This window comes from Capra hircus, chromosome 3, assembly GCF_001704415.2.
Source record: "Capra hircus breed San Clemente chromosome 3, ASM170441v1, whole genome shotgun sequence".
NCBI classification, from domain to species: domain Eukaryota; kingdom Metazoa; phylum Chordata; class Mammalia; order Artiodactyla; family Bovidae; genus Capra; species Capra hircus.
The window spans coordinates 7,525,625-8,073,714 of NC_030810.1; the positions used below are offsets into that span (position 1 = coordinate 7,525,625).

The following is a 548,090-nucleotide window of genomic DNA, read 5'->3' on the forward strand; positions in this document are numbered from 1 at the left end:
TATGTGAAACCTTTCAAATACATGTAATCCCTTAATAGATATAGAAAACCATTTATTTTATAGCTATATTGAGTTGGCCAAAAAGTTCATTTTGAGTTTCTTAGAAAAAGACTTTACAGAAAAACCCAAATGAACTTTTGGCCAACCCAGTATAGATATATGTAACCAAACAATATAAAGCCATATATGGTTCAACATGTTTTATAGTTCTCTATCTGTAACCAATAGGTAGATACAAAATCCATATGGCTTTACATATCTCTACATCCCTCTGGGTGACCTATAAACCACAATGGACTGGGCAAGGTTTCAGGATGGTGCAGTACCCCACCCTCAGATAGAGGGTGCAGATGGTGCTGGGTGGTGCCTGGGATTGCCACAGAAACTGGGCAAAGGGGAAAAGCCCAGCCTCTCAGAGTCCTGCAGTTTGGGCCCATAGCTGACCAGAAGGACTCAGGTTATCTCCCTACTGTTTTAAATTTAAATGGATTACTACTCTTGAGTAACCTTGCCTTGTACCAGTAGCATCTACTTACTCTAATATATTTCTTATCAACAAGTGATGCAGTGTTGTTTTCGGGGTGAAGAGAGCATTATAACATATTTAAAACTCATATTATCCTGCTAGACTACCCCTTCTTCCTCACTTGTCTCACCTCTGACTTCACCCTGGGGAGCCCAGCAATCTTGTTCCCCACTTCAAAAGATACTGAAAAATCTGAGTGGCCTGATTTTGTATGGCCCATGAACTAAGAATGGTTGTTACATTTTTAAAGAGTTATAAATAATCAAAGAAGGAAGTCCTTGGCTGTCCAGTTGTTAGGACACTGAGTTTTTACTGCCAAGGGCCCTAGTCAGGAAACTAAGATCACACAAGCTGCCCAGGCAAGAAAACAAAGACTCTAGCTTACAGAGATAAGAGCAAGAAGTTAGAAATATATGCAGGTAAAGAATTAAGGATGTTTAATGGTGTGCTGAGATTCATGGGGTCGCAAAGAGTCAGACACGACTGAGCGACTGAACTGAACTGAACTGAACTGAATACAGTCTTGCTTATAAAAGAAAAAGTGGGGAAAACTAGCAATATCTACCAGTATTGGTTAGCTGAATAAACTACGATGCATTCAAAGTAAAGAATTTTCTGCGACTATTTAAAAGAGTGTGACAGGGATTTCCCTGGTGGTCCAGTGAAGAATCTGCCTTTCAATGTAGGGGATGAGTGTTCCACCCCTGGTTTGGGAACTAAGATCCCACACACAACAGAGGAACTAAGCCAGCATGCCGCAACTGCTTAGCCTGCGAGCCACAGATAGAGAGCCCTTGAGCGGTAATTCAAGATCCTGCATGATGCAATGAAAATACCACATGCTGCAGCTAAGACCCGATGCAGCAAAAAATAAATAAATATTTTTTAAAATAAAAAGAATGACACATTTGCATATATACTGACTGAGAAGATGTATACAATTGGCAAGTGAAAAGAGGAAGGTAAGGAATTATGTGTCCTGTCTGATAGTATATTGTATTTTAATAAATGGCTGTGAGAAGTTACTCAAGATACATGCACTTATATAAAATAATTTCAGAAAAACTGGAAGAGATGCATACAAAACCGCTAAAAGCATTTTCCTATAGGGACTAGCATTGGGTCAACAAAAGGGAAGTTTCATTTCTTACTGGATATTTTTTCAAAAACAGTATTTAAAAATGCAGCCTAGAAATTATAAACAATCACATCAATCATATACACATACTTAGCAAAGAAGGAGCTTTTTAAATTTGATAACACACACTTAAATGAACTGGCACAAAATACTTTGTTCAACCGGAAAGAAATTACAAATGCTAAGGATATAAATGAAAAACCAGTTTACTAAGGCATCTTTTTCTTACATGTCCAAAGCCACATTAATCTTCAATATGCTAAAGGAGAAGTAACTTACCTCTGACAGTGGCTTTTGATTCAACTTCTGACAGTTGATGCCACCAATGAAGACCACATTGGGCATCACTGGTCTGGGATAGTCCAAAACAAAGTCATTTCGTAACAACCAAATTGATGTTTGACTGAAGAGCTCAGATGTTGTGACAGGCGTCTGGAGAATCTCAGAGGCAATTTCTTCAACATTTTTGTAAAAATATTGGCAAAATAAACGTTCCTCTATGTGCCGTATAAGATTCCATACTCTCTGCTCAAAAGTCATGGTATCAGAGAATGCCAAAAAAGCTCTCGGAACATAAGAAAGGGCCATGGGACTCTGAGTGCCTTCTTCAAAATAATGACAGAAAACTCCCCTGGTGAAGATCACAGATGGAAGTGAGAGATACTTGGCTATAATCAAACCACACATATCAAAAGGGTCTAGAAACACTGCCTCAAAAGAACTCTCTTCTAAGTATTTTACTAATTTCTTGTCCTCAAACAAGCTCTTACAGCGTGAAAAAAAGTAATCAAAAATTGTGTTCTCTGAACTTATTAACATAGGAAGTAGACTCTGTGGCCGAACTTTCCACTGAAAATCAGAGAATTTCCGGAACTCGACGTTCAAATCCTCCAGAGTGTAAGCCGTGTGATAAGTCTTTATCGTAATATTGGATGAATTGCTCAGGTGCCAACTCACCTCTGGTATGACTAGGACAATCTCATGCCCCCTTTGGGAGAGTTTCTCCACCACTGAACGCATGGTAAACCAGTGGCTCCCATCCATGGGTACCACCAGCAGCTTGCCTGCCTCGGCGAAGCCTGGTGTCAGCAGCAGACACACACACACAGGAAAGAAGCCCATTAACATTGCAGGAGCCATCAGATAACTGCAGCCCAGACCGATCCAGCTGCCTGGATTCTAAGCTCAGGTAGCGTGAGCAGCAGAAGCTCAGGAATAAAAGCCGTCTCAAGAGAGGGCGTGTATTTAGACATTCATTTAAAAAAAAAAATGACATTCATTGTCAATGATTTACTCAGAAGAAAGATAACTAGTGCGGAGCATTTGCTGAAACAGGTGGTAGTATGCTTTCCAGATGAGAGAGCTTTTGATCTTTGCCATGGGCAGCGGCATTCTCCTGCAATTCCCTTTCAGAAACAGAATTCTTAAGCCATGCCTTTAGAATCTGATGACTCAGAAAGGTAAAAAGGAAAGTAAATTTCAATCAAGTTGGTTTTGCAATTTGTCCCAAAGGAAAATTTGGATTTTTATCTTCAGATTACCAAAGATTCTTTGTCCAGAAAGTGATTGGCATCCCAGATTCCAAGGAAAGATCTGAAGCCCCTTGCCACTGACCTCCTCACTGGCAGTGAACTTGAGGTTCACAGGAGTCTCTTCTATGACTGATGTTACTGAAATCAACTTAAAAACACAATTAAATTTATGTACACTTATTAGTCTGGCTAAAATTATGAAGGCTGACCATACTGCTTGTTGGTGAACACACGGAAAAGCTGGACCTCTCATAGACTGCTGGTGAGACTATACAGTAGTTTGGCAGATTCTTAAAAAGATAAATATAGTGAATGTCATATAACCCAGCAGAAAAATATATTGAATGCCATATAACCTATCATACATAGGTATTTATCCATGAGAAAAGAAGGCATACCATTACCAGTAAAACTGGTGAGCGTTGAGCCAAAAGATACAACCAGGCCAAGATCATAAGAAAGAAGGATTTATTACTTGCAGCAAGTAATGAGAAAACTGGTGATTTTGCCCAAAACTGAGTCTCCCCAACAGCCAAACTGGGGAAGCTTCGAGCTAAAGGTACATGCATATTCACAAAGGGGCATGAGCAGAGGAGAATTTAGCATAGAATTGAATCAAAGGTCAACAGTCTTAGTTGACTGATGTCAGAAGAGGTCAATATGGCCACTCCTTACTCCACGTGGTGGGGACCTTGGCTCCTTCAGAACTCAGAGATAAGTATCAGATTGTTCTGTCTACCCCTTGAGGAGGAACACGAAGTGTTTTACGGTTAAACTATTATATCTTGGCTGCTTTTCCTTTGCGCCTTCATCCCTACACTTCCCGTAACTCATTATTGACTGGGGCATTTTTGCAGAAACTAATGCCTGTGGCCAGTGATTTATTGTGTAACTGACATCAATATGTCTCTGGTCATTAATGTTCCATAACAGAAAACAAAATTCTCCAAGCCGGGCTTCAACATTACGTGAACCGTGAAATTCCAGATGTTCAAACTGGTTTTAGAAAAGGCAGGGGAACCAGAGATCAAATTGCCAACATCCGATGGATCATTGAAAAAGCAAGAGAGTTCCAGAAAAACATCTATTTCTGCTTCATTGACTATGCCAAAGTCTTTGACTATGTGGATCACAATAAAATGTGGAAAATTCTGAAGGAGATGAGAATACCAGACCACCTGATCTGCCTATTGAGAAACCTGTATGCAGGTCAGGAAGCAACTGTTAAACTGGACATGGAACAACAGACTGGTTCCAAATAGGGAAAGGAATATGTCAAGGCTGTATATTGTCACCCTGCTTATTTAACTTATATGCTTATATTCAGAGTACACCATGAGAAACGCTGGGCTGGAGGAAGCACAAGCTGGAATCAAGATTGCCGGGAGAAAAATCAATAACCTCAGATGTGCAGATAACACCACCCTTATAGCAGAAAGTGAAGAAGTACTAAAGAGCCTCTTGAAAAAAGTGAAAGAGGAGAGTGAAACAGTTGGCTTAAAGCTCAACATTCAGAAAACGAAGATCATGGCATCAGGTCCCATCACTGCATTGCAAATAGATGGGGAAGCAGTGGAAAGAGTGGCTGACTTTATTTTTCTGGGCTCCAAAATCACTACAGGTGGTGACTGCAGCCATGAAATTAAAAGACATTTACTCCTTGGAAGGAAAGTTATGACCAACCTAGACAGCATATTCAAAAGCAGAGACATTACTTTGTCAACAAAGGTACATCTAGTCAAGGCTATTGTTTTTCCAGTAGTTATGTATAGATGTGAGAGTTGGACTATAAAGAAAGCTAGCACCAAAGAATTGATGCTTTTGAACTGTGGTGTTGGAGAAGACTTGAGAGTCCCTTGGACTGCAAGGAGATCCAACCTGTCCATCCTAAAGGAGATCAGTCCTGGGTATTCATTAGAAAGACTGATACTGAAGCTGAAACTCCAGTACTTTGGCCACCTGATGCGAAGAGCTGACTCACTGGAAAAGCCCCTGATGCTGGGAAAGATTGAGGGCAGGAGGAGAAGGGGACAACAGAGGATGAGATGGTTGGATGGCATCACTGACTCAATGGATTGAGTTTGGGTAAACTCCAGGACTTGGTGATGGACAGGGAGGCCTGGCATGCAGTTCATGGGGTCGCAAAGAGTTGGACATGACTGAGCGAATGAACTGAACTGAACTGAACAGAAAACATATTACTTTGTCTCCTGTTGATCAAGTGTTTATTAATTACTGGGCTATCAATAATCATGTGTTTATTAATCAGGACTTCCCCGATGGCACAGACAGTTAAGAATCTGCTGGCAGTGTGCGAGACCCAGGTTCAATGCCTGGGTTGGGAAGATCCCTGGAGAAGGGAATGGCAACTGTAAGGAAGGAACTAGAGAAGGTGAGGTTCAGAAAAAGAACGAGACCAGCACTTTACAGAAACACATCACCTTTAATGAGGCGAGAAGGGGCAGCCGTCACAGATTAGTGAGCCGCTGCGCTAAGAAGAGAGTACATATATATAGAAAACATACGCATGTGGAGATACATCATTTTGAGGAGGTCTGTTTTTCCTCATGATTATTTTTGATTAGTTAGCTTTCAACAACTAGGGCAAGGAATTCCTGAGACCGGCCAGAGACTGGGATCGGCTAGAAGCTGAATGTAATCAATCTTAATGTCCATTCCTTTCTTTGGAGGAAAATGTCCTTTATTCTGTATAGAATGGTGGGGAGGACCTGGAGGGGAGTTTTAGTTCCAGGCTATTTGAGCCTTGTAGCTTTCCTTCATTCCAGACCCTAAGGAATATATAAAAAGAGAAAGAGAGATACGCGTTGTCAATGTTCAGGGCTTCTTCGTGCTGGTAATTGAGGGTCGGGGGTTTGCGGTCTGGGAGGAAGAAAGTCTAAGGCCTGTAGTGTTGATTTTCTATCCTAGCTGCCAGGGTCTCAAGCAGAACAGTCTTGACTTGATCTTGAGAAATGGCTTGGATTCGGTTCTGGAGGAATCTCTGGAAAAGATTAAACAAACAAGGTCCAACTGTGAATAGGAGAATAATAAACATGAATGGTATGAGAAGGGGCAAAACCCAAGGCATCCAGTTTCAATCCATCAACCGTGACTGCCAGGAGTTGCTTAATCTCTGGCTGATTCGACAGGCTCGATCTCTAAGGTTTTTTGCAGCTTCCTGGACAACACCCAACTGGTTGACACAGGAGCAGCAGGATTTGTCCAGAAAAAGGCACAAACCTCCCTTTTCTTCAGTTAGTAGATCTAACCCCCTTCTATTTTGTAACACTACAGCCGCCAAGGTATCGAATTGATTTTGGATAGTTATTAGACCTTGGGCTATTTCCTGGAGGCTGTCTGATAGGTCTTTAGATAGTGCCTAGTCGCTTTGGACGGAGGTAGTTAGGCCGGCAGTTCCTGTTCCAATTCCAGCTGCTATTCCTAGTCCCACTAAGAGGGGAACGAAATGAATGGCTCATTTCATTTGCTTGTAAATGAGAGGAATAGGTAGGGGTTGATCATTGGGGGCTTTAAAAATGTTTGGACTGGAATATACCAGGGTGCAGGTTCTGGTCCAATTAGTAGGTAAACAGAGGTAGGTAAACACCCCACACAAGAAAAACAGGCCAGGTGTCACAATACAACAGCTGAAGTCGATGGCGAAGAGGAGTCAAGGGTGGGGGAGGGGGTTGATCATTCATTTGAGAACAGTCAGAGACCCTGCTAAGGTGGCCCCAGTGATGGAAGAAGTGGAGGAGTATGCTGAGGGAAACCATCCGGTAAAGGTAAAAGACTGTCCTGTAGGACCAGAAACATTATATACAGCTTTTCCAGTGGCAAAGAGTAAAGTGGAGGTATGGTCACACATGGGTTCAGGGATTATCCCCACAGGTTGGTCATATGAACTGTTTCGGGAATTTCTAGATATGCAAAAAGGAGCTGGTTGTAATAGTGTTACTCTCAGCAATAGGGCCTCTTATTGGAGGTTTTCTGTTGTAGGAGGGAAAGTCAGTGAGTAAAGATTCTAAGAGTTTGTCCGAATTCCAGATTTGATCATTAGTGTGAAGATAATTAAGATATGAGATGAATAAAGGCTTCCCACAGTGTGAGTGGTATATGGATATGTTACCAGTGGTCCAGTCAAGGATGGATGGGGTGTGGGCTGAATTTCCCAGAGATTCCAGATATGTCTCCCAGACATATCCAGCAGTCTTTAGCCAATTGTGGGTGAGAAACACTGAGGAGAGTATGGGTTTAATTAAGGGTCTGGAATAGATAGTTGAGGTTAGGGTTTTGAAAGAGTTCTTGGGTCAGAGGAAAGAAAGAAGATAAGAAGATATTAACTAACATTTGGGGAAGTGATTATAAGATAGACTACTATGGAGAAGAATTGGATTTCAAAAGGGTAAAAGTTATAAAATGTTCCCTGCAGCCACAGAGTGAAGAGGTAATCTTCAACGTGTTTGAATGTGGATCCTTGAGGACTCTCACACAGATATCTGCCAAGAGTTGTTCCAGAAATAATTGTAGCATGAAACCAACAGGTTCATCCATCGTCAGTTGGGGCTGGTGGGAGCCGTGAGAATTTTAGAGTTGTAGGGCCTGTGTGAGAAACTTGATAAGGATTAGTTTGGTAAGCAGTCTCATCATTGGGCTGCATAACCTTTTTTAGTCGAGTAATGTGCACCCAGGGGGTGATTTCTTTTAATTTTGCAGCAGTAGGGGTCAGCAGAATCACCAGGTAGGATCCTTGCCATTTAGGGGTTAGACCTGAGTGGGGCTAAGCTGTCATACAGACTTTGTCTCTTATTTGGAGGGATGGGCTCAGGAGATCGGGATGTGGTTGACGCAGTAGGTTTTCCATATGTTGCCAAAGGGCATCTCATATCTGGGCAAGTAAGGGAAAAGGAAGGTAGGATGGCAGTTTGGGGCTGTCATGGGAGAGGGTGAGTCCTAAAGGTATTATGGGCCTCCCGTACATGGCCTCGAATGGACTGATATTTAGACGGTTTTTTGGTAAGGCCCGGACCTTTAAAAGGGTTAAAGGGAGGAGTTTAGCCCAATCTTGATGAAGTTCAATTGTTAATTTCGTCAGAGTTTCTTTTAGGACTAGGTTGGCTCTCTCAACCTTACCGGAGGACCAGGCGTGATAAGGAATGTGAAACTTCCAAGGGATTTGAAGGGTTCATGCCATACGTTGTTGTCAGACTAGAGGGAGGAAGGCATTCCAAACCTGGGGAGGATTTCAGTAAGATTAAGGCGAGCCACAGTAGGGGCTCGTTTGTTAGTAGTCGGGAAAGTTTCAATACATCCAGAAAATGTATCTACGAAGACTAGGAGGAATTTAACTCTTTTTACGGACGGCATGTGGGTGAAATCTACCTGCTAGTCTTGTGTGGGAAGATGTCCACCAATTTGGTGGCTGGGGAAAGGAGGGGGGTGAATGTTAGAATTAGGGTTTGTCCACTGACATGTGGCACAAATTTAGGTCAGATTATTTAAATAAGTCACATCGTTCTTAGCTCAATAAAGTTCTGAGGGGAAGTCTTAAGTACTTTTGCAGAGGGGTGGAAAAGGGAATGTAAATATGAAAGTAATGTGTGGGTGTTGGGGCTTCCCTGGTGGCTCAGAGGTTAAAGCGTCTGCCTTGAATGCAGGAGACTTGGGTTCGATCCCTGGGTCAGGAAGATCCCCTGGAGAAGGAAATGGCAACCCACTCCAGTAGCTTGCCTGGAGAATCCCATGGATGGAAGAGCCTGGTGGGCTATAGTCCACGGGGTCGCAAAGAGTCGGACACGACTGAGCTGTCCATATTTCATATTATTTCAATGTGTGGGTGTTAGGCTCGTCAATCTGGGCTATAGTAAAGACAGGACTAACAGAGGCGGCCTGCCACTCTGCTTCGTGATCTGCTGCGTTGTTATAAAAGGAGATAGGGCCATATCACTGATGTCCCCGGCAATGTATTACAGCACCTTGTTTAGGGAGCTGAGCCACATGGAGGAGTTCAGAAATAATGGAAGCATTGAGAATAGGTATGCCCTTCTGAGTCAGGAATTCCTTCTCCCTCCAGATTATAGTGTTAGAATGTAATATGTTATAGACATATTTGGAGTCCCTGTAAATGTTTACCTTTTGGTCTTTGGCTAGGGTCAGAGCTTGTGTAAGAGCTATCAGTTCAGCCTACTGTGAGGATGTGTGAGCTGGGAGTGTGGCTGATTTGATGAGGCAAGGGGGATAACTTTGTCAGGCTGTTCCTGGACTATAGTGTATCCAGCCCCAAATGGGGCTTCTTTCTGGGAACTGCCATCTATGAACCAGGATGGGACTGCGGGGTCAGTCATAGGCTGATTGGTTATATGTTCAAAGGGATTAAGTGTCATATCTAAGGTCTGAACACAGTCGTGAGATAGGCGTTCTGCTTCTGGATCTTGTGTAGGGAGTAAGCTAGCAGGATTAAGAGGTTTCAGTTCAGTTCAGTTCAGTCGCTCAGTCGTGTTCGACTCTTTGCGACCCCATGAATCGCAGCACGCCAGGCCTCCCTGTCCATCACCAACTCCCGGAGTTCACTCAGACTCAACGTCCATCGAGTCCATGATGCCATCCAGCCATCTCATCCTCGGTCGTCCCCTTCTCCTCCTGCCCCCAATCCCTCCCAGCATCAGAGTCTTTTCCAATGAGTCAACTCTTCGCATGAGGTGGCCAAAGTACTGCAGTTTCAGCTTTAGCATCATTCCTTCCAAAGAAATCCCAGGGCTGATCTCCTTCAGAATGGACTGGTTGGATCTCCTTGCAGTCCAAGGGACTCTCAAGAGTCTTCCCCAACATCACAGTTCAAAAGCATCAATTCTTCGGCACTCAGCCTTCTTCACAGTCCAACTTTCACATCCATACATGACCACAGGAAAAACCATAGCCTTGACTAGACAGACCTTAGTCAGCAAAGTAATGTCTCTGCTTTTGAATATGCTATCTAGGTTGGTCATAACTTTCCTTCCAAGGAGTAAGCGTCTTTTAATTTCATGGCTGCAATCACCATCTGCAGTGATTTGGGAGCCCCCCAAAATAAAGTCTGACACTGTTTCTACTGTTTCCCCATCTATTTCCCACGAAGTGATGGGACCGGATGCCATGATCTTCGTTTTCTGAAAAGCTTTAAGCCAACTTTTTCACTCTCCTCTTTCATTTTCATCAAGAGGCTTTTTATCTCCTCTTCACTTTCTGCCATAAGGGTGGTATCATCTGCATATCTGAGGTTATTGATATTTCTCCCAGCAATCTTGATTCCAGCTTGTGTTTCTTCCAGTCCAGCGTTTCTCATGATGTACTCTGCATAGAAGTTAAATATGCAGGGTGACAATATACAGCCTTGACGCACTCCTTTTCCTATTTGGAACCAGTCTGTTTTTCCATGCCCAGTTCTAACTGTTGCTTCCTGACCTGCATACAGATTTCTCAAGAGGCAGGTCAGGTGGTCTGGTATTCCCATCTCTTTCAGAATTTTCCACAGTTTATTGTGATCCACATAGTCAAAGGCTTTGGCATAGTCAAGAAAGCAGAAATAGATGTTTTTCTGGAACTCTCTTGCTTTTTCCATGATCCAGCGGATGCTGGCAATTTGATCTCTGGTTCAAAGAAAGGGATGGGTCAAGGAGGTGTGCGTGAATGATCTGTAGTCGAGCAGGGGGCAGAGAAGGGAAAGCCCGGTGAGAGAGTAAATCTTTGAAGGAATGAGGAGAGCATACATTTAAAGGAGAGTTTTGGGTTAGTTTTTGGGCTTCAGGTATTAAGAAAGCAGTTGCAGCTAAGGCCTGGAGACAAGGTGGCCATCTGAGTGTGATGAGATTGAGTTGTTTGAATAAGTAAGTTAGAGGTCCCCATATGTCCCCTCGTTTCTGGCACAAAATCCCTAAGGCATGTCCTTGTCGAGAATGTACAAAAAGGGAAAAAGGCCAGAGGGTTCCCTGGGAACCCACAAAGAACAATAGTCTACGGCACCCTAGAGTACCATCTGAGCTTACCTGGGCTACTGGGTCAGGTGAGAATTCGTGGTAGATGGAGGGAGGTAGAATGGCAAAAGGCCTCTGTCCTGGAGTTGGTTGGTCTCGTGAAAAAGAGAGTGGAGAGAACAGAGGAAGAGAGAGAAAGAGAGAGAGAGGTCAATATTCCTTGGGGTACATGGAAAACCAATAAAGTTCTTGCACAGGGCTTATACCACTCACGAAGGCGCAGGACATCCTCTGGAGGAGGTCTTGAAAGCCCAGGTGGGAAAGTGCTCAGCAGGTTTCCACGCTCTGAAGAGCTGGCCGTGGAGAATGAGAATGAGAAGGAATCTCAAGCTCCCAGGTTTTGGCACCAAAAATGTAAGGTAAGAGAACTAGAGAAGGTGAGGTTCGGAAAAAGAACGAGACCAGCACTTTACAGGAACACATCAGCTTTAATGAGGCAAGAAGGGGCAGCAGTCAGATTAGTGAGCTGCTGAGCTAAGTCAAAAGAGTAGGGATATATAGAGAACAGGTATATGCAGAGATACATCGTTTGAGGGGGTCTGTTTTCCCTCGTGATTATTTTTGATTAGTTAGCTTTCAACAACTGGGGCAAGGAATTCCTGAGACCAGTAGGAAACTGAGATTGGCTGGGAGCTGAATGTAATCAATCTTAATATCCATTCCTTTCTTCAGGGGAGAAAGCTCTTTATTCTGTATAGAATGGTGGGGAGGACCTGGAGGGGAGTTTTTACTCCAGGCTATTTTGAGCCTTGTAGCTTCCTTTCAGCAACCCACTCCAGTATTCTTGCCTGGAGAATCCCATGGACAAAAGAACCTGGTGGGCTACAGCCCATGGGGTTGCAGAGTCAGACATCACTGAGCAACTAACACACACATTAATTACTGAGACCTGTTCAAGTGAGACAAACATCGTAGCCAGGTTTAAGGCCAAAAATGGCTTTTCTTATGTCAAGAAAGCCATGCCTTATTCCCTCTTTCTGGGGATGCCTTACCCTATCTACATACAATGCTTCCTGTACTTTTTATTTTTTGTATATTATGATGTTTGGACATCTTGAAAACCTTTCTGGCTGAGGAGAAACTACCGCACCCCCCCCCCCATGGGCTGGTCAATTTTCAGACAGCATAAGGCCCAGCTGGGAGCATGCCTTTGATACGCAGAAACAAACCAATCCAGAGCCAGAGGTGGCAACATTCCCCTGCCTTCACCATCCTAGGGACCAGGCAATCAGTTCAATTCAGTCGCTCAGTCGTGTCCGACTCTGCGACCCCATGAATCGCAGCACGCCAGGCCTCCCTGTCCATCACCATCTCCCTGAGTTCACTCAAACTCAGGTTCATCGAGTCCGTGATGCCATCCAGCCATCTCATCCTCTGTCGTCCCCTTCTTCTCCTGCCCCTAATCCCTCCCAGCATCAGAGTCTTTTCCAATGAGTCAACTCTTCGCATGAGGTAGCCAAAGTATTGGAGTTTCAGCTTTAGCATCATTCCTTCCAAAGAAATCCCAGGGTTGATCTCCTTCAGAATGGACTGGTTGGATCTCCTTGCAGTCCAAGGGACTCTCAAGAGTCTTCTCCAACACCACACTTCAAAAGCATCAATTCTTCGGCACTCAGCCTTCTTCACAGTCCAACTCTCACATCCATACATGACTACTGGAAAAACCATAGCCTTGACTAGATGGACAGAGACCACCTTTATAACACAGAGCCTGTAAAAATCATTCAGATTTGCCAGTCCTAACCTGTTTGCCCTTCCCTGTCTTGTCTTTCCACGAAAACTCCAATAATGGCCGTGGCCTCCCGACCAAACCTGGTGCTTCTCCATATGGCCCTGCATGGGGTGCCATGGCCTCGTCTCTAGGACCTCTAAGTATAACAAACTGTTTGCCTGAGCCTCTCCTGTATGCCTGCTAGTGGTGGTGGTGGTGGGTTTAGTCTCTAAGTCACATCTGACTCTTTTGCAACCACATAGACTGTAGCCCACAGACTTCTCAAATTCTGTGTGCCACGTTTGTGCACTTTATCATGGGCCAATTTACCTTAATAAAGCTGTTAGGCATTAAGAAACTAACATGAATAGAAGCTCTACACTCTTATTCTCGTATTCTGATAGTCTTGTCCTCCCTACTTGGAGCCCGCCATGGGCAAAGTTTGGCTGTGTTGCAGAGGCTGCTGCATGGTCTATAGGTGGTTGAAGACAGTGACTCTTAAACAACTTGGGTCAGGACCCCCAGTGATATTTTACATAAACACTGCAACTCAGAATAGAAGTCCCCAGTAACCTGTGGGTTTGCTTTCTGAGTTTTCAGTCTGAAAATACTAGATAGAAATTTCCAGAAATAAACAATTCCTAAGTTTTCAATGGTGCACCAATGTGAGTAGCATGATGAAATCTTGTACCATCCCACTCTGTCCTGCCCAGGAGGTAAATCATCTGTTTGGTCAGAGAATCCATGCTGTACACACATGTTTACACTACCTGCCTATTAGTCACTTAGCAACCAATTTGGGTAAACAGATACACCACTGTTGTCCTGCAGCGTTTGTTTTCAAATAACCCTTATGTAATAATGGCTCCAAAGTGCAAGAGTAGTAATGCTGACAATTTGGATATTCTCTAACTGTGCCTCATTTATAAATAAACTTTATCATAGATACATACACAGAGGAAAGAATGTTGTTCAGGGTTCTGCGCTATCCATAGCGTTAGGCATCCACTGGGGATCTTGGAACGTTTACTCCCCAGATAAGGGAGAACCTGCTTATTTAAATTATATCCAGACTTCATCATGAGAAACGCTGGGCTGGAAGAAGCACAAGCTGGAATAAAAATTGCCGGGAGAAATATCAATAACCTCAGATATGCAGATGATACCACCCTTATGGCAGAAAGTGAAGAGGAACTAAACAGCCTTTTGATGAAAGTGAAAGAGGAGAGTGAAAAAGTTGGCTTAAAGCTCAACATTCAGAAAACGAAGATCATGGCATCCGGTCCCATCACTTCATGGCAAATAGATGGAGAAACAGTGGAAACAGTGTCTGATTTTATTTTTCTGGGCTCCAAAATCACTGCAGATGGTGATTGCAGCCATGAAATTAAAAGACGCTTACTCCTTGGAAGGAAAGTTATGACCAACCTAGACAGCATACTCAAAAGCAGAGACATTACTTTGCCAACAAAGGTCCATCTAGTCAAGGCTATGGTTTTTCCAGTGGTCATTTATGGATCTGAGAGTTGGACTATAAAGAAAGCTGAGTGCTGAAGAACTGATGCTTTTGAACTGTGGTGTTGGAGAAGACTCTTGAGAGTCCCTTGGACTGCAAGGAGATCCAACCAGTCCATCCTAAAGGAGATCAGTCCTGGGTGTTCATTGGAAGGGCTGATGTAGAAGCTGAAACTCCAATACTTTGGCCACCTCATGCGAAGAGTTGACTCATTTGAAAAGACCCTGATGCTAGGAAAGATTGAGGGCGGAGGAAAAGGGGACAACGGAGGATGAGACGGTTGGATGGCATCACCGACTCAATGGACATGGGTTTGGGTGGACTCCGGGAGTTGGTGATGGACAGGGAGGCCTGGCGCACTGCAGTTCATGGGGTCGCAGAGTCAGACACAACTGAGTGACTGAACTGAACTGACTACACAATGGTGCATCTGTGTATCAGAAACAAAAGTTCAACATAACAACCTTTACTCTTACTACTCCGATTTTTTTTACCTCTTTACATTTCTCTTTTTAAAATTTATGGCTGCAAGTGGACTTTCTCTGGTTGCGGCAGGTGGGGGTTACTCTTCATTGCCGTGCGCGGGCTTATCACTGAGGTGGCCTCTCTTGTTGCGGAGAACAGGCTCCAGGTGCACAGACCACACTAGGCACGGCTTGCAGGTAGATTCTGTAGCTGTGGCTCCCAGGATTAACTGCTCCAGCTGCTCCGGGGCATGTGGAATCTTTCTGGACCAGGGATCAAACCCGTGTTGCCTGCACTAGCAGTCAGATTCTTGACCACTGGATCACTAGGGGAGTCCTTTCTCTCTCTTTTTAAATGCTGATCACAACCCCCTTTGAACAGATTTTATAACTCACTAATAAGACATAAGCTTCAGTATGAAAGATTCTGGCTTATAGTATTGGGTAGAGATCAATATAGTAAATATATCAAGTAACACAGCATACACAGGGAAACAAAGAATACTGATAAATAAAACTGCAAGTTTTTCAGGCCAGGGTCCTGGTTTTTTTCCCTCCCTCCAACCATTTGTGGCAAAAATCCCAAAGAATGTGCAAAAGTAACCATGAGCCTCAGAATAGTTGGCCCCTAACAATGAACGCTTTCAGAAGTGAGTCCCCAGACATCTGTGGGATCTCTGGGGGACTTTTGGCTGGGGTGGGCCTCTGGGTGTGATGCCTGCATCAGCAGGCCCTGCTCACGACGCCCGTGTAGAGCACCAAGGGGAAAGTGGATAGCAGAAGAGAAATTTCCACCAGGCCCAGAATCAGGAACTAGAGTTTTAAGGGCTAGAGGGCTAGAGTTTTAAGGTCAGCTAACCTTTCAAACTGTGGTGCTGGAGAAAACTCTTGAGAGCCCCTTGGACAGCCAGGAGATCAAACCAGTCAATCCTAAAGGAAATCAACCCTGAATACTCATTGGAAGCTCCTATACTATGGCTAGCTGATGGGAAAAGCCAACTCATTGGAAAAGACCCTGATGCTGGGGAAGACTGAAGGCAAAAGGAGAAGGGGGTGACAGAGAATGAGATGGCATCACCGACTCAATGGACAGGAGTTTGAGCAAACTCCAGGAGATAGTGAAGGAGAAGGAAGCCTGGCGTGCTGCAGTCCAAGGAGTCACAAAGAGTCAGACACGACCTGGTGGGCCCCAATTCATGGACTAAAAACTCCTCACCTTCTCTCACCCGGGTCCCTCCCTCAGCTGACCAAGGGGGAAACACAGCAGTTTAGCGCCTCAGGAACTGTGCCCCACCATGAGGAATCTGAGGGATCATATATTAATAGAATGTTGCATTCTTCTTCCTCTTGCATTGTCTCAAAAACAGTCATAACTGCTGCCAAGTAGCCCGGTAATTGGGTCTGTTTGTTTCTGGTTTATTGCACTGCCACCTCCTTTTTCTGAAATGCAAAAAGCTACCAATGGTGGTCTGAAGAGAGCATAGTGGGCACAAGATGTATTATAGCATAGAATAAGAGGGTAGTAAGCGCAGGATGTAGTTTTGAGGAAAGCAAATTAGTTATCGATTATAAATTAGGAACACTTAAAGTAAAAACCAGGAATAATCAGGTCTGCTCAAAGTTCTTTTAGTCTTCTTTGTTCTCAGGAAAGGGAAAGAAAAAAAGAAAAATTCATTACTCTTTTTTTCCTTTTCACTGCTATAGGATCAGTGGTTAAGAGCACAGCTCCTAGAGCCAGATCAACAGGGTTCAAGTCTTGGTTTGAGACTTACTTACTGTGTCACTTTGCAGAAACTATTTACCTCTCAGTACCTCAGTTTCCTTATCTGTAAAATGGGAATGACATCACTACCCATCTCATGGGAGTGTTATGATAATTAAATGAGATAGTGTTTGGAAACCCTCTGCACTTGCCTGGCACAGAATAAATGCTCACACTTTTAAAAAGCATCATTAATCTTCCTTGAGCAGCACTTTACATGCTAAAAACACTTGGGTGAAACTTTTATGGCCCAGAGTCTAGTCAACAGCTTTAAAGATCCAACTTCAATTCTCTGTCAAGCAAATAAAAGATTTAAATTTTCACCATAAACTAAAAAGCCACATTGTTGTTCAGCGGCTAAGTCATGTCTGACTCTTTGTAACCCCATGGACTGCAGCATGCCAGGCTTCCATGTCCTTCACTATCTCCCAGAGTTTGCTCAAACTCATGTCCATTGAGTCTGTGATGGCATCCAACCATCTTATCTTCTGTCGTCCCATTCTCCTCCTGCCTTCAATCTTTCCCAGCGTGAGGGTCTTTTTCAGTGAATCACCTCTTTGCATCAGGTGGCCAAAGTACTGGAGCTTCAGCTTCAGCATCAGTCCTTCCAGTGAATATTCAGGGTTGATTTCCTTTAGGATGGACTGGCTGGATCTCCATATGTTAGTGTTATTAATGAAAATGCAACTAATATTTTTAGTGTGGACTGCTGCAGGGGCTACAGGGCAGATCGGGTTCAATCTCTGTCTTTGAGATACTGACAAAAAAGCATATCTGACTTTGTCAGCGACACGGGTTACCAGAGAGGAGCATATCATCCTGAAGCCTGGATGAAAGGGAAGATCATACCTTGTTTAAAGAGCTCTGAAAATTTTAAGATGGAAATTTCAGATGGATGATTTAGAATTTGAGATGGACTTATAATGAAGGAGGGATTTCCCGGTAGCTCAGCTGATAAAGAATCCGCCTGCAATGAGGAAGACCTGGGTTCAATCTCTGGGTTGGGAAGATCCCTTGGAGAAGAGAAAGACTACCCACTCCAGTATTCTGGCCTGGAGAATTCCACAGACTATATAGTCCATGGGGTCAAAAAGAGTCAGACACAACTGAGTGACTTGAACTGTCACTTTATAATGAATGGAGTGACAAGGATCTGGGAGGGTGGATATCCCTTGCAGTGAGGACACAATTCAGGTCACAGCAGCAGAAAGGCATATGGCATATTTGGAAGCACTTTAACTGGAGAATAGTTGAGTCATAAGAAATACAGTATGAAGAGTGTTTGGACCATGGAGGAGTTTCTGCAGTAGATACCAAGGAATCACCAAAGCCTCTTTGGTAAAGAAACATAAGCTTGGGGCGAGCTTCAGACGATCTCATAGTGACATGCAGGATGGGCTGGATAAAGCAGCAGTCCACCCTGAAAGGTTGTCATCCTAAAGTGGATGAGACTTAATGAGAAAGGATCTGACAGGAAGAGAGGGAACCATGGAACAAGCATTGCCCAGGCAATACTCTGAGTCACAAATGATTTGCTTCATGCGGAAAAGATGAAATTTCAAATACAGCTCCAAGACCTGGAAACGACAGTGGTGTTACTAAACCATTCATTCATTTAACGCATATCTATTAAGATCCCTATACTGAGCCAGTCACTGTTGAGATGCCAGGGATAGAGCTGGGCACAAGGGTGAGCTTGTATCCTCAGGAGCTAATAATCCAGGGCTCATTCTTGATCTGAGAATGGAAATTTGAGGAATATTTACTCAAATTTGAGGAAGAGGGAAATGAAGCACAGAAGGCAAAGAAGAAGCGATCAAAAGGCAGTAAGGGAAATGGCAGGATAGAGTGCCTCAGAGCCAGGGAGGAGAGTCATGAAGAGGAGGCTGCCCAGAGAAATGAGACTTGAGAACCGGCAATTCCCACTGTGGTTTCCTGGGCTAGACCTTCAGCCTGCTAGCTGGTTCCCTGCCTCCAGTGCTTTCCCTCTTGACAATTGTGAACATGACAAGCACGGAAATGTCCCTCCTGTGTTCCAAACACAAGTCCCTCAGGCTGGCATTCACTTCGACTCCTGCCTTGTGACTTTCTCTATCACTATTGCTGTTCCCAGTCTCTGAAACCTTTAGCTTAAGTCAAAGTGATTTTCTCCCCGTCTGCCTCATTCGTTCTTGGATGGAAGCTGGATCGGACAGGAGATGCCAGAAGAGTCCAAAAAAAAAAAAAAAAAACTATCAAAGTAGACCACCAAACATGCTCAAGTGGGCAAAAGAGCGTGATTTTGAGGTATTTTGGGTATGAGGGTCTTCCCTGGTGGCTCAGACAGTAAAGAATCTGCCCACAATGAAGGAGACCCGGGTTCCATCCCTGGGTTGGGAAGATCCTCTGGAGAGGGGAATGGTAACCCACTTCAGTATTCTTACCTGGACAGTCCTATGGACAGAGGAGCCTGGCGGGCTGCAGTCCATAGGCAAATAGGGTCCGACACAAAAGATGGACACGACGGAGCGACTAACACTTTCCTTTCTTGGATATAGAGTTGGTGCAGACAAAACAAATACGGAGGACGTTATAAAGGATCAAAGTTACGTGGAACACTTTTCACTGGAGATACACGTGTAAAATGTCTTTGAAAGTACACGGCACCCTTGAAGCTCTACACAAATACTTCCAAGGTTGAAGTAACCTGGCATCAGTCAAGCCAAAAGACAAGCGATCTTTGTATTCTCTAACTAATATGAGTTGCGAGCAGCAATAAATATACACTTTTAAAGAGTAAATGAGTGAGTGGCCGCCTGATCCAGCGAACCCGCGAATCTGCCAGTAGACTAGAAGCGAACACCGTCCATCCCACCAGACGGCCGAAATCTCGGAGCAAAAGAACTACATTACCCACGAGATCCTGCGCGGCGGGCCAGCGGTCCCGCAGGGCATCCTGGGAGAAGTAGTCCCCGCGTTCCATAAATTGCTCACGCACGGAGCGGCGGGAGAACTGCATACGCCGTCATGGTGGCGCCGCGTTGCTGCGCGTTGTTTCGCTTCGAGTTTTGTCCGGGGCGGGGGTCTGGGCTTTAGGCTGTAAGTGGGGCCTGCGGCCGGGGTTCTCGGGAGGGACGAGGCGGGCATAGGGACTGTGTGGGCGGCACGGCCTGAGGCGGGCGAGGCGAGAGGCTGCTCGGGCCGGCCCCGAGATGCGGTGTCCTGGCGTGGGGATCCTGCGGTTCCGCGCCGCGGGGACCTCTTCCGTCTCGCGCCCGTAGGCTCCGTGGTGGCTTGGAAGGACTTGGCCTGGCCTCGGCCGTGGCGTGAGGGAGACCGGAATCCAAACCACGCGCTCGAGGCCACACTTTCACGTTCCATTTTTTTGTGTGTGTGAGGAACGGATTGAAAAGAAAAATAATTTTACTTAAGCGTTTCCTGTCCCTTTGGGCTAGGCCCTTTGCGATTCTCATCTCCCAAGGAACCCTTCCCACTCGATGTGAGTGAGACCTTGAGCGGATGCTTGACGTCCCAGGAGCTAATATCGAGATCACTGGATAAATATTGTGAGCCTTTGAGGCCCGATGACTTAAATGGCATTTTTTTTCCCCCGAGTGAAACTCCGGGCTCTCCAGCTTTGGGGCCGGTATTATAATTCCTGTAGGGATTAATTTGTTCCGTTTAACTTTGTTAGCTGTCACAATCTGGTACAAGGAGTGTGAGAAGCAGAGATTTGGGGAAGTGATTCACTGTCCCCAGGCTCATGTCAACGCTCAGAATCTAGGATTGACTTTGCCACCTCAGCGGATTAGGTGTATTGATGGTTTTTTTTTTTTTCTTTTTTCACTAGTAATATCACTATGCCTTTAAAAAAAAAAAAAAAAAAGCTGTCATTTATTGTGGGCTAAACCCTATAGACTAAATACCTTTCATTATTTGATTTTTTTAAAAAATGACCCTGCATGACAGTTGTTATCCTATTTTTACATGGAACGCAGGTTAAGAAACTCGCCCAAGGTCACACAGGTAGTGTGGAACAGGGACGAAAAAAATCAGGTCTTGCCTGCCTCCAAAGCCCAGACTTCTTGAGGAGCAACTTAAAATCTCCCAAAGGGGAGATGTGGGGAAATTTTGTTTTAAAAATAAAGACATTTCTGTAACATGTCATATTTTTTTAAGGGTAGTGTTTAGTTTCACAATGTTTGGGGACCTGTTTGAAGAAGATTATTCCAGTGTGTCAAATAATAATGGAAAAGGGAAGAGATTAAAGACCAAAGCTTTGGAGCCACCTGCTCCTAGAGAATTCACCAATTTAAGTGGAATCAGAAATCAGGGTGGAACCTGTTACCTCAATTCCCTTCTTCAGACTCTTCATTTCACACCTGAATTCAGAGGTATGATATGTAACATGCACTTGGCTAGTAATATGTACCCTCATCTCTACATGTAATTAATCATGCAGAATCACAAGTAGATGAATTATTTTAAATGTGTATTCCACAGCATGTGTTCATTGTTCTAAGAGGGACATAAATTGGTAATTCTCTGCAGAGAAATGTGAAGCTTAGATTATTAATATTTTCTGTATGATCACAGTAATGTTCAGTAACAAACTAAAAATTAAGTAGTGTATTTCTTATGTAACTCCTTCCTGTAATTTAGAATATGGGGCTTCCCTGGTGGCTCAGTCGTAGAGAATCTGCCTCCCAGTGCAGGAGATGCAGGTTTGATCCCTAGCTGGGGAAGATCCCCTAGAGAAGGAAGTGGCAACTCATTCCAGTATTTTTGCCTGAGAAGTCCCATGGACAGAGGAGCCCGAAGGGCTACAGCCCATAGGGTGGCAAGAGGGTTGGACCCGACTTAGAGACTAAATAGCATAATTTAAAATACAACGTAAAGACAATTTTGTCATGAGGGCCAGTCTTCATTATTGTTTCAGTATTTGTATTTTTTTTATCTTCTCAAAGAAATAAACACTTAAACCAGAGTTACTCAATGCAGTTATATGCTTCTCTTTGGAGTGGGGAGGTGTTGTCCTATTAATTCATACAAACTACAGTCATTTATCTGCAATTCTGAAATCCAGAAAATTCTAACAACGTGATCTAATAATCTGAACCTGTTTGGCCTCAGACCTTGACCTGATGTGAAACTGTTTCTAGTCTTAATTATCTCACATGAGTCATACATTTGTTACAGGAATATTAAGGTTTTAATATTGGTTAATAGATACTATTAGTATACTATTGGTTAATAGATACTATACTCTCCTGGGGATGTAATGTTAACATATATAACCCTTTTTTCATAATAACTTGCTAAAATCTGAAAATTCTGAATTCCAGAGATAGAGGGTGTTAGATAACGGACCAAGTGCAAGGAATAGAAACCCAGTCAAAACAGTTCAATTAACAGATTTACTTTAAAAATCTAGGGGGAATCTCCTAGAAACCACCTGCAGGAAGCTTCCTTACCTCCTTGGACCCTTGATTCCTTGCCCCTATTTTTCTCCACATGTTTGTCCCCAGATCCCTTCTTTGCCAACTAGTTTCCTCTGCAGGGATGTCAGTCTTAATATTCTTCTACCTTCACGTGGTCTTGGAGGGTCCAAGCTCCATGATTGTAGCTCAGCTCCTCACATGTCTCCATATTCTGAGGATAGGCATCCTAGCTTTTATTCACTATCTCACCCCCTTCCCACTACTACCAAATGTAGCAAAGTTTTGTGACTTTTTTGTTGTTTTCTAAGCTTACAGAGACTTCCTGCCTTCAGAGATTTAGTGTATAATTATCATCAACCCCTTCCTAGGCCCTTCTAATGGTTTGAATTGAACTTGGGATTTAAGAGTGTTGCTTCTTATTGAATTTGGGGTTTAAGAGGGTTGCTTCTCATCTTGGACTCCATCCACTCCATCAGAATATCTCCTCCCAATGCATTCAGTAATTCCACCATTAACAGTTTGCAAGATGAATAAGCAGATTCTTAGGGAGGTTAAATCTTTCCTAAGTTTTAGTATAATTGAAATTAAAAGAGCAACTTGAAGTAGAAAATTATCCTTTAAAAGAGATTATATAATTGATTACTATACTGCAGAAACTAGCAACATTCTTCTATTATATAGTTGTATATAAATCAACTATACTCAATAAAAATAAAATATTTTCATAAATAATCCAAAAAGACTGAGAAAGGTGGTTGTTTTGGAAGGCAGGCAGCTCACTGAGAGTACCGCTAAGCAAGGATAGGACTGAAAACCCCAGGCCCTCTAGCAAAGCAGGTGGCTGGCCAAGCACATGGGTTGACACGTTAGTGTGACTTGTGCACTTGTAAGGCTTAGCATGAATCCTGATGCTCATTGATGGGGAAGTGTAATTTGGAAAGGGGTAAGGACTGGCAGAATGAAGGGAAACTTTTTGGAATCCTTTTTAAAGGAGCAGAACTAGCTTTGGTTCCCCTGTACTCCCAGGTCAGTGTAGCTGGGAATAGTAGGAGATGATTGTAAAAGTCTCTCTATGGTTTTTATGATTTAACCTTTGTGTATACAACCTTCATGTAGTTTTTGTTTTTTCCAATTCCTGCTGGGAACTCAGGAAGAATGTAACAGTAATCACTAAGGCAGTAGTAGTTTTCAGTGCAAGACAATGTCTGTTTCATCCCTTCTCCCCCAAGTATATCAGAGTCTCCCAGTAGGAGTTCCTGTCTGAATACAGACTCCCCAAAGGATTCAAATGTGCCCCATTGGGTGGCATTCCTAGACACTGAATTAAAAGAAAATGCTGGAGACCAGCAGTGGGTTACCAACTTTTCTTTTCCAGGTGAGCTCACTGCCATGTGCTATTACCCCTGATGCAGAAAAGATATTTTCTTACCAAAAAAGAGAAAGGCATGATCTCAGTTAAAGGTGCTCCTTATGAAAGAGTGGTTGGCAGTCTTACTTGTCGCTTGTAAATGTTGTAACCCTATTACATATTTCCTAATTCTATTCATGTGGCCTTTGGAACCCATTGCCATAGGCAGTCGAAAGCCGCCAAAGATGTATGGTATTGCAGGGTTTTTAATTGTATGATTTTCCTTTTACAGCTGTCTCATATTGAAACCTTAGCTTCCACTTTATAGTCCGTGGTTAAAAGTAATGTTGTTGTTGCTGTTGTTTAGTCAGTAAGTCCTGTCCAACTCCTTCACAGCCCCATAGACTGTAGCCCACAGGCTTCTCTGTCCATGGGATTTCCCGGGCAAGAATACTGTAGTGGGTTGCTGTTTTCTTCTCCAGGGAATCTTCCTGACCCAGGGATCGAACCTGTATTTCCTGCATTGGCAGGCAGATTCTTTACCACTGAGCCACCAGGGAAGCCCAAAAATAAAGCTACCAGAAAGCAAAATGTGTGGTCTAGGGATATAAATATTGTCATAATCTTATTTCTGAATCTTTAGCTGATTTTTACTTACTGGTTGCCTTGGCTTTCTAAAACAGTTTTCAAAAATGAAATGATGTCATTTACATCTCTTGATTCTGCTTTTTTGTTTAGAAGCTTTATTCTCTCTTGGCCCGGAAGAGCTTGGTTCGTTAGAGGACAAGGATAAACCTGATGCAAAGGTATTAAATCCATGATTTACAGGGGATTTTTGAAATATTAAGGAGATGGTTTAAGGAAAGAATTAAGTTCCTTATTCATAGAAATCAGTAATTTTATCAATTACCAAATTATGATCCTTATTTTAGAAAGCACTTTGCTCTGTACCTTTCTGGTAAGGAAATTTCCCTTTCGGAGAATTGCTTTTCCAGTTGTAATGCTGCTGCTGTTTTTTTATAGACAGCCTCACTCTCCACTGAGGAGATATTTGCAAATCATCCACACGAGCCTACCAAAAAACCCACTTAATGCACTTACATGTAGCAAGAACAAAAATAGAGACCAGTATTGTCTCAGTCTGGTATTCTGGAGATAAACTGAGGAATTGGCTTACTATAAGTGCATATCTAATCATGTTTCTCCCTTGCTTAAATATCATTCAGAAATTTATCACCCCCAGACTACAATCTGTGCTTATCTTAGTAAGAGTTTCATGATCAGCCCAGTGTCTCTCAAACTCCGTGTATGGCAAAGAGCCTGGTGTTTTGTTTTGTTTTGTTTTTTTCTCAATCGGTTGCAGATCAGACTTTTGTTATAAAGAAATGTTATGACAGTGCAAAATTGCTGCCAAGTTTCTAGCATATGCTCCCTCTAGATATTTAAGTCCAGTCTCCAGAGCAGGCTCTGAGCCGCATTCTCAGTGCCCGAGCCCACACCACAGGGGCAGAACGGGTGTGGTGCTGGCAGGAAGAGAGCAAAGGCAGGGTGCAGCCGGCCCTGTGAGATTTTTGCAGCTGGAAAGTTCTCCATAGGGAGTATGTCTGTATCTGAGCAGTTTTGGAAAAAGGATGAAATTGTTGGAGACTTAAGTTCCTGTCAGTCTGTGATTAATTGGGTGGTTTATTAGGGCTGGTTTGGGTTTTAATATTAATCTGTACTATGCCCAGGTAGAGAGCTCCAGGTAGCTAAGAATTGTATTGAATTAGAATTTTCAAAGAAAAATAAATGTGTTCATCCTTCACAGTATTCGTAAATTTTGTCCTGAGTGAACTAAATCGACTGGAAGATAGGAGAACAGTAGTACACAGTTCTTTTTAAAATGCCCAGCCAACGTTTAAAAGATTTCCTCCAGGAGCACGTTTGTTTCTCACTCAGGTCCGAATCATACCTTTGCAGCTACAGCGGCTGTTTGCACAGCTTCTCCTCTTAGACCAGGCAGCTGCATCCACAGCCGACCTCACTGACAGCTTTGGGTGGACCAGTGATGAGGTACGGAGGTCAGCTTTCCAGGGAAGTATTACCAGCGAGAAAGAGTAAACACCGGCTTAACGTTATCTGCCTTCCTTTAATTTTATCTTATGGTCTCAGGATATTGTTTAAATATTTACTTCTAAACTACACAATTACAAGCCAGAAATGCATTTTAGACATTTGCTGTTACTCAGGATTTTATGAATGGATGTCATTTGGAGTTGGGGAAAGGGGTTGTGGATACAGGGGAAAATGTTTGTAAGAGCTGGTTTTTATCATTTCTACCCTTTGTACAGTGTAGTTGAGATATAATACCTGTTATGTTAATGGAAAATTGGCATTTTTATAGAAAACCACTTATCAACTTAAAAAGCTGACTGGCAATTAATATATCTGCCTTTATGTGTTTAAATCTGGATATTTTAATTTTGAACATTTTCTTCAAGCGAAACAGTGACGTCATTCTTGGCAGGTCTTTTCGTTTTCCCTGTCCTGCCTTTCTCTTGACTCGCTTCATTTTCCTCCTGTGTCCTCCTGTCTGTGTGGACTTCCTCCTGTTTTGTTGTGTTTCATTTTATCTTGCTTGCACTCCTAAGGGTGTTTCACAGGTTTCACTAAACCTGTGTTAGCACTAAGTGAAGGTGCGCATTGTCAATACTGATGAGCTGTTAGCTGCACAAAATCAAAATCAGCTCTGCAGTTTTTTATGGAGTAGATGTATTTCTGTAGAGACGAAGATATGGGAGACCACCACAGAATTTAAAGAGGCAATGATCAGAATAAGGTTATGTTGCCTTCAGAAATAAACTGTGAACTCTTGTCTTCTAACCAATAACACTAATTAACTGGACGATGCTATGTGGTTGAAGAAGTCAGGTTTGAGCTTGGAAGTAAAATAGGGTATAATACATTCCCTGAAGAGTGTATGTTACGTTTCTGGTGTAGGGCAGGTGCTTAGGGTGAATTCCTCTTTCTTTCCTTATTTTAAAGGTATTGTCTTGTCTTAAATTATTGAGATATAATTCACATGCCCTAAGATTCACTCTTTGAAAGGGTACAAGTTCAGTGGTTTTTTAGTATATTCAGAGTTGTACAAGCATCACAAGGGTTGTATAACAGTCGCTACAGTCAACTTTAGGACATCTTTTCGCTACCACCAAAAGAAACCACGAACCCATTAGCAATTCCTCCCCAACCCTGTGTGCCCTTTCCCTGAGTCCCTGGCCACTGTTTTCCCCTCTGTCTCTCCCTGGATTTGCCTCTTCTGGACACTTCACAGAAATAGTTTCATATACTATGTGAACTTTTGTAGCTAACATCTTTCACGTAAAGTTTTCAAAATTTATTCATGCTGTAGTATGTTTCAGCACTTCATTCCTTTTTATTACCAGATGATATTCTCTTGGATGGATATGCCTCAGTGTTTTGGCTTCTTTTAACCTAGTCATCAGTTGATGGATTTCTCTTTGTTTAGATAAAGAGCTTCCTCTTGTTGGCTTCATCCTTCTTAAAGATGTGAAAACCTGATTGATTAATTTCTAAATAAAATCTTGTAGGAAACCCTCTCAGACTGACCTGCAATGGTAGAGAGGTCTCGGAGGCACCTTTGCCAAACTTAGGATTGTTCAGAAACAGCTTGAAAACTTCCGCAAACTTTCTGTCCCATCAGAGCCAGTGATACTGGAGAAATTTGTATCACCTAGTGCCTTGTGTGTCAGAAACCAAGAAAAAGATCATAGGTCCCACATCTTTTTCCAGCTTTCATCCCTTAATCAGCTTCTCTTCCCTTGAAATGTACCTTCAAAATCATCTTCTCACCCCACTCCTCTGCACCCTCCATTTGCTCCTCTCCCTCCTTTCTACCCTTCCAGTCACAGTCACTCACGGTGTCCACATGCCCAGTCCAGGAGACACTGCTCCACTCCCTGCAGCCCTCAGTAGCGGCACTCACCATCCTTGCTGACATCCCTGGCTCTTCCTCGGGCTCCTGTGCTGGTTCTTCCTTGTGTTCTCCACTCCTATATGTTGGTGTGCCCCTTGACTTTGGATTTATAAATGGTTCTCATCCTCTTCACACACAGTTTCATACAGTGATTTCTCGGTGGCTTTCAAATTAATCTGCAGGTTAAGGCAGATTCCATCAGAATTTTTCTCCAGGCAGTGTGTTAGTCTTGCTTTGTTGGTCCACATGTCAAAGCATTAGGCTCTAGTTCTTCTCAAATGCTGATGATTCAGAGTGTTTACCTGTCCCTCTGAACTGTGGTTTCTTTGTGCACACACTGCCTGACTGTTCTTTGCCTGTTCTGTTCCTTCCTCTCCTCTCCTCTCCTCTGGCACAGCCATGTACATGGTTTCCTGCCAAACAAATGCACTTTCCTGTTCTCAGGTGACTTGAGTTACATGTACATGCTAAACACCATCTGTTTGTTTTTTCATTTTGTAGTAAAAGTGAGAATAGGTGGTGATCTCTTAGCCTGCTCTCAGCTCATTTAGCTTAGTCATCCTTACATTTGATGGAGGCTTGCCTTTGGATTTCTAAATAAGTCTTGTGTTTTTCAACTAATATCACTTAAAAAAAATCTGTTTTTAAAATTCTGAAGCACAAAATTACATTTAAAAGTTACCTGTTTTATAGGAAATGAGGCAACATGATGTGCAGGAACTGAATCGAATTCTCTTTAGTGCTTTGGAAACTTCTTTAGTTGGAACCTCCGGCCATGACCTCATCAACCGTCTCTATCACGGAACCATTGTTAACCAGATTGTTTGTAAAGAATGTAAGAATGTCAGTGAAAAGCAGGTGAATATGCAAGAGTATTTTAGTAATAAGTTAAATCATAAATTATAATTCATGTAATTAAATCTGTGATCTGTACCATATGAGGATTAATGTGCTTATTACTATAAATAACTATCACTTTTTTCTTGTACTCTAGATGCTCCCAGATTATAAGTTTATAATCCAGATTTCTCCATGTAAACTGAAAGAAGTAGATACCTAAAGATATAGCTTAAATCTTCTATTTATTCCTCTAATATTTAGATAGTAGATTTGGGGAATATTTACAGTAGGGGCCTGTGGTATCATGAGAAAAGCCAATATCGTCATGGGTCGGTGGTTGGAATATCTTAAAGAAATCACTTAGGTAATAACAGAAAACACTGAGGAATGTTTAAGTTAACAAATAAATCTGTAAGTAAATATTGGATTTAGTTTATTGATGTCCCTCAGAAAGCTCGTTTGTATGTGTGTGCTTATGTTTAAATATTATATATATAAAGCTATCATAATCCTGTTTAAACTGGTGTAACCTTCAGTTATTTGTCATAACAGATTATCCATTTTATGTAGTTAGAAATTTGCTTGTGTAAATTTAATAATCACTGCTTGCACTACAAATCTTATATAACAAATGATTTCATCACTGAACCATTGTCCTTTAATTAAAAACCTTCTTTTCTTATGGCAAGAATTATAGAAAGTTATTAAGTAAGTTATTAAGTTAATTATAGAAAGCTATTAAGTAAAAAATTAAATGCCATTTTCTAAGTGTTGCACTAATTGCCTTTTTGAAGTATATATATATATATTTTTATATATTTTTAAATGAAAGTATTGGGCATAAAAAAGACTTTTGAGCCCTTATTGTGTATCATAATAGAAGATTTGGGCAGCCTGGTTTGGAAATATTAAGATGTTACGTGTATGTGGGTTACTATATGATTGACCACTATAATGTAATGATTCACAAAGTAATTTTAAGACATAATGTACGTGAAGGCACATTATAGATTAGGCATTAACTTTTCACATATCTATCTTGTAAACCATGTATGAATGTTAGTCTTACTGCTTTAGAATTCCACCATGAACTAATTAACTAATGCTATTTTACGATCCCCATAATCCCTCAAGGTAATGCTGTTGCACAAATACACATGCAAAATTATAAATGTGCTTTCAACTTGTCAAATTGTGTCTGTTTAATATTGGAAATATGTTGTAATTCAAAGGTAATTTTAGTAGAATTAGTAGACTCACATTTTAGAAAATATCCTCCTCTTAATTTTCATGAAAATACCTTTATGTCCTGGCCCCAAATAATTTTTTTTCTTAAACTAACCCTAGCAGAAGATGGGGAAGCAGGGTTTACAATAGAGATTCTAACCATGGCCTTGCTGTGCCTGTCTGGAGACTAACATAGTACTAATGAACTGCACATACACTCTTCTCAATTCATGCGTTCAGTGGTTTATTTCCTGATAAAAATAGGTTTTATTGTATCTACAGTGAACTCGTAAATTGGCTCCTGATATATTTTAAGCTGAGTTATAATTTGCTTGAGAAAGAATAATTTATTGTTATGAATCTCACCGTATCTAGTTGAGAGACCTATGCCTTCATATATAGAAAAGATATATGTGTTTTAAAAAAGAATGTATGTGTGATTATTCCCAGTGTATGTTTGAGTTGGTGATCTGTTTGTGAACATCTGTGGAATTGTATTTTCAAAGTTATGTTCATGTATATTTCAGGAAGATTTCCTAGATCTAACAGTAGCAGTCAAAAATGTATCAGGTTTGGAAGACGCACTCTGGAACATGTATGTAGAGGAGGAAGTTTTTGACTGTGACAACTTATACCACTGTGGAAACTGTGGCAGGCTGGTTAAAGCCGCAAAGGTAAACATAGACCCCTGCCTCTTCTGCGGGTGTGCGTGCAGTGCTGGGAGCAGGGACGTCTCTCGAGTGAAGTCACGTGTATGAGACGCACGTGAAGCTTTTAATCAGTAATAAGGATTGAAAAGACGTTTCCTTACACTGTATATGTATTTGTATTTTAATTTTTTTATAGTGCTTTTTAAGCTTTCAACCTCACAGTTCACTCAACTTCTTTCTCTCCCAGGAAAAATTTATTTGTAGCTCAGTGTTTCATAAATAAACCTTTTTTTTTCCCTTTGGAAGTTACTGTTATGAAGAAGGCAATGTATTTTTATATCTGCCAACTAGGAAGCTTGTTGAGCTTTCAGTTTTTTGGTCTGCCACTATGAAAACAGAGAGCTTTATTTTTTGCATATGCAGTTATTGTACAGTATTGATATATATGTTGATAGGTATCTTCCTTGATGCTAACAAATCTAATGTGGCCTTTCCTTCTCCCCCCATTCAAAGTGCCTAACTTGACAGGACTTGACAGAGTACTCAGGGTTCTTCTTCATACAACAAAGCAAAATATAGAAGAAAAAGAAAACAAGATTTAAGCAACTGATTTATTTTGCAACGTGGCATCAACTCAGCTGCTATTATTATCTGTAGTAGGAACTCTTTAACAGCTTGTGGATGGTATGACAGGCTGTTCATTAACTCGGTAACCTTGAACTCAGTTGAACCAGTGGTTATTGAGCCCTGACTTAAAGAACTACCACAAAAGATTTATCTTTGCAGTTATTCTGTTAAGACAGAGTGATAGCACTATTCCTAGAGCTGACAATATTGAATTTTCCAACAAAGAAAATGAGGGTTGATTTAGACAGCACACGGTATTGATTTGGATCCTGGAGATTGTAGGTGAAAATGTGATAAAAAAATAAACTCCATGCCTGTAGCTTTCACAGGGGGATCTGAAACCAGGATTTGAAAACAATTTTATATTGTTTAATATTTATTTCCATTTAGCCTTTGCCCTTTTATAAACCCGAAGAGAAAGGCTTGTTTTTTGCTTACTTATTTTGTATTTCCTCGTTGGTGTTACAACTACAACCTAATAAAATAAATATAAAATTAAGAGGATGGAGCATCATGGAAAGACAAATACATGCTTAGTTTTGGTTGAACTTAATTTGCACATTGGTAAAATAAGAACCTTTTGCCAAACAAAAATAATTCTTGCATGCACCTTTTATGTCATTGGTTTAATTCATTTTCAGTGAAAACTTTTTGATCTTGATATTTTTAAAGTTGCCTTCTAGTTGCATTGGATTTATTGTATTCTAAGGTTAGGCTTGGTTGTGTTACCTAAATTAATGCATATTTTCTTGTTCTGGGCAGTCTTTCTTTTCTCGCCACGTTATAGTTGAGTTACTCCCTTTTTTTAGATGCATTTTTTTTTTGAGCTAGTGTGAAAATCTGCCATGTTGTTAGATTGCTGCTTTTTCATTTAATTTCTTTTTCACCCACTAGATTTGTAGAATTGCTGTCTGAGGGATGTTAGATATTTATTGTTAATTTTATATATGGGGAAGGATTTTTTTTTTGCCCCCCTCACATTGCCATTAATAAAGGATTTGGGAAAAGCTCATGCCTTTAAAATAAAAAGCAGCTCAATATAGTGTTTTGTTTTAAAGCAAGGCATTAAAATAAAAAATATTTTACTATCTGCCTTTAAGGACAGTAACTAGAAAACCCCAGTCAATGAATCTCAGTATTTGGGAAGTTAGAGTCCTTTTGAAAGTCTCATGAAAGCTGTGGATCTTCTCCCCAGAAAAATACACACAAATACACATAATATTTTCATGTAATTTAAAGGATTCAGATCCACTGAAACAGTCCCTAGGTCGAAGGTGAAAGAGCTCCAGCTCTTCAGTAAATAAGAGCTGTGTAAAGTCGAGATAGTGACCAAGGGGGAAGGTGAAAGGTCAGGGCTTGGGCAGGAAAGAAGTGCTCTTTGGGAGGAAGCACTCTCATCAGGTAGATTTAATTTTATTTAGGATAGCAACATTAAAACATACAAGTGCGCTGTAAATTTTTAGGTGTAAGCATAAGTGAGCGATGTCAACTTTTAGCACCATAAAATAGATGAGTTTATGTCAAGAGTTGTACTGAATCCACAATGATTAGTTTATGTGACTTAAGGACATATTTATCTTAAAACTGTGTCATAGGTTGCCTTTTTATACCTTATGAAGTGTTATTCTTTTATATAATTCAGCTTTTAAAATTTACATTTTTTTTCTTTTGACAGTCGGCCAAATTACGTAAGCTGCCTCCCTTCCTTACAATTTCATTATTAAGATTTAATTTTGATTTTGTGAAGTGTGAACGATACAAGGAAACAAGCTGTTACACATTCCCTCTCCGGATCAATCTCAAGCCTTTTTGTGAACAGGTTTGAACTATTCTGTTTTGAAATTCTTTCTTTTCCCCTCTAAAGGGGAATCTTATGTTGACCTGATTTGCAGTTTGCTTCGTGCAGTCCCTCAGCCTTGGCACTGTTAAAATTTGTGTGCTCAGTTGCTCAGTCGTGTCCAGCTCTTTGTGGTTCCAAAGACTGTAGCCTGTCAGGCTCCTCTGTCCGTGGAGTTTGCCAGGCAAGAACACTGGAGTGGGTTGCCATGCCCTCCAGGGATCCTCATCCAGGGATCCAGCCAGCATCTCTTACGTCTCCTGCATTGGCAGCTGGAGTCTTTACCACTGCACCACCTGGTCAGCCCCCATTAACGTTTAGAGTTGCGTAATTCTCTGTTGTGGTGGGATGTGCCATGTATTTTAGGATGTTAAGCAACATCCCTGGCCTCTGCCTAGTAGATGACAGTAGCATCTCCCGCTTCTGTGCCCAGAAGTGACAAAAATGTCTTCAGACTGCCAAATGTCTGTGTCTCCTGAGGAGAGGAAAGGTGGGTAAAATTGCTCCTGGTTGAGAACCACTAGTTTATTACAGTCCTTTTTAATTTCCAGGGATGGATTTATTTCTAGGTTTTTTTTTTCCCCTTAACTCTCCTTGAAAAATCTTAGAAATGAAAGTTTAAGAATAGAATTAGAAAAGACCCTGCAATAGGAAAAATTAACATTCAGTAGGATGTTCCTATTTGGATCTAGTTTACTTTAGATGCAACAATGAATTACACATTTAGAAAGCGAATGAGAAATTGGAATGTCACTAGTGTAGAATTTGTAATCCTTGAGACATGGGGAAAAAAAAAGTTTAAAAACAAATTAATTACATAATCAGTCTTCTTTATAAGCTGTTTAAAAATGTTTTCTGTGCCATTGCTATACATGCCAAGATCAGAGTGATGAGACTGATGCATTTCTTGTTAAAAACCATTCTTTATATGTTTAAGACCAGAACATTAATTAGCCAGCTATAGAATTTCTGTGTATCAAAGTAATCTTTTTCTAAATGGTTTTAAATTCGGGTGGACCTTCCTCAGCCTAGTTACTGAGCTTTTGGGTTTTATAATTATACTAATTTCCATTGAAAGGTTCTAATGTCTTGGCTCTGAGCCTATTACCAGCATATACAGAATAAACAGGTTTTCCAGGGTACTTTTCCCTGCTCCTATTTGCTGCCTGAAAAAAAAAGTTCATTTTGAAATAATTGAGTTATTTCTCCCTGTCTCAGTTTTATTGAGAAATAATTGACCCACATCACTTGTATAAGTTTAAGGTGTACAGAATGTTGGCTTGGTTTACATATAATATGAAACGATTACCTCAGTACGTTTAGTTAACTTCCGTTATCTCATATAGAAAAATTTTTGTCCTTTTGTAAAAAGTAGTTTGTTACATGATTTTAACATGTTGAAATAACAAAACTGAAAAAAGCAAGACATTGAGCATCTAAGAAATTCACAATAATTTTGCTTTTTGTTTTCTGTATTAATGAAAATCGTTATCATCTCTGTTTACATCTCTCTTGGTTTTTGCCTGAACCAGACATTTGAAAAATGACATTTAAAAAATGCTGCTCACTTAAAAAGTATAATTTAAGAAAATAAGTTCCTTAAATAATTGACACTTCCCAAGTAGCATCACATATGCCAAGTATCTTTTAACCTAAAGTGGGTTTTGTTTTTTAATGCCCATGTAGGTGTTCATACCTGAAGTAGGAAACGGCAACCCACTCCAGTATTCTTGCCTGGAAAATTCCATGGACAGACAAGCCTGGTGGGCTACAGTCCATGTGGTCACACGGTCAGACACAACTGAGCATGCACACACAGGTGTCCATAATTATACAGTTATAGAGCACATTGCTTGTAGAAAAGATTGATCACAGATTTGATAACTGAAAAAAGAACTTTTCATTCCACTAAACTGCCTCTAAACAAAACCAGCTAGTATTCATAATTGCCAGATTCCTGTTTTATGCAGAGGACTGAAGTGTCTGGAGGGGTAATGCATAGTAGATATAGCTCTGACTTTGAGGCACGTAACAGTCTTGTTAAAATATATTCAGCTGCTAAAGAACTCCTTTATAAACCAGTATAATAGGTTTAATACGAGACGATTTTCTCTTGCTAAAATGCTCTCTCACTCACTGATAGGGTAATATGTCTTGTGTTATAATGTGGACTTCCATGATTTTAGCCAAAGTACATAAAAATAGCATCTTGATTGAATATATGTTTTTATGTTTAACTCAGGCAGAATTTGGTTGGTGTAGTATGACTGGTATTTTCAGTCTAAGAATTACAAATTTCAAAATTTAAAACTGGCTATTCAAATTTATGTTAATTTACCCTAAATAATACTAAAAATAACCAGTGATGTTTCTTACTGATTTTAATAATTGAAATTCTTCTTTCCCTTTTCATTATATATATCTTTGTCTTATGTAAACTATAACAATGTTTATGTTCTTTCTTGTAGAGTGAATTAGATGACTTGGAATATATGTATGAGCTCTTCTCAGTTATTATACACAAAGGTGGTTGCTATGGAGGACATTATCACGTGTATATTAAAGATGTCGATCATTTGGGAAACTGGCAGTTTCAAGTAAGTATAGAAATTAGTTTAAGAGTATCTTTGCAACTGTTTTCTAGCCTTATTATTTTGGTGAGGCTATTTTTTGGTCATTTCTTATATGTTCACTCTGTGGAAAACTCTTAAAGGCATTAAAAGTTTATACAGATAGAAGTTTAAATTTTTTAAACATCTCCTATTTGCTCTTCACCTAGGTTCTCCAGTTGTTAACATTTTGCCACATTTCTGCAAGCCCATCCTCTGTATACAAACACACACACACACAGAGTTAACATCATTATTAATGCTGAACCACTTGAAGTTTCATGGGCCTCTTTATCCCTAAATTCCTCAGTGTTTATCTCCAGAGAACCAGGACATTCTCTTACATAAGCGTAGATCAAAATCAACTTTAATACTGATACAATACTCTTTATTATCTAATATGTATTTTATATTCAGATTTAACCTGTTTCATCCAAATCCTTTATAGCATTTTCTTCCCACTGTAGTGTCAAGTCCAGGAACATACATTATATTTAATTAACATATCTTGAAAAGTGAAAGTGTTAGATGCTCAGTCATGTCCGACTCTTTGCAACCCCATGGACTGTAACCTGCCAGACTCCTCTGTCCATGGAATTTTCCAGGCAAGAATACTGGAGTGGGTTGCCATTTCCTACTCCAGTGGATCTTCCCAACCCAGGGATCGAACGCTGTGTCTCTCTCTTTTTTTTTTTTCACTGGAGTGAGTTGCCATTTCCTTCTCCAGAGGATCTTCCCAACCCAGGGAACGAACCTAGGTCTCCCACATTGTGGGCGGACGCTTTACCATCTGAGCCACCAGGGAAGCCCCAAACGCTGTGTCTCTGGCATCTCCTGCATTAGCGGGCAGGTTCTTTACTATCTGAGCCACCAGGGAAGCCCTTCGGTCTCCTCTAATCAATAACCATTCCTCAGCTTTCTTTGTCTTTCATGGCACCAAACAAAAATGATCCTTCTATATTGTCTTCTTTGTGTTTTACAAATGAGACTTCAGTCTTACGGAAATGCTTTGCTGTGAATGGCATAATGTTTATTCTGTCTGGGAATCCAGTTTCCCAGTACCACTTATTTAATATTCCATTCTTTCCCCCCCAGTCTACAATGCTAGTTCTGTTATATTAATTGTTATTTTATTTAAGTCCATTTTGGGGCTCTGTTTTTGTTGTTGTTGTTCTTGTTTTCCTATTCCTAGGCAAGTGCTGCACTATTAATTTCTGTAGCTGTATTAGTAAGTCTTGTTATCTGGTAGGGCAAGTCTCTCTGTGTGTTGTTATTCTTCAGGAGTGTTTTGGTTTTTATGGTTTTCTGAACATTTCTAGAGTCACCTTGTCAATATTCTCACACATATATGCACATAAAAGTAGTAGGGTTTTGAATCGACATGTGTAAATAAGATATATCTTTTTGGTTTTTAGAGCCTCTTTAGTGTCATCTAAAAAAAGTTTTATAATTTTCTCTAGAAAATAAAGCACTCATCGGGAGTCCAGTTCCAGTTATTTGCAGTGGAAAAAATTGTAATATATTACATGCTAGCCCCAAACTCTCAACCAGTTTCCTAAAATGTAACTAAAACACCAATATGTAAGTTCTAACCCATCATGTTAGGATGTGGCATGCTTCAGACATGCCTTCCTGGTTGTCAAACTGTTAATACTGTGATGAATGAATAATTGCTCTACTTGAGGTAACACAGCTTCTCCGAGTGCTGTGCATGGATGTGTGCGTGCTTAGTCGTGTCCGACTCTTTGCAACCCCATAGACTAGCCAGGCTCCTCTGTCTGTGGAATTTTTCTGGCAAGAATCCTGGAATGGGCTGCAATTTCCTCTTCCAGGGGATCTTCTTGACCCAGAGATTAAACCTGGGTCTCCTGCATCTCGTGCATTGGCAGGTGGATTCTTTACCACTGAGCCACCTGGGAAGCCCTCTGAGTGCCAGCAGTATTGAAAACTGCCGTGTTCCCTTTGCTGGCATTCACTTTGCTTTTCAGAACATCTCCCTGTGTTTCTGATGCTCTGTCGGTTGTATGTAGAGTGTACTGAGAGATACTTGTGCTTTGTAAAGTTTGGATATTTAAAGTCTTGACCGTTCTATTGGGAAAATATTGACCAGGGAGATGTTCTGTGGTACTGTGTCTATTCTGTGTAGTTTTTGGACTGCTTGTGGCTGGTATATTGAAATACAGTTATCTTGTTAGTACATTGACTTAATAATCAACCATCTTGCTTTTGGGAAAAAGAGTTTTGTTTCACTCTCTACTATCCTTAACCTCCCATTTCTTTTATTTCTAGAACTGGTTTATCCAGTTTGGGGTCTAGGAAGCCATACACGCATCTCTCGAATGCTTGTGCCTATTTGCCAAGACACTAGCTCACATTTCAGTCAGATAAGAGTGACGCACGTCTTACCTCCTCTGTCTAGTTCTGCCCTCCATGTTCTACCGTTAGTTGCTGATTCTTAACCTGTTACCTTCCTTCACACTGCTGTCTTCCAGGCCCCATGAAAAGTGAATCTTACTCTCCAAGCAGCTGTTCTCCCCCATCCCCCCCCACTTTCAAACAATTACATTAACTTTATTTCATTCTCTCTAAAAGATGAAGTTGAACCTTTTATTAGATCTTTACAGAAGCTTGTGAACAGGTTTTATAAATAGTTATTTTGTAGTTCTTTTTTTTTTCTCTTTGCCTAGTCTACTGTAGTTCCTGGTTTTTTCCTTCCACTTATGCTTCTGTGGCAGAGAAGGCAATGGCACCCCACTCCAGTACTCTTCCCTGGAAAATCCCATGGATAAAGGAGCCTGGTAGGCTGCAGTCCATGGGGTCGCTAAGAGTCGGACATGACTGAGCGACTTCACTTTAACGCATTGAAGAAGGAAATGGCAATCCACTCCAGTGTTCTTGCCTGGAGAATCCCAGGGACGGGGGAGCCTGGTGGGCTGCCGTCTCTGGGGTCGCACAGAGTTGGACACGACTGAAGCGACTTAGCAGCAGCAGCATGCTTCTGTGGTAGCCTTTGTTTCCAATGTCGCCCTGTCTCTCTTCAGCCTTAGAAAGTGCTCCTGCCTTCCATGCAGTTGTGCTTCTGCCTCAGGGCTGTGTCTCTGCTGTCCTCCATGCTGGCCACAGGCCCTCCTCAGTCTTGCTCAGCCAGTGTCAGATTTTAGGCACTTCTCTAGTGGGCAGGATTTATCCTCAGTCTTTTGATGCATAAAGTATTTATTTCCAGTTTCGTTTTTTAAGTTTATCATTGACATCATGCACAGAGGTAAGCTTCACACTGTGCAGTGAGGTAGCTCAAAAGGAATGATTCTTCCATATCTTCCTTTTGAGTTGTTCTCCCTTGGATATCTCTACAATTCTGTGTTCATTTCTTTGGAAAGGATAGCAGCATCAAGCTCTTCTCTCAGTTCCATTATATGACTCAAAAGGGCAGGCAGGCATGCTTTCACTTGGTTTGGCTCTCTGCACTGCTTCTCTGGTCTGAAGCTCTGGTACTTTAGCAGGATCTTCCTGAAACTTAAAGAACAATCAGAAGATTGCTTTCTGTCTCTGCCTGTATATTTACATATTCATGACTTCTGTGAAACATCACATTTATCTTTTATTATTATTATTATTCCACTCTTTAAGAATCACTAGTTTTTCATCTAGAGCTTTATGGTGTTCAAATAATGATGCATGCTTTAAGAGTTCCAGCTTCAGTAGGTATACCTGCTGGACACTGCTTGTCTGTTTACTACCATTATCCTGAGAGATCTCTTATGCCTAGAGACAAAGGACTCCAAATACTGTAAACACAGGCAGGTATTGTTTTTTCTGCTTTCAGTTTGGTGATTTCTTCTTCCCTTGCAAGTTTCCCTGCTAGGTGCCATCTGCAAGGAACACCTTTAAATGACCTGACTCATATAATGTTCCTTGGGTGAAAGCCAACATTTTAGTCTCTCTCAGCCCAGCTAGAAGATGAGCTCTTCCCTCTTGCATGGAGGTCATTAACTATTCAGAATGTGACCCTAGATCTTGCTATGAAGAGGAGCCTGACTTATGCCTTCCAAAGCGGGGGGCTTTTGTTTCACTGATGGTTGATATCACTTTGAACATTTGAGGATGTGAGACAAAGGAGGCTTTTCAGTAACTCTCAGGAGTCAGCCCCGAGACTGGTGCTTGTAGGACCTGCCTGTCCTCACAAGACCAAGGTTGGACACTGGCAGAAAGCAGGAGGACTCGGCCCAGGCCACATGCCCCTGCACCAGTGTCACGTCCTGGGCGATGCCAGCCTACCTCTCCCCTCCTGCCATTTTTAAATCTCTTGTTTCTTAGGCATGAATGTCTTTGCATGCTAAGTCACTTCAGTTGTGTCCAACTCTGTGCAACGCCATGGACTGTAGCCCGCCAAGCTCCTCTGTCCATGGGATTCTCCAGGCAAGAATACTGGAGGGGGTTGCCATTTCCTTCTCCAAGGGGTCTTCCCAACCCAGGAATCGAACCCATGTCTCTTATGTCTCCTACATTGGCAGGCGGTTTCTTTACCACTAGGGCCACCTGGGAAACCTGTGAATGCCTTTAAACATCTTAAACACACTGTTTTTTTATTCTCTACCTGAAAATTGCAGTATCTGAAGACCGTGGGTCTTTGGATATCTGCTGACTTTGTTTCCTCATGATTTTGTTATTTTAGACTGTAGACTTGGTTGGCTATTTGTTTTTTAAGAATACAAATAAGAGGTCATTAACTACTGACCTCCTATTTGTATTTTTAAGAATACAAATAGGTTTAGGAGTGATTGGAAGCCTGAGTTAAAAGTACCCTCCATGAAAAATGTGTGTCTGGCTCTACCACATGCCTGTGGTCACCTGCAACCTTTAACACCTTGAAGATAAGATCTGTGTCTTAGAGCCATGCAGCTAGTATGAATTTGGGCCACGAACTCACATGAGGACCTGTCTGTGACTATAGGTTTTTAGAGGGAGTGTATTTCCACCTTCATCTAGTAGCAAGGTGAAAGCAAACAAGTTTCTCATTGTCCTTTGTTGACGAGGGGGGTTTAGCATAGCCCTTTCAGGTTTCTAGCTTTTTGCTGGGATCTATTTGTGTGGCATAATAAAAATATATACATTTGATCTTTGTCCTGGATTCCTGGCTTAGAGCTCCTTGAGAGTTCCCCAGTGATAAGGTTGTCTTGTCTTGTTCATAATGATCCCCTTTCAACCATACCTGAGTTTATGCTAATGAAGTTACCTGCAGGGTGAGGGCTGGTCACCAGAGGGACCAATCACATGGTTAGAGGGTTAGAACCTTCAGCCCCTTCCCCTGACCAGGGAGGGACCAGGGGCTGGAGATTGAGTTTGGTGGTGTGTGCTCATTGCTGCAGTCATGTCTGACTCTTTGCGACCCCATGTACGGCAGCCTGACAGGCTCCTCTGACCATGGGATATCCCAGGCAAGAGTACAGGATGCATGCCCTCCTCCAGGGGATCTCTTGACCCAGGGATCGATCTCATGTCTCCTGTGTTGCAAGCAGATTCTTTCACCCCTGAGCCACCAGGGACCAATGATGGGTCACCAAAGGCCAATGATTCAATCAGTCGTGCCTGCATAATGAAACTTAAAACTCTGAAAGAAGGGGACTAAGGGAGTGTCCCAGAGAAGGCAATGGCAGCCCACTCCAATAGTCTTGCCTGGAAAATCCCATGGATAAAGGAGCCTGGTAGGCTGCAGTCCATGGGGTCATGAAGAGTTAGACACGACTGAGTGACTTCACTTTCACTTTCCATTTTCATGCATTGGAGAAGGAAATGGCAACCCACTCCAGTGTTCTTGCCCGGAGAATCCCAGGGACGGGGAGCCTGGTGGGCTGCTGTCTATGGGGTCACACAGAGTCGGACACGACTGAAGTGACTTAGCAAGCAAGCAAGCAAGGGAGTGTCCAGGTTGGGGACCACTGTGCTAGAAGCTTTATTTACCTTGCAATCCCAATTTATAGAAATGCTAGAGAGATAAGTAGTTTGTCCAGGCTTATTCAACCACAGTTGAAATTCAAAGCCAAACTGCCTGATTCCAAAGCACATACAAATTAGTATGATATTTTTATCATCATTTCTTCATCTTGAAACCTCCGAGGCACAAGCATTCCTGTTTTGCTAATTACTAAGAGATTAGTGATAGAAACTTTTTTTTATTTTTTTCCTTCTTTAGGAGGACAAAAGTAAACCAGATGTGAATTTGGAAGATATTCAGAATAAAGAGGAGATTGATGATCCATTGGTGATTTTAAAAGCAATCTTATTACAGGTAGAAAGAGTATATGTGTGTGTTTATGTATATATCAGCTATATGATTTAGTTGGTAGAAATGATAGATACTGTTACTATTCATAGTCTTTTGGGGGGAAATTATCTATCTATTGAAAAAAAATTTTTATTAGAGGCTTTCTGATTATAAAAGAAACACGAATGGTAGAAATTTTGAGGGAAAAAATTGAAAGTATATAAAGGAAATAAGTTTAAACCAAATGTCTGGTGACTTTTAACACTATGATCTATATTCTTTGCATTTTTATTTCTTTTGTGTTTGTATAGATATGTTAAGATTGGGTTACAAGATTTCTTTGGATATTATTATTGTTGTTATTGTTACTTTAAATATAATTGGAATATATTGTATATACTTCTTTGGAATTTACCGTTTTCCCATATTATCCTTTTAATGTCTTTAGGACCTGAAGTTATGTCCCCTTTTTCATTCCCAGTACTGACAATACCTCAAGTGTATGACTTTTAATCTTTATCTTGTACCCTATTGTAAAGATGGTAGTCTCTTTTTATTTATTCATTCATTCTTAACATTTTTTTCTCAGTTTCCTTCTAGAGACCTAGGCTGAATATTGGTCTATGGCTACTGTATTAGTCTGCTAGTTCAGTTCAGTCGCTCAGTCTTGTCCGACTCTCTGCGACCCCATGAATCGCAGCACGCCAGGCCTCCCTGTCCATCACCAACTCCCAGAGTTCACTCAAACTCATGTCCATCGAGTCGGTGATGCCATCCAGCCATCTCATCCTCTGTCGTCCCCTTCTCCTCCTGCCCCCAATCCCTCCCAGCATCAGGGTCTTTTCCAATGAGTCAACTCTTGGCATGAGGTGGCCAAAGTATTGGAGTTTCAGCTTTAGCATCAGTCCTTCTAATGAACACTTAGGACTGATCTCCTTTAGAAATGAGTGGTTGGATCTCCTTGCAGTCCAAGGGGCTCTCAAAGAGTCTTCTCCAACACCACAGTTCAAAAGCATCAATTCTTCAGTGCTCAGCTTTCTTCACAGTCCAACTCTCACATCCAAACATGACCACTGGAAATACCATAGCCTTGACTAGACGGACCTTTGTTGGCAAAGTAATGTGACGTAATAAAATCCCACAGACGGGTGTCTTAATTAACAGAAATCTGCTTTCTCACAGTTCTCAGGCTGGAAGTCCAGATCAAGGTGTCTGCAGATTTGGTTTCTTCTGAGGCTTCTCTGTTTGGCTCTTGCTGTGTCCTCAGATGGCCTTTTCTGTGTTCATGTGCATCCCTGGTGTCTCTGTGTGTCCAAATTTCCTTTCTTATAAGGATGCTTGATTGGATAAGGGCCCACCCTTAAAGGCCTCATTTTAACTTGGTCATTTCTTTAACTGCTCTATCCAAATATAATCAGTTAAAATTTTGAAAGTTAGGAATTCAGCATATGAATTTTTGTGGTAAGGGGACAGATTTCAGCTCGAAATAGTCACTTCTTACCCCCTTTTAGAAGTTGTTTATAATTCAGAACATTCAGAAGAGACCAGTAGTTTTTTTTGCATGAAAATATTTCTTCTAAAAATCCCACATAATATCAGAAATTTACCAAATCTCTAAATACACTTTGAGTATTGCTCTTGAAATGTTTAAACGTTACCACATAGAAAGTGGCAAAATTCAAGTTTTCTAAACTTAGGCTTAATCTATTTTAAAACGCTTTTGATTTTTAAATAATTTTGGTTAATCCACCTACTTGTTTGGTGTTACAGGCCCATTTATTAATCCTGTTGGTCCCTTGAATTCGTAAGCATTGCACTTAAATCTTACCAGATTTTCTTAAATGACTTTTCTTTCTTTCATAAGGAGGAGAGTAATATAATTCCCGTTGATCAGCTGGGCCAGAAACTCTTGAAGAAGATAGGAATATCTTGGAATAAGAAGTACCGAAAACAGTATGGACCACTGCGAAAGGTATTCATGACATCCTTCTAGAAAGTTCCATTCCCAAGAAATTTTATTGTGATCTTGGCAACATGAATTTCTTTGCAGAAGAAAATTTAAATTAGGTAGAAATATAATTAGTATTTTTCTTAATGGTTAAAAATCAGTTAAATGACTTAGTAATTTATCATAGAATCAAGAATTAAGAAAGAAGAATAGAGAATGTGCTTTTAATCACAACAGCAAAAAATGTCACCAAGTTCATAATTCTTTTTTTTTTAATTAATTTTAATTGGAGGATAATTACTTTACAGTAGTGTAGTGGTTTTTGCCATACATCAACATGAATCAGCCATGGGTACACATGTGTCCCCTATCCTAAACCCCTCTCCCCTGTCTCTCCCCATTCCATCCCTCTGGGTTGTTCCAGAGCACCAGCTTTGAGTGCCCTGCTTCAAGCACTGAACTTGCACAGGTCATCTCTCTTACATGTGGTAATATACATATTTCAATGCTATTCTCTCAAATCATCCCACCCTCATCTTCTCCCACAGAGTCCAAAAGTCTGTTCTTCACATCTGTGTCTATTTTGCTGCCTTGCATAGATCATCTTTACGGTCTTTCTAAATTCCATATATATGCATTAATATACGGTATTCGTGTTTCTCTTTCTGACTTACTTCACTCTGTATAATAGGCTCCAGTTTCATCCACCTCATTAGAACTGACTCAAATGTGTTCCTTTTTATAGCTGAGTAATACTCCATTGTATATATGCAAAGTACATATTCTGAGGCTTATCATCTTATAGAAATGTCTTCTGGCATTCATCCACATTTCACTTGATCTTTCTTTGACACACAGTTCTATTAAACTTGGCAGTCTGGTTTCCTCAACTGTAAGATGAGCAAAAGCTGGTAATACCAGAATTGAGACAAAAACTTGGCTGAAAACAAGCAAAGCAACAAAACACTTAGTAAACATTTGGAGCTATTTCTTGTAGAAGCAAGGTGCTTACGTGCTTCTGTCCATGTTTAAGTTCATCTTTTCATTAGACCGCAGTTCATAAATGAAGTTATTTACCCTGACTTCCCTGGTGGCTTAGACGGTAAAGCGTCTGTCTACAATGCAGGAGACCTGGGTTCGATCCCTGGGTTGGGAAGATCCTCTGGAGAAGGAAATGGTGATCCACTCCAGGACTATTGCCTGGAAAATCCCATGGACAGAGGAGCCTGGTAGTCTACAGCCCATGGAGTCGCAAAGAGTCGGACACGACTGAGCGACTTCACTTCACCCTGAGTTCATGGACAGTGTTAGGTTTTCAATCAAAACAATTGGATCAGTGTTTCAGTATTTTACTATTAAGTATGTTATCAGCTGTGCAGGGGCTTTATTGTTTTGTTTTTAAATAAAAATATTCTTCATAAGTTTGAGGAAGTTAGCTGTTACTCATAGTTGACTGGTAGTTTTATCTCTTTTTTTCTTTGAAGTTAATTTGTGCTTTTATTTGCCAATATAACTTAACTACAGTGGCTTGCAAACTTTTTTAACCTAAAAAATACATTTTATGTCAGTCCAGTAAACACATATGTATAGAACATGTATACTTATCTGTATAACAAGTTTAATGAGCAGTTTTATAACAAAATTAATAAGAAGGTACAGAAGTTTCCCATATTCCCCTTCCCCACAACATGCATAGATGTTATCAACATCATTCATCAGGGTGGTTGGTTGGTTAGCTTGTTTTTCCTAAACCAAGGATGAACTCTAATAATGTGTTATAATCACCAAAGTCCACAGTTCATCTTAGGATTCATTCTAATGAAGTAAGTAGTACTACATTCTGTGGGTTTAGAAAAAAAATGTATAATGACATATATCCATTGTTATAATGTCATACAAAGTATTTCCACTGCACTAAAAAATTGTATTCTGTGTATTCATCTCCCTTCACTTCCAGACTCCTAACAACCACTAATCTTTTTATTGTATCCATAGTTTTGCCTTTGCAAGAATGGCATAAATAGTTGAAATCTCTCTTTCTTTCAAAGCCTTTATATTTCTGTGACCACTCGTGACCCGCGCATTCATGGGCTGAACAGAGTCTAAGTAGCAAACTTGCCCACTAAACCTGCAGCTTTCTTTCCAATATTGAACCTTGTCCCACTGGTCCTGCCCAACAGCCACATGAAGTGCAGAGGACATGTAGAGAGTATTTGGTCATAGGAAGGCCACAAGTTTTATGCCCCTTGTCACAGTGAACCCAGATTCCTTTTGGGTGTGTTATAAGCAGCTGATAGTTGTATCTTGAATAGAGGTTGGAGTTTATCGAATGCTGTTTGTTTACATTTATTGATGTGACCACATGGCTCTTTTCTTTTCCTCTGTTAATGTAGTGAATTCTGTTGACTTTTTTCAATGTTAAAGCAAATCTTACATTTCTGGGATAAATCACATTTGATCATGGCATAGTTTTATGTATTTCTATTGTTTATGTTGAGCTTCCCTTGCAGCTCAGTCAGTAAAGAGTCTGCCTGCAAGGCAGGAGACCCGGGTTCAGTTCCTGGGTCGGGAAGATCTCCTGGAGAAGGAAATGGCAAATGTTTGGCTCATGTTTTAAGATTTTGTGCCTATGTTTATGAGAGACATGAGTCTTTAACTTCCTTTTTTGTAGTGTCTTTGTCAGATTTTATTATCAGAGTTAGGGAGGACTCAAAACAGGGAAATTCTCACTTTTTTATACTCTTGGAAAGAATGTTCTTGAGGTAGATTATTATGTCTTTCTTAAATGTTTGATAAAGCTAGTTAGACCTGAAATGTTTTTATGGGAAGCTTTTTATATTCTAGTTTTAATTAGTTTGTAGAGCTACTTACATTTTTATTACTTCTTGGATTGTCTTAGAAAACTATATTTTTAAAAGAATTTGTCCTTTTATATATGGTGTCAAATTTATTGGCATGGAGTTGTTCAGAATATCTCATTATCTTTTTTAGTGTCTGTAGGACCTAAAGTTCTTCATTTTCACTCCTGAAATTAGTAATTTGTGTTTGCTCACTTTTTTCGTAAGTCTTTCTTTAGGGCTTATCAAATTTTGATAAAACAGCTTTTCAAAAAACAACTTTTACCTTTATTTGGAAAATTGCGATTTTTAAGGGACTTAACCTCTTAAAGTGTCAAATTTGTTGGCATAAAGTTGTTTGAAATACTACCATATTATCCTTTTAATATCTGTAGGATCTATAAGACCCTATTTCATTTCTGATATTGGTAATTTGTGTTTTTTAGATTTCTTTTTCATCAGTCTTGCTAGGGGTTTATCAAGGTTATTAACCTTTTCAAAGAAACAGCTTTGCATTTGTTTTTCTCTTTTGTTCATCTGTTTTCTAACAAATAATAGAGTTTGATAGTCCCCCTTTTAATTAGAATATTCAGTCCATTTATTTTTAATGTATTAATTTGCATAGTTGAGTTGAATTCATCATCTAACCATTTGATTTTTATTTGCCTCCTTTATTCTTTGTTCCTTTTTTTTTTCTTTCTTGCCTTTTGAATTAATCGAGTAATTTTTAATGTTTTATTTTTGTCTCCTCTGTTGACTTTTTGGCTGTAGTTCTTTAATTTTTTTACTGTAGGGATTGCACTATACATAAGTTAGTATTGTAATTTACAGACCAATAATGTAACAATTCATGTACCATATAAGAGGCTTACAGTAGTATAATTCCATTTTCCTACTCATCCTTTTCTGCTGTTGTCTTGTATCTTACCATTATTTGTAAATGCACCATGTGTTTGTATGTATGTGTTTCCTTTAAACATTTAAATGACTTTTAAATAAATTAATGGAAAAAAAGCATGTTTTATTTTACCCAATCTGGTGTTTATTGTTCCTTCTTGCATGTCCAAGTTTACATCTAATATCCTTTCCCTTCAGCCTAGAGATCTTCCTTTAGTGTTTTTCCGGGCATCTAGAACCACGGGCAAAAGTATTCTCACTTTTTGTTTGTCTGATATTTTTATTTTGCTTTCATTTTTTTAAATGGCATTCTTGCTGGATGTAAAATTTTAGGTTAATAGCTTTTATTTGTTTTTTTTCCGGCACTTTAAAATGTCATTTTATTATGTTCTGGCTTCCTTTATTTTGGCTGAGAAGTCAGTGTCGCTTAAATGTAACATGTCTTTTTTTCTGTTTACTTTTAAAATCATCTCTTTATCTTTGGTCTTTAGCAGTTTAACAATAATGTGTCTTGGTATGGCATTCTTTGTGTTTATTTGCTTTGTATCTGCTAAGTTTTTTTATACCAGGTTTGAAATCTTTCTTCAGTTTTGGCCATTATATTTTCAATTTATTTTTCTACTCTATTATCTCTCTCTTCTTCAAAACGTACAGTTATATATATATGGACTATTCAGTATTTCCTCACTGGTCATAGATATTCTCGTAGGGTTTTGGGGGGGGGTGCAGTTTCCCCCTTGGCTCCAATTTGGGTAATTTCCATTGACCTGTCTTCTGCTGTATCCAGTCTTCTGTCAAGCCCAGCCAGTGAATTTTTTTGTTTCAGTTATTATCTTATTCAGCTGTAGATTTTTCACTTAGGTCTTATTTAACATGCCCGTTTCTTTGCTGTAATTCCACATTTGAACCTACTCTGTACCTCCTTTCCTATAAATTTATGTATTTCAATAACTTTACTATTATAACATCTGGATTATTTCTGGGTCTATATTCACTTTTTTGTCTCTTGTGAGTTGACTATCTTATCTCTTTATTATGAATCACATTGTCCTGTTTCTTTGCATGCCACATACTCTTATATTGCTTGTTGGACATTGTGGAAGATGTGTTTTAGAGGCTGTGGAGTATAAGAGTTTTTCATTATAATCTAACAGACCCTTAAGTAACTTTGAATCACCTTGATCCTGTGGAAGCTTCATTTGGGGCTTTGGTAGGGTGGATCTGTTGCAGTGTAGCTGACAGTCCTGGGGAGTAGCTGTTAGTCCTGGGGCCTGCATGGTCCTCCCGCTTAAGGCAGAGGTTAGCAAGCATGGGCAGGCTAGGGATTGCTGCCCTATTTTGTACAGCCCCCAGCTAAGAACTGTCTTTACATTTTCAAACGGTTATGCTTAAAAAGGGGCTCAGGTTTGCATCTTAGCCCACAAAGCCTAAACTATTACTGTCTAGCCCTTTACAGAAAAGTTTACCAATCCCTGACCTAAGACGGGACCCTTCTAGAATCTCAGTGGAAAGCCTGAGGTGTTTGTCGTATGCCTCAGACTTGGCAGGACTTCAGCTCCATGCTCTTCCTGTCCAGCAGCAGGGGCCAAAATCTCTGGATTTTGGATCATATCTTGGATCTCCCAGCTGTTGCTTTCCCCTCGGTTCCTTGGGTCTCAGACTGTACATGTGCATTCAAAAGTCAGCTAAGGATGGGAGTAGGTTTTGATATAGGGTTACTTCTGGAATTTTCTCTTTCACTCTCCTGCCTCTCTGGCATTCTCCTGAGTCCAGTAAGACTCCTGCCCTTCTCTTGAACTCTCTTCCTGTCGTTCTGTGCAGCAGACTGGAAAGTGGCGGGTCCGTGTGGAGCTCACCCAGCTCGTTTCCCTTTTTGAAGGGTTATGACTCCCCCACCCCCACTTTGTCTGCTTTTGGTTACTCTTCAAACAGTTGTTTTCTTTATTTTGCTTAAAGTTTATGATTTTTAATCAGTGGGGTTACTCTAATAATAAAATTCTCTGCCATTACTGGGACCAGACTACACTGAAGTTTGAAGTTTAAAAGAGTTAATCTTCAACTATCGAACAAAGAGAAAAATTGCTATATGGAAAGTATTCATTACTGAAACCATCTGTTATATATAGTGTTAACATATTACCTCTGGGTCATCTGTTTGATCAGAGAGTATGCATCATTAGAAATTCTTCCTTTCCAAGAGAAAAATGAGAAAATCACCTTTCTGTGTTGTTTGATGAGCTAAGAAAATGTTCCATATGCCCCCAAGTGATTTTCTGTGTGAAGTAGTTTGTGCTGAGACAAAAGGAAGAGGTACAGGCCATGTAGAAATTAGGGTGGAAAGATGGAGTAGGCTGGGGAAGAAAATTTTTTTCTTCCTAATCCTTTAGCTGGAGGAATTTGAGCATCTTTGAGATTATGACTTAACCTTTCAATGTTTTGGTTTCTTGAGCTAGCCTGTCAGCTTCCAGGAAAGACAATACTTAATTTAATTTATGTAAGCTTGTAATTATGACTATATCCCATACTTTTGTAAGGATTATCTTCTATGATGCTTCATTGTGTAATTTCCTTTGTTTTCTGCTTTGTTTGGATTGCTTTAAACATTTTGAAAGTGTTTATGTAATCTGTTTCAGTAAAGACTTTTTAAAACAGCATTAAAACAGTTATTGAGATGTAATTAAAACATGTTTAAGACTGTGTCATCACAGGGCATGTGCTGAGAGGCTAGGGCCCAGGGGTAGGAATGTCCAAAAAAAAACCAAAACACTAAAAAAGATTGTGTCATGGCAGCTTTCTCCCTGGATATAGCTATTAGACTGTTCAACAGAAAGCACTCTGGTTTTTATTAAATGTTTTATTATGGCCCAAATGAAATTTTTTTCCCTCTTAACTGGTCAGGCCAAAAAGTTGACATACACAGAAAGGAAACATTTTTTAATCATGTCAATGAAAATTTTTTTTGTTAACCTAATGTTTGTTTTTTGTTTCTGTACAGTTTTTGCAGCTTCATTCTCAGATATTTCTGCTCAGTTCAGACGAAAGTACAGTTCGTCTATTGAAGGACTCTTCTCTCCAGGTTGAGTCTGATATCCAAAGAAATGATCAACGACTTTTCAAGACACTTACTTCAGAATCCTTAAAGTTAAATGATGGGCCCTCCTGTCCTCACTGGTTTGATATAAATGATTCCAGAGTCCAACCAATCAAGGAAAAGGATATTGAACAGCAATTTCAAGGAAAAGAAAGTGCCTACATGCTGTTTTATCGGAAATCCCAGTTACAGAGACCCCCTGAAGGTATGGCAAGATAAATGTCCCTTTTTGTTTAAGCTGATGACTATAGAAGATAAATATTGAGTGCTATTTGAAGTTTTGCCCTTTTAGAAGAAGGTTTACTCTTGGAATGTTTAAAATATTTTCAAGTTAACCAGAACTATACCAGAAAGTCAACATTTTGTCATAAAAAGATGATATATTTCTGGTTTTTTTCACCAGGTAGTATGAGGCCATAGTTAGATTTTCACAATGGCATTTCCTTGGATCACATCATGTTTTCTTGTTGTGTGGGCAGAGCAGACACAATTGTTCTTCATTCAGGCTTGTCTCTGCAGTTCAAGCATGTGTTGTCATTGGGTTGCAATTGGCCTTGGTCTTATTTTCATGTGTTCCCTTTTATTTTCTTTTTTCCTTTTCCTCAAGGTAGTAAGTTTTTAAGCAGTTGAAGTATCTTTGAAGCCCTCTTTGCTGAATCTTCTAAGAGAACTGATACCATGGTGGAGGTTAAACACTGAGATCCACAATGATAAATTTTTGAGCTTAAGCTACTAACATTAATTAGTCTGTAAGACTATTTTTAAATCACTTCCCAGAATTTATGCAAAAGTGAAAAATCCTAACTAGGAAAGCTGTTTAGATTGAAACGTATTTATGATTACAGATGAGGATACTGTTCTTGGATAATGAGAATAGTGATCATTTTTATAAGGAATAAAAATAAAGTAGTTACTGATTTGCAATGAATCAAAGGAAATTAACTCTTTGGACCTGAAACAGTAACAATTATGTAATGGTTCTATTGACCAGAAAGGTTTTTTCCCCTGAGGGGAAAAAAGTCTGGTAATCGTTCTGATAAAAAATATTGAAGAAAAATTGAATTCACAATTGTAGAAATATATATCAGTTTTTTTCAGATGACATATTGTTTTTTTCACTGAATTGAACTTCAGTGTACATAATTAGAATATGTACTAAGTGACAGTTTTCCAGTTAGCTTCAGTTCAGTTCAGTTGCTTAGTCGTGTCCGACTTGCAGCACGCCAGGCTTCCCTGTCCATCACCAACTCCCAGAGTTCACTCAAACTCATGTCCATCGAGTCGGTGATGCCATCCAGCCATCTCATCCTCTGTTGTCCCCTTCTCCTTCTGCCCCCAGTCCCTCCCAGCATCAGAGTCTTTTCCAATGAGTCAACTTTTCGCATGAGGTGGCCAGAGTATTGGAGTTTCAGCTTTAGCATCAGTCCTTCCAATGAACACCCAGGACTGATTTCCTTTAGGGTGGACTGGTTGGATGTCCTTGTAGTCCAAGGGACTCTCAAGAGCCTTCTCCAACACCACAGTTCAAAAGCATCAATTCTTCAGTGCTCAGCTTTCTTCACAGTCCAACTCTGACATCCAAACATGACCACTGGAAAAACCATAGCCTTGACTAGACGGACCTTTGTTGACAAAGTAATGTCTCTGCTTTTGAATATGTTTTTAGAATTTAAATAAAGGTCTAGCCAAAGTCTTGATGGTTTTTTAGGGGGTTAAAGGGATGGAACTTGGCAAAATGATTCTAAAATTCACCTCAAAAGATAAATTAATGAAAACTGAAGAGAGAATGCTAAAGGAAAATTTACTCTATCAGTGTAAAGATTTATAATGCTGTAGTAATTAAGACAGTGTAGTAATTAAGACTAATGCAGAGGTAGACAGATCATTGAGCAATAAGCCCAGAAGCTGATCTAAGTATTTTTAGGATTTTAATCCATAAAAAGGTAGCCTTTCAGATAAATAGGGGGAAAATGAATTACTCTGTAAATACAACTGGGAAGTTGGTTAGTTGCTAATCACTTGAATTAACAGTTAGTACAAGTGATTATATTTATCCCTTTCATATTATATTTCCTTTAATGTTTATGTAAAAAAGAAGCCTTAAAATGTATAAAATGTAGATATTTTTCTGATCTTAAGATAGAAAAGACCTTTCTTAGCTTGAAAGCAACCAAAAAAATGAAGGAAAAGTGATGCAAACCTTAGCTGTCTGTGTGTTAGTCATTTAGTTGTGACTAACACTTGTGACACTTTGTGACCCCTTAGACTATAGCCTGCCAGACTCCTCTGGCCATGGAATTCTCCAGGCAAGAATACTGGAGTGGGTAACCATTCCCTTCTCTAGGGGATCTTCCCAACCTGGGGACTGAACCTGGCCTCCTGAGTTGCAGGCGCTCTTTACCACCTGAGCTGCCAGGGAAGCCCACATTAGCCCTATTATACAACGCCAGAAGGCAGATGACAGGCCAGTGGGAAACAGAAAGATATGTGACAGATTTATCTTCCCTGTCTGTAGACTGCGCTTACATTTATTCCATTGTGCTCAGTAGTGAATTGGAAAAGGGATATAAATAATGTACAAAAGAAGAAATAAGAACAACCAATAAACTGCCAAAAAAGATCTATCTAGCCCATAACCAAAAAACATGAATCATAATAGCAGTGAGTGACTTTTATCCTCCCAAATCAAGTATTTCTGTTAATCTGGTTCTCAACAATTAGCACTTCCACTACATTTGGTAGGTATATAAAGTAATACAACCGCTTTGGTTATATGTATTTAAAAACCTTAAGCCAATAATTGTACAGATTTGTTTTGAAATAACGAGCTGTTCAGAGATACTCATTACCCCTGTTACTTTGTAGTAATGACTAACTGGACATCACCCGAATGTCCAACAGAAATGGATTAATTCAGCTATTTATAGAATGGGCTACCATGCAGTCATTTAAAGCTTTGGAAAAATATTCACAGTGTATTAAATGAAAAAGCGAGTTATATGTTTGTTGACTATAATCTCAGTTATTTTAAATAGATGTGGGATGTGTGTATGTGTGTGTGTGTGTGTGTGTGTGTGTGTGTGTACAGACACACTGTGTAGACTAAACACCAGAAGTATATATAGATCCTCCAAGAAAAGTATATAGATCACATTTTAGCAGTATTCCCTAAGAGTGTGATTATAGGTGATATTTATTTCTTTTACATTAAAAAACATTTCTAGAACTTTCATTTATAATGATCATTTGGTATCAGGAAGAAAATAGCACATGTTCTTTTTTAAAAGTATATTTAAAAAGAGTTGAAGAAATGGAATTCTCTAGCTTGGCTTAAAGAACTGTTTACCTTTTTTATGTTTTAATATTTTCAATTTACAGATGGGAAAACTAAGATCCAGAGAAAATTTGTATTCACGCAGATTGTAGAAGCTTTCCTAGCTCCCAGCATGGTCCTTTAAAGTTTTCTATACTTCCTTTTCAGCACCCAGATTTTATTTAGTCAGCACAAGTTAATGAAAAGTTTTGTTCACAGCTCGAGCTAACCCACGGTACAAGGTTCCATGTCATTTGCTGAGTGAAATGGATGCAGCTAACATTGAACTACAAATAAAAAGGTAACCTTAAGTTACTTTTAGAGTTTGAAAGGTTTTTCTGGGGAGCAAAGACCTAACTGAGGTCTTAAGTATTCAGTAATGAAAATTAAAGAAGAAAAAAAGTGAACTATTTAATGCCAATGTCTTGTTATTAGCTGCTGAATTTTAATACTGAGAGTATCTTTTACTTTGAAATTACCCTTATCTGTGAGAGTGATGAAATAATGACACTTAAATGGCCATTGTTAAGTAGGGATCAAAGTCTAAGAAAACTAGAGAAATCTGAGCACTCGATTGTACTGATTGAGTTATTTCCTCGACACAAAGTCTGTTGTGAAAATTCCTCCTCATGTGTAAGTAGTTGTGGAGAACTGGCCTGTAGTGACAGCACACCAGAGATAGGCAAAAGGGAGGAAGTGTGGGGTCTGCAGACTGTTTGGCTTAATGTCAGTCTTGGGCGAAAACCTACAATGGATTATTAAATGGATGATTTGTGAGAACTTGATGATCTCAACATTTTTCTTTTGAGGTCTAACCTTGGACCATGAAGAACTGGTTTTTTATTTGTTTTCTGGGTTGGTGGGTCCATAGGGTACTGGATTAGGGAAATGGATGTTCCTACAGTCTCCTTAGAGACCCAAGGGGCTGCATACATAGCAGGTATGTGTTCAACATTTTTATCATTGATTTGAAGCTGAGAAAAAATAAATTGATTGAACAGCAAATTAAGATCAAAGGAAATAGATCTCAACAAAAATCAAGGCACTAAAAATATAAAAATTTATCAGAGTCAAATATCTGAAGTGTGAAAAATAACCAACCTCCATGAGTGGTGTGGATTAGCAGTTAGTATTAAAAACAGGAACAACCCAGGGGGTTTTTAGTCAGCCAGCACTAAGCTTTATACTGTGGTCATCAAAAGCTAATGTGTCGTTTGACCGCATTCACAGATCTGTGCCTGAGGTACCTGAGTGGAGGCTACAGATGAGTCATCTAGCTCTCCATTGGCTGAGCTCTGGTGTTTCTGGTGTAGTGCCTCACAGAAGCTCCATGTATTCAGAAGTGTAGCAGATGCAAGGCTGCTGCTGAGGACATATGACCTGGAGAGAGTAGACTCCAGGGATCGTGAGGCTGACTTCAGATAGTTTACGGGAGAGTCTGTGAGGTCTGGTGGAAGGAAGGAGGAAAATAGAAGTTGTAACCCCTTCATGGATCACAGCCTTGTCGTGGCGAAGGGGCTTGCGTAACTCAATGAAACTATGAGCCATGCCGTGCAGGGCCACCCAAGACGGACGGGTCATGGTGGAGAGTTCTGACAAAACGTGGTCCACTGGAGGAGGAAATGGCAAACCACTCCAGTACTCTTGCCACAGGAAGCCCATGAACAGTATGAAAAGGCAAAAGGATATGACACCGCAAGATGCACTCCCCAGGTCAGAAGGTGTCCAGCATGCTACTGGGGAAGAGTGGCAGGCGATTGCTAATAGTTCCAGAAAGAATGCAGCAGGCGGGCCACAGCGCTTACCACGGTTTAGGAGCATGTTTCCAGCATTTTGCTCGTAATCATAATCTCAGCACTGGAAGATTTCAAGTGTCAATATTTGTTCAGAGTAACACTGCACAGCGTACATTAAAACCATTATCCTTGGAATTCACAGTGGCAGAGCTATTAATTGAGAAACTGAAATGAGACCTCTTGGAGCATGGAAGAATGTTAATTATAATTACTTAAGTGGAGAACTTCTTTTTATTGTAAATCAGATACTTTTGGTTTGAGATAAAACAGTATCTTTTATAAAAACATGGCATTTATGTGTTTCTTATGCTCTTTAAAGGGCAGAATGTGATTCTACAAACAATACTGTTGAATTGCATCTCCACCTCGGCCCCCATTATCATTTCTTCAATGGGGCTCTGCACCCAGTAGTGTCTCAAACAGAAAGCATGTGGGATTTGACCTTTGATAAAAGGAAAACTTTAGGAGATCTTCGACAATCAATATTTCAGGTAATTTAGCCTCACTTCCTCTTAACAGACATTAAGATCCATCTCAAGCTGGATTTTCCTTTTTAAACTTCTGTTTAGGATTCAGCTATTTATTTTTCACAGCAGCTTAGAAAAATCCTACATCTGCCACTTCCATAGAGGGATGGCCCAAATGTCTCCCTTCACTTCTCCGTGTTTTTAAAGAGCTCTTCTTCACAGTCAAGACTCAAAGGGTCCTGTCAGCACATTTTCAGAGAAGAAGCAAGCCTGGTGTATTTAATTTGGGGGAGAGAAAGAGTATAAGGTTGTCTGTTTCAAGGAAAATAAATTAAAGAATTGCTTTTTAAAAGGAGTAAAAAGATAGATAATTATGTTGCCTAAAACCAAGAGCCACTAAACAAAAGCAACTAACTTTTCTTGCTTTCGTTGTGGAATAACATTTATTAACAAGATTTATAAGGGAAGGAAAACGTCTACTAAAACAAACATGGTTATAATAATGGTCTGCAAATAATTTATCCAGTTGTATTTTAATGACAACATCAATAGTGCTCTTTATTTGCTTACAGTGCTTTCATATAAATTGTTTCATTTGATTCTTCAACTTCAGGAGGACAAGATAGCCCCATTTTAAAGATGAGGAAATTGTGACTTAAAGTGATGTAATAGCTTGCCTAGGGTCAGACATTAGTTCGCAGTAGAACTCGGACTCCAGCCTTGGTTTCCCTGCTGTTTCTTTTTCTTAATTTTACTTTACCCCACACTACATCCTGTCAAGGAAAAGAGCAGTAGAAAATGGAAGCACTCCCCCATAGAAATTAATTAATTTTCTGAAAAATTGTATCATTTATCAAAATTATTAGCTTTCTTTTGAGTTTCCCATTGTACAAAGAAAAGCAGGCGATTTCTTCTTTAACTTTAGTTGATTTGAATGATACTTTAATATAGGATCAGGATTTCTAAAATTGTCTAATACTTCTGAACTTTTCCATTAAAAGTTTATTTCTGAGCCAATCCTGACAGTGTTGATATAGGTAGACTTGGGGATTGGCCCTGCTTGGGGTAGCGTTTCAGGCGGAGAAGGCCTCAGTCCCTGCCGTGATGCTGAAATCCAGCCAGCCGTGCTCTTCGTGTTTCACAGTGTGCATCTCTGTTACCGCAGGGCTGGCCGGGTGGTGCAGTGGTGAGAATCCACCTGCCAGTGCAGCGTATGCAGGTGACACTAGTTCGATCCCAGGGTCAGGAAGATCCCCTGGAGAAGGAAAGGGCAGCCCACTCCAGTATTTTTTTTTTAATTAACTCATTTTAATTGGAGGATGATTACAATATTGTGGTGGTTTTGCCATACATGGACAGGAATCAGCCATGGGTGCACATGTATCCCACCATCCTGAACGCCCCTCCCGCTCTCCCCATCCCATCCCTCTGGGTTGTCCCAGTGCACCACCTTTGAGTGCCCTGCTTCATGCATCAAACTTGCACTAGTCATCTGTTTCACATATGGTAATATACATGTTTCAATGCTATTCTCTCAAGTCATCCCACCCTCGCCTTCTCCCACAGAGTCCAAAAGACTCTTCTTTACATCTGTGTCTCTCTTGCTGCCTTGCATATAGGATCTTCGTTACCATCTTTCTAAATTGCATAAATATGCATTAATATGCTATATTGGTATTTCTCTTTCTGATTTATTTCATTCTGTATAATAGGCTCCAGTTTCATCCACCTCATTAGAAATGACTCAAATGTATTCTTGTTTATAGCTGAGTAATATTCCATTGTGTATATGTACCACAACGTCCTTATCTATTTGTCTGCCGATGGACTTCTAGGTTGCTTCCATGTCCTGGCTATTATAAACAGTGTTGCGATGAACATTGGGGTACATGTGTCTCTTTCAGTTCTGGTTTCCTCAGTGTGTATGCCCAGCAGTGGGATTGCTGGGTCATATGGCAGTTCTATTTCCAGTTTTTTAAGGAATGTCCACACTGTTCTCCATAGTGGCTGTACCAGTTTGCATTCCCACCAACAGTGTAAGAGGGTTCCCTTTTCTCTACACCCTCTCCAGCATTTATTGTTTATAGACTTTTTGATGGCAGCCATTCTGACCAGTGTGAAATGATACCTCATTGTGGTTTTGATTTGTATTTCTCTAATAATGCCACTCCAGTATTCTTGCCTGGGGAATCCCATGGACAGAGGAGCCTGGCAGGCTACAGTCCTTGGGGTCGCAAAGAGTTAGATGCGACTAAGTGTGCACTGTACACCCGCATACACTCTGTTATCTTAGAATTAACCCAGAGGCAGGAGTCTGTGTGACTGACACAGTTAAGTAATCATGTGTGGGTATGAAGTTTCTTTTCATTATTATTATTATTTGTTTATTAGTCTGGGCCAGGTTACAGCATGCAACCTCTTAGCTGTGGCATGTAGAATCTAGTTCCCTGACCAGGGATCAAACCTGGACCCCCCGCATTGGGAGTGCGGAGTCTTGGCCACTGAACCACCAGGGAAGTCCCTGAAATTTCTTTTTAAGAGAACTGTCTTGTAATACTATGGAGAGAGGCTGAATAGGACTGACCTTTATGAGTGATGTTGTTTTGGTGAGGTTGCCACAGTCCTTAGACTCCTAGAGCTAGAAACTTAAAAAAATCCCTGCTAATGTATTGAATAAAGTGGTAGTGCCACTTTTTAAATTCACAAAGGGAGACATTCCTTTCAAGAAGCAAGAATATTCACGTGTGCTGCTTCTCCCTGAATAGGGCTGATTAAACACATAATTTTTGTTCTTTGGGACCAGGATTCCTGGGCTGGCACACAGATCACTTTGCCTTCTGATAAAAGTGGTCTTCCAGTAAATTAAGTAGAAATGGATGTTGTTGAGAAGGTCACTGTGCTCTTTGTGTATGTCAAGGTTCTTTCATCATTAATGGATGTGAGATTAACTGTCTTTGGATTTGACTAAGTTAATGATGAAAAATGCCTTCTTCCCCCATTTTTGATGCTGGGTAGGCATTGTCGTATTTGTTTGTATCGGCTACATAAAGAAATTGGCACAGTGCTCTTCCTTATTTAATCTGGAAAAGTAATCTCTGTTATTTTTCGTTGTCTTCTTTTCTTTCATTCATATTCTGCAGCTGTTAGAATTTTGGGAAGGAGATATGGTTCTTAGTGTTGCAAAGTTTGTACCAGCAGGACTTCATGTTTGCCAGACACTTAATGGTAAGATAAATATTAAGACACAGCATCTTATTTTGTATATTTGCATTTTTTGTGGGGCTCATATGATTTTCTATTCTTGGCCAGTTTCCCCCTACCTACTACTTTTCTTAGCACCTTAAGAAAAATTTTAAAGCTTTGGAAATTTTTTTTATATTACCACAAACTTTTGAGCAAAATGGTTTGAAACTATTTAAATGTTTAATATGGCTTGGTTTTTTTACCCAGTTCTCAACTTCAGATTTGGTAACAAGACAAAAGTACTTTAAGAGCTTAAAAGTACTTCCTGTAAATAATAACAAAACATTAATAGCAGTAACAGCAGTAACATTTATCTTGGACTTATGGAGCCAAGGACTAAGACAAGTGTTTGTATAAATTCTCATTTGATTTCACAAAATTCTTTTATCCCCATTTCATAAATGAGAAAACTGAGCATAGAGGCTTGAAGTCCACAAGGACATGCAGCTAATTAGTGATGGAGTGAGGACCGTGTGATGTGTACGTCTTCTGTGTTCACATTGTCAAGTACAGTTGACCTTTTATATTGATTCTTTTTTCCTGCTATCATGCCCACAAAAATTTTGGAGAACATGCTTGCATAAAATGAAAATGAGGAGAAAAAAAGTAAAAAGCATGATGGAAGGAATAAAGATAAAAATAATATCAGTATAATAGCCATAGTTCCTTTTTCTTAATTTTCCTTAATGAGAATGCTTTTTCAGACAAATGTTTGTATCTCAGCTCTGTCTTTAAATATTTTTTTTTCTTTTTGAGGATCATAAGAACAATTTCACTGATAATCTCATCTTCCTAGGAGATGACCTGACACTGTGTGAAATTGAAATCGCTGATGGAGAAGACATCTTTGTATGGAATGGGGTAGAGGTAAATAAGTGTTGAAGAAATGTCCTGAGAGTTTTGGATATGTTTTAAGTTATTATGATAAAATTTTATTCAGTATATGTGACAGCACATATATTAGAAAACTGCTGAAATGTCCAATAAATTCTAAGTCCAGTCCGTGCTGGTCATATGTTCAGGGATAGTTGTAGAACATCTCCATGGGGCCAGGCTGTGTGTCAGAAGCTAGACACAAAGCTGAGTAATCCGTCTGTGTCCTTCAGGCATGAGGTGTAAGTCACTGCACTGAGCTCAGTGCCCAGGAGGGTCTGTCCAGGCTCGGAATGAGGACTCAGCAGGGCGGGACGCTATACTGAGTAGAGGTGGAGGTGACTAAGGGAGCCCAGTCGAGAAAGGGGTGAGGAGCGTCTCACCCCTCCACGGACTCTCCTTGGTCCTCCTCATGTCTTTACCACCTCTGAGGACTCACATATCTGTCTTCACTTGTGATCTATCTCCTAAAAAGTAAACGATGGTTAAGAAACAGCTTCAAAATCTAAAGTTGTGCTTCTGATACTTGAAAGAGATTTTGTGAAAACTTTATTTCACTTGAAAAAAAAAAAGAGGATTATTCTACAAACGTCTTCTACTGCATTACTATGTTGATTTAACTTTGGCCAATATGAACTGTACTAACGATTGACTTGATATTGTTGTAGGTTGGCGGAATCCAGATTCCAACCGGTAGCAACTGTGAACCTCTGCTTTTAAATGTTCTTCATGTAGCAACAAGCAGTGAGGGAGAGGAGTGTCAGCAGTTGATAGAATCTTCACATGTCTTTCCATCTAATGCAGAAATAGGCACTGTATTCACAGCCCTAGCAATTCCAGAGGGAGTCATCTTAATCAACAACACTGAATCTAGAGGTGAAGAGAACTGGACCACCATTCCCAAGGAAGACTTGAAAAAGACATTCAGAGAGCAAGGCCTCAGAAACGGAAGCTCAGTTTTAATCCAGGGCTCTAATGATGGTAACAGGTAACATGCTAAAGAGAGAATGCTTCTTAAAGTTACTTTAGTTACAGTGCTACCTCTTAGAACTCTAAAGCTTTATGTTAATAATGATAAGAGATGTTTCTTTTTATTTCTAGACATTGTGTTCTATATATCATAAATAGGAATGTTCTTGGTTAGGCAACCTGGAAAAAAATGATATTATAATGTGATTTCTTTTTGTTTTTAATTTGATAAGTATGGTAACTAGATAATACAGGTATAGGCTAGATATAGTGTAGGTTAGTTGGCAATAAAGCAGAATCCTATCAAATAATTCTAATTAGTACTCATCATAAGACTGAGGGCACATTCTCACAAAGAAAGTTCCCGAAATTTTTCTTGAGGAGGGTATTATGACTTGTCTGTCTTGTCACAAGAATCTCAGAAGGCAGTTGAGTTTTTTGTTAGAATCTGTTTGCCATCCTCCAGCTGCCCAGGTAGGGCAATTATGTGGGGAGTTACACCCTCGATTCCTGTGAGTCACATTTGAAATTCAGAAGTGCTTCCTCTCTTCATTTCTGTTACCCATGTCTGTGCCAGGACATTTCTGTGATCGGTGCGTCATATACCGTAAGCCCCCCGTATCCACACGCTGAAGACTTTCGGTTATGACCAGTGGGTCAGTCTCCTGCTTAATCAGTGCTGTGAAGGCCTTGGATCACAGAGGCTCTGTATTTTTATGTGTTAGTGGCTGTGACTTGCAGAAGCAGGGCATTTGTGAACTGTGTTTATTTTGTGTTACACTTACCGCTCTCTTCAACAAGTGTTTTCCAGACACTTATTTGCCCACCTTGTTTGTTTAATTTAAACTTTTATTATATATTTCTTTTTAGAAAGCAATATCTGTTTTTTAGGACTTGGGAAATACAGGGGGTGAAAACAGGAGCCCCACAACAGCATCCCTGTACCAGTCGGGCAGTGTCCACCTCTGTCAGCTTTCTGCGCTCGAGTAATTGGGGTTTTGTTTTGAAGGATTTTTTTCTTTTAAACACCATAGTGACAATTTTGTAGATAAATAGTTATATCCTGCTTTCCCCTCATGTTTGAAGTCTCTTCATACACCTCATTTCATGGCTGCATAGTAACCTATGTTGTGTTTACCCACCTGTGCTCTATGTGAGGAATGGGCAGGGACAAGGCCTCAGGGGCCAGCTGCCTGGCTTTGTTTTTTGCTTACTAGCAATGTGACTGTAGGCAAGTTACTTCATCTCTTTGTGCTCAGATTCTCCTTCTGTGAAATGAGCATAATCGTTAGCAGCAGCCTCATACACCTGTAAGGACTAAAGGAGGTAAGAGCTTGCACGGGTCTGCATACAGTGAGTGCTCAATAGTTTAGCTAGCACCCTTGTCATTACCCAGTGTTTCATTATTTGAAAGTGGTCTCAGGGAGCATCTTCGTGCTTTAAGCTTTGCCACATTTAGGATTGCTGACTCAAGGTGGAGTCCCATTGTGGAATAACTGAAATGAAGTGTAGAATTGTGTTTTAGGTCTCTCTTGCTGCTGCTAAGTCGCTTCAGTCGTGTCCAACTCTGTGCGACCCCATAGACGGCAGCTCACCAGGCTCCCCCGTCCCTGGGATTCTCCAGGCAAGAGCACTGGAGTGGGTTGCCATTTCCTTCTCCAATGCATGAAAGTGAAAAATGAAAGTGAAGTCACTGATTCGTGTCCAACTCTCAGCGACCCCATGGATGGAGGAGCCTGGTGGGCTGCAGTCCAGTAGGAAAATCTTGTTAGAACAAGATACTCCACTGCCGTCTGCCATCATAATAGGTTTTTAACCTCTGTAATAGAAATACAAATACGCGGTGTGCATGATGTGGGTGGGCTCCATTAGGTGCGGTGTTGACCCAGTGTCAGCCTGCACAGTGTGCGTGCTGTCCCGCTGGTAAGCTGCTTCTGGATTCTGTGGGTGGGCTTTTGGTATGAAAGTGAAGTCGCTCAGTCATATCCAGCTCTTTGCCACCCCATGGACTGTACCACCAGGCTCCTCCATCCATGGAATTTTCTAGGCAAGAGTACTGGAGTGGGTTGCCATTTCCTTCTCCAGCGAGTCTTTCCGACCCAGAGATCGAACCCAGGTCTCCCACATTGCAGGTAGATGCTTTACTGTCTGAGCCACTAGGGAATCCGTTTTTCAAGCTCCCCTAGTAATTATAGTATGCTGGTAGAAGTTAACAACTGATTGTTCAATTACAACAGTTCTCTTTGAAAAATGTGGCAACAAATTATTTGTATAAGGCAAAGAATATTTGGAATCATGAATATAGACTCTGTAGAATACTAACACGGCCCTGAAAAGATAGTCAGCGTTCAGAAGCCCAACTCAGTAGAACTTGATCACCTTAATTAGCCATGTTAAGTGGTAAATTTTGGAAGTGATGCCTAAAGAAAAGCATGAATTTTCCAGTCCTCTCTGATCCATAAAAGGACTGTGTGAACACACATTTTTAAAATGTCTTTTTACCTACAGTTTGTTGACAAAACAAGGGAAATGGATCAATACTGTGAATGAGATCAACTGGCTCCAAGTTAAAAATTTAAGCCAATTAGAATCTGAAGAGGAGCAAGTTAAAATATCAGCAACTCTTAACACAGTGAGTAGACTATAAGTGTGGCTGACAGTTTTTTAGTTAATAGAATTCTGTTTAGAAAGCAGTACCCTAATCTTTTGGAACAATCATCTCAATAAACTTATAATTCTTCAGAGTCACCTTTTTATTTGTAACATTTGATTATTGCTTATTTACCTTTGTTAGCCTTTGACACATGTCAAGAAATTATGTGCCTTTTTTCCCCTCCAAAGCCTAGAATTAGAATGTGAGAGTTACCTTTTTAGTTAGTTCATGGAATCTTCTGACTCTGATAACTATGAAATGCTATTTTTAAGAGTTTTTTCTGTACTTTTTAAGCCAGGTATTTGTTTTGGTTTTGTGTTCTTTGGTGTTTGGATTTTACAAAGTTTATCTTAAAATTATTCTACAGTATGCTCTGCTCTATATAAAGCCAGTTGCTCTTAAAAAAGATTTTTTTCTTCATTTTTTTTCCATATGACATTGTTAAACTGGTTTCCTTAAACAGAATTTCAGAAAACATCTTTTTGTATTTATATAGTCTCTAAGATTTTTTTCTGTAACTTCATTTTGAAAACTTAGAATGTTTTCTTTTATATAAAATTACAGTTTCTCAAGGTGCATTAATATTTGTTTGCACAGTAGTGGGGATAATATAACGTCAGTACCGCATAGCTCAAGAGACCTACCTCCTTGACCCTGAGCAGGAAGCTGATGCAGTCCTTGGTTACTGCAGGCTCTGCTCCATCTTGGCACAGCAGAAGTGGTGGTGGGACAAGCTGGGAGGGGGGCACTGGTGGCAAAGTAGAGTCTTATGATTTTCTTTATCCCTAAATTTCCGCAATTTTGTGCCCTAGAGGCAATTAGCCTAAATTTTTTAAAAAAGAAAAAAAGTCTAAAATAAGATAATTTACATAGAAATTTTAAACAGTACTCTTGGATTAGTACATTTTTATATAATTAATGCTTATTGGCCCTAAATTCATCATTCTTGACATAAATATGATTGTCTACAGTGTCTTTTGTTTGCTATCATCAGAAAGGTGAGTTGTTTTTGATTTTTTTGCCTTTTGCTACTATTATGTCTTTAGTTTTCTGAAGTTTTCTGTAGGAGGCCTTTTCTGTTCCAGTTATTATCAATTTGGTAAAAACTTAACCGAGATCTTTTTCCCTTTGACGTTGTGGGAAAATTTCAGGAAAGGAAATAAGTGTGTAAAAATTGTCACACGTCAGGTAATTAGTAACTCAGATAATCTGCATATGCACACACTGATAATCTTCATTTTCCTTTCCTCCCATTGTTTTTAACTTGTACACAGTCATTAGTTTATTTCTCTATTTTAGGTGGTGTTTGATATTCGAATTAAAGCCATAAAGGAATTAAAATTATTGAAGGAACTAGGTAATCATTTATGTTTGCTTTTGGTTTAATTTAGTTTTGATTTTTAATTGAAAAAAATATGGGAGAGTATTTATACAAAAAATATGGTTTAGGGAAAACTCATGCATCTACCACCCAAAATGGACAAATGCCAACATCTTGCCATGTTTGTTTTTCCTTCAGATTTGACAAATTGTTCTCCTCAGCCCTAATTGTTCTCCCTCTCTCCCCAGTTGCAATTAGTATATCTGATCTGGGTGTGAATCTAGTTTCTGAATTCACATTGTACTGTATATATTATACTCCATACATATATGTATGTGTATATTATGTTTTTACATTTATGTATATTCCATCATAATGAATATAGCATTCTGCAAATTTACTGTTTACTTGGCATTAGGTATTCTTTTACAACTTTATTGAGGTATAATTTATATATGATAAAACATCCATTTTAAGTGTAAGTCAGTGATTATTAGTAAATGTATAAAGTCATACAACCATCACAGCAATCCAGTTTTAGAACATTTCTATCACTCCAAAAGGATCATTCATCTCCAGGTCCCTAACAGCCATTCATCTACTTAATGCCCCTTTAGACTTGCTTTTCTGGACATTTCATGTAAATGGAAGCATATAATATATAGTCATTTGTGACTGGCTTCTTTCACTTATATTATTTTTGAGATTCATCCATGATTTAGCATGTTTCAATAATTTGTTCATTTTCTTGCTGACTAGTATTCCATTGTATGGATATATCACATTTTGTTGGTTCATTACCAGTAGATGGATATTTGGATTGTTTCTAGTTCGAGGATTTTATGAATAACTCTGCTGTAAAGATTGTGTCTTTGTGTAGTCAAACATTTTTTGTTCCCCTAGGTAGATGTACAGAATTGGAATTTCTGGATCATATGGCAGAACTGTGTTTAACTTTATAAGAAACTGCCGTACTGTTTCCCAGAGTAGCTGAGTCATTTACACACCCACTGGCAATTGTATCAGGGTTGCAGCTTCTTCACATCCTTGCCAGTATTTAGAATTCTTTTTTTTTCCTTCTTGGCTGCTTTGCATGATTTTCAGAATCCCTATTCCCTGAGAAGTGAACAAGCTACACTATTTGATTTCAAGACTTACTCTGTAACTATAGAAATCAACAAGTGTGTGTTGTCATCAGAGTAGATACATAGAGCAGAGGTCAGCAAACTGTGGCCTGCAACCTGTTTTTCCTGTGAGTTAAGAGTAGTTTTCACATTTTTAACAGGATCTTTTAAGAATATGTAACAGAGATCATATGTTGAAATGTTCTAAAGTGTTTTCAATGGAACTACACTGAAATAGCTAGAAACAGATGCAAACATATTTAGTTGTCTCTCAACTAAAGTGCCAAGGTATTTCCATGGGGTATTTCAGCGTACATTGCTGCACCAGTTGGATAGCCATAAATGCAAAAATAAGCCTCCAACTTTGCCTTCAGGTCAGTCGCTCAGTCGTGTCTGACTCTGCAGCACTCCAGGCCTCCCTGTCCACCAACTCCCAGAGCTTACTCAAACTCATGTCCATTGAGTCCAAAAAAGGAACTCACATCATTTAAATGTTAAAACCTAAAACTATAAAATTTCGGGGAGAAAACATAGAAAATCTTTGTTACTTTTACCATAGGAAGAGATTTTCTTTTTAAAGATAGGACTCAAAAAGTACAAATCAGGAAAGAGAAAGCAAATTAGACTACTGCAAAATTTAAAACTTCTTCAAAAGGCATTTGAAAAGGCAAGCCACAAACTGGGAGAAAAAGTTATAAAACATGGATTTGTCAGTAGACCTGCATCCAGTATACATTAAAAAAAAAAAAATCACCTAATCAGAAGACCAACAGCTCAAATTGGGAAGCTGCTTTACAAAAGAAACTCTACCTGTGAACACCCAACAGGCACAGGAAAAGGTGCTCAGTATCATTAGCCCACAAACTGAAACCGTAATGACACATCACTACACATGCAGAATGATGCAAATTTTAAATGCTGACAAAACCAAGTGACGTCAAAGATGTGGAGCAACTGGAATCCTGTGCATTGCTTGTGGGAGCATGAAATGACAGTCACTTTGGTAAAGAGTCGGCTTATTTCCTGTGATTTAGACATTCATTTACCAATTCTTCTGGATTTTCATCAAAGAAAAATTGAAATATAAATCTTGCAAATACTGTACATAAATGTTCATAACCCAAAACAGGAAACAATCCAGATGTTCACAAGCAGGTGAACAAATTCCAGACAAGGGGATACTATTCATCAATAAAAGAAGTGAACTACCACCCCATGCAAAATATGGGTGAATCTCAAAGACATCATGCCAGGCAAGAGAAGCTAGCATGAAAGAGTGGTACTCTTAGGATTGCAATGAGAATGTGAAATTGTCAAAAAAGAAAACCTAAGCTGGAGTTACAGAGTCAGATCAGGACTAGGGGATGGGGGGATTGGCTACAGAGTGACAGGAGGGCATTTGAGGGGTGATGCAAATTTTACCTCGATTTGCTGGTGGTTACTGAGTGTTTTTATCAAACTCTTTGAACTGTGCACTTAAACTGGATGTGCTTTACTCTAAGTAAAGTATATCTCAATAAAGTTGATTAAAAATATATGGCTTCTTAAGACGAATAGTTCATTGTCTTACCGTGTCACAGACTCCCTTCCACTCTTCCTCCCCTCCAAACTGTTCTTTATATAGCAAATGATCTTCTTAAACGTAGGTGCTTCGGATCATGTCACCCTCTGCTCAAAGCCCTTTGTTGTGCTCTTTGTACTTTGTAATGTGTTGCCTGTGGGCTCCTTGCCTACAGGAGCCTCCTTCTTCTGACCACTGCCTAACTCACCTCACCCTCCACTCATCTGTCATTCACATCACACTTCCATGCTCACTTTCTGGGTTTTCTGGTGCACAAGGTCTCTTCTACCCCTGCGACTTCTTAGTTTTGTAATCTCTTTGAACTCCATCCTCATTACTCTTCATCTGCTAACTTCAGTCTTTCCTTTGGTCTCTACTGAAATGTTAACATTCATCATCCCTGACTGCACAGCCTCAGTCTGTCTGTCTCATTCTAACACCTCATCCTTTCCTTTGTGGTACTTATTCTGTAACTGCCTGTGTTTTGTGCAATGAACGTCCATCTCCTCCAATAGATGAGGCTGTTTGCAGGGAGAGTCCATGACTGTTTTGCTTATTGTCAGTTTCTAGGACAGTGCCTGGCACATAAAAGACACATGGCATTTGTCAAAAGAAAATGAAAATTAAAAAAAAAAACCAGTATTTTAAATGCATTTTTTAAATTGGAGAACTCTTTAACATAAGCTGTTTTAGTTATCAAGGAGATTGTATTAGAATTCTATGCTAGGTTCACATCACTGTAGTATAAGGGCCAGAACTCAGGAATCTCAAAGAGACTCTGCTCTGCTCAAATACAGTTAGACCTTCCAAGGCCCATTCCATTCCTGCCCTCTTAGAAGGCTCACTCCAGTCCTTCAAATTCCCCAACTTCATATCCAACTTGGTAAGAATTGTGTTTGGAATTAAAACCTAGTGTCTTCCCGCAAAGTGGTAATCTTCGCATCCTCAAAAACAGGGCACATTGGCCCTAATCCATTTACTAACTAAGCATAAAAATCACCCTTTAAATCTAGGTAGTCTCTGTGCAGTTCTGATATGGGTGAATTTCATTGTTTATCAGTTACCCAGCAGCATGGTTCAAATGTCAGCTGCCACCAGATACTGAGTCATCGCATTAAGTACAGACTTTGCTATAAGCTCTTTAGTCTGCAGATCACTGTGAAGTAGCATGTACACAGTCAAGAAAGGTCTGTCTAGTCAAAGCTATGGCTTTTCCAGAAGTGTTGAGAGTTGGACTGTAAAGAAAGCTGAGCACTGAAGAATTGATCTTTTGAACTGTGGTGTTGGAGAAGACTCTTGAGAGTTCCTTAGACTGCAAGGAGATCCAACCAGTCCATTCTAAAGGAAATCAGTCCTGAATATTCTTTGGAAGGACTGATGCTGAAGCTGAAACTCCAATACTTTGGCAACCTGATGTGAAGAGCTGACTCATTGGAAAAGACCCTGATGCTGGAAAAGATTGAAGGCAGGAGGAGAAGGGGACGATGGAGGATGAGATGGTTGGATGGCATCACCGACTCAGTGGACATGAGTTTGAGTAAACTCTGGGAGTTGATGATGGACAGGGAGGCCTGGCGTGCTGCAGTCCATGGGCTCGCAGAGAGTTGGAAATGAACTGAACTGAGCTGTAATCAGTGACCAGTTCACTTCACTCTTTAAAGCATGTCAGTAACTGGTCAGTACACAGCTGCTGTGCATTTCAACACATGGACAGCAAAGTGTGTAGTTTATGGTCTCCTTTTCTCCCAGTGATAAAGCCAGGTGATATTTTACCAAAAAAAAATATGGATAATTAGCCAACAACAGTGAAAGTGCAGGCAAGAAATAAATATATATGGAGCTGATTATTGTCATTCAAGAGACGTCTGCAGCCAGAGGAGCCAGTGAGCATGAACTCACAGGAGTGAGGAAAGTGGTCATGATGAAAAGTTATGAAGATAATCCCATAGGAACTGATGCCGGCACAAAACTTGATGTTAAAGGAGCTCTTGGAGATATTACATGAAATTGAAACTGCTAATCATAAAATACTGGAAGCTGATCCAGACTCAGGGGCAGAGAAGATGCTCACCCTGTCCTGCGAGCTGTACGAGAAGAAAGCAGGCGCTGTTTAAACGATTCTTGATCTGTTTTTTGCAAAGGAAACATTCTAGTTCTCCATGTCTGTAGTGTTTTAAATTAGAGTGTAAATATTAGTTTTACTAATTTTTTTTCATTTCACTGTACACATATAACTGACAGAGTTTTAATGTTTTGACAGAAATTTTTAAAAGTCACAGTGCAATCATAATTTTTCTGATTAAGATTTCTCTGCACAGTTTCACCTTGCACAGTGTCCTTATGGTTCTGTGCTGCTGCGCAAAGGGAAGATTGCCTGTAATTGGTTTTTTATTGTTGGGTGGGTTTTTTTTTTGTTTTTTTTTTGTTTGTCTCTTATTTGTTTGTGTTTTTCAACTTCTTGCTAATTAACACAGTAAAGTATCTTTTTATTTATTTATTTTTGTTTGCTGCACTAACCAGCATCTTTTTATTTATAGCTGAGAACAGCTGTTTGAGGCCTATTGATAGAAATGGGAAACTGCTTTGTCCAGGTAAATCTTTTTGTTAGCCTTCAAAAGCTGACACATAATCATGCCGTCTGTCTTTGTCAACATGTTTACTTTAAACAGTGACTTCTAATACCTAATATTCTGAAGGTACCTTTTATAAACTGGTTTATAAACCATACTGTCATCCAAGTGTCTTTCTTATGAATTACAGAAAGTCTTACCCAAATTTCAGTCACCTCTGTTTACTTTCTGAAGAAAGTAAAACATCTTTCTTCCTGATTAACTGATGCTCATTTTAGTCATGGTTTTAATCTAGTTACATCTTTCCAGGTTTATTATCAAAGTTTTTGTTTTGCTAATTTTATTGTGACACCAGTTATCATTGTAACCAGAGACTTGATTCTTACCTCTGTAATGCATCTTGTCATTAGACTTAATTTACTCAAACTGTTCATGGTAGTCATCACAGCAGCTTTAAACTGGAAAGAAGCTAATCCATCATTCATGAATCATTTCACAATATTACATAATCCTTGCAACCAACAGCTTTCTGGTTTTCATTAAATATGAATCTAGAACATTCATAGCTGCCTCTTACTTCTTAGCACTATTGTACAGATAACAAGAATAATGTGTTCTAGAGTGAGAAAATCTGAAATCAAACAACTAGTATATAATCCTTTTGTATGGAGGACAACTCAGTTTTCTTCTTTAACATTCTTGATTTTTAAAGAAAGATGATCTCAGTGTATTCTTTTGCCCAAAGAGGTAGGAATTAGTAACATTTACCATATTATCAAAATTCTTTATAGTGCCAGACAGATGCACTCTGAAGGAAGCAGGACTGAAGATGGGGAGTTCATTGGGACTGTGTCCTGGAAAAGCACCAACTTCCTCTCAGGTAAAAGGAGGTCACCTGAAAGACCAAAACCCACCTTCCCATGATTGGAAGCTCTTAATTGCAAAATTCTTTCCTTAACTACTGTAGGAATACTGTTTTTCTTAAAAATTTTTCCTTTTCCTTAGATTATACCTTTTATCTATAGGAATATATCCATATAGTTAGTTCCTCTGTGTTTAAGTCAAAAATGTTATGTCAGAGTATATTCATAAAATTGTTTTCCTGTGAAAATTTTGTGGTTAAGGGGGATCTTTAAAGTTGAATGGCCTCTAGTTTCAACCACCATAATTCATAAATTCTAAAATTCACCCCTTTCCTCCTACATTTTAATATCTGTGAGATTTAGATGCATTTTACAGTCAGTGGCTTCCTACAGCTATAGCTGGTGCTGTGCTTTCTTTCTTCAGTTCAGTTCAGTCACTCAGTCGTGTCCGACTCTTTGCGACCCCATGAATCGCAGCACACCAGGCCTCCCTGTCCATCACCAACTCCCAGAGTTCACTCAGACTCATGTCCATCAAGTCGGTGATGCCATCCAGTAATAAGTAACAACCAGCAGTATTTTAGATTTAATGAAATACAGTGTACTGATTCTGAGTTTAATTACTGCCTGCAATAATAGACTCACAGCAGCTTTTTTCTTATCAGTGTTGATTTTATGTGTAAAATACTATCAGACTGACCTTTGCCAGAAGCCCTGCCTACTTGATAAACTTTCATTACAGTCCAGAAGGTATAATGATGTCCTTACTGTTAGGACTCTGTATCAGGGTAAGCTGAACTCATATATCAAGATCCTCCTGGCTCCTGGATCCCTGTTATGGAACTAATCCACTTCATTAGTTTCCCAACCACCCTCCACCCTTTAATTTGTTCTTCCCCAAACTCTAGCAAATAGTAGTACATGACAAGCTCAGAGAATGAGAAACATGACAAGTGAAGTTGATTAGAAAGGAAAAATAAGGCTGTAAGAAACTGAACAGACAAGAGATCAGGTTTGCATTTTTTTTCTTTGGGTTTCTGGGAGTTGAAGTATATGGGGCCTCTGGACAGAAAATAAGATCACAAACTAAGGACTCATAAAAAACACAGTTAATGCTTACAGTGTACAATAATTGCAAATCTCCTTGAGGAATGACTGAGAAAGAGATGGAGATCATAGTAGAGTAAATAGCTGTGAGAGATGTTTATTAGGAGTAAAATCATTGGTGATAAAGATTCTTACTTTTCTTATTGTTTAAATTATAACTTTAAAGAAAAAATACATCAGGTTCATTCTGACTCTTCTAATTAAAATTCAGGAGTGCAGGCTTTATTTATAACCACATTGATGTTATCTGTCTCTTCATTTTCCAATACTGAAAGTCCGTGTTCCCAGTGATACCAACTTAACTATTTGCTTTATCACACACACACACACACACATACACACAATTCATACCTGTGTGTGTCAGATTATGTGTGTATACATAATGTAAAATCACTGAAAGGAAATATATCAAAATTATTTTATAACTTTACTCAACATAAGAGTTGTTTTTACATAATTTGAGATTTTTATTAATGTTTTATGATCATTAGCCTTTCTCTTTTGGAAATAAATTATATATTTATAGAATTTTAAAATTCAAATTAAATTGTGTTTATACCTCTGTTTCAATCTTAGCTGTTCCTGTTTTTCGCTTTGGGGAGTGATGTTCACCCTGGGACAGAGATGGAGATCATAGTAGAGGAAACAATATCTGTGAGGGATGTAAGTTATTTTACTTTGGGAGCCAGGGTCTGTGGGTGTTTGGGGTGGGGAGCAGTGGTAACCTGTATTAGGGTTTTGCGATCCTAAGGCTAGGGTTTACATAATATCCTTTAAAGAATTCTATGTACTCACTAAAGGAGTACTTTGGTTGGCTTGAAAGTTGGTGAGCCAGGCGTGGTTTTAAAAATAAGATTATTTTTTTTTCTTTTCTGACTACTGATAATATATGTTTATTTTAGAAATTTGGGATGTATAAAAATGGATTAAAAGAAAAAAATTAGAACCCCTCATTATCTCTTATCCCATTAATATTCACATTTTGGTATATTTCCTTTCAGTGATTTTACATTATGTATACACACATAATCTGACACACACAGGTATGAATTGTGTGTGTGTGTGTGTGTGTGTGTGTGTGTGTGATAAAGCAAATAGTTACGTTGGTATCACTGGGAACAGGGACTTTCAGTATTGGAAAATGAAGAGACAGATAACATCAATGTGGTTATAAATAAAGCCTGCACTCCTGAATTTTAATTAGAAGAGTCAGAATGAACCTGATGTATTTTTTCTTTAAAAAATTATTTTTCTGTCGCTGTCTCCTGAAACAGCTTGTAGAAACAGTGAACAGCTAGTAGTAGCAGGCACCCCAGCACCCAGACTGTGGTTGCTAAATGCCATTTCCAGGAAGGAACTAGGACTTCTTGGAGTGATGGCTTGTCCTGTCGCTAGGTCAGGAAAGTGTGTGAGGAGCCCGGAACATCTTACCACAGCAGAAGCAGTGAAGCTGCAGAGATGTCTGAGATTAGCAGAGAGTCAGGAGCCAACCTGAAGATAAGCGTTTGAACCTCAGTGGGAATAATAATGAAATCTGATTCACACAGACATAAAATCCATGAGTTCATAATGATCTTTAAAAATATGCTGTTCATTGTTAACTAGTGAATGCCAGGGAACCATAAAGCAAAGCATCAAATATTTATCCTGTTTTTCTTTTGCAAACTTTACCTCACAATAACAAGATAGATAATGAGAAGATTTTTTTAAATAGACATATCCCAGCTAATAAAATGAAGAAGAAATTTTAAACTCTCACCGTTTTTCAAGTCCTAATGAATTAATGGATCTAAGCCATGATGCTGAAAAACTTCAGCCCCAGAAGAGTAACACCCAGACATTTAGAGATTCAGAGCAATACCCATGCTCTTGCCAAAACATAAAACAAAACTGGACCTGAGTCCAATCAAGGTCTGAGTACCAGTTTGTAAGAAGTTCAGGGTACAGAAAGTGAAAGTGAAGTTGCTCAGTCGTGTCCGACCCTCAGCGACCCCGTGGACTGCAGCCTACCAGGCTCCTCCATCCATGGGATTTTCCAAGCAAGAGTACTGGAGTTGGGTGCTATTGCCTTCCTGTTAAATGCACCCCAGGCCAGCAGTCAGCACAGTTCCCAAGTGGAAAACTTCTTCTTCAAGAAATCAATAGCAGGGTTAAAGGAGACTTAGGAGAAATAGCAGGCAGGCACAATGTATAGAATTCATATGGGCCTTGATTCAAACCACAGGAACTTAAATTTGAACATTGACAGGATATCCGTGATTTAGGAATTCTATATCATAATTATTTACCAGTTACGGTTTTTTAAAGAATCTTCGTCTTTTAGAGATGAGTACTGAACATCAATAAATGAAATGATACCTGACGTGTGCTTCAAGAAAGAATCTGGGGAGCTAGACAGGGGAAATGGGTGGGGGTATTGACAAACAAGACAGGCCGCAGCAGGAACTGAGGCTGGAGACGGGCACTTGAGGGCTCATTTTAAACCCTCTGCATAAGTTTGAAATTTTCTGTGCTTAAACATATTTTTAATAATATATATTTTTTACTCTTTGCTATATGCTGTAAATATTTTCCCAGTTTTTCATTTGCCTATTAACTTTAATGAGTTTTTTGTTGGGGGTGGTTAGCTTTAAAAAAAGGTTTATTACTGACTTACTGCCAGCATGAAATTTATATCACAGGAATCAGACATTAGAGTGTCCCTGACACCCCTCCTTCACCTCTCTTCCGAATGATCTCCCTGACAGGGTTTGGACTTGTGCTAAATGATTGTAAGGAGGGATATGGGCTAATTGTGGATTGGATGCTATCAAGAGTTAGGGGCAATTTAGTATCTTATTTATGTTCATACATTGGAAGTGTGAAGAGGGACTGGAGATACTGTTGATGGAAAGGCAGCAGCTCCAGAGGAAAAGATGGTTAGTCCTTTGTGCCTGGGGTGTGACCTTGGGTAACTTGAGTGTTTTTTCATTTTGAAGAATGTGTGTCTGTCTTTTGTCCTGAAACCATTGTAGGCAGACTCCTTCCCCATGCCTACCCACTCCCCTCCCCAGAGCTGAAACTGCTGTGTCAAGGCTGTCAGAGGCCGCCGTGTTACTGTGTCTGGTGAGCAGGTCCCAGTCATCTGCTTACTTGCTCTTTCAGCAGCAGTAACATACTTGATGAATTTGTCATTTGCCTTTAGAAGACCGCAGCTCTGTAGGTTTTCATCCCGTTTCTCAGGTCTCCCCTTCTCAGTCTGTTTGCTTTTCTCTCTGCCTTGTGAGCACCTCATGCTCAATTCATAGATGCCGTACTCATATATCCAGCTACTCCTTCGCTGTCTGATTGTCATCCCAAATGATAGCACTCCCACAGTGGAGCTCCTGACCTATCTCAAATGCACTTCACTCACATTTTCCTTTTCCATTATGCTGGTTCCAATTGCCACTTGCTTAGGCCAAAACCTTTGAAATCATCTTTGATTCTTTTCTTTCTTTCTTCATTACCAGGTTTTCCAAGAAATCCTTTTGGTTCTACCATCAGGATTTATCAGGGATCTGACATCTCATTCCCTCACTGCTTTCACCGCCTTCACCCCTCATCTGCATTATTCCAGCAGCTTCCTAACTGACCTCTTTGCTTCTAACCTGGAACCTCCCAGGGTACATTCTTAGGAAGAAATAGAGTGATCCTTTAAAGTTAAGGTCAGTCAGTCCTCTACACACAGCCCTCCTCTGCTTTCCCATCTCACTTGGAATGAAAGCGGAGCCCCTGAGTTACCTTGCAAGGCCCTTGTGATCTGGCCCTTTGGTATCTTAAAAAAAAAAAACATGTAACTATTACTCTCACTTGCTCTACTGCAGCCAAGTTGGTTTCTGTGCTGCTGGGCCTTTATCCTGGTGGTTTCCTCTGTCAGAAACACGGTTAAGTTACATGTTTAATCGCTCGTTTCCCTTAAATAAGAGAGGCCTTGAGGCTGCAGCTTTCTGTGAATCCAGTTCTCTTTGGCCCCATTCTATGTTGTTCCCGTCATCGTTTTCTAAACAGTCTTTAATCCTATAGTTGCTTTTATCTTTAATCATACAAGTAATTGTGGATTTAGTCTTAACTTTTTAAACTTTATAGGTAACTAAAAATCCTCCTTAGTTACCACCCTATTCTTGTCCTTTCCTCAGAAGTCACTTTTGTCATTGGATAATGTAATCCCATCCACATCAATAGTGTATCCTCCCACACCTTTGCTGTGTGTGTACCAATGTGTAGTATGTATGTACATGTAGAAATAAGAGCTTGACTTGGTTTCTTTTAAAATCATAAATGGTATCCTAGAGCTTCATTTCACTTAAAATAATTTAAAGATTTTTTTAAGGCCAGTAAATATAAATCTCATTTATCCTTTAATTGTTTTAAGACCTTTTCTAGTTTATGTAAACGTTCCCCTGTCAATCCAGGGCTGTCTGGATTGTTTGCCATTTTCCTGTAAGCCAAGCAGGGCAGCAGTCATCATCCCTAGCCGTCTCCGTTCTGCTCAGTTATAGGATAAATCAGATTTTACTGTTGTTTTGCTCTGATGTCTGCTCATCGTGTCTCGTTCACTGAATTGTGCTGCAAGCTCACAGCGTGCACAGTTTTCCCCTTGTGAGTTGGTATATGATCAGTTGCTTCTTGGATAAATAAAAGCTAATCTCCTTTTATGAGAATCAGTTCAGTTCAGTCACTCAGTCGTGTCCGACTCTTTGCGACCCCATGAATCGCAGCACACCAGGCCTCCCCGTCCATCACCAACTCCCAGAGTTCACTCAGACTCACGTCCATCGAGTCTGTGATGCTATCCAGCCATCTCATCCTCGGTTGTCCCCTTCTCCTCCTGCCCCCAATCCCTCCCAGCATCAGAGTCTTTTCCAATGAGTCAACTCCTCACATGAGGTGGCCAAAGTACTGGAGCTCCAGCTTTAGCATCATTCCTTCCAAAGAAATCCCAGGGTTGATCTCCTTCAGAATGGACTGGTTAGATCTCCTTGCAGTCCAAGAGACCCTCAAGAGTCTTCTCCAACACCATACTTCAGAAGCGTCATTGTTCAGCGCTCAGCCTTCTTCACAGTCCAACTCTCACATCCATACATGACCACAGGAAAAACCATAGCCTTGACCAGACGAACCTTAGTCGGCAAAGTAATGTCTCTGCTTTTGAATATACTGCCTAGGTTGGTCATAACTTTTCTTCCAAGGAGTAAGCGTCTTTTAATTTCATGGCTGCAGTCACCATCTGCAGTGATTTTGGAGCCCCCCGAAATAAAGTCTAACACTGTTTCCACTGTTTCCCCATCTATTTCCCAAGAAGTGATAGGACCAGATGCCATGATCTTCGTTTTCTGAATGTTGAGCTTTAAGCCAACTTTTTCGCTCTCCTCTTTCATTTTCATCAAGAGGCTTTTTAGCTCCTCTTCACTTTCTGCCATAAGTGTGGTGTCATTTACATATCTGAGGTTATTGATATTTCTCCCGGCAATCTTAATTCCAGCTTGTGTTTCTTCCAGTCTAGCGTTTCTCATGATGTACTCTGCATAGAAGTTAAATAAGCAGGGTGACAATATACAGCCTTGACGTACTTTTCCTATTTGGAACCAGTCTGTTGTTCCATGTCCAGTTCTAACTGTTGCTTCCTGACCTGCATACAGATTTCTCAAGAGGCAGGTCAGGTGATCTGGTATTCCCATCTCTTTCAGAATTTTCTACAGTTTATTGTGATCCACACAGTCAAAGGCTTTGGCATAGTCAATAAAGCAGAAATAGATGTTTTTCTGGAACTCTCTTGCTTTTTCGATGATCCAGCAGATGTTGGCAATTTGATCTCTGGTTCCTCTGCCTTTTCTAAAACCAGCTTGAACATCAGGGAGTTCACAGTTCACGTATTGCTGAAGCCTGGCTTGGAGAATTTTGAGCATTACTTTACTAGCATGTGAGATGAGTGCAATTGTGCAGTAGTTTGAGCATTCTTTGGCATAGCCTTTCTTTGGAATTGGAATGAAAACTGACCTTTTACAGTCCTATGGCCACGGCTGAGTTTTCCAAATTTGCTGGCATATTGAGTGCAGCACTTTCACAGCATCATCTTTCAGGATTTGAAATAGCTCAACTGGAATTCCATCACCTCCACTAGCTTTGTTCGTAGTGATGCTTTTAAGGCCCACTTGACTTCACATTCCAAGATGTCTGGCTCTAGATTAGTGATCAAATCATCATGATTATCTGGGTCGTGAAGATCTTTTTTGTATGGTTCTTCCGTGTATTCTTGCCACCTCTTCTTAATACCTTCTGCTTCTGTTAGGTCCAGACCATTTCTGTCCTTTATCGAGCCCATCTTTGCATGAAATGTTCCCTTGGTATCTCTAATTTTCTTGAAGAGATCTCTAGTCTTTCCCATTCTGTTGTTTTCCTCTATTTCTTTGCATTGATTGCTGAAGAAGGCTTTCTTATCTCTTCTTGCTATTCTTTGGAACTCTGCATTCAGATGCTTATATCTTTCCTTTTCTCCTTTGCTTTTCGCCTCTCTTCTTTTCACAGCTATTTGTAAGGCCTCCCCAGACAGCCATTTTGCTTTTTTGCATTTCTTTTCCATGGGGATGGTCTTGATCCCTGTCTCCTGTACAATGTCAGGAACCTCATTCCATAGTTCATCAGGCACTCTATCTATCAGATCTAGGCCCTTAAATCTATTTCTCACTTCCACTGTATAATCATAAGGGATTTGATTTAGGTCATACCTGAATGGTCTAGCGATTTTCCCTACTTTCTTCAATTTCAGTCTGAATTTGGTAATAAGGAGTTCATGATCTGAGCCACAGTCAGCTCCCGGTCTTGTTTTTGTTGACTGTATAGAGCTTCTCCATCTCTGGCTGCAGAGAATATAATCAATCTGATTTCGGTGTTGACCATCTGGTGATGTCCATGTGTAGAGTCTTCTCTTGTGTTGTTGGAAGAGGGAGTTTGCTATGACCAGTGCATTTTCTTGGCAAAACTCTATTAGTCTTTGCCCTGCTTCATTCCGCATTCCAAGGCCAAATTTGCCTGTTACTCCAGATGTTTCTTGACTTCCTACTTTTGCATTCCAGTCCCCTCTAACGAAAAGGACATCTTTTTTGGGTGTTAGTTCTAAAAGGTCTTGTAGGTCTTCATAGACCCGTTCAACTTCAGCTTCTTCAGCATTACTGGTTGGGGCATAGCCTTGGATTACTGTGATATTGAATGGTTTGCCTTGGAGACGAACAGAGATCATTCTGTCAGTTTACTTATCTGTGCATGCTAAGTCACTTTAGTCATGTCTGCCTCTTTGCAATCCTGTGAACTGTGGCACGCCAGGCTTCTCTGCTCATGGAATTTTCCAGGCAAGATACTGGAGTGGGTTGCCACTTCCTCCTTGAGGGGATCTTCCTGGCCCAGGGATGGAACCCATGTCTCGTAGGTCTCCTGCATTGGCAGGCGGGTTCTTTACCTGGGAAGTCATGGTGAAAGCAACCTAATTAATCATATCCAGTCAGAAATACACTGTTAGTCCTCATAAGAAAATCATACTGCAGACCTGGAAGTGGATGAACGTATAGGTTCTGGTTGTGAACACTGGAAGCTTTTTTTTTCTGCTGATTTGGCACCTCATTAGCCCTTAAGGAGTGCCTACCTAACCAGTTAACCATGTATGTCTTTATCTATTTGAGAGTTGTTAAATATAATCAGACTCAGATAGTCCCAGGGTCAAAAGAAAGGTGTTTCTCATACTGTAACTCAGAAACAGAACTACAAATGAACATAATTTTTTTTCTTAACAGTGTCTGAAGATAATGCTGGACAAATGTGGCCTCACAGGTGGGTTACAGACTGTGATGATGCATAAGCTTGTCCCCGTCCTTTACTTTTAATGCGTTTTCTATAAGCCTAATGAAAACTTTTCAAACTTATTTTTCTCCAGGGTTGTCAGCTATGCACATAATTTTCCTGATTCTTCTTTGAAGGCTAAAAGAAAACTAGGCGTAGGTTAGCCTCCATCTAAGGAAGGAAAGCCTAGATAGGCTCCAGCAGAGATACAGAAGAGATAAGCTTAAGATTTAGACCCGCTGGAATTTACTAGATCGTTTACCAATTTTTTTTAACCTCATTAATTCAGCATTTCAGTATGTTGTGTTTGATCCCAGTATTTCTATGTAAAGAAGGAATGTAATATGAATGAAAAAAATAAACCCAGGATATTTTGAAGTGGCTACCCAGGTGGAGCCATGTGAGCGAGCTTGAGGAGGCATCAAGCTGGTTTCAGTAGACTGAGAGCTTGCCGTTCTCTGCACTGGAGTAGAAGCCTGGGGCTCCATCACCCGGCAGCAAGGTTTGCTTGCTCAGGCTCAGGGCCCTCTTCTAGGAACTTACTGCAGTACCTTGTTTCATCTCCACACTAGTCCTCCCAGCAGGGATCCTCACTTGTTCCCATTTCTTACATGCAAAGAATGGCTAAACAGCTCACCCAGAGTTACACCACAAGTAGCTAGGTGGCTCTGATTTCACAACTCTTGATTTCTTTCTGCCATGCTGTGCTGTGACGTAATGGTGTTCACTCTTAATTTACTGGTATTGTTTTTTTTAAACATACTTATATTAAGTTAAATATCAATACAATTTACTGCATTTAAAGAGACTTCCCAGTTGGTGCTAGTGGTAAAGAGTCCGCCTGCTAATGCAGGCAGACTAAGAGACACAGGTTCAATCCCTGGGTCGGGAAGATCCCCTGGAGGAGAGCATGGCAACCCACTCCAGTATTTTTGCCTGAAGAATCCCACGGGCAAAGGAGCCTGGCCGGCTGCAGTTCATAGGCTCGCACAGAGTCGGACACCAATGAAGCAACATACCTGTGCTGCGTTTTAAACTAGAAATAATGACAAAAGAGGGTCTACAGTGAAAGTGTTAGTTGCTCAGTTGTGTCCAACTCTTTGTGACCCTATGGACTGTAACCCACCAGGCTCCCCTGTTCATGGAATTTTCCAGGCAAGAATACTGGAGTGGGTTGCCATCCCCTTCGCTAGGAGACCTTCCCAACCCAGGGATCGAACCCGGGTCTCCCACATTGCAGGCAGATTCTTTACTGTCTGAGCCATGAGAGGGGGATTCAAAGCCTGTGGCCTGTGCAGAATAAATATGAGATCTGTGTTTATTTCCTGGATTTGGATCTTCTTTTGGTGAGTGGGGGAGTTGATTGTTATAAAACATCACTAATTTTTTAGTAACCAAGATTTTCAACTTTTACTCAGCTCCCTCTCCTCAAAAAAAAAATATTCTCTTCCCATTTTGTCAGTGTAATAAACATGCTGAAAATCTGAAATCTAATTAACATTTGTAAATGTTCTTTTATACCCAATTCATTAAACTGCTGTACTGAACACAGTTTTTTTGTTAGGGTAACTGCTGATTGACAGGAACAGTTTTGTTGTACATGTTACCAGTTGCTGAGTAACGTTAACGTGTACTTACGTCCAAGACAACTTTGTGATTTCCGAAGGGATTCTATGCTTGTATGTACATCTGTTTACACTTAACGTGTGATGTAGACATGCATATGTACATGTAAATAATAAAGGTATAAATAGATGCTGCATACTAGTACCAAGTGTTTTTATTTTCAGGCATATAGTACTTGGTGGAATAGACAGAAGATTCACCAAGTTGGGGCAGCAAGTTAATTTTTTTTATGCTCTGAAGAGATGATTTACTTTTAAAATGAGTCAATAATTATTAGATTATATCCCATTTGACATTCATTTATCCAGACGGGTCATTCCTGGAAAACTCATAAACCGTATTATTCTGACTTATTTTCCATCCTGATTTTGATTCCTTCCTAGGAGACACATGGCATTTACGAAAAATGGATTGGTGCTTTGAAGCTGGGGAGCCTTTATGTGAAGAAGTAAGATTATTTCTAAACATTTCATTTGCAAAGTGATTGTTTTGTGTTTTCCTAAGGCTACCCCCCTACTCATGTGAATGAATTCTGGAGAAAGCTTCCTTTTTTCGGATACAAGAATCCATATGTGGATCTACTTTCCTTTCTTCTCACTGTAGTTTTTTCAGAGTCAGAGGGAAAGTTTCAGCTAAGTGGGAACATATCTGACGTATATATTGAGTCCTCTTTTGATAAGAGAATATGTCTCTAGTGGTAGTTCTTCATTAAGAGGCAGAGAGCTACGGAGAACAAAGGACCAGTGAAGAATTTGAAGATAAGCTCTCAATTTTGAAACCTGAATGTTTTAATCTCAAGAGTTTCTTTGTAAGTTGATGATGGCAGAATCCATCTTAGCAGCCAATCACTTAGGCTCTGCTTCAAACTGCATCTCTAAATCCCGCCAGACACTTAGGATAAGACGTAGGAGCAAAGTTATTATAGGATGGTTGGAGTCTGGTTACTCTTCTTCCTCTTGTTTTTGATTTTTATAGAAGTATAGTTGATTTAGAGTATTAGTTTTAGGTGTACAACACAGTGATTCAGTTAAAAAAAATATATATATAGTCTATTTCAGATTCTTTTTCATTTGCTGGAGCGGGTTGCCACGCTCTCCTCCAGGGGATCTTCCTGACCTAGAGATTGAACCCGTGTCTCCTATGTCTCCTGCATTGGCAGACAGGTTCTTTACCACTAGCACCACCTGGGAAGCCCTCTTGCTGTTATAGGTTATTATAAGATACTGAGTATAATTCCCTTAGCTATACAGTAGGTCCTTGTTGGTTATATATTTTATACATAGTAATGTATATATGTTAATCCCAGCCTAATTTATCCCTCCTCCACTTTCCCCTTTGGTAAACATAAATTTGCTTTCTTTGTATGTGAGTCTATTCTGTTTTGTAAATAAGTTCATTTGTACCAATTTTTAGGTTCTACATGTAAGCAATGTATATTTGTCTTTTTATCTTGCTTAACTTAGTATCATAATCTCTTAAGTCCATCCATGTTGCTCCAGATAGCATTATTTCATTCTTATTTTTCAGACTGAGTAATATTCCAGTGTGTGTGTGTGTGTGTGTGTGTGTGTGTGTGTGCACGCCACATCTTCCTTATCTGTTCATCTGTCGATGGACACTCAGGTGGCTTCCATGTCTTGGCTTTTGTAAATAGTGCCACTGTGAACATCGGGTTGCATGGATCTTTGCAGATTAGAGTTTTCTCTGGATGTATACCCAGGAGTAGAATTGCTGGATTATATGGTAACTCTTATTTTTAGTTTTTTAAGGACCCTCCCTACTGTTCTCCATAGTGACTGTACCAATCTACAGTCCCCCCAACAGTTTAGGAGGGTTCCCTTTTCTCCACATCCTCTCTAGCATTTATTATTTGTAGACTTTTTTGATGGCCCCTCTGACTGGTGTGAGGGGATTCCCCATTGTAGTTTTGCTTTGCATTTCTCTAGTAATCAGTGATGTTGAATGTTTTTCCATGCTGGTTAATCTTATTGCCGTTCCAAGTAGCATCAGGCCTCACAGTCCAGATCTGTGGCCTCAGATGGTTGTGCTCAGTACAACCCTTTCCCCCATGCTGTATATGCCTGCTTTCTGTTCAGTGAGAGTCTGGCATTAGACATCAGCAGAGGCTGATTTAAAGCAGGGCCTTCCAGGGAAAGATCTTTGCTGTGTAACAGCCAATAGAGAGGCCCCTGTGAGTCCTGGCCAGGAATTTGACAGCCTAGAGTAAGAAGTCGACCTCAAAGAATTGTCAGGACATAAAGTTTGGATGTCAGAACAGTTTATTTAGTCAAATATTTGCCTCATTTTCTTCTCTTACTAATTCTCAAACCAGTATCAAACAGTTCGTCTAAAAGCAAACTCATTACCTTCAGAACTGGCTCCACTTCACAGATTTGCTGTTAGTCTTTCTCACCCTAGCCTTTTCCAGCCCCACATGCGGCTTACCCTCCTTACCCGACGTGGGTCATATTTGGTCCTGGCCTTCAGAGACCTGTCAGTCTTTCCAGTCTTTCTCAACCAATTCCATTGCTGGACTCCTGGTTCAAACCCTGATTTTTGGTCTTTTGTTTCATTTTGGTGTTTTTTGCCTCTTGCCTGAGTTACTACAGCTGGCGTCCCTAAGCCCAGGTATTCATTCCCCACTTCATATCAGTATGTCACAGGTCTGACAACTTAGGGTGATCTTTAAAAATCCTCTTCACAGAAATCTTGAGTGGCTTTTTTAAAGCAACTGAAAACTCCCTTTTTTCTGTTCCACACCTCTTTGACCTGTGACCCATTTCCCACCCAGTTTTCTTTCCTGTTACTCTCCAGCAGATACCTCCCACTCTAATTAATCTAGTCTCTTAGCTCTTCCCCTTTATGTAAATCATATATGCAAATCATACTGACCCTTGACTTAACCTTGACTTTGCCTTGTTCTTCTTTTTTTGTGATAATTTTGTTTGTTTACTTTTTGGCTGTACCAGGCCTTCGTTGCTGCGCAGGCTTTGCATTGAGAGGAGGCTGTTCTTGGTTCCGGTGCCCGGCTTCTCTTTGCAGTGGCCTCTTTTGTTGGAGCGCAGACTCTAGGGTGCACGGACTCAGTAGTTGCGGCCCCTGGGCTCTGAGCTGTTTTCAGATTTTATGGTCCAGTTAAAAAATTAAATATAAAAAATAGGAAATAAAACTACATACAATTGATGGAAATAAAACTACATACTATTGACGGGCTCAATAGCTGTGGCTCACGGGTGGCATGTGGGATCTTCCTGGATCAGGGATCAAACCTGTGTCTCCTGCGTTAGCAGGTGGATTCTTTACCACTGAACCACCAGGGAAGTCCTGCTGTGTTCTTCTTTCCTTGAGAAATTCCTTGTTTCCTCTGACTTTTCCAAATCCAGCCCATCTTTTAAGCTGAAGTAAAATTTTATCTTCTGTAAATTAGTCTGCCATTTTTCATCTCAACCATCTTCCTTCCTTTAATCTTTTAAAGTTCTTAATTATGCAGTTTTAATTTATAATGATGTACTGTTTTATAGTCTTAGCTTATTTCCATCTCTTCAATATCTGCTTCATTATTCATCTACTTATTTCTTGAAACGATAATAGAGGCATCAGTGTGTTTTTTTAAAAAGATTGAATGGTCTCTTTATTCCTTCCAGAAGTCATAAATGACAAAAAAGACTTTCTGTGTTTCTAGGATGCAAAGCTGAAAGAGCTTATGATCTGTTCTGGAGATACTTTGCTTTTAATTGAAGGAAAACTTCCTCCTCTGGTAAGACTTCGCTCCCAAGTAGACATTTTGTAAATAACAGTTTCTGTGTTGTGATTGCAAAGATGTTATGTTCTTATCGTGTGAAAATGGGGAAATACAATCATAACGAGTATAGAGTACTTACCCCAAATTCTACCAGTCAGATAGCTACCATACTTTACATCTTTATATATTTTCTTCCATCAACTGTATGTAGTTTTATTTCCTATTTTTTATATTTAATTTTTTAACTGGACCATAAAATCTAAAAACTGTCAGTATATCCAGTGTATGACTTAGCACAATTTAATTCATCTATATCCCTGTTGTTTGGAGTTCAGTTTGTTTTAAACTTTTTGTTCTTATCAATAGAATAAATATAAATCCTTCTTAAGACAATTCTAAAGATGGAATTAACAAGCCAAATCGTTTTCCCAAAGAGTTGAACCAAGTTTGCAGTCCTAGTGTGGGTCTTGCAGGGGCTCGTGCCACTCCTCTGCATAGACCCTGCGTATGACCACTCAGAAAAGCCAATATTTAGTAGTAGTTGTTTTTATTAATGTGGACACATATAAAGAGGAAAATAAAATTACCCCAAATTCTAGCACTCAGACAATCATTTGCTTATGATTAGAAAATTCAGACAATGTAGAAGGCTATAGAATGATTAACAGAAGTTTCTCTTATATCTTTCTCTCCAGAAAGAGCCCAGTTATTTTTCCTTTCTTGTACTTCCAAGAAAAACATTGCACCTGTTTGTATGTTGAGTGTGAATATTTGCATAGCCTTTCAAAGTTTACATAAAGGGGATCAGACTCTATGCACTGTTTTATTCCTTGTGTTTTTTTGTTTGCATTTAGTATGTCTTGAGGATCTCTACACATCAGCACATACAGACCTACCTTTTTCTTTTTCATGACTTCAAAGAATTGTCGTATTTTATACCGTGCTCTTTAATTTTTGAATATAAAGGATATAAAAAGCTGGGCCAGGAAGAGGAGGTCCCATCTCTGTGGTGTCTGTCCTCCCTCCACCGGCAGCCAGCTTCCCCTGTATCCTTCCAGAAGCACGTGCTTCGATACACACACGTGTATATATGGAGCATGCGTGTGAACATTCATGTATATATACATATTTGTATTTACAGCAAAGATTATAAGCTTGGCACTGTATTCTGCACCTAGCTTTCTTTGTTAATGGTTTATCCCCATATATATGCTGCATCCATACACAAAAAGTTGTCTCATTCTGTTTGATGTGTATGGAGGCTCCCATGAGTTATTTAACCAGTACAGTTAGGTTGTTCCCAGTCTTGTGTTGATGCAAATAACACTGCCAAAAATACTGTCTGTTTGCCATTTTGCACATATGTATCCATAGGATAAATTCCTGGAACTGAAATTTCTTTGTCAGTATTTGTGGCCTGCTGTAATGTACCAGTCTTCTAAAAAGGGACCTTGAGGTTGGTTCATGGTTTTTGCTGCCATAAACAATTTGCAGTGAATATCTCAGTATGCATGGGCCAGTATATCAGAAGATAAAATCCCAGCCATAGAATGGCTGGGTCAGAGGGTTTGGGCATTTAAAATTTTGACAGCCCCAAATTACTTTCCAGAAACTTGGCAGCAGTTTATATTCCTGGCACCAGTTTACAAGAGTTTAGGTTTGAACTGAATGAAAAAAAATAGAGTTTTTTGCTCTGATTTACATTATTTATTTATTGCGTGGAAGTTGAGTGTTTATTAATTGTCACCAATTTGATAAACAGAAAAATATTCAATTTTAGCATGCATTTCTTGAAAAATATGTATTTAAAAATATGTTTTTTCTCCCACATTCTCATCTTCTATTGTTGGAAATTGACCACTGTAGCATAGTTAATCTATTCAGGTTCTTTACTAACTCAAAAAAGGAGAGGGAAAGAACCAGTTAAGTTAGTAAAACTGAAATTACAGAATGTGTTTTAGGAGATGGGTTAATTTCATGTAGTTGTTATATAGGAATGCACCTTCGATCAATAGATTGTTGCTTCTCTGTAGAAAGTTCCTTTAGAAAATTTTATACATTAAAAACCCCATGTAACTGGTGTATTGTGCTATGGTGCTCTTCCAATGTAGTTTGTTCTATCTAATATTTTGTTAGTTTGTTTATACTTTTCACTTATCGTAGTTCCTAATTTATAGAACATTAGTCCCATTCATCCTAGATACTGATTTTTATGATTTTAAACTTTTGAATGTAAAAGTGGTAAATGATAATGTATGATGGTTAATACATACATCTTACGGAAAAATACTAAATTCAGGAACACTTTCTACATCAAGATGTTTCTCTGTGGAAGTGGAAGTTGACTTAATCTGTGTGCATCAGCAGTTCGAAATCTCCATTCCTCAGGGTTTCCTGACAGTGCCCATCTGGTGGTACCAGCCTCGGGGGCCGCTGCCTCACTGGAAGGATCACCAGGACCAGACGAATTGTACCCTTTCTCAAGGCCGCGTCTGGAAAGCCAGTTCCACTCCAGGTGAGAACACAACAGAATTACATCAGCCAGTGTGTCATAAAGAACAGTAGAATGACTGCTTCTGCTAAGAAGCAACAGAAATGTATGTTTTTAAAATAGACTGAAATTACAACAAAATCTATGTGTTCTGTGATGCATAGCATAATAATAATACCATCCTATTCTTATACAGTGATTTGTATGTAACCTCTATAAAATACCATCCTGTTTTGCTTTTTTATTTGGGGTTTTTTTTTGTTTTTTGGCTTTACCTTTCATTTGCCATCTGTTATTTTTATTATCTTTATTATTATGGCAATGTATCCAGTTTTTTCAAGGAATTTTTATATATTATCTCTCAAGCTCCCCATGGCAGTAGGAATAGCAGCCCCTTCACTGTAACAGACGGGACATTGAAGCTTCTGTTGCTTTCAGTGACAGCACAGTGTGAATGAAATGCCTCAGACTCATCCTGGCAGAAGACGCGGGCTTATGCCCACACCGCGCCCCCTGGCGGCCCGTCTGCCAGACCCCGCTTCCTCCCCATGAAGTCCTGAGAAGCTGACTGGAAGCCTGCAGATACCAAGTTGCTTGGATAGAATTGTACTAAGCCTGTGTGCAGTATCCCAGCACAGCCTGTATTTCAGAAATATGAGCTAAGTTCATCTAAAGCTCCTGTCAGAAGTCTCACTCTGTCCTTTGCAGGTGCTCCCAGTGACGCACACGCAGAAGTTTCCCTCTGGTACTTGGGAGACCTTGAAATCTCAGAAGATGCCACCTTAGGGGAGCTGAAGTCTCAGGTCAGCCTTCCTCCTACAGCGAACCCTAGTGGTGATCTGGCTGCTTCCAGTGAGATATTAATATATTCTTCTATTTCCTTTCCCCTCAATTACAGTCTGTTCTGATATGGCATGTGTTCTATGCCATGTTCAGTGGTGAGTACCGCACAGGCCACACACGCACACTGCTCGGGGGCTCCCGGGCTCGCTCAGTCACCCTGTGGCTCCCTCTCTTCCCACTCCGACAGGCATGCTGTGCTTCCATTTGACTGTCTTCTCAGTGACTTGCAGCTTATGTTCATTTTGATTTTTTTAGGGAAACATTTGTTGGAACATTTGTAAAGCATTCACTTTATTTACATTGTTTTTGCACCATTGTGATTCATGTGTTAAATGTGGTCAGCAAAAGCTGTGTTGTCAGTTGCCCAGGAGGTCAGAATCTCAGCTTTATGTTAGAATGTTAAACTAGATATTGCATTGTTTTCTTGGACATTAATATTCACAGACAGAGTGCTCTGTCCAAATGGAAAGGCTCGGTTGAATACAACACAAAATGCTTAAGAAGTATCTTAACTCTCAGTGGACTAAAATGAACATCCTTCTTCCTCATAAAGGAAAAAGTGTAGGGGCATGTAAGTTAAATATCAGTCACTGATTGACTTATCCTGTGTATCCTCACTGTCTGAAATACCTTTCTCAAAAAACGCAAATGATCTTATTCTCAAGAATAAGAAGGAAGCAACTTTTTTTTCTTATATTGGATTAAAAGACACAAAATTACTGTTTCTAGATTAAAAAATGGATGAATATTGACCATGTCATATAATACAACCTAAGTATATGAATAGATATCCACCCTACAGAATTAGTACAGTGGTTTGGGCCTAGCAGTTGGATCCAGAGATTCTGCAGTATTTCAAAATAGAAAGTCATTTCCTTGGCAGAGGAAACACTGTTGAATGATAGTAGCACAGATGGAAACTGAAGATAAGTCCTTGCTTTTATTAGAGTGGCCTCTGCTTTTGAGGTACAGTCACATAGAAATTAAAGTTTCATTTTCTAAAACATAATCATTAAAAAGGAGGTTTTGGCTCAGAAATAGAAAAGTCACTTAGCTCTCAAGGTGATTTCAGCATAGAGGAATACAAAAGTGACTCAGGATTAATTTCATGTAAGAGAGATTCCTGTGGGTTTCTGGTAGATACTGTCATCACTTGAGAAGCTGTCTCCCTCAGATGTCATTGTGTAGCGCTTCATTTTTTCCCTAAAGCAGTCTGTTTTTAAGAATGCGTTTTCAGTTGTGTGTGTCTTTTCTAGGCCATGACCTTGCCCTCCTTGGAGTTTTCCATCCCATCCCCAGCCTTCCTCAGAGCCTGGACAGTGGAAAGTAAGCGCCCAGGCCGGCTTTTACGAGTCCACCAGCAGCAGCTCAAGTAGGTTTCTTGGTGAGCACTCCCTAACAGCCCATTCCAGGTCATTCACATTGTCAAGTGGACAACCCTTGTTATCACAAACTCTGAGACAACTTCAGTTTTTCATATTAAATAAAAATGTAGTTTTGCCTGTTTTTACTTTGGTCCAGAGACTGTGAGCAAAATATTGAGTGTTTTTTCCCCCAGCTTTATTGAGATATAATTGATATATAAGAATCTGCCTAAAATGCAGGAGACCTGGGTTAGGAACATCCCCTGGAGAAGGGAATGGCAACCCACTCCAGTATTCTTGCCTGAAGAATTCCATGGGCAGAGGAACCTGGCGGGCAACAGTCTATGGAGTTGCAAAGAGTTGAACATGACTGAGCAATTTTAACTCACTAACACTGTATAAGTGTATTGATTTGACAGACATATATTGCAGAATGATTTTACCACCATAGTGTTAGCTCACACCTCCATCACATCATAGAATTGCCGTTTTTTTTGTGAGAACATTTAAGATCTACTCTCTTATCAGCAACTTTCAAGTATATAATATAGTATTATAAGATAAGTACGTATGTAATACAGTGTTATAAGTACGTCATGGGGATGTCAGGTACAGCATGCTGATTATAGTTTATAGCTGAAAGTCTGTACCCTTTGACCAGCATCTTCCCTTTTCCCTTCCCAGCCCCTAGAAACCACTATTCGAGTCCCTGTTTCTATTAGTTCAGCTTTTTGGAGCCCACATGTAAGTGATGTCATGCAGCAGTGGCCCTGTCTCCCTTAGCATAATGCCCTCAAGTGTCTGTCTGCGTTATCTCAAGCCACTGGATGTCCTTTCTTAGGGCTGCATGATATTCGTGTGTGTGTGTGTGTGTGTGTGTGTGTGTATGTGTGCACATACCCGTAAACCACACCTTGATCCATTCTTTCAGTAAAGACACTAGGTTTTTCCATCTCTTGCCTACTGCGCATAGTGCTGCAATGAGCCTGGGAGTGCAGATAATCTCTTCAAAACCCTGTTTCCGTTTCCTTTGGGGAGGTGCCCAGCAATGGGATTGCTGGATCATGTGATAGTTCTTTTTTTAATTTTTTGAGGCACCTCCATACTGTGTTTCCATAGTGGCTGAACCAATTTACATTCCCACCGCCCTTGAACAAGGGTTCCCTTTCCTCCACACCCTCACTGATACTTGTTCTCTCTTGTCTTTTCAATGTTAAGTGTTCTGACAGGTGTGAGATGGTATCTCATTGTGGATTTGGTTTGCGTTTCCCTGATGATTAGTGATGTTACCTTTTTATGTACCTGTTGGCTATTAGTATGTCTTCTTTAAAAAATTTCTGTTCACATCCTCTGCCATTTTTTAGTCAGATTGTTTGCTTTTTGCTATTGAGTTGTATGAGTTCTCAATATAATTTTAACACTAAACCCCTTAGCTTTGCAAATACTTTCTCCTACTTCATAGACTGCTCTTTAATTTTGCTGATGGCTTCCTTTGCTATGCAAAGCTTTCTAGTTTGATGTAGTCCCACTTGTTCATTTTTGCTTTTATTGCCTTTGCTTTTAGTGTCAAATCCAAAAAGAAATCATGCCACAGCTTTACCCCGCGGTTTTCTTTTGGGAATTTTACAATTTCAGGTCTTATGTTCAAATCTTTTAATCAGTTTTAAGTTGATTTTTGTACATGGTGTAAGATAAGGATCTTTCATTCTTTTGCATGAGACTGTCCAGTTCTGCCCCGCCAGCACCGTTTATTGAAGAGACTCTTCCCTACTGTGGGTTCTTAGCTTGCATGTTATGAACTGATTGCCCTGACATGCAGGTGTCCATTTCTGGGCTCTCTTTTGTGTTCTCCTGATACGTGTGTGTTGTTTATGCCAGTTCTACACTGTTTTGATAACTATAGGTTTATAGTATAGTTTGAAATCAGGGGGCATGATGCCTTCAGCTTTGTTCTTCTTTCTTAGGAAAAGATTGCTTTGGCTATTTGAGGTCTTTTGTGGGTTTATAAAAATTTTAGAACTGTTCCTATTTTTAATTGCAAAATGCTGTTGAAATTCTGACAGGGATTACATTGAACTTATAGATTTGGTGGGAGGGGGGTGGTGGGTAGTGTGGACGTTTGAACAATATTCTGCCAGTCCATGACCATGGAATCGCTCCGTTTATTTGTGTCTTCAGTTTGTTACATCAGCATCTTGGTAGTTTTCAGTATACAGGTCTTTCACCTCCTTGGTTAAATTTATTCCTAAGTATTTTATTTTTTTTGATGCTGTTGGGATTGTTTTCTTAATTTCTCTTTCTGATAATTTATTGTCATTATATAAAATGCAGCTGATTTTTGTACATTGATTTTGTGTCCTGCAACCTTGCTGAATTCATTAATTAGTGTTTTTTAATCTGTTTAGTTATTTATTTCTTTTTGGCTGTGCTGGGTCCTCATTGCTTTTTGCGCAGGCTTTCTGTCCTTGTGGCTAGTGGTGCTCCTCCTCTTCCTTGCGCTGGGAGGGCTCCTCCGTGGGGTCGCGTCTCCTATGGACTACAGGTTCTGGAGCATGGACTCAGTAGTTGTGGCCCTCACTTAGTTGCTCCGAGGTATGTAGAATCTTCCCGGGCCAGGGATCAAACCTGTGTCCCCTGCATTGGCAGGCAGATTCTTATCCACTAGGCCACCAGGGAAGTCCCCATTTATTTAAGAAGTTTTGTTTTGTTTTTTTTGGTGGAGTCTTTAGAGGTTTCTGTAAATATCATCATGTCATCCACAAACGGAGACAATTTTACTTTTTTTCCAACCTGGATTCCTTTTCTTTGCTAATTGCTCTGACTAGCACTTCTGCTACTGTGTTGGATATGAGTGGTATGAGCGCATCCTTGTGCTGTTCCTGATCTTAGAGGAAGAGCTTTCAGCTTTTCACTGTTGAGTGTGATACTAGCTAAGGGCTTGTCAAATAAGACCTTTATGTTGTTGAATACCCAGTTTCTTGTGAATTTTTAATGTGAAAGAAGGTTGAATTTTGTCAAATGCTTTCTCTGCATCTGTTGTGATGATCATGTCCTTCATTCTGTTAATGTGGTTTTATTACATCGATTGATTTGCAAATGTTGAGCCATCTTTGCATCCCTTGCATAAATCCCACATGATCATAGTGTATGATCCTTTTAATGTATTGCTGAATTTGTTTTGCTAGTATTTCTTTGCAACTATGTTCATCAGGGACATTGGCCTTTAATATTCTTTTCTTGTAATGTTATTGTCTGATTTTGATATCAAGGTAATTCTGGCCTCATAGAATGAGTTTGGAAGTGTTCCCTCCTGCTTTGTTTTTTTTTTTTTTCTTTTGAAAGAGTTTGGGAAGGATTGGTATTAAATCTTTTATCATCAGTAAAACCATCTGATCCTCAACTCTTTTTTGTTAGGAGGTTTTTAATTGCTGATTCAATCTCATTACTAATTGGTCTGTTCAGATTTTCTGTTTCTTCATGATTCAGTCTTGGTAGGTTGTATATTCCTAGGAATTTACCATTTCTTCTCGGTTGTACAATTTGTTGCGGTATAATTTTTCATGGTAGTCTCTTAAATTTTCAGTGTTCTTATATGGTATACTGTTTCACTTAAGAATACTTGAAATTTTTTTTTTAAACCTTTAAAAGATTAATATGTCATTCAGTATTGTTTTGTTTCGTTTGTTATCAGGGAATATAAATTGGGAAAGAGAACTGAGATCTGCTTAGAGCCCCTTCAGAAAGAAGAAAACCTGGGGTAAGACATCCTGCTACACATACAAAATTACATACATGTCTGATCACAACAAGGCTTCCCTGGGGGCTCAGTGGTAAAGAATCCTCCTGCCAATGCAGGAGACGTGGGTTCGATCCCTCTGTTGGGAAGATCGCCTGGAGAAGGAAATGGCAACCCACTCCAGTATTCTGGCCTGAAGAATCCCATGGACACAGGAGCCTGGTGGGCTACAGTCCACGGGGTCCCAAGAGAGCCAGACATGACTTAGCAACGAAACAACAACTGACCCCAATGGATAGTTTCTTTACTATTAAGTTGTTAAAATTTCAAGCGTTTTTTTTCACTGCTTCTAATGAGTCTGGCAACTTAAAACAGATTATGTTCTAGAAATGTGTTTGTATATCTGGTATCTAGATCTTAGAATTCATTTCTCCATAAAAACAGATTAATTTCTCAGTCAGTCCCAGTGCATATTGAACGCATAATGACCTTAAATGTAAGCAAGACGCTCGCCCTCAGCTCTTATCAGTGCCTGAAGACAGTCTGGTCAGACTGATAGGAGCACCTGACATGCTGCTCCTCGTCCTGAGTTTTCCATCCTGATGCCCCCTGATGCACACTTGCTGAATCATCCATTGTCATCTGTCTCCTACTAGAACGTTCGCTTTGGGAGAGCAAGCGCTCTGTTTCCTGGTCATGCTGCATCCCCACTATCTAGGGCAGCGCCTTTGTCACAGTCAGTTTGTGTATTGAATAAAGAAGCACCCCAGAGTTGTCCGTGAGCAAACATAACTATTCTTTTTTTCATTATAGGACTTTCTTGTGTAAGACATTTTTGTCAGTAACACCAAATAAAAGTTCTGCCCGACATGATGATTCTCATTGCCCGCCTATATAACAAGTGTGTTCTTTCAACCGTATCTGGCCTTCACTTAGTCCCACTGTTTTATAAAAAGACATTCTTAGTGCAAATTATATTACTCTAGTAGTTCCCTGGAGAGGAATTTCTGGATCAAATAGTATGGACATTTTAAACCTCTTAAAATAAATCATTAAATTCATGTCCATTAAAATAAATCATTAAGGTACATCAATGTATGTTCCCACAAGTAGGGTTTCTAAGGATTTACTTCACCTCACTGTCAAGCCATTGAGTGTTGTCATTGTTTAAATGTTTGCTAAATTGATAAATGAAAAATGGTTATTTTGTTTCATTTGCCTCAGTGCTTTGATCACTAGTAAGATTGGGGCATTTGTTCAATGGTTTGTAGGCCATTTATATTTTGTATGTGAATTGTTTCATATATATTGCCTGTTTTTAATGATGTCTTAGTAAAAAGTCTAATTTGTGTGAGCTCTTTCTATAATACAGAATATTGTGTAATTTGATCGTTATTTTTGTGAGCAGTGTTTCTTTGAAGACCACGTTGTGTACTTACTTAGATCCCCTTCCTCATTGGCACTTCTGTCCTGTACTGACCTCCAGAGCACTCTTGCCCTCCCTCCGTGGGGACCCTGTCTCCTTGGGGTCCTCAGCAGCCCCTGTCTCCTCCTTGGCAACCCCTGCGTCTGCGCTGACCAACCTCTGTAAGCTCTGGGACCTCGGCTCTGCTCAGTGACCCCGAAACACCTACACCCTCTGACAAACCCCCTCCTGACCACAGTCCCCCGCGCTCAGTCCTGTCTCCTTTCTCCAGGCCTCCACTCTCCCTGTTGTCCGCATCTACAACTGCATTTCCCTTTCTTTCAATAAAACACCAATATAATAGAAATACAGCATTAAAACTGTTCTTGTCTCACCGTCCTTAAAGCTTTCATTTCTCCTCTCTATCTTCCAGTTCTTATCTGTAGTTTTTATTTCATGTCCTCCTATTTTACATTTTTAAACACACTCCACACATCTGATTTTCCATCTGACCTGTCTGAATGTTTCTTTTCTTTCCCTTCCTCTAAGGACCTCTTATCTGTGCTCTTCTCCTGCAGAGGTTTCCTTTGCTCTTACAACTACACCACCTTCTCTCTCTCCCCAGCTCCAGGCCCTCAGTTTCTTCTCCAGCTTCATCACGGCTTGCTCTGACATCAGCACTTCCTAGGGAGTCGCCATGTCGGGGAACCTGGTCATGTTGAGCCCCTTCCCTCTCACCCTGCCGGCCCTTTCCGTTGTCACCAATCCCCTTTCCTGTGTGCTCCCTGGAGGAACTTCTCCAACTCCGCCTTCAGCCCTGCCTGCTGCCTCCCCTGGAACTGTGCCGTGCACTCAGAATGGGTGCTCACCTCCATTCTGGGTCAGGAGTGAAGGAAATCAAAGTCAAAGTTCCCCACAAGCGATCAGGGTTCGTTCAGGGAGAACCCCTTAAGCAAAGCAGCAGAGTCAGAGGAGTAGCTTTGCCCTTCACAGCACCCCTCTCCTCTGGTGGTAAATCTGACATGCGACTGTTTTCTGGCACAGCCCCTGGGACGTGCTGCTGCGGACACAGATGCGCCTTCCTGGTGAGAGAGCCTACAGCCCGCCCGTGGACGTGCTGTGGGACACGGCCCGCGGCTGGACGGCCAGCTCCCTGAGGCAGCGAGTGGCCGACGTCTACTCACTTCCCGTGGAGAAAATTGAAATTGCCAAATACTTTCCTGAAAAGTTTGCATGGCTTCCAGTGTCTAGTTGGGTAAAGTTGTGGGGCTTTCTCAAGAAAATTGGGCCTTCCTGGCATAGCGAATAGATTAACTACCATTTTTCACAGACTGATAGGGTATTTTTACTAAGAATTTGAGATTGAGTTTTTGTTTTAATTCAAGATGTTTAATTTTTCTGTAGAACCAGAAAACTACCAAAAGGAAAAAGAAGAAAAAGCAAGATAATTTGCAGGGCGCACCTTATTACTTGAAAGATGGAGATACTATTGGTGTTAAGGTAAGATTTTCGCAGTAAATTTACCAGTCTGAGAAAACACCAGAATCAAATGATTGTATAGACAAGTGTTACTAACTTCTCTCCGCCACGGCAAAACTCCCTAGTGCTGATATCAGAGCAAGCCGCAGTGAAGCTGGCAGAGAACTTAAGCAGGGAGAAGAAACGGAGGGCCTGGAGCTGGGAAGAGAGAGAAGGTGGTGTAGTTGTAAGAGCAGAGGAAACCTCTGCAGGAGAAGAGCACAGATAAGCACACTCAAGTCTTCAAAGCATCGACAATCCCATTTTAGATAAATTGTTTCACGAAGTGAGGGGGAAGCAGGGAAAACGAGACAACTCGTTTGATGAGGCCAGTGGAACCACAATACCAAAACCTAAATTTGGGTCTGACTTGAATGAAAATGCTTTTGAAGTTTTATCACTAAGTGTGCTGCTTTAGGTTTTATGCAGGTACTTATATTAGGTTAAGACATTTCTTTCATTCCTAGTTTACTCTTAAGTTCTTTTTTTTTTAAATAATGAATGAGCACTGGATTTTTAATATTATATTTTTTTCTCTGCTTTCTCTGCATGTTTAATTAGCCATATGGTTTTTCTCCTTTAATCTGGTAATGGCATATTATTACATAAACATACTCTCAACACTGAGCCTTCCTTGCATTCCTTGGACAGACCTACTTTGTTGTCATTATATTTTTTGTATTATGGGTTAATTATTTAAATCCTTAATTTAAGAATTAATAAATTATTAAATTGATTAATAATTTGTTTTTTGACTTAGATAAGTTTTTATGTTAGGGAATAAGTATTCCCTTAAATTTATATTAAGGAATAAGTATTCCCTTAATCACCACTTCTGTTCTTCATTGTACAATACTAAAAAATGTAACCAATGTAATATGACCTTCCACCCGACAAAGAAAAGCAAATAAACAGAAATTGAAAGACAGGAAAAAGAAATTCTCAAAGGAAAATATATATAACACTGTTCTTAAATACAGTTTTTCCACATTTGAAAGACTGTACAAATAAGCTATTAGCTCTATTAAGAGAGTTCAGAAGGTTATAAGATCAACATACGTAAAATTACAAAGTACCTGGGAATGCATCCAACAAAAAGATTTATAAGACCTTTCTGGAGAGTATTACAGAAATACTGAGAGACGTTAAAGCTTCAGTTACATACAGAATCATATCACATACCATGTTCTGGGAACAGAGGCCTCACAATGGTAGATACCAGTAGTCCCACAGCTGTGAGTTCAGTATCATCACAGTGAAAAACCATGTAAATTAAAGAGCTAAAGAACAAGATCAGGGTGTTGCCGTACCAAGAATTAAGACTGATTACAGAGCTGTGGCGACTAGCTTTGGGGCAGGGCAAGACTGAAATAGAGCAGTGGAACAGAATCACTCATATAATGAAACTTGACAGGTATTTGAGGCAGCATTAAAAATGGATTATTCAGTAATTATAGTCATAATTTTGATTGCATTTTCATAAAGAGGATCAATTTGTATAAGCTGTGGACCCCATAAAATCTCTGTCCACCTCTGCTCACACCTGTACAACAATCAACATGAAGACTTAAATGTGAAAAGCATTTCAACCTTTAGAAGATAAGAAAATTTTTATGACTTAGGTTAAGGATTTCTTAAAGTAAGAAATATAAAACATAATCCATAAAGAAGAGGGTCAATAAATTGACTGCAGTTGACCCTTGAACAGCATAGGTTTGAACTGCCTGGGTCCACTTATATACAAATTTCTTTTTCCAATAAATACATTGAGTACTACAAACTGCAGTTGGTTGAACCCACAGGTGTGGAACTGTGGATATAGAGTGCCAGCTGAGTCCCAAGCATCCCAGGATTTTGGTGTCTGTAAGTCCACTGTGAACTCCGAGGGACAACTGTACATTTAAATTAAAAGCTTCTTTTCATCAAAGGAAACGATACAAAGTGAGAAGACAAGCCACAAATAGGAAAAGAATATATCAGGATATAAGCAATAAGGACTAGTGTATCCCAAATATGTAAAGTCTTCTGCAAATCAGTTACAAAAAAATAAGCTTTGCCCATCTCTCCCCTAGTGAGCAATGCCTGGCAGTTCTCAGAAAGCAGGTGAAAAGATAGCTTCCCAGTAACCAAGGACCTGTGAGATAAAACCTGAGCTGCCAGGCCAGACTCTTGGGACTCTGGGCGGCACCAGGAAACACCAGTGCCAAGTAAATGGCAGTTGGCAGCAGTCAGCAAAGGTGCCCACATGATGCAACCAGGTGCTTCCACTCTAGATAGAAACACCCGTGTGCACGTAAGTGTGTGCACAAGCACGTCCATGTGCGCTCAGTCATGTCCAATGCTTTGCAACCCCATGGACTGTAGCCCACCAGGCTCCTCTGTCCATGGGGTTTTCCAGGCAAGAATACAGGAGTGGGTTGCTGAAACACCCATGTGTTGGGGGAGGTGTACAGAAATGAGCATTTAAGGGCTCTTTGATTTGGATTGAAGACTAACACTGGGAAGAACTTAAATGACCCTCAGAAAAGGGGATACGTGAAATGGGGGAAGAGTATTGATGTGGTGGTAGAGAACACAGCATTTAAAGCAGATAAAGCGGAGCCCAGGTGTCACTGTGAACACACATGCAAGTGGTAAGTGGAAAAGTCACAGGACGGTCACTAACAGAGAACCAGGTAGAACGCCGGGGCTTGCTGGGGGCCATGTTCCTGTGTTGTAAAGACGAAGATGGAAACAGTCGCACTGAACTCAGCGGAGCACTTGGCTGTCGTGGGGGAGGCTTTTCCCACCTGAGGTGGAGAAGCAGGGAGCCAGCCCCATTGCAGCCCCTCAAGCTGGCATGTCAGGCGTGGGAGGGCCACTGCCCCCAAGCAGCGCTCACCCCCCCAGATCCCCATGGGGCACGTAGCCGGGAATCCCAGTGTCCCTAACCCAGGGCCTGGGAGGCCTCAGCATTGCCTCGTGACACAGGCTCTCCTTCTGCTCACGTGTGCCCAGGCGGTCAGTAGACCCGGACAGAGCGGCCTGTGGGGGCGGCAACCCTGACGGTGAGTCCCCGTCTCTGACCGCCTGCGGGTCCCGGCAGGGTGGAGGGGGCCCCGGGGTGGCTCCAGGGAGACTCCGGGAGGCCCAGTGCCAGGACGCGGCCTCGAGGCCACACTGGCTGGGCGGCCTGCTGCACCTCGGGCTGCTCGGACAGGTCTCCCGCACCTCCGTCTCGAGCTCATCTTGCTCCTAGCTCAGTTTGTTCTCATCAAGCACTAGACTGTTTCACGTTACTAATCTAGTTTATGGCAGTTTGGATATCCCGTAGGTTATTTTTTACATACATCTCTTAAATGTAGGCTAGAAAGATGTCTGAAAACACTGCTCAGTAATTACTGTGCCATGCAGAATCTCCTGGTTGAAGACGATGATGATTTCAGTACCGTCCAAGACGACATCGGAAGAGAAAAACAGAAAGAGCTCGCCCTGGGGAAAAGGAAAAGGTGAGTGAGGGTTCTCGGCCATGGGCAGGTTCTGGCTGCGACCTCCGGGCTCACACTCTGACTGCAGCGTGGAGCCCTGGTCTGCAGGGCGTTGTGGGAATATCTGTCGCCTGTTCTCACTTGACTCTGAACGTTGGAGGTGAAATCGGGAGCCCCTCCTCGAGCTGCTGGGGCCCCGGTGTCTGGGATGTGAACCCGTGCCGGTGTCTCTCCCCGCAGCCAGGAGGCCCTCCGTGCGCAGAGGAGCGACGTCTTCTCTGGTGCAGATACGCCCGCCCGGGCCCGTGGACCAGAAGCTTCTCTCTCCATCCACGTAGGGAGCTTCAGATAGCGCTGCGGGCGGGGCCGGACGGCATGGGACCTCGGCGCTCCCACTCCAGGTGCCCAGGAGCAGGCCTGCTGCTCTCTGTCCTGTGCGGACACGGACTCCAGAGCCCTGCTTTGTCACCAGCAGAGGGGGCTTTCGTCTCAGGCCAGGTGACCGCGCTTCTCCCAGCTCTGTGGAGCGCCCCCCGGGGGCCGGCACAGGCTGGCCAGCCCCCTCACCCTGCACTCGACGCCCCGCACGTCTTTACGTGAAAGGCGGCTCCTTCCGCACTAACTGCAGGTGAGGATGCGGCGGCATGTTCAAGCTCACTCGCCCCACTCCTCCCACTGTCGAGGTGACGCTCTGTACCCAGCCCCCCAGGTTTTAACAGTTCACGTCACAGAAACTGGCTCCCAGACAGCACCCTTCCCCTTGGGGCTGTTAGGTCTGATTGTAAAATGTTCCCTCTCTTTCCCAGCAGGGCGCCCTCTGAGTCAGGTATGTGCTGCCGAGGCACTGGCCGCCCCGCGCCCGCTGTGCCGTGTGAGGTCGGGGGGTCCTCACGGCTGCGGGCCTGCTGTCTGCGGGGCCGCGTGTCTCCCCGTCCAGGAGCCCGACCGGGAGGCGGGGTCACGGCAGACAGGCCTGGCAGGCTGGGGGCCAGCCCTGGGCAGCTGTGATTAAAAACAGGAGAGAAGGAAAATGTGGGCCCAGACTCTTCTTAATTCGGCATGGCTTAGCTGTCAGTTTAAAAGGTTTAATAGGTATTTATGACAAATAGACCATCTGTGTTCCTGTTGATGGATTTAGGACACGGGTGATTCACTGTCTCAGGCTAACTCAGCCCAAAGCAGGAACTCCTGAGAAGGTAATACTTCCTCAGATCTCAGTGATGCTTTATTGCAACTGTGCTGCTAAGTACAGTTATCATCTAGATTTTACACACTTTCATCAGCCTTTTTGGAGAAGGAAATGGCAACCCACTCTAGTAGTCTTGCCTGGAGGATCCCACGGACAAAGCCTGGTGGGCTACAGTCCATGGGGGTCACAGAGTTGGACACAACTGAGCGGCTAACACACGCATCAGCCTTCTTGACGCTGATACTGAAGTAGCTCTGAACTGTTATAAGAAGAAAATGGCACGCGTGGACTGGGGTCCCCGCCTGCGCCCCCGGCCTGAGGAATCAAGGGACTGTCGCTGCGCCCCAGCTGGTCTCCCAGACGCTGACAGGACAGGAGTGAAAGGCCGCCTTTCCTTCCTCTCCCCTCCCCCTGCCCCGACAGCGTCAGCACTGCCCTCAGAAACCCTCCTCTCATCCATGTGTGCCTCATGAATTACGTGCTGATGCTGTTCAGTATGGAAGCAGCTGTGTTTTAAGAAGTTGGACTTTGGCGAGTGCTTCCGGCTCTCCAGCACCAACTCTGTCTCAGGAGACCCAGGCAACTCTCCAGGGCACCTGGTGGGCAGGGACGATGCCACAGTGTTGGCGTGGGACTGAGCGAGGCTGGCCGCGTGCCCCGTCCAGGGTTCCCTGTGCCCCTTTGTTCCACTGTAACCCGACAGTAATGTAACAGCCGGGAATCCAGAGGCCTCGAGGGAGGTCACTCACCACAGGAAAAGGTCGAGCTGCCTCAGGAGCTGCCTCAGGTGTCCGCCTGGTCTCTGCTCCCCTCCTTCTGCCCTTGCAGTTAGGGCATGGAGCGGGGCTACAGGGAGAAAGCGCTAAGATTTTGTTAAAGAAAAAAATAAACTTGCATTTGTAACCTCCTGTCTCTGTGCTGACTGCTTCATGTTCTGGCCCTCTTCCCAAGTGAACTTCAGATGCTAAGTCGCTGGGGTTTATATTTAAAAAAGACCAGTTCAGTACTGCTTTAGAAATAACAGAAAAAAAAAGAACAGAACTGTGTTTTGGTTTTAAATAAACTCAGACTCATGGGAATAATCGTACTTGAAGAAACCAGAAGTGGTCTGGTTCTCTTTTTCCTTCCAGAGAAATGCAGCTGCCCACGGTGGTTACGTTAGAGAAAACATATCTATGCAGCTGTGTCACTCTCCTGGCAGGAGGAGGGACAGGGCATCAGAAGTCCTGAATAATCCGGAATCACGGCTTAGAGAGGTCGGTTCCCCCAGGACAGACAGACAGCGGTGAAGGAAGACGGACGGGGCCTTGCAGCCTGGGCGGATGGAGACATGGCTGCTGCGCCCGTTCTCGGTCCTGCCCCATCGGTAACAGACACAGTGGGCCCCGTGGGGGGTGCTGTCTGCAGAGGAGGGGAGGGTGACGGCAAGCAACACCCAGGGACGCGCCCAGCCCAGCTCAGGCTGCCTTGCACGGACCCAAGCAGCCACAGCGTACCCCCGGGATGCGGAGCCACCAGCACCCGCCGAGTTACACCGTCGGCCCAAGGCCTCCTTTCAGGTGCCCATGAAAGCCCTGGGCCCGATGCCCAGTCTCAAAGCAGGTACCCGCCTGCCCTGCCACCAGCTCTAGTCCTGCGTGGGGGCTCTCAGGGGCCCCACCCTCAGAAGCAGCCTCTCCACCCAGAGGCCCAGGGGCTCCTGCCTGCAGCCTCGCGCTGGGGTGGACACAGTGGAGGGGGCGCCTTGCAGTTCCACGGTCAGCGGCCAGGTGACAAATAAAGCGGCCTGGAGCAAGTGTGCCAACGGGGCGGGCACCACAGTCCAGCGGCGCTTCCAGAAAACCAGGACGCCCTAAGCACTCCCACCCCCATGGTGACTGGCCCCCACGACCGAGCGGGCGGCTCTCCTCGGAGGTCCCAAACAGCCCCAGTGGTGGGCTTCACGGTGGTGGTACTGGGGCCGCTTTGCATGGGTTCAGTCCCTGGTCAGGGAACTAAGATCCCACACACCATGTGGCCAAAAAAAATCCCCCCAAAAACCCACAAAGACCTGGCTCCTGCCATCCGTGCGAGAAGGACCACAGGCTCCTGGGCCCGGATGCCTGTGTGTGACTTAGGCCCTGTCTCCCCATCTGTCGTGTGGGCTGAGATTGGGGTCAGGCTGGGGACGCAAGCAAGCTCAGCCCTCGAGGTGTGCTCTCCTGTCCCAGCCACATGCTGCAGGGGCGAGCTGTGGCCTCTCTGATCCTGTGTCCTAATCTGTAAAATGTGGATAGCCACTTCGTAGGACTGAGAAGAGGAATAGGTGAGTTAATATGTATAACGTGTCTGCCAGCACCCAGCATAAAGTAACAAATGTGTCAGCCAGCATCGTGATCGGTCACCACTGACACGGCTCGGTTCCTTTCACACCCACTGCTCTAGTCATGAGTGTGGTCCAATTCTAGACAATGAGACCTCAGGGGAGGTCAGTGGGTGCCAGATTTTCCAAAAAGTTTCCTTTTACCTTAAAAAGAGGCAAGAGCCAACCCACCTGTTCACCCACACTTTAGCCTGGACACGGTCATGTTTGGATGTGATATCTGGAATAGTGGCAGCTATTTTGTAACCATGAGGCCTGATTCGGCACTGGCCATGTGGGAGGAGCGTGCAAGACAAAACAAGTTCTACTAAGCATAAAATGAGACAGAAGAAAGCTTCTGGGGAGGCAACTACACACTCAGAACCCACACAGCCCTATGGTACCCTGCCAGCCCAGTTTCCAACTCCATGATGCCAGTCCCCATCCCTCACCCAGGAAACAGGGGTCACAAAGTGACTTTGAGCTTGAAGAGGCAGCTCCCTTGTAATAGAGATGAATAGGAGAGCTCCAGTTTGCAGTTTTATATAAAAGACATAGGCTAGAACATTAGCTAAGATGACCTCAGGAGGCTGGGCTGAAGCTACATGTGATTAAGCATGAGAGCCTCAGTGCTTCCCAGCCCCACCACCTTGATGAATTAATTCAACAGATCCTAGAACCCACACCCTGAATAATACAATGCTATTCATTCCACTTTGCTTTTCAGCCACCACCAATTCAACCTATGTTCAGCGTGGCTGAAAAACAATTCTGAATCCAGTTTGGAAAGATTTTTTGGCAACTGATATTTTACATCAAATCACGAAAGAATGATAAGAAATCTGACGATGGAAGATCAAAAACAGGCCTGTTTTATTTATACACAGAACAACTGTATTTACAACCCCAGATGTGGATATGTACATAGCAATACAGGAGGCATTTGCTTCCACGGTGGGCACTGTATAAGTTAGGATCATAAATACGAGGGGAAGCCCCACCGGAGGGCACAAAACCTTTTCTCCAAGTCGCCAGGGATCCTTCCTACCTCCCTCTACACTGACAGGACCAGGAGACCCCAGGGACCCCCAGGGACAGCCGCATAGGAGGGGTGGGGACAGGACAGAAGGGCAGCCAGCCCCACGTGCAGCGAGAGACACGAGGCAGCGGCAGCAGGGACGCTGCCCCGCAGACAGGCTTCATGCAACGCTCATGTTTACTCCGCTCACTCTCACTCACTACACTCAGAAAACGGTTTTAGGTAAACAGTGTTGCTCTAATCACGGACATTACTTTTTAAACACCACGCTTCACCTAAACTGATGGCTTTCCCATGAGAGGGCGCGGAGGGCTGGGGTGGGTCCCCGCCCGTGCGGTTGAGTCCTGAGAACCTCAGACCCCCAGGCGCCCACCCCGGGCTCCCCCTCGGAAACCCGGTGCCTTCTGGAGCCCGGGTTCTCGCCGCCTCCCCGCTCCCAGCACAGCGGTTCCGCGGCGCGGGACCCCTGGGGCGGGAAGGAGACAGCGCCAGCTCACCTCCCAGGGCCAGAGCGCGGGCCGAGCTCAGCGCCCGGGGCCGGCCGCCAGGGGGAGCCTGCGCGCGGGTAGGAGCCGCCGGCAGGGCGCGTGCTGGGCGGGCCGGTGCCCCGCGGGCGAGCAAAGCGAGAAAGCAGCCGAGGCGGTGAGGGCCGGATGCCGCCCGGGAAGCGCTCCCAGCTCGGCAGCGCCGCCACCCCTGGTCACTCAAGGCAGAGCCCCGCCACCCCCACCCCGTAGCCCAGGAAGCCCCTCCACACAGAAACACGGGCCCGCCTCGGTGCGCGGGGGACGACAGGCCAGGCGTCCTGGGGACGGCGGGGACCCCGCGGCCCCGGAACCGTGGCTCCCCAGCCCAGGTGGTGACTGCCCGGGCCCGGAAGGCCGGGGGCTCAGAGACGCGGGGCGCCCGGCGGGATCCGCGCGGGCGGGGAGCAGGCCCGGGAGGGGCGGCGCGGGCGGCAGGTAGCTGTGTTGTGGGTCCGGCCCCGGGGCGCCGGGCCGAGCGGCGGGAGTAGCACCATGAGGGGCCGCCGAGCCGGCTCAGTCGCGGGGAGCGCGGGGGACGCAGGCCGAGAAGGCGGAGGCTAGGCCTCGGCGGCGGCGGCAGCGGGAGCGCCGCGGCTCAGCTCCTTGATGCCGCACAGGATCCGCTTCATGTGGCCCACCTTGGTCACGCCGAGGTCCTGCGGGGAGAGGGCGGCGCTCAGGCCCGGGCGCCCCGCGGCCCCACCGAGGGAGGGGGCATGAGGGGGTGCGGCCGCGATGACTGGTGCCCCCAAACCACCACCCGCGGGCGCGCGCCCCGCCTGGTTCCCTGGACTCAGTCCAGGGTAACCCGAGCAAGTGCTGGGCACCCTGGTGGTGCCTGGAGGCAGGCCAGCCGCCCGGCCCCGTCCAGGTGACCTCGCAGCCTCCTGGGGTGCACCCAGAGGGGCCCGAGCTGCCCTCCCCGAGCCGGGAGGGAACCCCAGACAGCAGCTTCCCCTTCACCCCGACGTGATTCACCGCGCAGCGAGGCTGAGAGCGCGGCTCCCTGCGGCGTCTGCCCTGGCTCTGGCTGCGATGGCTGAGACACCACAGCCCAGGGGCCGCTACCTGTCACACCCCTCCCTCCCCCCGACGTCGTTGCCCCGCTGCCTGAGAAGAACAGTGAGGAGACTGCTGGCGCTGGGGCGCGGCCAGGTCTTGGGGGGACCCCAGGGCCGCAGGGAGCACAGGTGTGCTTGCCCAGGAGGCGTGTGGAAGTACCTTGAGGTCCCTCCGCTCCAGGTGTAGGAGCTCAGAGCCCCGGATGTCGTGCCGCGTGAAGATGTCCTTATACTCACAGAGACTGAGGTGCTCCAACCAGGCAGCCACCTCCTCTGTGCCCCAGAGGTGCACTGTCAGAGACGGGAAAGCGCGGGCACAGTGAGTGCCCAGAGCCCAGCGCCAGGCAGGCAGCGGCCAGCACCCCAACATTCCCCGGCCACAAGCACCCCCAGCAGCCCCGGCAGCAGGCACCCCAACATTCCCTGGCCACAAGCACCCCCAGCAGCCCCGGCAACAGGCACCCCAACATTCCCCGGCCACAAGCACCCCAAGTAGCCCCAGCAGCAGGCACCCACCACCCGGCCCCAGGCGCCATCCCAGGCCATTGCAGAAAGAAGGTGGACCGCCACCCTCAGAGGGGCATGAGCGAGGCCAGCTGGTATCTGTTCCTGCCGGGGCCGGCAGCCTCACCCCAGGAGGGACAGGTGGGCCTGTCGGCAGCTGAGGCCAGATCCCCTCACCCTTCAAGCGGGGTCTGTGCACTTCTGGCCTGCAGCAAGAACGGAGACTCGCAGAGATTACATGGAGTCAGAGCCACCATGATTCAAAGAACCCAATTTCTGGACTAACATGCGAAGAAAAATCAAAGGGAGCTACCCTTACTGGCAGCAAATGCCCCCCCCCCCGCCTTTGAATCCAGGCTTGGGGCTGCCCAGCACCTGGGAGCCTGGGCCATGCTCAGGGCCAACACTTCGTATGGAGATTCTAAGCCCCGATTCAGTGGCCCAAGAGAGAAGCATCACTTAGGGTCACTTTCCGTTGATTTCCTAGCCCATACCATGAGGGCCCAGGCTCCCAGGGCAGGGCCATGATCAGTGGACTGATTAATGGGGGCCAGGCAGCCCCTCAAGGAAGCAGGCACAGGGTCCAGTGTGTCTCTGAGTGTCTTGTCATCTCTGCGGTCTCTTCCCCACCTCACACCCCCATCGAGCACAGGCAGGCGGCTTGGAGCCTGTGCCCCAGCATCCGCACAGGAGCAGGGTCAGGGCAGAGAGTGGCACGGGTCGCCACGCCGGGGTGCGGCAGTGCACACCAGGGGCCCGGGGTGACCAGGGGAAGGGCAGGGGGCAGGTACCCGGGGCACCCAGGCTGCAGCGCGCTGCTCTGTTCTTGTTGTTCTTCTCCTTCTTGAACTTGGTCACCAGGCGGAATTTACCACTGCGGCTGCGCTTGGAAAGATCCAGCATCACGTTCTGTGGGGGAGGGGGAAATGGAGCGAGTCAGACCCCTGTTTGCCCAGGCCTCGCCCCTGCCACAGACGGGCGCGGCCGCAAAAAGGCCCGTCCTCGTCCTCCTCCTCGAGTTCCAGTCTTGGATGGATCCTCATTTCTAATGCCTTTTAAGAATGGGTTTGCAGAGATAAGCAACCATTTTCATATTCTGGCTTTTTTTTCATTTTATAACGTTTATTCATCATGTGATTGAACAGCTTTGTATGTATCACTTAAATATCAAGACTATTACATCAAGACTAGTAAGTTATCCGCTGATCTAGCAGCACTGCGCCGGCAGGCTAGTCAGGGTCAGGAGTATCCTTCTAAACGAAGCTTTTCCTGCACTCTTTCCTCGCCACCTGCTCCCCGAGGCAGAATCCAGGAGGGAGGGGAGTCAGAGGGACAGGGGACAGGGTGCCGGCTGGGTGGCCGCCTCCCCACAGCACGGCGGGGCCATCGCAGCCCCTTCCCCCGGGTCTGTGGACCGCCTCTGTTGGTTCTCCCAGAAGCTACAGCCCAGGTCTCTGCCAGTAAAAATTCCTGTGCACTCACAGACACGTACCTGTGTCGGTCATTTATATAAATGTAGTCACAAAAGAAATTTCCTTATTTTTCAGGTGTGCCAATTTCTCCCTGGCCCTGCCGGCCTGGATTCTGCCTCAAGGTCCTGTCTACCTGCATCCCTGTGGTGTCTGCCTGCTTCCCCAGTGTCTACTGTGTCCCCGGTGTCTGCCTGCGTCCCCGTGGTGTCTGCCTGCGTCCCCGCGGTGTCTGCCTGCGTCCCCGCGGTGTCTGCCTGCTTCCCCAGTGTCTACTGTGTCCCCGTGGTGTCTGCCTGCGTCCCCGCGGTGTCTGCCTGAGTCCCTAGTCTCCACTTGCATCCCCGCAGCGCCTACCTGAGTACCCACAGCGTCTACCTACATCCCCGCAGTGCCCGGTGTGGTCAGACTGTGCAACTCTAGGACGCACTTGCAGACCTGACAGGGACGTTTGGTCACACTGAAAAATCACCACTGGGCTTTTCCCTGGAATCGCACCCATGCTGGCTAGAGCTGGACACAAGCACCTTCGCACCCGGCCTGCCACGACCCTGCAGCTTCACCACACCCCTGCGTGGTCATCTTCGTAGGCTTCTTACCAAAGGTGTCTCATGCTACTTCACACAAACTTTATATTTTGAAAGAGACCTCGTACGATGACATTTTTCTAGTCAACAATTGTGAGCTATTCAAGAAACTTATTTCTACACATTTCTTACACTTGGCAAAATGATCACGCATCCACTCTAACATGGCTGCCCCATGAAAGACCTCTAGCCCCCAGGGGACCGCTACAGCCGTGGGCTCTCCTGTCCCAAGATAAGCGTCCCCTTGCACCTCAGTGGCTTCCTGCAGGACAGGTAGGAGGCAGCTATTCTCCACAATCCAAACAAAATCCTATTCCTCTCTAATTTCTTGTTCTTAAGGCAAACATGGGTTTTATTCAATTTACTTCCAAAAATAAGAGTATTTTCTTCCATTGGTAAGACAAGGAGACTAGTAGAATGAGGCTGATCATCCACCTGTTATTTAATCTCCACCTTTTTTTGCTTTTGAAAAGTAAATTTCAGACATCAAATTATTCCACTCACAAATACTTCAGTCAGTCAGTCAGTTCAGTCACTCAGTCATGTCCAACTCTTTGCGACCCCATGAATCGCAGCACACCAAGCCTCCCTGTCCATCACCAACTCCCAGAGTTCACTCAGACTCACGTCCATTGAATCGGTGATGCCATCCAGCCATCTCATCCTCGGTCGTCCCCTTCTCCTCCTGCCCCCAATCCCTCCCAGCATAGAGTCTTTTCCAATGAGTCAACTCTTCGCATGAGGTGGCCAAAGTACTGGAGTTTCAGCTTTAGCATCATTCCTTCCAAAGAAATCCCAGGGCTGATCTCCTTCAGAATGGACTGGTTGGATCTCCTTGCAGTCCAAGGGACCTTCAAGAGTCTTCTCCACCACCACACTTTAAAAGCATCAATTCTTCGGCACTCAGCTTTCTTCACAGTCCAGCTCTTACATCCATACATGACCACTGGAAAAACCATAGCCTTAGACTAGACGGACCTTTGTTGGCAAACTAATGTCTCTGCTTTTTAATATGCTGTCTAGGTTGGTCATAACTTTTCTTCCAAGGAGTAAGCATCTTTTAATTTCATGGCTGCAATCACCATCTGCAGTGATTTTGGAGCCCCCAAAAATAAAGTCTGACACTGTTTCCACTGTTTCCCCATCTACTTCCCATGAAGTGATGGGACCAGATGCCATGATCTTCGTTTTCTGAATATTGAGCTTTAAGCCAGCCTTTTCACTCTCCTCTTTCACTTTCATCAAGAGGCTCTTCAGCTCCTCTTCACTTTCTGCCATAAGGCTGGTGAATACCAGACCACCTAACCTGCCTCTTCAGAAACCTGTATGCAGGTCAGGAAGCAACAGTTAGAACTGGACATGGAACAACAGACTGGTTCCAAATAGGAAAAGGAGTATGTCAAGGCTGTATATCGTCACCCTGCTTATTTAACTTCTATGCAGAGTACATCATGAGAAACGCTGGGCTGGAAGAAGCACAAGCTGGAATCAAGACTGCCGGGAGAAATACTTCAGTACACAAGCCTAAAAGACAATGCTGCTCTTTTTAAAACGTAATCATGGCACCATGACCACACCTGACACCATTCACTTAGCTCTAATGAATTCGTTTACATCACATCTTCCCAACTGTTCCAAAGGTGCATCTTCACGGTGAGTCTGTCTGAATCGAGGCCCTAGCAGGGTGCACAGGGGACACCCAGCTCCTGGGCTCCATGTCTCCTGTCCCTTCACCTGCAGAGACCAGGCGTCTGCGTGGAGGACAGGGTGTCTCCCTGGCCACCTCCCGACACAAAACGGCCCTTTAACTCTACACATCCCAGCTAGAATTCTTTTATAGATAATTCTTTCATCAGTAATTTTAAGAAAGAACTTTTATGGATCTACTGATAATATTCAATTTTGGAATCCAATGTGCTGGTTTTTAAAAAAGGAAAATGTTTGAAAGTTCTTTGGGGATGACCCAGAGAGATGTTGTGAGGAGGGAGGTGGGAGGGGGGTTCATGTTTGGGAAGGCATGTAAGAATTAAAGATTTTAAAATTTAAAAAAAAATAAAAAATTTTAAAAAATAAAAAAAAAAAAAGAAAGTTCTGGAGATCTGTTTCCTAACGTGAATATACTCAACACTACTTGAACTGTACACTAAAAATGATAATGATGTAAGTTGCGTATGTGTCTTTCTTACCACAATAAAAAAAAAATGAACTGAGATAACGTCCATCTTTTTCTAGCTTTGACACTTTCTTATATACGGAAATTACATAGTCCTTGACAAATTTTTCCTTTGGAAATAAAATTTACTTTTTCAAGTTGTTCTGTGGCTATTCTTTCTAAAATATCTTGAGATTTAAATTTGTGTAATTTAAATTTTTTTCTGAAAAATCAAAAGGTGTACTGAGATGCTGAGACTCACTGGCATTCCTTCATGGGTGCTGGAACCTGATGACTCCCACGTCCGCTGCTCTAGGCCCCTTATCACTGCACTTTGTTCCCTTCCCCCCAGATTACATTCGCCAGAGGGTAGTTTATTTTGCTTTCGTTTCAAAGAACCAACTCACAGGTCTACCACTGGTTTCCTTCTCAGATAAATGGTCTCCGATCTTTATCAGCAGAGCTGCGGCAGCTCCCCATCCGCAGCGCCCTTCGCCCTTCATACTTCACCTCTTCGCCCCATGTGTGGGTGGGACAAGCCAGTCTGGAATGCCAGCAGATTTTTTAAATATCCTATTGTCAACAGGCAGAGAAGGCGATGGCACCCCACTCCAGTACTCTTGCCTGGAAAATCCCATGGACGGGGGAGCCTGGTGGGCTGCGGTCCATGGGGTCACAAAGAGTCGGACACGACTGAGCGACTTCCCTTTCACTTTTCATTTTCATGCATTGGAGAAGGAAATGGCAACCCACTCCAGTGTTCTTGCCTGGAGAATCCCAGGGACGGGGGAGCCTGGTGGGCTGCCATCTATGGGGTCGCACAGAGTCGGACATGACTGAAGCGCCTTAGCAGCAGTAGCAGCATGGACAACAGGAAAGAAAGCAGAGTCCCCCTTTACAGAGCATAAAATCCTCTCTATAGAGAAACACAATACATATTTGTATATAAATTCTACATACACAAATTCTATCAACTTTCTTTGTTCAGATGTTGTGATGTGGTGACTTTCACCATGATTAATCAGGGACTGATAGTGAGAAGTCACACTACCTAATTGGGTTTCTGACATTTCCTATTATTTCAAGAAGTTTTAGCTTGACACATTTTATGTACATCAATTAAGATTAAAATTTGAGGGGTAATCACTAAAAGAACATGCAGAAGAGCACATATTTCCAAACTGGTAGAGGGGATAAACAGAACTGTGGGAAGGAGAGACTCATCAATGAAAAAGGAGAAAGGAAACAAAAAGTGAGACAAACAGCACAAAAGATGGGGAAAATGCGTCTAAATATGGTAATCACAGTAAATGTAAACAGACTGGACTCTCGTACTGAAACAGTACAACACTGAATAAAAACCCAAATAATGCTGCCTACAAGAGAGACACTCCAAATGAAGCTTGAAAGTATGAAAAATAACATGTCAAACAAGTAGGCTTGAAAATGAAAAGAATTAGTAAAGGTCCTGTTATAATGATAAAACCCTAAATGCACCCAATGACATAGCCTCAAAACGCATAAGGCAAAAATACACAAAACCACACACAACACAAGACGTCTACATTCATGGTCAGAGTGTTCAACAGAAACTGACAGATGGAGCAGACACAAAAGCAGAAACAAAAAAGAAAAAAACAAACAAAAATACCGCAGTGAGGACTTACTGATGTAGAAAACACAACTGCACACAAGGAACATTTGTAAAAACGGACCATCTGTTGGGCCACAAAGTTAGTGTCAATAAATTTCAAAGGACTGGCTATATACAAACAACTGCCTTTGAACAGTGAAATTAAGTTAAAATAACGAAAAGAAGTATTAGGGGAAAATTTCATCCATTGGCAAATAAACAACATACTTTAACTCATGTAAATGCTATATTAGCATATGATTTTATCATTACTTTAATCATAGTTTATTTCAGAATTATGTGGTATATAACAATATGATTGTTAGTTTTTACCAAAATAAGTGATCTTCTACCACTTTTGCCTTAGGTATGCAATTCTATTTTTATTTTAATATTGTTACTTTGCATTGTTTATCATCTTCTTGAAACTGCTTTATTTTTACTCTTTCTGGGTCATAATTTTTCATTGCGTGTACAAAAGAGAAAACTGGGTTCCTGTGATCAGTACTTGGTCAGATTTTTTTTTTAACACAACCTAAAGAATCATTTGCTTTTAAAAGGAGAAGACAGAGTACTTTCTAATTGTTATGCTGTTAGCGCCATCTTTACTAGCTCCTTTATTGTCTTTTACAAGAGGGGTGACATTTTGGTTTTGTGTTTTTTAGTGATTCAGAAAGACATGAACCCTTTCAGTTTTACCAGAAACTACCTTTAAAACTTGGAGAAGACAATGGCAACCCATTCCAGTGTTCTTGCCTGGAGAATCCCACGGACAGAGGAGCCTGGCGGGCTGCAGTCCACGGGGTCGTTTATTCATCATGTGATTGAACAGCTTTGTATGTATCACTTAAATATCAAGACTATTACATCAAGACTAGTAAGTTATCCGCTGATCTAGCAGCACTGCGCCGGCAGGCTAGTCAGGGTCAGGAGTATCCTTCTAAACGAAGCTTTTCCTGCACTCTTTCCTCGCCACCTGCTCCCCGAGGCAGAATCCAGGAGGGAGGGGAGTCAGAGGGACAGGGGACAGGGTGCCGGCTGGGTGGCCGCCTCCCCACAGCACGGCGGGGCCATCGCAGCCCCTTCCCCCGGGTCTGTGGACCGCCTCTGTTGGTTCTCCCAGAAGCTACAGCCCAGGTCTCTGCCAGTAAAAATTCCTGTGCACTCACAGACACGTACCTGTGTCGGTCATTTATATAAATGTAGTCACAAAAGAAATTTCCTTATTTTTCAGGTGTGCCAATTTCTCCCTGGCCCTGCCGGCCTGGATTCTGCCTCAAGGTCCTGTCTACCTGCATCCCTGTGGTGTCTGCCTGCTTCCCCAGTGTCTACTGTGTCCCCGGTGTCTGCCTGCGTCCCCGTGGTGTCTGCCTGCGTCCCCGCGGTGTCTGCCTGCGTCCCCGCGGTGTCTGCCTGCTTCCCCAGTGTCTACTGTGTCCCCGTGGTGTCTGCCTGCGTCCCCGCGGTGTCTGCCTGAGTCCCTAGTCTCCACTTGCATCCCCGCAGCGCCTACCTGAGTACCCACAGCGTCTACCTACATCCCCGCAGTGCCCGGTGTGGTCAGACTGTGCAACTCTAGGACGCACTTGCAGACCTGACAGGGACGTTTGGTCACACTGAAAAATCACCACTGGGCTTTTCCCTGGAATCGCACCCATGCTGGCTAGAGCTGGACACAAGCACCTTCGCACCCGGCCTGCCACGACCCTGCAGCTTCACCACACCCCTGCGTGGTCATCTTCGTAGGCTTCTTACCAAAGGTGTCTCATGCTACTTCACACAAACTTTATATTTTGAAAGAGACCTCGTACGATGACATTTTTCTAGTCAACAATTGTGAGCTATTCAAGAAACTTATTTCTACACATTTCTTACACTTGGCAAAATGATCACGCATCCACTCTAACATGGCTGCCCCATGAAAGACCTCTAGCCCCCAGGGGACCGCTACAGCCGTGGGCTCTCCTGTCCCAAGATAAGCGTCCCCTTGCACCTCAGTGGCTTCCTGCAGGACAGGTAGGAGGCAGCTATTCTCCACAATCCAAACAAAATCCTATTCCTCTCTAATTTCTTGTTCTTAAGGCAAACATGGGTTTTATTCAATTTACTTCCAAAAATAAGAGTATTTTCTTCCATTGGTAAGACAAGGAGACTAGTAGAATGAGGCTGATCATCCACCTGTTATTTAATCTCCACCTTTTTTTGCTTTTGAAAAGTAAATTTCAGACATCAAATTATTCCACTCACAAATACTTCAGTCAGTCAGTCAGTTCAGTCACTCAGTCATGTCCAACTCTTTGCGACCCCATGAATCGCAGCACACCAAGCCTCCCTGTCCATCACCAACTCCCAGAGTTCACTCAGACTCACGTCCATTGAATCGGTGATGCCATCCAGCCATCTCATCCTCGGTCGTCCCCTTCTCCTCCTGCCCCCAATCCCTCCCAGCATAGAGTCTTTTCCAATGAGTCAACTCTTCGCATGAGGTGGCCAAAGTACTGGAGTTTCAGCTTTAGCATCATTCCTTCCAAAGAAATCCCAGGGCTGATCTCCTTCAGAATGGACTGGTTGGATCTCCTTGCAGTCCAAGGGACCTTCAAGAGTCTTCTCCACCACCACACTTTAAAAGCATCAATTCTTCGGCACTCAGCTTTCTTCACAGTCCAGCTCTTACATCCATACATGACCACTGGAAAAACCATAGCCTTAGACTAGACGGACCTTTGTTGGCAAACTAATGTCTCTGCTTTTTAATATGCTGTCTAGGTTGGTCATAACTTTTCTTCCAAGGAGTAAGCATCTTTTAATTTCATGGCTGCAATCACCATCTGCAGTGATTTTGGAGCCCCCAAAAATAAAGTCTGACACTGTTTCCACTGTTTCCCCATCTACTTCCCATGAAGTGATGGGACCAGATGCCATGATCTTCGTTTTCTGAATATTGAGCTTTAAGCCAGCCTTTTCACTCTCCTCTTTCACTTTCATCAAGAGGCTCTTCAGCTCCTCTTCACTTTCTGCCATAAGGCTGGTGAATACCAGACCACCTAACCTGCCTCTTCAGAAACCTGTATGCAGGTCAGGAAGCAACAGTTAGAACTGGACATGGAACAACAGACTGGTTCCAAATAGGAAAAGGAGTATGTCAAGGCTGTATATCGTCACCCTGCTTATTTAACTTCTATGCAGAGTACATCATGAGAAACGCTGGGCTGGAAGAAGCACAAGCTGGAATCAAGACTGCCGGGAGAAATACTTCAGTACACAAGCCTAAAAGACAATGCTGCTCTTTTTAAAACGTAATCATGGCACCATGACCACACCTGACACCATTCACTTAGCTCTAATGAATTCGTTTACATCACATCTTCCCAACTGTTCCAAAGGTGCATCTTCACGGTGAGTCTGTCTGAATCGAGGCCCTAGCAGGGTGCACAGGGGACACCCAGCTCCTGGGCTCCATGTCTCCTGTCCCTTCACCTGCAGAGACCAGGCGTCTGCGTGGAGGACAGGGTGTCTCCCTGGCCACCTCCCGACACAAAACGGCCCTTTAACTCTACACATCCCAGCTAGAATTCTTTTATAGATAATTCTTTCATCAGTAATTTTAAGAAAGAACTTTTATGGATCTACTGATAATATTCAATTTTGGAATCCAATGTGCTGGTTTTTAAAAAAGGAAAATGTTTGAAAGTTCTTTGGGGATGACCCAGAGAGATGTTGTGAGGAGGGAGGTGGGAGGGGGGTTCATGTTTGGGAAGGCATGTAAGAATTAAAGATTTTAAAATTTAAAAAAAAATAAAAAATTTTAAAAAATAAAAAAAAAAAAAAAGAAAGTTCTGGAGATCTGTTTCCTAACGTGAATATACTCAACACTACTTGAACTGTACACTAAAAATGATAATGATGTAAGTTGCGTATGTGTCTTTCTTACCACAATAAAAAAAAAATGAACTGAGATAACGTCCATCTTTTTCTAGCTTTGACACTTTCTTATATACGGAAATTACATAGTCCTTGACAAATTTTTCCTTTGGAAATAAAATTTACTTTTTCAAGTTGTTCTGTGGCTATTCTTTCTAAAATATCTTGAGATTTAAATTTGTGTAATTTAAATTTTTTTCTGAAAAATCAAAAGGTGTACTGAGATGCTGAGACTCACTGGCATTCCTTCATGGGTGCTGGAACCTGATGACTCCCACGTCCGCTGCTCTAGGCCCCTTATCACTGCACTTTGTTCCCTTCCCCCCAGATTACATTCGCCAGAGGGTAGTTTATTTTGCTTTCGTTTCAAAGAACCAACTCACAGGTCTACCACTGGTTTCCTTCTCAGATAAATGGTCTCCGATCTTTATCAGCAGAGCTGCGGCAGCTCCCCATCCGCAGCGCCCTTCGCCCTTCATACTTCACCTCTTCGCCCCATGTGTGGGTGGGACAAGCCAGTCTGGAATGCCAGCAGATTTTTTAAATATCCTATTGTCAACAGGCAGAGAAGGCGATGGCACCCCACTCCAGTACTCTTGCCTGGAAAATCCCATGGACGGGGGAGCCTGGTGGGCTGCGGTCCATGGGGTCACAAAGAGTCGGACACGACTGAGCGACTTCCCTTTCACTTTTCATTTTCATGCATTGGAGAAGGAAATGGCAACCCACTCCAGTGTTCTTGCCTGGAGAATCCCAGGGACGGGGGAGCCTGGTGGGCTGCCATCTATGGGGTCGCACAGAGTCGGACATGACTGAAGCGCCTTAGCAGCAGTAGCAGCATGGACAACAGGAAAGAAAGCAGAGTCCCCCTTTACAGAGCATAAAATCCTCTCTATAGAGAAACACAATACATATTTGTATATAAATTCTACATACACAAATTCTATCAACTTTCTTTGTTCAGATGTTGTGATGTGGTGACTTTCACCATGATTAATCAGGGACTGATAGTGAGAAGTCACACTACCTAATTGGGTTTCTGACATTTCCTATTATTTCAAGAAGTTTTAGCTTGACACATTTTATGTACATCAATTAAGATTAAAATTTGAGGGGTAATCACTAAAAGAACATGCAGAAGAGCACATATTTCCAAACTGGTAGAGGGGATAAACAGAACTGTGGGAAGGAGAGACTCATCAATGAAAAAGGAGAAAGGAAACAAAAAGTGAGACAAACAGCACAAAAGATGGGGAAAATGCGTCTAAATATGGTAATCACAGTAAATGTAAACAGACTGGACTCTCGTACTGAAACAGTACAACACTGAATAAAAACCCAAATAATGCTGCCTACAAGAGAGACACTCCAAATGAAGCTTGAAAGTATGAAAAATAACATGTCAAACAAGTAGGCTTGAAAATGAAAAGAATTAGTAAAGGTCCTGTTATAATGATAAAACCCTAAATGCACCCAATGACATAGCCTCAAAACGCATAAGGCAAAAATACACAAAACCACACACAACACAAGACGTCTACATTCATGGTCAGAGTGTTCAACAGAAACTGACAGATGGAGCAGACACAAAAGCAGAAACAAAAAAGAAAAAAAACAAACAAAAATACCGCAGTGAGGACTTACTGATGTAGAAAACACAACTGCACACAAGGAACATTTGTAAAAACGGACCATCTGTTGGGCCACAAAGTTAGTGTCAATAAATTTCAAAGGACTGGCTATATACAAACAACTGCCTTTGAACAGTGAAATTAAGTTAAAATAACGAAAAGAAGTATTAGGGGAAAATTTCATCCATTGGCAAATAAACAACATACTTTAACTCATGTAAATGCTATATTAGCATATGATTTTATCATTACTTTAATCATAGTTTATTTCAGAATTATGTGGTATATAACAATATGATTGTTAGTTTTTACCAAAATAAGTGATCTTCTACCACTTTTGCCTTAGGTATGCAATTCTATTTTTATTTTAATATTGTTACTTTGCATTGTTTATCATCTTCTTGAAACTGCTTTATTTTTACTCTTTCTGGGTCATAATTTTTCATTGCGTGTACAAAAGAGAAAACTGGGTTCCTGTGATCAGTACTTGGTCAGATTTTTTTTTTAACACAACCTAAAGAATCATTTGCTTTTAAAAGGAGAAGACAGAGTACTTTCTAATTGTTATGCTGTTAGCGCCATCTTTACTAGCTCCTTTATTGTCTTTTACAAGAGGGGTGACATTTTGGTTTTGTGTTTTTTAGTGATTCAGAAAGACATGAACCCTTTCAGTTTTACCAGAAACTACCTTTAAAACTTGGAGAAGACAATGGCAACCCATTCCAGTGTTCTTGCCTGGAGAATCCCACGGACAGAGGAGCCTGGCGGGCTGCAGTCCACGGGGTCGCAAAGAGTCAGACATGACTGAGTGACGAACATACACACACACCCCTTTAAAACTATTTAAGTTTTTACAACAGAACTGATGACCTTCCTCAGATTATTAATGTCAAGAGCGTCTCTCACCTCCTCCCACCACAGGAGAAGGTATTTAAAGTGCTCTCCCTCCTCCATCCAAGCCCTCCTTCCCTGCTCCCCCTGCCAATGCCCACACTGCACAAATCACAGGCTAGGCTGCGGCTGCGTATTTTCTTTGGGACTTTTATCATATTTATAGCTAACTATTTAACACATTTTGACGAGGCTGGCTGGGCTCTCTAAACCAGAGTCCTCATCCTTACGCTGCCAAGTTGTGCTTCTCAGCTGAGAGGCCCTGGTCAGTTTTCCACGCGGGGTGTGCCCTTGTCAACAGACGCCTGCGCGTGCATGAGGAGCTCTGCACTGCTGGGCCGTGCCCTGGCCCACGGTTCTAACAAGCGAAGCCCACGGCAGGGGGCCCAGCGTTCGGTGCCCAGCCGTCCTTCACCATGTGAACTCTCTCCCGCCACCCCTGCTCTACCCTCGGGAGGATGGCCTCTCGGGTTGGCCCCCGTCCAGGTGCTGCCCCCAAACCACGCCCAGCGAGCACCTCTCCTGGGCCCACGGCCACCTTGCCTGCTGCAGGAGGCACAGCCCCGGGGTGCACCCAGGCTCCCGATATCTCAGCTATAAGGCCCATGCAAGCTGTGCTCCCTAAACACACGTAACAGACAAGTGTGACCGGGAGTGGAACACGGCGCCCCGACCCCGACGACAGACGCCCAGCAATCCGCAGGTCAGCCTGACAGCATGCCTCCACGCTGGGGGAGCACAGTGGGGCCGGGCTTGGCCTTCTCTCTACCTGGCCCCTGGCCGTCCCACAGTTCTGAGGGCAACAGTGTCCCAGTTGTCGAGGGTCATTCTCGACAGCAGTTCCCAGATCCTTCCTACCTACCAAAGTGGGCCTCCATGCCCTGAAGGCATTTTAACAGAGACGCATGTTTACCGGGGGTCAGATCAGGGGCTGCAGGACCAACACCATCTTCACCCTGAAGCCGCACAGGGACTCGGGCACGGAAGGGGCAGCCCCGTGTCCAGGGACGCCGTGCTGAAGCCCGAGACCCACATACCTCTTCGTCACCAGGCTCCATGGGCTGGCACAGCCAGGGCGTGTCTGCCAGCTTCCTGAGCTGTTGGTCCATCTCGGTGAGGGCAACTGTGAGCCGCTCCTTCTGAGGGGGATCCAACTGCTGCTCCAGGGACAGAGAGATGGAGGAAGGAGACACAGCGGTTACCAGCAGGGCGGGGCCGCAGGGCCCAGGCAGACAGAGAGCCTGCCCAGGCCAGGGCCACTCTCAGAGAGCTCTTCTAAAAGCTTGCCAAGAAACGGAGTCACAGAGCAACCCTCCAGGGCCAAACTCGGAACCTCCACTTGTAAGTAGCGCCAAGTGAGAGAACGGAACTCCTCTCATAAGCAATAGGGCAAACCAAGCTCGCCCGAAAATCGCATCGGCAGGACTCACAGGTCACCTGCATCAGCGTCCTCGGGACCCTCTCTCAAGGGGAGACCAGACCGCCTGCACCGGAGCGCAGAAAGCATGTGGGGTGCAGAGGCGGCTGCGTGAACGTCAGGACAGCGTGGAAGCGTGGAATGAGAGCAGAGTGCGGACTGGACTCTAGGGCATTTCTGCACTGACTTCACCTCCCTGACCTTCCACACCTTCGTTTCTTACAAGAAGGCTGGCCGGGCACTCTGAGGTCTGCCCTATTCTGGCTTCTGCAATTCAACAGAAGTCCAGCTGGGTGCCTCCCCGGGGCTGAGTGAGGAGGGGCGGCCGGGTCTGCGTGCCGGGGACAAGGCCGGAGGCGTCCGCATACCCGTGGGCCCTGAGGACAGAGGGCTGGGCACGACACAGTGGGGCCCTGACACCCTGGAGTGGGTGTGGCGAGATGGGCCAGAGGGTCTGAGCATCACTTCAGGGTCAGGGCAGGGCCCTCTGAGGAGCCCTCACGGTCGGGAGCCCCGCACGGAGACGTGCTGCCCGTGTGCGTCCCGAGGGTCGGCTCCCCAGCTTACCAGGGCCAGCCTGCCCGCAAGCAGCAGCTCTGTCTCACTGCGCAGGGCTCGGACGTTATTCACCATCTCCAGGACGAGGCTGCAGCTCAGCCCCTGAGAGGAACCAGAACAGAACCATGGAGACAGCCCAAGGGCGGGCGGGGGCGGGGGGCGGGGGCAGGAGGGCGCAGGCACCTCTGCGGCTCTGGGCTTGCCGTACACTCGGTCCATGGACTTGGAGCTGGCGTTGACGGCGTGGGCGAGCTCCTGCTCCACGTCCTGGTGGGACTGTGCTAGCTCCCGGATGCTGGAGAGACAGACACGGCGGCAGGCCCGTCACCTCCTGACCAACGGCGGGGGAGGCCTTAACCGGGAGATCTGACGACAAACTTCCGAGCTTTTCCGGAGACTCACCCAAGGAGGTGAGTGCCCCAAAAGAGGATGGAGGTCTTGTGAAACCTCCAGAGTAGGAAGCAGAGGAGGAGAAAGCCAGGAAGGGAGGAGAGGCCCATTGTGGGGAGCACCAGGCCTGCATGCAGCCTCAGGAGGGGGGCGGGGAGGGGAATAGGGTCCAAAGACAGAGCCAAGGCGGCCGGGGGGTCCGGGAATGTGACAGCTGCAGGCACAGGCCACCAGGCTGCCGCAACCGTGCCAAGGTGAGGGGGCCGGACACAGTGGGAGCCGGGCAGCGGGCAGAGCAGTGACCGCCGCGCGGGAAGGTCCACAGTGGCTCTGGGGGCTGAGAGGAGAAGGAAGCACCTTTGGCTGCTTTTTTTTTTTTTTAATATTTACAAGGTTTGCTTCCTAACCGCAAGCCTGCTCTTCGGCATGAAGTAAAGGAGGCAGTAAGTGGACTGTTCTTAGGAATCCAGGACGGCTTTACAGTCCAAGGTAGCTGGCCCTTAAAACGCCTGTGGGTTTGAGGCTCCCATGTCCTTAAGCCCCAGGTAACATCTACAAGACCATCAGTGGCAAGCACAAAGTGCAGGGTGAGCCAGAGCTTGGCTGGCCAGGCCCCGTGATGGAGGAGACGGCACGGAACATGCGGGAGGAGTGTCTCGATGCCCGCGGCCTGGCACGGATCTGGGGCCTCACTGGGGGAGCTGACCGCGGAAGGAGGGGGCGCCCACCTGTGGATGAGGGCGCCCGCCGCCTGCCCAAACTGGTCCATCTGGGTGGCCTCCTCCTCGGACAGGATCCCTGGGTGCAGGGAGAAAGGCGGGGCCCGGGGCAGCTCGCACTTCTGCTTGTCCTCCCAAGACTTGAGGGTGTTCTCGAAGGCCTAGGACACAGAACCAGGGTTACACACGCTGGCGCGAGCACACGTCCAACAGCCAATGCTGCTGGACACTCATGAACAATCCCGGACAGGGACGCAGACGCCTGTTTACTCTGGGGAAGAGGGCACGGTCCTAGGAACCCCAGGCCTGCTCACTTAATCTGGGGGAGAACTGCGTCAATGCCTGGAATCGAGCACTCAGGCGTCAGGTCCCCAGGGACAGGCGCCGTCTTACCCGGTCCCTGGTGAGGGTCTGCGCACGGTTCTTGTGGACGATGCGGATGTACCCCGGGGGCTGCACCCAGGCCTCGCCGTCCACCTGCACAGGCACGCCCTCGTCGCCCAGGATGGAGATCTTCACCGTGCGACACTGTGAACACACCAGGCGTGGAGTGCCTCAGTGACCTGCGCGGCTTCCGGGCTCAGGGCACCCCCGCCTGGGGCACAGCTCCTGGAGCCCTGCCCCGCCGCCCCGCACCCGGGGTACCCCGCATCCCTGACCGCCGCCCTGTGGGGAACTCGGTGCTCAGACGCCAGCACCGGGCCTCGGGCAGGGTCACGCAACCACCCAGAGCTGTTGGGTCCCTGGGCACATGGGGACACACCCGGGACGGGGCCAACTCCCACCAAGGGCTCCTCTTTTCAACAGAAAATGCTGCTGAACGATTAAAACTGTGACATCCATGCAGCCCATGGTGGGACAGAAGGGACTGGGGCTCAAGATCCATGCAGCCCACGGTGGGACAGAAGGGACTGGGGCTCAAGATCCATGCAGCCCACGGTGGGACAGAAGGGACTGGGGCTCAAGATCCATGCAGCCCACGGTGGGACAGAAGGGACTGGGGCTCAAGGTCCATGCAGCCCACGGTGGGACAGAAGGGACTGGGGCTCAAGGTCCATGCAGCCCACGGTGGGACAGTAGGGACTGGGGCTCAAGGTCCATGCAGCCCACGGTGGGACAGTAGGGACTGGGGCTCAAGGTCCATGCAGCCCACGGTGGGACAGAAGGGACTGGGGCTCAAGATCCATGCAGCCCACGGTGGGACAGAAGGGACTGGGGCTCAAGGTCCATGCAGCCCACGGTGGGACAGTAGGGACTGGGGCTCAAGGTCCATGCAGCCCACGGTGGGACAGAAGGGACTGGGGCTCAAGGTCCATGCAGCCCAAGGTGGACAGAAGGGACTGGGGCTCAAGATCCATGCAGCCCACGGTGGGACAGAAGGGACTGGGGCTCAAGGTCCATGCAGCCCACGGTGGGACAGAAGGGACTGGGGCTCAAGGCAGCACGCGCACCCGTCTCTGTGCAAAAAACACAGCCCTCCCCACTGCCCAGACAGACAGACGCTTCCCAGCCCGTCACCAGAACCTCCCAAGGGGGACCCGCCCCGTCTCCCCCGAGCCGGGCCTCAGAGAGGCCAGTGGACACACGCTCGGCCTCGCTCCTGGACTCGGGTTGAGGCTCCTGAGAGCAGCAGGGCCAGGCCACAGGCAGCCAGGCCCGCCTCGGCTCACCCCACCACAGCAGGAGGAGCCCCCCCAGAGGGCCAGGGGGGTACTGGGGAGCAAGCCAGCCCCGGTTTGGAAAGCATTTTTCAGAGGTCAAACACAGCAGACGAGAATGGGCTCTGGACCGGGAGGCGGCTCTGCACGCAGATGCCCACCTGTCTCAGGAGCATAGATCTGGGCCAGATCCCTCCCGCCTCCAGGACCGAGGCCAGTACCTGGGCGATCCGGTGATGTTGCAGCTTTATGACCCGGGAGACGGCCATCTGCATGCTGCCAAACACCGCGACCACCTCCAAGATCTTGTCGTCAAATGATGGGGCTGCGAAGGTCTGCAAGGGCTGGCGTCAGAGCTGACCTCTGCTCCTGGCCTGAAGACCCCCCCACCCCCTCCACACACACAGCCGCCTCTCTCTGGGGACTGCTGTGCTGAAAGCCAAACGGGCCCACGACAGGGAGCTGCTGGGGAGACGCTGAGGAAGGGTCTCCACTCCAGACCTGGAAAGGCAGCAGCCTGGATCGAGTGCTAAAAGCCAGACGAGCTCACGACAGGGAGCCGCTGGGGGGACGTTGTGGAGGGGCCTCCACTCCAGACCCGGAAGGCAGCAGCCTGGATCGGTGGCAGGCCTGCCTGCCCCTCAAACACGCGGGGCCTAGGGCACGTGACTGCCTCTCTTCCTGGGTTCCCGCTTCTGTGAAACGGGGCTGACACCAGTACGTTCCTCCAGGGTCTCATGAGGGCTGTGACCTTGGGCACCGTGCTGACAAGCGGGACCAGCATGGGCCACGAGGGCAGTCTACATTAGCTGTCCCGTCAGCTGCCGTGTACTAAGGGAGGGCCCCGGTTAACACCTGTCCGTGCCCCTGCAGCACAAATCCCAAACTCCTCCCTGGCTCCTCAGACCTCTCTGCACTCCGCCCGGGGTGCATGCCATCGGAGAATGTGCCCCTCCCTGACACCGACCTGACCTGTCCAACCCCAAGACAGCCCCAGGCCTCCATGCAGACGTCCCCTCCCCCTGGACACCTTTCCAGATGACCCCCAGGGCAGGTCTGACCCAGACTCCAGGCACACCTGTGACCACACCTGCCCTACTTGGGGCTGGGGGGCTGTCTCTCTCTCCACTGCACCCCCGCGGCCAGCACAAGGGCGCTGCCCCGTCCAGCCCCCGGCCCGTCCACAGAGCACCCCCAGAGCGGGAGGCTCCGCCTCAGCTCCCAGAGGGGCCACCTCTCTGGCCACTCTATCCTCGCCCGCCCAGCCCCGTGCCGCCCGGCAACCCCGTACGTACATCATCCTCCTTGGTGCCCCCCCAGAAGTTGGTCCCTCCGGCGTAGCTGGGGATGTTGAGGACTGCAATTCCCTGCAGACTGGGGAGGGGGATGGGGCGCCCGTCACACTGCGCGGGGGGACGCGGGAGAGGAGAGGAAAGGAGAGAGAGCCGGTGTCAGGCAGGGCATCCTCCCCGGTGCCTGCCGCGGGCCGCGCTGTTCAGGAGCAGGGCTGGGGGTGTTGCCCACTCACCTCCAGGAGGACTTTCTGCTCCAAGTTCTTGTAGGTTCTGTGCAGCAGCTCTCTGGTGCCCAGGACTCCGTACCACATCATGTTCTTGGTTCGACTCCTGGGGAGGAGAGCACACGGCCGGCCAGCAGTCACCTCCTCGTAGCCGGCCACACCAGGCGCGTGTGCCCAGCAGCGACCGTGCGAGACAAGGAGGGGCGTGCCTGTGACACACCGGTGTGAGACAAGCGAGAGAGACGCTCTCGGGCGTGAAATTCTACCTTTTAAAACTACCGCTCCCAAGAAGCAAGCCTCTCCTGAAAGGTAAGATACCACAGAGCCTCACGAAAAATGTGCAAATTACTTTTTCCAGCTATAAAATTATGCTTGTTGTTCAGTCACTCAGTCATGTCTGACTCTGTGACCCCACAGACTGCAGCACGCCAGGCTTCCCTGTCCTTCACCATTTCCTGGAGTTTGCACAAACTCATGTCCACTGAGTTGGTGATGCCATCAGACCATCTCATCCTCTGTCGTCCCCTTCTCCTCCTGCCTTCAGTCTTTCCCAGCAGCAGGGTCTTTCCCAATGAGTCAAACTTGGGAAGTGCAGGAAAGCACAGAGGTGCACTCATAATTCCCGTGTGTCAGCGCTGATGGGAAACACTCCAGCGTGTGTTCCCAGTCCTTCCCAGGAACCTGACTTACAGCTGAGATAGCGGAAACCTGCGCTTCACCCCCGTGGAGGGCGCCGCCCCAGGTCCTGAGCATGAATGACCACATCGGGGCACCTCCCACAGTGGTCGCTGAATCGACACCTCTGATGGGTCACCTCCTGCCCACACTCCCGGGCTCTATAACGCTCCCGGCTATGGCCCTTGGTAAAACGCCCCTTTGCCGACCTTCCCCTGCTTCTTCAGACCAGATGTGTAGAAATGGCAGCTTCTCAGTAGGTCTTCTCAAAGATGCAAACTCAGGCAAGGTTATGTCAGGATTCCCAGTTTCTAAAAACCATGCTCCATGAGGCCTTGCTCCTTCACCTGCTTTGTTCTGCTAAACGACATGCATTCCAATAATGCCTCTCCAGCTGTCTGCACTGATGAGGGCCTTTTCACGTGATGGGGGCTCCATTACGCACTGGGTGGTCGGGGTGCCCCTGGGCACGTCTGAGCCTGTTTCCGACACTTGAGCCCCAGGGCGCCCAGGGTTTTGAGCTCTCATGACTGGTTCTGGTTTTCCTCTGCATCGACGGCTGTTCTCCCCCAGACTCCACACCAGCTCCTCTAATGGTCCCCCGCCAGCTGATGGCCACCGTGGGGAGGGAGACACCACTCGCCCTCCTCCCTCGGCTGGGGGGAGCAAGCACATGGTGATTTAGGGGGAGAGCCTGAGCACCCCTCGGGGCTGCCCCTGCTCTAGAGACTGAGAGGTGGGCGAGCCCTGACCCCTCCTGCAGGCGACCCGCGGCTGCCCACAGCTGCGGCCACAATACACCGGTGCACCTGCCTTCCAGCGAGGTGCTCAGGCTCTGGGTCTGGGCTCTGCCTAAGTGCTCCACGTTCCAGAAATAACCCCATGGCCAGAAGGGGAAACCAGAGCCCACGTCAGAACAGGCATGCCCGGGGGCCGCACCCACCTGCACTTCTCTGGGTGCTCGTCACGCTTGTTATTGAAGTCCAGGGAGATCTTCGCGTCCAGGCCGATGCCGAAGTAATTGTTCATGACACACTTCTCCGTGTAATACTCTCTGCAAAGAGGGGTTCAGGCCAATTAGAACAGCCCTGCGGACCAGCCTCTGAGTGTTTCTTCCTGAGGACAAAACTTAGCTTTTGGAAGGTAAGGGACAGTGAGACCAAGAGGCAATTCACACACCGTAAAATCTACCCATTTAAAAGGCCCAACCCAATAATGCCTTGCATGGATTCACAATCACTACAACCAACGTCAGAGCAGCTCGTCCCCAAAATGAAGCCCGCAACCGTGAGCTGTGGGCCCCGGAAGCACTGCCGGCTTTCTGCCCTGTGGTGCTGCAGGTCCAGACGGCTCCCAGGAACAGACTGACACGCGCGCAGCGTCTGTCCCCGTCACCAAGCGCGCCTGCACGCCACGGGCACCAGGCTAGTCCAGCGCGGCGCCTCAGCCGGCAATGGCCCATCTGGGCTGTTGAGCCCTGACTTTTGAGCCCTGACTTGTGGACACACGCACCCACGCTTCGGTGTGGCTGTGTCTCTGTTTCACTTTTCCTGGGAGTCACCCCAGGAAGGGACCCGCTGGGCCACATGGAAACTCTGGGTTTGGAGGCCATGCCTGACTCTCCTGACAGCGGCCGCACTAACTCTGCTCACCACACCAGACACACATGTGGGCACCCTTCCATCCCCTGCCACCAGCCCTGGCTGCCCAGAACCTGCTATCAGCTGGCTGAAAGGGAAACCTAGGGCCTTCAAAAGGCCACATGTCCCGCAATGGCCTCTATACACACAAGGACAAGCTGCACAAAAGCCCGTGCTGCCTTTAGACGGTGGGCAGAGGACAGGGTCCGCGGCAGGCAGAGTCCAAACCCAGGACAGCATCTCCCGGGAAGAGCGAGGAGGGGCGTCCAGCCTGGGACCTGCATGGACCGAGGAGCAGCAAACCCACAAGGAAGGCAACGCAATGCGGTCAGGAGGTGGTGCCCACGCAGGGCCAGCCAGAACCCCAGAGAAGACGACCAAGAACACGGCACAGCCCGTCTTGGTCTCTGAACCTCAGAGTCTCTGAACCTGCCGAAGCCTCAGCACACCAGCACGTTCGGAAGCCAGAAACACGTGAGCACGGCCACCTCCCTTCCCAGAAGTTCCAGCCACCCTCCGCCCCTGCAGCCTCACTCTTTCTGGATTTTCCCTACTGGCCGACAGTAGCTGAAAAAGGATCGACTGGTCAACTGCTCATGAATTTCTCAAGTTATTTCCGAGTCAGACTTCTACGCACCAGGATTCAGCTAACAACACGCCCGCTTGGTTTACCCCATACTCACAGGTTTTCTGGTTCAGAGTTAAAGGGATCGGCGTTAATTAGTAATCGGCTGATGACTGAGCCTCCAGGCAGCGTACCAGACATCCCAGCACGAACATCTGCTGGGGAGAGAACAGGAGGAGACCGCACTGGCTGGGGGCCCTTGATTCAAGAGGGTGATGATCACGTGTTCAGAGAGCATTATCATAATAAGGCGCTTCTAAAACATCACATAAAGATGTCCAAACTTTGACAATTAATAGTCTCAGGTCAAAAACCACTCTCCTAAACCCACACTGGCAGAACAAAAATAAATACTGGGTGGTAACCGATGATGCGTTAGAAAAGAGTTTATAACGACAGCTGTCACTAAAGCCAAGAAACTCCACCAAAGTGATCTCCGCTGCAACTAGTCTTAGGGTTGGGCCAGTCACTCCACTGTTAAGGCTAAATCCATGAGGAAAAGTTGCACATCAAAGAATCCTCCAGGTGACCAGAGCCCTCAGATACCTGCTCCAATTTTTTCAAGCTTATGTCATGAACAGTAAAGCTCAGACAGAGCCCTGCTTTTGGACATTCTGCCGGACCATGCCGTCCAGTAACATCTGTGCTGCTTACCAACCAAACCTGTCTCATCCTCTTGTCCCCAGAACTTCTAGAATTTTATGGTTTTTCCTGAGGTCATGTATGGATGTGAGAGTTGGACTGTGAAGAAGGCTGAGTGCCAAAGAATTGCTCCTTTTGAAGTGTGGAGTTGGAGAAGACTCTTGAGAGTCCCTTGGACTGTAAGGAGATCCAACCAGTCCATTCTGAAGGAGATCAACCCTGGGATTTCTTTGGAGGGAATGATGCTGAAGCTGAAACTCCAGTACTTTGGCCACCTCATGAGAAGAGTTGACTCATTAGAAAAAACTCTGATGCTGCGAGGGATTGGGGGCAGGAGGAGAAGGGGACGACAGAGGATGAGATAGGTGGATGGCATCACGGACTCGATGGACGTGAGTCTGGGTGAACTCCAAGAGACGCTGATGGACAGGGAGGCCTGGCGTGCTGTGATTCATGGGGTCACAAAGAGTCGGACACGACTGAGCGACTGAACTGAACTGAACTGACTCACCTAAAAACTGCAAAACCACTTATATGAGCAGCGTGTGCTCAGCCTGGCCCAGGAGGCCCAGAAAGCTACCGGAAGTGAGTTATGGGAGTCCTCTCAACGCTTTCAACCCCTCAGATCACTCCTCCGTACTGAGAACACACAGTGTTCCCCCGCCCCGAGAAGCACCAGCAGGAGCTGCCCCAATGTGACGATGCGATTGTGGGCTCAGTGCAGGCAGGGGCAGCCCGACCCTTCTGGTGGCCAGCTGTGGGTCAAGCTGGGAACAACGGGGTGACCATTGGCTCTCCACCACCCCCTGCTGGCCCTCCCTTTTCACTCAGCCCAGCTCCTATTTATCCCTCAGCACCCAGCTCGGGCATCACCTCCTCAACGACTTCTGCCTGGGACTCTAGGCAGCGACCTGGGAGCCGTCTGCCCTGTGTAATACACCAGGGCACTTTTCACAGAGCCGTGACAGAACCCTGAACTCTACCTGTCCTGCCCACAGACTTGTGAACTCCTGGAGTGCAGGGACCTGGTCTCGCTGAGCCCACAGACCCATGCCAGGCAGTGCAACAGCTGCTGGCAGGCTAGCGCCCAGCCTGCGGCCCCCCGCCCCCCAGACACGTGGGCCGCTCTGAGGGGCTGGGGAGCCTGGCCCACCCGGGGAACACTCACTCGGGAATAAGATCTTCGTGTTCAGCGCTGGCAGGCCATCCCGGCTTCCTGACTGCAGAGGCAGAGACGCAGAACCACCTGGCGACAAGCTCCCTTTGCTTATCAGCTTCTCGCAGGGGGACTTGGACACTGTCAGACAGGACAGAAGACAGGCCACTGAGCTTCCAGCAGGCTTTGTCAGGGAGGGGGCCCACGGACGGGCCAAGCCAGGCAACCAGCAGCCACACACAGCGGTCAGCCAAGGAGAGAGGCCACGGGGCTCGGACGCCCCCCAGACATGGGCCACAGTGGGGGCAGAGGGGCCGGCCCCAACCACGGTCAGGCTGGGGTCTGGGCCTGGGCAGAGGGCAGTTCCGCATGGGAATGGGGGTGAGGAAACTCCGGGGCAGGCTCTCCCGGCAGCTCATAAGGCTGTGCACTGGGGGGCCACAGAGGTGGGGCTGTTCCAGGTGGCTAAGGGTCCCCAGAGGGCAGTCTGTGTGGCTGGCTGCCGCCTGGAGGCCCCAAGCCCTCAGTTAGGACCTGCTAGGCCAGAGGTGCAGGGAGGTTCGGAGGGAAGCATGGGCCCCAGTAGCAAGGCCCCTCCCGGCTCAGGGTCCTGCCGGGCCTGCAGCAGGTAAGCCGCACACATCAGGTAGTTCGCCCAATAGGTGGCCAGTTCGAGACTCTTCACACCTCCACATGGCCACAGCAACCACGAGAAAGCCCCTCACACTTCCGAGCATCCTGAAACGAGAGGGCCCTGTACCTCTGCGGAGGCTCCGGACCTTAGAGGTGCTGTGGCCCTCGCCGTGGCCTGCTCTGTCGTCCGACTTCAGGTCCTTCTTATCCGAATCGGAGAGGCCAAGGATGAAGCCCTCCTGCTCCTGGGTCTGGGCGTTCTGCTCGTCCACAGCTGCGCAAGGCAATGTGGCAGCTGAGCATGTGGAAGCTGACCCACAGCCACCACCAGGCAGCACACGGACTGGCCTCACCGCCCTCACCCTCGTCTCGGCCGAAGGCTCAGGCCCGAAGCTCCGACCCGACCCTCTGTCTCCCCGGCCCTGGCACACGGGGGCACCTGGGCACTCGTGCCAACAGGCTGGGGAGGTGGGCCAAGGCTGGAAGAGGCGGGGGCGGGGAGAGAGTGACAAGTGAAGGTCTGTGCAGCCTGGAGGGGCCGAGAGGAAGGAGCCGTGCCCAGGCCGGAGCAGGGAGCGAGGTCATGACCTCACTAGTCTCACCGCAAGGAGCAGGTTGATCTGCTCAGTGAGATGGGTCTAACGAGAGCGGAAAAGGTGCGAGATAGTTTCCAAGGGTGATGAGAGGAGAGACAGACAGAGGACAGGGAAAAACTCACTGGGAGGGACCTCAGGGTCAGGGTGAGGTTTACAGGTCAAGGTGGTTTTACAGCCTTCTCTTTGAAGCTTAGCAAACGCAGTCAGAGAAAAGGAGCGAGGCACCATGTGAGCCTCTAATCCTGGGCAGGTGTGTCTCTCCCCGCCCCCCAGGCCGGGGCCCACGCCCGGCTACCTTTCTCTGTGTGCTCTATAATCTGGCGGATGGCCTTCTTCAGGCTGTTGGCCCTCAGCATGAGCTGCTCACGGGGCCGGAATATCTGGGGCCGGGCGGGGCAGGCCGAGCCCAGGGCGCGGGCCCCCGTGGAGCTGGAGCCGCAGCCGCCGCCCGCCCCGTCCCCGTCCTCTGCCTCCTCGGCGATGGTGGGGGGCGGCGTGGGCAGGGAGGACGAGGCCTGCGACTCGTCGTCCAGGGTCTTGAGCAGGGAGTCCAGCTTCTCCTTGAGGACGGAGCACTGGGCGGGGAACAGAGGCAGGAGTGGAGGTGTGCCGCCCCACTCCGACGGCCCCCGCCCCCGGGGGCCTGGGACCCACCTTCTTGGCCATGACCTCCGACTCCTCCGAGCTCTCGGTGGTCTTCTCGTAGGCCTTCCCGACCCGTGCCACGAAGTCCTTCACAGTCTCACAGAGCACTCTGCAGGAGGAGATGGAGGCTTCAGAGGGGCCGTCCCACGGGGACCCCCACCCAGCAGAGGGGACGCCCCAGGCTGCCAGGCGCTCACTTGGCTGACGAGATCACCACGGAGTGCTGGTCGGAGGTTAGGATCTTGGAGAGGTGAGCTGCGACCGAGTCTTCGTAGAAGAGGATCTGCCGCACCTGCAATCGGCCCGGGGGGGCGGGCAACCGTCACCCTCAGGCCAGGAGCGCCACCCCTGCCCGCGGCCTGGGGTGGGGGTGAGGCCAGGAGCACCGCCCCTGCCCGCAGCCCGGGGTTGGGGGGGCGGGCGGCCGTCACCCTCGGGCCAGGAGCGCCGCCCCTGCCCGCGGCCCAGCCCGCCTCCCTTCACACACAGCTGACAGACCGAGGATCCTAACAGACTGCTCCAGGCTGCACTCCTGCACCCCGGCTCCTCCCGAGCGGCACGGGCCTGTGGCCAAGGCTCCCCACGTTTCTGTCGGGTGGGACCCTGGCCCAGGCCCCCGTCATCCCTGGATGTCAATCACCCTCCTCACCTCCCACCCCTGCCTGCAAAAGAGGGGACCTCCCCGTGCGTGTCAAGCCCTTTACTATCGGCCAGAGGGTCGACCTTCAGGGCTTGCCCACGAGCGCGCCTGCTCTTAGCTGGACGTTCTCTGCTCGCAGGGCAGGTCCCGGCAGCCCAGGCAGGTGTGGGCCGGGAGACCAGGGTTGGCCTCCCCTGACCCTCGGGGCGAGCAGACAGCCCTTGGCACAGCCCCGCTGCCTGCTTGGCCAGGGGCTCGCATGGAGGCCTGAGCACAGCTGTGCACCTGAGCTGCCCAGTCTCAGCAGAGTCTGGGCCCTGAGGGAACCTCTAACTCCCGAAACCCACCACAAAGTGGAAGAAGAGCTCAGCACCGAACTAGCACAGACTGACTGCAAGGGCAGGACACGGAGGAGGGGCCTGGGTGGGCAGAGCGCTGGCGGGAAGACCCCGAGTCCTACGGGGCAGAGTCCATGGGACCCGGCTCCACCTCAGGGGGCCCTGCGCCGGCAAGGGGCTAACCTGGAACAGGGCATTTCTGGCGGGGGAGGCAAAGCAGGGAGGGGCCAGGGCGAGCGCATGGCGATACCTCGGAGCCCTCGCTCAGGTCTTCAGTGACGGTGGAGGAGGAGACCGGCCGGGGCAGTTTGGTCTCGTAGGCCATGACGCTCCACCTGCACACACACAGGGGCTCAGCCGGTCGGCTCCGGCCCCAGGCCTCCCCACCTCCCCGTCTCACAGCCGGCAGAGGGGACGAGATCCTGTGACAACTTAACTGTGTCTGTCAGCCTGTATCGACCCGGCCCCCCCAGGCGCCGAGCTGGCTCCTCACTTAGCTGAGAACAAATGTCACAACCCGCTGGGTGGGCGTCCCCTCTGCACAGCTGAGCCGCTCGGCAGGCAGCTGGCTTGGCACTCTGGGTATTTCACAGCCTCCGGAGGCGGGGGGCAGGAACAGCTGAGGGGGCCGAGCGCGTTTGATACCACGCCTGCTCACAGCAGTGCGGGACCCTCTGAAAGAACGGGGCATCTCCTCAAGTACCACGGGCTGTGGTCCGGGTGTTCACACAGGAGTTCGGTGCTCAGAGCAGCTTGCTCGGGAAGGATGCCCAAGCATTTCTAAACACGTGGAGGGCAATAACCCCAAACTCCAATCCTTCTGGGAACACGGGACAGCTTAACTCCGTGACGAGGAGGATGGGTGACAGGCGAGGCTGCAGCGGCCGCAGGGGGCGGGGCCGCCTCCCGCTCTGAGGGCCAGAAGACCGGGCCTGGCTGGTGAGACCTGGCCACCTGAGGGCACAGTCCCAACCCCTTCTGCTCATCAGCGCTTCCCTAGTCTGATCACCAGATAAAGCCCATCAGAAGAAAAGAGTCCTGCTCAGAGAGGTGGAATTTTTTTTTTAACAAGTAACTGCAAAAGGCTTGCGGTTTCCCAGGGCCCCAGCTGAGAACAGCAGGCTGAGAGGCCGCGTGCGGCCCACTCACCTGTCCAGCATCTTGGTGCTGGCTCTCTCTAGCTTCTCCAGGATCTGCGGGAGCTGGGTGTCGTCATCGCAGGCCGAGCCCCAGCCCAGCACGCGAGCCAGGTCATTCCCTGTGCCGAGCGGCAGCACCCCAAGCTGGCACTGAGACAGGGTGGGAGCACACAGCGTCAGCGGGCCCCGTCCAGCGAGCGTGTGAGGGCTGAGCTCGGACGGCGGCAGTCAGAGGGTCTCCCCAACCTGATGGAAAGCTCTTCCCCCCGCCTGCTGACACACCTGACCGTCAGCCCTCTGTCACTTCCCACCTTCACAGTGATGACCACGGTCCTGCCCCGAGTGGCGATACCTGAGCCCCCAAGAATCGGGCTGTGATCCCTCGCCTGCTCTCCACCCACAACAGCATGTTCCCAGCGCCAAGCTCACCTCCTTGCCCCTGACAGCAGCACCTGCCATGACTGTAAGTCCCGTCCAGACAGGCACCAGGACGTCCACTGTGGCCCTCAAACCACCACCACTGCCACTCAGCCTACAGCCCCTCGCCTGCCACTCCCCCCCACCCCGCCCGCGCCAGCTCGGGCCCTGCCGTCCACCTGGAGTTCCCACCCAGAGCCTCCTGCACAAACCCCCCTCACCAGCTCAGGGCTCAGGAGGCTCCTAAGACACAGGGTGCCTGACAGCCTTCAACCGCCAAGCACGACACGCATGTGGGGAGGGTGGCCGGTCCTCCCTATGCACAACACAGCCTGAGGTCACCTGCCCCGGCCACGAGGGAGGCCCTGCACCCTGCCAGGGACAGCAGGCTGGCCACAGCAGGTGAGACCAAGGATGCCCAGCCCCGGGCAGACAGAGCCAGCTTGGGGAGCCTCAAAGGAAAGGGCAGGCAGCACAGTGACAGCCCCGCAGAGTCCAGGCCCAGGGGTCTGGGAACGGAGACCACCCCCCTCCCTGCCAAACCAGAGCTCCGAAAAGGGGGCAGCACGGACAGAGGAAGTCAGAGACTCAGAGGAGGAAGAAGGTGCCCAGCTGGGGCTGCTGAATCACAAGACGAGTCTGGACCTTAACCGAAGCCTGGAGCAGAGCAGCCCAAGCGAGGGTCTCAGGGCTGGGGGGGTCAATGGGGCGGACGTGAGAGGCTCAGGCATGGCCTGAGCGGAGCTGCCCGGGAGAAGGCCCCCAAAAGCAGTGGGCAGATGGGGCTGGGGGCCAGGACGACACTGCGGCAACACACTCGGCGGTGCTGGGCGCTGCGGGGCAATAGGAGAACCGGAGACAAAGAGGGAGGGTCCAAGACCCCTGCTGGATCTCCAGCTCGGATGGCAGGCAAGTGAATGTTCAAACTCCGAAGAAAAGGGATGGAAGGGGGAAGTCAGGGCTGGGAATGCCAGCTTTGAGGCACCAGAGGCAGCCAGGGAGGGCCGGGGCAGCCAGGGACGTGGCTCTGGGGCTCAGCTAAGAGTCACTGGCTTCTCCGGGTGCTGAGTGTGTGGAGAACGAGGTGGGGCCTGGCATCCGGAGCGGGGACGGGAGGGTTGGCCAGAAGGCGAGGAGCACCGAGGGGGTCGGGAGTGACCCGACGGCCAAGGGCCACAGAGAAGCCCAGGGAGACGAACGCGCTCTGAATTCAGCCGGATGCATGAGACCCTACCTTCCCGACGTGATAGTAAAGCTCAGTTACAATCCCAGAAGGGAAGGAACCTTAAAATTGGACCTAAGCGTACTGCTCGAACGTCACCACCAGGGGGCAGTATTCGCTCTCCTAAGCTGCGGGCCTCCCCGGAGCTGAGCAGTGACTCGGACACCAGCCGTCCCCTCTCTAACATCATTCCGGGAGCTAAACGCGGGCAGCAAAAGCTCCAGCCCACTTATGAAGACAGCCAACACAGTAAAGGACAAGTGACAAATGCAGCCAACCAGGAGTTCACATCCCCAGTACAATAATCCTCAGAAATCAATTTTTTTAAAGGCAAATAAATACCCCAACAGAAAACTAGTGTAGATTAAAAAAACATGAGGTGATTCATTTCAAAATTCATAATTGAGGATATGTTTCACTTCACCAGTATGAGGAAATAAAAATGAAACATTCCATTTTTTTAGTCTACTAAGTTGGGGCAAGAGCTGTTAAGATGTACAACGCCAGCACGTGGGAAGTTTTATGAATGACAGGAACCTACACTGGGACAGCCGTGATGCAGAACAGTCTGGCAGTATCACCGAAATTTCAATTTGGGTGCTCTTCAGAAAAGAACATAATTGGGAAAGGGCACACGTGGTTTTTACCAGCATGGTCTTTAGGAAGCAACCTAAGTGTCCGTAAGGGAGGGGAGATGAACTAGCCCCAAACTGGTACAGCCGCCCACCTTAGCTGGCCGCGGAAAACCACCACAGCCCTCCATTTACTGGGGCCAGAGGTGCTGGGAGTGTGGTGATTTAAAGCACACAGCATTCCTGCGTGATACACCGCGCGGGTGCTGTGAGTCCATTTAGAGCCCATCACACGCTGTGCTGCACACATCCTCGCAGCGAGGCCTGAAGGACAGGGACCAAGATGCCGTGTGAGCGTGCGCACGTGCTCAGCCCTGTCCGACCCTCTGTGACCCCACAGACTGCAGCCCGCCAGGCTCCTCTGTCCACGGGATTCTCCAGGCAGGGATACTGGAGAGGGCTACCATTTCTTCCAGAAGAGGGTCTTCCTGACCCAGGGATCGAACCTATGTCTCCTGCATTGGCAGGTGGGTTCTTTACCACCTGGGTCACCTGAGAAGCTCTACTGAAATGCTAGCAGTGGTTAATTATTGGGAGGGGGAGGGGGGTGGGATCCGGCATAGAAAATCAATCAACACTTAAAACACAGCCCTAACTCTGACCTGAACTCCAAGTATTCTGACCCCAGCCGGCTCACCAGCAAGAGGCACTGAGCAGATGCCATCACTACCCGACAAAGAGCCACACCCGGATCGGCCTGCACCTGGGAGCTTCCTGCACCGGAGTGGTCTCTGTGTCCGGCCCTGGGTCCCCACAACACCATCAGGCTTCCCTGCCCCCTCTCCAAGACCACCCCAGGGGGCGGGTAGCATCACCCGAGGAGACCCAGCCTCTGTCACGTGGCTTCGCTCTCCCCTGGGGCCGGGCCCTCCACACCCAGTACCTGTTTGTGAAGGTTGAGGCTGTCGATTTCAGAGAGGACCCAACCCACACTGCCATCTCCACCACAGACCAGAATCCGGAACGTGTCAAACTTCTGGAACAAACGCAAGCTGCCGAGGAAACAGAATGTCAAGGGCGTGAGGTCCGTTCTAAGGGAGAGACGACAGCCAGTCGTTCCTGGGCCGGGTGCCCTCCGGTGCTCCTCTCAGCTGACCCTAAAACAGCCTGCGGGGGATCAGAGCCCCACTGCGCTCACGCTGCACCCACTGGGGGCCACAGGCACTGAGAGCGAAGGCCTGCCTGCCTCACCCCCGCCCCTCTCAGCCAGCACCCCCATGTCACTCAGGAGCCCCAGGCTGCAGCACGCTGCCCACACGTGCGTGACCTGTCCCCTGGCCCACCCTGCGCCCCTGTAACTCCAGCTCCGTCCCCTCCCAATGCCCCTCTGGGTCCCCCTGCTCCTCATTGGCAGCACCCCTCCCAGGACCCCATGCCCTTGTGCTCATTCCCCAGCCTCTTGCTGGGTGGCCTTAACCGCATTCCGGCTTCAGGGACCACACAGAGGCTGATGGCCCCAAATGGCCCTAATGCTGACCCCTTGGCTCTCCTGAAAGACCACACTTGTCCACCAGAACTACCACTTGAGCATCACATGGGCACCTCCCAACCCACGTCTCCTTCCTCAGAGAAAGGCAGCACCACCACCGCCCTCCTCAGATCAGACCATGGGGGCTTCTGGAATGTCCCAGGGGACTCAGAGCTCCTTAAAGACACCTCTGCTCCTGCTGCTGGCGCCATCTTCCCAAAACAAGACCCCCTGGACCGTAGCCCGCCAGGCTCCTCTGTCCATGGGATTCCCAGGCAAGAATACTGGAGTGGGCAGCCATGTCCTCCTCCAGGAGATCTTCCCAACCCAGGGATCGAACCCAGGTCTCCTGCATTGCAGGCGGATTCTTTACCGCCTGAGCCAGCAGGGAAGTCCTCGATACTAAGCAGTCATTCAAACGAACGAGGCTGACCTGTAATGCCTGATGTCAGAACACATACACACTGCTGCCGGCTGACACCATACAAAACGCTGCACAATGGCAGGGAACAGAGGCCACACCTGCCGGGGGCACACACATGCCCTGGAAAGCTGGAAGGACATGTAACCATGAACCCTCCAGAGTGGGCACCTCTGCCCGGGATTTGGGAAGGATAAGTTTTAGCTCCTATTTAAAACTTCCTGTATCTTTGAATCTTTAAATAAGCATACATTATCTTCACACAGTTTTTAAACTCCAATAAAGATATATTTTACAGGCTTCCTACCCAAGGTGTGGTCCTCCGTTCATGAGGTCAAAGACCTGGGCAGGGTTCAGCAGCTGCTTGAATCTACGCAGGAACTTCACCCCCTGGTTGTCCCCACTCTTTGAATTGACGAAGACCAACAACGGACTTGTGCAGGATGGAGGACACGTGGCCTTCCAGAAGCCTGGGTGTGAGGAGGGAAAAGGACCAAAGCAGATCTGAGAGCCACAGAAGACACCAAGGCGCTCTCAATCGCATGCCAAGCAGACACCCCGTGGGACACAGAACTTGCACATACACGCCCGGGAAACCAGCAAGAGACTGATCCACAGGTTTCCACATCGTCCCCGCTGCGTACAGGGGAGCTGGCCTCCATGCAGCCGGCCTCACCTCTATAGGACTCGAAATGCCAGATGCGGCTCTCAACCTGGCAGGCTGACTTCCTGAGACACATGACACGCTCCCACCAGCACATGTTACTACGGACCATCACGGACCACCCTGATAGGCGGTGCGGGGTGGGAGAGCACGGGACTGGTGTCAGCTACTAGACGGAGACCAGCTGACGGGCGGCCCACGCCAAGACGGAGGAGCGCCTCACATTCGGTGCCTACTCAGTAGCCAACGGACCCGCCACATCTGGATAAGGAATCTGGGCCGTGAGTCCAAGGTACCCAGCAGCCTGCCATCAGGACCCTGCTCACCACCACCTGCACCTGACCTCTGTCCGACCACATTTCAGCATCACCAACATAACCAATTCCAGAGCTGGGGAGGAGAGGGCCTGGAGAAGGCAATCCAAGGAAACGGCTGAGACAGGAGAGCACGGTACCCACCATCGGAGTCGATGCTGTTGAGCGCGGTGGGCGGGATGACCGACACTTTGCACAGGCCCAGCGGGCACTTGCTCAGCAGGGAGTCTTTACACGCGGTGTGCACCTGCAACGCACGCCTGCTCGTCACAGGGGGGCGCCAGCCCCCCGCCCCCAGGACCCTGCCCGGCCCCGCAGCGGCTGGCGTCCCCACGGGCGGGCACGCTCACCATGGCCTTGCACCAGAGGCAGCGCCAGTCCTGAAGGCGCAGCACGCTGCCGCACGTCTTGTCACACACCGTGCACTTGGCGCTCACGGGCAGGTTCCCCTCCAGCCACTGGTGAGGCATGGCGATCTGTGAGCCACACAGAGACACGCGCTGAGGGGGGCGCCAGGGTGCCCCACAACCTCCACGCGGGCCAAGCTTCCTCCTCGGCCACAGTGCTCCGAAATGGCCTTGGCCGCGTCATTCTTCCCCACGTGGAGGTGAGGTGCAGTCTGCAGAGGCTACCCACACCTCTGCTCCCCCCGCCAGGCACCCACAACTCCGAGGGACTGGACAGGGCTCAGGGGCGCCCGGATGCCAGGAGGACCAGCACAGAGGGAACCCTGCCCCCCTTCCCCTGGAGGAAGAGAACTGCGCCCAGGAGGGAGCCAGCGGGCCTCAGCCCAGCATGAGAGGGGCCTCAGAGGGTCCCCCGGGCGCACCCCGTCCTCGTCCTCAATGATGTCCTTCCCGATGGAGGCCAGCGTGGTCCACTTGCAGTCACTGGTCGCACGCACAGCGCAGCGCTTGTGGGCCTTGAACTTGCACACTGGGAGAGAACAAGCGTGTCAGCCCGGGAGCCATGGCTGTGGTCCAGGGTGAGCTGCCCTGCCCTCCTGGCCAAGGCGGGCGCAGCGTGGACGCTCAGCTCCCGTCTAAGCGCAGCCACCAGCCTGCCTGCGCAGCTCTCACGGGGAGACCAGGTGGCCAGCCTGCCCAGGGTCAGCAGGCTCCCTGGGCAGGGCCAGAGAGTGAGCAGCTCGGGCTTCAGGCCCCCCACAGCACGAGGGTCCGTGTGGCCGCACTTCATGCACAGACACTGACCCTTAAGGGTCACGTGACTTTTCTGTGTCACACTACAGCTGCCTTCTTTCAGTACTTTTCAACCTTTAAAAGTTGTGAAAACTCTTCTTAATGTCACCAGCCGTCTGCAATCAGGCAGCAGGTGGGCACTGGGCCTGGCACCACAGCTCTCCTCTCCCTCTCCAGCCCGAGCCCTGCGCCCCTGCCCTCTGGTCTGGAAGACATGTCCCCAGGCAGACGGTTAAACCTCTTTTCCCTCTGCGTCCCTCACGCTTCCTCTTTGTGTCTCGATGCTACCAATTCCCTTCTTTTCACCTTGTTCCGTCACTGCAAAAAATCATTTACCCAGATTCCTGCATGGGCACAGTAAACAAGGACGGCATCACAAAGGTCCCGCAATGCCTACCCTTCTGCAGTGACTACGCTTGGACCCCGAAGGCGTCTCACGTCAGATCCCAGGTGCCTCTCCCGGCGGTGAACACACCACCCGTACCTTCACAGGACAGTCCGTGGGACGTGACCCCGGACAGGGCCTCGCGGCACACGTTGCAGTAGGTGGGCCTTGCGTGAGAGCAGGCATACCAGTTGTGGGTCCCTGAGAAGTGGTCCATGCTGTACTGGGTGGGCTGCAGGGATGGGGGACAAAGATGGAGAACGTGAGGCGCCCCTCTGACTTTCCTGAATGTGGTAACTTGGACGAGGTTCAACAAGAAATCAGACAGGGTCACCACCTGACAGCCCACAGGTAGAGCCATGAACCTTAACCTTCAAGGAGCATCTGAGAGAGCGAGCCACAGACCAGGCAGGCCCGCAGGGGGATGCTGGGACTGTGCCCTCGGGGGGTGGGGGACGAGGGGAGGGTGACAAGGGGAGTGACGGGGAGAGGGGGACGGGCGACGGGGGGAGGGGGACAGGGGAAGGGTGACAGGGGAGGGTGACGGGGGGTGATGGGGGGTAATGGGGGGAGGGTGACGGGGTGTTGATGGGGGGAGGGTGACGGGGGAGGGGGTGGAGGGGAGGGTGATGGGAGTGGTGACGGGGGAGGGTAATGGGGGGAGGGGGTGGGGGAGGGTGATGGGGGAGGGTGATGGCAGTGGTGACGGGGGGAGGGTGATGGCAATGGTGACGGGGTAGGGTGATGGGGGGAGGGTGACGGGAGTGGTGACAGGGGAAGGGTGATGGTAGGAGGGTGACGAGGGTGGGGGGGGAGGGTGATGGCAGTGGTGACGGGGGAGGGTGATGGGGGAGGGTGACGGGGGAGGGTGACGGGAGTGGTGACGGGGGAGGGTGACGGGAGTGGTGACGGGGGAGGGTGATGGTAGGAGGGTGACGGGGGTGGGGGGGGGAGGATGATGGTAGGAGGGTGACGGGGGCGCTCTCCTCTCACCTCAAAGTGCTCCCTGCTCTGCACGGTCTTCAGGGCTGCAATCCAGTCTTCCATCTCCTTCCTGTTATCGGCACACAGGATGAGCTTCCTACATGGAGTGATGACCTAGAGAAACAGACAGGAAACACGCAACGTGTCAGCGAGCCAACAGCAGGTGCTGGCAGCTGTGGAAACTTTCCAAAACGTTCTGAAAAGTTTCAGAACTTTCACTGTATCCTTTCTTTTCTTTCGTGAGAAAGTACTGTTTCATTCGGGTAGTCAATGGACCACAACAGAAAAAGATTATCCTAGGTCATTAAAAGTCAATCTCAAATCAGAAAGACAATCAAATTTAGATACATATTCACCAAAGATCAATATAAGTGAACATTTACCATCATCTATTTACTACTTAGACCAATAACCAGCCACAGGCAATCTCTTTTTCAAAGGAAAAGAAAACCAAGTTTCCATTGCTCCAAGGAGCTCAGGAGCTGACCACCCAGTCCTTGAACAGTTTAGGGAAGTCTCCTGTGCATTTCAAACATATCATACATAAACGTCCTCTTGAAAAAGCCTGTTGGGACTTCCCAATGGTAAAGAATCCACCTGTCAATGCAGGAGACTCGAGTTCGATCCCTGATCTGGGAAGACCCCAGCTGCCGCAGACCAGTCAAGCCATGCACCACAACTACTGAGACTGTGCTCTAGACCCCGGGAGCCACAGCTCCTGAAGCCCATGCACCCTCCAGCCCACGCTCTGCAACGAGAGAAGCCATCGCAAAGAGCAGCCTGCGCACTAAGTAGAGAGGAGCCCCCGCTCGCCACAACCCGAGAAAAGCCTGTGTAGCCACAAAGACCCAGAACAGCCAAAAATAAAGTTACTGTAAAACCCTTTCACATGTGACAACATCACCAGCTACTACAGTCAGGCCTGATAATTTTAACGGGAAATGAGGCCATGAACCTAATAGCTATCAACAAAAGAAAAGTAAATCTATAACATATACAGACTTTATAAATAAAGAGAAAAAAAGCTATGAACTTGCATTTGCTGAAGAGATGCAAAATGGCTAATAAAGGGATGAAAAGATGCTTAATCACTCGTCACTGGGGAACACAAATGAAAAGAGCACACTATTTCTAACAGATTGGCACGGTTGTTAAAGATGCTAATTCAGTTGTTGGAAAAGGTGTGAGAGACAAAGAGTGCAAACAGAGTACACAGCTTTTAGAGAAAATGTTGACAATGTCTATCGAAATTTGAAAAATCAAAACCTTTCACCTAACTTTTTTTATATTGCTATAAAACAGCTACATGGTCCCAAAGTCGAGTTGACAAAATAAGGCACAGATTTTGTGTGTCCCCTCATCCTGCTTCAGAGAAGACAATGGCACCCCACTCCAGTACTCTTGCCTGGAAACTCCCATGGACGGAGGCGCCTGGTGGGCTGCAGTCCATGGGGTCGCTAAGAGTCAAACACGACTGAGCCACTTCACTTTCACTTTTCACTTTCATGCATTGGAGAAGGAAATGGCAACCCACTCCAGTGTTCTTGCCTGGAGAATCCCAGGGACGGGGGAGCCTGGTGGGCTACCATCTATGGGGTTGCACAGAGTCGGACACAAGTGAACCAGCTTAGCAGCAGCAGCAGCATCCTGCTTCCATCCCTCCCCCAAAGGCAGCCTTAAAAATAAATAAGGTATGGTTTATCCTCCCATTTTCTGCAAATACACGTATATATTTAATATTCTCTTTTCAAAACAATAGCATACCAGAGACATGTTTGTCCACTCTGCCTTTTTAATTTAATCACAATTGGCCTACGAACAGCACAGGTTTGAACTGCAAATCTCCACTCATAGGCAGATTTTTTATTCCCCCAACACCGAAAATGCTCCACGAGCAGCGGCTGGCCGAATCCACAGGTGCGAACCTTGGCTAGGGTAGAACCAGGGTCAAGGAGGGTCAACTATAAATGACACGTGGATTTCCAGCTGCACGGAGGGTCAGTGCCCCTGACCTTTGCACTGTCTGCCAAAGGTCAACTGCGGGCATCCAGGCCAGCACTTCTCAGTGCCAGCCCCAGACTCTTGACTGTCTCCCCAGCTGCAGAGCAGGCACTCCACCGCACTGAAATGCCCGAGTCTGCTCAACCAGCCGTACTTAAGTCTATGATACTGAAAATTCTTTGCTATTTCAATCAGCACCACAACCAATAGCCTTTACACGGATCTTTTCATATTTTTGCTGGGGTATTCTTGGAATGAATTCCAAGAAGTATAACCACCCTGACAAAGAATAAATGCATGTGTAATTTTGCTGCTGTTGCCAAATTTCCCTCCGTGGGGGTTGTACCATTTTGCCTTCCCACCAGCAGGGCTGGGAAAATGGCTGCTTCCTCGTGGATTCACCAGTAAAATCTGTTATTTAACTTCTGGATGTCTGCCCATGTTAGAGCTTTAATTTATATTAGAAAGATCCAATTTAGGAACACCCAGCTTAAGTTATTAAATGATCGTGTTTCTGGCTCAAAACATTTAGAAACAGTATTTTATAGATTATCTCTTCGGTGATTTCCATAAACTACCTACACAGCTTAAGCACAGCAGGATGTAATTAGAACTGGATCACAAATGCATGGTGCTGTTCATTCTTTCACGGCCAGGGTAACCACGATGACGCCTCGGAGGGACCGGGCGGGTGTAAGTCGTCAGCCCGGGAGAGGGCAGGGGAGATGGAAGGACACACACTGAGGCCCAGAGCAGCAGGCTCTCCTGGCCTCCGGCAGTGGGAGCCTCTCTCTCTCCTGGAGGCTCAGTGGGCGGCCTGTACCCCCTCCCAGCAGACGCCAGCCCAGTGTCTGCTCTAGACGGGGGAGCTCCCAAGGCCAGGACAGGCAAGCTGCCTACCGAGCCCGAACCTGCACTGGGGGAGAGACAGGCAAACCAGAAAACAACGTTAGACACTGAGAGAGCCGTGAAAGAGGAAGTGGATCGGGCGCAAGGGGGCTGGTGGGTATTCTGGACAGGGTGTCCGGGAAGGTCATGGCAGCCTGCTGACTGCTGATGGCCTGGGGTCACTGCATACGGAATTTCCACCAGTGAGCATCTGCCTATGAAACCTCAGCAAACACTTATTATTCACTCCAGCGTGAGCTTTCATACTTGCACGTTTTACGAGCAGAATAATAAGTACAGTTACAAAAAGACAATACCTTTATTTTGTATAACTCAGGGGTTATATTAGGAGTTACTACGAAACTTTCAGAAGAGAACATGAGTTTTTTATGCCCATTCTATTTTAGGACTTGATCAACAGATCAATGTCCAAGCATCTGGTTCTCAGCCTGCTTTTTTTTTTTTTCCTTTAAACTCCTGTGTATGTTTGAAGATGTCTCAGACAGAACCCCACCTGGCCACCGGCTATTTGGGAAATGTTTCTCTTCTGGAAAAGGGGGGATGCCAGAAGCCACCCGCCATGGTTGTCAAGGGACTGTGCTTAGTCACTCAGTCGTGTCCGACTCTTTGTGACCCCATGGACTGTAGCCTGCCAGGCTCCTTTGTCCATGGGGATTCTCCAGGCAAGAATACTAGAGTGGGTTGCCATGCCCTCCTCCAGGGGATCTTCCAAACCCAGTGATCAAACCCAGGTCTCCTGCAATGCAGGCGACTTCTTTACCATCTGCATCACCAGGGAAGCCCAAGAATACAGGAGTGGGTAGCCTATCCCTGCTCCAGGGGATCTTCCCGACCCAGGAATCAAACCGGGGTCTCCTGCATTGTAGGTGGAGTCTTCACCAGCTGAGCTATCAGGGAAGCCAATGGGGCTACATGTGCTCAGGACCCAGAAGGGGCCCGACCCGTGGTGTTGAGGACGTGCCCTGGTCTGAAGCCCTGTGAGATGGGTGACTTAGAGCAACTGCCACCCCTCCCTGGGTCTCCACGTGCTCATCTGAACACAGAGGCCATTAAAGGAGCCGTCACATCCTAGCACTGTTGTGGGGTGGGAGGCCTCATACGTAAACGCTCCACCACTGTACTCATAACAGGCCTGCCCTGGACACAACCCAGGCGCCCTCCCTGCCTGGGAAAAGTGGATAAATAAACCGCAGTCTATTAGTACAATGGAATACTGCGGAGCAAGAACAGTCCACCTGCAGCCGCACAAAGTAACAGCTTTACAATGCTGAAAGAAGCCACACAGCAAAAACATATATGCCATTCATATCATTTCATCATGCATACACAAAGCGCTTTTTCTTTCAAAGTAAGACTAACCTGTAGGGTCAGAAGCTAGCTGCTTGGGGAGAAGGGCACAAAAGAGAGCCCCTGGGGGCTGCTGATGTTCTGCTCCTTGATCCGGAACATTCACCAAGCTCTACGCTGTGGGAACTCCCTGGCGGTCCAGTGGCTAGGACTCGGCACTTACACTGCAGGGGCACAAGTCTGACCCCTGGCTGGGGAACTAAGACCCCACATGCTGAGAGGCGTGGCCAAAACGAAAAAAGAGAAGATCAAGCTGTATGCTGTGATCGGGGCATTTTTCCATATGAAGGCTACGCTTTGGTAAAAAGAGTATAAAACCTGGAATAAAGTTAACTGCATAACTGAATCAAAAGAAAAATGGCATGGCTACCCAGACCCCTGGACAGTGTGCTTAGGAAACTAAATGTACAAGAGGGAGGCGGAAGATGGGAGGTGCAAGTAAGTATGAGACACTGGCAGAACTCTACTAAAACAGTGGACGGACCTCAAACACGGGAAAAATGGGCAGCCTCACTCCTAAGATAAACGCAAATTAAAATTATAAGATACTTTTCACAAGGTTGATAACGTGTCTCATTCACTGAGGTGTAACTAACAACTCCTGTAGGGGCTTCCCAGGTGGCGCTAGTGGTAAAGAACCCTTCTGCCAACACAGGAGACATAAGAGACGTGGGTTCGCTCCCCGGGTCGGGAAGATCCCCTGGAGGAGGGCATGGCCGCCCACTCCAGTGTTCTTGCCTGGAGAATCCCATGGACAGAGGAGCCTGGCAGGCTGCAGTCCCTGGGGTCACAGAGACTCAGACACGACTGAGCAGCCGAGCACGTAAAACACACGTGGGGAACACAGGGTGGAATCTAGCAGACCTTGAAGAACATGCACGTCTTTGTTGTAGAAAAAGTGCTCCTACAGAGACGTCTTCATGAGCCTGACACACAACACATACAAAGCTACTCACGGAAGTTCACTGCAAAGACAGAAGAAACGACTCAGACGCTGATCGAGGCATGACCGGCAGGAAGCGGGCACCCTCACACAGCGGAGACCACACAGCCCCAAACAGACTGCCGCTACTCGCTCCTCACGTACTTACAGGGAACAACCTCTAAGATACACTGTTGAGTGCTCAAAGCAAGTTGCAGGCACAGCATGGGTGTAGAGGAAAAAGCAACCTAGTCACCTCTGGGAGGGGACCTCTGAAGGGCTGAGAAACTCACTTTATACCTTTTCATCGTTTTGATCTCTATACCATGTGCATGTACTAATTATAATTATTTTTAAAATAAAGCCTTATGTTTACATTAATAATACATGGTAGGATTCCCAGGTGGTGCTAGTGGTAAAGAATCCGCCTGCCGATGAAGGAGACGTAAGACATGTGGGTTCAGTCGCTGGGTTCAGAAGATCCCCTAGAGAAGGAAACGGTAACCCATGCCTGTATTCCTGCCTGGAGAATCCCAAGGACATAGGAGCTTGGTGGGCTACAGACCGTGGGGCTGCAGAGAGTCGGACTGAGCAACCAAGCGCAATAACATACGGGAGACAAAAAAATAATAATAATAGCTTTTTGTTTTTCCCTTATTAATTTTTGTTTCCATCCTTTCAGACAAATGATCTTCCTGGAAATATGAGAAAATACTAGATACTCTAAATGAGTCTAAGACACCCAAGCCAGGCAAATATCTTCCAATGCCCTGGTGAGAATTAGCTGAGGACTCCTAAACCCCAGGCGTGACCGACCACTGAGAAATCATGAAGAAAAAGGAGACGTGCTGGAAACACATAGACAGGATGTCTTGGTGGAGAAGGTGGACACCTGAGCCACACACACGGGAGCTGACAGGACAGGGAGGCAGCCAAGGGGATGCCAGCGGCAACTCCCCCGGGAAGGCACTCGGCAGTGCTGGGAGAGCTGCCAGGTGCTGGCGGGTGTCTGCCTGCTCCAGCGTGCCCCCCACAGGCTGCAGGAGGCACCAGGAGGGGAACCCGAAAGGCAGGGGGCCAGGACCCCAGGTAGGCTGGCTCAGGCCAGCTCCCAACCCCAACGGTCAGTGGCTCTGCACTTGGATTCTAGGCAAGACTGCCCCGTGAGCAGTGCCAGGAACGGAGGAGCTGAATGTGGGGAAGGAGCTGGCAGTCGCCACAAGCTCTGCTTGGCTCACTGGGAACGGGCCGCGTCTGGTGCACTGCACTTCCTTTCTGGCAGGAACGCTGGCCAGGAGGGTCAGCCCAAGGATCATGCGGACGTTTCCCTGAGTCACCTGGCCACGGCCCCTCCCACTCCCACCAGGTCTCTCAAGGGTTCAAAGCAGAGGGTGGAGAAATGCCATCTGGGGGACGATGATGATTCACCTGCAAAGGCCTGTCCAGCAGTTTGCAACCGTAGGCCTGGATGTGCTTCTCATTCGTAAGTGTGACCTCAAATGACAAAAAGACTGCGATCCTGTGTGCTCTGTCATGCTGCAACTAAGGCCAAACCAAACACCCTCAGCAGTAAGCAACGTGTGGCCCTGAGCCTGGGATGGGCCCAAGGCCACGACACGCAAGGACGGCCGCCAGGACGGACACACAGGCCCAGTCGTCAGACCTCACAGACCCAAAAACAACCACAGTGACCAGCAGACCTCTGATTCCAGGAAGATGGCTGGACCTACTTTTCCTTATCCCTCTGGTTTCTCGCTGTTGTTCAGTCGCTAGGTCGTGGCCAACTCTTTGCAACCCCATGGACTGCAGCAAGCCAGGCTTTCCTGTCCTTCACCATCTCTTGGAGTTAGCTCCAACTCATGTCCATTGAGTCGGTGATACCATCCAACCATCTCACCCTCTGTTGCCTCCTTCTCCTCTGGCTAGGTACAGCTAAAATCCTGGACTTTGATATAAAAAATTTTGCAAAGGGTGTAGAGAAGAGGGCCTGAGGGATGACAAGGCACTGAGCTCTCTGGGGTTTCTATTTGCCCTTGACATCCTAGACAGGGCATTGAGGAAGCCCAGCCAGAAATACTGGTGAGGACAGAAAGAATGTAAAGCTCACCAGAAGCCCACCCTCTCCAGCCATGGCTCCAGGGAAGGGGAGCCTAATTGGGCAGAATCAACAGTAGGAGAGCAGCCAATAACCGCTGGACTCCAGCCAAATGGAAACAACTGCGGCCCCCACGCCCATCTCCTCAGGCAGCACTAATTCAGGCTCTAGCACCTGCCACTGCTGTCCACAGAAGACCAAGCAGGCAAATAAGCACAGAAGAGGGCCCCAGCATCAACAACCGCTCCAGAAATGCTGATCAAAACCACAGCGTAACGATACACCTATCAGAATGGACAAAGTTAAAAAGGGACAACACCAAATGCTGGAGAAGATGTGGAGAAACGGACCCATGTTGCTGGCGGGGATACACAACCACTCTGCGAAACAATCTGACAGTTTCTTTAAAAACCAAACATGAAGCTACAAGACAACCCAGCGATTACACTTGGGCATTTTTCCAAAGACGTGAAGACCTGTGTTCACACAAAAACCTGTCCATGAGTGTTTACAGCAGCTTTGTTCATAACCACCCAAACCTGGCAACAAGCTAGATGCCCTCAAGTGGTAAATGATTAAACTCACGGTGGCACGCCCATTCCCTGGAACACCACTCCACTGTGACAGTCCAAAAAGAAACCCCCACACAACCCCCTGGGGGCACCTCCAAGGAGCTCTGCTGGGTGAGAAAAGCCAACTCTGAGAGGTTACCTGCTACCCAATCCCATTCATAGAACACTCCTGAGATAACAAAATCACAGACATGAACAACAGCCTGGAGGTCACCAGGGGTGAAGGCGGGCAGTGGGTGTGGCTGTAAGAGGACCACAAGGGGTCCCTGTGGAGACGGAGGCCTGGCTCTTGACCCACCACCGCCAGGAGGCTGTGACGTTTTGCTAGTTTTGCAAGACGTTACCAATGAATGGAACTGGATGAAACAATGGATCTCTGCATTATTTCACTTCCATGTGAATCTGCAAAGATCTCCAAGGATTTAATTAAAAGTAAGTAACCACAATCAACATTTTCTAGTAACTAACATATTTAAATGAAATGTCACACATTGGGAACAATGCTGCTTCTTAAGAACAGCAGCATAAGTGGGCTCAGCACAGACTGAAAGGACACTCTTGTCTTCCTGAAGTCCTGTATTTGTGGGACTCATGAGTTTCAACCTGACTTGCCAAGGAAATATGTGGACCCTGGGTACACAATCTCTGAGAATGACAAAGTGGGTCCTCCCCACATGACATGAGGGTCACAGGGCGTGCCCTTTTCCGGTTGTGACACGTGGCCTGGTAGTCGCACCTGCACGAGCCAGAGCACCGGAAATGGCAGGACTCGCTCCTGTACACACCATGGCTTGGGAACTCAGTGAAGCCCTACCTTATGTCAGCCACAAACCTCAGGTCCTGCCCACAAACGGCGCTGCGCTTCCTGGGGGACCGGCCCCAGTGTCCATCCAGCAGCAGGTGTGCTCTGGAAGCAACCAGAAACATCACCCAGACAAGCTGCCCCCAGCGCCAGACTCACAGGGCCCAGTGCCCACCAACAGGTCCACGCACATACCGAGACACCTCCTCTCACCAGCTGCCCCCCACTCCCCCTCCTCCTCTCCCCCGAGGCCTCAACCTCCCCTCCCCTCCCACCAACCCTCATCTCCAGGCTCCAAACTTTTCCTTTCCTCTGAGAAATAAATTCAGGCAGTCCTCCATGTGAACAAACAGACAAGACCCTGGTTCCTTGGAGCTCACACTCAAATGCAGACGGGAAACCAGTACTGTGATAAAAAGGTAAATTGCCAAGCACAGAGTGCAGAGCTGGTGGCGCATCCACGGGAAAAGGAGGCCGATTAGGAAAAGACCAGGGGAGGGTCTGAGGTGGGCCTCACTGGAAAAGACTCAAGGTGTGGGAGAGAAGCGCCTGAAGCAGGAGCACGGCGGGAGCCAGTGAGCTGGGGAGGGGCCCCGGGGTCCCGAGCACCCTGTAGGCGCCTGTTAGAGTTCTGGCTTTTGCTCCCAGTAAAACGGCGGGTGCACAGAGCTTATGAGCAGAAGGCTGACACCTGACTTGGGCTGAAAAGCACCATTCTGGTTGCTGTACTGAAAACTGGGCGTAGGAGGCGGGGCAGGAGTCAGGGAGGCCTGAGGGAAGGTGCTCGGCAATCCCATCACGGGTGGGGGCGGAGGGTCGAGGCTGGACTCTCACCCACCCTGGAGGCTCTGACAGTGGAGCCAGCAGGGGCCCTGAGGCAGCTGGGGAGCTGAGCTGCCGTTGGGGTGGGCCAGGCTGCAGGCTGGCTCCGAAGCCGGCGGGGAAGGCAGGGGTTCGATTCTGGGCATGCTGGGGTTTGGACATCTACCAAAATCTTGGCCGTGTACAGCATTTTATCTCACCGTGAGGCTTCATCACCTTGCCATCAGCCCAGCTACATTAAAAAAAAAAATGGTGAGCTGCTTAAAAAAATTAAAGTTTGGCAGAACAATTTGACGATATCTCATCAAGCTAAAGACACACACACCTGGCAATTCGGCCCTTAGAAGCAAACTCTGGAAAAATGCGTGCCGTGTGCCCAGGAAGATGAGCAGAAGAGTACTCCAGCAGCGCTGCCCGCAGCACTGAGATCTGGGGAAACAAGTCAGCAGTGGGACACGCCGTCCACGGCGCCCCAGCGCCAGCCACAAAGCCAGCCCTGGAGCACTGTGAGTCTCAACTCCCTGAGGCACACGTTCCGCCCCCTGGGAATTCTGGTTTATTTCTAGAGATCGGGAATCTGTCATTTTAAACCTTGAACCCCTTAACTAAAGGTGAGTGAGGCCACGTGGATAAAACTCGGAACCACGATGCTGACTGAGGAAGAAGCAAGCTGCAGGAGATGTGTAGTGCGATACCATTTATTAAAAACATTTAACCTGGCTAAAGTATACTATGTATTGTTTATATCAGCACTAAGGTAGAGAAAGTATCAAAAACACAAAAACAAATGATGGGGGATGGTGCCTGACCTCAGGGGAGGGAGAGAGGGAGGGAACAGGATGACAAAGGGGATACAAAGGACTCCAAGGACACTTGGAGGGCCTCCTTCTCGGGCTGGGGAGTGGACAGAGTTGTTCATCAAGTTACTGTTGGAATGCTTGAAATATTCAACAATTTTTATAAATGTTCAATCTCTTGGCACAAAAGTGTGCTCAAATATGCAGGCCAGGGCTAGAGATAAACACTATGTTTTGTATCCATATAGCAGTTACACAAGGTGTACAGTTCACTGTCCTTACAGTTTACAGTAGAAATTTACAGTTTGCCTTGAGTTATAGCTTGGCCTTACAGAAGGGAATGGGTCAGCCTGAAACCACGCCTGCAGACGGACTCTGCTGGTAAAACCCGGGCATCACCGGAAGCCTGAGCTTGGCAGGCGTGCGATCCTTCGCTCGGCACGCGTGGCAATCACACGCCCGCGCCCCTGCGCCTGCCATGAGTCTCACGGCAGACACAACTGTTCCTAATTTGCCTCTCAAATCTCTCATCCCAGAGTAGATACCCAAGTCCTAAAAGAGCTGGCTGAGTGTGTGAAAATAAAGTTGACGCTTTATGAAGGGAGAACGGGGGAGGCGCTGGCGGGGCCGCTCAGAAGGAAGCTTTCTGAGCCCAGCAGAGAGACTTCTCTCCCAGCACACCCTGCGCCAACCACAGGGAGCTCCCATCAGACCCAGAACCTTCCTTTGGGAGCATTCTCAGAGCCACCAAGGAGCTCGTCCTACTGCTCCAACAAGCCAGCTCCCTCAGCTCAGGACGGAACGAGAGGTGTGGATGGAGGGCTGCAGGGCAGGGCGGTCACGACAGACCGAGACATCCAAGGGCCACTGTCCCCCACAGGCTCGACTTCCCAGCCTCAGGGTCACCCCCGGTGACTGCTGTCAGCGCCTGGAGCTGTCTCCTGTGGTCCTCCAGCAGGAAGGACTGGTCCCAAGGCCGGCATAGGTCAGGGCAGGTGAGGCGACCATGAGCGCCAAGGGCAGGCTTCCCGGCCACTCCCCCACGCGATGGCACAGTCAGGGCAGACCCCTGGGCGCATGGCAGGACACCCAGCAGCCCAGGTGGGCACCTGGTCAACACATGCCTGAGGCACCACCTGACGCCACTGGGCAAAAATCCCCCGCACCTATAGTCCTATGAATGAGGACTGGGCGACCCCCCTCACCACGCCTGGGCAGGCTGCCTGAGGCTCCTCGGTGCTTGGGGACCTCAGTGAAGTTTCTCCTCTGACAAAGCTCCAACAGTGGAAACTCATCACCAAGAAGCGTATCTGATCTGCGGGCTTTCTAACCTGGCCGGGGGTGACCAGAGAGCGCTTCCAGCCCGTGGGTGAAGTCACACCATCAAGCCTGGGGCTTTTAAAACCCCAGCCGTCTGCCTCTAAAAAACAGAAGACACAAACCAGCCCTCTAGAGGTACTGACAACAACCTACAACTCATCCCTCTCCACTTCAAATCCTTGTAACTTCTTCCCCACACAGCTTCCCACGGGCTCGTCACTCACCACTCCTGGAACTCTCACCCGCTGCTCTTCCAACTTTCAGAACGTTTGCCAACTGCCCAGAGTCGGTCAGAATTGAAGTGGCTCGGCAAAAAAACAAAACTCAGGTTCTAAAGCCGATGGGCGAGAACCTGCGGGTCACTGCAGTAGACCAGAGGTGGGGAGAAGCCATCAGCACGACACAGTTCAGCCACCAACCGAAAGAGGAGCAGAGGGGCTGTGTCCACAGGATTAGGAACCTGGAAATACTCAGCTAAATATAGCTCCCCAGGCCTCGGGGCTGGGGAAGGTGGCCGAGAATAAGCATCTGGGCACTCGGTCATCTCTGTCACTTCCTGTTACTCACGTCCTGCTGTTCCGATGTTACCCGAGACGCTGGGCTCAACACACACATCCCCACCTGGAAGCCCCCGGAGACACAGGCCATTCACAACAGCTGGGATGTGCGTCGACAACGGACTTCCTCACACAGTGTCGTACAAAACACAAAAATAGACACCATGGCGCAAACAAGCTCCCGGGGGGGGGGGGGGGGTTGCTGAGGGAAAGCAGTGAGGACACCGGCCCAGACCCCCAGGGTCCCCACCCGCACGCTGACCCCGCAGAGGAACGGGCCGACGCTGACAGGACCCCTTCCTCCCAAAGCGGCACCTTGCTTTGCGGGTGCAGGGCAGCTGCCTCGGGGCAGCGTGGGGGGCACAGAGGGGTCCCCACCACCGCTTCCACTCGACCCACCCAGGGGCCCGCAGCATCCAGGCAGCACCTTCTGCCAGGCCCACCTCCCGGCCCTCCTGGGGACACTGGCCAGGGGACCACACGGGACGCGCAGGTAGGCAGCAAAGCCACGCGGGCCACAGAGCCAAGGAGCAGGGCACCTATCGGAAGACTGAGTTTCCAAAAGAAACAAAAAGCAAAGGGAAGCAAAGTGTAACAGTTATAGCTGAAACTGAAAGCTGATGAAAGTATTTCGAGTCACTCATCCACTCAGTATTTCAGCAGTGCCTCCCTGGCCGTGGGATGTGTTCACAGTGAGGGAAGCCTTAGAGACTAGCGGCAGCCCTGAGCAAGGCGGCGGAGGCAGAGAGCTGCCGGGGGGAGGGGCACCATCACTCAAGGAGGGCACCCAGGGCTGGGGGCAGAGCGCCAGAGGCAGGAAGCGGGAGCCTGGCGGGCAGAAACCAAAAGACAAAGCGACAAGATCTAACACGCTTCCAGCAGAAGAACGTGAGAAACAGCTAAAAACTCCAAAACCTGGGCAGCGGTGAAATACATGGATCAGGACGCCTCGCGCAAGGGAACACCACCCAGTCCATCTCCAAAAGGACGATGAAACACCAGACAAACAAACAGAAAGCGGCCGTGAGGAGGTATAGTTATGCATTATGTTACGAACAGATTTGTTCATAACCTAACAAATTTTAAGAGCAGGTTACAAATCAATGGGCATAGCTGATTCCACTTTTTATATATACCATCGTTGTTGTTAAGTCACTAAGTTGTGTCCAGCTTTTAGCCCACCAGGCTCCTCTGTCGATGCGATTTCCCAGGCAGGAATACTGGAGTGGGCTGCCATTTCCTTCTCCAGGGGATCTTCCCAACCCAGGGACCCAACCCGTGTCTCCTGCATTGGCAGGTGGATTCTTCACCACTGAGCCACCAGGCAAGCCCCAAAAGTGTACGTACTCACAGTCACAGAAAAATGCCTTAAACCTATGCCTGCATCAGCATCTCTGAGCCTCAGCACATCCTGGGCCCGATATTTCTTTGTTGCAGGGACGGACCCCACAGCACTGCAGGGTGTTGACGCGCATCCACGGACACGCCAGGGGCACACCCTCAACCACCGCCCCCTGCTCCTCGCTGTCACGAGCCAAAACGGCTCCAACTGCCAAATGTCCTTCTGTGGGCAAACCTCTCCTCCCACTCCTGATTCCAGCCCCCCGCCCCACCGTGTATGAGAACCACAGGTCTCCATAATGGTGTTTGCATCTATGACCTCAGTGATAAAGATTACTGAGTGCTTTTTGTTTGTTTCGGTTCTGTGTGCTTATTTATAAAGAATGGGTTATTTGCATAAAAAACTGAATAAAAGAATGATCGTAACACTGGTAAAGCATTGCAGGTATTTTTCCTATAATGCAAAATTTGAGTTGCAGAAAATTCTTATGTTCTGCAAAAGTGCTCAATAAAAATAGTAAGTTTCCTGGGAAAGGGTGAGCTGCGGAGGACCGCTCAAAACCTATGCAGTGCTGCAGCCAAGCACTAAGAGCACAGCAAAGAGTCCTGGGCTTTGAAGCCCCGGAGGAGCTGCAACAGTCAACGCAGAACCTGACGTTTCCAAAAACACGAAGGCTCTTCAGGCAGGCAAGTTGCTGCCGCTGAGTCATGGGGCCAGGCACAATGCACAGAGGCCAGGCTTCGATAAGCAACTTGCAGGCCTCATGCGCAGGGCCGCGCGCTTGCCTGGCTCCCTGAGTCCTGCTGCCAGTGACGTGGGCTTTCTGCTGCGGGGCCAGTACACAGCTTGTTAGAGAAACACCCCACAGCGGAAAGGACCACGACTGCATCTCCCTCTTGGCCACCGCACAGGAGGAACAATCAGTTCAAAAGTCATTAGTTCAAACACCTAGAATTATTATCATCCAAGTGATAATGAACTCCAAGCCAAAGTACTCCTGGCAACGGGTCCTGAGGGGCTGTGCGGATGGAGGGAGCGGAATGGGAACGCCTGGGCAATCTAACCTGGCAGCCACCATGTGCCACAATTTACCTGCTTCCTTTGGGACTGCTGCTGTTCAGTAGCTAAGTTGTGTCAAATTCTTTGCAACCCCACGAGGTGCAGCATACCAGGCTTCCCTGTTCTTTGCTATTCCCTGAAATTGACTCACACTCATGTCCACTGCGTCGGGGATGCCATCCAACCATCTTGTCCTCTGGGATTATTTGATGATAAATCTGCATGTACTCAGGTGCATCCACAGTAAGCTTACAGCTAGCAACTACGGAGGGGAGGGGAGGCGAGGGGAGGGGAGAGGAGGGGTGTGGCAGGGTGGGGAGAGGAGGGGACTCATATGCAACCTCTACGTGCCAAGGTCTGCCTGCCGCCTGCCACGCCAAGCACTTCTCTGATCACTGAAGGTCAAACTAGTCAGGCCGTCAGACTTCCAAGAGCAAAGTGGCCTGAGGTCAGACCACCTGCATCTGCTGAGTCACCAGGGGTCTGACCTTGGGACCGTGACTGACGCGCTGACTTCAGGCTGTCTGTTCGTTGCAGCCAGAAAACAAATAAAACACCAAGGAAAAAAACAAGGTTTACGAAAAATTTATGAAAGGGCATATTTGTATTGCACTTCTGTGTTAAAGAAAAAAAAGAAAAGAGTACATATTTAAAGGGCAGGACACACACACAGCCCAGAAAATTAGAAGTCGACATTTCAGGTTTTTTTCCTCTTCCTTCTGTTATTTTCCAAAGTGTCTACAGTAAACGGGTATTTTGTAAATTATCTATGCTTTTTTCCTACAAAATCAACATCTGGGACAAAAATTACTAGCTGCCTACACAACTAGCATTTTCCGTTCTTCCTCACAAACGGACTGAGCGGCTCCTGACGGCTCCAAGCTAACAGAGCACATCCCCCCCAGCCCCCGAGCTGAGGACACAACAGAGGCACAAGCTGGCGTGCTGGGGGAGCCTCCGGGAAGGCGCTTGGGGATGACGCAGTGGCAGCCCCTGCACAGGTGTCTGGCCCCCGGGAGGGGCCCCGAGACCCTGCTGACTGTGCCTTCCATAAAGAGAAAAACAAACTTCTGTCACCTGGGTTTTCAGTTAAACACCCCAAACCTGATCTGAATTAAGACGGCATATCCATCATCACACAGAGAAGAAAACCAGGCATAGCGACTGAGCCGCCTTTGTGCTCCAGGTAAAGAACCTGCTTCATTCACTTGGTTAAGAACTGCAGACTCTCCACTCAATCGGCAGCAGCACCCAGCGGGCCTGATTTAACAGAGGACAGTCAGGCAGAAATAACACCACGGACCAAACCTGAGATGTCAGCCGGGGCTGGGCAGACTGCGGCCTGCCTCCAGTTCTTCAACTAAAGCTTTATTAGAACACAGCCACACGTGCTCTTTACGCCTCAGGCTGCGGCAGACAGCCACAGGGACCCAACAGCCAGCAAGGCCTAAAGTGCTAGGCCCTTCAGGGAAATTTGCTGCTAACATCAGACATCCGTCATTCCATACAGCTTAGGAGGAATTTGAAGAGAACTCACGAAATATAAACAGATGAGCAACAGGGACAAACTAAACAGCTCAGGGAGCTATATTCAATACCTTGTAACAGCCTATGAGAGAAAAGGTCTGGAAAAGAACGCGCATGCGCATAAACGAATCGTTGTTGCCGACACCTGAAACTAACGAAACATTGCGAATCGGCTACACTTCAGGTTAAAAGACAAAGAATTGGGTGTGGCGGAGTCCAATGCAATTTGCTGCATAAAAGATGGGATTTTTGCCTTGTCCCTTTTCTGACTCTGGTTCCTTAAGGGAGGATCCTGGCTCTCATCCCAGAGGAGGCCCAGAGAGCCTGGCAGGCAGTGTTCATCCGACAGACGGTGGTGGAACGGAACGCTGCCCTGAACGTGAAGGGCCACCTCTGAAAACTGTGCGTGTGCCCAAACTTACCAAGCAATTTAGGGTGAAAAACTTACAAAGTACAAACCACCACAACACGACACACTTCCGCGGGGCTCCCCGGTAGCGCCGAATCCGCCTGCAGAGGCAGGGGACACGGGCTCAACCCCTGGTCCGGGAAGCCCCACCTGCCGCGGAGCAACTAAGTCGGTGGGCCACAACTACGGAGCCCACACGCCGCACCGACTGGAGCCCTCGAGCCTGGCTCTGCGCCTGCAGGCTGTGTGGCCCTGGCAGCTGTCCCCTACGTGTGACAGGGGCTGGAACAGACGGCTGTCCAGCTGCTCTGCAAGGGGAAGCCCGCATACCACAACTCCAGGGCAGCCCTGCACGCCCCAAGTGGGGAAGGCCGTGTGCAGAAGCAAGGACTCAGCGCAGCCAGAAACAGAGAGATACAAATAAATCAATCTTTAAAGAAAATACAAACAAAAAACAATACATATGTCCACAAGACTCCTCCAACGCATCCTCCCCCGCCCCACATGGACTCTCTCAATGCAGTCCCCACTGTGGCCGGAGGACCCCCAGGCTCTCCAACCTCACCGAGACTCAGTCTGGGGGCTAAAGAGCTTGGGGAAAAGACCACACCTCACGCTGAGTGCTCTCTGGTCTTGCTCCCGCAAAGCACTAGGCTAGCAGGAGCAGGTCCTTCCCGCCCCTGCCCAACCCCTCCACCCCACCCTGGGGAGAGGGCCTCACCACTCCCCCCCAGACAACAAAAGGGGTGGTAACTCCTCCCCCCAAAACTGAGTCCAAGGAAAACATCTTCAGACATGCTAACACTGCGTTAAAGAAGCGACCACCACCATGTGAGGGTTTCAGGTCTGAAGGTGTGAAGCAGGCTGGAGGAGGAGACGAGATGGTGATGGCTGGATCTAAGCTGCTGTGCCCGCAGCTCAGTCGTCACGTGGTCCTGCTTGGGTTCGGCCAGAAGGTGGGGGTGTGTGCGACCGGACAGCCATCAGTTCTAACCCCACGTCTCACGTTGGGGACGGCTGCCCAGAGGGGGCAGGTGGCTCCCCAGGGCCACACAGCTAGTAGGAGGCAGAGCCAGGGCCAGTTGAGACATACACAGAAGACAGATGGCCAGATACTGCGTCCAGGGCAATCGTGGCCCGTGGAGCGCCCTTCTGGAGAGAGGGAAGGAGTGCCTGCCGACCTCGGGGTCTGGGGGATCTGTGTGCTGGCATGTGGCCCCGGCGCTCTAATCACCACGGGAGGCTGCTTTGGTCCGGCCTGCACCCAGGAAGGAGACAGGCCCCTGAAGCACAGTGGCTGTCCTCAGCTCCCGCTCGGGGGGAGCTCTGGCTCCCACCCACCCCTGCAGCTGCACTGCAGGCGCATGCAGACAGAGAGTGGGCACCAGCCCCCCTCCCGGATGCCAGGGACCTGAACGGAGGACACACGCCCCCTCAGAGAGGCCCAGGCCCATCTCCTGCCTGCTTGCACGCCCTGCCTGATGGCCTGCACTGGGTGCGGGGCTCTCACTGGGAGGCAGTCCAGCAAAGGGCATCTAGGGCCCATCCCAGTCAGGCAGGTAAGTCACAGGCAAGGTGGCGTTCGGGATAATGCCCCTCACCAATAACCATGCCCCTCCTAGCTTTAACAGTTCAGCCCTGTCCTCTGACCAAGCTTTCTGTATTCCTCTGGGATTTCAAGTATATTTAAAAAAACAAAACGAAAGGACATAATCCCAACCACAGGATTTAACATTAAAAAAAAAAGAAAAAAGACAGAAAAAGGCTGAAGATAGTTCTTCCCTCGGCAAGCCCTGACTCAGAGAGTCTGCCTACCAGGGCAGCGGACAGCTGTGGCAGGAGGGCAAGGCATGAGGGTCGGCCGAAGCCAGCGGGCCTGACTCAGGAGCCACCTCCCTCCGTCACGACACAGCTGTGACGCAGTCCCACGCAGACGGAGGAGAGAGGAGATTCCCAGGGATGTCGAGGGATGGGGACAGGGCCAGCAACAAACCGATCAACCCAACAGATATTTCCAGAACACCTACTTGGTGCCAGCATGACTCAGGGGGCTGGAATGGAGACAGAGTCAGCAAGCCCAGGACATCCCCCTCTCTCAAGAAGTTCATACCCCTCCCTCCAATACAGAGAAAAAAAAGTGAGGACGCTGTCAATGGAGACAAGAAACACAAAAGTCTGAAGGACCTGTGTCCATTTAAAAATTTATTATCAAAATATTCAAAAGTTATTAATCAAAAACCTTCCCAAATAGAAAAATCCATACTGAGTTTCACTGGTGAATTCCAGCAAAAAATTAAGAAAGAAGTGGGCTTCCCTGGTGGCTCAGATGGTAAAGCAGCTGCCTGCAATGTGGGAGACCCAGGTTTGATCCCTGGGTTGGTAAGATCCCCTGAAGAAGAAAATGGCAACCCACTTCAGTACTCTTGCCTGGAAAATTCCATGCACAGAGGAGCCTGGTAGGCTACAGTCCATGGGGTTGCAAAGAGTGGGATGCGACTAAGTGACTTCACTAATACCAAACTGGATCAGAAAAAGAGGGAGGAACAATGATCCCCACTGTTTGATAATGCGAGCTAAAATGTTTTATAAAACCAGCTTACTCTAAGTGCCAAAACTTGACCCCCCCCCCAAAAATTACAGATCAGGATCTCCCATGGATATCTTAGATCCAAAAGTCCCTAACAATATAAGAGCAAACTGAATCCAATCGTAAGTAAAAGGATAACATATCATGAGGAAATAGGGTTTCTGCCAGGAATACAAGGTTGGTTTAACATTCGAAAATCAATTTTCATTTGTCTTTTTAACAAAATGAAGAAGAAAATTCATATGATCACTTCAACAGATATCAAAAAAGCATTTGACAAAATTCAGCACCCATTCATAATAAAAAATCCTCAACAAACAAGAAAATCCTCACGCTGATGAAGGCTACCTACAAAAAGTCTACAGCTAACATACTCAACAGTGAAGCGCTAAGCTGCTGTTAATACTGGAAGAAAGGAAAGGATTTCTACTTTTACTACTTTTATTCAACATTATACTGGCAGTCTACACTTCTGTAATGAGACAAGAAGAAGAAATATAAAGCACCTGGAACAGAAAGAAGTCAAGCTGTCCCACTCTGCAGATGATATGACTACTTATACAGAATGAGTGAGTGAGTGAAGTCGCTCAGTCGTGTCTGACTCTTTGGGACCCCATGGACTGTAGCCTACCAAGCTCTTTCCTCCATGGGATTCTCCAGGCAAGAGTAATGGAGAGGGCTGCCATTTCCTTCTCCAATTTATACAGAGACTTCTGGGAAATCTACAAAACAACTTAGTTCAGTTCACTTCAGTCGCTCAGTCGTGTCCAACTCGTTGCGACCCCATGAACTGCAGCACGCCAGGCCTCCCTGTCCATCACCAACTCCCAGAGTTCACTCAAACTCACATCCATCGAGTCCGTGATGCCATCCAGCCATCTCATCCTCTGTCGTCGCCTTCTCCTCCTGCCCCCAATCCCTCCCAGCATCAGCGTCTTTTCCCATGAGTCAACTCTTCTCATGAGGTGGCCAAAGTATTGGAGTTTCAGCTTCAGCATCAGTTCTTCCAGTGAACACCCAGGACCGATCTCCTTTAGGATGGACTGGGTGGATCTCCTTGCAACTACTAGAACTATTAAGTTATTTTCCAAGATCACAAGACCCACTGTTTGCAGCAAACAACTGGAAAATATCTCTATTTCATTTAATAGGCACAAAAACCAGACTATATAGAAATTAACCTAAGAAAAGATATCAAAGGTATCCACAATGAAAACTATAAAATTTTGCTGGGAGAAATTAAAGATCTAAATAAATACCAAGACATACAACATTCATCGGTAAACTCAATGTTATTAAGACATGAACTCTCTCCAAAATGAACTTACAGATTCAATGCAATCTCAGTCAAGATTCCAGCAGGCCCTTTTTAAATAGAAACTGACCAGTTAATTTTTACTTACATTAAAAATGCAAAGGTTTTATAATAACCAAAGCAATTTTAAGAAAGAAAAAGAGTTAAGAGGGTTTGCCCTGATTTCAACACTTACTGTAAAGTAATAGTAATAAAGTATGGAATTAGGATGGGGCAGACATAGGTCAATGGAACAAAATAGAAAATCTGGAGATAAATTTACAAATATAAAGTCAACTGACTTAACAAAGGTGTGACGGTAATTCAATGTGGAAAGGAAAGTCTCTTTCAGAAATGCAGTTGGAATAACTGAACATCCATATGGGCGAAAAATGAACATCAACTCTTTACCTCACATTATACATTAAAATTTAACCATAAATCGTAACTGTAAAACCTAAAACTGCAAAACTTCCAGAAGAAAATCTTTGCAATGCTGAGGTAAAAAATGGTTTCTTGGATAGGACACGAGAATGAACCATAAAGAAAAAAACTGATCAATTCAATTTCACCAAAAAGACTCCACTCTTCTAAAGACGCTATTAAGAAAAAGGCAGTACGACCAGCAAAAACATTCACAACACATATATCACAAACTAATATCCGGAATATATAAAGAGCTCTTACAACTCAATAATGAGACAAGTCAATGCAAAAATGGACAGATGATTCTACCATACCTTTCACAAAAAGACATACAAATAGTCTATAAGCACAGGAAAAGATGCCGACCTCATCTGTCATCAGGGGCAGAGAAACTAAAACCACAGTGAGATACCACTTTATATCTATTAGCATATAAAATAAAAAGACAGCGCTGGTGGGGTGTGGAGCAACTGGAACCCTCAGGCGCTGCTGGCGAGAATGTGAAATTCCAAGCACTCAGGAAAACATCTGAGCAGTCCCTTGAAAAGTTAAACGTAACACCTACTATATGACCCAGCAATTCTGATACTTAGGCATTTACCCAAGGAAAATGAAAACACAAGTCCACATAAAGACTTGTATATTAATGCTCGCGGCAGCTTTGATTGCAATACCTCCAAGCTGGAAAGTGCTTGAACAGCCACCACAGGTAAACGGATCAACAAATTGGAGAGGGGGGTACAAATTATGATACACCCAACATACGACTGAGCGACTTCCCTTTCACTTTTCACTTTCGTGCATTGGAGAAGGAAATGGCAACCCACTCCAGTGTTCTTGCCTAGAGAATCCCAGGGACGGGGGAGTCTGATGGGCTGCCGTCTATGAGGTCACACAGAGTCGGACATGACAAAATTGTTATGTTAACCAAGCCAAAGAAGCCAGACAGTAAGGGGGGGAAATATATATATATATATATAATGTCATTATTCAATTAAGGAAATTTTCAGGGGAATGGAAACATTTGTTATCCTGTGTTGCCACTTTCAACAGAGGGGTGTGTGCACACATGTGCGTAAGAAACAAACTCATCAAGCTGTACCCTTTAAACAGTGCAGTTCATTGAACAGCAATTAAGCCTCAACTAAGCTATAAAAAGTTTTAATGTTGATATATCTCGGAGCACTTGACAGGGTGAACCTTTCTCTGAATGACTAGATGACCACAGAGTTCATCATCCAAGCCAGGAAATTTTCTGCAAATTAAAGTGGGTGCTAAAAATAATTAACAGCTGTTAAATCATCTACAACTGGGTGTGTCAACTGGCAGTGACAGGGAAGCCAGCACTTACAGCTTCAGGAACAACAAAATACCTAATCTACTCCTTGGTGTGATTAGATAACCTCATGCATATAGTAACCTGTAAAGCTCACTCCTCAGAGGACAGAGCGCCAAGCTGGCGACAGCCTCAAGGGTCAGCTTTCCTGGACCTTTCCTCCCCAGTCAAGGAAGCGGTCCTCGTTTTTCTAGGGTCAGGGACCGCACAGATGTCAAGGCTCCTGCCTCACGGTCAGTGTCCCTTCAGTCCCTCCAAAGGTGAGGAGGGAGCCGCCTCCACTCCTATTTTCCAAATGTCCAATCACTCTGAGTCGCCATCATCAGGCCTTTGCAGACAGAGGACAATTCAGAAGGAGAGCAGACAGTGCCCAAACACCTGCCGCTTTTCTAACACAACTACAGCCTGGGTGGAGGTGAGCCCGCGTGCCCCAGAGCGGTTCAGCAAAGGCGATTCCCCACCGTGCCCGAGCCCCTCTGCTCCTGGCTGCCTCTTGAGGTTTAGCTAAACGTCCTGTAAGAACTAGGACAGCAGTTCAGGATCACGTGTTTCTTTTTGAGTTTACATTTCAAACCAGGTGCTTCGTCTGTGAAAGAAGAGGGCTTACTGAGTCAAAAACCAGCACCTCCTCCCCACCACCAAGCAGGGAATTCTCTTAACTTGATAAAAAGTTGTTTCAAGACAATAAAAAGATCCCACTACTCTATGTGCTCTGAAACAACAGATAATTCTGGAATGGAAAAGAAGGATTAAAAAAAAATTATACCCTACAGAATGTACTATTTTCCTAACTTTCAAGAAAAGAAAAAACAGACATACAGGACTCGGCTTGATCATATCCTTGGACATTTACCAAATATTTACAAAACCTAGACATTTACCTGAACATTTACTAAACAATACCAGGTAAAGAAAGACTAAAAGTATTAATTTCTTGGACAACCTAAGAAAAATCCTATCAATCTATGTTACCCTCTCCACTATTTCTTTTCTCAAAGAACTCTTTGCAAAAGTCCTAGAGTCAAACTACAGTCTCTCAACTGTCCTTTGTTTCATCTGTCACTTGTAAATAAAGACAATCAGAAGTGTTAACAATGAACACACACCTATATACACAACCATACATACACACATACCACACATACACACACACCACAACAGTATTGTGAAAATGGCTTAAATTTCATAAATGCAACTCCTACTCAATAATAACACACAACCCAGGCAAGTAACAGCATCCGCTCCCACCCTCAATTCTAAATATACTTGACAGACACCACAATTAGTTCCACAGCTCACCAGCCAGGCTTCCAGAAGACAGTGTTCTTTCTTGATGCCTGCTTGGAGCAGCTGTAAGAACTAAGCGCTAAGCCCTCACGTGGAGTACCCAGCTCTTTGGACCATTGGTGTCACAGAGCAGGTGCTGCCTTCAGCAAAACCCCACACTTAGCAAACACACAGCCACCAATTTGGCTCAAAGCTGCTTCTTCCTGCTTCTTGAAACTGAGAACACAGAGTGGATTATAAAGCACGGGCTTCACTAGAGCAGCTTCCGCCTGCAGCTGCTCTCCCCGCCCTGCTCCACCGTCCAAGGCATGTTCTAACAATCAGAGCACTTTATCCACTAAGCACCTACTACGTGCCAGGTGCTGCCCACCCCCAACGCCCCCGAGGTGTGAGACTGAGCTGCCCCTGCTTTCCCAACGGGAGAGTGAGGCTACAGGTGTGAGAAGCTGGGATGGCACAGCTGATGGCCGACACAGCCAGGGCGGGAGGACTGGGTCTCCGGAGCTCCGTGTTCGGGCAGGGAGCAGGGCAGTGCACTCAGACGGCAGGAGTCGCCGTCCCCACAAGGGCCTTCCCGTCTAGCAGGGCTTCTGCAGAACTTATGAGACAGCCCCGGCCCACAAGCACAACCTTCCCACCCCAGATCCAGGCCAGCAGTCACAGAAATTGGGAAGAGCTTTTCCATGCAAGGAAATCTGCCAATTATATATATAGCTTTTCCTCTCTCTGAGCCAAACTGACTGGTGTAGGGGTTTTGCCCAGGAAATATCTGAGTTCCAAACAAGCTGGAAAGGAAAACTGATGTTGAAATCCGGATAAAGGTCATGGTTGCTCACCAAAGGAGCAGTGCCTGACCACCCCACAGGCTGACATCTGCTGGGAACAGCTGAGAGACTCAGGTCTGGGGTTTATAGGCCCCACGCAGGCCTACAAAGGGACTCCCATTCATTCAACAGACTCGAATATTGAACAGACGAGATTTAAAACAACTAAAAAGACTAGATAAATCCATTATATAGCTTATTTTTTATTTAGGGTTACCGTGTGTGCATGCTAAGTTGCTTCAGTCATATCTGACCCTGTGCGACCCTACAGACAGTAGCCCAGCAGGCTCCTCTGTCCATGGGATTCTCCAGGCACAAATACTGGCGTGGGTTGCCATGCCCTCCTTCAGGGGATCTTCCCGACCGGGGAATGGAACCCGTGTCTCTCACATCTCCTGCACTGGTAGGCGGGTTCTTTACCACCAGCACCAGCTGGTTATAGGGTTACCAGGTTATAACTAACTGAAAAATGAAAAGTAAAATATAAAGGAAAACCAAATGTTAATGTAAAATAAGATAATTAAATAAAGGTATGGCTGGACGGCATCACTGACGCAATGGACAAGAACTTGGCCAAACTCCAGGCAATGGTGAGGGACAGGGAGGCCTGGCATGCTACAGTCCATGGGGCTGCAAAGCGTCAGACTCGACTGGATGACTCAACAACAACAACAGAAAGCTTATAGCTTTAATTACATTTGTTTCCTCTTTACATTCTATTTTTCCTGTTTTTATTAGTTATTTGCCTGATAATCTTAAAGGATAATTCTTCCCTGATACCTGCTCTTCAGTTGCAGATGCTATTTTTAACAATGCCTATAAAATTAACCTCATCTGAAATTCTTTGGGATTTGAATAAATCAAAATAGCTGCTAAGTGTTGGCAAGTTGAACCCTATTACTTTCCTACTAGTAGGGATGAATGGTGGTGGAGATAAAAACTAGGAAACAGAGAACACTTTTTTGCCATCCCAATGACATGGATTCTATTACAGCATTACCCCCATTTCACAGATGAGAAAACTGAGTCTCAGCAGTATCTTGCCTTATGCCATAGAGCTAAAAAAGGAGAACACCTTCATAATACACCACACAAAATACCATAAAACATTTCACTGAGAGTACTGTGGGGGAAAGTGAAAGTGAAGTCGCTCAGTCGTGTCCGACTCTTTCCGACCCCATGGACTGTAGCCTACCAAGCTTCTCTGTCCATGGGATTCTCCAGGCAAGATTACTGGAGTGGGTTACCATTTCCTTCTCCAGGGAGTCTTCCTGACCCAGGGATCGAACCCGGATCTCCCGCATTGGAGGCAGACGCTTTACCCTCTGCGCCACCAGGGAAGCCCTGTGGGGGAAGGAAGCTATGAATACAGACATGTAAAATCACTCCTCTCTCTGTATGATGTGGTAACTCTGGCACGGTCAATTCAGGCAGAATGACACTGTGAGTGAAGCCCGCTGGATCCCTGTGCCAACGGCCATGTGCTGGAGCCATATGACTAAACAGAAGGGCCAGGTCATACTTTTCGGAAATCACATGAAATCTCAATGTGGTATTTTGCAGAGCAGCAGCCCTCTCAAACATGCATATCCTACATGCAGTTCTCATTCAATTTCTACTGAAATTATACTGAAACCTGGAATGTCTTTTTTGTCCCATGGACCCTTTGGCAGTCTGGAGAAGCCTACGCAGACTTCTCAGGAATGTCTCTGGATGTAGAAAATGAAATACCACTGCAATGGAAATCTACCTTAATCAAATAGTCAAATCCACAGACCCCTCGTGGGGAGCAAGGTCCATGAGCCAAGGTAAAAAAAACCTCTGCCAGCAGCATGCTATCTTCTCTCCTCCCTCTCCCCCACCTCCCGAAAGGAGTTACGGGGGTGAATGGCTCTCCAGCAGTCATCTTGGACCAGGAGAACCGATTTCTGGAGGCACCCAGATGATGCTGTGCAACCACATGCTGATCAAGGCCTGCCTCCTCTTGTGCAGGAGAATAAAACTTCACACGCTCACACCATTCTTACTTTGACAACTTCATTTTTAACAAGTGGATGGAGTGAGCTGAATCAGTTCAGTTCAGTACAGTTGCTCAGTCGTGTCCAACATTTTGCGACCCCATGAATTGCACCATGCCAGACCTGCCAGACCTGCCTGTCCCAACCCACTCCAGTGTTCTTGCCTGGAGAATCCCAGGGACGGTGGAGCCTGGTGGACTGCCGTCCATGGGGTGGCACAGAGTCGGACACGACTGAAGCGACTTAGCAGCAGCAGCAGACCTGCCTGTCCCTCACCAGCTCCCGGAGCTCACTCAAACTCATGTCCATCGAGTTGGTGATGCCATCCAGCCATCTCATCCTCTGTCGTCCCCTGCTCCTCCTGCCTCCAACCCCTCCCAGCATCAGAGTCTTTTCCAATGAAAAGACTCTTCGCATTAGGGGGCCAAAATATTAGTTTCAGCTTTAGCATCATTCCTTCCAAAGAACACCCAGGACTGATCTCCTTTAGAATGGACTGGTTGGATCTCCTTGAAGTCCAGGGGACGCTCAAGAGTCTTCTCCAACACCACAGTTCAAAAGCATCAATTCTTCAGCACTCGGCTTTCTTCACAGTCCAACTCTCACATCCATACATGACTAGACGGACCTTTGTTGAAGAGTGGCCTCCAAAAGAATATGTCCATGTTCTAATCCCTAGAACCTGTGACTGTGAGCTAACTTGGAAAAAAGTCTTTGTAAACATAATTAGGGTTCTTACAGTGGAATCACCCTGGGTTATCTGGGTGGTCCTAACTCCAGTGACAGCTGTCCTCCCAAGAGAGAGAAGGGAGGACACAGTGGAGGGCAGAGAGAGTCCTGCAAAGATGGAGGGAGAGACGGGGGTGATGCCTTACCAGCCAAAAGACACCTGGAGCCGCTGAAAGCCAGATGAGGCAGGGAACAGGGTCTCCCCAAGACCACGGTAGGGAGCACGGCCCCACCAACGCCTTGATCTCAGACTTCTGGCCTCCAGAAATATGATAGCATAAATTTCTCTTGTTCTAAGCCATGTGGCAATTTGTCATAGCAGCCCCAGGAAACTAACAGAGCGCCCAAACCCGCTTCTAATAAATGTACCTTTATGATTTTCTAAACATTAAATACTAAGAATTAAACATAAACTCCCTTTCACATATGCAGTGCTGTATATGGCGTTAAGCAGAAACAGCCCTCTAAACACGTGTATCCTAAATTTAATTCTCATTCAGCTTATACCAAAAACTCTCTTTATTTTCCATCGCCATTATTGGGCCAACCCCTCTTCCTGAAATTTAAGAATAAATCAAGAGCGTGTCCTCCCCTTCACTCTGTTCCTACATCATGCCAACAAGCATTCCCTTCTTTCTTCCTGTCCTCTGCCCAAGCTCCATCTGCTTCCTCCAACCATCCCTCACCCTCACACCGGCGTGTTCCCGACTTCTCCACTGCCTTTCTCCAGGCTGTGCTGCCTGCAGAGCTCACGGTCCCAACTTTCTGCTCGTGTTTCCTCCTCCGCCAGCCCGGTCTCTGACACCAGGGTTCCCCCAGTCTGTCCGCTTCCTCGCCATCACACCCAGCCCAGTCTCCTCCCTTCCCTCACTACAGGCACACGGCATGCTCACTGGAAACTCTGCGGGTTCGGGATACAGGAAAGTCTCCATGATGAGCCATCTAAAATAAGGTCAGCTAAGCAGAAGCTGAAATACAGAAGTCCTCTTGCTCAAAAATGAGCCTGTAAACCCGAACCACACCAGAATCACACAGAGCAGAGGAAGTTATATCTTCTCAGCCTCAGGTCAGGTAATGGAGGTGAGAAAGGCCCTACAGAGGAGCGGAGGCCACCTTCAGGAACACCTGCCCCCTCTCCTGGGCACAGGGACTCCGCATGGAGCTGCTCCACAGGGGAGGCCATGCTCATTTTCCCAAAGGTCCCTCCTGTGACCGAAGACGCCTGCACTAAGATTATCCGTACCAGGAGAAACCGAAACCGTGCTATGTCCCTAAAACTGCAGGAGTAAATAAAACTGATCAACCAAGACTCGTCTACACAGTGAAACACCCACAACTAGAGAGGTGGTCATCGGAGATGCTCACCACGTGGAAACGTTTATCCGATGAAATAATAACTGAAGCCAAAATATACAGTTACACATACGCTGACGGGTGTACAACACATGCAAGATGCAACGTCTACCCGTGAAGAAGTCTGAAGGCGACGTGAGAGAAGGAAGCTGCTGCTGAGCTACTGCTCTTCTCCACTTTAAATTTCCTTTAAAATCATCATTAAACACTTTTAAGACGGACTTCCCTGGTGGGCAGTGGCTAAGACTCTGTGCCCAGAATGCAAGGGGCCTGGGCTTGATCCCTGGTCAGAGAACTAGATCCCACAGGCTGCAACCAAGAGTTCACATACTGCAACTAAGAGCCAGCACAGATAGATTAAAAGAATATTTTTAAAAACTAACCAACACTTTAAGCGGCCCTGCCCCCAGGCCTGCTCATACAGCCCTCCGCAGCAGAAGCTTCCGCTCCCCAGGTAGGTGCCTGAGCTGCTGCTTTCTCCTCTCGCACTGCCCTGGGCACCCTACTCTATGTGGCACCTGTCACAGGGCTCAGTCATGAGTCTGTTCACATTCAACAGCCTGGAAGCTGGCTCTAAGCACAAAGAAAGCGTGTTTCCACCTCCATCCACCCTCAGACACCCAGCAGAGTTTGCCACAAGGACCACTGAATGAAGGGAAGACAAGTCTTTCTGAAAACATGCCCCTTTTCCAATTGATTTCTATTTGATTTCAGAAATCAGGTTGCCAGGGTAAAGCCTGACTTGTCCAATTATATGTCTATATTCTGCAAGGGTAAATAAGTTTTCAAGCTGTCAAACCTGGAAACGCCCACACGGCAAAGGGAGCCGGCCACTCTCAAAGCTGCTCACCAACCAGAGTCCAAAAGCCCCAGCTCTGGGAGCCCCGAGGTCCTGTCGCTCCCACCTCTCTGTAAGTGGGTAACGGGAACCAAGGGGGGCTGGCCCCCAGGACCATCTGCAATAATAGACATTTGTTCCAAGGCGGGGGTGAGGGGTGTTGCAAAGAAGAAACAATTCAACATCCTTTCTGAACAGAAAGGACCAAGAGAACGGCATTCCCGGCTCTGGCTCCAGCTCCTCGCACAGCCGGCGTGAGCCTCGCTTGGGGACAGCAAGCTGTGAAAGGCAGCCCCAGCCTCGGGTCTAGACGCAGAGGCCGTGACCACCAGGGAGCCACTGCTCCCCATCGCAGGACTGCGGGTCCCCAGTCTGGCTGCCCCGCAAAGTCGAGCAAAGTTTGGAAAAGTCACCCACTTCTAAGTCAGCAGCAAACTCTCCAGGGAAGGTGCCCGAACCTTTTCTGAAGCTCTAAAGGGTGCTCGAGCATGGCTGCCCCAAGGGAGTGGAGGCAGCTACATGCTCTCTCTGCCCACAACGTGAACAGAAAGGTCTCGTGGAAGAGGGTGCCCGCGCCCTACCTTCTGAGGGGTGTGGTGGGTCTGCCAGGGGGGTTTGGGGAGAGGGCCACCGGTGGAGGAGCCCCAGAGACCCCAGGGCGGGCAGGCGGCCGTGCACAGGGTGCTCCCTGCCTACAAGAGGCAGGTCTGTGCTGGGGTAAGGCTGGGAGGGGCCGGAGTGCCAGGTCCCCTGGACACGGCAGATAAGGAACGAGGAGGTACTAGAGGACTCACGGTGCTGTCAGAAACGGGCAGGAAATGCCTCTTTTTAATGGTGCTGTATTCACATATATTCCAGTAAAACTCGTCTTTCCTCTTCAAGGTCCACCTCCGCTGCGGCCACTGGTGTGACCCTGGTGGGAATGAACAGACTGTCCAGTGTCCTGGCCAGCAAGATGTGGAGTCAGCGCAGAGACGCTCCATTTGAGAAACACAAGGACACCAAACCCAAGAAAACGCTCTACAGCCGTATCGTCGATAGCAACAACCACTTTCATCACGTTGTGCTAACTCATCTTACCCTGCCGACACCCCTGAGCGGGTTCTGCTATCGCCCCTACTCCCCAGATGAGGACCCCCAGGCGCAGAGCCGAGTGTGATCTGCCTGAGGTCAGCCAGCAGGTACGAGGCTGAGCGGGCACCCGTGCCCTGCTCCCCAGGCCTCCCTGGAAGCCCGGCTCCCACGCCAGGCCCGCTGCGGGCGCTTTCAGCAATAAGAGAAGGGCTGAACGCAGCCCTGCCATCTAGGGTCTCACACCTGGCGGAGAAACACAAATCCCCAACATTCAGAGTCCCTGCCTCCTCCGGGACCCCGGAGTCGGGAAATCCCAAATGGCACTCAATCTCCCCCAGAAATGAAGCAAACCCGTAACTGCCCACGTCATGACACACACAGGCAGATGCCCCGGGTGCCTTCCCTGCAGCACGGAGCCTGGATCTCCCCTGCGAGCAGCCTCCACACCTGCCCAGCGCAGACCGTGCAGGGACCCAGAGCCCCTACCCACCAGCCCTGGGACTCAGGGTACCGCTCGGCCACACCAGAGAGCCCCGGGCAGTGCAGGGGTCACGGCAGGTGGGCGGCCAGCCTGACAGAGGTGCAGGTGCGGGGAGATGCCGCCCTCTCCAAGGGGGAAGCCGGGCGGGGAGCCTGTGATGCCCGCGTGCCCCCACCTGTGCTCGGCCATCTGCCTGCCCCCGTGTCCACCAGCAGCTCCTGTGCCCACTTCAGACGACACCCCTCTGTCCTACTGCCCTGAGAATCGTCACTAAACTGAATTTGGCTCTGACTCTGCCTCCCTCAGAGGGCCAGGGCCTCTGACAGCAAGCACCATGAAGTCGATATCTGAGGTGACAATTCCAAGGATGGAAGCCGCCACGCGGCCCTGGTGAGGAGCGAGCACGTGGAGCAGCTGCAGGCAGGGCACACGTCACGTGACCGTCAGGCCAGGGCAGGGCGCTCGCCAGCAAGCATCCATCACTGACAGCTCAGGGCCCATCTCCCTTCCGTACCGTTCCTAAACCATGCAGGACCAAGAGCGGTGCTGGCAACAAGGAGACCAGGGTCGAACTCCTCTGCCTGCCAGGCCCGGGTCCCCATCCACCTCCCTCACTGGCCACGGAAGAGGCCACCTGTCTGACCTGCTCACGCCCACCCTGTCCCCTCCTTCCCTGCAGCAGCCATGACAAAACCCACTAGCTTTACAGACCTTACTGGCTCGCAATCCATGTGGCAAAGGGCCCACCGCGGCCTGGAACATGCTTCGCCTCTGCCCTTGCCTGCCTCGCCCCCCTCCCAGGCTCGGCTCCCTCTGTCAGGAACCACTCTGACCCCAGACCCCTGACACTACTGCCCACGGCCCCCTCAGCCTCGGGTCTCCCCACATCCCCCCAGCCATGCTCCCCCAGCTGCAGCATCCTGACCCAGCTGCAGCCCGAGCTGTTTCCTTCTTGGCCTCTGGTCCTGACTGCCCAGCACCTGCCGCTCACCCGGGACTGTTCGGAGCGTGAAGGAAGCTCTCAGTGACACCAGCGCCCGTCCACACAGGGCTCTCGGGTGAAACCAGGGAGCAAACAGAGCTGACCTCCCTGGAGCGAGTCACTGTGACATGTAACTCTGGGCACCTACTGTGTGTCAGCAGTGGACAAACCTGACAAAAATCCCTTGCTCACAGACGGCGTTATGTTACAGCTTTTAACAAAAGAAACAAAAGCAGGTGGACTCAGAGCAGCAACGGGGAGGGATGGTGGGGGCGGGGTGAGGCTGGAGTCTCCCGGTGCCCCACTGCTTTGATTTGTTTCTGCTGCTTTCCAAAACTTCAAATGACTTTAAAGGAGGTGGTGACATTCCATCAAATGTTTATTAAAGTAGAACCCAGGTAGAACCCAATGATGGAACACTGACTTGAAGAAAAGAGGAAACGAAAGCACTAAACCCTAACTGTGCCCCAACTCCTGAACGCTCCAGAGCTCCAGGCTACTGCGGGAAGACGATAAAGAAGCCATGCAGGACTTGAAGGCAGCTGAAATCACTAAAGAGAGCCCAGAGATGGCGGATGGGGAGGGGGACAGCTGAAGTCCATGAAAACTTCCGGATATCCAAAAGCAAATGCAGGTGCTCAAAGGACAATCTCCTCCCGAGGCACGACAAAGATGAGGCCAAACAGGAAGCGTTTTTAAAATGCTTTCTTTATCAAACAAGAATAAGTCCAGATAACAATGAAGTAAAAAGAACAGGAAAGCTATGCTGGAATAGGGGTGAAAATCACACGTAGAAGCACTAAGAAATGCAATTAAATATGTATCAAATTATACAATTTGATAAACAGAATCAGAGAAAACAAACAACGCAGAAAAGCATGACAGACATGGAAGATGGAACGCGCATGCACGCACCCCTGCACGATCCCAAGGCCCCTGGCCCCTGCTGGACCCTGCAGCTCGTTTACCCGGCCTGCTGCTCGGAAGCGGAGCACCTGACGCCTCAGCCATCTCGCCCTGGGCCAAGCTGAGGGCACCCATGTCGCTGCCCACTCTCCACCCCTACCCCCTGAGCCAGGGGCCTGTCCTTCCTCTTCCTCTTCACCCTCCCCCTGGCAGCCAGAGAAAACCATTCCAATACTGCAGGTCTGGGACTCCCGCCAAGAGAAGCTGCCGAGTGGGCAGGCTGAAGGACTAGGTCCCAGACCCACTCCGCACCTGTGGTCTTTCTCCCCTGGGCCTCAGCAGGCTGCACAGCTCATCCTTCACCTCTCTGTACAGTCCGAACTATAGCCCCCACCGCACGACCTTCGCACATGCTAGGCCCTGGACCTAACCCATTCCAAAGTTCCTACAGGCACAGTTCTGACACACGTGCCCAAACTCACACGCTCTGTTCAGTTCAGGTGACTTTCCACTGATCACTCTTCAAGTCTCAGAACATCTCCTCCTCAGGGGCAGCCTTCCCCACCGTTCCACCAGGCCAGCGGGACCCGGCTTATCCTACTTCCCACGCAGCCTTACTTCCATACATACTCAGTCTCAGCCTGTAATTAGACCTCACTGTGAGTCACTGAGCCCCCTTGAATACAAGCTTGATGACAAACAGCCCTTCTCCATTTCTGCTCACCACTGAAAGTTATCACTGGGCATGGTATGTGGTCCCAGAGACCCTGTACAGAAAGATGTTGAAACAGTGAGAGAATGATTTTGCCGAACTCCCAGAGAACAAGACAAAGCACATGAACCAGAATTACAGAGAAAAGACCATTTTTCAAAGTTGGAAAACCAAAAACAGAGCCTGGAAACCAACAGGTTCTACATATCAAGACAAATTTGTGAGCAAAAAGCAATATTGCTCCGGACAAAGAGAGAATCCTACAAGATTTCAAACAGAAACATACAGATATCTTCAAAGATGGTAACAACATGAAGGCTAGTTTCCGATGCCTCCCCCGCAACGCCAGCAACAGAGAACAGTGTGCTGTTGGGAGGTGTCTGATGAGAAATACCGTGTTCTGGCTCCTTGGTGGAAAGCAGAGCATTCTCCATTATTTTACTTCCTTGTTGTTCAGCCCTTTCTCAATGTCTTAGTTTGAAAGGAACAACTGAGTAACTGGTGAAGCAAAGCACTGGGTAGCATGCGCTATGTGGCTCAACACTGTCTGATACAAAGCTTGACTAAAAAATGATGTCACCATTGTGGGCTGGCCATAAGCAGAGACGTCATGAGAAAATCTGTGCGCTGTGAATGTGTAAAAAATAAAAGGGAAAAATTCAGCACAAATCAGTATCAAAAACAAAGGTGAATGGTGCACATACCACTCACAAAAATGCAGAACAGAACAGAGGGACCAAGAAAGCATTAACTCACAATACAGTCAGGCACGGACACACAGCAGTCAGACATGCCAAAGTCCTGCCAAGCAGAAAATGCCTGAGGTTCACTGCTACTAGCAGACTGCTCCATACGGAACTAAAATAATTTCTAACAGTCTACTGTTTACAAGGATTAAATCTAAAATAACCAGGAAATATAAAGATAACAGTAAGGGTGGAAGAGGGAAGTAAGCATGTCAATTAAATTGTGAACAAAGGAAAGAAAGTATGGCAATATTAATATGAGACAGAGAACAGGTCATGGCAAAGATTAATCAGTATAAAAAAAAGAGGTGACTTTATTAATAGATAACTACTCAGTAATGAGGGTATTAACATTTACTTACATGCTTAAAAGAACTTCAAAAATAGAGCAGGTGAGAACTGTTAGAAATATGAGAAGAAAAGGATGCATTTGAAAGAGATTAACTCCTCACTATCAGTCTGTGGGAGATCAAGTGATAAAAGTAAGATCCTAAGAAGACTGAGCAACAAATTTCCTAAGTTGCAATAAAGACCAAATTTTATTCCCTGTAGTAAATACATTATCTTTCAAGTAAATGGGATCTAACATTTCTCACATTTCATAATGAGTGATCTTTTCTTTTTTAATTGAGGTATAGCTGATGCACAAAATTACATAAGTTTCAGGTGTACAACACAGTGATTCACAACTTTTAAAGGTTATATTCCATTTATAGTTATTATAAAATATTGGCTATACACCTTGTGTTGTTTGTATACAGTGAGTGATCTTAATGTCAGATACTTATAAATATCATGCAGTGACAAGATACAGAAAAAAACAAACTAGTGACATAGTGCCAATTCACAAACGGAAGCCAAAGAGGCTGAGAAGCTGAACAGAGCTTTTGAACACCACCACAGGGCTGGCGGAGACGATGGAATTCAGAAACCGACGGAGAACGAATAAACGCCGCGAATCCTAAGGACTAACCCACAGAAGCAGAGCAAGTGAAGACTGATCAGTCAGTCAGAAAAAGTGAAGCCCACATTCAAATCCGATCGACCACAAACTGGATTTAAGATGACCTGCTGCTCCTGTGCCCACCGGCCAGAAGCAGAGGATTAATAAATCCTCTCTTTGGGAAGAGACCACCATCCTGAGCCTAAACCTGTCTTCACTTTTCAGACAATGTCTGTCAACCAAGATTGACAGGTATTCCAGGAGGAAACACTAAGGGAACAAAAGCAAGAAAAAAGCCAGGCAATTAAAAAAAGACCCAGAGTAGAACCAGACGTTTTGAGTTTTCAGGCATGGACTTTGAAATATGCTTAATATTTTCAATGAAATTAAAGACAAGATCAAGGAGAGGGTTTTTTGGCATGGAACTTGAGCCCTTTTTTAAAAAATCAACTGAAAATTCTAGAGCTGAAAGAAAATAAGTGGAATTAAAAACTCACCAGACAGATTTAACAACAGACAAGAAACACTTAAGAACACAGAAGAAAGATAATAAAACACCTAGAATGAAGAAAACAGAAAATATTTTTCAAAGAGTACAAGAAACATAGAAGTCAGGGGAAAGAGGTAACAAAAAAGTCCCAGAAATAAGAAGAAAAAATAATGGGTAGGAGGCAACACTTGAAGAGCTAATAACCAAGACTTCCCCAAAACTGACAAGAGAAGGGGAACACAGCTACAGATTTCAGAACTGCCAGAACACTAAGCAAGATAAACACAGAGAACCATGCCTGGAAAAATCATAGTAAAACAGCACAATGCCAAAGGAAAAGAAAAATCTTAAAAATAGTTGGAAGGGGAGGGGAGGAGATACATTATCATGCAAGGGAAAACAATAGGACAAGTTATTACTTTTACTAAAAATAATAGAAGCTACAGTACAATGGAATGACATTTTTAGACTCCTGAAAGAAAATGACTGCCATGCTAGAACTGTATAACAAGCAAAAACATCCTTCAGAAAGATGAAATAAACAAAACAAAAATAGAAACCAACACTAAAGGAATATCAAAGAGAGTTTTTCACAGAAGAAATATTACCCCATATGGATCACAGAAATACAGAAAGAAATGAATGGCAACAGAAAAGGCAATGTTCATTGCAAACCTAAGTGACTGCTGACTGTACAATAATGTCCTGTGAAATTTCAAATATATGTAAAATTAAGATATATCACAAACCGCAGAAAGGTGAAAGGCAACTACAGAGAAGCTTCCTTTTCAAGTACCAGAAATTAATTTAAATTTCAAGAGCAAGGAAGAGTATGCGTGTTTAGCTGCTCAGTCATGTCTAACTCTCTGCGACTTTATGGACTGTGGCCGCCAGGATCCTCTGCCTATGGGATTCTCCAGGCAAGGATATTGGAGGGGGTTGCCATTTTCTTCTCCTGGGGATCTTCCAGACCCAGGGACTGAACCGGCATCTCTTGCGTCTCCTGCATTGCAGGCAGACTCTTTACCTCTGAGCCACTGGCTTCCCTTAATGAAGGGTATAGAGTCCAAAGGCTCTAAGATCTCTGCGTCGTCTGGGAAGCACTAATCTGGATGGGAAGTTAATAAGTCAAGGACATATTTTACAATGGGCAAAATAATATCACTAAAATATGTATATGAAATTAGAGAGGGGAGAAAATGAAATAATTCATCCATTTTAGAAAGAAAGATACAAAAAATATAAAATGTGAGACAAAGAGAAAACGAGTAATAATACACTGGATTTGCACCCCAATAAAGGAGTATCTAAAACTAAGCACAGATTAAACATAAACCAATGGAAGACATCACCCAATTAAATAATCCAACAGGCAATTTAAAAACCCATACAACTATATGCTACTTACAACCTTAAATATAAACAAAAAAGGTTTAAACTAAAAAGATGGAAAATTCTATACTATTACTTACAACTACTAACTGAAATAAAGGTACTGCAGCTAAAAGCAACATCAAAGTAAACTTTAAGGCAAAAAACATTAAAAGAAACAAAAGGTTTATTTCATAATAAAGGAGTCAATCTAGTAAGAATATAAAATAATCTTAAATTTGTATGCATTTAATAACAAGCCTGCAAATATATAAAGCAAAATTTAACAGGATGAAAGCAAAAACCAAGTAAGTCCACAGTCATAGTGGAAGATTTTAATAAATCTCACTCAATAGCTCAAGGACAAGCAGAAAAGCAAGTCAGAAGTTTATAAAAGATTTGAGGAAAATGATTAAATTTTGTCCTAATCAGCGTAAAACAACTACTGAGCGCAAATTCTGTTCAAACGCACATGGGACATTTGTGGAAACACACAGGTCAAAAGCAGACACAAAAGAATGTGAGTTCATTTACATCAACCATCTAAAACAGTCGACACAAACCCAGCATATCAGATGTAGGATGGTGGCTCCTCTGGAGGGGGCTAGGGGGACAACTGGGCAAGACCACTTAGGGGAGCTTCCCGGGGCCTAGACACATTCTACCACTGAATCTGGGTAGTGGCTGCAGAGGAAGCTCTGCCCACTCACTTGTGCGCTTTTCAGTTGGGAAATCTTTTTCAATCCTTAGAATTATTTACAATATACAAACTCGGTAAAGCAGAAATGCTGCTTTGACAAACTCCTTTGAAGAATTAGAGTAGTTAAAATATACCTTCAAAACAAATCTGTAAATTTTGTGATAAGGCTGGAAATAATTTCTAAATTATCCCATGTTAGATAATGGAAAGAAAAGAAGTATAACGGGAAAATGAGAAACATTTTTCCCTGACAACTTTTGCCTACTACTGGCGTATGAAACCTAGTTTTTAAGAAAGGGGGAAGGAGGGTAGGAGGGAACCACTAAAGCAAGCATAGCCAATGAGGGCAAACTTAGAGAAAGAGACAGGGGTAATTTTGAACCCTCCCAAATACAGAGCTGACTATCCAAAAGCACATACAGAATCAGCTCAAAAAGAAATTAATACAAATGGCCAAAGACTGTGAGAAACGTTCGACCTCACTCCATTTTTATCAAAGTGGCATAGATGTTATAAAATTTTAACAAATGGCATTTGTGAAAGAACAGAAACCACTTCATGACGTTTGACTCACAGAAGTTCTAAAAGCCATTTGGCAATAATATACTGAAAGCCTTTAAGTTTTCATAGATTAACATTAACATGTTTAATTATCGAAAACATTTCATGCTACTGCAGAGGCTGGGACATGAGGCTGACAAATCCCCTTTCTTCATGCTGCCATTATGCTCTCTGGCCTTCTAAGGGGTGATCCCACTTGAAGGTGAGAACGCAGAGGACTCTGTCTACTCTCATCTTCTGAGATTTCCCGTGGCCACAGCTCCAGCTTATCAAGAACCTAAAGCCACATCTGTGTCTCTAGCTGCATCCCAGCTTCACTTTGTTCTTAAACAGAAGGCAAGCAGACCCCTTTCCAGCTGCAAAAGTCTCCTTGCTAGCATTTCTTCCATCAAACCTGTATAAAAATCTCTGTTGTTGTTTAATCGCTAAGTCATGTCCCACTCTGTGTGGCCCCTTAGACTGCAGCCCGCCAGGCTCCTCGGTCCATGGCATTTCCCAGGCAAGAGTGCTGGAGGGGTTCGCCACTTCCTTCCCCAGAGGAGCTTCCCCGCCCAGGGATCAACACCACCCCCTGCCCTGTCTCCTGTGCTGGCAGGCAGGTTCCTTATCACTGAACCACCAGGAAAGAAAACTCTCTACTCTCCCCCAAATATTTCCTTCCATCTCCCATGGAAGACTCTTGTCCCTCAGGTCCTTATGTCTTTATGAGACAATTCTTTGACCATTTTAGGGAAAAAATTAAAATGGAGTCTTTGTTAATGTGGAGCAAAATTTACTCATTCTTTGCCAGATACAAAAGGTTCCCATCTGTTGGCTGACTCACGCTAACAGTGACTTTCACTGCCCAGTTGTTTGTATCAGGCACGCAATTTTAGTATAAGTTGTGGAATTCGGAAATTACTACTGGAATAGCTGGAAAACCAAATGAGATATTCCAGGAACTGAAGTAGCTTCTGGGCAAATACATTCATTCATTCTGCACTCACTTCCGCAAGCACATGGCACCAGGCACTGGCAAAGTCCAAGGCCAGGCCCTGCCTTCTAGGACCTGCACGCAGATTCCTACAGGGTGCTGCACGGGAAGGGACAGGTTCAGAGTTCAGACAGAAAACACTGCAGGAAGTTAGAAGTGGGGGAGTGCCCAGAACCTACCAACTCTCTGTGGAAGCGTGCCTCGGGGAACTGGGCACCAGTCAAGTGGCTCCAAACACTCCACCATGCATCCCCAAATTCCAGATGCCCTCACGGGTTGCTAAGGGCTGGGGGGTGGGGGGGTCTTCTTATCTTGGAGTATTTCTGGGGAGCCTCACTATTAAGCTTTAATGTCCTTTCAGTACATGCTCAAATGAAAAGCTAGTTTTTACAGCACTAACAAAATCTAAAGCAAATGTGAAAGAAACAGTGCCTCTGCCCCGAGGGCTGGGAATCATCCACGACTGCCCCCACAGGAACGAGCTCGGCATCTGGAAGTCAACTATTCGGCACCCGGAACACGTTTTCCCATAGCGACAGGGTATAAATCAGGGTTCATTCTCCAACCAGGCTGACAAAGTTCCACAGTAATTCACATCGTACCAGAGCACAGTGCCCTATTATTTTTATGGAGACATAATTCCTGTACAATTCAGCCTTTTACAGTATACAGCTCAGTGGTTTTCAGCATATTCATAAAGTTGTGCAACCATCACCACTATCTAATTTTAGAACATTCTGACACACACCCCCAACTAAAATCCGGTACCCATTAGCACTCCTTCGTCCAACAGCCCCTGGCCACCACTATCCACTGTCTACAGATTTGACTATTGTGCATTTCATGTATATGGGGTCATAAAATATGTGGTCTTTTGTGTCTGGCTTTTACTCAGTATATTTTCAAGGCCCATCTAAGCTGTAACATGTATCAGTACCTCATTTACTTTTCAAAAGCCTTTTAAAAGTTCACACTTTCTACCTCAAACAGGATTCTACTTCTAAGAACTTAAGCTATGGAAATAACCAGAAATATACAAAAGGATCTATTTATAAGTATACATTAAAGTGCTATTTAATAGGAAAAAAATACAATATAGGGACTGGTTAAACTTATACATTTAAATAAGATGGAATACTATGCAACATTAATAAGCAAGATTTTGAAGGATATCATAAGAAAAGCTCATTATTAAGTGAAGAAAGTAGGTTAAAAACTAAAACCCAGTTGGTGGGAATGACACCAATTAATATATATTATTAGGTATCTTTGAGTAATAGGAATATAGATGGTTTAAACTTCCTATGTTATTTATACACTTAAAAGTTTTCTTCAATAACTTGACCAAAAAAGCAATTAATCTTTAATAACATTTTTCTACTGGAAGTAAAAACAACTTTTAGAATATTGGAATGTGAACAGAAATACACTCAGAGTTAAATGCAGAGTCCCTAATGTTTTTTAATTATTGATATATATGAAAATAAGAAGAGTCAATTAATGTTATTTTTAAAAGTGAAAAGCAGAAAAGACAATAAATATAAACACAGAAACTGAATTAGGTAATAAAAAATGGAATTGTTGAATAATCTAAGAACCAGTTCTCTCTTTTTAAGAACAAGTTCTCTTAAAAGCAAAAAGAAAAAATGGGACTCAATCAAACGAAAACCTACAAGTTTTTTCACAGCAAAGAAAATCATAAACAAAATGAAAAGACAATCTAGACTAGAAGGAAATACCTGCACATGATACAACTGACAGGGGCTTAATCTCCAAAATATACAAACAGCTCATACAACTCAGTAACGAAAAACAAGCAACCCAATTGAAAAATGGTTAGAAGACCTAAACTGACATTTCTCCCAGAAGACATACAGATGGTCAAGAGGGACACGAAAAGATGCTCAAAATCACTAATTACTAGAGAAATGCGGATCAAAACTACAATAAGGTACTACCTCACCCTGGTCAGAATGCCCAGCATCAAAGGGTCTACAAGCGACAAGCGCTGGAGAGGCGTGGAGAAAAGAGACCTGCCAGGAGCAATGGAAACTGACGCGGCCCCCACGGTGAACACTATGAAGCTTCCCTGAAAACTGAAAGCAGACTCTCCATACAGTCCGGCAATCCCACTGCTGGGTGTAAATCTGGAAAAGACTAAAAAACTCTAATGTGAAAAGAAACATGCACCCCAATGTTCAAAGCAGCACTATTTACAATAGCCAAGACAGAGAAGGAAACTAAATGTCCAACAGCTGAAGGGATAAAGAAGTTGAGGTGTTCCATTCCACAACAATGAATATTACTTAGCCAAAAAGACTGGAATAATGCCTTCTGCAGCAACGTGGATGGACCCAGAGATTATCATACAAGTGAAGGAAGTCAGAAAGAGAAAACAAATACAGTGTGATATTGTTCACATGTAGAATCTAAAACATGACATAAATGAACATACCTACTAAACAGAAACAGACTCACATACATAGAGACCAGACTTGTGGTTGCCAAGGGACGGGGATGGTGGAAGAGGCATGGATTAGGAGTTGGGATTAGCAGATGCAAACTAGTATATATAAAATGAATAAAGCAAGGTCCTATTATATAGCACAGGAAACTATATTCAATATCCTGTGATACACCATAACGTAAAAAAATATGAAAAACATATATATATATATAGCTGAATCACTCTGCTGTACAGAAAAAATTAATGCAATATTATAAATCAACTTTACTGGAATACAATCCTTTTCAAAGTGAATAATGACAAAAAAAACAAAAGCTAAGCAAGTAAAATTAGAAGTGCGAATGGGAACCAACATAATATTGTAAAGCAATTATCCTTCAAATAAAAATAAAATTTTTTAAAAAAAGAAATGTGAAAGGGGATTCAACCAGAGACATTTATGTTTAAAGTGCAAATACATATTAGTAAATTAAAAGGTGTGGAGTAAGTGGGAAAGTAAATAACAAAAATGGATTAAAGAAGTTAAAAAGTTCCTATGATCAAAAACAAACCTTTTAGGTTTATTCAGAGTCTTATTATCTCCCTGAAAACCAAGTTCTCTCAAATTTTCAAGAAATTCTAAACTATAAAAATGTTCCAGAGCACAAAAAATCATGAAAAGTTACTAAATGAATCCTACGGGGCTGCTTGCACTCTGAAATCAAAACACAGCAAAACCTCCTACCGGAAGAGTTAAGCACACACATTCTTTCATAAGATTCTAAATCCAAAATTAGCTTGTACTACTCAAAATTATCAGGAACAATTTACTATTAAGAACTGTTCGAAGGGACTTCCCGGGTGCTCCCAATGCAGGGGGCCCGGGTTCAATCCTTGGTCAGGGAATTAGATCCCACATGCCACAACTAAGACCCAGCACAGCTAAAAAACAGAAAAGAAAAACCTGAAAGAAGTGTACAAATACTCAAAACCAAACTGATCATCGACAATAAATTATTGTTCAAAACACTCCAGTGAAATTCAGCACCTATTCCTATTAAACACTCTAAAAGCCACAAATCAAAGAACAACTCATTTACATAGTTTAAAATGCCTCTCCCCAGCCAGTAAGTAAAAATAAACTAATGCAGGAAAAGTAAAAATGGACCAAATAAAATGAGGACTAAAAGAGGCCATCAGGCAAGTCTGACTAGTTCAATAAGCCACAATGGAAAACCAAGAACAGTTAATTACACCAAAATAAAATAAGTAGAAGTTTAAACGGAGGAAGGAATATCCCATCTGGAGCAACAACTTAATCAATCCATAAACAAATAAATAAAATAAAACCTGAAAGTAACTGAAACTAACATTAACTCAAAATGTTGGACCCTAAACACGAAGAAAATAACCCACCTTGACTGAGTTACAAAAGAATTTTTAAAAATTGGGAAGCATACTGGCACCCCACTCCAGTACTCTTGCCTGGAAAATCCCATGGACAGAGAAGCCTGACAGGCTACAGTCCATGGGGTCGCAGAGAGTCAGACACGACTGAGTGACTTCACTTTCACTTTCACTGTATTTCTAGATAAAATTACTTAATAACATGAAGAAAAATATTTTAAAATACTCTATTCCTGTTATTAATATTAGAATCATACCTTACACAGTAGGTTCTAAAGTCATCCCTGAAGCCAAAATTGTAAAGTCATACAAGAAATGCTGTATAGACATTAAAAAATATAATGAACATTTAGACCAATCAACAGGGGAAGTGATCACCATAAATTGTCAAGAGAAAAAAAAATCAAACAGGTGTTTCATCAAAAGGATCAAATCAAAAGGATCACTGTCATCTCATGCTACAATGCTGCTCAAGAGACAGACATTTAGACGTAAAGATAATCACTCTGAAGTGAGCAGCTGGGTACCCCCAGCCTCACATGATTTTATGCATTTAGAACTTTTGCACAAAGTACAACATAATTTCTATATATGGGGGTGGGAAGGTTAAGTTTTAAAAAGAAAATAGGTATACTAAAATATTAACATTCTATTTTGAGGTGGCTAAATTACAGTTATTTTCTAATTGCTTCCATATTCTTTTCTGTATTTCCAAATTTTCTACAATGATCATGAAAAACAGTTCTCTGTGTACAACTGTTAAAGAAATATCAACATTCTATTTTGAGGTGGCTAAATTACGGTTATTTTCTAATTGCTTCCACATTCTTTCCTGTGTTCCCAAATTTTCCACGGCAATCCTGAAAAATGAATCTCTGTGTAAAACAGTTACAGAAATGCAAACTACAGTGTGTTTAAACAATTCATTTGGACCCTCTCATTCTTTTATGCTTACATGTGCCAAATTCTCGGTTTTTCTCCAGCCGCTGTACAATTTCGAACCTTGAACTCAAAATTTATCAGGAACTGCTCCAATCAGAGGGCAAAGGATGAAAAGTCTGAACTGCTCACACACACCCCATTCAAATTAAACAGGAAGACCAAAGGTGGCGGAGGAATCGAGAGAGGTGCGCGCCCACAGACTCACCGTAAAGCTGTTGTTGACGTTCTTGGTGCTGGACTCAGCCACACTGGCATCAGTCAGGTCCACCTCATCAAATATGATCGACTGGAATAACACAGGGGCCACAGTCAGAGGGGGCAAAGGCATGCCCGTCCCGGACTGCCCACCGCTCTCCCTCAACCCCAGCCAAGCGTGTGAGAACTACATGGACCCGAGTGACTCCACCCGACCCACTGCTGACGGCACACAGGGCTCACGGGGAAGCTCAAGACCTTTTCTAAGCCCAGGGAGCTCCCTAGTGACCGGCACCAGTGAAGTCAGAGACACGTCCTCCCATGAGTCCACCTGAGAGCAGGGTCCAGAGGGGAGGTCCTCTGTCCTCTCAGCTTTCCTCTCTCCACCTTGCGCGCTTGGGGAGAAAGGTATTGGCCAAAATGAACGATTCTAGGGGAGGACAGACTGACCCCAACAGAAGGGACCCAGCCATGAAAGAAAACAAAGAGGCACGGCAGAGACGATCTAGTCCCAGAGAGAAAAGAGGGTCTAGAAGCAGGCCTGGGACACGCCCCTCCCCATTCTACTCTCCCCGCCAAGGCCCCCTGTCACAGCCCCCCAGCTCCTGCTACCCTTACTGCCCCCTCTGGAGGAAACACTAGCAACTTAGAAAAGACTCAGCCTTTTAAGTAACTCCCCCCCCCCCGCCCCCTGAACTAAAATAACTATACGAGTCATTTTTTTTAAATGAAGGATGTGGTCAGAATCCTTTCTAAACAAGTTACTCTGTACAGTTTCAGATTTTAATGTACTAACTCACTAGGGATATATCTCAAAATGCAAATTACTCAGATCCCAGTATTTTTATTAATACTACTAAAATGTTAGCATCTGAACACAAAGACTGGTGTTCAGAACACCAAAAACTAGGTTTATAGACACACTAGTGCCTAAAGTGTGCCACACCACAGTCGCCTAAGCCAGGCAGTGACTCAGAGACTCTCAACAGCTCCTCCTCTGTCACTGGCGTCTGCCTGGTGATTCCAGCTATAAATCTTACAAAGATGACACACGGGAGGAATGATCATGGCTAGAAAGCCCAGAGACAGCTTCTCTTCACACACCAAAAAGCCCAATACACTTTAAGCATATTTTTAGTTAGCTTCACAGGTATATACACTTGTCTCCAAAGTCATCAAGTTGCACACATTAAGTTTCTATACAGTGTTTATAAAACTGTTTTGAAAAAAGAGAAAAAAAAGGTCTTCCCTGGTGTAGGTACAGTGGCTAAGAAGTGCCCTGCCAATATGGGGGACATGGGTTCCATCCCTGGTCTGGGAAGATTCCACATGCCATGGGGCGACTAAGCCCATGGACCACAAATGCTGAGCCCATATCCTGCAACTAAGGAAGCCGAGGGCCTAGAGTCTGTGCTCTGCAACAAGAGAAACCCCCGCAATGAGACGCCGAAGAACCGCAATGAAGAGGAGCCCCCACTCACTGCAGCCAGAAAAAGGCCCTGCAAAGCAACAGAGACCCAGTGCGGCCAAATGCAAAAAACAATCATCATCATCCATTTTTTTAATGATTAAAAAAAAATACAGAAAACTTGGGAAAAAAATAGATTTTTAGGCCAAAATAAGAGGGTTTTTAAGCCAGTGATCCCCAATCTTTCCAAAAGAACAATGTCTACTTGTAACACGGTTACTTCTGTGACCTTTCCCTCCCCATATCTCCCCACTGGTGACCTATGACATTAAAGAGAAAGGAAATGAATTAGAAAAATCAATGTTCACAAGACATAAGACCCAGCACCCCAGAGGCTCACAAAACGCGCTCGGAACATGAGATCTAGAATCAAAGGTCTTTCCCCAGGGAGGACCCGGAACCCAGCTCTCCCTGCAGCTTCTCTGGAGGTTTCCTCTCGACAAGCGTCCTCCACTGAATCTCACCTTGGCAGTTTTTGCATAGTACAGCGTCCGCCCTCGAAGCTTGAAGTATCTTCGTTTTGATCGTTGGAATGAATTGTTCTGTTTGGTCAGCATCCCCTCTTTGATGATGGTCTGGAAGCACAGAAAAGGATTCATGAGCGTGTGTTTTCACGGTGCTGCGCTTATCCACTGACAGCCCAGAGTATCTGTGTGTGTCTCTAATGGGCTGACGGCCTAACAGAAGAACTATTGCTCACCCTCTGTGCAAACCCCAACCTATGGACAAGCTGAGTGGGCACTGGGTGGAGGCTGACCCTATCCTCCAGGGGGCGATGGCCTGCCTGAGCAGCGGGGAGGCGGGGCCAAAGGCCCAGGTGTGCCCAGCGCGTGCCCTGGGTGGGGGTCGGCAGAAGGGGGAGAGGGCACGTAGGACGGGCGTCAGGAGCTGGGCCCATGTTCTCCAGCCTCAGCGCTGGGTAGTTCTCAGCTGTTTTCGTCCTCCGTGCTCTCTGGCCTCCTGCCATTTCTCAGGAGCCGGCTGCCAAAACTGTCGATGCAGCTTGCTACGGGGTTCAGCACGGCCTAGGCCTACCCCTCTTCGGCCCTCGGCCCTGTGCATGGGCCAGGCGTGACCCACACTGCGACACAGAGAGGTGCCACTAGCAACGTCACTGAGACGCCTCCACCCCCAAATCTGACCAGCCTGCCACCGAGGCAGGAGTGCAGAGAGAAGCATGGGGTGAAGGGCAGTCCGTTCGGCTCAGCACACACACCCAGAACAGGGCAGCGTCCTAGACCCTGAGCCCGGAGCTGCACCACTTACAAGCCAAGTGCTCAGGGTCCTGCCTGGTCACCAGATGTGCTGGACCACTTGGAGCGGCCAACAGTCAAAACTAAGCAGCAAGGTGCCCTGACACCGGAGCCGGGCTCCCAACGAGAGCTAAGCCCGGCATCTCCCGGTGCAGCAGAGGCAGGACGCGCAGAAACGCTGCTCGAGGACAAGGACAGCCGTCCAGAGAAGCTGCTCGTCACAGCACCTAACCCTGTGCAGCTCTGCACTTTAGGTCACTTTTAAATGGCTGTACGAAGCACCTGGACACCTGCGGCCACTGAAGACAACGTAAGATGAAACGACACAGAAACCCTACATCACCTGAACACATCAGAGGCGAGACCTGGTCACTGCTGTCTATCCGTCCCTCCATCAGCCAGCTCCTAACAGGGGAGGCAACAGAACCCGGGAGGTACTGCTGCTCCCCACAGGCGAATGCTGGAGACAGCGCCCCCACCCCGGGCACGTGTGCGCACACACCCCCTCACACCCTACCAGCGCCTGGCCGTGCACAGGTCCACCCGAGAGCCCCGCTCCCTCGGGGCTGGCCTAGCAGTACAAACAGCAACCTCTCCAACGCCCGAGAGGATCAACTCTGGGAGAAAGCTAGCAAGGAACGGCTGCACTTATCCTGGGGCGGGAGCCCTCACTGTTATCTCTGAGGAGGTCACCCACCCCTCTTCCAGGTCACTGAGGAGAGATGAACACAGCATGGCCTGACGATGCGGAAGAGACACGGGCTGGCCCGTGGCGGAGAGAAAGCCTCCTGACCGAGGAGCTTCAGGTAGAAACCGGCCTGCACTACGGAAGGACTGCCGGGTTGCGTCCGAGGATTCTTTTCAGACCCAAGTGCACACGTGGATGCTATTTCAATATGCTCTTCAAAGACAGGCCACTGCGTCCGTGCCCGGCGGTGCAGACCCACGATACCTGCACCACCCACCCCCCCGAGGCGAGCCTCTGCTCGGGACCCCACAGATCCCGCTCACAGACCCAGGCACCTCTCCTAGCCCCAAAACATCTTCCTTACCTCTGCAGGGGAAGCAATCGCCTCCATCTCTTTCGCAAATGCAAAAAGAAAAAGGAAAAAAATTCTAAAAGACAACAAAATCACAGGCCGAGACCCAGAAAAGTTAAAAGAAGTTCTTTTTAAAGGATAAATGCTCGAGTATTTTTCTTGCATCTCCCGCTACACATGCCACACATAAAAGAAAAGCAAAATTAAAACAAACACACTCCAACACACACACACACACACACACACACACACACACACACACACACACATCTTTCAGAGAGCGGATGAGAGCTGCGATCTCGGGCTACCCAAGGAGAGCTGTCGTTCTATTTATAGAACAAGAGTGCTCAGAAAAAGACTCTGGTGGGTTTCAGCGGAAGGGCTGGGGAAAAGATAAAGACCAGTATTTCTTTGAAGCTTTCTCAGAAACTGCATTTCTTCTCACATTTGCTGCTCGTGAGGACTATAGATATGCTGCAGAATATTTTTAACACTCAGTCAAAAGCAATGAACTAAATAAAAGTGGTCAAGAAAAGCACACCCCTGACTAATCAGCTGTGCTTTGCATTTGGCAGCCGGTAAGTGGCACCCACAGGAAACGGCTCAGCTCGCACGGCTCCGCACGCCCACTCGAGCAGAGGACCAGGAGTCCAAACCCAGACCTGAGAGGCCAGGCTCTAAGCACCGCTTTGTCAAGTTCTCGCACAGGCGACAGGGCCAGTTCTGTCCTTCGAGCTGTCCAGGGCATCTCCCTCACCCTCAGGGACAGGGAGGACTGGGCTGCAGCACACATGGGTGGGTGCTGAGGATCTGAGCAGAAAGGGAGCACTGGGCCCAGGTCCAAAGGGAGGACACCAGTCCTGGCTAGGCTCTGGGGGTGGGGAGTGGGGGGTGGAGAACCCGGCAGGGTATTCAGCCTGTGCCAAAGCATGGCCCTGGGTGCCACAGCCACCCACTGACCCCCAGAGAGGTGCACAACCCCAGGTGAGACAGCACCTGCCACAGGGAAGGCTTGAGTCTGCAGTCATCCTGCTCAGGAGCCAGGGGCGGCTAAGGCAGCTCTGGAAATGCCCTCCAAATGTACCAACAAGCAGGCGGAGATGGCGAGAGCAGGCCTGCCTATGGGACTCGGTGCTCCCAGTCCTAGGGAGTCAACCCCTCTGCAAAGGCAGTGGAACGCCTTCCCTCGCCTCCCCCACACCCTCCCCAGACAAGCAGCAGCCACCACTCCGCCGGCTCCAGGGACAGCTCAGACCAGGGGAGGACAGAGCACACAGGGTGCCGGGAAGGGAGTACATCCTGCTGGAGAGGGCGGCCCAGAGCTGGTCTGAGCGGGCAGGGCAGAGGTGTCCACAGCCCGCGGAGGGCTGCAGACAGAGCCCGCAGGGTTGATAGCTGACTGGGGCCCCACCAGCTCCCTGAGGGCACACTGTCGGTCACGGGGCCCCGGATCAGGGGGGTGGTTTCTCAGGCTGCAGAGTTTAGAAGGACGATCTGGGCCACCATGTGGAAGGCAGGAGGTGAGAGTGAAACCAGAAGGCAGGCAGAATCCTCCACTCTTACAGGATGGCAGCCGGCAGTGAGCGGCATCTGGGAGGAAGGAGTCATGGTCACGGACATGAGAGTGTTCAGAGGACTCACCACAGATGGGACGATGGGGGCGACCCCAGGGGCCTCCTGGAGGAGGATGTGCCTCGTCTTGGACACAGCGACTCTGAGGCCCGGGAAGGCCAGGGGAGCCGTGAAGAGGACCGGCGGCAGACCGTGCAACAGGGGCGCGTGAGAAGGTTCAGCGGGAGACGCCGTAGAGGCGCTCCTTTCGGGAAAGGAGGGGGAGAAGAGGCCCAGGGCACCGAGAGGGCCAGGACACCGACGTCGGGTGCAGGGGGGAGCTGGGGGTCTGAAAAGGAGGACAGGGAAGAAGTGGCACGAAGCTGAGGAGCAGAGGAGAGAAGGCATCCAGGGGGCCTCAGGGACGCTGGCTGGGGGGGTGCAGGGGCTGGGAGAAGCCCGAGGCGGCGGCCACCGGGAGTCACCAAGGACCCGCCGGGGCAGGCGCGGGCCCCGACCGGGCGGATGCCAGACCAAAGCGCGGTGAAGGCCACTCGGACGGAAGGAAGCGAAGATGGCAGGCTGGTTTTTTGTTTTTTAATTTCTATATACCTTAACTTTTTATGAGCATGGAGTCATATTGTACACTCCCTGCTTGATCTTCCTATTCTTTCTGTCATCATGTGTTATCAACAGCCTTCCATATTAGTAAATGCATCTCTGTCTGCTACAGAGTTTCTCACAGTAGTGAAAAGCGTAAATCATTCAACACACTCCCACGGCTTGAACATTTAGAACGCTTCCTGCTCAGCACCGACAGCAAGGCTTCAAAGACTACTGCCGCAAGAGGAGTATCTGCACATGTCCTGAGCTACTCCTTAGAACCAAGAACCAGAAAGAGAACTTGGGGGTCAAAGCTCAGATGGCCACAGGGCTGAAGGCATGACAGGCAACCACAGGTGGCGGGGGAGACACTAGTCAGTGGACCGGCACAGGTCATCATCCGAGGGGAAGGTGCCACGGGCCCCCACCTCACACACCACACGCAAGTCAGCAGAGTCGGTGCAGAAGGTGAAACTTGAAAAGCTTCAGTAGACAGCACAGGACCATTTCTCTAGGACCTTAGGACTGGAAAAAGATTCTCAAACAGGACTTTTAAATACTAAACATAAAGCATAAGGTCTCTAAAACCAACTTCATTCCCACCGAGAACCTCTGGTCATCGGACACCTTACAAAGAAACGGAAGAGAGAAACCACATCGGGGAGAAGATACATGAAGTACACAGCCAGAGAAGATGTCCAGAATATTCTAAGCAGCCCTGCAAAAGGACAGCAAGAAGAGGCTGCTAAGCGGAAAAGCGGCAGAAAGCATGAACCGTGGGGATGCTAAGTCGAATGATGACTAAATAAGATGCTGAACTGCAGGAGGCTGGGCAGAAGAGACCCTGGGAGGGGGCATCCGCATGCCCCACCGTGGGGCGGGGGGAGTCACGCACACGTGTCACCACTTGCACCACAGCCTACATTTATGTGGTGTGCAAACAGAAAGGGACAAACCAGGCTAATAAAAGGATGGACGTGAGAGCTCAAGCAGAGCTCTGCTGATGCTGTCATTGTGTTGTCAGTGCAAGAATTTTCGCAGTTTCCTGACCACCCTGCCTGAGGCAGAGGGCTGCAAGCAGGCAAGGAGAGAAAGGGTGAAGAGGATGAAATAAAAGAAGAAAGGACTGGAAAACTAGCCACTAGCCACATGTTCACTTCAGCCATCTATTTGTCCTTCAACATTCTTCATCCTTCCAAAAAAAAATAATATTACACAAACCTATGTTAGGCAACACCATCCAAAATTCAAAGTCCAAAAAAAAAAAAAAGAAAGTGGGGATACTAGCATAAAAAGTTAATATGTAGAACTATTAAAATGTCTCTGGGGACTTCGGCGGCGCAGTGGACGGGGATCCTGCCAGTGCCGGAGACACGGGCTCGACCTCTGGTCTGGGAAGATTCCACGTGCCGCAGAGCGACGAAGCCACAGCTCCCAAGCCCGCGTGCTGCAGTCACGACGCCCGCACGCCTGGAGTCTGTGCTCCACGACCAGAGAAGCCGCCGCAAGGACGAGCGCCCTCACGCACTGCGGCCAGAGAAAGCCCGTGCGCAGCAGCAGAGACCCAGCGCAGCCAGAAGGTCTTCCTTTTAAATGGCTTCCTTAGGGCCTCCTTGGTGGTCCAGTGGCTAAGAACTCCGAGTTCCCAAGGCAGAGGGCCCTGGTTCAATCCCTGGTCAGGGAACTAGATACCACACACTGCAACTAAGACCTCCTGCAGTAAAATAAATAAATATTTTTTACAATAAATAAATAAATAAGTGGCTTCCTTAAAAAAAAAAGTTTTTAGGACTTCCCTGTCGGTCCAGCGGTCAGGACTCTGCGTGCGTTCTCACTGCCAGGGCAGCTGAGATTTCACAAGCCGCACAATCCAGCCAAAAACATAACTAAATAAAAATAAAATAAAATGTTTCCATGAAGAAGCTAGTAAAATGTGTTACTTTAAATTTGCACATCACTTGAAATTTTCATGAGCATTTTCATATCTATTTGCCTTTTTAATAGAACAAACACTTAAGGTCTATGAGACAGACACTAATATTCTGAGTGACAAATAAGACTCCAGGTCACTAAGGGACCAAGTAATCTGTCCAAGGTTAAACAGCCAATGACAGACCACAAAAGAAATGTCAGGCCTCCTCACTCTAATCTCAAACCTTCTTCTAGGGTTTCAGTTCAGTTCAGTTCAGCTCCACAATAAACAGGAAACAATCAGAAAACAATCTGTTCACAAGGCACAGGCATGGCCAACATATCCAAATGTTAGTGCATATCCAAACATACCCAATAACCTTTAAAACAACAGGCTATTTTAAAAGCTTACTGAGGGAGTGCCCACCGAATCGACTGCACACATATAACACAAGCCATTCTTACCTTTTAACCCTCACACCAACTTTGGAGGCATATAGTAATATTCCCATATATTTTATAGACTAGGAAACTGAGGGTCAGAGAAATTAAGCAACTCACTCAAGGCCACAAAATTAAGCAACTCACTCAAGGCCACATGGCCAGTAAACAGAAGACCTGAAATTCAAACCCAGAGCCTAGGCAGCCTGGCCAAAAGCATCTGCTGGCAAGTCTATGACCCTCCATCACGGGGCTGTCTCCCACACCAGATCAAGACGGTCCCAAGGCTATGGTTGCCTTACTGCTCTTACTTACTCACCTTAGTCACCCGGTGCCCAGCACTGAGAATCCTGAGGAAACTTTCCGCAACATATTATAAAGGGCTCATATACCTAAGCTATAAAAAGGCTCTTAAAACTGAGAAAAAACTAACAACCTGATTGGAAAATGGGCAAAAAAAAATAAGAACAGACACTTCACAAAAAAATAAAACTGAATAGCCCTCAGACACAAGAAAAGATGTTCACCCCAGCTCATGACAAGAGAAAAACAAAACACAACTAAAATACTATTTTCACCATCAGACTGACACAAAGAGAACTGGAAAAAGGCAGCACACTCTGGGCGCCTGTGAAGAAGACCGGCTGGTCAACTACAGGATGAGGTGAGCCCTGGGGACGGGAAGCCAGCAACACCCCACAGATCAGACGTGCACTGCCCTCAGGTCCAGCAAGCCCGCTCCAAGGAGCCACCCTCACAGACACTCCAGCAAAACCACAGCAGAGGTCTGGACAAGGACAGGTGCTGCGAAATAGCACAGTAAGAGACCAAAAGGAATCCAAGTGGCTGAACAGACTCTGGCACAGTCAGGAAACAGAGCGCTACCCCGCTGGGAGAGGGGTGCGGTGGTCCCTGTCAAACTATGGAATGACCTCTAGCTCACAGCGAAGGAGGCTCAGAACAAGCACGGAGTATGCTGCCTATGTGTCAAAAGGATGTGTGTGTGAGTGAGCGTACAAACAGAAATTAAACTGAAAAGCAAACACGGGCACATATTATTTTTAAATTTTCAACCGGGAACAATGGAAGAACAAACCAAAATCATAAAATAATAAAAATGGTTACGTAAGGGCAAAGAGGACAGGGTAGACCAGACCGGGGAGGAAGCCAGGCCTCCCGGAAGACACGCCAGCTAAAAGGACTCGCCCAGAAGGGCAGCGTCTGCGGGGCAGCAGCCCCTAGGGGAGCCCACGTCCGCGGCATCCCTGACGGTCCCACTCCATCTGCACGGCCACCTCCTAAGGGAGGCCGTGCGGACGTCTCCGCTCCGCAGAAACGTGCAAGGAGGAAGGACAGCACCGGCATCCGTGCCGTCGCCCACTCCCCCAGGACCTGAGTCCTCATCACCGTCTCCCTCAGTCTTCACCACCCTGTGAAGGGCCACTACCCCCTTTCACTGATGAAGAAACTGAGGCCCGGAGAGGACCTATATCCATACAGGAGGGACAGAGGCAGAGTTCAAACCCAGGTCTGCCTGATTTCAGGTGAAAAGAACTCACTCTTCCAGGGTGGACACATGGGCAGACACGCACAGCTCAAGGCACAACCTCCTCCACGACCCACAAGGTTGGCCTCCAAACACACGCGGGGGCTCAGTGATGGCACCGAATACTCAGCCCACCTCTGGGAGCCGAGAGAGGAAACTCCCTCTCCCCAGGGACCTGTGGAATGAAACGCACTTCTCCTTCCAACAAATATTTATTGAACACTTAGTGAAAGCACTGCTAGGAATACGATGATGAAGAAGACAGGACCCTTGATCTTTAAGCAAGCAGCATGCTGGTACAAAGTAAAAGGTATCCTAAGAGTTTATGTTAAACACTCAGGAAAGAAGAAGGGCTCAGGGGTGGGGCCAGACGACACAAGAAAGAGACAGCGCTGACGATGTTTGGACTGGCGACGACTCAAACTCTTCTCCCTGCTCTTGCGTACATCTGGACATTTCCATCATGGGGGTACAGACAGGGTGCTCTGGGAGCTCAGGTGTGAAGGAAGCACAACGGGGGCTGGAGTGCAAGGCCCGAAGCCACTACCGCCTGGGTCAGAAGCAGCCGCAGCCCTCGGCCCAGTCTCCTGACGGGCCGGATCCCCGACAAGCAGGTGCTGCTCAGAGCAGAAGACGTCTAAGGAAACAGCTCAGACACTGCCAAGTGCTACACAGACGTTAGAACAGCACCCTAACCATCATTACTCAGCTTCCTCATTCCTGGGCACGCGCGCAACCCAATGCCCCCTGGCCCGTTTTCAGACCTCAGGTGGAAATAAAGTCCAGCATTAAACAGTCCAGTGCGAGGCTGACAGGCCGACTGAAAGTTCCTTTTATTTTATTTGAGGGCACTCGGAGTCCAGCCACTGCTAACACCTGCCAGTAACATCCTGAGACAGTATCCTTCCAGCGTGCTTTCAGTGTATAAATAAAACAGAAAAATGGGGTTATATGCTATACAAATTATTTACTAATAATCTGCTTTTCCAAATAATACATTGTGACTGATCTGCTTTTATTTTCCATTTCGTTTCTCTACAACGTACTTCAACTTCATTTACTCAGATGCTTAAGGATGCTGACGTAATTATGAATATATCTAAGAAACCGACAGTGTTTCATGCATCAGTCTCAACATCAAGCTAAACTGTACCTTATTTATCCCAAGACCTTGAGCTCTCTGCTTATGTTAAGCTTTTTATTTTCAACAGAGGAGTTAAAAGTTTAAATCGAACACAACTAAAATGTTCCATATAACATACACACTGGGATTCTGTGAAACTTAAATCCTGTGTTTTCAAAAATCATGCCCTTTTGCATATGTGGCTCCGTACATTTAATCTGCTTTGGCCCAACATTTCGAGCTGTGCAGCTGTGTCTCAGGACAGGCCAGAGAAGTAACTGAGGGCAGACGCGTCTCCACCTCCCGCTCCCAGCACACAGCAGCCACCACGGCGAGACGGACGCTCTCAGTGGAAGGAACCGTCGATTGAAGGGGAGAGTGTTACGCTTTTCTGTTTTCTTTAGCACAAAATAATAATGATCACGCAGAAAAGAAATAAAAATAATCCAGACTACACCAGCCAGAGTGACCCCTGACATGGGTTTGGAAGCTCTCAACTTTGCACGCAGCTGGATGTCTATACACACAGGCTCTCTACTCTCCCAGCGTCGCCAAGTACCATCCAAAGGACCACTCTCTGCCAGCACCCGAGTGGGTGAGGAGGCCAAAAGGGGGTCCTCGCTCTCCCACTTCCCAGTGCTGCTGGGTGCCTCAGCCCCATCGTGGCAACCTCCCTGCAGTCATGAAGGCGAGGTGAAACCACCTGGGCACCGGGCAGGGAGGACCAGCGCCAAACAGGTGTCAGCCAATGTCATTAACTCCCTGAGTTAAACTGAAAACGTTTCCGGGCCTGCAACGTTTTGTATTTAATGGTGCGATAAATGTGTTGTCCGTGAAGCTTTTTCCACATTTAAGATTAGCTCCTCGAGGCAAGGTCCCACCAGCGGAATTACCAGGCAAGAGTATGCAGTTCCTTGGGGTTTCTCACACACGTCACTGAATTGCTTCTACCCACATGTGCTGCCAGAGGGCAAAGCAGCTACAGGGTTTCTATAAACGGCAAGATCCCGGCTCATACACAATACTGGTTAAATACAAAAAGACACAGAACGTATGACTAGCAGACTGTTAAAAAAAAAAAACACTCAGGCAATTATGACTCACACCTCAGTCTTGACAAACGTCGGACTTCATACAGTACATGAAAACTCTGAGCCACCAGAGGAGAAGCGAGATAAAGAGCTATTTCCCAGACTTCTTCTCACTCAGCTTCAAACACAGAAACTATCAAACAGTGATGGATTTAATTCGGCATTTATTTCAAAGTTCTCCAAACCATAGAAGGAACTGAATTCACTCTCAACTGTGAAATGCAGTAGAGTTTCACAGCAGTAAAAATTCTGAGATGCAGATATTTCCCGTGTAAATGTATTATAATCATCTGTAACAATAGTTCTACCAAGAATCACTCTGGGACTTCCCTAGTGGTCCAATGGTTAAGAATCCGCCTTCCAATGCAGGGGATGGAGTTCAATCCCTAGTTTGGGGACTAAGATCCCACATGCCGTGGAGCAACGAAGCCCACGCACGGTAACTAGTGAGCCCAGGCACTAGATACCCACTGAGCCCAGGCACTAGGTACCCACTGAGCCCAGGCACTAGGTACCCACTGAGCCCAGGCACTAGGTACCCACTGAGCCCACGCACTAGGTACCCACTGAGCCCACGCACTAGGTACCCACTGAGCCCACGCACTAGGTACCCACTGAGCCCAGGTACTAGGTACCCACTGAGCCCACGCACTAGGTACCCACTGAGCCCACACACTAGGTACCCACTGAGCCCAGGCACTAGGTAACCACTGAGCCCAGGCACTAGGTACCCACTGAGCCCAGGCACTAGGTAACCACTGAGCCCAGGCACTAGGTACCCACTGAGCCCACGCACTAGGTACCCACTGAGCCCAGGCACTAGGTAACCACTGAGCCCACGCATTCTAGAGTCCATGTTCTGCAACAGGAAAAGCCCATGTGCTGCAACAAAAATGAAGCACAGCCAAAATTTTGAAAATTAAAGATAAATTTAATAAATCAAGATTGCCGGGAGAAATATCAATAACCTCAGATATGCAGATGACACCACCCTTATGGCAGAAAGTGAAGAGGAGCTAAGAAGCCTCTTGATGAAAGTAAAAGAGGAGAACAAAAAAGTTGGCTTAAAGCTCAACATTCAGAAAATGAAGATCATGGCATCTGGTCCCATCACTTCATGGGAAATAGATGGGGAAACAGTGGAAACAGTGTCAGACTTTATTTTTGGGGCTCCAAAATCACTGCAGATGGTGATTGCAGCCATGAAATTAAAAGACACTTACTCTTTGGAAGAAAGGTCATGACCAACCTAGATAGTATATTCAAAAGCAGAGACATCACTTTGCCGACTAAGGTCTGTCTAGTCAAGACTATGGTTTTTCCTGTGGTCATGTATGGATGTGAGAGTTGGACTGTGAAGAAGGCTGAGCACCAAAGAATTGATGCTTTTGAACTGTGGTGTTGGAGAAGACTCTTGAGAGTCCCTTGGACTGCAAGGAGATCCAACCAGTCCATTCTGAAGGAGATTTACCCTGGGATTTCTTTGGAAGGAATGATGCTAAAGCTGAAGCTCCAGTACTTTGGCCACTTCATGCGAAGAGTTGACTCACTGGAAAAGACTCTGATGCCGGGAGAGATTGGGGGCAGGAGGAGAAGGGGACGACAGAGGATGAGATGGCTGGATGGCATCACGGACTCGATGGACGTGAGTCTTAGTGAACTCCGGGAGTTGGTGATGGACAGGGAGGCATGGTGTGCTGCGATTCATGGGGTCGCAAAGAGTCGGACACGACTGAGCGACTGAACTGAACTGAAAGATAAATTTAAAATATCTTCAAAAAGAAAACAATTACTACTGAGACCATTCCAAAATGGCCAAGATAACCAACCAATCTGCAAAAGTGCACTAGCTGGTTATAAGTATTACAAGGTATAGAGCTTGAGAAGCAGAATCCAGTTGAAAAAAAAGAAGCCCTCTTCAACCAGTGGTGCTAGGACAATTGGATACTCACAGGCAAAAGAATGAAGGTGGATCCCTACCTCACACCTCATGTAAACATTAACTCAAAATGGATCAAAGACTAAACATAAGGTCTCAAACTAGAAAACTTACAGAAGAAAACTTGAACATAAACCTTTTTGACCTTGGATTTGGCAACGGTTTCTTAAATATGATACCAGAAGCACCAGTAAAATAAGAAAAAAATAAACTAGACTTCATCAAAATTAAACTTTTATGCATAAAAGGACACCATTAAGAATGAAAAGACAAAATTCTAAATAAAATAGTAGCAACTGAATCCAACAACACATAAAAAGGATCCTTCATCATGATCAAGTTGGATTCATCTCAGGTTCACAAGGATGGTTCAATATACACATGTCAATCAATGGGACTGTACCAACACCAACAAAGGGAAAGACAAAAACCACATGATCGTCTCAACAGGCAGAAAAGCATTTGATAAATTTCAACATCCATTATGACTAAAAAGAAAACAAAAGCTCTCAACAAAATAGATACAGAGGGAATATAACTCAACATTTAAAAAAGCCATTTACAGTAAACCCACTGCCAACATAATACTCAATAGTGAAAACCTTGACGTCTTCCCACTAAAATCTGGAATAAGACAAAGATGTGAACTCTTACCACCTACACTGAACACAGCAATGGGAAGTCCTAACCACAGCAATCATAGAAGAAATAGAAAGTGTCTACACTGGAAGGGGAAGAGGTGAAACTGTCATCATTTACAGATGACATGATAATACATACAGAAAATCCAAAAGAGTTCACACAAAGCCTATTAGAACTGATAAATGAATTAAGCCAGGCAGCAAGACACATGATTAATACACAGAAATCTGTTGCATTTCTTTACACTAACAATGAAATATCAGAAAGGACTCCATGTTTTCACTGCCAAGAGCCCAGGTTCAATCTCTGGTCAGGGAACTAAGATCCCACAAGTGATGTAGTGTGGTCAAGGAAAAAAATAAAACCGTTATATTACAGAAACGCAAACAAAGCTAAAATGAAGTACCATCTCATCCCAATCAGAATGGCCATCATCAAAAAGTCAATAATGCTGGAGAGGGTGTGAAGAAAAGGGCATCCTCCTACACTGTCGGTGGGACCGCAAATCGGTACAGCCCCTGTGGGGCACAGTGTGGAAGTGCTCCTTCCACAGTGCTCCTCTTTTCTTTTAGGGAAAAGACTGAAAACAGTTACCACGTGACCCGGCAATCCCACTCCTGCATACAACCAGAGGAAACAATAGTTCAGAAAGACACATGCACCCCAGTGTTCACAGCAGCGTATTTACAACAGCCGGGACATGGAAGCGGCCCAAGTGTCCATCAACAGAGGAATGGACAAAGATGTCTGTGTGTCACACACACACACAGACACACACACAATGGAGTATTACTCAGCCATAAAAAGGAATGAAATAACATCATTTGTAGCAACAGGGGTGGATCTAGAGATTATCATACTAACTGAAGTAAATCAGAAAGAAAGATCAATATCACACAATATCACTTGTATGTGGAATCTAAAAAAATGATACAGATGAACTTATTTACAAAGCAGAAACAGACTCACAGACATAGAAAACAGACTTACAGATACCAAAGGGAAAGGGGAGAGGGATAAATTAGGATCTTGGGATTAACAGATACACACTACTATATATAAAATAAACAAGGACCTACTGCATAGCACAAGGAACTATATTTAATAGCTTGTAATAACTTACAATGGAAAAGAATCTGAAAAAGTGTGTGCACAAATACATACATTATAACTCCAGTATTCTTGGGTTTCCCTGGTGGCTCAGACAGTAAAGAGTCCATCTGCAATGTGGGAGAGTTGGGTTCGATCCCTGGGTGGGAAGATCCCTGGAGGAGGGCGTGGCAACCCATCCAATATTCCTGCTTGGAGAATCCCCATGGACAGAGGAGCCTAATGGGCTACAGTCCACAGGGTGGCAAAGAGTTGGACATGACTAAGCAGCTAAGCACGGCATAAATATACATACACACACACATATATATATGTATGAATGACTTTGCTGTATACCAGAAACTAACACCACATTATAAATCAACTATGCTGCTGCTGCTAAGCTGCTTCAGTCGTGTCTGATTCTGTGTGACTTCAATAAAAATTTAAAAATAAAGAGTGAAAAGACAATCCACAGCAAGGGAGAAAATATTTGCAAATCGTGTAACTGATAAGAATCTATTATCCAAAATATATAAAGAATTCTTACAACTCAACAACAAAAAGACAACCCAATTTTTAAATGGGCAAAGGACTGGAATAGACATTTCTCCAAATAAGATATGCAAACAGCAAACAAGCACATGAAAAGATGCTCAACATCATCAATAACTAAGGAAATGCAAGTGAATACTATGAGACACCACTCCATACCCTTCAGGATGGCCATATCAGAATCAAATTTTTTAAGAAAGAGAGAGGAAGGAAGGGCAGAAAATAACCAGTGTAGACAAGCATGGAGAAACTGGAACTCTCAAACACTGCTGTTAGAAATGTAGAATGCTGCAGCCATTGTGAAAAAGTTTGGCGATTCCTAAGTAAGATAAACATAGAACTAGCCAGCAGTTCCACTCCCTAGGTATACACCCGAAAGAACTGCAAACAGACATTCAAACAGAATCATTCATAGCAGCTCTCCTCGCAATAGCCCGCAATTCAAATAGACATCAATAGACGATCAGATAAAACAAATGGGATATCGTTTCATAACAACGAATATTACTCAGGCCTAAAGAGGAATGAAGTACTCACACAAGCTACAACATGGGGGAGCCTTGAAACACTGTGCTAAGGGAAAGGTGCCAAACACAAAAGGTCACACACGTATTTTACGATTCCATTTATAAGAAATACCCAGAACAGGCACACTTACAGAGATGGGGAGCTGGTTAGCGCATGCCAGAGGCGGAGGAAGAAGGGGAATGACTTCTCAATGGGGACGGGGTTTCAAAGTGGGGGACAAGAAAGTCCTAGAACTGAAAGTGGTGACTGTTAACATACTTAACGCCAATGAATTATACATTTCAAATAATAAATTCTTTTAAAAAGAAGGAAAGATAAAGAGAGGGACCCTCTCCCATCTTGCCCCCAGGACAAACAAAAGCACTGTTTATCCTGGAGGCTGAGGTACACCTCGCCATGGAGGAGCCAGGGAGCCAGGCTCAGGAAAACCGCCACAGCCCAAGGGCCCTTCACCTTCAGACACTGAAGAGCAGAGCCAGCCTGATGAGGGTGATGGCAGGTGAGCCAAAACGTCCCCGCTCAGACTGAGGGGGCGGGGGGATGTCACGGGCCTGGGGCCAGTCTCAATGGGACTCACGTTTCTCCCAGGGCCAAGCACACGGCTAACCGCAGTTCCAACCTGAAGACCAGCAAACAATAGTCAAGATCATTACCTCAAAACAAAAACAATAAAAATGAAGGCAGGAGTTTGAAGATATACCATACAGCACATACATAAATCTGAAATTAATTATTACAGAAAACAGAGGACCATTTTAGAAAATACATGCTTCCTGTAAAAAGATTACAGGAAGACATGGCCTCTACTGAAAATTTTTAAAAAAATTTTAAAGAACAGGGAGCACCAAGGAGAACAGGATGAAACTGAAAGATAACAAGCTAAGATACAGGCCATGACCACGACAGGGAGCAAACACAATCACACCATAGCAGAATTAAAATTCACATGGAATGGGGCTACAAGGGAAATGTATGCTGCCCCCTGAGGGGGCACAGGGCAGAACCGAGACTGAGATGCCCACAGAAGGCTGTGGGCGCGGTGGAAAGGAGAAATCCACATGGACAGAGTGGTGAAGGGACAGATTCTCTCACCTACCGACAGTAAGAACACCCGGAAGGAGCATCAAGTAAATGGAGATACAATCATCAGAGGCAGAGAAGACAGAGCTCCCCCCTCGTTTATTAATACTGCCCCAAAACGGAAAGCAAAGAGCTGCCAGCGTGACACGCTGAAGTCACCGGGGAATGCCCATCCCAGACACAGGCAGAAGGACAGCATCGCACGGGGCCGTCCCCTCTGCCTGCAACCCACCTCTGGGCTCCGGCCTGAAGACCCAAAGACAGGTCCTGACTCAGCAAGCAAGTGCTCAGACACCAAACGGCCAGCTGGAAGGAGCTCTCCTGGGGAAATGGGGACTTACAACCGATTATAAATAAAAAGTCATGAATCCACAGTGACAACTCCCCCTCCCCCAGCAGAGAGAGAGAGGGAAAGGGGGAAAAAACTCATTTGCCTCCACTAGGGATGACTATCCTACCAAATCCTTACCTTGAAAATTAGTTATTAAACAGAGAGAATCCAGCAATTACCGTGCTTTGGCAGGCAGAACTGCAGTTCCCCCCAAGCCAGAATAACCAACAGATAACTGTGGAAGAGACCACAGAAAGCCAAAGGATGGTGGCAGGTCCATTCTTCAAGCTCTCTTCCAGGCAAATTATTATGCATAAATGCTGAAAATCATTTGGCAAAAAGGTTTTGGATAAAAGGATTATTTGCAGTGTCCAGGAATCGCCTCACAGATACCTCCTAACCACAAAGAAGGAAATCTGCATTTCCAGTACACATCCAGCATCTCCACAGAAACCAGAGACAGCAGAGATGACTCGCCGGCCAGGGCGCGGAGCATCCCACACCTAGGGTACCTGTCCAAAATGCCAGCCCCAAAAGGCCTGAGTCTTCAAACTGAGTCTTACAGCAAATACAGAGCATAAAAGAATGACGCAAAAAAACCCATGAGGAAACATTCAAACAAGTCAAGAAGCAGACTTTACAAGACAACTGCTCTTGTCTCTTCCAAAAGTCAGTGTTGGGGAGGGGAGGGCAGGGGAGGGGTTGCTGAACGCAGCTGTTCTAGATTAAGAGAATAAAGAGATACAGCTACCAAGTGCAATGCATGAATTTTGATTGGCACCTGGTTCCCAAAAGGGAGGCTAAAAGACATTTTGGGTACAACTGGGGAAATCTAAAAAAGATATAGATATTAGAAGATTACAATTAATATCTTAGGTGAAATAATGGTATATAGGAAATGTTCTTATTTTTAGGAGTCCTTATTAGCAGGAGATTAGGTGTAATAATCAGTGACAGACTTTATTTTGAGGGGCTCCAAAATCACCGCAGATGGTGACTGCAGCCATGAAATTAAAAGATGTTTGCTCCTTGGAAGAAAAGTTATGACCAATCTAGACGGCATATTAAAAAGCAGAGACATTACTTTGCCAACAAATGCCAGCCTAGTCAAAGCTATGGTTTTTCCGTTAGTCAGGTATGGATGTGAGAGTTGGACTATAAAGAAAGCTGAGCACTGAAGAATTGACGCTTTTGAACTGTGGTGTTGGAGAAAACTCTTGAGAGTCCTTTGGACTGCAAGGAGATCCAACCAGTCCATCCTAAAAGAGACCAGTCCTGAATATTCATCCGGAGTACTGATCCTGAAGCTGAAACTCCAATACTTTGGCCACCTGATGTGAAGAGCTGACTCATCTGAAAAGACCCTGATGCTGGGAAAGATTGAGGGCGGGAGGAGAAGGGGACGACAGGATGAGCTGGTTGGACGGGGTCACTGACTCAATGGACATGTGTTTGAGTAAACTCCGGGAGATGGTAATGGACAGGGAGGCCTCGCATGCTGCAGTCCATGGGGTCGCAAAGAATCAGACATGACTGAGCAACTGAACTGACTGAACTGAGGTGTAATAATGGACCACATAGGAAATGAACTGTCATTTTTAGAAGATACACACTGAGCTATTCAGGGATACACTGTCAGGATGCCTACAAATGGTTTAGTAAATCATTTATTTATATTTTATACGTACAGATAAAAGCATATTTGGCAGTGTTACCAATTACTGAATCTTGACACTAAGTATATTAAGTATATGCTGTATTGCTATTCTTTTTAATTTTTCCCAATCAAAAGGTTGAAGAGCTTTCTTTATAAAGGTATTCTTCACAAAACATAGGGTACAACCATTACACAGGATAAGAGAAAAGGGATTTTAATAGCATGGATAAATGCTCATAACATTAAGTGAACATTTACATATAGTTTCAGTAGATTGAACGTATCCAGACAAAGAGTCAGAAGGACGTTACCACCGTGACCATAAGGCTGGCGCTGGCGGGCCCTGCGGGCGCTGAAAGCCCTAACTGGCTTTCCTCCTCGCCCCCGCCCCCGGCTCGCCCTCAGTCCTCCCACGACGGGCCCTCCTCCTCCACTCACCCCCAGACCCGCCGGGCCCCCTCCTCTGCCCACCGCTCTCCGGCTCAGGCCTCCTTTCCGCATGGCTGCTGGAGGGCTGGAGGGAGCTCGGCAGGAAGAGGCGCGATCCGGCAGCGAGGGGACCCAGGCAGCTTCACGGCACACCGCCGAGCTGCTCTGTGTCCCGCGCCTGCGAAACTGGCACAGAGGAGAACAGCGGGGTCCCGCATGCCACCCCGGCAGGGCTGGTCCTCACCGGTCCTCACCCACAGCTCCTCGTCAGAGAGACGGGGCTCCGTTCTCCAGGCACGTGCACCACAAGCCGCACCATAACCGAGGGCTCCCTGTCACAGCCAGCCAGCTCTCTCAGCACCACCGCCCCGGCCCCGGCCCCCATCATCTCGCACCACAGGGGCCAGCCGCGTCCACGGAGGCGGGCGCAACACAGCCTGAGCCTTTTCCGACCGGGGTCAGACGCCTCACTCCTTCCCAAGATCTCACAGCAACAGCGTCCCAGTATCCCCGAGCTCCCCGCGAGGCCTCCTACCCAGCTCCCAGCCCCACAGCACGATCAAGGGCTCCGCGACCCTTGCTAACGCTACCCACGCCAGCTTTCTATCAGCCTCTTGATTTCCCCAAGCTCCTTCTGGCTACAGGGCCTCTGCATATCTCTCCGGCCAACTACCTCCTCCTCATTATCTTTTTTTTTTTAAATCTTTTTCAGTACAACACAGAGAATACAGTCAATATTCCATAATAATTTTAAATGGAGTATGTGAAAGTCACTCAGTAGTGTCTCTTTGCGACCCCATGGACTGTACATACATATACAGTCCATAGAATTCTCCAGGCCAGAATACTGGAGTGGGTAGCCTTTCCCTTCTCCAGGGGATCTTCCCAACCCAGGGATCAAACCCAGGTCCCCCGCATTACAGCTGGATTCTTTACCAGCTGAGCCACCAGGGAAGCCCAAGAATACTGGAATGAGTAGCCTATCCCTTCTCCAGGGGATCTTCCCGACCCAGGAATCAAACCAGGGTCTGTCTCCTGCATTGCCGGCAGGTTCTTTACCAACTGAGCCATCACAGAAACTGTTAAATGGAGTATAATCTATAAAAACATTGAATCACCATGTCATACACCAGAAACTAATATTGTAGATCAACTATACTTCAACCCAAAAATAATCTGGGGACTTCCCTGGGGGTCCAGTGGTTAGGACTCTGCACTTCCAATGCAGGGGGCAAGAGTTCAATCGCTGGTCAGGGAACTAAGATTCCACACTGTGGCACCACAAAAAAAAAAAAAATTATTAAAAATATTTTTCATTAAAAATAGCAAAAATAAAATCCAAAAATGTATAAATTATTACAAACTCAGAACCCAACTAACCACCACCTAAGTCAAGAAACAGCACTATCGGCCCTGGAGACGCCCCCTTCTCTCAAGGACCACGCAGTCACCACCCACCTCTTCCCACCCCACCCCTGCTCAGACTTCTCTGGGAAGCAGCTAAATGGGCAGCCTAAACACCTTTCTATCCTATCTGTTCTGAGCCAGATGTGAATGGAATCATACAGAATGCACTACTTGATGTCTGGCTCTTTTGGCCAGACAATATTAATGCTATGATTAATCCTTAAGTCAGCAGGCAGCGGCAGTACACTTTCACTGAGGGACAGCACCATCTGGGAAGAAGACACTGTCATTTACCATCTACTGCTGGGCCACTTGGGTGGCTTCCACTTTTGAGCTGGCACAAATAATGTGCGTGAGTGCTGTGTGCTAAGTCACTTCAGTCATGTCTGACTCTGTGCGACCCCATGGACTGCACCTCGCCAGGCTCCTCTGTCCATGGGGTTCTCCAGGCAGGAATGCTGAGTAGGTTGCCACTCCCTTCTCCAGCGCATCTTCCTGACCCAGGGATGGAACCTGGGTTTCCTGCACTGCAGGCAGAGTTCTCACCGTCTGAGCCACCAGGGAAGCCAGTATCAATGATATACTAGGAACATTCTTGCACACGCCTCTTGGAGTACAAGTGCTTACATAAGCTCTTAGAGATACGTCCAGAAGCAGAACTGCTGAAACATAGGGCATGCGTGTCTGCAACTTTAAAAGTGAGTCAAGTGAAAGTTGTGTCTCACTCTTTAAAACCCCATGGGCTATACGGTCCATGGAATTCTCCAGGCCAGAATACTGGACTGGGTGGCCATTCCCTTCTCCAGGGGATCTTCCCAACCCAGGGATCAAACCCAGGTCTCCCGCATTGCAGGCAGATTCTTTACCAGCTGAGCCACAGGGGAAGCCCAAGAATACTAGAGAGGGTAGCCTATCCCTTCTCCAGCAGATCTTCCTGACCCAGGAATCGAACCAGGATCTCCTGCATTGCAGGCACATTCTTTACCAACTGAACTATGAGGGAAGCCCAACTTTTAAAGTCAACTTTAAAAGATACTGCTAAACTATCTTCTAAAGTAGTGCTACCAACTTAATATTCCCACCAACAGTACATGAGCATTCCCTTCCCAAGATCCTTCCTAACACCTGGAAGAGACACCATATGGAAGACACAGGGCAAGGTATTAGGGGTGGGAAGGGGGCACATCCATGCCTTCTCTGGGTGTACCACCCTCCCAGCATATTAATGCATTCGCCAACCCAGAATCTCCCCAAATCTCCTTGCTAAAACGGGTTTTTATAACTCAAAATCTCCAGTCCCACTTGGACCAGGGAAGTTGGACAGTAAGACTGAAAGATCTTAGGTCTAACTTATCTGGTCTTTACCAGCATAAAATGAAAGTGAAGTCGCTCAGTCGTGTCCAACTCTTTGCGACTCCATGGACTGTAGCCCACCAGGCCTCTCCATCCATAGAATTTTCCAGGCATGAGTACTGGAGTAGGTTTCCTTCTCCAGGGGATCTGGGACTGGACCCGGGTCTCCCGCATTGCAGGCAGATGCTTCACCATCTGAGCCACCAGGGAATCTCCTATCAGCATAAATTCAGGCGTAAATAAATAAACTCAGGATCTTCCCCAACCCAGGGGCTCCAAGGCTGCCCTCGAGCAAATCCAGCCCGGCACCTATCTCTGTAAGAATGCAGCCACGCCCATGCCGCCTCTAGCTGCTCTCACTCTGTATCTGCCTCAGAAAGAGTATATGGCCACAAAGCCTGAAATACTTTCTACGTGGCCCTGTAGGGAAAGCTCCCCGACATCTCTCTCCCCTTTCCAATTTGGGTAGGAATGAATGTTGAGTTTTTATCAAGATGTTTCTCCTGCATTTGCTACCATAAGTATTAGCCTCAGGCTCTAATCCTCCCCTTCCCTTGAGGGAACATACCTGAGAAGTGTTATCCCTGCCTTACAGGAGCCCTCCAGAACTGGTTAGAACAAGCCAGGCCAAAGATGGCGGGAAGCCATACAAGTAAATTTTCAAATTTACTTGTATAAAGTTGTTTATAATACCTGCTCAGTGATGTCCCTTTTTCATTCCTAACACTGTTTATTTGCCTTCTGTATTTTTCCTTGATTAATCCTGCTGGGGTTCATCAATTTCATCACATTTTTTTTTCCTACCAAAGAATCAACTTTTGCCTTTGTTGATCTTTTCTAGTGAATGCTTTTCATTTCCTTGGATTCTGCTCTTCATTACTGCCTTCCTTTTGAGTCTAACATGTTGCTACTTCTCTTCTAACCACCTGATATACAGCCTGGCTCATGGATTTTCAGCAGTCTTCCTCTGGTAACATAAGTACATTTAAAGTTATAAACCTTGCTCTAAAGATGACTTCAGCTGTATCCCATTAGTTACACTGATATATTTTTTCTATCATTCAACTAAAAATATTTTCTAGCTTTGACTCATAATGTTACTTAGAAACAAATTTCTAAATTTCCAGATACACAGGGGTTTTCATTTTATTGATTTCTAGCTTAATTCCACTGTTGTTAGAGAATACCACAGTCTGTATAATTTCACTCCTTTTTAAAGTTGTTGAGAACTGCCTTGCGGCTAGAACATAGCAGACTATGACCAATACATCTTGGATTTTTTAAAAGAATTTCAATTCTCCAATTAATTGGTAGTGTTCTCTATACGTCCATTAAGTCAAGCTTAGTACTCGGCTGCTCAATTTTTCTGTATTTTTACAAATTTTTGTCTGCTTACCATAACCATCTGCAACAGGTCTGTTTAAAATATGCCACTATGGGGACTTCCCTGGTGGCACAGTGGTTAAGAGTCTGCCTTGCAGTACAGGGGACTCAGGTTTGATCCCTGGCCCGGGAACTAAGCTCCCACGTGCCGCAGAGCAGCTAAGCCAGTGCACCACAACCAGAGAGTCCATGGGCCGCAGTGGAAGATCCCACATGCCACAGCCAAGGTGTGACACAGCTGAATTTTAAAAAAAAAAAAAAAACCCACATGATCATAGATTTATTTCCATAACACAGTATTAATTTTTCTTCTAAAAATTGTTAAATCACACTAGATATATAGATTTTAAATCATATCTGAAATAAACCTTTTATCTTTTATCAGTATTACATCTTTATCTCTAATAATAAATCCTTCCTTCAAAGCCGATTTGTCCAACACTGAAACACTGCAGCAACTTCCTTTTGGTTGGTCTGCAGCACAGCATTTTTGCCCCATCCTTTGACTCTCCATCTTTTTATATCCTTTTGTTTTAAACATGTTTCGTCTAAATAACCTAGTTTGCTTTTGTTTTCTTACCTGCCTGACAATCTTGACTTTCAACTGAAAGAATCGAGTTTGCTTACATTTCACAGGATCACTGATACACAGGGATTTCAGCCTGTCCACTTACTGTCTGCTTTCTCTTTGTTCCACTTACTCAATGTTCCCTTTTCTCCCCTGCTTTAAAAAAAAATTATTAAATTATAGCTGATTTATAGTGTTGTGCTAATCTCTGCTATACAGCAAAGTGATTCTGTTATAAGCATTCTCTGTCGTTATGGTTTATCACGGCATATCCCTGTGCCATACAACTGGACCTTGCTGTTTATCCCCAGTACATTGCACCTGCAAACCCCAAATTCCCAATCCTTCCCTTTCCTTTTTGTCTCCTTTTCTGCCTTCTTTCAGATTTGGCATTTCTTTTATTCAATTTCTCTTGCCTTTCTGCTTAGAGAGCACATCACCCTTCACAGTTTAGTGACTGCTGCACAGATGACAATATATATTCCTGACTTGTCTAATATTAATTGGCTCTTTTCCTGAAAATTCAAGGAAAACTTTAAACAGTTTTATTCCATGTACCTTCTTTCTGACTTGCAGGCCACTGCTATGTATTTTAACTCTACATATATTTTAAACCCAAAGATATTATTAATTTTAACAGGTGATCATTCAGTGTTTCCCACACAGGTGCCCTTTTTGTAGCTCTTCATTCCTTGCTGAAACACTAAACTCTCACCAAGGACCATCTTCCTCCGGCCAGACACAAACAAAAACCCCACTTGACGTTTCTTTCATTACCGGTCTGCGCACAAAAAAGACTGATTCTGTTTATTTGAAGATGTCTTTACTTCGGCTTTATTTTCTGAAGGATCTTTTGACTGAGTAAGAATTCGGGTTAGCAGTAAGTTTCTTTCAGCACTTACATTTCTCCTGCTTCCATGGTTTCTGTTAAGAACACAGCTGTCAACCTGACTGCTGCTCTTCTGAGGATAATCTGTCTCTCCTTGCTCTCAAGCCTCCTCTACATCTGTGGTTTTCAGCAGTTTTATTATGAAGTGACAGGTGTGGTTTTCTTTGTGTTCACAGGGCTAGTGAATCTGTGGGTGGTGTCTTTTAATAGTTTCAGGAAGTTCTCAGGCATTATCTTTATAAGTGTTGTTTCTCCCCAATTTTCTCATAAAAGACCTTTTCACTGTTATCTGACTCCTGCCCTATCTGCTAATTTCTGCTTTTTTTTTCTAATGTCTCCAGGATTTCTAGTGGGTATTTTCTTTTGAGCTGTCTTCTGGGCCACTAAATTCCTCCTTCAGCCATGTCTATTCCACCGTTCCTTTGAGAATTTAACTCCGATTGTTACATTTTCCAGTTTTAGAATTTTCATTTGGTTCCTTCTTAGTTTCCAGTTCTCTGCCAAAATTCTCAATCTGGCCTTTATCTCCTTAAACATAGTAAGCACAGTTATTTTAAAACCTGTGATGTCTGGAGTCCCTGTTAATCTGTCTTTATAGTCTGCTGTTTCTGTTGGGTTTAATTCATGTGGCCTTACCTCCCATGTGTCTGTTCTTCACTGAACACGGAACAGCGAATTTACAGACGGCTTGTGAAAATAACTGGAGGACTGCAGTTTCGTCTGCTGAAGACAGCACGGACTCTGGCATGAACTTTATGTCAGAGACCTGACCTGACATGATGTGGACCGGGGCTGCAGCCCCGTGGAAGTCCTAATTCTAATCCTCCTCACTCCTAGGAAGCTGCTTTTCAGGATTCCAGACCAAGTGAAGGGAGTTCACCCGCCACTGCCGCCTCGTGACAGATCCTAATTCCTCAGCTCCTGAGACATGTCTGACTGCCTCCCAGAGCTCCGCCACCCGGCATGCCCTTCAGAGTCGGTATATGCCCTGTGTCAGTCTCCTGGGGCTGCCCCATAACCAAGGCCCCACACTGGGAGGCTTAAACCCAGGGCAGGAGGCTGGACGTCCGGAGGCAAGGTGTCAGCAGGGCCACACTCCCTCCAAGGATCCAGAAGGGGTTGCATCTATTAACAAAACCTCTTCTAACAACCCCAGGTCCCTAATTTGTGAGAGCACAGCTCAAAATCATGAGCTGTTTTCACATGGCCATTTCCCTGTATGCACCTTTGGGTCCAAATCTTCCTCCTCTTTCTTTTACAGAGTGAGCAGACATTTGATTTAGAGTCCACTCGTCACCTAAAGAGCCCTACAGTCGCTATGCAATTATCCTGTTAACGTCTGTCTTCAGACTATTAGCTCTAGGAGTGTTTTTTGCCGTTCAAGAAGGTACCCCAAGTGCCCAGCACACCAAACAAAGTTAAAGTGTCCACTACTGGCTGAGCTAAACTGAATCTGTGAAATAAGGAAAACAACACCTAGCCCGTGGTATGCCCAGTTTTTTCAAAAGATATTCACTGTTAATTGTCCACCAGATTCGTTTCTATTTGCTATTCTGGGTGTGAGAAATGAAGACGCACCCAGGTCAGCCTGAACTCGGGGACGAGGGATTCTGGGAGATGGCTACTATTAAAGATATAAAAAGTGAACAATCAGAAAGACAGAAATAATCATAATAGCAACCATTTACTGAATGCTCTTAATATGCAGGCACAATACTAGATCAGTATTGCACAGACTATTCCATTTGATTTATGAATTATTTCTATTTCACAGACCTGAGAACTATTACTATCGTCGCTACTTTACAGATATGGAAATTGAGGCTCAGGAACACACACCTGATGTTGACTGTAACCATTGCTTACCCAAGAACTAGTATTTTCCCATTCACAGATGAAGAAGCCAGGTCTTAAGAGGTTTAGAGACTTGATTGTGATCACGTGACTCATACGGAGGCAAGCAGGATGTGAATCAACTCCATTTGACACCACAGTTTAAACTCAAATATTGCTACACACTAGCTTTAAAAACCCTTCCACTCCACTTCACACCCACTGCTGCTGCTGCTGCTAAGTCGCTTCAGTTGTGTCTGACTCTGTGCGACCCCACAGACGGCAGCCCACCAGACTCCCCCGTCCCTGGGATTCTCCAGGCAAGAGCACTGGAGTGGGCTGCCATTTCCTTCTCCAATGCATGAAAGTGAAAAGTGAAAAGGAAGTCGCTCAGTCGTGTCCGACTCTTCGCAACCCCATGGGCTGCAGCCCACCAGGCTCCTCCGTCCATGGGATTTTCCATGGACGTGGGGTGCCATCGCCTTCTCCGTCACACCCACTAGGAAAGCTATAATCAAAAAGATAAAACAATTGAGGACGTGGAGAAACTGGAACCTTCATACCTTGCTGGTGAAAATGGAAAATGGTGCAGCCACTTTGGAAAACAGTCTGGCAGTTTCTCAAAGACTAAGCACAGAATTACCATGTGACCCAGGAAATCAACTCTTAGGTCTATAAAACCAGAAAGAAACATATGTCCACACAGAAATATGTCCATGAATGTTCACAGCAGCAGCAACCAGAATAGGCAAAAAGTAGAAATAACCCTAATGTCCATCAACTGATGAATGTAAAAAAAATGTAGTATGTCCACACAATGGTACATTATTCAGCAATAAAAGAAAAAGTACTGGCACAGCCCACAACGAGGATAAATTTTGAACACATTATACTAAGTGAAAGAAGCCAGACAGAGAGCGCACATACCACATACTACTTTTATACAAAATGTCCAGAATCAGCAAATCCACAAAATAGAAAGCAGACTAGCAGTTGCCTAAGGTTGAGAAAGTTGGGAGGAAATGGGGAGTGAACGCTAATGGTTATGGGTTTCTTTTGGGGGTGATGAAAATGTTCTAAAATTAACTGTGGTGATGATTACACAACCGTGAATATACTAAAAACCACTGAACTGTACACTTTAAATGAGTGAGCTATATGGTATGTGAATCTTATCTCAGTAAAGCTGTTTTAAGTGTTTTACAACTTGAACATTTTACTTAATCTCTACTAGTCTTTATTTCACAATGGAAGAAATACTGTTTTTCAATTTGAAATCAGGAATATTTAATGCACAAAGCCAAAAACGTTAACTTTAAAAAAAAAAAAAACTTAAATTAAGCCCTATCTGAACTGTTAAGGCTTCACAGAATCAGAGTTACCTACTCAAATTTCAGAACACCTGACAATGTGTTAGCAAATTAATTTACCAGAGTATGAGTTCCATTTTCTATCTCTCACACTAGCTATGTGATCCTAGAAAATACTGCGTACTGCAGTAGGAAATGAAAAGAAGCAATGTGTTTGCTGGAGGCAGTTAGAACATATGAAAATGTGAGACATCCGTGAAATGGGAAACTAATAAATGACCATCCCAAATCTCAACTTACCGGAGCTCAAACGGTAGCACCCTGCTGGCTCAGAGGGTAAAGCGTCTGCCTGCGATACAGGAGACCCGGGTTTGATCCCTGGGTCAGGAAGCTCCCCTGGAGAAGGAAATGGCAACCCACTCCAGTGCTCCTGCCTGGAGAATCCCATGGACGGAGGAGCCTGGTAGGCTACAGCCCACGGGGTCGCAAAGAGTCAGACACAACTGAGCAACTTCACTTAACGTCTTCACTTCAAATGGTAAAGGGACTTCCCTGTAGCTCAAACAGTAAAGAATCTGCCTGCAATGCAGGAGACCAGGGTTCAATCCCTGGGTCAGGAAGGTACCCTGGAGAAGCGAATAGCAATCCACTACAATATTCTTGCCCGAAGAATTCCATAGGCAGAAGGCTACTGTCCTTGGGGTCGCAAAGAATCGAACACAACTGAGCAACTAACACTTTATACATAGGTCATTAAGGTCTTGTTTCTCAAAGTCTGGTCCATGAACCAGCAGCAGCAGCATCACCTGAGAGGTGATAAATGCAGAATCTCAACCCCCACTGCCAGACCTACTGCATTTTATCAAGATCCCCAGGGAACCGATCAGCACATGAAAATTTTGAGAGGAACTGTTGTAAGATACTGCCTTTTCTTTTTCCATTAAGATAGCTCTAGCTTGCAACGGGACTAATATTTCAGTGCAAAAATGACACACATACAGCTCTGATCCTGGGCCAGCTTGTCCTCAGTTCCCTTCCTCACTCTTCTGCTCTATTCCAAACTGCAGAGGGGCTGAATCCCCACGGGCTAGGTTCCCATGCAGGACGGGGTTGGGGGGACGGGGGGCGGGGGGGGTGAGTCTCCAGCCACCGCCAGATGGCCCACGGTGGTCCCTGCCCCTGGTGAGGGGTAGGTGCTTCTCGGGTCTGAAACACGGCCTCCTCCCCAGGTCCTCTGGCTCCAGGGTGGCAGTGGTTTCCCATCTGCTTCCTCGTGGCAGGGTTGCCTCACTGCCCACTGTTTGCGTTCTCAATTTTTCACCACCTGTACGACCACTTCCCTACACTGAATGAACTCCCTCTGCTTCACATCCTTAAAGTGGGTAGATCCTTTTCTGAATTCCGAATGACACCCCATACTATTCTGGATATTTCCTCTGTGCACTATGTATAGCAGAGGAATTTTCTGAATGGCTGATCTGGAGGTTGAGAGCCACTGCACGCACAGCAAACCTCACATTCCATCAATCTCTAACAACACAAAAGAAAACTCAGCCTTAAGCTGTTTGTACAGCAGATGTGGCTGCATTCAGAAACCCAAGTCCTCGGGGTGTATTTTTAACACTCTACCCATCACTCCTCCTCAACCAGAACAGCTGGTATAACAGCTATTGTTTTAAGGGGGCAGGGGAGCCTCCTGAAGCACAGAATGCGGGACAAACAGTGGAATCTCTGAGAACTCAAATCTTACTAAGCTATACATCTATAGTTTATAGATATAAATCTAAGCTATAAATGATCCACTCCATACTGGGCACACGCCATGCCCAAGGACCAAGCAGCAGGAGAGAACCACTCCCATCAGTACCAATGAGGGCTCTACTTGGGAGATCTTTCCAGAAGCAGACGTGACCCATCCCTCTCATGCTCTGAATGACCCTCAGTGGCTGCCTCTTGCCTAAGGCCAAAAACCCAGCTCCAGGCCTATCCTTTCAAAATCCAGCCTGATCTGCTTTTCCAGCCTCTTCTTCATTCCTCTCAATCTGACCCCCTCACCTCTGACCATTCCCAGGTGTCCCTAAACCTGTAGATGTTGTTGTTCAGTCACTAAAGTCGTGTCTGAACTTTTGTTACCCCATGGACTATAGCCCGCCAGGCTCCTCTGTCCATGGGATTTCCCAGGCAAGAATACTGAAGCGGGTTGCCACTTCCTTCTCCAGGGGACCTTCCCGACCCAGGGACTGAACCTGTGTCTCCTGCGCTGGCAGGCGGATTCTGCATTATTGAGCCACCTGGAGCCATTCATCTATGTGGGAAGTCCTTCTCTTCCTTAATTTCTGACAAACTCTTTCCCTCAAGATCCTGCCTCCTGGGGTAGTTGGATTCTCTGTCCTCAGAGTTCCCACAGCATTACTACATCATCCTGTCGTGTGGACACGTGTCCATCCCCTACAGCCTGGGAACCCCCAAATGGAGAAACTGCCTTCCATCTTGGGTTCCTGACGATAATTCAGATCCAGACCCACAGTTCCTATCAGTGACACTTACCCTCTCCACCTCCAATTGTGTAAGAAGGGCATGACACTTAGATAACCAACTTGTGGTCGGCGGGGATTGGTGGGGGAGGGGAAAACGACAGTTCGAGGAGTTTGGGGTGGACTTGCACACACTGCTCTATTTAAAATGGATCACCAACAAGGACCTACTATAGGGAACTCTGCTCCGCGTTACAGGGCAGCCTGGATGCAAGGGGCGTTTGAGGAAGAATGGATACATGTCTATGTATGGCTGAGTCCCTTCCTTGTTTCCCCTGTAACTATCATGACATTGTTAATCGGCTATACCCCAATACAAAATAAAAAGTTTAAAATAAAATTTTAAAAAAAGAGAGAGAAGAGGATGACAGATCACACCCAACACAATGGGTGCTAAATAAGTTAACCCATGTCAAGTGCTGTCAAGCTAACCCAAGAAAAGTTGCCTGGCACGCAGTAAGCACTGGGGAATGACTACCACTATAATTACTACTCCGACTGTTAACACCTGGAACAAAGAAGGTGTTCAATACCTACGTGCTGAATAACTGGAGCACTTCACAATAAACGTGTTTGTAACGTTAGGGCCGAAGATTACCCCCACACACAACACACACACACACAGAGGTATCAGAGGCCGAGAGAAGATGATTAAGCCAGAAATGGCTCCCACGGTAAAAGTACCAGCTGAACTCGCTGGCGGCAGAGGAAAAGCGCACCGCAGCGGGATGAGCAAGTCTGCCAGCCCGGGGCTGCCCACGGACCCCGCCTGCCCTCAGCCACCTGTCCAACCACCTGCCCGAGGAAGCCGCGCGCTAACACAACAGGGCTCACCTGTTGTAGCAACCCCCCACCCCCACCCCAAGCAGTGGGCAACGGAAACCGCGAGGGGAAAACAAAGGGTGCAACTTTACTCCTGCGGAAAGGAAATGCGTCTTTCTGCAGCTAACACTCCGAGCCCGGAGTTCTCCGTACAGAGCGAGGTGCCAAGCGGGGTGCGCAGCCAGGGACAAGCCCCTGGTCCCCAGCTCGCCCAGGGAGAGAGAGGGAGACGGTCGGGGGACGTGCATCTCTGGCCCTTTCCCGCACGAAAAACCACGCGAGGAGAGGGAAGGGGAGGGAGGAACCCCCACACCCGGTTCCAACCGTGTTTCTCGCGGGGGGGCGGGGGGAGGGGCGGGAATCACACAGGTGAGCGCAGAGCTCCCAGCGGGATCCAGCCCTCTCGGTGCTCAGAAATTCCGTGCAGAAGCCGCGGTCCGGCTGCGCTCGCCGGCGGGGCGCAGCCTGGAGCCCCCGTTTCTGGTGAGCTCGCCCCCTCAGCCTGTAAGGCCTGCCCTCCGGGTGCTCGCGGCCCACCCCGCCGAGCGCCCCGCCCGCCCGGCCCCCGCGCGGTGCCCACCTGCGCCCCCAGGCCCCGGGGTCCCCGCCGCTGCCGCCCCGCCCGGGGTGGGGGTGAACGCGCCCAGCCCCGTCGCCCAGCCCCGTTACCCGACGGAGCGCGCCCCGTGTGGGCAGCAGCGCCCGGCGGGACCCTAGGCCGGGGCCGGGCTGGGCCTGGGCAGCCGCTCCGGCCGGGCTGCGGGCCTCACGGGGCTGCCGCGGCGTTGAGGGGCGCGCGCCCGGGCCGCCGCCGCCGCCGGCTCACCTTCTGGCGGATCTGGCCCGACGTGGACACCTTGCGGATGAGCTTCTGGGGGGAGCCGGGCTCCGCCTCGGGCTCGCTGTCCGACGACTCCTCGGGCGGCGGCGGCGGAGGCGGCTGCGGCGGACCCGGCTGAGGGGCGCCCGCCGCCGCCGCCATGCTGCCCGGCCAGCGCGCGCACAGCGGGCGGGGGCGGGGCCGGGGCCGGGGGCCGGGCCGGGCCGGGGGCGGGGTCTCGCGGGGGCGGGGCTAGTGGGCGGGGCGGGGCCCGGCCGCGCGGTCTCCAGCTCCGCCCCCTCCGCGCCCCCTGCCGGGCGCCCGCGCGCGCGCGCAGAGAGGACTCGCGCCCAGCTCCCGCGCCCCTTCGCCCCCACCTGTAGTGTCGGATGCCCAGAATTTAGCGTCTGCTTGTTCTTCCTAGGACACAAATTGTGTGTTTTGTTTGTTTGTTTGTTTCTGTCTTCACTTTTTTAAAGCTTTAATCTTCCCCTTCAAGAATGGAAGTGACCTGCAGGCGGCCCCCGTTTCTTTCTTGTCCCGCCTTGTGTCGCCAGCATCTAAAGCTGCGCCTGGCACTTGGTTGCACCGCGAGTGGATGCGTGTATGTGTGCACAAATGCCAGGAAGAAAATACTAGCGCGGGCCTCTGGGATACCGGAACACAGATACACGGTTCCATCTGAGAAGGCTTCCTGCAGAAATGTTTAACGTGAGACGGAAAATGTGAGCAGGGGTTATCCCTGACCGGAGAACCCTGTTCGGGTGGGGTGGGGCAGGTGAGGGGGCCAAGAGATGAGATGATGCAATGGCCTGTAGGCAAGAAAGAACACATTTCTAGGAAAAAGGGACACTGTAGCCTAAAGGAAAGAAAACTCTCAAAGAGATGAGCCTAGGGGCGTACAGGTCAGACCTGGCTTTGTTCACCTGATAAGGCGCTTGGGCTTTTTAGGTTGAGTCCTGAAAAGACCCCGATGCTGGGAAAGATTGAACGCAGGAGGATAAGGGGACCACAGAGGATGAGATGGCTGGATGGCATCGCTGACTCGATGGACATGAGTTTGGGTAAACTAGGAGAGTTGGTGATGGACAGGGAAGTCTGGTGTGCTGCAGTCCATAGGGTCTCAAAGAGTTGGACACAACTGAGCGAGTGAACTGAACTGAGGGAAACTGGAAGCCCTTGAGCTATCTGAATCCTGGGGCAGGGACTAGGTCACAAAGCTGAGGTCTATGATCCAGGCTTTGAAGTAATGGATCCGGTGGCTGCCCCGGATGGCTGTGGAGAGAGAGAAATTGACTCCGGGCAGAGTGATCGCTAGGAGGGAGGCAGAGTCCATTTAGGATAAGGCCCTCCTTCCCAGCAGGGCTTCCCAGGTGGCACAGTGGTAACGAATCTGCCTACCAGTGCAGGAGATGCAAGAGATAAGGGTTCCCTCCCTGGGTGGCGAAGATCCCCTGGAGGAGGAAAGGCAACCCACTCCCGGATTCTTGCCCGGGAAATCCCATGGGCGGAGGAGCCTGGTGGGCTACAGGGGTCGCAAAGAGTCTGACATGACTGAGCACCACCATCGCCACTGCCACCTCCTTCCCGGCTAAGACTGCTGATGCTGGGTGGGTGGGAGTGAAGCTGAGGAGGTGACATCAGCTGAGGTTTTGCCACCCTTTGGCACATCGAGGTGGAGAAGGATTTGGCACCACCTCAGAGGGACAAGCTGATGCTGGGAAAGGTTGAGGGCAGGAGGAGAAGGAAACGACAGAGGATGAGATGGTTGGATGGCATCACCAAAGCAATGGACATGAGTTTGAGTAGGGAGTTGGTGATGGACAGGGAAGCCTGGTGTGCTGCAGTCCATGGGGTGGAAAAGACTCAGACATGACTGAGCAACTGAACTGAACGGAAGGACAAATCCCCTTTAAAGACCCTACTTCCAAATGCAGTACATTCTGAGGTACTGTTGTCGTTCAGCTGCTAAGTCATGTCCTTGCAGTACTGTGGAGCTACACAATTGTCCCCTTGCCCTTTCAAAGGGCTGCTACTAGGGACAAAGTGGCTCCTGTCCTTCCTGCTGGTCAGCATGCTCTGGCCCCCACCGCACAAGGTGTTGCTTTCCAGAGGCAAAATACAGGAGACCCACCACCCCTGGGGGCCACAAAGTACATATAATAGGGGGACATGGCCAGGGGAATGGATTCACAGCCAGGACAGGGCATGGCACAGGGACAGGCTGGGGGGCCCCTGGTCCACTGGTTACACTGCCCACTGCTGTACCCACTAGCCACACGTGGCTATTTCCAATTCTATTTCAATTAATTAAAATTAATTTTCAGTTTCTCGGCAGCACTGGCCACATTTCAGCTGCTCAGTAGGTAAATGCAGTTTAGCTGCTACCACCCAGGGCCGCACAAGATAGAACATTTCCTTGGTGGCAGAAAGCTTGCCAATGCAGGAGTGCATGAGTCCCATTGACGAACCACTGGGCACATGCCGAACACTTGACCAGCAATTCTAGTCTGCACATGAGTCCCCCAGAGCAAGCTTGATGGTCTCGTTCTAGAGATGAAGTCCTGAGGTTCAGAAACCTCTCCCAAGGAAGGCAAGAGAGGCAGAACTTCACTTGGACCATGTCAGTGCGAAGTCCTTGACCCTCTAGGGCTAGGCTTCCTAGGAAGCTGAAGCTCAAAGAAGGAGCAGAGAAGGGTCTTGTTAGGGGCTGACTTGTGTCCCCCAACAGCCATACATTGAAGCCCTAATCCCCTGGGACCTTAGAATGTGAGTGTGTGTGCAGCCAGGGTCTTTAAGGAAGTAATTAAGTTAAAATGAGGCCACTGGGACGGCCCTCACCCAGTACAGCTGGCGTCCTTGTAAGAAGAAATGTGGAGGCAGGCAGGGCCCAAGGGAAGACCCCATGAAGACACAGAGAGAAGTCATCTGCAAACCGAGGAGGAAGGCTTCAGAAGAATCTGGCCACACCTCGACCTCAGGCTGCTGGCCTCCAGAATCCTGAGAAAATAAGTCCTGTTGCTTAGGCTCCCAGGTCTGTGGTACCGTGTTATGACAGCAAGGAGCTGGCTGATAAGGGCACAGAGGGAAAGCTGTCCTGCCTCTCCACAGAGACTAGTGATTTTATATCCATTACTTGCAACATGGCCATGCTAAGACACTTCAGTCATGTCCATCCCTTTGAGACCCCATAAATTGTAGCCCACCAGGTTCCTCTGTCCTTGGGAATCTCGAGGCAAGAATTCTGGAGTGGGTTGCTGTTTCCTTCTCCAGGGGATCTTGCTGACCCAGGGATCAAACCCGTATCTCTTAAGTCTCCTGCATTGGGAGGTGGGTTAATTTTTACCACTAACACTACTTGGGAAGACAATAACCGTATAGTGTGATACATAAGTGCAAAAACCTAGGGGTGTTGGGAGGGACAGTGCTGTTGCCTATATCTTTTGGATGCTCATGGGGTACCTGGGATCCAGAATCCATCATTTCAGAGGTGAAAAGCCAAGGGCATAGATGTGAACTCAAGACAGAGTTGGGAGGTGGAATCTGGCTGGAGAGGAGTCTATTTGCAATAATGAAAAAGTCCTAGAAATTGTCACAGCCTCAAGAGCCTTAGGAAACGTGACCACCAAATGTCATGTGGGATCTTGGAACAGAAAAAGGATAGTAGGTTAAAAGCTAAGGGAATCTGAATAAAGAATGTACTTTCCGCTTAATAATAATGTGTCAATATTGATGCATTCTAGGGCTTCCCTGGTGACTCAGATGGTAAAGAATATGCCTGTAATGCAGGAGACCTGGCTTCGATCCCTTGGGTGGGGAAGATCCCTAGGGCAGGGAATGGCTACCTGCTCCAGTATTCTTGCCTGGAGAATTCCATAACAGAGGACACTGGTGGGCTACCGTCCATGGGTTCGCAAAGAATTGGGCAGTCTGAGCAACTAACACACACACACACACACACACACACACACACACACACATGTTGACACATTCGGTGTGGCCAATGTACTATCCTAGTATAAGATGTTAATGATTTAGGAGACACAGCGTGTGGAGGGACTTACTGTACTTTGCCGCTTTTCTGTACATCTAAAACTATTTGAAAATAAAGTATATTTTAAGAAAGAGTATTAGGCTTAGTAAGAACTGTATTCTGTTCTGCAATCAGAGGCACATAACTGGCATATTTTCTCTGATGATCGAAGAAGCCTTTGTGTTCCCGGGTAGCTGCTGAGCTGTTCCCTTGGAGACCTCCCCCGAGGTGGTGCCTGTAAGCGCACAGTCACCGGGCGCCTCCTGATGGAGTGAGTCACGTTATGAATCATCGCTAACAATACGCTGCTCCCCGAGTCTACCCCACCTTAAGGGCATATTCGAGGTGGCAGTAATAACACACTTCACATCCAACCTAATCTTTCTTTTCTCGACCTGTCAGTGCAGAAGTGCACCTCCTGTCAGAAAGAACCGATTCATGTTAGAATGGATAAAACGGTGCACTTGAAAACATGGGAATTGTTTTACCCTGAACTAGGGTGATGACTGACATCTGGAGCAGGAGATTTCTTCGCTGTGTGTGACATAAACTTTCCCTGGCCCCGGGGGACCCATGTCACCAAATGCTGCCCCCCATACATTTCCAAATGCGGCCACCTCCAGCCCCCTCCCTGCCCACCTGCCGAGGATCAGTAAACTAGACCCTTAGGGCCGTGAGGTTAGACTGGGAGGCAAGCAGTGAAAAATCTTAGAGGAATAGGAAAACAGATGCTCTAAAAAGAAGTTATCTACACATGATAAAAGACACACACACACACATGAATGCAAGTAAAAACTAAAATGGGGGAAATATGAAAAAGATGGATGGACTGTGTGAGTGTCAATTTCCTGGTCATGGTATCAGCTATAGTTTTGCAAGATGTTACCTTTGGGGAATCCCTCTGTATTGCTTCCTACTACTGCATGTGAATCTATAACTACCTCAATAATATTAATATTTTCAACTTAAAAAAAACTTCAGGGCAGCCATTTGTTGAATCATAAATGCCAATCTTCCCCTTCCTCCCGTTCAAACTCTCATATACAGATTCAGCATCAAAAGACGAGTGAAGGGAACTGCCTGGCAGTCCAGTGGTTAAGACTCTATACTTCCACTCTAGGGGCACAAGTTGGATCCCAAGTCAGGGAGCTAAAGTCTCATATGACATGTGGTGCAGCCAAAAAAAAAAAAAATTGTTGTGAGGAGAGTTCTGATTCTTATCGACTCCAGGAAACCAGAGTTTAAGTCTTGACTCCAACTCTCACTAGCTTTGTGACCTTGAGTAAGGGATATAACCTCTCTGAACTGCAGTTTTCTCATCTAATGAATGGGAGGCATGGTTGGTGCTTCCCAAGCATGGTGCAGATACCCAAAAAACAGCAGCGATCCCTACTTCTCCAGCCCTTTGGTTGCAGGTTGCAAACTTTGCCCCAAGTTCTCAGACCCCGCTTTCTCCCTGCAACACCCTCAGCTCCCTGGCACCCTGTGTCTCCCACCGCACGTACCTAGAAAGCCCTGGCCCGCCCATCCAACCTGCACACGGACATCCTGCCTCTCAATGCCAGGGGTCTGCACGCCAAGCAGACACATCCCTGGTGCACAGGCTCGGCCAGGCAAGATTCCTTATCCTGGTCAGGCAGCGGTGGCTTACTTCCTGCTCCCACCCCAGAATTCTCACGGGGGTGGCCAGCCGCAGATGGTAAACTAGCCAGCACGCGAAAGTCAGGCGTTTTGTTACCAAAATAACCTGAAGGGCCAGGGCTGTTCTGACCTTTGTTCTCCGGGGATTGGCCTTCCTCTCTGGCTCTCACACCCACACGCTTTCAAAGGTCCAGCCTATTACTGTCCACGCTGACTTAGGATATCCTGGGGTCGAGCAATGCAGGAACCGAGTGACTGATCCTCTCACCATCCCCGCCGGGCACAGTCCCAGGTCGCCGTCTTGCCCAGGATCTCCAGCAGGAGCCAACCACAGCCAACTTGTGGGCTTGGGCAGTGGGCAGGCAGCGGAAGGGCTCTGATCCCCAGAGGAGCGTTCCTCCAACCCTGTGTCCTGAGACAGGGGTGTGGCTGGAATGGCAGCCTGCTTACTGTTCCCTTAGCAAGGCAGAAAAAAATGACAGGGAGGTTGGGTCCAACCCTGCTCACCCACAGGCCAAAGGCCCAGTTTTCTGCCTGTATTGTAATTAGCTCTTCTCCAGAAATGACTCCTCATTGCTGTCAATATCGGAAAGCCTCCTATTCAACGCTCAAGTTCAGACTTTGATTTGTGAGTATGGGATCCCATCCTAGGTTCCTGAGGAGAGCCTCCAATCTAAATCCCAGTCCCCAGGACACAGACAGCCTGGAATCGTGCCAAACAAACCCAGGTGTGGGGCCTTCCCACTCTGGTCCTCTGCCTCTGCTCTTGGTCCTGGAGACCTGACCCTGAGTGTCCAGCCCACAATGGCCCCCTCCTGTCCACCCTCACCCTTCCTGTGAATGGGTTAAACTGTGTAGAACGCTCCAATCCCCTTTCATCCTATTCCCTTGAGGCATGGACCAGGGGGTCCACACATCCCCCAGGCCCTCCGTGGGCACCAAGAGAGCCATTCAGTCTCTCTGCCATCAGCAGCAGACCCCAAGGCTGGGGTACCACGGGCCAAGAAGAGGACTCTGGAAAGACAGGGCCCCGGCATCACCTCTGTTACATCTTCTTCTTCAGCTTCACTTTCCTCCTGGACACAAGCTTTCCTTTCCCTGACCCCTTCAATGCCCAAACCCAGTGAAGGCAGTCTAACCAAGAAGCCCATGGGACTCACGGAGAACCCCCTCTTCTAGGACAACCCATTCCCAGGGCTGGGCTCTGCCATCGCTGGCCCCGAGGTATTGATCCCCTGGCCGAAGTCGGGCCAGAGTCTCCTTCCCAGGAATAGCACACCGGAACCAGAGACTCAGAGACTAGGAGCATTTGGTGCTAGGCCACCAGGGGTGAATGGCCAACCCAGAGGGCAGGACCCGGAGCTCCTGGGCCATGACCCCTGGGGCTTCTCTGATTTCCACCCACCCCAGATGTGGCAGCTCAGACTTTTCCTTTAAGTCAGTTCTCTGAGCCACTCTGAGTCCTTCCAATGCATTCCTTTTTTCCCCTTTATACCAGTCAACTCGAATTTCATTGCTTGCATTCAATAGAAACACCCAACAACCCAGAGCTCAAGCAGGACTTGGATCCAAAGTGAAGTGAAAGTGAAAGTGAAAAAGGTGCCCAGTCGTGTCCGACTCTTTGCGACTCCATGGACTGTATAGACCATGGAACTCTCCAGGCCAGAATACTGGAGTGGGTAGCCTTTCCCTTCTCCAGGGGATCTTCCCTACCCAGGGATCGAACCCAGGTCTCCCTCATTGCAGGTGGATTCTTCACCAAAGTTGAATCAGAGATGAAGAGTAGTTTTGCCCACATTTGTCCACTGCCCTGTTTCTCTGGGGAGGCTCCGTGGGTGCCCTGGAGCTAGGATAGCACAGGTCACTAGACACACTGCCCCGCACCGCCCCCTTCCCCAAGTTTCCAGGGAAACAGCCTACCCCAGAGGCCCTAGAGAAAGCCTGGGACACACCAGCCCCCCGTGGGGTGAGCACATGGTTTCAGGGTGCCTTCTAACCTTAACGGATTCTTCTCCCCCAACCCACTCTCCCATGCCCCCGCACCCCCAGGCTCCAGGCTGCCCCTTGCGCGTTACTAACTCACTCAGCCTCCCCAACAAGTCAGCTTGACTCACAGCCAGGGCAGAACAAACTTTATTTCTGTGAAAAAGACCCACACTTTGGAATTTAGCGTCACTAAAGGGCTAACTTGGAGCCCTAGCTACCATGTGGCTAGCAACCCCGCATCCCACGTCCTGAGCCGGCCTCTTCACTCATCCATAGCCGCCTCCTGGTCTGTCTTCTCTTCCTTATATTCTCCTGCATCTTTCAGATTTTGGCGAGCAAACTCCTCAAAAACAAAATTTTCATCCTGAAAACTAAAATAAAAACAAAGAACATTTTGATCAAGGCATGTTCTTTGGAGCTTGTGATGAAATCTGGAGGAAAAACAAGGTTCTTGATCTTCCTTTTGCAAGAGGAACCCATCAAGATTCTCCCACTGATGCGACGGGGGACAAGGCCATCCTCCTCCTAGCTTTCCGTGTAAAATCGCTTTAGCAAACAAAAATATGAAACAGTGAAGGAACCCACACAGCACACATACATGCTTGGGATAACTGTGTGTGTGCGTGCGTGCACATGTGTGCGTGTGTCCACATGTGTGCATGCCCGGATAGTAGGGAGCAAAAGGAAAGCCAGGGCGTGCACCAGTGTTGAGAGGGTGGGGCGTCTACAGAAAGAACCCCCCCCCGCCCCCCCCGCCAAAGGGGTGTGTTTTTGTGCAGGTCTTAGCCTATCAATAACCACTATTGTGGCTGGCCCGGCCCTCGTGGTTCCTGTTAGGATTGCAAGACGCCCTTCAGCAATAACCATCCGGAAACTTTGAGAAAATAAAGGTTTATTACTTACAGGACCTGGAAGGTACACAGCACACCTGGGACCACACAGCAAAGTCATGGATAAAGAGAGCTCAGGGACACGGGCCTGGGGTGTTCTGCCTTTATTGGGGTTGAGGCAGGGGGGCTCTAGAGTTTCGAGGGCTCACTCTTTATTGGTGAGTTTTAAAACAGAAGAGAGGGGAATTTAAAGCGTACCAAGACAAAAGAACAAGTGGCTCGGAGGATCTGCTACTGAAATCAACCAAAATCTCTACAACAGAGGCGCCTCAGTGGGGAGAGCCAGCCTGGCTGGGATCTAGTCCTGGGGCTGGCAATGTGTCTATTCAAGACAGCCGTCGCTGGAGTGGATGCCTCTTTGAAGTGGATGCCTCGGCAATCAAAGCCTAAGTCAGGCACTTGCATTTCAAAAAAAGAAGAAGAAGAAACACATGCAAGTGTGAAGGCTCACTCTAGGGTTGCAGAAGAGGAGGTCATAGAACGGGGATAATGCCGGGCAGTGCTCACCTTTCCATGGCGCTATCTGTGAGCGTGGAAGAGAGGAGAGACATCTGTTAGCATCTGTCCTGTCTAGCAGAACTCTTCTTCCTTCAATAGGTCACTTTACAGGTGGAGCAATAAAAGGTCCAGAAACGCATTTCATAGAAAGTGCATGTCATTCCTGCTTCTTGGCCAGGTCCCCCTCAGAGGGCCTTTCTCCCTGCATTTTTGTTGTTTTTGTTAAAATAGTCATTTATTGATTTGGCTGCTCAGAGTCTTAGTTGCAGCATGTGGGATCTGGTTCCCTGACCAGGGATCGAACCTGGGCCCCCTGCATTGGGAACACAGAGTCTTAGCCCCTGGGCCACCAGGGACATCCCTCTCCCTGCATTTTTAACCATCGTTTCCTCCAAAAGTTGCCCCCGCAACCTGCACCTCCCCAGACGGAACAGCCACAACCTCACCTCTAGACCCTCTCCCTGCTTAACCTCACCCTCTCCGAGGCTGGGCTTCTCTTTTCAAAGCCTTTCTCCCTACGACATGTCCTTTGGACCCTGTCCAGGTCAGAGCCCCCGGGAGCTGTTAACAGCCCACTTCCCATGTGGAAGTACACCGGGGCCACCTTCCACATCCTGCTCTCTAGGGGTGAGTCCTGGGACTTGACAGCGAACCTGCACCCCAGTGGCTGTTGGAGGGTGAGGGGACCTACCAAGAGGCTGATGCGTCAAAGCAACACTGGGCAAGAACCATCCTGGATGCCCCCCTTCGGTGCTGAGCATAAAATTATACTAAGTGCGACCATCAGCCTTGAAGAGAGTCAACACCTGAATTCTGTAAGAATGCTCTAAACAGAGGACAGTAAAAACTCAGTAGCATTTCTCTAGCACTTAGTGCACACAGATCACTTGGCCTCTAGCCCTGGCAGGCCTTCTTAACTCTAGTTTATGCTTGCTCTATTTAGCATCTCCTCGTCTAGACTCAGGGAGTCGGGGACCAGGCTAGTGAGAGAGAGATGAGCGTGCATCTGCAAATCAAACTTGGGACGCATAAACCTCAGGGAATCAGAACCCCTAGTCCGTGGGGGTAATTTGTTCTTTCTCCCTGAAATCTGACAGTATGAAAGATCATTGTCTTAGCCTTGATGTTGTAATATGCTCATTGTAAGGGCCATAATGACTGGAACATGAAGACGTCATACCCAGGAAAGGAATAACCCCACTTCCCCCAAGAGAAGTCCTAAAGTCTGTTCACAGGGCCAGAAAAGGATCTGACACCAGCGATGACATCTCCTCCAGTCATAGTTTTAAAACGGCCTTTTAAAATGTCCTTGAAAGGGACCAGAATGCATCTCAATCTCACAGAGTTTAAAATAGTGCTTTAATGACACAAGCATAAATGAATAATAATAATAAATATGGTTAGGCTGTGTGTTTTTCCCCCAAGGGAAGTTTTTGGCAAAGCACATTGAGTATTTGAATCCAAAATATTTGGAAGACATACTTTGAGACAAAATAGTTTTGAGACAAAGCCAAAATGATTATGGGGGCTCATTCTGATGTTTAAATGCCGTCTCACTATCAGTGTAGAAAGGCTTTTTATAAAATATAAGAAAAATAAACCCCACTTGTTCACACCACTTTTACTTAAAATGTTCTTAATTACTATAACTCTGGAGGGTTCTCATCCAGACAGGTCCAATTTTCTTTCCTGCCAACTAAGCCACCTTAACACACAGTGGATAATTCTTCCTCAGAATTTCTGAGATTGCATCGATATTAATTTTGCTGGTTCACTTATCTCTTTCGAAAGAGCTGTGCTGCGCTGTGCTTAGTCGCTCTTTGTGACCCCGTGGACTGCAGCCTGCCAGGCTCCTCTGTCCCTGGGATTCTCCAGGCAAGAATACTGGAGTGGGTTGCCATTTCCTTCTCCAAGGGACCGTCCCGACCCAAGGATCAAACTTGGGTCTCCTGCATCCCAGGCAGATTCCCTACCATCTGAGCCACTGGAGAAGTCCAACCCACGTACCATACAATTCACCTATTTACATGCACAGCTTTACAAGCTAAAGCCCTCTGGCTTTTAGCTTGCTCACAGAGCTGCACAACCACGGCTTCATTTGGTTTTAACATCCATGCAAGAACCAATGGATTGACATTCAAAGGAGCCCAGGCATTAGGATACCAGCCTGATCCTCGTTTCTAGTAACTTCTGTATTCTCATCACAACTGCCACTCTCAAAAACACTCACTTTCTAAATTCCTGTTAATGCTCCCAAATGAAACACAAAAGCTTCAGGCTGTCAAATTTATCTTTTGCCCGAATTTTCTTTAAGTCTCAACCCAAGCCTATTTACAGCAAAGCGTCTGCTTTTAAATCATTCCTAACAAAACCTAACGAGATAGCCCGCATCCAAGCAAGGATGCTACATCCTCCAGGCACTCACTGCAGCTGGACAAACCGCCTGGACCACTGGACGAGCGCCCTGACATAGTCGCTGAGCCCTGGTTTCTGGGAGGGCCCAGGGCACTTGAATGTGGCCAGCAACCTCGCATGCCCAGAGATGTGGTCAAGGAAGAACTAGCAGAGGCTAAGTAAGAAATCCACGGGTGGCGAAGGACTAGAGAAAGCCAAGACAAGGCGTGACTGACCTGGGTCCTCTGGCTGAGGATGCATGAGGCGGAACGGCACCTCAGTGGCCACTTCACTAGAAACAAAGGAGGCAGAGCGGTCAGAATGCACATGGTTGTAAATGCACAGCTGAGAGCTGTGGTTGCAGAGCTTCAAGAAAGATCCCCAGGCCTCAGCTGAAGGAGGACTCAGCAAGATCCAAAACAAAACAAACCAGAAATCAGGAAGTGGTCAGGAAGGGATTTTTAAATGTATTCCCTGGAATGTGGTCCGGAAACTCCACTTGCACGAGGCTGAGGCGGCCAGGATTTTGGGGTCCCCCTTCCTCCTGGTTATTAGTTTCAGGGACATGCTAAGTAGTGGGACGTCCAGGGACATAGTGTATGCTAAGTCAATTCAGTTATGTCTGACTCTTTGAGACCCTGTGGACTGTAGCCTCCCCAGGCTCCTCTGTCCATGGGATTCTCCAGGCAAGAATACTGGAGTGGGTTGCCATGCCCTTCTCCAGGGGATCTTCCCAACTCGGGGATCAAACGTACGTCTCTTGCATTGGCAGACGATCTCTTTACCACTAGTGCCACCTGGGCTCCCCTCGTGGCTCAGAAGGTAAAGAATCTGCCTGCAATGCTGGAGACCTGGGTCTTGTGGAGAGCAGTCCCTTGTGATGAGCAGAGTCCAGCCAATTCCAGAAGCTACAGGACTTTGAGGTAGCTTGGAATTTATACAGAAAAAGGAGGGCAGGGAGTCAGGAAGGGACAGAAGGAAAATCTGGACACAGGAAGAATGGAAAGGGGTCGGGGGGTCGGGGAGGGGACAAGGGTTACTCCCTGTTTCACCCAGGACCCACCGCCTCCCACCCTGGGGTCACTGCTTTGGTCAAATCTCATCTGTTGCTAAGGTGCCCTGGTGGGTGCCCGTGTGGCCGGGGCCTCGGAGAGAGGTTGCCCTGGCTCCACGGGAGGGGGGGCCACAGGAGTCAGTGACGGAGCATGTAAGGCCAGCGCCTGCCTCAGACGCGTCTGCCTGCTGCCTCTGTGTGCCTGATTTAGAAGCCCGCCGTCGCTATTCACAAAGGCCCAAAGGTGGAGACAAGCCAAGGGTCCACCCACAATGAATGGATGAGCACAATGCGGCCCACTCGCACCGTGGACTGAATCTCAGCCACAAACGGGAGAGAAGCACTGAAGACAGGGGCACTGCAAACGCGCCGAGCGGAAGCTGGTCCCGCGGGGACAGGTGTTGCCTGATCCCGTTCACGTGAAATGTCCAAATGAGGCGAGTCTACAGTGAAGGCAGATTAGCAGTTGCCGAGCAGTGAGTGGGGTGAGTGGGAGAGATGGCTCCAGAGGCACGGGGTGTCCTTTTCGGACAGGCAGAGGGTACAAGAACTGGAGAATCGTGACAGTCATGCAGCTCTGCGAGTGTCCTTGATGCCACTGAACTCTGTCGTTTGGTGTTTTTTCTGTTTTGGTTGCACCAACCAGCGTGTGAGTCTTAGTTTCCCAACCAGGGATTGAACCTGTGCCCCCTGCATTGGAAGCACAAAATCTTAACCAGTGGACCACCAGGGAAGTTCCTGAACTGCACGGGTTTAAAAGGTTAAAATGGTTATGTATATTTCACCCCTGAACACACGTGCGTACACACAGGGGCAACTGCATGGATTGTGCCTGTTTTCTGAGAGTGTGTCTAATCTATGTGTGTGTCTTCATCCAGGGGCAGACCCAGCTATAGCCTCCACGAAACGTCCCAGCCTCACACCTGTCAGCCAAGGTTTGCACAGTGTGAGCGGGCAAGTTTCCCTACGTCGCTGAGCATGGCACTGGGAAACCGGATTTCACTGTCCTGTTTTAAACGCCAGGTTTGTCCCCTTCAGACCCTGGAATCAAGCAGAGAAGGACAGTGACGAGGCTTACCTGGAAGTGAGCTCTCCCAGAAGGCTAGGAAACAAAAACACAAACAGTGCTATGGAGACTGTCCACGGTGTTAACACGGCCCTCCTTGCCGCTATTCAGAAATGGATGCATCCCCCTCCGGCCCTTCATCACCCACAACTTTCAGGATCTTTGTGCTCCTCACGGTGCACTCCGCTATTCCTCTCTGCTTGTGACTTCATGTCTTTCTCAAGCGGATTAGTTAAAAAGAGGAAGCACTTAGGTTTAAGCCCTAAAGTTCAAGAATAAACCCCAGGCCAGAATTTCTCTCATGGCCACAAAGGTCACCATGAAATACCTGCTAAACGGTTAGCTTGACTGCTACATTCGCCTCTGTTTTAGAGCCTCTCAGAGAAAGTGAAAGAAAGCACTATATACTTTATAGATATAGATACTATATCATATATACATATTTATCATTTCATATATATCTTGTCCTTGCTGCAGGGCATTTTGGATCTTAATTCCATAGCCAGGAATCGAACCTGTGTCCCTGGTGTTGGAAACACAGAGTCTTAACCACTGGACTGCCAGGAAGTCTCAACACTATACGCTTTGTAAAACAGGACAACTACAATGTTGTGTTAACAAAATCCGCAAAATCAACCCATGTTCTACTTTGTGGTCCCAACCAAAACTTGGGGAACTCTTTGTCCACTGAGACTCATAGAATAAACACATAGATTTGCCTTGACGGCTGAACTACCCAGGACTCATTAAGGTAAAAGGCCAGAGCCTTTGGCAATGGAATTTGGAAAGGAAAATGAGAAGTTGAGTTTTTCCCTTTTGATGAGATTTCTTTCTTTCTTTCTTTCTTTTTTTTAGACCATGCCACGTGGTATGTGGGATCTTAGTTCTCCAACTAGGAATTGAACCACACCCATTGAGCTGGAAGCACACAATTTTAATCACAGGACTGCCAGGGAAGTCCCTTGATGAGATTTTTAAATTGAAAGAAATTGAATTCAAAAAAAGATGGAAAACCATTTCCTCAGAACTATGAGATATCTGTGTTCTAGTGTGAGAAGGAGACTCCCCAGTCCTGTAATGACTTGGGGGGCGAGAAGGCCCCCCATCATGGATGGAGCCTCCTGAGACGCACTGTGACCTCATTTCCCAGCTGCCATGCTTTTCTGAAGAGAACTAGAGAACTCTTCAAGGAAATTAGAGATGCCAAGGGAACATTTCATGCATGGTCTCAATAAAGGACAGAAATGGCAGGGACCCAACAGAAACAGAAGATATTAAGAAGAGGTGACAAGAATACACAGAAGAACTGTACAAAAAAGATCTTCATGACCCAGATAAGCATGATGGTGTGATCACTCACCTAGAGCCAGACATCCAGAAATGCAAAGTTAAGTGGGCCTCAGGAAGCATCACTATGAACAAAGCTAGTGGAGGTGATGGAACTCCAGTTGAGCTATTTTAAATCCTAAAAGATAATGCTGTGAAAGTGCTGAAGTCAATATGCCAGCAAATTTGGAAAACTCAGCAGTGGCCAAAGGACTGGAAAAGGTCACTTTTCACTCCAATTCCAAAGAAGGGCAATGCCAAAGAATGCTCAAACTACCACACAATTGCACTCATCTCACACGCTAGCAAAGTAATGCTCAAAATTCTCCAAGCCAGGCTTTGACAGTACGTGAACCATGAACTTCCAGATATTCAAGTTGGATTTAGAAAAGGCAGAGGAACCAGAGAGCAAATTGCCAACATCTGTTGGATCATAGTAAAAGCAAGAGTTCCAGAAAGACATCTACTTCTGCTTTATTGATAACGTCAAACCCTTTGACTGGGGAGATCACAACAAACTGGAAAATTCTTCAAGAGTTGGGAATACCAGACCACCTTACCTGACTCCTGAGAAATCTGTATGCAGGTCAAGAAGCAAGTCAGAACTGGACATGGAACAGCAGACTTGTTCCAAATTGGGAAAGGAGTACATGAAGGCTGTAGATTGTCACCCTGCTTATTTAACTTATATGCAGAGTACGTCAGGCGAAATGCTGGGCTGGATGAAGCACAAGCTGGAATCAAGATTGCTGGGAGAAATATCAATAACCTCAGATATGCAGATGACACCACCCTTATGACAGAAAGCAAAGAAGAACTAAAGAGACTCTGGATGAAAGTGAAAGAGGAGAGTGAAAAAGCTGGCTTAACACTCAACATTCAAGAAACTAAGATCATGGCATCTGATCCATCACTCCATGGCAAATAGAAGGGGAAACAATGGGAACAGTGACAGACTTTATTTTCTTGGGCTCCAAAATCACTGCAAATGGTGACTGCAGTCATGAAATTAAAAGACACTCCTTGGAAGAAAAGCTATGACCAAACTAGACAACATATTAAAAAGCAGAGACATTACTTTGCAAACAAAGGTCCATCTAGTCAAGGCTATGGTTTTTCCAGTGGTGTGTATGGATGTGAGAGTTGGACTATAAAGAAGGCTGAGCACTAAAAAATTGATGCTTTTGTGGTATTGGAGAAGACTCTTGAGAGTCGCTTGGACTGCAAGGAGGTACCCGTAGTGTATGTGATTTGCAGTCTGCTTTTCTATCTTTTTCTCTGTAATGTTACATCAGGCAGAGTTGCGAAACTAGACAAATAGAATCTTTCTCAAACCCTACCATGTAATGGGTAGAATTTGTGGACCTTTCTTGCTTTCTGTCTCCCAATCGCTGGGGAACAAAACCATTCAGATGGCTGATGGCCAGACAGAGCAGGTGGCATGTTGGGGCGTGGACACTCACCCTGACACCGTGAGCTTCACCTTGATCTGGTAAGACACCAGGATCCCCATGACGGTCTTGTCTATTCCCTCCTTTATGCTGTTGAAACAGAAAAGAAAAATGGAAGAATGCAGAGAAGCAGTAGGAAGCAGAGACCCGATGGATCAACCCTTCTCCCTAGGCTCCCCAGGTGGGGGACCACCCTCTCCAAGAGACCAGATCATTCACGTTCTGCTGTGTCCTCACTGTGGAGCTGGAAGGCAGCCCTGACACTGGATGGATCGGGGGCTCTGGATTTATCATCATTCACTCACTAAGTTGTTTTGTATCCGACGCTTTGCAACCCCATGGACTGCAGCATGCTAGGCTTCCCTGTCCTTCGCTATCTCCTGGAGTTTGCTCAAACTCATGGGCTTCCCAGGTAGCTCAGTTGGTAAAGAATCCACCTGCAATGCAGGAGACCCTGTTCAATTCCCAGGTCGAGAAGATCTGCTGAAGAATGGATAGGCTACCCACTCCAGTATTCTTTGGATCCCTTGGTGGCTCAGCTGGTAAAGAATCCATCCATCTGCAATACAGGGGACCTGGGTTTGATCCCTGGGTTGGAAAGTTCCTTGGAGAAGGGAAAGGCTACCCACTCCAGTATTCTGGCCTGGAGAATTCCATGGACAGTATAGTCAATGGGGTCACAAAGAATCAGACACGACTGAGCGACTTTCACATTCATGTCAGTTGAGTCGGTGACACCATCCAAACATTTCATCGTCTGTCGCCCTCTTCTCCCGCTGCCCTCAGGCTCTCCCAGCATCAGAATCTTTTCCAATCAGTCAGCTCTTCTCATCAGGTGGCCAAAGTATTGGAGCTTCAGCATCAGTCCTTCCAATGAATATTCAGGACTGATTTGCTTCAGGATGGACTGGTTGGATCTCTTTGCTGTCCAAGGGGCTCTCAAGAATCTTCTCCACAGCACCACAATTTGAAAGCATCAACTCATGGCTGGGGACTAGGGGTGGGCTTTGCTCTACCACTGACTGACCCAGTGTCCTTGGCTGAGCCTCTCATCTGGTGAAACCTCAATTTCCTCATCCATGAAATGAGTAGAAATTCACCTTTCTTACCAAAGAAAGCATGGAGAGACGGGTGTGTTTATATAACACTCCACGAATCTCAGAAGATCTTTACAAACACACATGTCATTTTGAACTTTGTGATTCCTCACCCTTGAGTTCCTGGATCTAGGGTGTTGGCTCCCTGTTTGCCTATCTCCCAGAGCATCACAGACATGCTTAGAATCTAACACGCCAGCTGGAAAATCGTCCTCAGAAACCCTTTGACTCCCATGATCCTGCTTTTTGCCTGATGTTCACTGCCCCAACTGTTCATCTCAGAGCTTTTCCTGACAGCATCACCTGGAGGTGATCTCTGGGGCCGTGGGCCACACAGGATGGGGGTGGGGGTGGTATGGGGAGCTAGCAGTGAGCCCCGAGCCTGGTCACAGCTCCTACCCCCAATCCTCAGGCTCATCCGCACACACGCTGCCAGGAGCGGAAGCCCCAGAGGGCGGTGAGGAGTGACAGGGGTATTTGACTTAGAAGCTTTGATCTAGTTTCTACTGGATCCGCTGGCTCAATTCAGCCCAACATTCTGCGCTTAGATCAGTGCTTAGTTTCATTTAAATTGAGCTGACGTCCATAGCCCTCAGGACCCCCTGTTCCTTACCTTTCCAGATGGAAATGAATAAATGATGTTTCCATCCTTCGTGAGGCACTCAGTTCAATGCTAGCTGATGCTATTTCTTAGAGGTACTAGCTGACTTTTCTGGAGCACTCACTGTGTGCTGGGCCCCACATTGGATGTGGCCTTTCTCCTGTAATCCATGTCAGCTCTCATACCCTACCGATGGGAAAACTGAGATCCTCGCTCAGACAGCTGATGGGGTGGCCCAGACAGTCAGCAAGGGAGCAGGGCTTCGGCCAAGGCTGTCTCCAGAGCCCAGAGCTGTAGTTGCTACGTCATAGCAGGCACAGGCGAGGGATCCCTACTTGGGCCACTGAGCGCTGGGTTTGCACCACCGGCCACCACACCACGCGCCAGCCGTGAGCCCAGGACTGGGATGAGAAGGGGCACAGACCCCTTCCCCCCACCTCCCCCAGCACCGAGTCTCGGGGGCTCACATGGTGCTGGAGGCCAGGTTCGTGTCCTCATGCTTGATCTTCCCGTCCAGGGCGATGCCCCTTCTCTCACGGTTGTTGGCCAGCAAGGGCACCAGCGTCAGCGTCTTGGTCAGCGAGCTGTTTGGTGGCACTCTTTCCCTGCAGGAAGAAACACGGTGGATTTAGCCAGTTGCTGTCACAGGCTTAAGGCCACCAGGACCCCCAGGAGGCCTTGTCTACGCTCATGCAGTTCCCAGAATCCACATTCCCCACGACTCGTGGGAAAGGCAGCCCGGAGGGGCCGTGCATGTCTTATGAGGAGGAGGAGAGCATGAGCGATGTCTCACAACAGGCTGGCAGCAACCTTGGAGCGTTTCTCAGCCTGCTCCCAGGACTGAATTTCTGGAATGTTCTGTGAGGTGAAGTGGGACTGACTGGCCCAAGGGTCAGGGACCACACCCAGTTTCCTCCTGAGACTGCATGAAGCACTTGATGGGCTGCAGGGTGATTGGTCAGTGCCAGCAGAGAGCCCGGGTTGGGCGTCGTCCCAGCCAGGAGGGGGACGGGAGTGCCCGGGAGTCTCCCACGTGAGCTGGACAGACTGGGAGGTTTGGAGTTCATAGCAGCACAGGCTCTTTCTCCCCCAGATCGCCTCCATCAACAGCCGGGCAGGGCGTTCCCCAGCATCTGATAGACACAGGGACCCCCTGCCAAACCATGGGCCTGGGTGCAGCGGAGGGCACCGCAGCGTGGTTACCCCAGGTCAGGCAGCATCCCCGGCTCAGAGCAGCATCGGAGGCTGGAGAGTCAGCTCTGCCGCTCGTCCACAGGCTGCCCCCAGCCCTGTGCCAACAGCCACCGCACAGCCTCTCGGGCTCTCCAATCGCAGAGCCCAGGCGGGCCCTAGCCATGTTCCTGGCATAACCTTCATCTTTGTGCCCGGCCAGGAGAAGGCAGGGCCCCGGAAGCCCTGCCCAGGAGCCAGCCTCGGGCCCTTTCCTCAGCCTGCCTCCAGACAGACGGCAGCCCCACGGCCAGCCTCCTCAGTCTCCCTGGAGAGCTGAAGGCGGCTGTGGCTTCTCCAGCCTCCAAGTGCACACAAGAGGCTCCTGGGCACACCCTTTACAGAATCCTGCTTGAGACAAGGTGGCCCACATCCTTGCATTTGGGACCACGGGGAATCTTCTCTTAATAAGCTTGGTTTGGGCAGCAGAATGACAGAAGCAGAAATTACCTTGTCAAGATAACTACAGTAGAAAGAGGCCCCCGGGCTGCGCTTGGACCATTACCTGTCCTGCTGCACCCTGGCCGACGGCCTCTGCCAAGACCCTGGACCAAAGCTCCACCTGGCCACTTCCCAGCACCTTTGGGATCTGGGACTGGATGCTAGGTAACAGCTTGGGCATCAGGGCTGACCTGGTTCCCAGGTGGCCCACCCACCAGAGCCCCCAAAGCCTCACTTTCACTCCCACATTTTCGAGGGTACCGAGGATGCTGTCCAGTTTTCTGGGACTCTTTGATGCAAAATGAGCTGAAAGGAGGACCAGATAATGGGGTATATTAGGGGAAACCTCAGCTGGGGACCATTTCCTCCTATTGCTGTTGGGCACATGCCAACAGGTGAGCCGGGAAGACTCCCAGGCACCGGTGTGGGCAAGGATGCCATCTGAGAGTGGAACTGACCCTGGGCCTGGCCCGGCAGCGGCAGTCAGCGGCTCATTTCCTGCCTCTCTCCCCTGAGATGTAAACTCAGGCCAGGTTCTGCTTTAAGTAACACTTTATCCCGAAGTGGCCTTTTAAGTATTATGTAATGTTTTCTTGCTGAATCTGCTGTCTTTCCTCACCCCACTACCTTCCTCCAACGATGAGAGTATTTTTGTCATACAATGGGGCTTGGAAAACAGGAAAACACCTTCCCAAATGACCCTTCCTGGGTGGGGGGGTGGTGACCCCCCGAAAGCTGTGTGTTAAATGAACCTGAGTGCCTAGCACAAAGCAAAACCGGCCAGGTCTCCTGCTGCACCACGAAGAAGCCATCGCAGGATTCTCACTTGGGTTTTATTGTTTGTTTTCCATTTGATTTTTATTCCAATGGAGGGAGAAAAGTCACTCATGACTAGTGGTGGAGTACTGAGATAGCATTCTAATCTCCTCGTCATGGGTACCAGATTTTCAAATTGTGGAGATCAAAAGATAGAGACCCCTCATGTGGGCTGACAGGTTATTTGATGACCTGCTCTGGGGGACAGAAACAGTATCAGATTCCTACCCACTTATTTAAGGATCAATAGAAAGCTCTAGCCCTTCCCACTTGTGACGATTCAGGCTTCATTTTTCTGCTCCCCATCATTTGCTAGCTCGACCCAGCTCTCAGAACTCTTGTGACTCTGCAGCCCTTGAAGTGAGGAAAGGGGAAGGACGTGGCAAGCTGGGGAGCTGGCTGACCGCTCTACTTCCTTCTTCAGCAATGACCGAAAAGGGGAACTTGACAAAGAAGCCGGAACCGCCCAGGAAATAGAAACCCAAGCCGCTACTCACTGTGTTTCCTCCGCAGCCACCGGCTTGATGTAATAATCGCTCGAGTAGAGAACCACGTTGGCCACTTGTTCCACTGCAAAGGGAAGACAGCGCAGGGAGGCTCGGGGTGAGGTCCTGCGTGCTGCCTTCCGGGGACCTGGTTGGCCTTCCCTCTCTAATGGCCGTCTGAGTGCACCTCTCAGGCTCAGCTTGAAGGCTGAGATTCCTGTCCTGGCCTAGGCCAGGCTTCCCAGGCAACGCTAGTGGTAAAGACCCTGCCTGCCAACGCAGGAGACATACGAGAGGCGGGTTCCATCTCTGGGTCAGGAAGGTCCCCTGGAGGAGAGCAGGGCAACCCACTCCAGTATTCTTGCCTGGAGAATCGGGCAGCACACGATTGTTTGTGGGTGTGGTGAGTGGATAGGAAGGTGGGCTCTGGGGCCAGACTACCTGGGCTCAAGTCCCCGCCTAGCCATCAGCGCTGGGGTAGTTACTGAGCTTCCCTGAGCCTCAATTTCCCCATCAGCAAAATGAGGGTGATAATTGCATCTAACTTCTATAGTTGTTGTGATGATTACAAAGGTGATTTTTAATTTTTTTTTTTTTGGCCCCACCTGTAGCATGAATAATTTCTCCAACCAGGGACTGAACCCACACCTCCTGCAGTGGAAGCATGGAGCTTCCTGGACCACCAGGGACGCCCTCAAAGAGATGGTTTTTAATTTCCATGAAAATAAAATTTGAGAATCAAAAGAAATAATTTGTGTGAACTGATCAACACAGTGCTAGGCCTATACAAAGTTCTCAATATCTGGCTTCAGAAATTCAACAGCTTCTTTCAAACATTAGGGGTTCAGATGTTAGTATTCATAAAATTTCGAGAAACAACTTAAAAAATAATTATCAAATGGTACTTTCTCCGTCCTGCTGCTTTATGAAATACCATATGGAACACTACATGCTAAGTCGCTTCAGTGGTGTCCGACTCTGTGTGACCCCACAGACAGCAGCCCACGAGGCTCCCCAATCCCTGGGATTCTCTAGGCAAGAATACTGGAGTGGGTTGCCATTTCCTTCTCCAATGCAGGAAAGTGAAAAGTGAAGGTGAAGTTGCTCAGTCATGTCCAACTCTTAGCGATCCCATGGACTGCAGCCTACCAGGCTCCTCCATCCATGGGATTTTCCAGGCAAGAGTACTGGAGTGGGTTGGCATTACCTTCTCCAGGACACTACATACAACATGCTAAATAATCATGCCAGGTCCTACAGAGACTTAAAGGCATAGAAACTAAACTCACATAAAAACAAAGCTTTAATGTAAACATGTATATTAGCATTAAGAAAAATCTAGAATATTTCAGTATGAGTGCATCCGATTCCTGAGCCTTATCTATGATGGATAAGAGGGAGAGAAGAATGTAGTGGATGACACTTAGGTGATCAGCTGTCCCAGTCTGCCTTGGACTGGCCCGTTTTAGCACTGGAAGTCCTTGATCCTTGAACCAGGACAGGTGGTTACCCTGACTCTATCTCAGTCATCAAGGGCCTGAGGAAGAAGTGGATGGACAGTTTTCCCTTCCAGGTCATTCTATAACGTCTTTTTACTTCGCCCACATGAGGCTGAGATCGCAGAGCATCCCCCCTCACTGTGACGCCCTTTGACCTGAGAAAGTGTGCTGGACCAGTGGACCAGTAAGTCAGAGGCCCCTCTCCCAAATATATGGGAGGCCGGGCCATTACATGGCGACACAACAGCAGCAGTGACAGTGGGGATGACCATTTACAAAGCATGTCCAGTGCGCTCAATCAACAGATCATGAAACCCGGGAAGGTAGACCAGGAAGCCCTGCTGTGACTGCCCGCTAGATTCTGAGAGGATGTGCACAGCACGAGCCGCAGGGGAAGGCCAGGTCCCTCCCACTACTCTGTGCAGAAAGGAAACCCCTCACCCTCCTCCCTCCCCCCCAGACCTGGACCCTCCAGGAAGGCGGGACAAGGAAGGACGGGGAAGACGTGCTGTTAGGGATGTTGTCCTAGGATGGAAGACGGCTCTAAGCTGGGCAGGAGGCTACAGAGAGGACACTTAAGGGACCTCCTCCTCTAAGGTCCTGCTGCCCTGACAACAGAGATGAACGGGAGGTTCCAAGGACCCAGAGGTCCCGAGAGACCAGAGGAGAGGCCCAGGAAACACGGCCACTGGGGTTTGGGAGTCTCTGCCGTCCAGCCTGGAGCGGGAGGTCCTACCTAGCACTTTAATCTTCTTCACTGTCTTCTCTGTGCTGTTGGTCACGGCCACGGTCACAGGAATGGGTTCCCCGTGGTAATAGATCTGAAGAAGTTAGCAGATGGGACAGAAAAGGGTAAGAGAGCCTGGTCATGTCGTTCTGAACTCATCCCAGGCCTTTAACTGGAGGCAAAGTGGCTGAATTCCCACGCTTGTGAGGAAGGCAAGGTGAGGGCATCGTGGCTCCTATGGGGATGTGTCTGGAGCAGGCTCTGCCCCGTGTGTGGGAGGCCGAGGCAACGGCGTGGGCTCCAGCCAGAACGCCCGAGTCCTGAGTGTCACGCAGAGCTGGCCCCAGGGCGCTTGAGCGGGATCAGGAAGTTATTTGGGGCAGAATGAGTGAAAAGAGAGGAGAATGTGGTGAGGGGGCAGAGGTAGAGCTTGTCCCGTGGTGACTCCGTGTTATACTAGACGGGCATGTTGTTGCACACACACAGACGTGCATGCACACACACGCATGCATGTGCAGACATCCATGCACACACAAGCGAGCGTATGCACACTCATGCACACATAGACACACACGCATGTACACACACACACACATGCACACATACGGTCTGCTAGGCTGTGTCAATGTGTGCGTGACCCTTGTTGACCAGAGGGACCAGAGACAGCCCTGGCCAGCAGTTCTTCACCTCTCGGCCATGACATTCTCACGTGACACAGCCACCCCCTCGCCGTTACTGCCCAACGTCAGTTTGAGGGAAGCAAACAATTTGTAACACCCACTGACGCCGCACTAAGAGGCTCCCTGAGGCAGAGATGGGGGGTGGGGGGGCAAACCTCCCCCAGGTTGCTGGGACCCATGATGAGTAGAATGCAAGCCAGTTTGGCCCTAGTCTCAGGGTCACCTTCACTGACCTCATAGGTTGGTGTTTACCACTACACCCAAGACTGCCCGCAGCCCACCCCCAGCTGAGGGCCTGGGCGGGCTCCCCGCAGGCTGGCTCCACAGTCACCTCTTTGCTGAGTGAGACGGTGAGGCGCAGGGGCTTGTCCGACATGAAAAACTGCCAGGAGGCCTCGGCTCGGGGCTGGGGACCCATCTCGCGCGGTGCATGCTGTACCTTCCGGATCAACAAACGCACGGAGCTCCTGCGGATGAGACATCATGGACAGTCCCGGGATCAGCACCTGGGCCTCCTCGGGACAGCCCACCAGGTCACCCCCCTGCCCCCTGCCTCATCCCCAGATTGGGATCCCTCAGGGATGCTCCCGATGGATGCAGGACTGGTAGCCGGGTCAGGTCTGGGGGCCGGCGCCTGGCGGGTGGTGTGGACCCGTCCGCCCTCCGAGGGGCCCTCTCACCCTCTGTGAGGACACTGGCTCAGGCTCCTCTGGGGTGAAGCTGCGGTAAGAATGTGTGCCTACATTACGTTTCAGAACTCTCTACAAATCTGATGCCTTGTCATTGCCATTTGGCACAGACATCCTCTGAGTATGAGGGTGCAAGCGTTGAGGGCACTGTTGGAAACCTCATTCAGGAACAAGAGAAATGAGCATCAGGGCCCGGGAGGACAGGAGTCACTGCTTAGTGGGCAGAGTTTCTGTTTGGGGTGATGATAGCATTTGGGATACAGATAGTTTGGGGGTATTTCAGAAATGCTATCATCATTTATATAGCATTCAGGATAGATATATCATATATATATATATCCCATATGTATTATCATCTATATCTCAAATGCTATATATAGGTAGCAGACAGTGTATAAGTGGTTTTACAAGGTAATGACTATGTTTAATGTCACTGAGCTGTACCCTTGAAAATGGTTAAAATGGTCAGCTTCGTGTTATGTGTATTTTACCACTACCACAACAAAATGCAAAAGAAGAAGGAAACTCAAGGGACTGTGGAGGCTTTCAGGAGCTTACACGAACCCTTGAGGTTGGTTACGCTCCTGTCATTTTCTGCTGCATTCCCCCTAGATGGTCAGCCACGGACGCCCACCCTATGTGTAGATGGTCCCTCCTGATGGTCCTGACCTGGGGAGGCTCCATGACCCACTATACCAGCCTAGGGGGAGGAGTCCATCTCGCAGACATAAAGTGAGGGGTGGTTTCTTACCCCACCCCTTAACCACAGACCCCTCACCTATTCCCACAGCCACACTCTTACTTCTTGGGAATTTTGTCCTCTTCCACATCTGCGCTGTGCGTGGCGAATGCTTTGATCTCGAAGTCGACCCCACAGCTCTGCAAGGGGGCAAGAGATGAGACAGAGCTTCGGTCTGTACCTCCCTTCCAGAGCTGGATGGGGTCACAGCTCACTTGGGGGAGGTTTCATGGCACTTTCTTTTTCTACATCAGCCATCTGCTTTTCAGAGCCGCACCAGTAAGACTAGATCTGGAGACATCCCTGGTGGTCCAGTGGTTAAGACTTCGCCTTCCATTGCAGGGGGTAAGGGTTCAATCCCTGAGCGGGGAGCTAGGATCCCACATGCCACGGGGCAAGTAAGCCCACAGGCCATAATGAAGACCCAGCACAGCCGAAAAATAAAATAAAAAATTTACAACTATTGTAACAGATTTAATAAAGAGTTTAAAAATGGCCCACATTAAAAAAAAAACACCTTAAAAAATAAAGACTAGATCTGGAAGTGTGCTCATGATGAAATAATGGCATTAGTGCAAGGAGAATGCCATGGGCCCCGAGGCCCCAGCAAAGGCCACCAGCCTGCAGGACGTGCCCCACCAGCAGCTGCAGAGGGTGAGTCAGGCGTCCTGACTGGTCCTTGCCTCCCTCCGCCTCTCATGGCGTCCAGCCCACTCTCGGTCAGCTGTCCTCGGAAGTGGCCGTGCGTGTCTGTTGCTGACGGTCCACTGCCTGCAGCCCCGCGGGGGCCCACGGACACCCGTGCTGGGGCTCCAACGCCCGACCCCGGCGGGCAGCTGCACTGTGGCTGCAGCCAAACGTGGCCAGGCTGCCAGGGGACCTGCCGCTGGCAGCTCTCCCAACTTCTGAAGAGAAGCTGGAAATGGAACTTGGAGCGAAGGCTCCTGAATTTTAAATCAACGAAATTAAAAAATCTTGCACGGGTGGAACAGATGCATCTGCCGGCCCCTCTGCCTGCCCCCTGCCTGCCCCCTACCTGTCCCCAGCATGATCCCCCACCGTGCGTTAACCTCCTTTCTTGTGTTAACATGACGGGGTGGGCATGGGGGCACCAGCGTGGGGATGGGCCCTCCACCAGCTAGCACATCAGTCACAGTCCTACTGGTCTTGTGAAACTGTGGAATCTCAACAACACTAAAACCTGGCTTGAAAATAAATGCGCATCTGTACCCACCAGCACTTGGAGTTCTTAGCCCTGTGTTCTCGTTGCGCCGCTCCACGCCCACCCCATGCCGCTTCCCGCCCAAGCCGAGCTCTCCCACCTGTCCACCTGGGGCACGTGCTGTTCCCTCCTTGTGAAACGCTTAGTGCTTCTCTGTCTCTATTCACATTGACCAGCTCCTATGTGTGCTCCTAGACCAGCTCACAAGCCTTCTCAGGGAGGAGAGAGACCGTCTATTTCACTCACAGGGCTGCTCATGGTTAGGAAATGCCCAAGGCAAGTGATAGGTTCATTCATTATACGTTCTCTCTACTTTTGGGTATGTCTGAACTCTTCCACAACAAAAAGCTACAGTATTACAACCTTGCTTGTTAATTGGCTATAGCTCAATACAAAATAAAACGTTTAAAATTAAAGAATAAATAAATAAAACAGATTGTTTAAAAAAAGAGAGAGGCTATTTTAAAAAGCCTCTTTTTAAAAAAAAAAAAGAGAGAGAGAGAGAGAGAAAGGCTATTTTAAAAAGTCCTTCGAAGGAATGAATGAGTCCCTGGGATTCATTCTGGAACCAACCTTGCCCACATCTTGCGGAGCTGGCTGCAGCATCACCGAACAGGGCAAGTAGTCAGGAAACTGTGGAAAGAAACAACAGATCATTTCTTTCAGAGCACGTTATTCCACGCGTTTTCCACCATGCGAGCACGCTCAGTCGTGTCCGACTCTTTGTGACCCCGTGGACAGCACCACCGGGCTCTTCTGAAGAAGGGATTCTCCAGGCAAGAATCCTGGAGTGGGTTGCCATTTCCTCCTCCAGGGGACCTTCTTGAGCCTGGGCTTGAACTTGGGTCTCCTGTGTCTCCTGCATTGGCAGGCAGATTCTTCACCACTAGTGCCACCTAGGAAGCCCATATATACATATATATGTGTGTGTATTATATATTAATGTGTATATATATATACACAGAACATAAACCTTACTATTTTAAGCATACAGTTCAGCAGCATTAAGGACATTCACATTGTCCTGCAATGGTCCCCACCATCCATTTCGAGAACTTTTCCATCATCCCAAGCAGAAGCTCTGTACCCATTAAACATCAATTCCTGGATTCCCTCCTCCCCCATGCCCTGGAGACCACCCCTCTACTTTCTGTCTCCACGAATTTAACTCCTCCAGATCCCTCGTGCAAGTGGAATCACACAGCATTTGTCCTTAGGCAACTGGTTTCGTTCACCTAGCATCACGTTGTTAAGGTTCTTTCTCGCTGTAGCTTGTGTCAGAATCTCCGGCCGTTTTAAGCCTGAACCGTATAACTTTGGAGGAATATGTAATCTTAAGACCCATAAACATGCTAGTGAAGAGGGTAGCCACCCCCGCAGCAAGTCCAGGGTGGAGTCATCAGAGGCGGGCACTCTGGCCCCAGGGTCCCTCTGTTCCACCAGGGATCTCTCTTCTGTGACCCCTCAGGCTGTGCTCAAGGCTACAGACAGGATCTCATTTCACTAAGATCTCCTGGCTCACGGGGAACTCTTGCCTGCTTAGAAACTCCTCAGGGCCAACTGAGGGGCACTTCTTTCTTTTTATAGATGAGCAAGTGAAGGCGTGACACGCACGTATAATTAGGTGGTCGGATGCAGTTTAAATATTTAAACTGTAGGTTGAAACAGTGCCTTCAAAGCCTAGAAGGCTATTTTCAAGGACTTAAAAAAAAAGACAATGACAGCCCAGGCAATCTAGAATTTCCTCCGTGCTAGAAGGGTGCAATTTGAAGGCCCGTGCTGGTGAAGCCATTACTCTGGCCCCATTCCTTGGCCACCGGTCACGTCACAAGGCGCTGGGGGTGGAAGGAACCTGTGCAGCGGTGGGGGCGGGGCGCGACGTCACCCACCGTGAGCAGGAAGGGGTAGGTGTTGGCCCCCAGCTTCTTGATCAGGCTCTCCTGCAGCTTCGTGGTGGCGCCCGAGGCCCCCACGGGAGGGAACACTTGGATCTGGGAGAAGTAGAGGTCCCTGCGGAAGCTCAGGCCGATCACGTCGATGTCTTCCTGGCCGTAGCGGAAGGCACACGTCAGAGACACGTACACTGGGAGAGAGACAAGAAGGGTGGGCTTGGCCAGTCGGTCAGCCTGGCGCCCCTGCCTGGGCTGACACCGCCTGCCTACGGGTCTCGGCATTCAACCTTCAGCATCCCGAGGGGATGGGACCTGGGTACCTCACCACCCAGCTGGCCCTTCCCTCCCTCTGGCTTGCGTTAATTACTCCAAAGGGCTGGTTCGGAGGGCGGGGAGGCCCCTTGGAGGGGCCAGGTTTTGTCTCCTGACTCCACTGTTTTCCACAGCCTCCCCACTTTCCCTCTTGATCCACCAGCTCAGGGGCCTCAGGAGGCTTTTCAACAGGGTGAGGTCACTCGGGGTCTGAGGGCGGGAGGTCTGTCTAGAGTTGAGAGCAAAGGTGAGAAGCAGAGGGGAAACAGCTTTAGGGAGTAGAACTCAAAGCTAAGGACTGCCTGATCTGGACGTGGCCACGAGGGGAGTGAGCCGGTGCTCAGGGACCAGGTGGAGAGGTGAAACCAAGTCCCAGATGAAATCCGTCTTTTCAAATGGCTCGGAAACTTCATTGAGCTTTCTCTAAATCATCGGCACTTATGAAAATTCACTGTGGTTGCTGCTGCTGCTGCTGCTACATCGCTTCAGTCGTGTCCGACTCTGTGCGACCCCATAGACGGCAGCCCACCAGGCTCCCCTGTCCCTGGGGCCCCCGGCGGACCAGAGAAATTATATGAGACTACACGTCTTGTGTAGGAGGAGAAGAGGGCGACAGAGGATGAGATGGCTGGATGGCATCAGTGATTCAGTGAACATGAACTTGAGCAAACCCCAGGAGATAGTGAGGGGCTATCTGGCATGCTGCAGTCCATGGGGTCTCAGAGTCAGACATGACTTGGCGACTGAACAACGACATGTGTTTTGAGGATGGACTGTTTACAGCTGTCGTTAATGTGGTAAATAAAACCACACGAGGTGCCCTGTGCTTGAACGGAAAGCACGTCCACCCACGTCCTCAGGAGCCGTGGGCTGAGGATTTTGTCTGTGTCTGCCTCAAGGATAAGTGCCCCTCGGCACTAAGCTCAGAAGAGTCACTGATCACTTGCTTATCCTTCAGCCGACATTTGTAGGAACAAGGTGCCCAGAGATGACCTGGATTTATGCCTGCCTCTCCGGGAAATGCTTTCCTGGCCAAGGGCGTGGGCTTTCAGGGCTGGAACTGGGCTCCTCCTGGTGTAAGAGAGGAGCAGGGCGCTCCAGAGAGAGCCAGAGACAGTAGAGGTGGGCAGTTGTCAGCCTGTTTCTGCCCTGTCCCCGGGGTGCCGAGGGCCCTACAACTGACATACTCCAGAGCACATCCAGGGGTAGGAGCAATCCTTGCAGGCTGCCGATAGCAACGACTCTAAGAGGCATGCTTTGAATGGAACCGAGTGATAACTCAGATGGGCTCTCATTTAATTTACACAACTGTTATCAGCATCTAATTGCTCGCCACACACTTCACAGCATCCAGAGATCACTGAGCGTGCTGCGCTGCCATGGCCCACAGCCACCAGCGTGTGCTGTCACTCCTTGCAACCCCATGGACTGCAGCCCCCCAGGCTCCTCTGTCCACAGGGACTCTCCAGGCAAGGGTACTGGAGTGGGTTGCCACGCCCTCCTCCAGAGGATCTTCCCGACCCAGGGAGGGAACCCAGGTCTCTGACATCTCCTGCAATGGCAGGCGGGTTCTTCACCACGAGTGCCACCTGGGAAGCCAAGAACCACCCGAGTCAGCTTAAAAAAAACTCTGCCTTCCAGCAGCCTCCATTCCTCACTTTTCAGGTAAACTCAGAAAGGAGCCCTCCTGAGTCTGCCTGGACATGGAACCACAGGACATGGTGGAGAGGGGCGTGAGCATGCAGTCTGCGGAGGGGCAGCCCTGGGCTCTGGGCTCCGTCTGCCGTCCCTTATCCGGTCGGCTCGAGCAAGTGGCTTCCCTGAGTTTCCACCTCCTTCTGGGAGATGTGGACAGCGGGCTCTGCTGTGGACAGAGCCCGTGTCCCAAGGATCATACGAGGGAGTGTGGATGAGAGGCCCGAGGCCCTGGCAGCGAGAATGGGTGTGCAAGGGCTTCCCCACCTCTCCCTGCGCGCGCGTGCGCGCGTGCGCGCACACACACACACACACACACACACATCCCCTTCCGGCAGCGAGCCGAGACCAGACCCCACTGCCTGGAGGATGGAGGAGCACCCTCACCTCTCTTGCCCTTCACGAGCTCAGGATCCACCAGCACGACTCCATCTAAATGAAGAGAGAGAGAACAGTGAGGGTGGAGGACGTGGAGGAGGCTGGAGGCTTCCTGAAGTGTGTGTGTGTGTGTGTGTGTGTGTGTGTGTGTGTGTGTGTGCATACCACACGGAATCCATATTCATTACGGGAACCTTAGAAACGGAAGTAAACAAAGGGAAAAAAGTCACCCCGTTTCCACTACCCAGAGACACCCGTTGTTGAGATACTGATCCAGAACGATTTCTCCAGATTAGATGCATTTATGGAAAAGTTTTCACTAAAAAAAAAAATGAGATCCTACTATACTGTTCAGTTCATGGCTTTCCTCACTCAACTGTATATTGCAAACATCTGTACACACACATACATACACACTCACATAGTATGTATTAATCACTTAAACTGGAACAAATGGCCACACATTTGCTCCAATGAACAGATGTATTATAAATTATTTAATCAACCTTCTCTTGTTAGGGCATTTAGGATGTTTCTGATTTTCCCCATTATAATTAAATCGCAATGAACATCCTTATAGATAAATCTCTATCCATGGTAGCATTGAATGTGGCTTTTGATAATATAACTGCCAAATGACCTTCTAGAAAGGACATTGCTGAAGGACATGCTCAACTTACTGCCTAAATTGCCAGTCTTTTACACATTAAAAAAAAAAAAAAGAAAAAAAGAACAATTTGAGTTGAAGTAATTATAGATTCCCAGGAAGCTGCAAAGATAGCACAGAGAGGTCCCCATGTATCCCTTATCCAGTTTCTTCCAATGGTTACCTTAGATAATTGCATACAATCTCAAAACCAGGAAGTCAACATGGATACACTGTGTGTATAGCTCTAAGTCGTTTTATCAAATGGAGATTTTGTGTTAGCACCACGGCAGTCCGGACACAGAACTGTCCTCTCAGCATAATGATCTCCCTCCTGGGCTGAGCCTTTGTAGTCACACCCAACTACCTCCCCCCACCAACCTTAGCCCCCTGAAACCGCTGTTCAGTTTTCCTTTTCTATAGTGTTGTCGTCTCTAAGATGTTATATAAATGGAATCGTAAAGCATATGGGCTCTTGAGATGGCTTTCCACTCATCATAGCACACTTGACACTTACGAGCTGTAGCATGGGTTGGTATTAAAACTTAACTTGGTATTTAACTTAATTTTAACTTAAAATTGAGTTAAAAATTGAAAAAAAAAAATTTGACGGTGTATTGCTGCACGTGAGATCTTAACTCTCTGAGCAGGGATGGAAACCATGCTGCCTGCGGTGGAAGCCCGGAGTTTTAGCCACTGGACCGCCAGGGAAGTCCCTGGAGTTCGCTCTTTTCCACTGTCGAGCGGTATCCCAAGACACGGACGCGCCCCAGCGTGTTTAACCTCGTTCCCCTATTGAGAGACATTTGGGCTCTTTCTAGTTTGGAGCCGTGACAAGTAAAGCTGCTGTGAACAATCACATACAAGTTTTTGTGTGAACATAATCTTTCATTTCTCCAAGATAAATGTGCAGGAATGCAAATTGCTGGGTCATATAATAAGTATATGTTTAGCTTTTAAAGTAGCTGCCAACCTGTTTTCCAGAGTGGCTGTCCCATTTTACGTCCCCACCAGCAATGCCTGAGTGATCCAGCGTCTCCACATTCTCGCCAGCATTTGGCTTTGTCACTGTTTCCGATTTTAGCCATCCTGACAGGCGTATAATGATATTTCATTGTGGTTTTAATTTGTATTTCCCTAACGACTAATGCTGTTGAACATGTTTCTTTTTCTGTTGTTGAATATTTTTCTGTGTGCTCAGTGCCACTCATATTTTCTTCAATGAAATGTCTTTTCCTTTTGTCTGTTTCCTAAATGGATCTTGTTTTCTCTTTAAACTGGTGAGTTTTGAGCTTTCTTTATATACTCCAGAGATGCGTCCTTTGTCTCTCTCACACTCTTTAAAATTGTCCCCAATCAGCCAGTGGCGCCTGGATGATGTTTTAATTTACATTTCTTTGATTAGATTATTAACAAAGTCAGATTTTTTAAAAAAACACAAAACTAGTAGGTGTCTGGTGACTTAAAGGAAAACCAGCATTAAAATCTCACCCCAGACCTTCCCTGGTGGTTCAGTGGATGAGAATCTGCCTGCCAGCGCAGGGGACCCTGATTCAGTCCCCAGTCTGGCAAGGTTCCCGCACTCCAGGGAGCAGCCGAAGCCTGTGTGCCACAGCTACTGAGCCCGAGGGCTGCAGCTACCAAGGCCAGCGTGCCTGGAGCCCGTGCTCCACAACCAGAGAAGGACCGAGATGAGAAGCAGCTAGAGGGGAGTCCTGCTCGCAGCAACGAGAGAAAGCCTGTGCAAAGCAACAAAGACCCAGGGAAGGCAAGATAAATAAACAAATAGATTAAAAGGAATCTCACCCCAAACTCGACTTACCCACAGGCTCTACTCGTTCAACGTGGTCTATGTAGTCTCTCTTCCCCAGGTAGATGGTCACCTGTGAGAACAGAGATGGGTTCTCAATGGTCAAAATACCCGAAGGTATTCACGTTAAAAATCAGCAACAACCGAAGAAGGAAAAACAGCAACAATGGAAACGTTTGCTCTCATTTGGAGAAGAGGAGGTGCCTGGTGCTGCTGCTCGGCCTCCCTGTCCTGTGGCCTCCCTGTCCTCCTCTCGCCCTGCTTGGCTGTAGGCAAGGCTGTAGGCAGAGACGATGGACTGCGGGAAAGGTGTGGTCTTTTCTCAGCCTCCGAAACGGCTCCAAGGAATTCTTCCCATCTCTTTGGGAAGACCCTGTTCTCCCCGCCTTTTCCCACCAAGCTCAGGTCTCCTGACAACCAGGCAAACTTGGTGGATTCCTGGCTGATACTTTAGTGGAAAGTAACGCTTAGGTGCATGAGGCTCCTGTCAGCTGTTTGCATGTTGAACCTTTCATTTCTCGCTGTGATCGAAAGGTTTCTCCTCCTTGTTAGAAGAATTTCTGGACTCAGCAAGAGGCAGATGTTCTGGCGTCCCTGAAATCCTATCGGGTGAGCATCTATACAGATACACCTGAAGAAGCGGGGAAGGCATCCTGGCTGGGGAGGGATAACTATCTCCCAGTCCTCGTCCTGTCTGTTTCAATGCCCCTGGCAGCAAAGGTCCCTTTATCACCCCCGTTTGTGGGAGAGCATCGGTTGGATTCACCGCCACTCACTGCCTTAAGCCGTGGCACTGTGGCCATGGTGGTAAGAATTCTCTCACGCATCTTTCAGCCACCACCGTGTCTAGTGCAGTGTCTGGCACAGGCAGGAATTTAATCAACATTTGCTAAGTGCATCAGTGAGTGAATGCATGGATCCTGGCTCGCTCCCTCTTCCCCAAGCCTCTGAAATTCGTATGTCTCTTTCCATGGACACTCAAAATAATTTCTGTTGGCATTAAATCATCTCCTATATCTGCTCCCTTGTAGCAGTTATCCAGGAGTGTATCTCTGTGGCTTCCAGGTTATTTGTGTGATTGATGTTGAAGCACCTGACCAAGTGCTGGGGGTGGGTTATGGTGAAAGGATGCTTTCTGGGTAAAAAAACCTCAGCGTGTAAAAAGTCCAGAGCCAAGAAAATGCTTCTGGAACTGCCTATGGTTTCACCTGCAGGTGCGTAGCCACCAAATGGGGATGCAAACAACCAGAAAGAGTCTTACAGGACCAGACTCTAAAGATTCCAGGAGGATGTAGAAGCATTTGAAACAGGATGAAAGGCCTGCAATTAAGGGGTATGTGGTGCTTGTCCTGTACCAGGCGCCAAGCTAAGTACATGGGGCACATTATTTCATTTAATCCTCATGACTACCTTATGAGCTAGGGATTAAGCCCGTTTTATGGAGGAGAACACTGAGGCTCTGGTTGCATTGGCAGCAAAGTGGAGAAGGGGTTGGCGAGAGGAAAGCCAGGTAGGCAGCTGAAAGTGGTCGGGAGGAGGGCGAACTGAGGAATGAGCAGGAAGGGAGAAGATAGGGGGACAGAGAATGTCTTCCTCTTTTTCAAGCTTTGGCTGTGAAAGGAGAGCTAGAGAGGAGACGGGGTCAAGGGACATTTGCTGTTCTTTTTCTTGTGTTTAAGATGCATGAAGTCGGTCCTTGTTGTTATGCTTAAGCTGGTACTGGTAGAGAAAGAGAGATATCCCCAGAGGGAGGAGGCTTTGGGACAGGACCCAGAGGAGGTGGTGGGCCACGACCCAGGCTGTAAGTAGCATGAACCTCAGTGGAAGCAACAGCGCGTCCTCTGCTGCAACTGCAAGCGATGGGAAGAGACAGGAGCAGGTGGGGAAAGTGGGGTGGACGAGGCAAGGCTCCAGCCCGTCTGCTGCCTACCCATCTGACAGCCACACGCACCATCTTCCTGGATAACAGTCACCAATCATCGCATCCAGGGCCCACCATCCCCAAGCGGTTGTGTTAAGAAGGCCACCCCAGAGGATCGTTCTTTTTTCCCCCCAGTTTTACTGAGATATAATTGACATATTGTTTAAGTTTAAGGTGTACAATATAATGATGTATGTGTAAATCACAAAGCTATAGCCACAAAGCTATAAGCCAAAACTGAAACTCCAATACTTTGGCCACCTGATGCGAAGAGCTGACTCATTTGAAAAGACCCTGATGCTGGGAAAGATTGAAGGCAAGAGGAGAAGGGGACGACAGAGGATGAGATGGTTGGATGGCATCACCGACTCAATGGACATGGGTTTGAGCAAGCTCCGGGAGTTGGTGATGGACAGGGAGCCCTGGTGTGCTGCAGTCCACAGGGTCGCAAAGAGTCGGACACGATTGAGTGACTGAACTGAACTGAACTGAATAGCCACAATAAATTTAGTTACCATTCATCATGAAGGATGACTCTTGAATGGCCTGCTCCTATTCTTTTGGCTCAGGATGGGCTGAAGGTGGGCATGTAATCAGTTTTGACCAATGAGGTAAAGACGAGTCTGCTGGAGAAATACCTCCTCACCCTTAAGAGACCCCAGGAATCAACAGCTTTTTCCTTCTGGAAGGAAGTGAAGGTGAGTCCCCTGAAGCTGGGGCAGCCGTCTTGCCACCAGCCAGAGGGTGAAGGTGGCAGAAGACGGAGGAGTGGCGAGATTTGGAGAGAAACTGGCCCAGGGCCCTGGCACAACACGCCCGAGGCCAGACAAAGACTTGCAGTGGGAATGATCCTAATACGGACAGAGTCGTGGATGAATTATACTTTCCTCCTAAATACAAGAATTCTAAATTTTCCAGGTCAATGGAGGTCTAGCTAGGTGGGAGTAAGGAAAAAGTGAGAAAGTGGTAATGCCCAGCAGGAGCGGTTTCTCTCTTCTTTTGCCGGAAGTCAAGATAAAGTTCACTGGAGAGACACAAGTTGGAAGAGAGCTGGGAGGGTGAAAGACTGCGGGGTATCTGACTTGTCACCCTGAAGAATCAGAGGACTGGATGGAAGTATGGAGATCTTCAGGGAGGAGAGGAGAGGGGAAGGGGAGAGGGTCTGTGCAGAGCCCGTGAGGCATGAGAAGCTTCAGAGAGTTTCTTTCAGGCCGAGTGTAGGCTTCAGGAGTCAACCAGAAGAATGACCTAGGTCCACATCCTCCACTGTTTATCTACTGCTGGCCACCAACACTTGAAATATGGCCACGCCAAACCGCCATGTGCTGTGAATGTAGAATGCACACCAGGTCTCAACAACAGAAAACAAATTTAGCATATGTCATCGATCTTCATTGGAAGGACTGATGCTGAAGCTGAAGCTCCAGTACTTCAGCCACCTGATGCGAAGAGCCGACTCACTGGTAAAGACCCTGATGCTGGGAAAGATTGAGTGCAAAAGGAAAAGGGGGTGACAGAGGATGAGATGGTTGGATGGCATCACTGACTCAATGGACATGGGACTGAGCAAACTCTGGGAGGTAGTGGAGGACAGGGAAGCCTGGCATGCTGCAGTCCATGGGGCTGCAAAGAGTCAGACACGGCTTGGTGACTGAACAAACAACAAACAAGTGTTAGCAATGTTTCTTATACCATTTACATGCTGAGATGATAGTTTTTTTGTTATATTGGCTTAAATAAAATGTAGCATTAAAATGAATTCCCTGTTTCTTCTTACCATTTTAACATGGCTAATAGAAAATTTTAAAATTAGAAGTGCAGCTTGCAATGGATGGCACAGAACTAGACTGTCAGCCCCTGAGAAGCCGTCAAGCCGTGCAAGGAGACACCATCCACAGAGGCTGTGGGGCGGGCCCTTGATTGCGTCTCCCCATCCACAGAGGCTGTGGGGCGGGCCCTTGATTGCGTCTCCCAGGCCAGGAAGTTCATAGGCACGTCTAGCCCACCTACCGTCCCCCTGATGAAGCCAACAGTGGCATCACCTCTGCCGGGTATGCAGGGTGCCAGGGTATCGGCCGTGCAGCCACAGTGAGCACTGTGGAGCCTCGGGAGACGCGCCCTCATCCAGTGGTCCTGGAAGCCCTGAGCTTGGCGCCTGGGGTGGGTGCCAGACGGTAGAGAATTGCATGACCCAGCATCAGCGCTCTCCCCAGGCAGGTAGGCAAGACGATGGAAAAAGGCCCAAGTAAATTATAGGCGTTACCAAAGCAACGTCTGAAATGTAAGTCAGGGGTTCAAGGCTAGAAAAAGAAGTAAAATTGGAGGAGAGGGATTGGGCACCGAGAGATCAGGAGAAAACGAAAGGTCCTGGGGCTGAAGTCTTGTTGAGATTGAAGGGAAGTACTATTTCGGCAAGTCATCCCTTTATATCTCATCTATCACCCCAGCAGACAGAGGTGGATGACACTCACATTGCTTCCACTGACCTCACAGGGTTTTGATATTGATCCCATCTATTCGAAAATCTCCTTAAAAAAAATCGTCACTCAAGCCCCTCACATGTGCCCCACTTACCGATTTATCACGGGATATCTTCTTGTAGATAACGTGGTTTGGTGCAGGCTTATTGGTCTGCATGTTGGCTGCTGTGTTAACGGTCCCTGGTGGTTTCTTCCACATTAGGGTGTACGTCAGGTGTTACAGGGCTGCGGAAAGGTAAAGCCATCCTAAATATAACATCTAGAACATTCTCGGAATTATACCTACTTATGAGATACTGTGCATCCATTAGACATTTCCTTCTATCTCGATATCCACATTTGACTCAAAAAGGCCTTTGTCTGGTTTGTATTTCACTACAGTGAGCTGCTTTTTTTTTTTTTTTAAGGTATTTATTTTTTCCTGATAAGCGTCAAACACTTCTTAGTAAGCCTCACCAGCAAACCTCACTTCTTAGTAAACCTCACTTCAGGATAGATTCCCACGAGAAGGTTTTACTTTGAGACTAAGCCTTGGTATCGTCACAGTAAGCCAGATTGATTTTAAAATTCTATCTTGATGATATATCATGGCAATTAAGGTAGAAAAAGTTCCTGCAAACCACAACCTAACCACTTCATGAATATCATTTGAAAAATCCGTTAAATCCCCTAAAAGTCCTGCTCAGCAATTCACACTAAGCAGAGTTCTCTCTCACTATCCCCAGCTCTACCCACAACAAAGAGGCTGTCTGAAATTCAAAACGCCTTCTGAGTTTCCCTAACAAGTAATGTCCATGGAAAGGAACTGGGTCAGACTGACTGCACGAAGATGCCAGTCTCCCCGGTCCTGGCTCTTTCCTGGCCTGCCCCGAGGTTCTGAGAAGGCTTTGCTGGAGGATGGTCACGTACCTTGTGCGACCAGCCGGGAGGGCCCAGGAGGTGGGGAGAAGGTGTGTGTGCCCTCCGGGGTGAGCAGACGGCCAACCCCTGTTCCGTCTACCCAGACAACTTCACACGGGCCCTGGCTGACCGCTCAGGGGGATTTGTAGGGAACTGGGAGAGTGTGCCCCACACCCACATCTCAGTGCCTAGAAGCCAAATCCCATTGAAGGAGCAGAGTGGTAACTGGATTAGTGCTGAGGCGGACGAAATGGTAGCTTCAGCAGTTCTCAGCATTAGGCAAGGGCCTCTCGGTCTCCCTCCAGAGGGGCTCACGGTGGGCTCGCAGGAGCCAACTGGCTTGAGCGGGGAAGGGAGGCGGGGGGGGGGGGGGTAGGTGGGAGGGATGACAGCTAGTAGACTAAAGCTACTTTCTATCTTAACCCACTTTGGGTTCTGGAAATAGACTGATTATCCCTTCCTCCTGCTATCACCAGGAGAAGGGATTTTCCAGAGCTCAACCAACTTGATTAAACTCAGCAGGCAGCTAATGCAACCTTGGGGGTGGGGATAGAGACAAAAAGGTCAAGGAGAAATGTCAACCTCAAGATGAATCCTGGTGTTACGCAAGCCAGACGGGTGCTGTCCTTCTCCTCTTCCCCGTGTCCTATCCATTAGGTCATGAGCCCTGTCAGTTTTGCCCCCGGCGTCCTCTGAATCCTTCTAGTCCTCCAGCCCCCGCAGGGTCCACACCAGCCCCTTGGCTTTCCCAGACTATAATGTCTCCTGCTGTCTAAGTACATCCTTCCAAGCCCTGAGTAGCCACCCTCCGGCTTAGCATCTCACCTTGCTCTCAGCTACAGGCACAGAACTTTATTTTTGAAAAAATTATTTGTTTATTTGGCTGCACTGGGTCTTAGTTGCGAGATCTTCAGCCTTAGTTGCAGCACATGGGATCTAGTTCCCTGACCAGGGATCAAACCTGGGCCCCTGCATTGGGAGGTGGAGTCTTAGTCACTGGACCCCCACGGGAGTCCTAGGCACAGAACTTTAAAGTCACGCACTCCAGCCTCTGCCCACCCTTCCCCATCTTCCTGCAATGCACACCCATCATTGCTTCTGTCTGGAACCACCCTCTTCTCCCACACTCCTTGATTCTTTCCACCCTTCAGACTCTGGCTCAAGAGTCACTTCCTCAGGGGAGACTTCCCCCACCTCCAGACTAGGTTGGAGGCTCTTCTGCATCTGATGCTTGTCTGCAAGATAATTTCATGGTCTCTCATCTCAGTCAAGGCTATGGTTTTTCCAGTGGTCATGTATGGATGTGAATTGGACTGTGAAGAAGGCTGAGCGCCGAAGAATTGATGCTTTTGAACTGTGGTGTTGGAGAAGACTCTTGAGAGACCCTTGGACTGCAAGGAGATCCAACCAGTCCATTCTAAAGGAGATCAGCCCTGGGTGTTCTTTGGAAGGAATGGTGCTAAAGCTGAAGCTCCAGTACTTTGGCCACCTCATGCGAAGAGTTGACTCATTGGAAAAGACCCTGATGCTGGGAGGGATTAGGGGCAGGAAAAAGAGGGGACGACAGAGGATGAGATGGCTGCATGGCATCACTGACTCGATGGACGTGAGTCTGAGTGTACTCCGGGAGTTGGTGATGGACAGGGAAGCCTGGCGTGCTGTGATTCATGGGGTTGCAAAGAGTCGGACACGACTGAGCGACTGAACTGAACTGATCTCATATTTGACTCTAGGCTCCACGAGGTCAGGGACCCCACGCTGTTTTGTTTATCTTGTTTATATTCCAGTGTCTGGAATAGAATATTCAGGGAATGAATGCAGGGGATGGTGTGGTCACTAACATGCATGTGTTTTGGACTTGAGCTGGTGTCTCGAAATGAAGCCAGTCTAAGCAGAAAGCCAGTTCTGATGTTTGGGGTGTTAGTATCTACTGAGATACCCCAGTGGCTTCCTGCCTAACCCCTGCATGATCTGGGTCCCCTTTCCATGACTTGCTCACTTTGCTCCAGTCAGCTGGCCTCTTTGCTTTTCTCCAAACCTGCCTCAGGGCCTTTGTACCTACTGTTTCTTCTTCTGGAACACTTTTCCCACAGACAGTCACTCGGCTCGTTCCCTTTACTCCTTTGAGTCTTGACGTCGCTGTCACCCTGTCCATCTGTATCCTGGTGTACCACCCCATCCAACACTTCTGTCCTCCTCCTCAGCATTCCGTTCCTCTGTAGCACCTGCCACCATCTAACAGAGGACAACTGATTCATTTCTTGTTTATCGCCTGTCCCCTCTCCGACCACTGTTAAATTGTAGGTTCCAGGACTGAAGAGATTCTTGACTATTTAGTTCCTCTCCCATCTCCAGTGTCTAGAATAGGGGCCTCAATAAGCTTGGAGAAAATCAATGAGTCACTGGATTGCAACAGTATGCTGGCTGGCAACAGCTGAAGTTGGGAAAAAATTTCATTTCTATGAGAATAAAATTTTAAAAATATATCTAGATCTATAAACAGATCTAGTTCCTTAACCAGGGCTCAAACCAGGATTGCCTGGGAGCAGGGAGTCTTAACCCTTGGACCACCAGGGAAGTCCCAACTTTTGAAAACTTTAATGGAGGAATGTCAGCTAAGAAATGTAAAGAGAGTGATAGAATTAGAAAAACACCACTTGACAAACTCTGACTGTATTAATTGTGCCTTTTTATTTTCTATAATTTTGATGCTTTGACATCTGAGGCTTTGCTGACCCTGAAGAGACTGCCATCCCAGGCTAGTTTTTTCCCAGAGTGACTGTTTTTCACATCTGTATCAGCCCACCCAGGATGTGAACACACCAAAGGCCTCCTTTCCTGCTTTGCTGGGGGGTCTCACACTCTGAACCATTACTGCCTTGCCCCCGTCACTCATCCTGGGGCCCGGTGTCAGACAACTAGAGACAGCCCCTGCACCCCAGAGCCCACGTTAAGTCCGCTTATCTTGTCTCGCCAGTTCTTTCTCTAGGAAACCACAGAAAACCTCTTGCCCGTGTTTTCTCCTTGATCCTTCTTCTACCGCCCAACTGGCCCCTGGTGCTTCCATGGGCGGCCTGCCCCACTTTGAGGAACTATAAGTAATAACCTATCTTTTCAATAACAATGTCTTCTGAGCCACTGATCTCACCAGAGCTGAATAACAGTAAAACTTAACATTGTAAAACACTGATGACATTATTGACTCAGATGAGGATTCTTTACTGGTGTCAAAACCATTATGTGAAGAGTTGAAGGGGAAATGTTTGTTCCTATGACACCAAAGTGATGCCATATGGATCAAGACTTCACAAGGTGCAAGCCTTTTGCAACCACATAACAGGGGGACCAGGCGTGGTCTGAAGTCAATCTTAGCATCTCCAAAGTGTCAACCACTGTGATGTATGATCTTAAGACAGCTGGAATCCATCAAGCTTTTAGACATCACTTCTCATTTGTAGGACATACAAAGAACAGCTAGATGAGACCACAAGAAAGCTACCAGATGAATGTAGAAAGTGGCTGGTATCTTTTGTAAGTCAATGTCCTAGAAAAGAGATGCATTGGATTAAAAGACAGTTAAGGGACTCAACATCCAGATGTACTGTGTGGTCCCCACTGAATAAACAGGATGTAGAGACATTTTAGGCCCACTGGGAAAATCTGAATATAATCTAATAACGTGTCAGTAATATGTTCGTTAGGGCTTCTCTAGTGGCTCAGACGGTAAAGAATCTGAATCCCTGGGTTGGGAAGAGCCCCTGGAATATGTTTGTTATTTGACCTCAGACAGGTAGCATGGAAATTACTGGGCGAGGAAGGTAGAGACCGTGACTGAGCAAAGGTCACAGGTGTGTGTAGTACGATGGCATTTTGCAAACACACAAGTCTATGTGTGGATAGATATGGACACGTGTGTTTCCATACCCATTATATGCAGTCTCTGGGATAGGAACCAAGGAGCTGACATTGGTGGTCTGTGTGAAGGGAATGCTAGGCTTTGTTTTTAAGAAATCTTCTCTTTTCCCTAAAAAAAACAAAAAGAAAGAAAGAAGGGAATTTCCTGCTGGTCCAGTAGTTAAGACTCCGAGCTCTCACTGCCAGGGGCCCAGGATCAATCCCTGTTGGGAAACTAAGATCCCACAAGCTGTGAGGTGCAGTTTTTTTAAAAAAAAGAAGAGGAAGAAACATGACTGGGGCCCTTCTAGTGCCTCCATCAAATGGGCCGCCCTGAGCCGTGGGTGCCCCCCGGGATGCCCATCCTCCTGTGGCTGTGTTAGCCCCAGGTCCCCAGGGTGGAGGTCTCAGCCACTGGCCAGCCAGCCCTGGGACAGGTAGGAGAATCTGGGGTGCACTGCACGTCAGACCTCGCTCTTTCTGGAAATCGGAGTCTCTGGTAGTCACTCCCAGCCCCTGGTCTGCAATGCATTTTTCTCCGCTTGGTGAAGAGTCGAGGAAAACAAGGACACTGTTGCCAGTTTCTTCACAGACCCAAATGCTTTCAGTATAAAGGGTGGTTCTTTATTCTAAGGTTACGGAGTTCTAAATTTTTCTTTTTTCTTCCATATAAATTCCTTCTTCTTCCTCCTAATCTTTAGATACATGCTTTACATGCAACCAAATCTACCCATCTTCAGGGCAGTTTGATGAAGACACATTTCCGTTGCCCCTGAAGTTTCCCTGGCATACGTTTCAGTTGACTCCCCATCCCAGGTGACCACTGATTTGCCTTCAGTCATTTGTTTTGCATTTTCTAGAATTGATTTATGAATTTAAACAGTGAAAAGCCGGAATAGTATAATAATAAACACCCCCATAGTCAACACGGAGATTCAACATTTCACTGCATGTGCTCATCTCTCTATTGCTTTTTTCCTTTTGAACCATTTCAAAGTAGCAGACACACACTTTACCCATAAATATTTCAGAATGTAGCTGCTAAGCATAGGGGACAAAGTGTTCTTCCTTTTATAAAATAGAGATGAGCGTAGATGGCAGTTTAGGGAAAAAGAAAATCCTTACTTGACCAAAATGAAGTTTTCCAACTCTTGCTACAGTTCTGGAAATTTACTGGTCTATTAATTCTCAGAGTCTAGGAACCACTCCCTGGCTATGCATTATTTGTTTCTTGCGTTAGATCCAGTGAGAAGCAGCTACAAGCCCCGCGTTTCATTTCCCAACACCAAACGCAGTGCCAGCCCGAGGGGGTGGAGGGTGGGATGCGCAGCTAAGCAGCTTAGAGGCTTTGGGGCTAGGTGATCATCTTAGGTGGTTATTAGGGCACATGCATGAGGGACACTGGTCCAGCCTGCTAACCCATCAGCTGCAAAATGAAAGCCTGTGTCCTCACTGCCTTAGTTTTACGGAAGCAGAGAGCACTGGACAAGTCTGAGGTTACTGTTATTTATGAAGAGTGCCAGGGAACCAGAACTACCTCAGTTCCAACATGTACCTCTTAGTCAACTGGCCATAAGAATAGAGGGCTGTTGTCATGGGTTGGGCTGGCTAATGTCTGAAATCCCAAGTGGAACCCCGTGGGCAGAGATCCTTGAAAAACATCTAGTCTACATGCCATCCCTTGTGTCGAGCTCCTCTACAATATCCATAGGAAGCTGTTGGATGCTTCCAGGGACGGGGGAATCACTACCACTTTTCTTTGAAACAACAGGAAGTGTGAGGAAATTTTCTCTAAGGATGGTAATCAGCCTCCCTTCTACCTCTCTGCATGGGTCTAAGTTAATCCAATCTCTTCCACGTCAGTTTTTCCTGATTAGAATGTTTGTTGTTGTTAGAATATAGGTGCTCAATCCTCATGGGCACTGGAACTCTCTCACCACTGGGGTCCTCCCCCAAGACAGATGTCAAATATCCCTCCTGAGGCATCACGCTGACAAGGGTGCCTAACACTCCAGGTTTCTGTGTGCGGGAAGCAAGTTGTACAAACAGCCCCAGACTAGAGTCCTGGATGGTCATGGCTCACTGATGAGTCCACTCCGATCCTGAGAAACTAGATCCGTCTCACTGTATTCTCTGCTCCATCTGCAGAGGGACTCAAGGAAAGGCATTAAACGTACAGGGAAAACCTTGAAAAGCTCCTGATCCACTTTCCTTCACCCTGAGGCGAGCGCTTCTTCCTTTCTGGTCCTGCCACGTGGATCCTGACGCTGGAGTGGGCTTCAATGCTAACGAGCTTGGAGTTGACACCATTGAGGTGCTTCCTCCTGAAACTGAGCTGAAGCTGAAGTTCCAATATTCTGGCCACCTGATATACAAAGAGCTGACTCACTGGAAAAGATAAGAGGGCAAGAGGAGAAGGGGGCGGCAGAGGATGAGATGGTTGGATGACATCACTGACTCAATGGACATGAATTTGAGCAAACTCTGGGAGATGGCAAAGGACAGGGAAGCCTGGCGTGCTGCAGTCCATGGGGTCTCAAAGAATCGGACACAACTTACAATTGAATAACAACAACACCACACTGAGATGCATACTCCTGTAGCTGAGCAAAACTAGGCAGAGCCTTCTGGAGAAGTCTGTTACAGCGTGTCTCCCCAGACTCCCGTGTTGTAGCCTGTTTAGCCCTCCGTGTGATGGTATTCAGAGGTGGGGCCGTTGAGCGAGATCATCAGCGTGGTCCTGATCTGACAGGATCACGGCTCTCCTTGCACACACAGTCCTGTGAACACACAGCTCAGCAGCAGCGAGGCCTCAGGATGAAGGACCCCCGCCAGCATCTTCGGCCAGGACTCCGGTTTCCGGGTGTGAGATGCTTCTGTTGTTTAAGCCGCGCAGGCTGCAGAACTTCACCCTTGCAGCCCAAGCTGAGCAAGACGAGGGCCCACGCTTCTCTACGGAGAGATCAGAAGTTTAGGAAAAAAGAAAAAGGACATTCATCGAGCTTAAGAAATAGCCTTTCTTCTTGAAACTCGGCGTGGTGCTCATACATGTGAATGCACTACAAGCCACTGTTCAGTTTAAAACAACTAATTTTATGTTAATTTCAACTTAACACATTTAAAAATAGTAGAAAAAGAAACTCATTTATTTTTACCTCGTGACCCAGTGCGTGTCTGCATGCTAAGTCACTGCAGAGGTGTCCGACTCTTTGCAAGCCTATGGACTGTAGCCCGCCAAGCTCCTGTCTATGGGATCTTCCAGGCAATAACACTGGAGTGGGTCGCCATTAAGGAAATTACTTATTTCGGCTGTGCTGGGTCTTCATCGCCACACTAGGGCTTTCTCTAGTTGTGGTGTATGGGCTTCTCATTGCAGCAGCCTCCTGGAGCACAGGCTCTAGGCATGCATGCTTAGCTGCTCCGTGGCATGCGGGATTTTCACAGTCCAGGGATCGAACCCATGTCTCCTGCATTTCAAGGCAGACTCTTAACCACTGGACCTCCAGGGAAGCCTGTCTTTTCTTTTTGCTGATTCAATTCTATTAAATAAAAACTTTTAAATAGAGTATCCACTCTGTGCTTAGCATTACCTGAAAGCCAAAGATATGGTTGATCCTGAGACTTCTGGCTTGTGACCTCTTAGACCCTCCGCTGCCCCTTCAGGGAGTAGCAGAACCTATGGCTTTCTTTCAGTTTGGCTGTGCTGGGTCTTAGCTACAGCCTGCAGGATCCTTAGTTGTGGCATGAGAACTGAGTTGCAGGATCTAGTTCCCTACCAGGGATCTAACTTGGGCTCCTTGTATTGGGAGCTCAGACTCTTGGCCACTGGACCACTAGGGAAGTTCCTTGTATGGTTAGTTAGAAACTGGACTGTGTACAGTCTATCTTCTTATGGGCCTGGCTCACAAGCATACCTATCTACTGTTTAAGTCTGTTTCTCTGGAGAAATGAAGCCCAAAGCCTGACTTCCCCTGCTCTCTTCCCCAGGTCCTAGGGTGGGAGCAAACCACAGGGCCTGGCACACAGCAACCTCCAGGGCGAATGTTCCTTGTGGTGGTGGTGGTGGTGGTTTAGGGGCGCAGTCGTGTCCGATTCTTTTTGACTTCATGGACTGTGTAGCCCATGAGGCTCTCCTCTGTCCATGAGATTTTCCAGCTAATACTGGAGTGGGTTGCCATTTCCTCCTCCAGGGGTCTTCCTGCCCCAGGGATCAAACCCAGGTCCCCTGCACTGTAGGCAGATTCTTTACCACAGCCACCAGGGAAGTCCACAATGTTCCCATGTGGAACACAAACATCACTTATGTGAGGAAAGTCAACCAAATCCAGCTGGGACCTCAGGTGCCAGAACTGCTGTGGAGATTCTCCTCCATGTCCCCATGCTGCTGGGCAATGCCCCTCAGAGGCAGGCAGCGCTGCTCATGCTGTCTGCTCCAGCCAGTGGGTAACAAAGGTGACCAGGCAGAGCTGCAAGTGATCCCACAGACGCCTGCCTTATTGCATCACCCTGTTTCCCCTGCTGATGGCAAATGAACGGCCAGATAAGTGGGGGGCCACCCTCTACCAGTCTCCCTGAACCCGGCTGGCTATGCCCGCTCACACAAACGATGCTCATTTGGAACCATTACGTCATGGCACTTTGTTATGCAGCAAAAACTAACTGGATCTTGACTTCAGCCAGGCAGTCATAAGCAGCACTGGCACCATCAGAATTCGAACATGGACTGGATCGTGGATGGCACTATTGTTTACTCACTCAGTCGTGTCCGACTCTTTTGTGACCTCATGGACTGTGGCCCACCAGGCTCCTCTGTCCATGGGACTTTCCAAGCAACAATACTGGAGTGGGTTGTCATTTCCTTCTCCAGGGGATCTTCCTGACCCAGGGATGACACTGGGACTCTGTTAATTCTGAGGTGTAATTATGGCATGGTGTCCTTATTAGGTTGCATGCTAATCTATGGGAGAACTGTCACACTTGAGGTTTGCTGTAAAATACTCTGGCAAAATTGCCGAGAGGCAGGAAGGGGGCTCTGACACTGGCGTTTCCTCCGCTCTTGTGGGCTCTGGATCCTCCAGACGTGGATGCTCCCATCATGCCCTCCGCTCAGGGATGGAAGAGGGCAGCTCGGCCCCCAGCAGGATCCATGAAGGAGAGCTGGGAGCAGCTGAAGGCCCCACCGTGGACCAGACCATTGAGAGAATGGAGGAGCATCTGGCGGGGACGCACGGAAGTTCAGAGGCACAGGTGGAAAACAGAGCTCCAGGAGGCAAGAATCAGCTTGTGGCTCCAAGTCTGCTCTTACCGGCACGCACCACACATCTGACGTGTTTCCACAGAATCTATGTGAATACAGGCACGCTTCACTTTACACAAGGTTTCCAAAGTCAACTGGCTTGAAAACGGGATTTCTAAGAGGTGCCTCCTGCCGCCGCACACTGTGAGCGGGCGAGGTGGAGGTCCCCGGGCACCAGTGCCTGCCTGCGGGCCAGGACTCCAGAACAGCTTCTTGCTTAGCCGGGAAGCTCTCCCCCAGTCGTGACAGGAGACTCTTCAGCTCTGACAGAACCGAGAGCCGCAGCTTCTGTCTTACCACCCAGGACCCCTTATGACAACAGGCACGACTCGCAGCAGCTTTCCTCACTGCCCCGTCCTCACTCAGGGCTCTGCCCAGGCCGTGAGCTTCAAATCCATGGTCTCGTCCCCCAAAATCACGGTTGACCGAGGTCATGCCATAGGTGTGAAGGCACACAGGTAGCTTGGCACACCTGCAAACCGTGGCCTTTCCCAGCACACGCGCTCCTGGGGCCGGGTTGGGCCTCTCCGTTGCCCAGGGTCCTCACGAAACTTCCCGTGTGCCACGATGTGAAGACACACCAGGACTTTACTAGATTCATAGATGAAGGAGAGTGTGCCACAGCAGGTGCCTTACAAGACAGACACAGAACTCGATACCTCACACGACTCTGGGCGAGGGCTGCGGGAACATAAACTCTATGTCTGTATGTGTCAGGTGGCACATAGGATCCTGGTTCCCCGACCACAGACTGAACCCACACCGCTTGCAGAGAAGTGCTGAGTCCTAACCACCGGACAGGGACTTCCTGGGAATATAAATTTTAAGTCTTGAACTGTCAACCTGAGACAGGCTAATGTCTGGATCAAAGCCCACCCCAGCTCCAACCAGCCAGGATTCGCTCAGGGCAATTTTGAAAACTCCCGTGCCCACTCCTGCCCTGACCAATGGAACCAGGAGCACTGGGGGAGGGGCCCAGAGGGCCTGAGCAACAGAGAACAGACCATGACGTGGAGGGAAGCACCACCACGGTGGGAGCCCACCCTGTACCCCAGCCTTGACGGCTGGGTGAGCTGGAGAGCAGACGTGCTCCCCTGCAGTCAAGGAAAACAGGACCATCAGGCTGCTGGCCTGCTTGCTTTCAGCCTTTCTGAAGAATGACTTACCTCCTTGAAGGTGACTGCCATGGGCTCCCCTCTTTCCACTGTCTGGCAGCCCCTGAGACTTCAGGTCCTGATGGAACCCCAACTTGAGCCGCTGGGCGACTGTGTGGTGATGGGCTGGACAGAGGTCCTCGGGAGTGGGGGGGATACTCCAGGGAGACTCTAATTTGTTTTGGCACAAGGCTGCTTCTAGATATCTTGAGCTGCTCTGAATAAATCGCTCCCCAGTTAGGAAATTTATGCCCCGTCAGCACAGAAGAAGCCTGAAGGCTGGGAGACTCACAGTTCACGATCTGTCCTACGGATAGCATCTCCAGTGTGGGGACCGGGGCTCCTACGGCCACGGTGTGGAGCATACCACACAGCTACCAAAATCCTGAAGACAGCCTTTTCTAGATTCAGTTAAGATCTGCAAGTAACGCGGAACTGAAACACTGACGTTTACAGGTAGCAGTAACAACGAACCACGAGGAAAGGCATGGGGAAAGTATGAACCGTTATTTACAAACAAATGAGTACCAGGAAAATAAATGAAAGAAACAGCTTTTTGCCCTTAGGATGAAGAAAAATAAAATAACCACCAAGAGGCATGGAGTTTTGAAAAGTATATAACAGATTTCTTCTTTTATTTACAATCAAGTTCTGTTGGGCAACATAATTAAATAAATAAAAGATGTGCCCTGGCCTGTGAACTTCAACTCCTCTCAACGCAAGTCCTCTGGACAGCAAATGAGGGAGGCGAGGGCAGGGGAAAATGGGGCACGTGAATCACCCCACTTGCCCTGCCCTAGCACTCGCCCCCAACAACTGTCTGGAGAACAAGTATGGAAGGAAAAAAAAATAAAGTGCAATGAGTAAGTGATAAAAAATAATGGTGTTTCAGCCGCTCAAGAAACTAAAATTTTACAAACAACTAAGATGGTAAAGATACATGTTTTTGTTTTTTTTTAAAAAAAAAAACCTGCACAGGCCAGTTTTTCCCTGGCCTTGTCACACGTCCTGAAATCTAAAGATGGCATTCCCACGCTTCCTGGAATGGGCTTCCTGCACTAAAGCACCGATGGGGTATTGCACGTAGGCCTGGCAAAGGGGCACGACCCGGAACTGCTGGCTCGGGGATAACACACCCGAGGCCTCCGATCCCACCCACCAGCCACCCTCACCCCAGCGTGGTGGGAAGACGGTGGCAGGCCGGCGGCTGGGACGTTCCAGGTGATTCAGGAAATCAGTCTTCGCTGACTGACAGCACACCCGCTCTTCTGGAAAGTGTTTTGCGCTTCCTCTGCTACCCCCGCCCCCAACTTTTTTTTTTTTTTTTAATGAAACAGATTTATTTCTTAGTCAAGAAACAGATATGTAGACCTGTTGGCAGCAGGGGTGGGGAGAGGCAGTTTTGAAGAAGAGTTGCTTTCCAAGATCGCTTCGGGAGAGCTAGGGAGATTCCAACAGGGATCAGAGGAGACCAGAGTAGAGCCTCTAACACAGACACAATGCAGCAGGGAGGACCGCAGGCCCTCGTCTCCTCAGAGGCCAGGGCAGCCCCACGGGCCGGGGGGGCGGGGGCTTCCGGTTCGGGTTTCTGCTGATCCGATGATTAAAGCAGGTTCCCTGGGAAAACGACCCAAGGGGACAGGACATGCATCAGGCCAGGACCGACCCTGGAGGACGGGAGACAGCACGGGGGAGAACCGACGCCCCGGCGCGGGGGCGCCTTTGGCACCGCCGCCCAGGAGAGCGCGGGCGCCCGCGCGCCCCACACTGAGGTACGCGAGACGGGCGCCAGCAGCGTCGCTTCCCCCCTCGAATCAGGGCAGGACCCTGAGCCCCTGGCTGAGGGACCGCAGCGTCAGTGTTCTCAGTGTTACCTCTTTCAGGCTGGGGGGGGCCTCAGCCACGACCCTCAGGAACCCTGCTCGCAGGCAGGCCCCGGGGCCCCGGCTGGAGCTGTTCTCGGGAGGTCAAAGCCAAACCCAACACGCCACCTGCCAGGACAGAGCTGTGGGGCCCGCCTGCTCCTCCAGCTCCAGACCGCTCTCTCCCGACGAGGGGCTGTCAATACTCCGACCACAGCACGGCCTTACTTCCTTTGTCCACAGTGACCACGTGGGAGCCGGCGGGGGACCAGGCCACTGCGTTGATAGACGAGCTTCAAAGGGAGAGGTGGGGACACGGGTGAGACCTCAGTGAGCTGAGTGCCAGGCTCCCTCCAAGGCTCTCACCAGCAGGGAGTCAGTCAGGCCTGTCCCAGCACCTGGTTTAACGCCAGTGTGGCCCCCCATGCACAGGCAGGCGCTCACAGAGCAAAAGAAGCCCGCCGTGATTCCAGGAGGCAGTTTAGGAAGAAAGGGAGCCAGGCCTTATCACGTTTGCCCTCAGGGAGTAGCTCTGAGAGAATTAAGAGGAGCACCTCAGGGCGGGCAGTGAGCGGCCTGTCTTCTCAGCAGCAGCTGAGCTTGTGGGGACAGGCCGAAGCTGAAAGAGAAGGGCGCCTGGGGGAAAGTATGTGAAAACCAGTGGTCACAAGCAGTCAATTTCCTGAGGAAAGGGACTAGAAGGGAGACAGGGCCGCAGAGGGGGAGGAGAGTAGTGAAGGGGCGGGAGGAAGCGGGGGTGTGTACACGATCAAAGAGGCAGAACGCAAGCCTTTCTCTAGTGGCCGCCCTAACTTGTCCTGGAACGTAAATGAGCAGGACCCAGCGGTCTGCGGTCCAGTGAGAACGGCCCCAGCTTCTCTCCACTGACCTCACCCGCAGCAGAGCACCTGAGTAGACGTGGCCCTCGTGGGGTCGACCTGGGCCCATGCCCGGGAGAGCATCAGCCCCTGGGATGGAGCCACAGGCCTGCTCAGTGCCTCAGAAGGGCTGCTGTCTCACCTGTGATGCTTTGAGAGGATCTTCTCCACTTTCCCGGACAGCACGTTCCAGATGTACAGCGAGCCCTCGGCCGCGCCCGCTGCTACATAACTGCCGTCAGGGCTGGAGGACACAAGAGAAACGGCGTCCGTCACCCCTCAAGTCAGCATCCTCACAAGGACCTCTCCCCAGGAAATCAAGGTTTGCTCTTCGCTTACAAGTCAAACTCATGACCACTCTTGAGTACCCAGGAACCCCGAGATGCTATTCACAGCCATTTTGGCTGAAAGCTGCTAGACCGTTATCTGGCCTCACCAGCTACTGAGAAATGGTGCCACTGCAGTACTTCTGCGGGGCACAAGTCCCCAGTCATGTCGAGCACACAAGGAGGTCAAGGGCAACCCCAAGTGGGGAAGGGTTTCCCTGAGCTGGTGGACTGCCTGGTCACACGGTTCAGCGAAAACAGAAAAGCAACGATGTGCGGACTGTGGAGGAACTTCCCCAGAGTGCTAGCCCTGAGCCTGGCAGTGTGTGAGAACGGCCACGCTCAGACAGGAGAACAGGAAAGGGAGGGAGCCCATTCCACTGTGCTCCAGGAGACTCCCCACCCTTCCCAAAAAGCTCTCAGAGCTCTACTGTAATGAGTAGACAGAGAACAAACCAGTCCATCACCGCACCTTCCGGGATGGCACACATTCTCAGTCACCGAAGGGACCCTTCAGAAAGAGGGAGGGACAGCAACGTCCAGGACTGAACTTGCAGGTTTGCTCCCGGACACTTGCTCGCATGGAGACGCTGTACAGATTCAGCTCATTTCCCAGTGGGAGGAGGCCCCTGCTCTAACCTGAGATGAGCCGGGCTGGGGTGGGCGGGCTGGGGCAGGAGGCGCGCCTCCCCACTAACCTGAACACAGCTCTCGTCCAGTCGGAGCCGCACTTGAAGCCTGGTGCGCTGAAACAGACAACGGCACCGTTACCCCGGAGTCCACGCCACTCAGGGCATAAGTGCAGGCAGGCCTCTGGAGACCCAACCAAAGTGTCTTCAGTTACCTGAATGTCTGTCTGACAGCATTTATTCGCAGGTCTATAATTTTCAGCAGGTCATCTCGAGAGCAGCTGAGGAGTTCAGTTCTTTCTGGGTTTAAGTCCAGGGCAGTGATCTTTCCCAAGAGCTCCATCTCTCGGACAATACTCTCTGATCTACAAAATAGATGGAAAATCTGCGAAAATGTAACAGAAAGGTCAGAACTTCCCCATTCCAAGCAGGGTGGCATGCCATGGAGCGGGAAGAGCAGGCAATTCAATGAGAACACACTACTCTTCGAGGACAGCAGAAGCGCTCCCAACCCCACACAAACCACCTCAGCCTCGGCTTTAATTATTTTGCCATCAACGGATTCTATTAAGTAGTTGTGAGTATCAGAACTCTGAAACTGGTAAGAATTAATTTCCTTGCTCATTTCTGAAATATAGTAATTGCCAATCAGAGCTTCTGATCAGTATGAACTAAGCAGGGCTACTGTTTAATTTGTATTACTTCAATTTTATCATTTCAGCTTATCCAAAGAGATGTAAATCTGCTTTAGCGGGTCTGGGCTGCCTTCTATCTATGGACAAGTGTGGACTCTCCCGGGAATCCTGCCGCACAAAGTTCAGCTCCCAGGCCTTCCAACCCATCCTGGCAAACTCTAGACACGGAGCCTGGACACCTGGCCACCTCTTCTTCTTCCTTTTCTTCTCCCAGTTCTCCTCTGGGCCGTGGTCTGTGCCAGGTCTGTGAATAGCAATCCTGGACTGGGCCCTGTTGGTGATACAGCCAAAGGAGCTACAAACCCTTCTGTGGTCATTCTGTTGTAAACTTTCAATGAAAAGATTTCCTATCCCAAACCATAACGAAGTAAGAGAGTTTACTTTATTGTGGTCGCTCCATCTCCTGGGACTTGGGGTCTTCATCTGGTTTAGGGGATGGAACAGGAGCCTTCTAATATCCAGTTTAGCTCTATAATTTCATACTTCAGTTCAAGTGTCAGCCAACCAGTACACCCGAAGCTAACCACCAGTTACCCACTTCTAACCAACCCAGTCTCAGCCTGACTAGACGCCTCCACTTTCACTCCTCACACCTGGCCCACCTCCGAGACCTCAGCTTTCTGTCCATTTCCAGCCACTCAGCCCTCAGGACAGCTCCCTGGGTGCTGCCCTCCTGTCATTTCACACGCCAGCTCTAATAAATCAGCTCTCATGTCCTCAAAGTGCTCCTGTGAGGATGTCTCAATTTCTCTCCCATCCAACTTCTCAAAAAATTCTGTTTTCCCAAATACTCTATCAGAAGCTGCCAGTTAATGCCCTTTTCTGAATATGTTCACTGCATCCTCTCCCTAAAGGTGTCGTTTATTCTCCATCTTGCTTTACTTCTTTCTCCCCTTCCTCACCCTCCACATCCAGCTTGCTATGAGCGCTGTCCAAACTCTCCCAGGAACCGGCTCCGGCTCCACAGCGCCCTCTACTGCCCTGAGTTCAGCTCCTCAAGGCTCCGGTGACACCCTCTAAAACTGCCAGTGTAATCTACCAGACTCTCGTGAAGGAATCTCTGGCTAAACACCCGGCAGCTTATAAGATCAAGTCATTCATCAACGGCGTCCGAAGCCTGCGGCAATCTGACCCCACCTACCCTGTCAGTCTCGTCTGCCCTCGGCTGACTCGCCCTGCCAGCTGCCCTCCGGGGCTCTTCTCTAGACTTGTCTTGAGAGACAGTCTTTAACGTCCTTGGACACTGGTGCCCAGCCCCGCTTCAGCACACCCTGCAGACTTGTATGTCGGTCTCCCCAGTTACACTTGAATCTACCTGACAACCTAGTTGTTCAGCTGTTGACCTAGCAGCTAGTAAAGCGACTAGTGAGGGCATAGGGCACGCTCAGAGGTGACGACTGTGGCATTCTACTCCAGGGCAGAGACTATCCAACACGGAAGATTACGCCGACTGGAGCCGCCTCTGCCATTTCCAGGGCAGAAGCGCAGCCCACACACGGGACACCAGCACAGTTCCACTGCCCCCTCATCTGCCTTCCCTCCAGGCTCACGGGTGTTTTACCGGATGTCCCAGAAACGAATTTTCTTGTCAAAATGCCCACTCATCACACACTGCTCTGTGCAGACGATGTCATTGCAGCTGGATCCCGCAAATACCGTCTTTATGCCTGAAAGAAAGCCGAACACGAGCAGTCACGCAGAGGCCCTTCCAGGGTGCGCCGCGCACCACTGCCCCTCACCCTTACTTAAGCCATTGGAACCGTTTATGTAAACGAAGCTCCAAAACTCGAAAAACAGTCCCTACATCATCACCACCCGACATGAGACCAGGCTTGAAATTCAAAGTGTATCACACTAGCTGCAGGCTTTAACGCAGAAACAAACAGCTCCGCGGTTAGTATCGAATTGTTCACAGACAGAGACTGAATTTCCTCACAGACTTTGCTGCGTAGATCCCAGAGTTTGAGGGTCCGGTCGTGACTTCCAGAAACAATACGCGCGTTGTCCAGCAGGAACTTGGCAGACAGCACTTTGCCGCTGTGTCCCGTGAGCGTGTGCTAGGAGACAGAACACAGCCAGGGTGAGCGTGTGCTAGGAGACAGAACACAGCCAGGGTGAGGCGCTGGGTGCAACGCTGGGAGCCAGGGCCTCCAGACACCCTGAGGTTCAGTCAGGAGAACTGAGGCAAAAGGATGAGCGGCTCAGGGAAACACCCAGAAAGCCTGTCTCTGGGTACTTTCCACGGGTGAGGTATCAAGAAGAGGAGGATAAATCTCCCATCATAAATAAAAGTTAAAAAAAAAAGGTAAAAGAAAAATGAAAAATCCAGCACCACTTGAACTTCACATGGCCACATCCTCAGAATAAGGGAAGAGCAGACAGAGGACCCAAACAGACATTTTTTCAAAAAAACACACACAGATGGCCAACAGATACGTGAGAAATGTAAGCTGGTGTAGCCACTAAGAAAACTGTAAGAACAAGCCCTCTAAAAATTAAATAACTGAAACCCCGTATGATCCACCAATTCTATTTCTGGGTACTTTTCCCAAAGAAAACAGAACCAGTAATTTGAAAAGATATATGCACCCCTATTTTCACTGCAGCATTAATCACAACAGTTAAGATATGGAAGCAAGTCAAGTGCCCGATGGCAGACAAATGAATAAAGACACGGAAAATATATACAATGGAGTATCAAGTCATAAAAAAAGAATGAAATTTTGCCATCTGTGACAACATGGAGGAACCTAGATGGTATTATGCTAAGGGAAATGAGTCAGACAGAGATGGATACCATACAATTTTACTTATATGTGGGATTTAAGAACCAAATTTAACACCACACAAAACAGAAACAGACTCAGATATAGAGAACATACTGATGGTTGTTGGGGGGGGGGGGGCTGGGGGTATGAGAAAAAAGATGAGAGAGATTAAGAAGTACAAACTCCTAGTTACAAAAGGGTTCACAGGGATGGGGTTTGCAGCCGGGGAGTACAGTTAATAACACTGCAATGTCTTCGCTGACAGATGATAGCTGGATGTATGGTGATGATAATTTGGCAATGTATAGGAATAATGAACCACAATTTTGTGCATCTGGGATTAACAGTGTGGTAGGTCAATTTGAAAAACAAAGGATGCATCAAAAAAGTATGATGAAGTACTCAGTAAAGGCTCTACTAAAGACAGCATACAGAATGCAAATAAAAATTAGGATCTCTGCATTTAGTCTTAGTAGCCAATGAAATGGAAAAGAACAATACATATACAAATGGTATCTATTTAATATTAGATTTATGCTGCCTCTTTAATCTTGTGTTACAGAAAAATAACGTTTGTTTTCCAAGCGTTAAAAAAAACACACGTAGAAACTTCCTGAATCTGTATCCTCTATCGAGGCTAATTACACAACTTAAAAAAGGGGGGAGGGGATGAGCACCTTCTTGAAATAAGCACTATTACAGATACCTGTCTGTACTATTCTTGCCATTTTCTGGAACTCTGAATTATAAAAAGTCAGTTTCCTATTTAAAGTCAGACCAGGCAGGATCACTGGAGGCATAACTTATAAAAGGAAACATCAGGACTCTTTAGATAAACAATTAAGACTTCCAGGGGTTTTTCAGAGGTCTCAGCTTGAAACATCAGACCGCAGCCACAGAGTCCAGCTTTCCCAACAATCCCATCTTTTTGTGACCAGCTGTGGGGTGCCAGCCACGGTGTCTCCCCAGGGTGGCCAAGGAACGCAGCCCGGGGTAGTAACTGAGGGTCGCCGCCCTGCACCCATGACCGCACTACTGGAGCCCGAGGGGAGAGCCAGCTGGGGGCGGCAGGGAAAGGATTTGGAGGGTCAGCCCCTGTCCTATTTCTCAACATGGATCAACATATTTACATGTGGAAATCTCAGAGGCTCAGAAGGCATTCAAGTATTCACCAGTGTTTCTTATAATTTTTTTTAAAGGGGCTTTTTTTTTTGATGATGGATTTTAGTTCCCCAACCAGGAACTGAACCTGGGCCCTTGGCAGTGAAAGTGTGGCATAGTAACCACTGGTTCGCCAGGGAATACCATCCTCACCACCCCAAAAAGCAGCTTCTGAAAGACCCTAATATACTTACTATAACTGCTACCTTCCTTGGTTTCACTCCAAATCCCTGAGCTCAGATCTCAAAGTTGAGAGTTAACATTGTAGATACCAACCTTCCCTCTCTGCCCAGTAGAACAACTCTACAACATCACAGGAACAGAAAGCTCAGGGCTGCACGTACTTCCCCTTTTAGAAAGGGAAGTCTGCCCGGACTCCTTCCTCTTCCTCTCACGTTGAAACCTTTCTGAAGCTAGAACAGCATCCTACAATCGCAGCCAGCCAGGTGGCAGCCATGCTGAGGCTGTGTGACAACTCCCTACGGATCCTTCTGAAAAGATCAAGAAAGCTCTAGCAACAAAGCTTATGTTAAGTACAGTATATTTAACCTGTTCTACTGAGCAACGCTCAATAGAAATCATCTAATCTGCACAAACCCTGGGGAAAGACCAAAAACTCGCGCAGGTACTTCTCATGCTATGTAAGCTGTTAGTAAAAAAACTATTTCACCAAAAATTTAAAATCGCTTCTCACACACACAGGGAGAAGACACTGCTCGTTCAGTGGGCAATGCCAGTGCACTCACTGGGCTGACCCTGACTGCATGTCAGTACGGAAGTACCCCTACATATTCACCCACTACATTCTTGTTTGTTTCTGTACATTTTCTCCCTCCACTGGAGTGTAACTGCTTTACAATGTTGCTTTAGTTTTGTGACCCACGGCGTTCAAAACTGCGTAGCCTGGGAATGCACTTTTAACTTCACGGCACAAGCAATTTTCCATGTGACAGCTGAAAATATACAGTTTGGGGGTCCCACTGTTTGGCCAGAATACTCCGGGTCTCTAAGTCTGAAAAAGACTAATCTCTTCCTCATGCTGCTTAGAAGGGTGACCCAGGCACATGGCACAGTTGACCCTCTGGAATTTTTGTGATGTAATTAATATAGGTAAACCGTCTTCAAGTAATGAGATTATAATCTAATTGAAACTTCCTTGGCCAGCAGACACCTAGATCCCTTTAAACGTTTCACAGTCAGAAATGATACTGCAATGAACATCTATGAATATAAGGCTTCCTTGTGACTTATTTCTTAGCTCTTCACATGTGTTACTTCTAAAAACTCTGGATTCCTGCTTATCTTGTTCTTGTCCAGTGGGACAAAACCTCAATGAAGCTAGCTAGTTCCATCTCCATGCTCTCAATAGTATGGAATGTAGCTCCTGCAAAGAAAACCAACCAATCCATCCTAAAGGAAATCAGTCCTGAATATTCATCAGAAGGACTGATGTTGAAGCTGAAACTCCAATACTTTGGCCACTTGATGCGAAGAGCTGACTCATTTGCAAAGACCTTGATGCTGGGAAAGATTGAAGGCAGGAGGAGAAGGGAACAACAGAGAATGAGATGGTTGGATGGGATCACCGACTCAATGGACATGAGTCTGAGTAAACTCCTGGAGTTGGTGATGGACAGGGAGGCCTGGTGTGCTGAAGTCTATGGGGTCACAGAGTCAGACACAACTGAGCGATGGAACTGAACTGAAGTGATTAAGCTAATTTAAGTGGATCAGATTTATTTCCAATTCTTTTACCCATTCAGTATTTTTGATACTTTCCACCTGCCAATGCAGGGGACGTGGGTTCGAGCCTTGGTCCAGGAAGATCCCACATGGTGCAGAGCAACTAAGGCTGTGCTCCCCAACTATTGAGCCCACACGCCCTAGAGCCTGTGCTCCGCACCAAGAGAATTCACCACAAGGAGAAGCCCACACACAAGGAAGAGTTGTCTTTGCTCGCTGCAACTGGAGAAAGCACGAGCAAAGCAATGAAGACCCAGAACTGCCAAAAAAAAAAAGTTAACATTTAACTTCTAACACTACTTCAAGGTTTTATCTTCCTCTTTCAGAGCCAACATGGGCTCTGAAGTCAGAGCAGCCCGAGTCTCCCAGCGGAGCGCTCTCTGCCCTCGGGCTCTGCACGGGCCTGCCCCGTGCTACAGGGCTGCCCACCATGCAGGCAGTAACCATCAGCGGCAACCAAGACAGGTGACCTCAGAGAAATGCAGACCTTGATGAGGAGGTTTCTGAAATAAAAACCATCATCTGAGAGTCAGTCCACACTGAGGCCCTTTATCCACATCAACGTTAGAGAAGTCGGCAGGGCAGCTTCTTCAACCCGGTTCCTCAGTTTCACACTCATCTTTGAGTTTTTTTTTTTTTCCTGGCTTTCCTGGGGGCTCAGATGGTAAAGCGTTTGCCTGCGATGTGGAAGACCCAGGTTCGATCCCTGGGTTGGGAAGATCCCCTGGAGTAGGAATTGGCAACCCTCTCCAGTATCCTTGCCAGGAGAATCCCCGTGGACGGAAGAGCCTGGTGGGCTACAGGCCATGGGGTCGCAGAATCGGACACAACTGAGCAACTTCACTTTAAGATTTTTTTGGCAGTTGCAAACACCCCGCCTTGAAAGGTGTTCTCTCCAAGGGACTCCTTCAGCGCCAGGCTGTTTCTAGGCCACCTTTCCTGAAGGGATTTAAAGGGAGCACTCACCCAGCCACCCTGGCCTTCTGGTCTCACCCAACACCACCCCTCAGCATACGAGGTGAGGAGACACTGACCAGGGCTTGGATCTTGTGTTTCAGAACACGGATGCCCATTCAAGCCCGCTAACATCCTCTGCGAACTAAAGAAGCCAGAGCCTCCTGGACAGGGAGCCTACTCACTTCCTGGACCCTGGTAAGGGTTTCATGTGGTTTCTGTGGGCATGGGAACCTGCTAAAAAGGCCTCCTGACCGCTGTCACACATTTACCAAGTGAGCAGGCACGGCTGTGAGCCCTGGTCCAACACAGGCTGCTACAAGCCCTGGCACCAGCCCCCAGCTCAGCACCCAGCTTGAGGCTCCAGCAGCTCCTCCAGCAAGACTTGCCCACCTCTGCGAACCAGCTCACTCTACCTCCAGCTCTCCTCCTAATTTCAGACCCCAAAACTGACACCTACCTGTTCAGAACTCTTCTACCAGTTACAAATACCATCCTGCACACAACTCCTTGCTTCACTCATCTAAGGGCCTAAACTACAAGAAGACTCTATCTCCCTTTGCACTCTTTAGACAAGTTTTGCTGTATCTCAGCTGAAAATGATTCAGGCCAATGGAACACAGGAAATAGCACAGGCCTCATTCCCAAGTCTCATCTTTCCATCTGTTCACTGCATGACCCCAGGCAATTCTGTGGGCTTAGCTGAGCCTCGGTTTTCCCATCTACCCACCTCCCCTGGATTTCTGAGAATTAAAAGCAGTAACGTACGTAACATAATACAGCTAGTGGATGCAATGAAATTCCAGCAGAATTATTCAAATCCCTAAAGGATGATGCCAGCAGGTTTTGCACTCATTATGTCAGCCAATCTCAAAGACCCAGCAGCGGCCACAGGACTAGAGAAGGTCAATCCTCAGCCCAACTCCCAAGAAGGGTAGTACCAAAGAATGTGCTAACCACTGGACAACTGCACTCACCTCCCACGCTAGTAAGGTCGTGCTAGTAAGTAAAATTTTGCATGCTAGGCTTCAGCCAGACGTCCAAGCTGGGTACAGAAAAGGAACAGGCACTAGAGATCGAATTGTCAACATTCGCTGGACTATACAGAAAGCAAGGAAATTTCAGAAAAACATCTATCTGTTTCATTGACTACGCTAAAGCCTCTGACTGTGAAGATCATGACAAACTATAGAAAGCTCTCAGAGAGATGGGAATACCAGACCATCTTACCTGTCTCCCGAGAAACCCGTACGTGAGTCAAGAAGCAGCTGTTAGAACCCTGTATGGAACAACTGACTGGTTCAAGATCGAGAAAGGAGTAGGGACAGGGCTGTTTGCTGTCACCCTGTTTGTTTAACCTATACGCTGAGCACATCACGAGAAATGCAGGGCTGGGTGAGTTACAAGCCAGAATCAAGACAGGCGGGAAAAACATCAACCTCAGATATGTATATGATAGCACTCTAATGGCAGAAAGCAAAGAGGAACTAAAGAGCCTCTTGATCAGGGTGAAGGAGCCGGTTTAAGACTAAATATTAAAAAAATTAAGATCATGGCATCCAGCCCCATTACTGCATGACAAACAGAAGGGGAAAAGGTAGTGACAGATTTCCTCTTCTCAGGCGCCAGAGTCACTGAGGACTGTGACCGCAGCCATGAAATCCGAAGCCTGCCTCCTGGCAGGAAAGCGATGACAAACCTAGACAGTGTGCTGAAAAGCAGAGACGCTGCTCTATCGACAAAGGTCCGTACAGTCAAGGCTATCGTCTTCCCAGTGGTCACGCACGGTACTGAGAGCTGGACTGTAAAGAAGGCAGAACACCAGAGAATTGATGCCTTCAAACTGTGGTGCTGGAGGAGACTCCTGAGAGTCCCTTGGAGAGCAAGGAGATCAAACCAGTCAATCTTAAGGGAGATCAACCCTGAATATTCACTGCAAGGACTGATGCTGGAGCTGAAGCTCCAGTATTTTGGTCATCTGATGCAGACAGATGACTCACTGGAAAAGTCCCTGATGCTGGGAAAGACTGAGGGCAGAAGGAGAAGAGGGCATCAGAGGATGAGATAGCTAGACAGCATCACCGATCAAATGAACATGAACTTGGGCAAACTCTGGGAGGTGATGAGGGACAGGGAGGCCTGGCGTGCTGCAGCCCATGGGGTTGCAAAGAGTCGGACACGACTGGCCGACGGAACAATAACAACAATGCACTAGCACACTTGACTACTGAGTCTGACACACAGAAGGTACCCAGGCAAATGCCCTCTCCTTCAGGCAAATTAGTGCCTGCGGAAGTAACCAGCCCCACCATATGTTTCCACCAAGTAACTGATGGTTACCTAGAGAAGGCATGCCCCAGGACGGACCGTGACATTGCCAGAACAGGCTAGACCAGCTTTCCTGGCTGAGGATGCGGGACCGCCGGGCCTCAACTGGAAACACGTCTGAGCCTTTGAACAGATGTGCACTGGGACCTCAGAGGCGCCCAGCCCTGCCCACAGGCGTCTGGCAGTCCCCAACCCCGTTCCTCCAGGAAGAACAGGGACAGGCCCTTCAGCTGCCATCAGACAGCCATCTTTGTCATCCTCACATCTCATGCTTTGCACGTGGATCGTCTCTCAACTAAGAATCAGGAATTACAACCCTGTATGTGTGGGCTAGCACCTGTGCTATGCCATGCTTTAGCTGCTCAGTCATGTCCGACTCTTTGCGACCCCGTGGACTGTAGTCCACCAAGCTCCTCTGCCCACGGGGATTCTCCAGGCAGGAATACCGGAATGGGTTGCCGTGCCCTCCTCCAGGGGATCTTCCTAGCTAGCACCTAACACTGTATGGCTATCTTCCATACAGTTCCTTGAAGGAAGTGGAAAGACTGGGGGTGAGCGAGCAGTGCACCTCTAGCCATTCTTCCGGCTCCGGCCCTGCACCTGCCTCAGGCCACTGGAAACGACCCCACAGACCACTCTACCACAGCTCCCCACCTCCCTCTAGATTCGCTCTAGAAAGTGCATCTTCACATCACACGCACTGCTTTTCCTGTGAGCTGACACACAGATTTGTGCCAAGTTTCTTTCAGGGGGTAAAATGCCTATTAGTGTCAAGTAAATCCTCCACCTCATCTTTCAGTAGCCTTTATTTAATAAGCTCATGCGAAGGTTGCTTCAAGCTTAAGGAGAAAAACGTGTCTTTAAATTAATCTATGCCTTCTAACTAGAACAAAAGTGATACAACCATTAAATTTGTCTTTGTCTTAGAATCCAAGAGACTTCTTGGTGAGTGTGGGTTCAGACTGCAGATTTCTTCAACATCTGAACCCACAGTTCTTGCTTTCCTGTACATCTGTCTCCTGGCTTCGTGGGAGATGTTTTATCTCTACCATAACTGCACCCTCAACAACTTCTCCATAGCCTACTTTCCAGCTCTACTTTGTGAGGCGATTAAGTCTTGGGGTCCTTAAGAAACACAGCTTACACTTTGGTGCTAAAACAGCTGAAGTTAAGCTAACACTGACACCTACCTAAAACCCTGAGCTCTTATGAACAGGAGTATCCAAAGTCTTTCATGGAAATGTGATGGTTTGCTATCACAAATATTTCAGAGCTGAATATTGGACAAAGAACGTGAAGTGGAAACATCAATTTCCCTAACGAGGAAAGGGCAGGGGAATGGAGTCTGATGGTCAGGACAACACACAATTCTCCTAACGCGTCACCCTGCCATTACCTACATTTGTGACCGATACCCACCCACAGGAAGTCTGGAGGCTGTACTTGCTTTCTTAACTGGGTCTTACCCGTAACCGGTAGTCATCCACGGTCCAGATGCGGCTTGCAAAATCATTAGAAGCTGCTAAGAGGTAAGATCCCTACAGGAAAGAAGGGAAGAAGGAAAAACAGGGAACTTCAGTTCACATGATATAAATTTCCTCATATCAAACTCAAGAATGTTTAGATGACTAAAACTATATACTTGATCTGAATACTGTTATAACCAGAATTCTGTTAATTAATCAGTCCCCATTAACTTCAGACCTCTTTCCTGAGCCTGCTCAACCTCGTCTGAAGGCGGTAGATATTACACCTCCAGCTCAAAATGGAACTCATCCCCCTGTGCTCACTTCCACCCCACTTTGGTACTAATTCTCTACACCCGCCCAAGTCCACGAGCCCAGAGGCACAGACTTCCCAGGCTCACCTCCCAGCTGTCCCCTAGCTGTAGACCCTCTCCTTTCCACCTGCACCGACTCAGCCCAAACCAGAGCCTTATTGAGTCTGGAGAGATGCTGACTAACCAGGTTACCAAGACCTGTCTCCCCTACCCATCTTCAACCTACTCATGATCAGCACTGAATTTTTAACCTATTGGCACCGTTCTCTAACATTAAGATAAAAACAGCAGAGAAACCAGGTGGGTTATTTTTAAATTTCAAGAACCAGATGTCAAAAATGGTTTCTAAACACCTCTAAACTCACCCATTTCCATGGATATTAGGTACTTACAGCACTATCAAATTCAATGCTTGTAATTCCTGCATTACTGCCGGACAGGGAGCCCTTGAATTCACATTTGTCTGCATAAAAACAAAGATGCCAACATACCAATTAAAACGAGGCACTTGAAACACAACGGAAGCTAATCATATGGTCAAAAACAACTTCCCCGCATCTTTACAGAATCAAGTAGCAGGACAAACAGCATAATGAGACCGGAATGTTCAGCTGACCAGTTCCCAAAGCAACAGACCCACAAGAGGGTGCGGAGCCCAGCATTTTCCGGTTGGCTCTTACACAGCTCTTTTTAAGAAATTTAGTGTCATCAATTCCCTTTACAAAAGTGCAGGGATTTAAAAACATGTCAACTGACCTAGAGTTTATTTCGCTATTTAATTTACATAAACACATCTCTGTCAACTTAACTATCACTTTCATGGAAACCGACCATTAAAATTTGAGAACCCAAGTACGAAAAATAGTTTTACTTGTAGTTATGTAAACTGGCTAGTCATTAGATTTCCAGTAAAGCTAGTTTGGAGTTTCTGGAATTTATCTGTCCACTCTACCTATGTGAAGCTAAGGTTCTGGTGAACCAATCGCCTGCCAGTGCTCTCCTGAAGCCCACCTCAACCCCAGGACCAGCCATTCATCCCTGGACTGTGCTTTCAGACTCTGGCCACCCTGAGGGCAACTTTACAGATAAAAGGATAAATCTCAATGATGCTGTGATTAAATTCCTTCTTTAAAGGGTATCTCAAGGATAACCTGGGTGTTGTTTTTGCTTTGGCTCCATCCCTTCATTCTTTCTGGAGTTATTTCTCCACTGATCTCCAGTAGCGTGCTGGGCACCTACTGACCTGGGGAGTTCCTCTTTCAGTATCCTATCATTTCGCCTTTTTATACTGTTCATGGGGTTCTCATGGCAAGAATACTGAAGTGGTTTGCCACTCCCTTCTCCAGTGGAACTGTACAGAAGAACTGTACAAAAAAATCTTCATGACCCAGATAATCACGATGGTGTGATCACTCATCTAGAGCCAGACATCCTGGAATGTGAAGTCAAGTGGGCCTTAGAAAGCATCACTACGAACAAAGCTAGTGGAGGTGACGGAATTTCAGTTGAGCCATTTCAAATCCTGAAAGATGATGCTGTGAAAGAGCTGCACTCAATATGTCAGGAAATTTGGAAAACTTAGTGGCCACAGGACTTGAAAAGGTCAGTTTTCATTCCAATCCCAGAGAAAGGCAATGCCAAAGAAGGCTCAAATTACCACACAATTGCACTCATCTCACATGCTAGTAAAGTAATGCTCAAAATTCTCCAAGCCAGGCTTCAGCAATACATGAACCGTGAACTCCCTGATGTTCAAGCTGGTTTTAGAAAAGGCAGAGGAACCAGAGATCAAATTGCCAACATCCACTGGATCATCGAAAAAGCAAGAGAGTTCCAGAAAAACATCTATTTCTGCTTTATTGACTATGCCAAAGCCTTTGACTGTGTGGATCACAATAAACTGGAAAATCCTGAAAGAGATGGGAATACCAGACCACCTGACCTGCCTCTTGAGAAATCTGTATGCAGGTCAGCAAGCAACAGTTAGAACTGGACATGGAACAGACTGGTTCCAAATAGGAAAAGGAGTACGTCAAGGCTGTATATTGTTACCCTGCTTATTTAACTTATATGCAGAGTACATCATGAGAAACGCTGGACTGGAAGAAACACAAGCTGGAATCAAGATTGCCAGGAGAAAGATCAATAACCTCAGATATGCAGATGACATCACCCTTATGGCAGAAAGTGAAGAGGAACTAAAAAGCCTCTTGATGAAAGTGAAAGAGGAGAGTGAAAAAGTTGGCTTAAAGCTCAACATTCAGAAAACGAAGATCATGGCATCTGGTCCCATCACTTCATGGGAAATAGATGCGGAAACAGTGGAAACAGTGTCAGACTTTATTTTGGGGGCTCCAAAATCACTGCAGATGGTGAATGCAGCCATGAAATTAAAAGACACTTACTCCTTGGAAGAAAAGTTATGACCAACCTAGATAGCATATTCAAAAGCAGAGATATTACTTTGCCGACTAAGGTCCGTCTAGTCAAGGCTATGGTTTGTCCTGTGGTCATGTATGGATGTGAGAGTTGGACTGTGAAGAAGGCTGAGCACCGAAGAATTGATGCTTCTGAACTATGGTGTTGGAGAAGACTTTTGAGAGTCCCGTGGACTGCAAGGAGATCCAACCAGTCCATTCTGAAGGCGATCGTCCCTGGGATTTCTTTGGAAGGAATGATGCTAAAGCTGAAACTCCAATACTTTGGCCACCTTATGCAAAGAGTTGACTCATTGGAAAAGACTCTGATGCTGGGAGGGATTGGGGGCAGGAGGAGAAGGGGACGACCGAGGATGAGATGGCTGGATGGCATCACCGACTCGATGGATATGAGTCTGAGTGAACTCCGGGAGTTGGTGATGGACAGGGAGGCCTGGCGTGCTGCAATTCGTGGGGTGGCAAAGAGTTGGACACGACTGAGCGACTGAACTGAACTGAACTGAAGGATAACCTAGATAGAGAAGTTAGGGAAATAGTTAGGGAACCATTCAAATCAAATTCGTAAGACAGGAGCACAGAATAGTATACGTTTCAATGGACAGCCTTTTATTTCAGGACTTCTGAATGCTAATAAAAATGATATAAATGTGGATTTGGAGCTGTCAAATACATTTAGAGCCAGCACTATTAAGCTGGTGAGTAAATCCCTGAATTAATTTGCAAAATATAGCACATTTAATGCCTTTTCCTGGATCCTAGCTTTCATTAGATTTTCACGAGTCTAAAAAAGGTCAACACCCACTAATTAAAGACTTTATTTAGATTAGAACTTTACAGACAAAAATATTACTGCAAATTCTAAAAAACATCTCCGTGGCTCATGCCTAAAACATTGCTCTGTCTGGCAGGTGACAAAGCGCCAAAACCTCAGAAATGATCACTAAGTGCTAGTCTACACAAGAGATGGAACTCAAAAGACCAAAGATCGTCTTTATTTCATGAAAGGCGTTTTGGACTTGGTCTCTTCCAAGATTCAGTAAATATTAGCCAAGAGGGAGAAAATTATACACCAAGTAAGCCATCTGTGGAGGATAAGTCTTATAATTAGTTAGAACATGACTGACATTTGTTACTGAAAACTATAAAAAAAAAAAAATGCTGCCAGATACTCTGTTATTTCTGTAGATTTAGTAGAAACTTTTCATTTTACTAACACAATTTATGCTCCGGCACAAATTATGTCAGTATTAATTCTGATTAGTGTTCACTTCCTCTTTGACAGCAAAGAGGTAATACTTCTTTCTACTAGTGGCTGGTATTTCTAATTTTCTTATAGGTATTTTTACTGACCAAGGAGTAAAACAAAAGTATTTCTAGAGCTATTTGTATTTATTTGCAAGGTATAATCGAAATAGAGTATCTGTGTAGATACTTTTTAAAAATCACCAAATCTCTATCCTTATCATTTACTGTTAAGTTTCAGCAATTCACCCAAGCTCAGGTCCTAGATCACCACTCTGTCCACGTAAATCAGCCACACAGATCAAGAAGCGTCTTTGAGTTTCCATCTCTCAAACAGGGGTGATGCCTGGCTGCCTAACAGCACAGGGCTGTGGCACAGCTCAGCGGAAATGACGCAGACACGGTGGGACACTGCTGCCTCTGCTGGACAACGAGCACACAGGGCCCCAACTCAGGAAGCCTGGCAACGTGCTCCCTACAGAGCCCTACAGCCTGTTCTCTGACCATGTCTTATTAAAAGTACATGTATACTGAACTGAGTATCAAAATGTGGAGAGTGGGCTATGCCTCAGTTCAGACATCTGGGAGAGGGTTCACTAACTCCCCTCTCCTGTTTCAATGCCATCCCATTTTGAGTACTCTGAGGTCATTCCTAAAATAAAATGTAATCAAAGAGACTCAGTCTTGATCTTAGAAGAATGAGTCTCCCAGGTAGGAAGGTGTCCAATATGCTACTGCAGAAGAGTAGAGGGCAATTACCAATAGCTCCAGGAAGAATGACGTGGCTGGACCAAAGTGGAAATGACGCTCAGTTCTGGATGGGTCTGGTGGTGAAAGTAAAGTCCGATGTTCTAAAGAACATCATTGCATAGGAACCTGGAATGTCAGGTCAATGAACCAAGGTGAATTGGAAGTCGTCAAGCAGAAGATGGCAAGAGTGAACATCAACATTTTTATGAATCAGTGAACTAAAATGGATGGGAATGGGTGAATTTAATTCAGATGACCATTATATCTACTACTGTGGACAAGAATATGTTGGAAGAAATGCAATAGCCTGATAGTCAACAAGAGTCTGAAATGCAGTACTTGGGTGCAATCTCAAAAACGACAGAATGAACTCAAGTTCATTTCCAAGGCAAACCATTCAGTATCACAGTAATCCAAGTCTATCTCCCAACCGTATGCCAAAGAACCTGAAGTTGAACAGTTCTACAAAGACCTCCAAGACCTTCTAGAACTAACACCAAAAAGAGATGTTCTTTTCATCATAGGGGACTAGGATGCAAAAGAAGGAAGTCAAGAGGATACCTGGAGTAACAGGCAAGATGACCTTGGAGTATAAAATGAAGCAGGACAAAGGCTAACAGGGTTTTGCCAAGGGAATGCACTGATCATAGCAAACACCCTCTTTCCAACAACATAAGAGAAGACTACACGCGGACATCACCAGATGGTCAATACCGAAATCAGACTGATTATATTCTCTGCAGCCAAAGATAGACAATCTCTATACAGTCAGCAAAAACAAGACTGGGACCTGACTGTGGCTCAGATCATGAACTCCTCATTGCAAAACTCAGGCTTACATTGAAGAAAGTAGGGAAAACCACTAGGTCGTTCAGATATGACCTAAATCAAATTCCTTATGAATTTACAGTGGAGGTGATGAACAGATTCAAGGGATTAGATCTGGTAGACATAGTGCCTGAAGAACTATGGACAGAGGTTTGCAACACTCTACAGGAGGCAATGACCAAAATCATCCCAAAAAGAAATGCAAGAAGGCACAGTGATTGTCTGAGGAGGCCTTACAAATAGCTGAGAAAAGAGAAGCAAAAGGCAAGGGAGAAAAGGAAAGATATATACAAATGAATGTAAAGTTCCAGAGAATAGCAAGAAGACATGAGGCCTTCTTAAGTAAACACTGCAAAGAAATAAAGGAAAACCACAGAAGGAGAAAGATAGAGATCTCTTCAAGAAAACTGGAGACATAAAGAGAACGTTTTGTGTGAGGATGGGCACGATAAAGGACAGAAACAGTAACAACCTAAGAGAAGCAGAAGAGATTAAGAAGAGGTGGCAAGAATACAAAGAAGGTCCTAATGGCCAAACCCATGATGGTGGGGTCACTCACCTAGAGCCAGACAGCCCTGGAGTGTGAAGTCCAGTGGGCCTTAGGAAGCATTACTACAAACAAAGCTAGTGGAGGTGATGGAATTTCAGCTGAGCTATTTCAAATCCTAAAAGATGATGCTACCAAAGTGCTGCACTCAATGTGTCAGGGGATTGGAAAAGGTCAGTTTTCATTCCAGTCCCAAAGAAGGACAATGCCAAAGAATGTTCAAACTACCAGACATTTGCACTCATCTCACACGTTAGCAAGGTAATGCTCAAAATCCTTCAAACTAAGTTTTAGCAGTATGTGAACCGAGAACTTCCAGATGTACAAGCTGGATTTAGAAAAGGCAGAGGAACCAGAGATTAAATTGACAATTTACTGGATCCTAGAGAAGGCAAAGGAATTCCAGAAAAACATCTACTTCTGCTTCATCGACTACGTGAAAGTCTCTGTGTGGATCACAAAAAACTGTGGAAAATTCTAAAGAGAGGGGAATACCAGACCACTAAAGACCTTTAAAGAGACGGGAATACTTACATGCCTCCTGAGAAATCTTTATACAGGCCAAGAAGCAATAGTTAGAACCAGACATGGAACAACTGACTGGTTCAAAACTGGGAAAGGAGTAATACAAGGCTGTATATTGTTACTTTGCTTATTTAATTTCTATGCAGAGTAAGTACATCATGCAAAATGCTGGGCTGGATGAATCACAAGCTGAAATCAAGATTGCCAGGAGAAATATAAACAACCGCAGATATGTAGATGATACCACTCTAATGGCAGAAGGTGAAGAGGAACAAGAGCCGCTTGATGAGGGTGAAAGAGGATGGCTTAAAAATCAACATTCAGAAAACTAAGATCATGGCATCCAGTCCCATCACTTCATGGCAAACAGAAGAGGGGAAAAGTGGAAACAGTGACAGATTTTATTTTCTTGGGTTCCAAAATCACTGTGGATGGCGACTGCAGTCATGAAATTAAAAGACACTTGCTCCTTGGAAGGAAAACTATGACAAACCTAGACAGTACATTAAAAAGCAGAGACATCACTTTGCTGACAAAGGTCTGTCTGCTCTAAACTATGGTTCTTCTAGTAGTCATATACGGATGTGAGAGCTGGATCAGAAAGAAGGCTAACACTGAAGAATTGATGCTTTTGAATTATGGTGCTGGAAAAGACTCCTGAGAGTCCCTGGGACAGCGAGGAGACCAAACCAGTCCATCCTAAAGGAAATTAACCCTGAATATTCACTGAGAGGACTGATGCTGAAGCTTCAATACTTTGGCCACTTGATGCAAAGAGCCTGCTCATTTGCAAATGTCCCTGATGAAGGCTGGAGAAGGAAATGGCAACCCACTGCAGTTTTCATGCCTGGAGAATCCCATCGACAGAGGAGCCTGGCAGACTACAGTCCATGGGGTCGCAAGAGCTGGACACAACTTAGCGACTAAACCACCACCGACGGGGGTAAAAGGAGAAAGGGCAGCAGAAGCTGAGATGGTTGGATGGCATCACCAACTCCAGCAGACGTGAACTTGAGCAAAATCTGGGAGACAGTAAGGACAGAGGAGCCTGGTGTGCTGCAATCCATGGGGTCGCAGAGTCGGACGTGACTTAGCCACTGAACAACAACAGCAGCAAGATGATACACCCTCCTTTTAAATTAATTAATGGTTGTGCTGGGTCTTCGCTGCAGTGCTCAGACTTTCTCTAGTTGTCAAGCACGGGCTCGAGGGTGAGCAGGCTTCAGCAGCTGCAGCGCACAGGCTTAGTTGCTCCTCGGCCTATGGGATCTTCCTGGACCAAGGATCGAACCTATGTCACCTGCACTGGCCAGATCTTTAACCACTGGACAACCCATACTCGTCTCTTTAGTCTCAAGCTTAGATAAAACGTCATTTTTTTCCTAGGCGATGGCCATTGGCATTAAATACACAGCTTGATGTGTAATTTTATTATTTATTTTTATGTGCAATTTTACTAGTCTATGTCTAAGACTTTTTTGTTTCAAATCTAAAACCTGCCCTATCTTAGAAGATGCTCTCATTGGTATACACTTGAGAAAACACAAACGCTTAAGTATCTGGAATTTAGAGCATTCTCTGGTCCCTACTTGGAAACCCAGAGCAAAAACAGACATGGCTGTGTCAGCCGTAAAGGGTAACTGAGAGCAACAATGCTTTGGTCAGATTATTCCTGACACAAAATACTGCCTGTTTCAAGAAGATGAACAGTTCAGACTGCCAACCAGACATCCCCAACACGCTTCTTTCTGTTCCTCACTCTGGCGAGACCTTACCTCCTAACACTTCCCAGAGCTTCACCCTCCGATCCATGCCTCCTGTGGCCAGGAGCCGGGAACCTGGGCTGAACTGCACAGCGTTGACCTCCCCGTCATGCGCGTCCTGCAAGACAAACGCCCAGTTTCAACCTGGGTTAACTGTCACTCCCAAGAACGGGGCTAATACAGATGAACACTCTGGACGCTTAACCACACGTTCAACACTGGTCATTAAAGTCATAATCTTGGGTTCCTAGCCCAGAGTCTCCAAAGATTCTATTATCATTAAACTCTTACAGTTCTTTTTCCATTTATTTAAATACTGTGCAATCTTCTTAAAAAGCATTCAAAACCTGTAGAGACTAACTGCCTAAAGTTTGTCTTTGAGTTAATTTTATTTCTTCTAAGAATAAAGTAATGTCAATCTATACTATGATCGTCACAGCTTTAAAGTCAGTCTGTGATTAACTGCCTCTCTTCTGGTCCAGACTGCATTAATAACACGTATGAAACTATGTATCAAATTAGTGAAAAAAATCCTTTTCCTTTTAAAAAAGCCTTTCGTTTCAGTTGTCCTAGTGAAAGTGCACCCTACCACGCAGAGTCCTAACAAGAGCAGGTGCCGGCCCTGCCCTCTGACAAGCCAGTGTCAGAGGGGCTCCGGAGCTCACGCTGCAGACTGCACGGCACCGATGTGCACTGTCGGCAGCAGCGGCACCTCTGCCGAGCTTCTTAACTTCCTGGAGCCTTAGGCTGCTCGTCTATCAAATAAAGACTTCTGCAGGTCCTGTAAGCTCAGGCTACATCTGATCATGACTAGGCTGTCAATAAAAGTAACAGGTGCTATTTTGGGAGAACTTAATTCTTCACAGGAGACATGTCTTGAGACTGGCACCCACACTGGACACGTCTGAAAAGATGGCATCTGTGTTCAAGCTGAGAAGGGAAACCAGACAGGAAGCTCCCCAGCCTAGAATGGGGTGAGAGAATAGTGGACGCCACTATCATCTCCTCTCTGAAAAGACTATGGATTTCAAAATATTCATGAGTAAAAACACTATGAGATCTGCTTTTAATTACTCCAGCAAATGTTTGTGTATGTGTGTGGTCATAAGATTGGCTAATGTGACTAACTGAAGCTGCCCAACAGCAGTTTTTAATCTCTATTTCTGCTTATATTTGAAAATTTTCATAATAACAAGACAGGGGGAGGGGAAGGCTGCAACACATGGATTATAAATATTAAATCACTAAACAGGTCAATCACTTGCCTAAAAAGGTCACTTTAGGAACACAAAATCTCATCTTCGCCTTTGCTTGGCACTGAAAAAGGTGCCTCAACTGCTGAGAATGTGACTCGTAAAGCTGACTGGAATATAAACAGCACTTATGACTACTCTGCCTTCTCGCCATCCTCTCGAGTCCCAGTGCTGAAAAGCCATCTGACAGGCGCTCCAACTCCCACCTCCATACGACTCCGTTCTCTTTCCAGTGCTCCCTTTCACCTTGGAGGTCTCAGATTGAAAACTTGAGATCATGCACCATCACACCCATGGCTGCCGCTCATCAAGCTCCTGTGTAGCTGGTTTTGTTGGATACTGGTCTGCTGTGCACTGTTGACTCTTCAGAAACACACACTGACAGAATCCCATGTTGTCAGCTGCTCCATTACCCCATACACATGACTTAAATGTGATGGGAGGGAAAAAAATGGGCTGCTGGGAGCTGAGGGCAGGGCAGGGACTGTGACCTTACGTGCAATCAGACCTTTTACCAATCATCACTGACCTCCGAGGGGCCCGGCCCGGTAAGAGAATCACAGGAGCAGAGTGGGAGGGGGCTGTGATAGTGCCCGCTCCACCTCCTCCCCCACAGCAGGTCTCTCTTTACAGTGACCAAGGTGGCCACTCAGCCAGTTCCCCATTATGCCTGAAACTGAAAGCTCCTGCCATGTAGACTCCATCCCATTTTACCAGCACGTCTTTCTCTCCCCAAAGGCTGGCTCTCCCTGTACGATCCAAGCATCAGCCCGACTAACTGGGCTCTGCCCCCCCCCGATCCCCGTGCCAGTCTACTGGCACGGAGCCAGGGACTGTTTCCCTGGGCGAGTCTCACGCCTGCTCAGCCACACCAGCAGGGACCTGGATCAGCCTTTAGTTCTAGGACCCAGCTTCGGACACCCGTGTCGGCCGTGGCATCACAGCAGCTGGGCCCAGGCCTGTTTCCTGCTTCCAACCAGGTGCTCCTGGTTAGAAGTCATACGGACGTGGGCATAATTAATGAAGCCAAGAGCCACCCAACCAACCTTCAGAACAGATCGCTGACTAAAAACTCTACGCTGGAGCCAACCGATGACAACAAATGACAAGAGTTATTCTCTCAAGTTTCACTGTCCCAAGTTAGCGTTCCCGTGTCTCATCCATCCCATCCTTTCTCTCAGCCAGTCCTATATATCACAGAGGGTGGCTGGACATCAATTCTGTCCTCGGAAGATGAGGAAAATTAATGTATTTTGCTTATTTTAACAAAGCAATCTTGCTTTATCAAAATATTATCAATCCTTTCTATCAGAGAACCAACAGGTGTAAAAGCTCCATGTAAATAAAACAAGACTAGAAAGCTTAGCTGCAGCAGGAAAAAGGATCCTTCAATGGTCAGGCTCTGCTTCTGTGAGAAGCTTGGTGAGGCTTGGGGACAGTAAACCACACTTACAAAGACAGACACTGCAGTCGTCGGCACTCGCACTTCTCTACCAGTACCGGGATGAGGATCCACGTTATCCTGGGGAACTGGAAAGGAAGAGACAGAGCGCCTCCTAAGAAGTAACATAAAGGACAGTATTAGGACCGTGTGGGCTCACTGTCCGCCCACCTCTCAGCAGGGACTCAAAGACGCCTTGTATCAGTAGCTTCTTTTCCCTTCAAGACCCTCCAAACCAAAGAATGAGCCCCCCGAAACGGAAGCCCCCTGACGCAGTGACAACTGGGAAGACAGCACTTACCTTCACTCTGCTTCTCGCTAACTCATGTACTCCAAAACACAACACTGAAAAGCAAGCCTGAACAACTGCTGCCCCCGTCAAGTAAACCACTAGACACATCCTCAGCTTAAAGTGACCACGAGCTCTGAGGGGGCGCGTGGGTATTTTCACAAAACTACTTCAAGATGATCCTATGCCTGGTTACCATCATCCTCAGGGTACACTTGTGGTCAGGGTGGAGCTGAACACATGCCAAAAGGAAGAGTGGCCAGAGCTTGAGTTAACGGTACAAAGAGCTCAACCTATCTGCCCCACTCAGAGGGTGGACGGCGTGCCTAGGCGCATGCAAAAGCGTCCCAGTTACTGGCACACGGAGGCGTGATGGCTGGGGCAGTGAAGCGGTGATGAATGTGGTTATCAGCGACCCACACTTGCATGCTGGGCTAGGAGAGGATAATGTTTTCACCTGGCAGCATCAGAAGAGTGATGTCCCAAAAGGGGAGACTCGGACAGACTAAAGGGTAAGGCCAGAGGTCAGCACGCAGCGGGATTGAGAGAGAGGAAGTTGGGGGAAAAAGGAAGAAGCTAAATGAAAAGCTGAAATTAAGGCATCTGCATATACTCTGCACTGAGATTCTGGTGCACGTTTAAAAAACACTAACAAATCCTGTACATGTACTTAGGTATATTTATACACACATATATATATACACACAAGGAAAGGTGAAGGTTTTCTAACCTACCCAAAGATATTAGTGATAGAATCCAGAAGGCCTCCAGCAGGCTGCGAGAGTCGCTTACTAAAGAGGAGGGGAGGATAGGTTTAAACCTTAGAAACATTCTACCCAAACAATCAATCAAAAACAGTCTACAAAAAAAGTAAGTTCCTGGGAGTATGTTTCCCACCAAGTGCCCAAACTCCAGCAGAGAAAACCCTCTAGGGACTGAACCACCAGAAAACAGAGGGAAGATAAAAGGGAACACCCAACCTTGAAATCTCAAAAGGAGTAAGATTCCCTAGCCTTAAATTAACTTTCCTAGAAATAATGCTTTGGACAATAAACTAACTGACCTAACAACTTCTAGTATGGTTAAGGACAAACCCCATCCTTTTGGTCCTGCTTTGGCAAGTTAAAAAAAAAAAATTCTGGAGCCCTGGTAAGAATTAAACAGTATGCTCTAAACAATCACCCAGCCTAACAAGGTCCCTCTTTCAAGAAGTCGCTACCACTTCTTTCTGCTTCTCTTCACGGCTGGAGGCACCACTGAAGGATGGCTCCCTCCTAGTTAAGGAGGCGCAACTGGAGAAAGATGGGGATGCTCTGGAGCCCATACCCTCCACGGTCGAGTGAGGGGGGCTGCACGCTGAGCTGGGGGCCCCACACTGCTCTCTGGTCCTGCCCACGGTGGCTGCCAGGGTGCCCCCAAAGCGCCCCATTCCTGGCACAACCCGTCTACTTACGTGGCTGCTCTGCTGATGGCTCGCACGGGAGAGGTCTCCTCAGGGTGCTCAGAGGTTTCATCCGCGAGGACTTCAATGTCATCATCCCTGGAAAGAAGGGCGAGAGGCCGAGTCTTTGCTTCTGCTGAACAGAAGCTCTGTGATGGGCCTGCTCTGCTAACGCCAACAGGCAACACCACTTCCTAATCACACACGGCCCAGGAGTCTTGGCTGGGACAGAGCCGGTTTCAGCTTCTCTGGAGAAAAAGGAACTGCCTTCAGAGCAACATGAAAAGAAACAATCTAAGTCGGATCCAGAACTCCAGCTGAAAATAACCCGAGAAGGGAGCTTTGGATCTCTTCAAGTCTAAAGACAGCTCCCACTTGAAAAATACTGAAATAATGGCTTATAAAGCCCCTAACCACATAACCAGGAGCAAGAATGACTTTCCTCTTCAGAAATCTCCTGCACGCCAACCACCGGACTGCAGCACTCAGCAAGAAACAGTTCCCAGGGCTCAGCAACACGTGGAGGACAGCGAGGGGCAGCTGCGGTGAGCAGGAGAAGGCCAGGACAAGGGGACCGCCCAGGGCGGTAAGAAAATGGACTGCTAAAAGGTCAGGGAGATCAACGGGCGTGCAATCAACCCGGCTCTGAGTACCACTTTAAGAATAAAAGACAGGAAAGCGGGATCTAAACACTTGTCATCTTTGACTCTGGCTGTTTGATGCTTATGTTTAAGTGCTTAGTTTTTCTGACATTTGGTGAGTTCATCACATTACATGTGAAATAAGTCACAAGAATGTGCTCCTGGGGCCTCCCCTGGTGGGTCAGTGGCTAAAACTCTGTGCTCCCAATGTTGGGAGCCTGGGTTTGATCCCTGGTCAGGGAACTTGATCTCGTGTGCCACAATTAAGAGTTTCTCAACTAAAGATCCCACAGGCCACAGCAAAGGACAAAGATCTTGCATGCCGCAACTTGACACGGCCAAATTAAAAAAAAAAAAAAAAGTGCTCCTCTGCTGTTTATCCCACCGGATGCAAAGCCCCTCTGGAATTCCCCTTCCTCCCCATTTTCCTGGCTGGAGGAAAGGCAAGTAATTAGTTTGGTCTTAACGACCTCCTACTAAGTTGCAATCTTCATGGAGAAGTAAACTGATAAAAGCTAATAACCTGAGACTTTATTATCAAATGTTTGGATTCACAGGAACTTAGAAGAGATTCTCCTGTGATTAATTACCTGGATTATGTAAATATAATCTATACTTCAGAACCTGTTACCAAGCAAGTCAAACCCAAGTTCAAGTACATTTATTTTCCTTGGCTACTGATTCCAGGATCCCGTGTAACTGACCCCCATCTTGGCCAGGGCTGAGAAGAGAACAAAGGCGGGCCTGAAGACAGAGAACAGGCTGGGCTTTCTTCTCTCACTGGTGGTTTGGGAGAGTCATCTGTGTTCACACAGGGTAACAACAGAACAGCAGAGATGGCAAGAGTGATAAACACGAGCTGAACCTACGTAAATGGTTTAAGACAGAACTGTATAGCTGCAGGCTTGAAACTGCACAAAGACCTAGAACCACGAGAAAATACCAGCATCTGGTAACTTATGGAAACCCTTCAAAGATGAAAGAAACCCTACAATTAGGGGAGCACAGGAGAGTAGGAACAGGCCTTCACAGTCAGACACCCTGAGGCTTCCAGCCTGCCCCTGCCACCTGCTCTGTGTTTGGGGCAGGACGCTTGACCTTTCTACACCTACTCACCTGTTCACACTGGCCAACAGCAGGCCAGACAAATGATGCTTTCATCAGCTGTTACTTTTAAGGAGAACCAAATCTCATTTCTAGATCAACTATCTACTTTGCAGCTCTCGGCAAAAATGCCTGACATTCACTTTCCCCGTGTGGGAAAGCAGAAGACAGACACACATGCTCCGTCTAAAAGCAAAGGCTTGGCATGCGGTTTATCTCATAGATCAAGACCTCTGGCCGATGACTCCTAGATGAAATGAAACCACTCCCCTCCCTTTATCAGGACGCAACCAACATTTTAAAAGAAAGGCTCATAACCATAATACTGTATTTCACGATCTATTTCAATGGGCAGGGGGTGGGAAACAAATCCTGAACCAGAGCAAAGGGAATTTAGTCACTAAAATACCCACCACTCTCAAAACAAAGCCTCAAATCTCAGGGAAGAGCCTCCACCTGACTCCAGATCAGGAAAAACTCCATCTTGATTCAATTCCTTGTGTTCCAGGGGATCCGTTTTTACTCAGGCTTCAAAGGTTTGCCCAAACTCCACATGAAGTCACAAACCAAGCAGAGAGCAGGAGACGCAACCCGAGCCCAGTGTCACACTGCCGCGGCTCCAACTAGAGGTAGAAAATGGGTCAGGGTGTCAACAGGGAGACAGCGAGGCTGTCGCTGGTTAAGGGCGAAGGGAGTCAGAACTCACCCTTCCTGGAAGCCAGCAACTTCCTGGAAAGTAACGAGTGTTTTTTATTTTCTCTAAGTCTTTCACTTTCCTTTCTACAATCTATAAAATGGTTTCACAGAAATAAAACACTGTAAAGCTATTTCAGAAGAGCAAACCAAATGGCTAAGAGCACAGTTTTAATGTGCACTTCTCTACTCACTGCTCAACTGGCAGAGGCTCCTTCGCGGCTTCTGCGAGCTCCTTCTGCAGCCGGGCTTGCCGCCTCCTATTAAAAAAAAAAAAAAAAAAAAGGCCCACTATTTATGTCTACTTAAAGCAAACAAGCGGTTTTGGCTCTCAAAAAACTACTAGCTTTAATAATATATTTTAAGTGCACTGAATATTCAAGTAACTACTGCCCTTGGCAAACATACCCAGAGGCCCAAACCCACACTTGGTAGCAACAGAAAAGACCCCATTATAATGGATTTCAGAACAGAGCCCTAGGAGGGATTATGTGACTAGAGAAAGCAATGAACCAGCAGAGAAGCCTGTCCATCGGGACCCAGGGCCTCTCAGGACAGAACCGTGCACCAGGTTCATCCAGGGTTAGTCATGACGGAGACGTAGTTTTCTGCAGTAAACAGTCTCACAGTAACTTATCAAGAGCACAGATAATCATAAAAATGTACGTATCCCTGGCATGGTTTTATTATTTTATAGGTTTTTAACTCATTTAACACTTATAACAAGCTTTGAAGGTGAATACTACGATTCTCATTTTACAGACGCGAAAGCTGAGGTAGAGTGAGATTCTTCAGCTGTCAAAATGTATGCAGCTTCAATTCACTAGGGCTGAACACCCAAGTCTGGGCTGCGGCAGAAGTTTCACATGGTCCGCAGTTGCTTCCACTCTCTCCCGCCTCTCAGAACCATTTTTGGCTTTCCTTCCCAAGCCCTAAATTCAGGAGCTTCTTAGCCTTTAAGCCTTGGCCTCCCTTGCATTTCCATGGCAATTTCACTTCTATCTGTGGTTTTACCTTTGAGGTGGAGGGACCCCCCAACCTACAACTCCAGCTCTGCTCCTGAACTCAGGTCAAGAACTCTGCGGGAAATGTTTTTCTAAAATGCTTCTACCATAGTGGGAACTTTCAAATAGGGCAAGGTCCTGCACACAACACAGCAGAATTTGGGACAGGACAAGGCTATCGCTTAAGAAAATGCTTTACACTCTCAATCCCATGCCTGACCTGGAATATGAAAAGTCAGTTTTAGTTTACAGGATAAGTGACAAAAAACACAACAGATTTTTCATAGATGGAATTAAGAGGAGACCCCTAAACCATCTCTGAGGGAAAAGCAGTCTCAGCGTGGGGTGTGTAACGCTTCCTTATAGGAGAGGCAGCCGCCTGGCAGGGGCGGGTATGGCACACAGCTTGAGGAACGCGGAGAAGAAAATGGCCACAGCCCGGCTTTCATCAGAAAGGCCAACAGGAAACCTTCTGAGAGCTGACCGGCTTCCCTAGGAGCGTCCCACACAGCGGCCACTGTGCCAGCCTGCAGGGACACACCCAGACGAGCAAGGGAGACGAGTAGCTATTTCAAAAGAGCGCGCCACTGCGACCCAGGTAAACAGAAACTGCTAGAAGGGGAAGGTATATTATTAGGTATAATCTGGGAAACTGGTAGGAACAGGGGGAGGGGAGAGGCTTCTGAGAAGGAGCAACTAGCTGCGTCACGTGATGAAAAGAACGGCCAGGCCCCACAGGCGCAGCCAGAGGGTGATTCGCGCAAGGGCACACTCCCAGGAAAACGTTTCACGGGGTGCACCTGGGGCTGGTGTGCCACCCGCCTCACGCCCCACTGTCACCAGAAAGCCCGGGCTGTTCTCGTCCGCCCAACGCTCCAGCCGCACGCCGGCTTCTCTGCCAGGCAGGTTCTCACCCTCAGCGCACCAACGTCCAGGGAAACCCCCGCGTCCTCTCCACTCCCCAGCTGCCTAAGAGCTCCACATAAGAGCCACACGGGGAAGCCCAAGAGCACTGGAGGGGGCAGCTGTTCCCTTCTCCAGCGGATCTTCCCGACCCAGGAATCACACCAGGGTCTCCTGCGTTGCAGGAGGATTCTTTCCCAGCTGAGCTACCAGGGAAGCCCTTACAAGCCACACAATTTAACTTGTAAACCTGAGACAGAAAGAATAGGAAAAGGATAGCTCACTTTTTCTTAATATTAACTTAAGTATGTCTGTTTTTAAATGACTTCATAAAATCCCACTGTACGAAAATATTAGTTTCTTTTCCTCACAAAGTAGAGACCACTTCTGACTTTTCACTTCTGTGAAAAACGGATGATCACGGAATCATATTTGTGAGCCAGTCTCATGACTCAGGATAAATTCCAACAAGGAGAACGCTTTGCAGGCGCCCACCATCTCCAGAGCCCTCCAGGGGGTTGGAAAAACAGCCTGCCCCAAATCAGAAACGTCCCACCTTCCTTCCTCCCAACAACCCTTTTAACCAAATTCACGGAGCCCATCCGCTTCTTTTACATCTATGCTTTACATCCATCCGTCTAAACGCTCACCTGTTTCTTAACAGACTATACTAAGGACATACACTTTATAGCTGCATACCCTCGGTTGGTTTACAGTGTTCTTCAATGTTAAGAAACCTACGATTTTTATACAGTTCCTTTTTTATTACCATTACCTTTCATGTCTGTAAAGTCTTCCAATACTCCTATACAGGAACTTTTCACAAAACAACAGAGAATAACATTTCTTCCTTCTACCTTCTGCTTTCTGTTTTCACACAGATTTCAAAATCTTTCTGCATATACTATTTGGTAGGACTAGGGCTCATCGTTATTAAGGTTCTTTCCTATTCCGTGTATTTGTTCTTTTAGATTTTAACTATGATAATCTTTTCAAATTCTAAACCATTGACGTGCGGATTTAAAATCAAATGTTCTAAATCTTTTAGACTCTTATTACTAGTGACGTTGGCCCACAGTCATTCTGTACGCTGGCAAGATCAGAATTTTTGGTTGGATCAATTTTATAAAATGAGGGGGAGTATTTTAATCTTTTTCTAATTCTGATTTAATTTATAATGTTCAAGAATTAGCTTTTCTTTTTGAAACATGGAAAGAATTCACTGGCAAATACAGTAATGTGCCAAAGCCCTTCAGGGAGGTAATCCTTGGCTCAGCTATAAAAGTGTCCTCATAAACGCAAGTCTCTTTTATGCCTGCTACCGCCCCCGCTCCTTCTGTCGGTGTGCCCTGACGCCCCCTCCCTGTGGTCAGAGCTGCCAGGTGTACCTTGTTTTGCTAGGTTACTGTACCAACACTGAGACTCACTGACTGCGGGTTCATCTCCCACCTTGAGTCCTTTTCATTCTCCGCGTTTAGGCGGTTGGCCTCCTGCGCTTTCTCGGCCATCCACCGGGTGACCAGCTCCTGGTTCTCCTCGGAAGTTTTCCGCAGCTTCTCCTCGAGGGCAGTGAAAGTGATCTGCAGGGCGTCGTATTCATCCTTCAGGGTCTGGTTGGCTCTTTCAAGGTCCTGAAGCTTAGTGCGCAGCTCCTGACACTCGGTCTCCAGGTCAGAGATGGTCTGCAGGTATTCTGCAATTCTGAAAGCAGGAAGAGAGGAGCGAAACCACAGAGCTGCGTGAGCCTGGGCCCTGCAGTGACCTCAGCCACCAGCGTGGGCGCCTCACCCGGCCGAGCCCAGCCCTGGTGGCTTAGGGGCAATCCCATTAGCAGAGGCAACACCTCGGGCAAAGTTCACCAGACTCTGAATGACAAGCTAAGGCACTTCTGATGCTGAACAAGAGTGATGATGGGAGCTCAGCAGGAGGCCAGGGATCCGTGCTCCCTCACTGAGGCTGAGCAAGCTCCCCACCTTTCTCTCTAAGCCTCCAGAGAGCCCTCGCAGCAGACTCAGAGAACAGGCCCAGAGGAAACCCAGGCTTCCCTCCAGCTCGAAGGTCCCAGATCTGGAGGCTCTGTTTATTTCGTCTGGCAGGCTTCTCCCACATGCAGGATAACCTGTTCATAAGCGCACCCCTGTTCCCAAGCCCCTTTTCGGTCCCGCGCCCACCACAGGAGACGCCACTCCCACAGGCAGCAGTGGCCGTGGGGAGAGCTGGCACTGCCTCGTGTTTGCTTCCCAGAGGCAGGCTTACATCTCAGGGGGGTGTGTGGGTGCTGGGATGCCGGAGGCCTGGGGGCAATGTTCTTGCCTTTCACATCTCAGAGGGGAGAAAAGGACCCGGTGCTACGAGTGTACAGAAATGAAGCTGGCGCTGAGTCCAGTGTGGGGGCTGCGGGCCCCACGCACAAGAGGGCGGCAGAACAGCAAGTGTGACCCCACACCCGGTCCTGAAGGAGGCCTGGTCTCTACTCACTTGGCTTCGTTCATCTGCATCTCCTTGTCCTTCTGCTGCATTTGGTTATTCAGGTCAATCACCAACTGGGCTAACTAGGGGGATAAAGAACATGTTCATCATTAACAAGAGAGTTTAGGACCTCAGTTGGAAATTAGTAATAGTGACTTATTTTAAAGGAAACAAAACAAAAAAAAAAACCTAGGTGCCTGTGCTTGTGGGGTTGGGCCAAGGCAGGAAGAAGAAACAAGCTGGTGGAAGAGAGAAGGGCCGATGGGAAGGCTCGCGAGCTCAGTGTGTGCCTCCCCTGTTGCAGGCAGCCTGGGACAGACCCGTGATGCTCCAGGTTGCCTGCCGGGCTCCTGCTGAGAGCATCTGTCTACCCCTCCACCCCGGCTACCTTTCCGGATTCTTTAGCTGATGAAACCATCAATGCAGCTGATGATCTTTATAACTTGCCATTAGACCACCATCCAGGGCAAACAGAGCCCAGAAGGTGCTTTGTCCTAATGAATTTTTCTGAAACTGCAGGGTTCACACTTCATGATGGTTATCAGTAAAACATTCAGTTGACCGAGGAGCAGGGTTCTTTCTACATTTTCTCCACTTGTACCTTCCATGACACCTGGGAGTTATCTCGAGGGCTGCTGATGTGGGGCCGGGGCGGGGGGGTGGGGGCCCTCACCTTTCCTGTTGTTCCATTCCCAGATAGAGCTGGCGATGCTGTACGTAGCCTGGATGGCTGCAAATGCCAGTGGAAGTGCCTGTCCCCCGCCGCCCCCACCCTCAGGGAGAGATGAGAAGGGCTATCTTTCTTTACCTCCCCACGTTTCTTGTGCAATTCAGTCAGTTCTTCTTGGTGTTTAATTCTCAGCTGGGCCATTTCTTGCAGCTGACTATCATTCCACGAACCATCATGTCCGGGACTAAATGCCCCAACCAGGCAGACGAGGAGAACATGCAAAAAAGAGGGAGAAAAAGAAAAAAAAGAAAAAATCAGACTTTATTCTCCTTCAATCAGACACTGGGATAGTCACTGTGGAACCTGAAGCCTGTGCATGGCAACACAGCCAATAGAGCAGTTCAGCTCTCCAGGCCAGTGGGGTCGTAAGTCACCACAAACCCAAAGCAGGAGGTAGGGCCCCTGAGACACAGGTGAAACCAACCAGTCACAGCCCAAACCACCAGCCGTGCCAGGAGTAAAAGATGGCTTCTGGGATGAAGTTCAGGTGGACGGGGAGGAGACCACGCAATGCCCTCAGTCGACAAGTATCTGAGAGCCAGCTCTGAGCCGGGCCTGTTCTGGGAGTGGGCAGAAGGCAGGGACACGAAGCTCTGCCCGCGTGACACTGCGATCGGCCAAGAGCATAGACCACAAGTGAGAGGATGGACGGAGGCTGGCGGTCAGATGTACTGTGAAGAAAAACTTAGCAGTGTAAATAAAGAAGGGGAACAGGACGATAGGGCTCCTGTGCCACGTGGAGTAACCAAAGGCAGCCCGAGAGGTGACGCAAGACTGGAGACGCGACAGCAGTGAAGAACTAGCCGTGCGGCCTGGGGACGGGGCCGTGTGAGCGGAGGGAACAGCAAGTGTCGCAGAGGCTGGAGGCGGGCTTCGCAGGGCTAAGTGTGCCTGCACCCCCAGGGCAAGGGTGCAGGGGGTCAGGGAGGAGCAGGGAGGCCATGCAGAGTCTCCCAGACCCCCGAGCGCTGTGGCTTTTCCTCTGCGTGACGGGAAGCCACTGAGGGTGTTGAGCAGAGGAATGACTTACGTTTCAAAGGATCGCTATAGCGGCTGGGTGCAGAGCGGACTGCAGTGGGGCAAGGGCAGAAACAGGGAGATCGGTTAGCAGGTTATTTTACAGTCTGGACTCGAGGAAGTGCAGATCAGGACAGGGCCGCAGCAGGGGATGTGGTAAAACGAGGTCAGATCCCAGCTAGGTCCACTACGGACAGAGACTGCAGGACGTGCCTCTGAACTGGGTGTGGGGAACAACAGAAAGTTGGGGATGACTTCAAGGCTTTTGGCCCGAGTGGCTGATCACAGGCAGACGTCACCACCTCAGGAGGAAGGGCTGTAGGGGCTGGGGAGTGCGGCTGAAGAACGAGGTCACCTCGGACACCTATGAGGTCATGCCGAGTGGAAACGGCACATTTATTAGAGCCTGACTTCAAGTAAAAAGGTCCAAGCTGGAGGCTGACACAGAGACGCTGTCAGCAGACAAATGCATCTGAAGCCATGGACTGAGCTCAGGCCACCTCGAGAGTTTAGGAGAGTCTGCAGGTGTGCGCACACTACCTCAGAACCAGAAGTAGGTGACCAGACTGTGGATGGGTGATTCAGGAAATGGGTCTTGGCTGGAGCTACAGATGAAAACCATCAGACAGTAGTGAGCAGCTGAAACCACCGCCCAGGGGAAAGACGGCTGGCAACCTAGGGTACCCCCACCTGAAAGGTGCATGGGGGGACCATCTCCTCCCAGTGACTAGTAAGAGATAAAGAGGGAAAGGGGAGTAGAGTGATGCTCCCTCCGTCTCTACAAGTGTTTTTATCACAGGTGCTAAGATACCCTAACGCTGCGTTCTCTGAGCAACAGTGCTTCCTCAATCTTGGCCCAAGAGGTCAAAGTCTGGAAACTAGAAAGTGGCACATGCCTTATAAGAAACCACCCTAAACGAGGCAATACAAGCCACAGGCCTGGGTAACTGACTCTGTATGAGAATTAGGAAGATAAGAAATAACTGCTGTCTTATTCTCATTGTAACGCAAAGCAAAGTGAAATATGCAAAGCATCAAACTAGTCTCTCCTTTCAAGAAGCCGGTATTGTAGAGAAAAGATCCCTGAGACAAAGGCAAGGACCCAGGGTGCTCGTTCCTCTGTTCAAAGCCTTCTCACCGCTTCCAACTTTACTCACCAAAACAGTCAAACTTCTCATAAAAGCCCAGGGCTCCACTAGGCAGAGAAAAAGAAATCATCCAGAGAGCAGGTTTTAACAGATTCTTGGGCCTCATCCCAGATGGACTCATCAGGTCCAAGAAAAGGGCCGATAACCTGCGTTGACAGTCTGTGTCCCTAACACGCTCTCGGGACCTTCAGATGGTTCACAAGGACTGAGTGGCCACGGAGACAGTGGTTCCTAAATGTTAGAGGCCATCAGAATCACCTAAAAGGTTTACTGAAACAAGACTACTGGGCCCCACCCCGAGAGCTTATCAAACAGGAGGTCTGGGATGAGGCCCAACATTCCACATTTCTAACAAATTTCTGAGGCTGCAGTCCAGGGAGCGTACTGAGAAAATGGTTGGAGTCAATTACATCCCAGGTAAGAGCTTCACTTTAATCTCTTTTGTTAGCAAAGGGATTAGAACACTGAAGAGGGGAGCCAGATAATTGATGAGAGAAAGCTTTCTAAGCACAGTGTGTTTTAGAATTAACTAGAATGGGATGAGCAGGGCAGGACTTAAGGACAGCTGGGAAAACAGAGAACGCAACCAATCAGACCCCGTCTATGGGAACACCTGCCAGCACACACCTCTTTGAGCTGGTTTCCCTACTCGGCTCAGGTCCCTGAGAACAAGGACTCTGGCTTGTTCATCTTCATATCCCAGCGCCTGACCCACACTGCAGCCACAAGGTGTCTCAGTGAACGAGACCCCTGCCACAGTCCAGGAACGGAAGCACAGGTAAGCAAGGAAGGGGGCGGCACACAAGTGCAAACCAAGGGACAGACGCAAAGGATGCTGTGGGCAAAGATCAACTGGCCCGGCGACTGCAGAGGGGGAGGGGCGGGACACTGAGGGAAAGAGGAACCATAGCTGACTTGTGGAAAATAAGGATAGGAATGAGGCAGTCAGGAGGAGGCCTGGTTAGGAACACAGGTTTGCAGGAAAGCGAGGACCTCCATTTACATTGCCCCCCAGTGCTGTGCTTAGTCGCTCAGTCGTGTCTGACTCTTTTGCAACCCCATGGACTGTAGCCCGCCAGGCTCCTCTGTCCATGGATTTCCCAGACAGGCATACTGGAGTGGGTAGCCTATCTCTTCTCCAGGGGAACATCCTGACCCAGGAATCGAACCGGGGTCTCCTGCATTGAAGGCAGATTCTTTACCAGCTGAGCTATCCGGGAAGCCCAACCAGCCCAGTGATACTCAGTTAAAAGAATGTTGTATATTTATTTATAGTACCTTTCCAAGCAAATGAGTTTGGCTGATAGATAAAAGATGCAGGACTGTAGTCGCCAAGAGTCTTGTTGTTCAGTCGCTCAGTCGTGTCTGACTCTTTTAGATCCCATGGACTGCAGCACACCAGGCTTCCCTATTGTTCACTATCTCCCGGAGCTTGTTCAAACTCATGTTCATTGAGTCAGTGATGCCACCCAACCATCTTATCCTCTGCCACCCCCTTCTCCTCCTGCCTTCAATTTTCCCCAGCATCAGGGTCTTTTTCAGTGAGTCGGATCTTTGCATCAAGTATTGGGGCCTGAATATTCATTTGAAGGACTAATGCTGAAGCTCCATTACCTTGGCCACCAAGAGTCTAACCAAAATAGCAATAAAATGTTTCAGGATTTCACCTGACTGAATTTAGATGAAAAAAGGTCACGTGGCTTCTCTACACCTAAACTGACCAGAACACAGCAACTACTATTTTAAATACTGAGAAGGCCTCCCAGGGCCACAGCTTAGGCACCATCTCCTGAATTGTTCTTAGGTAGAAATGGAGCAGAGGCTGGGCCATCTGTCCCTCTCTCCACGCTAGTCCGTCCGGAGACCATCTCGCCAGATGAGGAAACATGGATGGCAGGTACTGAGCAGATATGGTGACCGGAATAAAGGAAATAAGCTACACCAAGCATTTCTGTTTTTCTTCTAAAACCCCAAGTTACCATCAACTTTGCTTTAACAATAGGTAAAATGTAACTGACATACCAAAAAACATGTGGATTTTAGAGCAAGAATGGGTATGGTTACCATTTAGTTGTATGCATGCATAGTCATATCTGACCCTTTGCAACCCTTTGGACTGTAGCCTGACAAGCTACTCTGTGCATGGCACTGGTTAGGCAAGAAGTGGGTGCCATTTCCTCCTCCGGGGATCTTCCCAACCCAGGGATTCAATCTGCATTTCCTACACTGCAGCTGAATTCTTCACCCACTGAACTATTGAGCGAACATGATGAACAAATGGAAAAGGAGGACAGTAAGACTCTAGAATGATTCCATTTAAGCTACTTAGGATCCTCAGAAAGAGAGTGAATGACCCAAGTAAACATACCAAACTCCCTAACATGAACATACACTCACACATTTAACGAAGCAATACTTACCCTTCCTGTTAAAATGCAGATTTCCCCCTAGTCTTTCTTTAAAAAAAAAAAAAAAAAAAAAAAGCTTTTTGAAACTCACTAGTATGATCATATACTAAAATATACTGCAACACACTGAACTAAAAAAGATTAAACAGACCTGTATCGCTTATGTTTACAGGCCTTTCAATCCTGTACCAGCAAGATCTATGTAAATCTGTTCAAAAGTACTTATACCTTATTATTTAGAAAAAGTGAGGCTTCGTAGGCTAGAGGAGAAGCTGGCCTGGCCGCTCGTCTGAAGCAGTTTCTCAAGCTCACATCGTACTGATGATGAGCCTTCTAGGTGGGGAAGTACCTACATGCCTTCAAAAAAAAAAAAAAAAAAAGATTTTAGCTATGTGGCTTCAGAAGCTTTGATTTGAAAGGAACTGACAAAAACGAAAAACTGTAAACTGAAAGTTGCTCAGTTGTGTCTGACTCTTTGCGACTGCATGGACTATACAGTCCATGGAATTTTCCAGGCCAGGATACTGGAGTGGGTAGCCTTTCCCTTCTCCAGGGAATCTTTCCAACCCAGGGATGGAACCCAGGTTCCCCGCACTGCAGGCGGATTCTTTACCAGCTGAGTGACAAGGGGGCCCAAACAAAACTGGAGCACAAACACAGGACTCGGTTTGCTTCAAAATTAGGGAAGTGACAATTGAACTGAGACAAATTTCAATTAAAAGGGGGACATAAATAACAGAGGATAGTTTCCAAATACCTTATCTCATGCCTGTTTGGTACGTCATGCTTTTCGGCTTGTAGCTTATGGGCCAGCACTGAATGAAGGTCTGACTTTTCCAGCAACTTGTTATCTATCAAAGAAAAAAAAGTTAATGTAACTTATGTACACTTAGTTACTAATTAATGTCCTATAAAGATCTGGACCAAAAAATAATAATCAGAAGATAACGGGGCTGGTTTCACTTTTATGAGGTATCAAAGTACTAGGTATACTGCACTTTGTCACCAACTGTAGCAGTCGTCCAAACTTCGGGAACATACACTCCTTAGATGCTTCCTGGCCTAAGCACCGACAGCCTGACAAAGGAATCTGAAAACGCCCTCCAAAAACATTCCCCTCTCCATTCTTTCTACTCCTATAGCTTCCTACCTGGGGAAGAAGAAACAAACGACATACCAAAACACAATGGGAAAATGAAGTGCCATGCACCACTAAGTGAAAGAGGGAACTCTATCTTAAATTCAGATCAGGGCACTAGGGATACAAATACAAACCAGAGTCCCTGACCACCAGGAGCTAAAACGTATATGGGGGGCGGGGGAGGGGTGGAGGTCAAGTATAAAAAGGAAGAGAAAAAGTGAGTTTTTACTCATTTTCTCAGATGGTTTCACAGGAGAAGAAGACAGACAGTCCAGGCAGAAGGTCTAGAGGTACCTAGCAGGTGGCTAGAAATAAAAGTCACTCCAACACATGAGAGAGCAGGATGAGAAAATTCAGACCTCTTCTTACTGGCAACGGTGAAACAACAGATTTTAAAAGCAAGCGGTAACTGGAAGGACTGATGCTGAAGCTCCAATCCTTTGGCCACCTGATGCAAAGAGCCAACTCATTGGAAAAGACCCCTGATGCTGGCAACGATTGACGGCAAAAGGAGAAGGGAGCGGCAGAGGATGAGATGGTTGGCTAGAATCACCGACTCAATGGACATGAACTTGAGCAAACTCCAGGAGATAGTGAAGGACAGGGAAGTCTGGCGTGCTGTAGTCCGTGGGTCACAAAGAGTTGGACATGACTTAGCAACTCAACAAGTGACATTAACAGACAGTAATCAGTAAGAAATCAAAGGTTATCCTGAGGTTCCCTGCTTGACCAACTAGGTGCAAGATCCTAACATGCTGAAGAATACAGGAGGAGAGAGTTCAAAAAAGGGAGTTCTCGAACCATAATAAATGTGATAGGGAGCACAATAAAGGAAGTCGAAAGTCAAATCAAGGCTAGAAATGACATGCACGCAGGGGGCCAGTGAGATCAGAAGTGCAAGGGGGTGCACTAAGCAGAACAAGAAAGTGACCCTGGGAAACTTACAGAAAACCCACACGCAATGTGGGCTTTCACTGACCCCACACGCCTGAGATGGCAGCTGCTTCAGGACAAAAATGCCACAGGATTAACGCCAGTGGCCATTCCTGTTAGAAGCGCTTGTCTTTCCTCTTAAAGAGTTGAGCCCCACTTTTTTGATCTCTGAAGATGGAAAGCCTGGGCAGAAACAGAAACACTGTTTTCATTGATATTAATTTAATAAATTAGCTCAAAAGAGGGAAGGGATTCCAACCTTGAATGTTCCCCCGTGTCAAAGGGCCCTGATAAAGATCTTAAAAAATGTTATAGAGGGATGCCTGGTGATATTGGGTCTTTCAAAGGACAGGAGGTATTCAAGAGGGATCCTTCCTGAAAGCTCCTCTCACTCAAGAGAAGGATGGAGAGGGAGGGCAGCCGCCCACAGTCCCCATAGCCTCTTCTCATCTTCCTCTTCAGGCCCAGAGGCAGGACTGACAGCAAACTCTGTCCCTCTCTTTGAGAAGCAGGGCAATGAAGAGTGGGACCGTTTCATAGTCAAACCAGTGGTGATCTCCCAAATGTCAACCCCTGCCTAAACTGGAGATCTGCACAGGCCAGGGAAGCTGCGTCCTATTGCTCCTCACCCTGGTCTCCTCTCCAACCGCTCCCCCGCCCTGGGCTTATACTCCTCACTAGGCTGTTTTAAGACCTGTTGCCTCTTAAGACAGGACTGACCTGTCTTTCTGACTAGCCTTTGACATCTTCCACCCCCTTTCAAGATGTCCATTTTCAAAGTGCAGAAAAACATTCAATTGTGTCAATGCGATGACAAGCAAGCACCTTCCATTTATAGGCAATTATGTAGATGGCTTTCAAAGCACTTATACGCCCAGCACTGCATTTATGAAGCAGGCAAGGCAAGCTTCACCCCGATTTTATAGATGCAGGTAGGTGAGGCTGGCAAGGGGACTGTGGTGAGACCGCCAACTCAATGTGACTTTTGGTGTGTATCAGCTTTTAAAGAATAAGCATGTGATGAAATACCTGGCGACTTGAATTTATGTAACCTGTGAGGAGTCACGTTTGACTAAGGAGTTTCCTGTGCTTCTGGCTTTCTGAAATAGCACCAGGCTGCCAGTCTCTTAAGAGTGTAAGGATAAATTAGCGCAACAGTGGCACACCCATCATCTCCCTTTCCTTCCATTTTAGTTAAGAGGATGAGCTCAGCTAGGACTATTTCTTGGGGAACCATGTGAGAAAAGCAAAAAATGCAAAAAAGTTAGGAGTCATCAAGTCTGGGTCCTAATCCAGACCCTATCTACTCTGCCGTGCTACCCGGAGAAATTACCTAACCTCTCTCGGTCTCAGATTCCTCATTTGCATAAAGGGCAACAGGACCTGTTTCAGGGAATTTTCAGAAAGAAAGTGAAACAACACACGCCAAATACTGCAGCACTCAAGCTTGTCTATACATCAGAATTACTCGGGGAGCACCAAGAACTACTGACCCCTATGTCCCACCCCATTCCTGTGGTTTAGCTGGTCTGGGGTATGGCCTGGACTTCCTAATTTTTCTAAAGATCCCCATCTGATTCTAACCTGCACGTACGTGTAGGAACCACAAATTCAGCATGATCAGAACTCAATGAAGGATATTAACTACGACTACAATGAATCTCATCATCAACAGAATTTGAGACCTAAAAGGCATATTTCAAGGGGCAGACCTGGAACCAGAGGTTCCAAGAGTGCCCATTTCTCCCCCCAAGTTTGTCATCAGTTAGGGTAAAATGGGGGGCGAGGTAAGCAAATGCTCATTAGAAGGCATCTAAGGGCACAACCAGTCCATCCTAAAGGAAATCAGTCCTGAATATTCATTAGAAGTGCTGATGCTGAAGCTGAAACTCCACTTTGGCCACCTGATGCAAAGAACTGACTCACTGGAAAAGACCCTGATGCTGGGGAAGATTGAAGGCAGGAGGAGAAGGAGAAGAGAGGATGAGATGGTTGGATGGCATCGCTGACTCAATGGACATGAGTTTGAGCAAGCTCCGGGAGATGGTGATGGACAGGGAAGCTGCAGTCTATGGGGTTACAGAGAGTAGGACATGACTGAGCTGAACTGAAGGGCACAAACATTTTTGTACTCAAATTGCTGCGGCGGCGGTGGGTGTGGGCCACCTTTTTCATATCCAAGTTTTCAGTAACAGTAAAGCCTACTAAGTCCAACTAAAAAGTGAGTTAAGTCTCAGGATGTGTCACAAAGAACACCAAGGCGGAGTGTGAGGACAGGTCTTGAGAAATGAAAGGCAAACACTTCGTGATACTCAGAACACTACGCTAATACTTCAAGTCAGTGCCCGTTTCAGTAACACGATGCCCGAAATAGCCCGTTTCTGGAAGCTGCCTATTTAATTACACAAGCGTTGTGTGCGGAGCAGCTGGGATTTACACATACAAACGTGCACGGCGCCTGCCCATGAAGAAAATCCAAAGCTTGCAGGGAAACCCTCCACAGTCACACCCAAGGATAAACGGAAAAGAGGAAAAGATACAAAAGGCATGGGGCTGTGCCAGGTGTTGGGAACCCGGGGCGGCAGCGAGGCGCGCGAGAGGCGCCGGGGCTCGGCCTGGGGTTCCTGTTGGCGGCCCCGCGTGCCTCGGCGGGGTCCGCCCGCCCGCCCCCGGGGCCTGCCCGCCCTCCGGGCCCGCCCGCCGCTCACACTGCAGGATGATCTCCTCGAACGCCTGCCTCTGCAGCCGGTCCCGGCGCCTCAGCTCCTCCGAGATGTGGCGCTTCCAACGCGGGAAGACGGCGGCGCGGAGGCCCGACGACATGTCGCGTGCTGCCCCGGCGCGTCAGCGCCGCCGATCCGAACGCAGACTGGCGGCCGCGGCCCGCACCATGAGGGAACCAGCGTGCGCGGCAAGGCCAGCGGCCCCTGCGATCAGCTCCACGCAGAGGCCACCCCCGAAGCCATCCGGGACGGACTTCCGGCTCCTGACGGAAATAGCTTTGAACCGAGCCGGAAAGCCCGCCTTCTCATCCGACGTCTCGCGCCACGCGCACGCCGGCGTCCGGCGCCGACTTGAGGCGCTGGCTGATGACATCATCCCGATACCGGAAGTGCCTGTGGCAGAGATGTGGCCGCTGGGAGGCGTGCGGGACACTTTGGAGGTTTGGTCCAGGGGTTGGGGAAGGAAGCGGTGAAAGGGCGGCTTCCGCCCACCTGCTGTCCCCTTTGCTTGCTTTTCCTGTTTTCTTCAGGTCAGTTTACTGAGCATAAATAAACTCCCCACATGGTAACTGTGTGATCAAGGATAAGTTGACAACCTTCCTAAGCCTCAGCTTCCTAATCTGTAAAATTGCGCGCGCTCTAAAGCTCTTCAGTTGTGTTACAGTCTCGGCGACCCTATGGACTATGGCCCGCCAGGCTCCTCTGTCCATGGGATTCTCCAGGCAAGAATACTGGAGTGGGTTGCCATTTCCTCCTCCAGGGCATCTTCCCAACCCAGGGATCAAACCTGCATCTCTTATTTATTTAGTTTTTTTTAAATTTTAAAATCTTTAATTCTTACATGCGTTCCCAAGCATGAACCCCCCTCCCACCTCCCTCCCCATAACATCTCTCTGGGTCATCCCCATGCACCAGCCCCAAGCATGCTGTATCCTGCGTCAGACATAGACTGGCGATTCGATTCTTACATGATAAACCTGCATCTCTTAAATCTGCTGCATTGGCAGGCGGGTTCTTTACCACTAGCGCCACGTGAGAAGCCCAGGTGAAATGGGGACGGCCCCTAAACGGGGAAGGAATGATACCTACCTCACAGGATTGCCGTGAGGATTAAAAGTAGCACCGATATAATGCAGTTCACACTGCCTGTGCATGGTAAGCTTAACTTTACCTAGATACTCCGTTTCTTTCTAAGTCTTAATCAAAGTTTGGTTGCTTTAGCAAGAGCATCGCATTAGTCTTGAAAAAGACTTTTTTTTTTGCAATGAAGAAACGGATTGCAAAGAACAAGTAAAGAAAATGTGAATAATCGTTAGAAGCCTAGAAATTGTCTACGACCTAAAAGTAAATGGGTCGTTAGAAGGTATTTTAAGGGTGGGGATACAAGCAGGATTTTGAAAGAAAAAAAAAAAAAGACTGCCGGGGTCCAGCCCCGGTGGATCCAGGGAATTCGAAGGGTGGACGGCGTTGGCGTGGAAAGACTTGTTTATTTATTAATATAAGATTAGATTAGGAAACTATAGCGTGGTAAGAAGATTAAGTGGAGGAAGAGGGCTGAATAGCTTGGTTTACGCGGAAGGCCAATAAAATTCCAGACAAGGAATTTGCACCATCTACGTTGGGCCACCGGCGCCCGCTTGAATATCTAAGGGTGCCTCGCCTTAAGCTCCCTTTCGTGCGGGTCTTAACAGCCAGGGCAAGTAAGTAGACCTGGCGAGCCTCCGCGCCCCAGGTGGAGATTCAGCCTGAAGTTAAAGTAAAGAGCAGAGAGAGGGAAAGGGAGAGAAGAAGAAAGAGAGAGAAAGACATGGGGGGAGCCAGAGTCCCAAGAAACCAGGCCGAGAGACTAGTTCGAGAAACTGGTCCGAGAAACTGGCCCCCGGCCCCTGGCCCCATCCTTTATTGTTCAGAAGGCCTTTTATACTTTTGATAAAACATGGAGATCAATGGGTAACACAAAATTATGTAGCGTTCGCAGCCCAGACTCTTTCTGTACATCATTTTGTATACAAAAGGTCTCAGGTGATTTACATTATCTTCTGGCCAAGAGGCTTGTTAACACTTTTTGGCTCTCTTCCTTAAAGAATGTTAATTTTGTTTCCCCTGAAGTGTTTTTCTTTAATCCGCATCTCCTTAAAGCATTAAAGTTACATCTCTATAGAACAAAGGTGCAGTGGGTTGTAACAAAAAAGGTACTTAACTCAAAGATCTAATGTTGCTAATACCAGGTCTACTACTTGTTTTTCTATATACCAACTATATCTAAAAATAAAGGATATGAAAATTTGGCAGCAAGCATTGACCCAAAAAATGAAACTTTATTCAGTCTTATTCTAAAGATTCTGACTCCTCGGAAGCTCCTACATTCCTAGGATGTTTTAAGCTTCCTGTGCCTCCTGCGGTCAGGAGGCCTCAAACAATCACATGCGCAGCTGTACAAGTCCTGCAGGCAGGCTAGAAAGCCATCAGAGGGTTTTTGGATTGAAACACTCTTTCAAATGCAGAAGACTAAAGCCGTGAATTGACTTTTTCCAGAAAATGTCAGAAGAGTGGAAAAGCAGAGCACAAAAGCCGGCAGATTTTTGTTGGGGTACACGCTTAGGAATTTCCAGAGGGGTCCCTGAAGTCTGAGCACGCCTTGCGTATGTCAGCTTCCTTCCTCATGACCTTGTCACGGGCGGGATTCCTCACACTGGCTCCTGGCAAAAGACGATTTGCCTTTAGACAAAAATGGGAGATGGAAGTCTCAGGAGAATATGGTATGTGTCAGCTAAGTAGAATGGAATACCTAGTCTGTAGTAGAAACCTGAGCTCCATCCGCCTTTAGCAAGTCAGTGAATTTCTTGCCTGGACTGGAACTGGACGAAGTAGGAGGCAGCGGAGAGGAAAGCAATGTCAGAAACTGCCTTCTCTTTCTCTGTCTAAAGTTCAGAGGAAGATGCTTCACAAGCAGATAAAAAAGCCTTTGATCTCCTGTGGCGCTCAGGAGTAGGGCAGTTAAAGTTCTAGAGCCACAAAGATATTTCGTTGGCAGCCAGTACTGAGTGGGAAAAACCCATGGGGATCAGAAATAGCAGGGACTTCCTAACACTGAAGCAAATCAAGAAGCAGGTTCTGAAAGTCACCAAAAATGCCTCTATGTGTAACAGTGGCACCAATCTCAAAAGAGCCTAGTCTCAGCTCTAGACAGCTGAGTATGCTGATTTCCACCCCGCCCTCACCCCCCAACACACAAGATTGTGATTAAAACAGGTTAACAAATTTGCAGGAACAGCAATTCCCCTTACAGGAATGTATCCAACAGATGCTTGGACAAATGACCACAAAGAGGAAGCCATCAGCATTGTTAATAAGAATGGAAAGTTGGGGGGAAGAAAACCTGTATTTCCACCAGAAAGAAAGAAAGAAAGTGAAGTTGCTCAGTTGTGTCCAACTCTTTGTGACCCCGTGGACTATATCCTACCACGCTCCTCCATCCATAGGATTTTCCAGGCAGGAGTACTGGAGTGGGTTGCCATTTCCTTCTCCAGGGAATCTTCCCAACCCAGGAATCAAACCCAGGTCTCCCACATTGTAGGCAGATGCTTTACCACCTGAGCCACCAGGGAAGTCCTAATTTCCACCAATGAGAGTAAAATTACTGTATATTTATTGTTCAAAAAAAGTTTATAATAAAAGCATTAATAAGTTCCCTACATACAAACCGCCACATTTCGAACTTTCAAAGATGCGAATGTGTGTTCCGTCAACGTCAGGCGTGAGTGACGCTGCAGCTTGCCTTCCACCTCCTGTTGCTGGTGACCCTTCAGTTCTACCATCTTCCCTCCTCCAGTCAGTAACTCTTCTTGCCTGGTCACTCGATGCCAGCCCCTGTATGCCAGCTGTTGTACTGTACTACCGTACTTTTTATGTTACTGTAAGATTAAAAATATTTTATTTTTGTGTTTGTTTTTTAAGTACTGTTTGTGTGAAGTGTATTATAAGGCTATTACAGTATAGTACTATATAGCTGATAGCCTTATTATAACTTTGTTGGACTTACGACCAAATTGGACGCGCAAACCCACTCTTGGAATGGAACTTGTCTGTACGTAGGGGACTTAACGGTGTATGATATAAATCGAATTGATGTAAATGTCCCTGGATCCTCATAGGCAACGTCTGTTGAATGAATAGAGAATACAGTGTTTAAGTTAAGGTTATAAAGCTCTGCAGGTCTGCCCTGTCCCTAACCAGCTGTCTAGTGCGCACTGCAGGCTCAGTGGCGACGCCTCCTCTCTTCTGCTCCCTCTCGCTGTATCACCTTTGGATTTATTGTGCCTCTGTTGGGCAAACTCTTCCCATCTGACTTCTCTGAGTTGATTCCTGTGAGTTAATTCTCAGCTCAGTAGTCTTTTCCTCACAACCTTCAAAAAACAGACCTTCACATCTAGGTCAGATCTCCCCATGACACATGTGCCTCTCCATTCTAGCGCTTAACACAGTTGCAGCTTTACATGTATTTTATCATTCATTACTTGGTTAGGCGTGTCTCCCCACCCCCACCAGACTGTAACCTCCACGGCAAGAGCTGCATCTGTCCTTGTTCATCACTTTATCTTCAGTGAGAGTGTGAAGCGTTTCTTTATTTTTCCCACCTTGGCCTTGCGGCATCTTAACCGCAAGGCTTGTGGCATCTTAACTACCCCACCAAGGATCAAACTGGGGCCCTTGGCAGTGAAAGCACAGAGTCTTAACCGTTGGACTGCCAGGGAATTCCCTTGAAGCCTTTCATATATTAAGTGCTCAGTAAATGTTTAAACAATGAGTGGAATATAAAAAAATATTTGGGCAATAGCATTGCTGGTGTTGTTTTGTTGTGTGTATTTTCTATATTTTATATGCATTTCCTAATTGTTGTGCATTATACATGTACATGGGGTGGCAGAGGATGAGATGGTTGGGTGGCATCACTGACTCAATGGACATGAGCTTGAGCAAACTCCGGGAGATAGTGAAGGACAGGGACGCCTGTCCTTTGCATGGGGTTGCAAAGAGTTGGACATGACTTATTGACTGAACAACATACATGTACTAAATAGGCAAGAAAAAGTTATAGGAACAAATGTTGCAATTGTTCAGTCACCAAGTCATGTCCCACTCTTTGCGGCCCCATGGACTGCAGCATGCCAGGCTTCCCTGTCCTTCACCATCTCCCGGAGTTGCCTCAAGCTCATGTTCATCGAGTTGGTGATGCCATCCAACTACCTCATCTTCTGTCACCCCCTTCCCTTGTTGCCCTCAATCTTTCCCAGCATCAGGGTCTTTCCTAGCATCAGAAATGAACATAAATTTATTGATAAAATAATTTCTTCAGCTTTGTGGGAGATAACTAATAAGCAGGAACCCTTCTACAATATTATGGGCCTTGCACTTTTCTGAAATTTTCATGTATTGTAATTCTTTTAACTCTCTCAACAATCATGCTCAGTAAGGTTGTTATTGGCTACTGTTAGCATCTTTAGCCTTATTTACCTATGAAGAGTCTGAGGCATGCAGGAGTTGAGTCACTGATCTGGGCACACCTGGGTTCAAATGCAGGCAGTTTGACCTTAGCCTCTGTGCCCAAACTACTGCACTCCATTGTGCAATCTCTGAGTCAGATGACATTGCAGTTTGGCTCCAGAATACTTAAAACCAAGAATAATTTGAAATGATTTTAAATCAGTGCCCAAAAGGGAGGGTATCCTGGCGAGGAGCTGGTGTGTTCCCAGGGCCCTGAGGGGAATGGCTGGAGGGGGATGAGTATTAGGAAGGGGAGAGGGGAAGTGGCTTGTCTGAATATTCCAGAAACAAATTATGGATCTTAAGAGTGGTTTGTGTTGTTTTTCTGGTAAATAGTGTCTAAAGGATTCAGCATGCCTTTTTGGAGAGCATGCGGAGAAGGCAGTGGCACCCCAATCCAGTACTCTTGCCTGGAAAATCCCATGGACGGAGAAGCCTGGTAGGCTGCAGTCCATGGGGTCGCTAGGAGTCAGACACGACTGAGCGACTTCCCTTTCACTTTCTACTTTCATGCATTGGAGAAGGAAATGGCAACCCACTCCAGTGCTCTTACATGGAGAATCCCAGGGACGGAGGAGACTGGTGGGCTGCCCTCTATGGGGTCTCACAGAGTCAGACACGACTGACGTGACTTAGCAGTAGCAATATCTATGAAATGGATTCTGACGGTCTGGAATGGATGTACGATAAATGTGAAATGATGCTCTGGTTCTGAGGAACTCAAGTCCAACCTTCCAAAGATGGGCCTATTGACTCCAGTCCTTTCCCTTTTCGTCCTCTTGCTTTCCTTTAACTTTCAGTCAGCAAGTGGTCAAACAGTTGGGTCCTAACGTGGGTCAGGCATAGGTTTAGCTCTGCCTGGAAATAAAGATGGTCCAGGCTTGGATCCTTACCTCAAGGAGCTCACTGTGCAAGAAGGAGAATCTGAATGTGATTATAAATATAAGGACTTACAAAGTAAAAAAAGAGCCAGCCGGAAGGCAGTGACCAGGGGTTTTGATTCTCTTCTGTTCTTTTTTTCTTTTATTCTTTTTTAAAAATATAACTTCCTGGTTTTTAAAAAACTATGGCTCTTGATTTTTATTCTCTATTTCCACTCCTTTTTAGCTCTTCTCAAAAGTAAGCCAAGTAATGGAGAAGGAAATGGCATCCCACTCCAAGATTGCTGCCTGGAGAATCCCATGGACAGAGGAGCCTGGCAGGCTACTGTCCATGGGATCGCAAAGAGTTGGACACAGCTGAAGCAACTTAGCACGCTCACACACAAGGTAAGTTAACCATGTTCCTGTGTTAACTGTCCATTGTAGCCTAGTAAACCTAGTGATTGCCAGAGTGAACCAAGGATAGCCAAGATTCCAGCTGACATGGGTGTTCAGACATGCTGATGACTCCTCCAGATGTCACTTTTTGGATGATAATGATGTTCCCTTTCAGGCATGTGTCGCTCAACATTTTTGCCCCTTGGCTTTTCCTTGTTTCCCTTTCCTTAGAGTTATTGCGTTTGTTATTGTGTTTGCATTTACATACAAGTAAATACTACAGGACATTTTCATTATAAAGACTCTGGGTGCCCATGGACTAAACCCCACGCCATTCTCCTCATCCACTCCATATATATATTGACATGTAGATTTCATATTTTAAAAATGACTATCTGACATGGGTGTTATCTGACACGTGGTATTGTTATACCCCAATGCAAGCATTATAGTAAAGTTTAACTTTTTAAGAGAAAGTCCTTGTTATCCCTTCCATAAATTAACAGCCAAGTGTCTGGAATGGTGGCTGGAGGATTCAAGATGGCACATCTAACCAGCTGGGACAACGGCTAGAAAGGGTGTGTGTCTCTGAGAATTTTCCCCCTTCGTTTGCCTCTTTACGCTTTGAAGACATGATAAAATTTCTCCCAGACACTACTGCCCTCTCCCACTGGATTGAACCTGGGTCTCCCATGTTGCAGATTCTGTACCATCTGAGCCACCAGGGAAGCCCAGTATAAATAATACCAACTTGAGTATTGTTTGGCAAATTAGGTAAATAATACCTAATTGAGTGATACTTCATGCCAGGCACTTTGTTGTACGTGGATTAGCTTATCTGATGCTCACAACACTACCATGTAGGTACTGTCAGTATTTCCTCTTACAGGTGAGGGAATTGACATGCAGAGGTCAAATAGCTTGTCTGATGTCACATCGTTAAGAGGCAGAGCTTGGATTCAGTGGAGGAAGCTCTCTGCCAGAACCCAGCCGTTTAACCATACGTGTCTGTGCTGTGTGTCGGCGTCAGGGTTCCGGCTGGGGTTTTTCAGGATGAGATAGAGAATCAGTGAGAATGCTTCAGATCGCAGGCAGCAGACAAGTGATTCGCACTCCCTTAAGGGAAAGTGTGGGTGTAGCATCAGGCTGGCAGGGGGATGTGGCTGGACTGGAGCCTGGATGCAGATCCTGCCTCCTTGCCTCTGTCTCCCTCTGTCAGTTGCTGCACCCTTCGTCTTGTGGTCCAGCTCTTTTCGTTTCCGTGGTGGTGGGGTAATGGTGCCTCCAGCATCTCCACAGTACAAGCAAGCAGTAGACCGAGTTGGCACCTCTGAGTTCCAGGTCTAAATTCCTGGGAGGAGAGGCTGCTGGACTTGCAGGTGCCTGTCCAGCGATCCATGTGGCAAAGAGGCAGGGTCAGTCTTCCCTCCGATGGCGGGGAAGGGACATTTCCCAGGAGAAGGGAAGTATAGGACACAACTGTTCAGACTGCCCAGCTCCACACCCCCATTCTTTTATTAACAATCCACCCTCCTGGCTGCGGGCATCCCAGGGGGCAGATAAAAGAATCCATTTGCCAATGCAGTTTCGATGCCTGGGTCGAAAGATCCCCTGAAGAAAGAAATGGCAACCCACTCCAGTATTCTTGCCTGTGTTCGGTATTTAGAATAGGAAAAAGGAGTCCAGAATGGCGGTGGCTAAAAGACAAGGAAGGGAAGAGCCCGTGAAAATAGAACAAAGGAAGGTCTGAGGACTGGAGTGAACAAACGGCACCCCTGGCTGGCCCGGTTTCCATAGGGCAGGCCCGGGGGTGAAAAAACATAAACAGAGGAGCCGAAGGGCCGGGGCTCGCCCTCGCTCTCTCTCTTTTGCTCTCTCTCTCTCTCTCTCTCTCTCTCTCTCTCTCTCTCTCTCTCTCTCTCTCTCTCTCTCTCTCTCTCGCTTCTCTTCACATCTTTTGGGTCGGCATGCCCTCATGCCTCAAGGGTATATTTTCCTTTATTTTCTAAATAAAGCTGAGCTATAACACGGAGTTATAACAATGATCTGTCCCAGAGCTGTGACATGGTCTGTCCAAGGGCTTTAACGTTGGTCTGTCCCTTCAAATTTTTGTTGTGACGAGACAGAACCGAGGAAATGACATACTCCCATGACACCTGGAAAATCCTGTGGACAGAGAAGCCTGGCGGGCTACAGTCCATGGGGCCACAAAGAGTCAGACACGACCGAGCATGCACGCAGGCTCCTGGCTATAGTCCTGTTTTCCCCCTGACCTTTCAAGCAACAAACTGGTCCCAGGGGTAAGCACGGGAGTCCTTGCCTGTCACTGTCCTCCACAGGAAGTTTGAAACTGGATCTGTGAGAGAGCTCTTTTTCTCCTTTGGTTAGGAAGTGAGGCTATGCTTGGGGACCTGCTAGTGGCCATGTCCCCTCCCAGATCTCATAGAAAGGTTAGCCTGAAAAAAATGTGCCGGGGGCCAGCGTGAGGAACTCCGCCCATGGCAAAGGTCATGAGGAAGGAGGCTTGGCATACGCAAAGGCGTGATCAAGCCTCAGGAAACCCCCTGTTCCCGAGCATCTAACCCCAAAACCAGAGTCTGTTTTATGCTCTCACCTACACCTCTGACTTTACGGGGGGCTCTCCCCAGTAACCGTTTCTCTCGGAGAAGGAGTAAACGTGCAGCTCCAAGGCAATAAAAATTCTTGAGCTTGACAGGAGTGTTTCAGCTTACGGACTCCTCTGAAGGTTATCTAGCCCACCTGTATAGGTTTGTCCGGCCACATGTGATTGTTTACAGCCTCCAAATCTGAGAGGCATGAGATGTTTTAGACTTACTAAAGGCAAATTATTTTGGGGAGTTGGAAATTATTAGTATAGTGGGTTAGTTAGGGATTATATTGGTGAAGGGTTTTTCATTTGTTGTGTCAATAATTACTGCTAATTCCCTGCTCTGGGTGGGACAAGGATGTCTCAGGTCAAACCTCTCTGCTGACAGACTAGCTTGTGTGACAGGATTATCCATACTGCTGCCACTAGGCACATGATTGTTTGCTACCTCTCAACCGTAAACAGCACAGAGTTTTGGAGTATTTTGAGAGTCTTAATTAGCATAGGACTTTTTCTTCTTATTGAGTCAATGATTGCCGCCAGGCCTCCATATCCTTAGGCACCTGGGAATATATTAATCAATGTATTTGGAATATAGCAAAGGAAATATAGTAGTTTTTGATGTTAGCGATACTAGACTTTTTGAGTTAATGGATTTTCTCTTTTGTAATAGATCACTGTACTTTGTTATAAATCACTGTGTCCTTGCTATGTAAGAATGTAACTTTATCATATCTTAAGACTAAATAGATCTTCAGGGGAGCATTGGTGAAAGGATTTTCATTTGTTGGGTTGATGTTTGCTGCTAAATCTCCATGTTCCCTACCCTTATAATGAATATAACTAGCATATAGGAAGAAATAAGTATTAACCTTTAAACATGTAGGAGAAATAAGTATTAACCTTTGAGACTAATCATGTTAACCTTGGGTTAAATAAATTCCTTTCTTGATTGTAATTCACTACACCCTCACCCTATAGGAATGTAACTTTATTTGGAGGGTGGTGCCTGGTTTAAGAAAAAACACCCTTGAAAGAAATAAGTTTTTTGGTTATCAGAAAGAAAGGATCATAAAATGTCAGCAGGTCTCACTCATGGCCAGAAGATGATGTAATATCCCTAAGACCTTTTTTTTATACATTTATGTGAAGCACCTGATTTTGATAAAGGTCAGGACTGCTGACCCCCGCATGACTCTGTATTCATCCCTATGTGTAACAAAAGGTATATAAGCAAACCCAAAAATAAAGAAATCGGATCAGTTTCCAGAAAGACTGATTCCCCCATGTCGCTTCTTTCTTACTCCCGTTTTTCTGGCTGAATTCCCATCTGGAGCATGGATGCTATTCCACGTAATCCAAGTTATTCAGTCTCTTTTTATCCACTAATCTTGCTACTACACTATCCATTTCTAATCTCTCTATATCTGTGATTAAATATGTATTTTTCCAAAGACGCCGACTCCGTCCCCCCACCTTCGAATCACCCTGGATCCACGGGGGCTGGACCCCGGCAAAAATGGAGTAAGCACATGGGGAGAAGAGGAGACGAGAAACCAAGACCCTGACGGCATTAGAGTCCCAGGTTCCACCATTCCTGAGGGCAGCCCAGCCCCATCTTCCCAGTCTGGCTACCCGAGCTGGTATGTCCCGGTGTTTCACTAAGGCTTCTTTACTCTGGGCTTTGATTTTCTCTTGCCACCCAAGAATCCTGATTAATAGAAAGCACCCAGCCTCGGAATAGGTGTTTGATTAAACAACAAACTACATAAATGTTGCCTATCAGGAGATGGGGTTCTTTGTCAAGATAACAAGTTGACATTTTGTCTTTCAGAAGGCCAACAACGGAGGCAGCAATGTGTTGAACTGTCTCTACAAATCCAGATGCCTCAGTTGCTTCAGTCATGTCTGACTCTTTGCAACCCTATTTTGTAGCCCGCCAGGCACCTCTGCATGGGATTCTCCAGGCAAGAATGCTGAAGTGGGCTGCCATGCCTCCTCCAGGGGACCCTCCTCACCCGGGGATGGAACCTGCATCTTTTGCATCTCCTGCGTTGGCGGGTGTGTTCTTTACCACTACTGCCACCTGGAAGTTTGTGAGCTATTCATCCCAGTTAGGGGTGTGTGTGTGTGTGTGTGTGTGTGTGTGTGTGTGTATTTGTATGTGTGTTTGTTTCCAACCAAATTAGTCCCTTTTGTTTAAAAAAAATTACAAATAAGTGTGCAAAATTAAATTTCATGATTAAACACACATAAAGTAAAATGCATGCTTCACACTGAAACCCATAGACAATGTTAGTTGATTACATGAGAGTAAAACAACTGGCAAAACTGAGAACTTGCTGCTGCAGATATTAATGTTTGTAACCAGAAATAAAAACAAAACTAAGTTTAAAGGGAGTTTAAGAAAATTAAATATATGCCTCAAGAAATACTAACAATATAGAACTGATAGCCTATTTTAGTTACCAAATGTTAAAAAAAAAAATGTTCCTCTCATTCCCAGAATGTTAGTGTGTAGCTAGTTTTAAAAACCGGCAGAGAAGACGAGGAGAAAGGGAAGTGGAGCTGGCCAGCCAGGGAGGCAAGGGTGAATGACTTTGCTGCTCTGGTTGGGAAGGGGGGGTGGTAGGATGTATCTAGAAGACAATCAGATCTTGGATTCCTGCTAGTGGCTCTCTAGTGCCTTATTAAACTGTAAGCTTAATGGGACTTCCCTGGTGGGCCAGTGGTTAGGAATCCAGTGGTTAGGACCCCTGCAGGGGGCACAGGTTTGATCCCTGCTCAGAGAACTAAGATCCTGTGTGTCAGGCATCATGGCCAAAATGGAAAAAAAAAAAAAGCTTAAGATCATTTTTCTCTTCTCAGGTCTTGACTTCTGTTTACAGAAACCCTGCACCTACCCCACACCCATTACCGAAACTTTAAACATTTCCTGCTTCAAGAGGTGTGAGGAGTGGACAGGAGAAAAAGAAAAACCACTCATTGTCTCACTCAAGCAAGAACTTAAGTAAGATGTGGTAAGTCTGAGTGTGGGTGGACTAATTTACTAGGGGAATTAGAATGGCGAGCAGACTGAAGTCAGCATTCCTAATGTTAGCAGTACTCACCCCTTGTGGAAGTTAGGAGGATTTCAGCTGCAAACAGAAATCTTTAACTTGTAATTTAAACCAGGGGTTAGCAAAATACAGCCAATAGCTCAAATCCAGTCCATTTGCTTTTGTGTAGTCTTCAGACTAAGGAGAGTTTTTGCATTTTTAAAATAAAGAAGGTCTGAGTGTTGGCCTTGAGCTTATGTCCCTTAGATCTCCTACTGGGTAGTCAAATTGACTGACAGCCCTTCATGCTTCTCTCTGACTCCACCATGGGCAATAAGCCTTCCCTGGGCTTCCCTTCCTTGGGCTTCCCTGGTGGCTTAGACGGTAAAGAATCTGCCTGCGATACAGGAGACAGGGTTTGATCCCTAGGTCAGGAAGATCCCCTCGAGAAGGAAATGGCAACCCATTCCAGTATTCTTGCCTAGAGAATTCCATGGGCAGAGGAGCCTGGCAAGTTATAGTCCATGGGGTTGCAAAGAATCGGACATTACTGAGCAACTAACATACATACATATGCTTCTGATGGAAGCTCAACCAAGGAGGCGGGGCCTTTGGGAGGTGATTAGATCAGGAGGGTGGAGCCCCACTGAATGGAATTAGTGCCCTGCATGGGATTAGTGCCCCCTAGGAAGAGACCATCTGACAGATGACCTCTCTCTTCGGGGCTGTTTGCAAACCTGGAAGAGAGCACTCTTTGGATGTAAAAACTTCTGGCACCTGTATCTTGGACTTCCTGACCTCCAGACTGTGAAAAATAAATATCTTTAACCCCTCGGGCTGTGGTGTCCTCTTAGAGCAGCCAGAGCTGATGAAGACAGACGCCCCGGCCGTGTTTAGTGCTAGATGTTCGCATGATGTTCATCTGGCTGAAGCGTCACTAGAACTCGGTGCAGGCTGAGAGCCTTCCTCTGTAACTCCCATTCCTCCTTCTCTCCCTCCTGGCCTCTGGCCCGCAAGTGGTCTGACAGCTCCCCCAGCCTCATCCGGTGACCCCCGTCTCCCTGCTTTCCTCCCAGGCGTCTCCCTGTGCAAATCTGTTGCATCTAATCCTGCCTTGACATGTGCTTCTCAGGGAAGCAGAGGAGATGGTGATGAAACCCAAGTACCATGGGAGAGGAAGGAGCTGCCAGCCCTGCTATAGACATTTTGGGGGTCGTGCCTCCCAAGTCCATTCTCTTTCCCTCTAACAACATCATGGGTCTAGGGGCCTGTGTTTCCATCACAGGCAGGACTAGACCTTTCTGACCCATTGCTCTTTGGAGCAGCCATGGACACTTGACCCAAGATGGGCCAGATTCCTCCAGGGATCCAGGCATGGGGAGCTGGACTTTAGGGTTGGAGTAGCTAGGTGGAGCCAGGGCAAAGCCAGAGAGACCAGGAGTGAGAGGGGAGCCGACTGTGAACAAGAGCAAGGAACGCTGGCAGAGGAGAAGTCCAGGGAAGACCAGGGTCAGGGAGGAGCCCTGCTCTCCATGCCGCGTGCTGGAGCCTGCGAGTCAGCACTTCCTCGCCTCTCGCTGCCACATCTCCACCTGTAGTTCATTTCTCTTCCTTGTAAGCAGAGAGCCTTGACTAAAATGGAAATCTAGAACTTCACAGCTGGAAAGCCCCTTAAACATAGCTTTATGGCAGAGACTCAAAGCAGGGAGTTCCCTCCCTGTCTGGCCTTCCTTTGCCAGGATCAGAGGAAATGAACCAAGTGCGGCTTCAGCTCCTGGGTCTGGAGTAGGGGGCTCCTAGCAGGGGAGGATGGCCTCACGGAGTCCTTTCCCAGGTCCGAGTTCATAATTGGGGAGGTGACAGCTCCTCATGCTACCACTTGCGGGGGGTCCTGCTACCCTGCCTGCCAGGTCCCAGGGTGACCTCTCATATGAGGGCTAAGAAGGCAGGTCCCCTGCAGGACAAGGAGGGGGCGAATGGTATCTTCTCCACTCCTCCCCAGCAATCCTGCACTTCTGGTCTGTCAGGAGTCACAGCATCTCTAAGATCCATGGATGTGAATTTGCTTTACCTCTGGATAACTAAATAGCCCATTTCTCTGAGTTCTTCCAAAGTAAATGCAGTCTGGGCAGATCTTTTAAAGGAAAAAAAATCAGGGAATGCCTCTGCTACAGAGGTTCCACCTCCAGAAACTGGGACCTGTTAGCAACTTTTCAAGCAGCTTTTCTGCTAAAAATTAAGAAACAAAAACTTAAATCCCATTGTGGGTGAGCGCTTGTTTTATGGGCTGATGCTACTTAAAAAAAAAACAAAAAACGACTTCCTTTACCGAAAGATAAAATATCCATTGTTGTTGAGTCTATTCTGGCTGAGATTAAACAAACAAACAAACAAACCTCTATAATTTCGGCTGATATTTAGTAAGTGAGGTTCAAAGAGAAAATATCGAGAACATTCAGAATTTTTTTAAGTGGCTGTTTTGAATTCTGAATTTTTGAATTTTGAAAAAAGTTGTCAACATGGCGCCAGGTTAGTAAGAGTCCCTCACAGGGGAGGTTTTGGGGACTGTTGGAAATGTGCAGCTGTCAAGAGCATGTAAGAGCAGCGATCCAACTCTGAAACTAAGTATCAGTGGTGTACTTGCTGGGCCACAGGGTAGATGTGCCAAAAGCTGTCCTTGAGCGCGCGCACACACACACGCACACACACATGCGTGAGATGTTTTCTGGAGTCTGTCTCTGCGTATTTGACATCTGTATCCCAGGCGGAGTGATTTGCATATTCTGATGCTGGCTTCAGATCCATTATCCAACTCATGGGCAGAGTCAAGTTAAATGCAGAAAATGCAAACAAGTGACATTTCAGCCTGAGTTAATAGAATTTGTTTTTGACAGAGCAAATGACCTTTCATCACACAATTATCTGGGGATTTATAAAATGTCTTAGGGACCTGGAAACACACTTGTGATCAGAAGCACTTTTTATTGACAGATTTGTTTTTTGAAACATGTGTCCTAGCGATGGAAAGTAAAACCAAGAGAAATGTTGAAGGAATCTGTCAGCACTTTTTACTTCTCGCCTTCTCTCTTGCTGGTATTTTAGTCCCGATGAAAACACTTATGGCTGGTTTCGTTTATTTATTGATTTTTGATGTGAACCATTTTTAAAGTCTTTATTGAATTTGTTGCAATATGCTTCTGCTTTATGTTTTGAGTTTTTTTGGCCTCGATGTATGTAGGATTTTAACTCACTGACCAGGGGTCAAACCCACACCCCCTGCGTTGGAAGGCAAAGTCTTAACCATTGGACTACCAGGGAGGTCCCTCTAAGGCTGGTTTTAAAAGGCTCTTCTCTCCCTGAATATCTGATCATTTTGGTAGGACTGGGTTCCACCAAGGTTCTGACTCAAGTCGGTTATAAAAACAGAGAAGTCTAAATACATCTGGCCATGTAACTTTACAAACATTTTTACCACTTTAAACTTCCATCCATGTGTAGAATCACTTCTTTGCCAGTTTTGGTAGTACAATTAACAAAAAAAAAAATCTTTGCTATTTGACAGATGACAATTGTACCTGACTATCGCTTTAATTTGGTAAAACTGAACATTTTCCCATCTATTAGTTTATTCATCATTCATTCTCTTTGGGGTAGTCTCTATCTGAATCCTTTGCTCATTTTGTCTAGTCAAGAAATAGACAATTTCCTGTGAATTGCTTGGGGGGAAGGCCTGGAAGACATGATCAATAAGATAATTTTTTTTTTCACAATTTGTCCAGATCCTTTCTTTATAAGGCAGATAGGATGTGGTCAAACTGGTTGCTGAACCAATGAGAGTGTGCACATTAACAAACATCTTCTGAGGAAGTTGTGAAAGTTCCTCACTTGGAATTTTATTTTTTTGAAGTGTTGTCATATCTGAGTGTTTCCATAGCTTAGCATTTCTGTGGGCCTCCCTGGTAGCTCAGCTGGTAAAGAATCCGCCTGCAATGCAGGAGACCCCAGTTCTATTCCTGAGTCGGGAAGATCCCCTGGAGAAGGGATAGGCTACCCACTCCAGTATTCTTGGGCTTCCCTGGTGGCTCAGATGGTAAAGAATCTTCCTGTAATGCAAAACACCTGGGTTTGATCCTTGGGTTGGGAAGATCCCCTGGAGGAGGGCATGGCAACCCACTCGAGTATTCTTGCCTGGAGAATCCCCATGGGCAAGAGGAGGTTGCAAAGAGTCGGACAAGACTGAGTGACTAAGCACAGCACAGCATTTCTGGATCTTTGGATGATAATTTCTGCTAAGGTATTATTATCAAGGTGGTCTTTTGAGGGAGAATTAGACAAATCTATTTAAGGACATGCAGTAGTCGAGTAAGTCCTCCACCGTGGCAGCCGTGTTGGGCAGACAGCTCTGAGCGGTCCACAGAGGACACGGTGATGGCTGCTTTGGATTCATTTGGACCCAAGGATGGAGGTGGTGGTGCCTCTCCTGTAGGACCTACTGGATTGGCTGGTGTGCTCTTTAGACTATCTTTTCTTTAGAGTCTTGATCTCTTTTCTTCTTTGGGTCTGGGTCCCTTTGTGACTTAAATAATGAACTCAACAAACACTTATTAAGTTCCTCATGTATGTGAAACACTACTCTCGGGACTAAGGCTAGAGCAGTAATTTCTGCCCTTAAAGAGCTTCCATTCTAATGGGAGATGTGAAAACTTAACATATTAATGGAGTAAGTTATGTATGTCTGAGGGTGATGAGAGCTGTGGACAAAAAGAGAGGGTGGAGCAGAGTGTGGGCGATGGTGAGGGGTGGGGTGCAGTTTATCCATCAGTAGAGTGGCCAGGATGGCCAGCGTGGTGGACTTCATCGAGAAGGTGAGGTTTTAGTAAAGACCCAAAAGAGGGGAGGGAATCAGGTAAGAGGTTATCTGGGGGAAGAGCAGCCAGGCAGAGGGCTCAGCTAGAGCAGGCTCGGTAGCAGGCGCATCAGGAGCCCGCCTGGTCCTCCGCAGCAGCCTGTGCACTCCGCCTTGTGTTGAAGTGATTGTTAAGCTGAAGGCTGTCCCCGTCCCTGGAGGGCTGCCCTTGGCTGACCAGAGCCATCTCCCCTCCATGAGATGCCTGAGCGGTGGTCAGTGACTAGCCGATGGGAGCGGGCACAGGTGCCTGGCGTCCTTGCCTCTGAGATGCAGTGTGTGTTCCGGAGCGCGCCAAGGACAGACTGAAGATAGGCTTCTCTAAATTCTGCCTAACTTCTTCCCCTGATCTATCTTGCTTCCCTCAGTGCCTGTCCTGCTGCCTGGAGTGAGAGTATTTTGTTGATAAATTTACAGGTACAAGAAGCCCACTCTCACGCTCTGCTTCTAGGGAGTCTGGCCTAAGACCACCCCAAGACCAGAGCGTGTCTCAAATGTCCAAAAACCAGCAGGGAAGCCACTGGGGCTAGAACACACCTCCCGGAGGAATGTACACATTCAAACATATTTGCATACAATTCTGCCTTGGACACTATGGAACTGGATTCAGCAGTCAAGGCATCTTTCAGGGTTCCTGCCTGAGGGCTGGTAGCCCCACAGGTTGACTTCCTGATACACCGTCTGTGCATGCATGCTTAGTCACTCAGCCATGTTCGACTCTTTGTGACCCTTCAGACTGTAGCCCTCCAGGCTCCCCTGTCCATGGGATTTCTCAGGCAAGAACACTGGAGTGGGTAGCCATTTCCTCCTCCAGGGGATCTTTCCAACCCAGGGATTGAACCTGTGTCTCCTGCATCACACACGGCTTCTTCACCTGCTGAGCCACGGGGGAAGCCCCTTTATACCATCCATTCCTTCACCTAAGTTTTGGAAGGGTACCTTCTCCGACAGAACTTTCTGTCTTCAGTTAGGAGAGGCTGCCTATTTGCATCTTTCCAAAGTTGCTTTCCTAGAAGATTACAGAATCCATCTGCTATGAACTGAATGGTATCCCCCACAAAATTCATATTTTGAATCCCTAAACTCAAGGTGGACAAAGAGCTTTCAGGAGATAAAGCTTGATGAGGTCATAAGGGTGGGGCCCTAATCCAATAAGATCAATGGCTTTATAAGAAGAAGGGACAGAGAATTCTCTTTCTCTCTGCTGTGAAGACTCTGAGAAAATAGCCATCTGTGAACCAGGTGAACCAGGAAGGAGTCTCTCACCAGCAACTAAATGATATGGTATTTTGTTATGGAGTCTGAGCAGACCATCCAAACTGCAAAACCATCAGCACCACAAACATCAGCTTTGAAAACTCCAGCCTTAGGTTTGTGAAGATCACTTTTGTGATCCTGTTGGGAGACAGTTCCTGCAATGCCCCTCACCCAAGCCAGGATGTCCTTGGGCCACTGATGGAGGGTTTACAAATGGGAGGCAAACCAGGACTTAATTTTCTATTTTCACACCTAACCATAAGATGGAAGCATTGTAAAAGGTCTGAAGCTAGAGACTGAGGGAGACATTTCTTAGAATTTTAATAATTTCCTGTGTAGCTGCTGTTCTGTGAATACACAGTAATCTCCTCTTGTACAGAAAATTAATTCTGAGAGGTAATTGGTTTATTTTTTGATGTAAAGTGCTTAACCCACCTCCACATATCCTGGCAACATAACCAAGCTCTTGACAAGGTAAGCACCAATTTGGAGCCTGCCGCATGGCTCATGATTCTCCACTTTTCTTGTGTGAGCTTTGGCAAGTACCCTGAACCTCTCTGAACCTCAATTTCTTCCTCTGTAAAGTACAAATAAGACCCACCCTGCAGAGTAATGAGGATCAAAAAATGAACGCATGTGATACTGCATTTTTTTTCTTTGGCCAGAAGGCATCCAGTATTAGAACTTCTTTGCGCATTCTCCGTGGGTAACCTGCTGGATCTGTGTGAATTTACCTTGTTAGTGATTAGAGTGTCATGCTGGCAAGCCAAGAGTTGGAGCTCTGAAAGAACAGTCCATGATCCTAGATATACACCTGCCTCCAGGCCAGTGCTGAAAAGGATACCTGGGTTGGGAGTGGCCCTGGGCAGGAACAGAGGAGGGAGGAGGGTCTTTAGGAAAAATGGACTAGTTAGTTCCAGTCCTCTTGCCTGGGAAGTCCCATGGACAGAGGAGCCTGGTAGGCTACAGTCCGTGGGGTTGCAAAGAGTCGAACATGACTGAGCGACTACTTTACTTTACTTTAGTTCCCAACTAGCTACACCAGCCTTAGCTGGACAAGAGATATTTTAAATGCACATTCCTGGGCTTACCTCTCCCCTGTCCTCAGACCTACAGAGGCAACTTCTCTGTAGGTGGCTCCAGAACCTGTATGTTTATTTTTTAAAAACTTTTTCATTTTGTGTTGGGGTATAGCCAGTTAATAATGTTGTGATAGTTACAGGTGGACAGCAAATACATGGACCAGCAGATACATGGACCCAGCCGTACATATCCACGTATCCCTTCTCCCCTAAACCCCACTCCCCTCCAGGCTGCCACATAACGTTGAGCAGAGTTCCCTGTTCCCTACAGGAGGTCCTTGTTGGTTATCCATTTGAAATATAACAGTATGCACATGTCCATCCCAAACTCCCTAACTATCCTTTTATCCATCCTCCCCCCAACCCCGCCACAGCCCCTGCAACCGTAACAGAATCTGTATTTTTAAACAGCACCTCAGATGATTCTTATGCACACCTGAGTTTGAGCGTCCAGTAGAACTACATCAGATTTTACAGTCATTAACAGGTTACTGTAGATTCTTCACCTAAGTGACAAATAAATGTTTTGAATGGCTTGCTTAGAGCAGTTTGCAGCTTAAATTTGTTCCCCATAACAAGCAGTATTCATAGGCTATTTATTGACCACAAAATTTGGAGCTTATTATATGTCATCTAGGATTAGCAATGACATTATGTACAATATTCCTCAAGCCATGTAGTATCACATGTACATGCTAAGTCACTTCAGTCATGTTCAACTCTGCAGCCCTGTGGACTGTAGCCCACCAGGCTCCTCTGTCCGTGGGATTCTCCAGGCAATTATAACGATTTAATAGGAACAACGGAAACCCTTTTTTACATGTCACTGAAAGTCAGTTAAGTCAAAGATGAGGAAAGACCCACAGTGGTCCTTGGGGCTTCCCAGGTGGTGCTAGTGGTAAAGAACCCGCCTGCCAATGCAGAAGACATAAGAGATCCAGGTTCGATCCCTGGGTGGGGAAGATCCCCTGGAGGAGGGCATGGCTACCCGCTCCAGTATTCTTGCCTGGAGAATCCCATGGACCGAGGAGCCTGGCGGGCCGCAGTCCATAGGACTGCACAGAGGCACGGCATGCAGGCGCAGGCAGTGGTCTTAGAACCCGGGCATCATCAAGACCATTGCATCATGAGACCTGAGTTTTGTTTTGCTGCTTGAGGGTCTGATGCCAAGATGCACAGCCAATTAAATGGCAAGAAAATGCATTTGCAATGAACGGAGAGCAAAGGTTCACTTAAATTTAGCATTCTGACTTCATTAAAAATCTTTATCCCCGTGCATAGAACATGCTGTGAAAAAGAAATTAACAGAATGACATGAAACAACCCCTCTGTCATCTGGAAGTCTATATTTAGAAACATTTCTAAATGTTTCCGCACCACTGGGACCGTGCAAAAGATTTTCCTTTTCATTTTGCTACACTATGAACTAGAACCAAAAATTTAAGACGCTAGTTTTAATAGTTTTTGATAACACCACATTGTTGAATGGTGTTATATGCCAATGATGAGAGAGAATGGGTAAAAAAAAACCTGTTGCCCATATGTTGCAGCATGAATAATAATTGCGTGAGTGGAAACAAAGAAAGAGTGAGCCTCAAAGGTCTATGCTCTGTATCAATTACCGTGTCTCAGGATGCCACTCAGTGGGCTCAAGGACACAGTGCTGGGTGTCAGAGGTGCTGTTCTCATGGGTCTTTGGAGGTGGGATCCCCCCAGAGCCTGATCATCTTGAGGAGCCTTACTTGAGGAGCTTCTGGGTACAGTGAGTGCCCCTGGTATTCATTATGATTTTCACTTTTCATTTATTACCTTCAAGTGTGCACATGTGTCAAGTCACTTCATTTGTGTCTGTCTGATCCTTTGCAACCCTATGGAGTGTAGCCCACCAGGCTCCACTGTCCATGGGATTCTCCGGGCAAGAATACTGGAGTGGGTTGCCATGCCCTCCTCCAGGGGATCTTGCCAACCCAGGGGTCGAACCTGTGTCTCTTATGTGCTTACTCAGTTTTTAGTCTTCTTGCAAATGACAGAAAAGGTAACTAGCCTCAACTAGTCAAGGGTGAAGTAGGAATCTGAACCTAGCTCTGGGTTCAAATTCTTCCCCCTCTTCTATTACACCTCTTTGTCTCCTTGGCATATGAATCATGTGTTCAGCCTTTGGAACAGTGTTTCTCAAAATGGGTTGCCCTGACCCGGCACCAGCATTAGAATGCTCTGGGATGGGTGTTCAAATTCAGATTCCTGGGCACCATGGAGACCAGGGGAGTCCTTCCTTCTGGTGGGCCCAGGAATCTGCACCCTTACAAGTTCCTCTCGTGACTCTTATGCATAATGAGCTTTGAGTACCATTATCTTTGAGGCATCCAGACAGGCCAGTCGGAGACAGCAGCCCGCCATGAAACCAAAGCAAAATCTTCCATTTACTTTTGCATCGTCCGCAGCAAATTGCAAAATCCCAGCCCGGTTTCCACCTGGCGCTCGGTGTGTGCTTTTGAGTCATCTTGCTTTGTGATCAGGTGGTATTTACTTGAGGAATCAAATCCTCGTATTAACATAAGCAAAACATAATTAGAAAAATCTGTTATAAAAACCATTCTGCTTTCCAAGCCAAATGTAAATGACTTTGGAGTAAGTCATGCCAGGAATCCCACTTAGTTAGCTCATGTAATTAAGAACGACTCTCATGCCAATTGCTGTCAATGACTGGTTTTCGTAATTGCTTGGACGTGTGCCCCCCCCCCCCCCAACTTCTATTCCCAGTGTATGCCTAGTTTGAAAGAGTTGCCATCAAAAGATAATCTTAAAAAAAAAACAAAAAAGCCAAAGCTGATCTTACTCATTTTTGTAAGAAGTTGTGCTGGGTTTGCCCACCGCCCCTTTGCCCACCCCCCACTTCACCCACTGTCTGGCCTGCTCAGTGTGTTCCTCGTCTGGAGTCTGGCCCTGGTGGGCAGTTGGGCAGTATCGCCATGTAAGCTCCCTTGCCCTCTGGTCTCTGGTTGAGTTTGGCCAATGGGAAGGGCCAGCAGGAAATAAAAAGGCAGGAGAAGAGGGAAGTCAAAGTGTCCTAACCCCATGCACTTCACTACTGCTCTTATTGTTTTTTAATGGCTATAGCTTCTCGCAGGGGTGGGGGCCCTCTTCCTGTCTTCAGCTGTCACTGCCTGGGTTAATATCACACCACTTCAGATCTCTGGGTAGTAATGGCTTTCTGCTGTTGCACCAAAATAGCCTCCTCATTAATGTCGCTCTTGAGTGTGCCGTATCTTATACATTCAGGTGGATCTACTTACAGTCTTGGGTTATGTGCATACAAAGATGTCTACCCAAATTCCTGAATTAATTTGCAAATATAATTATTGAGTTAAAATTATTGGGTCTATTTTCAAATATATATATATATATGTGGAAAATATTAAAGAGTGATAACCTACACCCTCCCACCTTCCTAAGGAGGAAAGAGTGTTGGTTCATTGAGGAAATACAGAGATGCACCTCGGGGAATGGAAAGATGTGAGAGTCTAAATTTGGCTTGATAAAAAAGGGATTGCATGAGCTAGGACAGCGAGAGGAAACTGAAGAATGGGTGTTGAGGTGGGTGGTGGAAGGGGAAGGAAGGAGGGAAGAGAGAGGAGAGTGGGCTGCCAGGAGGTGGAGAGAACAGGGGAGAATGGGTTTGAGGATTTTAAAGCAGCTTTCTGTCGATTACACAGTAGAATCCTTGCTGCCCAGCAAGAAAACTTTCAGTTATGATGCACATTTCTCTACAAGGCTGTGTTTTTTTAAATTAATTCTTATTGAAGTATAGTTGCTTTACAATGTTGTGTTAGTTTCGTCCGTAGCAAATTGAATCAGCTATTGTTTCATTCAGTCGCTAAGTCAGGTCTGACTCTGTGACCCCATGGACTGCAGCCAGCCAGGTTCTTCTGTCCATTGGATTCTCCAGGCAAGAATACTGGAGTGGGTTGCCATGCCCTTCTCCAGGGCGTCTTCCCCACCCAGGGATCGAATGCAAGTTCTCCTGCATCTCCTGCATTGGCAGGCAGATTCTTTACCGTCTGAGCCACCAGGGAATGGTATCAATAGTGTATATCTGTCAATCCCAATCTCCCAATTCCTCCCACCCCTCCCCTTTGCCCCTTGGTATCTATATATTTGGCTGAGGGAGTTTTGAAGCATACGAGTTCCTGGACATTTCTCCCATGAAAAGGTGGAATCTATTTCTTATGCCCTGGAACATGGATTTACTTTGACTAGAGTGGTTCTGTGTGAAGGCAGACGCTAGGCCAGCAGTGTTCCAGCTGCAGCTGAGGTCCCAGCTGATGGCCAGACCTGCCATCAAGCGAATGTTCGTATGGTTCCAGCTCCTAGCCTTTGATCCCACTGTCTGACAGTGAATGGAGCTGGCACAGGCTGTCCCCTAAAAACTCTGCCTGAATTGCAGATTTGTGAGCCAAATAAGTGTGAACCAAAAAGAGTGGAGTGGTTAGTTATATGACAATGGATGACTCGGATGGTTAGACTTGGGTTTCTTCAGTTGGCCTAAAGGTGGACTAGTGTTTGTCAGAAACAAGGAGATGATATGGAAAGAAGGTTTTTTATACTCTTACGAGACTCCTGAAAAACGCTTCTTAGGGAGAGTTAAATACCTAATATTAAAACAAGCTCTGTATGTCTAGTACATGGGAGGTACTTAATACATTTACATATTAGATGAGCAAGTAAGCCATGTCGGGTGGGGAGTAGGACCCTTGGAAGGTTGCTTCAGTACAATAGCTACTGAGGGTGAGTTTCTTTGACTCAGAACCTGACTAAGTGGATGGCGCAAGTTTGGGTTGGAGCTCATTTGTTCTAGTTAATAGAGAAGAGAGGTTCAGTGGCTAAAACCCTGCACTCCCGATGCAGGGGAACCAGGTTCAATCTCTGGTCAGGAAACTAGGTCCTACATACTACAACTAAGATCTTGAATGCTAAAACTAAGAGCTCTCATGCTGCAACTAAAGATCTCGCACACCACTAAGACCCAGCACAGCCAAATAAACTTCTAAAAATATTAAACAATAAGAGAGAAGAGAGCCAGGAGACAGCTCAATGATGCATCTATATATAAAAAGAAGGAAAAGTTCAGTTCAGTTCAGTCACTCAGTCATGTCTGACTCTGCGACCCATGGACTACAGCATGCTAGGCCTCCTTGTCCATCACCAACTCTCAGAGTTTGCTAAAACTCATATCCATCAAGTTAGTGAAGCCATCCAACCATCTCATCCTCTGTCGACCTCTTCTCCCTTCTCCTTCAATCTTTCCCAGCATCAAGGTCTTTTCCAAGGAGTCAGCTCTTCACATCAAGTGGCCAAAGTATTGGAGCTTCAGCTTCAGCTTCAGCATCAGTCCTGCCAATGAATATTCAGGACTGATTTCCTTTAGGATTGACTGGTTGGATCTCCTTGCAGTTCAAGGGACTCTCAAGAGTCTTTTCCAACCCCATAGTTCAAAAGCATCAATTCTTAAGCACTCAGCTTTCTTTATAGTCCAACTCTCACATCCATACATGACTACTGGTAAAACCATAGCTTTGACTAGATGATCTTTGTTAGCAAAGTAATGTCTCTGCTTTTTAATATGCTCTCTAAGTTTGTCATAGCTTTTCTTCCAAGGAGCAAGCATCTTTTAATTTCATGGCTGCAGTCACCATCTGCAGTGATTTTGAAGCCCAAGAAAATAAAGTCTGCCACTATTTCTGTTGTTTCCCCATCTATTTGCCCTGAAGTGATGGGACCAGATGCCATGATCTTAGTTTTCTGAATGTTGATTTTTAAGCTCTCCTCTTCCACTTTCACCAAGAAGCTCTTTAGTTCTTCTTCACTTTCTGCCATAAGAAAACATGCATCTAAAAGTTAGTAGTTTTTTAGGAAAGTTAGTAGGAATTTTTCAGAGAGAATACCATCTTCTTGCAGCAGACTGCCTTGGAGGGTAATGGCTATAGGAAAGTGACGACCCCCAGACATGGCAAGGATGGACTTTGAATGCAGTGGAGAACCATGTTGTTCCATAGCACAAAGTAAGAAGGCTGTGGAGAGATCTAAGCAGAGGGAGGGCCATCACAGAGGGCAGGACATCCCAGAGAAAGTAGCTCAGAGAGAAATTTCTGCTGGCCAGGTGATGTTAGAGTTTTCAGAACAAAGACATCTACTAGTTATTTGTGAACTGTTGGCTGTGATATTTTGTGATGAGGCAACCAAATCTTGACCCCAGATTTCAGTGAAGTCTGTCTTCCATTTGAGCTTTCACTCATGGACCAGAATGGGGCAGAAAGGGGTCAAAACCCAGAAATATGGAAGAAATATGGAAGTGGAGCTGGAGGCCACTGGAAGACACATAGCTCCTTAGGAATCCCCTTCTTTGATGCTTGCTCTGGAAATTAAAATACATATCTTCAACACATCACAGCTTATTTAGAACTAATATTGTACCACTTCCTGCTTCCCAAGTCTCCCCTGGTGGCTCAGCCAGTAAAGAAACTGCATGCAAGGTAGGAGACGTGGGTTTGATCTCTGGGTCAGGAAGATCCCCTGGAGAAGGGAATGGCAACCCACTCCAGTATTCTTGCCTGAGAATTCCATGGACAGAGGAGCCTGGCAGGCTACACTCCATGGAGTTGCCAAGAGTCAGACACAACTGAGGCAACTTAGCATGCACACACCATTTCTAGTGAAAAGTTTAAGCCTGACAATCATGTAACTTCACTTCCCACCCTCCTCTATCTTTTTTGTTACAATTATCATAAGTATTTCATTTACATACTCTACAAAATCTGTAATTAAAGTGTTATAAATTATTGTCTTATACAATCATATTTTTAAGAAATTAAGATAAAAAGTCTTTTCTATTTCATATTTTACCATTTTCAATGCTTATCATTCTTTCCTGAGGAACCGTGTTTCTATCTACTGTCATATACCATCAGCCTAAAACAATTCCTTTTGCTTTTTTTTTTTTTTGGTAGTTGATCTGTTAGCAATGAATTTTGTTTTCTTTGATCTGAAAATGTCTTGATTTCATGTTTATTCTTGAAGGATATTTTTACTCTGACTAGAATTCTGGGTAGATCTTTAAAAATGTCTTTCTCTACTGAGGTTTTCTATCTTTTGCTCCAGGAATATTTTCCTTCATGTCCCTGGGTATAATCATAATAACTGCTATAACATCTTTATCTGCTAATTTCAGTGTCTGGAATGGGGTTGATCTCTATTGCTTATCTTAACTCTAAGATGGGTCACGTTTTACAGATTCTTTCTATATAAAACAATTTTGGATTATATCCTGGATATGGTGAATGATATTGTAGCCTGGATACCATGAATGATAAATTGCAGATCCTCAGGATTCTGTTATGTTCCTCTGAAGAATGTTGACTGATTTTGTTTTTTAAAGGTAGTTAGTGTGGCTGCACTCAAAATTGCAAAACCTGTCTCTCTTGAGATGTTAAGTGGCTTGTCCGAAGTCGGGCAGCTAATACGTAATAAACATTAGCTAACTTATGAGTTAAATGCATCTTTGACAAGGAAGCCAGGGACATAAAGGAAGCCTGGTGTGCTGTAGTCCATGGGGTCGCAAAGAGTCAGACACGACTGAGCGACTGAACTGAACTGACTTGACAAGGAATATTTACTTCTCTCGTTTTCATTTGTGTTTTAAAATGCAGCCCTAAACACACTCTCCCTTGGCTTCCACTTGGTTCTCTTTGATGGGAACTCTGCCGTTGGTAGAATTTACTCCCTTCGCTCTTTGTTTGCTCCAGGCATGTGCGTTACAGCAGCAGTCCCCAGCCCTTTTTGGCACCAGGGACAGGATTTTGTAGAAGACAGTTTTTCCGCAGACCAGGGGTGGGGGGTGGTTTAGGGATGATTCAAGTGCATTACATTTATTGTGTGCTTTATTTCTATTATTATTACATTGTGATAGAGTGCAGTAATTATACAACTCACCATCACTTGCTTCTCACTGAGAGTTTTCATATGCATCTCCAAGCAACTGATTCATCATGGTCTCTGTGCAGTCAGACCTCTCTGCTAATGATAATCTGTATTTGCAGCCGCTCCCCAGCGTTAGCACCACCGCCTCAGCTCCACACTGGATCATCAGACATTAGATTCTCATAAGGAGTGTGCAGCCTAGACCCCTTGCATGCAGAGCTGACTGTAGGGTTTGAGCTCCTGTGAAAATCTAAGGCAGCCACTGGTCAACAGGAGGGGGTGCTCAGGAGGTAATGTGAGCTCAGTCATTTCTGACTCTTTGCGACCTATGGGTGTAGCCTGCCAGGCTCTGCTGTCCAGGGAATTTTCCAGGCAAGAAATACTGGAGCAAGTTGCCATTTCCTACTCTGTGGGATCTTCCTGACCCAGGGATTGAACCCGTCCACATCTCTTGCATTGGCAGATGGATTCTTTACCACTGTGCCACCTGAGAAGCCCACGAGTGATGAGTAGCAGCCATAAATATGGATAAAACTTCCCGACTCACCTGCTGCTCACCTCCTGCTGTGTGACCTAGTTCCTAACAGGCCACTGATAGGTACCAGTCCATGGCCCGGGGTTGGGGACCCCTGTCTTATAGATCCAAAGTGCTTCTTTCCAGCTGTAGAAACACAGTGGTCCTTTGGCTTCAGGCAGTAAAGCCTTGACCTGGATCCTCATAGCCAATAAACGAAGCAGTGTTAGGGATGCCAGATAAAACTCAGGACACTCAGTTAAATTTTAATGTCAGATAAAACCCTATACCTTTTTAGTGTAAAATATTTGAGACATACTTACTATAGAAATTAATAAAGACCAGTCAAGTGAGAAAAGTCACGGCTATCTATTCAGAGCTGCAAAGGGGTCAGCCATCTTCACTTGTGTTTCAGGAGCAACTCACAGGCAGGCAGAGGTGCGGGAAAGCTTTCTGGAAGAAAAAGGGAGGATCGATGGGGAGCGGGCATCCGGTCCCATCACTTCATGGCAAATAGATGGGGAAACAATGGAAACAGTGACAGACTTTCTTTTCTTGGGCTCCAAAATCACTACAGATAGTGACTGCAGCCATGAAATGAAAAGATGCTTGCTCCTTGGAAGAAAAGCTATGACAAACCTAGAGAGCGTATTAAAAAGCAGAGACATTCCTTTACCAACAAAGGTCTAGTCAAAGCTATGGTTTTACCAGTAGTCACGTATGGATGTGAGAGTTGGACCATAAAAAAAGCTGAGTGCTGAAGAATTGATGCTTTTGAACTATGGTGTTGGAGAAGACTCTTGGGAGTCTCTTAGACAGCAAGGATATAAAATCAATCAAGCCTAAAAGAAATCAGTCCTGAATACTCATTGGAAGGACTGAGGCTGAAGCTGAAGCTCCAATACTTTAGTCACCTGATTTGAAGAACTGACTCATTAGAAAAGACCCTGATGCTGGGAAAGATTGAAGGCAGGAGGAGAAGGTGATAACAGAGGATGAGATGGTTGGATGGCATCACCGACTTGATGGACATGAGTTTGAGCAAGCTCCGGGAGTTGGTGATGGACAGGGAGGCCTGGTATGCTGCAGTCCATGGGGTTGCAAAGAGTCAGACGCGGCTGAGTGACTGAATTGAACTGAGCTGACAGGGGACCATGGGCCTGGGGGAGCTGGAGGTGACCACCAACAAGTGAGGTGTCCTACGTGGCTGGTTTGGGGTCCATACTTGGCTTTCTCTGGTCATTCCTAAGTTGGAAATGGGGACAAACATTTGGGAAGCTGTCCGTTATTAATCAAATTGTGGCCATTTGGGGCCAGGAGCTGTTGTTTGACTTTCTGAACTGTCAGCAGAGACAGTGGTCTCATTTCCTCCAAGTCTGACTTAGAGCATGCTGCCTTTCTGGGCCAGTTACTGGAGATGAGGGCTTGGTTTCCTGGGCAGGTTTCTGCAGGTTGTGGGTCAGAGATCTATTTTTATAGATGCTCTGGCCACTGTCTGTCTGTGTGTATATTCAGTCTCTCGTTGTACTATTTGGGACATAATGACACTAAATATCTCTTCAGAGAAGTTTCTCTGAGCACTTGGGAATCTCAGCACAGAAGAGAAACAGGAGAGGCCAGTGCTGGGGGGCTGACGTGATTCTAGAACTCTGGTAGCACTGATGCTGTCTGGTGGCAGAGCAGACATGTTGGGAGCCCACCCATATCACGCCTGTCAAGTCCCACCACCCACGTGTGGCTCTTCAGGCCTGAGGGTGCTCTCTGGCCATCAGAGTTGGCTTTGCTGTAGAGGCTTGTGTTATCAGCTGAGAATTAACACCATCCCCATTTTGTTGTCGCTGAGTTGCCTCTGACTCTGTGACCCCGTGGACTGCAGCATGCCAGGCTTTCCTGTCCTTCACTATGTCCCGGATTTTGCTTGGATTCATGTCTATTGAGTCAGTGATGCTATATCTAACCATCTCATCCTCTGCCTCCCCCTTCTCCTTTTGCTTTCAATATTCCCCAACATCAAGGTCTCTTCCAGTGAAAAGACATCAACAATTGGCTGAGGAATTAACAACCCCAGGGGAGCCCTTAACCGTGCCTCCTGAGAGCAGGGTTGCAAGCACCCAGCTCTCTCATGACACAGGCGTATTCCATGCTGGTGCCTGCACACTAAGTCCCATTTGGCCACAGTGGCTACCAGCTCCAAGAGCTTCTTTCCTGGCTTCCTTCCCTTCCTGGTCTCAATCCCTTACTCCCTTTCTAGTGCTTCCTGGAGTTACTCCCAAATATTTCCCTTGCACTTGGAAGTTTTGTCTCAGGGTCTGTTTCCGGGAAACCCAAATTCATAAGACAGCTAATGGAGATTCAGTTCAGTTCAGTTCAGTTGCTCAGTCGTGTCCGACTCCTTGTGACCCCATCAATTGCAGCACGCCAGCCCTCCCTGTCCATTACCAACTCCCGGAGTTCACTCAAACTCATGTCCATCGAGTCGGTAATGCTATCCAGCCATCTCATCCTCTGTCATCCCCTTTTCCTCATGCCCTCAGTCCCTCCTAGCATCAGAGTCTTTTCCAATGAGTCAACTCTTCACATGAGGTGGCCAAAGTACTGGAGTTTCAGCTTTAGCATCATTCCTTCCAAAGAACACCCAGGGCTGATCTCCTCTAGAATCACATCAGCCCCCCAGCACTGGACTGGTTGTATCTCCTTGCAGCCCAAGGGACTCTCAAGAGTCTTCTCCAATACCACACTTCAAAAGCATCAATTCTTTGGCACTCAGCTTTCTTCACAGTCCAACTGTCACATCCATACATGACCACTGGAAAAACCATAGCCTTGACTAGATGGATCTTTGTTGGCAAAGTAATATCTCTGCTTTTCAATATGCTATCTAGGTTGGTCATAACTTTTCTTCCAAGGAGTAAGTGTCTTTTAATTTCATGGCTGCAATCACCATCTGCAGTGATTTTGGAGCCCTCAAAACTAAAGTCTGACACTGTTTCCACTGTTTCCGCATCTATTTCCCATGAAGTGATGGGACTAGGTGCCATGATCTTCGTTTTCTGAGGGTTGAGCTTTAAGCCAACTTTTTCACTCTCCTCTTTCACTTTCATCAAGAGGCTTTTTAGTTCCTCTTCACTTTCTGCCATAAGGGTGGTGTCATCTGCATATCTGAGGTGATTGATATTTCTCCCAGCAACCTTGATTCCAGCTTGTGTTTCTTCCAGTCCAGCATTTCTCATGATGTACTCTGCATAGAAGCTAAATAAGCAGGGTGACAATATACAGCCTTGACATACTCCTTTTCCTATTTGGAACCAGTCCATTGTTCCATGTCCAGTTCTAACTGTTGCTTCCTGACCTGCATACAGATTTCTCAAGAGGTAGCTCAGGTGGTCTGGTATTCCCTTCTCTTTCAGAATTTTCCAGTTTATTGTGTTAGCTGACCCCAAATTGGCCTCCCTGAATCTTTTATATGTTGGATATACAAGGCTTCCCAGGTGGCTCAGTGGTAAAAAATCTGCCTGCCAAGTAAGAGACAAGAGTTTGATTTCAAGGTTGGGGGACGATCCCCTGGAGAAGGAAATGGCAACCAACTCCAGTATTCTTGCCTGGGAAATCCCGCAGACAGAGGAGCCTGGTGGGCTATAGTCCATGGGGTTGCAAAGAGTCAAACACGACTAAGTGACTAAAAAACAACAAAAGATGCCAAGTGAGGGCTGTGGACCCAGCAGAGGCAACAAGCATCAGAGCGATGAACACGCATGGGAGAGGGGCCCAGGGCTGACCCTGGGCTCACAGAGTCTTCTGTAGCCTGCCCTCTCAGGGGCTGCTATTGTCCCAATCCCCTGAGGCAAGACTGTGCAGCTTCCTCCCCTCCCATGTGCTCTGGTCACAGACCTCCGCCCCTGAGGTGGCCTCCACAGGTCTGTCTCTTGAAACGGAAGGAGCCTAACTGCCTGACAATGTGTCTATGAATTCATGGGAAGTGCCTCCTTTCTCCTAGTCTCCAGCTGCCGGGGTCTAGCCCTGGTGCATCCAGGGAATTGGAAGCGGGGACGGAGTCGGCGTCCTAGGAATTAATTGATTAATTAAAGATATGGAGGGAGATTAGAAAAGGGTAGTGTAGTAGGAAATATTAGTGGAGAAAAAGAGGCTGAATAACTTGGTTTATGTGGAAAACCAATAAAACTCCAAGACAAGGAGTTTGCACTATCTACGTAGGCCACCGGTGCCCGCTTGAATAGTGGAGGGTGCCCCGCCTTGGGCTCTCTTGCATGGGTCTTAGAAGCCAGGGCAAGTAAGTAGACATTTCGAGCCTCCACGCTCCAGATGGGAATTCAGCCAGAAAAGAAGAGAACGAGAAAAGACCACACGGGGGAAACCAGTCTTTCCAGATACTAGTCTGTTTCTTTATTTTCCAAATCCACTTTTATACTTTTAGTTATACCTAGAGATAAATGCAATGGCACCCCACTCCAGTACTCTTGCCTGGAAAATCCCATGGATGGAGGAGCCTGGTAGGCTGCAGTCCATGGGGTCGCTGAGGGTCAGACATGACTGAGCGACTTCACTTTCACTTTTCACTTTCCTGCATTGGAGAAGGAAATGGCAACCCACTCCAGCGTTCTTGCCTGGAGAATCCGAGGGACGGGGGAGCCTGATGGGCTGCGGTCTGTGGGGTCGCACAGAGTCGGACACGACTGAAGCGACTCAGCAGCAGCAGAGATAAATGTGTTCTCAGCATATCTTTGTTCTTACAAGGGTCTTACATTTGTTTTACGATATCTTCTGGTCTGGAGACTGATTAACATTTTACAGCCCCACCTTTCTCTCTATTGATAAAGGTTAATTGATCAGAAAATGTGTTCCCCTTAAGATCTATTTAGTCTTAAGATAGTGATAAAGTTACATTTTTACATAGCAAGATCACAGTGATTTATAACAAAGAAAGAGGAGTACAGTGATGTATAACAAAAGAGAAAATTCATTAACTCAAAAAGTCTAGTATTGCTAACGTCAAAACTACTATATTTCCTTTTCTACATTCCAATTTCATTGATTAACATACTCCCAGGTGCCTAAGGATATGGAGGCCTGGTGGCAATCGTTGACTCAACAATGAGAAAAGCCCTATGCTAATTGAGACTTTCAAAATCCTCCAAACTCTCTGTGCTGTTTATGGTTGAGAGGTAGTAAACAATCATGTATGTAGTAGCAAGAGTGTGGATAATCCTGTCACACAAGCTAGTCTGCCAGCAGAGAGGTTTGACCTGAGACACCCTTGTCACACCCAGGAGATTTATTATCTGGAGTCCTAAGTTAACTCCTTTACAGAGAGAGGTGGTGGGGGACGGCCCCCCATAAAGTCAGAGGTGTAGGTGAGAGCATAAAGCAGTAAAGTAGGCAGACTCTGGTTTTGGGGGCAGATGCTTGGGAACAGGTGGTCTCCTGAGGCTCGATCCTGCCTTTGCGTATGCTGAGTCTCCTTCCTCATGACCTTTGCCACAGGCGGAATTCCTCACGCTGGCTCCACATCCAGCTTTTAGTAGTTGTGGTTAGGTGTCAGAATGAGTGCCTTTCAGTTCAGTTCAGTCACCCAGTCGTGTCTGACTCTGTGACCCCATGGATGGCAGCACACCAGGCTTCCCTGTCCATCACCAACTCCCAGAGTTTATTCAAACTCATGTCCATCGCGTTGGTGAGGCCATCCAACCATCCCATCCTCTGTCATCTCCTTCTCCTCCAGCCTTCATTCACTCTTTCCCAGCATCAGGGTCTTTTCTAATGAGTCAGTTCTTAGCATCAGGTGGCCAAAGTATTGGAGTTTCAGCTTCAGCCTCAATCCTTCCAATGAATATTCAGGACTGATTTCTTTTAGGATGGACTAGTTGGATCTCCTTGCAGTCCAAGGGACTCTCAAGAGTCTTCTCCAACACCACAGTTCAAAAGCATCAATTCTTCAGCACTCAGCTTTCTTTATAGTCCAACTCTCACATCCATACACGACTACTGGAAAAACCACAGCTGTGACTAGACGGACCTTTGTTGGCAAAGTAATGTATCTGCTTTTTAATATGCTGTCTAGGTTGTCATAGCTTTTCTTCCAAGGAGCAAGTGTGTTTTAATTTCATGGCTGCAGTCACCATCTGCAGTGATTTTGGAGCCCCCCAAAAGAGTCTGTCACTGTTTCCATTGTTTCTCCATCTATTTGCCATGAAGTGATGGGACCAGATGCCATGATCTTAGTTTTCTGAATGTTGAGTGTCTTTATCTCCAAAAAATAAGTCTCAGGGGAAGTGTGGTGTGGAAGTTACTCACTTCCAGGGTGACGTGCCCCTCCCCTCCCTTGGGGACATTTGGCTATGTCTGGTGGGGAGTGTGCTGGCATCTGGTGGGCAGAGGCCAGGGGCACTGTTGGATACCCTACAGTGCACAGACAGCCCCCCACGAAGAGTGATTTGGCCCCTGATGTCGACAGTGCCAAGGTCAAGAACCTGACCCCATGGTGAGCAGCCCTTGTCTCTATTTTTAGTTGCAGAAGAGTTAATTCCTCAGGCTAACTCCTGCAAATGAAGGCTTGTATGTGCCAGGCCTGCTGTTGCTTTGTTCTAGTCCATCCACAGCTGTGACAGGGACAGAGTAAAAGGACAAAGTAGGTGATTAAGTAGTTAATCCCACTAGGGGATTGTAAGTAGAGAAAATATGGGAGACCCTGTAAGTTGATGATTACTCCAGAAAATAGGTTTGCTTCAGTACAAAACCAAGCAGGCTGGCTTAGCACCAAAACCATGCAGCAGAAGCACAAGGTGCGCCCCCAACAGTGAAACAGCAGTGGCATGAGAGCCACGTCTTGCCCAGTGAGCTTAGTAAGTTAGTGATCCCTAGGATATGCTCTCTGCACACAGAGAAAATGAGAATTTGTGCGCCTAGCTTTACCATGTAGAAACAAGAAAACTCCTTTGCATCAGGAGGAGCTGATGATGAAAGCATACCATCTACTCAAGAAAGACAGAAAAGGTCTTCTCCCTCTCCCCACTTTCCTTAGTTTATAAAACTGGAGCCCAGTAAGTTCTTGGGGCACAGAACTTCTCGCCTGCCTGCTTGTAAACCTCACATGCATCTTGTTCCAGTAAATCACTTATCTATCACTTTGCCCCTCACTGAATTCTCTTCTGCACCGAGACATAAAGAACTGTTTGTATTAGAGCTCTTTGGAGCCCCCAGAAACGACACCCAATGGTCTCAGCTGGACAGGATGGATTCCTGGTGACAAACTGGAAAAAACACAGGAAGACCGGAGGAAGTCGGAGGAGACCCAGCCCTGCTGTTGATGGAGCCCTGCTGACACCAGACGTTGGGGCCGAGGCTGACCACACCTGCCAGGTCCAAGGCTTGGGCTGTCCTATCCCAAGGGTCATGAGTGTGACCCAGGGAAGTGATCTGTCTGGAAACAGGACCTGGCCCTAAAAGCCAGGAGTGAAGGAATCACCCACGGCAGCTTCTACATCAGTGACCTTTGAAGCATCTGAGGCTAAGACAGAAACATGAAGAATTATGTGGTTTTGTCAGATCACCAGATTGATTACAACTGACATTTGCTCAGGGTAGACATGCAGCCAGGGTTATTTATTTATCTTTTTAATAAGAATTTTTTAAAAGAATCCATTTAAGGATTCTCTTTACCTTCAGGGTCATTGACTTTTTTTGTTACAAATTTTATTTAATCTTCAGAGTGAATTTTATTTTTAAGATGACATCTCTTTAATTGTTTTGGCTATGCCATGGGACACATGGAATCTTCGTTCCCTGACCAGGAACTGAACCCGTGACCCTTGCATTGGGAAAAGCTCCAGGGAAGTCGCCTTTTGTAAAAAATCTTTTTGGCTCCACTGCACTCGACATGTAAGATCTGGAATCTTAGTCCCGTGACTATGGATTGAACCAATGTCCTTGGCAGTGGAAGCTCGGAGTCTTAACCACTGGACCACGAGGGAAGTCCCCATAGCCAGAATGATTTATCTCAAGTGGGTCTTCTCATCTTCACAAGGACCCCATGAGGTTGATGTTACTACTGTCTTATTTGTACAGATGGAGAAGGGAGACCAGGTTAAATACTTAGACAAGGTCATACAGTGGGTGGACAGTGGGGCTGGGGGTGCCCCAGACTCCAAGATCAAGACCCAAGATCACACCACAAGGGCGATCATTCTAAATACTTAATCCTAAATGGTTCTCCTGGCAATCCCTGCAGGAAATCCTCGCATGGCCTTTTGTCCACACACGTGGCAATGTAAGCTCTGGCTTGGGCATCTGCCTCTTCTGGAAGCTGGGGCTATCGTCTTATTCCTCTCGGGTCCTCCAGGCCCGAGTGGAGCCTGACACGCTTCAGCACATTGAGGCAGTCCAGCCCCAGAGTCTGCTCTCAGCCACTACATACACTGAATGCTCTTAATAACTGAAGCGAGACAAACCACTTCTGGGGATGTGCTCAACATGAAGTATGAAAATTCAACTTGCATCCCGTGCACTAAAGCCTGATTCCACACAGTGCAGAGGATGGCCTTGGCCTTGGCCCTGCCCCCCTCCTTCTCAGGGGCCCCGCCAGCGTGTCCCCAGCTCACTCCTCCTGGCGCCCCCCTGCTCTGCATACCAGGTAGAGGTGAGGCATGTGAGATGCTGAGGTCCCCGTTGGGGTGCTGAGATTCAGGTGGAGCAGGCTCAGGGGAGCCCCTGAAGGGGACCCCCTCTGACCTCTCAGGCAGGCACCTCCTCACCCTTGACCTTCCTACCCATGTGAGCAGCCGCCTGTCATTGCTTGAGCCCCTGCAGGGTGAAGCTTTGGCTGTGAGTCATTTCCTCTGCAGTGAGGGAAGCAGGAAGAAGCCGATGGAGGGAGGAGCAGGCGTGTCAGAGTCTCACAGGGGACAGCGCAGGTTGCAGAGCTGCTGAGGGATGACCGAGATGATGGCCAGGGGCACTGACCAGCACTGCTGTGGTGTCTGGCCGAGCGCCAGCTCAGGGGTGACCCACCTGTCCCCAGGTCTGCTCTGTCTGTGTCGGCAAAGTGACCCAGCCGGTCCCCTTGGCCTCAATTTGTCCATCCGCCTCATCCAGTCCCCTGGCCTCAGCTAGCCCATCTGGCCTCAAGGCTGCTTATCTTCTAGGCTGGCCCAGGCTCACCCTGCCCCTTGGTTCCCTACCTTCTTTGTTAGTGACATCCTTGCCCACGCGGGGGAGGCCTCTACCCACCTCCTTTGGGGACAGCCCTGCAGTCCCCAGCTCAGCGGCCTTCCTCATCGCTGTCTGAACCTTTTCCTCCTGCTCTGCATGGAGAACCCTCGAGAGGCCTCCCACACCATCCTGTCTCCTAGGAAGAGGGACTAACGCGCTCACCTCACTGGACACCTATGACGTGCCAGGTGCAGACGTGCCAGGTGCAGAGGCACGCTCACTGAATCTGCACAACCACACCACGCGCAAGGCTCCCTTCTGCCCATTCTACAGATGAGGAGACTGTGATCTTTGGTCCAAGATCACATATTTAGGAAACGAAAGACAAAGATATTTAAACCTCATTCCTTCCGACTCCACGGCCCACAGAACATACCAGCTCCCCTTGAGGTGGTCCCCCGTGATTAGTGCGTTGAGCCTAAGGCCCAGCACACGTTCTTAACGTGCGGCTGAGGGAAGACTGTGAGCCTTCACACCTGGGGTAGAACCACTTCCAGCCCAGCCCAGTGATGGTGGAACGCTGGGAGCTGAGGGGAAAGGAGACTGTGCCCGGACTCTACCTGCCGCGGCTGTTCCCCACGCGGTGCAGGTTTCCCAGAAAAGAAGCTGGCAGGGTGGGGGGTGGGGGTGGCGTTTGAGGTGGTGGTGGTGGTGGTGGTGGGCTGAGACCACAGATTGGCATCACAAAGGGTCTCCTTCTGCTGAAGTGAAGGCTTTGAGCCCAGCTCGCTGCCTTGCAGAATGCTTCTAGGCCTCCAGATCGCTGGATCTCCATGGAAATTAGTCCGCCAGAGAAAAGCTATTTTAAGGACATGCGATGAGAGACCCTGTAGGCTGGGATAGAGAAGCTAGCTGTGGGGGAGAGCTTTTCTGAATGACTCACTCATTTCCCTCCTATGGGGTGGGGGGGAAAAAATGGCATGGAAAAAGAAGGGCAGCCCAGGGAGGAGGAGCGGCACAGCCGACCCCGACACTGGGCCGCACGGCCGCCATATTGCGGGCGGAGACGCCAGGCACGCCGCTGAGGGAGAAAGGCCTTCAGGCTCCCAGCACCTCCTGTGGCCCTCAGATCCGCTCTTCCAACGAGCTTTCCTGTCACGCAATGAAGCAAAAAATTGCTTCTTAAAAAAAAAAAAAAAAGTGACTGCGGCCGCTTCTGTAACCCCAGGAACACAGAATTCTCGGTAGGGGCAGGGGATGCCTTTGTGAGGAAAGCTTGTTTAATCCACCTCCTGGTTAGGGAGCTTGGTGAAGAAGAGCTAAAACCACAGAGGTACATCACTTCAGGTGATAAAGAGGTGGGAATCTCTGGGTTTCCCTCTCATCCTGCTGTTTATTGAACAGGGACTCTGGGAGGCCCAGGGTGGGAAGCAAGCAGACATGGGGGGGAAATCTGGCCCCAAGAGATGGTGGTGGACCCAAGCCTGGGAGAAAGGAGCTCAGGGACCCTGAAGGGTGGGTACAGGGCTGAGCAGCTGAAAGAACAGGCGCGAAAGCCTTTAACTTTACAGTTTCCAGTTTCAGGCATCAGAGAGGGCCCCACTGTCTGTCAGCTTACAGTCAAAGTCCTGTTTGGTGCAGAGGCAACTGGTATTGGAGCTTGGGGCAGTGGTGGGGGCAACACTGAGCCTGCTCAGGGTGCTGGAACTCAGGCCACAGCTGCTCCTAGTCACTTCTGGGAGGCCCCCGAAATGGTGAGGTGGACGTCCATTCCAGGTAGGGTGGGTCCAGGCAGCACCCACGCTGGCCCTCTGAGCTGGGCACTGCTCCCTGACCCATGAACGGCGCAAACTGCTCCTGCAGGTGGGAGCCTGTGACCTGGCAGATTGTTTACATGTGTTTACTGTCTCTGGAGTTCAGCAATGAACACTTACAAAAGCCAGGAGGAACTGGTGGCTGCAGGGCATCCCTGGAGTTCCGCAAAGACATGTGCCATCTCCAGCGAATCCTGGTCCTTCTTGTTTGGTCGCTCAGTCATGTCCAGCTCTTTGCGACCCCATGGACTGTAGCCAGCCAGGCTCCTCTATCCATGGGATTCTCCAGGCAAGAATACTGGAGTGGATTGCTGTGCCCTCCTCCAGGGGATCTTCCCAACCCAGGGATTAAACTTGCATCTCCTGCATTGGCAAGTGGATTTTTTTTTTTTTAACCACTGAGCCACCAGGGAAGCCTCCTGGTCCTTGGCCAACTTCAAACCCTTTCTACAGAGTCCCCTCTGTCAGGACAATGCTGGCCCATCTCCACTGCAAACCTCCATAGCCACCCCTCCCTGGGCAGCTGCTCAGCAGCTCCGACAGCCTAGAAGCCCGTCTGTGGCTGAACGTCAGGAAAAAATCCCACACAGATGGGAGCTGAGAAAAGCACAATTTATTGGTCACGCAGACTGACACACGTGGGGATATGAGACGCGTACCCATCCTCCTGAACTCATACACACTTCTGGATTTGGTTTCCTACATTAATTTTGTTACATCAAAAAGCAACAGACACACAAGAACATCACCAGTCCATTCTCCTAGTAACCAAGGAAGCAGGGCCAAAAGCCATAGAGTTCAGAAATAAAAGACTGCTTTGAGGGCTAGGAACCAAGAGGCCCGCCCTCCCCAGCAGCCAAGTGGGAAAGCTGGTTTTCTGCAGCAACTAAGGAACAGCAAAGACTTTTCCATCAGCTCGATGAGATAAGGCTCAGGGCGTGGCTCATTCCATGGCCTAGCGGTGCCTGCCCACCTGGAGGAGGGCACAGGAGACTTGGTACAAGCCTGGAATCGCCAGTCTGGGCTGAAGCCAAGTCTGTTTACTGGAGAGCAGGAATTGATTTTCCTTCTACTTCTGACTGAAGAACTCAGGTGACCCAGAGAGATCCCTGTTCACACAGGCTCAGCTGGATCCCAGTGGCTTTCGCTATAGCAGTTTGCATCACTGAAGCTAGACAAGGCCAGGTTCACTGTACCCTAGATTAACCACACACTCAGAGCTTCCTAAAGGCCAAGCCCTTCCTCACTCCAGGAGGGCACTAGCCTTAATTTTTAATGCTTTTTCCAAACCACTCAGGACATACTGTTTTCAACTGGAGGGGGGTGGGGCGGTCTGGGAATGTGGTTTTAGTTGACTGAAGACTCAACTTGTAATGTTCATAAAGCACTTAGCACAGTACCTGGCAGGTGCTGAGTGCTCCACACATGTAACCATTATTATTATTAATATTATTATTACTTGTATCTCCACCCAGGAATCAGCACTCTAGTTCCTTTCTTCAAAATGCTAGCCGGAACAAGGCTCCTGGGTCCCAAGTACCAAGATCAAGCTGGGGGCCCCGCTGTGCAGGTTGTTGGGTGCCCATCTGGTGTGCTGCTGCTTCCAGCTTCAGCGCTGACAGTAAGGTTTCACAGCCAGTGCCCCTTGCTGACCACACAGAAGCTAGGCCCTCTCAGGAAAAACACGAAGCCCTGTGCAGGAAACTGGGTAGGAGGAGTGAACAGCGGTCCTGAGAGAGGGTCCTAGTGGCTTCGTGTTGCTCCTCTGGGCTCCTATCTCACTGGCGGCTCACCAGGGGCTTCACTGCAGGACAAGAACAGAAGATTCAGCACTGCGTCATTGCCAGGCCACAACTAACTCAAGGTCCCCATGTGTTTGCATGCCCCAAGCTAGAGTAGGCTTCCTCTGACAGTGTTGAAGAGGGCTAGCACACTGTTTTCAGAACTTACACATAATCTATTATGTATGTATATATGTTATATGCATACACAGTAATATGTAATATATATGAAATAATATGTAATAGATAATACATACTTTACATGTAAATTATAACATACAATAATGATATATAACAAAATTTAGTCCTCCCTATAAACCTATGAGGCAGGTTCCCCGATTGCTCATCCACTGACTGATGAGCACACTGAGGCCCAAGGCCCAGAGTCAGAGACTGGGGTAGGGGAGAGAGCTGGGATTCAAACCCAGGATAGTCTGGCTCCAGAATCTGCTCTTAACCATTACTATTTTTTTTTTTTTTTTGCTGAAAAAGAAATCTGTTTTATAGGAAGGAAGGGGACATTGAGTATGAAGTCCCTAAAACGCTAGGAAATTTTAAAGAACACCAAGGATGATGATGAAATAGAAATGATCTGGGCTCTTATATTTATGAAGCCTTATTCTTCTGTGGTGTTGGAGAAGACTCGAGAGTCCCTTGGACTGCAAGGAGATCCAACCAGTCTATCCAGGAAATCAGTGCCGAATATTCATTGGAAGGACTGATGCTGAAGCTGAAACTCCAATACTTTGGCCACCTGATGCAAAGAACTGACTCACTGGAAAAGACCGTGATGCTGGGAAAGATTGAAGGCAGGAGGAGAAGGGAATGACAGAGGGTGAAATGGTTCGATGGCATCATAAACTCGATGGAGATGAATTTGAGCAAGCTCCAGGAGTTGGTGATGCACAGGGAAGCCTGGCATGCTGCAGTCCAAGGGGTCGCAAAGAGTCAGACAGGACTGAGCGACTGAACTGATTCTTATGGGCCTGACATAGAGGACTCAGTTTACCCACAGCCCCTCCTTTAACCCTTCAACTGTAGGAGCAGGGATTTTTGGGTATAGGCTGGGTTCGAATCCTGTCTTCACCTCCTTTCTCCTTTGCGGTTCCCAGGGCAGGGTTTCTCGGAACCCACTCCTGGATAGCGTTGGTCTATCACATACAAGGCCGTGGATGAGAGCCCATATGCACCGGAGCACGGTTCCTAGCCTGGTGGGTTGTAGCAGACGCATGCACACCCAGGCACCCTCCGACCACGCAGGCACTGCTCGCGCAGGTGCACTGAGCATACTCCCGACATGGCCGGGTATCACTCACACGCACGCACGCGCACCTGTAGCGCACACCCGCGCATGCGCACCCGCCTGCCCACGCGCCCGGAGCGCACCTGCATGGCGGTCCGGCTGAGCGGTGCGTCCTCCGGCCGGTACTTGGCGTGGTGAGGCAGCTCGGCGTTGTCGCGGTAGTCGCGGCCCTTGGAGTGCTGCAGGTGCAGGACGGCCGGGCTCTTGACCGGGAGGGGCGGCCGCTGCCCCTGGGCGGGCAGGGGCTGCTGGCTGAGTTCCGACCTGGAAGGCTTGATGGGCCTCTTGACCGGCACCGGCACCGGGACCTGAGAGCCGGCCGGGGCCTTGGGCTTCCCTTGGCTCTTGTCCCCGCCCGGCGGGCGGCCCTCGGAGGTGGAGCAGGTGAAGGAGCGGACCCGGGGCGTGGGGCTGAGGAAGGGGGCGGGCGGGGGCGCCGGCTTGCCGGTCCCCTTGCTGCCCTCTGCCTCCTGGACTTTGGAGAGCAGGATGCTGGGTGATATGATGCCCGGGTCCGGGCAGGGCGGGGGCTCCTTCCTCAGCATCTTTGGGGACTCCTGCTCTTTCCTGGGAGCCGGCTTCGGGAATGCGCTCACAGACCCATACAGGGGGTTCTCAAACATCTCGGGCTTGGTCAGCTGCGGCTCCTCGGGAGGCAAAGGTTCCCCCACACTCTTCGCCACATCGCTAGGCCTGGAGCGTGAGAAAGAAGACGCACAGGGAAGAAACACAGATCGGGAATGACTGCTGAATGCCTGCGGAGTTTCCTTTCGGGCTGATAAAGACCTTCCGAACTAGATCGAGGTGGTGGTTGCCTTAACACAGTGAAGGCACTCAATGCCACCTAGTTGTTCATTGGAAAAATGTTAGGCTTCATTTTATGTTATGTGAATTCCACTGTGATTAAAGAGATAGGAGAAGGAACTGTTACTCTTATGCTGATGGTCTCACAGGTAACCTCCACTCTTTCCTTGGACATTTTCCACCATAGAAACTGTCCACACCAGAGCATCACTAAGCAAGGGGGACTAGTGAATTCTGCTCTGAGCCACAGAGGAACAGAAGCCTGTGCTACTGGAGGGTCCCAAGTTCAGAAGCTCGGTTCAACAGAAGCATGGAAGGCCCCCAAGCTTGAGACGCTGCCCCTGGTGCAGGCGGTGGACATAAACCAGATGAAATCGGTGCTCATGGGACCCACAGTCCCTATTAACAGTGTTCTTTCCTCTGCATAAAGCCCTCTCCCCGGAGAGCTCCTGGTGAGTGTGGCTTCCTTTGTGCCCTCATTCAGAGTGAGAAGGAAACAATGGTGTTCATGATGAAAATTAGAAGCCACCTAGAGATGCGCCAGTAGCGAGAAAAGAGGCCTATCTGATTTATGGACCGAGAAGGAGGTCCACGCTGTCCCCAGGGTAGGTAAGAGCTTCCTTTGTTTGTGTTCCCTGATTTACTTCTGCTCTTGCTGGAGGTGGTTTCCTGCTGAGCGAATTAGGAGAACCAGGAATGGGGACACATTTTGCTTTCTGGCCAGGGGCGTGTTCTGTGTTCTTCAAAAATGAGGAAACTGTTGAGAACAAAATGTGGGTCCCCTTGGAAAACACACTGAACTGGTCAGGCCGTGACGCCTCATACTGATGGAGCGTATGCTGCTCAGAAGTTTCTGAACAGCCACAGCTAATGGACTCTTTAGGGAGGAGGAGTGGGCAGAGGACAGAGGCGAGATGCCATCCTCTCACTGGGGCCAATGAAACAAGATGTGGGGTTTCAGGACACAGAGAATTGGGCTGTCGCTCATTACTCTTTGGAAAGACCTGGAAGCAGTTGCCTAAACAGAAGGCTGCCCCTCCCCTCTGGGCCATCCTCGGCACCTGCTCTGGACCCCCAAAGACCTCTGCTCTGAGTTAGCCCGGGGAGAAAGGGGCAGAAGGGGAAAGCAGCATTGGGTGAAACTTCACCCGAAGTTTCGGATGAAGAGGCCAGAAGGAGAAAAGAAAGGTGCATGGCCTGCCACCTGAAGCTCGCTCTCAGTGGTGAGATAGGAAGGATCCTGCTTGCAGAGAATTAGGGGCAGGGCCAGGAAGCCGACCCTGGATGCAAGCATTTTGCGGACTGCAAAGATGGGCAGGCAAGGCAAGCTTCCCTCAAGGAGGGGGCTTCTGTCACTGTCAGAGAGGGGGAGGTTTGGTGGGGGCAGGGAGACTGGGGAAGACCGCTTTTAAAAAGTCATTTCCTTGATGGGAAGTCACAAGGAACCAGCTCCTATAGAAGCCACCGCTGTGGAATCAGCCAGCCCATCCCAGGTACAGAGTGGGTTCCCGGGGCTAAATGACTTCACTCCTCAGATCCAGAGTTTGTTCTTTTCTAAAGGAGCAAAGCACCAAGCAAGGTCTGAGAAGAGCTCTCTTTCTCTCATTTTTTCTTTTTTTTTTCTGCTTAAACTTTTTATTTTGTAATGGGATATAGCTGATGAACAATGCTGTGATAGTTTCAGGTGGAGAGCAAAGGGACTTAGCTATACACACATATGTGTCCATTCTCCCTGAAACCCCTTTCCCAACCAGGCTGCCACATAACATTGAGCAGAGTTGCCTGTGCTCTACTGCAGGTCCTTGTTGGTTATCCATTTTGAGTGTAGCAGTGTGTTCATGTCCATCTCAAATTCTCTGTCCCTTCCCTCTGGCAACCATAAGTTCATTTTCTAAGTCTGTAAGTCTCAAGGAGAGCCCCCTTTCTAACCAGGTGACTTCGGTCCAGGGTGACCAGTCGTCCTGGTTTGCCCAGGACTTAAGGTGTTTCCTGGGATGTGGGATTCCTGGTGCAAAAGAAGGGGACAGTGTTGGGCAAACTGGGACATCTGGTCACTCTGCTTGGTTGTGCAGTGTCAGGACTGGGACACCCCCTTTCCCGTCACCTTCTCTCAGGCCGAGTGGGGGCTCAGGAGCAGCAGAGGACTGCAGGCAGGCATGGGAGGCCCCAGCTTCTTGCCTCCAGTCACCTCTTTGCTGAGAAGTAAGCTGAACACCCACCCCACCCTATATCTACGATGTCCCCTTTCTGAAGCTGTCACCTGTAAAACAGGAGGGAACTGCTGGCCACCATGTTCCCAGCAGGTGCTTGAACTTGAACTTGTGCTGTGTTTAGGTTAGCACAAAGAGACATTTGCTTCGGGAACTTAACACATTTCACTTGAACAATCTCCCTGTTCGCTGTGGTTGCTTCTAACTATTTCCTGGGGTTGCCAAAGAGAGGACCTTTGCCAAAGAGGCACCTCAGGACCCACATTTGTTTTCATTTTTCCCAGAGAGGAAGCTAGGCTGCTTCTCCTTCTGGGTTTCTTATGGAAAGACCAGAGTCCATGATGTTATCAACAAAGTCTGAAAACTAGAGGTATAGAGACAAGGCTGAGCCTGCTCTGTCCGGTCCCATCCTCCTTCCTTCTGTCCCTTCCATCTTTCCATTCATCTGCCTGTTTTTTGTTTTTTTTTTAAGAGAACAAAACTTAAGAGAGTTATAAACTGCCCTTCAAGCCAGAGGAAACTCCAGCCAGGCCCGGTGAGAGTGTTGGGAGTGGCAGGAGATGAGGGGAAGCATGTTCTATTTCTATAGCACGCTCTTCCCTGACTCTCAATTCACGACAGAAAATGCCAAGAGGAACATGGGACCTCAAGAAAGGGGAAGACAGACCCAGAGTGGTCTCCCCGAAGCCATCATAAACGGTACCAGCAGCCCCCAAAGAAAGCCTATGCTGACGATACTTTGCGCATCTTCAGTCATCGTTAATTAAGGTCTGCACTTTTAATTTCCGACACCCTGTGGTTATGGGAAACCTGGAGGGCTCTGGAGCCTGGCAAACGTGTGGGTTTGCTTGGTTAAGGCAGCGGCTGTGTGGGCTCCTCACAGGCTCCCAGCCTCCGGGCACGTGCTGCCTGGATCAATTCTAGATGCAGGCCAGCCTTCTCTAACCGCTGGGTTTTTCCCGAAGTTTCACAGCCAAACCCCCTCCTCCCTCTGTGGGCTGACTGCGCTCCTCCTCTTGGGAATTCCCCGTCCCAGCTGCTTCTTGTTCGACTTGGTCTCAACAGGACCGAAGGGAAAGTGGCACCTAAGAGCAGGAACCACCGTGGCTGAGAGGAGGCCGAGGAACTGGGAGCTGGGGAGGGACTCCTACATGGAGATTCCCATCTCTGTTCTGCAGGGCCCTCCCGGGAGTGGGAGTTTGACAGGCATTTACTGCTTATAGAACTGTATTTTTCAATGAAGGTTGTTTTTACAGGACCGTGTGTTTCTTTGGCAGTATGTTTAAATTTTTTTTTCTCCATGTTTTAAAAAAACCTTTCAAGGGACTTCCCTGGTAGTCCAGTGGCCAAGACTCCACACTCCCAGTATGGGGAGCTGAGGTTCGATCCCAGGTCAGGGAAATAGATCCCACTAAGTTTGCATGCCACCACCAAAGATCCAGTGTGCCGCAACTAAGACCTGGCACAGCCAAATAAATGAATATTAAAAAAAGGAACCTTTGCAATTTACACCAATAGGGTAGCAACTGGAGATTCCACCTGCATTTCTCAAGAACCTCTGTGTTCTAGGCCCTGAGCGTGAGTCAGTGACCAAAGTGGGACACACAAAGTGGGCTTTCTGTTCGAGGCCCAGGCTTCCTGGTGGTGAAAAGCCAGGGAAGGGCGAGGTCATGGTGAAAAGGACACTCACCTTGACTGAGTGAGGCAGGGTCCCCGGGTTGCAGTTGACGATGTAAACTTCTTGGGTGATATGGGTGGTTGGGAGGGTGGCGTCGGGGGGCTGTCTCCCCTTCCAGGCCCCAGCGCGGAGTCCTTGAGTGGCGGGTCGTAGCTCCAGGCAGTGGGCTGCTGGTCGGGGGACAGGGTCTGCTTCAAGTGCCCGAAGTTCCCCACCCCCATGTAGCTGGGGTTGATGATTTCTGTGATGCCAGAGCCACTGCATGGAGGGGCCCTGTGGGGGAAGGAGGGACACACAGTCACATCTCATGGCTCCTCCGGGGCAGCACTGGTCTGAGGACAGTGTCCTTTGATGTCCCTCGGGGCTCCTCAGGCTCTCCCCAACCCCAGTGACTTTCCCCCTTAGAACAGGCTGGGGCTTTAGCTCTGGAGCCACATCTGCTAATGTCCTTGGTCCTCAGGAAACATGACACTCATCCCATGAGATCATCTCTGTAGCTGCTTCCTCCTGGAGTGGGCGTCTTTCTAGTAGGCTGTGCCTTGCCGAGGCAGGCACTGCACTTAACGTGCCCTGGTTTCTCCAGAACCTGACATGTGGAGGTACTCAGTGTTGGCTGAACTGAACCTTGCAATGCAGAAGAGTCTCCCTGGCCTTGTCGCATTTACACCAACCTCCCCTAAGCCTGGGGTTTGCGGTCAGAAGCCTCGGAGCTGGAAGCAGGACAGGCCTCTTGTGGCTGGCGCTTTCTTTCCCTGTGAGTCCTTGCTTTCTCTCTCTTCCACTTCCCCACTCCCCGTCCTGGGTCTGTAAACCCAGGCTATTTTGCAGTGAAGTCCTGGCTCTTACCCACCCTCCGGGCCCCCAATCTACCTGTTGGCAGGTTCCCACTGCTTCATGGGGTCATGGCTGGTAAGGCTTTTCAGGGACTTGGGTCCACTGGATTCATCCCGCTCCGTCTTCACGAAGTCTGCAAGAAAGGGGCCAGGAAAGATTGTGTGAGGGGGCAGCCCGCAGGGTTTGGGCCAGGATGGCTCAGAGGTGTCCACTGGCAGGCTGAAGCTGGAGAGTGAACACTGGCTGCCTGAGGGCAGATTCTGAGACGTGTGTGTTCGGTGTGCCTGCACAGCTCCAGGGCTGGGAGAGTGGGCACGTATGACCCAGAGTTGTCATTTCCTGCAACATCTCCAACTCGGTGGTGTCAGCAAGGGACAATGCAGGCAGCTAGTTTTTGGCAAATCTGAATAAAAGAAATACAACAAGGTAGCGCTGCAAGAGCACTCAGTGCCCAAAGCCAGCCTGTTCACAAGCTTAATGGGGAACTGGGACCCCCACCTTCATAACTGACTCTGGTTGTGCTGCAGGGGTACCAGGTCCCCCTCAGGTCCAGATCCTGCAAGAGAAAGCAGCTCCCAAAGGCAGAGCCAGGAGGCACACGCACGGGAGGCAGCACCCTCGATGCTCAGAGCCTTCCACGACCAAGGGCTGCCAGGCTGTGCTCATGCATGCGTCCTGCTGTCTCGCTGTTCATGTGAGCGGCAGGACCCCATCCCGCTTACACACTTAACGGATGCTTAGCAGGGGCTGAACCTGCACTTTCACCTTGGACCAGCCACTTGGCTCAGTTTGTGACCTTCAGCCAATCACTTAACCTCTCTGTGCCTTAGTTTCCCTATCTACCAACCAAGGACAAGACCTGGCTCTCGGAGCTATTGTGACAGAGAAATGAGGTGGCATTTAATAGATGATCGTTTCATGCATCAGGTATAAAATGAAAGCCTGACTCATTTTAGACACTGTTATTTGAGCACTTCTGAGGAAGAATTAAAGCGAAGAGGAAAAGGAAAAAAATGATCCATTGTCTGAGAAGGAAGACAGACTTAACATATTTTGAGCAGCTGTGTGCCTCTCAAATCATTTATTATTTCAAGCAGGGAGGTTTTAATGGGATGGATACTACTGAGAAGGACACATGTTAATTTCCAGGTTTCAAAATATGTATGCAGGGTTCAGAGAAAATTATAAATTCGCATCTTCCTTGTGTTCTCTTTACGTTACTAGGTCTCTTGACCACATTTCAATAGTCTCACAGTGAATTTGTGACAGTTCTCATCTCAGAGATGCAACGTCTGAATTTGCCTAATGCAGCAGCCCCCAGCCTTTTTGGCACTAGGGACCAGTTTCATGGAAGATAGTTTTTCTACAGACTGGAGTGGGGGCGGGTGGTGGTTTCGAGATGAATCAGGTACACTTACTGTGCACTTTATTTTAATATTAATACCTCAGCTCCACCTCAGATCATCACGCATTAGGTCCCAGATGTTGGGGACCCCTGGCCTAATGGAAATCAGCAGAGTCTTCTTTGGGGACCAGTAGGGAATGATTCTCTGATGCTGGCATTTCACATGGGGCGAGCAAACACCCATGATGTGCATTTGGTCCCAAGCTTGTCTGCACTGGTGTCCTTTCTGAGCCACAAAAAATGCATGCTCCTGATGGCCAGCCCGGAGAAGGCAACGGCACCCACTCCAGCACTCTTGCCTGGAAAATCCCACAGACGGAGGAGCCTGGTAGGCTGCAGTCCATGGGGTCGCTAAGAGTCGGACAAGGCTAAAGCGACTTAGCAGCAGCGGATGGCCAGCCAAAGTAAGCAAGTGGCAAATAGGGGGAGAGAAAGATTGAGTTCAAGTTCAAAGAGGTGCTAGGGGACTCTGCCCGGCAAGAGAAGACCACGGAGGGTGGCTGGGACTAGGATCAGGAAGGGCCAGAGAAATGTGCTCAGGATGAGGGTGGGGCTTCCAGGTGCATATGGTGCGTGGAGGTGATACCAGAGGTGCAGAAGCCCAGGGTGGGTACCAGGAGGGCAAGCTGTAGACACGTGTGAGGGCATATGTGTATATATGAGTGCGCACCACGTGGCCACGAGGAAGAACAGGAACCGCATGGGAAATTCTAATCTCAACTGCAGCCGTGGTTTCAATCTCCCTCGCTCCTCAGCCAGGAAAGAGACTGTGAGTAATCCGCAGGTCTGTGCGCAACCCTGGTCCTCCTGGTGGAGGTGTTCACAGGGAGTGACAAGGCCCAGAAGGCTCACGGGAGAGCAGAGGACCTAGGAAACCCACATTCATTACCTCCTGAGAGATGTGAGTTGACTGGGGTCAGGGAAGGGTGATCTGAGGCTGTGGACTGTTGCGGTTCTGTAGGGAAATTCTTGAACCTACAGAGGGTTGGGCCAGATTGTCTCTGAGGCCCCCTCCAAGGCTGGATTTTCATCTTGAGGCCTCAGCAGACAGAATATTCAATGCTTGTTTCCCGCCCAGCAGCGCTGAGGAGGGAGCAGAGGCGGGGGTGTGTCCACTTACCGTAGAGCTTCTCCCTCATCTTGCCCTGGGAGGTCTGCAGCTTAATGTCCCCCCGGAAGTGACCGGTCATCTCTCCGTGGTGGGTGAGAGGTGTGTAGATGGGGAGCTGAGTTTCCGTGGCTTCTAACCGTAGAGCAATGCAGCCCTCGCCTGGGGAGGTTGGGGGAACAGTAGTCAGGTCAAGACCCCCTCATTTCACCGAAGAAACACCATGCATTTGTCCTGGAGACTTAGCCCCCCTCCCAGAGCTGCAGTGGCCAAGGCAGGGATTATGGGACTAACCTTTCAGAACAGCTCATCACCAATTTGGGGAAAACAGCTCAAACCTTCAGTTAACTCCTCGCAGATTAGTGGATGCAAGAAATTAAATCATAGAAAACCCAGCAGAAAACCAGAATTAAATACTAATCTGGTTGCTGGAGAGAAGGATAACCTCCCAAGGTTTGAAGCAGTGTGAGAAATGACAAAACAAGACTGACAGATAAGAGGATATACAAGTTTAAAACTTCTGCATAGAGGAATTTTTTAAAAATGGGAAGAGGACTGACTGAGGCCATTTGCTGCAGCCAGCTTCAGAGAGGGTATTTTATCTGAATGCCTCAAAAATCAAATCTCTAGCAGAGTAATGGACAGACTACCCCACAAACATTTTCTACAAAAAGAGAAATGTAGCTGGGTAATTTCATTACTCTAAATGGAAACCAGTTCAGTCTTCTGAGTCATCAAAAATGCAAATTAAGGCAGCACTTAAGGGACTCTCTCACAGACATGAAACTAGCAAAATAAGGAGGCAAAGAACAGTGCCAGTAAGGATCTGGGAAGACCTGTACACTTGGACATGAGAAGGTCAACAAGACAAGATGGAGCCTTCACAGCTATCAGTTTGATGACGAGGGCCAAGAATCACAAACACATGTATACATTGCTTTAGCCAGGAAACATGGGAGCTTGTCCTAAAGAGATGATCCAAAAGAATAAATGTAGCCAAAGGAGATTGAAAAATGTCCACAAAGAAGAAAAGGCAACCCTCGTCCACTCTTGATGGGAATGTAAGTAGGTGTAGCCACTAAAGAAAACAGTATGGCATTTCCTTACAAAAAAAAAAAAAACACACACACTAAAAATAGAATTGCTGTATGATCCAGCAATCTCATTCCTGCTTATGTATCTGGAGAAAAGGAGAAAACTCTAATTCAGAAAGATACATTCACCTCTGTGTTCATAGTAGCACTATTTACAATACCCACGACATAGAAGCAACCTAAATGTCCATTAACAGATGAATGTGGTGTACATACACAATGGAATATTAGCTGTAAGAAAAAGAAATAATGCCATTTGAGGCAACAGGGATGGACCTAGAGCTTCTCATACTGAATGAAGTAAGTCAGACAGACAAATATCATACGATACCACTTACATATGGAATCTAAAGGATTGTTCAGCATATTTACAGAACAGAAACAGACTTGCAGACATAGAAAACCAACTCAGGCTTACCCAAGTGGAAAGGAAGCACGGTGGAGGGATAAACTAGGAGTCTGGGACTAGCAGAGAAAACCACTACACACAAAATAAATAGCAGAGTCCTACTGTACAACACAGGGAGATATAGTCAATATCCTATGATAAATCATCATGGAAAACAATACGACACAATATATACTATATATCTGCATCAACTTGCTGCACACCAGAAAGTAACACATTGTAAACCAACTGTAGTTTAATAAAAAATGAAAACGTCCACAAAGAGCTCCATTTGAGCATTACTGATAACGCTAACAAAAATGACTGGCTGAGCCTCAACAGTGGTAGTAAGGAATAGTTTTAACAATGAGGATATAAAAAGGTTGAAAGATGACCAAAAAATGAAGATATAGTAAGTTCACGGAATATTACGAAACCATTAGAAGCAAACATCATGAAGTCTGGGTTGGAGGATCATGGAAAATGTGTCTTATCTGATACTAGGAGAGGAAAGCAGGCGATAACGGGTGTCTCTGTGGTAATTATTCATGTAGAAATCTACGTGCCTATGGATGAACACTGGAGTGTGAAAGCAAATAAATATGAGACTGTTGAATGATTTTTTCCTGGTTATTAGTATGACGGGTCTTCCAAGTGGCGCTAGTGGTTCAGAATCCCCCTGCCAGTGCAGGAGACGTTAAGAGACATGGGTTTGAACCCTGGGTGGGGCAGATCTCCTGGAGGGGGAGATGGCAAGCCACACCAGTATTCTTGCCTGGAGAATCCCATGGACGGAGAAGCCTGATGGGCTACAGTCCATGGGGTTGCAAAGAGTCGGACATGACTGAGCATATGATGTGCTATTTGTCAGCATGAACACCAAGAGAAAGAAACAAACGAGGACCTCAGTGTTGAGGAAGATGGAGCCTCAGACCCGCATGCCCCAAACCTCCTCACACTCCGGCCCCATGTGGATCCTTTTTCTTTGCTCCGCCAGACTCCTTGGGCTCTATCTGCCCCTGCCCTGGCTCAGGGACTTCTTTTCCAGTGCTGTGATGGGAGGGAGTGGAGGGCACAATTCTGGAGCTGTGCTATCTGGGTTCAAGTCCAAGGTCATGCAGCAGTGGCTGGGTGACCCTGGACGAGTCACTTCATTTCCTCACCTCTGCAACGAGGGTGGTGATGGCACCTAGATCCCAGGGCTCTGGGTAAAGCCTGCAGAGTGGGTAACAGACACACGAGGGCACCATTCCTGTCCGCAGCCTCTTTCTGCTTCCCAGCTTCCCCCGATCAGCAATAACCACCTGCAGATTCCTTCCATTGGAAGCAGACGCCCGCCCTGGACCCCACTGCACATGCTGGTGGGCCTCACGCCCTCCGCTTCCTCACCCCACTCACTCCCTCACTGCACACAGTTCTCCCAAGTCCAGAGATGATCCCAGGGGTTCTTGGTCTGCAGGACGCAAGTCTTTACTTGGCCGGGTCTCTAGGCCATGTTTGCTGTCATAACCATCTGCTCCTCTCGAGCAGCTCTGATGGCGTCCGTGACCCCAGTCTTCCATTTTCCTCCCACTTCTCTGGCTGAGTCTGCTTCGCCTGCTTCTCCCCACAGCTGACCCAGTTCAGGAAATGGAAACATCTGCTCAGCTACCGAAACCACGAGTGCAGGGCCATCCTCCCCCTCTTCCCCAGATTCCCGTGGTCAAACAGTGGCCCTTCTCAGCACCTCTCAGTTTTAAACTCTCTTTTTTTGCTGGCACCACTTTCATTCTGGCTCCCTCATCCACCATGTGCTGGTGGTGGTGTTCAGTCGGTCAGTCGTGTCCGATTCTTTGCGACCTTGTGGACTGCAGCTCACTAGGCTTCCCTGTCCTTCACCATCTCCCAGAGCTTACTCAAACCCATGTCCATCGAGTCGGTGATGCCATCCAACCATCTCATCCTGTGTCACCCCCTTCTCCTCCTGCCCTCAATCTTTCCCAGCATCGGGGTCTTTTCCAATGAGTCGGCTCTTCACATCAGGTGGCCAAAGTATTGGAGTTTCAGCTTCAGCATCAGTCTTTCCAATGAATATTCAGGGTTGATTTCCTTTAGGATTGACTTCCATCATGTTGATCACTGCAAACTCTATTTCTAAGTTGCAAAGCTGACCATGTTATCATCTTACTTGACTCTTTAGTGGCTTCCTGCTGTCCCCAGGATGTGGTATTTACCCCTAACCTGGCTTGTGTGGAGCTGCCAATCTGGCTCCTTGCCTCCAGCCTCTCTGACCACCTGCCCCCTCACTCCATGCTCTAGCTGCACTATACATACCAAGTTCAAGGGTAAAGCTAACGCCGCGCTGGAGCCAGGGGCAGGCTGAAGATCTTAACAGAAGATGATGTCTCTCTAGGAGGACAGTTGTTGGGGCCACAGGCCCTCTCAAACCAGTCTGGGCTGGGCATTGAGCAGTGCCAGGTGGACCTGGGCTCAGATGAGGGCCCAGCCAGTTACCACCCATGTGCCTCACTTTACCTCTCTGAGCCTCAGTTTGCTCATTGACTAATGGAGAGGATAGTGTCTGCTTCACAGGGTCGTGTCAAGATCAGTCGTAATATTTCAAGCACCTGGCGTGGAATCCGACACGGGAGAGGCTCCAGGGATGAAAGGGGCTATGCGTCCCTCTCGGGAGCCCGATGGGCCAGCAGGATGACTTCCTGGTAACCATCCCTCTGGCAGGACCAGGATGGGCAACAGATGGGTTTTTTTTGTGACGGCGATCACTCCCCTCCCTGACATGGGTGGCCTCGATTGCAGGTATGGGACCTACAGCACCTCTCCCAGGACCCTTACCGTAGGATTCGTCACTGTCGGAGGACTTGATGCTGATGAGGATATGCTGGTCCAGCAGGTACTCGGGGTCCGAGATGATGGGCTTCAGCTGCAGAGAGAACGGCATGGGTTAGCTCGGACATGTCGGGGACAGGCTTGCGGGAGCCAGCCTAGAGAGGGGGGAATGTGTGGGGAAAGGGACACAGATGTTCTTTTTAAACTCAAATATCTGCTTTTCCTGTCCAAGAGAGCAGGGAGGAACCCGTATGCCCACCCTGCCCAGTATGGTGGGGTTAACTTCCTTTCCGACCCCCCACCCCCATCACACTGCACCCAGGGCCCTGGGGAGAGAGCCTGACCCCAAACATGCCTTCCCCTGCATCACCTCCCTTCCCTTCCCACACCTGCACACCCCACAATCAAGGGGGGGAAGGGACGGGGCCAGGCTGATATTCAGACACCTGAACGCACCCCACTCCTCCCACACCTGCACACCCCACAATCAAGGGAGGGAAGGGACGGGGCCAGGCTGATATTCAGACACCTGAACGCACCCCACTCCCAACAAGAGCTCAGGCTTTCCCTTGCCGCCCCCATCCTGGGATGGAGGCTGCATTGAAGGGGGCACCGCAGAGTCTGCCTTCCATCTGGGAAGGAGGAAACCTGTGTTCACCTGCAGGAGAGCCTCCTGGGTGGGCCTGCAGGGTCCTGTGAGTTGTTGGAGGGTGGATCAGCAAGTGGCAGGCACAGACCCCAAGCTCCAGTCTGTCCCTGAGTCCCTGCTGGTGTGGCTGGGGGCATGCAGCAGGGCTGGGAGCACGGGGCAGGGCCAGGGGTACGGGGCAGGGCCCGTCCACAGGCACAGGGACGGGCTTTGCAAGGCCGCCTGCTCCTGCGTGCCAGCTACTGCTTGTGACTTCCTCCCAGCTGAGGGCTATTCCTCGTGTGGACCCCAACACAGAAGCCCTAATAAAACGCTCACAGGCTGCCCCCTTTCCTCCCCTCCACAGACACAGAGAGACCCCCTAGTGCGGGCCTCTGGGTCCATGCCGACTGACGGGATGGACTCTATTCAGAAAGCTCCAGAACAGGTGACTGGACATGGCAGTGGGAGTTCTGGGCCATTCTTGAGGCTCCAGTGCTGCCCCCAGAACTCGGTTCACTGATGTGCAGAGACTGCTGGCTCAAAGTCAGCCGTGGGGCCAGAGTGCTGCTGAGGCAGGAAGAGGGGCAGTGGGGTAACGGGAGGTGGAATCTGAACACAGAAGGTCTGCGAGGGACACGGCACCTTGTGGGGGGCGGGGAGTCTCATCAGGTGCCTCGGCGGGGTTGCAGAGGGTGAGGAGACGGGGAGTGACAGAGGGGGGCCCCTGAGATGCTGGGGGAGCAGAAGAGACTGAGAGCGAGGAGAAGGCCGGGAGCCAGGAAGAGGAGCTGACGTCAGGGAGCCCATCGGATGCAGGAAGGGTGGCCAGGAGCAGATGGGCACTCCAGAAAGACCCCCCGGCCAGGAGGGAGGATGGAGCCCCCTGGGAGACGGGCATGTGTGCTCGGTGGTGTCTGACTCTCTGCGACCCCATGGACTGTAACCCGCCAGGCTCCTCTGTCCATGGGATTCTCCAGGCAAGAATGCTGGAGTGGGTTGTCATTTCCTCCTCCAGGGGGTCTTCTGGACCCAGGGATCAAACCCAGGCTCCTGCGTCCCCTACATTGGCTGGTGGATTCTTTACCACTAGGGCCACTTGGGAAGCCCCAGCCTCTTGGAGGGCCCCAATCTGAAGTCTACCCAGACTAGAAGACTTCAGGACTCAGACGTAGGTCTTTTCATGTGTGGTCCACAGGTCGGTTCCAACCAACAGTTAAAGCCAGTGCGGAGAGCCCAGGCCCCTGAGACCTGCTTGCCCACACTAGCCTAAGACCGTCCTTTAAAACTCACTTGGGGCATCACATTCCAGGGAATCTTCCAGGGCGGCCTGAGACCCCTGCCATGTGTGAAAAACCTGCCCAGCCCTGGACCCTTCCTCTACATCTCCCTCCCTTGATGAACTGATAAAGAAGCAGGGCCCTGTTCCACGTGTCTCCGGAGTGAACCCCAGACATGCCCATCATCAGCGTAACATCACAAGGGCAGTGCCAGGCCCCAGTTTTCTGTAACAAAGACAAAGGTTGCCTGCAATTCTACCCTCTGCTTGCTGGGGGCCAAGGACAGGTCAGGCTCTCTGTGCATCCAGAGTCAACACACTTTGTCTCCTCCTTCGTGTGATCCTCTGGGTCAGGGCTGAACAGAAGAACACTGCAGGGGAACTGGGGCCTTGGATTATGGGTCCTGGGTCTGTCACTGCAGCCATGTGGCCATGAACAAGCCTCTCTTGGACCTGCCTCCTTTCCTCTCTCTGTAAAAGCACATGGTCAGACGACACAGCCTTTAGACCCCTTCCATGATCTATCAGGGGAACTGAAATCCATCTAGGAATAGTGGGGCCACTAGGTACGATGAGAGTTGGGCCAGAAAGGAGGCTGAGCACCGCAGAATTGATGCTTTTGAACTGTGGCGCTAGAGAAGACTCTTGAGAGTCCCTTGGACAGCAAGGAGATCCAACCAGCCCATCCTAAAGGAAATCAGTCCTGAGTATTCACTGGAAGGACTGATGCTGAAGCTGAAGCTCCAATACTTTGGCCACCTGATATGAAGAGATGAGTCATTAGAAAAGATCCTTATGCTGGAAAAGATTGAAGGCGGGAGGAGAAGGGGATGACGGAGGACGAGATGGTTGGATGGCATCACCGACTCAATGGACATGAGTTTGAGCAAACTCCGGGAGATAGTGAAGGACAGGGAGGCCTGGCGTGCTGCAGTTCATGGGGTTGCAAAGAGTCAGACACGACTGAGCAACTGAACAAAAAAAGGTGCAGGCCCACGTTTAGCCACTGCTGGGAAGAGGGTCATAAATCATCCCGAAAGAGAGGCAGCTGCTTCTGCCAGGTTGGAGCTCTGCCACTGGCCAGCACCTCTGGCTGATGAACACAAAGTCATCTCTGTTCTTGATTTACCTTCGGGAGGGTCTCACCAAACTTCACCACCAACTCCCCTTCGCTTCCTTCTTCATTTTCTCCTTCCTGACTCTTGACAAAACCTGTTGAGGGGACAAGAAGGCAGGTTTTCAGAAGAACAGCACAAGAACCAGACAGAGAAGACTCCTGGGGTCGCTTCACCAGGACCAGAGAGGACACCCACCCTCCTCTTTTTTCTGTTGGGGCCACAGCATAGTTGAGGAGCCGAGCTTGCTGGAGATTCTGTTTTGGTTCAGGGGATGGTCATTTGCCAACACGGTCTAATTATTTTTAGGACATTCAGAGATTCCCCTCCCTCTCGGCTCCTCTTTGCCACAAACCAGGCAATGGAGGAATCATCACATCATAGGCGAGGAGGAGATTAGGAAAGATGACAGCTCTGGCTCGTCCCACGCCACTCAAGATAACAGCCTTTTGAAATGCTAATTTAAGCTTCCTAACATGCTGTTTCCATAGAAATGTATGCAAATGTCTCGATAGTTTATTAAAAACACCCGCACAAAAATCCTCGTCATTTTTGGAAGTGCTATGCCCTTGCTCTGTGAACTGGGACTGGGGAGACTTTAGGGAGAAGGTGGATCTGTCACCAGGGGGGGAGCCCAGGCAGAGTCTGCGGAGGAAGGGAGGTGGGACGGCACTGCAGCAGGCGGCCCATGTCTTGTTCCCAGTTTCTGGAAGCATCTGTCACCCTGTGACACAGGACCTGCTATTGTGGGGCTGACTCCCCACTTCCCACTCCGGGCCATCTCCACGAGGAGAGCTAGAAGCTGCACAGACCGCTTCCCTGTGGCGCAGCTTCAGACAGTATGCCTAGAAATGCCACCTAGAAAGACTGTCTCCTAAACCCAGCTGTGTGCGAACCGTTCCTGGCTGACGGGAGGCTGTCCATCTCTAGCTCACTTTCAGATGCTCAGACCAGCTGAGAAAGATGTCTATGATGCAAGAAAGAGGAGGGGACCCTGGGGAAGAGCAGGGGATGACCAGCAGCTGCTCCATCCCGGCCCTGGCCTCCATGAGCTCTGGACCTTTGCCCAGGACTCTCTGGTCGCGCCAGAGCCCCGGCTTGGGGGACCCACGAGTGGGCCAAACTCCACCCAGAGGGGCAGGCAGAGGATCCAGTTGCCCCGCTGCCCACCTGGTGCGTCTGTGCCCCAGGGACCGCCCCGGCCCTGGAGCAGCAGCATCGCAGGCCACTGGGGGCCCCGCAGTAACCGGGTGTCCTCTTGTACTGTCCACTGCAGCCCCACTCCCTGACCCCGTCCCGACCAAGGCCCATCAGGAAGGCCTTCCCAGAGACAGAAGAGAAGCGCCACCAAGGACCAGGTGCTGGTGAAGGGGCCCTGCCCGTGCTCCCCCAAAAGGCAGTTAGTTGAGTGAGCACATACTCTCCAAGCAGCTGGAGTGGAACTCCAGGTAGAATTTGGTCTGGGACTTGGTCTTCAGTGTGGCGTAGCACCCGAGAAACTCGATCTGCCCTTGGCTGTCGGTGGTCCCAGGGCCTGGAATGAGGGAGAGCAGAGGTTCGGTTCCACAGTGTGTCCGGAGACGGAGCGCTTCAACCCAGCCCCCCTCCTCCCCTGCAACACCGAGCTCCCTCCTCTCATCCGAGGTCTAAGCGGAGGGAGGGTGTTCCCTGAAATCCCACCACCCACACCGGTAACAGCCTCTCTGATGAGTCCAAGCTGGTGCAGGGCAGAGGGAAGACTTCTACGCTCAGCTTTGCCACCAAAGCTGTGCAGGCCCTGGGTGACGCGCTTAATGCTGTGGCCTCCCCAGGGGGTCCGGCAAAGAGGGCTGGTAGATGCCCACACCTCTCTTGTTTCTGAGTTCACACAGCGAGGCAGGCCTGCTCTTCCTGCCAGGCACGGCTCCTCCTGCTCCTTACTTGGAGCTCCCTGCGCTCGCTGGCACCAGGTAACTTGCGGGTGCGGTCCTCCTGTAGATGACGCTTCTGCGAGCGTCCTGAGACTGACTGTGAACAGTGTCCCATCCTTCTGTACAAACTCTGAGCCACCTGAGAGCAAGGACACACACCCCTCCTCCCTCTACGCTTCCCCTCCTTCCTGCTTTCCTTTCTTTCTCCCCTTGATTGAAGACCAACTGGCAAATATAATCGTGTATACTTAAAGTGAACAACAGGCTGAGCTGATACACCCAAACACTGTGAAATGATTTCCAAGATCAAGGTAATAACATCCATCATCTCACATCATTAACTGTTTGTTCGCGTGTTTTGGTAAGAACACTTAGGACCTACTCTCAGCAGATTTTAAGTGTACTATGCTGTAATATTATAATCTATAGTCATCATGTGGAATATTAGAGCCTTGGGACTTCATCTTATAACTGGAAATCTGTCACCTTTGACTTACCTCTCCTCCCCTCTCAATCAACTTCACTAACTCCTGGCAACCACCAATGTACTCTATATGAAACTGGCATTTTTTAATAAAGACCCCAGATATAATTGATACCATAAGTATATCTTCGACTCATTTCTCTGTCTTATTTCACTTAGCTTTCCTCTTTTTTTTAAACACCAGCACCAAGGCCATGCTCCGCTTAGGTAGACGTTAATCCCAGTCATCGGTGTTTGTGAACATCTACTGTGTGCTGAGTTGCAGTAGACGGAGAGCAAGGCTGACTCTGGGGGTGGGATGAGGGTCCTCACCAAGCGTGTGATGTATGGGCTGCTTTATCAATGCTGCAGGAACTCAGAGAACAGAGAGAGCGGTGGGAGCCAGCAAGAGGTGGAAGATTCTGGAAAGGCACAGAGGCCAGAGCTAGGAAGGAGACAGAATGGTGGGTCAAGGCTTGTGTGGAGAGCAGAGGTCACATTGCTGGGGCCGTGGATGTCAGATCAACAGCCCACAGGCAAGAATGTCTCAGAAGACAGGGTTCCGGCCACACTGACATGAAGGACGAGGAGCAAACCAGGCTTTTCCAACCTGTGTTAGGCCTTGCACTCAGCCCTCCTAAACGAACCCTCATTGTCTGCTGATTGTGGAAGTGGGGCAGAGCAGGTGACAACACGGCTTTCTGGTCACCCAGGCCCAGGGCTGGACAAGCTGCAGACAACGTCCAGGCCTCTGCTCGGATGAGGCTGGCCCGGCAACCACAGCTAAGCTGGATTATCTGCAAAATTACCTGCAGATCTATAGAGTATTATTTACTCCAGTATTTCCTCAAACGCTATCATCTTCACAATTTTTACTGCCTACCACGCACCTGTCCTAATATTGACTTAACATTTCCTTTAAATAGACTCACTTTAAAACCTTAAATAAATGTATTTATATATGAGTGCATCACAAGACTGAATAGAAAACCAGTGTTGCAAGCCTTACACAGAAGCGTCACATTTAAAGCATATTAAAATAAATGCGTTACTAATAAGTGTTCATCCGTGCCCCATCCAGAATCGTCTTTGATGACACCTATGCCGCACCTTGGCAATCACTTATTTTTCCCAATTTTAAAGACTGTATTAAAACTGAGGCTTTAAGAAGCTGGCACCTTGCCAAAGAGAGAAAGAACACGCTCTGGACTGAAATCATGGTGCAGTTTGGACGTGAAGGGACCCGACGTGTGGACTGCAGGCTTAGCCGGAAGAATGGACCTTTATCTAACGCAGACAACTGATTGCTGCCACCAGGAGACGAGCGCCCAGCCCTCCTGTCTGCACGGAGAAGAGACGGACAGACAGCGCCACCCCACCCCCACCACTTACCGTTCTTGGAGACAAACTGGGAGGTGACTCCTGCCTCAAATGTGGCAAAAACAGGGCTGTGGTCACTGGTCATGATGTCACTGGTGCTACCTGCAGGGGAGGGAAGGAATTTCTGAGCAGGGGAAGAGAGATCCTCCTGGTCGAGCCAAGGATGGCGAACACACAGCAGAAATCAACTGACGTGCATGGAAGCCTCCACAAGTTTGATGGTTTCATATGGCTGTTCCATTACCTCCCACAACCATGCTTGAAAGTCTCCGTGAAAGCCTGTGACCCTCTCTTTCGTGGCTAAATATTGCCCATAATAGTTTTTTTTTTTCCCCTAAAGACTTGTGAGTTTTAAAATATATAGATCGTTGTGTGTGTGAACTGTGGGTTTTTTTTTTTTTTTTTCTGGTCTAAGCACTTTGATGCCTTGATGAGGAGCTCACGGCCTAGAGTGGGATGGGGATCTCATTACTGTCTCCCAACCCACAGTGCCTCTCGAGAGCGTGGAGGTGATGGAAGTGTAGAAACAGAGTATAGATGATTCTTTTAAGGAGCTTGGTACTCAGATAAGAAGGGAAGGCAGCGGAGCATGTTTAGAGGGGATAACAGAAAGAGCAGAGGGTCTGGAAGTCTAGAGTTCTAAGTGCTTGTGATAGATAGAGTTACATGGAGACGTTTGGCTGAATACTCAGGGCTGGAGATTTTATCTTCTGCTCTGGAGTCAGGATGTTAGGTGGTAGCAGAAGCCACAAGGATGTCTGAGTTTCAGGGGGAAGACATGAAGGCTGAGAAGAGATGAGGATGACAGGCCAATGATGGGACAAGGCCAGCATTCCTGGGCTGAAGGACACACAGCACAGGAGACTGGAAGACAATGAAGAGAGATATACCCTTCTCAATGGAGCATTTACAGATCAGCAAAAAGGAAGAAAAGAAAGAGATTAACATCCCACCCCTCCAACAACCAAAGCGAACGGGCAGAAAATTCACAAGAGAAATATAATAGGTGTCCAATAAACAAGAAAAAAAAAACACAGCTCATTGGCAAACAACCATCAGAAAGACAACTTCTGAGAACTTCCCTGGAGGTACAGTGGATAGGCATCTACCTGCCAACGCAGGGTACACGGGTTCGATCCCTGGTCCGGGAAGATGCCACATGCTTCAGGCAACTAAAGGCCAAGAGCCACAGCTACCGGGCCCCTGTGCCACAACTCCTGAAGCCCGTGCATCGAGAGCCAGTGCTCCAGGGCAAGAGAAGCCACTGGAATGAGACGCCCCAGGATGGCAGCAAAGACTAGCTTCTGCTCACAGCAACTACAGAAAGCCCGTGCATGGCAGCCAAGACCCAGGACAGCCAAATATAAATGTTAGAAATAAATAAATAGAGAAATCATTTTTCTTTCTGAAAAAGACAACTTGAAACGACAAGGAGATGGATGGAGAAAGAGAAGCAAGGAGAAGCAAGATGGCGGGGAGGCTGGGACTAGGGGAGAAGGAGGGCATGCAACAAAGGGCTCAAGTGAGAAGCTTAGCTAGGCCAGGAGGAGGGCACCTCGTTATACTGAGACAGAACGGAAGAGGGAGGCGGGACCCCATCTCAAACACGCTTGGCCATTGGCAGGAAGAAGTCAGTGAGGGTCCTGTGTTGTATGAAGCAGGAGATTCCACAGATTTGTAGTGGAAACAGAAGAGCAGTTAAAGGGTGGACAAGCAGGGATTTTTTAAAAATTGTTCTTTAAAATATTTTAGATATGGGGGACTTCCCTGGTGATTCAGTGCCTAAGACTCTAAGCTCCCAATGCTGGGGGCCCAGGTTAGATCCCGGGTCAGGGAACTAGATCCCACAGGCTGAAACTAAAAGTCCGGCACACAGCAAACACATCAGAGAGCCTGTGTGTTGCAACTAAGACCCAGCACAAATAAATAAATATTAAAACATATTTTAGATGTGTACTGAGCATGACAGCATTAGCACTAGAGTAACTGCTCGAAACCTGGGAGGTGGCCTCTCTGTGACTGTGCCCTGTGGGTCCCGCCTCCCACGGTCATTCTGGGCTTGACCACGTGACTTCCTTGGGCCAAGAGGACATTAGTGAATGTGAAGCAAGCAGAGACTGGGCAAGCGCGTCCACAGCTGGGACTGGCTGCCAGGAATCCCCGGACCCAGGCAGCAGCAGCCTGAACCAGCCTGCAGGCTGGGAGTGGATTTTCAGATAGATGTTGCGCAGCCAGAGATGACTGATACATACTATTGATGTTACCATCAGGAGACCCAAGCTCAAAGTTTACTCCCACTTCCTGAGTCGGGACATTCACCCCCTTTGTTTTCCCGATTTCCTGCCCACTTACTACTCTCTAAACCCTCTTCAGCATGCCGTGAAATATCGTCAGCAAAACGCTCGACCTCTTCACCTTCATGTGCAAACCTGGCCCTTCCAGGAAGACCGTGCAGCTCCTAGGTGAGGCCTGGCTTTCCTCCCGTTCCCAATGCAGCCCAGACACTGGGCGGGATGGGGGAGGCAGCTGTGTCTTCTCAGCTCATCTGTGCCACTTCCAGACCAGTCTCTCTCCTTTCTAAAGACCCCCATGATAGGCTTGCTTTGAATGTCAAGTTTAGGCAGATGGATGGACTGCAGCCCTTTAACTTAGGAAAGTGAGACCTCTTAACTTGCTACTCACCATAGGACTGACACACCACGTGCACCAAGGGGTAAGACTTCCAGAGGACTCGGTCACACCAGGAGGGCAAATTGTACTTCATCTGCAAGTCAAAGTCAAGGTTGTGTAAAATGCTATCTAATAGCTAGTTAGCTAGCTAGCTAGATACAGATACAGATAGATAGATAGATTTAATGCTAGCACAGCCTGGAGGTAAAAAAATTGATAAGACCATTATACTATAAGATATAAAAATTCAGGTCAATCCCTTTCATGAACATAAATACAAAATACTTAACAGTATTCGCAAATCAAATCTAGCAATATATTTTAAAAGATAATATACCATTACCAAATTGGATTTATTCCAGAATTGTAAAGGTATTTTAATATGAAAAAGCATTCAATGTAATTCACTATATTAACAGAGTAAAGGAAGAAAATCATATTGCATCCACAAATAAAGAAAATGAATCTGACAAAATTTCATATCCATTCAAGATTAAGCATATATATTAAAGAATAGAAGGGAATTGCTTCAATCTGATACAGTATTTGCAAAACAAAGCAAAAACGAAACTACCCCTTACAATATTTAAGGCTTTTACTCTGAGATTAAGAATGAATCATGAATGTCTGCTCTTCCTATTTATAGTGAGTATTACCAGGCCCAAAAGCAAAGGTTCAGAAGAGCGAGCAGATAGCAACACTTCTAGAATCATGAGTGACATAACCATTTTCCATCTCTATTTTATGCCCCCAAAATTATTCCACACCTGCTGCTATCACAGCACCTCAAACATTTGATTATATTTATATTTACTTGCAAGTTGGCTTCCATTAAGTGATTTAGAAACTTTTTGAAAAATAGGAATCTTGTTGACTCTGCTATAATCCAGAATGTGACCCATGGACTATGAATATTTAAATATTTCATTAAATAGTAATGTCCCCTAAAGCTCCTTGTCCAAGTTACTATTGTAAAAAAAAAAAAATGCATGCTACTTTTAAAAGAAATCATAAAAGAAGAGATTAACTCATGGTATCTGTAATCCTTGGGTTCATCTGCCGCTGGTTCTGTATAGAATTTCCCCAGAAGTAGTTTTCAACTCTTTCTACCTGCCTTAAGTCCTGGCTCCATGGTCAAGACCCACAGTTTCAGACACCTACAGCCCTCCTTTAATGAGGTTCGCCTGGCCGTGCTCCCTTACCTATCCTCCTCACTATTTCACACTGTCTTGTTGCTTTATATTCTCCTGCTTTTTTTGGACTCAAATGAACCCCTCTACCTGATTTTCAATCCAATCTCTGCTTATTTTCTCCAACAATTTACTTTAATAACACACTGTAGCCATCCGTCTCCCTGAACTCATTCATTCACCATCTATCCAGGCACTCATTCGCACATCCATCCATCCGCTTACCTACCCATCCACTTAGACACTCCCTTACCTACTTACCCATCCATCCATCCATCCATCCATCCATCCATCCATCCATCCACTAACCTACCCATCCACTTATCCATCCATCCATCCATCTAGTAACCTACCCATCCACTTATCCATCCATCCATCCATCCATCCATCCATCCATCCATCTACTAACCTACCCATCCACTTATCCATCCATCCATCCATCCATCTACTAACCTACCCATCCACTTATCCATCCATCCATCCATCCATCCATCCATCCATCCATCCATCTACTAACCTACCCATCCATCCATCCATCCATCCATCCATCCATCCACTAACCTACCCATCCACTTACACATCCATCCCTCACCTACTTATCCATCCATCCATCCATCCATCCAGCCAGCCATCCATCTACTAACCTACCCATCCACTTATCCATCCATCCATCCATCCATCTACTAACCTACCCATCCACTTATCCATCCATCCATCCATCCATCCATCCATCTACTAACCTACCCATCCATCCATCCATCCATCCATCCATCCATCCACTAACCTACCCATCCACTTACACATCCATCCCTCACCTACTTATCCATCCATCCATCCATCCAGCCATCCGGCCATCCATCCACCTACATATCTAATCATTCAAACAATCTGTCCTATGACAAGCACTCTCCAAGACACACCGTGAGCAGGATGTCTGTTGGGTGTGTCAGACAATGCAAACTGGCAGTAGCAACCCTCCTTAATGAGCTTCCCCTTTCCTCTTAAGTTCTAGCTCTTTCTCCTCTGCGTGCTAAGTCACTCCAGGTGTGTCCGACTTTTGGTGACCCTACGTACCAGAGCCCGCCAGGCTCCTCTGTCCATGGGGTTCTCCAGGCAAGAATACTGGACTGGGCTGCCATTCCCTTCTCCAGGGGATCTTCTTGACTGAGGGATCAAACCCACGTCTCTTACATCTCCTGCCTTGGCAGGGTGGTTCTTTACTACTAGCGCCATGCCTGCAAACATCATATTTCTCATCCTAAAAGAGCCTATCCCTGACACGTCCTTCAATCACTTTTTTTCTTTTCTGCCACTTTTCTTTCAAAAATGTTCTCTCTTCACTGCCTCTATTTCTGGATTCCCCGTTACTCTCTCCTAACTTGAGGTATATACAACCTGATTTTCCCAGGTAGCTCAGCCCATAAAGAATCTCCCTGCGAATGCAGTAGACGCAAGGGAAGATTCCCCTAGAGGAGAAAGTGGCAACCCACTTCAGTATTCTTGCCTGGAAAATCCCACGGACGGAAGAACCTGGTAGGCTACAGTTCATCGGGTCCCAAAGAGTCGGACACGACTGAGCGACTTCAGTTTTGTTTTGTTTTTTAATAGTAAAGTGCGGTAATCTACACTGTACAACTTGAGGATTTTTTTACCCACTACTACTTAATGCCCATTTAACCACTACTGAGATCAAGCTGTAGAAACTGTCTATCATCCCAAAAGGTCCGTTTGTGTCCCTTCCTTGTCAATACTACCGCCTCTGAGAGGTAAACACGACTGTGACTGAGGTTTCTCCACTGATTAATTTTGCCCACTCTTGAACCTGTCAGTGGGCTCATTCAGCACATATTCTTTTGTGTCTGGCTTCTTTCCACCGTCTTCACCCTATTTCTTGTATAAGTTTGTTTCCATTTTATTGCTGCAGTTGTATTCCATTGTATGTATAAATCACATTCATCTATTCTACTCTTGCTGGGAAGAGAGTTGCTCCCAGTTTTTGGACATTATAAACAAAGGTGCTGTAAACGTCTCTGTATCTGTCTTTGGGTGAACAAATGCACTGCTTTCTCTCGGGTGTACACCAAAGCAGAACTGCTGAACAGGGTAGGTGCACGTTCAGATTTCAGAGATGCTGCCAAACAGTTACTTCTTAACATGGCAGTTCTCAGCACTGGCTGCTCTGCAGAATTGTCAGTGAAGCTTTACAAAGACCCAGAGAGCAGGGTCCCACCTCTGCTCTGTTGCATCAGAACCTCTGGCGAGGAGGTGGAGACATCATTTCTAAAAAGACTCACTAGTGACTCACCTGCACATTCTGGGTGAAGAGCCACTCTGACCCCCTTGCAGTCTGGATCTCACCCCCAAGACTCTAAGTCAAGGGACTTCCCTGGGGGTCCCGTGGTTAAGAATCCACCTGCTAATGCACGGGACATGAGTTTGATCCCTGGTCTGAGAAGATTCCACATACCTCACAGCAACTAAGGCAGAGTGCCACAACTACTGAGCCTGTACTCTAGAGCTCGTGACCCACAGCAAGAGAAGCCACCACAACGGGAAGCCCGCACACCACAAGTAGAGAGGAGCCCCCACGTGCCCCAACTAGAGAACATCCACCAGCAGCAACGAAGCCCCAGCGCAGCCAACAGACAAAACAACCTCTATGGCAACCGTTCTTTTAGTGTCCACCCAAACCCCCGAACCCAAGTCTGGCTGCTTGCTCAGAGGTCCTGTGAATGTACCTGTTCTCCTTGGCTCACACACTCCACGCTGCGGACCACCGACCCTCGGCCTGGCTTCTGCTTCAAGCTGTCTGCTTGGTCCTCTACCCACCTACATCCACTCTTTTTCTGTCTCCTTCGTCATCTCTGCTTCTCCCTCCCCTCTCTGAATGGAGATGACCCCAGATCTGCCCATAGCTCTTCTACGGTCATCATCCATGCACTCTTTGGCGACCTCACCTATTCCCATGGATCTGACCATCTTCTCTGTGCAGACAGCTACCAGACCTATGACCCAGCCCTGGCACCTTGCTTTAGCATCCATCTAGTATTCTTAACTGCCCTCTGGATGTTTTCTTTGGGATTTTCCACTCACGTTACACACTGAGTCTGAAAACAAGCTCTATTTTCCCCCTCGGAGCCAGCTCTGCCTTCCGATCTCACAGTTTGTGTTAACGTCAGTCAGATGGATCGATGAATCCTGCTTTTCTTCTTTTATTTTCACTGCTTCCGCTCCCGCTTCAGGCCCAGTTATTTCTCAGCGGGAGCCTCCTGGTTGGTCCCCTGCCTCACCCTCATCCTTTACACTGATGCAGACCAGTCTTCTCTGTGAATCACCGTGATGCTGCCAGCCCTTCAGGGGATCTTGTAGTGGCTTCCTAAAGCAGGTACTCATCTAACGGGTGAGAATGCTTCGCCTGGCATCAAGGACCTTCCTCTCTGCCATCTCAGGCCCCCATCTCTTCCTCCTCATACTCAAGTCCACCTAGACCATCCCCTCACCACCTCCAAAAGTACCTGCCGTGGTCCTTCCCCAATGGTGCCTTTAAGCCAGATGAGTCCAGCCACACAGCAGCCAGTGAGCACCTCACGATATGTCCTGCCTGCCCCGGGTCTCAGCCTCCTCGTGGAAGCAGTCCTGGGCCTGCTCTCCTCCTCTCTGCTTTTTTCCCCTTCTCTATCTCCTGCTTTGTTCAGGCGTCTCCCCGACTCTTGGCCTTTCTCTTCCACTGCCATCCAGTCTTCTGCCTGCCCCTGAGCCCAGGTGTTGCCCAGAATTCTCTCCATTTCCCCAGGCCTCTAGTGGCCAGGAAAGCTCCCCACTGCAGCACCCCTAGGCCCCAGGACCCAGCACAGGGCTGGTCCCCCTGGACCGGCTCCCAGAAGGTGATGGGTGCCAGAATTTCCTGCCTCAGCATCTGCTCCGGCAATCCTTTCAAGCTGAAGTGGATCAGCCCCCCTCCACCTTTGTCCTGCCTGTTGAAATCCAAGTGCCCTTCAGGCACCACAAAGCCCCTCTTCAAGAAGCCTCCAGGATTCTTCCCTGCCCTGGTGGTTACTTCCCTCTGTGAGTACTCTTCATAGAACTGGGCATCACATTATATTCTCTCTCTGCTTAGGGCTCCTCTGGTGGCTCAGATGGTAAAGAACCTGCCTGCGGTGCAGGAAGGATGATGTCCTGGAAAAGGGAATGGCTACCACTCCAGCATTCGTGACTGGAAAACCCCGTGGACAGAGGAGTCTGGTGGGCTACAGTCCACGGGATCACAAAGAGTCAGACACGACTGAGTGACTAACACTTTCACTTTCTGATTAGTTGTATCTTTATTAGTCTTTCCTACTATCAACTCTTTGAGGATAGACATCTAACTCATCTTTGATCTCCCACCACTTAGGACAGTGCCTAACCCATCACAGGTCATCGGTAAATACCTGTTGAACAAGAAGGAATGAATGCTTTACAACAGTTTCCTCACTGTTCCATGGAACACAAGTGGTCTCATAAGATATTACCTGATATTTCACGACCAATTGAATTTGGCACATGAATTGTCCCACAGAGAACCGAGTGCTCATAAACCTGTAAAGGCGCTGATACGTCCTGAAGCAAAGAAGCTAGTGTAATGATGATTCACTTGGCAGATTAGCAAATATATTTATAGGACTTAAAGAGACAGAAAGTATGCTAACAGCACATACAGCTTAATATAAAAACCCAAATAACCCAATCAAAAAATGAGCAGAAGACCTAAGCAGACACCAAAGAAGACATATAGATGCCCAACAGAAACATGAAAAGATGCTCAATATTGCTAATTACTAGAGAAACACAAATCAAAATTACAACGAGGTATCACCTCACACTGGTCAGAATGGGCATCTTTATTTTTTGAAGTCTACAAATAAATGCTGGAGAGACTGTGGAGAAAAAAGAATCCTCCTACACTCTCGGTGGGAATGTAAATCGGTGCAACCACTATGGAGAACAGTAGGGAGTTTCCTTAAAAAACTAAAAATAGAGCTGCCATATTATCCTGCAATCCCACTCCTGGGCATATATCTGGAGAAAACTCTTAATTCAAAAAGTTACATGCCTTTCAATGTTCATTGCAGCACAACTTAAAGGAGCCAAGACGTGGAGACAACCTAAATGCCCATCAACAGATGGACGGATAAAGAAGACGTGGTACACACACGCACACACACATGCACACTCACTCACACACATGTGCACACACACACACACACACGCGTGAACAGCAGCATCGTGAGCCAGCTCCTTGCAGTGGCCATGTCTGCTCGCCCAGCCTCTCCTTAGGGGAGGGTTTTCTCTGTGACACGATCAACATAGGATTTCTAGTGCCATTTCTTGTCACCTGGTGGATGAGGGTTCTCTTGACTTCCTGTTCGCCTTTATGGAATGGACAAAGGAGGCGTGAGATGTGCAAGGTGGGTGGAGATAGAGGACAGGAAAGGACTCACCCCCGTGGCTTTCTGCTTAGTGTAGGCGTATTTGTCCCGAGTCATTCTTTCAAAACGGTAGGTGGGTGCAAATGTGATTTCTTCTTCCTCTGAAATCAAACAAAAGGGTGGTTTCAGTTTTGACTCCCCATGTTTCACATCTGGGCAAGTTTCCCTCTTTTCCAGGTATCACTCTTCCCCTCCCGGTGAGGATGTTTGGGAAAAAGGGAGACAGAACGATGGAGGGAGGGGGCCCACGAGAAAAGGATGGTGGTTCTCACCAAAGTGCAGGAAAACCTTCTGCTCCTTCCTCTCCATGAGCAGCTGGTCATGGGACAGGAGGTCTGCGTACTGCTGCTGCTTGATCTTCTGAATGATGGTTTCTGCCTCCTGGGGCAAAGATATGGCCGGGCCACTGGTGAGACGACCCCTTCACCACATGACAAGCGGCACATCACCCACATGCCTGCCATACCGGGACTCCGAGCTCCCAAAGCTGCCCCAGACCCGGGTTCTAGAGATGTCAAGTTGGTGCTTATTCACACTCAATCATTTAATAAGGAAAACCCTGCAAGTATAGTGAAGTATCAACTCAATCACAGAAGTTTCTGGCTCTTCTAAATTTGCAGAGGGACACTATTTTTGGACACGGACTTCTGGCATCCTTTTTATAAGACTCCCTTGGTAGGTATGTCTCCCTTGCTCTCTCATTGTCTCTGTGAGACAGCTTGTTCATAAGGCCATGAAAGGATCTGAGACCCTAGCCCCTGAATCTGTGGGCATCAGGCCTCTGTGATCTGGGCTCAGACTCCGAGAGTCACCATGACGTTCGTGGGCTGTGCAAGCCTCGGGATCCAGGTGTCCTCTCTCCCAGGACTTATGTTACATCCACTCTGGCAGACGCACTGGGCCGACCCTCTGGGGAGTGAATGGTTGGGATGGCCCCTAATTGGGAAGGGTCAGGATCTGTGGGGCCCCTGTCCCCCCCATCCCCTCTGCCTGCTCAGTCAGCAGGGAGAGAAGGAATTCTCGAGAAGCATCTTGTGAGGGAGGGAGGGGTTGGGGAGGGTTAGGAAGGTGCAGATGGGCCAAGAGCCACTGAGGCAGAGGGAGGCCCAGGAGGTGCAGGATGTGGGACACCTGGGAAAGCGTCCGGGAGCAGAGCCCCAAGGCCCAGGTCCAATCCCACCATCAGAGATCTGTGGCGACCTGAGGCCGTCCTCTCAGGCCGCTTGTGCTCTCAACCGTAAACTCAGGTCTGTCTCCACCGTCCCCTCCCCCAGCACAGACACCAGTGCAAAGAACCCCTGTTACCCAGGGAGCAGACAGGCGTGGTTTTGCTCCCAGGCCTGGCCCCTGGCCCCTGCCCCCTCTTTCAGGAGCACAAAAATGACCGTGTCTCGTTCTTATCATGTCCAGGGGCCATGCCAATTCACCCCCTTCCCAGAGAATCCTTTGCCTTTCCCAAGGGAGCAAGGCCGTCTGTGCCGGGGCCCCCCTCTGACTGCTGCTCATTGGATGGGTGTCCAAATTCAGGAGTGTCTTCCTTAGGCTACCTGGTGACCCATGATTCGGGAAAAAAATTGAGCTGGTCCCCACAGACTTCAGCCTTTCCTTGGGATCTGGGACTGGTGAGTTGAAAGGCTGCTGCTGGTCAGCTAGGGCACCGGAGGGGCAGAGAGATGGTAGGGAGGGGTGGCTAGAACAGGTGTGTGGGAAGTAGGTGTGAGCAGAAAGTGAAAGTGAAAGTCACTCAGTTGTGTCCGACTCTTTGTGACCCCATGGACTATACAGTCCACAGAATTCTCCAGGCCAGAATACTGGAGTGGGTAGCTGTTCCTTCTCCAGCGGATTTTCCCAACCCAGGGATTGATCCCAGGTCTCCCACATTGCAGGCAGATTCTTTACCAGCTGAGCCACCAGGGAAGCCCAAGAATACTGGAGTGGGTAGCCTATCCCTTCTTCAGCAGATCTTCCTGGCCCAGGAATCGAACCGGGGTCTCCTGCATTGCAGGCAGATTCTTTACCAGCTGAGCTACCAGGGAAGCCCAGGTTGAGCAGAGGTGAATGGTAAAGAAAGGCAGTGGCTCCATAGTTGGAACAGTGTCGAGTCCCAGAGGAGTGGCCCCTCTGGACCAGCTTGGTCTGTGTGTCTCCACGACCTCCACCCTGAGCCAGCTCAAGAGAGCCTCTATCCTGTGCAGCCCCCGGCCCCAGGCAGAGAGCCCCTCACCCAGGTGGGCAGCTCCACACGGTAGTTGAGATCCCCGAGCCAGAAGAGGTGGGTGAAGCGGTGAGTGATGTTAAAGGAACTCAGCTTCTTGTCTCCCAGGGCCAGAAACCGGAGAATATTCATATAGTTTTGGTTTCGCCTAATGAAATGAAAAAGCAGCCAGCTTAGCACGGGTTCATGGGTTCCCTACTCCACGGGCCAGGAAGTCAGAGGGGGACATGTGGGGAAGTGAGAGACTTAAGTCTCCAGCAACCACCCATCTGATGTCGTCCCTGAGCTGAACTGGGAATGCAGGGCGGGGCCCCAGGAGCATCTGCTCTGCAGAGACTCAGTCATCAAGATTCACCCACACCCATGTGCCGCAGTTGCCTTTGATGAGATCACAGGAAAAGTCCTTAGAGGCCAACAGGGCAGGGTCTTGGCCAAAGGCTTACGGGGTTTAGGTGTTGAGGTCTGTCTGGGCAAATAACCCCAAAAGTTGCTCTCGGGGAGTGAGCTCCATTACCTGAGTTTCTTTTCGCTTCCTGAAGTCAGGTGGCTGTTAACAAATCCCAAGGAGGTTCCGTTGAACATGAACGACACCCCCACGGCTCCCTTGTTCCCTAAAGGGAGGAGGAGAAGGGAGAAGTCAAAACACCCGACAGGCAATGTTGCTAAGTGGTGGGAAATCAGGGTGAGGCCACGACACTCATCAGGAGAGAGCAGGTGTGGGGAAAAGTGGAGGCCACGGAAGCAAAAGAGCAGCTTCATCTAGGTTGACAGATGGCAGGGGATAGCGACTAGGGCAGGGGGTGAGATTCCTCTAGGACAACAAGAAAACGGGGTGAACAGCTGGCAGCCTTGGGGTTCTCGGCAGGTCTGAGGGAGGATGCTGCTGGTGTTAAGTCATCCTGGCATCACGCTCTAAGCAGATGTGTGTGTGTGTGTGTGTGTGAGTTTCCCCACAGGTCCAAGCAGGGCCATCAGAAATACTCAGAAACCTTGAGAAAAAGAGGTAGAAGGAGGAGCCGGTGGCTGGGGTGGGGCTGACCTTGCACCAGCAAACCCCAGCTTCCTGGAGAGGCCAAAACCTGCACTGAGACCCGTGGTTCTCAGAGTGCGTTCCCCAGACCAGCAGCATCAGCACCACCGGGGAACTTGGTGCAAGTGTGCATCGCAGGCCCCGCCCCGGATTTGCTGAATCAGAGCTTTGGGACTTGCTGTTGTTCAGTCGCAAAGTCTTGTCTGACTCTTGCGACCCCATGGGCTGGGCTGTAGCCCTTCAGGCTCCTCTGTCCACGGGATTTCCCAGGCAAGAATATCAGAATGGATTGCCATTTCCTTCTCCAGGGCATGTTCCCGACTCAGGGATCAAACCCACATGTCTTGCATTGGCAGGTAGATTCTTTACCACTGAGCCACCAGGGAAGCCCTTTAGTCACCAAGTTATATCCGACTCTTTGCGACCCCATGGACTACAGCAGTGCAGGCTTCCCTGTCCATCACCATCTCCCAGAGTTTTCTCAGACCCCATGTCCACTGACTTTGAGAGTGGGAGTCAGCAATCCCTGTCTAACAAGTCCTCTGGGTCAGGAGTTCAGCCAACACTGTCCCACCACCAGCTAAGGGCGGTTTTTACATTTTCAAATAGTTGGGGGAAAATCAAAATAATATTTTGATTAAATTGATATGAAATTAAAATGATATAAAATTCAGAGTCTAAAACATTTTACTGGAACACAGCTATGCCCTTAGATAGAGTCCAGTAGTTATGACACAGACAGCATGACCTGCAGAGTCTGAAATATTTACTCTCTAGCCTTTTAGAGAACAAGTCTGCCGGCCCTGCTCTAGGTGCTTCTGACACATGCCAAAGTCTGGGAACCTTCTCTGCCCATCATGGCAGCTGTGAGATGTGCTGGTCTTGAATGAGATGGGCTGTGAGCATAAGAGACACAACAGAATTGTAAGCCTAGTAGAAGAATAGAGTGTAAGATAGCTAATAAACCTTTAAATTGAATACCCATTGAAATGGTAATATTTTGAATGTATGAGCCCTGGGGGCTTGGACGGTAGAGAATCTGCCTGCAGAGCAGGAGACCCAGGTTCAATTCCTGGGTCGGGAGGATCCCCTGGAGAAGGGCGTGGCAACCCACTCCAGTATTCTTGCCTGGAGAATCCCATGGACAGAGGAGCTTGTCGGTCTACAGTTCATGGGGTCATGAAGAGTCGGACACAACTGAATGACTAACACTTCCAGGAGGTTTGATAAGATATATTGTGAAGATTGACTTTCCTTGTTTCCTTTTCCTTTAATTTGGTACTCAAAATGTAAAACCACCCAGCTGGCTAACATTCTGTCTGGGCTGGACAACGAGATGGCCCCAAGGACGAGCCAGGCCCGGCCTCCTGACCCAAGGCTCTCTCCCCTCTGCCCTGGCGATGACTCCCCTGTCCCTAGGAGGCCCCTCCTGTCAGCTTTCTCCCCAGCCTGGGGCCTAGGTTTAAGGCCCTGCCCACCGCGTCCTTGTCACAGGACCTTGGGCAGGTTTGGGAACATCACTGTACCCTCCAGAGCCGTGTCTGTGAGTGGGGCTCACAATAGTCCCTGCCTCCACAGGGTGTTTGTATTAAATGATACACAGCAAGCACTTAGCACACACAGCCTGGCACTGGGTCCACCCTCTCGGAGGTCTCAGCTCCTCCACCAGTCAGCCAGCACCCAGTGAACTCCTGCCCTGTGCTAACCATGGCTGGGAGCCAGTTCAGGGGAGGGAAATGGGGGGAGATTGGCCCAGAGGAGACGAGGAGGGGAGGGAAGCAGGGACTGGGAAATGGTGCACGGGAAATCCCCCGCCTCCAAGCTGCTCTCCAAGAGCCATGGAACTCAGACTGCCCGGGCCTGCTGCCTCCCTCTCTGGCCTTGTCCCATCACCCTGTAAGGCAGAGCCCAGTGACCACAGGGGCTTTGCTTTGCTGCTCCTGCCACGTGGAATGCTCCTCCCATTTCCTCAGCCCTCTAACGTCTCGGAGAGGCCCCTAGACCCCCACCCACCTCAAGTAGCCCCTGGAGCCGCCCACCCCCTGCCACACACTCTTTGCCGGCATGCTCACTCCCCACCATCCTGCTGTCAGTCTGTCTGTCCAGCTGTGGGAGCAGCCCTGTGTGCGGTGGACAGACGCCTCGGGGGCCCAGCACCGTGCTGGGTTGGGTGGGGGCACAGTCAGCTCCGTCCCGCTGAGGGTGGTCCTGTCTTGTAACGGGAGGTCTGAGCAGGCTGTGGCCGGCAGCTGGTGGAGGGGGCAGGCAGCCCCACAGAGGGGCTCGGAGGGCTAGAAGCGGGTTCCTGGGCAGCAGAGGGCGTGGGCGTCAGAGCAGAGCAGCTGCTGCCACAGGAAGGAAGGCGGACAAGTGGGTGTGGACGCGGGCAGCTTGCGGTTTGTCAGCAGAAAGGCTGAGGAAGCTTTTCACGTTCAGTGGCGGCAGATCTATTTCCTGTCACCTCTGGGGCTCTGTCCTGTCCCTGACGCCAAGCACCAGAAATCGTTGGCCTCACCCTCAGCGCCACCCATGGCCCCCATGTGTGTGCACCTGCCCCCATGCCCTCCCTGCCACTCACACACAGACTGAGAGACTCACATTCACAGACACACAGACTGACAGACTCACACTCACACACACAGACTGAGACTGACACTCACAGACTGACAGACTCACTCACACACACACACACACACAGACTGACAGACTCATGTTCACACATACAGACTGACAGACTGACACTCACAGACTGACAGACTCACATTCACAGACACACACACAGACAGACACTCACACACACAGACTAACAGACTGACACTCACAGACTGACAGACTCACTCACACACACACACACAGACAGACTCATGTTCACACATACAAACTGACAGACTGACACTCACTGACAGACTCACATTCACAGACACACACACAGACTGACACTCACACACAGACCGACAGACTGACACTCACAGACTGACAGACTCACACACACACACACACAGACTGACAGACTCACATTCGCAGACACACAGACTGACAGACTCACACTCACACACACAGACTGAGACTGACACTCACAGACTGACAGACTCACTCACACACACACACACAGACTGACAGACTCACATTCACACACACACACACACACACAGACTGACAGACTCACATTCACACACACACACACACACACAGACTGACAGACTCACTCACAGACACACACAAACTGACAGACTGACACAGACTGACAGACTCACATGCACACAGACTGAGAGACACACTGACACAGACAGACTCACACACACACTCACTGATGGACAGATTCACAAATACACACAGACAGACTGAAAAGACACAGAAAACTCACACACACATTCACATTCAGACTCACATAGTCTCTTACACACACAGACTCACAGATACACACAGACTCAGACACACACACACACACACACACACACACACATACATATGCAGCCCTCCGCATCTGTGTCAGTTCTCTGAAGCAGCCTGACTGGTCCCACTGGCTCAAGGCTGATAGCAGCGTTTCCACCTCCACCTGAGTCTGTCTCGATCTAGACCAGAGGTCACAACCTATAGCCCATGGCCGAATCAAGCCTCCGCCTCGTCTGCAGACACAGTTCTCTAGAACATGGCCATGCTCTTCCAAGTTCCCGCTATCTGCAGCTGCTCTCGTGTGCTGGCAGCGGGGCTGAGAAGTTGCACATAGCCTGAAAAGACTAACATATTTACTACCTGACCCTTCACAGCACAGCTATTGACCCCTGTCCTTGATCCCTGACACTCAAGGTGGGGTCTGTCAGCCAGCGGCCCTGACACCACTGGGAGTTCGTCAGAAACACAAAAATGTCTGGCTCCTCCTGAGAGGTGCTGAGTCAGAACCACATTCTGGCAGATCCTCAGAAGCACTGGGGTAGACCCCGAGTGCATGTAGTCTGGGAGGACCATCTGGAGCAAGTGGAGGCTGGGAGGACCACCCATCCCAGAAGGGATAGACACGCGAGTGTGGGCAGAAATGAGCTTACGCAGAACACACCCCCCCACCCCAGCTCACCCAGCGTGTTGGCGATGCCCGTCTTCACGTTGTCAGTGCAGATGTGGCTGATCCGGTTCTCGTGCTCCGGCTTGGCCAGCACCACGATGCGGATGTTCCAGAGAGTGTGGATGGCAATCTGGAGGGGGGGACAGTGCTGTGACCCTGGGCCAGGACACACTGCTTGACCCCAGAGCAAGGGTTTCACACCCAGCCCTCTCCCCCAGGTGTGGGGCGGCCTGCCGGTCATCCCTATACTAAGGATGCTTCACAGGTGATGCAAAGTGTCTTAAAGATAGGGCCAGCACTGACTAGATTTCAAGGAAGTAAAGGTTACCTACAAGCTCGGGCAAGGGAGAGGGACCACCCCAGTGATCAGCAATGCCCAGGGACGCCATTAATTATTGGATACAGGTGACCTTCTCTGGCCCTGAACGGCAGGGGGACCACTGAGCACACTCTTGCCCCCGAGATGCTCCCAACTTGCCAGGTCCACTGCCCTGGTGTCCCACCCGGGGCCATGGCCCCCACTCACTGTTTTAAAGGTCATGCTGGTGATCTCTTGCAGGGAGTGTTTGAGTATCTCCAGCCACTCCTTCTCTCCCAGGGGGTCCTCCTGGGTCCCGATCACATAGATGTCATGGGGGATATAATCAGCTGAGTCATCCCGCGTCTTTCCCTGCCCCTTGGAGAGAAACCAGGACGTGATCTTCTTGGGAGGGGGGGCGTTACCTTCAACAGCAAAACCCAACACCAAGTGAGTCAAAGGTACATCAGGAGAAGTCAGAACAGATGTAGGGGAAACATGGTCAGGGGTGGGGCGGGGGGGGGGGTCACAAAGTCACTGAAAACCGGTCAGTTTTCAGTGAAACCCAATGGAATACCTTAGATACAGAGCTAGGTACTATCATGTCCCAGGATGTTACATTGCTTTGGAAAGACAGCATTAAGTTTCAAAGGCTAGAAACACCCGAAGATTCCACATAGCAACTTGAACTCATAGCACAGATGTCAGCCAGTGTCCTAGTCGTTAGGGCTATAGTGGTAACTGGGACACAGGCCTTGAGGAGATTACTCTCCATTGTGTCCACTGAGACAGCACTGTCAACTGACAGGTTTAGGATGGAGCCTTCTAACCCACAGTTAGGAGACAGCAATGCCCTCATTGCACAAGACAGGTCTCAGCCGAACACCGAGAGAGGCCATGCAGGAGTCAGCCAGAGGAACCGAAGAGCCTGGAGCCCCTACCCACTGCCCACCTCCACTGCCATTGCAAAAACTGAGCTGAAACAGCTCAATAAAGAAACAATGATAAAGATTTATTTCCCCTCAAATCTTGGAGGTTGAGTCAACATTTTTTCCCCCAGAGAGAAAACCGTCCTGGCTCACGACTGCCAAGAAGCCAAGAACTGGAGTGACCTGACCTCTGCTCCCACTGTGATTCAGGGTGGGAACATAAGCCCTGGGGCCTGGTGGTCTCTGCTCGGGGAGACCCTCCCAATCTGCCCTAGTCAGCTCCTTCCGTGGCGTGTGAAGGGCATGTCTGCAGCTGTTCACCTGGACGGTGCACAGCCAAATCAAAGACTTCCAAGCTTGCAGAAGGAAAGAGGAGAAAGGGCCAGGCGCCTGTGTGCACGAAACCCCAGGTGTGAGAGCGGAGGGACTCAGGCGGCCAATAAGAAACAACGGCAGAGAGTGAGGGACACAGGAACTAGGCCAGCATTCTGTTGGGTTGGCCAAAAAGTTTGTTCCAGTAAAACCCAAATGAGATTTTTTACCAACCCAATACTTCAGCGTGGCTGTGACTCTTCAGGTTTCTGGGCATGAAGACCTGGGGAAGCTGAGGCTAGTGCAACCAGAATGGGGACAGCTCTCCTGAGTTCCCTGAGTCCAGCCCATCTTCCACCCAGCGACAGGCCAGGGGTCCCATGTAGCTTTTTCATTCAGATTCCCACTCCTTCTGCTCAGCCACTTCCTCCCAGGTGACTGGTCTACTGTATCGGGAGGGTGGTGGCCCTGATTCTGCTCCAGACCAAAGTGGGGGAGACATGCCCAGTTAAATTCAAATTTCAGATAACCAATGGATACTTTTTGGAATAAGTATGTCCCGTGCAGTATCTAAAATTCAAATTGACTGGAACTTCTGCATCTACTCAATTTTTAAAAATTTCTAACTGAATATTTAAACTAAGTAATTACTTAGTATAATTCATATTAGTATAAAAATGTGTATTAGCACCTGAGTATACACTATGCATGTTTAGCACAATGGATATTTGGTGTATATTTGCACTTCTAACTGAACTGTTATACGAAATAATTATTTAGTGTAATTATATTCAGTATACTTACTATAGTATGTTATTGTATTTAAGATATTATATTTGGTATATATTAGTATGTAAATATACATAGCATATATATCTAGCTTAATATATATTTAGTATGTATTTCTGCTTCCCAGGGGGCTCAGTGGTAGAATCCACCTGCCAATGCAGGAGACACGGGTTCAATCCCTAGGTTGAGAAGATCCACTGGAGAAGGAAATGGCAACCCACTCCAGCACTCATCTTGCCTGGAAAGTTCCATGGGCAGAAGAGCCTGGTTGGCTACAGTCCATGGGACAGCGAAAGAGTTGAACATGACTGAGCAGTTGAGCACACACAGGTATGTCTTTCTAGCTAAATTCTTATACTAAAAAATATAGTTGTTTGTTGTTTACATGAAATTCAAATTCAGCTGGGCATCATCTTTTTTTTCTCTTTCTCGCTCAATAAATCTGGCAGCCCAAATCAAAGAGGTTCCTTTCTCCAGGCCTGAAGCCCCTTGGCGAGTTGCCTAAGGCTGGAAGGTGGCCAAGGGCCCCTTCACCTATTTATTCAAACTCTTTACCTAAAACTTTCCATTTCTGGCCACTATGTATGTAACCCCTTTCAGCTGCACTTGGCGGCTGAGAATCCCAGCGCTCCTTTCTTTTGCCTCTGGTCTCAAGATGGGTACCCGCATCTAGGGGCTGGGGGTGGGGCAGACAGACGAGGATGCCAGAGGCAGCAAAGCAGAGCCTGCGGGCAGGACCGGGAGGCAGACCCACCCATGTTCCAGGTGCCGATAAAGATGGTGATCATGTCGGGCTCCGGCTGCTCCGAGTGCTTGTTCTTCATCTGCTGGAGGAGCTGGCAGAAACCTTCTCTCTTCTAGGGATTGAAGGGTAGACAGACTCAGAAAGGCCTCTGCCTCCCTGCACATGACACTTTCAAAGGACTGGTCAGCTTCGAGAAAACTGGAGGGAGAGCGGATCAGTGCCGACTTCCAGCAGAGCCATCTGGAAATACGTGCCCGAGGTCTTAAGAGAGAGGCTTCTCTCTAACCCCGCCCTTCCTCTGCAAGGACCCGACTAAGGAAAGAACCAGGGACCCCGAGAAGACCCGACCACATCATGGGGACAGCAGCACGTGTTTCAACACAGAAAATCCTAGAGGCCTTCGTGTCCAGCCCTAGGAGGCGAATTGCTAACTGTTTTATGGGTCATCCATAGGCTAGAAGACCATAGATTTTAAAAACTTGGGTGCAAAAACACTTCATCAACAAGGGTGGATGGTCGAGATACATTGTTTGGCATGAAAAGCCAATTGACAGAAAGCTATGAACAGCACCACTGTATTTGCATTTTTCAAAACACACACAAAAACCATCCTGAAGGATAGAATCCAAGGATTACTAGTGTATATGAGTGTTTCTATTTTAAACTTTTTATTTGTATCAGTTATTTTTCACCAATAAGAATTAGATTACTTATGTAATGAAAGAAAATTTAAACTAAAGAAACTAATGAGAAAGGAAAGACCCCATGAAGTCTGTCCTTCCCTGTAGTCTTCACTTTGTTGTCCTGGTACACAGCAGGGCACAAAGTGGATGCGGCCCTCTCGTAGCTCACCGTTCAATAGCAGAGGTGGGCGAACCAGGTGCGCCCGAGTTTTCGGCTGCACCATGTGAAATCAGCCATGTTTGACTGTCTCAGACCTCTGTAGATGGCAATCTCCTATCATTCAATCTAATTTAATTGCAAATCTAAGTTGCGGCTGAAGAAAGCAGCTCACTGAGAATTGTGATGGCCGTCTTTATGGGAAATCTGGGTTTAGGGGCAGCTCAGAACTACGTGCCTCGGTTTACCCTTGTGCCTCATCTTCTGAGCATGTGACCATGAGCAGAAGTGGGTTTTGGACCTCTGTCCACGTGCCCAGCATGATGCCTCCCCCACCTGTTTGGAACCCACTTCCTTGTTTCTCCCCAGTTCCTTCTCTATCATTCCTCTCAGTCCTTTTCACCCTCTCAGCTAATTCTGGGACCCACAGAGTCCCCACCGGCCTCCTATCAGCTCTCCCCTGCCACACAGGTAGACACGGCCTGGTTCCAGCACTCGATGGGGCGGTCCCTGTGGGCCTGTGCCAGGAGCCCTGTCCCTCCGCCGAGGGGCCGACACAGTCAGCAACCCGTGACGTGCTGGGAGCCCGTGTCTGGCTCAGCGGAGCTGCACGCTGCAGGATAAACAGCAGGGCCGCAAGGCTGGGTTTCTGCACCTGGTTGGCACGTGTGAGGTGAGGGCTCAGGTCAGAGACTCTGTCTGTACAGATGCCCCTACAATGCCCAGATCCCAGTTTCTCCATCCGCCCACCCACCTCTTATTCTAGCTGCCAGACCTGGTAGAGAATCTCACTTCTGCTTGGGGGCTGTGCAAGTGTAGAAATGGAGGGGGTGCTGGTTGAGACAGATTTAAATCTGGGGTGTCTCCGAGGGCCTCCGGGTGCATCCCAGGGAAGCTCAAAGCCTCCCAAGGGGGCTCAGGGCTGGTAAGACATGGATGATAAAGGAGGCACTCTTCCACAGGCCGGCATGGTGGCAGAGGTTGCAGATGGGGCTACTAGCTGGCCTGCACCGCCCCCACCTTCCTGGGCTTTGCTTCAGGTGGGAAGCAGGTGTGAGAGCTGAGCGAGCTGATAGTGCCCGGTACCCACTTCCAGGCACACAGCAAGCCTCAGAAACCGTGCCTCCCTAACTGCCCCCCTGGCTCGTCCTAGGGCTTTGTGGTCACTTACTTTGGAGTCAGCAAAAACGTACTCCTTCCGCAGGGTCTTCTCCTTCTCTGTTTCCACCAGGATCACCAACTTGTTTAGAAATTTCTGAGACTTGATGAGCTGCAGGACTTAAGAGGGATGGAAGTTTACTCTTCTCATCACCCTCCAACACGTGCAGAGTCTCCAGGCCACTCTGGCACTCTGGCACTTGACCTCAGCAGTCTGACATTTCCAGGCCCAGGCTGAGCACCAAATCTGCGCCTGGTCTCCCAGATTCTTGCTCCTTGCTGCTCTTCCAGGGAGGAGCTCAGGGTTGGGAAAGGTGGAGCCTGGAACGGGAGGAGGCGGCCTGACCAGGGCAGAGACAGCGTGCCTGTCCATCTTTTCAGCTCCCTCCCTCCCTCTCCCTTTCCTTCCTCCCTCTTCCTCCCTTCCTTCTTGTGCTTGTTTGCAAGTTATATCTAAACAAAAAATTAAATATTTGTACTTCTGTCAGTGATTAAAAGAGGCTCAAGTCATTATGAACAATAGTACTTCCCAACTCCACCTCCCTCCAGTGTCCTGCTCCCTAGAGGCACTCACTTTCAATTCCCTGAATGGATTTTTTTGTTGTGAATGTTATTAATACTTCGTGTCTTTCAATAAGATGCTTATATTGCTACTTCCTGGTGTTTCAGTCTTACGTACTTCCTATTACATATGGACTTCCCACCATAGAGGATGAAGATTTAGCTCTCTTTAGCATTTACAGCCTCTTTCCCCACCTCACCATTCCCCTCCCCCTGCCCGTGTATAATTTCAGTGCTTCCACCATCCCTCTAATAATTACATCATCATTTTGGCCGGATAAGCATTCCGTGTTTGTTATGGGAATGCTCTTAACAGACAAGCCTCGATTGCTTTCTTTTTCCTACACAACTTTCTGTTTTTTTCCTGGAGTTAATTGCCATATTGTTCATTGGTCCAAACTCTCTCCCTCTGTTAATTCTCTTTTCCACAAGGCCAAGAGCTCTCATCAGTTTCACTGCCCTGAGGGTTTCTCTCCCAGGGCCTCTCTGGGTCTTCTCCTCACCGTGAGATCGGTGATCTCAAGGTCTGATGCAGAGCCATGACTTAGGGCCCGCCCTCTCCATCATCCAGGAAATCCATTCACCTCTGTCTCACTTGTATTGGACCCCACGTCTTCACCTTCCTCAGTTTACGCCTTCATTTTGGTAGAGCAACATCTCTAGCAGCTTTCCAAGAAAGGGGATGGGGCGAGACACTTTTGGAGGCTTCGAATACCTGAAAACCCTATACTCACACTTCCCTGACACAGCTCTAAGTTGGGAATGATTTTCCTCAGGGCTCTCGAGACCCTGCTCCTTCATTTCTGGTTCGCAGCATTGCTACTGAGACATAACATGTCATTCTGATCCGCCTACGTGCAGAAGAGTCCACAGGCAGGCCTGACTGCTGTCCTGGGAGAGTTTGCTTGAAGGTGGCCCTTGGTTGGCATCCAGGACTTTGGATTTGGGAAGGGTCCCCAGCATGCCAGGAACTAAGAGCAACTCACTATGCCTGTGCTAGCTGTATGAACAGTGTGGTTTATGCTGAATACTAGTTTTCCTCCTGGGCTACAGTCCTTGGGGTCACAAAGAGTCAGACACGACTGAGCGACCAACACTAACTGGGTTTCCCCCTGAGAGTCTGGACTCTGGGTGTGTACCAGGCTGAAGGCGCCTCTGCGACCAGTTCAGTTCAGTTCAGTCGCTCAGTCGTGTCCGACTCTTTGCGACCCCATGGACTGCAGCATGCCAGGCCTCCCTGTCCATCACCAACTCCCGGAGTTTACTCAAACTCATGTCCATTGAGTCAGTGATGCCATCCAATCGTCTCATCCTCTGTTGTCCCCTTCTCCTCCCGCCTTCAATCTTTCCCAACATCAGGGTCTTTTCAAGTGAGTCAGCTCTTCACATCAAGTGGCCACAATATCGGAGTTTCAGCTTCAACATCAGTCCTTCCAACGAATATTCAGGACTTATTTCCTTTAGGATGGACTGGTTGGATGTCCTTGCAGTCCAAGGGACTCTCAAGAGCCTTCTCCAACACCACAGTTCAAAAGCATCAATTCTTCGGTGCTCAACTTTCTTCATAGTCCAACTCTCACATCCTTACATGCTTACTGGAAAAACCATATCCTCGACTGGACGGACCTTTGTTGGCAGAGTAATAATGTCTCTGCTTGTTAATATGCTGTCTAGGTTGGTCATAAGTTTCCTTCCAAGGAGTACGCATCTTTTCATTTCACTGCAGTCACCATCTGCAGTGATTTTGGAGCCCCCCAAAATAAAGTCTGCCACTGTTTCCACTGTTTCCCCATCTATTCATTACCCTATGGGGCCAGTCCCCAGTGAAATCCTGGGATGCTGAGTCTCTAACAAGCACCCCTGGTAGGCGGCATTTCACACGTGTTGTCACAACTCGGCGAGGGATGAGTTCAGCTTGTCCTGTGTGACATCGAGGGGAGGGGCTCCTGGAAGCTTGTGCCTGGGCTCTCCTGGACTTCCTCCCAGGCATCCTTTCCTTTTGCTAACTGTACTCTATGTTCTTTCAACTGCAGTGAATCACAGTGATATGACTTCATGCTGAGTCCTGGGAATTTTCCCGGAGACTCAGTTAACCTAGATATGATCTTGGGGACCCATGTTGTTGTTTAGTCACTAAGCCATGTTCAATTCCTTTGCGACCCCATGGACTGTAGCCCACCAGGCTCCTCTGCCCATGGGATTTCCCAGGCAAGAATACTGGAGTGGGTTGCCATTTCCTTCTCCAGGGGATCTTCCCAACCCAGGGATCAAACTTGAGTCCTTTAACGTCTCCTGCATTGGCAAGTGGGTTCTTTACCACTGAGCCACCCAGGAGGCACTGGGGACCCATGACACAACCTGTAATCTATCTTTTGCTTTGAAGTTTTGGGGATCTTTTCTTAGAATCCAGCATTGTGAGACTTTTCAACATTGCATATGCCTCAGGCTATGTTGGAATATGGTGGGCCGTTTTTAGTCTGGAAACTGGTGTTGTTCAGTCCTGAGGACTTTTCTTGAATTATTTCTTTAATGAAATTTCTCATCGTTTCCGTGTTTTCTCTGACTGACTCTGATTATGTGGGTACTGGATCTCCTGGACTGGTCTTCTAATTTTTAAAAACCTCTTCTCTACTGTTTTTCTTCCTTTTATCCTTTTGTTCTACCTTCTGGGAGTTTTCCTCAATTTTATCTTTCCACCCTTCCTTTGAGTTTTTATCTTAAAAATTTCTGAAAAAAATTCTGCTGTAATGTTTTATTTCTTCTTACCCATCTCCTTCCGCTCCATTCCTCCTCCTCCTTTTCTTCACTTTTATTTTGTTCTCTGAATGTTCCTTGAATAGCATTCTGTTCTGGTTTCACGGCCCAGTTTCTTTTAAACCATCATAATTTATTTGCTCCAAGTTTGCCTTTTTGCTTTTTTCTGCCTTGAATCTTCTCCTATTACAGGCTTTCCTCCAATGACGGGGGTCCCTGGGTCCCAGCAGTGACAGTGGGGGACTGCCCAGCAAGGCTTCTCCACGGGGTGGTCTCATGGGCTGATTCATGGGGAACCTCTTCATGGCAGTGTCTTTAGATTTTTGTTCCCGGGTTGGTCATCTTCCTGCCTGCAGGTAGTGGGCCTGGCTGGCAGCATCCCAAGCTGGGCAAGGATGAAGGCTGGCATCTCAGCATTCAGAAATACCTGTTATCGAGTCCTCTGTATTTGGTAGATTCCTCTGCCCTCATCATGCCCGGGGTCTCCCAGTCCTTTACCTCCTTGAAAATAAACTGTAGGTCTTCGGCCTAACGTGTGAGGGGAAGCCACTGGCTGTGTGGAATGGACGGGGATCTGGTGGGTCTAAGTCTTTAAAAAGATTTTTATCCAATCCTGCTGTTTATTACCGCAGCTTCACCCTCACTCCAGGCGCCCCGATACTATCAATTCCTCTGCCCTTTGTGGTTCTGTGGTGTGAGTCAGGCGTCTCAGCTTTTCCTATGATACATTTAAAATTTAGCTATTTTGGTTCCTATAGCGTGGTTATCATGATCCATCGCTTTTCAGAATGTGTTGCCCTCATTTTCTTTTCTGTTTTCTTTGTCCCTCTGAGTTTTGCCTTTAGGAAGGGAAAGACAATCCTGTGTGTGTTCAGCTACCCTCTTGAGCTGAAGTCTCACTCAAGGGAAATCGTGGGGGTTCCCTGCTCTCAGAAAGCCCATCGGCCTCATCGGCAGCGGTAAATGTGCCACGGCATGAGTCTTACCCGCAGCTGGATGCCAAGACTCTTCCAAATCTGCTGCTGTTAGGCTGTGTCTCCTTCCCTCTGAACGTATGGGTTTCCTTCACATCTACCTGCAGGACTGCGTGGCTTCTCTGGGATGTGAGGCCTTGCCGGCTCAGAATTAGTACCAAAGTGAAAGTTGCTCAGTCGTGTCCAACTCTTTGTGACCCCATGGATTGTATTCTCCTGAATTCTCCAGGCCAGAATACTGGAGTGGGTAGCCTTTCTCTTCTCCAGGGAATCTTCCCAACCCAGGAACTGAACCCAGGTCTCCTGGATTGCAGGTGGATTCTTTACCAGCTAAACCACAAGAGAAGCCTAAGAATACAGATCTTCCTGACCTAGGAATCAAACCAGGGTCTCCTGCATTGCAGACAGATTCTTTACCAGCTGAGCTATCAGGGAAGTCCCGATTAGTATTATTAATACTACCATGAATGTTAGCAGGTTCAGTAAGTGGCCCACTTGTTCCCACACCTAGTTAAAGAGAACCTTGTTGGGTCTTCCCCTTGTCCCTCTCCATCTCATCTATTAGTAGGTATGGGCAAGTCTACCTCCAGAACCTGTAGATCACAAGCTTCCCTGGTAGCTCAGACAGTGAAGAATGGGCCTGCAATGTAGAAGACCCAGGTTCAATCCCTGGGTTGGGAAGATCCCCTGGAGAAGGAATGGTTACCCACTCCAGTATTCTTGCCTGGAGAATCCCATGGACAGATGCAGGCCCCAGTCCACGGGGTGGACACGGCTGAGTGACTGAGCACACCTCCAGAGCATTCCCAGTCTGTCTGTTTTTCCCCATCTCCAGCCACCACCACTTCCTGCCTGGCTGCTGTCACAGCCCTTTAACTGGTCTCTGCATGTCTGCCTGCCTCCTGCCATCACTTATCCTCAGCACAGCAGCTAGAGTTCATTGTAAAGGCAGATCACACCATGCTCCTGCTTAAAACTTCTTTAATGCCTGCAATGCGGGAGACTTGTGCTTGATCCCTGGGTCAGAAACATCCCCTGGAGTAGGACATGGCAACCCACTACATTATTCTTGCCTTGAGACTCCCCATGGACAGAGGAGCCTGTCAGGCTACATTCCGTGGGGTTGCAAAGAGTCGGACACGACTGAGTGACTAAGCACGGGTGGCTCCCTGCACTTAGAGAACATCCTGGGTCACCAAGGCCCCGTGACTGGTGCCCAATCTCTGCAGCACCTGTGCTCCAGCCTCCCCTCCTCCTCACACTTGGAACTTGCTCACTCCTTGAAACCTCTGCCCAAGGGCCTCTGCCCCTGGTTTTTGCATAGCCAGTATCTTCTTGATGCTCAGCTGTCAACTCCAACGGCATTTTGTCATTTCCTCCATGACTGGCATGTCCTCCTATTCAAGTTGCCAGACGAGAGTTTACCACTCCCTGGTGCCTTCCTGGTTTGTGTACTCGTTTCTTTCTCTCCTTGACCCTTCCTTGGATGTAACCTCCCTTGGGGCTAAGAGCACACCGGGCTAGCTCAGCTACACAGCCCCAGCACTCAGCAGGTTGTAGCTGCTCAGTGAGTGAGAACATTATGATTTCCTTACATGGCAGCTGGCCTTTCCTACGTGTGGGAGACCTTGATGCCAAAGCTACTAAGGAACGTGGTGACCAGAACAAGGCAAGGAAGCTCCAACACCTGCAGTCAGAGATTTTCTCCAAGAGGGCAGCACTTTACAATAATAGCCACGATTGGAATCTGACTGTGCGTCAGGGCTGCTAAGGACATGCCTCATCCCACCGACCCTCACAGCAGCCCTATAAAAATCCATTTTACAGACGTGAACATGGAGGCTTGGAGTAGTTCAGTCACTCGCTCAGGGTCATACCATTATTGGCTGTGGACGTGAATGTGGTTTACCCAGAGGCCCTTTGTCCCTGAGGCACAATGCCTAGCCAGTACCTGCTGCAAAGAAGCCACCTAAACACATAGCCATGTGAACTGTGTTCTTTCACTGACCTCACAGTCATTCATTCATTCATGCACTCAGTATGTGTTTATTGATCACGTACTCTGTGCCAAGCACTGTTCTAGACTTTGGGAATTTAGCAGTGGACAAAGACCACCCACCCTGCCCTCCTGGGCCCATGGTGGAGAGGGTCAGGAATTTATAAGTGACATTACAAGGGCTCAACTGGCAATCACTGAGCATGCACCTACTGAAAACCAGGTCTTGTGCGAGAAGTTGTGGGTTGCAGGGTGAGTGAGGGGAAGACCCCACTCTTTGGGGGAGGGGACTTGTGAACAGGTAATCGTGTTCTGATATGACAGGTGCCATGACAGGATGAGACAGGCCCCGTCGACACTGAGGAAAGACAGGAGCCAGGCTGGTGAGGCAGCAGACAGCTGGCTGGCAGGCCCTGGGCATCTGTGCTTCTCTTTTAAGGGCTCACAGACCCACACCACAGCAGCTCATTCTGGACTCCAGCTGGGTTTTCTCAGGGCCGCTCATCTCCAGCTTGGCTCTATCCCCACTCCAGGATCTCATGGCACCTCCCCAGTGTCCACAACCCACAAAAGTGTACACTCACCCTCGAGATGGTAAACACGTCCATGCTCCCCAGCCCCCAGGAGAACATCTCCAACTCTCACTCTGCATTCAAGGCCCTGCCCACATCTGGGATCCCATGCCCCACTGCTCTCCCCTCCAGGGCCACAAGTGACATTTGATTTCCCTAACATCCTGCTGCATTCCTTGCACATGCCATCCTCTGAGTCCAAGTGCCCTCCCCTACCACATACTTGAACTCCTATTCAGCCTTCAAAGCCCCAGACAGAGCCACCTCTGTGGTGGGAGGCATCCCTGCACCACCTTACAACAGAGCTAATCAGTCCTCCTCCAGGGCTAAGCTCACATCTGACAGACGTTGTAATCCATTGCTCATGTCAGCTTTCCCTCCTAAACCACAGATTCTTGGAGGGAGGGCTAAACTCAGGGCTGGCCCACAGGAGATGTTCAAAAGAAAAATGTCCATTGAATCAACTGACAAGAATTCCCAGTGCTTCTCAGAATCCTGACAGGCATTTCTTTCAATTCAGAAACCTCAAGCAAGCGGGCACTCTCTGACACTCTCCTTACTCATCTGAGGCTTCCGTTTCCTCTTATCAAAGTTGGGTCCACCCCTTTCAGTTGTCAGTCAGTCTCCAAGACAGTGAAGAGGAACTTAGTGTTCTAAGCTGATCTCTCAAGAGTCCTCCCTGCTCACGCCTTCAGTAAGTCCCTGGTTCTCCCGCCCCTGCCCTGTGACCCCAGCTCTGTGAGTGTGACAGCCTGCCACACTCCAGTGTTTAGGGGTTTCCTTCCTGCTGTGTCCTCCTCACTGCTCACTGCCTCCCTCAGAGCTGCCTTGGAGGGATAATTATACCATGATGATGGTGCTCGTGCTCAGGTGCTTCAGTCATGTCCGACTCTTTTCAACACCATACACTGTATGTAACCTGCCAGGTTCCTCTGTCCATGGGATTCTCCAGGCAAGAATACCGGAGTGGATTGCCATGTTCTCCTCCAGGGCATGGTGGTAACAGTCAATTTCACTGAGCATCTGCTAGACGCTAGGCACTGTGTGCTTTGATGTTTACTTAAGACTCATGGCTGCCCTACAGGACTATACCCATTTGACAGAATAGTAAACTGAGGACACTGCTCGGTCTCTACTCCAGGAGGAGCTTCTACCATGATCACAGAGTCATGGGCACACTGTAGTTCTTGGCAATTTCAATCAGCTGTCTCCCCATCAGGATTTGGGGTGGGCCCTCCACACTCCATTTGTGCAGTAGCTCATTATTCATAGTTCCAATCTGGTTGGTCCTAGATAACCTGCACATTCCTTGCTAAGAGGGCTCTAGATCAAGCTCACAAGCAGCTGACCTGAGACTTCAGGCTGGGCTTCTGACACCTCTCTACTCTATCTACCTGCTTCTCCAGGCTGTATCCCACCTCCTGCACAGGCCTGGTCCCCAGACTTCCGTCCCCTTGCCGCCCTGAGAGCATCCCTTGGACTTTGGTGCCTCAGCCCAGGTGGGACTCAGGAGCAGGTTGCAGGACAGGGCAGACGCATACGGGGCAACCGCAGTCCCCTGGCCTCTGCCTGGACACTTTGCTGTGGGGCCAGGGCTGCTGTTAGGCACAGGGAGGTACTCTCACACACATTAGCTTGTCTACTCATGACAAGCCTGTGAAACATTATTATTATTCCCAACTCACAGATGAGAAAATGGAGGCACAGAGCGGTTAAGCCACTAGGCCAACATGATACAGCAAGGAAGTGGCAGAGCCTAGATCTGAACCTGGGCAGTCTAGCCTCGGAGCCTATGCAATTCTTATCCTTTGTCCTACTGTTCCCAGCAGAGCGTCTGGCATCAAGTTTTTGCTGAACATACAGTCTCCCATGGAGGTCCAGCTCTAGGGTTTCTTGGGGGCAATGGGAAGAATCTGCAGGGCTTGGCTGTCAGGCCAAATATGTGCCCTCTGAAAGCTCAGCTCAGGCCAGTGTTCTCAGTGGGGCGAGGCTGTGGCTTGTGTCCCCTAGAGACCCATGTGGGACATGCCGTGACATGCTCCTGTCTGCCATCCTTGCTGGCAAGAGCTTCAGGGCAGGTGGTGCTGACCCAGGACAATCTCTCAAGGTCACTTCAGTTCAGGGTTAAATAGCAGAGGTCAGACAGCGTGGAGCCCACACTCCCAACAGGCACCTGCTTTGCAAGGCTAGTGAGGCGGGATTTCCCCAATTTCTCAACTCTGGCCATCAGTCATGGTCTCCAACTAGAACCTGTCTCCAGAACATTCCATCTATCCCACAAGCCAGGCCTCTAGCAGAACCAGATAAGAATCCCCCACTTCCAGACAGCAAGAAAAGGGTTTTCATGTAACCACATGTATACAGTGACCATATGTATGTCCATATGTGTATAACTACAACCCGAGTTTAATGAAAAACTATTTCCCTTTACTCTTTGCAAGGGCTTCCCTGGTGGCTCAGACGGTAAAGAATCCGCCCGCAATGTGGGAGACCAGGGTTCGATCCCTGGGTTGGGGAGATCCTCTGGAGAAGGAAATGGCAACCCACTCCAGTATTTTTGCCTGGAGAATCCCCATGGGCAGAGGAGCCTGGTGGGGTACAGCCCATCGGGTCTCAAAGAGTCGGACATGACCGAGCAACTAAGCACAATTACTCTTTACAAAACTCATGTGATGTTTTCTGCTTTCTTCTCTGTTCTTTGTCTTCTCATACCACTTTATTAACAACAAAAGATGCTGATTGTGCCTGGGATTGCCTGGGCTTCCTTTTCAGAAAAAAGCATACCTTTATAAGTATGTTCCAAGTATTGCATGGGACATACTTATACTAAAATTTTTCATTGTTTATCTGAAATTCAAGTTTAACTGGGTATCCTGTATTTTTATTTGCTAAATCTGGCATCCCTAGTTATATGCTACTAAACAGATTTTGAATCCCTGAAGGATAAAAAAACACTGTTTATGGACCAGAGGGGCTTTGTCTTCAGGGGTTTGAAAACCTGAACTGGAACACAAACTGTTGTGTTATGGTGGAAATTTATTTAAGGGATGAGTCTCTGGCTTTTATGACTGTCTTGGGGAATCTGTCAGCCTTGTGAGGATAAACCAATATCAAGTAAGGAAATGGGGCTCAGAAAGTACCAGGCTATGATGATACATGGTCTTGCCCACATTGTACAGATGGAGAAACTGAGGCTTGGAGCTGCCCGCTCCCAAGCAGGCAGAGCTGAGCCCAGGCAATGATGTCAGGGCCATATCAGAGCATTTTCCACCACTGTGCTCTGTTGCCCCCCAAAATTCAGTTGCCCTTCAGGGGTCCCACCCCCAAGAACCTCTCTCTAGCCTTTCTCTTTCCCTGACCTTGCCACACTGCTGGCTCCCACTTTCTATCCTCACTGACAAGGCTGCCAACTCCAGATTCTGCCCCTCAAATTGCCTCCTACCCTCAGTTATTCTCCATCCCTCACCTGTGGCTTCCAGCATTTGGTAATAGCTGAAATCATCCTACTGACATACTTATTGGCCACTCCGTGCAATGGGATGTAAATTCCACATGGGCAGTCTTTGACTGTCCTGCTTGCCCAGGATCCCCAGTGCTTGGCCCACAGCAGCTTCTCCATAAGCCTTTGGTGTGGGAATATTTTCCATTTTACTGATGAGACTATTTGAAATGCAAAGCCTTGGTTGCCCAGAGTTGACTCCTATGTGCTAGGCTTTCCTAAGGAGGCTTACATGTAGATTAGTTCACGGGGACCTTATCATCCCCATGTTACAGATGAGGAAACTGAGGCCCAGGAAGGTTAAAGGTCGTGTGCAAGGTCACACAGGTGCTAAGTGGTGGAGCTGGGAATGTCCAGTCTGAATTTAGAGCCCATGACATTAATGCCAGGCTGAACTGTGTCTGTGCTACCCTAGGGATATGCTACCCTGATTTGATCAGCAAGGCCTGAACCGAGCACAAGGATGACCACACACATCAGCCCGCCTCCTAACAGGGAGAGCACGTACATATGCAGAACCGCCACCCAGGGCCAAGCGTAAGCTCGTTTCCCCAGAGTGGGAGGAAGCAGGCGGAGCGTCTGGGGCAGGCCTCAAGGTGCAGGGGCACAGGAGGGGAGCCTGAGAACTGGAGGGGCACCACAGGCAGGGCGGGGGCTGGGAGGTACCCCAGCAGAGGGTGGAAGGCTCCTGGCAAGACTGGCTTTCCTGACAGCCTGCTCCACATAGCCGGCGGCCACAGTAAGGCTATCAGCAGAACGAGGATTTTACGGACACGAGGGCCTTACTTTTCTTGTGGGTGTAGAACTTGTCCTCAGAGCTGTCCTTGGATTTCTTAATGATCAGTTTCCCAGACTCGACATCGACCTTGAGCTGCAGTTTCTGAGGAATCCCCAGAGATTCTGCCTTCACCTGTGGAAAGAAGGAAGAGGAAGGAAGGGGGAGAAAGGCGCTGGTCATCCCTTCTCAGTGCTTTCTCAGCGCCGTCCCTGAGCCCCTCGTCCATGTGACCGGGAGGCCCTTGGCCGTATGTCCCTCCCGTGTGGGACCTCTGGTTTCTATTTCTGAGCCTCCTTTGCCCCAGAGGGAGTTTTCGCTGGCAGCTCCTGAGGATCGCTAAAATGTGGAAGGAGCCCAGCTTCTCTGCTGTGTGCACATCAGCTGTTCTGCTAACAGGTTTGGTGGAGGAGAAGGATGAGCTACTAGAAGATGCTTTATTCACTGTTTAATCGGACAACACTCAGAAATCTGATGAGTCACCTTCTTCCACAGAGGATTTTAGTAATAGATTGAAGCTCCCAGGCCTTGTTACAACCAATATATGAACTTTTACTGATAACAATTAGGAAGAAGACAATTGTCTAGGCACTCAGAATATGGACATGTATCTTCTTTTTTCCCTTTCAACTATAAGCAGTATCTCTTGGCTCTGTACATTTTGTTCTTATTTTATTATTATTATTTTTACCATGAGGTATGTGGATCTGGGCTTCCCTAGTAGCTCAGACAGTAAAGAATCTGCCTGCAATGCAGGAGACCTGGGTTCAATCCCTGGGTCGGGAAGATCCCCTGGAGAAGGGAATGGCAACCTACTTCAGTACTCTTGCCTGGAGAATCCCATGGATGGAGGAGTCTGGAGGGCTTATGGGGTCCCAAAGAGTCTGACAGCACTAAGCAGACATTCGTACACACACATGGGGAATCTTAGCTCCCCAACCAGAGGTGGAAGCCTCACCCCCTGTAGTATAAGCACAGAATCTTAACCAGTGGACCACCAGGGAAGTCCCGGCAATATATCTTAATATAGAATTTTCATCAGGGCTCAGAAGGACATGGGGGTGGGCATCCCATCCTGTTTTTGAATGTGGAAGCAGTGCAGGCCGAGACGCTCCACAGTGTTGGGGGAATACAAGAAAAGCAAATTTCTGGGCCTGGAGAGTCTAACTCAGTCACTTCCAGGAAAATCGTAGGAATCCCTTCTCTCCCCTAACCCCTACCTCGAGGCACTATTTTGCAGCCTATTCAGAGGGCTGCCTGTTTGATGACACTCACTGCCCTCACTTGGAGAAGGATGAAGTTTTGGTGTCTTGGGTCAATGAGAAGCTCTTCCCATGGGATCCTCCCCATGAAGAAGGCTCCACAGAGTCACCAGGGCACCCATCCTAACATTTCATCATTGTTCCAGGGAGTCGGTTCTGCTGACTTCCAAACTCATTCAGCCATCGGGCTCCCTGCTGAGCCCAGAGCCCTCCTTCCACTGGGACCAGAAGGCCAGCCAACCCCCCACGTGTGGAGCACAAGTCCATGGACACGAACCTCAAAGGTGACCGGAGGGATGAGTGAGCGCCGGTGGGGAGACTCCGGACCCTCGTGCAGCAAGGCCTTGACCTGTGGGCGGGAACGCGTGAGGCTTCAGGTTGGGAGGCGATGAGAAGCCAGTCCGGGCTGGGACAGGGTCACGGGGACACCTGGGCATTCTCCGAGGGAAGAGGGGACCACAGAGAAGCCCAGGGAAGCGGCAGGACTCCCCCCACACACCTTGTCTTCAATAGAGGACAGGAGACTTGTCAGTTGGCTGAGCTTGGCCACCATGTTGATGGGACTGGCCTCACCAGGCACCTGGGATGCGAGAAAAAGAGCAGGTAAGGACGGGCTGCTGAGGGCCAGCTGTGAGAGGCGTCAGGCTGAGCCTAAAAATATACTTCCAGAGCATCTCTGGGCCAAGGGACAAGCTAGAGGAGGACCTTCTGGGGTCAGAGGTTACGAGGTGATGCCAAATGTGTTTCCAAGTGGCTGGACTGCACATCCTTGCTGAAGCGGGTACTATCAGATGAGCCTGCATGTTTTTGTTAAAGAGGCAGCAACCGTTTGGTACCTTTCACCAAAATGAGTTGAACCAGGAAACAAAAACAGGATTAGCTTGAAATTACTTTTAGGTTCGGATTTTAGGCTTCATCCTGGTTTCCCCACCAACAACCCCACAAGCAGGATTACCGTCCTTCTTTGCATGTAAGGAAATCAGGGATATGATATGTGCAGTCATCTCAGAATTACCATGACCTAAAAGCACGCCTTCCTTCCCTCTTCCCTCGAAATCTGCTGCTCTCCCAGGGCTTCTCACCGCCTCTACTCAGTTGCAGAAACAAAACTCAAGGCCTGTCCTGGATCACAACATCTCCACCCTCCTACGTGTACTGCATCTATTGGCACCGCTGCTGGACTTCCAAAACACAGCCAGGCCCTGCTCCAAACCCCCTCACCCGCCACCAGGAGAAAACAATGATCCAAACCCTTAAGGATTTGGTGTGACCCCCTCCTGAGCCCCAGCCACACCCCTCCGACCTTCTGATCTGCCCATGGCCTGGAGCCACACTTGCTGAGGAATCCTAGAAACATAAATGTCACCAGGGGAGGCCACTTCCTTGCCACTCAGGTCTCAGAGTCACAAAGAGGTCTTCCCTGACCACCCACGCCAAAGACATCTCCGCTAGATCAGCATCGTGTTGATTGTTTGTGTGTTGTCTGCTTCTCCGGCTAGCACGGAACCTCCGTGAGGGCTGGCCCAGGAGAACTGTGTCCAGTGCTGCGACCTGGGGGCTTGGCCAGAGAAGATGCTCAGTAAAGTTGTTCAATGCGTGCGTGAGGCTCACAGAGCTGACGTTACATGTCCGAAGTCACACAGCTGGTAAAGGCACGGCAGGATGTGAAACCATATCTTCTTGGCACCAAGTCCACAGTCTCAAGCATTTACTCACAGAAGAGATCTTTACAAAGCCTCGATTCTGTGCCAGACACGGTGCCAAGGTGCTGGAGGTATAGAGCTGAAAGGACACCATCCCCACCCTCCAGAAGGACAAGAAAACCAGACTGGACTATTCCAAACACTAAGCAGGGCAGAACGAGGGTGATCACCAACTAGGTGCTGCCTTTTACCACCACCCACCCCCCAGTAAGTCAGCCAGGTCACACAGACTTCTGACCTCAGTTTCCCCTGGAGAAGGGAATGGCTACCCACTCCAGTATTCTTGCCTGGAGAAGCCCAGGGACACAGGAGCCTGGCGGGTTACAGTCCCTAGGGTCACAAAGAATAAGACATGACTGAGCAACTAACACTTTCACTTTTTTCCGTTGACCACTTATCTTTTAAAACTATTTTAATTTATTTATTTGGCTGCACCAGGTATTAGTTGCGGTATGTGGGATCTTGCAGCCTGCGGGATATTTTAGTTGCAGCATGAGAACGCTTAGTTGCGGCAGGCAGGACCTAGTTCCTTGACCAGGGATTGACGTTGGGAATAGGAGTGCAGAGTCTTAGCCACTGGACTACCAGGGAAGTCCTCCACCGGCGACTTCAGTACATTCCTTCTGCCATCACTGATCACCATCGTTTCTAACCATCAGCAGCACGACCACTACAACCACCCCCCACCACAACCATCACCACCATCATCACGGCAGTTGATACTTGTCAAAACTCTCTGTAATTTTTTTGGTTTGGCCCTTGGCTCCTTGATAAAGCCCCCAATCAGGCGACGGTTATTACTGATCAAGGGATGGGCTTGCTGGAGTGGAGCTGAGACGCAGGTAAGGATGGAGCGGGAGAGCAGGTGGGACAGTACAGGATCCCTTGTTTTAGGGGGATCTCTTGTTTTTCTCAAAAAGAGTCAAGACGATAAGCAGATTCAAGCCCCCTCCTCCTCCCCTAGACACTCTGGATCTTCATCCTGGTCATCATCACCTGGTGGTAAGATGGTGTCTTCCCCACTCTCTTGGAATCTGTGTCTTTTGGGGGCAAAGATGTACAAAGTAGAAATGATGCTATCAATAAAGTGGAGTCAGTTCTTGGAACAAAAGGTATTAAAGAAAGCTGGAGTTTTGCCTGTACTACCTTTTTAGGTAGAAGAATGCACAACAGTCTGTGAACCGTGAACTTCCAGATGTTAAACAGGATTTAGAAAAGGCAGAGGAACCAGAGATCAAGTTGCCAACATCCACTGGATCATTGAAAAAGCAAGAGTGTTCCAGAAAAACATCTACTTCTGCTTTATTGACTATGCCAAAGCCTTTGACTGTGTGGATCACAACAAACTGGAAAATTCTTCAAGAGATGGGGATACCAGACCACCTGACCTGCCTCCTGAGAAATCTGTATGCAGGTCAAGAAGCAACAGTTAGAACTGGACATGGACCAACAGACTGGTTCCAAATAGGGAAAAGAGTACTTTAAGGCTGTATATTGTCACCCTGCTTATTTAACTTACATGCAGAGTACATCATGCGAAGTGCTGGGCTAGATGAAACACAGGCTGGAATCAAGATTGCTGGAAGAAATATCAATAATCTCAGATATGCAGATGACACCACCCTTATGGCAGAAACAGAAAAATGAAAGAGCCTCTTGATGAAAGTAAAAGAGGAGAGTGAAAAAGTTGGCTTAAAACAACATTCAGAAAACGAAGATTATGACATCTGGTCCCATCACTTCATGGCAAATAGATGGGGAAACAATGGAAACAGTGATAGACCCTATTTTGGGGGGGGGGGCTCCAAAATCACTGCAGATGGTGACTGCAGCCATGAAATTAAAAGACGCTTACTCCTTGGAAGAAAAGTTATGACCAACCTAGACAGCATATTATCAAGCAGAGACATTACTTTGCCAACAAAGGTCAGTCTAGTCAAAGCTATGGTTTTTCCAGTAGTCATGTAAGGATGTGAGAGTTGGACTATCAAGAAAGCTGAGTGCCAAAGAATTGATGGTTTTGAACTGTGGTGTTGGAGAAGACTCTTGAGAGTCCCTTGGACTGCAAGGAGATCCAACCAGTCCATCCTAAAGGAGATCAGTCTTGAATATTCATTGGAGGGACTGATGTTGAAGCTGAAATTCCGATACTTTGGCCACCTGATGTGAAGAACTGACTCACTGGAAAAGATCCTGATGCTAGGAAAGACTGAGGGCAGGAGAAGGGGACAATAGAGGATGGTTGAATAGCATCACTGACTCAATGGACATGAGTTTGAGCAAGCTCCAGGAGTTGGTGATAGACAGGGAAGCCTGGTGTGCTATGGTTCATGGGGTCACAAAGAGTTGCACATGACTGAGCGCCTGAAATGAACTGAACTGAACTGAATGCACATGACGGTGAGATGGTGGGTGTGCTCTGCCCGGCATGTTTAAGGCGTATGCGCTCATCTACACTCCTCATCTACTGACTCCTCCAGTCCTTGGTTTTCGGATGGGGACATTGAGTCAGAGCAGTGAGTCAGTTGCCCAAAGCCACACTGTTGGTGTTGACCTGAGATTTGGGTCACTGGGTCTCAACTGGTGGAGCTCTTGACCTCTGGGGACAACTGACAAGGTCTGGAACATTTTGGGGTTGTCAAATTTGGGGGATGCTAAGGACATCTATTGGGTAGAGGCCAGGAAGTGTTAACATCCTATACTGCACAGAACAGTCCCCCACGACAGAAAAGGACCCAGCCCCAAATGTCACTAGCGTTGAGGTTGAGGTCAAAATTCACAACTCAGCCTCAATGTGGGTGAACTGGTCTGAGTGCCACCCGTGGCTTTACAGAAGCTGACCCAGTTATTTCACTGAGCTTTTCAGTTGAACTTCAGAGGATGTGGGCTCCAAGGTTAACAACTCTCCATTCTCACGTAGGGCAGACCCAGGGCTCTCCCCAGACCTCACATTCTGCTAATGCTGCACTTTACACCTCCCAGCAGCTTCTCAGATGCACTCCACGCAGGGGTCCCCATCCTGTCTCGCTGACCTGACGGACAGGGCCTTGTGCTGGCAAGAGGCTGCCACCTCCAGATGTGCCACCCAAGCAGTCTCACTTACTCCCTCACATAACCCTGCAGTGGCAGATGGAACTATGCCCATTTCACAGACGAGGAAAGCAAGGGTGGGGGCATAGTCATCTGTTGAACTTGGATGTTTCTGATGCATGGCTCAGGGTTCTTTCCTATATCCCGGGCGGCCTCAGAACTCCCTTTTCCATTTGTGAAATTTCTGAAGGCATCAACACAGTCTCTGGTTTTTCAAGTCAGGAGGGTGGTCACCAGAACCCTCAGGCAGGAGGGTGGTAACCAGAACCCTTTCTCTACATCCTGACGTCACCCCCATCCTGTCGCTACTCTGACCTGCCACCGAATACAAAAACGGTGGCTGAGACACTCGGGGCAGCACGCTGGGGCTGGAAGCTTCTCCCTCTTCTAATTGACTTCAAAGGTTTGGGAGTGTGTTCTTATTGTCAAACTATTTAAATTTTACTGTCTGGTAGGGCTCCTGTTTTGTCTAAATTCGCTTTTACTTTCCCAGAAACAAACACATCATTCACTTGAGGAAAGCAAAATTACATTTGCTTGCCTTCTTTATTCCCCCTGATGAATTTTTAAGTTGTACAAACAGAATACAAAAACATTTTCTCAGCAAAAAAACTCCAAAAAACCATCTGGGCAAACGCGACCCAGGTCGCTTCGACTCCATTCCATCCCCTCCTTGTGGTGACCTTTTGGGTATAAACACACCTGGTACAGTTTCCATGTGCAGACTTACACCCTAGTTTATACATTGCTCAACCGTTTGCTTTTTCCACCCAACAGTATACCTTGAAGATCTTTCTACATCAATGCATCCACCTTAGTTCAGAATTCTGCATCCTACTTCTTGCTTTTAGAGACAAAGCTACAATAAACACCTTTGCCAACATCTGTGCAAATGTGTAGACCCTAAGGCAGCTGCCTACAGGTAACTGGCTTGCTTGCAGGATGCTGAGCATTTAACATTTTCATGCAAACGGCTAAACTGCATTTCAAAAACCCATTTGCACTCACAACTGTGAGCGATGAACCCAGGAGTCCTGACCTCTGTGTTGGAGCCAAGTCCTGACTTCACCAATTAAATTTGCCCATCGGAGAGGCAAGCGGAGCTTTGCAGCTCATTTTTGGCTACTAATGAGGTGTTACTAACATCTCTTCAAGGGTATCCTGGCAATTCCCAGTCCCTCTTCAGTTAAACAGCCTTTTAAAAATCCTCTCCCCATTTAAACATTTTGGTTGCTTTTACTTAATCATGGCTGGTAGGGTTTGCCTTTTAAACATGTTAATTCTGTTCTTAGCTTTGCTGGGGACACTTTCTGTGACACAGACAACTTGGCAGGCCTTGGCTCCCAGTGTGTGTGTGTGTGTCTCAGGGGGCCCACCTTCCCCTGCTCTTCCTGGGGTAAGAGGTGGGACCAAACCATTAGGCACCTCCAGTTTTTGTCAGTTTCTGATGATTTATTCAGCACTAATAAGGAGTTTTGCTGGCAGTTCCTCAAACCAAAATTCAGTGGGGGCAGGAGGCATAAACCTGACTGAGGGGCAGGATCCTGAAGCTCCTTTGCCCTAGAGGTGGGGGTCCAGCAAAGTCCCTGGGACATTGGTTTCCTCTTCTCCCCACCTCCCCCCAAACCACCCCCCAAGCCCCTCCCGCACATGTTTCATCAGCTCCCAGCGTCTTTACCTGAGGCCGTGGACGCAGGCCAGGGGACAGCTGCTGGTCAAACAGCCTCTGCAGAGACTCCAGAGTAGGGAGGGCCCGGATGACTTCGCTGGGGCGGGAGACAGGATGAAGGCTGAGCGTTAGTGAGGACCAGCACGGCATCACGCACACAGGCTCCAGCTGGACACGCAGTGTGCTCACATGCACTCTGGCAGAGGACAAGCCCAGGCAAAGATCCTGGCCTGCCAGAGCCCCCCACTCCTGCCTGGGCCCCACTAGGACCACACGGGAGCCGTGATGCGGTAATCTGATTCACCTCTGTTTAGCTGTACTCGACTGCGTAAGCCTGTAGAAACTCTGAATCTAGCAACCCAAATGACTTAGAAATAACTTAGTAATCCATGGTCCCCAACTTGAGTGTTTATAAGAATCACACCCTCACTGAGTGTTAAAAATGCAAACGTCTGGGCCCCAATCTGATTTGGTCTGGAATCTGCATTTTCGTTTTGCGCCCCAGGGCTTTCAGTGGGGGCAGTCTGTGCTTTCTGGTTCAAATCCCCTCCTAGCAGCTGAGGTGGACGCCCCAGGGAGGTCTGTCTTTGTCTGACTCAATGACAATACTAGGACTTGATTGATTCTTTGTTCTCATCTCATCTTCTATTTTCCCATTGCTTTGGACGGGGTGAGCAGACAATTTTGAGTTCTATTTTTCATCTATTATTTCATCAAAAACTGTTCATGTTTTTTATACATTTAACATTCTTAGTGGCTTCCAAATATTCTATCAAGTAAATGTGCCAAAATCAATTGCTAGATATTTGCGTTATTTTGAGATTTTGGTAACTATAAGTAAAGGCTGCTGTGAACAGCTTTGTTCATATCACTTTTCTTTATTTTATTTTTCAACTTAAAAAATTATTTTTAATTGGAGGATAATTGCTTTACAATATTGTGTTGGTTTCTGCCACATATCAACATGGATCAGGCATCGGTATGTATATGTCCCCTCCCTCTTGAACCTCCCTCCCACCTCCCACCCCATCCCACCCCTCGCACAGAGCCCTGGATTTGAGCTCCCTGTGGCACACAGCGAATTTTCACGGGCTGTCCAATTGTACATTCAGTGATGCGTATGCTTCCCTGATGCTCTCTCCACTCGCCCCCCGCCTCCTTCCCTCATTGTGTCCACAAGCCTCTTCTCCACGTCTGCGTCTCCGCTGCTGCCCTGCAGATAGGTTCCTCAATACCAGCTTTCCAGATTCCATACACACGTGTTATATTTGTCTTTCTCTTTCTGACTTACTTCACTCGGTACAATAGGCTCTGGGTTTATCCACCTCGTTAGACCTGAGTCAAAGCGGTTCCTTTTTGTGGCTGAGTAATATTCCACTGTGTATATGTACCAAAACGTCTTTATCCATTCATCTCTCGATGAACATCTAGGGTGCTTCCATGTCCTCGCTATTTCTTCTTTACTTATTTTCAAGTACAGTTTCAAGCCAACCAGAGATGATGGCTCTGGATTGATATTGCTAAGCCCTTGAGTGATGGTGGCCTTGGGCACTATTCCAGCCTGCTTATCATCTGTGCTATTTGAATTCTGTAGTTCTCTACCCTTACTCTTTCAGTGGATCTAACGGTGCATTTCAATACTGATGGATTGATTTGCACATCTTTAACTTCTAATGCCTAAGTGTTTTTCTGTGTGGTTGGTTTTTACTATATTTCTCTCCCTAGAAATTTCATGTCCATTGTCGGTCTTCGGGTGGGAATTTTGTTGTTATTTTTATACATTGGCATAAACTCTTTACTTATTGCCTTGATTTTTATTTAATCTATGTGTTGTGGATTTTTCCCCCTCATTCTGTTGTTTTCACCCTAGGTAGGCTAGATTTTATTATAAAATGCTTTATAGTTTTGTATTGCTCTATTTTTCATCTTTCTTTGAAAATGTTTTTGGCTCACCTTAGTTAAAAATTTGTCATCGGTATTTATTTGTGAGCAATTAGTTGCTCATTTAAATCAGTTTCCCACTCTTTTAAAAGCTATGTTATAAACAAGGTTTTGGAGGGTTATTGTCATATCTTTTTAATTCCTTACTTCAACTGAAATTTTTTTTTAAATATGTGGTGGAAATAAGTTCACCTTTTTCCATATTGCTATTCAGTGTCACTCAACTGCACTTGCTCTTTTTTTCCCAGAGTTCTTTTGAACTAGTTCCTTGCACAAGCCCATCTCAGATATGATAGAATTTCTTGCCAGAATCTGTATCACTCATTCAACAAAAACTCTGGAGCTCCTCATGTACTAGGCAATGCCATGTTCACACACTGACACATCTCACTGTTGCAAGGATGGTGTTGCAGCCTACTGACTTTGATCGGTAATCCTGGGGACTCCTCTGGGAGCCAAGGATGGGGTGGGGGGAGGTAACTCGCCCAGGGAAAAGGTAGGAAGAGCTGGGCAGACAGAGTTCTTGGTTTCTATCCCACCTCCACCAGAGCTGCTCAGGTCACATGGTGGTATTCCATTTAAACTATCACTTCATTAAAGAATTCTAGGCCAAAAAAAAAAAAAAAAAGAATTCTAAAGCACTAATTCAGAACATGTTTTAACATCAAACAGATCTCCCTCACTGCTCTCTTTTTTAAAAATGGCATTTTAAAAACACACAAGTACATATACACAAACTGAATCTTTAGAATTTTCTAAGAATAATGCTGTTATTCTCTGTATTTCCAACTTGGGTAAAATTTTGATAAATCTGGCTTTCAGACATGTCTGGAGATGTTGGTTAGGGCCAGAATGACCAATGACACAGAAGGACTTGAGCTGAAAGACTTGAGCACTGATCTTACGATACAGAAAGGATTTGTCCAAGGAAGTTACCATCAGCAGGGTCCCTGAGACTCAGCTTGTCTGTTTCAGGTCACCAGCTCAAGGGAAGATAAGGAGTAAAGATTGGGCCCACTTTGGTCTCTGAAAGTGAAAGTCACTCAGTTGCGTCTGATTCTTTGAGACCCCAAGGACTATACAGTCCATAGAATCCTCCAGGCCAGAATGTTGGAGTGGGCAGCCTTTCCCTTCTCCAGGGGATCTTCCCAACCCAGGGATTGAACCCAGGTCTCCTGCATTGCAGGTGGATTCTTTACCACCTGAGCTACCAGGGAAGCCCCCTTGGTCTCAGAGAGATGGTCAGTTTCCCCAAGATTCCCATTCAGTTTCCAGCTAGAACATCCAACATTCTCTCAGTTCAGATATGCAGACTCAGAAAGAATGTTCTGAACCTTCATTGTTTTCTTAATTTTTTCTTTTCCAAATTTTAGCTTCTTTTTGCTTTAGCAAAAATTTCTCATGCAGTTTCTTTTTCTTTTGTTAAAATGTTTAATGGAATGATTTTAATGTTTGCCTGTCAAGTGTAACTGGTTTTATATTTGACACATATTGCATTATTAAGGAGGTATCCCTCTATTCCTTTTTAAAAAGTGATTTTTAAAAATTAGAAATTACTTTTATCAGGTTTATTAGGACATCTATAGAAACAATTTCTTTATTTTTAACCTACTACATTGGAAGGACTGATGCTGAGGCTGAAACTCCAATACTTTGGCCACCTCATGTGAAGAGCTGACTCATTGGAAAAGACCCTGATGCTGGAAGGGATTAGGGGCAGGAGGAGAAGGGGACGACAGAGGATGAGGTGGCTGGATGGCATCCCCGACTCGATGCACATGAGTTTGGGTGAACTCAGGGAGTTGGTGATGGACAGGGAGGCCTGGCGTGCTGCGATTCATGGGGTCACAAAGAGTCAGAAACGACTGAGCGACTGAACTGAACTGAACTGAACCTACTGCTAATTACAGTGTTTTATGTTGACTCGCTTTTGGAATGATTTCTTAGATAAAACCTACATTTTTCATACCACTAAATTATATTTGCTAGAATATTACTGACATGTTATATACTTACATTAATAAGTGAAACTGGATATAGTTTATTATTTTAGGCTATTATCTTGATTAGGTTTCTGGATTGGAATTGTACTTTTCTTGCATATTGAATTAGGTGATTTTTGTCATTCCTGAATAATGTATAAATTACGGTTATTCTTCCTTGTTTAAAGTTCAAAGTAGGGCATGCACAGTAATTTTTATGTTTCATATTTCACATTAAATATTTATTACATTTAATTATAATTTGAAGATTTGCAACTACGTAATTGTATTCTTTATGACTTGTAAATGTTTAATGCAAATTATTAGATCTCCCACATTTCTAATTTTAAAAATTTCCTTGACTTTTTTCCTAATTTATTATTTTTTAAAATTATTTCCCCCTTGCTCTTTTACTTTCCAGTTGTTGTTACTATTCATTCACTTAACAGAGATTTCTCAAAGACTTTGTTTGGTTCACTACTGTATCTCTAGCCCCTGGAACAGTATCTGGCTCTTGGTAGCGTGTGTCAATTCGGTCGTATATGACTCTTTGCAACCCTATCGACCATAGCCCGCCAGGCTCCTCTGTCCATGGGATTCTCCAAGCAGGAGCCCTGCAGTAGGTTGCCATGCTCTCCTCCAGGGGATCTTACCAACCCAGGAATCGAACCCAAGTCTCTGTGTCTCCTGCATTGGCAGGTGAGTTCTTTACCACTAGCGCCACCTGGGAAGCCCAGGCTCATAGTTGGCACACACTCAATCTTCATTCACAAATATTGAACAGATTACTGCTTCCAGTACTTTGCTTGACTGCGGCAATATCTGTGCAATCAGGATATGGCCCATGATGCCTTCAGGAGACTGACAGCCTGGATTAAGTTTGTATGTTTCACTTATTATTCTACCCCACCCCGTTTCTGTAACAGAGCATTTAAATCTTTGGCTTTTCCTCCAGTAGTGTTTCGGCTGCATCACCTGGAGCTCTGATATACAGAGGCTTGATTCCTCTGGGTTTCCAAACCTCTCCCAGGCAGGCTATCATTGCATGAAGTGCCTTCCTTAATTCCACTGTGATTTAGGAGATGGTCTAAAAGCACCCAGATGGTTGTGGCTAGTTTTGTTATCTCTATTTTCATCATCATTCTGCGTTCTGGGAACACAGAATGGACACTTCTGTTTTGGGTGTATTCATATCCAGCTGCTCAGTAGGCTGCTGGGTTCTTATTTTTAGGATCACCAGCACACTAACATTTCTGGAAAAAAATTCTTGGAAACTTTTTGAAGGGAAGGCATGTGATTAGTACATTTTTACCAATTTTTTTAAATCGGCAAAGACTCCTTAGGCTTTTGAAGGATATCTATGTTCAGTTAATCCCAAGGAGAAATCAGTAGTCTTCTTGGAGATGCTGCTTCAGCATTTTTATCATGTCATCAAAGAGTATGAATAATATTAAGTATCATAATTTTGAAAAGTAATGGTGCTATTCGTAATTACTTTCTGAATTCATCTTTGCTTGTGGCTTTGAAGATTGTAAAAAGAGGTTACAGTACTCCTGTTTGGTTGTTCTGTGACTGGATCATTATAAGGCTTCTCAATACCTGGATTTAGCTCCTTTATAAGCCTGAAAACTTTTTTTAAAAAATATATTTAGTTATCAGATAAGCATCATTTTTTCCCTGCTTCTTGGAGAGCCTGCCCTACCAGCTATAAGTTGACTCTCTATGCCCTCTTTCCAGACTATTGTTTTTTTAACCACACATTCTTTGCAGGTGCTTATCTAGTCCTCCCTTGTTATATATATGTGTGTGTGTGTGTGTGTGTGTGTGTGTGTGTATGTGTGTGTGTGTGTATATATGCTTCCCTGACACTGCTGTGTTTTGTGATTTGTTTTATAAATTTGCTTTGAGAACTGTGGGTTTATTTTATGGCCTCCAAAGAAGCAGTTATAATGATGATGTATTTTTGTCTGGTTGGTTGGTTTCTTTATTAAAATCCTTACTTAACTGATAAAACACCCTCTCCCACACTTTGACCTGTTATTTTAAAATCCTACTTATAATTCCTCTTGTTTCTCCATTTCAGGAGTTACCAAGTATTTCCAGACTCTGGAGACTTAACTTTTTGTTCTCTTTCTCTGCAAAAGTTTCTGTCTGGTTCTAGATGGTCTAACTTAGGGTTATAAATCTCCCTAGAGCCTTTGTGTTGCTGAGGCTCTTTCAGTTGCGGGCAATGACGTTGCTATGACATTTTTGCGGGGGAGGCTCTTGCACTGTTTCTCACTCCGTGGTTCTCTGTGACTTTCCCATCCTCACCCCGGAGTCTGTGTTGGGCCGGGTGGTCTGAGCAGACAAACCTGCTACCTTCGGCTCCATCCTCAGCCCCCGGTTCCAGGTCCTTCTCCTCCACCCACCTCTCAGTATCTGCCCCTGCCCTCTTCCCCTCCGTGTGCACTCCCGCTGCGAGGACCTACCCCATGTGTCTCCCAGCTTCAAGTGCCCACTGCATGCCTATGACTCCCAGATGTATATACCCTTAACCCTGAGGTCTCCTGGGATCTAACTTCTGGAACTAAATCCTTGATTGATGGCTCCGCCCACAGGATATCTAATAGCACTTCAAGCCAATGGCAGTTCAGACAAAGATGATCCTCCTCAACCCTTTCCTCCTTGACTTTCCCCATCTGAGTAACTGGCATCACCCACCACTCAGCTTCTTGCACTGAAAATCTAGGGATCACCCTTGATTGACCTTCCCCTGACCCTGCATCCATCTGCCAGCTCCACCAATCCACTCCCGCCCAGGGCACACCAGCCCTCAGGGCCCACATTCTCCCAACCATCAGGTCATTTAACTAATATCTATCAGCTGTTCCTGTATGCCAGACACTGTCCAAACCCAGGACTCAGCAGAATGCAAAGCAAATCCCTGCCTCCTCTGACTTCCTTTCTTGTGGGCCAGCCTTACATCATGCAGCTCCCAGCTGTCTGCTGCTTTTGGTGTGCCTCCTAAGATCCAGCCTCCAAAGCCCTGACTCAGGTTACAGAGCCATGCTGAAAATCTCCACCTGGCCTTGGGAGGCCTGCGTGATGTGATTCCTGCCAGTGTTGCCAGATAGCACACGGGTGGTTGTTGTTTAGTCGCTCAGTCGTGTCTGATTCTTTGCGACCCCATGGACTGTAGCCCTCCAGGCTCCTCTGCCCATGGGATTTCCCAGGCAAGAGTACTAGAATGGGTTGCTATTTCTTCCTCCAGGGGATATTCTCCAACCAGGGGTTGAACCCGCATCTCTTGCAACTCCTGCACTGGCAGATGGATTCTTACCATAGTGCCATCTGGTTCCTCAGATTTTCTAAAATTGCATCCCTAATTGCATCTCCAAGCCTGACTCTCACTTTGCCTATGAAGCGAAGACAAACAAGTGGAGGTACAGGATTTAGAACATCACAGCGTCTCTGCTTCTAACTCGAAGTTAACTCTCCAGTAAATAAAGGAGTAGAAACCTAGAGAACTAGCCGAGTTGAGGAAGCTGCTGGCACCGCAAGGGTGAGGTGACTAGATTCTGGGAAAGCCCGGCGAGCACAGCAGTGCTGGGCAGAGGTGCTGAGTGGCTACATGAAGCTTATGGAGACACTGAAAGGTACGGCCCCTCCTGGACAAGGAAGCAGCAAAGGACAGGATCTCCACTGGAGCAGAAATATTAAGCTTGCTACCAGCCATCATGAAATCGTGCTTCTTAAAAAGGAAGTGCCGTGTGTGTGTTTCCTAGTAATTAACAATTTTTAACAACAGCATCATATGGAGAAATAGCTTTCCGTGGAAATCTACAAAAATGATGGCTCTGGGTCCAAAGGCTGAAACTGCATTAGTTGAAAGCCAATTCATTGAAATGAAACCTGACTGGGCAATTTGATGAGTGCTCAATTTGTCAAAGAAATTATTTGCTGAATGTACCAAATGTACTGATTGTGCTTTTAAGAGCCTTTAAAAGGAAGGTTCAATTTGATTACTGATGATGAAAGATTCTTTTTTGCATATTAACTAAGTGAAGATAGATAGGGCACCAGAGAAACTGACAAAAGAATTTTGAAACTGATGTTTATGTAATAAAACACAGAGTAGAGGCTGATAAAACCTCACCCCCATGAAATGCTATTTTTCCAACAAAAATGCTGACCTTTCATTTGCCATGGGATTGTTTTGGGTCTTTGTAATTTCTTTCAGATGCTTTAAAATGTTATTATCAATTTTTTCAAGTATTTAAAGTAATTTTTTTGTCAATTCTTCAGATAGCATATCAGTCTTAATTTTGTTCCCAATAATTAAGATATTTTTGTTTTTGTTAATTGAGTCTGACTCTTTGTAACCCCCATGGATGGCAGCATGCCAGGCTTCCCTGTCCTTCACTGTTAATTTTAATGGTAATGAAATTAAAACAAGGAAAGGAATTGGAATTTTTACCAATCCGTCCTTCAATGAATTCATTCGCAGAACACTGGCATTTTGGTGAATCGGCTCACTTTAAAAACCTGCCACCACTGCAATCTTGGGCCATCACCACCCACACAATAAAGGGCTGACTTTAATTTATCTCCCCTTGGTGACCTTATGTGCTTATCAAATGTGCTGGCTGCAGCAAGAAGGACAAGAAGCAGCGAAAGCCTTAACCACTGCATCCTGAGCAAGTGTGGAAGGGCTGGCGGTGTACTTCCGCCCACCCCTTCCCATGGCAACTGGCCTCAAATTAACTTTCTTTCTTTCTATTTTTTTTAAACGCAGCCACCACCAAGTTCAAATACCATGAAAACAAAACCTCCAGCAACCACAGATTTCTAAGTCCTACCGACTGCTCAATTATCCCAAGTGGCAGCTGGGCCAAGTGCGGGGCTCACCCTAATGAGCAGGTTCCTGGTCCGCTGTCCGCCCCCCTCCCACCCCCACTGGGCAGCTATTACCCATAGAGTTCTTTGCAGAGGAGCGCGGTCAGTTTCTTCAGGTGAGGGAGACTGCTGGAGCCCGACTTGACGAAATCAGAGTCCAGGGAGAGCTGAGTGCTTAAATAATCTTGGATCGCTTTCAGATGCTCTTCTGGAATCCTGAGGGGATAAAAGTAGAAATGACAACATGGTTTTTTCAGTTCCTTTAGCCATAGACACCAACAGTAACAGGTAGAAGAAGAAATCTATATTCTCAGAGCCTGCAGCTGAGACACCAGCCTCCAGGAGAACCGTTTCCTGAACCTGGACAGGCTCCCTGGGTCTCAGTGAAGGGATGGAGAACAGGTCAGACACACATAAAGGGCCCATACAGCAGGCTCCCTCTTAACCCACCCATAAAGGCTTTTCTGGCACGTGGAAGGGAGCCATACTCTACTGGCTGGGGATAGGAATCTTTATCCTTTGACAAGGAGACAGAAGAGCTCTGAAAATGTACAGAGGACTTGCTTTCCTGCTTCATCTATTCCTAAAGACAGAATCTAAGGGCTGAGGGATGCTCCAGTCTAGAGAAGGCAAATAGCTCCAGCTCACAGACCAATTCCCAAGTTCATGGCCAAAGGCCACTTGGAGCTCTGTGTCGAGGGGGTTCCCAGTCATCTGAGGCTCTGAAGGGGAAGTCTCTGTGATGAGCGATGGGGCTGGGGGCATGGTAGTGATAGCCTAGGCGCTGGGCTCCAACCCCTGCTCCCAGTCGGGTTCAGTCCCTTTCAGCTTCTGGATGAAGCACGTGGGCCTGAGTCAGGACCTATCCTTGCACAGGACAGCCCAGCAGAGGCAGAGCCCAGGCCTCATCGCACCAGGGCCACCCCCGAGGCTGATCACACCTCTACGTACCATCTCCCAGCACCGGTTTTTTTTCTGGATAATTTTTAAACATTGAATTTTTGTTCCTATAATAATGAACATTGTAATCAGAGCAAGTATGTTCTGAACGTACCATACTGGTACTCTGTTAACCATTTCATGTTCATTTTCCTTTTTTAAAAAATCTTTATATGTTTATCCGGCCACGCCAGGTCTTCGTTGCAGCACTCAGGATCTTCATGTTTGGCGTGTGAGCTCTTAGGTGCAGAATGTGGGGTCTAGCTCCCTGACCAGGGATCGAACCCGGGCCCTCTGCATTGGTAGCACATAGTCTTAGCCACTGGAACACCAGGGAAGTCCCGCATCTTCTCCTTTAATCCTCAAATCAATGTTATGAGGCAGACATTACTATTATTCCTATTCCACAAACAAGGAAATTGGGTGGGGTGGGGGAGGAGCTTAAGGACGTCGATTTACATGTGTGAAAAAATTCATGCAGGCCTTAAATAGCTGTGCTCCAGCCTTGACATGCAATCAAGGTGAGACTAGAGGTTATGGTTTTTTGTTTTTTGTTTTTTTTTTTTCTGTAGGATCCTGGAAAGAACGAAAGGTCGTTGCTCTTAAGATTGAAAAGATGTAGATTAGCCATTTTGACTTATTTAAAGTTAGTAACTATTCACATACCAGTCTTCATAATATTTAAGTTTAATCTATACTCATTCTGTGTCTTAAGCCAGTTTCTGCCTCAGTCTGGTTTACTAAAAAGGACAAATCTCTCCTATAGCATTAAGACTTTAACAGTTTTCATGCCTGTTGACTTGTAACTTTGAGATCATCAGTATTTGCTTTAGGAAGTTATGTCTGTTAAACATGTTGTCGAAAAGTGTTGACATAAAGATGTAGACTCTGTTTATCAGAGAAAGTTGATTTTAACTCAGTAGTCGGGCTTCCCTCATAGCTCAGTTGGTAAAGAATCTGTCTGCAGTGCAGGAGACTTGGGTTCGATTCCTGGGTCGGGAAGATCCCCTGGAGAAGGAAATGGCAATGCACTCCAGTATTCTTGCCTGGAGAATCCCATGGACAGAGAAGCCTGGCAGGCTACAGTCCATGGGGTCACAAGAGTCGGACACGACTTAGTGACTAAACCACAAACCAAACCTTGTATTAACTATGATCCAACTGATTAGATCTAATTAGCTTGCACAAAAGACTGTGCAGTTTGTCTTATAATTAAGAGTAATCTAAAGGCAGTCCTCTGTGTACAAAGGTTTTTCACAAGCAACATAGATTCACTTGCAACCACGAGGCAGAATCTTAGTTTTTCATGCCCAGAAGAGAACTGAGGGCAGGCACCATGGTCCCTCCGGTGTGTTCCACCTGCACAGGCCCATCTCTAAGCAGAAGTTTTAGGCAAGTTCCAAGGCTGTCTGTTAACTGAGAAGCCATACCAAAGAGGGCTTCCTAGCTGGTTCTGTGGTAAAGAATCTGCCTGCAATGCAGGAGACATTAGATCGATTCCTGAGCTGGGAGGATACCCTGGAGAAGGACATGGCAACCCACTCCAGTATTTTCGCCTGGGAAAGCTCAAGGACAGAGGAGCCTGACGGTCTACAGCCCACACAGACCATCCCAAAAGAGTCACAAAAGAGTCGAACATGAGTTAGCAACTAAGCAACAACAACACATCATAGAGGGCCACCTCCTGGGCTCACTAGCCCCCAGCTGGCCCCACCGCCCCATCTCAGGAGCTGCCTGGAGGCTCGGCTGAACACTTCGTCCTGCCCCACTGGGCCCTGGGTCCCTTAAGAAGACATGTCCCTAGAGAGGAGGAACTGATAAGGAGATACAGCTAAGAGAATGCATGGAAGAGTCAGGAGGAGCTGGGCAGCAGGGGCACCATTGAGCATCTTTGCCTATTTCCTCAGGGACTGCACTGCATTTGGCACCTAAAACCTCCAAGAAATAGAGCCTCAAGGAAACTAAAACAATGGGCTCTACATGGACTCTTTTAATAAGTATTTGTTATGCAGAAACACATATCAGGATGATCATGATAATGAATCAACATATTTAGAGCATATTTAGCTTCTTGGTAAACAGAACGAGGAATTCCAGGAGGGTGCAGAGATTATAGCCTGGTAGGCCTGGAGAACTAGAGGATATGTCAAGGTGGAAATAGGAAAACCCCAGGTATCTTAGCAACCAGTGGCTTGTGCGTTCCTTCAGGCCTTCCCTTTGTATTTTGCCAAATCAGATGGCAGGGGAGCAGCCCTGGGTGTCATAAATGAAGCTTTCAAGTTGGAGATGTTGCATGAGCCCTGCCAATAGCATAGTATTTGGGGGGACTTTTTCTCATAAGGAAACAAAAAAATGTTTTGAAATGATTAATGCGTGGAAATGACTGTGTGCTAATTCATTCACTGAACACAGATCTAGGAGCTTTGACTCGAAGCAGGTGACATACTTGGTGTTGGGGACACAGTTCCCCTCATAGAGAGTCTTCCCTGCGGAAGCCATCCTTTGGCCTGTGCTAAAGTCAGGGCCTCTGACTGGCAAAATAACCAACATCGTTCCCAGGCAATACTGCCACCTCGCATCATCCAGCCTGAACCTGCCAAGGGGGCAAAGGAGCTGTGGGACCTCAACTGACATGGACGAGTCTGGTGCCACCCATGGGGCCAGATCCTGAGAACCCTGGATCAGGGCAAGTGAAACAAACTGGTGAAAGGCTTGCATCTCATACCTTCCACAGGCTTCCCTGGTGGCTCAGATGGTTAAGAATCTGCCTGCAATGCAGGAGACCTGGATTTGATCCCTGGGTCGGGAAGATCCCCTGGAGGAGGGCATGGCAACCCACTCTGGCATTCTTGCCTGGAGAATCCCATGGACAGAGGAGCCTGGCGGGCTACAGTCTATGGGGTCGCAAAGAGTTGGACATGACTGAACACTTTCCACTTTCCATAACACTTTCCACCGCAAAGAAAGGAGCAGTACCCTGTGCAGACCTCACAGTTCACACCACCCATGGACTGTTGCTCTGGCCCATCTCCTGGTGACAAGGATGGTGGCCACCTTTGCACGAGGCCCAGAGCAGGTCCAGGCTGCAGTGCAGGCATCTCCGCTGCTGGGACCATCTGAATCAGGGAGAGGTGTTTGGGATGGGAATAGATGTCATGTGAGTTCATGGGAGGCCCCGGCCAGGGAATCACAGCCTAGGCCCCGGAGTCTGGAGCAGGCCCATGCCATTTGCAGCAGAGAATCATCCATCACTCCAGAATCAGCTCCTGCCCTGGGGCCTGGTGGACACGGAGCATCTGGGCAGGGCCATTCAGTGCCCACTCGGTCAGAGCCACCCTGAGAACTAGAGACCCACCATTGGGAGGCCAGTGGGCTCCATGATACCCTGTCCTGGGGTGGAAGGGGCACCCCCAGGAGGGAAGCACAGGGTGAGCTGCCTGGGTGTCGTGGGGCCCGCCAGGTGAGACTCACCCACTGGTGTCCATGGCCTGCAGTCGCTGGAACAGTGTCTCTGAGAGGCTCGGCCGGCTGACCTCGGCAGCTCGAGGGATCTCCATGGAAGCAGGGGCCTCCTTAGCCTCGCATGGCCCCACAGATAAAGGGATGATGTTTCTGGGTGGCAGCTCGGGTGGAGACATGGCCCCTTCTACCCAAGACAAGAGCAGGAGAGCCGTCTGGGCCGAGTGTACCCTCCCTCAGCATCTCCACCCTCCCACGCCCTCTGTTGGTGATCTCTCCACCGTCCCGTCATGTGGGGTCCAGGCCAGGCGCCCAGCCACAGACCCACCTATGCCCACTCCGTCCCTTTCCGTCCTTGCTCCCTTGCCAGCTCTGGGGGAGCTGACCAAGGACAGGTCTTGGTGGCCTTTGACCCGGGGCCCAGCACAGAGCGAGTCCCATTGAGATGCTCTGCAAACACCTGCTGGGATAAGATGGCCGTGCCGGGCAGGGCTGCTGGCCTTGGATGGGTGGAATCAGCCGCCTCAGCGGCTCAGCAGGCCAGCCGGCTGTGGGGCAGAGCAGGGGCCCTGGACCGGCTGACACTGGGTTCCCATCACGGGAGGAGTGGGGCAGGGAGCAGGCAGGGCCCCGCGACACTCCCACCCAGGCTCCCTTTTCTCTGGACTTTCCAGTCTCCATCCTTCCTTCTCTATCCCTCTAGACGCTCAGAGACAATGGAAGAGAGTGAGGGGCTCCCTCCACCCAAGTGACCAGACTCGGCTTGGGAGATGGGGCTCCTGCCCACTCACCGGGGAAAACTTCCATCCTGCATGCAGCAGACATTGGGGGGAGGGGTGAGTCCTGAGCCCCTGGGCCTGTGACATCTTGTCCCAGCCTCTCCCCACACAGAATGGCCACCCTCAGGGGCCTGGCCACAGACCTCCCCCGGGGAAGTCCTTGGGGGAGGATGAGCCCTTGACTTCCTCACCTGGCCTGGGTTCTATCAAGGGTCATGAGTCTGTTTAGAGCCCCACGGGGGCACGCAGCACCTTGAGGAGACCTGAGCCAAATCTGACACCTTGGACTGGACTGGCGGGGGCAGGGTGGGGTGGGGGAGGGGGAGGGTTGGGTGGGTGTGGGGAGTCTCCACTTTAAGCCTACAATAGGGCCTTGCTTGGGGAAGGGGAGCCGGCCATCGTGAGATTGTGCTTCTTTTTCCAGTTCTTTCAGGGAGGCCTTTTTCTAGTGTTGGGGTCTTTTTCTAGACCACCACGCCCAGAAGGGAAGAAACTGGGTGGTGTGTGAGAGGGAATGCAGAGGGCATTTCAGCAGGATGGCATCTCAGTGTCAAGGCCCAGCCTGGACTCCTGGGTACCGCTGGTTGATACCACACGGCCCTGGGCACAGCCCTGGCCCCAGACTCACGGTGGACATGTCATCTTTGGCTATGTCACAGCCGAGGGCACCTCTTTCTGGGCCGGGGGAGGCGAGAAGGAACACAGCTGCCTCAGCCTGTGAGCTGTCCCCCTCAGCCCCTGCAGACCTGAGCACCTTTGAACACACTCTGGCTGGGCCTCACCTCCAGGAGCAGGTGGCTGTTCAGAGCTGGCCCTCTGGTGAGGCCGCCGAGGCATTGTGCAATTGCTCGAGGTGAGTCTCCAGGGAGGCAATGGAAAGGGGGCCCGCAGAGGTGGGGGAAGGGACGCCCAATGGACGGCTGGGAGCAGCCAGGGACAGGAGGAGCCAGGCAGGGGACCTCGGCACCTCTGGTCTCATCTGTCCTTGTGGGGAGACCCCCAGGGGTCTTGCTGGTTCCAGGCCCTGGGACCTGGGACTTAGAGGGAGCCCTGACCGGTTGAGAGTCTCAGTTACGTATCCCAGGGGTTTCTTTTAGGACCTGAACATTTGAGGGGAAGAGAAGGGTGGCTCCCTGGCTGCACTGCCTCTGTCCGACTCTCGCCTGTGTGTCTGTCCCTCCACCGCTAAAGCAGCAGGACTGACTCTCAGATACCTTTCAGGGGCTGTACCTTTTTTTTTGTTTTGTTTTAATGATACTCTCATGAAACACCTTTCTCATCCTTCCAGTTTGGTGCAATGATCTCTTCCTCCCTCCTCTTTACAGCAAAATTCAGCTAATTATTTTGACAATGATTTTAACAGCATCGAGTGTTTACTGTGTACTAGGCTCTGGGATCTACATTGACTCATTTGATGACACCGAGAGGTAGACACGATTTTTAGTGTCTCTTTAAGAGCAGTCTGTGGTTAGGAGAGGTTAAGTAATTCATCCGAGGTCACACAGCTAAGAAGATGGGGAGCAGGAAGTTTGACCTAGGTCTGTCTGACCCCAGAGCCTGTGTTCCTAACAGGTCTTTAACCACCGTGTCAACCCCCTCTGATAACCAGACCCACCTAATCTACAAGCACCTGAAGTTGGAGAGATACCCCAGAACTTAAGCACAGGACTCAGATGGCAGGGACCCAGGGCACGTTCCCTCCATCCCTTCCTACCTGTCTCCTCTTCTGGCTCGTCTCCCGTGTCCTCCTCCTCCAGGGGCACGGGATACTGCAGGTGGGTCACCAAACCCATGTTTTCCTTCTTGTAAAACTCGATGAGCTGGTCCAGCTTGGTGAAGAATCTCATGGGGACGCCTTCGGACGCCTGAGGACAAATCCCAAACAGAAGCACATTGAACTGACTGGAACACCAGCCAACCACAAAGGCCACCTGCAGCGGAGATCAACGAGCCCGAGGGAGTGACCGCAATCCAGAAAAAGTTCTGGGCTCCCACACAGGGCCTGGCCACCATGCCCACACCCTCACAGCCTGTATCCAGTAGCCCCTAACAGCCAGTCTGCAAAAGGGGCAAATAGAACAGTTTAAAAAAATTTTTTTTTTCTTTTGGTTTAAAAAAACACTTTTCTTTTAAAAAGTATTATGTTGCAGATATAATGCATTTTCTTTATGGAAAAAAATCTTAAATACATAATTTAAAAAATCATCTGTAGTCCCACAACCCCAAGAGATATATTTTCAATAGTTTAGAATAGTTTTTCTGTACTGTTGTGTATTTGTGTGTGTGTGTGGTGTGTGTGTGTGGTGTGTGTGTGTGTGTGTGTGTGTGTGTGTGTGTGTGTTTGGTAGGGGGAGTTATTAACCCTTCTCTCCCAAGAGTATTAATTTTTAAATACGGGGAAAATTCTATTCTAGCAATTGTTTTATTTTTATGTTTTTCATTTGACATGATTCTGTTTTACCAAAACTCAGAAAATGGTCAAGGCAGCACCAAAGTCTTCCCTGATTTGTATCTCTGTTGCTAATGACAGGGCCCATGGAGGGTAATTCTGGTTTGTTCAAATGCCCTGGGGCCAGGTCTCCTTATCTCTTGCTCAATGGCTCCAGCTGGAAACTCAAGTTCGGCTGCAGCCGGCGTCTCCCACCCAGGCCCTGCCCCTGAGGAGGCCCCGCCCACACGAAGGTGCCTCTGTGATTACCGCCCCCAGGTCGGCAGGCAGCAGGGCACGATGAAGAACGCAAGCAGGATATTTAGGGTCTCCTGGATACTGTACCCTATGGCTCCTAACCCAGCATGCCCCAGTGTCCTGCCTATCCTCCCTGTCCAGTTCCCTGATCCACTTCCCCTTGGTGTTCCATCCCAGGGAATTTGCACCACTGTCTCCCCACTGGCCCAGCCAAAAACACAGAAGACTGCCTCCCCTCACCAACACACAGAGGGCAAAGTGGACAGTGTAAGGGAGGGAAGACATCCGGAAATGGACCAGGACCTGTCCTTGAGCCCTGCTCCTGGTGGTAACGCCAAGTCGTGATGAGGATGTGTTTGCCTTCAGAGATTCCGCTTCTGTCTCTCCCCTTTACTCAGGCTCCACACTGGCCTCTCCGTCTCTCTCCACATGGATTTGTGTGTGTAGTACAATGCATACATGCATAAATCTATACATGTATAGAGGGCACATCTGTGTGTTTGAGTATGTGGCTTTAGCTATTGAATAAATTAGTAAAGAGTTTAACAAAAGGGTGTTTTGATTATTTTCAATAAATTCCTTTGCTTTCACACAGCCTCACGTTAAAGCAATTTCTTTTGAGCATCATCGAACCAGAGAGATCTCAGCAGTGGCAGCCAGGCTGCCTGAAAAGTAACCTAAATAGGTTCAAAACCCAAAATGAGAGGCATAACAAAAATAATTTGACATGACATAGGGTCAATGAACTCGATTCAGTTAGAGCAGTCCTGGCAGGTGTCATCCTGTTAAAGAATTTACAGCTAATGGATGACAAGCCATTAGGCGTATGGAATAAGGATGTGAAATATCAAAGAAAGTCAAGGTGAAATGACTCACGTGTGAGTCTGGAAAAAGGTTCTTAGCTGGAGGATGTCTGGGGAATGTGTGTCTGAGACAGTACGTGAACTGTGGGAATTAGATGCCCCGATGCTAAGACATGTATTATTTTATGTACTGCTAACAGCTAAAGCATAAAACAAGATACACCATCATTCTGTGGGCACAGCTGACTTCAGAGATGTTTACGTCTCAAGCACCTTAGAAATGATGAAATATGCTGGATACTAAGTGTGCAGAAGAATGGTTGTGTGTGTGTGTGTGTGTGTGTGTGTGTGTGTTAGTTGCTCAGTCTTGTCTGACTCTTTGCAACCCCATGGACTATAACCTGCTAGGCTCCTCTGTCCATGCGATTTTCCAGGCAAATATACTGTAGTGGGTAGCCATTTCCTTCTCCAGGGGATCTTCCCAACCAGAGATCAAACCCCAGTCTCCCACATTGCAAACAGATTCTTTACTGTTTCGGCCACCAGGGGAGCCTGCAGAAGAACAGAAGACTCTAAAATTCATCTAAACACTATGGATCCAGTGAGTGGGGAGTGCTGTTGGTGAGAGAGAGACACTGGGGCCCTGCTTGTGCTCGGACTGACCACAGAGGCCAGGGAGCCAGGGCCTGGCAAACGTGGGCTGCTGGCCGCCCAGGTGGCCCAGGTTCCCAGGAAGGTAGAGAATGAGTCCAGTCTCCAAGGAAGGCGGAGCTTGTGGAGGGTCTCCTTCCTGCACGTGTTGTATCGCTGCTCCCGAGAGGGGAGCAGCAAGCACAAGCCTCAGGCACCTAAGGGATGAGCCTGCAAGCAGCAGACGACCCCAAAGCACAGACTTGCTGTGCACACGTGGGTCAGTGGGGAGGGAGCAGGCTGTCTGAGCAGGTGGACCCAGACACACAGACGCAGAAGAAATGGTGAAGGCAGGATGCCAGCGGGGCCACAGGGCTCCCTGGGGGAGATGTCCCTGAGAAAATGTCCTCATAAGTCTCTGTCATTGGCACTGAGACTTGAAGGGCTTCGCAGACACTCCTTGAGAGCTGAGGTTCAAAGCACATTCAAGAGGAGCAGGAGGAGAGAAAGGTTAGGGTGCCCAGGGTTGTGGCAGCACCTGAGCTGACCAGACTCATTCAGGGGGGTCCGGACATGGGGGTCGGAGGCTCCATGTAACCAGGAAGGAGCAGCCCCGCCATGGCCTTCTCACGCCTGCGCGGGGCTGAGAAAGGCCCTCCGTCGAGGCAGGATGACGGCCAAATCAAAGCCGACATTGGGAGTCGGGGCTTCCAGGTGGACAGTGCCTTGACCGTGGGAAACTGGCGCCTGGTCAAGTCCATATGTGCCTGCCCGTGGTGCAGCCCATTGTCGGGGGCGGGGTCTGCTTGCTGTCATGTCCCCAAATGGAGCTGCAGGGCCGGACTATCGGCACAGGGATGCTTGGCGATTACTGCTTGGACGGACTTGCAGTACTGGGGTCAGGATGGACACTCGGGGAGAGAGAGGGGCAGAGACGGCCCTCAGTGGGCCTGGGAGGAGGTATGGAGAAATGGCTAGGGGAGCGGAGGTAGCAGGGGAGCACTTCCTCCCTTTACACTGCTCCCCCAAACTGATCCCCCCAAAGTGATGCCTTTTCAACAATTTAATGTAAAACGTCTGTCTGCGAGGTTGTCGAATGTATCATCACGTGTATCGTCAGAGCCAGGCAGGAAACAGATGCCACATTCAGCTGGGGGGCTTGGGAAGAATTTAGTGGACGGGGTGTAAAATACCAGTAAGAGGGGGTGCAGCCCTCCACCGCCAGTGAAGTGGGGCGTCGGTGTTCACCCTGGACCAACCACGGGAGAGGGTGGACTTGGGACCCAAAGAGGCTGCTGGCGCAGAAGCTGAAGCCTCTATGAAGCCAACCCCCAGGCCCTACAGGGAGGGAATGGGGGCAGAAGGTCCTCCACCCTCCATCACCCAGCTGTGCATGGCATTTTCCCAACCCAACAGGAAACCAGGAGACTCGGAGGGCGTCTGGGCTTGAACGCGGCCAGCAGCCTCACAAGGAGCCCGGGTGACAAGACGCCCAGGAAACGGCGGGAAGGCAGGGTTCCTGAGTCCTGCGGGCAAGGGTAGCCCCCGCAGGGGAGGGGGACCGGCCAGGCTGCTGGGGCAGGGGCCTCCCTGGGTCCCTAACAGCCGCCAGACTGCCTTCCTCATTCTGCAGCCGCTGCCTTCCTGAAGAGATCCCCCAAGTCATTTTGAAACAGAGAAGGAAACCCTGAAGGCCCACGCTAGCCGAGCACTGCGGACGCTGCCCTATGCAGTTAGAGATGGGGGATTTCTGCTCTGTGCCAGCCCTCGCTCCACGAACAAATACAAATGCCTTCTCTCTGGAGCAGACGCCTAGCACACAGAGCAGACAGCGTGATCTGAAAAAGCCCAGGGCAGCAGTTCCTACGGTAAGTTGGCTTTTCATTCACGATGTGCGGGGCAAAAAGCAGGCAGCCCTCAGGGATCTACTGAATGGACATGACTTCATGTTCATCACCAAAAGTGATTCAGAAGGGGAAAAGAAAAACACACGGTTAGTTCAGATCCTGAGACAAAGCCCCTGACTGATTTCTTGCCTCCCCTTTCCAGGTCTATGGAAATTTCCAGGTGATTTCCAGCAAGATCGGTTCCAGATCAGCAGACAGTGACTCACCAAGCCCAGCCGGGCCTGCTCCCTCTACAAGCTGATAAGTTTTTGAAAGAGAGGGACTCTGCTTGGTTCAGCTTCACATGGTCACCCAAGTGCCTTGCAAGGGTAATGACAGGCCCTAGCCCTGTTCAGGGAGATGTGTGCCTTACCTAAAACCAATCTCACTGTTGAAAAGCTCTAGCTGGAAACACAGAAGTATGGCTTACTGAGCTGGGCCTGGCCGGGAGAGGTCCCTTCACCCTACGGCTTGGCACCCGTACGTACCCACATACAATACTTCTGGGGAGGTATACAGCATGGGGGATCCCCTCCACCACCCAGGCCACCAGCGTCTTTAAAACAAAGGACAGTGGATGTCCAGACTGTGGGTGGCCCATGGCTGTGGCCTCTGAGAAAGGCTTTGTCCCCAGAACCAATTCTTGCACTCTGACTTTCAGGCGTGGTCCAGAAGGAGGGGAGCAGGGCAGGGAGGCCAGAGTGCTGGGCAGGCTGAACTTTCCCAGAATATAATTTTAACTTCACACTGTCTGCCGCCCCTAAGTGGGGAACTGAAAGGAGGCGAGCCCCACCAACCCCCGCCCCACCCCAGGAGGAAGCCGACCAGGGGATCAGGAAGAGGCTGCTGCCTTCATTTTAAAATGGAAAGGCTATAAAAGCATTGTGGAAATTTCACAAATAAAGGGAGAGTGTTAAGAAGTGGGGTCAGGGAGGGGATTTGCTCATCACCTCACTGCAGCCAAGTGTTTCTTTTAAGTCCGTAGGAAAGTCTCTGTGCTCTGCTGTGCTCAGTCCTGTCTGACTCTTTGTCTGTGGGAATCTCCGGGCAAGAATCCTGGAGTGGGTTGCTGTGCCTTCCTCCAGGGGATCTTCCCGAGCCAGGGCTCAAACCGGCATCTCTTAAGTTTCTGGCATTAGGCAGGCAGGTTCTTTACCACTAGCGCCACCTGGGAAGCCCAGGAGAGTCTCTAGCAAGATCTAAAGTGGGGAAACAGCCCCATTTGTCTGCTGTGAGGAGAATGGCAGGGAGGGGTGTGGGTGGCCGGTGTCATGACCATTTCTGTTTTCCTGGTGCGGATACACTTGGCCCGAGGAGGCTGGGAGGGCGATGGAGGCCTCAGAGGCGGTAGTGGGGGAGAGCTGGATTCAGCCCAGACCTCGGGGCCGCCAGACTTGGGGCTCCCACCCGTCCAGAGAGGCAACTGCCCTGATGGAGCAGAGCCAGGGGGAGTGTGGAATCTGGCTGTCTGGGCCCAGCACCCCCTCCCACCTCCACCCCCAGCATCGCTCCCTCCACTCGGCGATCAGCCCTGCTGGGGCTGGACTCCTGCTCCGCCCTGTCCTGCCCACCTCTCATGGTCTGGAAGCCATCTCCTCCAGCCCTGTCTCTGCCCTCCCCGTCTCTGCCAGCCCCTCAAAGGCTTTCCTTGGTCTTCCTTCTGCCCTCAGGACTGGTCTGAATCTTTAATTGCCTCCTCTCCCCCCAAACCTCCAACTTGGGGAAAGGAGGCAGAGGCAGAGGAACCAGGTCACGGGTCTCGTGGTTCTGTTGGGCCCTGCAGAGTTTGGGGTTTGTTCTAAGAGTGGAGTAAGTAGGCACTGCCCCGCTCCTGCCCCTCCCCCGCCAACATCCCCACTCTGAACTGGGGAGGTGCCGTGGAGGGAGAGGGCGCCAGGGTGGAGATGGATCTGGAGCAGTCTTGTTAACACACCTGGGAGGGGATGGTATCTGACCCAGAATGGACCCCCCAGGTGTCTCCTTAAAAGCCGATCAGCCCTTCCTCTTTCCCTGCAGGTCCCCTCCTTTCTTGAAGACACGTGTGATCTGTCTGCTTCCTTTCCTTGCTCTTCCTTTGAAGTGGCCGGAGCCTCTGGGGCTTTGGGGCTAGGGCCGAGGAGGTGGTCAGCCGGCAGAGGATGTAGGTGGGGCAGGGAAGGTCAGGGCCTGGCCGGGGCCCGGGGCAGCCAAGCAGGAGACTGGCAAACGACGAAAGATAAGGAGAGATGGGAGCTGGGCTCCTTGCTGACAGAGAAGGGAGTGGGGATAGGCTGAACTCTGTCTGCAGTATCGGGCTGGAAGGGGAAGCATCAGTGTGAGCACAGGTTAATATTTTTTACGAATGCAAGTAAACACTGATGCAGGTGTGTGCGTGGGTATGTTTGTCCACTCACATTCCCTAGTTCTGTCTTCCAGGAGGATCCAGAAGCAATAACTTCCCAGTTGCAACGAGCCTACCTACATACTGTAGTGCTAAGTCGCTCAGTCGTGTCCGACTCTCTGGGACCCCATGGACTGTAACCCACCAGGCTCCTCGTCCATGGGATTTTCAGGGCAAGAATACTGCAGTGGGTTGCCATCTCCTTCTCTAGGGCATGTTCCCAACCCTGCGTCTTCTACATTGGCAGGCAGGTTCTTTACCACTGGCACCACCTGGGAACCCTGGGGGTAAACACTGTAAGTTCCCTGCATATGAATGAGTTCCATTCTGAGAACGGGTCCATAAATACAGTTTGTCTGTAAGTCCAATAAAGTTAGCCTAGGTACCCAATTGACGCAACTGGTCATACAGTATTATATGTAATAAGTTCATAATACTTCTCACACAAATAATATATAACAAACAAAGAAGAAAACATTTTTAATCTTATAGTACGACACCTTGAAAAGCACAGTAGTACAGTATAGCAGCTGGTGTACAGGGGCTGGCATCAAGCGAACAGGCAAGAAGAGTTACTCACTGGACGAGGGAGAGGAGGTGCAGCTGAAGGATTACCAGCAATGGGAGATGGAGGGCAAGCCGCAATGTTGCTCATGCCTGACGCTGATGGAATGCATGTTCGCATCCTTGAAAGTTCACAACTTGAAGGTCTGTATGTAGGGGACTTACTGTACTACCCTCCACTAAGAGGAAGCAGCTCCTTGGATGGCTCAACTTAGGGTCGGAACAGGAAAGGTATAACGTGAGCCTGGCACATCTTTTACCCCAGAAAGTAAATGGTCAAAAAATGATGCAGATTTGTCAAAAGGATACAGGAGTCAGGAGACGATGGAAGGGATGGTTGAAAGGACCATCTGGCACAATCTGAGCATCAAAATGAATACTAAAAATAGTGATCATTTATTGAATAAAACAGGAGTTCATGAGTCTATACAGATGTAAACAAATGAGCCAGGAAAGCTCTTTTCACAGTAGAATGCCAACTAGTAACTGTCACAGGGATGATGGGTACAGTCACCGTCTGGCAACCATCACAGTAATGATGGATTCGGGAAAGAATCAACAGATGCCGAAGATGCCAAGACTAGGGGGTGAGACTTTCAGGAGGAGTGGGCCCTCTAGATGGTCCCAACGTGTCTTCTCACAAAAGAGTGCATCCTTTAAAAAGGGAAGATAGTACCTTTTCAAAGAGGAAACTTGGCTAACCCCACCTTAACCAAGTGGCAAAGTTAACTTCCCCAGTAATGGGACAAAATGACACGGTGCTCTCCTGGGACTGGTACACGGAGGACACAGCAGTGTTTCTGTAGTACCCGCCAAAATCCAGCCCCTGGGCCCAGTTGCATGGAGACACCTAAAAACCCTACACTGAGGGATAGTCTACAAAATTACCAGCCCATTCTCTGCAAAAATGCCAAGTTTCATCAAACTAGTCAATCCTAAAGGAAATCGACCCTGAACCGATGCTGAAGCTGAAGCTCCAATACTTTGGCACCTGATGCAAAGAGCCAACTCACTGGGAAAGACCCTGGTGCTGGGAAAGATTGAGGGCAAAAGGAGAGCGGGGCGGCAGAGGATGAGATGGTTGGACGACATCATCGACTCAATGGACATGAGTTTGAGCAAACTCTGGGAGATGGTGAAGGACAGGGAAGCCTGGTGTGCTGCAGTCCATGGGTCGCAAAGAGTCGGACATGACTGAGCAACTGAATAAGAAAGTGAAAGTGTTAGTCACTCAGTCGTGTCTGACTCTTTGTGATCCCATGGACTGTAGCTTGCCTGCCAGGCTCCTCTGTCCATGGAATTCTCCAGGCAAGAGTACTGGAGTGGGTTGCCATTCTCGTCTCCAGGGGTTCTTCCCAACCCAGGGATGGAATCAGGGTCTCCTGCATTGCAGGCAGATTCTTGACCGAGTCACCAGGGAAGCCCCTAATGACAAGGGATGTGATATTTACAAGCACAAGGGATCCTGGATTAAACTTTGGGCTAGAGGGGAAGGTATAAGTAAATAAATACATATTTGTTTTTATATATAAATATTTGTTTATATATGAGTATATATATATCTTATATTTTATAAATATGTACAGTGAAAATGAAAGTCACTTTTTTGTGTCAGACTCTTTGTGATTCCAGTCCATGGAATTCTTTAGGCCAGAATACTGGAGTGGGTAGCTGTTCCCTTCTCCAGGGCATCTTCCCAACTCAGGAATTGAACTGGGGTCTCCTGTATTGCAGGCAGATTCTTTACCAGCTGAGCCACTAAGGAAACCAAGAATACTGGAGTGGATAGCCTATCCTTTCTCCCATGGATCTTCCTGATCCAGGAATCAAACCAGGGTCTTCCTCCGATGCAGGTGAATTCTTTACCAGCTGAGCTACTAGGGAAGCCCTTAAATATTTATGTGCAAAACATATAAACAAATATTTATTTTTAATATAAATATTAAATAATACCTATATATTGCTATAAAGGACATTATTAAGACAACTGGAGAAATTTGAATGGGATCTGAAGAGTCTATGTTAATTTCCTGATTTTGATGGTTGAACAATGGTTATGTAAGAGAGAGTACATATCGTTTAGGAAAAACACATTGAAATATTTAGAAGTGATGGGTCATTGTCAGCAACTGACTCTCCAATAATTAAAAAAATAATAGTAGTATGAGAGCAAGAGAATGAGAAACTTATTATGCTAAAATGTTGACTGGGGAAAGTGAATGAAGGGCATACAAGAAATTTTTGTACTATTCTTGAAATTTCTATAAATCTGATGTTATTTTCAAAATAAAAAGTGAAGAATATAACCAGGGTGGAAAAGATCTATATCCTAAACAGGATAGTGGTTCTATGGAAACACTCTTTTGAACTATATATTATAATAAAAAGTTTTTAAAAAATTAGAGTGTGTAACCTAACTCATTTAATTAACGTTCACACAAGAACGGACATACACCCAAAGGGGGAGGGGTTTAAAAGATTTTGTCCAATTCCTGTCAGAATAATCAGGAGATTTTTTCATAAAACTAGGACAAATAATTCCAAAATGTATACAGAACTGCAAAAGAGCCAGAATTGCCAAAGCAATCCTGAGGAAAAAGAGCAAAACTAGAGGTATAACCATCACAGACTTCAGACCATACTGCAAAGCTACAGTAATCAAAACAGTGTGATATTGGCACAAAAACAGACACACAGATCAATATAACAGAATAGTAACCCACATAGTGACCCAGAAGCAAACCCACGTATCTACTGTCAATTAATCTGTTACAAAAGGGTAAAATATACATAGAGAAAAGAGTCTCTTCAATAAGTGTGTGCACGCTAAGTCACTTCTGCTGCTGCTGCTGCTAAGTTGCTTCAGTCGTGTCCGACTCTGTGCGACCCCATAGATGGCAGCCCACCAGGCTCCCCCATCCCTGGGATTCTCCAGGCAAGGACACTGGAGTGGGTTGCCATTTCCTTCTCTAATGCATGAGAGTGAAAAGTGAAAGTGCCTTCAGTCACGTCCAACTCTTTGCAACTCAGGCTCCTCTGTCCACAGGACTCTCCAGGCAAGAACACTGGAGTGGGTTGCCATTCCCTTCTCCCGGGAATCATCCCAACTGAAGGGTCAAACTCACAGTGTCTTATATCACCTCCTTAGGCAGATGGTTTCTTTACCGCTAGCACCACCTGGGAAGCCCCTTCAACAAGTAGCGGTGGGAAACTGGGACAGACACTCTTGGACTAGAACACTCCCTCACACTTTATACAAAAATAAACTCAAAATGGTTTCAAGACCTAAATGTAAGACATAAACCCATAAAACTAAACAGAGCATCGGTGGAACACTTGTTGACATAAATTGTAGCAGTGTGTTCTTGGATCAGTCTCCTAAGGCAAAAGAAATATAAACAAAAATAGACAAATGGGACCTAATTAAACTTAAAATCTTTGCACACAAAAAAGGAATCCATCAGCAAAATGGATCAAGAAAACCTACAGAATGGAAGAAAATATTTGCAAATTATGCGACCAAAACCAGGTTAATATTTAATGTATAAACAGCCCATACAGTTCCATAAAAAATGCAATAAAAAATGGGCAGAAGATTTGAATAGACATTTTTCCAAAGAAGACATACAGATGGCTAACAAGCACATGAAAAGATGCTCAACATCACTATCAGAGAAACATAAATGAAAATCACAGTGAGGAATCCACACCTCTCAGAATGCCTATCCTTAAAAAGTCTACAAATAGCAAGTGTTGATGAGGTTGTGAAGAGCAAAGAATCCTTGTACATTGTTGGTGGGAAGATAAATTGGTGCGGGCACTTATGGAAAGCAATATGGAGGTTCATTTAAAAACTAAAAATAGAACCAGATTATGATCCAGCAATTTGATTCCTGGGTTTATCCCTAGAAAAAATGAAAACACTAATTCGAAATGATACCTGCACCCACTATGTTCATATCAGCATGATTTACAATAGCCAAGACATGGAAGCCACCCAAATGCCCATCAACAGACGACTGGATTAAAAAGATCTATACCCATAGAAAGGAGTATTAGCCATAAAAAAGAATGAAATGATGTCATCTGAAGCAACATGGATCTGGGGAATATTTATGCTTAGTAAAATAAGTCAGAGAAAGATAAATACTATATGATATCACTTTTAAGTGAAACCTAAAAAATAATACAAATGAATGAATATACAAAACAGAAACAGACTCACAGATATAGTTATCATACTTGTTATCAAATGGGAGAAGCAAGAGGTGAAGGACAAATCAGTAGCATGAGATTAAGAGATATAAACTACTACGTATAAAATAGATAAACAATAAGGATGTACTATAGAGCACTGGGAATTATACCCTCTGATGATATATTATGTGCAAAAACGCTGAATCACTCTGCTCTACTCCTGAAATTAGCACAGTATGGTAAATCAACTATACTTCATTTTGTTAAAAATGTATCTTGTCTAAAAATGTCTATTTATTTTAATTGCAAGAAAGCTTTTCCTGTCTATATAATTCTGGAAGTCTCTGTACAAAAACTACATCCTGGAAACGTCTTGGATGCTCAGATAATCGTAATAATCCTGATATATGAAGAATGAAAGGCAATCACTGAACCGCTTAGCATGGAGGTGAGACAGCAGGTGGCCCTAGTGGTAATGGTAACCTGCCTGCTAATGCAGGTAGACGAAGACAAGTGGGGGTTTGATCCCTGGGTCGGGAAGACCCCCTGGAGTAGGAAATGACAACCCGCTCCAGGATTCTTGCCTGAAGAATCCCATGGACAGAGGAGCCTGGCAGGCTGCAGTCCATGGGGTTGCAAAGAATCAGACACGACTGAAGTGACTTGGCACGCATGAATGTGCAGTAGGTGTGCACACTCTTGGTTGACCCGGGGGAGGGGCAGCACTCAGTCACACACACTTTTCAGGCTGGGGCTGAAATCCATTGATGAGCAGGGCAAGTTTTGCTTTGTGACCAGGAGTCAGGGATGGGGGGTAGTGTGGGGAGAGCTTGGCGGGACAGGAAGGCAGGGGGCTGGGGTAGGTATTGACATAGCTGCTTTTTCTCCTAGGCCCCATGGGCTTGGTTCAGCTTCTAGGAAAAATAAGAGCGAGGTGGAGACTGAAGGCAGGTTTTAGGGGGGCAGAACCTGACAGACTGGCAGATGGGCCTTGGCGCTTAGCGCAGAGCCCCAGGCAGGGAGGGACAAGGATGCTGGTGCTCTTGAGTTGCGCAGGGCAGCATGAAACTTCTTCACGTGTTTAGCCTGCCACAGCCCCGCATGAGCAGGAGACAGGGAGGATGCTCTGTGTGGAGCCACCACTGGCCGGCCGGAACGTGGCAGCACTAGTCATGGGACAACTGGAAGAGGCCACTTTCTGGCAGTCAAGCTGCAGGGGGCTGGAGCTGCCTTGTCTCGGAAAAGGCCTGGTGGTGTGGGTCCTTGTGCCGGAAGGCTGTGGGTGGTACCTGGAGGATGGAGGAGGTGAACGGAGAAGGGGAGTTCTCCAGGTCTGGGTCCGGGTCCCGGGGAGAGGGGTCCTAAGCTGGACAATGCTGGGTATCAATCTCTCAGGAAGAAGATGGTCACAGTGATAAGGACCCAGTTCTCTGCTGTGTGTCCTGGGTCAGGGGCAGGGGAGGGAGCCCTCTCAGGGGTCTTCTGGAGCCTCTCTGGCCCTTTGCAGGTGAGGGTCCCACTTCCCAAAAGGAAGAAGCTGGAACGGGCCGAGGCGCGTTAGCTGTGTTATCTAACCCCGAGTCTCTCTAGTATCCCACGTGGGAGCCACTGCCCCATCCTACAGATGGGAAAACTGAGTCTTGGAGAGGTGGAGCCGCTTGCCTGGCGGTCAGAGACATGGTCAGAAGAGCAGTCAGTGCTGAGGGGACATTTCGAGATGAGGAAGGGGATGGGAGGTGGTGGGTGGGTGGGCTTTCTAGCTAGACACGAGGGCAGGGACCAGACATGGGGCCCCGCTGACTCGGGGAGCAACCAGGTGCCTGGAGATCTTCCCTCAGACTCCAGCCTCCCGCAGCTCAGCGGGCAGCTGGTGGTGAGAAAGCTTGCATGTGGGCGAAGCTCTTATACAGGGTGGCAGCGGGCCCCTTCCACACAGTGGTGGGTGGTATCAGGAGGGGAGTGGCTGACACTTGCTGTCTGCGGGCACAGTCCCGTCTCTACTACCTGCCCCTTGGGCAGGGTCCTAAAGCCACTTGTCTGGGGGTTTGAAGAGGGTAGGAACCAACACCAGTCTTGTTCTGAGCCTTCTCCAGGCAGAAGGGAGGAATGTGGCAACTCTGGGAGGAGGCATGAAGCTTAAAGGAAGAAACGGAGAAACTGGTTGTCAGGTCAGCCCAACCCCACTCACCAGTGGCAGCTAGAGGGACATCACTGCTCCAAGTTCGCAGCGGGGAGCCCCCAGGCCCCTCTCTGCCCAGATCCAGAGGTCCTGGCACTGGTGGGGGTGGGCTGTGTCTCATGCCCAGCCAGCAGGCTGGGGTCTCCCATCTACCTTGTTCCAGCCAGCCCCCGTTGCCTGAGGCTGGGTTCTTCAGCTTTGCTCTTGCCTTGTTTTTGGGCAGACTTCCCAGAACCGCTTGGCATGGGCTCTGCTCGCCCGCCAGTCTCCACGCTCACTTCCACATCTACATCCTTCCCTGAGTTTTAGGGCTGACATCCCCATTTCTCAACCCACGCACCCTCCTTGGGCCTGCAGCCCCCCACCACTTGCTTTCTGTAGCCATTCCTCCCCAGGTTGCCCCTGACTGGCCACACACCCAACAGAGCCAGTGACTGGCAGGCCTGCCTCCTGCAGCCTCCCACCAGCGGAGCCCTGGGTGCCAGGTCAACTCCTAGTCATGGGTGTCCTGTAGGCTCGTTCAGTTTTTTTGTCCATGAGTGAGATCCCCACTGGAAGGTTGTGATCATAATAAAGCCCCAAATCTCTGCCTTTCACTATCTGATATTTGAGCCCTGGGAGTAAGTCGTGCACTCTCCTTGTAGACTGAGCAGCTGATAAAGTGCTCTGAACCACTCACATCAAAGGAGCTGCAGCCAGGGGGACTGAGACGCTTACACCTCTGGCGGGTACTGAAATGACAGCTCTCAGATGCATCGTCTGAGGCTGGTGTCATCGCAGTCAGAGTAAGAGGGCAGAGGACAACAGTGCTACCTGCTAGCACGCAGTCTGTGTGCCTCAACAGTGGAACCCTCATCTGGGGGCCCGCAATGAAGACCCTGGGAGAGGATGGACTCTTTGTCAGGACAGGCACAGCTGACAGCTTAGAAATCAGATCACACCCAGCATCACAGAGAGGTTGTCAGCTAACTATGGAAAAGGTCTCTCTGCTTTCTCTAAGCACTCACATGAACAGACGCCGGGAGGATGAAGAGGGGTGCCCTGCTATAGAATTTTGCAGCCACAGCCTCCATCATGGTACCTAGGGTGCTGTCACTGCACCAGAGCACAAAGAACTTACATCCTTGTCCCATCGATGTTGGGCTTGGCCATGCTGCTTGCTTTGATCAATGCATTGTAGGCCAAAGTGTCCGTTCCCACCTCAGAGCTTAATGGACATTGTAGGTCTCTGCTTGCCACTCCCAGGCCTCTGTGATCTGATGAGATGGTGACCCAGTAAGCCTCCAGTCCCCCAGCATGGGCCGAGAATTAAGATGTGAGGAGCAGGAGCAGGCCCAGGTCTAACTGGAAACCCAGAGTCCAGCTGAGTTCAGGAGAGCCCAGCCTAGCTCAACGAACAGCCCCAAGAGAGGAAAATAAATGTTGCTCTAAACCACTGAGATTTTTTTGAGTGTTTGTTCCACAGAAAATGCTGACAAATACAATTTCAAAGAGAAGAATGAATTTTTCCTGAAATGCTACCTTCTCTTATCAAACATTCATGACGTAATTTCTCCATTTACCCGTGAGAAAGCTGAAGCTCTAAGAGGTTAGGTAACATGTTCAATGTCACACAACTTGTATGATGCCCAGGACCTGGCACAAGGAACACACCCACATTCTCTGCACACCTGGTCTCCAGAGGCCACTGTCCTGCTTTCTCATCCTTCCTGTAGACCTCCAGGCCTCTCGGGGCCCTGTCATCTTTCTGATGAGTCTGAACGCCACTGTGGCACCAGAGATCCTGTCCCCACGTCTCCCTCCACTCCCTACACATCTGTAGGCCCTGCTTCTCAAAGCCACTCTCTGGGATCAGCTTGTCAGCCCACCTCTGCACCTAGGCGGGGCTGGAGTAGACCAGAGCTGGTGGCTTTTCAAGCCAGCAGGCAGACCACCCACCTGTGCTAACCTTTTACCACGTGCCCCACCCAGGGCTAGGCCAGGGGCATTCGACAGGGATCAACACAGACCCAGGCCCTGCCCACAGCCTAGCAGGGAAGCAAGATGTGAGACAATAAACAAGTGAACAATGACAAGCTGCAGAGGCTGAAAGAAGTCAGTGCCTTGGGAGGGTACTGTAAGTGGACCGAGCCTGGTGTCTTTAAAGAGACAACACTTGAGCTGAAGTGCAAAGGCTGGACAGTGATCGCCCAGGTCACAAGACCAGGAGAGGAAATGCTGACAAAGGCAAGTCTGAAGGGAAGGAGGAAGGAGGCGTCACGGCAGGTAGAGCCACTGAGCGGCACGTGCACAGTACTGGGGCTGATGTAAAGGTGCGGTTTCTCATCACACTCAGGTCCTTATATGGACTGTGGTAGGTGTCTTACCCAGTCCCTAGATCCCTTTACCATCTATGCCCCCTGCCCCCTCTCTCCTGGGGGTTCTGTGCTTTGCTGCTCAAGGCTTGAACCTGCAACCTTAAATGATTCTGCTTGCAAACTGGAGCCACCTCATTCATGGGAGATCCAGGAGAAGCCGGGCAGTCTGATTCTCTGTGCCCGAACCAGCTAACTCATACCTGGATGCAGCCCAGCTCTTCGCTTTGATGCAGAACAAACCCAGAGGTGTAATTCTGACTCCAGAGCTCCCTGTAGGGTCAGGCTGGCTTTGAGACTTCACCTGAAATTGTACCTTTGCTTGGCTTCTCTTCTTCACCCATCTTGTGTCCCCCACTCTCTCACTTGATCCTCCGGGGACCCTCTCTTTAATCAATCATTGATACCCAAGCTAGGGGTCTGCTTCTGAAAGAACTTGACTTTTGACAGTCAACTCCCCAAACCAGTCCTTTGACTTGTCTGTCTTAAAACCTCCATCCACAGCTTGATCCAAGGATTTACCCTCAACCCAAGCCCCTCACCAACAGCAAGGAATTTGGACCCTCACTTGATGGAAGACTTGATCAGACTTAAAGTCCTTAGCTTCCTCTTCCTTCCCCAAATGTGACTGCCCATGAGGACCACCACCCCCTGCTCCCTACTTCTCTCCCTGCTGGGCTCAGCAGACTCTCAGCTCATATCCTACCTCACTCTGCACAGACCAGTTGAAAACTTAACTCTGTGATGGGGCCTCTGATCCTGTGAGTCCCTAAGTTGCCAAGAGGGAATATACGGTGTCAAGTGAGACTGGATATGCTCGGAAACTCGGTATTGAGGTGACAAAATGAATCATGAGAAACTTCCACATTGAGAATGAATGAGGAGATGAATATTGTTGTGAGAAGCCAGTCAAACTGACTTAAGTTTCTGTCAGTCTTACCATTTTACAGATGAAGAAACTGAGGCTCAGAAAGGCCAGATGACTTGTAAGTAGCAGCACCAGGACCCCAGCTCAGGGCCCTTACTCTCAGTTCTGTGCCCCTGGACTCTGAAAGGCTGTTGTCCTCCAATGTCTCAGCCGGCAGTGTTCTGAAACCTTTGGTATGAGGAAGCCTACTTTTAACTCCACCCAAAGGACCTTATTTACTAATGGATATTACATAATTAAAAGCCTCTCTCCCTTCCTTCCTCCCTCAACATCTTGCGTTGTATAAGGAATTCCAGGAGCGTAGACCAGTGCAGCCATTCTGGAGAGCAATCAGATACAATTGCAACAAATTAAATACGTGAATATCCCATGACCCTTGGGCCTGTTCTCCAGGGCTTCCAGGGCTTACCTCGGGCCACCTACGTGGATGGTCATCACAGGTTTCTTTGTGGTGGAGAGACCTTGGGGGAACTGAGTGCCCATCATGGGGAGAGTGGATGGGCAGAGTGTGGCCAAGGTGTACAAGGGGGTGTTATGCAGCAGCTAGGAGCAGACTGGATGTGTATGTAGCAACATGCAAGGGTCCTTTGGTGGAGAGAGTAGAAAAGAGAATGAGGACTCGGGTATCACTCAGCACATTGACAGTGCATGCATGCCCAACAGCAGTATGTATTTTGTAAGAACCTATTCAGATACAAAGACACCCACTCAGTGGTTGCCTGTTAAAGGGAGGGTTATGCAAGCGCACTGTGGGGCTAGGAGGGATTAAAACAGTTTGTGAAGACTCGGCTTTATAGTGAGAAGGCGCTGTGGCTTTGATCATGTAATCTGATTGCAAAAGTTGGGTACTTTGTTGTGGCCTTTCTGATTTGACCTGAACTAATTACCAAAATCTTCTGGGTCTCAGTTTCTTCCTTGGTCAAATGGGAAGGGAAAAGTGGCAAGAGGAAGTAATATTCAGTTAGAAAGCAGTGTGGCCCGAAAGAAAATGCATGAAATCTGAAGCCCGATGTATGAGTGAAGTAGGCAGGGTGTGAGACCCTAGGGTGAGGTGGGGACTATGGCACATGGGAGAAATGTCCGCTGAAAGGGACCAGCTTCTGCTGAGCTCCAGTTATATTCCCAAGAGTTGCCAAAATTTCAAAACATTCAAGGAAAGATTAAAATATAGATTCTTTGATAGAAATCTCGTATTTTTAATTCTTGCAGCTAATCTTTTAAAAACAGACCACAACAGTCACAAATTCAGACCTTAGCTCCAACATTCAGTAGCTGTAAGGCCTGGAGAATGGCATTCAGCTATCTAAGGCTGAGCCAGTTTTCTGGTTCATGAATGAGGAGTCTCAGATCTACTCAGCCAGGTATTAAAATGGGCTTGTATAATAAGTCCAGAACATGGCTCCACTATCATCAAGGGAGTATCTGCTCGGTGTTGAATATGCTAATTAATACAGTATCAACTCCTGCTTTTCAGATGAGTAAGCTGAAGCTCAGAGGAATGAAAAATTAACAAGAGTTAGGTAGAAAAAAATATCTTCTCCAAATGTGATGAAAAGGAATGAGTAAAACTGAATTGAAATAATGTATAAATGAGGGTCTGGGGATTAAATGGGCTCTAAGTAAAGTGGAAGTGATTATTAATCTGTCTGAGCCCTAATAAGTTACAGGAGTCTCTAATTAAGACATCTATGGTTCCAGGGGAACCTCCCCAGTGGCTCTGTGGGTGAAGAATTCACCTGCAAGGCAGAAGACACAGGAAACGTGGGATTGAACCCTGGGTCAGGAAGATCCCCTGCAGGAAGAAATGGCAACCCACTCCAATATTCTTGCCTGGAGAATCCCAAGGACAGAGGAGCCTGGTGGACTACAGTCCAAACGGTCGCAAAGAGTCAGACGCGATTAAGAGACTGAGTGTGCCGCTTGGTCGCAGGGACTTGCCTTGTGGTCCAGTGGTCAAGACTGTGCTCCCCATGCAGGGGGCCCGAGTTCTAGCCTTGGTCAGGGAACTAGATCCTGCACACCACAACTGAAAATCCTGATGCCCCAACTAAAGATCCTGCATGTTGCAACTAAGACCTGGTGTAGTTTAAAAAAAAAAAAAAAAAGACATCTGTGGTCCCAGAGGCAGCAGACCTCGCTGGGCAATAGCCAGCATGAGTTTATCACGGACTAGGGATGTGCTGAGGCCCACCTGTGCCTATTTGTTCTGGCTCAAAAGCCAATTTTTTTCCGGAATCCCAAGAGCTTGTTGTTAAATGATTCCACTATGGTGGAGGCGCTGGTGAGAGCACTCACGCCACGGAAACTGGCCAACACTGCAGACCAGGGCTTTGCTTTCTTCCCTGGAGAGCCGGCTGTCAAACGTCTGCCAATGCAGGGGGCCCCGTGCCATTTATCAGTAGCAAAATCATTCTCTCAGTTCTTAGAGGACTGGCTTCCCGTGCACACGTGCGTGCCTCACCCTCTGCGTGGCCCCGATCTCTGGAAGCGACGCTGGATCAGGAAGAAATACCGTCGACACCAGATGGTTAACGTTTCTTGGTGGGAAAGCAGAGGAGATTACTGCTCAGTGAGGAAAAAAACACTTTGTAATGAAGATGGCAAAGGCAGAGATCAAAACAGGAAGCTTTCAGCTTGCCTTGCTGGGGGTGGGTGGGGGGGTGGGATCGCCTGAAGCTACGAGACGCTGAAAAGGAAGAAGAGCAAAGTGTCATGGTTGGCAGGGCACGGTGACACGTGTGGGCCGTCCAGGCCCCCAGCGGAGCTCACCCTCGACCTCTGGGGGACAGCGGCTCAGGGCAGGCAGACAGGAGTGGATGGGCAGCTCGGGGTAAACATCTGCCCTGCAGAGGAACCGAAAGTCACCGTTTGCAGGCTCCTGCTGCTCTGAGGAACTGACAAAGTCACCCTTCCACCGTGAGACTGAAGCCCCGGGCAGAAAGGGGGAATGCAACAATGCCTGCTTCTACAGAATCCAAGCCTCATTCCAGGGAAGGAAGAGAAGTCCACTGAGAGAGCTCAGTGGTGGGGAAGGACGAAGAGGCAAGGACCGGAAGCTGTGATGCGCACAATGGGCAGGATGGATTCTTTTGTGGTTTGCAGTTGAGTGAGCTTGGCATCCACCCCAGGTGAGATGCTAGATCAGCTTACTGACAGCATGGTTTGTAAGACACACTAAAGCAAGGGGCAACCCTTGGAGCCAGCAGGAGGTCACTGGGAAGAGACCAAGCTGGCTACTGTTAACATAGTAGAAGGTCAGTTTATGTTTGCTAGCCTGATGAACTAGATCGTTTCTTGCATCTGACAGAGATTATGGCTCAGTTGCCTACAGAGGCAGGGCAGGCGATATAAACGAGAGGAGCTGGCTGGGAGTGAGACAGTAGGGAGGTGGGGACTGTGACATATTAGAGTGAAATGCCTCTGTGAAAGGTGGGAGCTTCCACTCGGCTCCAGGGACATCACACAGGGTCATGTGGGTCTCAGGTTGTCAGCTTCCAAATTTTCTAGGGAAGCTAAAAATTCAGTATTATGTAAAATCTCTGAATTTCCATATTTTAAAATTATTTTTATTGTTTTTTATTTATTTACTTTTTTTGCCCATGCTGTGTGACTCTCGGGATCTTAGTTCCCCAACCAGGGATTGAACCCAGGCCCTGGCAGTGAAAGCGCTAAATCCTAACCACCAGACCACCAGGGAATTTCCAAAATCTCTGAATTAAAAAAAAATCATAATTTAAAAAAAGAATGTCAGGCAAAGAGAGCACCAAATCCAGTGCAGGGGCTGCCAGTTTGTGGTCTCTGGTATAATCTACATAGATTTCAATAAAGCATTTTGTGATCTTCATTGGTGATCTTTTGTTAAGAACCACGTGGAGGAATATTGGCTAAGCGGAGAAGACACCAGCGTCAGTCTGGATGTAGGTTTCTGCTGCTATTGAGGTCTCCCTTTCATTTACATCAGCAATTTCAATTAGGATCCAGGAAGTAGATTTATTACTGTGAGGCTACCACCAAGCTAGGAGGCATCTCAAATATGCTGGATGACAGACAGAACCAGGTCAAACCAGAGCTCAGTGATCTAGAGCAAGGGGCTGGGGTACAGAGAAGACCCTCCTGGGCACTGACACCGTGGCAATGCTTGTCAGTATCCCATCCACTCTGCCATTCCAGTTTGGGCATTGTTTGGTAGGTCCCTTCTTGGCACTGGCATTTTTGGCCTTTTCCCCCTTTATTGAATTTTAATTTCCTTGTCTTTGTTATGCATCCTCCTTCCAGAGCAGAAGCATCCTCCAAAATTAGAAGCAAGACAAACGGGGAATGTCATTCCCACTAATGTACATCACTTCACCGTAGGTCCCAGGTGACATGAAACAAGCCAAAGCAACTTCCCTCCCTGCAAATGACTCGTATTGAGAAGAGACAAATCATGTATACAAGAGACAGTATCATGTATACAAGATCATGTACCCAGAGATGTCAAAAGAACGCATTCAAAAAGTGATTAAAACTCATAATCATTGATTCAGAATTGCTGAATTACTGAATTCAGTAACTCAGAAAGATTATGCACGCCCATCCTACAAAAGTCATAACACAGACGCCAGCAAAACCTAACCAGAAAATGCCATGGAAAAGACAGATTCTGTTTGCCAAGGTAGCTAAAACAACATCACATCCAGTAACAGTGAAGATGTAAGAACTCTATGGAGAAAATAAAAAAGACAGTACAAGAGAGATAGAAAAGAAAATCTGAATAAATGGAAGAGATGCTCCATTCTCTGACAGGACTTGACAGTATAAGGATATGAGCTATCTTCTAATTAATCTATAAATTCAATGCAATTATATAAAAATTCAAATTGGATTTTTTTTAGGGCCCCTTAAAGCTGATTGTAAAATTCATCTGGAGAAGAAAATGCATGGAAACCACCAAAGAATAAAGAAAACAATAAATAGAGCTCGGTCTCTGGGATGCACACAAGAAAGTCACAGCAACAAAAACATTACAGAACTGAAGCAAGACTAGATTCATCAGTCAGCGAAAGAAGGAAGATTCCCTAGATTAGGACTAAGCGAATTTAGCACGTGATAAGTGGTATAGTGAATCAACGGGAAAAAGACGGGTTATTTAATCAGTGGTGTGGCTTTCCCTAGAAGATGGCGATAGACTCTACTTTTTTACCAAATGCAAAAATAAAGAGCTGAACATAAAAGATTATTATAAAAGTGTAGGGGAAAATAATATTTTCCTTGGATAAATAACATTGAGAGGAGTGATTCACAAACCCAGAATCCATAAACGAAAACATTTGATTACAAAAAAGTTATGAACTTCCACATGACAAACGAATAAACAAAGTTTTTTTAAAAAATGACAGGCTGGGAGAAAATATTTACATTGGAACAAAAAAAAATTAATATGCAAAACATATGAAGAGTTTTTATAGTCAGAAAGATTTTTTAAAGGGAAAAAACTGACAAAGAATATAAATAGCCAATTCATAGGAAAAGAAATACACATAGCCAATGCATATGTGAAAATACAGTTATCTTCATTTCTTTATATTTATACTTATTTATTTGGCTGCACTGGGTCTAAGTTGTAGCATGCAGGATCTTTGCAGATTCGAAGTCTTAGCTGTAGCCTGTGGAATCTAGTTCCCTGACAAGGGATTGAACCCCAGGCTCCCGGCACTGGGAGTGCAGAGTCTTAGCCACTGGACCATCAGTGGCTGATGGTCCCATTTCTAAAGAGGAAAATGCAAAATAAAATATTGAGATTGCATTTTTCCCCACTGTTTGATGAAAGTAATAGACACTGATAATGTCCAGTATTGCGGTAATGTCCAGTACTGAGAAGACAGGGGACATGGTGGGTGCAGAGTGGTATCAGGTGTGAGATGATTCATCAGAAGAGGTTTGGGCAGGTTGTTTTGGCTGTATCTACAACACACAGATTGTAGAATGCATTCCTTCAGCCTCGGAATAGTTCATCCCAAAGGGAACCTCCACACGTGCACAGCACAGAAAAACCTACTGCTTATTGCAGTATTGGGTTTTTTTTGTAGTAATAACCAAAAAAAAAAAAAAGGAAAAGAAATTGTCTAAGAGGAGGAGGACGAAGTATATTGTATGACAATTGAGAAGCACAAAGGTATATGAACAAATCTAGGCTGGATCTCAAAGACAGATTGCTATGGGAAACAAGCAAATTGCAGTACAATATGAACATCATGATCTCATTTATAAAAAAAACCCCAAAACCCTATACATTTGTACAGGCCCAAACTTCTATGTAAATGCACCCAAAGTGGCAAATGCTGAATTGCTGGCAGTGGTTCCCCTTGCAGAGGAGGGGGGAGGTGGGGAAGGGGAGGGGGAGGGCAGGCTTTCACTTTCTACTCTGTGCTTCTGTTTTGTTTGAAGGCTTGTAAAAAGATATATTCATGTTTCTCTTGAGTTGAAAACGAAAGCAAAAAAAAAAGTATATATATAGAAAGAAAGAGAGAAAGAAAACAGCAACTGTTATAGGTAGGCCTGCCATCCTCAGACAAGGGTCTTGATGCTGGGGTCTCTCCACCTGCCCCTGACCTGGAAGAGCTCTACTTGAGAACAAGCATGGGGCTTTGGGGGCCCTGCCTTGGGGGCTCAGTCCCCGGCTATCTCTAGCAGAGTTTTACAGAACAACGGCGACACATTTTTCAAGAAATTACCCCACCACCCAGTTTATGCGTCGAGTGGTTTAAATTCAACACATGTTTTTCCTAGAGGGGTTGAAGGAATAAAAGGTAATTTTTAAAAAGGTTTTTTTTTTTTTTTTTCCAAAACATTGTGAATGTACTAAGTGCTGCGAAATCTTTCATGTTAAAATGATTAATTTTGTGTTATGTGAATTTCATCTCAATCAGTACAAAAAACCACAAAAACAAGCAACCACCACCTCCCCACCCCTGTGGCACCCTGTTATCTACAGAACTGACTCTAAACTCCCAGCCCAGTGCTCAAACCCTTCATATCAACCTGATCTCAACCTTTTCACCCCCAGGTTTCTCTACTGGGAATCCTATTTGGGACCGCACATGACAGCAACCCTACCCTCCAAGATTTCTGGGACAATCCTGTTTCCTGTAATACATTTTTTTAAAAAATAAAGACAAGAAGTGAAAAGTTTTAAAAAGTATTACTATAAAAGTTATGTCTTGGCCATGGTTAAAAAGAATCAAAATAGTACGAAAGTTATCAATTGCAAAGTAGAAGCCCTCCTCCCATTGGTAACCCCAAATGGTAACCCCTATTCTTGTTAACATTTTTCAGATACCTCTTCTGCCAACTCTGATGTTTGTGCAGTACTGTGTATATATTATACCTCTTATCAAACAAAACCCCAAACTCTCAAACGATAATATCACCTTGCACCTTCTTCTTTTAAATTTTGGGGATATTTCCAACCTATTACACACAGGTCTACCTTAACTTTTTAAGCAATTGGTCAGATTTCGCTTCATGTAAAGGTTCCCTGCTCATCACAGTTATGTGGCTTGCTGGTTCTCCTTGGTCCCCATTTTGAAGTGATGCTGCAGAGAATGTCTTTGCCCACGTGACCTGTTGGACACATTCCTATGGGGAGAGGGTCATTCCTTATGTGGACCAGGTGCCACAGATGTTCATGGATGGTGACAACTTGCCCTCCAAGGTGTTAGCACTGGTATGCGTTCTTTCTCATCCCATGCGACACTTCCTGCCATCTCCCCAACCTCACATGGTGTTCAGACCTTAACACTGATCTTCACGAATCACTTGAAGATCTTGCTTAAATGCTGATTTTGAACCAGTACGCCTGGACCTGATTCTCTGCGTTTCTAGCATGCTCTAGGATGATCAACAGTTGTTGCTAGTCTGAGGACCACACTTTGAGTAGCAAGGTTCTAGAGCAATTGTTAGCTAATTAAAAAAAAAAGATGAGTCTTATATGTGATTTCAAATTTTCTTGTGGCCTTATTAAAAAGAATTTTAAAAGATCAGGTGAAACTAATTTGATGATTAGATTTTATTTAACCCACTACATCCCAAATATGAGGATTTCGATGGGCAAAATTACTATGAGCTGTATTACATATATATTTTTTTAAGTCTTTGAAATCTGGTGTATACTTTACATTTTGTCCATCTGAATTCGGACCAGCCACATTTCACGTGCTCAACGGCCACATGAGGCCAGTGGCTGCCGCATTCCCCAGTTCTAGAGAATCTCCTGGGCTCTACGGGGCTGAGGAACAGTGTCTGGTTCTCAGACCCCAAGGAGTGGCTCAGGGCTAATAGGGTGGGAGGCAAAAGAAGGGCACCAGGAGGCACGAGTGAGAACAGATTCAGCAGCCAAAGATGTGTGGCCCGAAATCGCCCTGAGAGGAGAGGGCAGTAGGAGGGAGCTCTGGATGGCGTCAGGACTCAAAGCAATGTGGCTATTATTACTATTATCATTACTATCTGTTCCTAGGCAACACTCCCAATAACTTTCTTAAGCTAAAAAAAATTGAGACAGGATTGCCATATAATATTATACTAGCTTCAGGTGTACACAATTGTATACATTGAAAAATGATTGCCACGATATGTCAGGGTAATGTCTATTGCTGCACATAAGTTACGTTTTCTTTTCTTGCCATATGAACTTTTGATATACTCTCTTAGCGACTTTCAAACATACAATTCATTATTTTAAGATATACTCTGTCAGCGACTTTCAAATAGACAGTTATTAACCGTAGTCACCATGGTGTACATTACATCCACAGGACTTACGTATCTTTTTCTGTTTGACTGCACTGGCCCTGTGTTGTGGCTCAGGTCTTAGCTGCCCCACAGCATGTGGGATCTTAGTCCCCCAACCAGGGATTGAACCTTCATCCCCTGCAATGGAAGGTGGATTCTTAACCACTAGACTACCAGGGAAGTCCCCTTATTTGTCTTATAACTGGAGGTCTGTATCTTTTGATTACCTTCATTTTAAGACTCACAGCACACTTAAAATTGTGTACCATTCACTCTAGCTGACCAGGCATGATACTATTACTGCCAAATTTTTGCAAATTTTTTTTCTCCCCCAAATATCATAGGACCGTTGACATTTAAAGATTGCCTCAGTGAGTGCTCAAAGCTCTTCACATAAGGTCCTTACAACTATTTTTGAGATACCAAATATATTACAGTTTCTAAAGTTAAATTTCAGAGAAATGCATTTACAGTGACAGTTTCCCAGAAGAAGCAAGGCCATGTTTCAACGTCAGGGGATTTTATTTCTGTTTCATATTTCAGTTTGAACTTCCTTACCCTTCTTATGTCTTTCCTAAGAGAAAAAGCAGAGGCAACTAATGTTGATCTGCAGGAATCCTTAATACAGAAAAAAGACGATTTAGTCCAGAGAGTAATTTTGTGGTGTCTGCCTGGCTGGGCGAAAACCACCCAGACTTCAAGCTGCACTCACATTGGAAATCTACTTATATCTCCATTTCTTTCAGGACATGCCGCTTTATTTATTTTTCTGCTTCTTGCTGTGTAACCATTTTCATCATGGGGGCCAAATCTGTTCACCTATACCAGCAGGAATAAACACTGAAGTGCAAAGCACAGGGTGGGGCTCAGGAGTTCAGAGGGCTGGGTATGCAGTGGGGATGTGTCCTGGGCCAGCTGGGGGCCAGAGACTGTCCCAGGCCTGGGGCTCTGTGATTGGCTCAGTCCATCTCAAGAGGGAGGAGGGGGCGGGCGATGGGGAAAGAAGGGACACCATGGGTGTCTGAGCCCTCCTCCAGTATGCAAAGTTCACCTTCAAAATAGCCATTTCCCTCTGAAAGACACAGTGCAGGAAGCTCATCTTCTTCACTGTTTCCATTTCCCCTTTTCTCTCACTCTCAGCAAAGGTCCTGTATTTAAGAGACTGCCCTGTTTAAACTCCCCTCCTCCAAGAACTGAGCCATTCATCTCTTGGCACTGCTTGGATACAGCTGTAATTATAGCTGTACAAGCTCATCGATACACGAAGAACATGGACTAATCATTATCTTTCAAAAGCCGTGATGGTCCCAGTGGTCCTGGGTACAGGCGCATCCTCCTTTTCCCTATTGCCAGGAGCTTTGGAGGGATATTTTTAACCTTAATTACATATCCCCGAGATGCTCTCCTTTCCAGCTTGCTTTTCTTTGTGTGAAACTCTCGAGGTACTCTGGAGACAGAAATGACAGCTGGCAGACAAGCTCTGCGTCCTTAGCCTGAGAGTCAGCTTGCAGAGGAGCTGCCTCGGGGCAGATGAAGCCTGGGGCAGCTCCTGATTAACTCTGCAGCCCGCCCCCAAACTCCCCCGCTGCCTTTAGTTCTTTCCAGACCCGTCCTGGTGTGCCCACTGCACCCCTGCATGTAGGCAGAGCAGATTATGAAACAGCAGCCCCCGTCACTCCCTACTCCTCTCTGTGGATGTTCTTGTTATAGGAGGAATCGTAATTCTGAGCTCGCAGGCACTTGGAGGTCTCTAGTCCATGCCCTTCCTTTTATAGGGGAGGAAATGGAAGACATTCCTCTCTCACTCATATATTTATGCCTTGTTCAAGCTTTTAGCAAATACTTAGGAGGCTCAGATGGTAAAGAATCTGCCTGCAATGCAGGAGACCCAGGTTCCATCCCTGGGCTGGGCAGATCCCCTGGAGAAGGGAATGGCTACCCACTCCAGTATTATGGCCTGGAGAATTCCATGGACAGAGGAGCCTGGCGAGCTGCAGCCCATGGGGTCTCGAAGAGTCAGACACCACTGAGTGACTAACACTCCTGAGCCCTAATCTGTGCCAGGTGCTCTCCCAGAGGCTACAGATACCGGTGTGAGCCAGACAGACAAGGTCTTAGCTCATCTTTATGGTGGAGACAGATGAGAAGCGAGTGGATCAATAAATCACAAAGACTGTCACTGAGGGAGCTAGAACCACAGCGCCTCAAAGATGCCCATGCCTCAATGCTGCCTGGAACCTATGAGAGTGTTTTATTATGTGGTATTGGGGAATTAAGATGCAGAGAGAATTAAGGTTACCTTGAATTATTTAGGTGGCCCAATCCAATCCCAAGGGTCTTCATAAGGTAAAGAGGGAGGTTGGAGAGTCAGACCCAGAGAGGCGGCATGGTGACAAAGCGTGACTGGCCATCCCTGGCTTAGACAGTGGAGAAATGGGCCATGAGTCAAGGATCACAGCCCTGCTAATTCCTTGACTGTAGCCCAGTGAGACCCATTTCAGACTTCCAACCCTCAGAACTGTAAGATCATACATGTAATGTTTTTAAACCACTACATTTATGGTAATTTGTTACAGCGGCAATAGGAACTAATCCCGTTGCAGAAAATGATAAGGGTTATAAAGAAAAACAAAATAATGAGGGCATGGCTTTAGATGAGGAGGCCTGGGAGTAACACTGGGGCAGTCAGCTATGGGGTGACGTCAGGGGACAGAGTCTGAGGCAGAGGCCAGGGCAAGTGCAAAGATCCTGGGGCAGGGAAGAGCTTTGACAGGATTGACTATCTGCTCAATGCCTTTCCAGGAGAGAGAGTGATTTTGTCATCTGGTTTCCGGAGCAGCCACTGGTCTTTCTTGCACACTTCTGAGAACATTTCGATCTGTTCGTTTAAATGCCTGGTCTCCCTCTTTAAGGACTGGAACTGAATCTTTCCCTTGTCCCAATATGAGGGGCTAAGGCCTCATTTGCCAGTCATTGGATTTGGGGAAACACACGTCTCCAGGACTTTAGAACTTTCCCCCCAAATCATGAGGCAGCACAAATATTATCGAAAGACAGGGGAACACTCTGATCACCATCAGCCTCTTGGAATTCTTTTTACTTGGACAGTCAGGAGCAGAAGAAATGAAGGGACTTTGGAAACTTCTTACTTAACCTCTTCTGGTAAATCCCTTTGTAGAAAATGACTAAGTGATGACCTACTAATTAATTTAATATTGAGCGGGGTGAGAAATTTGGATTTCTTGGGGTTGCTCAAAACGGGGCTCATCTCTGCTAAGAACCAGGCGAGGGAGTTAAGGTTAACCTCAAAAGTTTTCTTGAGCACCGAGAGGGAAATTGGGGCACCATCTTTCAAGCCAGGTGCAGCTGGGCCTTTCATTTGGTCAGTGGTCATGAAGACTGCCCTGGGCTGGGCTCCAGGGCAGACACAGAGACGAGAGAGACCCTCACTGTTCCCGAGGCACCCACTGTCCCCTAGGCACCCACTGTCCCCTGTGGGAGACCGCCACAGGGCTGAGTACAACCCCACACAGCAAGGGCGTGGTAGTGGGAAGACGGCAAGTACTAGGGGAACGTAGAACAGAGGGAGGTGATTTGGGGGAAGGATTGGCGGGGCCATTTCCTTCCTCCAGGTTAAGGGGAGCTCCTTTTGCTGTAGAAGGTTCCCAAAACACCTCTACTTTAAGCTCTACACACCTGGGGTTCAGGGTGTCATCTTGCTAAGTCCTGGATCTCTAGACTGAATGTTCTGTGCAGGCAGAGACTGGGTCTGTGAGGCTGACTGTTGGCCTTCTTTGCCCAACTAATATGTGCTGAACGAATGGCTGTGCAGAGTCTCAGCTAAGCATTCTGGAACATGACCACTCAGCTTAAGAACAGGGTCATCTTGAACCTCATTCAAGAAGGTTAATGGCTCAAACGGTACACAACTCACAGCTCCTTCCAAAGCTGGGGCCAACTTTCTGTGGTCGGGAAAACAAAAGCGGGTAGACATGGCGGCAGCTTGAGATTTCATCTGGAGCTCACCTTCCAGCCAGGGGGCCCCACTGGAACAGACGACCTGCCCACGATGCAGAGGCAGTCGACCAAGGCATGAAAAATCAGTGCCAAGTCAGGAGATACAGTGGATAGTGTGCTGCTGCTGCAAAGCCGCTTCAGTCGTGTCCGACTCTGTGCAACCCGAGAGATGGCAGCCCACCAGGCTCCCCCGTCCCTGGGATTCTCCAGGCAAGAACACTGGAGTGGGTTGCCATTGCCTTCTCCAAGGCATGAAAGTGAAAAGGGAAAGTGAAGTTGCTCAGTCGTGTCCGACTCTTTGCGACCCCATGGACTGCAGCCTACCAGGCTCCTCTGCCCATGGGATTTTCCAGGCAAGAGTACTGGAGTGGGGTGCCATCGCCTTCTCCAGTGGATAGTGTGGACCCAATTAAAAATGACAACAGCAGCGAGGGCAAAACAAGCCCTAATTTTAAAAGAAACACATAGGCTTTCTATATGTTTAAGGGTGGCAGCAGAATTAATTCATTCAGTAAATATCTACTGGGGTCTCCCCCAGTGGCTCAGCGATGAAGAATCTGCCAAAAATGCAGAAGATGCGGGTTCAATCCCTGGGTCAGGAAGATTCCCTGGAGAAAATGGCAAACGGTATTCTTGCCTGGGAAATCCCATGGACAGACGAGCCTGGTCCATGGGGTTGCAAAAGAGTCAGACATGACTTAGCAACTACAAATATCTATTGAATGCCCACTACATGCCAGGAACAGCTCTAAGAGAAATAATGAATAAATCAAGCAATAAATATATAAAGTTAGATACTCACAAGTGCCATCAAGAAGACAAAGCAGGGTAAGGGGTTTGAGAGCCATAGGTGGGGGGCAAAAGGCTGGTGGCTCTTTCAATGGAGTAATCAGCAATTACTTTCTTAGAGGAAAGACTCTTTTCTGTAGGACAGCTCTAAGTAGCCTCTTACATGTACTAAGGTTGGACTCAGAATCTGATCTTGACAGTGAAGTTAGAGAAGACACTAAACTATTCTGCAAGAAGCAAGTAATTGCTAAAGTACTGATTGGTTTTTGTGCTTTTTCTGGTTAGAATTAGAGAAAGGGATATCAAACCCCTTAGGGTTTTATGTGGGGCATGGAGACAAATGGCACGAGTATCTGGGTGGGCAGCAGTGGTCCTAGCAACATGGCATAGGCCGCGCTGAAAACTGAAGATACACATGTCAGCGGGGATACACGTGTCAGACCATGATTTGTGAGCTTCTGGTGCAGTGAAACCTGACGCTCAATTGCAATGTCTCTTTCTCTCCTTTGAAATTCCCCCAGAATAGTCCAAACGTTTGCATATTGAGGTACTTTTAGCTGCACGTAACAGAAAACCCAATTTAACTACTGTACTTGAACAAAAAGGAATTAACTGTCTCACAAACAGGAAGTCTAGAGGCCAGGCAATAACCAGGCTGCTTAATCCTGCTCAGTTAATTCAATGGCATCATTGAGGACCCAGGTTCATTTTATCCTTCTGGTCTGTCCTCTGCAGCCTGGCCTCACTTTCCAGTGACTGCTCCTCTTGGTTTCAAGATGGCAGCAGCAACTCCAGCAAGCACATCCTACAATGAACGGCTTTCAAACTTCGAAAATGGATCTTTTCATCCTGTGTCTTCTTCTAAGACAAATAAACCTTTACCAGAAGCCTTCTGGAACATTTCCCATCACATCTCATTGATTACTATTGCATCATATTCCTGGCAGTTACATTACATTACAATATTCCTGAATATTCATTGGAAGGACTGATGCTGAAGCTGAAGCTCCAATACCTTGGCCACCTGATACAAAGAACTGACTTATTAGAAAAGACTCTAGGAAAGGAAAGATTGAAGGCAGAAGGAGAAGCGGATGACAGAGGATGAGACAGTTGAATGACATCAGCTAGTCAATGGACATGAGTTTGAGCAAGCTCCAGGAGGTGGTGAAGGACAGGGAAGCCTGGAGCGCAGCAGTCCATGGGGTCGCAAAGAGCTGGACATGATGAGCGACTGAACAACAACAGCAATATTCCTGTGCTTAAGCCCACCAGCCACAGCTAGTGTTGGCCCCCCGTGTGGGCTCTGCTTTGGGCTACAAATAAGAAACGGTCCACCTGGGGCAAGGTGGACCGGAAGGCTTACGGCATGAGAAGCAGCGACAAGATGGGCAGAGTGGGGAGGGGGAGAGGGTAGAGACAGTCATTTGGAGGTAGAGAGGGTGGATAGAAGCCAGAAGAGCTGGAGTCAACACTTACTAAAGATCAAACAGAAGAAAAGTCTTCTGAGACAAAGACAGACCCAGGTTTTGCAAAGTGAACAGGCTGAATACATTCCAGGAACTACTGATGCAAGGAAAATGACAAGGGTGGTAAAGAATTCCCACCAGCTTCAAAGCAGAAAATGAAAAATACTGGTTCCCTGTAATGGGGCTGGTACCAGCTTGGCCTTGGATTACTGTATTTTAATACACTTTGTATACTGAGTGTCCTAAATTTTTTTTTTCTTTTAGTTTTTGGCCACGGCATGCTGCGTGTGGGATCTTAGTTCCCTGACTGGGGATCAAAACTGCACACCCTGCCTTGGAAATATGGAGTCTTAACCACTATACCAGGGACATCAGGTATACTAGGTTTCTGAAGACAGTAGAACACTGCCTCTGTAGAATTTTGAAGGGAAATTTGGTCCCCAAGAATTTCATCTTCATCAGATTTCCTTCTGAATCTGATGGCAACTGGAAAATGTTTTGAGATACCCAGAAGCTTGGGAAACAGATCTGTCCTTGTTCTATGGCAGATTACAATAAAATGAAATGAAATAAAATTACATTAAAATGCAGGCTTCTAGAATGTGGCTGTCACAGCCTAAAGGGACTGCTTGGTTGCTGTGGACCACATCGTGGGCCCCACTGTGGACCACACAGCCGCCGAGTCCCGCAAGGCGGCCCCGCGTGCAGGCTTATGTTGCCCATGCATCTTCTGCTCCTCTTGCGCAATGTCAGGAAGTCTGTGTTCGAGCCACATCCTTCACCCAGCGGTTCAGACGGAATCTTTTACTTCACTTGGTGACCACTCAGAACAATAACAGCTGCCACCCTCTTCCTGAGCTAAACAACAATGGCTCAACCGTCAACCCTCCCGGACAGTTGTGACGGAACGGCTTTTAGAAAGTTGTTTTGTTTTTTCCTCTCTGCAAAAGCCACACTGACCAGAGCAACGTGACGGCCACTGTCAGGGACCAGGAACTGAGTCATGAGTCTATCGCCTGAACGGCTCAAGCCACCGGGGTTTTCTTCTAAATGGGGAAAGAATACCTGGAGACTATGAGGCAGATGGTTTCAAATTCCCTCTTCACCCAAAGTTGCCTTAAAACCTGAATCTGTGTTCCTGTCTTGACTTCGACACTCACCAGCCAGGGCAGAATCTCAACCACAAGAAAAGACAGGAAGTTTGCAGCAAACGTCACTGTGACGGTGGACCAGCAGAGGCTTTTATTTTCTCCTTTATTCTTCTGTGTGGAAGGATGTCAGAGGAGCAGCAGGGGTGGGAGGGTCGCAGGATGGAGCTGTAGGGCCCCATGCACTTGGACTGTGGCAGTGGGTTTTTTACGTGCCAGCCTTGGGGCCTCCCCGTTCCAGCTGACCCATCAAGACTGCTCGCCCTGCCTTGACGTCCCTGGGAGGAGAGTCATTGCAAAAGGCCTCGGGAACCCCAGAGCTCACTCTGGAGTCAGCAGTCCTCCTCCGAGGGCCACTTCCCTTTCCATGTCGGGGCGGGAGTCGGGGCCTTACGAGAAACCCACTCTCGGTGTGGGAAATGGGACTGAGGGGCCGGCCCTCAGAGTCCTGCCCACCCCCAGCACCAGCAGCTCCACCTCCAGTCTGGAAGGTTCCCAGGCTCAAGGGCAGCTATTGAATGACGGCTTAAATCCCCGGGCTGCTGGGGACACCGTGGAAACTCTCAGCCTGAGGAGCCGAGCTGAGGGTGCCTGATCGGCACAAACTGGTCTCCTTCCCACCACCCCTGAGCACTGCTAGAACCTTCTAGAACTTCCAGTCTCCCTTCCCCTCCCCCTCTACACTGCCTCTGTGCCCCCCTGGTTCCCTCTTTTTTTTTTTTTCTATCAGAACTGCCCCCCAGCACTCATCTCTACCCCTCCCTCTTTCTTCTTTCACTTTTTCTTCCTCCCTCTCGTTCACTTTTTGTTTTCTTTTCCTTTTTGGGCAAGCATCTGGGACCCTTGTCCCTAGCCAGGGATTGAACCCACGACCCCTCCATTGGCAGCAGAGTCCTAACCACTGCACTACCAGGGACGTCCCTTCCTCTCTCTTCCCTTTCTCTTTCCCTGCCTCCCTCTTTGCTCTTTCACTGTGCCTTCTTTCCTCTCTCTTCCTTTCTCCTTCTCTCTCCATCCCATTTCCTGCCCTTCTTCCCTCCTCCCTCATCTGAGCTCGAGGTAGAACTGACTTAGGCTGGTTCACAGGTGTCCTCGTCTTGTTCGAGGTCTGTTTCTCTGAAAGCAAATCAAGACTTTAAAGGTATGCCAGCGTTTTTGTTTTTGTTTTTGTTTTTCACTTTAGGGTATTGTATTGGTTTTGCCATGCATTGACATGAATCCGCCAAAAAAAAAAAATACAATAGAATCAATAACAAAAAATATATATAAATAAATAAAGAGAAAAATAAATAAAGCCATGCCGGTGGCTCCCCCTTCTCCACACCTCGCGCCTAGCCCTGCCACTGACCACTCCCCTTGGCTGCGTATTTTACCTGCAGTCTCGGAGGCCTGATTTTGAGCCCCACTTCACAGCAGAGTCACACTCACGCCCGAGACCACACAGCTGGCACAAGCTTGACTTGACCCAGCTGGGAACTGGGTGGTTGGCTTGCCTTCCAGGTGCCTCAACAGATTTACTGCAAAGGCCAAATGTCATCTCTGATCATTTATTATCTACAACCATGGAAGGAAAAGTAGCCTCTCCCTCTGAGAGGTTCCATCTCCCTGCCTCCCTGTCCTCCTTCCTGGGACAGAATCCGTCCTTCTCTAACGCATTCAATGCCCAGCTGGGTTTGGACACACCTTCTGAGGTCGAAAAATAGAAGGCTTAGTCAGGCAGGTCTGGAGCCTGGGCGTGATGCCCCACTTCTGCGGGGCTCAGCGACCTCCATGCTTTAAAGCACAGGGGTTGAGTGAAGTTACGGCTTACACGCTTCCCACCCATCTCTGATGTTTCGTAAGTCTGGGGATGGTGGAGTGAGAATCGAGTCCCCCAGGGTCAGGCTCGCTCCTCCACCTGAGCTACCTGGGGACCGTCACTTGACTGACTTCACGAGGTTGGCAAGCAACAGAGACAGAGTGTCTCCTTCGGTTTTGACAAAAAGCGGGAGGCCCCGGGTGAGAACAGCTAAGGCGATTAGAATAAGATGAAAGTCTTTGCTGCTTCACTTGGCAATGTTTCAGGCCAGATCTTATTTGGGGAGCCTTCTATTCTGGGGGTACCCAACAGACTCAGGTGTAAGGAATGAGTTATTTAGAAACTGTGGCTAAGCTCAGAAAAGAATATGAGGTTTCTGCCTCAACATGAAAAGAGGAACTGGAGTTAAAATGAGCCCCGATCAGTAGGCACTGAAGCTGCGACAACCCCGGGACTTGGCCTGACCATGCGCGTGGTTTAACCACCTCCTCGTGCACAGCTGCTCTGACCATCTTGTGCGCTGTTGTGTCTTTGCAGGAGTACAAATGGCCCAGGCTGCCTTGGCACCCCCAGCTCCCCATACCCTGGTTACTGGTCTTGGCCAAAAGGAGGTCCCAGGCCCAGTGCCCGGGTTGGGGAAAGATGCGTCCAGCAGGGTCCAGCTTTTCTATGAGATCTGCCTGGCTGAGTGTAGGCCTCAGGTAATGATGCCTCAACCCCACAACTCTACCTGTTGTCCGAGCCATGGGTGGGTCCCTGCTCCAAGACAGAGGATTGCAGAGAAAGCCGTTGATGGCTGAGCCGACCAGGTTCCCTCTCGGGACTGGCAACTCAGGAATGAGACTGTTGGTGGGAGCAGGGCAGACTCACCAAGACGGGCTAAGAAAGGGGCCCCTTGCAGAGAAAGCCGTTGAAGTCCAAGCCAATCAGTTTCCCTCTCGGGACTGGCAACTCAGTAGCGAGCCTGTTGGTGGGAGCAGGGCAGATCCCCCAAAAGGGGCTGAGTCGTGGCAGGTAGCACCTGGACCGCAGGGCCCCAAGTCCTTCCGGTCCAGGCCCAGCCTTCTCCCTCCTTGCGCTGTACATCTCCCCCAGGGCTGCCCACACTCCTTGCACACGTTAGCCAAACTGAGTCTCTGTTCTTTTTGACCCCCAAAGCCTAGTGAGGCCCCAGGTTCAGAAGCTGCTGCAGGACTGGCAGCCATTCCCTGGAAAACGTGATGTCACGGCAGCAAGGAGTGACGTCGAGAGGGTCCAGACCTGCGTGCAACTTAAGACGGTTACAAGCCGTGAGTGCAGACTCTGTACAAGAAGCCACAGTCGGGCCTTTTCCAGTTTACAACCTAGTCATACTTAAAGTCTTCTTCCCTTTGAAGGAATAAAAGAAACCACAAGGGGAAAAAAGATCAAAAGCCCCGACTAACTTTTAACTCGAGAGTTTAAACTCCTTTCAGCAAACCACCAATCAAGGACACTAACCTCTGTGGGAAAGTTCACACAGTCCTAGACTTGGGGAAAATTCAAGGCCATTGAGCCCCACCAGCCCCCCAGGCAGGCCTCCCCTTGGGCAGTCTTGTCCCTGACAGGTGAGGAGCCCACAACAAGACCACCATCCCAGTGGTGGGTGGCTGCCAAGTCTTGAAAAGACTGCCTAGTCTTAGGGTACCAACGTGTGTTCCTGGTGACAAGGCTGAGACATGGGAGCGTCCCAGATGATCCAGAAACATTCAAACAGGTGTTCTTTAGATACCACTGCAGATGCATGTGTGGGAAAGGACCAAGAAGCCAGAAGCTATGCTCAGCCTGACCTGTGTGCGTGTGCACGAGAGCACACTCAGTTGTGTCCAACTCTTCGCAGCCCCATGTACCCCAGGGACCTGCCTATTGTCCAGTTTTGTCTGTCCCACTGCCTCCTGAGTGCGTGTTGAGTCGCTTCAGCCGTGTCCGACTCTGTGCAATCCCATAGACTGAAGCCCGCCAGGCTCCTCTGTCCATGGGGATTCTCCAGACAAGAATACTGGAGCGGGTTACCATGCCCTTCTCCAGGGGATCCTCCCGACCCAGGGACTGAACCCAGATTTCTTGCATTGCAGGCAGATTCTTTACCGTCTGAGCCACCAGGGAAGCCTGTTGCATCCTAGTTCTGCACAAAATGCATCATTCCATTTATCTCCGGAATCAATGATTGCACGCCACCTCACCCCTTCCACTTCTACTTTCTTTTCAACTAAACCCCTGGTCCTGTCATGGCTCCTCCATGATGTGGTGTCCTGACCCTCGCCTATCCTGGCCACTCTGCTAGGCACGCGGGTGGGGGGCGGTGCCCCTCCCCAGGGGCCGGAGAGCTGAGTGTCACTCCTCTGCCCCCACTAGTGAGAGCATCTCTGTTGTCGTGTATTGTGATGACACCACACCCGTGGGTCTTGTCACACAAACCGTATGGAGGGTGGTTTTCCTGGACTCAGCACACCTGGTGTGTCCTTCCGTAACCTTTTTCTTCCTTCTCTCTCTCTCTCTTTTTTGGCCAAGTTGCACAGCTTGTGTTTTCAGGATCTTTAGTTCCTTGACCAAGTACGGAACCCGGGTCCGCAGCAATGAAAGGGCCGAGTCCCAACCACTGGACCAGTAGGGAACTCCCTCTTTAACCTTTATAATCAGGGTTTTACGTGTTCGGACTTTCCATGGGGAAATCAGATGTCATGATGCCTTTGACAAAACAGGTCTCTATGAATTCAAAGGTATTATTTCCTGCTCATCCTTAGGGTGATCTTCTAGCCCCTCAAAACCTACAGTCTGCTGTCCTGCAAGCTCCCTCTCTTCTCTCCTTCATGGCCCACTTACTCTCACGCATTTGAACGCACCGAAGAAAAGAATCAACCACCGCAGTCACTTTTCCTTTGCATCTGAGCGTGCTTATTCCTGCTATTTCCCCTTCACACCCGCGAACACAGACAGCGTCTGTGGTGCCTGCTCCATCACGCCCCGGAGCAGGTCCATTTGCAGGGTCACAGTCTGCCCGCTGAGCAACCCCAGCCAGGGTCCTCTAGGAGAAAGACAGGCTCAGACAAGCCCCACGTCTAGGCTGCCTGGAACACCCGGTTTCTCCCCTCCTTCCTCTTTCGCTGCCAGTATACATTGCAGTCAAGGTCACGTTTCAAGGTTCCTGAAAGACTCACCTGAACAGTGAATTTATCATCTTCATTGGGCAGAATCCTGTAAGTGTAAACACAATTCCGGTACCTGAAACAGACCAAGTGCTGAGTTAGAACCTATATATTCCTTTTTCTGGACGTCGAGGGGCCTGGGACAGAGGCACCACTTGCCCCCTCCCACCTCACCCCCCCAGCACTCAAGGAGCCTCAAAGGAAGGTGGTGGAGTCCCTGGGGCATGGTTCACTTTGGTGCTTGACAGCTCTGTGGGTTGATCTAAAGGGGTCCTCCACTTGGAAGGGCTTCCTCAGCCTCTGGGCTGTCCTGTTGGCCAAGCAAAATGGAGCCAGAGTGGGTGTTTGAAGAAGGAACGAGACCCTAGCGGAGTTGAGCACAGTGGGAGCATGCCAAGTGGGAGGTGGGCACAGCCACAGAGGGGCCGCACTGGCCAGGGTGAGGCTCACACAGCTTTGGGTGGAAGTCCCCCACCCTCTGTGGCTGCTTCCCCCGGAGACTTTACCCCACAGGCTTGTTCTCCCGAAGGCTGGCCACGATTCCTTCAGAAAGCTGGATTTTCCCAGAAGCCTTAGGGTGAGCCTCAGGGTAGCTTCTAACACAGAAGGGCAAGAAATCCTGGATTCTCTTTCTAGAGGCTCAGCCTTCCTCTGGTCCAGAGGACTCCGATGTGGGAAGGAAGGAGAGCCACTTTTTCCTTTCCTAAAAGCCTTGAGAGGAAGGGGGGCTGTCAGGTCTGAGTGTGTGGGGGAGGGGCCCATGGATAGGTGGTCCAGCAGGGGCAGCCAGCCTGCAGACAGCCTGGTGGCAGCGGGCAGCCACGGAGTTCCCCTGGCTTGGCTACTGAGGCCACAGGGGTAAGGAATTTGGGGGACACCACTTGGGTCTTACACTCTCAGTTGAAATGACTGTTCTATCCTCTCACCCATAATCTCCCATCCCCACTTCCCCCACATGGGATTCTCACGGACCCTGAAAACTTGCCCACCCCTCTAGACCCCCAGGCAGCTCCACACTCCGGCTCATAGAGGCTCATGTTGTTTCGATGATCAAAGTGATGCTTCAGTACAAAGCGGTCATTCATTTAACCTCTCCTAGGTGCCCAGCACTCAATACTTATGTGTTACTGTTTAACTAGATTTTGAAGTTATTCACTAGTTAACAAAATTTAAGACCACTCAGAAAGGTACAAAATGAAAAAAAAAAAAATGTATCCTTCCCCAGTCCTGTGAATTCTTTGGAGTTCCTACTCCTTTTGTAAATCATTCCAGAACGTTTAAACATACACATAAATTGACGCATAGCTTTTAAATGCAAATAACATCATATTACATATATTGTTCTAGAATTTTCTGCTTTTCACCAAAACAATATATATATATATATTAGCAATCTGTCCAAGTCATGTTCCATCACATGACCAGCTAATCATTTATTTGACTAGACCATGATGATGAACAGGTAGTTTTGTGTGTGTGTGTGTGTGTGTGTGTGTGGTGTGTGAGTCACTCACTCGTGTCCAATTCTTGTGACCCTATGGACTATAGCCCACCAGGCTCCTCTGTCCATGGAATTATCCTTGTCCATGGCAAGAATATTGGAGTGGGGAGCCACTCCCTTCTCTAGGGGATTTTCCCCTTCCCAGGGATCAGACCTGGGGCTCCCACGTTGCAGGCAGATTCTTCGCTAAGCCACCAAGGAAGCCTGGATAGGTAGTTATTTGGGGCTTTTCACTACTATAAATAGTGCTGCAGTGAACATCTCTGTTCTGACCTCTTGTGTACATGGGTGAATCCTCAGTAAAATCCTTTAGTTTCTCCCTCAGTAAAAAGGGGAGAATAATAACACAGCATCAACTTTTTGTGTAAATTGAGCATTTAGACTAGTGCTCAAAACACACCAAACACCACAAGTGCTGCCATTTGCGAGCGGTGGTGGATACGTCTCTAGAAGGAGGACGGCTGGGCTAAAGGTTGCAGGCACTGCATGTTTTGATAGAGACTAACATTGCCTTCCAATGAAGTCGTCACACTGTGTCTCCTACTAACCTGTCTCTTACTAACTGACTATGAAAGTGTATATTTCCCCATACCCTGCCAACTGGGTGTTATCAGACATTTTAATCTTTTGCAAATTTGAGAGATGATGGCTGGCTTTAATTTGCCTTTCTTTATGAGCAAGGTTGAAGGTATTCTCATAAGTTTCACATATTTGTATTTCTTTTTCTGTGAATTCCTTTTCATGTCTTTGGCTCACTTTTTTTTAAATTCATCTTTTGCTTATTTATTCATGATTTTGATATATGCTACAATATATTTTTGAGTTATTTATTTTTAACACTGTATATTGATGTTTTTCTTCTTAGCTGTATAGAGGTTTTATAATTTTCTGTGGTCCATCTTACAATTTTTAATGCCTTTTGAAACAATGAATGTTAAAAGAAAGTTTTGGAGAATGTTTTGGGTGATTTCACTTCCATGTGTCTCTTCATTTCGCATCGGAAAATTTCCTCTCTTCCTCTGACCCCTTTAATTCCCGTCTTTCCCATTCCCATCCTGTCTCCAAAGCCTGAACTGACACCACAGTTGGCTTATTTCAGAGATGGCCAGGATGAAGCTCTAATTCAGCATCACCTCACCTCCCAGAGATGTCCACGAGGAAACAGGGAACCGTCCCAGACCCCCACCTCACTCCCCGCCATGCCCACCCACTGCAGCCTCAGCCCCATTTGTAGAGCCAGCCAGGCACACGCCCCAGACAGTTGGAAGACTGTTCTGGTCTTATCTTTCACAGCCTGTTCTCATGACACTTCCTCCTGTAGATATGCAAATAAGGCCAGGGCGGAGAATCGTCTCTTATTTGGCTGAGGGCAGCTAATTTACGGAAGAGGTGGAACAGGCGCCCAAACATCAGCTTGTAAACAGAAAGAAAGAACTCAGAGTCACCAGGAGGGGCACACATAAAGCTCGCCGAACAGGAAGGCCCCTCCGTGAATCGAATCGAGCGTGGCAGACAAGCCTCTGTGGCTTTTTCAAAGGTGCTCGAGAAACACTGATAAGGTTCTGTGTTACTCAGGTGGATCAGAATCAAAAGCTAGTATAGCAGAAGATGCTTTCCCCTTAGATCGTTAACATTCAGCATCTCCTATGCATGGGGGTGGGGGAGAGCACACGTCATCCCTGGGGCTGAATCAGTGGTCTTCAAGGAAAAGCGTGAGCATCACCACCACCACCACTCCCTGCCACGCACACCCCTTGGAGAGCGGTGGGTTCAAACTGGCTGCCGCTGGGGGCTCTGCAGAGAGGTGGAGGGGGCCACTCCTCAGCCTCCCACACTCACCAGCAGCTGCCCTTCACCCTGGTCCCATACACTTGACATGTACATACACATACATGTGCACACGCATAGACAGATACATAACATATTAATAAACATATGTTGTCGTTCAGCGGCTAAGTTGTCTCTGACTCTTTACGACCCTATGGACTGTAGCACGCCACGCTTCCCTGTCCTTCACTATCTCTTGGAGTTTGCTCAAATTTATGTCCATTAATGCTATTCTAACCATCGTGTCCTCTGCTGCCCCTTTCTCCTTTTGCCCTCAATCTTTTCCAGCACCAAGGTCTTTTCCAATGAGTCAGCTCTTTTCATTAGGTGGGTGCGTGCGTGCTACATTGCTTCAGTCGTGTCTGACTCTTTGCTACCCTGTGGCCTGATCCTGTCAGGCTCCTCCGTCCACAGGATTCTCCAGGCAAGAGTACTGGAGTGGGTTTCCACGTCCTCCTCCTGGGGATCTTCCCGACCCAGGGACTGAACCCAAGTCTCCTATAGCTCCTGCACTGCAGGCAGATTCTTTACTGCTGAGCCACCGGGAAAGCCCACACAAACACATTTACATCCCCAGAATCTTATATATAGAGTGTTTACAGTGAAAATTCCACAAGCAAATCACCTTTGACAATCACTGCCTTGGAACATAACCCAGACAATGTGCTCATTGGGGACCATGGATCCTATTTAGCCCTTTCTCACCTCTTGATAATGATTTAGTAACAATTTGGGGGAAGGGAGAGTTAGCTCAAATGGTAGAGCACTCACTTTGCACATGAGGGGTGCCAGGACTGATGTAGTTACAATTTAGGGCACTAACCCTGGTCTTCAGTTGCTACTTTTTCCAGGGTCTGGGCTACATTTCAGAGCAGGTGTGTTAGGAATATTCCCATTGGAGACCCAGGCTGGGATGACGCTGGGCTGGCCCAACTTCCCACATGTGGGATCACTTTATTCTCGGAGGCAGTGGCACTCACAGCGAATTTTCCATGCGACTCCCAACAGCCATTGGGTGACTACAGGTGCCTACACTGTTCTCAGCAGGAGATACTTCCCCCTGGAAAGCACTTTCAGATCATGGGTTTGGGAAGTTTAACTCAAATGTAAGAGGATAAGCAAATGGAAATAGAAAGAAATTACTTCGTGGCATTTTATTTATTCTTTCAGATTAATGTTACTATTTCTGTGTGACTATTCCTAGCCAAATAACCACTGAGAACATGCCCAGAAGCATCTTTTCCTACGGTGAGAGAGAGAGAAATCAAATTCTGAAATTCGAGAACCTCATTAGTGTCTGTCTCACTCAGCCGATCAGCTTAGCATGTTCCGGAGTTGTTTAAAAAACTCCTTTGTAACTCATTATCCTTCAATTTTAATTGCTAATTGTGTGTGTGTGTGTGTGTGTGTGTGTGTGTGTGTGTGTGTGTGTGTGTGTGTGTGTTTTCCTTGCTTGAGTGTTGCAGACATCTGGACTGAGAGAGGATGGGAGAACAAGGATTGGAAGCTCTACATTCAAAAAAGCCACTTGAGTCCAATGTAGAAATTAGAGAAAATGTGTGTAGACCCTACGAACCAAGGGTGCTCACTGTCCGCCACCCAAACCTCAAAGAATCCCAGTCAAAGAGAGTGAGGAAAAGAGGCCATCGGTTCAGAAGAGAGGAAGCAGGAGGAGGCAGCCCAGGTGGCCAGGTGAGAGGCGGGGTGAGTGTAGTTGCGGGCCTGCAGCGCGTCCTCCCCCAGCATCCTGGGAGGGGCCTTGCCTGAGACCCCCAGGAGGAAGCCCACCTATCCATGCACCACACCACCCCTGCATTACTCAACCCAGTCAGGTGGACCTCAGATCAGGGGGCTCCCTCTCCCAGCCCTGCTGATGCTTTATCTTTGGGAAGAAGAGTTGGGCAGAAACCCAACCAAGTGTCTAAAAAAATAATTGGATCCAGCTTTTTCCCGACAGTTCTTTGCTGGAAAAGAAAAATCACCAGATCTATTCAAAACAGCACCACTGAAAAGAAGAGGGTACCAATTTTCTAAGAACTCAAAGATGATGTCTCCATGTGACACAGAAGCGCTGCAAAAAGGAAAAATGAAAAAGAAAATACACTCTGGAGAAGTCTGACTTGTGAGCTCAGTAAGATTTAAGAGACAATTGCTTCTCTGAAACTGGAGAAATGCATTGTGAAAACTGAGGAACAGCAGATAAGAGAAAAAACTGGTCAGAAGTGAAAAACCCAGAGTTCTACAGCCAGCATTAAACGCTATGAGAGAGGCAGCGAACAGCAGCTTTGTGTTCTGGAGAACTTTAACAAGGAAGAAGATAAATCTGAGAAAGTCAGTCAGTACAGGAGGAGAGGGAAGATGAGAAATACAGAGGACACAGCTCTGTCCTCCAACATAAATACAGTAGAGGTTCCTGAACTCACAGCTAGCTTTCTTTTTTAAATTTTTTTAAAGTTTTCTAATATAAAAAGAAAAAGCAGAACAGGTAAGTCAATCTAAGCACATATGACTTGAAATTCAGAAAATTCAATGGACAACCCTCTTTTTTTAAAGCATTTTTTAATGTGAACTATTGTTTAAGTTTTTATTGAATTTGTGACAATGTTGTTTCTGTTTATGCTTTGGTATTTTGGCCTCAAGATATGTGGGATCTTAGCTACCCGAACAGGGATTGAACCTACATGCCCCTGCTTTGGGAGGAGAAGTCTTAACCTCTGCACTGCCAGGTAAGCCCCGGGCCAGCCGTCTGACAAACAGAAAACAACACAGATGACCCGGACATTGTCCTTGCACCCTCCCCTCTCTCCCCCGTAGACCCTCTCTCTCCTTCATCCGCCCTGTGTCCAGCAGGCTGGCTGTCGTGGGCAACGTCACCAATGTTAAGCGAATGGGAGGCGCTGGCAGGGTGAGAGGATGGTGAGATAGGGGCATCAGTCCCCCTGACTGCACCCCCGACCTGCAGCAGACCAGCAGTGGCTGAATTCCTCCACCGGAGGCCCCGATCCTCAGGACCAGCAGTGGGAATGTCTTCCCAGGGTTGCCCGCCTAGGCTACTCCACCATCCCTACGCTTGGCACCCCTTTGCTTATGCCACCTATTTCCTGTTGGGATCCTGGCCAACACAACTCATAAGCAAAACCAGTAGTGAGTAACAGAGGATAGTAACAGCAATAAAATGGGAGCCTTAAAATGACAGAAAACCATGCATAATTGTATGCCAGAAAATTTGAAAATCTCAACAAATTATTTTTTTACTAAAAAACATATATAACTTATCAGAAGTAACACAAAAACAACAAGGTCCAATTGTATAGAATAGGGAACCATAGTCAATATCCTGTGATAAACTGTAATGGAAAAGACTATGAAAAAGAATATGCATATATGTGTAACTGAATCACTTTGCTATACCACAGAAATTAACACAATGTTTAAATCAACTATACTTCAACAAGGTACATTTATAAGTAGCATGAGAAGAAATAGAAATCAAGAAAGATTCAATACCAAAAAATAAGAAATTGAATTATCTCTATAAATGTCTCTGAGGAAAAGCACCTTTGCCAATTTTTTTTTTTTGTATTTGAAAAAATCAGGTAATGATGATGCTTCATAAATGTTTCTGGGATCAAAATCATATAAAATCAATTTCACTTATGAACAAAGATGCAAAAATTTTACATGAAGTTCTGAGTGTAATAAAGTCATCATAATCAAAAACAGTTGATTCTAATCATGCAAAAAAAAAAAAAGTTCCTATTAGGAAATCTATAAAATCAAACTCTTTACCAGTTAATGAAATATGAGACACAGCATAATCGTCTCAATAGATATTAAAAAGGCATTTGATAAAAGTTAATAATCCATTCTTCAAAACTCTTCATAAAACTAGGAAGAGAGCTTCTTTTTGGACATGCCAAATAAACAAACAAAAAAAAACCCCCACAACTAGCTATTATCAACTGCTAACTACGTGCCAGATACTGTATGAAGTCCTTCCCAGGTAGTACCAAGTTTGATTCTCATAGTACTTCTGTTTGAGGTAAATATTTTCTTTTCTCCATATTCTCCACTGTAATATCTTAGAAATATCAGCCAATGCAATAAAATATGAACTCCAAATAAGGGTTACAAGTATTTGGAAAGTAGGCCACAAAATGATTATAATTCATGTATGATTTGATTCTTTACCAAAAAAATCCAAGAGTAGCAAATGAAAATAATTTTCAACAATGAGGAGTAAAGTGATAGAATAAATGTGAATTTATACAATCAGCTTCTTTGTATGTGATCAGTTACTCCAAAAGCGTAACTGCAGAAGAAAAGGTATTCACAACAGCAGCAAAGTAATAAATATCATCAGAATTAATCATACTAACAAATATGTCCAAGGAGCAGCGGCTCCGTGGGCACAGGAGGGCTGAGAGGAGCTACTCCACGTTCAAGGTCAGGAGGGGCAGCCGTGAGGAGATACCCCTCGTCCAAGGTAAGGAGCAGTGGCTGCGCTTTGCTGGAGCAGGTGTCAAGAGACACCCCACGTCCAAGGTAAGAGAAACCCAAGTAAGACGGTAGGTGTTGCAAGAGGGCATCAGAGGGCAGACACACAAACCATAATCACAGAAACCTAGCCAATCTGATCACAGGGATCACAGCTTTGTCTAGCTCAATGAAACTAAGCCATGCTGTGTGGGGCCACCCAAGACGGACGGGTCATGGTGGAGAGGTCTGACACAATGTGGTCCACTAGAGAAGGGAATGGCAAACCACTTCAGTATTCTTGCCTTGAGAACCCCATGAACAGTATGAAAAGGCAAAATGATAGGATACTGAAACAGGAACTCCCCAGGTCACTAGGTGCCCAATATGCTACTGGAGATCAGTGTAGAAATAACTCCAGAAAGAATGAAGGGATGGAGCCAAAGCAAAAACAATACCCAGTTGTGGATGGGACTGGTGATATAGAAGCAAGGTCTGATGCTGTAAAGAGCAATATTGCATAGGAACCTGGAATGTCAGGTCCATGAATCAAGGCAAATTGGAAGTGGTCAAACAGGAGATGGCAAGAGTGAACGTCAACATTCTAGGAATCAGTGAACTAAAATGGACTGGAATGGGTAAATTTAACTCAGATGACCATTATATCTACTACTGCGGGCAGGAATCCCTTAGGAGAAACGGAGTAGCCATCATGGTCAAAAAACAGTCCGAAATGCAGTACTTGAATGCAGTCTCAAAAACGACAGAATGCTCTGTTTGTTTCCAAGGCAAACCATTCAATATCATGGTAATCCAAGTCTATGCCCCAACCAGTAACGCTGAAGAAGCTGAAGTTGAACGGTTCTATGAAGACCTACAAGACCTTTTAGAACTAACACCCCAAAAAGATATCCTTTTCATTATAGGGGACTGGAATGCAAAAGTAGGAAGTCAAGAAACACTTGGAGTAACAGGCAAATTTGGCCTTGGAGTACAGAATGAAGCAGGGCAAAGGCTAATAAGAGTTTTGCCAAGAGAACACATCGGTCATAGCAAACACCCTCTTCCAACAACACAAGAGAAAACTCTACACATGGACATCACCAGATGGTCAACACCGAAATCAGATTGATTATATTCTCTGCAGCCAAAGATGGAGAAGCTCTATACAGTCAGCAAAAACAAGACCGGGAACTGACTGTGGCTCAGATCATGAACTTCTTATTGCCAAATTCAGACTTAAATTGAAGAAAGTAGGGAAAACCACTAGACCATTCAGTCAGTCAGTCAGTTCAGTCGCTCAGTCATGTCCAACTCTGCGACCCCATGAATTGCAGCATGCCAGGCCTCCCTGTCCATCACCAACTCCCGGAGTTCACCCAAACTCTTGTCCATCGAGTCAGTCATGCCATCCAGCCATCTCATCCTCTGTTGTCCCCTTCTCCTCCTGCCCCCAATCCCTCCCAGCATCAGTCTTTTCCAGTGAGTCAACTCTTCACATGAGGTGGCCAAAGTATTGGAGTTTCAGCTTTAGCATCAGTCCTTCCAAACAACACCCAGGACTGATCTCCTTTAGAATGGACTGATTGGATCTCCTTGCAGTCCAAGGGATTCTCAAGAGTCTTCTCCAGCACCACAGTTCCAAAGCATCAATTCTTTGACCTAAATCAAATCCCTTATGAGTATACAGTAGAAGTGAGAAATAGATTTAAGGGACTAGATCTGATAGATAGAGAGCCTGATGAACTATGGATGGAGGTTCATGACATTGTACAGGAGACAGGGATCAAGACCATCCCCAAGAAAAAGAAATGCAAAATGGCTGTCTGAGGGGGGCCTTACAAATAGCTGTGAAAAGAAGAGAAGTGAAAAGCAAAGGAGAAAAGGAAAGATATAAGCATCTGAATGCAGAGTTCCAAAGAATAGCAAGAAGAGATAAGAAAGCCTTCCTCAGCAATCAGTGCAAAGAAATAGAGGAAAACAACAGAATGGGAAAGACTACAGATCTCTTCAAGAAAATTAGAGATACCAAGGGAACATTTCATGCAAAGATGGGTTCAATAAAGGACAGAAATGGTATGAACCTAACAGAAGCAGAAGATATTAAGAAGAGGTGGCAAGAATACACAGAAGAACTGTACAAAAAAGATCTTCACGACCCAGACAATCATGATGGTGTGACCACTCACCTAGAGCCAGACATCCTGGAATGTGAAGTCAAGTGGGCCTTAGAAAGCATCACTACGAACAAAGCTAGTGGAGGTGACAGAATCCCTGTTGAGCGATTTCAAATCCTAAAAGATGATGCTGTGAAAGTGCTGCACTCAATCTGCCAGCAAATTTGGAAAACTCAGCAGTTTTCATTCCAATCCCAAAGAAAGGAAATGCCAAAGAATGCTCAACCTACCACACAATTGCACTCATCTCACCTTCTAGTAAAGTAATGCTCAGAATTCTCCAAGCCAGACTTCAGCAATATGTGAACCGTGAACTTCCTGATGTTCAAGCTGGTTTTAGAAAAGGCAGAGGAACCAGAGATCAAATTGCCAACATCTGCTGGATCATGGAAAAAGCAAAAGAGTTCCAGAAAAACATCTATTTCTGCTTTATTGACTATGCCAAAGACTTTGACTGTGTGGATCACAATAAACTGAGGAAAATTCTGAAAGAGATGGGAGTACCAGACCACCTGACCTGCCTCTTGAGAAATCTGTATGCAGGTCAGGAAGCAACAGTTAGAACTGGACATGGAGCAACAGACTGGTTCCAAATAGGAAAAGGAGTACGTCAAGGCTGTATAGTGTCACCCTGCTTATTTAATTTCTATGCAGAGTACATCATGAGAAACGCTGGGCTGGAAGAAACACAAGCTGGAATCAAGACTGCCGGGAGAAATATCAATAACCTCAGATGTGAAGATGACACCACCATTATGGCAGAAAGTGAAGAGGAACTCAAAAGCCTCTTGATGAAAGTGAAAGAGGAGAGTGAAAAAGTTGGCTTAAAGCTCAACATTCGGAAAACGAAGATCATGGCATCTGGTCCCATCACTTCATGGGAAATAGATGGGGAAACAGTGTCAGACTTTATTTTTCTGGACTCCAAAATCACTGCAGATGGTGATTGCAGCCACGAAATTAAAAGACACTTCCTCCTTGGAAGAAAAGTTATGACCAACCTAGATAGCATATTAAAAAGCAGAGACGTTACTTTGCCAACAAAGGTCTGTCTAGTCAAGGCTACGGTTTTTCCATTGGTCATGTATGGATGTGAGAGTTGGACTGTGAAGAAAGCTGAGCACCGAAGAATTGATGCTTTTGAACTGTGGTGTTGCAGAAGACTCTTGAGAGTCCCGTGGACTGCAAGGAGATCCAACCAGTCCATTCTAAGGGAGATCAGCCCTGGGTGTTCTTTGGAAGGACTGATGCTAAAGCTGAAGCTCCAGTACTTTGGCCAGCTCATGCGAAGAGTTGACTCATTGGAAAAGACTCTGATGCTGGGAGGGATTGGGGGCAGGAGGAGAAGGGGACAACAGAGGATGAGATGGCTGGATGGCATCACTGACTTGATGGACGTGAATCTGAGTGAACTCCGGGAGTTGGTGATGGACAGGGAGGCCTGGCGTGCTGTGATTCATAGGGTCACAAAGAGTCGGACACGACTGAGCAACTGAACTGAACTGAACAAATATGTAGGACCTGTGAAGAAAATTACCAAAGTTAAAAATAATAGTAATAGCTGTATTTATTATTAAGACTGAAAAATACTAAAATGTCCATTTGTACAAGTTGTGTTATGGATTTCATGAAATTACAATCAAAGTGCCAACAGCGGACTTCCGTGGTGGACCAGGGAAGCGGTTAGGACTCCGTCTGCCAATGCAGGGCACATGAGTTCGATCCCTGGGTTGGGAAGATTCCGCATGTCATGGGGCAACTAAGCGGCAACTACTGGGCTCACATGCCCTAGAACCCACACTCCTCAACAAGTGAAGGCAGTGAGAAGTCCGCACACCGCAGCTAGAGAGTACCCCCACTCACTGCAGCTAGAGAAAGCCCACATGCAGCAACCAAAGCTCTCTGAGCAGCCAAAAATAAATGTTTTTAAAGCCCCACTAGTATTTTTTCCAACTTGTCAAAATTATTATCTGGCTTATCTGGAAGAATACTTTAAAAGAATAGATATGCAAATCCTAAAGTAAAATAGGATCCAAAACGGTGGAAAGGCATTCAGTGTGAACTTGGTGTGAGAAAAGCAGACAGACACGGACTGGGCTAAACAGGCAAGAAAGAGACCTGGGAGACTTAACACACGGTAAGAGAGGCCGCGAAGAGCGAGGGGTAAGCCATTCAGTGAGAGGTTTCAAGAAAGATGGTTACTTGAGAACAATACCTGTAAATCTTTGTCTTACATCATCCATTAATTCCAGAGAGATTAAAGTGTTCAGGTAAAACAGTAACAGCAAAACAGAAAAACCGACATTTTCTCCATCTGCTTTTGCCAAATACTGTGCTAAGCATGTGATACACACTTTTCAGTCCATCCAACAGCACTACATGGGTATTCTTATCCCTGGTTTTCAGATGAGGAAACTGAGGCCCCATAGCGTTAGACAATCTACCAGAGTTTAGAAAGGCAGAGTGACCTCTTAGCCTGAGCCTATTAGCTCTAAAGGCCCTGCTCCCCCACAGGAAGCAAAAGAAACAAAATTCCTGGGTGCAGAAGGACTCTACATTGGAAAGTAAAGGGAAAAAAGTCACAAAGGAGCAAGATTGATAGACTTTACAAAAATTTACAGTTTCTGAATGTGGGGGGAGAAAGTCATAGTTTAAAAGCAACCACAGAAAAAATGTTTGCGACAAATGTGATATAAGGAATTCATGCAAAGAGATGATAACAGAAAAACGACAGTTTCAAACGAAAAAAGGCAAAGAGAATGAAGCAGACCATCCACAAGACAGAAATGATGAAAGTCAATAATCCACACAAGTTTACCACGACTGCAATCAAGCAATGCAAATCAAAATGAACGGAAATTAGCTACCTTTCACCTCGTAATTCAATATATTTTTAAAATGAAAATATTCAGTAAATGGAGGCTGGAATGAGGTGGGTGCTCTTTGGCACTGCTTACCAGAACATAAATTATAACAAGATTTCTGGAAAGCAATTTGTCATTTTCCATCAAGAGTCTTAAAAACGTTATCCTTTGATCCAGTAATTCCTCCCCTGGAAATCTATCATCAGAAATGTCACCTATTTGCACAAAGACCTTCATCACTGTCATATTTAAAATAATGAAACACTGTTAGTAAGTTGAAAGTCTGACAATAGAAGAGTATTCCATAAATTATGGTGCATCGTGTAATAGAATTTGTGCATCTATTAAATATGATATTTAGGAAGAAATGTTAACTAAATGAGAAAATGCTAATGTTGCTAGAAAATGCAGACTAAAATTACATGGTATCAGGCATATATTAATATAATATGGAGCTTATGAAACTTACAGAGGTATGTATATATCTACCTATGTATAAACACACGTATCTATCTATATAAATACATAGAAAGAGAGAATATAAATGAGAAAATACAGCAACAAATTAACAGTATTTGTGTTAGTCTCTCATCTCAGTGATTGGGTAATTATTTTCCTCCTTAACACCTTGAACTCTATATGTTTAACTTAATACTGTATTTTTTAAGGTTACTTGAAAAAACGTGCAAGAAGGGGACGATGGAGGATGAGATGGTTGGATGGTATCACCGACTCAATGGACATGAGTTTGAGCAAGCTCTGGGAGATGGTAAGGGACAGGGAGGCCTGGCGTGCTGCGGTCCATGGGGTCTCAAAGAGTCTGGCACGACTGAGCTACTGAACTGAACTGACCAAAACACTGTCCTGTTTATCAGAGGGTCTATTTCTACACTGCCCCTGACACACCGGATGCACAGCAAGACTCTCCCCTCTGGAGGGCAGGTTTCTGGTTGGCAAGGGAGGGGCTGGACCAGCTGACCCTTTGGTGTCATTTACAGTAAGTAATCGAACCCAAATAGTCTGGGTCCTGGTACTAGGAAACACACTTTTCTCAATAATGGGACAAAGGGACTGTGAAGTCAGCAGGAGAGAGAGGAGGGAGCCGGTCCAGAGAGCTGCCCGGGGGGCCTGGCCTGCGGGGCTGTGGACACTGAGGCCGCCTCATCCGCCGCTGGAGCCTTCCTGGAGCTTCCTTCCTTGGAGCCTTCGGACTCTAGATCCCTCAGTCTCTCCGTCCTGTGCTGGTGGCTAATCACTCTTAAGATGGCCTCGGCGTCTCGCCTTCCTCTTCCTTCTCCCAGCTTCATTCAGCGCTTCTTCCTGGCCCCTGAGCCCCGACCCCTCTCTCTCTCAGACCTCGCCCGCCCCACAGCCGCCGACCACGCCTGCGTCAGCCGCGTCCTCTTCCTGCCTCGGCTCTCTGAGCACTTCCTCTGAGGAGGCCGCACGGGACAGCGCAGTGTCCCCGGAGGCTCCCCGGCCTCCAGGAAGCCCCGGGAGTGACGCGCAGCCACCGCCCTCCTCTCCCCTCCCGCCGCCGCGCTCCTAGCACGCGGGCCTTCCCTCCTCTGCCTCGGAGATGTCGCTCCTCACTCGGCAGCTCGGAAAAACTCACGGCCAGGAGCCTGTCCTGCAGAGCGAAGCTAGGTCAGAGGAAGAAAGCTATAGTACGTTAATGGCGTATGGCTGGCATCTAGAAAACCAGGGCGGATGAACCTACTGACAGAGAAGAAATGGAGACGCAGGTGTGGAGACCGGGCTGGAGGCCAGGGCGTGGGGGAGGAGAGGGCAGGGCAGACTGAGAAAGGAGCAGCGCTGCGTACACCATCGTGTGCAAAACAGGTAACGGGCAGGAGGCCGCTGCACACCACAGGGAGGCCGCTGCACACCACAGGGAGGCCGCGGGGCACTCTGCACGACCTAGAGGGGCGGGGAGGGGAGGGAGGCGGCTCCCGAGGAAGGGGATATATGTGACGAATTATGACTCATTCGCGTTGCCGTACGGGTTGCACAAATATTATCCTCCAATTCAAAAAAAAAAAAAAGGAACAGCCAGGGTTCAGCGCGTGCTGACTATGTATGCTTACCGTCCACATTCTCCCGTTTTATCCTCTCAGTAATCCAGTGACAGCAACGGAAAGACACATCACCCCATTTTTCACAGGGGCGAAAGATAGGAACAGACATTTCTTCCAAGAAGGTATACAAATGGCCAAGGAGCAAAGGAGAAGAGGCTCAACAACATCCACCATTAGAGAGATGCCAACCCAAGTCACAATAAGAGGCGACCTCACACCGACTAGGACGGCCATTACCAAAACGGTAATAACCAGTGTGGGCGAGACCCTGCTGATGGGAATGAAACAGCACGGCTACTGTAGAAAAGATGGACAGTTCCACACAAAGTAAAACACAGAATGACCACGTGGCCCAGCAGTTCCACCCAAGACAGCTGAAAACACATGTGCATAAAAACTTGAACTTAAATGACCACAGCAGCATCATTCATAATAGCACAAAAGGGGAGCAACCCAAATGCCTGTCAGGTGATGAACAGCTGAATAAAATGCGACTCCTTGATAAAATGGGCTACTCTTTATCCATGAAAACGAATGACTCATACTACAACATGGATAAACCTTGGAAGCATTATGCCAGGTGAGAAGTCAGATACGAAAGGCCACATATTATATGAAATTACCCAGAACAGGCAAATGGTCAAAGACAGAAAGTAAGTCAGTCAGTAGTTGCCAAAGCTTGGGAGGGACAGAAATGGGAAGTGACTCCTAAGAGGTTCAGGTTTAGGGGAAGGGTGATGAAAATGCTCTGGTGTTAGATGATTGGATGGCATCACCGACTCGATGGACATGAGTTTGAGCAAGTTCCAGGAGTTGATGATGGACAGGGAAGCCTGGCGTGCTGCAGTCCGTGGGGTTGCAAAGAGTTGGACAGGACTGAGTGAACTGAACTGAACTGAACTGAACTGATGGTTTTACATTATGAATGCACTACACACCACTGATTCTACAGGATGTGAGTTTACTGCAATAAAAAATTAACCCAATGAGCGGGCATTTCCCCACTGAGGACGCTGGGTGGGTACCGGGAGGTTAGCATCTCACAAAGGCTAGAACTCACATGAGGCCCAGCCAACCACAGAGGGCTTGCCCCTAAGGACTTCATCACATGACCTGAATTAGCGAGGGAAGAGCCTCCATTGCTGGGGCAGGGAGGAAGGCCTAGAGCACCGCCTCTCATGGCTGGCCACACTGGGGTTCACAGTCCAGGAGATGGGACCACCCATCCAAGAAGCTCCGAAGCCTGTGCGCAGGTGACTCTCACCTGTCAGGTGGACAGGTGCTCAGTGTCTCTGGTCGTGTCCGACTCTTTGAGACCCTACAGACTGTAGCCCACCAGGCTCTGTCCATGGGATTCTCCAGGCAAGAATACTGGAGTGGGTTGCCATGCACTCCTCCAGGGGATCTTCCAGACCCAGGGATCGAACTTGGGTCGCCTGCACTGCAGGCTGATTCTTTACTGCTGAGCCGCTAGGGAAAAACAAACCAAAGCCAAGCCTCCCCTGGTTCTGGAAAAATTGCTCCAGGACACTAGGCTAGGGCACAGAGAACCTGGAGACACTCGACTATGGGTTTTACGAGTCGCTGCACAAAGAAAGTACCAGGAACCTGTTAGATGGAGAGGCCTCCCCGGGCACATCACTCCCTCTTGGTCCTGAATGCAGAAGGACTGCTCAGCATAGTGGTCCCTGGACAACTAGAGAGCAAACTGAGCAATTTCTTACACAAACCAGCTTTTAGGAGCTGCGGTCCTCTGGCTCTGACTACTGTCTGCGCCAGCATCTCTCACCCTTTGTCAATACCAGACAGGAAAAACAGTCTTTCCCTTTGCACGTGCACAAAAGTAATTCGTGAGCAGTATTTGTCGTTGTTGTTGTTGTTTGGTTGCTAAGTTGTGTCTGACTCTTTGTGACCGCATGAACTGCAGTACACCAGACTTCCCCGTCCTTCACCATCTCCTGGAGTCTGCTCAAACTCACGTCCATGGAGTCAGTGATGCCATCCAACCATCTCACCCGCTGCCGCCCCCTTCTCCTCCTGCCCTCAGTCTTTCCCAGCATCTGGGATCCGTATAAACTTTCCTAAACTTTGAAAGGGGGTTGGAGGAAGGAGGATTACATCAGACCCATTCACACCTTAGTAAATGGCTTTACACCTCTCTAAGACATTTCTGCCCACTCCCCTGCCAAGTCCCTTCTCTGTGCTCCATCACGAGGGGTCTCCCCTCCAGGCCTCCTCTGACTCTACACACACCCAGACTTGCTGGCGTCTCTCTCTTTCTCTCTCCCAGAAACAGTAAATTCAAGTTCTGGTCCTGCCGACATTAGTACTATGAACATACAGCATGTTACCTAACCTCTCTGGGTCTCAGTTTTCCGCATCTGTAAAGTGGGGATAATAGCCACACTTCCTCCAAAGGCCAGTGTGGACAGTGAGTGAGTCAGTGTGTGCAAAGAGCTTAGAACAGAATCTGACATGCTGGTTGTCTTCTGCTGTTATTTTTAGGCAGAATGCATCAGTATCCACCTTCGGTTTACAGAGCAAGGCTGCAATGGTATGGCTTGTCCAACCTCAAGGGGCCATAACTTTCTAACAAGTAGAAAGCCTTCGTGAAGGGCACTTTTGCTGACAAAATGTCCTTCTGGGGCCTCTTTGTCTTTCTGGCCGTGCTCACAAGGCTGTCAAGTCCAGGCTGCCTTGTACTGTCCCTGGGAAGGCGGCTGTAGCTTTGCCTGGGCAGCTTGTGGTCGGCCAGGTGCTGAGGGAAACCAAAACCACGTCCTTGCCACAGCAGGCCAGGCCAGGCATCGGTTTCGGAGTCACAGGTAGCACTTGTCTGCCCCTGCCCCTGGGAGGGAAGCCAGCTCTCTCCTGTGTGGTTTAGTGGAAACACCACTGGACCAGGCAGCTCCATCCTGCATAGTGGCTGATGGACCCAGAATATATAGGCTCGCTCTTGGGGGCTGGGCTGCACTTACAGAGATGGCAGTGTATCTCTGACTCCTCTGGGCCATTGTTCTGGTTCAACCCGCCCAGCCAGGGCAAGGAGAGCCTGGCCCCAACTGACCCATGACCCTGACCCTGCACGCTGATGGACCTGAATCCCCAAAGGTGTACCTCTTCCCTGCAGCAGAAAGCACCTGGCAGGTATGCTGGCCTCACGTGGAAGCGCAGTCCTGGCAGGAGAGGAAGACACAAGCTTGACAGTCTCTTAGCATCCTCCTTACAAATGGGGCCAGATGGCCCCCTCAGGGAGTCCCATGACCTCCCTAGTCTGCTGGCGGGTTCGAGTGGAGCCAGGGGAGCGTGACATAGACCACACCCAGAAGACCCACTGCCCCTCGTGATCTCAAGCCCCTTGCTGCAAGAAAGCAGAGCGGGACTCCATCCATGGAGTCAGCTGCCTGGGGTCCTTCCCTCCAGCTCTCTGCACCCTGAGATGGGCCTTGGGGTCCCCCTAAAGCAAGGTTTTCTGAGTCGTGGAGGAGGGACCTGTGTCTTCTTGCTCCACGGTAGGTGGTAGGGCTGACCTCCTGAGAGGAAGTGCAGGCTTGCTAGGCCCGGGGGCGAACATGCATACGTGGGTCACGTGGGCCACTCTCAATCGCAGCCTTGTCTGCTGGCGTTTCCCTCACCCCTTCCTTAGTTCCATTTAAATAGGCAAATCCTGTCCTCTTTCTCCAGCGAGCAGGCCACTCCCGGGGAAGCTGCCCTCAGTTCCTGGAGCTCCAAGCATCTCAGCCTAAATCAGGTGTGGGAAGCCTCCTGCCGCCCTCTTCTCTCACCTGGAGGAGCCGGGAATATGCTCGAGCCACTGGGGTCCAAGCAGGGTGCCTGAGGTCTTTTCCCATATAGATTTTTCCAGTGTAGGAGGGCCAGTCTTAGAGGCTTCCTTGCTCACTTTGGAGCAGGGTCATTAAAAGGCCTTGACACCATAGTTGGCTTACCTGGGGTCCTGCTCTCTCAGCATCTCCCAGAGAGAAGCAGAGGGTAGAGCCTGATGCCTGGGAGACTCATGCTTGTGGAATCCCACTGGGGTGCCCCTCGCTGGCCGAGGACAGGGAGGACAAGGTTTTCACCAGTCCCAGGAACAGAGAAAGCTAAGGATGAGGTGGGAGAGTGGGGGGCTGTTTTTCAGGAAGCCAAACCTCCATGATTTAAAGGACTGGCCTTTTGACTTTTTCTGTTTTGTTTTTTAAGAGCACGTTTTTCCTGCCTTTTCAGTGCCGTTAAAGGATACTTTCATGAAATGAACAGCTAAAAGGTGGCAGTTAGATATCACTTAGCTAGGTTTTCGTTTTTAAATCTCTTTAATTGGCAACATTAAAGGTGGTGGCAAAAGGAGGTCTCCCAGGGTTTTGGAAAGTTTGGCGGTTCGTGGTATCCCACATCCTACAGGGGTTCCTGCCCCTGTGGGAAGCTGACTTCCCCTCACAGAGCCAAGGGGAGAGGGGAGCCCCGGGCCTGGAGTTAGCGCCTGGCCTCATGGCTGGGCTCCCTGGGGAGGGCTGCAAGGCCTGCTGTCTGGAGCTAAAGGGGTCTTGGGGCTGGGAGACTGGCAAGAAACCCAGCCCTGGACTCAGAGGATGGTGGATGTGGGGTGGGGTGTGGGCCACGGATACCCTCCCGAGGAGGCAGACCCCGCACAGTCGCCAAGGCTCCAAGGGTAACTCAGCACCAGGGAGGGGAGGGAAGGGGACGCAAGAGAGAGGAACGGGTGCCGCACACCCTCTGGGGTCCCAGTTTGCCACCAGCCAGCCCGGCAGCGTGGGGGCTCCCCTGGCGGCCCCCACGCTTAAGAATCCGCCTGTAAAGCAGGAGACCCGGGTTCGATCCCTGGGTCAGAAAGATCCCCTGGAGAAGGGAATGGCAGCCCACTCCAGTATTCTTGCCTGGGAAATCCCAGAGGAACCTGACAGGTATATAGTCCATGGGGTCGCCAAGAGTCGGACACCACTGAGCAACTAACGCACACACACAGGGCAGGGCGGCGTGGACAGAGGCCTCAAGCTCTCTGAGGTCTGCCCACTTGCAGAGTCAGGGGCGGTGGGCCTAGAGGTTTCATGGCTTCTCCTAGCTCTGCCTCTGGCTGGCACAAGGCTCCCAGTTTGGAGTCAGAGACCCACGTTCCAATCTATAGCCTGAGCCTGACCACAGCTCCCTGGTCAAGGGGGTGCTGTGAAGGTTAGTGAGCTGGAGCCTGGAAGCTCCCACGGTCTCTGAGGGGAGGGGAGAGCTGCACGTGGGCTGAGGGGAGACAGATCAGGATGTCCCCACTGTCTCTACGCCCTGTCTCTACACAGGGGCTGTGCCTGTGGGGAAGACTGGGTCTGCTTCCCTTTCCCCCGACCCCGGGTGTGAGAACTGGGGGCTCAAGAAGCTGGCCTTGGGAGGGCGAGGCTCTGATGCAGTCAGACCTTGGGCCAAGTGGCCAGCTAAAAGCCTGGGTTAATTTCTAAACACTCCCAGTTGACCCTGGTAAACACCCTGGCTTCTCTCGCTGCCACTGGAACCCAGGCTCACACCGGCTTGACAGGTACAGGACTGGGGTGGCAGCAGCCATCTGTCTGCCTGGGTGCAGCCTCTGGGGACGGACATTGTTGACTTTGTCATTGCTCGGTTAACCTGTCTGAGCTTCAATTTCCTCATCTGCAAAAGCGGCCAACAAAAGGACCTGCACTTCAGATTTTCGCGAGGTTGAAATAGGTTGATACACAGACAAATGCTCAAACTCAACAAGCTCCAAATGCAGTCTGTGGTCCATGACCCATTTCCCCTCCTGCATGGATGGTGGTAGGGTCTGCCTGCTCGGAGGGACCCTTCCGCAAGCCCAGGGGTGCTACCTCAGCAGTGCAGGTGAACGTGCCCTTCCCCCATCATGCCCGAGGCCCCAGCGGGCATGGTTAGACCGCAGGGTGGCAGAGTGGCAGGGCCAAGGGCCTCTCTCAGACATTGGGGGAGAAGGGTGTTACAAAAAGGAACCGTCAGCAAGTGGCCGGTTCCCCAGTTTTAGGACAACTGGTGCATTCAGCAGCATCCCAGAGCTGGGGGCGGGGGGGGCAGTCGACGGTGGCCGAGAGGCCTCAAAAGACGGGGACACGGCTGAGGGCCTTGGACGGGTGAGAAGTGGCTCCTGCTGTAGGTAACATGACTTGTTCTGTTCCCAGGGCCCCAGATACAGCCTCTGATCCTCTCTTGAGCGACTCCCCATGTTCACGGCTCGCCAGACAACAGCTTCCTCCAAAGGCCCATACTCTGGCACAGGAAGGGTTCCCTCTTCCCACTTCTGTTCTTCCAGGAGGGTTTCCCAACTGGGCATCTTTGACCAACACCTGAACTGACCCAGCTGCTTTCTAACAGTCCCACCACCATGGAGCCCTGAGTTTCCGCCCGGCGCACAGGCCCTGGACAACCCCACCCCCACCCCCTTGGTCCCTGGAACCTCTAGGAAGCCCCTGGCCCTGGTGCTTGCTGGTCGCTGGGGTGTGCGGCCCAGACCCCAGGCTAGCCCTGGAGGGCTCCTGCTCTCAAAACCCCAACTCCAAGGCCAAGCTGGTCCCCCGAGGGGCCTCAGCTGGACTCACTAACAAACTTGGGAAGTGCAAGGTCGCTGGACACAGAAACAACCCCAACCCAGGGCAGGGGCCCCAACGTGCCCCGAGCCAGCTTGCCCTGTGCACAAGCGGCACCTCCATCACCTCCACTGCCAGGCCGGGCCGGGGTGGGCAGGTCGGGTACTCACAGCACACAGAGTGCGTAGGCCCGGGAGATGGACTCGCTGGCGCGCACGAGGAAGCTCCCATCCTTGCCCGTCCTGGAGAGCAGCTCCTCTGCCTTGGAGCGGGTGATGTTGCCATGGTTCCAGCAGGGGACCATGGCGGGCGCGGGTCTCCCCGGGGCCGGGCCCGGTGGCCTCACCACTGGACCGGACGCCGCGCCGACGGGGGAGCTGGGCGCTCCTGCGCTGGACCCCCGTGGGTTCCCTCTCAGTCGCCCCAGCTGCTGCTGCTGCCGCCACCGCTCACTGGCCGACTTCCTGTTTCAGGCACTCGGCAAGGGAAAGGAAGCTGAGCTGCAGAGAACTTCCTCATTGCAGAGCCCAAGTAAGACAGTCCTCCACCTCCCCCCTCACGGCCTGCTGCCCCTCCCTCTCACCACCACCCCCAACCCTGCCGTGTCCCCCACCCCTGGCTCCCTTCTTTAATGGGTCTTGGTCCCTGGCATGGCGAATATCAGCTCGAGTCCTCCTAGGGGAATCTATCAGCTCCTCTGGCGTCAGGAGGCTCAGGGCTGCCTCTGAAGGAGTGAGGCCCAAGGGTTGGCCATTCTGGGGCCCATGACCCGATGCCCCAAGTGTGGCTGCCACGCCAAGGACGTCCACCCCAGCTCTCTGCCCTACCCCTGAGCTTTCCACCTCCCTGTCCACTCCCTCTGACATGCCCACAGGTCAGAGGCTCACAGGGCCGGGCTTCTCAACTGGGGCTGAGGCCTGCCCCGCTACCCCCGCCGAGGTGGGTACCAGCTGAGCCCCCTACTCATACTGAGACACACACAGCCACCTGGGCATCTTTCAGCCCTGGGAGCTGGGAAGACCTTGGGCGACACCACCTGGGAGCTCCCCGGGGCCAGCTCTGCAACACTTTTATACCCATTGTGGGGGCCGGCGGGTATGTGGGAGCCCGTGGCAGCCCTTCTCCAGGGCAGCACATGTGCCTGACCCCTGTGGCCCAGCTTAGGGACACGCAGAGGGAGCTGGGAGGGCTCTCGGGACATGGACCTTTTGCAGGTTGACACCTCTGGAACTTTCTGGGACACTCACGCATGTCCCCCTATCCCTGGGGCAAGTTGGCCACCTGGCAAGGATGGCATTCCTTCCTGAGTCCCACATCTCAGGTAGAGTTGGAGTTGGAGGTAGAGGTGGCCAGGCATGGTTACCTTGGTCCACAGCTCAAAGTGAGGGCTGCCTTTGGGGAGGTGGGGACCACCATCCAGGATCAGCAGGCTCTGAGGGCTCTGAAGTGGGCACCATGCTTGGACCCCAGACGGGGAGCCCTCAGTGCTTGGGTCAGTGCCCCAGGGTGAAGGGGCAGGTGCCGACCTATTGCACAGGACCCCCGGTCCTGTCTCAGCCCTCAGCCAGCCCCGTGACATAACAGAAGCCGCATCCAGGCACCAGGGCCAGGCAAGCCCCAACTCGAATCGGGTCCTCTGCATCCAAGGTGCAGGAGCTGGTCAGTTCCTTCTCCCTCTTGGTCTCGGTTTCCTGTTCTCCACCTGAAGGAGAGCAGCCCCAGAGGAGCTCACGTGTGCCGGGAGCCCCCAGTGCCTGCCACCCGCAACAGCTGATTCTGAAAAGCAAAGCTAAGGGCTCTGATTCCTGAATTCTGGACCTGGGCTCCGCCTCCCGTCTGAGGGAAGAGGGGAGGGGCGGGGGGCGGGGAGGAGATGGTCAACTCAGGCCTGAGGCGGGGGAAATTGGGCCCATTAAAGGGGCCCCAGAAGGTAGGCTGCTACCCCTGTGGGGTCATCTCCGGGGTCCTCTCCAGCATGGGCATGGTCAAGGCGTGGCCGTGCTCTGGCAGGCCTTCTTGGCTTCTAAAGGCAGTTCCTTTTGGAAACCTAGCCCAGCGAACTCCCTGGTCCCCACATTCACCTCCTCAAAGCCAGCTCCTCCCCCAGCTGCTCTGAGCTTCCCCTTCCCTACCACTGCCCCCTCCCTCCCCCCACCAATATCCCCTCCCTTGCTTCTCTGTCTGAACCTAAGGAAGAAACTCCCAAGCCTTCAGAAAGCCCGTATCAAGGCTGAGCTAGGTATGGGGCCACCGAGGTGGAGCTAAGAGACCTGCTCCTAGGATGCTCCCACCATACACTCCCCGTTCCCCTGCCGAGCTCCGCCAGCTTGCTCCCTCGAAGCCCCCGGGTCCCTCCAGGGTCCTTCAGGAGGATCTGCCCACAGTGCTGGCCCTGTAGCACCTTGACCAGCTTATCCACTTATCTACCCTCTAGCCCATCCAAGACCCTTCCACTTACATCGATCTCCCCCAACACTCCTTCCCACCCCTGTTCCCACTGAGTCCCATAGTTCAGCAGGGTCGGGGTGGCCAGCGGGACTGTCCCTGCCATTTGGTCCAGTGTGGTTTCCCTTTGACACACACAACACATACAAGACACACACAGAACATATAAGACACACACATGTCATCCATGTTCCTGAATTTTTAAGGTCCATCCTGTCATGTCCTCCTGAGAAACCTGTATGCAGGTCAAGAGGCAACAGTTAGAACTGGACATGGAACAACACACTGGTTCCAAATCGGGAAAGGAGTACATCAAGGCTGTATATTATCACCGTGCTTATTTAACTGATATTCAAGGTACATCATGTGAAATGCCATGCTGGATGAAGCACAAGCTGGAATCAGGATTGCCGGGAGAAATATCAATAACCTCAGATATGCAGATGACACCACTCTTATGGCAGAAAGTGAAGAAGAACTAAAGAGCCTCCTGATGAAAGTGAAAGAGGAGAGTGAAAAAGTTGGCTTAAAGCTCAACATTCAGAAAACGAAGATCATGGCATCCGGTCTCATCACTTCATGGCAAATAGATGGGGAAACAATGGACACAGTGAGAGACTTTTTGGCGGAGGGGTTCAAAATCACTGCAGATGGTGACTGCAGCCTTGAAATTAAAAGACATTTCCTCCTTGGAAGAAAAGCTCTGACCAACCTAGACAACATATTCAAAAGGAGAGACATTACTTTGCCAACAAAGGTGTGTCTAGCAATGCTATGGTTTTTCCAGTGGTCACGTATGGATGTGAGAGTTGGACTATAAAGAAGGCTGAGCACTGAAGAATTGATGCTTTTGAACGGTGGTGTCGGAGAAGACTCTTGAGAGTCCCTTGGATTGTAAGGAGATCCAGCCAGTCCCTCCTAAAGGAAATCAGTCCTGAATATTTATTGGAAGGACTTATGCTGAAGCTGAAGCTCCAATCTTTGGCCACCGAATGCAAAGAACCAACTCACTGGAAAAGACCATAATGCTGGGAAAGATGAAGGCGGGAGAAGGGGACGACAGAGGATGAGATGATTGAATGGCATCACTGACTTGATGGACATGAGTTTGAGTAAGCTCCAGGAATTGGTGACCGACAGGGAAGCCTGTCGTGCTACAGTCCATGGGGTCACAAAGAGTTGAACACGACTGAGTGACTGAACTGAACTGAACTGTTCCTGTCATGGCAGTCTGAAGGCAGGTTGGAAAAGAATTTCCAGACACAGAGCATTTCAGAAGGGAGTGAGTTTATTATGAACAGAGAGCAGAGACAATGTGGGCACAAGCGCAGCAGGCCAACCTCTTGACAGTTCACTGGGAGAGCTGACAATTTTTGTGGGTTAGCAGTCAATTTTTATAGCCTCGAGACAAAGAAAATTCCTGCTGGAAGGTTGGCATTAGATGATTGGTTAGGGCACTATATGGTGATCAGTGAGGTGGGTGTTTTTGCCTAATTTGGAGTCAGAAAGCCTGCTGGTGATGATCGGGGGGCTTTTGGGAACGTTGGCAAAGGGACTCAGTCAATTTTTGGAGCGGATCTTGGTTCTGGGCTCCGCTTCTGTGGCCTTGGGGCAGGACTCCACACATCCCATCTTCACTTGCTTCCCAACCCAATTACCTAAACTGTCTGACACTGTCAGCTTCCTTGTCTCCCAGCCCTTCTGCCCCCGATGTTCAGAAAACCCCAGCTTCTAGATCAGAAATGCCCTTATGGTGAATGGGGCCTCGGTAAATATTTTCTTCTGCAGGGCCTCTGTCTACATATAAACAATTTCATTAAAACTTGTCTTTTGAAATTCAGGGAGCCATGAAAGGTAAGGGATATCTCAATGACAGTTTAGAATAATGGACAGAGAGGAGATAATTATGTATGTTCTGTGTCCAGTCGGCAACCTAGAAGAGTCTTTGTGATGTCTTTCTCTTCCTGCTCAGGTGCTGTTTTTTATTGTCAAGCACATCTGATTTTATATCCCATCCAGCAAGAGGAGGGGAGCAGGGCTGCTATTATCAGAGTCCGGTGGCATTCAGAACCTGTTCATTCTGAGGCATCAGTCTCCTGCCTCTGCATTTTCTAACCCTGTTCCTTCATGTCGCCACTCGTCGCACTGCTTTATCCATTGTGCCGCCTGTGAATAGCGGCTTCCAGGGATCCCCTCTGAGGTTGTTCCTTTGGTTGCTTGGTACCCTCAGCTCTTACCTAGAGCATGCCAAAAAATGCTAACAAGAAAGGAGGCAAGATGGCAGAGTAGGAAGCCTCTGCCTCTGTCTCTCTCTAACACTCTGTGCGTGTCCCTGTCTCTTTCTTTCTCCTTCCCTTCCTCATCATCTCTCTCCCCTTCCCTTCCTTCCTCCCCCTCCCTCCCTCCCTTCTCCCCTGCCTCACCCCACCCCTCCCTCCCTCCACCCATGAACCCTGAGCCCACCTCCACCCATGGTCACACCAAAATTACACCTTCTTACAGAGCAACTATCTAAAGAGTAGCAGGACAGATTTCCCACAGCTGAAGATGTAAAGAAGGGACCACGATGAGATGAGCAGGAACGGTAGAGACGCAGCAGAGTTGAGATCCACACCCCGCAGGTCGGCAACCCCCAAATGGGATGACTATCACAACCACAGGGATCCTCCCCAGGGAGTGAGGGGTCTGACCCTTACATCAGTCTCCCCATCCCAAGGGTCCTGCACTGGGATGACAAGCCTCCAGCATGTCTGGTTTTGAAAGCCAAGCAGGGCTTATGTTCAGGACAGCCAGAGGGCTCTAGGAACCAGAGACTCTGCTCTTAAGAGACACACATAAGATGAGGCAACAATAACATATTACATATTCCGAGACCCAGTGCAGAGGTGGCAGTTTGAAAGGACCCTGCTAGATCAAACATATTTGCTGACCTTGAAGAGGCTCCCAGAGAGGGTGCAGGAAACTGGGGCTCCCCTTGGGGACAGGGACACAGGCAGTGTCCATTTTGGAGTCTTCCCTCTAGCGCATCACTGTTGGGGACCCACCCACCCACCAGTGAGCTAGCACCAGGCCCCAGCTAACCCTGCCCTGGGCCACACAGACCACCATGCAGGGACCCAACCCCACTCGTGAGAGGGCCAGCAGCAGCCCCAGTCCCCTCCGGGCTGCACAGCCAACCATGGAATGAGCCTGCCCTGTCCTCCAGTGGGCCCATATGACGGCATGAGGCATGGCCTTGCAGTCACCTGGGCTGGTGTCCAGCCTCATCCACCAGCGTGGCCTCAGTACCTGGCCTTACCACAGCAGAAGGGCACACACAGCCATATGGGGCCACGCCTAGAGCATTAAGCTCTGGTGACCAAAAGGGAGTTCTCTGTTGGGCCCCACAGGACATCTCCTATGTAAAGCCACTTCTCCAAGTTTGGGAAAGGTAACCAACCTACCCAACACACAGAAATAAACACAGAAAATTGGGGAAAATAAGGAGACAGAGGAGTAAGCGCCAAATGAAGGAACAAGATATAACCTTAGAAAAAGAACTAAATGCAGGGGATATAAACACTCTATCCCATAACAGGTTCAAGGTAAAGATCATAGAAGGTAACAATCATAAAGATGTGAGAGGAGTGTATGAACACAGAATTTCAGTAGAGTTAGAACACAGTAGCTGAAACAAAAACACACTAAGAAGGGTCAGCAGTATATTAAATGAGACAGATCAGTGATCAGAAAGACAAAGTACCAGAAAGCACACAAGCTGAACAGAAGACAGAAAAAGATAGTTTGGGACTTCCCTGGTGGTCCAGCAGCTAAGGTCCACGCTCCCAATGGAGGCGGCATTGGGTTTGATCCCTGGTCACGGAACTAAGATCCCATATGCCACAACTAAGACCAGTACAGTCAAATACATTCATCAAATAAATTTTAAAAAAGAATTTTAAAAATGAGGATAGTTTAAGAGACCTCTGGGACAACATCAAGCATAATAACAGCTGCACTATAAGAGCCTCAGAAGAAGAAGAGAGAAAAAAGTCAGAGGACATATTTGAAAAAATAACAGCTGAAAACAGCCCTAACCTGGGGAAGGAAACAGGTTCAGGAAGTACCCGGAGTCCCTAATAAGATGGACCTGAAGAAATCCATGCTAAGATGCATCATAATTAAATGGAAAAGATGAAAGATAAAGAGATGATCTTAAAAGCAGCAAGAGAAAGGCAACTATTTAGATACAAGGGAACTCCCCTTAGACAATCAGCAGACTTTTCAGCAGAAACTGTGTAGGCCAGAAGCAAGTGGCACAAAGTATTCACAGTGAAGAAAGACAGCCTCTTCAGTGAATGGTAGCTACGTGCAAAAGAATCAAACTGGACTATTCTCTCACATCATGCACAACAACAACAACAAAAAACCGTTTGCTGGGTTTAAGACTTAAATGTAAGACCTGAAACCATGAAACTTCTGGAAGAAAATGTAGGCACGATGCCATCTAACATCAGTACCTGTAATACTTTTTGGCACTATATCCTCAGGCAAGGGAAACAAAACCAAAAATAAACAAATGAGACTACATCAAACTAAGAAGCATTTGCATAATGAAGGAAGCTATCAACAACATGAAAAGGCCACCTACTGAATGAGAGAAGATATTTGCAAATGATATATCCTACAAGGAGTTAACGTCCAAAATACGCAAAGCACTCATACAGCTCAACGTCCAAAAGCCAAACGACTCAATTAAAGGTGGACAGAGCGTCTGAGTAGAGCATCTCTAGAAGTTCTGGAAAAAACAGACAAAACTTCAGTGTTGAAGGAACGAACTTCCATGGCAGGTGCCAAGGCATAGGAGGGACTCTGCTTCTGAAATTTCCGGAGGTGGCAAGTGACAGAGACGGGAGCCAAGAGAGAGGTGCGATGATCCCACGGGACCATGACGCTACTTGTCCAGGAGTCTTTCCACCATGGACAGGAAGCAGAGTGGGTTTCAAGGCCTGAGAAGGGGTCAGATGAGGAGAGGGATTACAGAGTCCCAGGTGTCAGGATGAGGGGTGGGGAGGAGGAGACAGAGATGTAGATCACTTCACACACGGTGGACAATATTTCTAAGTATTAATCACCGTGTTTCCCTTTCCTCCTCTGTTCACTGAAGCTCTTTACGGTGCCCCAGGGCTCCTCAGTCCCCACCAGCCTTGGCAGAATTGGTGTCAACCATAGTCTTATGGGAAGGAAGTGGGGGAGTGAAAGTGGTTACTGAGTCACCAAGAACAAAGGGAGCTGAGATAGTTTTATGTGTCAATGTGTCTGGGCCAAAGCACCCAGATATTTGGTCAAACATTATTCTAGATGTCTCTGTGAAAATATTCATAGAAGTGATTAGAATTTGAATCAGTAGACTCTGAGTCGATTGCTCTCCATAGCACGGGTGGGCCTCATTCAATCAGTGGAGGGCCCTAATAGAAAAAGACGGAGATTCCCCAAAGAAGAGGGAATTCAGTGAGCAAACCGCCTTTAGACTCAAACCACAGCCTCAGCTCCTCCCTGAGTCCCCAGCCTGCAGCCCCACTCTGCAGATCTGGGGCTTGCCAGCCTCTGCAATCATGTGAGCCAATTCCTGAAAATAAATCTCTCTGTGTACCCGCATTAAACTGGCATTGTTTCTCTGGAAATACAGAAGGAAATACTTGACTTTGAAGTTTGAAAGCTGCTCACTCGGCTGGTGTAATCGGGAGTGAATTTCCCTCACCCCAGACCTGCCATCTATGGGGTCGCACAGAGTCAGACATGACTGAAGTGACTTAGCAGCAGCAGCAGCAGCAGCAGACATGATACAAAGGCATCTTGGAGTTGTAGAAGGGGGTGGAGTGGCCACTCCCAGAGAACCAGGTAGGACCAGGAGGCCCGAGCCTCTCGGTGCCAGGGGTCCAGGTCAAGGGGGTCAGCCCCCCTCGGGAAGGAGTTATGCCCTCCCCTGTCCTGATTAACTCACCTCCCCCATGCTTGTTTGCTGGTTTCATCACTCAGTCGTGTCCAACTCTTGGCGACCCTGGGGACTGCAGCGTTCCAGGCTCTTCTGTTCAGGGGATTTTTTTTTCAGGCAAAGATACCGGAGTGGGTTTCCATTTCCTTCTCCAACCTCCCCCCACGGGCCCCTCTCAAATCGAAGGCCAGAGACTACTGTTACGGAGGGATCATACACTCGACCCTCTGCTGGGAAGGAAGTCTTCCTCCCCGCTCAGCCCTCTCTCTCCCAGCTCCCCTCCCCACTTGCTCTGGGGGTCTGTCGGACCCCCGGCTCCCTGCCTGCTGACTCCTCCACTTCTGTGGCTGGCATCTTTGAGGGGACCTTTCCGCATCCTCTCCCCAGGCCCCTGAAGACACCAACTGGCTTCCCTTTGGGTCCAGCAGGCCTCAGAACGCTTGGCTGGGCCTCTCCCAGGCCCCTAAGCCTCAGGCATCCTGAAGAGCAGGAGGATGACACCTGGCTCACAGCACCGCCCAGCCCCCCACCTTCACCGCACCCCCACCACCCCATCCCCTCACAAACCAGGCCCTGAGTTACATACAGAGGAGGAGACCAGGGCCACAAACCTCACTCGGTCATAAATGTCTGGGGTCTGTGGAGTTAGGTAAGGTGCCTGGCGAGGTGGGTGCTGTCAACCTGGCCAGCAGTCTCTTGACTGCTGTCTGGAGGGCCAGAGCAGGGACGGGGGCTCCAGTTGGCAGATGGCGTCAGTGACGCTCCCTGTTGGTTTATCAACCTTGGTTTGAAAGACCCTGGTCATTTCTGGAAATAACCTGAAGGGGTCAGATTCTGAGCCTTGTCATTCCCTGCCACCAGGGGGAGCCTCGAACTCCGCCCTCCGCCCAGGAGTCGTGTGTGACCTGCGGCCCAGCTTGTCACTTTCCAAGAGTCTCCGCTCACAGTTTCCTGTACTAACGAGGTCAGCAGAGAGGGAAGCAATTTCCCCAGGGGTCCAAGGGCTCACAGAGTCCATGAACTCTGCTCCAGGACGTCCCGGGAGTACCACAGGCCTGGCAGTGGGCCACTCTCCCCTTCCGCTGAAGATGAAACGGGCCAGAAAATCAAATGGACTTGAACTGCCACCCGGAAGAATGAAGCTCGACTTTGGGGAGAATTGGGTGACGGACACTCACAGCCACGAAAACAATGAGAGTCCTTCACCAAGACCGTTAAGGACACCGGAAAATATTCATAATACAATGTTAAGTAAAAAGAAAGCAAGAGAAAAACAAACGAACAAAACTCAGGAAACTGGAGATGCTGATTCCAGCTATGGAAAAAGCTTTATCTTGAGAAATCACCAAATACGAAGACCGCAGATTTGGGCGGCAAATCTTCTTTCCACTTTATCCTTTATGACCACATACTACTTTTATGAGAATAAAGATTAAGTAAATTAAAATGACAGCGCTGGTTCTGGATGGTGTGTGTGAAGTCCCACGGGGCAGCTTGGCTTTATGTGGATGGCTGGTGGCGTTGCAGGTGACGCCTCCCCCAGCTCTCCTCCCCTGGGATTCGTGAGGAAGAGATGGACGTTTTTTCTTTAACTGAAAAGTAATACATCCACAGAGTAAGAAGTCAGCCAGCAGGATGCAAAACAAGTTTTCCTGCCGTGGCAGACCCGCCCACATACCCCACCCACGGTCACAGCGTGTATAGTATCAGTCGCTCAGTCGTGTCCGACTCTGTGTGACGCCATGAACTGTAGTCCAGTAGTCTCCTCTGTTCTTGGGATTCTCTAGGCAAGAATACTGGAGTGGGTTGCCATTCCCTTCTCCAGGGGATCTTGCTGATCCAGGGATCGGACCCACGTCTACCTGCACTGCAGGTGGTCTCCTGCATTACAGGTAGATTCTTTACTATCTAAGCCACCAGGGGACTCCCCCCACTGGCCCAGGGCCAGCATATTATGTATTCTTGCAAAACTTTCTGCACATACTCAAGCATATTTTTGTAGCTCTTTTCTTCTTTACCCTGTTGTACGCCTTGTTTTTTCACGTAGTGATGTTTCTGAACATTTCATGGAGCCTTTTCTTTGTATCTGCCATACTGTTCCTTTTAAAGCCAGCATACTATTCCTATAGCCTAGCCAGTGCATGGGACCAGTTGCCTGTTGACAGGTACTTAGACTGTTAACAACAATTGCTGTCACAAACGACATGACAACCTGCACACTGGCCATTCATCTTTGGGCTCTGTGCAGTCAGGTATCTGCAAGATACACACCCTAATCTTAAGAGCAACTTTAGGGTAAGGCGCCAGTAAGTATTACCCAGTGGCTCAGCGGTAAAGAAGCTGCCTTTCGATGTAGGAGCTGCGGGGTCTGATTCCTGGGTTGGGAAGATCCCTTGGAGAAGGAATTGGCAACCCACTCCAGTATTCTTGCCTGGAGAATCCCATGGACAGAGGACCTGGTGGACTACAGTCCATGGAGTCACACACACACACACACACACACACACACACACACACACACCAGTAAGTAGCTTGAGTTTCTGCAGATGTTCTGAATGATTTCATCAGGTCAACACATCAGATTCCATCCAGACTGAGATGTAATTGCACTCATCTCACACAATAGCAAAGCAATGCTCAAAATTCTTCAAGCCAGGCTCCAACAGTACGTGAACTGTAAACTGCCAGATGTTGAAGCTGGTTTTAGAAAAGGCAGAGGAACCAGAGATCAAATTGCCAACATCCACTGGATCACAGAAAAAGCAAGAGAGCTCCAAAAAAACCCATCTACTTCTGTTTTATTGACTATGCCAAAGTCTTTGACAGTGTGGATCATAACAAAGTGTGGGAAATTCTTAAAGAGATGGGAATACCAGACCACCTGACCTGACTTTGCAGGTTAAGAAGCAATAGTTAGAACTGAACATGGAACCACAGACTGGTTCCAAATAGGGAAAGGACTACATCAAGTCTGTATTGATACCCTGCTTATTTAACTTATATGTAGAGTATATCATGTGAAATGCTTGGCTGGATGAAGCACAAATTGGAATCAAGATTGCCAGGCAAAATATCAATAACCTCAGATATGCAGATGACACCACCCTTATGGCAGAAAGCAAAGAACTAAAGAGCATCTTGATAAAAGTGAAAGAGGAGAGCGAAAAAGTTGACTTAAAACTCAATATTCAGAAAACTAAGATCATGGCATCCAGTCCCATCACTTCATGACAAATAATAGATGGGGAAGCAATGGAAACAGTGAGAGACTTTGGCAGAGTGGTTCAAAATCACTGCAGATGGTGACTGCAGCCATGAAATTAAGACACTTGCTCTTCGGAAGAAAAGCTCTGACCAACCTAGACAGCATATTAAAAAGCAGAGGCATTACTTTGCCAACAAAGGTCCATCTAGTCAAAGCTATGGTTTTTTCAGTAGTCATGTATGGATGTGAGAGTTGGACTCTAAAGAAGCTGAGCACCAAAGAACTGATGCTTTTGAACAGTGGTGTTAGAGAAGACTCTTGAGACTCCCTTGGACTGCAAAGAGATCCAACCAGTCATCCTAAAGGAAATCAACCCTGAACATTTATTGGAAGGATGGATGCTGAAGCTGAAGCACCAATACTTTGGCCACCTGATGGGAAGAGCCAACTCATTGGAAAAGACCCTGATGCTGGGAAAGATTGAGGGCAGGAGGAGAAGGGGATGACACAGGATGAGATGGTTGGATGGCATCACCGACTTGATGGACATGAGTTTGAGTAAGCTCTGGGAGTTGGTGATGGACAGGGAAGCCTGTCGTGCTGCAGTCCATGGGGCCACAAAGAGTCAGACATAACTGAGCGACTGAACTGTTGGCCCCTGGCACCACTTTCCATTTTATTTTACCAACTGTGCCATCCAGCTTGCAGGATCTCAATTCCCTGAGCAGAGGTTGAACCTGGACCACAGCTGAGACAGCGCTGAGCCCTAACCACTGGACTGCCAGGGAGTTCCCTGCAATAGGATTTTTGCGTGACTTTTACCCTCTTATTTTTAAAAAATCCTTTCTGCTATCAGTTTTCTAGATATCCAGGGTATAATACATATAGAATAGTTGACAGGGAAAATACTGGAAGAAGAGTCCCATCAAGTTTCTGTTTCAGTAGCTCAGAATTACATGTCGAGTCAAGTGAAGAAAAAGGTAAGAGAGGAACAGGATCAAGATGATTACAGAGTTCCCCAGCCACAGCAGTGAAAGCCTGGAATCCTCAGCACTAGGCCACCAGGAGATCGTCCTGGCTCCGTTTTAGTGATACCGATTCCATCTTTACTTTCCTTTGCAGGCACCTTCCTTGTACGAAGCCCACACCGAGTGTGTGAAGCCAGGCAGTCAGTGCCCAAGGTAACTGAATTGCCAGAACAACTGCCACCCTCCGCAGGCTCCCTGACTCCTAGGGTCAGATTTGCCAAACTCTGGAGACAGTAACTCTAACCCTCAGACTTGGGTACACCTGCCTGGCCCACCTGGCCACCCGACTGCCACTGACCTGTCCTCGGGCAGCCGTGCCACCCCGGGCCCCTTTGCCACCGCACCCTCTGTCCTGGCACCGGGCACTTCCCAAGCCTGAGTCGTGATCACTCTCCCTTGGCAAAACCTGTTGCCGTGTTCTCCCTTAAATGCGTCTTCTGCCCACGGCTGTGGGGATTACGTGCCAGCCCCTTTCCAGCTTCCTATTCTGTTCCTCTGCCTCTCGGCCCTGGCAGCCAACAGTTCTCTTAGCTGATGCGCCAAAACCCAAACACCCAGTAGATTCCAGCGTTATTCCCATCAGAATCTTCTGCCCAGTGTCCTCAGATGCACTTCCTCCTCCTGTGTGGTTGCCCAGGGTCTCAGGAAACCCTGAGTGTCCTGACTATATCCCTGTCCATCAATAGGCTCCCAGAACTGCCTGGAAGTCCTCTCTGGATTGCCCCTCTGCCCCTTTTTCCACCATCCCCCCACGGCGCCTTTTTTTCCCTGATGCTCCAGACTCCCAGGCTGCCGGAAGCACAGGCTTTTTCCTGACACTTGTGCTAAATAGCATCGCTTCTCTTGGAGCCCGAGACCGCAGCCCTTGCCTGCTCTTCCCCAGAGCGCTTCTTATCACGACTCGCACCGGCACTGTTTCGTGTGCACCTCTCTTGTGTGCTGAGCTGAGTCGCTTCAGTTGTGCCCAGCTCTCTGCGATCCTAGGGACCATAGCCCGCGAGGCTCCTCTGTCCATGGAGTTCTCCAGGCGAGGATACTAGAGTGGGCTTCCATTTCCTGCTCCAAGGGAATCTTCCTGACCCAGGGAGTCCCCTCCTTAATTATCACCTCCTCAAGAAGCCAAGTTTGTCTTATTGATCCCTCAGGGCTGCAGCATCCAGCCCAGAGTGCCAGGTAGACGTATCGTAGCACAAGCTGCTGTAACAAAACATCAGAGCCCAGAGGCCTTCAACACTAGACATTTGTCAATACTTTCTCACAGTTCTGGAGGCTGGAAGCCTGAGATCATGATACAGATGGCTGCTTCTCACTGCGTCCTCACTTGGCTTCCCTTCAGTACCTGTATATATATAGAGAGACAGAGACAGATAGGCAGATAGACAGACAGACACACACTCACACACACACAGAGGTATCTCTCTTCCTCGTATAAGGTCACCAACCCAATAGGATTAGGACCCCATCCTTATGGACTCATTTAGTCTTTTTTTTTAATTAAAAAAAATTTTAAACTGAGGTATAGCTGATGTATAAGCAGACATCCTGGAATGTGAAGTCAAGTGGGCCTTAGGAAGCATCACTATGAACAAAGCTAGTGGAGGTGATGAAATTCCAGTTGAGCTATTTCAAATCCTGAAAGATGATGCTGTGAAAGTGCTGCACTCAATATGCCAACAAATTTGGAAAACTCAGCGGTGGCCACAGGACTGGAAAAGGTCAGTTTTCATTCCAATCTCCAATAAAGGCAATGCCAAAGAATGCTCAGACTACCACACAATTACACTCATCTCGCACGCTAGTAAAGTAATGCTCAAAATTCTCCAAGCCAGGCTTCAGCAATACATGAACTGTGAACTTCCAGATGTTCAAGCTGGTTTTAAAAAAGGCAGAGGAACCAGAGATCAAATTGTCAACATCTGCTGGATCATGGAAAAAGCAAGAGAGTTCCAGAAAAACATCTATTTCTGCTTTATTGACTATGCCAAAGCCTTTGACTATGTGGATCACAATAAACTCTGGAAAATTCTGAAGGAGATGGGAATACCAGACCACCTGACCTGCCTCTTGAGAAACCTGTATGCAGGTCAGGAAGCAACAGTTAGAACTAGACATGGAACAACAGACTAGTTCCAAATCGGGAAAGGAGTACATCAAGGCTGTATATTGTCACCCTGCTTATTTAACTTCTATGCAGAGTACATCGACTGAAGTGACTTAGCATGCATGAATGCATTGGAGAAGGAAATGGCAGCCCATTCCAATATTCTTGCCTGGAGAATCCCAGGGACAGAGGAGCCTGGTGGGCAGCTGTCTATGGGGTCGCACAGAGTCAGATACAACTGAAGTGACTTAGCAGCAGCAGCAGAGTACATTATGAGAAACGCTGGGTTGGAAGAAGCACAAGCTGGAATCAAGATTGCCGGGAGAAATATCAATAACCTCAGATATGCAGGTGACATCACCCTTATGGCAGAAAGTGAAGAGCCTCTGAATGAAAGTGAAAGAGGAGAGTGAAAAAGTTGGCTTAAAGCTCAACATTCAGAAAACGAAGATCATGGCATCCGGTCCCATCACTTCATGGCAAATAGATGGGGAAACAGTGGAAATAGTGGCTAACTTTATTTTTCTGGGCTCCAAGATCACTGCCCATGGTGATTGCAGCCATGAAATTAAAAGACACTTACTCCTTGGAAGGAAAGTTATGACCAACCTAGACAACATATTAAAAAGCAGAGACATTACTTTGTCAACAAAGGACTGTCTAGTCAAGGCTATGGTTTTCCCGGTAGTCATGTATGGATATGAGAGTTGGACTATAAAGAAGGCTGAGCACCGAAGAATTGATGCTTTTGAACTGTGGTGTTGGAGAAGACTCTTGAGAGTCCTTTGGACTGCAAGGAGATCCAACCAGTCCATCCTAAGGAGATCAGTCCTGGGTGTTCATTGGAAAGACTGATGTTGAAGCTGAAACTCCAATACTTTGGCCACCTGATGCGAAGAGCTGACTCATTTGAAAAGACCCTGATGCTGGGAAAGATTGAGGGCAGGAGGAGAAGGGGACAACAGAGGATGAGATGGTTAGATGGCATCACTGACTCAATGGACATGGGTTTGGGTGAACTCCGGGAGTTGGTAATGGAGGGAGGCCTGGCGGTCTGCGATTCATGGGGTCACAAAGAGTCGGACATGACTGAACGACTGAACTGCCCATTGTAGCTGCCATCCTTGAAATGTTTGTTTGCAACCCAAAACTTGACCTCTAGACCTAGCTCCACCCCTCAGACCCAGTTCTCCTTCCCTTCCATCTCTCGTAAGCCCCAATCTTTGCCCCAACTCTGCCTTTTCCCCTCCCCACATCCACACACTCAGCCCCTACCACACACAGCATCCACACCCTAGACTCCTCTCCTTGGGGCTTTCAGTCATCTCGTCACCCCCCTCCTTCTACCATACCTCCCTGAAAACCTCCAGCCAGACTACCTCCTGTCGGGGTTACTGACCCTCATCAGAGAAGTCCCCATACCAGGCATTGCCACTGAACAAACCCACAGCTCCAACCAGCATGGTGGCCAGTGTTTTCCAGACATCAGTTCTGCCTTCCTTATTGGCTGGCCTCCCAAAACCTGTACTTTTCTGGTTCATCTTGCTTTCCTATTTCACCTTTCCACACTCTTCAGAGCAGCTCATTAAAAAAAAAAAAAAAAAAAAAAAACCCTTCACTTTTCTGTCTGGGTATCCCAGACCACTCACGAATGCATCCATGTCAGCCTCTAGCCCCATGGTCCTCTCGTATCTTTCCAGCGTTCCCTTGTTGCCTGCTGGGACAGCTCCCAAGGCACCCTGACCCTCCTGGATATTCTCCTCTCCCCCAATCTTACTCCTTCCCCTCCCCCATAAGCTAGTTCAGTGTTTTTCCATCTTTAAAAAACCACAGCACTCTTCCCTGCTAGTGGTTCTCAGCCTTGACTATGTATTTGAAAGGCTCCATCCCAGGCCAATTGAATAGACATGTCTCTGCTGGGGTGCACACATCCTCTGGCTTGGCCCATGGGCAGCCATGACCAAGAACCAGGCACCCACTTGCCTCCTCCTTGCCTGCTCTATCTTTTTCCCGTTACCTGATGACTTTGGCCACCTGCCTGATGCAAAGAACCGACTCATTTGAAAAGACCCTGATGCTGGAAAAGATTGAAGGCAGGAGGAGAAGGGGACAACAGAGGATGAGATGGTTGGATGGCAACACCGACGCGATGGACATGTTTGAGTAGGCTCCGGGAGTGGGTGATGGAGAGGGAAGCCTGGCGTGCTGCAGTCCATGGGGTCGCAGTGACTGAGCGACTGAACTGACTGGCTGACTGATGACTTTGGAGAATGATCCGTCCTCACTGTCCCATTTCATCACCTCCCATTGAAAGCTTCTCATCCGATCTCTACGGACTTCCTGCTCCTGAGTCCTCGTCACAGCACGTGACCCTGGAGGCCTCTCCTGCCTCCTTGCAGTGCTTTGGGTGTCTTGTCCAGTTTCCCATCTTCCTCTCTGACCATCCCATCTCATCTCCACCCTCTAATACCCTGGCATTTCTCCAGCTTGTGTTCTTGAACTTCTCTCTGTCTGTCCCATGCGCTCAGGGCGTTACGCCACTTAACAGCTTCCAAAACTGCACTTCCCACCCTGACCTCCTTCCTGGGCTCCCACCCACACTTCCAGCTGCCTTCGTGCATATCCAATGGACACGTGAGCCCCACCTCGTCTGAGTTTTCCATCTGCGCATCATAAACCTGCTCTTCCACGTGCATCACCTATCTAGATTATGCAGTCTCCCAAGCTGGAGTCTGAATAGCATCTTCATCCCCACCCACAGCTGCTAGAGCACTAATGGAGCCCTCTGGGGTCCACTCCCTTCTGTGCAGCTGGTTTCACTCCACTCTTGTGTGGTTTGTCCCCTGAATTTTCAGGAGGACTTTCTCCAGCCCATCTTCCTTCAGGCTCCTTACCAGCCCACCCACACCTCTCGCTCTGTCCTCCAGATTTCTACCAGGGCTCTCTAAAATGCAAATCTGAGCCTGCCCTTCCTCCAGGTGAAATTCCCTGATCGTGCATGCTAAGTCGCTTCAGTTGTGTCTAACTCTGTGCAAACCCAGGGACTGCAGTCCGCCAGGCTTCTCTGTCCATGGGATCCTCCAGGCAAGAATACTGGAGTGGGCTGCCATGCCCTCCTCCAGGGGATCTTTCAGACCCAGGGATCGAACTCAATCTCTTATGTCTCCTGCACTGGGAGGCGGGTTCCTTATACTACTAGCATGACCTACACTGATCCTCTAACGTTGGATGGAACTCAAGCTCCCTGGCAGCTTATAGCAAGCCCTTCAAGGTCCACACCTCACCCTCCTTTACTGGTCTTTTTGACCCTCTCCCACACTCACTCCAGCTCTGCTGTGACCACATCGGATCTTCGCATGTGTCCATTCATCCCTTCATCTTTCACTTAACAGACATTGACTGAGAGTCTGCCCTGTGCCCAGATGCTGCCCCAGACCCTAGGGCACAAGGCCTCTGCCGCCCTGAAGTTCCCACCCTATGCTGTTCTGTGACATGCCCACCACTTCACTCCTCCCCAGTCAGGCAGGAAAAGGGCAGACTAAGAGATCTGACCTCCTGGCTCGGCCTCTTCCCGGCTTGTAATAAAATCATGGTTAAGAGGCTTAGTTCTGCTCTGCCTCAGTTTCTTCCTCTGTAAAGTGGGGGTGATAATAGTGACCTGCCCAATAGTGTGATTGGAAGGACTGAATGAGTGAATGCCTGCAAAGGGCCTGGGATGATGCCTGCTGCACAGTCAGGCCTCAACAGGCATTCACTTTTGTAAAGACTCTTTTGAGGTGTACCGTTATAAAGCCTTTATTGAATTTGTTACAGTGTCACTTCTGTTTTATGTTTTGGTTTTTTAGCCTCAAGTCATGTGGGCTCTGAGCTCCCTGACCAGGATTTGAAGCCGCATCCCCTGCATTGGAAGGCAAAGGCTTAACGACCAGGGAAATCCCCAGTAGACGTTCACTTTTGTTTTACACCCTCAGCTCAGTGCTTAACACACAATGAATATGCACAATGGTCATCTTGATGGATTAAAGAAAAAAGCAAAGCATTTAGCACGTGAAAGTTAGGTTCTCACTGAAAATCGGTGGCCCTGAAGTTATAAAACCTCACTCAGAATGTCACCCTGAAAGGCCTAGAGAGAAGGAAAATGCTCCACACGTGGATGGAATGTGAGTCAGATGACAAGGGTTAGCTGAGCGCCCTCTGACCCAGAGCCTCCTTGGGTGGAAGAGAGGGTCTGATGGAATGGAGGAAAAGGAAAGGAGGTGACCGTCGTTAGGAGGCCACGTGTTTTTGCTGGGAACCTTGAACTTCCGGTCCAGGGCAGGAGTGAGGGTGGGGGTACCTGCAGGGGCCTGACACAGTCCAGGCTTGGACTGCACCACTCTGAGCAGTCACTCATCTCCCCACATCTCTGTTCTAATTTTGTCAGATTGTAAGCAAAGTTCGAACAGGTAATATTCAGGGTTCTTTTGACTTTTTGATTCTAGAAAAGTGAAAGTGACTCAGTTATGTACAACTCTTTGCCACCCCATGGACTGTACAGTCCATGGAATTTTGCAGGCTGAAATACTGGAGTGGGTAGCCTTTCCCTTCTCCAGGGGATCTTCCCCACCCAAGGATCAAGCCCAGGTCTCCCGCATTGCAAGTGGATTCTTTACCAGCTGAGCCACAAGATTCTAGATGTATTAAGTGCTCCCTCAGTCGTGTCTGACTCTTTGCGACCCCATGGACTGTAGCCTGCCGTGCTCCTCTGTCCGTGGGATTTTCCAGGCAAGAATACTGGCTGGGTTGCCATTTCCTACTCCAGGGGATCTATCTTCCCCACCCAGGGATCAAGCCCAGGTCCCCTGCGTCTTCTGTGTTGCACACAGACTTTTTTTAACTGCTGTACCACCGGTGTCCACCTCTGGTCTTTAACCAGGTTAGAAACCACATCAGAGAGAAAGCAGGGACCATGATTTATGAACTAAAGGACAAATGTATGATAATCATCTTTTCTTGGAGCTCAGCTGTGTTAAAGTGTGCAAGGAGAAAGCTATTTCAGGGCATTTTAAACTCATAATGGGGAACTGGGCCTTCCATTTACAAACTACACATTTCAAGAAAATTCAACTGCTCATCTTTGACTCAGTAATTCTTTTCAGGGGATTCAATTTACAGAAATAACCGCAGATAAGGACTAAAAGGTACTCACAAAGGTTTTCATCTCAGTGTATTTATAACAGAAAAAAAATGTAAGTAACTTCAATTTCTTATATTCAAGGGATAGTTAAATAATTTGAGGTGCATCTCTTGATGTCTTATCTTTTGCAAGAAAATGGTGTGGAGGAAATGCTTATGATATAAGCTCAAGTGGGGGGAAAAGGCATGATTCATTGTGCAGCATATTCTCAATTTTGGGGAAGAAAGAAAAGTTCGCAGATGAAAACCCAGAAGAAAATGTGCCTCTGGTTAGTGGGATTATGGGTGTTTTCTTTTTTCTTTTGCTTCTTTGTACTTCGAGATATTTGGCACCTATTACTCTGAAACCCTCCCCTAAAAAGAGTACAGAAATGGAACTCGAAAAAGCAACACCTTGCCAAAAGTACAGTCAGCTTTCTCACTTCTGCTTGGAGCAGCATGATTTAAGCATCACATTGCAATGTGGGATTCTTTCCTTTTGTCTGCACGTGGTGGGGATGAGACGCAGGTGGGGATGAGACGCGGGTGGCAGTGTGGCCTGAACTCTTACAACGCGGCACAGGAGCCTTGAACTCTGAGCTCTCCAGCTCCTCCTAGCTCTGCATGAATCGCCACTTTCTGAGGCACACCAGGCTGGCAAGTCCGAACACCAGGGCTGACATCTGGCTCCCTCTCCACCCATTCTGGTGAGGCTAGGAGGGAATGCCCCGGAAGGCAGCACGGTGCCCAGAGTCAAGGACACAGGTTCTGGAGATGGGCCAAGCAGAACTCCATGTCCCCAAATCCACACACATGAATCTCTTTGAACTTGTTGGATGTTCAGGAAGAGATGAAGGAGACAACTTGGAACAGATGTGCAAACGTTGTTTTGGGCTCAGAAAACCCAATTACTCTGCTGGCCTTGTCTCCAGGTGGCTGGCTGTGTGGTCTTGAGGAAGTCACCATGGTCCCTGGGGGAGGAGAGGAGAGGAAACTGCATGAGCGTCTGCATATGGGTGCATGAGTATGTGCATGTGTGTGTGTGCATGGGTACGTGTGTGTGCATGTGTGCATGCACAGGTGCATGAGTGTGCACGGATGTGTGTGCACAGGTGCATGTGTGTGTACGGGTGTATGTGCATGTGTGTGTGTGCACGGGTACATGTGTGCGACCATGCATGGGTGCATGTGTGTGTGCATGTGTGCCTGTGCATGGGTGTGTGTGCGCGACCATGCATGGGTGCGTGTGTGTGTGTGTGCATGTGTGTATATGTGTGCAGGGGTGTGTGCGCACGGGTGCATGTGCACGAGGGCACGTGTGTGCACGGATGTGTGTGTGCACGGGTGCATGTGTGTGACCATGCATGGGTACGTGTGTGTGCATGTGTGTCTGTGCACGGGTGTGTATGTGTGACCATGCATGGGTGCATGGGTGTGCATGGGTGCGGGTGTGCATGCACAGGTGTGCGTGCATGTGTGCATGCATGGGTGTGTCTGTGCACAGGTGCATGTGTGTGTGTGCATGGGTACATGTGTGTGCATACATGGGTACATGTGTGTGTGCATGGGTATGTGTGTGTGGGTGCACTGTGCATGCATGGGTGTATGTGTGTACGCACAGGTGTGTTTGCATGTGTGTGTGGCTTTGGCATGATTAAAACTCTTGGGAGGAGGCAGATTCTGCCATGGCATGGTAGACCACACTAAAAGATGACTGACTCTCCCAGCCTTTTCATTTTTGGCCTTGACAAATTTCAGACAGCGTCCACTGTCATGAGACAGGCTGTCCAGTGGCTGACTTCGTTGCGTTCATGTCCCGTGATCTTGTGCACCTGGCACACATGTGTGTTAAAGGAACAAAGGCCGGAGGTAGACTGGTCAAGGGCAGGAGGGCTGCCCAGATGGACAGCCTATGTGCACAAAAGCTGAAGGAGCTGTCTAAGTAGCTTCGTGGCTTTAGAATCTAGCAAAAAATTCACTGTCAACCTTTCTGTTAGGTTATGTTAAGTAGGAATGTATACCTAAGCTGTAGAATGGCCAAGGATGGACCAGACTTACCTGCAAAGTACCCAGAAGTGTAGCTCAGGATTTGCGACAGAGGAAGGGTGTTAGTTGAGCCAGGGTGGGGTGGACCACAGCTGACACAGGAGGGCACAGTTTAAGAGGCTGGCAGCACATGAGTGGGCTGCACACCTGCTGCCCCTAAGGAAGGTTCATTGAGACCCCATGGACTTTCCTTCCAGGCCCAGAGAACATCCTTTTCTGATCACTCTGACCAAGTTAGACAGGTGTGCCCGGCCATACCTTCTCCTCTGAAAGCAGAGCGGAAGCCAGGGTAAGGAGGAGCTTTGCCAACCTTTCTTTCCACCCTCATCAACCACCCTCATCTGGGGGCCAGGCCTTAAATCCCACCAGGCCTGTTTGTATCAGGAAGACCACCAGGGTGGCAAGGGAGATTGCAGAGCCTAGAGGATCTTCCTGCATCTTGAACAAAGTACTGAACAGGTTGGGTTCTATTCCAGGGTTTCTTCAAGTTGTCAAACTTCCGCACACGTCTGAATCATCTGGAGGGCTTGTTAAAAGCCAGCTTGCTGGGCGCTCCCGGCCGCCCCCAGAGTTTCAGATTCAGAAGGTCTATCGGATTCAGCAGGACCTAAGGGTTTGCATTTCTCACGGCTCTACAGGTGACGCTCTTTCTCTGAGGACCATACCATGGGAACCTCTGCCCTATATACACGGCAGGTGGAAACCCACGATGTGGACCCCAAAGGCAACACCAGGGGAAGGCCAGAGAGACTGGGGTCCTGGGGGCCAGCTGCCAGTTGGACGCTGGTGAGGTGCTGGGTCCACGGCTATTCTTCGTTGAGGGGAACAAAGTGTGTTGTTGTTTCTCCAGGGCCTCCGTTCAAGTGTCACCTCCTCTTATCTTCTTGTTATGTAGTTGCTAAGTCATGTCTGACTTTTTTATGGCCTCATGGATAGTAGCCCACCAAGCCTCTCTGTTCATGAGACGTCTCAGGCGAGAACACTTGAGTGGGTTGCCATTCCCATCTCCAGCTGCTCCTCCTGACCCAGGGATTAAACCCACGTCTCCTGCATTGGCTGGCAAGCTCTTTATCACTGAGCCGTCAGGGAAGCTCTGACCACATTTACAATCTCTTTATCGCTAACTTGAACAGAGTTACAATTTGCTCTAAGTTGCTTACATGTTTATCATCCACTTGCTCCCATGAGGTTTAGGTTTCTTGAGGACAGGGGCTCTGTCTTGTTACAGGGAATCCCCAGCTCCCAGAACATCAGCTACTCCATGGCTGACACTAAAAACACTCCGCTGTATAACAGCGGCCTTAGCCATCCCAGGGAAGCAAACCAAACTCTTGGCACCTGGAGTGGGTGGTGTGGGAAAGGGGGCCTTGGCCACGTCACCGACCATGATCCATTCCTGGGTCCTTCGGGGACCCATTCTGCAAAGTGTCAGCAGTGCGTGTGGTCACAGGAGAGACCACCGCATGTAGTTTTCAGCTCTTCAATCAGTTCCCGTGAGCTATCAGCTGTTTGGGCAGAACAAAGACAGTTCAGTCACTCAATCGTGTCCGACTCTTGCAGACCTCATGGAGTGTTGCCCACCAGGCTCTTCTGTCCATGGAATTCTCCAGGTAAGAGTTCTGGAGTGGGTAGCTGTTTCCTTCTACAGGAGATTTTCCCAACCTAGGAATTGAACCCAGGTCGAACGCATTGCAGGCAGATTCTTTACTGACTAAGCCACCAAAGAAACTCCAGAACTTCCAGAACAAAGAGGGGAAATAAGTGGGGACATTTTGGAAATGATGACCCTGTCCCAGGGGTTCTCATAGTGACAAGAGTGCTGACTTCTAGGCTCTGATTGTGTTTCTGAGCTCTGGTCTCTGGACAATAGGTATCTGGTGGGCTCTGCCCATTCAGGGAGGTCCCCAGTCCTCAGGAAGCCTGCCTCCATCAGAGAGGCAGGGGCTGTAGAGATGGTGCAGGGTGCAGTGGGGCTCCATCGATCCTATTTGACCAAGAATAGAAGGACCCAGGTGGGGCTAAGGATTCTCAGGATACTGGTACATTCAATATAGGCTTCCCACGTGGTGCCAGTGGTAAAGAGCCTACCTACCAACGCAGGAGACATAAGCGATGTGGGTTCGATCCCTGGGTCGGGAAGATTCCCCTGGAGAGGGAAATGGCAACCCACTCCAGTATTCTTGCCTGGAGAATCCCAGGGACAAAGGAGCCTGGAAGGCTACAGCCAATTCCACATTTAATAGGTCAGGAAGGGTCCTGGGCACTAACCCCTTGCCCACAGACCGTAACCCTTAGGACATGGCCCAGGTCCCTTAGGGCTGGCTGGGGGGCTAGAAGGTTGCCATGGTAGCATAGTCTATCCACCCTCTCCTGAGGTTTGGAAGATGGAGTCCTTTCAGATCAGGAAGGCCTGGGTTCCCCAGGATGGATGGGGGGATTCTGGCGTCGCAGGAAAGGTTGTGACAAGAGGGAAGTTAGGCGTCAACACTCCCCTTTCTCCTCCCTTGAGTCATCAGATATCAGGATGGGCCAAAGAGAGGAATTACATGAGGACATGACAGAAATGTGGCCGAGGATGAGATGGTTGGATGGCATCACTGACTCAATAGACATGAGTTTGAGCAAACTGCGGGAGATAGTGAAGGACAGGGAAGCCTGGTGCGCTGCAGTCCATGGGGTCGCAAGGACTGACTTAGGGACTGAACAACACCAGCAAACACAACAGAAATGATCCCTTTCCTAGCTTCTCACTTTCTGTATGTTGGGGGGCACTGTGACCTTGAGGTGTCCCGGGATGTGCTTGTCACGCTCAGAGTTGAGTGCAGAAGCAACCTCTCCCCTCACCACCCTTGGTCTCCCTTCTCAGCTGCTGAGGCAAGAAGAGCAGAGTCGAGTTGGCTTCTTATTGTCACTGTAACAAACCCCCACCCACTTGGTGGCTTAAAACTATACGCGCTTATTCCCCTCTGGGATCCCCAGGCGGCTCGGTGGTAGAGAATCTGCCTGCAAGAGACTTGAGTGACGTGGGTCCGATCCCCGGGTCGGGAAGATCCCCCAGGAAAGGAAATGGCAGCCCTCTCCAGGATTCTTGCCTGGAGAATCCCATGGACAGAGGAGCCTGGTGGGCTACAGTCCACGGGGTCACAAAGAGCTGGGCACGACAGAGTGCATGCAAGCCGTTCTCCTCCAGTTATGAAGGGCACAAGCCTGGAATCAGTTTTGCAGGCTGACGTCAAGGTAGGGGCATGGCCACGCCCCCTCCAGGGTCCTTCCTTGCTTCTCCAGCCCCCAGAGCTACACTGCTTGCCCTCCGTGGCTTGTGGCTCCTTGCAGCTTCGAAGCCAGCAGTGCAGCGTTGACTTTCAGCATCACATCCTCTCTGTCTGAGGTCAGCCCTCCTTCCCCTGCCTCCCGGTGCTACAGACCCGGGTCATCACGTCTACATTCTCCAACCCCCGGCTCACCTAGGATGACCTTCCTGTCTCAAGATCCCCAACTTAACCCCATCTGCAAAGTCCCTGTAGCCACGTAAGGCCACAATCACAGGTTCTAGGGACAAGGAGGTGGACATTTTTAGGGGTCAATATTCAGCCTACCATACCGGCCTTGTCACAGGGCCTTGGTGCCCCCTCCCCAGGGGCAGGTATGCCAGCAGCCATGTCCACTCCCCAGCTCCAGAATCCCATTTTCTGTGGCTTCCAGGAGCTTGTCCCCAGGCCCCAGGAGTCCAGGCCTCGGTTGCTGTTGCTAGAAGCCAGGACATAGATGTGGAAAGGCTCCCATGACCATCACAGGTGGAAAGGTCACACCAGAAAGTGAAAGTGAACGTGTAAGTCGCTCAGTCGTGTCTGACTCTTTGCAACCCCATGGATTATATAGTCCATGGAATTCTGCAGGTCAGAAGACTGGACTGGGTAGCCTTTCCTTTCTCCAGGAGATCTTCCCAACCCAGGGATCGAGCTCAGGTCTCCCACATTGCAGGCAGATTCTTTACCAGCTGAGCCACCAGGGAAGTCCACCCGACCAGACAGTTAAAAGGGGCGTGCGGACAGACAGAGCTGAGGTGCGTGGTAGCAGCTCTGAGTTGATCCCAGGGCCAAGGGGGCTCCCAAGCCTGGAGTCCCAGGTCTCCCTGCCTGTGCTGAGGCAGGTATGGGAGAGGCCAGGCTCCCCGCTCCCTGCCGTATCTGGGCCCTGCTAGTGGGATAACCCCCATGTGGCACACCCCCCTTGTGGCTGTGTGATCGAATTAAGGGCCCCCTTCCCCAGGCTTCAGAGTCTGAACTGCTTCTAGCATTCCCACCCCAGGCGTCCAGGCCTGAAGCTCACTTCTCTGCGCTGGTTTGTTTGTTCATTTGCTTGTCAAGTGGGCTTTCCTGATAGCTCCCTTGGTAAAGAATCTGCCTGTGATGCAGGAGACCCCAGTTCGATTCCTGGGTTGGGAAGATCTGCTGGAGAAGGGAAAGGCTAGCCACTCCAGTATTCTGGCCTGGAGAATTCCATGGACTATGCCGTCCATGGGGTCGCAAAGAGTCGGACACGACTGAGCTACTTTTATTTTTTAGGGTAAGTTCGGAGGAGGGAAGGGGCCTGCTGGAAGGAGTATTTGCGTGTGTGTGTGTGTGTGTGTGTGTGTGTGTGTATGTTTGTGTGCGGGCTTCCCAGGTAGTGCTAGGGGAAAAGAACTTGCCTGCCAATGCAGGAGACATAAGAGATGTGGGTTTGATCCCTGGGTCAGGAAGATCCCCTGGAGGAGGGCATGGCAACCCACTCCAGTACTCTTGCCTGGAGAATCCCATGGACAGAGGAGCCTGGCTGGCTACAGCCCATAGCGTCGCAAAGAGTTGGACACTACTGAAGTGACTTAGCAGGCACACATTCACGTGTGTGTGTGTGTGTGTGTGTGTCTAAGGACACAAATTACAGTAAAAATTCAGTTTCACTGAATGTATCCTGGATTGGATCCCAGAACAGAAAAGGGACTTCGGTGAAAAAACTAGAGAAATCTGAATGAAGTCCAGAGGTTTAGTTAATAGTAATGTACCAGCAAAGCCTCTTCGTTTTGACAAATGTACCAGTTACATAAGATGACAATATTAGGGGAGACTGGGTGTAGGGTGTTCGGGAACACTGTTCTATCTTTGTAACTTTTCTGCAAATCTAAAATTATTCCCCCAAAAAGTTCATTAATAATATTCAGTCCGCCCCCAATTTTTTAATTAAAAATATTCACTTCCAAAGTTTTACAACCCTACACAATATATCGATGTGGAGGTTTAACTAACAAATCTACTGTCCAGTTCAGTGTTTATTTTATTATTGAGCTATAACACATACAGAGTGAGGTGCACAAACCTTGCCTTGTGCTCACAGCTCACTCTTTTTAACACATGGAATCACTCACCTTACCAGCACTAGATCGAGCAAGAGAAGGTCTCCAGCACCCAGAAGTCTCCTTCTAGCCCATGGCACCCCACTCCAGTACTCTTGTCTGGAAAATCCCATGGACGGAGGAGCCTGGTAGGCTGCAGTCCATGAGGTCACTAAGAGTCGGACACGACTGAGCAACTTCACTTTCACTTTTCACTTTCATGCATTGGAGAAGGAAATGGCAACTCGCTCCAGTGTTCTTGCCTGGAGAGTCCCAGGGACAGAGGAGCCTGGTGCGCTGCCGCCTATGGGGTCGCACAGAGTCGGACACGACTGAAGCGACTTAGCAGCAGCAGCAGCAGCCCATTTTTAGTGAACAGCTCTCTTCCACAGAGCTGGCCACTCCTGATTCATTTGGAAGATTGGTTTAGTCTGTTCTCGAATTTCATATTCATAAAATCACAAAGAGTGCACTCTTTCGAGTCAGTCTTTCACTCACACAGTGTCTGAAAATCAGCCGCGCTGCTGTGTGTAGCTGTTCCTTCTTTGCTGCTGTGCTGTCAATCAGTCGCAGAGTCGGTTCCAACTGTTTGCAACCCCATGAGCTGCAGCACGCCAGGCCTCCCCTGTCCTTCCCCATCTCCTGGAGTTTGCTCAAACTCATGTCAGACACGAGTAAAGCACTTAGCATGCAACTGCATGACCTCTGTGAAAGGAGAGTGTTTAAGAGAGCAATTTTTTCTTAAACTTTTTGTATTGGGGTTTTTGTTGTTTTCATTGATGGGGCTTTAGTCGCTAAGTTGTATCCAACTCTTTGTGACTCCATGGACTGCAGCACGCCAGGCTTCTCTGTCCTCCACTATCACCCAGAGTTGCTCAAACTCATGTACATTGAGTCAATGATGCCATCCAACCATCTCATCCTTTGCCACTCCCTTCTCCTCTTGCCCTAAATCTTTTGCAGTATCAGGGTCTTTTCCAACGAGTTGGCTCTTCCCATCAGGTGGCCAAAGTATTAAAGCTTCAGCATCAGTCCTTCCAATGAATATTCAGGGTTGATTTCCTTTAGGACTGACTGGTTTGATCTCCTTGCAGTCCAAGGGACTCTCAAGAGTCTTCTCCAGTACCACAATTTGAAAGCATCAGTTCTTCAGTGCTCAGCCTTCTTTATGGTCCAGCTCTCACATCCGTACCTGACTACTGGAAAAACCATAGCTGTGAATGTGACATTATTTGGAAAACAGTCCTTGCAGATGTAGTTAAATGAAGGGTCATTCTGGATTGTCCAGGTGGGCCCTAAGTGTCCTTAAAAGATACAGAAGAGAAAGCAGAGAGGAAGGAGGAGAGGGCTATGGGAAGACGGAGGCAGACCTGAAAGTGATGCAGCCACGAGCTAAGGGAGGCCTGGGCTCCTGGACGAGGCAGGGAAGGATGTGCCCCGTGCTCCCTTGGGGGGAGCACAGCCCTGTGAACACCTTGATTTGTGGCTTTTAGCCTCCGGAACTGTGAGAGAGTAATTTTCTGTTCTTTTAAGCCACTAAGTTGGTGGTACTTTTTTACAGCAGCCCTGGGAAACTTACACAAAAATATAAGCCAGCTTACTTTTCCCAGACCCTGCCTTACCTCCTTGCAAGGCCGTGTTCATGGTCCCTGCTCTAAATCATTGAGAATACACAGAGAGACGCACACAGACACACAAACGTACACACACGTCTCTGCTAATTTGCATCTTTGTCCCAGCCTGTGCCCAGGAACGTGATGAGCTAAGGAGAAATGGGGGGACTAGACAATTCATGGAGACCTGCAGCAAACCTCCAGGCTGACCCCAGGGGCCCCAAGAAGCCAGGTTCCTTCAGTTGCTGGGCTGAAAATAGAATCCTACAGGGAGGCTGAGACAACAGAGGAAAGGAGCCCAGTGGCAGACACACGCTAGGCACCCTTTTGATCACATGTTCAACAGAGGGAAGCAAGAGGTGGCCTCCCCAGTCCAGAGGGGCTTGGGCAGAAGAGAACCCCCAGCCCCTTGGTGGGCAAAGCCCTCGTGGGCAGCACCCAGCAGGCTCACCACTCACTGCAGCAAAAACTCAGCTGGGAAGGCTTGTTGCAGGGTGAACATGACAAAGACGATCTCCATGTAATCGTCCGATTCATACAAACACCCAAACAGGGGGGACCCATCAGGGCCGGTGCCCATGCTCTGCAGGTCTGAGTAAGCACAGCTGCCGGGGGCCAGCAGGGTGGGCTCTGACCAGGTTGCAGGCGCAGGGGACCACCGGTTGAGGTACACGCCCAGGTTGGATCTCTGCCGCGGGTCAGTCGGGTGGGTGTAGAGCAGCCACCAGTCTGGGGGTTCAGAGCCCACGTTGGGGCTGGGGAAGCTGACGATGCTCCCTTGGCAGCCGTGGGGGGGCTCCACCAGCTTCTGCACCCATTGAGTCTCCTTGAAATCCAGGCCGTTGTTGGCGCTCTGGGCCTGGACCCTGGCTCGGTGGGGGCTCCTCGCGTTCAGATACACCACCCTCTGTTGCCCATCTCTGACTTCAGCCACCTGGCACTCCAGGGTGTCCTGGCCCACAAAGCTCCCTCTCGCCCATGTGCGCCCGTGGTTGTGGCTGACCAAGCAGAAGGCAGAGGGGGAAGGCGCCTTCAGGCAGCAGTGGCTGCGGTAAGCATAGGCTGGCACCACCAGGCTCCGTGTCGGATTGCTCAGCTGCAGGCAGTGCCCAGGGCCTACCGCGAACGTGGCCCAGTCCTTGTGGGCTGAGGCAATGACAGAGTCCGTGAGGTCGGTAGGGGGGCTCCAGGACCTGCCGTGGTCTGGGCTGGTGACCTGACACAGCCGTGTCGCATTGACCCTGGTCTGAAGCTGGTGATGCTCCGACATCTGTCCGGGGATGGCGATGAAGAAGAGGAAAATGGTGCCCGTGGCCTCGTCATACAGGGGGCTTGGGTTCATGGACCGGTGGCCCTCCAGCTGGGCTTGGGAAACCGCCTCCTGTGAGTGCCACTGTGGGAGAGGAGAGGAGGAGAAGCACAGCCTGAAGAGGGCCTGTGACCGTGGCAAGGGGGGGCGCTCTGGGGGCAGGTGAGTTAGCATGAGGGGTCGTGGGGGAGAATTCTTGGTCTAGTGTTCATTCACCCTCACAACACTTCCCAGAGCGGGAGCCAGGGCTCCACCTCACTGCCTGCAAGATGACCCAACCCCACCCAATCCCTCTAGCACCCATCCAGGGCACCCATGACGTGCTAGACCTCAAGTACAAAGATGCTTGGGGCACCAGCCCTGCCCAGCTCTGTCCTGGATCCTTCAACTTAACAGCTCCATCCAGCTTCCCCTTCTTGAAAAGCAAAGCCTTAGGAATAACCAACGGTCTGCCAGGGTGGGACCGAGCGTGACAATCACCTCCCATCTTTTATACATCATACTGTTGGGACCTAACAAACGCCATGATAGGCTTCAGGGACTAAGGTAGGACTCACGGGAAAGGCTGAGTCATTGCCCAGTGAGGTCATCCCCGCGGATGCCAGGACTTGTCTAATCAGCATACTCCCCGTAACCTGGTTTGAGTTTATCAGGACGTAAAAGACATCCCCCTGCAGCCAATAGCCAATTAGTAAATACCAGGAAACCCCTGCAGCCAATAAAGATTAGCCAATTAGTAAATACTAGGAAACTCCTGCAGCCAATCAGCCCTTGCCAACTCTCTGTTCTAAAACCTATAAATGCTGCTGTAAATCTGGGCTCGGGGCTCCTTGCTCCACTCCACTGCGTTGGATGTGGCGGGAGCCCTAGCTCGAGCTAGAAATAAAACCCTTTCATGCTTTTGCGTTGCTGTGGACGTCTTATTCTCTCAGTTTTGGGGACTCGGACTCTGGGCATAACATTACTCGATTAATGCGGTCTGCCAGGGGGTAGCACCATGACCCTAGGACTCAGTGAGCTTCCATAGTCCCTGAGTCTCTGTCATAGATGCTGCCACTCTGCTGTCTATCCCTGCTCATTAAAGCAAGAACAGTGGAGTGGGTAGCCATGCCCTCCTCCAGGGGATCTTCCTGACCCAGGGATCAAACCGGCATCCCTGTGTCTCCTGCACTGGCAGGCGGGTTCTTTACCACTAGCACGGAAGCTCCTATTACTCAACAACCATCCCCCAGTGAGTGAGTCTAAGGGCAGACACGTGTTAAGGGTGTAACACCCATGCATGGTCTTATTTAATCCTAACCTCTAACTCCTGGGGCACAGATAGTACTGAGATAAGGTAGATGAGCCTCCCAAGGCCGTACTTCTGGTTAGCCGTGGAACCGGGACACGAACCCAGGTCCCTCTGCTTCAAACCCATGCTCTAAGCAACTACAAGGGAACAATGACCGCACAGTTAAGATAATAACAATATTAAATCCTTCATATGTGATAAGCCAGCCTTGGGGGTCTTCATCAGAATTACTTATCTACATGCTGGAACTTCAGGACCCAAGCAATTGCCCCAACCACCCACCCCAGGTTAATTTTGCTCGGAGGGTGAACTGCCTCCCAGGTAGGTGATGCTGAGCTGGTCTTCCCTCAGCAAATCAAGGATGTAGGGGAATCTTTCCAAAACCAGTTTCCCCCGCTGACTTGTACCAAAGCAGATGCCACCAGGCCAGCCAAACTTGCTCTGGGTGAACCCGTGTGAGATCCAGGCAATCACTGGGGGGTACCTTCTCTGTCCATCGCTGGTGGGTCCTCGAGCCTTCTGGCCCCCAGACCTCAGCCATCTAAGGGTGGGCTGGTCCCCATATGCCCAGCAGAGCGGCGGTACCCTTGTCCGGCCTTACCTGGACCTGGCGGGTGGACGTGTCGTAGCTTCCCCTGCGCAGGACAATGAGCTTGGCATGCTCATCCTTCTTGCTCGTCCGCTCTTCTGCAAAGGCCAGCAGGGTCTTCTGCTGAGGCAGGTAGAGCAGAGCTGGGATCCTGTAGACGAGGGCTCCCGACTGGAACACCCTCTCCCTCTGCAGGACAGGGCAGGACACCATGGCGCTGGAAGGGGACACAGGAAGCGAAGATGAGTCCCTGGCAGTCCCCTCCTGAGATGCGCCAGAGCCTCCCTCCCAGGCAGGTGCAGCTCACCCCTCGGGCCAGCCGACCACACTGGGGGCCTGTTCCCCTCCCACACAGGGTTCATCCCCCATTATTACTCGCCAAGCCCCTGTTCCCTCACCCTCATCTCCCTCCTATGGAATCTGGCAGCACCTCTGTCCATGAGGTGTTAGGAACAGCTATTTGGAAAAGCTCAAGGGATCCTCCAATAGCGACAAGAAAATGAAACTTAAGAAGAAGCATTTCAGGGGTCTTCCCTGGTGGTCTAGTGGCTAAGATTCCACGATTCCACTGCACGGGGCACAGGTTCGATCCCTGGCCAGGGAACTAAGATCCCACATGCCATGAAGGCGGAAATAAAAAGTCAACAAATAAACATATTAGGAAGTTTCCTGGTGGTCCCGTGATTGCGACTTTGCCTTCCAATACAGACAGTGCAGTTCAATTGCTGATCAGGGAGCTGAGATCCCACATGCCTCATGTCCAAAAACCCAACACATAAAAAAAAATACAGAGGCAATATTGTAATATGGGCTTCCCTATGGCTCAGTTGGTAAAGAATCTGCCTGCAGTGCAGGAGACCTGGGTTCAATCCCTGGATTCAGGAAGATCCCTGGAGAAGGAAATGGCAACCCACTCCAGTATTCTTGCCTGGAGAATCCCCATGGACAGAGGAGCCTGGTGGGCTACAGTTCATGGGGTCACAAAAGTCAGACACAACCTAGGGACTAAATAGCTGCCTCCAATATTGTAACAAGTTCAATAAAGACTTGAAAAATGGCTGCATTGAAAAAAATCTTAAAAAATTAAAAAAAAAAAAAGCATTTGGCTAAAAAGCGTGGCTTCCCTGGTGGCTCAGATGGTAAAGAATCTGCCTGCAATGCAGAAGACGCAGGTTCAATCCCTGACTCAGGAAGATCCCCAGAGGAGGCAATGGCAACCCGCTCCAGTATTCTTGCCTGGAGAACTCCATGGATGGGCCATAGGCTACAGTCCATGGCTACAGACCTGCCTGTGTGACTAACACAGACGAAAAGGGTGGCCAGGGCCAAAGGGAACTTGGTGACCGCGAATGACGTGAACTCCATTGGTGCTGGGCCACCTGGGGCCCCTTCAGGGGGCTGAAAAGAGCTTCCTCCTGGTCACACTGCAGGAAGGACTGATTCTGATGACTGGCCTGCCCAGAATCTACAGACCTGATCCCCTTGTCCTGACTGATGCTCTAAAGCATCCCAGCTCCAGGGCTCCCCATGGGCTGAGCCAGAGCGTCCTTCAGATTCTCAGCCCAGCTTCTCCCTCTGCACAAGCCCCACCATCCTCCCTTCCTTTCAATGGGACTGACCCCAGGAGGTTCCCCTATAAACATTCTGCATTAGAGCTTGCTTTCTGGGGAGTCCCACCTGTGATGTGAGTCTGGGGAGGGAAGTAGGAAGCAAGGTGAGGTCTGAGTCAAATGGCCTCCTCTGCACACCCTTTACAGTTCAGTTCAGTTGCTCAGTTATGTCCGACTCTTTGTGAGCCCATAGAGTGCAGCGTGCTGGGCTTCTCTGTCTACCACCAACTCCTGGAGCTTGCTCAAATGCATGTCCATTGAGTTGGTGATGCCATCCAACCATCTCATCCTCTGTCGTCCCCTTCTCCTCCTGCCTTCAATCTTTCCCAGCATCAGAGTCTTTACCATTAAGTCAGTTTTTCAGTTCTTCGCATCAGGTGGCCAAAGTATTGGAGCTTCAGCTTCAGCATCAGTCCTTCCAGTGACTGATTTCCTTTAGGATTGATTGCTTTGATCTCCTTGCTGCCCAAGGGACTCTCAAGAGTCTTTCCAACACCACAGTTAAAAGCATCAATTCTTCAGCGCTCAGCTTTTTTTATTGTCCAACTCTCATATCCATATACGACTACTGGAAAAACCGTAGCTTTGACTAGATGGACCTTTTTTGGTAAAGGAATGTCTCTGCTTGTTAATATGCTCTTTAGGTTGGTCATAGCTTTTCTTCCAAGGAGCGAGCATCTTTTAATATCATGGCTGCAGTCACCATCTGCAGTGATTTTGCATCCCCACAAAATAAAGTCCATCACTGTTTCCATTGTTTCCTCATCTATCTGCCATGAAGTGATGGGACCAGATGCCATCATCTTTGTTTTTTGAATGCTGAGTTTTAAGCCAAAATTTTCAATCTCTTCTTTCACTTTCATCAAGAAGCTCTTTAGTTCCTCTTTGCTTTCTGCCATAAGGGTGATATCATCTGCTTATCTGAGGTTATTGATATTTTCCCAGAAATCTTGATTCCAGCTAGTGCTTTATCCAGCCCAGCATTTTACATGATGTACTCTGTATATAAGTTAAATTAGCAGGGTAACCATATACAGCCTTGATGTACTCCTTTTCCAATTTTGAGCCAGTATGTTGTTCCATGTCCAGATCTAACTGTTACTTCTTGACCTGCATACAGATTTCTCAGGAGGCAAGTAAAAGCAGTCTGGTATTCCCATCTCTTTAAGAATTTTCTGCAGTCTGTTGTGATCTACACAGTCAAAGGCTTTAGCCTAGTCAGTGAAGCAGAAGCAGATGTTTTTACGGAATTCTCTTGCTTGCTTTTCTATGATCCAACAGGTGTTGGCAATTTGATCTTTGGTTCCTCTGCTTCTCTAAGTCCAGCTTGAACATCTGGAAATTTCTCAGTGCATGTACTGTTGAAGCCTGGCTTGGAAAATTTTGAACCTTTCTTTACTAGTGTGTGAGATGAGCACAATTGTGCGGTAGTTTGAACATTCTTTGGCATTGCCTTTCTTTGGGATTGAAATGAAAACAGACCTTTTTCAGTCCTGTGGCCACTGCTGAGTTTTCCAAATTTGCTGGCATATTGAGTGCAGCACTTTCACAGCATCATCTTTTAGGATCTGAAATAGCTCAGCTGGAATTACATCATCTCCACTAGCTTTGTTATTAGTGATGTTTCCTAAGGCCTGCTTGACTTTGCACTCCAGGATGTCTGGCTCTAGGTGGGTGAACACACCATTGTGGTTATCTGGGTCATTCAGATCTTTTTTGTACAGTTCTTCTGTGTATTCTTGTCACCTCTTCTTAACATCTTCTGCTTCTGTTAGGTCCCCACTATTTCTGCCCTTTATTGTGCCCCTCTTTGCATGAAATGTTCCCTTGGTATCTCTAGTCTTTCCCATTCCCATGTTTTCCTCTGTTTCTTTGCACTGATCAGTTAGGAAGGTTTTCGTATCTCTCCTTGCTATTCTTTGGAACTCTGCATTCAGATGGATGTATCTTTTCTTTTCCCCTTTGCCTTTTGCTTCTCTTCTTTTCTCAGCTATTTGTAAGGCCTCTTCAGACAACCATTTTGCCTTTTTGCATTTCTTTTTCTTGGGAATGGTTTTGATCACAGCCTCCTGTACAATGTTACAAACCTCCATCCATAGTTCTTCAGGCACTCTGTCTATCAGATCTAATCCCTTGAATCTATTTGTCACTTCCACTGTATAAATTGTGAGAGATTTGATTTAGGTCATATCTGAATGGTCTAGTGGTTTTCCCTACTTTCTTCAATTTTAATCTGAATTTTTCAATAAGGAGTTCATGATCTAAGCCACAGTCAGCTCCCAGTCTTGTTTTTGCTGACTGTATAGAGCTTCTGTTGCAAAGAATATAATGAATCTGATTTCAGTACTGACCATCTGGTCAAATTGGGGAGGAGTTGAGCATGTCCAGTTTAAAGTAGTCTGAACTGATTTCCGCAGCCTCTGTGACTGTTTTCTGGGTTCCTCTTTCAGACCCTAATCTCCTGTAGGGCGGGGACAATTGATTCATTCATATTGCAAAACTGTATTGTGTTCTTGCCTTGTGTCAGGAACTTGGGATGCTTCGTGGATGAAACAGAGATCCCAGCCTTGTGAAGTTTCTGTTCTAGCAGGGATGAGTGGGTTATTATTATTGCCCCAAACCAAACAGTCATCACTAGGGCTGAGACCTGTCCAAGGACCTGACAAGGATAGCCTTATGTGACCTCACAAATGCCCACAAATGCCTTGTACTGTAAAACCTGTGAGGCTGACGATGACGCCCCTGTGTGAGAGATGTTGACGTGGAGTGGGAAGGCTGTGGATACATGCTCACTCCAGCCCCTATGGGCTGCTGGTGTAAGCATGTGTCATGTGTGTACGTAGAACCAAAGCTGGCACAGGATGGGGCTTCCCAGGTGGCACTAGTGGTAAAGAATCCACCTGTCAGTGCAAGAGATGGCTTTGATCCCTGGGCTAGGAAGACCCCCTGGAGTAGGCAGTGGCAACTCACTCCAGTATTCTTGCCCGGAAAACTCCACGGACAGAGGAACCTAGAGGGCTATAGTCTGTGGGGTTGCAAAGAGTCAGACTGAGCATGTATATGCCCTGGCACAGGACAGGGGAGTGGGGAGGAAAAGGGGAACCCCAGCGTCTGCTTAAGAATTCTTCTCCATCCTCAGCCACTCAGTGAGGGCCCAAACACACACACCCACCAGCAACACCAGCTCCCAAACATCTTTGTAATAATAACAGCAAATACTTCAGTGGCTCTTCCAAAGTGCTAGACATTCTTTAAGTACCCTACAATAACTTTTAAATGTTTTGTAAATTTTATCTACAGACTCTATTGCTTACAATACAAATTACAACTATCCATTCATTTAATCCTCATGACATCCCCATGACATAGACACTATTATCATCCCATTGTACAGATGGGGAAACCGAGTTCACTCAACCCTCCAGTGTCTGAGCTGGAGCTAAAAACACTTCTAACCCCGTGCAATACTGCCTCCAAGAGGAGTTCTGGAAAATGCCATCTCCCTGCATCTCATGACATTTCCAGTGATGCCTCACGTAGTTAGCTGGCCCACTGGACCCTCTTCTATCTCCAAACTAGCAGCGACCTCCAACTGGCCTAGTGGGAAGAGAACTGAATCAGCAGTCAAAAACTCAGAATCTGGTGGTAGGTCCACTCCTAAGAGGTGTGTGAAAAACAGTGAAATTGAAAGTTGCTCAGTTGTGTCTGACTCTTTGAGACCTCATGGACTATACTGTCCATGGACTGTTCCAGGCCAGAGTACTGAAGTGGGTAGCCTTTCCCTTCTCCAGGGGATCTTCCCAAACCAGGGTTCGAACCCAGGTCTCCCTCATTACAGCTGGATTCTTTACCAGCTGAGCCACAAGGGAAGCCCAAGAATACTGGGATGGGTAGCCTAACCCTTCTCTAGCAGATCTTCCCAACCCAGGAATCAAACCAGGGTTTCCTGCATTGTAGGCAGAGTCTTTACCAACTGAGCTATGTGCATCTTTGGGTAAAAATCCACCTTCCTAGGTACTCTCCCCACCTGGCAAGAAGGGAGCTGTAGGGGTGTCTCGTGGTCCCGCTGTCTCCAGGGAGGGGGCTGAACAAGGACCTGACTCCTGGGGGAGGGGAAGGTCTTCAGCACAACCCAGTCTGACCCATGGCATCAGGCAATCAGAGAGAGGGCAGTGTTCGACGGTTGAACTTCAAGAAGCCGCCGTTTCAGAGGTCAAAAATAGAGGCATAGCAGCGATTCAGAAAGTCCCACCTGAAGCTACAGCAGCTGCTGCAGTTTGTGGCCTTGTGGGTGCTGAGCCCAGAGAAAAACATCTTATAACTGACACTCACTTGTCTCCACGTGGCATCTCAGAAGCGGGGATGCTGAGAAGTAGAGCAGGGAGGCAGCGGGTGGATTTGGCCTGGCTCTGCTGGATTCCAGAACCTGCAGCCCTAACCACTGGGACTGCCCAGCAAAAGACATAGAGCCGGGACTCTGAGGCCTGAAAGCCTTGCTCAGAAAAAGGCCAGCAGTAGAGGATCCCTGCCTGCCTCTCTCCCTCTCCCATTGGGAACACAACCTCACAGGCACCATCCAGATCCAGGGGCCCCGTCACCAGCATTCACTTGCCCACTTTCAGAAGATGCTTTCACAGTTTATAAATCCTGTGTGTCCCTTCTGTGTGCCAAGAAACAGGTGAACAGATGGGTCCTAGTCCCTGCCCTCCGGGAGCCCAAAACAATGAGAGCCAGTAAATCTGAGGAGCAGGAGAGAGGACCCTGCAGCCTTCCCAGAGGAAGAGCCTTGACTTTGGGGCAGGTTGGGGTGGAACATTTGCTCCTGGCTACCATGTTGAAATAATGCCTCTCTCCAAAACAGGCAGCTGTAGGCACCTCATCTGCCAACAACACTGGCAGAGCCAGGCAGTGGGGCAGGAGCCTGAAGCTTGGGCAGCCTCTCCTAAAAAGACCACACTTCCAGAGGACCCCAACACTTTTGCTCAGGTCCAGCTTGCCAGGATTCCCAACCCAAAATGAGAGGACATCTCTCCACACCCTGCCACTGAGCATCGATCTGCAAGTTCAGACCATCGATAAATCATGGGCAGAATTAGGGGCTCTCCTGAGATGAGCCTTCTTCCCATGTTCCCCATCTGACATGTCCTCTGGACACCCTGAGAACAGAGCAGATGCTGTTATCTAAGGGTTGAGGGGCCATGAGCTAGCCGGATCTTTAAAATCACCATGGCCTTCAGCATCCCCAAGAATCCCACCCTCACTCCACGATTACCTGGTACAGAAGAGCTCTGACTTATGCCAACAAAGAAACAGGTGGATCAACTAGTTGAGAAAGTCGTGCCTCGAGGAGTGTGTTCCAATTTGGATCCCAAGGATCTGGGTGGGAAGACAGGGGTGTGAGCAGAGGCCGTGGGGACCTAGCTTCTAGAACAGGGCAACTCTCGTATCCTCCAGCCTCACCTGGAGCCTCAAGGCCGCCTCTGTCGAGCTCGTGCCTATAAACACCTACAGGAGGCAGGGACCTCTCCGCCCACTCACCTGCTCCCGGTGTGCAGGCCCAGCCTTGACCTAGTTAGGATGTTGTCTCTCATGAGTCAGGAAGCAATCTGCCTAGTTCGCTCCACAGTCTTGCTGAATCAGAATGAGCCACAGGAAGCCTGAGCCAAGCTCGCCCCTTGAATGAAACTAGGGCCCGGGAGGGTCTGGAAGGGCAGCAATAGGGAAGTGGAGGGGTTGGAGCTTGGGAGGACACAGCTCCCCTTCAGGCTCTGCAGCTGGGTGAGTGGGACTTCCTGACCTCTTGGGACCTCAGTTTCCTCCTCTGAAAAATTAAAGCAAAAATAGCACAGTGGGCTCCGAGCCTGCATGAGTGCAGACCAGACACCTCGTGGGCTACTACCACCCAGAATCCAGAGTGTTTCTAGATGGACCTAGAGATTATCAGACCACATGAAGTCAGACAGAGAGAGACAAGTATCCTATGATATTGCTTATAAGTGAAATATTTTTTAAAAAGGGTACAAATGATCTTATCCACAAAACAAATACAAAATAGAGTTACAAACATAGAGTACAAACTTATGATTTCCAGGGTGTAAGGGAGTGGAGAGGGATAAATTGGGAGATTGGGATTGACATACACATGCTACTATATATAAAATATAAAGTATATAAACTATGTGTGTATTAAGTCGCTTCTCTTGTGTCTGACTCCATGGACCGTAGCCTGCTAGGCTCCTCTGTCCATGGGGATCTTCCAGACCCAGCAATCGCACCCATGTCTCTTGGCCCTTGGTAGCTCAGTTGGTAAAGAATCTACCATTGGTAAAGAATGCAGAAGACCCATTTGATTCCTGGGTCGGGCAGATCTGCTGGAGAAGGGATAGGCTACCTACTCCAGTATTCTTGGGCTTCCTGGTTGACTCAGACAGTAAAGAATCCACCTACAATGTGGGAGACCTGGGTTCGATCTGTGGGTTTGGAAGATACCCTGGAGAAGGGAATGGCTACCCACTCCAGTATTCTGGCCTGGAGAATTCCATGGACTGAATAGCCCATGGGGTCGCAAAGAGTCGGACACGACTGAGCGACTGTCACAGCTCATGTCTCCTGAATTGGCAGGTGGGTTCTTTACCATTAGCGCCACCTAGGAAGCCATTTAAAAATAGATATATATAGATATAATATATAAACTTCATATAAAATATATAAAAATACAAATATATATTAATCAGTTCAGTTCAGTCGTTCAGTCATGTCCAACTGTTTGTGACCTCATGGACTGCAGCACACCAGGCCTCCCTGTCCATCACCAACTCTCAGAGCTTACTCAAACTCATGTCCATCGAGTTGGTGACACCATCCAACTATCTCCTCCTCTGTCGTCCCCTTCTCCTCCTGCCTTCAATTTTCCCCAGCATCAGGGTCTTTTCCAATGAGTCAGTTCTTCACATCAGGTGACCAAAGTATTGGAGTTTCAGCTTCAGCATCAGTCCTTCCAGTGAATATTCAGGACTGATTTCCTTTAGGATGGACTGGTTGGATCTCCTCACAGTCCAAGGAACTCTCAAGAGTCTTCTCCAACACCACAGTTCAAAAGCATCAGTCCTTCAGTGCTTAGCCTTCTTTATTGTCTAACTCTCACATCTGTGACGACAACTGGAAAAACCATAGCTTTGACTAGACACACCTTTGTTGACAAAGTAATATCTCTGCTTTTTAATATGCTGTCTAAGTTGGTCATAGCTTTTCTTCCAAGGAGTAAGCGTCTTTGAATTTCATGGCTGCAGTCACCATCTGCGGTGATTTTGGAGCCCAAACAATAAAGTCTGTCACTGTTTCCACTGTTTCCCCATGAATTTACCATGAAGTGATGGGACTGGATGCCATGATCTTAGTTTTCTGAATGTTGAGTTCTAAGCTAACTTTTTCACTCTACTCTTTAATTTTCATCAGGAGGCTTTTTAGTTCCTCTTTGCTTTCTGTCATAAGGTGGTATCATCTGCATATCTGAGGTTATTGATATTTCTCCCAGAAATCTGATTCCAGCTTGTGCTTCATCCAGCCCAGTGCTTCTCCTGATGTATTCTGTATATAAGTAAATAAGCAGGGTGACAATATACAGCCTTGCAGTACTCCTTTCAAAATTTAAAACCAGTCTGATGTTCCATGTCCAGTTCTAACTATTGCTTCTTGACCTGCATACAGATTTCTCAGGAGGCAGGTCAGGTGGTCTGGTATTCCCATCTCTTGAAGAATTTCCCACAGTTTGTTGTGATCCATATAGTCAAAGGCTTTGGCATAGTCAATAAAGCAGAAGTATATGTTTTTCTGGAACTCTCTGGCTTTTTTGATGATCCAGTGGATGTTAGCAATTTGATGTCTGGTTCCTCTGCCTTCTCTATATCCAGCTTCAACATCTGGAAGTTCTTGGTTCATGTACCTTTGAAGGCTGGCTTGGAGAAGTTTGAGCCATTACTTTGCTAGCGTGTGAGATGAGTGCAAATGTGCGGTATTCTGAACACCCTTTGGCATTGCCTTTCCTTGGGATGGAATGAAAACTGACCTTTTCCATTCCTGTCTCCACTTCTGAGTTTTCCAAATTTGCTGGCATATTGAGTGCAGCACTTTAACAGCATCATCTCTGCATATAATTTATAAAATAGATAAGTAATAAAGACCTACTGTATAGCACAGGGAACTCTACTGAATACCCTGTAATAACCTATATGGGAAAAGTAGCTACAAATGACGGATATATGTAAATATATAACTGAGTCACTTTGCTTCACACCTGAAACTAACACAACACTGTAAATAAACCAGACTCCAGTGAAAAAGAATTTTTAGACAAAGAGCATTTCTGATGCATCACTGATGAGCCATCAGTGCTTTTCGTCAGTCGAGTGAATGGCTGGTGCCGCCTTCCCAGGCAGAGCCAATGATGTGAGGATTACATGTGAAAAGTCATCCACATCTCTTAGCCCAGCATCTGGCATATGGCAGGGACCCGCTAGATGCTAGTGCCAGGCAAGGAGCCCTTTCCTTCTGTACCCACCGCAACCAAGCCTAAGGCTCCATGGGCCGTGAAGATGAGTCATTTGCTGGCCCAAGCCAGAAGATATAACCCTTATCACCCCAGTTCATAACCATCATAGGGGAGGCTGCAGGAATTAGAAATGTCAAAAGGCAGCCCCATTCAGGTCAAAGTGCTTTCTTGCCTCAGTCTAGACTCGGGGTGAGGGCAGTCTCTGTAATGCCTCTGGACACACAGAGGAGGGAGTCCCCCTCCCTTCTCTGGACACAGTCCTTTCTCAGCATCTTTAGCTCAGAGTCAAGTGCAGACATACCTTGTCACCTCTCTCCTGGGAGGTCGGCTCCTGGTTCTGGGCCCTCTTGTCCCTGCTCTGGTCTAGCCTCTCATTAGTTCTCAAAGACAAGGTCACCTGGCTTCAAAGTTTATCTTTGAAAGCCCCACCCACAATCCAGCCCACATGAAGGTCCAGTGAACTCGCACCTCCAGCTCTGACTCACTCTCCACCGGACGTTCATGAATCCCCTTGAAGTGGATGCCTTTACCTTCTTGTTTTTCTCCTGCTAATTCACTGGGCTGCAGAAAGGGGTTCTTTAAAGTGGGTTAAGTGCAGGAGTACTGACTCATTGCAGAAACTGTGACATATCAATAAAATGGGGTATTGCTGTTTAGTCACCCAGTCATGTCTGACTCTTGCTGCCTCGTGGACTGTAGCCCGCCAGGCTCTTCTGTCCATGGGATTCTCCAGGCAAGAATTCTGGAGTGGGTTGCCATTTCCTTCTCCGGGAGATCTTGCCAACCCAGATATTAAACCTTCGTCTCTTGCACGGGCAGGTAGATTCTTTACCACTGAGCCAACAGGGAAGCCCAAGGCACCAATTAACTAAAATCATGCTTTGAAGACTAGACAATGTGTGAGAAAATGCTGGGATGGTGTAAAGTATAAAAAATAGGATACATGACAGTATATAAGACAGGATCCCACTCTTGCAAATGAGTATATTGTCTACTCAAAATTAACATTAAAAATAAACAAAAACCCTATGAAAAAAATGTATTGCTACAGTGCCAAAACTTAGCATGGTACTTGGAATAAAATAGATATTTAGTAAATGTCTGTTGAATTTAGAATGAATAAATAAATATTTTCAGTAATTAATGTTTACCAGGAGAATGACCAATGATGTTTATTTACTTCCTTGTACTGTTTCAGGCACACATGGATTTTATTATTAGGTTAAAAGTAATGGTAAATATAAAGTGAAAGGCTTTAAATGTGGCTGGATAATGCCTATTAACTTCATTCTGGCCAGATCATCAAGTAGGGAAATAGGCTTTCAAAAGGGCCTAAAGAACCTGTAAAAATGGACTTGACTCAGCATGCAAATTCAGCTTACATTTGGCTCCAAAGGACTGACTGATGAAGGGTTCAAAAGTATTTGTTCAACACATCTTACGTAGCCACGCTCACCTGGGCAGGAGATGGAGAGGGAGGCCGCAGAGATGCTCCCAGGGCTCCGAGCGCTTCTTATTTATGTGGGGAAACCAGCTGAGCCCACAGGGAACAGAGGCCAGTAACGACGGGGGTACGGCGGTGCCAGGCGGACTGTGACGGTGGCAGTGATGAAGGGTGAGGGGAGAGGCGAGGACAGAAGGAGGCCTGGAGACTTCCTGGGCCCAGCCTGGGCCGGGAGGAGCCAAATGCACACGGCAGAGCCGGAAGACCTCAGCAGGCGAGCACAGAGCACCCAGCGGGCTCCTCCACTGGAGAAGGTGGGAGAGGATGCCCGGAGACGAGCTGTATGGAGACGGTGGGTGCGGGGGGGCACCCGGCTTGGCAGGGCCATCAGAGCTTTGAATGTAGTCCGTTTCCTCTCTGCTGGCTTTCATGATTCTCCTCTCTCTTTCATGTTCTGCAGTCCCAGTACAGCTCGTCCAGGCGTGAATTTATTTACCTCGTCTAGGACTCAGCACACTTTCTCAAACTCAGAACGTGTGTCTTTCTTCAGTTCTGAAAAATTCCTCAGTCATTCATGCTTTGAAAGCTGCCTTTTTCCCAACCTCTCTTCTATCCTTCAGAACAGCCTATTAAATGCAAATTGAGTTTTCTTGATTTAGTCACCAAATGTCTTTTGACTTATTTTTCATCTCTTTGCCTCCTGGTGCTTTATTCTGTGTGATTTTCTCAGATATACCTTCCAAATTACTAAATCTAAAATCGTGCCTAGCCAAGATTTTTTTAAATGCAATGTTTTTTTATTTCTGTGATTTCTACTTAGTTCTTTGAATTCACTTTTAAAAAAAAAAATTAATTTCCTCGGCACTAAAAAGAAATGAACCAACAAGTCTTTGAAAAGACATGGAGGGACCTTAAATATATATTACTAAGTGAAAGCAGCCAGTCTGAAAAGGCTACATACTGTATAATTCCAACTATATGACATTTGGGAAAAGGCAGATTAGGGAGACAGTAAAAAGGCCAGTGGTTGCCAGGTCTCACGGAAACAGGGGTAGGTAATGAATGGGAGAGGCATGGATGATTTTTAGGGCAGTGAAAATACTCTGTATGATATCATATGATAGACGTATGTCATTATTCATTTGTCCAAGCCTATGCAAAACCAAGAGTGAACTATAAAGTAAACTATGCACTTGGGGGTGATTATGACATGTCAGTGCAGGTTCATCAGTGATAACAAAGGCCCTGCTCTGGCGGGGTGGAAGGTTGATAATGGGGGAGGCTGTGCGTGAATGGGGGCCAAAAGGCATATGGGAACTTTCTGTACTTTCCACTGGATCTTGCTGTGAACCTAAAATTGATCTAGAAAGTAACATCTTAGCTTTAAAAACATGATTTCTTATTCTTGTTTTATAGATTTTATTCCTTTATTTCTTTAAGCACCTAAGGATACTTATTTTTTAAGTCTTTTATATTCTAGTACTTCCATTTCCCCATGGGTCAACTCTCTTATTGTTGTGGGATACTTTCCTTCATATCGGACTTGCCCAGATATTTTATAATTGTATGTATGTGAGCTCCCCCTCAGTGGGGACGCCTTTCTGGGTGTGGTGGTGGAGCTGTTCCCACTAGTGCCCTGGATTGTGAATGCCTTCCCTAGGTGTCCCTGTGTAAGTCTCAAGGGTTCACTGTTTCTCAACTGTCTCTCTCAGTTTCTGTCTTAGACTTTCTGTTCTCCATGAGTGGTGAAAGTTTGGGCTACAGGAGCAAAACCAAATTATCCTCAGTTTCTAGAGGATTTTATTTCTATTCAGGGCCTGTACATTTTTAAAAAATTTCTGAGCCATAATTTCTCTCTAAACTTCTTGCTGTGTTCAGGTCCAAAGGCTTTGACTCTTATCCCCTCATAGCTGTTAAATTAAAAGACAAACATGGAAGTGAGAGTCCCTCTGGCCATGCAAGTAACAGTCCCTAAAAAATGATACATCTGAGATAGATATAGAATGACTTAAGAATAACTTATTTATTTAAGGCACTGGACATGAAAGATTATTTATCTTTCTTGCTCTTGGGACCAAATATATATTTATATCACATATATATGATTTTATATTTTTTCCAGCATTTCTGTGTGTCTAGGAAATTTCATGTGATCTTGGACAAGCTACTAATATTTAATGTCTACATGTCTGGCCTTCTCATCATAGGACTTTAATGATGACTAAACAAGATAATTCATGTAAGGTGCTTAGAACAAAACCTGGCCTGGGTGCGGTCAATAAATATCATAGCAATATTTCCTGCTTCAGCTCATTTCTTTTTCTTGACCAGAACTGGATGCTCACCTCTATATACTTCAAATATTTTTTAAAATAACCACAACATTTTTTTTTAACCTCAATCTTTTAACTGCCTCTCCCTTCCCCACCCCCACAGCAAACTCAATACAGTAACTTATTAATCTTAAAAGAAATCCTCTTACAATGAATTAAACTTACTACACTTGAATATTCAACTTCTGCTAATGAACAATTATAACAACTACTTTAAAATAATTGGTTTATGATGATTAAATCCATGAATGATTTACCAAAAATTGTTGCCCAGAAATCATGCAAAGATGAGCAGAAATTGTATGCACCTAACAGAAGCAGAAGATATCAACAAGAGGTGGCAAAAATACACAGAAGAACTATACAAAAAAAATCTTCATGACCCAGATAACCACGATGGTGTGATCACCCACCTGGAACCAGACATCCTGGAGTGCAAAGTCAAATGGGCCTTAGGAAGCATCACTATGAACAAAGCTAGTGGAGGTGATGGAATTCCAGGTGAGCTTTTTCAAATCCTAAAAGATGATGCTATGAAAGTGTTGTACTCAATATGCCAGCAAATTTGGAAAACTCAGCAGTGGCCACAGGACTGGAAAAGGTCAGTTTTCATTCCAATCCCAAAGAAAGGCAATGCCAAAGAATGTTCATGCTACTGCACAATTACACTAATCTCACCTGCTAGGAAAGTATTGCTCAAAATTCTCCAAGCCAGGCTTCAAAGGTACATGAACCAAGAACTTCCAGATGATGAAGCTGCATTTAGAGAAGGCAGAGGAACCAGAGATCAAATTGCCACCATCCACTGGATCATTGAAAAAGCAAGAGAGTTCCAGAAAAACATCGGCTTTATTGACTATGCCAAAGCCTTTGACTGTGAGGATCACAACAATCTGTGGAAAATTCTGAAACAGATGGGAATACCAGACCACCTGACCTGCCTCCTGAGAAATCTATATGCAGGTCAAGAAGCAACAGTTAGAACCAGATGTAGAACAACAGACTGGTTCCAAATCGAGAAAGGAGTACATCAAGGCTGTATATTGTCACCCTGCTAATTTAACTTCTATGCAGAGTACATCATGAGAAACGTTGGGCTGGAAGAAGCACAAGCTGGAATCAAGATTGCCAGGAGAAATATCAGTAACCTCAGATATGTAGATGACACCACCCTTATGGTAGAAAGTGAAGAGGAACTAAAAAGCCTCTTGATGAAAAAGAAAGAGGAGAGTGGAAAAGTTGACTTAACACTCAACATTCAGAAAACTAAGATCATGACATCCGGTCCCATGACTTCATGGCCAACAGATGGGGAAACAATGGAAATAGTGGGAGACTTTATTTGGGGGGGGGGTTCAAAATCAGTGCAGATGGTGACTGCAGCTATGAAATTAAAAGATGCTTGCTCCTTGGAATAAAAGCTGTGACCAACCTAGACAGCATATTAAAAAGCAGAGACATTCCTTTACCAACAAAGGTCCATCAAGTCAAAGCTATGGTGTTTCCAGTAGTCATGTGTGGGTGTAAGAGTTGAACTATAAAGAAAGCTGAGTGCCGAAGAATTGATGCTTTTGAACTGTGGTGTTGAAGAGGACTCTTGAGAGTTCCTTGAACTGTGAGGAGATCCAACCAGTCCATCCTAAAGGAAATCAGTCCTGAATATTCATTGGAAGGACTGATGCTGAAGCTGAGACTCCAAAACTTTGGCCACCTGATTCAAAGAACTGAATTATTGGAAAAGACCCTGATGCTGGAAAGATTGAAGGTAGGAGAAGAAGGTGATGACAGAGGATGAGATAGTTGGATGGCATCACCAACTTGATAGACATGAGTTTGAGCAGTCTCCAGGTGTTGGTGATGGACAGGGAAGCCCGGTGTGCTGCAGTCCATGGGGTCACAAAGAGTTGGACACCACTGAACGACTGAACTGAACTGATTGCCTGGAAAATACCACAAAAGCTCTGGTCAAGGGCATCCCAGTTTTTGAAAGGGATTTCTCAGTGTCAGTACATTCAGGCTTTCTGTACACCATAGACTGAGATGCTTATAAGAGACAGAAATTTATTTCTTGCTGTTCTGGAGGCTGGGACATTCAAGATCAAGATACTGGTAGGTTTGATGTCTGGTGAGAACTCTCTTGGGCTTCCCAGGTGGCGCTAGTGGTAAAGAGCCCGCCTGCCATTGCAGGAAACATAACGAGATGTAGGTTTTTTCCCTGGGTCAGGAAGATCTCCTGGAGGAGGGCATGGCAGCCCACTCCAATATTCTTGCCTGGAGAATCCCCATGGACAGAAGAGCTTGGCAGACTACAGTCCATAAGGTTGCAAGAGTCAGACACGATGGAAGTGACTTACATGCACAAGAGCCCTCCTCCTGGTTCATAGATGAACATCTTCTCTCTGTATCTCACCTAGTGGAAGTGGCAAGTGAGCTATCTGGGATCCCTTTTTAAGGACACTTGGGTTCCTCACAACCTCAGCACCTCCCACAGACCCCATCTTCTATATCATCTCATCGAGGAATTGTTTCAACATATGAATTCGAGCTGGGGTGGAGACACATTCAACCTATGACACTCAGTTTTATCCCAAATACTTCCACAGTAGAGCAGTGGACAATTAGAAAAAGAGTGAAGAATTTAAAGTGTGTTGAATTGGAAAACTACCAAGAAATAGATACAGAGCAATATGTGCATACTGTGGTCCTGCCTAAGTAAAACAAAGGATATAGGGGTGTGTGTGTGCGTGTGTGTGTGTGTGTGTGTGTGAGAGAGAGAGAGAGGGAAATGGTATGTAAAGAGAACATTTCTAGAAGGATTCTGCAAGAAACTGTGAGCTGAGGTTACATAAAATGTTTTGGAGCAGGGAAGTGACAGGTTCGGGACTGTATCTGCAGACTCGCATGGCATGCTGAGTAGATGCAGTGGAGAGGATCGGGAGGAACTGGGAGAGCCTGAAGCCAGGAGATCTGTTTAAAGGATGTGCAGTGGTACAGGTGAGAGTTGACGGCATCTATTCTGAAGCAAGGAGATGTGGTGTAGAAGGAAAAAAGAAACTGGATCCATTTTTGAGGGGCTTCCAGCAGTAGCCCCAGTGCCTAGGGCAAGTACCTTCACCCCCTCGGTGCTCATCAATGTATGAAATGAATGGTCTCCTGCATAGAAGACTCAGAACTCCAGCCCCTCTAGGCATCTGCTTGGCAACTCCAGACAGCATCCCGTAGGCCCTCTTCTTGGAGTTTGCTCACCCAACCCTGGACCCTGGGAGGCAGGGGCAGGAGACAGGGTCCTCAGGCAGGTGAAGCCAGGGCCCACATTTCTCTTGCGTCCTCTGGCCCTGCCCTCCTGGGAGTGTGGCGCCAATTCCTGCCCCACCGCCCTTGCTCCACCAGGCCCCCCACCAGCAGGACTGCAGGCACCTCTGAGCTGGGCTCTGCATTTACATGGCAAGGAAGAAGTGTCTCCAAAACGCTGAGGGCCTGGTCTCCCTCAGGACCTAAGGGGAGACAGGAAAACAGAACAATGAGAAAGAAGGGAAGAAGACAGCCAAGAAAATCAGATCTACAGGTATACTGTCACTCATGCGCATGCGTGCCCCTGCCATCATAACACTGTGTACTTAGGAGGAGCTTAAAATAGGTCTTCTGAATGCATGAGACGGTGATGGAGAGAGAGCTGGAGGATGAGGACTCTCAGGAGGGTGGCGGATGAAGGAAAGAAAACAGATCCTCCTGAACAACAGACATTCCCCCAGACCCCACACATGTGAAAGCTCCACTGGGAACCTTTGGTCATTGAGGACAGTGAGGGGCAGAAGGAATAATTTCATTCATTCTGGTATCTGCTGGGCCTAATATGGGATTTGATTTATAGTGTCCTGCTCAAATGTTTGTTGAATGAATGAAAGGGTGTGTGGATGGATGGATGGGTGGGTAGGTGGGTGGGTGGATTGATAAGTGGGTCTATAGGTGGATGGATGGATGGATGAGTGATTGGATGGATGGGTGGGTGGGTGGATGGCTTAATGGATGGATGGATAAAAGACCAAGTCTATTTAGCTTTCAGAGGAAAAACTGAAACCATAATCTCACAGTAATCAGAGGGCTGTCATAGACAGCTTTCAAAGCTGGCTCTTGTTGGGACCTAACAAACGCCATGATAGGCTTCAGGGACTAAGGTAGGACTCACGGGAAAAGCTGAGTCATTGCCCAGTGAGGTCATCCCCTCGGATGCCAGGACTTGTCTAATCAGCATACTCCCCATAACCTGGTTTGAGTTTATCAGGACGTAAAAGACATCCCCCTGCAGCCAATAGCCAATTAGTAAATACCAGGAAACCCCTGCAGCCAATAAAGATTAGCCAATTAGTAAATACTAGGAAACTCCTGCAGCCAATCAGCCCTTGCCAACTCTCTGTTCTAAAACCTATAAATGCTGCTGTAAGTCTGGGCTCGGGGCTCCTTGCTCCACTCCGCTGCATTGGATGTGGTGGGAGCCCTAGCTCGAGCTAGAAATAAAACCCCTTCATGCTTTTGCATTGCTGTGGATGTCTTATTCTCTCAGTTTTGGGGACTCGGACTCTGGGCATAACATTTGGGGGCTCATCCGGGATCCCTTTAACTGGGAAGAATAACACTTTCCCGGTAGAAGGGGTTTCCTCACTAGGAGGAAAGATATCTGAACACCGGTGTTAAGTCTGGTTAAGTCCAGCGTAGGGCCGAGGCCCAGCATTCGCACTGGAAGGCAGCTGGCTCTTGTTAGGCCTAATCAGAGGTGAATTAGCCGTCCTAGCCAGTGTAAGACCGAGGCCCAGTGAGCGAGCTGGAAGGCAACTGGCAGCCAGCATAAGACCGGGGCCCAGCATTCACGCTGGAAGGCAGCTGGTTCTGTGAGGGAGTGGGAAGGAACGTCTCTCCCGACTCCGAATCTGATGGGCAGTGGACGCCCTTCGGTGAGATGACACTGGGAAGCAAGACAGCAGTAACCCGGGATAGACCTAGTTCTGTGTTTTCGGCCGATATTTGTTTCTCTTCTGTCTGTCGCCTTTGTGTGCCGACACCACTTTCGTTTTTTTGTGTGTTCATTGTGAGCTCCATCGTTATGGGTCAAAGCTCTTCCACCCCTTTGTCTGTGATGACTGACCATGAAGATCGGGAGAGTCAGAAGAAGAAGCTGATACTCCAGGAATCCTCTTTATATCCTAGCCTGATTGACTTATACACTGAAATCTCATCTCCCCCATATATGCAGCCACCCTTGCCCCCGCAGTTACCGCAGGTGTCGCCGTGGATCAAAGGAGGGACCCAGAACCCTCGGCTCCGCCATGGGAAGGGGGGCCGGCCCAAGGAACTCGCGGAAGAACTGGAAGGGGCGGAGACTTGTCTGAGGATGGAAGCCAGGAGGCTCCTTCATCCACCGTTCAGGCATTCCCTGTCCGGGTGGGGCCAGCAAATCCCAGTGGGGAACGAACATACCAGTACTGGCCGTTTTCTACGAGTGATTTATATAACTGGAAAACTCAAACCCCTTCTTTTTCCGAAAAACCCTAAGGTCTTATTGATCTCTTAGATTCTATCCTGTTTACTCACAATCCTACTTGGGATGATTGTCATCAGCTGTTGCAGGTGTTCTTCACCACGGAGGAATGGGAGCAAATTCTATCGGAAGCATGAAAACATGTTCCAGGAGTGGACGGAAGACCCACCACGCAGCCCCACCTAATCGAGGAGGGGTTTCCTTTGATGCGACCGAACTGGGATTTTGAACGCGCTGAAGGTAGGGAGCGTCTCCGAGTGTACAGCCAGACTCTGATGGCTGGCCTCTGGGCAGCCGCCAGGAAACCAACGAATTTGTCTAAGGTAAATTTGATAAGACAGGAGCCAAATGAGAGCCCGGCAGCCTTTTTAGAGAGGTTAATTGAGGCTTTCAGGCAGTATACGCCCATGGACCCTCAGGCTGATGAGTCACGCGCAGCAGTCTTGCTAGCCTTTGTTAATCAGGCAGCTCCGGATATCAGGAGGAAGTTACAGAGGATAGAGAGGCTGGGAGAACAGTCAATACAGGATCTGGTGAGGGCAGCTGAGAAAGTGTTTAATAACAGAGAGAAAGGGAGGAACAAATTAGACGGGAGGAAAGGGAATTTAGAGCTAAGGAAAACTGAAGAAATCAGAAAGAGCTGGCTCAAATTTTCTTTGCAGGGACGAGACTGGGACCTGATTCCCAGAAGACTCAAGACACCCAGCCGAAAGGAAGGGAGAAACCAGCCAGACCGACCCTAAAGAGAGACCAATGTGCCTATTGCAAAGACCAAGGGCACTGGAAAAATGAGTGCCCCAAGAGAAACCTGAAAAAAAGGACTGTAAGGAAAGAAGAGTCTCCCTCGGATACCCACATCTTATATGCAGGAGGAGATAGTGATTAGGGGGGTCGGGGCCTGGCACCCCTCCCTGAGTCCTGGGTAACTATTAATGTGGAGGGGAAACTGGTCGGCTTCACGGTGGATACGGGAGCCCAATACTTGGTCTTCAATCAAAAATTCGGGCCGATGTCCAAGAAGACTAGCTTGGTCCAGGGAGCCACCGGGACAAAATGATATTACTGGACTACTAAACTAAAAGTGGACTTGGGAGCCCAACGGGTGCCCCACTCATTTCTGGTGATCCCGGAATGTCCGGCCCGTTTATTAGGAAGAGACATATTTTCCAAAGTCAATGCACAAATTCACTTTGATTCTGGAGGGATATCAGTCACAGATGGGCTTGGACAACCAATTCATGTTTTATTCCTGGCACTGAGAGATGAATACAGACTATATTCACCAAACCCCCCTGCAGCTGTGGACCCGGCTATGCTACAATGGATCCAAAAATACCCTCTGGCCTGGGCCGAGTCGGCAGGAGTAGGACCGGCAAAACAAAGACCTCCCATCATTGTTGATTTAAAAGCAAATGCTACCCCTGTGAAGGTAAAGCAGCACCCCCTGAGTCAGGAGGCCCGGCAAGGAATCACGCCACACATACAGCGCCTCCTGAAGATAGGGATTCTTAAAAAGTGCCGGTGCCCATGGAATACTCCCCTGCTGCCTGTGAAAAAGCCCAGGGGAACAGACTTTAGACTGTCCAAGATCTTCGGGAAGTCAGCAAACGGGTGAGTGACATTCATTCCACTGTCCCTAACCCATATACCCTCCTGAGCGGCTTGCCTCCAGACTACATCTGGTATACAATCTTGGACTTAAAAGATGCCTTTTTCAGTTTGCCTCTGGCCCCCCAGAGCCAAGAGATCTTCGCATTCGAGTGGACTGACGAAGACAGTCAAACTGTAGGACAGCTGACCTGGACTCGCCTTCCATAGGGATTTAAAAACTTGCCGGCGTTGTTCAACGAGGCTCTAGGTGAGGACCTCTGGGAGTACCAGATTAGCCACCCCCACATTGTCCTGTTGCAATATGTGGATGACCCCATGCTGGCCGCTACTAGCAAGGAGACATGCCTAGAGGCCACAGGCAACCTCCTTCAGACTCTGGGGACATTGGGGTACCAGGCGAGTGTAAAGAAGGCCCAAATTGCTGAACAGGAAGTCGTTTACTTGGGGTACAAAATAAAACAGGGGCAAAGATGGTTGACTCAGGCTATGAAAGAGACTATTTTATAGATCCCCGAGCCAACGACTCCTTGGCAAGTGAGGGAGTTCTTAGGGACTGACTGTTGGGTACTGCAGGCTATGGATCCTGGGGTTTGCTGAAAAGGCCCGGCCTCTATACCGGGAAGTAGAGAAAATAAGAACTGGACTTGGACTGAGCCAATGAGGCGGGCATTTCAGGAACTTCGACAGGTGTTACTGGAAGCCCCAGCCCTAGCTCTCCCTGACCCGGCTAAGCCATTTCAACTGTTTGTGGATGAAAAGCAGGGAGTGGGAAAGGGAGTCCTGACACAGCAATGGGGACCTTGGAGGCGGCCTGTGGCATACCTCTCTAAACGGCTGGACCCGGTAGCTGCTGGATGGCCGCCCTGTCTCCGTATCATCGCGGCCGCTGCTCTCCTTGTCCATGACGCCGACAAGTTGACTTATGGACAGCGCCTCCTGGTCTACACTCCCCATGCCATAGAGGGGATCCTCAAACAGCCACCGGGTAAGTGGATTTCTAACGCTCGCTTAACCCATGACCAAGCCCTGCTGTTAGATGCTCCCCGGATACGCTTTCAGACACCTTGTTTTCTAAATCCTGCTACTCTCTTGCCCATCCCAGAGGAGGATGGGCCTCTCCATGACCGTGTTGAAGTATTGGCTGAGGTAACCGCCATACGAAGAGACCTCAGCGACATACCATTAAAGGACAGTGAGCTGATATGGTTCACAGATGGGAGCAGTTATATAAAGGATGGGCAGAGAAAAGCAGGGCCAGCCATAGTAGATGACACTGGGAGGGTCGTCTGGGCTGAGGCTTTGCCCCCTGGAACATCCGCCCAAAAAGCAGAATTGATAGCTGTGATACAAGCACTAGAGAGGGCGAAAGGAAAAAAGGTCACCATTTACACTGACAGCCGGTATGCATTCGGCACCGTGCATATTCAAGGCCCTATATATAAAGAGCAGGGGTTCTTGATGGCAGAGGGAAAAGAGATTAAGAACCTACCTGAAATACAGACTCTTTGCAGCGGTCCACTTGCCCCGGGCAGTATCCATAGTACATGTCCCAGGACACCAGAAAGGAGAAGATGCCAGGGCCCGAGGCAACCGTGCTGCCGATGCAGCAGCCCATGAGGTGGCCGCTGGATACTGCCAAGCTCATGTGCTGGCTGTAGGATTACCACCGCCGGGGATGGGGACTCTCCCCTCAAGCCCCATATACTCCCCCTCTGATTTAAGCTGGATGCAGGATAACACCAACCGCCCTGCGGGCAAGGACGGAGGGTATCGGGACCAGGATGACAACCTGTTGCTTCCTGCCGACCTGGGCAGACATCTCTGTACCCATTTACATCAAACCACCCATTTGGGAGAGAAAAAGACTTTGACGCTTCTACAAGCAGCGCAGCTGTGGTTTCCCCGACAAAAGATAACCATACAGGACATGTCCGCACCTGCAAGGCCTGTCAGATGATGAGACCGGGAAAAGGACAGCACACAGGTGTAAGATACTGGGGGAAAGGTGGGGACAGCATTGGGAGATAGATTTTACAGAGGTCAGGCCAGGCAAGTATGGCTATCGTTACCTGTTAGTTTTGGTTGATACATTTTCTGCGTGGGTAGAAGCTTACCCCACTAAAAAGGAGACAGCAATAATAGTGGCTAAGAAGCTCCTAGAAGAGATAATACCTAGGTTTGGGCTGCCAGCATCTATTGGCTCTGATAATGGACCTGCATTTGTGAGCAAAATTGTTAAAGGTCTGGTCTCAGCCCTGGGGACCAAATGGAAGCTACACTGCGAGTACAGTCCCCAGAGCTCAGGCCAAGTAGAAAGAATGAATTGGACCCTAAAGGAAACTTTAACAAAGCTGGCAATAGAGACTGGTGGGGACTGGGTAACCCTCCTTCCCTTTGCGCTTTTTCGGGCACACAATACCCCCTATAAACTAGGTTTGACTCCCTTTGAAATTGTATATGGAAGTCCACCCCCCATTTGTTCAGTGTTTGAGGGAAAGACTAAACCATCTCTCTCGCTAGCACGTTCCAACAAGAGATGCTGGCTTTAAGTAAAGTGCATAAACGTATCTGGTCACTGAGACGAGAAGTTCATGAGGGCCAGAGTAAAGGAACCATCCCGTCCCATGATATGGGCCCGGGAGATTGGGTCTGGGTTAAGAGACACCAGTCAAAAACCTTAGAGCCAAGATGGAAGGGCCCCTATGTTGTTCTCCTTACCACCCTCACTGCCCTAAAGGTGGCCAGAATTGGACCCTGGGTGCACTGCAACCACGTGCATCGTGCCACCCCAGAGGAACAAGAAAAGGCCCAAAAAGAATGGAAGGCAACGCCGCATCCCACCAACCCCTTAAAAATGAAGCTCGTCCGCCAGCTGGCCCCAGACAAATCCCCCTGACTCTCCTGTTGGTGGCCCTCCTTCTCCACTCCGGAACTGCTGGTGCTAACCCACATCAACCTGCTAAGATCAGCTGGACGCTTCGTAATGGACTAACCCATGAGGTACTCAATTCGACTACTGGAATCCCCCCAATACCTGGTGGCCAGATTTATTCTTTGACCTTGGACCTTTGTAAAAAGAACATATCAGTACAGTTCAAGTGATGATGCTGAGACAACACTATCAGGCAATGTCTCAGAATGAAGAGGAGGATTCCTCTCCATGATCAAAGGACGGGGGGAAAGTTGGGACCTAACAAACACCATGATAGGCTTCAGGGACTAAGGTAGGACTCACAGGAAAGGCTGAGTCATTGCCCAGTGAGGTCATCCCCGCGGATGCCAGGACTTGTCTAATCAGCATACTCCCCATAACCTGGTTTGAGTTTATCAGGACGTAAAAGACATCCCCCTGCAGCCAATAGCCAATTAGTAAATACCAGGAAACCCCTGCAGCCAATAAAGATTAGCCAATTAGTAAATACTAGGAAACTCCTGCAGCCAATCAGCCCTTGCCAACTCTCTGTTCTAAAACCTATAAATGCTGCTGTAAATCTGGGCTCGGGGGTCCTTGCTCCATTCCACTGCGTTGGATGTGGCGGGAGCCCGAGCTCGAGCTAGAAATAAAACCCTTTCATGCTTTTGCATTGCTGTGGACGTCTTATTCTCTCAGTTTTGGGGACTCGGACTCTGGGCATAACAGCCCTCAGCGATTCCTTTATCTTGGGATTCATGCCTCTGTGTGACCCCCTACCTCTGAATGCAGGCTGTACCTGATGACTTCCTCCCAGTGAGTAGCATGTCATGACAGTGAAGGGATGTTACTGGTGTGAGTAGGCTACAAAGCCTATGACTTCTGTCTTCTTGGACTCTGTTACCCACCCCGGAGATAAGCTGCCACGGAGGAGGGGCCTTTGTGGGGGCTTCGGGCCCACAGTCAGTGAGGAGCTGAGACCCTCAGGTTCAAGAGCTGGCAGGAACTGAATGCTGCCAGCAAGCTCATGAACGTGAAGGGAGAGCCTACCCATGGGAGCTTTGAGATTCGGTCCCCAGCCCACCAGCACATGGACTGCAGCCTGTGAGGGACCCTGAGCAGAGAACCCATCCAAGCGGTGTTGACTCCTGGTTCACAGAAACCGTGACACAGCAAATGCGTACTGCTTTAAGCCACTGCATCTTAGGTTAGTTTGTTGCCAGCAAACAGACAGCTAATACAGCAGCTGATTTGAGTTTAAATTAAAAATGGACATGATGGCAATTAAACTTGACAGATGATGGCAATGGTTCAGAGCCCAGCTTTTGGTACTGATTAGATGGGGTTTGAATCCTGTATTCCCACCTTACTAGCTGTATGGCTGTGGACCAGATGATCAGCTTCTCTGGACCTTTGTTTCTGTGTCTTTAAAATGGGCATAATTCTCTGCTCACAGGGCTAGCACAAGGATTACATAAAACAGTTGTGTAAAGTATTTAGCCCAGGGACTTCCCAGGTGGTTAAGGCTCTGCACTCTCAAAGCAGGGGGCCCAAGTTCAACCCCTGGTCAGGGAACTAGATCCCACACACCACAATTAAAATCCCACACATGGCAATGAAGATCCTACGGGCTGAAGTTAAAACCCAGGGCAGCAAAAAAGAAAAGTACTTAGCCCAGGACCTATCACTGAATAGAAGGTTGTTGTTCAGTCGCTCAGCCATGTCTGACTCTTTGCGACCCCATGGACTGCAGCACGCCAAGCTTCCCTGTCCATCACCAACTGCCGGAGCTTGCTCAAACTCATGTCCATCGAGTCGGTGATGTCATCCAACCATCTCATCCTCTGTCGTCCCCTTCTCCTTTTGCCTTCAATATTTCCCAGGATCAGGGTCTTTCCCGAGTTGGCTCGTCCCATCAGGTGGCCAAAGTATTGGAGCTTCAGCTTCAGTATCAGTCCTTCCAAGGAATATTCAGGACTGATTTCCTTTAGGATTGACTGGTTTGATCGCCTTGCAGTCCAAGGGACTCTCAGCGAATAGAAGGTAGCTATTAGCGACAACAACAGCGATAGTGACAGCAACAGAGGAAGGTCTGGCGTGAGGCAGCGAGCGTCCCTGCCTGGAAGGGATTGAGCTGAGTCATGACGTCATGTGCAACCTTTTGCAAGGCTTAGATGGAGCTGCCTGTGGGGCTGCCTGGCCAAGACCGTGGGCTGGGGGACCAGGTGTCACGGGACCACCAGGCTTACC

The 548,090-nt window shown here is 47.8% G+C and overlaps 7 protein-coding genes across 23 annotated transcripts; 2 read left to right on the plus strand and 5 right to left on the minus strand.

The window, feature by feature from the left end:
• USP40 (ubiquitin specific peptidase 40) lies at nt 19,615-102,222 on the plus strand. Of its 8 annotated transcripts, XR_001295553.2 has the most exons (33): nt 19,615-19,736; nt 20,817-21,031; nt 24,165-24,232; nt 25,365-25,478; nt 28,096-28,260; nt 29,997-30,143; nt 32,422-32,565; nt 35,052-35,180; nt 41,383-41,478; nt 43,319-43,426; nt 50,132-50,432; nt 53,760-53,841; nt 55,656-55,827; nt 58,944-59,028; nt 59,843-59,913; nt 60,588-60,907; nt 63,397-63,520; nt 64,841-64,898; nt 70,085-70,138; nt 70,909-70,997; nt 72,664-72,750; nt 79,893-79,929; nt 81,948-82,012; nt 85,247-85,321; nt 87,695-87,821; nt 88,506-88,600; nt 88,696-88,735; nt 89,897-90,012; nt 93,696-93,761; nt 96,190-96,400; nt 96,550-96,645; nt 100,057-100,151; nt 100,371-102,222. XR_001295553.2 is itself a non-coding variant. In XM_018041002.1 (32 exons), the coding sequence occupies exons 2-32, from the start codon at nt 20,836-20,838 to the stop codon at nt 100,480-100,482; spliced, it is 3,705 nt and encodes a 1,234-aa protein (XP_017896491.1). In that variant the 5' UTR covers nt 19,618-19,736; nt 20,817-20,835; the 3' UTR covers nt 100,483-102,222. The 8 variants fall into 8 exon arrangements, 4 of the variants coding, with proteins under 4 accessions (XP_013818477.2, XP_017896491.1, XP_017896502.1 ...); XR_001295550.2 differs by lacking the exon at nt 88,696-88,735 and having other exon boundaries at nt 19,616-19,736; nt 88,506-88,649; XM_018041002.1 differs by lacking the exon at nt 88,696-88,735 and having other exon boundaries at nt 19,618-19,736.
• On the minus strand, nt 104,510-219,250 carry DGKD (diacylglycerol kinase delta). 3 transcript variants are annotated; one of them, XM_018041036.1, is made up of 30 exons: nt 219,076-219,250; nt 187,806-187,916; nt 185,884-185,964; nt 141,781-141,885; nt 140,887-141,019; nt 140,033-140,139; nt 139,554-139,679; nt 139,348-139,450; nt 138,533-138,695; nt 137,220-137,328; nt 134,076-134,215; nt 133,177-133,261; nt 132,146-132,240; nt 131,958-132,057; nt 131,599-131,878; nt 130,835-130,981; nt 130,087-130,215; nt 128,335-128,431; nt 126,955-127,065; nt 125,346-125,442; nt 125,113-125,220; nt 124,039-124,152; nt 122,553-122,687; nt 122,169-122,320; nt 121,234-121,345; nt 121,060-121,152; nt 120,113-120,232; nt 107,583-107,700; nt 106,448-106,578; nt 104,510-105,882 (listed from the first exon to the last, which is right to left on the minus strand). In XM_018041036.1, the coding sequence occupies exons 1-30, from the start codon at nt 219,229-219,231 to the stop codon at nt 105,784-105,786; spliced, it is 3,657 nt and encodes a 1,218-aa protein (XP_017896525.1). In that variant the 5' UTR covers nt 219,232-219,250; the 3' UTR covers nt 104,510-105,783. The 3 variants fall into 3 exon arrangements, with proteins under 3 accessions (XP_017896525.1, XP_017896532.1, XP_017896539.1); XM_018041043.1 differs by lacking the exon at nt 106,448-106,578 and having other exon boundaries at nt 219,076-219,236; XM_018041050.1 differs by lacking the exons at nt 185,884-185,964; nt 187,806-187,916; nt 219,076-219,250 and adding an exon at nt 153,583-153,826.
• SAG (S-antigen visual arrestin) lies at nt 226,914-257,783 on the minus strand. 3 transcript variants are annotated; one of them, XM_005678743.2, is made up of 16 exons: nt 257,678-257,783; nt 256,863-256,993; nt 252,380-252,440; nt 249,921-249,965; nt 247,524-247,717; nt 246,208-246,267; nt 244,476-244,552; nt 243,316-243,451; nt 242,314-242,398; nt 240,091-240,163; nt 237,574-237,711; nt 235,421-235,498; nt 232,644-232,667; nt 230,748-230,803; nt 228,127-228,142; nt 227,608-228,017 (listed from the first exon to the last, which is right to left on the minus strand). In XM_005678743.2, the coding sequence occupies exons 2-16, from the start codon at nt 256,965-256,967 to the stop codon at nt 228,011-228,013; spliced, it is 1,155 nt and encodes a 384-aa protein (XP_005678800.1). In that variant the 5' UTR covers nt 256,968-256,993; nt 257,678-257,783; the 3' UTR covers nt 227,608-228,010. The 3 variants fall into 3 exon arrangements, with proteins under 3 accessions (XP_005678799.1, XP_005678801.1, XP_005678800.1); XM_005678742.2 differs by lacking the exons at nt 227,608-228,017; nt 257,678-257,783 and adding an exon at nt 226,914-227,100 and having other exon boundaries at nt 256,863-256,995; XM_005678744.3 differs by lacking the exons at nt 227,608-228,017; nt 228,127-228,142; nt 257,678-257,783 and adding exons at nt 226,961-227,100; nt 229,893-229,898 and having other exon boundaries at nt 230,744-230,803; nt 256,863-256,959.
• ATG16L1 (autophagy related 16 like 1) lies at nt 268,612-312,882 on the minus strand. Of its 4 annotated transcripts, XM_018041069.1 has the most exons (20): nt 312,553-312,571; nt 308,528-308,621; nt 307,999-308,127; nt 303,276-303,381; nt 302,477-302,550; nt 301,448-301,699; nt 298,286-298,351; nt 295,666-295,752; nt 294,947-295,003; nt 294,670-294,717; nt 293,936-294,038; nt 291,242-291,347; nt 283,529-283,599; nt 282,823-282,894; nt 274,339-274,459; nt 273,964-274,069; nt 271,923-272,072; nt 271,777-271,824; nt 270,895-270,996; nt 268,612-270,167 (listed from the first exon to the last, which is right to left on the minus strand). In XM_018041069.1, exons 4-20 carry the CDS (start codon nt 303,336-303,338, stop codon nt 270,074-270,076), a joined length of 1,620 nt encoding a protein of 539 aa, XP_017896558.1. In that variant the 5' UTR covers nt 303,339-303,381; nt 307,999-308,127; nt 308,528-308,621; nt 312,553-312,571; the 3' UTR covers nt 268,612-270,073. The 4 variants fall into 4 exon arrangements, with proteins under 4 accessions (XP_017896558.1, XP_017896547.1, XP_017896550.1 ...); XM_018041058.1 differs by lacking the exon at nt 307,999-308,127 and having other exon boundaries at nt 312,553-312,829; XM_018041061.1 differs by lacking the exons at nt 294,670-294,717; nt 307,999-308,127 and having other exon boundaries at nt 312,553-312,882.
• INPP5D (inositol polyphosphate-5-phosphatase D) lies at nt 352,319-490,264 on the minus strand. Its single transcript, XM_018041075.1, has 27 exons — nt 489,895-490,264; nt 468,242-468,305; nt 430,183-430,333; nt 427,702-427,876; nt 423,367-423,507; nt 414,500-414,587; nt 408,528-408,608; nt 408,306-408,377; nt 406,778-406,901; nt 395,649-395,755; nt 393,647-393,749; nt 391,091-391,287; nt 390,577-390,694; nt 385,989-386,085; nt 385,484-385,622; nt 383,532-383,640; nt 383,272-383,360; nt 376,614-376,695; nt 373,944-374,033; nt 371,599-371,712; nt 370,193-370,275; nt 367,163-367,250; nt 362,861-363,010; nt 360,372-360,468; nt 359,514-359,774; nt 354,893-355,502; nt 352,319-353,529 (listed from the first exon to the last, which is right to left on the minus strand). Exons 1-27 carry the CDS (start codon nt 490,026-490,028, stop codon nt 353,527-353,529), a joined length of 3,567 nt encoding a protein of 1,188 aa, XP_017896564.1. The 5' UTR covers nt 490,029-490,264; the 3' UTR covers nt 352,319-353,526.
• NEU2 (neuraminidase 2) lies at nt 518,175-532,368 on the minus strand. Of its 2 annotated transcripts, none has more exons than XM_005678741.3 (3): nt 532,310-532,368; nt 521,863-522,067; nt 518,175-520,054 (listed from the first exon to the last, which is right to left on the minus strand). In XM_005678741.3, the coding sequence occupies exons 2-3, from the start codon at nt 522,061-522,063 to the stop codon at nt 519,116-519,118; spliced, it is 1,140 nt and encodes a 379-aa protein (XP_005678798.2). In that variant the 5' UTR covers nt 522,064-522,067; nt 532,310-532,368; the 3' UTR covers nt 518,175-519,115. The 2 variants fall into 2 exon arrangements, with proteins under 2 accessions (XP_005678798.2, XP_013818474.2); XM_013963020.2 differs by lacking the exon at nt 532,310-532,368 and adding an exon at nt 528,733-528,931.
• LOC102177135 lies at nt 540,472-546,144 on the plus strand. Of its 2 annotated transcripts, none has more exons than XM_018041087.1 (2): nt 540,472-542,929; nt 543,037-546,144. In XM_018041087.1, exon 2 carries the CDS (start codon nt 543,587-543,589, stop codon nt 544,544-544,546), a length of 960 nt encoding a protein of 319 aa, XP_017896576.1. In that variant the 5' UTR covers nt 540,472-542,929; nt 543,037-543,586; the 3' UTR covers nt 544,547-546,144. The 2 variants fall into 2 exon arrangements, with proteins under 2 accessions (XP_017896576.1, XP_017896577.1); XM_018041088.1 differs by having other exon boundaries at nt 540,472-541,558; nt 541,981-546,144.

Bases quoted from the DNA above. Each gene is read 5' to 3' on its own strand.
- INPP5D (XM_018041075.1), bottom strand. From the start codon at position 490,028: ATGGTCCCCTGCTGGAACCATGGCAACATCACCCGCTCCAAGGCAGAG. The intron at 395,756-406,777 runs GTAAGGCCCTCG...ATCCCTCTTAAG, and splicing joins GTTCTACACCCACAAGAAAA to TCCTGCAGCTCATCAAGTCT. The intron at 383,361-383,531 runs GTGAGAACCACC...GTTTGATTTCAG, and splicing joins GAAGGTTTTCCTGCACTTTG to AGGAAGAAGAAATCACATTT.
- DGKD (XM_018041036.1), bottom strand. From the start codon at position 219,231: ATGGCGGCGGCGGCGGGCGCCCCTCAGCCGGGTCCGCCGCAGCCGCCT. The intron at 131,879-131,957 runs GTGGGTCCCAGG...TTCCCCGCCCAG, and splicing joins CGGAGGTCATGGCCAAGAAG to TGCTCCGTCCTCAAGGAGAA. The intron at 121,153-121,233 runs GTGCCTGCGCCC...GGTTCCTCTCAG, and splicing joins GCAAGCCCAGAGCCGCAGAG to GGGCTGAGCTGCAGCCTCGT.
- ATG16L1 (XM_018041058.1), bottom strand. From the start codon at position 312,667: ATGTCGTCGGGCCTCCGCGCCGCCGTCTTCCCGCGTTGGAAGCGCCAC. The intron at 298,352-301,447 runs GTGGGAGATGAA...TTTTTTTAATAG, and splicing joins GAGAATGAAAAGGACTCAAG to GAGGCGGCAAGCCCGGCTGC. The intron at 274,070-274,338 runs GTGAGGAAATTC...GCTTTCTTTCAG, and splicing joins GGATCTACGCAGCAAAGTCT to GCATAAAGACGGTATTTGCG.
- SAG (XM_005678742.2), bottom strand. From the start codon at position 256,967: ATGTGGAAGAAACCACCAGGGACCGTTAACACAGCAGCCAACATGCAG. The intron at 235,499-237,573 runs GTGAGCCCCCGA...CTGTTTCAACAG, and splicing joins AACCTGGCCTCCAGCACCAT to CATAAAGGAGGGAATAGACA. The intron at 232,668-235,420 runs GTGAGTGTCCAC...TTTGTTTCCTAG, and splicing joins GTGAAGCTCACGGTGTCAGG to CCTTCTGGGAGAGCTCACTT.
- NEU2 (XM_005678741.3), bottom strand. From the start codon at position 522,063: ATGGTGTCCTGCCCTGTCCTGCAGAGGGAGAGGGTGTTCCAGTCGGGA. The intron at 520,055-521,862 runs GTAAGGCCGGAC...CCTCTCCCACAG, and splicing joins CGTCCACCCGCCAGGTCCAG to TGGCACTCACAGGAGGCGGT.
- USP40 (XM_018041002.1), top strand. From the start codon at position 20,836: ATGTTTGGGGACCTGTTTGAAGAAGATTATTCCAGTGTGTCAAATAAT. The intron at 50,433-53,759 runs GTATGGCAAGAT...TTTTGTTCACAG, and splicing joins GTTACAGAGACCCCCTGAAG to CTCGAGCTAACCCACGGTAC. The intron at 85,322-87,694 runs GTAAGACTTCGC...TCCATTCCTCAG, and splicing joins AAGGAAAACTTCCTCCTCTG to GGTTTCCTGACAGTGCCCAT.
- LOC102177135 (XM_018041087.1), top strand. From the start codon at position 543,587: ATGAGGCGGGCATTTCAGGAACTTCGACAGGTGTTACTGGAAGCCCCA.